The sequence below is a fragment of the Balaenoptera ricei genome, chromosome 19 (genome assembly GCF_028023285.1).
Source record: "Balaenoptera ricei isolate mBalRic1 chromosome 19, mBalRic1.hap2, whole genome shotgun sequence".
In the NCBI taxonomy this organism is placed as follows: Eukaryota; Metazoa; Chordata; class Mammalia; order Artiodactyla; family Balaenopteridae; genus Balaenoptera; species Balaenoptera ricei.
The window spans coordinates 14,730,749-15,307,464 of record NC_082657.1 but is presented as its reverse complement, the minus strand read 5'-3'; the positions used below and the strand labels follow the sequence as shown (position 1 = coordinate 15,307,464).

Below are 576,716 nucleotides of genomic sequence, written 5' to 3'. Positions count from 1 at the left end.
ATAACTTACTGATCATTGATCTTCAAAAAAACCTATCTCTTGGTTTTGTTATCCTTTTCTCTTATTTTTCCTAATTCTTTATTGATTTCTTCTGCCCTTTATGTTTGTCATTTAATTCTTTTTTGAGTGTGCTCTGTCCTCTTAATCTACATTTTTGTGGGTTTTTTTAACATCTTTATTGGAGTATAATTGCTTTACGATGGTGTGTTAGTTTCTGCTTTATAACAAAGTGAATCAGCTATACATATACATATATCCCCATATCTCCTCCCTCTTGTGTCTCCCTCCCACCCTCCCTATCCCACCCCTCTAGGTGGTCACAAAGCACCAAGCTGATCTCCCTGTGCTATGTGGCTGCTTCCCACTATCGGTTTTACATTTGGTAGTGTATATATGTCCATGCCACTCCCTCACTTCGTCCCAGCTTACCCTTCCCACTCCCCGTGTCCTCAAGTCCATTCTCTACGTCTGCGTCTTTACTCCTGTCCTGCCCCTAGCTTCCTCAGAAGCTTTTTTTTTTTTTTTTTTTTTTAGATTCCATATATATGTGTTAGCATACGATATTTGTTTTTCTCTTTCTGACTTACTTCACTCTGTATGACAGACTCTGGGTCCACCCACCTCACTACAAATAACTCAATTTCGTTTCTTTTTATGGCTGAGTAATACTCCATTGTATATTCCAAATCTACATTTTTGAATTGAGAATTTAGTTTTTTGTTTTCCCTGAAAATGTACTTAAGTTGTATGTTTCCCTCTACTACATAAGTTGTGTCCTACAGTTTTGGCATTTAGCGTTTTCATTGTTGTATTCTGTCCTATGCTGTTGCATTATGCATTTCCACATGTTCTGGAATTTATTTTAGGGGTTCCTCTTTAACTCACAATTCTTGATTATCTTTTTATTTGTTTCTAATGCTATTACATTAGAGGTTTATATTAATTCTTTGGAATTGAATGAGTCTTCCTTTATAGCCTCATATGTAATCAGTTTTTATAACTGTTACATGTATATTCAAAAAGTATATGTATTTTGAGCTTTTGAGTGTAAATTTCTCATCTGTTAGGGCAAACCATTAAACTACTGGATCTTTATCAATCTGATAAGTGGGAAATTATATCCCAGTGTAGTTTTTATTTGCTTTTTTCTTATTATGAATGGGTTTAAGCTTCTTTTCTGTGAATTGTCTATATTTCTTGCCCAATATTCAATTGGAAAGTGACCTTTTACTTATATAGTAGGGAGGTTAGCTCCTTATGATGTGATTTGCAAATTTTTTTCCAGTGTATTATTTGTTTTTTGAATTTGCTTACAGTCCTCTTTTGCCATGCAAAATTGATTTTTACATTATCTAATTTACCAATATTTTCTTTTAAGGCTCTTAAGTTTTGATTCATATTTAAAAGGCCTATATCTTGAGACAATTTAATATGTTTCACATGATTTCTCCTTCTATGCTTTCATTTTTCTTACATTTTAAGTTTTTTCATAAGAATCTCATTCTACCCCCATATGACTACCCCATTTCTCAGCATCATTTACAAATAATCCACGTTTCCCACTTATTGTAAATGTCAACTCAAGCATATACTAAATAAACAGATGTAGTTTGGTACATTTATGTATTTCCTATTCTTTTAATACCTGTTATATTAAGTCTACTATCTCTTGTCAATTGTTTTCAGAGAGGGGGTTTTGCCATCTCTGGCTATAATTGTGAATTTGTCTGTTTTTCTTTTTTGGTTCTATAAGCTTTTGCTTTATGTGTTTTGAAGTTCTTGTATTAAATGCCTAAACCTTTGGGATTATTATGTACTCTTAACTAATATATCCCCGTATCATTACAAAATGAACTTCTTAGTCCCTGGCAATATTCTTTGCTCCCAAACCTACTTTATCTGATATTAATATACACACTCTAGCTTTCTTTTAATTAGTCTTAGCATAGCATATCTTTTCCCATCCTTTTAACCTATTTGTGTCTTTCTATTTAAAATGTGTTTCTCGTGAAGAGCATACAATTGGGTATTGTTTTTAAAACTCAGTCTGCAAATCTCTGCTGTTTAATTGCAGTGTTTACACCATTCACATTTAAAAAATTGTTGAAGTGAAATTTACATAATATGAAAATAGCCATTTTTTTAATCCTCAATAAACTTTATTTAGACACAAAGAGACACAACAGAAAATACATACACAGATACAGATTTTTTTTTCTCTATAGGATGAACAAACATCACATAGGGAATTTAAAAATTGGGTGCATGGAATGTAAGAAAAAATTGCAAAGTTCCTTGTTCACTCACACTTAAAACAAACACATATTTCAGGGGAAGACAGGGATATACCATCCCTACAGCAGAATTCACAGTTGTCTATAACAGTACACAGGTGTTAGGAAGGTAATCAAAGGAGTTAGGGATCCAGTTACTCTTGATATGACAGAATGCTCACAACACTAGTAGAACTCTGTTTAAACAAAAGACAGAATTGAAGATGCCACACGTCCTGCACAGATGCTCTGCAAGCTGTCGGCTAGGTCATAAAGCAGCTGAGCAGAAATGCCACGTTAACTTTCAGCTTGTGGGAAAATAGCCATTTTTAAGTGAACAATTTAGTAGTATTTAGTACATTCACAATGTTGTTCATCCACCACCTGTCTAGTTCCAAAACATTTTCATCATTCCAAAGTAAAACCCCTTACCCATTAAGCAGTTTCTCCTCATTCTCCCCTCAGCCCCACTAAGGCAACCACTAATCTGCATTCTATCTCTATGGATTTATTTGTTTTGGATAGTTCATATAAATGGAATCATGCAATATGTGACGTTTTGTATATGGCTTCCTTAGCATAATGTTTTGCAGGTTCATCCATGTAAGCATTATTTGTACTTCAGTTTTTTTATGGTTGACTAATATTCCACTGTATGTATGTACCACATTTTGTTTATCTGTTCATTGTTGGATGTTTGGGATATTTACACCTTTTGGCTATTGTGAATAGTGCTGCTGTGAACATGTGTGTACTTGTACTTGTTTTCAGTTCTTTGGGTATATACCTAGGAGTGGAATTGTTGAATCATATGGTAATTCTGTGCTTAACTTTTTGAGGAACTGCCAAATTGCTGTCTACAGTAGCTGAAGCATTTTACATTCCCACCAGCAGTATACAAGTTTTCCAGTTTTTCCACATCCTAACACTTATTTTCCTTTTTAAGAATTATAGCCATCCTAGTGGATGTGAAGTGGCACTTCGTGTGGTTTTGATTTGCATTTCCCTAATGACTAATGATGTTAAGCATTGTTTTGTGTGCTTGTTGGCCATTTGTATATCTTCTTTGGAGAAATGTCTATTCAAGTCCTTTGCCCAAATTTTAATTGGGTTGTCTTTCTGTTGTTGAGTCATAAAATGTTATTTATATATATTGGATACTAGACCCTTATCCTATACATAATTTGCAAATATTCTACCTTTCTGTCGGTTATCTTTTCACTTTCTTGATAATGTCTTTTGATGCACAAAAGTTAATTTTTATTTTTATGAAGTCCATCTTACCCAACCAATGAGATGTGAGCAAAAGGGATGATTATCATTTCTGTGCCTGCTTTATCTGCCCTTCCTCTACCCTATTTGCTGGGAGATATTGAGAATTTTAATACTCACCTTTGCCCCAAAGATGGAAACTACTTGTTCAGGAAGGCAGAGCTATCCCACCAGTCCTGGACTGCTCACCCTTAGACTCTTACATGAGGGAGAAATGTATGATATTTAGGTCACAGTATTTTGGGGTCTTTATTATATCAGCATAATCTACACCCTAATTATACAACTCCAGTGTGCTATACAAATATTACCATTTTCTGTTCGTGCCATGATAAAGGTTGGGAAGCACCATGATCTGCACCATTTCTTCTTGGTCCCTTTTGCTAGCCCCTCCTCCTCAGTGTCATAAAGGGGAAAATCCTTTCTTTCCTATTCATCCAGGTATTTAGCTTATTCTGGCCCCAAGATATACACTGAATACCCCTAATTCTTGTAGAAAAGTTGAGCATATAATGGGTATTGGCCAAAGGAAGCTATTGCCTTGCCTTGGGAGGCACCTGGGGTAAATAAAGGTTGGTGGGCCCTGGTGCTGGAAGCCCCCAGGATGCCCCCCTCCACCCCACCCCCCCCAGGAGTCCAGCACCCATGAAAGACTGTACCTGCATTATGGGTTGCCCTGGCATAGTGTTTCCTCAAGGGTTTCCTTCCTATTTGGGAGACAAGTCTTTTTCTCCTGCTCTGCTTGGCCTGAGACAAACAACGATACTAGGAAAAACGAGCCTCTCAAAGTTTATCTTTCAACTCTGAGCCCGGTTATAATGCAATGAGCTACCAAAATTAACGTGAGCTGCTAGCTCCTTGGCTTGTTGGTCCCCCTGGACAAGCATCACCTGAGCGCTCCCTCCTAGGAAGATCCTCCCACCTCTGGGGCTTGACCCTTTCCTTCCGGTCTCACCCCTACTCCCCCTCCCCTCACCTCCTCCACTCCCCCGAACGGAGCTTATTCCTTTCCACTTCTGATTTCGGTGCCTTCCGTCCCACCCGTCCCTGCAATGCCCCGTGTCTGTGCAAGGGCACCACTTGGGACCCCAGCCCTAGTTCTTCCAGCGGATCAGTGGACGGGTCGGGGCTTTCTTTGGCTCTGGGGCGTATCCGGGGCCGCCCCTCGCGCGCGTTACAGCTCTCCGAGCACCGGCGTCTCCCTCCTAAACTACAAGCCCCAGAGCCCTTCGCACCTGAGCGTTTCCAGCCGTCTCCCTGCCCCCCGCCCCAACTACATTTCCCAGGGGCCACTGCGGCCCGATTCAGTCTGGTGACGTAGCGGCGTCGGTGGCTAGCGTTTCTCAGCGTGAGGCAGGTAAGTGTGTTTCCGTCCGGTTTTGGGGCGCTAAGCGGTGCGACCTGAAGCTCCAGAGGGGTCAGACTGTGCGGGCCGAGGAGGTGCTGTCTCTCGGTCTTTGTCCGGGCGAGAACGTGTACGTCCGTTTTGTCGGCGTGCGTTCGTCGGTGTGTCTACCAGGCTGCTCCTTCGAGTGTGTGTGTCAGTGTGTGTCTTTTTGTCTTGTGTTGCTACGAGGGTTGCATGTGTGAGGCCACAATAGCGTGTTTGTGAGGCCTACGCATGATCTGGTGTAGTGCGTTACCATGGGTCTGTAAGGGGAGATTGTTGCAGCCTGTGTGACTCTGACGCTGTGTCACCACGTTGGTGAGACTGTATGACCCTGTGTGGCTGTGCCAGTGTGAGCGTGCGACAGCTTTTGTGTGGCTGCCGCCGGGGGTAATCCTTGGTAACCCAGTGATTCCTTGGTGTTCGTGAAGTTCGTGAAGCGTTTCCTTTCTCTCTGCCTCAGATGTGGCTGCCTCTACCAAAGTAGATAGGGTGAGTGACTGAGAATCTGGCTTCCTTGGAGGAAAGGCCTGAGCCTTGCCTTTCTGCATTCCTCTTCCCTGTAGTGCCTCGCCTAAAAGTGGGCGCAAGCGGAGATATCAGTACCAATTTGTGGAGCACGATCATGGCTCTCCCGGGCCGTCATTTTCTAGGGTCTCTGATGCCTACAGCTGTGAATCCCTCTTGCTTCTTCCTCCTTTTCCCCAATAGCCTTTAGAGAATCCCTGGGAAAATGACCTCTAGGAGAGAAGACAGGAATTTGAGTTTCAGTTTGAAGCCTTCAAGCACAGAGATTCTCCTGAGTTGCAGACTCGGTCTTGTAATGTGAATTCACAGATGTGGCCCCATATAGCTAAGAGAAGACGGCTGGAGTTTATGCTCCTCAAGGCCGCACTGTCTCTTACCTAAAGAGGGCTAGTTTTGGAGTCAGAGAAACCTATATTCTACTCTGGGCTCCATCACGTCCAAACCATGTCATTTTGGATGAGTTATATTAACCTGGTTTCCATCATCTGTAAAATGGGGGGAAATACTTAACATTGCACTTTGTTTTATGTTTTTTATTTTTTCATTTTTTGAGAATCAAATGAGATAATATATACAAGTTCATACCTAGTTGCTAGTATTATTGATATCATTATTGCTATTAGAATTATTAAGGTAATTTAAACACATCGTTTGAACATCTCTGGTGTGTACTTGCCCTGTTCAGGAGAGAAAGTTGTGAACTCCATCCCATTGAACCTAAGGCAAGTTCTGTGGCAAAATGCAGCCATTTTGTCAAGGATGCAGGCTGCACCTTGGTGTCTAAGGGACTCAACTCCAGCTTTTGAGGGTTTTTTTGGGTTGAAGAATCTTCATGTGTTATCAAGGGCCAGAGAAGGAAGTGGGGTGAGTTTCAAGTTGTGTGTTTGGAAGCTGCAAGACAGGCCTGCAGCCTTCTATCTCCTTTTTCCTCCTCCAGACCTACAGGACTCTGTACTCCCCACCAGAAGAGCCTGAACGGAGAAGTTTGTACCATTTAAGCCTTAAAGCCATGGCCCAGATGAGTTGGTATCTTCCCTCTTTCTTCTAACACCATCTTGTTTATCATGACTTATGCACGACATTTTGTCTAAAGTTTGCTATCCTAACAGGTTTCTCTGAGCAATTGGTCCTCAGTTCCTTGCATCCCTAGAGATGAGAGGGCTGAAGATATGTTCTCAATTTACCCAATTCTTACTCTTATCATCCCTGCTCCCGCGACCCTCTCTTCATGTATTTATTCAGGAAACTAATTCCACCCATCCAGGGAACTTTGTGCTCCCCACAACCCTGATGATGCAGAAATACACATCTTGGAGAGAATTGAAAACCTTTGTAACTTACGTTGTCATGTGGAATACTTACCAGCCCATGAGGCACAGGCACTGCCAGAAGGACATAGGCCAGGGATGGAGCAAGACGTTAGAAGGACCCTTTTCAATCTGAAATGAACCCTTTCATTTCAAGATTGGGGGAAACTGGGGAAGGGCAGGTGTCCCAGGTTTTGAATAGGTCATTTTGGAAGGTGGTTGGTGCAGCAGCTGTTTACTAACAGATGAATCTGTAAAACTCTAAGACTGATACATTCTCTTTGCATTTTAACATTTCTGAATTGGGGATGCCTTTTTTTCAACCAATGGCGTCTTCAGTTCAGTGAAATACAGTAACATTACCTACCTCATAAATAGTAGTTTTTAAGGCCAAAGAGGAGATAGTCCTGAGAGACCTGACAGGGACCACCTTCTTTAGGAGGACTTGAAAAGAAGGTTTGTGATTGAGGCCTTTAACACAGAGATGTGGGTCAACGGTGTAGGGGTTTGGGCAGGGAAATGATAAGAGATGAAGCACAGGGTTCATTGTTGTTCCTGAAGGGTCCAGTTTAAAGTTGATGCAGTTTGAGTAATGACCATGTATGTGGAACTCTGAGTCAGCTTTACCAGCTCTCTGTCATCAGGGTGTAGTGTGGCCCAATGGACTGTTACAAGTCACAAGTAAGGAGCTGATCTCCTTGACCTGAAATTTGGGGATTCCTTGGACGGGTTCCCAGAGGTCCTTGAACTCTAAGAAGTTGTATGTATGGAGTTGCATATTGGGGGCTAGGTGTATTTTTCTAGGGATCAGATTAAAAAAATTTGACTTAATTCCCAGAGAAATAACCCGTGTCCTAGCTCAGGCTGGTATAATAAAATACCATAAACTGGGTGGCTTACAAAAACATTTCTCACAGTTCTGGAGGTTGGAAGTAACATCAGGGTGCTAGCTAGCCTGGTTGAGTTCTGGTGAGAACCATCTTCCAGGTTACAGACTGGCAGCTTCTCCTTGTATTTTCATGTGGCCCAAAGAGGGCGCTCTGTTCCCTTCATCGCCTTCATCCCATTTATGAGGTCTCTATCCTGATGACCTAATAATCTCCCAAAGGTCCCACCTCCAAATACCATCATATTGAGGGTTAGATTTCAACATAAGAATTTTGGGAAGACGTAAACATTCAGTCCATAACAACTCCCAAAGTGTCAAGAACCCCTGGACTAGAATCCCAAGACTATAAGAACTGGCAAGGGTGTTTGCAATAATCTTGCCCTAAATCAGTGCCCTACAATGAATGCATTGCTGAGTAATTTATGGTTTGTGCATATCACAGAACTTTGTATAACCATAAATCATATTTAATTATTCAACAGTTAGTTACACTTGAATATAGACTGGGTATTAGACGATGTTAAGGACTTACTGTTAATTTTTTTAGGTGTGGTGCCATTATATTAGGTGTCATTCTTTAGAGATGTAACCTGAACTATTTACAGCTGAAATGTCATCACATCTAATTTAAAGTAGTTAGCAAAATATACATAAATCAAATATGGCACTCTGTAAACAACCAGTAAGCATAGGTGATGAGTATATGCTTGTTTATTGCTCTCCTTTGTATATTTGAAAAATTTCATAATAAAAATGTTTTTAAAAAGCATAGGTAGATTTTTTTTTTAAAAAGACTATTTTAGAGAAATTTGAGGTTCATAGGAAAATTAAGAGGAAGGTACAGAGGTTTGCCATATATGTCTTGCCCCCACACATGCATAGCCTCCCCCATTATAAACATCACCCACCAGGGTGGTACATTTGTTAGTTGATAAACCTACACAGACAATCATAATCACCCAAAGTCCATAGTTGACCTTAGGGTTCACTCTGTGTTGTACAGTACATTTATCCATCATTATAGTATCATACAGAGTATTTTCCCTACCCTAAAAATCCTCTATGATCCACCTATTCATCCCTTCCTCAACCCTTATCCCTGGAAACCACTGATCTTTTTACTGTCTCCATAGTTTTGCCTTTTCCAGAATATCATATGGTTGGAAGCATACAGATGTGGCTTTTTTTAGATTGGCTTCCTTCACTTCTGTGCATTTAAATTTTCCTCCATGTCTTTTCATGGCATGATAGCTCATTTCTTTTTAGCACTGAATAGTATTCCATTGTCTGAATGTACCACAGTTTATCTATTCACCTACTGAAGGACATCTTGGTTCCTTCCAAATTCTGGCAATTGTGAATGAAGTTGCTGTAAACATCCACTGAATGTACCACATTGTCTGGTACATTGTCTGAATGTACCACAGTTTATCTATTCACCTACAGAAGGACATCTTGGTTGCTTCCAAATTTTGGCAATTGTGAATGAAGTTGCTGTAAACATCCACGTGCACATTTTTTGTGTGGACATACATTTTCAACTCATTTGGGTAAATATCAAGGAGTGATTGCTGGGTCAGTGGTAAGAGCACGTGTAGTTTTGTAAGAGACTGCCAAACTGTCTTCCAAAGTGGCTGTTCCATTTTGCATTCCCACCAGCAATGTATGAGAGCTCCTGTTGTTCTTCATCCTTGTCAGCGTTTGGTATTGTCAGTGTTCTAGATTTTTAGCTATCCTAATAGGTGTGTAGTGGTTTCTCGTTGTTTTAATTTGCATTTCCCTGATGACATATGATATAGAGCATCTTTTCATATGCTTATTTACTATCTGTATTTTTTTTTGGTGAAGTGTCTGTTCAGATCTTTTGCCTATTTTTAAAATCAGGTTGTTTTCTTATTGTTGAGTTTTAAGAGTTCTTTGTATATTTTGGATAACTCCTTTATCAGATACATTTTTTGCAAATATTTTCTCCTAGTGTGCAGCTTGTCTTCTCATTCTTTTGACATAAATATTTTTCCTGTTTTTTGAAATAATCACTTATAGAAAATAAATAAATAGTATCATTAGGGAGAATATTAGATAATAGACACAGTGATGAACCAGAATACTCCAGAAATTAAATTGTATTTAAATAGTATTTATGGAGAAAAATATAATATTTTTAAAGATCTTATAAAATAAATATATGTACTGTATTTATTTATTTTAATTTTTGTCTATGTGGTCTTTCCCTAGTTGCAGCAGGCGGGGGCTACTCTTTGTTGCAGCGCGCGGGCTTCTCATTGTGGTGGCTTCTCTTGTTGCGGAGCACGGACTCTAGGCACGCGGGCTTCAGCAGTTGCATTGCATGGGCTCAGTAGCTGTGGCTCACGGGCTCCAGAGCACAGGCTCAGTAGTTGTGGCACATGGGCTTAGTTGCTCCATGGCATGTGATGTCTTCCCAGACCAGGGTTTGAACCCGTGTCCCCTGCACTGGCAGGCAGATTCCCAACCACTGCACCACCAGGGAAGTCCCCTATAGGTCCTGTAAAACAGTGTTGCCCACCATCCAGTTCTACCAGGATTAAATCATTGGCTAATGACTGGAAGGAATTCAGGACAAAAGACAGGATAAGGTACCAGCCCTGCAGTCTTTGGGGATCTTCTCTGGTCCCCAGACAGGCCATCAAAATGTTGACCTAAAACAGACTGCCAGATGTTTCTCCAGATGGGTTTATTCGGGATCAGCAGAGAATTGCAGTTTGGGTCTGCAACCATGTTGAGCCTTGTGCAAGACTGCCCCCCATGGCTAGGGAAGGAGAACACTTTTATAGAGGGGAAAAGGAAGTTGGGAGGGCTACAGTAGACAAAGCTAGGCAAGAAGAGTCTTTCTTCCTGTTGGGCTCTATCATTGCAGGGTGTGAGCGCTCCCCCTTCTGGTCTCCTGACTCGATTTAATTGAGGTTTCTGTCATTAATTTTTGACATGTTGAACCCATGAACACAAGCCCCACTGGCCACCAGAGCCAGGCTATCAAGGGATGTATTCTCTGGGCGACAGCCACAAAAGCTGGGGCACCTGATGTGTGCACCAGTTTTTTGTCGGAGATACCTGCGATCTGGGGTGGGGCAGGGGAAGAGCATGAAGATGGCAGCCACCAGCCTTGATATTAGCTGCAAGCCTCCCTGGTCTCTGGAAACGATTGTATTTGGCCCCGGATGTGTGTTTAATTAGAAGCCTAGCCCTGAGGCCACAGCTATGAAGATAAGCTAATAGGCCTCTTTCACAGAAAGACTGGGCATTTCAGTCAGCTACCTCTCCATTTTGCCCCAGGTTGGGAGGAGCAGGGTGTAGCTTGTTATGAACATTTTCTCCGTTTGCTACAGTCCTATACAACCTGTGAATATAAGCCCTGCTGGCCACCAGAGCCAGGTAATCAAGGGGCATCCCCTGGGCAGCAGCCACAAAATCTGGGACTCCAGATGTGTACACAAGCTCCTTTCTGGGAGATACCAGCAACATGGAGTGAGGCAGAGGGATAGTGCAAAGTTGGTACCTGCCAGCCTTTCTGATCTTTGGAGAGTATTTCAGTAGACCTCTAGATGTGTGTTAAGTTAGAAGCCTGCCCCTCAGGCTGAAGCTTTAAGATAAGCAAATAGGCCTCTTTCACAGAAAGCCTGGGGGTGTGTTTCATGCTGCTACCTCTGTGCTGTTTCTTGTAAGAGCAGCCAGGTAAGAACTGTTTCTGTTACCGAACCAAACTTGGGTCTGCTTGCCTGCGTGCAGTGAAGCCAATCTGCTGACACTGGGTTGTGCTGAAGGAAAGTGCAGCATTTACTGCAGGGCGCCAAGCAAGGAGTCCAGGGCAGCTAGTGCTTAAAAGACCTGAACTCCCTGAGGGCTTTCAGGGAAAGGTTTATAAAGACAGGGTGAGGTTTCTTTAATATTGAGCTGCATGAGCTGTTTATATATTTTGGAGATTAATCCTTTGTCCAGTTGATTCGTTTGCAAATATTTTCTCCCATTTGAGGGTTGTCTTTTCGTCTTGTTTATGGTTTCCTTTGCTGTGCAAAAGCTTTGAAGTTTCATTAGGTCCCATTTGTTTATTTTTGTTTTTATTTCCATTACTCTAGGAGGTGGATCAAAAAAGATCTTGCTGTGATTTATGTCAAAGAGTGTTCTTCCTATGTTTTCCTCTAAGAGTTTTATAGTGTCCAGTCTTATATTTAGGTCTCTAATCCATTTTGAGTTTATTTTTGTGTATGGTGTTAGGGAGTATTCTAATTTCATTCTTTTACATGTAGCTGTCCAGTTTTCCCAGCACCACTTATTGAAGAGACTGTCTTTTCTCCATTGTATATCTTTGCCTCCTTTGTCATAGATTAGTTGACCATAGGTGCGTGGGTTTATCTCTGGGCTTTCAACCTTGTTCCATTGATCTATGTTTCTGTTTTTGTGCCAGTACCATATTGTCTTGATTACTGTAGCTTTGTAGTATAGCCTGAAGTCAGGGAGTCTGATTCCTCCAGCTCCGTTTTTTTCCCTCAAGACTGCTTTGGCTATTCGGGGTCTTTTGTGTCTCCATACAAATTTTAAGATGATTTGTTCTAGTTTCATAAAAAATGCCATTGGTAATTTGATAGGGATTGCACTGAATCTGTAGATTGCTTTGGGTAGTATAGTCATTTTCACAATGTTGATTCTTCCAATCCAAGAACATGGTATATCTCTCCATCTGTTGGTATCATCTTTAATGTCTTTCATCAGGGAGAAAGGGAGAAGCTCAGAGTTGTGAGTTTCCTCCCAATTGTAGGTTGCCGTGCCAAGGGTGGGGTTTATGGTGAGATTGCCTCTCAGCCTCTCCCTACCTGTTTGGTTTTTTTAATTTTATTTATTTATTTATGTATTTAACATCTTTAGTGGAGTATAATTGCTTTACAATGGTGTGTTAGTTTCTGCTTTATAACAAAGTGAATCAGCTATACATATACACATATCCCCTTATCTCTTCCCTCTTGTGTCTCCCTCCCTCCCACCCTCCCTATCCCACCCCTCTATCTCCTACCTGTTTTGATGGGGGTTTTTTCCTTGTTTACCCAATACATGGGAGTTCCTCAACTAATTTTTGGATTTCTTTCAGAGGGAATTGTTCTGTATGTAGCTGTAGATTCATTGTGTCTGCGGGAGGAGGTGATGAGTTCAGGATTCTTCTATGTTGCCATCTCAAACTAGATCCTCATTCCGCCCTTTTCTTGAGGAATAATGCATGTCCAAATTCAGATAGCTCTATTGACCCGTCTGTCCGGTGAAATCTTAGAAGTAAAACAGACTTCATTCTATCCTATTTTCTCTGTCCCCCTTTAGTCCCAGCTGGCACTTTTTCTGCTGCTATAATTCCATCTCTCTTCCTGGCTTCAGCTGAGATGGCTGATTAAACGCATTGGTAATCTCTTTATGGAGTGACTGTTCAGCCACACTCTTGGTGTTCTCTCCAGAGCACATTTTCTCATTTTTTGCAACGTGGATAGGCTGAGAATTTTCCAAATCTTCAAGATCTGGTTCGTTTTTGCTTAAAAGTTCCTTCAATTTATCTTCCTCTCCTCCCTCATTTTATAATAAACATTAAGAAGAAACCAGGCTGCACCTTCAACACTTTGCTTAGAAATCTCCTTCAACACTTTGCTTAGAAATCTCCTTAGCTAAATCCAAAGTTGTCACTAATTTCCACAAAACACTAGAACACAGTTCTGCCAAGTTCTTCGTCACTTTCTAACAAGGATCACTTTTCTTCCAGTTTCCAAGAGCATGTTCATAATTTCCATCTGTGAGCTCACCAGAATCACCTTTAACATCTGTATTTCTACGAACAGTCCCATTAATGCAATCTAGGCTTTTTTCTTTTCTAAATTTATTTATTTATTTATTTATTTTTGGCTGCTTTGGGTCTTCATTGCTGTGCATGGGCTTTCTCTAGTTGTGGTGAACAAGGGCTACCCTTCGTTGCCGTGCGCGGGCTTCTCATTGTCATGGCTTCTCTTTGTTGCAGAGCATGGGCCCTAGGTGCGCGGGCTTCAGTAGTTGTGGCACATGGGCTCAGTTGTGGCTTGTGGGCTATAGAGCGCAGGCTCAGTAGTTGTGGTGCACGGGCTTAGTTGCTCCTCAGCATGTGGGATCTTCACACACCAGGGCTCAAACCCATATTGCCTGCATTGGCAGGCGGATTCTTAACCTCTGCGCCATCAGGGAAGTCCGTAGGCTTTTTTATACATACACCTCAGAACTCTTTCAGCCTCTACCCATCACCTAGTTCCAAAGCCATAACCACTTTTTTTTTTTTTTGGCATTTGTTACAGCAGCATTCCTACCTCATGGTCCCAAAATCTATCCACAACAGTCACTTTCCAGCTTAAATCTATTATTGTTTCCCTTTATCCAGTGGAAAATACCTGATCTTTTCTGCATGAAATACTTCATCATCTGGCCTCTGATTACCTAAAGTAATCTCTCTGGACTCCATATGATTTTCTTGCAGTCTGCATAATCCCCACTCATTCTGCCACTTCTGTGATACTACACATGAGGTTTCCTTTACCTAAAATTAAAATATCTGTTACTGTATTCCCAGTTTTTATGGGGTTTATTTAATCTGTCTATATTTATTCAGGGAAGGCTTCATGCCCTCCCCAGGGCTATGTCATGTACTTTCTTCTGCTCTCCCAAAGCCTTCTGTTGTCTTTAAAACATTTACCAGAGTGACTTTTTCCATTTAAAATAACTTCTTTGAAATTATACATGCTGTTTGTAACATATTAAAAAAATACACAGATGTAACTTTTATTACAATTATTTTAATGTAATTTTTACATAACTTTCTTTTATCCCTATCTGTAATCCGTTCAAACTCACCTTGTCCTTAAGTTTGTCTCCTTGTGAAAAAATGAAAGACAAATGTTATTGGTTTTTGTTTCTTTTTTTTAATTTTTAAAATTTTATTTATTTTTGGCTGTGTTGGGTCTAGTTGCAGCGAGCGGGGGCTACTCTTCGTTGTGGTGCACGGGCTTCTCATTGTGGTGGCTTCTCTTGTTGCACAGCATGGGCCGTAGGGTGCATGGGCTTCAGTAGTTGTGGCTCACGGGCTCTAGAGCGCAGGCTCAGTAGTTGTGGTGCAGGGGCTTAGTTGCTCCACGGCATGTGGGATCTTCCCAGACCAGGGATCAAACATGTGTCCCCTGCATCCGCAGGCAGATTCTTAACCACTGTGCCACCAGGGAAGTCCCATTTTTTGTTGCTTTTATTTTTAATTTACATAAGCAATATGGTACAATAAACTTTTTAAAACTTTTTTCACTCAGCAAAACCATGTCTAGTTCTTTTGTTTGTACTGCTCCATAATATTCCACCTGATTTTATTTGGCCATTCCCTGAGTGAGCAATACTAGATTGCCTCTAATTCCTCCAACAAACTCCACCCCTCCAACAGCATAACAAACAAGACTATGATTAAAATTCTTATACATATCTTACAGAAATGTGAAATTTTCTCTGGGATATATACCCCAGAGAATGAGATTGGTGTATCATAGGGTTCACTTATACTTAATTTGACCAAGAACTGCCAGGTCACTCTCCACTATGACTGTATATTCCTGGTAGTATTGTATAAGAGTTCCTCTTTCACCACACCACTACCAACACTTGGCATTATCCAGCTTTCTAATTTTCACAGTCAGCTATGTATAAATTGGTATCTTGTCTAAATTTTGTTTATCTGACTATTGAAAAGTTTGAACATTGTTTCTTTGACTTGTTAAATATTTGGTTTTCCCAGTCTGTAAAATGACTTCATATCTTTTTCTTGGAGGTATCTACTTTTTTCTTTTTGATTTGTATAGTTTAGTAGCATATTCTAGTCGATAGTCTAGATGATAGTTACATGTTAGTGCTAGATGTTGCAAATATCTTCTTTCAGCCTATCATTTTTTTTTCTGGTAACTTTGGGGTCCTTTGCTTAATAAACATTAATTTTGGTATAGTGTAAGGCATCTTTGAAATTCTTTTTTACCTATAATTTGTGCTTCCTTGGATTTTGTTTTAAGGTCTCCCCAACTGAAGTCACAAATATATTCTACAGGATTTTTCTCCCATTTATCTTTCACAATTAGGTTTTTATTCCACCTAGAATCCTTATTTGTATAGGACTTATGGTCAGAACCCACTTATATTTTTCTCATGTAATAAGCTACTTTCCTAATATAATTTTCTAATAGTTTATCATTTCTTTACTACTAAAGAGTGTATATATATGTGTGTATTTCTCTATTTACTTCCATTGGTCTATGGGAAAGTTAACAACTAGAGGGAAGCATCCACACAAAATTGCTCTCACTTCTGACACCAATTCCAAGTCTGAGGGGTTCCCAAAACTACCTTAAGTTGTCTTTTTTTTTTAAAATTCATTTTATTTTTAATTTCTTTAGTTTTGGCTGCATTGGGTCTTTGTTGCTGCATGCGGGCTTCCTCTAGTTGCAGTGAGTGGGGGCTACTCTTCATTGCGGTGCACATGCTTCTCATTGTGGTGGCTTCTCTTGTTGCGGAGCATGGGCTCTAGGTACATGGGCTCAGTACTTGTGACTCACAGGCTCTAGAGCACAGGCTCAGTAGTTGTGGCGCACGGGCTTAGTTGCTCTGTGGCATGTGTGATCTTCCCACACCAGTGTTTGAAAACGTGTCCCCTGCATTGGCAGGCAGATTCTTAACCACTGCACCACCAGGGAAGTCCTTAAGTAGATTTTAGAATAAGATTATAAGGTAGCTCAAAAAATCCCACTGGGATTTTATTTGGAATCTCATTGAATTTATATATAAATTTGGAGAAATTTGATATTTTTGATATTTTTATTTTGCTAAGTCATCTGATCCAAGAACATGGAATATCTTTACATTTATTCAAAACTTCCCCTTTAAGAGTTTAAAGGTTTTTCCATAGTGGTCTTGTGTGTTCTGTGTTAATTCTTAAATATTCATTGCTAGTGTGGAGAAATTTTATTGTTTCTAATAAAATGATCTTGAATCTAGCAGACTAGCCAAACTCTCATAGTTGTCCAATAGTTTATATGTTCACTTGGTTGGATTTTCTAAGTAAATGAATCTTAACGTCCTCAAATATTGAGTTTTATTCCTTCCTTTTCAGTCCTCACACATCTTATTTTTGTCATCTTAGATCATTGTTTAGGAATTCCAGTAATATGTTAAACAATGCAAGTGGTACCAGTCATTCTTTTCCTGTAACCTATGTTTAAAAGGATTGACTAGTTTCTTCATTATGAACTACATTTTGCCATGGGATTTTGCTGTGTATGTTACATATAATTAAGAAAGGTCCCATTTAGTCCTACTTTATTGGAGGTTTTTTTCACCCCAATGACTAGTCCTTGAATTCAATCAAATTACGTTTCTGTACCATTCGCATTCCAAGGAACATCACTGAGGGAGCACCTTTTTCTCTTATCCTGAGGAGGCAGGGTCTTTATTCCTTTTCACTTCTGAGTTTCTTGTATCTCTGTCTTTAATGAAGGGCTTTTCCTCCTACTGATACAAGTGGGATACTCCCAAATCCCTGCCCTTCCCGTGCAGGAGATGGGAGACCTATCCTTAACAGCTCTTCTCTGTCATTTGCTTGCTCTGGAAACTTGATTCTTTTGTAATCAATGGGATATTTATGGTGGATTAAAAATGGGCCACAAATCGTTCAACGTTTTCCCATTGTGGGGAGATACCTGATTCCTCACTTCTTGAATCTAGGATGATCTTAGTGGTTAGCTTGACCAATTGAATATGACAGAAGTAATGCCTGTGGCTTCTAAGGCTAGGTCATAAGAAGCTGGTGCTTCTGCCTAGTTATCTTGGAATACTCACTCTTGGGATGCTCCATATTGGAACCCAGCCACCATACTGTGAGAAGTTGAAGCCACACAGAGGCCGTATATAGATGTTCCTGGCAACTGCCTCAGGTGAGCTCCTAGTCAACAGCCAGTGAGCCAAAGTGGATGTCCCAAATTAGATGAAAGACATGAAACTACACCTCCAAGAAGCTTAATGAACTCCAAGCAAGGTAAACTCAGATCCCCACTGAGATGCAGTATACTAAAATTCTCAAAAAACAAAGAGAAAAGTCTTGAAAGCAGCCAAGATAGAGACTTGTCACAAACAAGGGATCCTTAGTAAGATTAGCAGCTGATTTCTCATCAGAAACCATGGGGGTCAGAAGGCAGTGGGATGAAACATTTAAAATGCTGGGGTGGGGCTTCCCTGGTGGCGCAGTGGTTGAGAATCTGCCTGCTAATGCAGGGGACACGGGTTCGAGCCCTGGTCTGGGAAGATCCCACATGCCACGGAGCAGCTGGGCCCGTGAGCCACAATTACTGAGCCTGCGCATCTGGAGCCTGTGCCCCGCAACGGGAGGGGCCGCGATAGTGAAAGGCCCGCGCACCGCGATGAAGAGCGGTCCCCGCACCGCGATGAAGAGTGGCCCCCGCTTGCCGCAACTAGAGAAAGCCCTCGCACGAACCGAAGACCCAACACAGCCAAAAATAAATAAATAAATAAATAAATAAAGTAGCTATAAAATGCTGGGGTGGGTGGAACAAAAAACAACCAACACTGTCAACCAGGGATTCTATATTGGCAAACCACTCCTTCAAAAATGAAGGAAAAATTAACATATTTCCAGATAAACAAATGCTAAGAGAGCTCATGTCTACTAGACCTGCACTGCAAGAAATGCTAAAGGGAGTTCTTAAGGCTGAAACAAAATGACATGAGACAGTAACTCAAAGCAATACAAAGAAATAATGATCATTGACAAAGGTAATATATAGATGTATACATTAAAGCTATCACCATTGTTTTTCAGGTTTGTAACTCTCTTTTTGTTTCCTATATGACTAAAAAGACAAATGCATACAACAATAATTATAAGTCTATGTCAATGGGCACATGATGTATAAAGATGTAATTCGTGAAATTACAACATAAAAGTTTGGGATGGAGCTGGATAGCAGCAGAGTTAATGTGTTGTTAAACTAAGTTGGTATCAATTCACACTAGATTGGTATAAATTTAGGGCATTAACTATTAATTCCCAAATTGCAACCAATAAATTACCTTAAAAACATACTGAAAAAGAAAGGGGGAATAAGAATTACATTGGAAAAGGCATTATTAGAAGAACTGAACAAAAATCATATAAGACATATAGAAAACACATAGCAAAACAGAAGAACTATGTTATCAGTAATCACCTTAAATATAGATAAACTTACAAATTAAAAAACAAAGGAAGCAGTATGGATTTTTTGATAACTTGATGCAACTGTATGCTGCTCACAAGTGATTCATTTTATACCCAAGTCACAAATAGGCTCAAAGATAAATGATGGGAAAAGATATTCTAAGCAAATGAATAGCAACCAAAAGAGATCTGGAAGGAGGGTCAAGATGGCAGAGTAGTAGGATGTGGAGCTCACCTCCTCCCACAAACACATCAAGAATACATCTACGTGTGGAACAGTTGTCACAGAAAACTAACTGGAAACAGGCAAAAGATATCCTATACAACCAAAGCGGCAAGAAAGATCAACATGTAACTGGGTAGGATGGGGAAAAAAAGGCATCAGGTCAGGACTGGCACCCTGGGAGGGATTTGTAAGGAAGAGAAGAAGGTCCACACGGGTAGACCCTTGCCCTGGAAAGGGAGCATATTATATTGACTTACAATCTGGGCATCCCAGTCCTAGGGTCCTGAACAGAGGAGACAAGTCACCTTGCCTACTGGGAAATCTACTGAGACAGACAGGAGGATTGAAGAAGCTTAGACTCTCCTCTCGAGGAGTATGTGTGTTCTGGCTCACTAACAATCCATGCAGAGAGAGACTTGCAGTAGTGGGTGCTGCCTTGCCACGCTTCCCAATCTGAAGGGGCGAATACCTTGGACCTGCTCACTCCTCACCATGGCCTGGCATGAGGTCAGGGCAAAGATTCAGTCTAACTATGCAGAGATAGATCAGGGTGCCTAGGACGTGATCCAGGCAGAACCATGGAGACCATTGTCATTGCATGCACAGGGGAGCAGCAGGGCTAGCTGGGCAGACATTGCAATGTGCAGACCAGGTGGTGCCACAGGAGAGGCTAAGCACTGAATCCTGGGCAGAAAGGCCCTGGGTGAGGACTCAATCTAGCTATAAAGAAGCAGCCAGAAGGGCCTGGGGCGTGATCCAGGGGGGGCTACGGAACCCATTATCGGTGTGTAGAAGGAAGTGGCAGCTCTAGTGGCAGAGCCTATTGTAAGCATGCACATGGTGGCAGCAGGTCCAACTGCATCAGACACTGTCAGCACACTCACTGGGCATTGCCACAAGAATGCACAGCAGCTAAGTGCTGAAACTGAGGCAAACTGGCCCTGGGCGAGAGTACCCAGCAATTCATTTCCCAGTGAGGGTGCCCCGGCTCTGCTGACTACACACTGCACCTAGTGCCAGATCTGGGGCAGACAGATCCTGGGAGAAGTCTGCTACAGAGTCAGACCAGATCCCAGGCAGCAACACAGCCACCTCAATTCCTGCAGCCACAACACCCTGACACCTAGCCCCAGTCTACTGCACACCACAGCCTTGCACTACATCTGGGATGAACAAAACAGGAAGAGACACGACCATGGGCTGCTTGTGAGCAGATGCCTACTCAGGCAGTGCATGCATAGGTTCTCTGTGACCACACAGGCCTCACCTGGTTTAGCAATCACTTCCTTTGGGGCAGGACATGAACTCAAGGGCAATGGAACCTGATTGAACTTGACCTCGGGGCTTCTACCGTAACAACTGGAGAGCAGACCCAGCCCTGGAGAGGGTGATGACAGCCACAGGGTAAAGAGGAAGCCCCTCCTCACATCCAGAACAGGCTCAAGGCACCACAATGCAAATCACACCCCCTATCAAGGGGATAATGGCCACCACACTCTGAGGAAACACATGGCTGGCATCCATGCCAAAAACAGCCCTCACACCAAAAATATTGGACACACAGCCTACACAGGGATGCTCTCACATAAAAACAGCTCTTCAAGAGCACGGTGGATAACTGTTTCTTCTAAATTCATAGAACAGAGAAAGTTAAGTGAAGTGAAAGAGCAGAGGGATTAATCCTAGTTAAAAGAATAAGAGAAATCCCCTGAAAAAACAAATAATGGAACAGACCTTAACAGTCTACTAGACCCTGAGTTCAAAATGGAGGTAATAAAAATGCTAAAGGAATTAAGAAAGATTATCAATAAAAATTCAAATCACTGTAATAAGGAACTAAAAACTATAAAGATGAATCAATCAAAAATAGACAATTCAATTGCTGAGATAAAAAACAATCTAGAAGCAATGAATAGCAGACTAAATGACACAGAAGAACGAATAAGTGATCTGGAAGATAGAATAATGGAAATCACCCAATCCAGAACAGCAGACAGAAAGATACATTTAAAAAAATTAAAGTAACATACAGGATTTATGGGGTAATATAAAACCTGCCAACCTATGCATAATAGGGGTTCCAGAAAGAGAAGGGAGAGAAAAGGGAATTGAAAATGTATTTGAAGAAATTATGGCTGAAAACTTCCCAAACCTAAAGAAGGAAACAGATATCCAGGTACAGGAAGCACAGAGGGTCCCAAACAAGATAACCCAAACAGACCAACACCAAGACATATAATTAAAATTCCAAAAGTTAAAGAGAGGATTCTAAAGGCAGCAAGAGAAAAACAGTTACAAGGGAACCCCCATAGGCAATCAGCTGATTTCTCTGTAGAAATTTTGCAGGTCAGAAAGGCCTTCCATGATATATTCAAAGTTCTGAAAGAAAAAAACCCACAATCTAGGATACTCTACCCAGCAAGATTATCATTTAGAATAGAAGGAGAGAGAAAGAATTTCTTAGACAAGCAAAAACTAAAAGAATTCAGCAATACTAAACCTACCCTGTAAGACATATTGAAGGGTCTTCTCTAAATAGACTAAAAGCAAGAATATATAGGAAAGGGAAAATCACAATAAGAAAGGCAAATATATAAAAGGATTGAAGACCACTTAAATGAGCCAGTAGATTTTAAAAGTCAGAAAATTTTGTAAAAGCAATTATAACTACAAGTAACAGCAAAAGGATAAACATAAATATGTAAAGTAGGACATTAAAATCACAAAATGTGGGGGAGGGGAGTTTAAAATGTAGATATTTTAGAATGTGAACTTGTATGACTATCAATTTAACACAAGTAGATATAGTTATGGGCCAACATACTTGAGCACCACAGTTACCACAAATCAAAAACATACAGTAGGGACTTCCCTGATGGCACAGTGGTTAAGAATCTGCCTGCCAATGAAGGGGACACAGGTCGATCCCTGATCCGGGAGTATCCCACATGCCATGGAGCAACTAAGCCCATACACCACAACTACTGAGCCTGTGCTCTAGAGCCCACGAACCACAACTACTGAGCCCATGTGCCTAGAGCCTGTGCTCCACAAAAAGATAAGCCACCGCAATGAGAAGCCTGTGCACCACAATGAAGAGTAGCCCCTGCTCGCCACAACTAGAGAAAGCCCGTGTGCAGCAATGAAGACCCAACGCAGCCATATATTAATTAATTAATTAATTTTAAAAGTTCATTTTTTTTTTTTGGACACTTCTTTATTTCTTTATTTATTTATGGCTGTGTTGGGTCTTCGTTTCTGTGAGAGGGCTTTCTCTAGTTGTGGCAAGCGGGGGCCACTCTTCATCGCAGTGCGCGGGCCTCTCACTATCGCGGCCTCTTTTGTTGCGGAGCACAGGCTCCAGACACGCAGGCTCAGTAATTGCGGCTCACGGGCCCAGTTGCTCCGCAGCATGTGGGATCTTCCCAGACCAGGGCTCGAACCCGTGTCCCCTGCATTGGCAGGCAGACTCTCAACCACTGCGCCACCAGGGAAGTCCCCAAAAGTTCATTATTATTGTCTATCATCCATCCATCTATTCACTCACTCACCATCACTCTATCCATCCATGTATTCATACATCCTCCCTCCCTCCCTCCCTCCCTTAAAAAAAATCAATAAGGCAACAGCGGTCCTAAATGATATAATAGACCAGTTGGACTTAACAGATACCTGTAGGACATTCCATCCAAAAACAGCAGAATACATGTTCTTTTCAAGTGCACTTGGAACATTCTCTAGGATAGACCACATACTAGGTCACAAAATAAGCCTCAACAAATTTAAGAGGATAGAAATTATTTCAAGCACATTTTCTGACCACAACAGTATGAAACTAGAAATCAACCACAGAAAGAAAAACAGGAAAATAATGAACTGATGGAGACTAAACAACATGCTACTAAAAAAACTAATGGGTCAACAATGAAATCAAAATACCTTCAGAGAAATGAAAATGAAAATACAACCTTACACAATTTATGGGATATAGCAAAAGCAGTTATAAGAAGGAAGTTCATAGAGATACAGCCCTTCCTCAAGAAACAAAAAAGTCTCAAACAACCTACCTACCACTAAAAGAATTAGAAGAGTCAACAAAACCCAAAGTCAGTAGAAGGAAGGAAATAATAAAAATTAGAGAGGAAATAAATAAAATGGAGATCAACAAAAATAGAAAAGATCAATAAAACCAGGAGCTGTTTTTTTTTTAAAGATAAAATTAACAAACCTCTAGGCAGGCTCACCAAGAACAAAATAGAGAGGACATCAATAAACAAAATAGGAAATGAAAGAGGAGAAATAAATGATATCATAGGAATACAAAAAACCATAAGAGAATACTATGAACAGTCATATGCCAACAAATTGGGCATGATAGAAGAAATGGACAAGTTTCTGGAAACATAGAGCCTGCCAAAACCGAGTCAAGAAGAAACAGATAATTTGAATAGACTGATGACTAGAAGTGAAATAATATCTAGAATTTAAAAAAAAAAACCCCAAAACAAAACAAAACCAACCTCCCTCTAAACAAAGGTCCAGGGCCAGATGGCTTCACTGAGGAATTCTACCAAACATACAAAGAAGAACTTATACCTATCCTTCTCAAACTCTTCCAAAAGACTGAAGAGGAGGGAACACTCCCAAATTCATTTTATGAAGCCACCATCACCCTGATACTAAAACCAAAGACACTACAAAAAAGAAAATTACAGGCCAATATCTTTGATACAGATGCAGAAATACTCAACAAAACATTAGCAAACCAAATCTAACAATACATAAGAAGGATCATACACCATGATCAAGTTGGATCATTCTAGGATGGTTCAACATACGCAAATCAATCAATGTTATACACCACATTAACAAAAGGAAAGACATAAACCACATGATCATCTTAATAGATGCAGAAAATGCATTTGACAAAATTCAACGTACATTCATGATAAAAAAATATCTCTCACCAACGTGGGTATAGAGTGAAAATACTTCAACATGATGAAAAACCATTTATGACAAACCCACAAGCAACATAATACTCAACAGTAAAAAGTGAAAGCCTTCCTGCTAAATTCAGGAACAAGACAAAGATGCCCACTCTCCCCACTTCTATTCAACATAGTATTCGAACTCATAGCCACAGCAATCAGACAAGAAAAAGAAATAAAAGATATCCAAATTGGAAGAGAAGAGGTAAAATTGTCACTATTTGCAGATGACATGATACTCTGTATACAGAACCCTAAAGACTCCACACCAAAACTATTATAACTAATAAATGAATTTAGCAAGGTAGCAGGATACAAGATTAATATACAGAAATTTGTTGCATTTCTTTACACTAACAGTGAAATATCAGAGTATGTAAAAAAAAAAATCCCATTTAAAATGGCATCAAAAAGAAATACCTAGGAATAAACAACCAAGGAGGTTAGAGACCTATATGCTGAAAACTATAAAACTGAAGGAAAACTGAAAATGATTCAAAGAAATGGAAAGATACCCCATGCTCTTGGATTGGAAGAATTAATATTGTTAAAATGGTCATACTGGGCCTTCTCTGGTGGCACAGTGGTTAAGAATCCACCTGCCAATGCAGGGGACACGGGTTCGAGCCCTGGTTCGGGAAGATCCCACATGCCATGGAGCAACTAAGCCTGTGTGCCACAACTACTGAGCCTGCACACCTAGAGCCCGTGCTCCACAACAAGAGAAGCCACCACGTTGAGAAGCCCGTGCACTGCAATGAAGAGTAGCCCTCACTCTCCGCAACTAGAGAAAGCCCGTGCCCAGCAACAAAGACCCAACTCAGCCAAAAATTGTTGGGAACCAGCTGCAAGCTGACACAGTTCTTGCAGCTTAAAGCATGGCAAAGTCCTGCTTAATCCTTGACAGGACCTGAAAGAGTTATTAGAGAAGATATGAGTCTTGGCCCGTGAGGCTGCTTGAGGTTTCTATAAGTATAGTTTGTCCTTGGCATGCTTCGGTAGTCACAGTCTGTTCTCACGCATGTTTATATCCTGGTTCACAGAATGTTTTGTACTATAACTTCAACACTAAGGAAATACTGTCTGATGATTCAGTTTGGTGATTTTAACAAAAACATGTATTGTCTACTGCAATATATAAAAAGAGGTTTGACGAGAAATAAAGTGTGTGTGTTTATACACCACCCTCCTGACCCTGTCTCTTCTTAATCCCCTCACCTGCTCTCAGGACTTGTTCCTCAGTCTTACAGCGACTGACAAGTGGCGCCCGAACAGGGACCTGAGTACTTGGGCTGTTGAGAGGGAACCTGGAAATATTTCACGCACAGACATATACAGGGTAAGTTGGATTGTACTGGGGGATATTTTAGATGTAGCCTTTCTTTCTGTTTTGTTCTCATCAGGAGTAAAAATGGGGCAAACTGGATCTAAGGAACGACAACTTTTCGTTCAGCTACTATATGTTATCCACTCGGGGCGTTAAGGTTACGCATAAACAGCTTGATCGTTTTCTTCATTTGGTGCAGGAAATTTGTCCATGGTTCCCAGAGGGAGGAACTGTTAATATTCAAACATGGGAAAAAATAGGTCAACAATTGAAAACTTTCTATTCCCTTCATGGACCTTCTAAGGTTCCTGTGGATACTTTTTCATTTTGGAATTTGATAAGAGATTGTCTTGACCCAACTCATGAGATTCAGAAATTATTCAAAGCAGTGTCTTTACGCCGCTTCCCTTCTGCTCCTCAGTTACAAAATTTGCCTGAGGAACCTGTTTCTCCTACTGTGCCTCCCTTGTTGGCGACCATGCCATCTTCAGAGTCCCTGGAGGATGATGATGAACTATCCCCAGAGGATGAGACTGAATTGGAGGAAGAGGCTGCACGATATCACAATCCTGATTTTGATGATGGCATTTTTGCAGCTCTTAAGAATGTGCCTGCTGAATCTGAAAACTTTTCTATATTAGATAAAACTTCATTTACTGCTTTAGCCCAAGCTTTAACTTGGGTAAAACATTTTCATGATGTTACTCAAGATGCTTCCCTAGCCCCTATTGCGCATTCTTCTGGCTCTTCCTTGCCAGCGAAAGCTCCTGATGAGTCCCCTTCAGTAAATCAGGGGTCTATTTCTGTTTCTTCTACTTCCTCTCTGCCTGTGAGTCTTTCTTCTCCACTCCAAACTGCTTTATTTCAAGCTTCTAAGCAGGGGGAAGATATATCTTCTTTGGGGTTTGAAAACAAAGAAGGGGGAATATACCACAACCCTGCACAATTTATTGCGACGTTCTTTATATACTTTAAATTTTTTGAACGTAGATAAGCAAGGACAGACAGCTGCAGAAAGATTTTGGCATCCTCGTGCCTTGCCTTTTGCTGAAGTCCGTTGGCGGGATCCTCTGACTAATCAATGGAATGGTCCAGATCCTGTACTAATATGGGGACGAGGGCATGTTTGTGTGTTTCCTAGGGACCCTAAGGATCCTTGTTGGATACCTGAGCGCCTCGTGAGAGTCTATGGATCCGGACCAGATGGTGAATTCCCTCCCCTGCAATATGGATCCGGACCGGATTGTGAACTCTCTCCCCCGCCATATGAAGAGAACGCGGCTCAACGACACTCCCAATCCTCCCAAGAAACCAGCTCTCCAAGCTCGTCAGTGTCGTCTCTCCTGCGCCACATGGAAGGCCAACCCTCCAACATGGGGCAATTGAAATGACTGACCCAGAAGGCGGAGGAGATGTTGATGCAGCAGCAAGTGACTAAGTCCCCACAAACGTTGTTTGTGGCTATGTTGGCTATTATCTCTTGTCAGGTAGTTTTGGGTAATACTGATGCTTATCGGGCATATGTCCCTGATCCTCCATTACTTCGCCCTGTAGAATGAAATGATCCCTCAATTCCTGTTTATGTTAACGATACTTCCCTTTTTGGCTATCCAAGCAGTGATTTTATTACCCCTCTCACTGTAACTCGTTTTTCATATACTGCCTTTTCTTTGCGTGCCCCTATCTGTTTTTCCATTCCTGCATTTTAGTATAACCAACACGAACGATACCGGCATGGATGTCTTTCGGTAGGACCCAGGCCTTCTTATACATATCAGTTCCAGTATCGGGATGAAACGTGGTCTCGCAGGAATGGATTTTGAATATTATGAGGCTCTCCACTCCTTATTTTAAGGCTACAGAGGATCCTCCTAAGGACTTGCCTCCCTGCACTCAACAATATTGTCCCCCTTTTCTAACCCCTCAGAACCTTTATGGTCATATCCTCCGTGGCATCGATGCCGATATTCTACACCAGTGTGGCATCGAATTAATTCCTCATACTACTGAAGCTGTTTTGGACTGGTCTTTTCCTCAACCTTTTGCTGAACTTCTTATTAATAAGATTGACTCTCCAGGGGGATGGGTGGAGGGTGTCCTCTCCACCAATTTAGGAAATGTACAAAATAATATTTGGAAGTTGATGGCTGCTGTGGGGCCTGTTGTCCTTTCACGTCAACAACATCCTGTTAGGAACTTAACCGCTTTTGTTATGGCTTGTGTTCCATCACCCTATGCTATTCTTACTGGTTCTGTCTACGTTTTTCAAAAAGAAGGGTTTTATGACATACGTTGTGATAATTGTAATTTGACAAATTGTATAACCACAGGGGAATCAAACCGGGGATTTCTTCTTTTTCATCAGCCTCCCTTTGTTATGCTCCCTGTAAATGTTACAGGTCCTTGGTATTCTAATTCAGGTTTGCAGGTCATGCATGAACTTTCCCTTCTTTTACAATGGCCTAAGCGATTTTTGGGGCTACTTATAGTTGGAATTACAGTGCTCGTTGCAGTCATTGCTTCTGTAGCTGCTTCCACTACAGTGCTGACTCAAAGTATTCACACTGCCACATTTGTGAATAATTTAGCTGCTAATGTCTCTAATGCTTTGGGAACTCAAGAAACTATTGATAGAAAATTAGAAAGTCATGTTAATGCGTTGGAAGTTGTTCTTATTCTTGGAGACCAATTAGCTGCTCTAAAAACTGCCTTTTCTATGCATTGTCATGCAGAATTTTCTGCAGTCTGTGTAACCTCTAAGCCATGTAACGATTCGCAGTGGCCTTGGCCTCAGATTAAGAATCATTTATTGGGAATTTGATCTCATTCCAATCTATCCCTTGATATTACTCGCTTACATGAGGATATCACAAATATCCAGCATGCAGCTCCCCTAGATGTAAATCCAGTGGAAATTGCTCGAGACATATTTACCCAGATTACACGTACTTTTGCCCTGAGTTCTCTTATTAACCTCCTTTATCCTATAATTAATTGTTATTGGTATTTTAATATTATTGTGTATTTTTTGTTTTCCAGTCCTCCTGCGAACTGGCTTACGAGCAATTGCAGAACTCCGAGCTGGACTCTACCACCTCACATTAAAAAATAAGGAAAGGGGACATGTTGGGAACCAGCTGCAAGCTGACACAGCTCTTGCAGCTTAAAGCATGGCAAAGTCCTGCTTAATCCTTGACAGGACCTGAAAGAGTTATTAGAGAAGATGAGTCTTGGCCCATGAGGTTGCTTGCGGTTTCTATAAGTATAGTTTGTCCTTGGCATGCTTCAGTAGTCACAGTCTGTTCTCAAGCATGTTTATATCCTGGTTCCCAGAATGTTTTGTACTATAATTTCAACACTAAGGAAATACTGTCTGATGATTCAGTTTGGCGATTTTAACAATAACATGTATTGTCTACTGCAATATATAAAAAGAGGTTTGACGAGAAATGAAGTGTGTGTTTTTATACACCACCCTCCTGACCCTGTCTCTTCTTAATCCCCTCACCTGCTCTCAGGACTTGTTCCTCAGTCTTACAGTGACTGGCAAAAAATAAATGAAGGGAGGGAGGGAGGGAGGGAGGAAGGAATTTATAAAAAAAAAAAAAAAAAAAAGGCCATACTACCCAAAGCAATCTACAGATTTAGTGTGATCCCTATCAAAACACCCATGATGTTTTTCACAGAACTAGAACAAATAATCCTAAAATTTATATGGAGTCACAAAAGACCCAGAATTGCCAAAGCCATCCTGAGGAAAAAGATCAAAGGTGGTGGCATAACCCGTCCAGACCTCAGACAGAACTACAAAGCTACAGTAATCAAAACAGCATGTTATTGACATAAAAACACATATAGATCAATGTAAAAGAATAGAGAACCTGGAGTAAACCCAGACACCTACAGTCAATGAATCTACAAGAAAGGAGGCAAGAATACACAATGAAAAGACAATCTCTTCAATAAGTGGTGTTGGGATAGTTGGACAGCTACATGCAAATCAATGAAATTAAAACACCATATATAAAAGTTAACTAAAACTTGTTTAAAGACCTAAATTTAAGACATGACACCATAAAACTCCCAGAAGAGAACACAGTCAAAGAGCATTCTTGGACATAAACCACAGCAATATTTTCTTAGATCAGTTTCCCAAGGCAAAACAAATAAAGCAAAAATAAACAAATGGGACCTAATCAAACTTTAAAACTCTTGCACAGCAGAGGAAACTATCAACAAAACATAAAGACAACCTACTGAATGGGAGAAAGTATGTGCAAACAATGCAACCAACAAGGGGTTAATATTCAAAATATACAAACAGCTGATACAACTCAATATTAAAAAACAACATAATTTAAAAATGAGCAGAAGACCTAAATAGACATTACTCTAAAGCAGACATACAGATGGCCAACAGGCACATGAAAACATGCTTACCATTGCTAATTATTAGAGAAATGCAAATCAAAACCACAATGAGGTATCACCTCACATCATTCAGAATGGCCATCACCAAAACTATAAATAATAAATGCCGGAGAGTGTGTGGAGAAAAGGGAAACCTCCTACACTGTTGGTGGGAATGTAAATTGGTGCAGCCACTATGCAAAACAGTATGGAGTTTCCTTAAAAAACAAAAAATAGAGCTACCATGTAATCTGGCAACCCCACTTCTTGGTAAATATTTGGAGAAGATTAAAACTCTAATTCCAAAAGATACATGTGTCTCAGTGTTCATGTAGCAGCACTATTTACAACAGTCAAGACAGGGAAACAACCCAAATGCCCGACTGGCTTAAGAAGACATGATATGTGTGTGTGTGTGTGTAATGGAATATTAGTCATAAAAAAAAATGAAATATTGCCATTTGCAGCAACATGGATGGACCTAAGGAATATTATACTTAGTGAAGCAAGTCAGACAGACAAATATTATATGATATCACTTATATGTGAAATCTAAAAAATAATACAAATGAATATACAAAAGAGAAATGGATTCACAGGCACAGAAAACAAACTTATGGTTACCAAAGGAAAAAGGGAGGGGGGGAAGGGATAAATTAGGAGTATGGGAGTAACAGATACAAACTACTATACATAAAATAGATAAGCAATAAGGATTTACTGTATAGCACAGGAGATTGTATTCAATATCTTATAATAACATATAATTGAAAATAATCTGAAAAAATACATATATATGTAACAATCACTTTTCTGTACACCTGAAACGAACACAATATTGTAAATCAACTATATTTCAATTTTTAAAGGTTTAAAAGTTAGTTGTAATCTTTAAAGATATAAAAGTATCCACTAGAGGAACTAAAAAAGTGATCTTGTGTAGATAGATTAAAACACAAAATGGGTTTTAGGTCTAAATTTTTATAAGACAAAGGAAATTATCTATTGATAAAGGTGTCAATGCATTTAGAAGATAAACATACTTGCACTAAACAGCAGAGCCTCAAAATATATGTAGTAAACATGGACAGAATTGTTGGGAGAAATAGTTCTACAATAGTTGGGGACTTAAGTACCTTATTTTCAATAATGAAAAGTATATCTAGATAGAAGATCAATAAGTAAGTGGAATTGGACAACACAAAAACCAACTAGCCCTAACAGACATATTTGGAACATTCCACCCAACAACAGCAGATACACATTTTTCTGAAGTGCACATGGAACATTCTCCAGGATCATAAAGTAATTCTCATTTTAAACAACTGAAAGCATACCAAGTATCTAACTAATATGAAACAAGGTTAGAAGTCAATATTAGAAGGAAAATTGAAAATTTTGCAAATATGTGGGAATTAAACAACATACTCTTTAAATGACCAATTGGTCAAAGAAGAAATCACTGGTGAAATTAGAAAATACTTTGAGATGAAGGAAAATAAAAACACAACATACCAAAACTTATGAGATTCAATGAAAGCAGCTCCCAGAGGGAAATGTACAGCTATAAATACCTATATTAAAAAGGAAGAAAATCTTAACCTAACTTTACATCTTAAGGAACTAGAAAAGAGGAGCAAATTAAACCCAAAACCAGCAGAAGGAAGAAAATACAGACAAAAGCAGATACAAAGAATAAATGAAATTTAAAAATAGAATCAGTGAAACCAGAAGTTGGTTATTTGAAAAGATTGAAATTGACAAACCTTTAGATAAAGTGTTTAAGAAAAAAAAGAAGATGCAAATAACTAAAGTTAGAAATAAAAGTGGGGACATTACAAACTTTACAGAAATTTAAAGAATTATAAAAGAATACTACAAATAATTGTACACCAACAAATTAAATAATGTAGATTAAATGCACAAATCTCTAGACACAAATTACTGAAATTGACTCAATAAGAAATAGAGAATTGCAACAGACCTGTAACAAGTAAAGAGGTTGAATCAGTAGTTCAAGACCTTCAAGAAAGAAAAGTCCAGGTCCAGATGGCTTCACCAGTGAATTTAAACTTTTAAAGAAGGATTAACACCAATCCTATTCAAACTCTTCTGAAAAATAGGAGAGAATTATCCCTAACACATTCTATGAAGCCAGCATTATCCTGATATAAAGCCAGACAAAAATACCACTAGAAATGAAAACTACATATAAATACCTCTCATGGATATAGGTACAAAAATCTTCAACAAAATATTAGCAAACCAAATCCAACAGTACATTAAAAGGATTGCACAGCTTGACTAAGTGGGATTTATTCCAGGAATACAAAGGCGCTTCAACATAAGAAAATAAATGAAGTTAATACACTTCATTAATAAAGCAAAGGCGAATAAAACCCAACATGATCATCTCAATTGATGCAGAAAGGCACTTTAAAAAATTAAACAGCCTTTCAGGTTAAAAATGCTCAGCAAACTAGGAATAGAAGGGAATTTCCTTAACATGATAAAGGGCATTTATGAAAAACCCACAGCTAACATCATCCCCAACGGTGAACATCTGAAATCTTTTTCCTTAACACCAGAAACAAGACAAGAATATCTGATTTCACCATTGGTATTCAATATTGTACTGGAAGTCCTAGCCAGAGAAATTAGTCAAGAAAAATAAAAGGCATCCAAATTCTAAAGGAAGAACTAAAACTATCTGTGTTTGCAGATGACATGACTCTATACATAGAAAATCCCAAAATGTCCACAGGAAAAAACTGGAGCTAATAAATTTTAGTAAAATTATAGGGTACAGGATCAGCACAAAAAAATTGTTTTTCTATACACTAGCAATCAACAATACAAAAAGGAACTAAGAAAATTCTATTTATAATAGCATCAAAAAGAATAAAATATGTAGGAATAAATTTAACCACAGGAGTGAAAGACTTGTACACTGAAAACTATAAAACACTGCTGAACAAAATTAAAGACATTATTAAATGGAAGGACATTCCATTTTCATCAATTGGAAAATGTAATAGTGTTGTATTACTCTACTAGGTCTGCCATAACAATGTACCACAGACTGGATGGCTTAAACAACAGAAATTTGTTTCTCACAGTTCTGGAGGCTGGATATTCAAGATCAAGCTGTTTGCAGATTTGACGTCTCCTGAGGCCTCTCTCCTTGACCTGCAGATGGCCTTTTCTCTGTACATGCACATTTCTGGTATTTTTTCCTCTTCTTAAAGAACAAAAATCGTATTGGATTAGGGTCCCACTCTTATGGCATCATTTAACCTTAATTGGCTCCTTAAAGGCCCTATCTCCAAATATAGTCCCATTCTGGGTTAGGGCTTCAACATGGGAATTGGGGGACACAATTCAGTCCATAACAACTAGTAAGATGGCAGTAATCCTCGAAGCAATTTACAGATTCAGTGCAATCCCTATCAAAATTCTAATACTTTTTTTTTCAGATTGGAAAACTGATCCTCCAATTTATATGAAATTTCAAGGGTCCCCAAATAGTCAAAACAACACTGAAAAAGAAAAACAAAATTGGAAGACTCACACTTTCCCATTTCAAAAACTACTTCAAAGCTAGAGTAATCAAAACAATGCGGTACTTACATAAGGGCAGACATATGGATCAATGGGATAGAGCTGAGTCTAGAAATAAACCCAAATATCCATACCCGATTGATTTTTGGCAAGGGTGCCAAGAAAATTCAATGGGGTACAAATAGTTTCTTTAAGAAATCTGCTGGGACTACTGGTTAACTACATGCACAAGAATCAAGGTGGGGCTTCCCTGGTGGCGCAGTGGTTGAGAATCTGCCTGCCAATGCAGGGGACACGGGTTCGAGCCCTGGTCTGGGAAGATCCCACATGCCGCGGAGCGACTAGGCCCGTGAGCCACAATTGCTGAGCCTGCGCGTCTGGAGCCTGTGCTCCGCAACAAGAGAGGCCGCGATAGTGAGAGGCCCGCGCACCGCGATGAAGAGTGGCCCCCACTTGCCGCAACTAGAGAAAGCCCTCGCACAGAAACGAAGACCCAACACAGCCAAAAATAAATAAATAAATAATTCCCATTTAAAAAAAAAAAAATTGTTTAAAAAAAAAAAAAAAAAAAAGAATCAAGGTGAACTCCTGCCTCACTCCATTTACAAAAGTTAACTTGAAATTGAACAATGACCTAAATTTAAGAGTTCAATTATCAGATTCTTAGAAGAAATATAGGGGTAGATCTTCCTGATCTTGAATTTGTCAACTGATTTTTAGATTTGACATAAAAAACACAAGAAGCAAAAGAAAAGATAAAATGAAATTCACAAAAACTATAAACTTTTTCTACAAAAAGACCTTATCAAAAAAGTGAAAAGACAACATATAGAAGAAAATGTTTGTAAATCATGTACCTGTTGGCCATTTGTATCTTCTCTTGAAGAGACAGAAATCCTAACACAACTCTGCTTGCTTGTGGTCTATTTTAATTAAATGTGTGTGTGTGCACGCACACACACTACCACTCTATTATACTGTCTGTCAGATTTTTCTTGGAATTCCATATGTTCTTTTCATACTGTAGATTAGACCTAAAACTGATTCCTACCTTATCCCCGACTGCCTCGATTCCTGTTTCTCTGCATACTTGATGGGTTAGACCAGCAAAAATCACAAGGCTGACTTCAGTGGTCAGTTTGGATATGTGCCTTAGTATCCCTAATAATGGTGAGACCTTCATGAGCAAGGGACACCTTCGATGGTGTACATGGTTCATGAGAAAATAGCTAGAACTGATAGGGATCTTCATTACTTGGTCTCATCCTGCTCAATAGTTTTTCAACTGTGGTTCCAGGAAGGAAGCTCTAGTTAGATCCCGCAGTATTTATCAAGATTCTTCCTGTTGGTAGGAGCAAAGCTCCATCTAAATTACCTTCTCAATTAGGTTATTTGAAACTCAAGTCACTTCAAGGAAAAGAATAGTGGAATTTTCTCTGTAAAGGTGACAATTACTCTAGTAATAGGCCAGTCTCTTGTCTCTTAAATATTAGCTCTGCATCTTTTTTTGTTGCCTTTTTTATTTTGGCCTATGTTGGTCACTTAACTGTTTCCAGTATTCAGCTTTAAAATCCCATTCCAGAAGTTAACTGGCCATTTATCCCAGAGAAAAATGGAAAACATCCTATGATTAGGAAAAAGGCAAGGATGTCTTCTCTCACCAGCGTATCTGGAAGCCCCAGCCAGTGAAATAAGACCAGAAAAGTAAATAGAAGGCATACAGATTGGAAAGAACAGCAGCAACAACAACAACAAAATTGTCTCTATTTGCAGATGACATTGTTTTCTATATAAAGAATGAAAAGGCATCTACAAAACAAAAATATCCCTCTCTTGCCAATGAAACAGTTAAGTTTATATCTAACAATATATGTACAGGAGCTGAAAACCAGAAGACACTGATGAAAAAACTCAAAGATCTAAATAAGTGAAGAGACATATTCTGCTTATGGATTGGAAGTCTCAACACAGTAAAAATTTCAATTTTCTCCCATGTAATATAAAGGTGTACTGCAATTCTTATCAAAATCTAAGCAGCATTTTTGAAAAAAAAAAAGGTGGATCTAAAGTTATAAGGAAAAGCAAAGGAATTAGGATAAAGCAGTTTTGAAAAAGAAGGATAAAGGGAGAAGAATCACTATTTAGCTACAGTAATCAAGACAGTGTGGTGTTGGTAGGGTGACAGATACATAAATCAATGGAACAGAAAAGAGTTCAGAAATAGACTCACATAAGTCAGCCACCTGATCTTTTACAAAAGTGCAAAACAATTGAATAGAAAAAGGATAATTTTTTTCAACAAATAGTGTTGGAACAATTAGACATCATAGGCAAAAAAAATGAACCTTGACCTAAATCCTATACCTTACACAAATTAACTTAAAATATATCATAGACTAGGTAATATCCACATTAAACTTTAAAATTTTTGTGCATCCAAAAAAACCAATATTTTAATAATGCAAATATTTGACAAATGGTTTGTATACAGAATATAACACTAAAAATTAAAAATTAAATACCCATTAGGGCCATACCCAGTGGCAGTGAGGTAAGTTTGCCTCTGCTTCACCAACAGGGTAGTATCAAGCAGGATGAACTTCCATGGTGGCCCAAAAGCACTGAGGTCGAACTAGGTGGTTCCAAGCAGTGCTGCTCAATAATCAGCTTCTCACTCTCCTCAGTGTTATCAGGGCCCAATGGGGAGCTGAACTTTCATCCCCACTTAACAAACTCTAGCAACAAAGGTGGTGCTAGCCAACACCCTTTCCCCACTTTCAGCTTCCCCATCTGTTCTAGCTGGGCTGAATGGAGAGCTTAACTTCCACCCCCATCCACTGAAAATGAGGCGGGTGGCTGTGTTCGACTTTTGCTGGGGTGGAGTCTGTGGGGCCTAGCAGGGTGCTGAACATCTACCCCAACCTGGACTTCTAAGCTACACCTAAATAGAGTAACTGCCTGCATAAAGGAAGGATCTAGAATCTAACAACACAACCCCCAAAATGTCCAGAATAGAACTGAACATCATTAATTGTATCAAAAAACAGGAAAATCTCAAACTGAATGAAAAAAAAGACAATCAAGAGACATCAACACCAAGATAAATTAATCTGACAAGAAATTTAAAACAGCAATCATAGAAATGCTTCAATGAACAAATTATGTACACACTTGAAACAAATAAAAAAATAGAAAATCTTCACAAAGGAAGGGAGAATATAAAGAGCAAAATGGAATTTTTTTGGGGGGGGCTCTGTTGGGTCTTTGTTGCTGCGTGCGGGCTTTCTCTAGTTGCGGCGAGCGGGGGCTACTCTTCATTGTTGTGCATAAGCTTCTCATTGTGGTGGCTTGTTGTGGTGCATGGGCTCTAGGGCGCCCGGGCTCCAGTAGTTGTGGTGCACATGGGCTCAGTAGTTGTGGCTTGTGGGCTCCAGAGCACAGGCTCAGTAGTTGTGGTGCACAGGCTTAGTTGCTCTGTGGCATGTGGGATCTTTCCAGACCAGGGATCGAACCTGTGTCCCCTGCATTGGCAGGTGGATTCTTAACCACTGCGCCACCAGGGAAGTCCCCAAAATGGAATATTTTTAACTGAAAAATACAGTAGCCAAAGTAAAAGACTCAATGGATGTGCTCAAGAACAGAATGGAGGGGAGAGAGGAAAGCATCAGTGAACTTAAAGATAGAACAAGAGAAATTACCCAATATGAACAACAAAGAGAGAAAATATGCTGAATCCTGGAAGGAAAGGGGAAAGTCAGGCTGAAAAGGCATTCAAAGAAATAATGGCAGAAAATTCCTCAATTTTGGCAATAAACATAAGCCTACAGATTCAAGAAACTGAGCAAACCCCAAACAGGATAAACCCAAAGAAATCCATGCCAAGACACATCATAATCAAAATTCAGAAAACTAAAAACAAGAAAAAAAATGAAAGCAGCATGAGTAATGATACATTACCTGCAGAGGAACAATGATTTAAATGACAGATTTCTGATCAGAAAACATGACGGCCAGAAGGAAGTAGCACATTTTTCAAGTGCTGAAAGAACTGTCAATCCAGAACTCTATACCAGCAAAAAATATTCTTCATGAATGAAGGTGAAATGAAGACATGCTCAGATGAAGGAAAACTAAGAATCTGTCAGGAGATCTATTCTAAGGAAGTTCTTCAAGCAGAAGAGAAATGAAGGAAATGTGGAATATCAGGAGTGAGGAAAGAACATAAAGTAAAAATATGGGTACATTTAATAGATTATCTTTCTCCCGTTGACTTTCCAAAATTATGTTAGATGGCTGAATAAAAAATGGCTACATTATCTCATGTCGTTCTTAAGGTATATAGAGGAAATATTTAAGATAACTATGCAATAAAGTGGGGTAAATTAAAGGAGCTCAGTTGAGATAAGGTTTTGAACTGGTTCAATGTTAACAAAAGTAGACTGTGATGAGTTACATATGTATAATGTAATACCTAGGGCAACTACTAAAAAATTATACAAAGAAATGTACTTAAGAACTCTATAGATAAGTCAAAGTAGAATTCTAAAAAAATGCTCAAATAACCCACAGCAAGACATGAAAAGTGAAACAGAGGAACAAAAAAACAGAACAAAACAACAAATAAAGTGGCAGAGAATGTTCATAGCAGATTTGTAATAACCCCAAATTGGAAACAACTCAAATGTCTTTCAATGGCTGAATGTTTAGAGAAACCATGGTATACCAATACCATAAAAAACTACTCAGAAATTACCCAAAAAAGAACAAATTATTGTACCTGCAACACGTGGAATTGATCTCAGGAGAATTATGTTGAGTGAAAAAAGCCAATCTTAAAAGGTTATATAGTGATTACATTTATAGAGCACTCCTATATGAAAAAATTATGGAGAATAGATTAGTGGTTGGCAGGGATTAGAAGTGGGGAACAGGGGGAGGAAAGAAGGATGGTTGTGACTACAAAGGGATAGAACAAGGGATCTTTGTGGTGTTTCAAGTTCTATATCTTGATTGTGGTGGTAGTTACACAAATTTACACTAGATAAAACTGTATAGAACTAGAGATACACATACAGAAGTGCATGTAAAATCAGTGAAATCTGATACGGCCTGTGAATCACACTAGTGTCAAATGTGATACATAACTATAATTACATAAAACATTACCATTAGGGGAAAGCGGATATAGGGTACACAGAGTACTCTAGGTTATTATTTCTTCAATTTCTATAAATCTGTAATTATTTCTAAATAAAAACATTTTTTGAAAGTCCCAGTAGAAAAAAATAGACAAAATACATGAATGGGCTATTCACAGAAAAGGAAATTTGAGTTCTATAAATATTTGAAAGGCCTGAATATAAAACAGCTGTGGTATAGGAAGAAGTGAACTTTCACATCCACTGAGCTCTTACCTGACACATAAAAATCACCAGCATTTGAATTCCCATTTAAGGATCTAGAAACCAAAGAAAGATTTGTTGAAATACATTGAAACGGCTTCTGCTCTGATATGGCTTGATATTTTACATTAACATTTTACAGTATGCATGAATGGTCTTTCTCCCTCAATTTGAACCAACCCAAATGCAGGTGATTTTGTTTTCCAAGTGGAGAGTCAGTTACCCCAACAACTGAATATTTCTTTTGTTTCTTCACTGCTTTCAAATAGGGAAGAACTTGTGTTTAAAATAGAAATGAAAAATTTAAAAATTGGTCTCAAAGGCTACGGTATGCTTCTGATGTGTGTATCCTAATTAACATTATGAGGAGAGGGTAAGCAAAATATTATCTTAATTCAGGTTTGGTTTGTGTATTATTAAAGATATTTTTCTATAAATGTTAGTATCTGATCAAAAATAAGAATCCATTTTAAAATTGTTTCTATAGGTCCAGGTTTTCTCTATCCATTTGATTTTTTAAAAAATAAATGTATTTATTTTTTTGCCTGTGTTGGGTCTTCGTTGCTGCATGCGGGCTTTCTCTAGTTGTGGTGAGCAGGGGCTACTTTCTGTTGCGGTGCATGGGCTTCTCATTGAGGTGGCTTCTCTTGTTGCGGAGCACAGGCTCTAGGTACATGGGCTTCAGTAGTTGTGGCGCACAGGCTTAGTTGCTCCATGGCATGTGGGATCTTCCCAGATCAGGGATCGAACCCGTGTCCCCTGCATTGGCAGGCAGATTCTTAGCCACTGCATCACCAGGGAAGTCCCTATCCATTTGATTATTTTAGAGAAACAAGAAAATAAAGACAGGCAAGAGAGAATAAAAAAACAAAACCCACAATATAATTTTGACAACCAGATTTGTTACTACTGTCATATCTGCTTTCATTCTTTTATTAAAGAAATATTACAGATAAATATAACAAGTGCCTTCACTTCCTAAAAGGCAACCAATGTCATATATGTATCCATGATCAATACACAGTACTGTTCTTTGCATTGTTTTATTAAATTTATAGAAATGTTATATCATGTTTCATTGTACATTTTGCTTTTTTCTGTCAATATTATGTAATCTATCCATGTAATGATATATCAAATTTGTATCTTTAAATATTGTGTTCTGTCATACAAATAATCACATTGTATCAATCTATTCCTCTACTAATGGAAATGTATGTTCTTTTCAATTTAGAGTAATACAAACCATGATGCAGTGAACATAAAGAGATGCATGAACACATGCATCTCTGTGCATATATGTGGGTGCCTCTGAAGCCAATACACCAAAGTAGAATTGAATGTTCCATATTTATGTGTTTTTAAAGAAATTCTGTTACTCTAAAATAATAAATATAGTCTATTTTTTCATTATATAGAATTTTTCTTTTTATATTCTAGTCTTCAATCTGGGTTTTATTTTTGTATATGGTATAAAGAACTAACATTTTTTGTTCATATGAATCTTCCATTTATTGAATAGGCCATCCTTTTTCCAATGATTTCAATAGCACTATAACACACAAAATTCCCATGTCTTTACTCCAGTCTTCAATTTGTTTCCACTGATTTATTTACTCATAAAGAACACACTGTTTAAATGCTACGAGCTTTGAATAAATATGCAATGATATCTAGTAGTCTATCTTCTCTTTTGTTTTTCACGTTTGTTTCAGCTATTTGTGGCCCTTTACATTCCTATATAAAATATTGAATCAGTTTGTGAAATTCTTAAAATATAAGTAACTGGTAAAAACTTTGAGTGGAAGTACTTTAAACTTAGTGATTTGTGAGAAAAATTATATTTTTTTACCATGTCAAGTCTTTTCAGAAAATGTTATTTTTCTCAAAATTTCAAGTGGGACCTTTTGTGACCTTCAAAATGTTTTATAACTTTATATATATGTGTCTTGTAATTCATTATTGTTTATTCTCAGATATTTTATATCAAAATATTTTCTAATTAACTATTCTAGTATGAGAGGTTATTTTAAGAGTTTTTTTTTTTCTCCAATCTTCTTTTTCTTGGTTAAGAGATTGGCTAGGAGCTCAAGTATCATGCTGACATGCTGATGCAAATATCTTACTTCAGGTTTTAAAGAGAATGCTGGATAAATATTATCATTAGATAAGATGTCTGCTGAAGATTTCTGACGATCAGCTTTCTCATTATACAATTTGTCTCCTTGGTGAGAACTGTGTCACAAATGTGACTTCTTCAAACGGCTTTCCCACATTCAGTTTTCTGCTCTAGATCCGATAATGTAATGTGCAAGGAGGTGCTAATTCCTTCCGAAGGCTTTTCCATATTCACAAGATTCATAGAGTTTCTATTTCTAATGAGTATGAATTCTCTGGTGTCTAACAAGGTGTGACTTTTGGCTGAAAGCCTTACCACACTCATTACAATGATAAGGCTTCTCACCTGTATGTTTTCTCATATGAAGTGTAAGAGATGAGATTTGAGAAAAGGCTTTTCCACATTTACTACAGTCGAAGGGTTTCTCACCTGTATGACCTCGTATATGTATAGTAAGGGAGGAACTTTGGGAGAAGGCTTTTCCACATTTATTACATTCATAAGGTTTCTCACCTGTATGACCTCTCATATGTACAATAAGGGAAGTTCTTTGAGAGAAAGCTTTTCCACATTCATTACATACATAGGGTTTCTCACCTGTATGACTTCTCATATGTAAATTAAGCAATGAGCACTGAGAGAAAGCTTTCCCACATTTATCACATTCATAAGGCTTTTCCCCTGTGTGACTTCTCAGATGAAGAGTAAGGGAAGCAATTTGAGAGAAGGCTTTACCACATTCATTACAGTCATAAGGTTTCTCTCCAGTGTGAACTTTCTGATGTGTAATAAAGTTTTGCTTTTGGCTGAAGGCTTTACCACATTCATTACATTCATAGGGTTTCTCTCCAGAATGAATTTTTTCATGAGCAATGAGATTTGATTTCTGGCTAAAGGCTTTGCCACATTCCTTACATATATAGGGTTTTTCTCCAGTGTGAATTCTCTGGTGTCTAACAAGATTTGACATCTGAATGAAAGCTTTCCCACATTCATTACATTCATAAGGTTTCTCTCTAGTATGAATCTTCTGGTGTGTAATGAAGTTCTTTTTGTGGCTGAAGGCTTTTCTACATTCCTTACATTCATAAGGTTTCTCACCAGTATGACTTCTCAAATGTACAGTAAGGGCTGAGCTTTGAGAGAAGGATTTTCCACATTCATTACATTCATAAGGTTTCTCACCTGTATGAATTCTCACATGTATAATAAGCATGGAAAACTGAGAGAAGGCTTTTCCACATTTATCACATTTATAAGGTTTCTCTCCTGTATGACTTCTCATATGAAGAGCAAGAGATGCTATTCGAGGGAAGGCTTTACCACATTCATTACATGCATAAGGTTTCTCCCCAGTATGAACTTTCTGATGTGCAATGAGGCTTTGCTTCTGGCTGAATGCTTTTCCACACTCATTACATTCATAAGGTTTCTCTCCAGTATGAATTTTTTCATGATCAATGAGATTTGATTTCTGGCTGAAGGATTTCCCACATTCCTTACATGCATAGGGTTTCTCTCCAGTATGGATTCTTTGATGTCTAATGAGATTTGACATTTTAATGAAAGCTTTCCCACATTCATTACATTCATAAGACTGCTCCCTACTGTGGATTTTATGATGTTTAATGAGTTTTTCCTTTTGGCTGAAGGCTTTTCTACATTTTTTACATTCATAGGGTTTCTCTCCAGTATGAATTCTCAGGTGTCTGATGAGGTCCAAAGTTTGATCAAAACCTTTTCCACAATGATTACACTTAAAGGGGGTTACTACAAGATGGGATAAGCTATTGCCAAATGATTTCATAGGTTCGTTATATTCACAATGTTCTTTTCTTATAAGGATTCTCTCATTATAACAGTTGAAATTATTATGTTCTAAACACTTTCCAAATAAGTCGTATTTATAGAGATTGTGACTGGAAGGAAAAAAGTCTGAGTTTGGAGAAAATGCATTTGCTAATTTCTTATGACAGTCATTCACTTTTTCTTCAGTCAGTGTTTTTGTGAATTTATCTTCAAGTTGTGTCAAAAGTCTGTCCTGGATTTTCTGATGCTCATCCATCCCCCATATTTCTCCTAAAACAAATTGCAAATAAATATCACTTGTAAATTTTTCCAATATTATATCAAAAAAAATTTTTTTAAAATATAGTAGTATGGGATTAATTATTAGCTTATGGCCTAGTGTCCTATTAAGCAAATTCCAGGTACATATATCTCCTATTTCCTAAGCTTTAGGAAATTCCAGGAAAGGAAATATGAGTAGAGACAGATATTTATGAATACAAATAGCTTTGACTGCTTTTAAATGGGATCTGAAAGAAAAAAGGTAAACTGTTGGATAAATAAGAGGGAGAATTCAGAATGTACAAATAAAGTAAGAAGAAATAGCGATACAGAAAAAGACAAAAACAGGAAGCTAAAAAATCATAAAAGTATTTTACAGGACTCCATTTAAATAAACTTTTATAAACTATTTGACATAATTTTCTGGAAAATATAAATTACCAAAACTGACTCTATAAGATGTAGAAAACAAATACCAATTTCCACAAAATAAACAGAAAAATATGAAAAGAAATACCCCAAAACAAAACAAATAGAAAAGGTCCAGTGATATTATCATGGGAATTTAAACAAACATCTAAGGGACAGCTGTCATGCTGTACAAAATATTATGAAAGAAAAAAGAATTCCCATTTTTTTGTGTGTGAGACAAACATAATATTAACACCAACACCTGATAAAGATGACAACCAAAAAAGCAAACTATACACCAATTTCATTTTTGAATATCAATGCAAAAACTCTACATAACAAAATGACCCAGAAGAAAAAAAAAGTGACCCAAAAGCACATTAAATATAAGACATACATATGTTGTTTTTTTCCAGGAATATAAGTATGTTTCAATATTAGAAAATTTATTACTAAAAGTAAATACATTATAGGTCAAAAGTAAAAATCAAGTAATCATTTCCAAAGATATTAAAAAGATGATAAAATTCAACACCTATTTTCCATAAAAATAACTTTATAAAATGGGAACAGACAGACACTTATTTAACTTGAGAAAAAGCACAGTACAACTTAAACCCTGGCACTGTTCTTAATGGGAAAAATCCCAAAGCATTCACATTAAAGTCAGGAATAAGAAAAAGATAAGTACTATCACAACTATTATTACAGTACAGGGTAGTGTATTAAATAAGAGAAAGAAATGAGGTATAAAAACTTGGAAAGGAAAGGTAAAGTTAACATTATTTGTCAATACTAAAACTGTTAACTTGTAAAATCGATTCACCTGAAAAATTATAAAAAGTAAAAAATTAAATTCACTATATATAGTAAATTAATATTCAGTTTCAGTAACCTTCATATAAATGAACAACTATTTAGAAAATATAACAAAAGACTACATTTACAATGACAAAAATATGAAAAATCTGGGAATAAATTTAATAAGAAATGTATAAAAATTATAAGAAAACTTTAATATGCACACACAGATTTGAACAAATGAAAGTGTTATAGGTTGAATTGTGTGTTCCCCCTTTAAACTATATGTTTAAGCCCTAACCCCCAGTACCTCAGAACGTGAAGTTATTTGAAAATAAAGTCATTGCAGCTGTAGTTAGTTAAGATGAGGTCATACTGGAGTAAGGTAAGACCCTAATCTAATATGACTGGTGTTCTTATAAAAAGAGTGCCACATGAAGAGACAGAACACAGGGAGAACACTATGTGAAGATAAAGACACAGATTGGAGTTATGCTGCCACAAGCCAAGGAATGTCTGGGGATACCAGAAGCTGAAAGACACAAGGAATCTTCTCCTGTAGGCTTCAGAAGGAACATTGCCCTACTTACACCTTGATTTTGTATTTCTAGCCTCTACTTCATTATGGCAGCTCTAGGAAACTAAGACAAAAGGTGTATCACATTCCTGGAAAAGAATATTTGACAGCAAAAATGGTAATTATTTGCAAGTTAACCTATCAACTTAAAGTGGTTTCAATAAAAATGTTTGAAAATGCAAGTAAATAATAGCTCAAGGGAAAATGATACTAGGGGTTGCCAGCAGAGAGGAAGACATGGGTAAGAGAAGAAAAATTACTCTTCAATATATATCCTATTGTACTTAAAAAAATTTGTACTACAAGTATGTATTATATATTTTTAAAAGTAAATAAATAAAATTGTTCTGAACAATACAGTAATTAATAAAATGAGAACAAACAATAGGAAGGTAAAAATTGGATAAAAGAATCAGAATAGGGACTTCCCTGGTGGTCCAATGGGTAAGACTCCGCTCTCCCAATGCTGGGGGCCTGGGTTTGATCCCTGGTTGGGGAACTAGATCCTGCATGCATGTCGCAACTAAGAGTCTGCATTTCACAACTAAGAAGTCCATATGCTGCAACTAAGAGTCCACGTGCTGCAACAAAGATCCTGCATGCCGCAACTAAGACCCAGCACAGCCAAAGTAAATAAATAAATAAATATTTTAAAAAAAAGAAGAATCGGAATATAAAACTGGAAGAGCCTGCATAGCATGATTGAAAGGGAAAACAAAGAATGGGAAATTATGCTTAAATATGGCCTCACAAATACATGAATTTATCTCTGATCCTACACAAAACCACACTAAAATGAGATAAGGAAAGAAAAAGATATAAACTAATAACAAAGACAAAGACCACTCTTCCACCCTAGAGAAGATGGGAGATTACTCTCTTGAGAAATATAAGCAGAAAGGCTCTAGAGGCAAGGACACCAGACAGAGAAATTCAGAGATAAGGAACTGGCTCAAACATAGAATAAATGAAAGCCTACATACCCAAGGGTGAGACATTCAGTCCCCAGTGGCTGCTTAGCTCTAAAATAGGAAAATGGAGATTTTTCTCCCTCTCTGCCAGACTGAGAATAAAGTAAAGGAAAAATGCTTGTGAAGCTATAATGCAGGTGAAGTTAGAGACGTGGTTGCAGATTATAAATGTAGAAAAGAAGGCAGAATACTAAGCTTAAGCTATTGAGTCCCCGCAGTTCAGGGAAACAGAAAAGCTCAATTAAGCAAAAGGTGTTGAGGGAGAAGGTAAGATCAGGTCTTTAAAGTACTATCCAAGCAGAAGTGAAAAAGAGTTCCAAGGGCAAGATCAAAATATCAAATGTGACAGAAAAGACTCCATGTTTTAAGATGGTGGAATGAAAAACTATCTGATCTCTTTTCCTCTATACAAACAGGAATGAAAAGTCATTGATTCTTCAATGATCCTAGGTGGTGGCTGTAACCCCATTTATAATAAATGAGTTAGTGTTGACAAATACAGTGAAGGGTGGAATAGGGAAAAAAGGATTCTAAGAGAAGACAGCTGTTCATGCTGATCTTGGGCAGAGCAAGCAGCTGACATTGTCAAAATGGATATCACAACTTGAAGGGCAGAATTAATTAACACATGATTACAACATGGAAATTTGGGAGTGCAGACTGATTACAGGAGACTTGACATCCCAAGGTATGTCAAGGAAGCCAGGACTGAACAAGGAAACACTGTGAAATACTGTCTTTTTAGGAAGAAGTCTGTTGGGGTGCGAGTGTAACATTCAGAGTTATGAGAAGACTTGCAGCTGCAGTTCCTTTTTGGACGAGAAGAAATAAAACCTAAACATATATTCACACAACCATGTAGAATAAAAGGCTTTAGTATGAAGAACAGATGCATTCCTATACATCAAGAGTCAGCAAACTTTTTCTTAAAGGTCAAATAGTAAATATTTTAGGCTTCATGGGTCATATAGTCTTTGACACAACTATTCAACTTTGCCTCTGCAATGTGAAAGTATTAATAGTCAAGATGTAAATGATTCATTGTGGCTATATTCCAGTAGAACTTTATTTACAAAAACAAGTGGCTGGCCTACAGGTCATAGTTTGCAGATTCCTGCTCTAGATCAGAGAACTTTCTTTCCTTCCCTAACAATACCCTTCTTTAAAAATCAGGTCAAGGAGGAACTATCCTCACTCATAAATGAGAAGGTACTGGAATCAGATCTCTAAAAAAGTATAAGAGAAAAAAGAAAAGAAACATGAGATAAAGAAAGCAGACAAAAAATTCAAGCTAAAACAATTGACACATAGTAAATGAAAATCTTGATTAAATGTATTGCCATGAATGAAAAAACTTAATGAAAATACCAACTATAAAAAGAGCTCAAGGGGCTTCCCTGGTGGCGCAGTGGTTGAGAATCTGCCTGCCGGTGCAGGGGACACGGGTTCGAGCCCTGGTCCGGGAGGATCCCACATGCCGCGGAGCAGCTGGGCCCGTGAGCCACAACTCCTGAGCCTGAGCGTCTGGAGCCTCTGCTCCTCAGCGGGAGGGGCCGCGATGGTGAGAGGCCCGCGCACCACGATGAAGAGTGGCCCCCGCTCGCCGCGACTGGAGAAAGCCCTCGCACAGAAATGAAACCCCAACACAGCCAAAAATTAAAATAATAAATAAATAATAAATAAATAATTTAAAAAAAAAAAAAAAAAAAAAAAAAAAGAGCTCAAAATAGAAATATAAATGCATGAGGAAGAAACAATGAGAAAACAAAAAGGGCTAAAAAAAATTTAACTAGCAGAACCAAGAAAGAAAGAAAAGAGAAAAATAAAACCATCCAAAATAATGAACACCATGCAAGTGGGGGGAAAAAAGAGAGAGACAGATAGGCTACATAAAGACTTTTAGGGACTCCCCTGGTGGTCTAGTGGTTAAGACTTTGCCTTCCAGTGCAGGGGGTGTGGGTTCGATCCCTGGTCAGGGAGCTAAGATCCCTCATGCCTCGGAGCCAAAAAATCAAAAAACATAAAACAGAAGCAATACTGTAACAAATTCAATAAAGACTTTAAAAATGGTCATCAAAAAAAAAAACTTAAAAAAATATTTAACGACTTTAAGTATTGAAATTACAGTAGGGTAACCTCATATTGCAAAACAAGATAGTGAATAAAGCAGAAATTCTGAAGCATCACTGGGCTTATAGGAAGTAGCATAAATCTTCAAGAACACTGCAGTCCTCTCCAACAACCATGCCTGAACACCATACACACAAAAAATGAACAAAATAAAAACAAGTATTAGCCAAAACCAGGTCTGAGAGAGAGCAGACCTGAAAGCAACCTGCAAGACGGATCTGTCTTGAGTACCTATGCAAAGCCTTATTAACTAAAGTATAAGGCTCTTGGGCCATCAATTAAGAAGAGAAGCTCAACTAAGATTCCTACAAAAAGCCAGGACCTTCAAAGAATGTTCAACTGATCCTCACTTGGTAACGCCTCTTGGCACCCACCAGAAGCACATGCAAATCATCTTCAGAGGAAAGCAACCCCAATTTAGGACAATAGAATTAGCACTAATTAAGATTTTAAAAATTTAGATTTAGAATCAGCAATCATCAAGTATGTGAAGAACCAAAATACACTGAGTCCTCAAAAACAAGATATTTAAACCTGAGAACTTAAAATACTGGAACTGTCAGATACAGAATACAAAAGAGCTATGTACAGTATTTTTAAAGAAGCAAAAGATAAAAACACAAAGCTGAAGAAGCCACAGAAATTACTAGGAAGAATCAGAAAGATGTGAGAAGAAAAAAACATAGCAAAACAAAAAACAAAAACAAAAAGAAGAGGAATTTACAAAAATACAAAATACTACTAAAAATTTTTTCAAAGGTGGATGAGTTAAAAAGATGAATAAACACGGTTGAAGAGAGAATTAGCAAACTGGAAGATATATCTGAAGTAATTACTGAGAAGGCAACACAGAGATACAGAGGAAGAAAATAGCAAAGTAAATTTAAAAATATGGAGGAAAAAAAAGGTCTAGCATCTATCTAATATGAGTCTCAGTAGTAGAGTGTTAAGGCAATGAATGAGAGCCAATATTTGATGATGCTAGCTGAGAATGTTGCAGTATTTACGGAAGACATAAATAAGAAGACAACACTATGAATAATTTTATAAAAACAGATTTGAAAATACAGATGAAACAAATTGTTAAATATAACAGATGGCCCAGGAATATCAATATATGGTAACCTTCTTAAAATACAGAGGAAATTTAAATATTTATGGCAATTACTTTGTTCAACTCTGTGAAAATTAATTTGAAAACCAGGATTAAAATGGATATCTTTCTGGAAAATTACAGCCTATTATCAAAAACTATTGCCAAGAGAGACAAAAACATCTATATAGAACAGTTATAAAAGGAACAATGGAGAAAAGCTGTCAAAGAAACTTCCCTCAAAAATCTGCAAGGTCCAAATAGTTCAACAGGTAAGATAAATAAAAATTTTATGGGAGTTTTATGCCAATGCTATATAAATGTTCTAGAACGTGAAGAAAAGCTTCTAAATTTTATTTATGAAACCAGTGTAACATTGACTTCAAAGCTTGACAGAGTTAGGATATTTAAATTCATAGCGAAAATGTAAGTATGATTCATTATTATGTAAATAATATTCACCCATATACACAAAAGGAAAAAGAATCATATGATAAATCTCCTGTAAGAAAAGATTGTTATTTTAACTATGTGAACTTTTACGGCGGCAAAAAGTACTTTAAAGAGCAATGAGTGACCGGAACAAAATACTAGAAAAACAAGAGAAAGGGCTAATCACCATAATGTTAAGAATTCATATAAATTAAGAACTCAACAGAAAAAATGGGGCATAAAACACAAACTGTTCACAAAAAAGAAATATAGATAGATTTTAAACATATGAAAAGATGCTTGCCTTCATTTATAATAAAGGAAATGCAAATTCAAACTATAGTAAGTTATTTTTCACTTATCAAACTGGCAAAGATTTAAGGAATGCTAATAGACTAAGTTGCAGAAATTGTTAGAAGTATAAATTGTTATCTCCTTGAAGAGCAAAAAAAGACATCACAATATCTTTCAAGTTAAAAATATATGTATGTATATGTATGCATGTATATGTATATATGTGTATGCATTATACATATGTATACACATGTATCACAAACACACAAGCACATGCATATATACATGACAAATGTAGCAGAAAATGGGAGATAACAGAAAAGTAGCACTGACTTTAAAACTTTTATTGAAGTAAAAGGATTGTAGACATTACTGAAGTATGAGAGCAAAAGCTAAATTACAGTGGGAAGTGTGACTATGGGTACAAAATATGATGCTAAAGCATTTACAGTGGAAGGAAAAAGAGAAAATAGTAATGGACTCTAAATGTCAACAAGTGTATTTAAACAACTTCAATTCTGTAAATATCTGAACGTAAAAGGAAAGGAGTCTATGTAAAAAGGTGGGCAGAAAGACTAGAATGATTATCAAAGCAAAGCTGGGAATGAATTAGGAAATGTTGATATCTAGCACACAGGTAAGAAAGCTAACTGGTCTTTTAGGTTCTGAGGAAAGAAGTTAAACATGTTATCTAGAAATGAGATCTTACATATATAAAAAATTCATACCAATTGTCACTACAAAGTTCTATGGCCTTAAAAAAATTAACTTTGAAGAACATTTCAGAGTGATCAAAAACTTACAGATTAACAATTAAAGGGCCCTGGCCCCTCCTCACCTGTATGGTTCCTTCCCACTAACCTGGACAATGTCTCTTTGACACTTCTTCCTCCACCACCCATGGTTCTTCTTCTTGCTCCAACTTGAAAATCACATCAGGTTTGGTGAATGGACATCCTGTCAAAGGGAAGTAACATAAGATTTGGGCATAAATACTAGGAACAATCATTCAAGAACTGAGGCTGGCCCAGGGAAACCAGGCTTTCTGAAGGACAAGAAAACTACCTTTTCTAGGGATACTGCCCCTTGAAACATAACCAAGGATGACATTTTGCTTTGAAAGCTGCAGCACGCACATGAATGTGAGCAAAGGCACCTAAAGGCCAAACTCAGTCTAACATTTAAAGGTTCCACACATTTCAGAAACACTGGGGGAAAAAAAGGTAATCTACTCCCAGAGTTTGAGTTATATAGGAAACTACCCTTACCCACAGTGATTAAGTTGTTATAGTTTTCTAGCATCACATTCCGGTACAGGTTCCTTTGAGCAGGATCCAACTGCTGCCACTCTTCCTCAGTGAAGTCAATAGCCACATCTTTGAATGTCACTGTTTCCTGTAACAACATATTCCCACTCAATCTGGAGTCATCCATCTTAGATGTAGTGGACAAAACATATTGAAACTTGTTCTGATAGTACACAAAGGTAAGAGATTATAAAATAAATTTTACCTGTTTTTGTTATTGTCTGAAAGAAAAATATCATTTTAGCAACATCCTGTTAGTTTATGTTCATTTATTGATTTAGCAAGCACACATCTTTAATAACTACTGTGAGTTAAAGAGATCTTGGGTACTAATTTATACTGAGTGTAAAAACTGGGGGAATACAAAACTTTACTCAAGTTAATTGGTCTGGGAACTCACTAGATCCCTGTGATTCATTGGTACATGAAAAAATGAAAATAGGATTTGGATGGAAGCAGAAATGGGGAGAGAATGACTTTGAAGTATAGTAGGAACATCCAAACAGAGATATTCATTGATTTAGCAATTGCACATATTGTTCATTAGATCAGAAGAAATCTAAATTGAAAATGAGGATTTATTGTTCATAAGCCTATAACAGGTGTCTGCAGCCACAAAAACTGGATATATTTTTGTTCAGAGTTCACATATACTGAAAAAAGAGTGCCACAAATAGAATCCTACAAATACCAACAGATATAGAAAAAAGATTAGTTAATGAAGTTTTTTTTAAATGGTCTGAACTTGAATTACAACCAGAACTGTGAGAAAACAGCACCAAGAAAGATTAAAGTGTCAGAAATGAGAGACTGGTAACAAATTTCTTCAAAGAAGTGTGATTTGAACATAGAAATCAAATGCACTTTTCCTAGTTAAAAACCAAAATGCCCCAAAAATATAAACATAAGAAAAAATCTTCAACAGCACTGGAACAAATGTAGCTGTCCATATTTCCTATACTTTGAGAAATTTCTATGAGAGATGGGGTAAGATAAAAGGAAATCACCAGGAGCTAACTCATAAAAAATGTTTCTGATAATTTATTTCTAGGTCCTAAAAGGACCCTATGACCATGAACATCCACTAAGGTTGAGAGTATGCTGTGGGAATAATGGAAACTCCTCTTTTGGAGCCCTTTTCTGCTAAATATCAAGGACTTGTAAACAATCAGGCTTAAGAAACCAAAAGCAATCATGGCAAAATAAGACATCCCTCTGCAGTGGCCCCACTGCAAAAACAGTAATTTGGCATCCATCCATGGACAAAAGTGCCTTTGTGGGAACTGTGGGGTCCAGCACCATATGCTAAGGGACTCAGAAGGAGTCTTGCCTACCCACACATTGAGTTATAAGCATACAGACCTCAGTCCTGGCTATAGACCCTGAGAGGCATGTGAACTGACTCTAGCCTCTCTTGGTCATGGTCCAGGAGCCCCCAGAAAATGACTGTCTTAGACAAGCACCCAATAGAAGACAGAGCTTTTGTGAAAGTACACGTCTCCAGCCAAGAAGTTCCAGTACATCAGTGGAGCAAAAAATACAAGTTTGGACTCATCAGAGAGGGTAAGAGGAACAGTTTGACTTTACCTACTTCACTCCTCCACCAAGGCAACACAGTTTAGGGCCAAGAGAAATCTTGGCCCATGATTTCATTCATGAAGGAAAATAAGAATGTGTGAATACCCTGCTTTCCCAGCTATGTGGGATGGTGCCAAAGAGTGTCATTTTTCTCTCATCACATCCAAAGTACTGAATTGTGAGCTGCGTCACTGAAAAGTCTGAGAGAGCAACAGATAACATTCTCAGAGGACGTTACAGAGAAGCAGATCTTACTAACTGTGCTAAGGACACCATCAAGAAGAAAAAAAGAGAGGAGTCAAATAAATAAAATAAAAAATGAAAGAGGAGATATTATGACTGATATCACAGATACAATGACCATGAGAGACTGCTATGAACAATTATATGGTAACAAAGTGGATAACCTAGAAGAAACATAGAAACATACAACCTACCAAGACTGAATCATGAAGAAATAAAAAATCAGAACAGATCAATATTGAATAAGGAGTTGAATCAGTAATCAAAATCTTTCAATAGAGAAAACCCTCCCCTCCCACCAAAAAAAGAAAAGCCGAGGACTAGATGGCTTCCCTGGTGAATTCTACCAATCATTTAAAGATGAACAGATGCCAGTCTTTCTCATACTTTCAAAAAAATGGAACTGGAGGGAACACTCCCAAACTCATTTTACAAGGCCAACATTACCCTGATACCAAAGGCAGATAAGGACACTACAAGAAAAACTATAGGCAAATATCTCTAATGAATATAGATGCAGAATTTTTCAACAAAATATAGGCATACTAAATTCAACAGCATGTTAAAAGGATCATACACCACAATCAAGAAGGATTCATTCCTGGGATGCAAGGATAGTTCAACATATGCAAATCAATACATGTGATACATCACTTTAATAGAATGAAAGACAAAAATTATATGATCATTTCAATAGATGCAGAAAAAGCACTTGACAAAATACAACATCCTTTTGTGATAAAAACTCTCAACAAACTGAGTATAGAAGGACCATACCTCAGCATAAACAAGGACATATATGATAAGCCAACAACAATATCATATCCAATGGTAAAAGGTTGAAAGCTTTTCCTTTAAGATCAGAACAAGACAAAGGTACCCACTCTCACCAGACCTATTCAATATAGTATGGGTAATCCTAACCAGAGCAATCAGGCAAGGAAAAAAAATACATTCAAATAGGAAAGAAAGAAGAAAACTGTCTTCTGGGTTTTTTTTGTTTTTTTGTTTTTGCATATGATACGATCTTATATATAGAAAATCCTAAAATCACCACCAAAAATACTGTAAGAACTAATCAACGAACTCAGTAAAGCTGCAGGACACAAAACCAACAGACAGAAATCAGCTGTATTTGTATACACTAACAACAAAATATCTGAAAAAGAAATAAAACAATCCCATTCACAATAGCATCAAAAACAACAAAAATACTTAGCAATAAATTTAACCAAGGAGGAGAAAGATCTAGACACTGAAAAATATAAGATTTTGATGAAGGAAACTGAAGAGGACACAAATAAATGGAAAGATATCCCATGTTCATGGATCGCAAGAATTAATATTGTTAAAATGTCCATACTACCCAAAACCATCAATAGACTCAATGCAATCACTATCAAAACTGCCAAAGACTTTTTTTGCAGAAACAGGAAAAAGTGATCTTTTAATGGAAAAAACCGAATGAACTTTTTGGCCAATCCAATACAATTTGTTTGGAGCCACAAAAGACCCCAAATGGCCAAAGCAATCTTGTGAAAGAACAAAGCTGGAAGCATCACATTTCCTGATTTCAAACTATATGACAAAGCCATAGTAATCAAAACAGTGTGGTATCTGCATAAAAATAGACACATGGGGCTTCCCTGGTGGCGCAGTGGTTGGGAGTCTGCCTGCCAATGCAGGGGACACGGGTTCGAGCCCTGGTCTGGGAAGATCCCACATGCCATGGAGCAACTGGGCCCGTGAGCCACAATTACTGAGCCTGCGCGTCTGGGCCTGTGCTCCGCAACAAGAGAGGCCGCGATAGTGAGAGGCCCGTGCACCGCAATGAAGAGTGGCCCCCACTTGCCGCAACTAGAGAAAGCCCTCGCACAGAAACGAAGACCCAACGGCCATAAATAAATAAATAAATAAATAAATAAATAAATAAAGGAGTTCCTTTAAAAAAAAAAAAAAAAAAAAAAAAAAAACCTTAAAAAAAATAGACACATGGACCCATGTATAAGAAATGAGAGTCTAGAAATAACCCCCTTGTATCAGTCAACTAATATTTGACAAGGGAGTCAAGAATATTCAATATGGGGAAAGGATAGTCTCTTCAATAAATGGTGTTGGGAAAACTGGATAATCACATGCAGAATAATAAAACTGGACACATCTTACACCACTAAAATTAACTCAAAATGGTTAAATATTTTAAGTTAGACCTGAAACAGTAAAACTCCTAGAAGAAATCATAAGGATAAAGCTCTTGACATTGGTCTTGGCAATAATTTTTTAAATATGACATGAAAAGCATGAGCAATAAAAGCAAAAATCAATAAGTGAGGCTACATCAAACTAAAAAGCTTCTGCACAGAAAAAGGAACAATCAACAAAATAAAAAGGTGATCTATGGAATAGAAGAAAATATTTGCAAATCATATATTTGATAAGGGGTTAACATCCAAAACAAAGAACTCATATAACTCAATAGCAAAAAAACCCAACTTGAGTAAAATTGGGCAGAGGAACTGAATAGACATTTTTTCAAAGAAGACATACAATTGGCCAACAGGTGCATGAAAAAATGCTTGACATCACTAATCACCACGGAAATTCAAATCAACACCACAATGAGGTGTCACCTCACACCTGTTATAATGGCTATCATCAAAAAGACAAGAGATAAAATATGTTGGAAAGGATGTGGAGAAAAGGGAACTCTTGTTCACTGTTGATGGGAATGTAAATTGATACAGCCACTATGGAAAACAGCACAGTACAGAAGGTCCTTAAAAAACTTAAAAATAGAATTACCATATAATCCAATAATCCCACTTCCAGGTATATGTCCAAAGGAAATGAGAACAGGAGTTTGAAGACATATATGCACTCCCATGTTCACTGCAACATTATTAACAGTAACCAAAATATGGAAACAATCTAAGTGTCTGTCTACAGATGAATGTATACAGAGATGTGATATATACGTATACAATGGAATATTATTCTGCCATGAGAAAGATGGAATCCTGCAATTTGCAACTCCATGGATAGACCTTTAGGGCATTATGCTAAGTGAAGTAAGTCAGACGAAGAAAGACAATTACTCTATGATATCCCTTATATGTAGAATCTTGAAAAGTCAAAATTATAGAAATAGAGAACAGAATGGTGCTTGCCCAGGGCTAGGAGGTGGGGGTGATGGGAAGATGCTGGTCAACAGGTATAAACTTCCATTTATAAGATGAATAATTTCTGGGGATCTAATGTACAGCATGGTGACTATGGTTAACAATACAGTATTATATACTGGAAACTTGCTAGAGAGTAGATCTTAAATGTTCCTGCCCTAAAAAAGAAATAATTATGTGAGGTGATGGAGTTTTTAACCAACTACTGTGATAGTAATTTTGCAGTATATAAGTGTATCAATTCAACACGTTGTACACCTTAAACACAATGTTACATGTCAATTATATCTCAATAAAGGTAGAAAAGAAAATTTTTAAAGAAATGAAAAAAGAAAAAAAAAAGAAACCAAAGGCAAAGTGTCAGGGTAAAAAAACACTGAAAGGACTTCCCTGGTGGGACAGTGGTTAAGAATCTGCTTGCCAATGCAGGGGACATGGGTTTGAGCCCTGGTCCAGGAAGATTCCACATGCCACGGAGCAACTAAGCCTGTGTGCCACAACTACTGAGCCTGCACTCTAGAGCCCGCGAGCCACAACTACTGAGCCCATGTGCTGCAATTACTGAAGCCTGCACACCTAGAGCCCGTGCTCCGCAACAAGAGAGGCCACAGCAATGAGAAGCCTGCACACCACAACGAAGAGTAGCCCCCACTCGCCACAACTAGAGAAAGCACAGCGACGAAGACCCAATGCAGCCAAAAATAAATATATAAATAAATTTTTTAAAAAAACACTGAAATGCACGGGGTAGTTGGGACTTCCCCTTAAGTGGGATAAAGACCAAAATAAACTCAGAAAAAGTACCTGGTGAGGAATTACGGCTGAGGAGAAAACATAATGCAGAAAGCTAGTCCTACTATAATGGTTTCATTAATCACATGAAAGGATAAGAGCACATAAGATGAATTCTTGCTGACAGTGCCTCAGCCTCAGATTTCTCCTCAGGGAGTTGTATTTTCCTCAGTAAGTTGGATCAATAAACTAATAAATAAATTACAAAACCAACACCACAGATTTTGCAAGAAAACTGTAATTGCACCCTGCTCAAGAGTGACAGAATCCAAAAAGAAATCATTAAAATAAACTTGATGAAAATACTTTTTTAAAAATTTAGTAAATATGAAGCATAATCTTAATATGAGAAATCTAGAACTTATATACATAAATCCCCATAATTAAAAATTGATATTTTAAGCATAAACACTGAATTAGGCAAATAAGTTTAATGAAGAAAAATAAATTTAAAAAATAAACATACAAAATTAGGAATAAATACTGAAACAAACTGAACTTCAATGAAATTAATAATTTAAAAAGAAATATGAAACCAAGACTGATCTCAAAATGAAAAAAAAAGAAAAAAGAAAAGAAATCCAGAACAGTTGATACTGTAGCACAGACTTTTACTCTTCTATCCCAATATTTATTTCCCCCATTTCCAAATTTTTGGCTGGGCATATGGCCTCCTGTGCCATTATCATTCTTATTATCATTCTTCATCTCCTTTGAAGCTAGGTATTTTTATATAAGGTTCTGGACAATAAGATGAAAGGAGTATTATGTGCAACTACTGGTAAGTGAGCTTAAAGGGAAGAGGTATACATTTTCTCCCCAGCTTCCTCCTTCCTATAGACTGTTAAGTAACTATGATGACTAGGGCAAATATAGGCATTTGGGATAATGAGGTAGAAGCCAAGTATTAGAGGATAATGAGGTAGACAAATGAAATAGAGGAATCCTGGGTCTCTCTGCCTTAGAGATACAGGACCAGCCCTGATTTGTTGGTACCTGAATTCCTACAGAGACTAATAAAATTCTGTCCTGTTTAAGCAACTGTTATGTAAGATTTCTGTCACAGTCAATAATACTAGGTAAATCTATTAAGACAGATAAATGCTTATGCTAGAAAGAGAACATTTCAAAATGCTATCTTTGTGGCAGCCATAGAAATATGCTCCCAGATCCCCTTCAAGAGAACCAGCTGTGAGACGCATAATTGGTGAACAACCTCCAGCTGCTCTATCTTTAGTTCTACTACTGTGTTCATGCTGAGACCATGCTATGCTCAAGCCACCACTGGCTATTTTTCCAGCCAAAGGCTAAGCACAGTGAGGGTATTAGGGACTGGACCATTTTACCTGACATGGGACTCCTCTAATGGGAAAATTTTGGTCAGCAACTCCCCACTGGCCTGGATGAGACTTTCTCACAGCTGCATGAAGGTCTGAGATGGCAGAATAAAGAATCAGCAAGCTTAAAGATCGAGAGATCAATAGAAACTATACAATCTGAAGATGAGGGAAAAAAAAAAGAGTGAAGAAAAATGAACACAGACTAGGAGAAATGTGAGACAGAAATAAGTACATCCACATACACATAATACGAGTACCAGAAGGAGAGGAAAGACAGAAGACTACTCAAAGAAATACTGGCTGAAAACTTCCTAAATTTGATTTTTAAAAAACACTAATATACATATCCAAGACACTCAATGAACCCTAAGCAGGATAAACACAAAGAGATACAAACCTAAACACATCATACTCAAAATGCTGAAAGTAACAGTACAGAGAAAACTTTAAAAGCTGCAAGAGGAAAACAATCCTTTATCTACAAGGCAGCCACAATAAAATTAACACCTGACTTCTCATTAGAAACAATGAAGGTCAAGGCAATGGGACAGCAATATTTCAAGTGCTGAAAGAAAAAACACTATCAATGAATAATCCTGTAACTAGCAAAGTTACCTTCAAAAATGATTATACTAAGTGAAAGAAGCCAGACACAAAAGTCACATATTTTAGCATTCTATTTATATAAAATATCTGGAATAGATAAATACAGAGACTGAAGGCAGATTGGTGGTTGCCAGGGGCTGGGGGAGAGGGGAAGGGGGGAGTAAATGCTTAATGGGTATGAGGTTTTATTTTGGGGTCATGAAAATGTTTTGTAACTAGATAGAGGGGTGGCTGCACCACATTGTGACGGTACTAAATATCACTGAATTGTTTGCTTCAAAATTATTAATTTTATGTAAATTTCACCTAAAAAAAAAAGATGAAATATATTCCCAGAGAATTCATTGCTAGCAGACTGGCCTAACAAGAAATAATAAAGGGAAAAAAAATAAATAAATAATAAAGGAAGTTCCTGAGGCTGAAGGGAAGTGACACCAATCATTAATTCAAATCCTCATGAAAAAATGAAGAGTTCAAGTAAAGCACTAAGCAGAATACAGAACACACAGCAGCCTTGTCAATTTAATTTTATTGTCCTAGGCACTCTGTTCTATGTTTCTGGAGATGTGAACATTTGCAGATGAAACTTAATATGGCAACAAAGAACAAAATGATGTGATATTCTTGCGCTAGGGTTAATTTTTTGCTTCTGGATGGATGTGCTTTGTCATCAGTAATATCTTCAGACCTTCCATGGCCTTATTTATACTGCCTTGGGCCTCTCACTGGCACTCACAGATTCCAAACGTGTAACCAGTATACTAGTTTTGAAACGCTTTTTAATGTATGTTTCCTTATTCTTCATAACCTTTCTCCATTTTAGTTTTACTGTAAAAAGAAAGACAGAGGGGAAGATGATTGGGGGAAACCCTTTCTTCCCCCTTGGAGGCCTGGGATAGAGAAGAAAGGCCATGGAGGTAGGGACATAGGCAGTTAAATGTGTGCTCAGAACTTCCCACACTCCAGGGCATTAAGGTGAAGTAAGAAAGGTAGTGAATTAAGAGGGCAAAGTGTCATGGTCAAATTGGGGGAACTTTAAGTAGCCTTTGTGTCCCATGTAGCATATATCCTGAGTAGGGAGTGATAGGACCCTTGCAGAAGGCAAGATGACACCACAGACTATTGCACATGGAAGCCAGGGATTCTTTGGAGGTTATGACAGAGACTCAGAGTCTATGGAGACAACAAGATCCAAGGGAGGAAAGTTGAAAGGAGGGGGCCCTTGGATCATGACTGAGCTGAAAAACATACCACAAATTCATCAGCTACAGAATGCCCAGAAAAAGAAGCCAGCTAAACTAGATTCAGTGGATACCAGTCAGCACACATCCATAGAGAATCACAGAGGACCCTCTTCCTCCCAAAGCTATGAAGATTTTCTTCTATATCTCAGATACCACCTTAAGAGAGGACAGGGGTTTAGAGGGGAATCTGAATAACTGAATAATTATTCAAAGAAACAGTTTACTGATAGGACTAAGTTTTGAATCAGACTGCATCAAAACTAGCTTTTCTTTTCATGCTACTGATCAGAACTCATAAGAGATAGGCGAACAAATTTTTAAAATAAAGAAACTATATTTTTAACATACATATCAGTGTTGTATGAGTAATTCTGTGACTCATACATATGAAGTCATTGAATAAAGTTAAGGGACAAAGAAATATGGACTATATGTATGATGTGAGGAGGTAAATGGCTTTCAGACAAGGTTCAAATTCTCTAAAGAATTTACAATCACAAAATTTACTTTAATAGAACAGTACTGGCCTTGGGCAAAATTCATCTTCATAGTTTAAGATATCTTGTCCAAAACAGCATTCACTGAGGATGTGTGATAGGTACAGAACTCCTGCTAAATAAAACAGGCTTGCAAGGAACTTATATCTTGGTTTCACCTTACCTTCTAACACCAGAATCAAGAAAATCTGCTTTCAGTAAAGTTCTGGTATCAGTTATGTATACCTTAGTATAAATTAAATTAATGTATTAAATATCCAGGAAAAAAATATTCAAGTGGTTCCCCCAACCAGGTTACAGGATTAGTTTAACATTCAAAAATTGATGACTTTAAAGGAGGAGGATCAAGATGGTGGAGTAGGAGGACATGGAGCTCACCTCCCGCCATAAACACATCAAAAATATATCTACACATGGAACAATTCTCACAGAAAACCAACAGGAAGCTGACAGAAGGACTCCTATACCTAACCAAAGCTGCAAGAAAGATCTCCACAAAACTGGGTAGGATGGGGGAAAAAAAGGCATCAGGTTGGGACCTGCACCCCTGGGAGGGATCTGTAAGGAAGAGAAGGTCCACACAGGCAGACCCTCGCCCTGGGGAATGATCAGGTTGACTCACAATCTGGGCCTCCAAGTTCTGGGGTCTTACATGGAGGAGACAAGCCCCCTTGCCTAATGGGATCTGCTGAGACAGAAAGAAGGGCTAGAGAAACCTAGATCCTACTCATGAGGTATGCTAGAGAAGCCTAGACCCTACTCATGAGGTGTGTGCATATGCTGGCTTGCTAACAATCAGGATGGAGAAAAGCTTGCACCGGCAGCTGCCACCTCACCGCACTTCCTAATCCTAAACAGTAAATGCCCCAGCCCTGCTCCCTCCACACCACAGCCTGGTGTGAGATCAGGGGAAAGATTTGTTTAGCTCCACAGAGACAGACAGGGGGCTCCAGGGGTGTAATCTGGATGGAGCCATGGAGCCATTGTCAGCGTGCACACGGGAGGGTGGGTCTAGCCAGGGGAGACACTGTCAGCACGCACATCAGGCAGCAGGTCTAGCTGGGCAGACATTGTCAGAACATCGTGGAGTGCCACAAGAATGCATAGTGGCTAAGTGCTGAATCTCGGGCAGGTAGGTCCTGGGAGAGGGCTTGATCTAGCTATGCAGAGACAGCCCAGATGGCCTGGGGTGTGATCTGGAGGGAGCCACAGAGCTTCACTGTCAGCTTGCGCACAGTGGTGGTGGCAGCTCTAGCAGTGGAGACTTTTGTCAATGAGTGCACAGCGGCAGCAGAACCAGCTACAGCAGACAATGTCAGTGTGTGCACTGGGCAGTGCCACAAGAATGCATAATGGCTAAGTGCTGAATATTGGGCAGACAGGCCCTGGGCAGGAGTGCACAGCAGTTTGTTTCCCAGCGAGAGTGCTCCAGCCCCACCCACTCAACACAGCAGCTTAGCACCAGACCTGGGGCAGACAGATCCTGGGAGAAGTCTGCCACAGAGGCAGCCCAGATCTCAATTCCTGCCCACCTCAATTCCTGCAGCAACAACACCCCGACACCCAGCTCCAGTCTACTCCACACCACAGCCTTGCACTAGATCTGGGAGGAACAAAACAGAGAAAAGGATGCACCTTGGGCTGCTTCTGAGCAGAACCCTGGACACCTACACACGTGGCACATAGGTTTGCTATGAGCGCATGGGCCTCACTTGCTTCAGCATTCACCTTCTTTGGGGTAGGGCACGCACTGAAGGGCAATGGAGCCTGAGAAACCTGACCTCAGGACTTCTACTCCAACATTTGGGAAGCAGACCCTGCCCCTGACAGGGTGGTGACAGCCATGGAACAAAGAAGAGACCCCACTTCCCATCTAGCACAGGCTCTGGACACCACAAGACCAACTATCAAGGGAATAACAGCCAGCACACTCTGAAGAAAAACGTGGCTGGCATCCATACCAAAACCAGCCCTCACACCAAAAATGTTGGACACACACAGTCTACAAAGGGACACTCCCACGTAAAAACACCCCTTCAAGAACACAGTAGATAACTGTTTCTCCTAAATTCACCGAAGCAGAGAAAGTTAAGTAAAATGAAAGAGCAGAGGGATTACTCCTAAAAAAAGAACAAGAGAAATCCCCTGAAAGAACAGATAATGAAACAGACCTCACCAGTCTACTGGACCCCAAATCCCAAAAAAAAGGGTAATAAAAATGCTAAAGGAATTAAGAAAGATTATCAATAAAAATGAAGATCACTGTAACAAGGAGCTAGAAACTATGAAGGTGAACCAATCAAAATTAGACAATTCAATTACCAGGATAAAAATCAATCTAGAGGCAATGAATAGCAGACTAAATGATACAGAAGAGCGAATAAGTGATCTGGAAGATAGAATAATGGAAATCACCCAATCAGAAAAGCAGACAGAAAGACAAATTAAAAAAAAAAAAGAAAGAAACATGCAAGATCTATGGGATAATATAAAATGTGCCAAGCTATGCATAATAGGGGTTCCAGAGGAGAGGAGACAGAAAAGGGGATCAAAAATGTATTTGAAGAAATCACGGCTGAAAAATTCTCAAACCGAAAGATGGAAACAGATATCCAGGTACAGGAAGCCCAGAGAGTCCCAAACAAGATGAACCCAATCAGACTCATGCCAAAATATATCACAACTAAAATCAGAAAAGTTAAAGAGAGGATTCTAAACGCAGCAAGACAGAAATAGTCAGTTAGAGGGAACCCCCATAGGCTATCAGCTGATTTCTCTATAGAAACTTTTCAGACCAGAAGGGAGTGACATGACATATTCAAAGTCCTGAAAGGAAAATACCTGCAACCTAGGATACTCTACAGCAAGATTATCATTTAGAATAGGAGGAGAGATAAAGAATTTCTCAGACAAGCAGGGCTTCCCTAGTGGCACAGTGGTTAAGAATCCATCTGCCAATGCAGGGAACACAGGTTCAAGTCCTAGTCTGGGAAGATCCCACATGCCACGGAGCAACTAAGGCTATGCGCCACAACTATTGAGCCTGCGCTCTAGAGCATGAGAGCCACAACTACCGAGCCCACGTGCTGCAACTGCTGAAGCCTGTGCACCTAGAGCCTGTGCTCCGCAGCAAGAGAAGTCACTGCAATGAGAAGCCTGCACACCACACAAAGAGTAGCCCCCGCTCACCGCAACTAGAGAAAGCCCACACACAGCAATGAAGACCCAACACAGCCAAAAATAAAATAAATTAAATAAATTTTTTAAAAAAAGAATTTCTCAGACAAGCAAAAATTATAGAATTCAGCAATACTAAACCTACCCTAAAAGAAATATTGAAGGCTCTTCTCTAAATAAACAAGAAACAAGAATCTATAGGAAAGGGAAAATCACAATAAGAAAGGTAAATATATAACAAGATTGAAGACCACTTAAGCCAGTACATAGATTAAAAACAATCAAAAAAAATTTTTAAAGCAACATAACTACAATTAATAGCAAAAGGGTAAAACATAAATATGTAAAATAGGACATCAAAATCACAAAATGTGGGGGAGGTGTAAACTTGTATGACTATCAGTTTAACACAAGTAGAGATAGTTATGGGCCAACAAACTTGAACTCCACAGTCACCACAAATCAAAAACATATAACAGATTCACAAAAAACAAAGATAGGAACTCAAGCATAAAACAAAAGAAAACCATGAAACCACAAAGGAAAAAAAACAAAAAGAAGAAATGAACAAAGAACTGGAAAAACAACTGGAAAACAAGGTTTAAAATGGCAATAAGTATATACCTATAAGTAATTACTTTTAATGTCAATAGACTAAATGCTCTAGTCAAAAGACACAGGGTGGCAGACTGGATAAAAAAGAAAGAGCTACCATATGATCCAGCAATCCCACTCTTGGTTATATATCCAGGAAAAATGAAAACTCTAATTTGAAAAGATACATGCACCCCAATGTTCATGGCAGCACTATTTACAATAGCCAAGACATGGAAATAACCCAAGTGCCCATCAAGAGACGAGTGGCTTAAGAAGATGTGGTATATATACACAATGGAATGTTAGTAGCCATAAAATGAATGAAATATTGCCATTTGCAGCAACATGGATGGACCTAGAGAATATTATACTTAGTGAAGTAAGTCAGACAAATATTATGATATCACTTATATATGGACTCTAAAAAATAATATAAATGAATCTATATACAAAATAGAAACAGACTCACAGACATAGAAAACAAACTTATGGTTACCAAAGGGGAGGGGGAGGGACAAATTGGGAGTATGAGATTAACTGATACAAAGTACTATACAAAAAACAGACAGGCAATGAAGACTTACTCTATGGCACAGGATATTATATTCAATATCTTGTATTTATATTTCAACACTTATAATTGAAAATAATCTGAATATATATATTTATAACTGAATCTCTTTGGCTGTACACCTGAAACTAACACAATACTGTAAATCAACTATACTTCGATTTTAAAAATTGATCACTTTAATTGACCAAATTAACAGAAAAAAAGGAGAAACATTATTTGATCAAGAGCACATATATGGGCTTCCCTGGTGGCGAAGTGGTTAGGAATCTGCCTGCCAATGCAGGGGACACGGGTTCGAGCCCTGGTCCAGGAAGATCCCACATGCCGCGGGGCAACCAACCCCATGGGCCACAGCTGCTGTGCCTGCGCTCTAGAGCTTGCGAGCCACAGCTACTGAAGCCCGCGCGCCTACAGCCCGTGCTCCGTAACGAGAAGCCACTGCAATGAGAAGCCAGTGCACCACAACAAAGAGCAAAAGCAGCCAAAATAAATAGATATAATAAATTTATTTTTTTAAAAAATCACATATACAAGAAAATTGTATGACAAAGGTCAATACCGATTCATGATAGAACCCCTTAGCAGGCTAGGAATAAAAGGAAATTTCCTTCATCTGTAAGAGTATTTACAAAAAAACTTTCATGGAATATCATACTTACTGGTGAATCATTGAAAGTATACCCTTAAGACTGAGAAGGAAACAAAGATGACTGCCACCACATCTATTCAGCATTATACGGAACATTTAGCAATTGAAATAAGGCAAGAAAAAAGGGAGGGCATGAGAATTCAAAATGATGAAAAGTGTCTATTTGCAGATGATATATTTGTAAACATAATTCAGTTCAATTTGAAATAAAAACCTAAGCAGCTTTAATTGTGGAAATGGACTAATTCTAAAATTTCTAAGGAAATATAAATCACTACAAATAGCTACAGCAATGTTAAAGAAAAACAAAGATGGAGGATTTGTTTTCATTATCAGATACCAAGATTTATAATAAAAAAGACATGGTAATTAAGATAGAATGCTATTGACATAAGGAAAAATAAAACAATGGAAGAGGATGTAAAGTCAGTAATACATATATTAACATGAATATGTCTTGAAAACAATATGGGGTGAAAAAAGTGAGTTGAAGAACTGTCAGTCCATTATGTTCCTTATTATTTAAAAATCTAAAACAGAGAGCAACATTATATAATATTCATATATACAAATCAGTGTGGTAAAAACATAAAACCATGGACTCTTGATATACATAAAATTCATGAAAGTGACTGGCTCTGGGGACAGAGTATCTGTAATATTCTAATTATTTTACTGAAAAAAATCTCAAAGCAAAAATGACAAAATATTCAATGTGCTAATTCCAGGTATTGGGTATATGGCTGTTTATTCTATTTCTCCCTCTCTCTTCCTAGATTTTAAAATAATAATTTTTAAAAAAGATGAGAGAAGACAGAGAGAGATGGAAGCAAAAGCAGCTCTGTATTAGTTCAATTTTCTGTGTTCTCACTGACTTCAAGTTTATTCTCATCAATTCCTTCTTCTATTTTCTCACATTGTTTCTAATTTCTAGAACTATATTTTGTTCATTTTGTTTATATTTATTAACATATTATTATTCAGCCTGCAGGTTTTCTTCTGTACATTATTTTCTAGATGTTCTGTAACATAAATTTTTATGTCTTTCTTGATCTAAGTTGCTTATGCTAGTTTTAAAATTTCCATGTGGAAATGTTTTCTTTTTGAATTTTTATTATTAAGTTCCTATGTAACTGCATTCTGGAACATGTACAGTTTGTACTTTTGAAATTTATTGAGTTTTATTTAGGCCTAATATACGGTCAGTTTTTAGTTTTTCCATATCTAAAAAAAGGATATTAATTGATTCCAGGCTATAAGCTATGATAATCAATTAGCTCTATCAAATTCTTATTGGTAGTTATGTTCATTTTGTTGTCTGCTTTATGTGTCTATCATGAGCTAAGACAGATCAATAAAAGTTTCCTATTGATATGTTTCTTCTTATTTTCACAGTATTCCTTATAGTAAATTTTCTGCAGTTTATTTGGTACAGAAGTAGTCCTAACCATTTATCTTTATTACCTAACGCATTTATCAGCATTTTAAAGCACCGTTCTTTTTGTTTTTTTAAAGCTTACAGTCTTGGATGAATGGATAAAGAAGATGTGGTACATATATACAATGGAATACTACTCAGCCATAAAAAAGAATGAAATAATGCCATTTGCAGCAACATGGATGCAACTAGAGATTATCATACTAAGTGAAGTCAGAAAGAGAAAGACAAATACCATATGATTTCACTTATATGTGGAATCTAAAATATGGCACAAATGAACTTATCTACAAAACAGAAACAGACTCACAGACACAAAGAACAGACTTGTGGTTGCCAAGGGGGAGGAGGGGAGGGAGAGGGATGGGCTGGGAGTTTGGGGTTAGTAGATGCAAACTATTATGCTTAGAATGGATAAACAACAAGGTCTACTATATAGCACAGGGAACTATATCCAATCTCCTGGGATAAACCATAATGAAAAAGAATATTAAAAAAAGAATGTACATATGTGTATAACTGAATCACTTTGCTATACAGCAGAGATCAGCACAACATTGTAAATCAACTAAACTTCGATAAAAAAATAAAGATTACTGTCTTGAATTTTATAGTACCTAATATTAACAAATAGCCGTTTTTCTTTCTTTTAAACTGCATTGATATGGCTTTACTTAAACAATGTTTAAATTTTCTCTGGGTCAAAAGCTTCCCATCTATAAAATGAAAATGTTGGAATAAATATTCTCTTAAATTCTCTTTGAAGAGTTAATCATTCTCAATAGAAAAGGGGACAGCTAGGAAAATGATGAGATTCTTTCATGAATCCTGGATTTTTTGACAGAGTGTAAAAATATAGTCTTTTCTAACAGGAAATTTTGCTTTTCTAATTATCATATGTTTATTTACTACCTAGAATCCAGTTAGTAGTTTGCCATTGGTAGTTCACTATTTCAGGTAACATTACCTATTCCATATTAGGTTTGTGAGGAGATATAATATTCAGCAATTTTTGCTATTAACTTTCTTATCTTGATTAATGGCAACACTAACACCTTTTTTGAAAAATGGAACTGTAGCATAAGTTTTGATTCCTACCTCTTCTTCAACACCTAGGTACAATGTGTCAACAAGTTCATTTGACTCAGTCTCACCAATACCTCCTAAATCTCAACTCTTCTATTTCCCCTATATGTTAAAGTAGTGGAACAGGAGAATTAAACAATTGAAACTTTTTTTTCTGATAGCTCAGAGACTATTTGAGGGTCTCATAGTAGTTGAGGTTTTCATTATGAATACTAACTGCCACTGAAGAGAATGAGAAAATAATTCTTATTTGAGCCCTGGAGTTATGGTTTTTTATTCAATAAGTTACCGACTTACTAGATGTGCCCAGCACTGGTTTAGAGCCTAAGGATATAGCTGTAAGACAGACATAAATTCTGGTCCTCCTGGAATGTGCATACTAGTTGAGGGAAACAAATTAAAACATAAACATGTAAATAGGTAAGATAGAATAAGATAGTGTAATGGTTGATCTTATGTGTCAACCTGACTGGGTTGTAGGTTGCCCAGACATTTGGCTGAACATTACTCTGGGTGTGTCTGTAAGGGTATTTCTACATGAGATTAACATTTGAGTCAGTAAAGTGAGTAAAGCAAATCGTCCTCCCTAATATGGGTAGGCCTCAGCCAATCAATCAAAGACCTGAATAGAACTGAGTAAGAGGGAGCTGTTTGAGTTGGGACTTTAGTCTTTTCTGTTAGCTTTACTAGCATGTTCAAAGTTCCCCAGGGATAAAGTTTGTCTGTTCCAAGTGTGGAAAAAGCTAGTATCACTGAAAGACAGTGAATGAGGGAGGGTATAGCAAAAGATAATGGTAAAGAAATAGGAAGAAGGCATATCATGAAGGGTTTTGTAAAGGACAATAAGAAATCTGGATTTTATTCCAAGTGTAAAGGGAAGCCATTAGTTGATTTTAAGCAGAGAAGTTAACACCTCAGGTTTTTAAATTATCACTTCGGTTGTTCTCTGGAGAATGGACTACAGATGGTTAAGAATGTATGCAGGGAGATTAACAGGCAGTTACTGAAGTACTTCCAAGTAAGAGATGATACGGCCTAGGTTACAAGAGCCATGGAAATGTTGACAAGTGATCAGATTTGAGATATGATGAAAAACTGGACTAATCTGATGATTATTTTAGAAAATCATTTTGTTTGCATTTCATTAATCATGAGTGAGGCTGAGGTCATACAGGACTGTGGTTAAGTTTACAGGCTTCACAGTTACACCACCTAGGACTAAATCCTGATTCTACTACATCCTTTACCTATGACCTTGAGCAAATTTCTTAATCTTTCTATGCTTGTTTCTTAACTCCTGAAAAAAAAATGAAGATTCTTTATGAAGTCTACGTGAGGTAATTGATGTAAAACTTTAATTAACAATAGAGATTAGTTTTTATTATTATTTACAATTTTTATCGGGCATTTGTTCTTACTTTTTCAATTTTGGATTTCTTTTTCATGTCCTATATGCAGTTTTCTATTGGATTTTAATTTGGTTTGTAAATAGTATTTAAATACCAGATTGGGTCTGCCATATGTATTATTAAGATTGTTGTCAAGTTTTGTCAATTTACTTTATGGTGATTGTATCAATAGGAGAATATAATTTTTACGTACTCAAATTTAGTTGACCTTCTTTTTTACTGCCTATGAGTTTGATATTATGCCAAAAAACCAGCTAGTGACTGTAGAAAATATACTCAAGATGGTTGTCTTGCAGTAGTCAGAACTCTCATACCCTGTTAAGAGTACAATTTTGGACAATCACTTTGGAAAACTGTTTGGCAGTATCAATTAAAGGTAATCTTAAACATAACTTATGACTCAGAAATTCTACTTTGGTAGAAAGAAATATGTACATATGTGCAACAAAAACCTACAAGAAAATTCATAGGAACAATATTTTAATTGTTCCCAAATAAAAACTACCTAAATGCCTATCAGTAATCGAATGGATACATAAAATTATGGTTTATTCACATTAATTAAATAATATACAGTAGTAAGGTTAAGTAAACTACTTACATGCAATGATTCAACATGAATCTGGCAAACAAAATATTAAGCAAAAGAAGTCAGACACAAAGTATATAGGTTACATAAAGTTTAAAAATAGGCATAAATAATCTATAGTGATATAATCTGAACAGTGGTTACCCCTGGGGTGAGGGTAATAACTGGGAAAGGTGCAGGAGTCTAATGGGTGTTAGTGTAATATTCCATTTCTTGATCCAGTGCTTATGCTGGTTAAACACATGTATTCACTTTGAAAATTAACTGAGGAAAAAAACTAGAGATACAGAGAAGCTGCTAGATAGGGGCACCTGGTCAAAGAAAGGTATATCTCAGTATGGCAAAGCTCTGCGCTAAGGGTGAAAAGGCAGTAAAGTGAGATTTGTTCAATAGCTAAGAGTGCAGGATAAATCTGAAAGAGAAAGATTCCAAAGGAAGTCTGAAGAAAAAGGATGAAGTTCTGAGGAAAAGGAAATGTCCTTGAAGAGGAGACAGACATTACTTATTCTAAGAGTAAAATGAAGAAGAAATAAGGAACCACGGATTCAATTCATTAAACCCACAAACATTCACAAAAACCACATATACCAGGCATTGTTCTAGGGGCTGGAGATACAGCAGTAAACCAAATAAAGCATACTCTTTGTTCACATTCTAGTGGACTAAAATTATAAGAATTTACCATAAATGATTACTTCAGACTGTGGCTGAATCTCAGCAAACACACATGGAAAAAGATAATTATACAGGGTCATTTGAAAGACACATCCCATCTATTTCTTCAGATAGTCTAGCTTTTTGTAAAAATAAGGTATGAAAGCATAGAATAATGTGGTAAAATGCATTAATCTTAAGTGTACAAACTGAGACATTTTTATACATTTATGTATTTGTGTACCTACCACTCAGGTCAAAATACAGAGCATTTTCAGCATACTAGAAGATTCCCTCATGTCCCTTCCCAGTAAATACCCCTTCAGGGGTAACCACTATTTTCTATCACTGAGATTAGTTTTCTAACTTCATATATATGGAATCACATAGAATGTACTCTTATTTCTGACTTCTCTTACGACACATGTTTGTGAGATTATCTATGTTGTTATAAGTAGCAGTAATCTGCTTTGGGGAGTGTGTGTGTGTGTGTGTGTGTGTGTGTGTGTGTGTGTTTATGTGTATAGTGTCCAACTGCATGAAATACTATAATTTATTCCATTTTCTGTTGATGTTGATTTGCGTTCTTTCCAATGCTGGGCTATTTTGACATATATTCTTTGCCTTATCCTCGATCAAAACAGACCATCAGTGGGGAGTTCCCTGGTAGTCTAGTGGTTAGGATTCGGCACTTTCACTGCCGTGGCGCGGATTTAACCCCTGGTTGGGGAACTGAGATTCTGCAAGCCGTGTGGCATGACCAAGACTTTAAAAATTATTAAAAAAAAAAAAAAAAAGACCACTAGAAAAGCTGGGTTTACCAACTACGGGAAGTCTCACTACAATATATTCATTGACCTAGGTGCCAATGAAAAACTTACTTCTGTTAATAAATGTTCACTTTTATCCTTATGGACAATGCAAATTATGTAATGAATTTCTGCCCTTGTTTACCTATTATAATGAAATTCAAAATTGAAGCCCAAGTTTAATCTCTCTGAATGAAAGCATTTCTGCATAATCATATTTTAACTCTTTCCTGGTCTTAACCTTCCAACTCTGTTTCCTCTGAAAATATGTTTTATCTGTACAGGATTTTCCAATTTAGTGTATGGATTACTGCAATTCCCTTAAACTGCACTGTAAAATAAGGCAGGGAACAAATATACTACTTAAAATTTACCTGCAACTCAGTCATTTCCTTTTCTTTCTGGGAGTGGACTGGGCCTGAGAAGGCAGAGCTGGAGAAGAGAATAAAAGCCATTAAACAAGGTTTGTTTTGCAGTTTAAGAAATCTGCACCCACAAGGTAGATTAAAGGTCACTCTATAGCAAAATGATACTTGGAGCCATCAGAAAGGCCAAGAATATACATTCCCCAGGTATAAAGATGACTACTACATCATGTGGAGCTTATGCATATGGTGAACAGGAATAGGAGTACATATGTAGGAGATGCCCCATGAATTTATCAATAGCTCTGTATCAGAGAATAAACAGTTCACGTGGAGCAGAAAGATATATAGCTTCATGAAAGCACATCACCAAGAAAATTATGAAACTGACAACATACCTAAGGTATTTTAATGTACTGAGACTATTAAAAAGAAATATTTTAAGTATAAACTAAATGGGAATTTAACTAAAATGGTGATGATTTTATATTTTGAGAAAAGAGTCAGGAGAAGTTTATGTGTGTGAGTGATGTGTATCAGAGGTACTGGTGGTGGTAAGAACGTTTAATTCTTATTTTCCATAGTATAAAAAATCTAAATCTGAAAAGTGTCAAATAATAGCAGGATAAACATATGATTTGGAAAAACGGAGTAAACAAAAGAAGGCACAGTTAAGAGTTCAAAGTGATTCTTTCTGGGGACAGGAATTAGAGATGGGGAGAAAAAAGGAACAGGGTATAGTTTTTCTTATTCTTATTACAAGTCTAGTAGCACTATTTGATTTTTTTAAAAAACAATTAACATATTATTTCACCCAAATACAAACTGAATCATAAAACAATGTACTATGTACAATTAATAATATTATGTATTATGTAATATTCATAATATAATGTACATGCTTATACGCATGGGGTAAATAATGCATGATTATACGTATAATGTAGTATGTACTATCAACAGGTTAATGCAGGGGTCCCCAATCCCCCGGCGGTCCGCGGCCTGTCAGGAACCGGGCCGCACAGCAGGAGGTGAGTAGCGCGAGAGCATGGCACTCCCCATCGCTGGCATTACCACCTGAACCATCGCTCGCTGGCATTACGGCCTGAATCATGCCCCCCGCCCCAGTGGAAAACCTGTCTTCCAGGAAACTGGTCCCTGGTGCCAAAAAGGTTGGGGACCTCTGGGTTAACATACACGCTTATAAGCATGGGGTAATTAATTAATGCACGGTTATACATATAATGTATTATGTGTGGCAGTGGTCCCCAACCTTTCTGGCACCAGGGACCGGTTCTGTGGAAGAAAATTTTTCCACGGATGGTGGCGGGGGGGGATGGTTCAGGCGGTAATGCGAGCAATGGGGAGTGGCAGATGAAGCTTTGCTTGCTTGCCCGCCGCTCACCTCCTGCTGTGTGGCCCGGTTCCTAACAGGCCACAGACCAGTACCGGTCCGCAGCCCGGAGGTTGGGGACCCCTGATGTATGATATAATATATATGCAATTCCAGGACACCTAAATCAATCAACTCTCATATCAACACAACGAGGTCTATATTATGGACAATGCTCAGAAATTTGTGGATCAAATCATAGTTTTATACCCGTTTTAGTACCACTAAAATACTTTGAAAAATGATCCGCATCAATATTATAAATTCATTAAGAAGCTAAACAGCATTAACCTGTTAAGTTAAAGACTGGGAGTTAGGGGGACTTCCCTGGTGGCACAGTGGTTAAGAATCCGCCTGCCAATGAAGGGGACATGGGTTCGATCCCTGGTCCGGGAAGATCCCACATGCTGCGGAGCAACTAAGCCCCTGCGCCACAACTACGGAAGCCCACGCACCTAGAGCCCGTGCTCCTCAACAAGAGAAGCCACCGCAACGAGAAGCTCGTGCACCATAACAAAAAGTAGCCCCCGCTTGCCTCAACTAGAGGAAGCCTCGAGCAACAACAAAGACCCAATGCAGCCAATAAATAAATAAATAAATAAAAATACCTTAAGGAAAAAAAAAAAAGACTGGGAGTTAAAACTCCCCTTAATGATATGCTACAACTGGATATATCAACATGATTTATTACTAGTCTATCAATAATTCTACTCCTATTTATTATATTCCAACTAAAAATTTCAAAATATATTATTCAAACCGAGAGTTGATGTCTACCAAAATACAAAAACAACCTACCCCTTGAGAAACAAAATGAACGAAAATCTATTTGCCTCTTTCATTATCCCAACAATAATAGGACTTCCTATCATTATCTTAATTATCATATTCCCAAGCATTTTACTCCCAACACCTAATCAACTAATCAATAACCATATAATTTCTATTCAACAATGACTAGTTCAGCTAACACTGAAACAAATAATAGTTATTCACAATCACAAAGGACAAACCTGAGCACTAATACTAATATCACTCATCTTATTTATTGGATCAACAAATCTATTAGGACTATTACCACATTCATTTACACCTACTACACAACTCAATAAATCTAGGAATAGCAATTCCCCTACGGGCAGGAACTGTAATTACAGGCTTTTGCCATAAAACAAAAGCATCCTTAGCTCATTTTCTACCACAAGGAGCACCGGTTCCTCTTATTCCTATACTAGTAATCATCGAAACTATTAGCTTATTCATTCTCAACCAATAGCTTTAGCCGTACAATTAACAGTTAACATCACAGCAGCACATCTATTATTCCTTTAATTGGAGGAGTGACTCTAGCATTGCTGAATATTAGCACCACCACAGCCCTCATTACATTTATTATCCTTGTATTACTTACTACCCTCGAAATCGCCATTGCCATAATTCAAGCTTATGCATTTACCTTACTAGTAAGTCTTTATCTACATGACAATACACAATAACCCACCAAACCTATGCATATCACATAGTAAATCCCAGTCCCTGATCCCTTATAGGAGCTCTCTCAGCCCTTCTAATAATAACATCAGGCCTAATTACATGATTTCACTTCACTTCAACATTATTATCACTAGGCCTTAACAACGTATTAATGATGATGAGACATCATCCGAGAAAGCATTTCCCAAGGCCATTATACATCAGTTGTTCAAAAAGGACTTCGATATGGAATAATCTTATTATTTCAGAAGTCCTCTTTTTTACTGGCTTTTTTTGAGCCTTCTATCACTCAAGCCTTACCCCTACACCTGAACTAGGTGGATGCTGACCACCAACAGGCAGCCGTCCCCTAAATCCATTAGAAGTAACACTTCTTAATACCTCTGTATTAAGGGTATCCATCACCTGAGCCCACCACAGCCTCATAGAAGGAAACTGCAAACACATACTCTAAGCTCTTATTACAATTGCCCTAGGCTTTCATTTTACAAGTCTACAGGCCTTAGAATACTACGAAACATCCTTTACAATTTCAGATGGGTCAACTTTCTTCATAGCTACAGGATTCCACAGACTACATGTAATTATGGCTCTACTTTCCTTATCATTTGCTTCTTACGTCAATTAAAATATCACTTCTCATCTAACCATCATTTTGGCTTCGAAGCTGCTGCCTGATATTGACATTTTGTAGATGTAGTATGACTATTCCTTTACATATCCATTTATTGATGAGGATCTTATTCTTTCAGTATTAAACAGTACAGTTGACTTCCAATCAATTAGTTTCAGTATAATCCAAAAAAGAATAATAAATCTAATACTGACATTAATTACAAACATAGCACTAGCCTCACTAATTGTATTAATTGCATTCTGACTTCCCCAATTAAATATTTACACAGAAAAAAATAAGTTCTTATGAATGTGGGTTTGACCCTATAGGATCAACACATGTACCATTTTCCATAAAATTTTTCCTAGTAGCCATTACATTCCTCCTTTTCGACTTAGAAATTGCTCTCCTTTTACCCTTACCCTGAGCATCTCAGACAAATAATCTAAAAACAACATTCATTATAGCTTTATTCCTAATTTTATTACAAGCAACAGCCTAGCCTAACCAAAAAGGACTAGAATGAACTGAATGTGGTAGTTAGTTTAAACTAAAATAAATTATTTTGACTTGTTAGATTATGATTAAGTTCATTACCAAGTGCCTTTAGTATATATAAATATTATTATAGCATTCACAGTATCTCTTATAGGATTATTAATATATCGATCTCACCTAATATCTTCACTATTATGCCTAGAAGGCATAATACTATCACTATTCATTATAGCAACCCTGATCACTCTAAATACACATTCTACCCTAGCCAGCATAATGCCAATTGTTCTGCTAGTATTCACAGCTTTCAAAGCCGCACTCGGACTGTCCTTACTAGTAATAGTATCAAACATATATGGCACTGATTATGTACAAAATCTTAATCTCCTCCAATGTTAAAAATTATTATTCCTACAATTATACTAACACCACTAACATGACTATCAAAGAACAGCATAATCTGAATTAATACCACAGTCCACAGCTTATTAATCAGTCTTATGAGCCTTTTCTTCTTAATCAATTTAATGACAATAGCCTCAACTTTTCACTAATTTTTTTTCCGACTCCTTATCAACACCATTATTAATTTTAACATGATTCTTCCCATTAATACTAATAGCCAGCCAAGTTCACCTATTCAAACAATCATTAACTCAAAAAATTATACATTACCATAATTATATTACAAATATTCCTAATTATAACACTCACTGCCATAGAATTAATCTTATTTTATATTTTATTTGAAGCAACACTAGTCCCGACACTTATTATCATTACCCAATGGGGTAATCAAACTGAACGACTTAATGCAGGAGTTTATTTCTTATTTTATACACTAGTAGGATCGCTTCCACTCTTAGTAGCACTAGTACATATTCAAAATATCACAGGCTCACTAAATTTTCTAATACTTCAATATTGAACACAAGCAATATCCATCTCCTTATCCAACATTTTCATATGACTAGCCTGTATAATAATAGGCTTTATAGTAAAATACCCCTTATAGCCTTCACCTTTGATTACCTAAAGCATATGTAGAAGCCCCCATTGCAGGATCCATAGTCCTTGCAGCCGTACTACTAAAACTCGGAGGCTATGGTATATTATGAATTACAACAATACTAAACCCATTAACAGATTTCATAGCATACCCTTTTCTCATACTCTCTTTATGAGGAATAATCATAACAAGTTCAATTTGTTTACGACAAACAGACTTAAAGTCACTTATCACATATTATTCTGTCAGTCACATAGCACTTGTTTTCGTAGCCATTCTTATCCAAACACCTTGAAGTTATATAGGAGCCACCGCTCTAATAATTGCCCACGGCCTCACATCATTCATATCATTCTGCCTCACAAATTCAAATTACTAACAAATTCACAGCCGAATGATAATTCTAGCCAGAGGTCTACAAATATTCCTCCCATTAATAGCAACGTGATGACTACTAGCAAGCCTAACAAACCTAGCTCTACCCCCAACTATTAAGCTAATTGGAGAACTATTTGTAGTAGTATCATCCTTCTCATGATCAAATGTCACCATTATCCTAACAGGAATTACTATAGTAATTACTGCCTTATACTCTCTATATATGTTAATCATAGCACAACAAGGCAAATATACAAACCCTATCAATAATATTAAGCCATCATCCATACGAGAAAATGCTCTCATAACTCTTCACATTTTACCTCTCTTATTCCTATCGTTAAGTCCCAAAATCATTTTATGGCCCTTATACTGTAAATATAGTTTTAAAAAACACTAGACTGTGAATCTAGTAACGGAGACTAAACCTTCTTGTTTACCAAAAAAGTATGCAAGAACTGCTAATTCATGCCTCCATATCTAACAGTATGACTTTTTCAAGCTTTTAAAGGATAGTATTGATCCATTGGTCTTAGGAACCAAAAAATTGGTGCAACTCAAAACAGAAGTAATAAACTTATTTACCTCTTTCACACCAGTTACACTATTTATACTAACAATACCAATCATAATAACAAACACTAACATCTACAAAAGTAACATATATCGATCCTATGTAAAAACCACTATCTCACATGCTTTTATCACCAGCTTAATTCCAACAATAATATTCATTCACACAGGACAAGAAAGAATTATCTCAAGCTGACATTGAATTACTATCCAAACTCTTAAATTATCACTTAGCTTCAAACAGACTCTTTCTCAATAATATCTGTGCCAGTGGCATTATCTGTCACATGATCTATTATAGAATTTTCAATCTGATATATGCACTCAGATCCTAACATCAATCGATTGTTTAAAAACTCCTTTTTCTTATCACAATACTAATTCTTGTCACTGCTAACAATCTTTTCCAGCTTTTCATTGGATCAGAAGGAGTTGGAATTATATCTTTTCTACTTATCGGGTGACAACATGGATGAGCAGACGCAAATACAGCCGCTCTCCAACCAGTTTTATATAATCGCATTGGAGATACTGGATTTATTATTATCAGTAGCATGATTCCTATTTAACTTAAACGCATGAGACCTACAATAAATATTTATACTTAACCTAAATCACCCAAACCTGCCTCTAACAGGACTTGTATTGGCCACAACTGAAAAATCCGCCCAATTTGGCATCACAAATGACTTCCCCCAGCAATAGAAGGCCCTACCTCCATCTCAGCCCTACTCCACTCAAGAATAGTTGTAGCAGGTACTTTTCTACTTATCCGCTTTTACCCTTTAACAGAGAATAATAAATTTATCCAAACAACAATATTATGTATCGGAGCAATTAGCACATTATTTACAGCAGTATGCGCTCTTACCCAAAATGACATTTAAAAATTCTTGCCATCTCTACTTCAAGCCAATTAGGCCTTATAATAGTAACAATCGGTATTAACCAGCCTTACCTAACATTTCTCCATATTTGCACACATGCCTTGTTCAAGGCCATACTATTTACATGCGCTAGATCCATTATTCATAGCCTAAATGATGAGCAAGACATTCAGAAGACAGGTTTATTTAAAGCAGTACCTTTTACCACAACAGCCCTCATTATCGAAGTCTCGCACTGACAGGAATACACTTCCTCACAGGATTCTACTCTAAAGACCTAATCATCAAAATCGCTAACATGTCATATACCAACACCTGAGCCCTACTAATAACTCTCGTCGCCACATCCCTTACAATTGTCTATATCACTCACATTATTTTCTTTGCACTATTAGGACAAACTTTTCCACTTTAATTCTAATTAATGAAAACAACTCACTCCTAATCAATTCTATTAAATGTTTACTAACTGGAAGTATTTTCGCTGGATTTCTTATCTCCAACAATAGTCCCCCAACAACAATTCCACAAATGACTATACCTTATTATTTGAAACTAACTGCCCTTGCTGTAACCATCTGGCACTGAAATCAACCTCACCACACAAAACTTAAAATTTAAGTACCCTTCAAATTTCTTCAAATTTTCCAACCTCCTAGGGTATTTTTCCATTATTATACACAACTTCCCACCATACTTAAATTTATCAGCAAGCCAAAAATCACATCAGCCTTCCTAGATTTAATCTGACTAGAAAGTATCTACCAAAAACTACTTCCCTTATTCAAATAAAAATTTCTATGCTAGTATCAGACCAAAAAGGCCTAATCAAACTATATTTTCTTTCATTCCTCATTACCCTCACCCTAAGCATAATTCTGTTTAATTACCACGAGTAACCTCTATAATAACCACAACACCAATAAGCAATGATCAACGGGTAACAATTACTAGTCAAGTACCAGAGCTATACAATGTCGCAATTCCTATAGCCTCTTCACTAAAAAAACCCAGAATCTCCCGTATCATAAATTACCCAATCCCCTAGTCCATTAAACTTAAATACAATCTCCACTTCTTCATCCTTTAAAACAGGGGTCCCCAACCCCCGGTCCACAGACTGGTACCAGTCCACGGCCTGTTAGGGACCGGGCAGCACGGCAGGAGGTGAGTGGTAGGCAAGCGAGGGAAACTTCATCTGCTCCTCCCCATCGCTCGCATTACCGCCTGAACTATGCCCCCCATCGCTTGCATTACCACCTGAACCATCCCCCACCCCCCTACCCGCCGACTGTAGAAAAATTGTCTTCTACGAAACTGGTACCTGGTGCCAAAAAGGTTGGGGACCGCTGCTTTAAAACATAGAATACTATTGAAAATTCTATCAACCCTGAAAGAAATATACCTAGAACGGTGTTATTAGAAACTCAACCTTCAGGATACTGCTCAGTAGCCACAGCTGTCGTATAACCAAATACTACCAACATTCCCCCTAAATAAATCAAAAATGCTATTAGACCCAAAAACGAACCACCAAAATTCAACACAATCCCACAACCAAAACCACCACCTACAATCAACCCAAGTCCACCATAAATAGTTTTTTTTTTAATTAATTTATTTTATTTTATTTATTTTTGGCTGTTTTGGGTCTTTGTTGCTGTGCGTGGGCTTTCTCTAGTTGTGGCGAGCAGGGGCTACTCTTCGTTGTGGTGTGCAGGCTTCCCATTGCGGTGCCTTCTCTCGTTGCGGAGCACGGGCTCTAGGCACGCAGGCTTCAGCAGTTGTGGCTCACAGGCTCTAGAGTGCAGGCTCAGTAGTTGTGGTGCACAGGCTTAGTTGATCCACGGCATGTGGGATCTTCCCAGACCAGGGCTCAAACCCACATCCCCTGAATTGGCAGGAGGATTCTTAACCACTGTGCCACCAGGGAAGCCCTAGGTGAAGGTTTTGAAGAAAAACCCACAAGACTAATTACAAAAATAGTACTTAAAATAAATACAATGTATGTTATCATTATTCTTACATGGAATCTAACCATGGCCAATGACATGAAAAATCATTGTATTTCAATCCTAAGAACACTTAATGACCAACATCTGAAAATCATCCATTAACAAAAATTAACAATGCATTTATCGATCTCCCAGCTCCATCAAACATTTCATCATGATGAAATTTTGGTTCCCTACTGGGCATTTGTTTTTGTTTTTTTCTGGGTTTTTTTTGGCCCCGCCACAAAAAGATCCCCGCCCTGGCTTGCAGGGATCTTAGTTCCCTAACCAGGGATTGAACCTGGGCCCTCAGCAATGAGAGCACAGAGTCCTAACCACTGGACCACCAGGGAATTCCCTAGTTCTACAAATCTTGACAGGCTTATTCTAGCAATACATTATACATCAGATACAATAACCACTTTTTAATCAGTAACACATATCCGAGACGTAAACTATGGATGAATTATCGGATATCTACATGCAAATGGAGGCTCCATCTTTTTTATTTGCCTATTTATTCATGTAGGACAAGGATTATACTATGGATCCTACACCTTTTAAAAATATTTACTTATTTTATTTATTTTCTTCTTTTTAAATTTTTTTGGCTGCATTGGGTCTTAGTTGCGGCACGTGGGATCTTCGTTGAGGCATGCAGGATCTTTTGTTACGGCACGTGGGCTCTTCGTTGTAGTGCTTAGGCTTCTCTCTAGTGGTGGTGTGTGGGTTTTCTCTCTCTAGTTGGGGCGTGTGGGCTCCAGGGCGCATGGGCTCTGTAGTTGTGGCCCTCGGGTGAGCACATGGGCTCTGTAGTTTGTGGCACGTGGGCTCTCTCATTGAGGCACGTGAGCTCAGTAGTTGTGGCAAATGGGCTTAGTTGCCCCATGGCATGTGGGATCTTAGTTCCCCAACCAGGGATCAAACCCATGTCCCCTGCATTGGAAGGTGGATTCTTTACCACTGGACCACCAGGGGAGTCCCAGACCCTACACCTTTTCAGAAACATGCAACACTGGAATCATCTTATTATTTACAGTCATAGCTACAGCATTCATGGGCTATGTCTTACCTTGAGGACAAATACTCTGAGGAGCAACAGTTAATACTGTTCTCCTCTCAGCAATCCTATGTATCCGCACAAGCCTCGTCAAATGAATCTGAGGTGGCTTTTCAGTAGATAAAGCAACTCTTACATGATTCTTTGCCTTCCATTTTATTCTCCCATTTATAATTGCAGCACTAGCAGCTGTCTACTTACTATTCCTCCACAAGACAGGCTCCAATAATCCCACAGGAATCTCATCTGATATAGACAAAATTACATTTCACCCCTACTGTACAGTCAAAGACATCCTACGTGCCTTGTTACTAATTTTAATACTAATAACATTAGTGCTATTTTCACCCAAACTACTAGGAGACCCAGACAACTACACCCCAGCAAACCCTCTCAACACACCACCTCATATCAAGCCAGGGTGATATTTTCTATTTGCACATGTTAATTCTATGATAAATTCCTAATAAACTAGAAGGAGTATTAGCCTTAATCTTTTCAATCTTAATTCTAGCATTTATCCCAATTCTTCACACATCCAAACAACGAAGCATAACATTTCCACCTCTCAGCCAGTGCCTATTTTGAGTACTAGCAGCAGACCTATTAACACTAACATGAAGTGGAGGACAACCCGCAGAACACCCCTTCATTATGGTATTTGTCTTTCTGTTTCTGACTTAGTTCACTTCACATGCTAATCTCTAAGTCCACCCATGTTGCTGCATTTCCATTTATTTTTAATTTATTTTCTTTCATCATGTTTTTTTTTTCATTTTCAGCATACATTGCCTGTACATACTTTGTGAGATTTATTAAGTATTGTATTTTGGGGGTGCTAATAAAATGGCATTTAAAATTTTACTTCAGCAGCAACATGGATACAACTAGAGATTATCATATTAAGTGAAGTCAGAAAGAGAAAGACAAATACCATATGATATCACTTATATGTGGAATCTAAAATATGATACAAGTGAACCTATCTATGAAACAGAAACAGCCTCACAGACATAGATAACAGACTTGTGGTAGCCAAGCAGGAGGGGAAGGGGGAGAGATGGAGTGGGAGGTTGGGGTTAGCAGATGTAATCTATTATATACAGAATGGATAAACAACAACGTCCTACTATATATATAACACAGGGAACTATATTCAATATCCTATGATAAAACATAATGGAAAAGAATATTAAAAAATGTACATATATGTATAAATGAATCACTTTACTGTACAGCAAAAATTAACACAACATTGTAAGTCAACTATACTTCCATAAAAAATAAGAAATAAAAAAATTCTATTTCAAATTCCAATTGTTCATTGCTGGTATATAAAAATAACAGACTTTGTATACTCATTACGTATCCTACAACCATGCTAAAGTCACTTGGTAGTTCTAGGAGTTTTTTTAAATATAAATTTATTTATTTTTTATTTATTTTTGGCTGCGTTGGGTCTTTGTTGCTGTGCGCGGGCTTTCTCTAGTTGTGGTGAGCGAGGGCTACTCTTCATTGCAGTGTGTGGGTTTCTCATTGCGGTGTCTTCTCTTGTTGTGGAGCATGGGCTCTAGGTGTGCAGGCTTCAGTAGTTGTGGCACACGAGCTCAGTAGTTGTGGCTTGCAGGCTCTAGAGTGCAGGCTCAGTCAGTAGTTGTGGCACATGGGCTTAGTTGCTCCGTGGCATGTGGGATCTTCCCGGACCAGGCCTCGAACCCGTGTCCCCTGCATTGGCAGGTGGATTCTTAACCACTGTGCCACCAGGGAAGCCCTATTCCAGGAGTTTTTTATAGTTCTTTGGTGTCTTCTATTTAGAGAATCATGTTGTCTACAAATAGAAAGTTGTATTTCTGTTTTCCAATTTGTATGCCTTTATGTCTTTATCTTGCTTTGTTCACTGGCTAGGATTTCCAGTAGGATGGTGAATAATGGTGGTGACAGAGGATATCCTGGCCTTGTTCCCAATCTTAGGGGTAAAGCATTCAGTATCTCATCATTAACTATAATGTTAGCTCTAGTTGGTTTCTGTCTCTGTTGTTGTTTTTTTTCAGAATGTAAAGAATGTTCCCTTCTATTCCTAGTTTGCTGAGATTTTTTTCATGAGTAAATGCTGAATTTTCTCAAGTACTTTTTCTGCATCATTGAGATAATCATATGATTCTTCTTCAGTCTCATATTATGGTGCACTACAATAACTGATTTTCAAATAATGAACTTGAAGTTCATCTTGCCTTCCCAAGATGAATCCATTTGGTCACGATATATTATCTTTTTATATACTGCTAAATTCAATTTTTCAATTCAATTTTGAGGATTTTTGTTTCTAAGTCTGTGAAAAATATTGGTCTGTAGTTTTCTTTTCTTGTAATGTCTGTCTGGTTTTGGTATCAGGGTAAACCTGTTTCATAAAATAAGTTGGAAAGTGTTCCTCCTCCTCTATTTTCTGGAAGAGTTTATATAGAATTGTTATAATTTCTTCCTTAGATGTTTGCTATTTCACCTGTGAAATTACCTGGGCATAGAGTTTCCTTTTTAGAAAGTTTTTTTTTTTTAATTGAGGTATAATTGACATATAATATTATATTAGTTTCAGGTATACAGCACAATGATTTGATATTTGTATACATTGCAAAATGATTACCACAATAAGTCTAGCTAATACTCATCACCTTACATAGTTACAAGATTTTTTTCTTGTGATGAGAACTTTTAAGATCTACTCTCAGCAACTTTCAAATACACAATACAGATTATTTTTAACTATAGTTGTCATGCTGTACATTATATGCCCATGATTTATTTTATTACTGGAAGTTTGTACATTTTGACCCTCTTCACTCATTTCACCCCCCTTCCCTCTCCACCTCCCCCCTCCCCTCCCCTCTGGCAACAACCAATCTGTTCCCTATAGCTATAAGCTTGGATTTTTGTGGGGGGGTGGGTTTGTTTGTGTTTGTAGATACCACATAAGTGAGATCACATGGTATTTGTCTTTCTCTGACTTATTCCACTCAGCATAATGCCCTCAAGGTACATTCATGTTGTCACAAATAGTAAGATTTCCTCTTTTTTATGGCTGGATAATATTCCATTGTGTTTACATACCACAATTTCTTTATCCATTCATCCATCGATGGACACATAGGTTGCTTCTGTGTAACAGCTATTGTAAATAATGTTGCAATGACTGTGGGAATGCATAAATCTTTTCACCTTAGTGTTTTCACTTCCTTTGGATAAATAACCCAGAAGTGGAATTGCTGGGTCATATGGTAGTTCTAATTTTTATTTTCTGAGAAACCTCCATACTGTTTTCCATCTTGGCTATACCAGTTTCCATTCCCACCAACAGTGCACAACACAACACATCCAAACCAGCACTTATTTCTTATCATTTTTTTAAAATTGGTTCCCCTACTCTTTCTTTTAAATTTATTTATTATTTTTGACTGCATCGGGTCTTAGTTGTGGCACACAGGCTCTTTCGTTGCGGTGTATGGGCTCTTCATTGTGGCACAGGCTTCTCTCTAGTTCTCTCTAGATCTCTCTAGATCTTTTACTTTGTTTAATGGCTAAACTATTATTGTTTCAAATTGCTCGACTGTTTTCCTTTGTTTCTGCATTTTCTCACTTCTCTGATTAAATTTGCTCTTTGGAACACACCCCCAAAAAGTCTGCATCTACCTTCAAATAATATGACACTGCTTCACTTGTAGTATAAAAACCACAACAACATATTCCAAATTCCTCCCATCCTTTGTGTTATATTCGTCATATATTTCACTTTTACCTATGCCATAAACATACAATATTTACTTTAGATGACCATGTATCTTTTAGAGCAATTACGTATAAGAAAGGAAATGAATTTTATTTGAATTTCATTGATTCCAGTTCCAATGCTCTTCATTTCTTTGTGCAAATCCAAGTTTGATTGATATCATACTCCTTCTGCATCTCCTGTAGAGAAGGTTTACTGGCAATCAGTTTTTTTTTAATACATATATTTATTTATTTATTTTTGGCTGTGTTGGGTCTCATTGCTGTGCGTGGGCTTTCTCTAGTTGCAGTGAGCAGGGGCTACTCTTCATTGTGGTGTTCGGACTTCTCATTGCAGTGTCTTCCCTTGTTGCAGAGCACAGGCTCTAGGCACACAGGCTTCAGTAGTTGTGGCACGTGGGCTCAGTAGTTGTGGCTCACGGGCTCTAGAGTGCAGGCTCAGTAGTTGTGGCGCACAGGTTTAGTTGCTCCGCAGCATGTGGGATCTTCCCGGACCAGGGCTCGAACCCATGTCCGCTGCATTGGCAGGTGGATCTTAACCACTGCATCACCAGGGAAGCCTGCAATGAGTTTTTGATTGTCTGAAAAAGTATTTCATTTATTTTTTTATTTTTGGCTGCATTGGGTCTTCCTTGCTGCATGTGGGCTTTCTCTCGTTGCGGTGCGCAGGCTTCTCATTGCGGTGGCTTCTCTTGTTGAGGAGCAGAGCCTCTAGGCATGCGGGCTTCAGTAGTTGTGGCTCGCAGGCTCTAGAGCACAGGCTCAGTAGTTGTGGCGCATGGGCTTAGTTACCCTGCACAGGCTTCGTTGCTCTGCAGCATGTGGGATCTTCCTGGACCAGGGATTGAACCCATGTCCCTTGCATTGGCAGGTGGATTCTTAACCACTGCGCCACCAGGGAAGTCCCTGAAAAAGTATTTATTTTTCATTTTTGAAGCATATTTTTGTGTGGTATAGAATCCTGTATTGATAGCTTTTTTCTTTTAGTACTTTAAAAATTTGTCTCCATTATCTTCTTGCTTGCATGATATCTGATGAGAAGTCTGCTGTATGTGATTCTTATCCTTGTCCTTCAGTACGTAAAGTTTCTATTTTCTTGAAGTTGCCTTCAAGATTTTCTTCCTTATCTTTCTTTTTCAGCAGTTTAAATATGATAATGCCCAGGGACATTCTTGGTGGTCCAGTGGTTAAGACTCTGTGCTCCCAATGCAGGGGGCCCAGGTTCAATCCCTGGTCAGGGAACTAGATCCCAGCTGCCACAACTAACAGCCCGCATGCCACAACTAAAAGATCCTGCATGCTGCAACTAAAGATCCTGCATGCTGCAATGAAGATCCCGCATACCACAACTAAGACCTGGAGCAGCCAAATAAATAAATAAATATATATATTTTTAAAAAATATGATATGCCCAAAAGTGTTTTTCGTTTTTGTTTTATTTGTATTTATCCTGCTTGGTGGTCTCTGAGTTTACCAGTTTGGTGTCATTAACTTTGAAAAAGTTTCAGCCATTATTTCTTCAAATATTTTTTCTTCATTCTCTCTCTTAACTGGGATACCAATTAAGCATATATTAGACTTTTTATACTGTCCCATACCTCTTGGATGCTCTATTCTGGCTTTTTTCTCCCACTCTTTTTCTCACTGTGTTTCAGTATAGGTAATTTCTATTACTCTAAATTGAAGTTCACAGTTTCTTTCTCCAGCTGTGTCTAATCTACTAATGAGTCTATCATAAACATTATTCACCTCTGCTGTGATTCTGACTTCTAGCATTTCTATTCAACTTTTTCTTATAGTTTCCATCTCTCTGCTGAAATTACCCATGTGATCCATTACATATTAGTCATAGTTATTCTAAATTCCTATTGGGTTGTTCCAATATCTATGTCATATCTGAGTCTGGTTCTGATGATTGCTTTAGCTCTTTGAAGTGTGTTATTTCTTGCCTTTTCACATACCTTATAATTTTTTGGAAAGCTGGACATCTTGGGTAGTACAGCAAATATAAAGTTAAGTATTTCTTATGCTTACAGATTAGCATGCCTTTCCTTCTGCTAGGTTTTTAACACGGGGGTTTGAATCAGCAGATGGGTGGGGTTTAGGTTTTTCATTGCTGTGGTTACCTTCATTGTATCACAGGCTTCAAATTCTTCTAAAGATACCTGTGTTTAAGGTATGGGTTGGTTTACCAGGCATGTTTACTCAATATATGTTTCTCCCTTGGCGATGAGTATTCCATCTGTGCTGTTCCCCACAGAGACTCTCTCTTGCAGGTCTCCCAGCTATGTTCCACTATTATTTTTATTTGATGCTTGTTATCCTCATGGGCGGATTGGGAAGTAGGGGTTGGTAGAGGAAAGCAGTCTCTTATATTCTCACTAAGCCTAAGTCTCAGGCAGGCCCCATGTCCCTCGGTCTTGGTTATGTATGTGGCTTTCATGAACGCTCTTGCCTCTCCTCCAGCTATGTGCTAGGTCTAGCACATATTCCTTCCCCACTCCCAGAGGTAGTGCTTTTTTTTCAGTTCACTTTCTTAAACTGTTATAAGTTTCCACCTGTGCCCTAAGGTAACAGTTTTTGTTGCTTTTTATTATACAAACTAAAGTTTTTTATTCTGCAGCAAAGATGGGTCTGTGCTGTTGTTCCCTTTCCCAAAGCAGCACCACAAGGAAAGATATCACAGGGTTCTCCTCCATCTTCACAATGAGCATCTGATGGGATTCCTGGAGGAAAAGCCTAACAGAGATTGAAAACTCCCAAATTTGCAACTCCCTCAGTGGCTTTATACCCTTGCTGGCCCGCATTCAACCTCTGACAAGTTGTTTAAAAAATTTAACTGTATCTTCTTACTGGCTTATATGGTGTCTGGCAGTATCCACCCCATGTGAGTGAAGGCTCAAGTCCTGTTTCTCCCAGAAGGCATCTGTTTTTCCTCAGATTTCAGGTTACTTGGTTGCCCTGTGACCTCAGTTCTCTGATGAGTTCAAAAAAAGTTGTTAATCTGCAGTTCATCCAGTTTTTTCCTTGTTTTAAGGGTGGAGGCAGAGCTCTTTCCATCTATGTCCCTGAGCAGAAACCCAAAGTCCCTCCATTACAAAGTCCCTCCAAACTTTTAAGAACTGCTTCACTTGGAAGGCACACAGCAAAAGTCCCTCAGCTTATTTTGGCATGGGGCCCCAAAATACCTCCCACATGAAGTTAGGATTAAGATGGTATCTTAATGTTAAGTAAATTAGCTATGTTGGAGTTGCTGCGGGGAAGTGTTACAGGCAAAGCAGTAGCGATTGGCAAGGCGTCAGGGAAAAAAGAATAAATTTGGAGGAATTCAAAGTGGACTGACTGGAGAAATACTTTAAAAACAAATTCTCATATTAGATGTTCTATTCATACCAAATGTTATTTTTCTTGTCCCTTTGTAAAGAACTTACTTGAGGTATATCCATTTTTTCAGTTTCTGAACTACTATGCATACTTCCCTCCTGAAATGAGCTCAGTTACAGTTAAAAAACAGTAACAGCTTGGGCATCTGTATCATCATCGTCGTCATTATCATCATCTCTGCCTGCTTGAATCCAAATTTTGCCAAAAACTCCAAAATCATTGAGAGCCCCACCCCGGCTGCATTTCCCAAAGCAATTCTCTAGATAGTTTGAGCTAACTTACATACTGGGGAAATGGCTCCATCGTGGATGAGTATTTTCTTTCCACCACCAAAAATCACATGGGAGGGGGGCACAAGTTATGGTTATGTGCTTTTTAAAAAAACACAGTGCACTCACTCCCTTAAAAGCCACTGCATATCATTTCCCCCTACATAGAAACCATTCCCTGATTGCTGATCAGCTGCATCTTTCACTTGACCAATGCCTTCTTGTCCTTAAGTCAAATTAAGAACTACTTTATCCAGGGAATTCCCTGGCGGTCCAGTGGTTAGGACTTGGCACCCTCACTGCTGTGGGCCCAGGTTCGATCCCTGGTTGAGGAACTAAGATCCTGCAAGCCACGCGGCATGGCAAAAAACAAAAAACAAACAAACAAACAAAAAAACTACTTTATCCCTTGATCAGGATACCCCTCTATTGGATCTATCTTATTCCTACATCCCATGAGCTTGCCCAACATGTGGCATTTATCATTCTGCCATAGCATTTGCTGATTTGTCTCTCTCCCTAGGACTGTGAATCACTTATGGCAGGGACTACTTATATGGCTTCTTTATGGCCTAGCACAATAATTTACATTTCAAAGGGTACAGTAAAAGTTTGTGCAGTGCATTTAAAATAACTATGACTAATATGTTCAGGGCTCTAATGAACAAATTAGAAAAATAGATAATGTAAGGAGAGAAATAGACACTATTTCTATAGACACTATAGAAATAGACACTATAAGAAAGAATCAAAAGGAATGCTAGCAATCAGAAATATATTAACAGAGGGAAGGAAAATGGGAAGGAAATCCAAAAAAGAGGGATTATATGTATACATATAGCTGATTCACTCTGCTGTACAGCAGAAACTAACACAACATTGTAAAGCAACTATACTCCAATAAAAATTAATTTAAAAAAATACACTAACAGAAACAAAGGCATTCAGGAAGAGGTTGAATTGTCATTATATGTAGATGACATGATACTCTATATAGAAAACCCTAAAGACTCCACACAAAAAACTATTAGAACTTATAAATGAATTCAGCAAGGTAGCAGGATACAAGATTAATATACAGAAATGTGTTGCATTTCTTTACACTAACAAAGAAATATCAGAAAGAGAAAGTTAAAAAAAAAAAAATCCCATTTAAAATCACACCCAAAAAAAACCCACCTAGGAATAAACCTAACCAAGGAGGTAAAAGATTTATATGCTGAGAACTATAAAACATTGATAAAGGAAACTGAAGACGATTCAAGGAAATGGAAAGATATCCCATGTTCTTGGATTGGAAGAACTAACATGGTTTAAATGGCCATAGTACCCACAGCAATCTACAGAGTTAATGTGATCCCTATCAAATTACCCATGACATTTTTTACAGAACTAGAACAAATAATCCAAAAATTTACATGGAACCACAAAAGACCCAGAATTGCCAAAGCAATCCTGAGGAAAAAGAACAAAGCAGGAGGCATAACCCTCCCAGACTTCAGACAATATTACAAAGCTACAGTAATCAAAACAGCATGGTACTGGCACAAAAACAGACATATAAATCAATGGAACAGAATAAAGAGCCCAGAAATAAACCCACACACCTACAGTCAATTAATCTTTGACAAAGGAGGCAAGAATATACAATGAAGACAAGATAGTCTCTTCAGCAAGTGGTGCTGGGAAAGGCGGACAGCCACATGTAAATCAATGAAGCTAGAACACTCCCTCACACCATGTACAAAAATAAACTCAAAATGGCTTAAAGACTTAAATGTGACATGACACCATAAAACTCCTGGAAGAGAACATAGGCAAAACATTCTCTGACATAAATCACAGCAATGTTTTCTTACGTCAGTCTCCCAAGGCAATAGAAATAAAAGCAAAAATAAACAAGTGGGACCTAATCAAACTTATAAGCTTTTGCATAGCAAAGGAAACTATCAACAAAATAAAAAGCCCACAGACTGGGAGAACATATTTGCAAATGAAGCAACTGACAAGGGGTTAATCTCCAAAATATACAAACATCTCATGCAGCTCTTTGTCAAAAAAACAAACAACCTAATCAAAAAATGGGCAGAAGATCTAAATAAACATTTCTCCAGAGAAGACATACAGATGGCCAAAAATCACATGAAAAGATGCTCAACATCACTAATTATTAGAGAAATGCAAATCAAAACTACAATGAGGTATCACCTCACATCAGTCAGAATGGCTATCATCAAAAAATCTACAAACAATAAATGCTGGAGAGGGTGTGGAGAAAAGGGAACCCTCTTGCACTGTTGGTGGGAATGTAAATTGATACAGCCACTATGGAGAACAGTATGGAGGTTCCTTAAAAAACTAAAAATAGAACTACCATACGACCCAGCAATCCCACTACTGGGCATATACCCTGAAAAACCATAATTCAAAAAGAGACATATACTACAATGTTCACTGCAGCACTATTTACAATCGCCAGGACATGGAAGCAACCTAAGTGTCCATCGACAGATGAATGGATAGAGAAGATGTGGCACATATACACAATGGAAAATTACTCAGCCATAAAAAGAAAGGAAATTGAGTTATTTGTAGTGAGGTGGATGGGCCTAGAGTCTGTCATACAGAGTGAAGTAAGTCAGAAAGAGAAAAACAAATACTGTATGCTAACACATATATATGGAATCTAAAAAAAAAAATGGTTCTGGATAACCTAGGGGCAGTACAGGAATAAAGACGCAGACGTAGAGAATGGACTTGAGGATGTGGGGAGGGGGAAGGGTAAGCTGGGATGAAGTGAGAGAGTGGCATGGACATATATACACTACCAAATGTAAAATAGCTAGCTAGTGGGAAGCAGCCACATAGCGCAGGGAGATCAGCTCGGTGCTTTGTGACCACCTAGAGGGGTGGGATAGGGAGGGTGGGAGGGAGACGCAAGAGGGAGGAGATATGGGGATATATGTATATGTATAGCTGATTCACTTGGTTACAAAGCAGAAACTAACACATCATTGTAAAGCAATTATACTCCAATAAAGATGTTAAAAAAAAGAACTCAACCATGTTAAAAAAAAAAAACTAAAAGTAGAGTTACCGTATTATCCAGCAATCCCACTTTTGGGCATATATCCTGAAAAGACAAAAACTCTAATTCAAAAAGATATATGCACCCCATTGTTCACAGTGGCACACTATTTACAATACCCAAGACATGGAAGCAACCTAAATGTCCATCAGCAGATGAATGGATAAAGAAGATGTGGTGGATATATATATATATATATATATATATATATATATATATATATATATATATATATATATATACAATGGAATATTATTCAGTCATAAAAAAAGAATGAAATAATTTGCAAATTTGCCATTTGCAAAAACATGGATGGACCTGGAGATTATCATACTAAGTGAAGTCAGACAAAGACAAATATATCACTTACATGTGGAATCTAAAAAATAGTACAAATGAATCTATATACAAAACAGAAAACAGACTCACAGACATAGAAAACAAACTTATGGTTACTAAAGGAGAGAGGAAGCAAGGGAGGAATAAATTGAGAGTATGGGATTAACAGATGCGTATAAAATAAACAACAAGGATTTACTGCATAGCACAGGGGACTATATTCAATATCTTGTAATAAACTATAATGTAAAGTATCAAAAAAAGAATATATATATGTATAACCAAATCACTCTGCTGATAACCAAATCACTCTGCTGTACACTTGAAACTAACATAATATGGTAAATCAACTATACTTCAACAACAATAAATAAATAAAAGTCCAGAATTTTCCAAAAAATATTTATATGGGAAAAAAGAAGAGGAACCAAGACTGTCTGAAGAAATATCTGATTTTAGGGCTGGAGTGGGAAAACTACAAGATGAACCTAGAACATCTTGTGCCAGAAATTAAGGAAGTGCTTAAAAACTGATAGGGCCATGTTAAAAAGATAAAGCAACAGGCTCAAAGAGGCTCCCACTGGCCAAATTAGGGGCAATTTGAGCATGAAAATAAATATTTACAGTAATAAATTATAACCTACTGAATAAAATAAGAATCCATGAGCTCAACGGGATATAAACCAGTAGGGAGAAAGAAAAGCTCTTCCTTTGCACTATAATGCCAACCAATAAATGTAAAAGGAATAATATAAACATAAAACCACTTACCAACTGGATAGTGGTTCAGACTGAAGCTGTCAATGGAGGCTAAGAATGGGTAAAGTTTCAATGAGGAACAGGATTTTAGCACCATACTGGAACATTTTCCAACAGTTAAAAAGAAAAATAGAACTTTACAGTGAAGACATCAACATGACTAGATGATCAAGGTTAACATCACCAGTGATGGGCCAGAATGACATAATGAGAAAATCAAAGTTTGTCAGGAATACATGCCTGAGTCTAGGCATGAAGAAACATCCAATGGAATCAAGTTGAGTGGCAGCCTACAGAATATAAGGCCTGTACTCTTTTAAACTCTCAAGGACATGATAGACAGAATGACTGAGGAACTGTTCCAGGTTGGAGGAGGCCAAAGAGACATGAAAACCAAATGCAACGTATGAAGGAATCCTGTACCTGAAAACTAAAAAAAGACATTTTGGGGGGACTTCCCTGGTGGTGCAGTGGTTAAGACCCCATGCTCCCAATGCAGGGGGCCCAGGTTCAATCCCTGGTCAGGGAACTAGATCCCACATGCATGCCGCAACTAAGAGTTCGCATGCCACAACTAAGGAGCCCACGTGCCACAACTAAGGAGACGGCGAGCCACAACTAAGGAGCCTGCCAGCTGCAACTAAAGAGCTGACCAGCCACAACAAGACCCGGCACAACCAAATAAAAATAAATAAATATATATATTTTTTAAAGTATGAAGAAAAAGACATTTTTGGGACAACTGGCAAAATTAAAATTTGAACAGGTTCTCTAAATGGCAATGTTGTATCAATGTTGATTTCCTGACTTATTGGGAGGTCCTTGTTTAGGGAAATACACACTGGAGTATTTAGGGGATGAAGGATCAGGTCTGAAGCTTGTGGTCAAATGGTTGAGAAAAAGACTCATTTTGTGTGTGTGTGTGTGTGTGTGTGTGTGAAAGAAAGACAGAGAGAGATATCACAAGTTGTTGAATCTGGGTGAAGGCAATAAGAGAGTTTTTCTGTACTGTACTTGCAAATTTTCTGTGAGTTTGAAATTAGTCTGAGATCATTTTTTTTTAATTAAAATTGCTTAGTGCTGATGGAACTCTAAAAAGAAAAAAAAAAGAATGCCTTCAATGGACTCATCAGTAGACTCAACATGACTGAGGAAAAAATCAGTGAACTTGAAGACAGGTCAACAGAAACTTCCCAGTGCTCACTTCAGCAGCATATATACAAAAATTGGAATGATATAGAGATGAATAGCATGGCCTCTGCGCAAGGATGACATGCAAATTTGTGAAGCATTTGATATTTTTTAAAATGATGGGGGGGCAGGGATAGAAATGTAGAGCTTTAGAATGCATTAAAACTTTGATTATTATCAACTTAAATTAGACCATTATAAATATAAGTGGGTTTATGTCAGTCTCATGGTAACCATTAACCAAAAATTTGCAGTAGATAACAAAAGATAGTGAGAAATGAATCTAAGCATACCAATAAAGAAAGCCATCAAACCACAAAGAAAGAGAGCAAAAGGAGAAGAAAGGAACAGAGGAACTACAAAACAGCCAAAAACCAATTAACAAAATGGCAATAAATACATACCTATCAATAATTACTTTAAATGTAAATGGATTAAATTCTCTGATCAAAAGACACAGAATGGATGAATGGATAAAAAAAACAAGACCCATCAATATGCTACCTATAAGAGATTCACGTCAGTTGTAAGAACACACACAGACTGAAGGGTCCATCTTTTTCCATGATGATATTCCATGCAAATGGAAACCAAAAGAAAGTTGGGATAGCTATACTTATATCAGACAAAACAGACTTTAAAACAAAGACTGCCATAAGAGACAAAGAAGGGCATTACATAATGATAAAGGGGTCAATCCAACAAGAGGATAAACATTTGTAAATATATATGCACACCTAAGAGCACATATAAGAGCACCTAAATATATGAAGCAAATATTAACAGATCTAAAGGGAGAAATAGGCAGCAATACAATAAGACAATGGATAAATCGTTCTGACAGAAAATCAATAAGGAAACATTGGCCTTAAACAACACATTAGACCAGACAGACTTAACACATATATACAGAAATTCCATCCAAAAGCACCTGAATACACCTTCTTCTCAGGTGCACATGGGACATTCTCTAGGATATGACAGGCCACAAAACAAGTCTTAACAAATTTAAGAAGACTGAAATAATATCCAGCATCTTTCCCAACCACATGGTATGAAACGAAGTCAATTACCAGAAGAAAACTGGAAAATTCAGAAATATGTAGAGACTAAACAATATGCTACTGAATAACCAATGGGAACAAAGAAATCAAAAGCAAAATCAAAAATGTCTTGAGACAAATAAAAATGGAAGTACAATACACCAGAACTTAAGGAATGCAACAAAAACAGTTCTAAGAAGGAAGTCATAGCAACAAATGCCTATTTCAAAAACCAAGAAAAATGTCAAATAAACAATCTAACTTTAAACCTCGAGGAACTAGAAAAGAAGAATAAAAGAAGCCCAAACTTAGTTGAAGGAAGGAAATAACAAGAATTAGGGCAGAAAAAAATGAAATAGAGACTAAAAAGACAAGAGAAAAGATCAATGAAACCAAGAACTGATTCTGTGACAAGATAAACAAAATGGACAAACCTTTAGCTAGACTCACCAAGTAAAAAGAGAGAGGACTCAAACAAAATCAGAAACAAAAGAGGAGATGTTACAACTGATACCACAGAAATACAATACAAAAGATAAGTGACTATTACAAACAATTATATGCCAAAAAATTGGACAACCTAGAAGAAATGGATAAATTCCTAGAAACATACAACCATCCAAGACTGAATTATGAAGAAACAAAAAATCTGAACAGACCAATTACTAATAAGGAGGTTGAATCAGTAATTTAAAACCTCCCAGCAAACAAAAATCCAGAACCAGATGGCTGTACTGGTGAATTCTACCGAACATGCAAAGAAAAATTAATACCAATCCTTCTAAAACTCTCCCAAAAATTAGAAGAGGAGAAAACACTTCCAAACTCATTTCACAAGTCCAGCATTACCCTGATACCAAAACCAGACAAGTATACCACAAGAAAAGACAATCACAGGCCAATATTCCTGATGAACACAGATGAAAAATCCTCAACAAAATATTAGCAAACATGAACTCAACATACATTAAGAATCAAACACCTCAGGGCTTCCCTGGTGGTGCAGTGGTTAAGAATCCGCCTGCCAGTGCAGGGGACACGGGTTCAATCCCTGGTCCAGGAAGATCCCACATGCCGCGGAGCAACTAAACCCATGCACCACAACTACTGAGCCTGCGCTCTAGAGCCCACAAGCCACAACTACTGAAGCCCGCGTGCCTAGAGCCCGCACTCCGCAACAGGAGAAGCCACTGCAATGAGAAGCCTGCACACCACAATGAAGAGTAGCTTCCACTCGCCACAACTAGAGAAAGCCCATGTGCAACCACGAAGACCCAACGCAGCCAAAAATAAAACGAATTTATTTTTAAAAATTTTTTAAAAAAAGAATCAAACACCTCAATAAAGTGGGATATATTCTAGGGATGCAAGGATGGTTCAATAACCACAAATCAACAAATGTGATACACCACATTAGCAAAATGAATGATAAAAATCCATATGATCATCTCAATAGATGAAGGAAAAGTATTTGACAAGATTCAACATCCATTTTTGACAAAAACTCTCAACAAAGTGGGTATAGAGGAAACGTACCTCACATAATAAATGATATATATGACAATCTCAGAGCTAACACCATAGTTAATGGTGTGAAGCTAAGAGCTTTTCCTCTAAGACCAGGAACAAGACAGGATGCCCATTCTCGCTATTTTTGTTCAACATAGTACTGGAAGTCCTAGCCAGAGCAATTAGGCAAGAAAAAGAAATAAAAGGCATCCAAATGGAAAGGAAGAAGTGAAACTTTCATTATTTGCAGATGACATGATATTATACATAGAAAACCCTAAAGACTGCCAAATAACTGTTAGAACTTATAAATGAATTCAGTAATGTTGCAGGATACAAAATTAATATACAGAAATTGCTGCATTTCTATGCACTAATAATGAACTATCAGAAAGAAAAATTAAGAAAACAATTCCATTCACAATTGCATCAAAAAGAATAAAATACCTAGGAATAAGCTCAACCAAGCAGGTGAAAGACTACACAATGAAAACTATAGGACACTGATGAAAGAAATTGAAAAAGACACAAATAAATGGAAAGAAATTCCGTGTTCATGGATTGGAAGAATTGATATTGCTAAAATGTTCATACTACCCAAAGCAATGTATAGATTCAATGCAATTTCTATCAAAATTCCAATGGAATTTTTCACAGAAATAGAACAAACAATCCTAAAATTTGTATGGACCCACAAATGACCCCAAATTGCCACAGCAATCTTGAGAAGGAATAACAAAGCTGGAGGCATCATGCTCCCTGTTTGCAAACAATACAAGACTTCTCTTTGTTTTGTGTGTTTGTTTTGTATATACTTTAAAATACTTTGTTTTGTATATTTGACTTTCCAACCATGTAAATGTCTTACATGATTATAAAACAAAATTAAAACAAATGTTAAAACAAAAGCTAAAATAATTAATTAAATTAAATTAAATTAAAACAACAACAACCAAAAAACCCATAAGCTACACCGAAAAATCAAAAGCAGAATGAAACAAATGAACCTACTCATATGTTACATTTGTGGCTTAACCACACACAGAGAAATTAGTTCTAGTTACTTTAAAGCACAATAATTGGGTTTTACGTCCCTAGAGAGACAACCCCAAAGCAAATAGATCTATAAAGAAACATTAAATTATTTGCAGTAGGAATATTTTAAGTACTAATAATATTGCTCTGAACTATCTTATTTATATATACATATACACATCTACAGATGGATGGATTAATAAATAAAAGACACAAAAATGAAACCAAAGTAGAAACTCTATAATTCTAAATTTTTTTGATTGCAAATAGCAGTACGAACTCATGGGGTCTACTCTGTTAAGAGTATATTTCCAGCTACAACATTAATAAACATTGAAAACATATCACATGAAAGAAGCCAGTCACAAAAGACCACATATTGTACAATTTCATTTATATGAAATGTCTGAATAGACAAATTCATCGAGGCATAAATCAGATTAGTGGTTCATTAGACTGGGAGGAAGGAGGAGAATATGAGATTGACTGCTAATGGGTACGATAATTCTTTCAGGGAGGACAAAAATGATGTAAAATTACACGATGGTGATGGGTGCACAACCCTGTGGATTTTTTTCAAAAACATTCCGTTGTACACTTTAAAGGGTAAAATGTATGGTATGTGAATCAAGCTACTAAAAAAAACTACAAGAATATATTTCCTAGCTCTGCCCACCAAAACAAAAAGCCTAGAAACAATGACCATGTCAGTAGCAATAAGCACCATAACTGGGGTTTTCTCCCAACCATTCTAGCTAGTCCCTTTCAGTCTTTTTTGCTGGTTCCTCCTCATTTTCCAGACTTTCTCATGTTGAAGTGAGGCAGAGATAAGTCCTTTACCTCTATCATTTTCCATCTACCCTACCCTCTAAGTGATCTCTTTAAATATCACCAGTATGCTGATAATCCCCAAATGTATGTCTCCAACCTAGGTCTCAGATCTTTCTTTTGAACTTCAGACTTGTATATCCCACTGCCAACGTAATATTTCCACCTGAATGTCCAATGGGCATCTCATACTTCAGATACAATATTCCAAACTGAAATCTCACTATCTCTCTATGCCCCAGGTTCTTCCTACCTTCTTTCCCTTCTCAGTTAATGATAACTCCATTCTTCAAGTTGCTCAGATTAAAAAATATTGTGTCATCTTGTCACACTTACACTCCACATCAGTTCTATCAGCAAATTATGTCAGCTTTACCTTTAAATTATATCCAGTACACGACTACTTCTCACCAGTTTTACTACTCTGGTCCAGGTCACCAACATCTTTTCCCTAGATTAATGCAATAGTTTCCTAATTGGTCTCTCTGCTTCTGCCCTTGTCCCTGCCCTCTTCCCCTATTCTTCTTCTCATAATTCTCTCATCAGAGTAACCAAGGCAATCCTCTTAAATCGTAAGGAGATAATATCACTTGCATGTTCAAAACTCTCCAATAGCTTCCCATCTCATTCACAGTAAAAAGCCAACATCCTTAACATGGCCCATAAGGCCCAATCTGATCTGCCCTCCTTCCCTCCAATTACCTTTCTTCTCTCATTTCTCACTACTCTCCCTCTCATTTGCTCTATTTCAGCCACACCAGCCTCTTTGTAACAGGCATATTCCCACCTCAGGGCTTTTCTAACTGTTGTTCCCTCTTCCCTTAATTATGTGCATAACTAGCACCTTTATTTCCTTCATATCTTTATTATTACATTTTCAGGATGCATTCTTAACTACCCCATCTAAAACTCCAAGTCTCATCCCTGATTCTATATATCCTCCTGCTTTACTTCTTCTCTTAGAATGTTTCACTATTTAATGTATGTTATATTTAACTTACCTCATTTATTATCTGGCCCACAACAATGTAAGTACCATGATAGCAGAGAGTTTGTCTCCTTTGTTCAATGCTATATCCCAAGTATCTATAATTATTCCTGTCACACGCAGCAGTCAATAAATGGTGAGTGGATGAATGAATGAACCCTCAGCACCTGAAGAACCTGGAAAAGAAATTTGAAAATAGAACACTGCTTTAGAAAAACACCTTGGAAAACACATAATTCACACAAAAAAAGATTTTTAAATGGTTGACTTCAGTAGTAATCAAATAACTGCAAATTAAAGAAATTATTTTACATCTCTGACGTTAACAAAGATTACTAATACTAACGATAACCACTGTTATCAAGGGTGTATGAATATAGGCAATCTTATACTATGCCAATAATACTGTAGATTATTGGAACCTTACAAGAGAATAACTGGATAGAATTAGGGAGTCTTTAATAAGCACATATATCTCAACCTATCAGTTCCACTTCTAAGAGCCTGCCCCCCACCAAAAAAAAATTAGGAAAGTGCATCATAACATGCCAAATAGTTGCTGATAAACCCATTCTTTATAATGGCAAGAAGTTGAAAAGAACCAAATTACCCATCAACAGGAGTAAATGCATTAAAATGTATACCATAAAGAAACTTTTAAATGATGACATAGATGTGTAATTGTTTAAATGGAAAAATATTAACTGCACATTGTTAAATGGCATACGTAGATTACAGAACTGTATGTATAGCGTGATTCCAATTTTATAATATACGAATGCTTATGTATGTATTCACAGAGGGAGGGGTGAAAAGATGGGAAATAAATTTTGATAGTGGCTGGTAGAAGTATGAATGCTTTTTGCTTTCTTGGAGCTTTTCTTTATTTTGTGATTTGGGGGAGGGAGTGAGGGGCAAGGCGCATTGTTACTAAGCACACAAAACAACGTGGCCAATACACAGAAATAAAATTTTAAATAAATACTGAAACAACGTGTTGGGGCTATTGATATCTCATAGAAAAACATATTTACGATTACCATCTCCAAAGAAATGAAGCACTGGTACAAACAGTCTCACAAATCTACACACACAACCGAACTCTGCCTTTTATCGTGGTTTGCAGGCACGTTCATAGTGAAACAGAAAAGGAAAAAAGCACATCCACAAACTCCGCCTGCACACACGACTCCACGGCCACATCAGTCACAGACAAATGTCTGGCAAATAAAGTCCTATCAAGCCACACGCTCACAGTCCTTCACACGTCACTCCCACGGCCGCAGGGAACCACCCGCACGGGCAAAGCCCTGCCCGGCGTCCTCCTCCAACAACACAGGCACCGGGTGGTCCGCAGGCCCCTACTCCACCCAGCACAAAGAGTCCCGGACTCTGAGCTCGCGGCTTCCCGAGCACTCACCGCCGAGCCCGCAGGCACAGGCCCCAATTCCGCACCTCAGCGCCGCCCAAGTGGCACAGCCGGTGCAGCTCGAGTTAGGTAATCCATTAAGGTCAGTGCCGGCTGTGGCCGAAGGCAACGCAAGCCTCGGTCCGTTAGACGCAGGATAACTCTTCCCAGAGCCCCTCGCGGCTCGCCGGGGCGGGACTGGCCCTCCAGTTGACGAGTAGCGTGAATAACCAACCGCTGCGTTGAGGGGCTCTCAGATCTGCCAAGGGGCCTCAGCTGAGAGTTTTGCGGCAGCTGCCTCCAGTGAGTCCGGCCCTCGGAGCCTGGGAGTGCCACTTGGTGCTGAGAAGAATCTGAAAAGGTCCGCAGTTTTCCTGCCCCGGACTACATTTCCCAGAGGCCTTCTCGGCCCAAATCTATTTTCTGCGAAAAGTCGCCTCCTTCTTACAGTTGTCTGGATCTTCGGGTTCTAGGGGTTACGGTACCTGGTCCGTGAAGGAAGCACCGCTGAGTCGGTTTCGTTCCGTCTGGTCCCGGCTCCACCTGGGACTGGACTTCAGTGGGGTGAAAGTGGGGCAAGGTCTGGGCACCGTGAAGAGACGAGATGGGCCAGCCTGAGCCTCAAGCTCCTGGAGGCAGTCAGAAAAGGGAGGAGTACCGTTGCGTGATCGGGTGTGGGAGATTTCAGCGGTGGAATTTGTGGTAGGGAGTCTATGGGCTCGAGAGACTCTGAGGTCCAGTGACTTTAGGGTCGTGCGAGTTTGCGACCATTCGTGTGACCATGGTCGCGTCGTCTGTTCTAGTGACCTCTTGATTCTGACTCTGCAGTTTTTCAGAGACAATGTGCTGTGTCCGTTCTTTGTGTTTCTGCTTTTCTGACGGGCACCTGTTACAATATTGAAATTTACATGGTCAAGTCAATACACGAGTCACCAAAATATTAAATGGAAAAAAACTATAGAGATTCGTGATTGTGTATTACTGGAAACACCCACGCTTTTTTTTTTATTTATTTACACTGTGTTACTCCACATTCCGTGTGTGTTATATGGACAGAAGTGATACAGGTAATGTAGAAAGATGTTGTTGAAGAAGGCAAAGACACTGAGCCATCAAATGAAAGGTCATGTCAATAATTCAAAGTAGCCTCGACATCAGGAGTGAAAAGTGTAAGTTGAAAAGTAGACAAGTAACCAAGTGCAAAAACCTAAGAATCCAGCAACCCGGACTATATGTCACTCTTGCCCTAAAGACCTGATTTCTTTTTTCAACATTTCATATGAGTTCCGCTCTGATTTAAGAATTTAAAAACAATTGACAATGAAAGTTGAAGACCCACTGCAATAATTTTGCAGTAGAGACCAAAATGGAGAAAATATCCAAGAAAACACTACTGTATGCTTTTGTGCAATAGTATGTTGGCAAAGAGAACAGAATACAGTAGACTACAGCATGCTAAATATCAGGAACTTGTAGTCGTTGAAGGTGTCAAAGAGGCTTCTGGCTCATAAGCTTACAGTGAAGCTACACAAAGCCTAAAGAACTATATTATCTCTAGGAAGCAGAATAAGATAGTCTTCCTTTCACAGCCTTCCTTTCACTAGATGATAATAGGCACTGTTTCCGAAAAGTGTGAATTTCTTTCTGGGAAGGGAAAAGAGGCTCCCAAACACTGCATAGAGAGAACATGTCCTCTAAATAAGTTTTGCTTATTTGTCTCATGTGTCTTTACCAACAGTATATTTTTTCTGTCAACTGTAAGAATTATTTTTTGCTAATTATTTTGTTAAAAGATGAGAAGAGAACAGAGTTGGTTCTATGTCCATTCAGCTTCCTGATTTCATTTTTTATACTTGTAGATTTGTCTATTTCTCCTTTTATTTCTGTTAAGCTTTGCTTTATATATTTTAAAGCTCTCTTGTTGGATGATACATATTTAGAGTTGTAATAGCTTCCTGTTGGATTGATCCAATAGGAAATTATGGAATCTACCCTTTATAATATCGCTTTTTGTCTTAGTCAGTTTTGATATTACTGTAGCTTCACCATCCTTCTTTTGGCTAGTGCATTATCTTTTTCTACCCTTTTGCTTTCAACCGTTCTGTTTTATTTTTAAAGTATGTCTCATTAAACAATATTATTTTAAAAATAAATAATGACAATCTTACTCTTTGACATATTTAGTGAATTTACATTTAATGTAGTTGGGTTTTGGTCTACTACCTTAGAATTTGTTTTCTTTTCGGCCTAGCTTTTTAAAAAATTTTAACTTTTTATTTTGAAGTAATTCTTGATTCTCATGCAGTTGTAAGAAATAATTCAGGGAAATCCCATATACCCATTATCCAGTTTCCCCCAGTGGTAACATCTTGCAATACTATACACTGTATCACAACCTTGACATTGATACTTTCAAGATATTTCCATCATCACAAGAATACTTCATGTTGTCCTTTTACAGCCATACCCACTTCCCTCCTTCTCTTAACCCCCTCCTTAAGACCTGGCAACCCTAATCTGTTCTCCATTTCTATAATTTTACCCCTTCAAGAATGTTATGTAAATGGAATTATAAAGTATGTAATTGGACTATTGACTTTTTCACTCAGCATAATTTCCTGGAGATTCATACGTGTTTTTACATATGTAAGTAATTCATTCCTTTTTAATGCTGAGTAGAAGTCCATGTGGATATGCCACAGTTTGTTTAGCCATTCATTCATTGAAGGACATATGGGTTGTTTCCAACTTTTGGCTGTTATAACTAAAGCTGCTATATACATTCATATACAATTTTTTCGTGTGTATGAAAACAAATTTTCATTTCAAACACCAAGGAGAGTTTTAGAAGGAATTTGTCCATTTATTTATTTTTTTAATCTATCTGGAATTTTCACTGAGATTGTATTGAATATATAGATCAATTGGGGAGAATTGACATCCTTAAAATGGTGACTCTCATAACCATAAGACACAATATGAGCACAATATATATCTTCTTTAATTCCTCTAAGCAATATTTTATATTTTTTAATGTACAGATAATGAAATATTTTGTCAGATTTACCCCTAGGTATTACAGCGGTTTTGATGCATTGTAAATGGTATTTTTAAAAATTCAATTTCCAGTTGTTCATTGCTGATATATAAGAAATACAATTGATTTTTGTATCTTGTAGACTGATACCTTGCTTAAGTCACTTAGTATTTCTACTAGAGTTTGGAGGTTCCACTGGATTTTCTACATAGATGATCGTGTCATCTGTGAAAAAAGACAGTGATATCTATTCCTATTGCAATCGGCAGGTATAGTATGGACCCACCCACCCACCCAAAATATGGTTGGGATGTTGAGACTGATGACGCCACACACACACCAAGAGGGTATGAAAAGTTTTATTACTCACACAATGAAGCTTTCTAGGAAAAGCAAGGCAGGTGTCCCAAGAAAGTCTGCAAATTGTTTGCAAAAGCAAGGAAAGGAAATTGGCGTGGAGCGTTTATGGCAGAGGCTTGTGTGGTTTAAATCTCCCGCTAGTGTCAAAAAAGAGAGCTCCTGAGCTTGCCCAGGTTGGGGGCACAAGAGAAATAAGGAGTGAAGCTCAAAGCTGTAAGCAGCTTCTTCTGCTGCTCCTGGTGCTGCTTGTGTGCGTGTTTGGTGTGGACCTGGCGAAACAGCAGCTGAGGAGACTCCGGAGATCACCATGGCTGACAAAAAGACCAAGGAAGGACTGAGAACAATGATCATATTAATTTGAAGGTGGCAGGGCAGGATGGTTCTGTGGTGCACTTTAAGATTAAGAGGCATACACCACTTAGTAAACTAATGAAAGTCTATTGTGAATGACACGGTTTGTCAATGAGGCAGATCAGATTCCGATTTGACGGGCAGCCAATCAATGAAACAGACTCACCTACACAGTTGGAAATGGAGGATGAAGATACAATTGATGTGTTCCAGCAACAGACAGGAGGTGTCTACTAAAAAAGGAACCTGCTACTTTACTCCAGAACTCTGTTCTACAGACCAAAAGGACATTCTCGATTAGAAAAATGCAATTTGGTTCCACCACATCCTAACTACTACAGTACAGTTTTCTCTAGTCTTTCATTTTCCTCTTCCCCATTCCTTTATTGTACGTAAAGTAACTGGTGTATGCAGAAGCATATTGCTTTATTTTTTATTTATTTATTTTTAAATTTATTTTTGGCTGCGTTGGGTCTTCGCTTCTGTGCGAGGGCTTTTCTCCAGTTGCGGAGAGCGGGGGCCACTTTTCATCGCGGTGCGCGGGCCTCTCACTGTCACGGCCTCTTCCAGTTGCGGAGCACGGGCTCCAGACGCGCAGGCTCAGTAGCTGTGGCTCACGGGTTTAGTTGCTCCGCAGCATGTGGGATCCTCTCAGACCAGGGCTCGAACCCGTGTCCCCTGCATTGGCAGGCAGACTCTCAACCACTGCGCCACCAGGGAAGCCCCCATATTGCTTTCTTAAAAACTAACTTATGGCCAATGGTATGTTTTGATTGACATCAAATGAAAATGGGATGGGGGAAAACACTAGTTCTGTGAAAATGTCCCCTTTCCATTAGTGGTATGCTTGGTCACCTCTTATCTTTATATGCCAGGAAGTTATTTTGCTCTCGCTGTTTAACAAAAAAAAGGAATATAAAAAATCCTTGCATACCTTGTTCAGCTGGAGAATTTTAATGTTTTTCATTTATCATTGTTAAACCAAGGACAATTTTATGACTTTTTTCTATGTAGATGTCACAAGTAAGGTAGTCTCTTTAAGTAGGGATAAATTACTCTAAAAGAACTAAATCCTAAAATAGTACAAATAAACTTATTTCCAAAACAGAAATAGAGTCACAGATGTAGAAAACAAACTTATGATCACCAAGGGGGAAGGGGGAGGTAGGATAAATTGGGGGATTGGGATTGGCATGTGCGCACTACTATATATAAAATAGATAACTAATGAGGAGCTACTGTATAGCATAAGGAACTCTACTCAATACTCTGTAATGACCTATATGGGGAAAGAGTCTAAAAAAGAGTGGATATATGTATAACTGATTCACCTTGCTGTACAGCAGAAACTAATACAACATCGTAACTCAACTATACTCCAATTAAAAATTAATTTTAAAAAAAGAAAGAGGGCTTCCCTGGTGGCGCAGTGGTTGGGAATCTGCCTGCCAATGCAGGGGACACGGTTTCGGGCCCTGGTCTGGGGGGATCCCACATGCTGCGGAGCAACTGGGCCCGTGAGCCACAACTACTGAGCCTGCGCGTCTGGAGCCTGTGCTCCACAACGGGAGAGGCCGCGATAGTGAGAGGCCCGCGCACCGCGATGAAGAGTGGCCCCCACTTGCCGCAACTAGAGAAAGCCCTCGCACAGAAACGAAGACCCAACACAGCCATAAATAAATAAATAAATAAATTTTTTAAAAAGCTATGAGCAGGCAAACATCAAAAAATGAAATTAGGCTCTTCATCACACTATCAAATCTGTATGCTGTTTATTTCTTTTTCTTTCCTGGTTTCTCTGGCTAAAACCTTCTATACAAGATTGAACAGAAGTGGAGACAGTGAATATCTTTGCCAAGATCTTACTTAGAGGGAAAGTATTGGTTTTTTTGGTTTTTTGGTTTTTGTTTTTTCTTAATTTTATTTATTTATTTATTTATTTATTTATTTATTTATTTATTTATTTATTTATGGCTGTGTTGGGTCTTCGTTTCTGTGCAGGCTTTCTCTAGTTGCGGCAAGCGGGGGAGACTCCTCATCGCGATTTGCGGGCCTCTCACTATCGCGGCCTCTCTTATTGCGGATCACAGGCTCCAGATGCGCAGGCTCAGTAATTGTGGCTCACGGGCCCAGCTGCTCTGCAGCATGTGGGATCTTCCCAGACCAGGGCTCGAACCCGTGTTCCCTGCATTGGCAGGCAGACTCTCAACCACTGCGCCACCAGGGAAGCCCCAAGTATTCAGTTTTGTACTATTAAGTGAAATGGTAGCTGGAGATTTTTCATAGATGGCCTTCACTGAGTTGAAGATTTTTTCTTTTTCTGGTAAGTGTATTTATCAAGAATGGATGTTGAATTTTGTCAAATGCTCTTTCTGCATCTGAGATGGCAATACGTATTTTCTTTCTCTTTTAGTTTGTTAATATGTTGAATTACACTGGACTTCAAATCTTAAACCAATATTATATTCTTAGGATAAACACCACTTGGCCATTGTTGCATTATCACTTTTTTATATTATTGGATTCAATTTGCTAAACTTTTATTAAGAACTTTTTGCAAATAGGTTCATGAGGGATATTAATCTGTAGGTTTTGTGGGGGGCGGGGCAGGTGGGGTAATTTTGTCTAGTTAACTCATAGAATGAATTGGGAAGAATTTCCTTCTATTCAATATTCTGGAAGAGTTTGTATAAAATTGTTATTATTTATTCTTTAAATGCTTAAGGGAATTTTAAATGTTTAATAAAAATTAAAATTAAATAGAAATGTTTCATAGAATTTACCAGTGAAGCCATCTGGACTTGGCTTTTTTTGTAGGAAGGGTTTTTTTGGTTTATTTTTTAAGATTTATTTATTGTTTATTTGTTTATTTTATTTATTTATGGCTGGGCTGGGTCTCAGTTGCAGCACGCGGGCTCTTCGTTGTGATGCACGGGCTTCTCTCTAGTTGTGGTGTGGGGGTTTTCTCTTTAGTTGTGGCGTGCAGGTTCCAGGGTGCGTGGGCTCTGTAGTTTGCGGCCTGTGGGCTCCAGTTGAGGCGCGCAAGCTCGGTAGTTGTGGTACATGGGCTTAGTTGCCCTGCGGCATGTGGGATCTTAGTTCCCTGACCAGGGATCGAACCCACATCCCCTGCATTGTAAGGCAGCTTCTTTACCACCGGACCACCAGGGAAGTCCCTGTAGGAAGGTTTTTAATTCCAAATTCAATTTATTTTATAAATATAGGGCTATTCAGGTTAATTATTTATTCTTTAGTAAGGTTTGATAGTTTGTGTCTGTCAAGAAATCTTTCTATTTCACCTAAGTTGTTTAATATATTGGATTAAAGTTTCTATGCTGTACTTTGTCATCCTTTTAACGTTTGTAGAATCTGTAGTGATGTCACTTCTCTCATTCCTGATATATCTCCATTTCTTTCCTGACCAGTCTTGCTACAGTTTTATCATTTTTATTAATCTCAAATAACTAACTTTTGGTTCCATTGATTTTTCTTTATTTTTCTGCTTTCTATTTCATTGATTTCTGCTCTATTTATTATTTCCTTTGTTTTGCTTACATTGTGTTTAATTTGCTCTTCTTTTTCTGGTTTCTTAAAGTGGAAGATGAAGTCATTGATTTGAGACCTTTGTTTTTTGTTAATATAGACATCTAGTTTCTAGAAATTTCCCCTTGAACACAGTTTCAGTGGCATCTCATAATTGCTATGTAATATGTTTTCATTTTCTTTCAGTTCAACATATTTTCTAACTTCCTTTTTGATTTCTTTTTTAATCCATGTGTTATTTAGACATGTGTACATTTCCAAATAAAATATTCAATAATTATCCAGATATCTTTCAGTTACTGATTTCTAATTTAATTCCATTGTGGAAAGAGGCTTGTTTTGTGGCCCAGAATATGTTTTATTTTTGGAAATGTTCCATGTGCCTTGAAAAAAATTAGTATTTTTTGCTGTTGTTGGTTGTAGTGCTCTGCAAATATCAATTAGTTCAAATGACAGTGTTTTTCAAATCTTCTATGTTTTAACTGATTTTCTGTCTACTTGTTCTAGCGATTACTGAGAGTATTACTGGAATCTCTGACTTGTAATAGTGGATTTATCTCTTTCTCCTTCCAGTTTTATCAGTTTTTGTTTCATGTATTTTGATGCTATTATTAGGTGCATGAACATTTACAATTGTTATTTTCTATTGATGAACTGACCACTTTATTATTATGAAATGATCTTCTTTATCTCTGTAATATTTTTTGCTCTGAAACCTACTTTGTAGATATTTATATCCACTCTAGCTTTCTTTTTTTTAACAGTTTTATTGAGATGTAATTTACATACCATATAATTCACCCATTTAAAGTGTATTTAATTCAATGATTTTTGGTATACTACATTATTACATTTTTGTATTATTGTAAAATACATAACATAAAATTTGCCATTTTAACAATTTTTAAGTGTACAATTCAGTGGCATTAAGTACATTCAAAATGTTGTGCAATCATCACCACTATCTATTTCCAAAACTTTTCATCAACCCAAACAGAAACTTTGTAACCACTAAGCAACAATTCCCAATTCCTCCCTCCCCGCAGTAACCTCTAATCTATTTTCTTTCTCTATGAATTTGCCTAATCCAAATATTTCATATAAGCAGAATTATACAATATTTGTCCTTTTGCATATGAGTTATTTCACTTTGCATAAATTTTTCAAGCTTCATTCATGTTGTATGTGTCAGAACTTTATTCCTTTTTATGGCTGAATAATATTCCATTGTATGTGTATAGTACACTTTGTTTATCCATTCATGTTTTTTCCACCTTTTGGCTATTTTGAATAATACTTCAATAAACACTGGAATACAAGTATCTGTTCAAGTCCCTGCTTTCAGTTCCTTTGGATATATACCTAGGAGCATAATTGCTGGGTCACATGGTAATTCTATGCTAAACTTTTTGAGGAATTGCCAAGCTATACCATTTTATATTTTCACCATAACTGTACAAGGGTTACAAGTTCTGCACATCCTCACTAACATGTGTTATTTTCAGTTATTTTGAAAATACCCATCCTAGTAGGTATAAAGTGGTATCTCATAGCTTTATTTGCATTTCCCTAATTACTAATGATGTTTAGTCTTTTTATGTGTTTATTAGCCATTTATATATCTTCTTTGCAGAAATATATATTCAAGTCTTTGCTCACTTTTTGAATTGGGTTGTCCTTTTGTTGTTGAGCTTTAGGAGTTCTTTATATATTCTGGGTATTAAACCCTTATCGGATATATGATTTACAAGTATTTTCACCATTCTGTGGGATGTCTTTTCACCTTCTTGATGATGTCATTTGATGCACGAAAGTTTTTAATTTTGATGAAGTCCAATTTATCTATTTTTTCTTCAGCTGCTTGTGCTCTAGGTGTCATATCTAAGAACCCACTGCCAAATCCAAGGTCATTCCAGCTTTCTTTACACAGCATTAGCATGGTATATCTTTTTCCATCCTTGTACTTTTAACCTATTGGTATAGTTATATTTAAAGTGAATTTCTCATAGGCAGCATATAGTTGAGTTGTGCTTTTTTATCCGATCCGATACTCAGTCCCTCTTAATTGGGATGTTCAGATCATTTATATTTAATCTGATTATTGATATAAACCTTCTATCTTTCAATTTGTTTCCCATCTGTAATTTGTTCCCTTCTCCTCTTTCTGACTTCTTTTGGATTAACTGAGTAATTTTTATGATTCCATTTTATCTCCCTTGTTGGATAATAGCAATAACTCTTTGTTTTGTTAGTTAAGTGGTTGCTTTAGGGCTTAGCGTGTACATCTTTCACTTAACACAGTGTCCATTCAAGTGATATTATATTACTTCCCATAGAATATTGGAACCTTTACATTAGTTATTTCCACGCACTTCTCTTCTCCTGGCATTTGTACTATTGTCGTCATACAATTTGCTTCTATATTTGTTAACATATATATTAATAATATAGATACCCTTAACTACATTGTTTTCATTCTTGCTTAAACAGTAATTTGTATTTTGGCAATAATTATATAATAAGAAAATAGTATTATGTGTTAACCCTGTAATTACCATCTCTGGTGCTCTTCACTCATTTGTGTAGATCCAGATATCTATTTGTTATCCAAATACACATATAATAGGTCTCTTGAATTTCCCCTTCCACTCACTAATATTTTATGAGCCCTATTCACCATTTTTTTTAACAATTTTTTTTTAATTAATTAATTTATTTATTTATTTTTGGCTGTGTTGGGTCTTCGTTTCTGTGCGAGGGCCTTCCCTAGTTGTGGCGAGCGGGGGCCACTCTTCATCGCGGTGCGCGGGCCTCTCACTGTCGCGGCCTCTCCTGTTGCGAAGCACAGGCTCCAGACGCGTAGGCTCAGCAGTTGTGGCTCACGGGCCCAGTCGCTCCGCGGCATGTGGGATCTTCCCAGACCAGGTCTCGAACCCGTGTCCCCTGCCTTGGCAGGCAGACTCCCAACCACTGTGCCACCAGGGAAGCCCCACCATTTTTTAAAGCTTATTTTCTCTGTGTCTATCCCAGCACCTCAAATAGCATCTGGCACACAGTAGGTGCTTTCTAATCGGATACCACACGGCAGAATTCTTCACACAAACCTACATCCATTAGTATAATCCTTACGGTCTGCCATACACACTATCATACCACAGTCCTACTCCACTCTCTACCAGTCAGTCACTTTCTATCATAGCACATTCTGACAGTTAACATCACAAATGTCACACACAATAACACAATAACACACATGGTCACAGAAATGCACCATGCTCACTCCAACACACAGAGTTTTGCATAGTTACTCTCACAGAAACACACACACAATGACAGAACCAAAGGGTGGTGCACTAACTCACAAAATCAGTCAGGTGACAGAAACTTAAACAAATAAAAACTTAACATATAATCACTGTTGTTCTAAGGGGGTATAGAGTCAGGTTAAGGAGCCGTGGAGTGTCAGGGGAGAAGTGTAATCAGGGAAGCCCTCTTGGAGATGAGACATTTGTATCTGAACGTAGGGAACTTTGAAGATACCCGACATAGGAGCCATTTTAGGAAAAGGGGACACAGTCACATCCACCATCACTAAATCACAAACACAGGAACCATATGCAAAGGATGACACTCCCTACCCTGACCCCTCCCCTCCTGCCTTCAAGGTAAACCATTCCCTAGGAACGCCCTAGGGAAGGCGGGACTGGGTGGAAGCATAATGCACCTGCGCACTCCGCTCCCAACTGCCCACCACACACCACACACTTTTTTCAGGTTCCCCAGCTCAAAGAGAGGAACTCGCTCTTCACGCACTTTGTGTAGACGCGAGCGCACTAGCGCGCGCCCACACACCACCCGGCCCCCTGCGACTAGCCCAAGGCTTGTAATTCTCTGCTGCGTTGCTTAGAGAGGTGAACCGAAACCCTGTGCCTGCGCACTTCAATCCCAGACCGTCTAGTGTGACGCTCGGCCAGTCTCTGTGGCAGACCCAGGCTCGGAGCTGAGAGGAATCATCGGGACTTCCAGGCTCCTTCTGCAAGGCCAGGGAGAGGTCGGCGTGGCAAGAGCCGGGGCAGAGGGGGCGGTGTTACGAACCCCCAGAGGAGCTGAGCTGTGGCAGTTGAACTCCCGGGTGCCGAGCCTTTTTCTGGTCAGGACTACATTTCCCAGTGGCCCCCGCGAGCACTGGGCCCGCTGCCCCTTTGTGTCCTCCGGAGGCCAGGTAGCTTCTTTCCGGGCCCGCGGAGGCTGGGTTCCCTCAGATTCAGGGCAGGAGGTGGGCCCAAGAGGAGGTTACCCGAGTTTTCCGGGCTTGGACCTGGTCTTCCGGTACTTCAGTTCTGCAGGTAGGAAGTGGGTTGAGGAGCGGCCTGTGGGTCACCCTGACGTCGGTCCCCGGGCCTTCTGTGTGACTCTTCGTGTGAGACGGGGTTGAGAGCTTACGGTGCGTGAGCCTGTCACCCGATGTGCCTGTACACATCGTATCTGTGTGACTGTGGGTGCGAGTGAGTCGATGGTTGGTGCCACAGAGGGCGAGACTGTGAGCGGGGGCGGGAGGGTACTCTCTGTCTCCCGTTGTTCCTGTATCCTCGGCCTCTTTGTGACTGGAGTGTGAGATCACCGGTTGTGATACCCTAGTATTTGAGGCTGGGGGCTATGGGAGAGGGTGACGGTGTGAAACTGCCCGTACCCGTGGCCGCTGTGATCTGTGTAAGATGGTGGTTGGCGCTGTAGTTTTTAAGAATCTGTGGGTGTGTGTATGTTGTGGTTTTTTTTTTTTTTTTGCCGGGGGGGGGGGCGCTGAGTGAGACTCTGTGCCACCAGTATCTATTAAAGCTAACCAGGTGATGCCAGTGTGCCACCAAGTTTCAGAACCACTGATCTACTGGAGAGAAGGAAAGTGGAGTCAGAAAGACCTTTATTTGATCTCGGTGCTGTTATTTATTAGCTGTGTGTCTTTATGCAAATGATTACATTACTTGGAGTTTTTATTTGTAAAAATCTAGAAAATCTCTTGTTAAAATAATAAATTAGGAAGTGATTTAGGCACAGGTTAAATTGTATGCAAGCAGATTTCTAGGTCTCCATTCTGCCTTCTCTCTATTGGAGGGAAGGGTGCAACAGAGGAAAGAGAAGCAAAAAATTCTAGGCTAGTGATTCTGGATGCTGCAAGGAAAGCCTAGTTTCTCATGTTCTCTTCCCCATCTCACTCATCTAAGGACACTGCCATTTCCCAAGAGAAGAGTCAAGGGGAGGAAAGAATGGCTGTTGGACTTCTTAAAGCCATGTACCAGGTGAGCTGGTGTTTTCTCTTTCCTGAAATATTTTCCTGCTTTTCAAAACAAGCAGACATTAATTTTCCTTCTGCTGAAACTTTTCTGGGTGACCAATCATGTCACTTCTTAAAACCCTCCAATGGATTCCCACCTGCTTCTGGATAAATGTTGAAGTCCTTGCCTTGGCCTGCAAGGCCCTACATAAACTGGTCCCTGGCTAACCATCTGACCTCATCTAATTTTTCTCACTCTGTATTTCACTCACTCGGTTCCAGCTACACTAGCTTCCTTGTAGTGATTTGAGTACATTCTTAACTCATGGCCTTGCACTTACTGTTCCCTCTGCCTAGAATGCTGTTCCCCCAGATACAGACCAACGTCTTCATTCTGGTCTCTGTCCAAATGTTCATTCATTCAACAAATTTTTGCTAAGCACCTATTAACTAAGGAGGCTTAATCCTAGTCTTCTTTTCTGCTCTATCTACACTCACTCCTTTGTTGATCTCACCCTGTTTCACAGCTTTATATACCATCTATATGCCAACAACTACCAAATTGTATACAGCCCAGAAATCCAGACTCATATATCCAACTACCTACTCAGCATCTTCATTTGGTTGTGGAATGGATACCTCAAATTTAGATGTCTCAAACTGAGTGAAATGAGCCATTGGAAGTTTGGGAGCATAGGAGTGGCATGATCTGATTCCCATTTAATAGGATCACCCTGGCTGCTATTGAAAATAAACTGAATGGGACAAGGATAGAAACAGGAAAATCAATTAGAAAACTCTTACATACTTCCCCATCTAAGATGTTCAAGCTAAAAGTCTTCCATTAGGAAATTCTGTTTGTCCTGCCTTCAAAATATATCCAAAATCTGACCACTTATTACTACCACCAGTTTCCATTCTGGTATAAACCAACATCTCTCACCTGGATTATTGCTATGCTCTTCTAACTTGTCCCTCTACTTACACCCTAACTGTCTTTAGTCTATCCCCAACAGAGCAGCCAAAGTGATCCTGTTACGTATGTCATATTATGTCATTCCTCTTCACATCAGGGAGAGAAACAATGGAAAGTATAGACAACTCTTTAAAATAGTTTAGCTGTAAGGGAAGAAGAGAAATGAGTGGTAACTGAAGGAGAAACTGTAGTCAACAAGGTTTTTTACAGATGGGTATATGTCTGTGGGCTGATGTTAAAGATTCAATAGAAAGGGAAATTGAAGATGAAGAGGAGAGAGGAGGGAATTGCTGGAACACTGTGCTTGCGTAGCTGAGAGCAGCTGAGGTCTGGGATACAAGTGGAGGGGTTTGGCCTTTGCTAGGAAAGTGGGCTGTTCATTTATAGTAATAGGATCAAGTTAGAGTTTATGGGCCAGATGCAAGTAGATGTGTAGATGTTGTGGGAATTTGTGGAAATTCTCTTAAAATGGCTTTTGTTTTTTCAGTGAGACAAAGCAAGATCCTTAGCTGAGAGTAAGGATGGGGGAGGAGGTATTGAAGATTGAAGAGAGAGAAGAAAGTATCAAATGGTCATTTAGGAGGGTGGGGGAAATGAATGGACTAGAGAAATGTATCATGTAGGTAGGTAGAAATGTATCATTTTGGCCCCCTGGAAGTTAGTGATCATGAATTTAAAGTGAGACCAATTAGCATGGTTTCTCTAGCAAAGTTCAGCTGTGCAGGGTACAGAAACAGAGTATGCTGAGTGATGGCTGTGGTTTAACCAGGTGAGTATAGTTAAGTGAGAGGGGGCCGGGCAGTTGAGGGTATATGCATGGGGGTGATTATAACAAATGGTTGTTCTAGGAAGTGAGGGTATGTGGGGGTGAAGAACAGTGAAAACGTGGTGAGATCAATGATTTGTAGGTTCTAATGGGGTCGAAGAATTATCCTAATTGGGGTACCAGAGGGAAAAAACTGGAATATAGGAGGTGGAAGTGAGAGTGGGAGAGTTGAGCTTATGGAGGGTTTTGTACTAATTGGTAACGACAAGGTCTAGGGCATGATCATGAAGTGAGCGACTGTAGAAGTGTGGAAGACAGGCTTATTGGAGAAGATGGGGTCAGAGAACTGAGAGGCCAGGCTGTTGGGAGGGTTATTTATATGGATATTGAAATGACCAAAGCTTATGTTTGATGGGAGTAGCATTGGAGAGAGAACAGTGAGCCAGATGCTAAAGTGTTCAACTAATGCCAGAGAATTTGTATCTACCAGGAATTGGTAGATAATGGAAACAAGAAGTGATAGTGACATAGCCTGATTTCATGAGGTTGAAAACTAGGTATATTTTAGGGAAGAGGGTGGGGCAATGGTATGGAAACAAGTGTAAGGAGCAAAGAGGTCACCTACCTCACCTCCACGTGCTGTAGTACAAGGGATGTGAGAAATAAGACAGTCACCACATGACAGGGCTTCAGGGAAAGTTGTCTTCTCCGCTGGGAATCATGTTTCTGTAAGGCAAAAAGGTTAAGGGAACTGTTGACTTTCTTTAGACTGGTTTGATTATAATTATGAATGGATTTTGAAACCAAGTATTTGGTTAGAGTTCAAATATTTTAAGAGGTTCTTTGTTAGAGGTCAAATATTTTAAGGTTAGAGTTTAAGCTCCTTATGTTGACATTGTAATTATTTTCATTGACTGTATAAATTAACTTAAAGAATCAGTGAAAAAATGTGTATGTTGTATATAAAAAATTTATACATTTATTATACATATTTATGTAAGCTAAGGAAAACATTTTTGGAAGCATGTATACCACATGAACCAAACTTTTAACAGGAGCGTTTCTGCAGTATATGAAGGATGTTATTGCTAGGGCAGAGAGGGAGAAATTCACAAACTACTTAATATAATTAAATAAGAAAAAAAGTTACTGTGTGTTGAAAAAACACTTTAAGAATTTTTATTTTGTAGAGACAGTTTTTTTAACTATGACAAAATTGTATCAAATGCCCAATTAAAAATCTTGCTTTGACAGATTCACCTCTTCTAATTTTGTAAAAAAAGAAAAAAATTTATGAGTGTGTATGTGTGTGTGTGTATCCATCCCCACAACACATAATGTATGTTAGTTTTCATCAGGTGGTCACATTATAGAAACCTGGAATCCAGCTGAATCATAGCATAGCTCCAAGTTTTTAAGAACTTTGCTCAGCCCCTATAAGCAAAAACAGTATTATGAGTGGAACACTCATTTCTTTACACAAAATTTTAAGTACTCTCTATAAAAGTATTTGAATTTTAATGGAATTGATCATTTGTTTTGCTTGTTCTAGAACAATTTTCAGAGATACAGCAAGCACTTTATGGTCTCATTTTTGATCCTCTTATAGCTTCTTGAACTTTGCAAACCATTCATTCATTAATTCAGTTTATTCAGCAAATATCTGAATGCCTCATGTGTGCCGGATACTGTTCTATAACTGGGATATAGCAGTGACCAAAACAAAAACATACTCTGCCCTCATGGACTTTACATTTTAATGGAGGTGAGGAGCAGACAATAAATAACAAAATAATTAAGTACCATGGAGAAAAATAAGGAGGGTTAGGGGAATAGGGAACTGGGGTAAGAGCATTGCTTTTTTTATATACAGAACGATCTGAGAAGTACAAAAGCCCTGAGGGGGAACATTCTTGACATATTTGAGGATGTAATATATGGGAGAGCCCTGTGCGCCTGCGGCAGAATGAATGAGGCGAGTATGGGAAGAGATGAGGTTGTTTCACTTCATTTATTTATTTCATTTCAGGAGTTGGTGACCTTCAGAGATGTGGCTGTAGACTTCTCCCGAGAGGAGTGGGATTGTCTGAATTCTTCTCAGAGGCATCTGTACAGTAATGTGATGTTGGAGAACTACAGGATCTTGGTATCACTGGGTAAGAATATCTTCTTGTAAAATTGAGCTTATACTCATAAGGGGCACTTTGCTACCACCATTGTTGTGAATTTTTGGATAGCATCTGTAGTGCTTGGCTGAAAGTCTGCTGCCTGTGCCAAAGTAACGGGTTAATATTTGTGGAGTTGGCAGTGAACAGGTCTATTATTAATCTGTGTTGGAAGCTTCAGCTTCCCTGTCCTTTGAATACATGTCCTTATCACAGTTTTCTCTGGCTTACTGCAAGCTCCCTCTTCCCTGATGATCAAAGAATTGGATGTGAGTTCTGGGATATCTACAGCATGACCAAATTCTGTTTCTTATATGCAGGACTTTGCTTTTCTAAACCAAGTGTGATATTATTGTTGGAACAAGGGAAGGAGCCCTGGATGGTAAAGAGAGAGCTGACAAAAGCCTTGTGCTCAGGTGAGTGAAGAGGAATAGGCAGGCAAAAACCTTTGCAGGTGACAGCCCAGCTTGACTCAAAGGTATCACACCTCTTCACTCTTCTTTGTCGTTGGCATGTTCCTCTCAAATGTCCTAGGTCTTAGTAGAAACTTGAGTCCTTTTAGTGTGTTCTCCCAAAGTTGATATTCTAAACTGTCTCTCCTTTCACATTTTGCCCCCTCTTATTTATTCTCTGAGTCCCCTTCCTTCCCAGTCTCATAAACCTCTTCCAGTCTTTAAAAAAATCTTTTCCTAATCTGATGAACTTTTGAACTTTTGATGAACTACAAACAGCTGTAACTGAAGTAACAAGTTCAAATCCTGACACTTACATGCATTGGAACTTTGGGCAAGTTACTTAACCTCTCTGTGCCTTTGTTTTGTCATCTGTAAAATGGGATAATATTTTTAAGGTGCTTTCAACAGTTCCTATCTCATATTATGAGCTCAAAAGCTGTTAGCTGCTAGTATTATAATAGGAGTAGTTTATCTCTAAATGCCTCATTTTTCTCTTAATGGTCAGTTCATTCATTCCTTTAATCAACATTTATTGAATTTGTACTTTAAACAGAGTACTTGCAAGATGCTAGGGTATTATACATTTATGTAAATAATCAAATAGTTGATAGGCTTGTAGCAGAGATAAAATATGACTGAAAATGGCACACATGAAAAGAAAGCTGACATGAAGGAAGCTCAGAGAGAGGTGAGAGAGGAGTCTGCTTAGTTGGGAAGATGGTCTTTAACAAAAACACAGGTCAGGGACTTCCCTGATGGTCCAGTGGTTAAGACTCCTCGCTTCCACTGCAGGGGGCGTGGGTTCGATCCCTGGTCAGGGAACTAAGATCCTGCATGCGGTGTGGTGAGACCAAAAAAAAAAGGTCAGAAGCTAGAAAACATTTGAGGGGTTAGCTCTGTGGTGTAGGAAGGATTTTCAGATAGGCATAGGAAGCATTAAGGTAAAATGAAGGACTTAAAGTTCAGAAGAAAATTAGGGTCATTGTAAACATCTCTGTCAACACTACTCCCCAACTCATTCCCACCCCTTCCACTACCTCTCCCCAATCTTTTATGTTCATGTTCTGTTTTCTAAGGAAAAATTTTGATATGGAACTGTAGTATCAAAGAATACGTGGCTAAATTTTATTTATTAATTTTTATTATTAAATAAATCATACACACATAAATATATTAGACTAAATATGTACTTTAGGTAATAATATAACAAAAAATATACCTGCTTCTTAACTTAGGGTATAAAAGATTGTCAATGCCATTTTAGGTCCTCAAGGGCCCCTGCCTAGTGATATATCACTCTCTACTCTTGGACCATCTCTACCACTCACTAGGGTAACCATTATCCTACAATTTTGCTTATCATTTCTTGACTTTTCTTTATTGTTGGTGCCATATAGCCCTAAACAAAATACTTATATTTGCATATTTTCAATTTTTTATACATGGAAATATATTGGAAATATAGTGTACAGATAATTCTGACTTTTTTCAACTCAAAATTATATATTATATATATTATATATATTATATATTATATTCCATGTTGATTTTAATAACTATTTTTCATTGAATTTTTTTTTTTTCGTGTTGAAATGTAATGTAGTCCACTGTGAAAAATCACAATTTATCCATTGAAGGGCATTTGAGTTGTTTCAGTTTTATGTTATTATAAATGTTACTGCTATGAACCTTATTATACATGACTGATGGTGTACATATGCTGGAGTTCATGTAGAGAATATAACCAGGAATTTACTGCATAATGCTATTTTACTTTCCAGATTACTTGTACTAATTTACATTTCTAACAGCTGTGTGTAAGAGTATTCATTGCTCCACATTCAGAACTGACAAATTTTTAAATTTTTTGCAAATTTGACGGGTATGAAATATTATCTCCTTATACTTGTCATCTGAATTTCCTTGATTACTAAAAAAATTTGGCATCTTTTTATATATATAAATGGCCATTTTGATTTCCTCTTCTGTGAAGTGCCTGCTCAAGTCCTTTGTTCAGTTTTGGGAATATATATATTTTTTATGAAGTATAGTTGATTTACAATATCATATTAGTTTCAGGTGTACAACATAGTGATTTGATATTTTTATAGACTATACTCTATTTAAAGTTATTATAAAATATTGGCTATATTCCCTGTGCTATACAATATATCCTTGTTGCTTATTTATTTATTTATTTTTTGCTGTGCCATGCGGCTTGTGGGATCTTAGTTCCCTGACCAGGGATCGAACCCAGGCCCACTGCAGTGAAAGCACCAAGTCTTAGCCACTGGGCCACCAGGGAATTCCCACTTATTTATTTTATACATAGTAGTTTGTACCTCTTAACCCCCTACCATTATCCTGCCCCTCCCCCATACCTTCTTTGTACTGGTAACCACTAGTTCATTCTCTGTATCTGTGAGTCTGTTTCTGTTTTGTTATGTTCATTTGTTTGTTTTATTCTTTAGATTCCACATATAAGTGATAACATACAGTATTTGTCTTTCTCTGTCTAACTTATCACTAAGCCTAATACCCTCCAGGTCCATCCATGTTGTTGCAAATGGCAAAATTTCATTCTTTTTTTGTGACTAAGTAGTATTCCATTATATATATTCACATACATACATATATATATAGGTATATATGTCACATCTTTATCCATTCGTCTGTTAATGGACACTTAGATTGCTTCCATATCTTGGCTATTGTAAATAATGCTGCTATGAACATTGGGGTGTATGTATCTTTTTGAATTAGTGTTTTTGTTTTCTTCGGATATGTACCCAGGAGTGGAATTGCTGGATCATATGGTAGTTCTATTTTTAGTTTTCTGAGGAACCTCTGTACTGTTTTCCATAGTGGCTGCACCAATTTACATTCCCACCAACAGTGCAAGAGGGTTCCCTTTTCTTCACATTTGTTATTTGTGGTCTTTTTAATGATAGCCATTGTGAAATGTATGAGATGATATCTCGTGGTTTTGATTTGTGTAGCTTATGTTTTTGATTTTGATATTTTGTTTTAAGAAACCTTTCTATATTCTGAAGTCATATGGGTGTTCTCAAATTGTCTTCTAAAGATTTTCCTTTTACATTTAGGGCCATAATCCAATTGAAATTGATTTTTGAGATTGAAGTAAGTATTTAATTTCTAAAACCAAACGTCCCAGACATTTACTGAAGAAATGAGCTCTCTTTGCTTATTGTTCTGAATGTTACCTCTTAATATATCAGGTTATAGTATATTTATGGGTCTGATTTTGAGCTCTGTTCCATTCCATTGATCTCTGTTTTCTTACGCCAGTACCACACTATCTTAAATATTTTAATGTAATACTTCAATATCTGTTAGGGTAAGTCCTATACCTTGTTTATGTTCTTCAGAATTTCTTGTTTGCCCTTTGGCCATATAACTAAAGTTTAGGTCAATTTCCACTAGAAAACAACAAAAAGCTATTGGCTTTTGGTTCAAATTTTATTCTATATATCAATTTTGGAATTTTTTAAAATTTGTGAACATAGTTTATCTCTCCATTTACTTAGGTCTTTAAATTTCCTTCAAATGTGTTTTATAATTTTCTCCATAAAGGCCATGCACATCTTCTATTAGATTAATTCCTAGGCATTTTAATTTTGTTCCTGTGTTAAATGTTGTCTGTGTTTTCAATTTGTTGCTCATACATAGAAATAAAGTTAACTTTTGTACTTTGACCTTATATCCAGCAACATTGCCAAGCTCTCCCATTAATACTAGTAATTTTTAGATTTCCTTGGCTTTTTCTGTGGGCGGGCATGTCTGTGAATAATGGCAGTTCCTTCATTTTAAATTCTTATACCCTTAATTTCTTTTTTCTGTTACCCTGTCTTAGATCACCAATATGGTATGAACCAAAGTAGTGATAGCAGGCATTTTTATCAACTTCTGGTCTCAATGAAAGTGCTTTAATATTTTGTAATCAATAACTCTGATGTTTAAATGTTTCTGGTAGATACCCTTTCATTACTGTTTGCTAGAGTTTTGATTGTATAAAGCTTTTGAGTTTTAATGTCTTTCTGTAACTGTAGATGATTAGATGATTTTTACTTTTTCATCTGTTTATGTAGTGAATTACATATGACATTTTTAATGTTGAACCAATCTTGTATTCCTGAGACAAACCCATCTTGATCTTTTCCATTCATTGCTAGCTGCTATTTGCCAAAATTTTATTTAGTTTTTTTGCATCTATGTTTGTCAGTGAGGTTGGCCTTCAGTTTTTCCCTTCATGTACTCTTCTTGTCAGATTTTGGAATCAGGGTGGTCCAAGTTTCATAAACTCTGTTGGTGAGTATTCCTCTTTTTCTTCCTTAGAAGAATTTGGGTAAAATTTTAAAAATTTGTCTTTTGAGTGTTTGGTAGAACTTTGTTCATCTTGGCCTGGGATTTTTTGTGTGTGAAAAGAACTTAAACTAATAATTCAATTTCTATTATAAGATTTTGTGTTTTTTATTCCTCCTATAGTCATGGAGTTATGGTATTTTTTCTAAAAATTTATAATTCTCATGTAAGTTTTCAAATTTATTAGATAAAGTTATTCATTATTTTCTCTTATCTGAAGTTGGTAGTATATGTAATTATGACCTCTTTTTCCTTCTAAAAAGGGAGAAACAAATCTTTCAACTTATTAATGTTTTCAGACATTTTTTACTTCACTGATCCTCTCTAATTTATCTTTAAAATGTTTTCATGTATTTCTCCTCTACTATTTTATTTCTCCTAAATTTTTTATGCTATTTTCTCTCTCTCTCTTTTTTGCTGGCTTTTAAACTTAGATAATTCAGTGTTTTTGACGCTTTCTCTTTTCTATTATAAGCATTTAAGACTATATTAGGAATATAGTTCACATGTTTTGATATGTAATATTTTTGTTATCATTGTATATCTTAGCATTTTCTAATTTCCATTGATTTTTTTCTTGACTGTGAATTATTTGGAAGCTTTAAGTTGCAAATTGAAGTTTTTTGTTTGGTTTAACTACATTGTGATTGGAGGATATGGTCTAGTTAACATGAATTCTTTGAAATACTTTGAAACCTCTTTTACATCTTAGGGGTTAATTTTGGTAAATATACTGTGTGTTCTGGAGAATGTCTGTTTGCTGCTTGTGGAGTACAGCATTTGATATATGTTCATTGGATTAAGCTCATTAATTGTGCTGGTCAATTCTTCTGTGTATTGATTTTTTTAAAAATTCTCTTTGAGCATTATTTTGAAAGTATTTTATAAGGTGATATGTTTGGGGGATTATCTTTCTGGTAATCCCAGAATGATTATCTTTCTGGTGAATTCTTATGTTATTGTTACTCTTTAAATCTAGTGATGATTCTTCCCTTAACTATTTAGCTTAATATTAATATAACTATATTAGCCTTCTTTTGTTAATATTTCCTTAGTTTAGTTTGTCCCACTCCTTTACTCTCTTACTTTCTATGTGTTTTTTTTTTGTGAACAGTATATAGCTCAACATTTTTTTGTCCAGTCTGATAATCTAATTGTGTTCTTGTTGAGTTTTAGGAGTTCTTTATGTACTCTGGATATTAACCCCTTTTCAGATACATGATTTGTAAATATTTTCTCCCATTCCTACCGTGGGTTGCCTTTTCACTCTGTTGATTATGTCCTTTGATGCACAGAAGTCTTTAATTTTCATGAACTCAAATTTGTCTACTTTTTTCTTGCCTGTGCTTTTGGTATCATAACCAAGAAATCATGGCCGAATATAATGTCATGAAGATTTTTCCCTATGTTTCCTTCTAAGATTATTTTAGTTTTAAGTTTTAGGTTTAAGTCTTTGATCCATTTGGGGTTAATTTTTGTATATGGTGTAACAACTTCTTTGTTTTGCATGTGGATATTTAATTTTTCCAGCACCATTTATTGAAAAGCCTGTCCTTTCTCCATGGAATGGTCTTGGCATGCTTGTGAAAAATCATTTGACCATGTATGTGAGGGTTTATTTCTGAGCTCTCTGTTTTCTATTCCATAGGCATATATATCTATCTTTATGTCACACCACACTGTTTTGAGTACTGTATCTTTGTAATAAGTTTTTTTATAAATTTATTTATTTATTTATTTTTGGCTGTGTTGGGTCTTCGTTTCTGTGCGAGGGCTTTCTCCAATTGCAGCGAGCAGGGGCCACTCTTCATCGCGGTGCGTGGGCCTCTCACTGTCGCGGCCTCTCCCGTTGCGGAGCACAGGCTCCAGACGCGCAGGCTCAGTAGTTGTGGCTCATGGGCCTAGTTGCTCGGCGGCATGTGGGATCTTCCCAGACCAGGGCTCGAACCCGTGTCCCCTGCATTGGCAGGCAGATTCTCAACCACTGCACCACCAGGGAAGCCCTGTAATAAGTTTTGAAACCAGGAAGTGTGAGACCTCCAACTTTCTTCTTCCTTTTCAAGATTCTTTTGACTATTCAGGGTCCATTGAGATTACATATGAATTTTTGGATCAATTTTTCTATTTCTGGAAAAAGCATTGGGATTTTGATAGGTATTGCATTGAATCTCTAGATAGTTTTGCGTAGTTTGGACATCTTAACAGTATTAACTTCTAATCCATGAACACAGGATGTCTCCATTTTTTTATATCTTTAATTTCTTTCAGTAATGTTCTGTAATTTTCATTGTAGAAGTCTTTCACATTCTTGATTAATTCCTAAATATTTTATTCTTTTTTGATGCTATTGTAAATGGAGTTGTTTTCTTAATTTTCTTTTCAGATTGTTCATTGTTAGTGTATAGAAATGCAACTGATTTGTGTGTGTTGACTTTGTATTCTGCTACTGTGTGGAATTTGTTTATTAGTTATAACAGATGTTTGTTTTTCTTTTGTGGAGTGTTTAGGATTTCTACATGTAAGATCATGTTGTCTACAAACAAACAATTTCATTTCTTCCTTTCTAATTTGGAGGTTTTTTTATTTGTTTTTCTTGCCTAATTGCTCTGGCTAGAGTCATTTCTGACTTTAGTTGAATTGCTCTTTTTTCTTAGTCAGTCTTATTAAAGGTTCATCAGTTTTGTTGATCTTATTGAAAAAACAACTCTTGGTTTAGTTGATTCTTTCTTTTGCTTTCTTAATTCTCTATCTGGTTTATCTCTGCTTGAATCTTTATTATCTTCTTCTTTCTTCTAGATTTGGCTTAGTTTGCTCTTTTTCTAGTTTGTTAATATTGTTGATTTGAGATCTTTCTTCTTTTGTGATGTAAACTTTCACAGCTATAAATTTCCCTCTTAGCACCGCTTCTGATGCATCCCATAAATTTTGGTATGTCATATTTTTATTTTCATTTGTCTTAAGATATTTTTAAACTCTTCTGTGATTTCTTCTTCGACCCATTGGTTGTTTAAGTGTGTGTTGTTTAACTTCCACATATGTGTGGATTTTCCAATTTTTATTTTGCTATTGATTTCTAGTTTCATTCCATTATGATTAAAAAAGATAGTTAATTTGATTTCAATCTTTTGAAATTTATTAAGACTTGTTTTACGGCTAACATATAGTCTATCCTGGATTCATGTTTATTTTCTTGATGAATGTTAGGATTTAAAAAAAAAATTTTTTTTTATTCATGGTGTTTTTGTTTTTGTTTTTTTGGCCATGCCACACAGCTTGTGGGACCTTAGTTCCCCAACCAGGGATTGAACCCGGTCCCAACGCAGTGAAAGTGCCAAGTCCTAACCACTGGACTGCCAGGGAATTCCCTAAAAAAAAAAAAAAAAAAAAATTCTTGCAGTGAGTTTGCCAAACTGCAAAATCCGAGAGGACAGCATTCCACAAGATTGTACTTATTTCAAACACCAGCTGCAAGTTAGGGGATCCTCAAGGCCACCCTCATTTCTGACCCACTGGCTACATGTTTGGGAGTGCCTACAGTCACCCTCAGGTTTAATGATTCACTAGAATGACTCACAGAACTCAGGGCAAGAGCTATATTATGATTACAGCTTTACTGTAACAAAGACTACAAATCAGAACTAGCCAAAAGGAGAGACACCAAGGGTGAGGGCGGGGAGAGTTGCAAATGTGAAGTTTCTGTTGTCCTAAGGGCCCACCAGGCATCTCAGTATTCAAAAGAATATTACCAACCAGGGAAGCTCTCACAAGCTTCAGTGTCCAGAGTTTGTTTTGTTTTGTTTCATTATGTAGGCATGATTGAGTGAATCATTACCCAGCATGACTCAATCTCCAGCCTTCCTTCCTTTCCCAAAAGTCAGACTGATATCATGGTGGCTCAGAGCTCCAACCCTTTAATCATATGGTTCGTCTTTCCAGCATGGTTAGCCTCCAACCTGAGTCATCTATCTTGTTAGCAAAAACTATCTAGGGGCTCATCATGAGTCACCTTATTAGTATTAACTATCAGGTGTAGTCCAAGGGGCTCACCATGAATAACAAAGACACTCCTTCCAGGAGTTTAGATGGCTTAGAGGTTACCTCCTGGGAAATAGGGACAAAGGCCTGCCAAATTCTTTATTGCACAGTTCTTTCAAGAAATCACAATAGGCTCTGACTGTAATTGAATGGACATAATAGGTAAATTTAGTCAGACTTTGTGGCTTTACATTGTTGATTCCTCATATACAAAAGCAAAGTGTGCATCTTCTCCCTTTATTCAAATCTTTTGGGGTGGTCCATCATTAGAATTGTAAAGCTTTTGTTCTTTTCTTATAAAGTTTATTTCTAGGGTTTTTTCCTTCTTCATTGTTGTTGTTGTTATCAATGTTAAAGATATCTTCTGAGATTAATTATTTTCTTTATGCTTTCTTCTATTGCTTTTTAAAATTGATTCTAAAATTGCAAAATAATATTCTTATTTGAAAAAAAGAAGTGTAAATAGTACAGTAATTTCCCACATAGCTTTTATATTCTATTCTATATTCTCTTCTTTTATTTATCTAATTATTCATATGTGGTGTTTTGCAAGCCCCAATGTATACTTTGTATATAAAGAAAGATAATTTTTATTAATGGTTATTATTACTAGCTGTCTTTTTGGCGGGGGGGCCACACCACACGGCTTGGGGAATCTTAGTTCCCTGACCAGGGATTGAACCTGTGCCCTTGGCAGTTAAAGCATGGAGTCTTTAACCACTGGACTGCCAGGGAATCCCCTTTGTGACATTTCTTAATAATATATTCCAAACTGTGTATATTATTGTGAAAGTATATTTTATACTTTTTCAGTATAAAGCATTGAACAAGTTGATTTTTATTATAACCTTTAATATCATGTGGTATTAATGTTCTCAGCCCTGATTTTTTCTTGCTTACATTTGTCCTTCTTAATCTCTTTGGGTTTCTTCTCTTTTCCTGAATATCTTAATGTTGGAGTGCTCCAGGGTTCACTCCTCGCTCCTTTCTCTTCTGTCTACACTCATTCTCTTAGTAATTTAGTCTCTTTAAATACCATCTATATGCTGGCAACTCCCAATTTAAAAATCTCTAGTCCAGACTTCTATCTTTTTTTTTTCTGAATTATAGTTGATTTACAGTATTATATTAGTTTCAGGTGTACAGCATAGTGATTAAAAAATTTTATAGAGGAGGTTCCCTGGTGGCGCAGTGGTTAAGAATCCTCCTGCCAATGCAGGGAACACGGGTTTCAGCCCTGGTTCGGGAAGATCCCACATGCTACAGAGCAACTAAACCCGTGCACCACTACTACTGAGCCTGCGCTCTAGAGCCCGCAAGCCACAACTCCTGAGCCCACGTGCCACAACTACTGAAGCCCACGCGCCTAGAGCCCGTGTTCCGCAACAAGAGAAGCCACCACAACGAGAAGCCCACATGCTGCAACGAAGAGTAGCCCCCACTCACCACAACTAGAGAAAGCCCGCGTGCAGCAACAAAGACCCAATGCAGCCAAAACTAAATAAATAAATACATTAAAATTTTTTTTTAATTTTATAGATTATACTCCATTTATATAATTATAAAATATTGGCTCTATTCCCTGTGCTGTACAATATATCCTTGTAGCTTATTTATTTTATACATAGTAGTTTGTACCTCTAAATCCTCTACCCCTACCTTGCCTCTCCCTGCTTCCCTCTCCTCACTGGTAACTACTAGTTTGTTCTCTGTATCTGTGAGTCTGTTTCTGTTTTGTTATATTCATTTGTTTGTTTTATTTTTTAGATTCCTCATATAAGTGATAACATACAGTATTTGTCTTTCTCTGTCTGACTTATCACTAAGCATAATACCCTCCAGGTCCATCCATGTTGTTGCAAATGGCAAAATTTCATTCTTTTTTATGACTGAGTAGTATTCTGTTGTATCAGTATATATATACCACATCTTTATCCGTTCATCTGTTGATGGATACTTGGGTTGCTTCCATATCTTGGCTACTGTAAATAATGCTGCTCTGAATATTGGGGTGCATATATCTTTTTTATTAGTGTTTTCATTTTCTTTGGATACATACCCAGGAGTGGTATTGCTGGATCATATGGTAGTTCTGGTTTTAGTTTTCTGAGGAACCTCTGTACTGTTTTCCACAGTGGCTGCACCAATTTACATTCCCACCAGCGGTGTAGGAGGGTTCACTTTTTTCCACATCCTCACCAACGTTTTTTATTTGTGGTCTTTTTGATGACAGCCATTCTGACAGGTGTGAGGTGATATCTCACTGTGGTTTTGATTTGCATTTCTCTGATGGTTAGTGATGTTGAACATCTTTTCATGTGCCTGTTGGCCATCTGTATGTCTTCTTTGGAAAAGAAGCTCTTCTGCACATTTTTTAATCGAGTTGTTTGTTTTTTTGACATTGAGTTGTATGAGCTATTTATATATTTTGGATATCAACCCCTTATCGTAGACCTCTACCTTAAACTTAGTCTCATGTGTCCATCTGCCTTCTCAACATTTCCATTTCAAAGTCTAAAAGACATATTAAGTTTATGATGTTTAAATCTGAACTCTGGATCTTCTATACCTCACTACCTAAGCTTGCTGTACTCATAGCCTTTCCCATCAATGTTGATGGCTATTCCATCCTTCCATTGTTCAGACCATGAATTTTGAAGACATGCTTGTCTCATCTCTTTCTGTTACATTCTATATCCAATCTGTCAGTATATCCTCCTGGCTTTTCCTATAAAATATACCTAGAATCTGACCACCTCTGTATACCTCCACTGATATCTCTCTGGTCTGAATCATTATCATTTCTCACACTGATTGCTACAATAGTAGGTCCCCTTCCTTCTCCCCTTGCTCTCCACCTTCCAGTATTTTCATTAAATCATAACTAGATATCACTTCTGTACTCATACCACTTCAGTGGCTCTCTATCTCACTCAGAGTAAAACCAAATTTCTTAGGTGGCCTATAAAGCTTTAATAATCTGATTATCCTTTACCCCCTGACTTCATCTCCTACTACTCAGTCCTCTCCAGCCACACTGGCCTTCTTGCTATTCCTCAAACAAACCAAACATGCTTTTCTACTTTTAGCCTGTTTCTTTTGCCCAGAATGTTCTTTCTTTAAATATCTAAGTAACTAACTTTTTCACTTCCTTCAAATCTTTGCTTTAATTTTTTGTTTGTTTGTTTGTTTTGGGCTGAGTTGGGTCTTCATTGCTGCATGCGGGCTTTCTCTAGTTGTGGCGAGTTGGGGCTACTCTTTGTTGCAGTGCATGGGCTACTCATTGTGGTGGCTTCTCTTGTTGTGGAGCATGGGCTCTAGGCGCACAGGCTTCAGTAGTTGTGGCATGTGGGCTCAGTAGTTGTGACGCACGGGCTTAGTTGCTCCACGGCTTGTGGGATCTTCCTGGACCAGGGATCAAACCCGTGTCCCCTGCATTGGCAGGCGGATTCTTAACCACTGTGCCACCAGGGAAGTCCTGCTTTAATGTTAACTTATTAATGATTCCTACCTTTGACTTCACCAACACTCCTGAGCTCTCTTACCCTGCTTTTCTTTTTCTATAGCACTTAGTACCTTCTAACATACAATAAAATTTACTTATTTAGCATTTATTTTCTGTCTCCCCCAAGAACATAAGATCCATGAAGGTAAGGATCTTCGTTTACTCCAATATGAAAGCATATAGAACAGTACCTGGTACAAGGTTCAATGAATGTTCTTGAAAGAAGTAACTATAAAAATGGAGATTATTTCAGTTCCTGTATTATTCATACATGCATAAAATTATAACTGAGTCCAATCACCTACATAAATCCTTCTTGACCTGAGATTTACCTTATTGATCTTCTTATAATTCTAATCATTCCTCCTCAAGTTTCTCTATGACCTATTTTCAGTTTCTGTTCTTACACACTTCAGAACTACTTTCATAAATGTACCTTCTGGTACATAATAGAGTAGACATTTTTTTTCTTATTATTTTTCAGACTGGGAATCTGTGTGTGAGACTGAAGAGTTAACCCCAAAGCAGGACATTTATGAAGTGCGATCATCTCAGAAAGTAATAGAAACACTTACAAGCTGTGGCCTTGAGTACTCCAGTTTGAAAGAAGAATGGAAATGTGAGGGCCACTTTGAGAGGCAACCAGTGAATCAGAAGGCATGTTTCAAGGAAAAGACAATCACTCATGAAGAAGCCCCTGTTGATGAAAGAGGACAAGAATATAACAAAACTTGGGGAAGTTTCCATCCCAGCACACTACTTCATACACAACAGATAATCCCCAAAGAGGAGAAAGTACATAAACATAACACACATAAAAGCTTTAAAAAAAAATTAATGGCTATTAAGCCCAAGAGTATCTATACAGAGAAGAAACTTTTGAAATGTAATGACTGTGGGAAAGTCTTCAGTCAGAGCTCATCCCTTACTCTTCATCAAAGAATTCATACCGGAGAGAAACCCTATAAATGTATAGAATGTGGGAAAGCCTTCAGCCAGAGATCAAATCTTGTTCAACATCAGAGGATTCATACTGGAGAGAAACCCTATGAATGTAAGGAATGTAGGAAAGCCTTCAGTCAGAATGCACACCTAGTTCAACATCTGAGAGTTCATACTGGAGAAAAACCTTATGAATGCAAAGTGTGTAGGAAAGCGTTCAGCCAGTTTGCTTATCTTGCTCAACATCAGAGAGTTCATACTGGAGAGAAACCCTATGAATGTATTGAATGTGGGAAAGCATTTAGCAATAGATCATCTATTGCTCAACACCAGAGAGTTCATACTGGTGAGAAACCTTATGAATGTAATGTCTGTGGGAAAGCATTTAGCCTTCGTGCATACCTTACTGTACATCAGAGAATACATACTGGAGAGAGACCCTATGAATGTAAGGAATGTGGGAAGGCTTTCAGCCAGAATTCACACCTTGCTCAACATCAGAGAATTCATACTGGAGAAAAACCTTATAAGTGTCAGCAATGTAGGAAAGCATTTAGCCAGATTGCCTACCTTGCTCAACATCAGAGAGTTCATACTGGAGAGAAACCCTATGAATGTATTAAATGTGGGAAGGCTTTTAGCAATGATTCATCCCTTACTCAACATCAGAGAGTTCATACTGGAGAGAAGCCTTACGAATGTAATGTTTGTGGAAAGGCTTTTAGTTACTGTGGATCCCTTGCCCAACATCAGAGAATCCATACTGGAGAGAGACCCTATGAATGTAAGGAATGCAAGAAAACCTTCAGGCAGCATGCACACCTTGCTCATCATCAGAGAATCCATCTTGGGGAGTCACTGTCACCACCCAATCCAGTCAATCACCAAGTCCTGTAGACTATCTCAAAAATACTTCTGGAATTTATACTCTTTTCTCCATCTCTAATGTTGTCATCCTAGTCTAAGATTCATCTCACCTGGATCACTCTATAGCTTTCTAACAGGTTTTCCTCTATCAACTTTTGGTCCCCTTAAATTCATTTCCCACCATGCACCCAAACTGATCTTTTTCAAGTGTAAGAATACACACATCACTGCCTCCAGTTAAGTTTTTTTGGCTTGCTGTTGTTCTTAAGCTAGCATTCACAGTCTTTAAAACTGTCTATGAGGAGCTTCATTATCTGGTTCTTAGATACCTTTCAGCCTTATTTTATTCCAGTCTCTCTGGGCAGTAGGCACTTCCCAGGACTAAGAGCTTAGATTCTGGAAAATCATAGCTCTACCACTACTGTAGCATTGTGTGATTTTGAGTAACTGGCTTGACTTATCTAAGCCTCAGGGTTTTCTTTAATTCTTAAAATAGGGATAATAAAGGATACTGTATTGTAGAAATGTGAGTATTAAATGAAATAGTGTCTATTGTAGATTGGTGCATATTAAAGTAAGAAATTTGCATGCAAAGTACTTAACATAGTGCATCAAATATAGCAGATATTCAATTTAATAATAATAGCTAACATGCATTGAGTGCCTACTATGCACCAGGCACTGTTCTACATACTCAACATATATTAACTCATTTAATCCTTACAGCTAAAACAAGATTCCTTAGTGGACAAAGCAGAACATCCATGGGAAGCAGCAGGTCAGAACTGGGGAAACCTAAAAACTTTAGAATATATGTGGGAGTGTTTGTACTCTAGGTGAGTAATTGATACAGACAAAAGTAGTAGAACTATAACACAACCAGTTTTAGGTTTCTAAAGAAACAATTGGATAAACTAAAGAAAATGATTCACTGAGAAAAATACAGAACTTATATTTAGATCAAGAAAAGAACAGAGAGTATGGCAATTAACTCCAAAAACCCAATAAACAGAAATTTATACTGTAGAATAAAAAGACATCAGTCCCAGGTAATTGTATGGGTGAATCTAGGTGATTTCAAAAGCATTTAAACTGTTTCATACCATAGAAAAAGTATAAAGTTTATAAATTTTTATCAAGTGATTATAAAATTGAAACCAAAAGGGGACTGAGGGAAGAAAACTAGTCAAATGTAGTTTGACGACATTTATATATATACACACATGCATATATATACTTTCATTCATTCAGTGAATTTTGAGTAACTACTGTTTGCCACACACTGATTTAGACATGAGGAGATAAGATGATCAATACAAAGACCATGTCCTCATGGAGTTAAAACAATAGATTTTCTAGGCCCAGAAAACTGAAGAACAATAAAATAAATTGAAGGGTATTATATAGCCTAGGCTGAAGAGACTCAAAATAACAAAGTTATCAGTTACTCCTAATTTACAACTTCACTGCAGTTCCAACCAAAATTCCTCAATGGGCCTTTTTGCCCTTTAATGTCACAGCTTTGTTTTGAAATTCATCTATGAAGTGTGAATTCTAAAGAAACAAAATTATCGAATCTAATCTATTTGTAGAAATTTTGCATATGATAAAGATGGTTTACACCAGTAGAGGAAGGATGGATTTGGGAGTAGTAAAATAATTGACAATGTACATCACGGCAGTAAGGGAAAAAAATAAAACCACAATGAACTATTTCAAAATCATCACATTAACAAAAGCATCACAGTACCTATTACTGGGAAGACGTGGAGCAATAGGCATATTCATACAGTGCAGTTGAAAATAGTTTTTTAAAAATAATTTATCAATATCTAGTAAAGTTGAAGATGTGGATACTCTTTGACCCAACAATTCCACACTTATACCTCTACAGAGCCTCTCCTTATGTGTTCAGGGAGATGTACATGAAGACCCACTTCAATGTTGTTTGTGAAAATGAAAAGTTTAGGGTAAGCAAAACAATCATTAGCGTTTAAGTAAGTTAGAATTGAAATTAATGAACTAGAGGTACTTTTATCAATATGGATACATCTCAGAAACAATATTGAAATGGAACTAGAGGGTATTTTGTATGATATGGTTCCACTTATTTATATAAAGTTGGAAAACATGCAAATCAACACTATATTTTTTATGGCTAAATACCATATGGAAATAGTGTAATAACATTTATGGAAATAATCATCAAGTTGTGATGACCTCTGGGGAGGGAGAAAAATGAGATTGAGGAAAGGATGCAAAGGGAGGTATCTTTTAATCATTAATTTCTTTAAAAAATAACTGGCCAGTTATTCTAAATTGATAAAGCTGGTTGTGGGTTTTTATTCTCTGTATCTTTCTATATGTTTAAACTATTTCATAATTAAAAAAACATTTAAGTAATGTTTGCTTTTGTCAGTTATTCCTTCACTATACCTCAGGCATGCCATATTCACCATTCATCCAATCCATAGTCACCATTTTCTTCAGAAAGAAGCTCGTATACAATTGCCTTCCAGATGCAATCACTGTTAACAATTTGGTGACTATCTTTCCAGGCATCAGAGTTTTGAGAATGACTATATTTTTACGCTGAGAGTTTTATAGCTTACTTACTGCATTTTTCTTTCCCCATCATTCCTTTTTTCCCCCAGCTTTATTGAGGTAGGATTGACAAATTAAAATTATATATATTTAAGGTGTACAACATATTGTTTTCATATATTTACACACTGTGAAATGATTACCACAATCAAGCTAATTAACATATCCATCACCTCACAGAGTTACCATTCATGTGTACTACATTTTATCATCAATATAATTAACAATCACTCGCTATTTCCCCCCAACCACTCCAGGACCTGGCAACCGCTAATCTACTATCTGCTTCTATGAATTTGACTATCCTGGACATAAGTGGAATTATACAATATGTTGTGTTTTATGACTGACTTCTTTCCATTAGCATAATGTTTTCAAAATCCATGTTGTAGCATGTATCAGTACTTCATTCTCCTTTTAAAAAAATAGACTTTATGTTTTAGAGAAGTTTTAGGTTCACATCAAAATTGAGTGAAAGGTAAAGAGATTTTTTCATATGACCCCCAACCCCACACATGCTTAGCTTCCCCCATTATCAACATTCCCTACTAGAGTGGTACATTTGTTACAGGTGATGAACCTACATTGGCATATTATCACCCAAAGTCCAGAGTTTACATTAGAGTTTACTCTTGGTATTGTTTATTGTATGTGTTTGGATAACGTTATGATGACACAAATCCACCATTATAATATACAGAGTAGTTTCACTGCCCCGAAATTCCCTGTGTTCCATTTACTTATCCCTGCCCACTAACCACTGGCAACAATAAATTTTTTGTTGTGTCCTTCATTTTGCCTTTTCCAGAATGTTATGTAGTTGATATCATACTGTATGTAGCCTTTTCAGACTGACTGCTTTCACTTAGTAATATGAATTTAAATTTCTTTCATGTCTTTGCATAACTTGATAACTAATTTCTTCTTAGCACTGAATAATATTCCATTGGCAGGATGTACCACAGTTTGTTTATTCATTCACCCGCCAAAAGACATCTTTGTTGCTTCCAAGTTTTGGCAGTTATGAATAAAGCTGCTCTAAACATCTATATGCAGGTTTTTGTGTGTACATAAGTTTTCAAATCCTTTGGGTAAATACCAAGGAACCCAATTACTGAATCATATGGTAAGAACTTCATTCCCTTTTATTGCCCCAAATATTCCACTTTATGGTTATGCCACATTTTATTTATCCATTCATCAGTGTGTGGACGTTTGGATTGTTTCCACATTTTGACTATTATGAATATTGCTGCTCTGAACATTGTGTACAAGTTTTGTGTGGACATATATTTTTATTTTTTTTTGGATATATAACTAGGAGTGGAATTCCTAGATCATATGGTAATTCTTTTTTTAAAATTAATTAATTTATTTATTCATTTTTGGCCACGCCAAGTGGCATGCAGGATCTTAGTTCCTCGACCAGGGATCAAACCAGTGCCCCCTGCAGTGGAAGCATGGAGTCTTAACCACTGGACCGCCAGGGAAGTCCCATAGATCATATGGTAATTCTACATCTGACTTTTTGTGGAACTGCCAAAATGTTTTCCAGTTACCACATCATTCTCAATGCCAATGTATGAGGGTTCCAATTTCCCCACATCTAAACCAACACTTATTATTGTTCATCATTTAGATTATAATCATCCCGGTGGGTGTGAAGTGGTACTTATTACCTATGGTTTTGATTTGCCTTTCCTTAATGATGTTGAGCATTCTTTCATGTTTATTTGCCATTTGTATATCTTTGGAGAAATGTCTATTCAAATCCTTTTCAAATTTTTAAATTGGTGTCTTAGTTCAGGATGCTGTAACAGAATACCATAAATTGGGTGACTTAAACAACAAACATTTATTTCTCATAGCTCTGGAAGCTAGAAGTCAAAGATTAAGGCACTGGCAGATCTGATGTCTGGTATGGACAGTCTTCCTGGTTTGCAGATGGCCACCTTCTCATTATATCTTCACATAGCCAAGAGAAAACTCATCTCTTTGTTTCTTTTTTTTGACAGCACTAATGCCATTCATGAGAACTACACCCTCATGACCTAATTACCTCCCAAAGGCTGCACCTTCCAGTTGTGGGTTAGGATTTCAACATATGCATCTGGTGGGGTGGGGGACACACTCAGTCCATAACAGTGGGGTTCTTTTTATTGTTGAACTGTAAGAGTGCTTCATATATTCTAAATACAAATTCTGCTATGGTCTGAATGTTGGTGTGTCCCCCACCCAACCAAAATTCACATGTCAAACCCTAATGACAAATGTAATGGTATTTGGAGGTGGGGCCTTTGGAAGATGATTATGTCATGAGGGCAGAGCCCTCACAAATGGGATTAGTGCCCTTATAAAAGAGCCCAGAGAGCTCACTTGCCCCTTCTGCTATGTGAGGACACAGTGAAAAGACATCCATCTAAGAACCAGAAAGTGGACCATCATCAGGCACGGAATCTGCCAGCACCCTGATATTGTACTTTCCAGCCTCAAGAACTGTGAGAAATACATTTCTGTTGTGTAAAAGCCACTCAGCTATGGAATTCCTTATAGCAAAAGGACTCAGACAAGTCACTTATCAGATATGTTATTTATAAACATATTCTCCCATTTTGTAGGTGTCTTTTTACTTTTTTGGTGGCACCCTTTGAAGCAAAACAGTTTTCAATTTTGAAGAATTCCAATTTGTCTATTTTTTCTACTATTGCTATACTTTTGGAATCATATCAAAGAAACCATTAATCTAAGGTCACAAAGATTTACACCTATGTTTTGTTCTAAGAGATTTATAGTTTTAACTCAGACATATTTCTGCATCAATTGATATGATCATTCAGATTTTCCTCTTCATTCTATTAATGTAGCACGTTACATTGGTTTTCATATATTGAAACACCCTCACAGGACTGGGATAAATTCCACTTGGCCACAGTGTATAACTAGCATATTATTGCTAGTATTGTGTTGAGGATATTTGCATCTATAGTCATAAGGGATACTGGCTTTTAGGAGTTTTTTTCGGTTTTATTTTTTGTTTTTGGCTTTGATATCAAGCTATTGTTGGCCTCATAGGATGAGTTTGGAAGTTTTCCCTTAAATTCAATTTTCAATTTTTGGGAAGACTTTAAGAAGTGTTGGTGTTCATTATTCTAGAATTCGCTAGTGAAGCCACCTGGTCCTGAGCTTATCTTTGTTGGGAGGTTTGTGATTATTGATTTAATTTCCTTTTTTGTGATAAGTCGGTTAAGATCTTCTATTTCTTCTTGAGCTGCTTTTTGTATTTGTGTATTTCTAGGAGTTGGCCCATTTCATCAAGGTTATCACTTTGGTTGGCCAACAACTGTTTGTATTATTCTCTTATAATCCATTTTATTTATGTAAAATAGATAGTAACATCCCTACTTTCACTTCTGAAAGTGATTTAGTGATCTAATTCTTCTGTCTCTCTCTTTATACTCATAGACAAAGGTTTATCAATTTTGCTGTTATTTTCAAAGAACCAACTTCTGGGTTTGTTGATTATTTTTACATAGAATTCTCTATTTAGTTTATCTCTGCTCTAATATTTAGTATTTGTATTCTTCTGATAGCTTTGGGTTTAGCTTGTTCTTTTTCTAGTTTCATATGGTGTAAAGTTAGGTTATTATTTTATTTATTTATTTATTTTTGGCTGCAGTTGGGTCTTTGTTGCTGCACACAGGCTCTCTGCGGCGAGCGGGGGCTACTCTGTTGCAGTGCACGGGCTTCTTATTGTGGTGGCCTCTCATTGCAGTGGCTTCTCTTGTTGTGGAGCACAGGCTCTCAGCACGTGGGCTTCAGTAGTTGTGGCACATGGACTCAGTAGTTGTGGCTCGCGGGCTCTAGAGCACAGCCTCAGTAGTTGTGGCGCATGGGCTTAGTTGCTCCGCAGCATGTGGGATCTTCCCAGACCAGGGCTCGAACCCATGTCCCCTGCATTGGCAAGCAGATTCCTAACTACTGTGTCACCATAGAAGTCCCTAAAGTTAGGTTATTGATTTGAGTTTTTCTTCTTTTTTTAATGTAAATATTTATAGCTATAACTTCCCCTCTGATTTGGATGTATCCCATAAGTTTTTGTATCTTGTGTTTTTATTTCAATTCATCTCAATATATTTTCTGATTTCCCTTGTGATTTCTTCTCTGATACGTTGGTTAAGAGTGTGTTTAATTTCCACATTTTTTGTGGATTTCCCACTTGCCTACTGCTACTGTTATTTCTAGTTTCATTCCATTGTGATTGGTAAATATACCTGGTACATTTTCAGTCTTTTAAATTTTACTAAGACTTGTTTTGTGGCTTACTATATATCTATCCTGGAGAATGTTCCATATGCACTTGAGAAAAAATGAGTTTTATGCTGTTATTGGGTATGTACTGTATATGTCTGTTGGTATAAAGTGTTGTTCAAGTTCTCTATTTCCTTACTGATCTTCTGTCTCATTGTTTTGTTCATTACTGAAAATGGAGTATTGAAGTCTCCAACTACTATTGTGTAAAAATTTCTACCTTCAATCATGTCATTTTTTGCTTCATATAATTTGCAGCTCTGTTTGTAGGAGCATATTATGAACAGAACAGAATGTTTGTGTAACCCCTAAATTCATATGTTGAAGTCCTAACCTCTAATGTGGTAGTATTTGGAGATGGGGCCTTTGGGAGGTAATTAGGGTCACATGAGGTCATGATGCTGGATACCTCACGATGGAATTAGTGCTTTTATAAGAAGAGACACCAGAGAGGTTGGTCACTCTATTTCTCTGTGCTTGGACAAAGAAGTGACCATACTGACACCCTGATCTCCGAATTTCTGCCCCCAGAACTATAAGAAAATTAATTTCTATTTCTTAAGTCACCCAACTTATGGAATTTTGTTATGGCACCCCAGGCTGACTAAGACAGTGCATATATGTTTATAATTGTTATATTTACTTGATAGATTGAATCTTTAATCAATATCTCTGTCTGACCTCAGAAATAATGGGACAGAAACTTTAGCAACCATACACAACATGGAATACACACTTTCCAAAAAGGGTTTGGAGAAGTCACTAAACAAATGGATGGCTGCGGTCCTCAACAAAAAATTCAGCAATCCCTGAGGAGGAGAAGAATCTGATTTCCACAGTTACAACGTTATTTCATTCAAAATGACCACATCTCAACAAAAAATTACAAGGCATACAAAGACAATGGAAAAGTATGTCCCATTCATATGTTAAAAAAGAATTTGACAGGAACTATCACTGAGAGAACCCAGACATTGGATTTACTAGTCAAATACATTAAGCCAACTATCTCAAACATACTCAATGAGCTAAAGAAAACCATGGATGAAAAAAACTAAAGGAAATTTTTTAAATATATGAACAAAAATGAATGTCAGTCAAAAGATAGAAATTATAAAAAGGAACTAAAAAGAAATTCTGGAACTGAAAAGTACAATAACTGAAATGAAAAATTCACTAGAGGAGTTCAATGGCAGATCTGAGGGAGGCAGGAAACTTAGTGAACTTGAAGGTAAGGCAATTAAAATGATCTAGTCTGAAGAGTACAAAGAAAAAAGAGTGAAGAAAAATGAAGAAAGCCTGCAAGACCTGTGTGACGACATCAAGCATACCAATATATGTGTAATAGGAGCCCAGAAGGAGAGAGAAAAGAACAGTAAAAATATTTGAAGAAATGACTGCCAAAATCTCCCCAAACATGACAAAGAAATGAAATATATACATCCAAGACTCTCAATAAGCTGCAAGCAGGATAAGCTCAAAGGGGTCCACACTGAGACATGTAATATTTAAATTATTGAAAAGCAAAGAAAAGACAGAACATTGAAAGCAGCAAGAAGTAATCAATTTGTCACATACCAGGGAGCTTCAATAAGATTAACGGCTCATTTCTTATCAGAAACCGTGAAAGACAGTGAGATGGTACAGTTAACATCCTGAAAGAGAAAAACAAAAACAAAATGTTGACAGTTGTTCTATAGCTAGCAAAATTATCTTTCAAGAATGAAGAAGAGGGGACTTCCCTGGTAGTCCAGTGGCTAAGACTCTGTGCTCCCAATGCAGGGGGCCCGGGTTTGATCTCTGGTCAAGGAACTACATACCGCATGCTGCAACTAAGAGCCACATGCTGCAACGATGATCCTGTGTGCCGCAGCTAAGACCCAGAGCAGCGATATAAATAAATAAATATTTTTAAAAAGAATGAAGAAGAAATTAAGATATTCCCAGATAAAAACTGAAGGAGTTTACTAGTAGACCTTCTGTTGTGACTTCGTTAAATTAACATTTGGGCTACTTAAGAGCCCCAGGGTGTGGGATGGTGAACTGCAGTTGAAAAAAAGGTCACAAAGGAATTGAAATAGAGAAGTTTATTACTCACAGGTCCTGGAGGAGGTACACAGCACGCCTCAAGGGGCCATGCAGGGAGGTCAAGGGTGCAGGCAGAGAGCACAGCAGGATGTAGGGCACATGCCTTTATTAGGGTCTGTGGGTAGAGTGTTTTGGAGTTCCCATGCTAAGGCCAGATTGGTTGATTCAAACCAAAAAGAATGGGGTTTCAGTAAGCTTTGTGGAGGTCTTATCAAAGGGGAAGGCCCTAGGAGGCAGGGGAGTCTGTTTATTACAAAGGCCGTTGGGGGGGTCCTATCAGGAACTTACATTTACTTGTGACTCTGTGGGTAGTTACTTATGGCATGTGCTTGGTGGGGGAGCTAGTGTTTATTCAAGGCCCTTGCAGGTCACTTGACTACACAAAATGGATGCCAAGGCAGCAATGTTATGAAATAGTTTAGCTAAACTCTCAAGACCTTCCTTATAAGAAATGCTTTAGTCTAAAATGAAAGGACAGTAGATAGTAACTTGAAGCCATAAATACATAGGAAAATATAAAAACCAGTATTATTGTACTTGGTTGGAACTCCTCTTTTTTCTCTATGACTTAAAAGCAAAGCATAAAAAAGAATAAATTTATGTTAATGGATACACAATGTATAAAGGTATGACCTGTGACAATAATATGAAGAGGGGGAAAAGAGATGTACAGGAGCAGACTGTATACTAGTGAGGCTAAGTTGGTATTATTCAAACTATGTTATAAAATTTAAGATGTTAATTGTAATCCCCAAGGCCAACAATAAGAAAGTAACTAAAAATATACAGAAAAGGAAAAAAGAGAATCAGTCATATACTACTAAAAATTTAACTAAATACAAAAAAAATCAACTATGTACAAAAGAAATGGAGGAATTCAGGAACAAAAAAAATACATAAGATACAGAAAACAAATAGGTAAATAGCAGAAGTCCTTCCTTATTATTAATTACTTTAAATGCAAATGAATTAAACTCTCCAATTAAATGGCAGAGATTGGTGGAATGGATCCACCAATTTATATGCTGTCTATAATGGACTCTCTTTAGATACAAAGACATAAAGAGACAGAAAGTAAAAGAATGGATAAAGATTCTGCATGAAAATAGTAACCAAAAGAGAGCTGGGATGGCTACATTATTGTCAGACAAAATAGACTTTAAATAAAAAATGATTACAAAACACAAAGAGGACAGTATATTGATTAAATGATTCAATATGTCATTGAAAATTCAATTAACAATCAAGTTAAGAAAAAGAAAGAGAATTTTATTTGAGCCAAACTGAGGATTATAACCTGGGAGACAGACTCTCAGAAAGCTCTGAGAACTGTTCTGCCTGTTAGAATTCAAAGGCACACTCATATACGTTTCCGAGACAAAAGATCATACATCAAAACGACATAGTGATATTTTACATAAAGTTCACCAAGGATACATAGTCCAGGTAAGCACATACAGAGTGAGCAGCAAGTCACTATGACCCCCTACAGAGTTGGGAAAGAATGCTATTCCTTTAAGAAGTTACATTGCTAGCATCAGAATTAAGGGGGAAAAAATTATCTTTACAGTTGAGCAAGGATTCCCATTTTTGAGGAGGTCTGGTTAAAGTGTAAAGCAGATGCACACCGCACATTACGGAGGGGGGAAGGTTGCCCAAATGGACAGAGAGAGAGAGAATTTTTTGTTTAAAATTTCTTCTCCTGCCTTAAAATATAAATTTTATTTCATCAAATACATTCTTTTTTTTCTTTTTCTTTTTCTTTTGGCTGTGTCGCGTGGCTGGTGGGATCTTAGTTCCCCGACCAGGGATTGAACCCAGACCCACGTCAGTGAAAGCACTGAGTCCTAACCACTGGACTGCCAGGGAGTTCCCATCAAATACATTCTTAAATACGTTTTTACTATAAATTCTTATTTACCAATGGAAATTGCCTTTTTATTTCTTTAATTCTAGAGATACATATATTTTAAAATTTCAAAGAATTAGCAAAGTTTTAAGAAATATCTCTCCACACACCATTAACATGTCATTTTTTTTTTAATGGGAGATCTTTTTTTAAAAAATATTTATTTATTTATTTTGGCTGAGCCGGGTCTTAGTTGCAGCACGCAGGGTTGCAGATTTATTAGTTGTAGCTGGCATGTGGAATCTAGTTCCCTGACCAGGGATCAAACCCAGGCCCCCTGAACTGGTAGCACAGAGTCTTACCCACTGGACCACCAGGGAAGTCCCAACTTGTATTTTTTTTAAAACGTATTTACTTGGATTGAGTAAAACAATATTGGCTACATTTTTTTTTTTTGGTCCCAGATATTATGACCAGCAGTATGGAAAGAGAGATAAAAGATATGAATTAGTTCTAAAGCATATCATAGTTTAATTGGTGAGGCCAGAAGAGTGTAAAATGTAAAAATATAAAATAGTGAAACTAGGCAATTCCCTGGCGGTCCAGTGGTTAGGACTCCATGCTTCCACTGCAGGAGGCCTGGGTTTGATCCCTGGTCGGAGAACTAAGATCCTGCATGCCTCGCAGTGAGACCAAAAATAAATAGATACATAAAATAAAATAGTGAAACTAGTTAGAAATGTAAGGCAAATATTCTCAAAATTCTAGCATAATCATAGGTTTTTATTAGTTTCTCCATTTGGGAGGAGAGGGTAGTGACATTACACTTCTCGAAAACTAAAAAGAAATGCAAAGATGGGACAGCATTTTTAAAAAACTCAAGAGGTAGTGTGGACCAAGGATTTTGTATCCAGCCAAGTTTTCCTTCCAGTACAAGGCCATAGAAAAATAGTTTTCAATTTGTACGCATTCCCATAGTCCTTCTGGAGGAATCTATTAGAGGGCAAGCTTCATCCAATCAGGAGTTTACTGGGAGGGCTTCCCTGGTGGCGCAGTGGTTAAGCATCCGCCTGCCAATGCAGAGGACATGGGTTGGAGCCCTCGTTGGGGAAGATACCACATGCCGTGGAGCAACTAAGCCAGTGCGCCACAACTACTGAGCCTGCGCTCTAGAGCACACAAGCCACAACTACTGAAGCCCCTGTGCCTAGAGCCCAAGCTCCACAACAAGAGAAGCCACTGCAATGAGATGCCTGTGCACCACAACAAAGAGTAGCTCCCGCTCGCCACAACTAGAGAAAGCCCGCGCAGCAACAAAGACCCAATGCAGCCAAAAATAAATAATAAATAAATAAATTTATATAAAAAAAGTTTACTGGGAAAACTTCAGTAAAATGACTGAAAGTCAGCATTTAATATACTTATTATATATTATTACATATTATACATATCCAATGGTTTACCCAATTTTCCTCAAAATAACATCTTGCAAAATTATAAGGCAATATCACAACCAGGATATTGACATTGATATAATCTGATGATCTTATTTAGATTTTCCCAGTTTTACTTGTACTCATTTGTGTGTGTATCTACATGTCTCTGTGTGTTTAGTTCTATACAATTTTATCACATGTAGGTTTGTGTATCCACCAACTTTGTCAAAATATAGAACAGTTCATCACAAGACTCCATTGCATTGTCCTTTTATAACCACCCACATCCCTCCTGTTCTTTCATTCCCCTATCCTTAATCCCTGGCACCCACTAATCTTTTCTACATCATATAATTTCAGCATTTCAAGTATGTTATATAAATGGAATCATATATTATGTTACCTATTGAGATTTTTTCTTTCCAATCAGCATAATTCCCTGGAGGTTCATCCAAGTTGCTGTGTGTGTCAATAGTTCATTCTTTGTTTTAAAGTTTTAATTGCTGATTATTATTCCATGGTGTGGATGTACCATGTTTTTTTTAACCAGTCACTTGCTAAAGGACATCTGAATTGTTTTCAGTTTTTGGCTATTTCAAACAAAGCTGATATGAATATTTGTGGACTTTCAATTTTACGGTTCAATACATTTTTTATTTCCCTTGAAACTTCCTCTTTGACCCATGAATTATTTAAGTGTGTGGATTAATTTCCAAGTATTTGATGTTTTCTTATTGTTTTCTGTTTTTATTGATTCTAGTTTGATTCCATTATGGTCAGAGAACATATCTATATGATTTCAATTCTTTTAAATCTGCTGATGTTTGTTTTATGACCCAGCATACAATCTATCTTGGTGAATGCTCTATGAGTCCTTAAAAGAATGTATATTCTGCTGTTAGTGGGTGGAATGTTCTATAAACATTTAATTATATAGTTCTAAGACTGAAATAAAAGTAAAATGAACAATGTCACTAGGACCATATTTGTATTTACATTCTGGTATATCTGTGTTAAGTTTTCTATAGGGGATATATCTATTCTATATCTCTATGCTTAATAGGTCTATATATTAAGTCATTGGGCATATGCATCTTTAAAGCTAATAGGTATTGCCTATGTTTCCAAAGTAGTTATGATTTTCACTCTCACCAGGAGATGAAATTACCATTTCTTCAAATCCTCACCAACTCTTGATACTTGCCAACTTTATTTTTGCCAATAGACATTTGTGAGCAGGTGTCTGTGTAGTTCTGGTTCACATCCCTGATTACTAATGAGGAGGAACAATTTTTCTTATGTTTATTGATAATTTAAGTTTTCTTTTCTGTAAAATGCATATGGATTTCTACACTTTTCAACTCACTTATTTGAGTTTTTCTGACTGAAAGGAGTTTGCATTTTGAAGATATTCATCCACCCTTGTGCCAGTTATCAATTTATTGCCTCACAGCTCCAAATTTAACTTTCAGTACCTGCTGTACTATAATGGACTGGCTTCTAAGCATTTTCTCCTTTAGAGTGAGCATGATGTTGAGCTTTTCATTAGGCTTCTCTTACTGGACCTGGTGTGCAGTGTTTTGCTTTTTCTTGCTCCTTTATGATTGTTTAGTAGTGCGGGTATGTGAGAACATTCAGTGCTGTTCTGCCCCAGCCATGTACCTAGAGAGCATATAGTCTCTTGGAACTCTGCAGCCCAGCCAAGGCGAGCAGACTAACTTCCTGATGCAGATAATGTGAACTGTAGTCCTTGGGTCACAGCAGCTTCTGACTCTCCCTAGGTGCCTACACACAAGTTGTGGGTCACTTATGCCCTGGCAGTTTCCCATGGCCCTTTCAATGCAGACACCGTGTTCTCCAAACCTTGTACCAGCACCTCAACTATACCAGTTGCAATTCAGTTTTGTCCCAAAGGTTTGCTTCCTGTTTGTTCGATGACTATAGATCAGTTCTGGCCCTGGAAACCCACCAAAATTCTCCACCATCCAGTGGGCTGAAACCACACCTTCTGTGAAACTTGAACTGAACCCCAGAGTCAGAGATGGGGCCCACCTTCAAAATTTATCTTTTCTTTGATATTCTCGCTCAGCCTTTGGGTACTCTTCAGAGTTCTTTTACATCTTGCAGTTACTCTTCTACCACAGTCTGATATTTCTTTATACTCCATCTTGATCTAGAACTGGAAGTAAAATATATCCTTTAATAGCCACATTAAATATTTACCTTAACTGGAATTAATGATGCATTAGGATTTATTTCTACGCTCTTATAGAAATTAATCTTTGAGCAAATGAGACGGAAATTGCATATCACTTCTGATAATGTTTCACTGAGTCACAGGACCATAACTGGTAGGGAGAATGGGAAATTTGTTATCGAGCTTGGTAGCCAGGTGCCCAGGAGGAAAATGAGAATTTTGGAATTCTGTCAGAATTATGGTACATCAACAAAAGAATAATATATAGCTATAAGAATAATATGCCACCATAAGAACAAAGGAACTCTTCATATCTGAGAAGCTCTCAGGGACAAAATATATTTTCCGAGAATGCCTAATGAAATATATCCCATCTTATATGCTTTCTTAAAACGTGACACTCTCCCATCAAGATAGACCTGCCTAGTATGATCCTTGACATTGATCTTAGTAATATTTTTTCTGATCTGTCTCTTCATGCAAGGGAACAAAAGCCAAAATAAATCAAATGGGACCACATCAAATTAAAAAGCTTTTGCACAGTGAAGGAAACTATCAACAAAACAAAAGGGCAGCCTACTGAATGTGAGAAAATATTTGCAAATAATATATCCAATAAGGGGTAAATACCCAAAATATACAAAGAACACATACAACTCAACATCAAAAAAACAAACGACCTAATTAAAAAATGGGCAGAGGACCTGAATAGACATTTTTCCAAAGAAGACATACAGATGGCCAATAGACATACGACAAGATGCTCAACATCACTAATCATCAGGGAAATGCAAATCAAAACTGCAATGAGATACCACCCCACACCTGTCAGAATAGCTATCATCAAAAAGACAACAAATAGCAAATGTTGGCAAGAATGTGGAGAAAAGGGGACCCTTGTGCATTGTTGGTGGGACTGTAAATTGATGCAGCTACTATGGAAAACAGTATGGAAGGTCCTCCAAAAGTTAAAAATAGAACTGCCATATGATCCAGCAATTTCACTTCTGGGTATTTACCCAAAGAAAACAAAACCACTAACTCAAAAAGATATATGCTCCCAATTGTTCATTGCAGCATTATTTACAAGCTAAGATATGGAAGCAACCTAAGTGTCCATCGATAGATGAATGGATAAAGAATATGTGGTATATATATTCTATGGAATATTAGTCATAAAAAATGAAATCTTGCCATTTTTGATAACATGAATGGATCTAAAGGGTATTATGCTCAGTGAAATAAGTCGAAGACAAATACCATATGATCTTACCTATATGTAGAGTCTAAAAAACAAACAAAATCAAAACACTCGTAGATACAGAGAACAAATGGGTGGTTGCCAGAGGAGAGAACGGGTGTTTGGGGCAGGGGGATAGGTGAAGGGGATAAAGAGGTACAAATCTCCAGTTATAAAATAAATAAGCCATGGAGATGCAATACACAACATAAAGAATATGGTCAATAATATTGTAATAACTTTGTATGGGGATGGACGTTACTAGATTTATCATGGTGATCATTTCATAATGTATGCAAATGCCAAATCACTATGTAGTACACCTGAAACAACATATTTATTGTATGTCAACTATATTTCAATAATAAAAAATAAGTGCTTCAGAAATTTTTAAAAAGGTGTAGCTGCTTAAAGCAATAGAGAATGGCAGAAGTGAAATTATGTGACTTCCAAGGCTAGGTATGGAAGCATCTTTTTATTTATTTATTTGGCTGCACTGGGTCTTAGTTGGCAGGTGGGCTCCTTAGTTGTGGCTTGTGGGCTCCTTAGCTGTGGCTCGCCTGCTCCTTAGCTGCGGCTGGTGGGCTCCTTAGTTGTGGCAGGTGGGCTCCTTAGTTGCGGCTTGCCAGCTCCTTAGTTGTGGCATGCGAACTCTTGGTTGCGGCATGCATGTTGCATCTAGTTCCCTGACCAGGGATCGAATCCAGGCCCCCTGCATTGGGAGCTTGGAGTCTTAACCACTGCGCCACCAGGAAGTCCCCTGGAAACATCTTTATGGCATGTTGTATTTTCCAAATAATGGCCACAACATATCCTATTCTACTAGCTCTTCTTATTTTGTGACACTTCTTTCATTGAGTTGTAACTGCCTCATCCAAAGGAGTATGACACAATGATGTTATGTGATTTCTGAGGCTAGATCATAAAAATTTCATGCACTTCTATCTTCTTCTTTGGGACACACTCTTGGAACCCGTCATCATGTTAAGCAGCCACATAGAGATATCACGTGTAGGTATTGTGGCTGACCATCCTGCAGTCCAGTTGACAGTCAGAATCAACTGCCAGGCATGTGAGCAAGTGAGTCTTTTGATGATTCTAGCCTTCAGCCATCAAGTGACTCGCAGCTTTCAAGCCACCCCATTTGAGATGAACTGTTGCTGCCAAGCCCTGTGCAAATTTTTGTAGATGTGTGAGCTAAATAAATGATTGTTGTATTTTAAGCCAAGTTTGGGGCAGTCATTACACAGCAATAGAAACTTGAACGATTGCCAAAACGTGTTAAATGAAAAAGCAAGGCACATTAAAAATATACATAGTTTATATATTTTTAAAAAACAAATGGAAAAAGACTACGAGTTATATATATATATATTTTTTTTTTTTCATAACATACGTAGTTTCATATGGACAATTTACATAAATGGGTCATTTCCTGATGGATTTGTACCATAACCTGGGGACTGTTTGGGGGATTTGAGTCATAGGCTTTTGCAGGCTAGGATAGGGTTTCATTAACAGAACATTTCCCTCAAAGCTTTCCCTCAGGAAGCTTTCAAACTACTTGCTATTGTTTAATTACAATGCCAAAGATCGTTGGGTAAATACAGTTTTAAGCCTGATGATTTCTTTTGCTTACTGGCCCCCTTGCTCTTTCAGTTTTCTAGCCTTTTAAAGTTCCCAGGCAATTAATTATACTGTACATTAAATATCTCATTTTAGTGACTATTTCCTCTCTCTTTTCTTTTAAACCCCAAACTTCTCATCTCCCATACTTCCAGCTAACCTTGCTTACCACTTCATGAAAGCACTGAAGGAATCAGAACACTTCCCAAGACTTCTTCTATGTCATTTACTCACTTCCCAGCATCTGCACCCCATATCCGGCCATTTTATTGCCGGGAATAAGCCTCCCATGGTATCAGCTAAAAACCTAATCCTTCCATCCACTAATCTTATCCCCTCTACCTATATAAGGTCATTGCTCCAGTAATTCTCACTTCTTTGTCCTGAATCATCCACTCGCTGCCGCGCCCCCCCACCCCCGCTTACTGGATTATTCCAATCAGCATACAGAATTGCTATTACTTCTCCCATCCTGAAAACAAACAAAAACACTCCTATTCCTACTGCTACACTAATTATTAACATATTTCTTTGCTTTCTTTTGCAGCAAAACACCTCCAAACAGTGTATCCAATTTCTATTCTCTTATCAGGCTTTCACTTCAATCACTCTAAAACAAAGACACCAAAAATAACTCTGCTCTTTTCAAGGTCAACAGTAACATCAATATTGCTATATCCAGTAGCCAATTCTCAAGCCTTGCACAATTATGTAACCTGACAATGGTATCTGATACCATTGATCATCCTTCCTTTGACTCACTTTCATTTGGCTTCTGTAATGTCACCCTCTCGGTTTTCCTTCCATCTCATGGTCTTCCTTAGCGTCTTTTGCTGGTCTGTCCTTTTATCCTTGAACTCTTTATGTTGGAACACAATGTGGATCAGTCTTTGCTATTCTTCTTCTCTCATTTACATGTAGGTCCTTAAAAATCTTAGTCTGCCTCCTTATTTTAATTAAGTATAGGCAATAACTACCAAATTAATATAATCTCTACCATAGTACAAGCTAGACCAACCAAGTGCCCACTCAACATTGTCATTTTGTGTCTAAAAGACATTTCAAACACGTTCAAAACTGAACTCCCAGTCTTCTCCCACAAAACTGATGGAACTGTAGCTTTCCATATCTCAGCTGATGGGAACACATCTTTCCAGTTGCTTGGAACCAAAACCTTTGAGTTAATGTCACCCTGGACTTCAGATGCTTGGAACCAAAACCTTTGAGTTAATGTCACCCTGGACTTTTATCTTCCTCTCAACAACTGACATCTAGTCCCAAAACAAATCTTGCCTGCTCCATCACATTTACCATATATCTGTAATCCAACCACTTCTCACCACTGTTACCATCCTGTTCTGAGCCACCATCATCTTTCATCTGAATTAATGCCATAGCCTCCTACCCACTTAGTTTTTTTGTTTGTTTGTTTTAACACAATAGCAGCATGTCAGATCATGTCCTCTGCTCAAAACTCTCCAAGGGCTGCCCATTTCCCTCTGAATAAAATCCAAAATGCTCACAATGACTTACAAGGCCTTACAAGATATGGCCCTGTTATCTGACCTCCTCTATCAATCATCTCCTTGCACAGACCTCTACAATAGCTTCCCTGATATTCCTCAAATACACCAGCATAGTCCCATTGTGAAGCCTTTGCTCTAGCTTTTTCCTCTGTCTGGTACGCTCTTCCCTTAGATAACCGCAGACTTACCCCTTCATACCTTCAAATCTTGACTCAAATCTTTCCTTCTCCATGGTCTACTCTGATCATTTTATTTCATAGAGCAACAAATATTTTCATATTCCTCTCAACTCCTTTTGAATGACCTTTCCCCCCCATACCATTTATGTTCTAACATATTCTACAATTTATTATTATTCCATCTCCTCCTGCTAGAATTGCTCATTAATACAGTATATCCTAAACACCTATGATAGTGGCTGGAATATAGTAAATACTTAATAAATATAACTAATTTTAAATGACAGGCTTGGGTGGGGAAAGCATTTTAAAGTCATCTTTGCTAGGAGGCTCACTGCCTTTGCATGGTTGGGGCAATGGTCTCATTTTTTGTTCAGACTGCTACTTTAAATCACTGTAAGTGGCTTCAGGTGGGGGCAGAGAATCAGTTTGGTGTTTTGTATCCCACAAGTTTTAAAATTGTGAATTTACCATCAACCTGGATTGAGCACCTGCAGGCCTTACATAACATCTCTTAACAAAGCAATGTCACTTTCAATCTCTGCTAGCAGCCTCTCTGTAGCTAACTCTACACTAAATTCATCTCTTTCACAGGACATTACTGAAAGCAGCAAGAAACATCCAACACACACATTCTGAATCACTCCTTCCATTTCCCCTAACATTACAGCCTTAATTGGTACAAGATCTTCCTTGTAAGATGGTAAGGAGTCTGCTCATTTCAGTTTCCTAGCCTGAAACGAGCAGATCCTCATTCTCCATCGCCCTAAGTTAATGCCGTATTTGAGATTTCTTTTACCCACAGCACTCCACTTCTAGGTGCAAAAGTTTATATCCGTAATAATTATTAATGTCAATAACAAAATGACAACAGCATCAACAAATAAGAAGTTTAATTTTATATAAAGAAATACAGAAGGCAGGCAGACCCGAATTTGTATGGCTGTTTCATAAAATCAGCATAGGTGTAGACATGTTCTGTATTTCTGCTCCAACATCCTTAATACCCAGATACCATTCTCAAAGTCCCCATAAAATTGCCAGAGGTGCAGATTAAATATCCACATTGTAGGCAGGGAAACAAAAAAGTGCAGAGAGAAAATAAGGATTTCTTAAATGTCCTATTCATACAAACACCACTTACATCTTGTGGATCTGCAAGGGAGGCTGAGACAGCTTTTCAGCCAAGAATTCTATTACTGAAGAAGGGAAAATGAATATCGGGTAGGGAAATAGCAGTCTCTGACACAGATTCTTATCAGTTTTCATTGCAAAATAGTCTATAATGTCAGTTTTTTAGTTTAATTCAAAAGCTGTGCATTCAAGTTTTTAAAAATTTCCTAGTATAAAGATTTATTTTGGCTATCCAATTTTTTTCATTTCTAAGTAACATTCTTGAACTGTGGTCAGAGATGGTAGAAAATATGAGCTTTTGGACTTTGTTACAATTCACTTCACACCTCTTCAACAATCCACTGATTAAGTGTACAGGGTTTTTTTTTTACACTACGAATTTCCTCGTACACCATATGGGATGAGATGTGAATGAAAGTTTTCTCATATTCATTACAGCATACAGTGCCCCCCACTCAGAAAATCAGGGTTAAATGTTAATGAAAGATTCTCAACATTCATTATACTAATAAATGTCCTCCTCTCATGCAAATTCTCTAAAATAACATGAGTCATAATGATAGCTTATATCTGTGATATGCTATGTTGAAGGCACTGTCCTAAGAACTTTATTATGTAATAACTTACATAATACTTCCAAGAATCTTACAAGGAATTAGTCTTAGGTCTATCTGATAATTGATTAAACCAAAGCAGTGGTTAGTTATCATGTTAAATGTCACAAAGGAAATCAACTGAGTCAAGATAATGTTGAAAAAGACATATGCTATGGCTAAAAGTCTTCCTATATTTACATTAACAGAATTATTCTCTATTATAATTTGCTAAAGTTTAGTAGGTTTTTCTATATGGATTACATTATCATTATCTTTCCCCCATACAAATTCACTGATGCTGAACTTTATGAAGCAAATGTGTTTGAATATTCACATTTTAAGAATTCTTTGATGATAATGAATTAATGACCAGAGAAGGCTCTCTATATTAGTCACAAGCATCAGATAATTCATATATAAACTTGTGAGCCATGACTGAAGTCTATTTCACATTCCTTATATTCAAAAGATTTCTCACTGATATGAACCCTTTGATGTTGAGTTAGTTGTGAACCACGAGTAAAGGCCTTCCCACATTCCTTACACTGATATGGTTTCTCACCAGTATGAACTCTCTGATGTCGAGAAAGATGTGAGCTCTGAGTAAAGGCTTTTCTACACTCTTTGCATTCATAGGGTTTCTCACCAGTATGGATTCTCTGATGTAGAGTAAGTTGAGAACCGTGACTAAAGGCCTTCCCACATTCCTTGCATTCATAGGGTTTTTCTCCAGTGTGAATTCGCTGATGTTGAGTAAGTTGTGAACCACGAATAAAGGCCTTCCCACATTCCTTACACTGATATGGTTTCTCACCTGTATGAATTCTCTGATGCTGTATAAGTAGTAAGCCACGAGCAAAGGCCTTCCCACATTCATTACATATGTAGGGTTTCTCACCAGTATGAAGTCTCTGATGTTGAGAAAGATGTGAACTCTGTGTAAAGGCCATTCTGCATTCTTTACATTCATAGGGTTTCTCACCAGTATGAATTCTCTGATGTTGAGTAAGCTGTGAGCCACGAATAAAAGACTTCCCACATTCCTTACACTCATAGGGTTTCTCACCAGTGTGAATTCTCTCATGTTGAGTAAGTTCTGAGCCACGACTAAAGGTCTTTCCACATTCTTTACACTCATAGGGTTTTTCACCAGTATGAATCCTTTGATGTCGAGTAAGGAGGGAGCCACGATTAAAGGCCTTTCCACATTCCTTACACTGATAGGGTTTCTCACCAGTATGAATTCTCTGATGTTGAGTAAGTTGTGAGCCATGACTAAAGGTCTTTCCACATTCCTTACATTCATAGGGCTTCTCATTGGTATGAATTCTCTGGTGTTGAGTAAGTTGTGAGCCACGGATAAAGGCCTTCCCACATTCTTCACATTTATAGGGTTTTTCACCAGTATGAATCCTCTGATGTTGCATAAGTAATGAGCCGCGAATAAAAGCCTTTCCACATTCCTGACATTCGTATGGCTTTTCCCCATTATGAATTTTCTGATGTTGAGAAAGCTGTGAGCCACAAATAAAAGCTTTGCCACATTCCTTACATTCATAGGGTTTTTCACCGGTATGAATTCTCTTATGAAGAATAAGTTGTGAGAGCTGCGTAAAGACCTTTCTACATTCTTTACATTCATAGAGTTTCTCACCAGTATGAAGTCTCTGGTGCAGAGTAAGTTGTGAGTTCTGAGTAAAGGCCTTCCCACATTCTTTACATTCATAAGGTTTCTCCCCAGTATGGACTTTTTGATGTCGGGTGAGTTGTGAGCTTCGAATAAAGGCTTTCCCACATTCTTCACATTTATATGGTTTTTCACCAGTATGAATCCTATGATGTAAAATAAGTTGTGAGCTCTGAGTAAAGGCTTTCCCACATTCCTTGCATGCATAGGGTTTCTCACCAGTATGAAGTCTCTGATGAAGACTGAGTTGTGAATCACGACTAAAGGCCTTCCCACATTGCTTACATTCATAGGGTTTTTCACCAGTATGAATACTCTGATGTTGAGTTAGGTGTGAGGCTCGTCTAAAAGCCTTCCCACATTCCTTACATTTATAGGGTTTCTCAGTAGAATGACACCTGGGAAGTTGAGATAAATAAGTATGCTGATTGAAAATAGACATTTTTTCATATATGATCATCCCTTGACTGAAATATTCCTCCTGATTTTCTTGTTGCTTTTCCAATGTGCCTTTGACTTCCAAATAATCTCTGGAATTGGACTCCTCAAGATCACAGTTTTCAAGCCTGTCACTCATTTCCCATTGGGATAATTCTGTTTCATAAGTGTCCTCTTTTGGAGTTAAGTCCTTGTTTGCACCCCTTGAAGGCAAGTCTGAAAAATAAGAGATCAAAAATTTCTTTTGTCATTTCAAAAGACCTTCCACAGTAGAAAAGACTATATGTGAAAAAATATATATGGAAATAATATCCATAGGAAATAACTGGCTTACCTCAGAGTTTTTCAAATATTGTGTACTACTTACCTTTCACATCACAACCTGATACATGCAAAGTTTCATAAAACAATACCTATTCTGTTTTCTATTCTATTCTACACTACACTATTCTAGTCATCTTTTTCTCTCCACCCCACCTTCTCTCTCTCACACAAAAAGTCAAAAACCACTAAACTGATTTCATGCTGCAGTAATGTGTTGCTACCCAGAGTTTGAAAGAACATTAGCTTAGAATGATTTCATATATTAATATGTATAAAGGGCACACGAGTGATCAGAGAATAATGAAAACTATACTTAGAAGATAAGGGAAGGGACTTCCCTGGTGGCGCAGTGGTTAAGAATCCACCTGCCAATGCAGGGGACACAGGTTCGATCCCTGGTCTGGGAAGATCCTACATGCTGCGGAGCAACTAAGCCCATGCACAACTACTCAGCCTGCGCTCTAGAGCCTGCAAGCCAAAACTACTGAAGCCCGCGTGCCTAGAGCTCATGCTCCACAAGAGAAGCCACTGTAATGAGAAGCCTACACACCGCAACGAAGAGTAGCCCCCACTCACTGCAACTAGAGGAAGCCCTCGCGCAGCAACAAAGACCCAACACAGCCAAAAACAAATAAACAAATAAATTAATTAATTTTTAAAAAAGAAGATAAGGGAAGAGATTAAGAAAACCTTTTAGGTCAGTAGTTCTCAAATTTTGGTGGGGATCAAAATCACCTAGGGACCTTAAAGATTCCCAGATAACCACACAAGACTAACTGAATCTGCATCTAGTGAATCAGAAAAGAGAGCTTGGAAATCTCTAGTTTTAATGCTTCCCCCTAACAGATTCTGATTCAAATTCAGATTATGATTTGCTATCTTTACCTAAAATTTCTAAATAGCTTCCAAATTAAACTTCTAAAATAAAATCCAAATGCCTTCCATGACTTTGAGGAAGCTCTCCATGGTTCCTACCTAAATATCTGATTCCCCATGAGCCTTCTCAGCTTTGCTCACTATTTGCCAAACATATTAGATTCCTTTTAGCTCTGAAAATCACAAAGCCTATTTCAACTTACAACTACCTAGAGCCTGTCCTATGTCTCTGGACTGCTCTGAATGAGATACTCTATATAAGCCAATTCTCATCCTAAGGTCTCAATTTAAATACCAGTTCCTGAATCTTAAACATTTATTTCTGGTAACAGAAGACTAGATAATTTAAATGAACCTTTCTAATGACGAGAGCAATTATACAAATTGGACAAAATATAAATGGCACCTGAATAAAGGCATTAGAGAATTCATGTAAGAATAAAGAGTTGGTGGGCTAAAAGTTGAAAGATATGAAAACTCAGAGAAATAAGCCCAACATTTGGGGCTACTTTTCCATTTGGGGAGGTCTTACAATTCTAGAAAAGGCAAGTGAGATGTGGAGAGACTAAACAGTGTTTTGGACCATTTCATGGGTCTTGGGTGACAATAATTGGAGAAAAAGGCTCAACATAAATTCTCCATACTTTGGGTTGGGAGCCCAGAGGGCTACAATGAGGAATAGGGAGAAACAGTAGACCAGTCTGGGCAGCGTCTGAAGTCTGAATCATATTTGAATCATCTCAAACTCAGATATCTGGACTGAGGTAATTCAAGATCGCTTGCCATAAGCAAACCTAAATCTTCACTGAAGATGAAGGCTTAAAATTGCTTTTATAATTTCTCTTTACAGTGTCTAGCACTCAATAAAAATTGACCAGGTGAATGAGGATACAAGACAATTTAACTAAAAATCAGGAGAAAAAAGACAAAAGAAACAGACCTATGAGGGCTCTAGTTATGTATCCACCACCACAGTAATGATAAACAACAACAGTTCTATTATTCCTAGATACTCTTGTGCCATCCCTTTGCAGTAGATCTCTCTTCACCCTAGGGGCAGATGCCTGGAAACCACTGATCTGCGTCTTCCTCAATACCTCCCTACAGATGCAAACAAAAGTACATCCATACTAAATCTACGATAAAAATGCAAAAAGTGATCATATGCCTCTTCAATTGCCTAGTCTCTTGCATACTACTTCCTAGGTACTAACCATGGTTATCTTCTTTAGTTCTCCCTATCCTTACCAATTAAAATACCAAGTTGCTTTTGTTTACTTATTTTTACTTCACCCTGTTTTGTTTCTTTATGCCCTCTCATGTCTTTTCTTATTTACTCTTCTATCCAAGGCAATTCTATCTGTTCATCCCAGAAGAATATCTTTTATCATTTCTCAGGCACTGCTACAGGTCAAAGACATAACGAAAGGCCTCTGTAATCTTACAGAATGTTGGGGATGTTGGAGAGAAAAAAAAGCAATTATTCAATATAAGGGAAAGAGTCTGGAGTGATAAAGTTCCTGGTATTCTATTTTAAAAAGAGTAGGTTGGATGGACATATAGATCAAGAAAAAGAACACACACAAAATTCTAATACACTACATAATGGAAATGCAAAACAGTACACCATGATGAAAAAGAGTTTGGTTGTTTCTTATAAACATATATGCAGCATATGATCCAGCAGTCATAGGTATTTACACTTACATCCAGATAAACATCTGTACACCAAAAATTATAGTAGCTTTATTCATAATCGCCAAAAAAATGGAAACCCAGATGTCCCTCAAAAGGTGAGTGAATCAACAAACTTTGGTATTTCCATACAATGGAACAATACTCAGCAATAAACAGAAACAAACTATTGATTTATGCAATAATATAGATAAATCTTAAATATATTTTACTAAGTGAAAAAAGCCAGACCCCAAAGGCTATAAATTTCAATTCTCATTTGTATAATATTCTGGAAAAGGTAAAACTGTAGGACTGAAAATAGGTCAGTTTTCATAGGTTGGAGGGAGGAAGGATTTGACGACAAAGAGATAGCATGAGGGATTTTAAGGGTGTAATGCAACTGTTGTATATTATGACTGTGACAGTGGATACACTTGATATGTAATGGTGCATCAGATTTCCTGACGAACACACAAAAAAATGTTGGATAAAACATGACAAACCACTTTCTAAAAGTAAGCCAAGCAAAAAAGAAAGTAAAGAGGATCCACAGGGTACACAATGAAATAAAAAACAGAAACTAGAGAGGTAAACATGTTTTGAAGCCACACCTATCTTCAGGACATTTGCTGTCTTCAATGGCCTACATTTGAATCTTAATGATTAAAAAAGAAAATCCAAGAGACAAGGCCTTGGACCAATAATAGGTCAGGGATTAGAAATAAACCTCTTCACAAAATTGGAACCATCCAAAGCCTACAGTTCAGAGGGAGGAAAAAAATCCTCTGGAGTCAAAGGAAAAAGACAAGAAAATCTTAGTCTTAGCAATTTTAAGAAATCTGACTTTTACTCTGAGATGCGGAGTCATTGGAAGGTTGTGAGAAGCAGCATGACAAAATCTGACTTTGCTTAAAAATGATCCTTCTGGTTGTTTTGTTTAAATTAAAAAAAAAAAAACAAAAAAACCCCCCAGATAGTCAGTGGGAAAATACAGAAGCTGGGTGGATAGAAGTTAGGAGGCTATAGCAATAACCCACATGGCTCAGCCTAGAGTGTGGAGGAAGGGGTGGAGAAAGTGAGATGCCATTGGATTCTGGATATATTTTGAAGGTATAATGAAGAGGATTTCATGATGGATTGGACATGCAATATAAAAGAGAAAAGTCAAAGAAAACTCTAAGTATTTTGCCTGAGCATCCAGAACAATAAATGTGCTGTTTACTGAGAACTTCTCATTATAGTAGAAGGTTTGGGAGAGAATATCAAGAGCTTGGTTTTGAACTATTTGGTTTTGGACTTTACATGGTAAAGATGTTGAGTAGACAGGCGTATATGGGGTTCTGGGGACATACATGGATTAGATTTATAAATTTGGGAATCGTCAACAAATAGATGACACTTAAAACTATGGGATTTGATGAAATCGTCCAGGGAGCCTTTGGATACAGAAGAGATGGGAAGAGAAGGGAAGAAAAGATAAGGGAAGTCTGAGGATTGAGCCCTCGGGCACTTCAACATTTAGAGGTCAGGTGGATGAGAAGAAACTAGCAAAGGAGATTAAGAAGGAGCAGCCAAAAAAAAAAAAAAAAAAAAAAAAATGAAGGAGCAGCCAATGACAAGGAAGATGGAGAAAAATTAGGAGAGTGTGGAGTCCCAGAAGCCAAGTGAAGAAAGTGTTTTAAGGAAGAATGATCAATTTTTTCACATGCTGAAAGATGAGGTAAATGGTGACTTCTAATTTAACAAAGTCTTTAGTGATATGGAGGATACTAGTGATCTTCACAAGATAGTTTTGGTGGAGAAATGGGGATAAATTTTGATTGAAGCAGATTTAAGACAGCATGGGAGAAGAGCTGGAGGTAAGGAGCGTGGAAAATTCTTTTGAGAAGTTTTGTTGTAGAAAGTAGCAGAGAAATGGGGCTGTAGCAAGAGGAAAATATGTGTTTAGAGATTTGTGTCTGTTCTGTTTTTCCTTTTAAGATGAGCGAAGTTACATGTTTGTGTGCTTGTAAGTAGCTCTCTGCAGGAAACAACTCTTTGCAGGAACCAGCACTTTGCAGAAGGCCTTTTGCCTTGTCACTTCAGCAAAGCTATATTTTAACTAACTTTTACACCAGATGCCCCCATGCTTAACTAACCTCCAGTCCAATCACACCTTTGAAATCTACTGATCACACAATGCCCTGCGTAATCTGTTGATTCTTTCCTTAAAGAAGCAGAAATGAAGAATAAGTAATTAACGGATGACTGGATCCTTTCCCCAGCCTTCCCTTCAGTAATCCCACGAGCAAACTACATGAACAAGATAGCATCTAAAGGAAGATCACAACAGTCAGTAAGTCTGCATGTAATGGAAAATGACGAGGAATCTGACCCCCTACCTTAATGATTAACTGAGATCGTTTCCCCTTTTGTCCCTTTAAAAACTTTCATGGCCAAGCAGAATCTTCGGAGTTGGCTCTGGGACACAAGTCCTCCTTCTCTCCAGGTTGCAAGCCTCCTGAATAAAGCAACCTTTTCTTTGCCAACCAACACTTGTCTTTCAAGTATTAGCTTTCGAGTGGTGAATAGCCGAACCTGAGTTTGGTAACATGCTGATAAAAACGATTATAACAGATATAGACAAGCTGATGTTTCAGGAGACTAAGAGAGCAATCACTTCAACAATGTCCTCAAACAGATGAGTAGGACTGGCATTTAGTATATAAGTGGAGGTACTGGCCTTAGATAAAAGCATAGAAAGTCATCTATGATAATAGGAAAAGAGGCAGAATGAGTATGGGTGCAGGGAGGTAGATTGATGAAGCTTAAGTTTGTAGAAGTTCTTTATCAGTTTCCAGTGAAATCAGCTCAGGGCAATCATCTTATAGTCAGGCAAGAGGAATCAGAACAGTCATGGCCTTAGGCAACTAACAACTTAGCTCTGAAGTAAATAAGCAAAAATTGATAGCCATACAAAGAGAAACTGGTAAATCCACAGTCAAAGTAGAGGACTATAATATTGTGATATAATAAGAAGCAGTATATTTGGACTTTGTCCCTGTTTTCTGGGAGAAAGCTCCTTAAACTCTCAGAATTTCCTGAGAGATAAAGGTAAAAAGAATGTTTTTAGTTATTCGTAACATGTCCCTTTCAACCACATGAGTTTATGTTAATGAGGTGAGTTTTGGAAAGCCCCCAAGGACAGGAGCTGGTTGCCAGGGGAACCAACCATGTAATTAAAGCATTGGAACTTTCAGCCACTCCCCCACCTCTGGAAAAGGGAGAGAGGTTGGAATTTGAATTAATTGCTAATGGCCACTGAGTTAATCAATCATGCCTACATAATGAAGCCTCCATGAAAAACCCTAACAGAAGGGGTTCAGAGAGCTTCTGGGTCAGTGAACACACTGAAGTGCTAGAAGGGTGGTGCACCTGGAGAGAGCACAGAAGTTCTGCAACTCTTCTCCATGCCTTCCTATAGTGTAAGCCTTACAGTTGGGTTTTTTTTTTTTTTTTTTCTTTTTTGTAATGCAAGAGTATGACTTAAGCTTTGACTGTCAAGGCATTCACTTCAACCATGTCTGGATCCAATAAACACATTGTCAGGCACATGATTAGATAAAGAGGCAGGCTGAATCAGGCTGTCTCCCCACACTGAGGCTCCTTTGTTTCAGAGATCTTGATTGATTTCAGTAACTGACCATTTGGGCCACTTGTTTTTTATCTTCCCATGCTTTAAATTCCCACTCCTACATTTTAAATTTGCTAATAAGGAGTGGGCTCATGAAATTCTAGGCCCCCACCCTCAATCCCAATAAAAGCAGAACCCTAGGCCCACATGTGCACGTGGGCACTGGCTCTCTCCCTTCCTCTCTCCCTCATTCTCTCTCCCCTGACAACCTCGCTGTGTGGCCTCAGATGTGCTGTGTAACTTCCAAGTCCTGTAAGTATTAAACCTTTATTTTTTCAAAGTTTCCTGATGGGTATTGCTGAAGGGTGTCTTGCGGTCATAATAAGAACCACAAGGGCTGGTCTGGCCATAATACTGATTATCAGTAGGCTGATTCCAGCACAAAACACTTATCCTGTGCATTTCTTCCATTTAGTTGCTCCTGAGTTGTATCCTTTATAATAAACTGGTAAGTGTAAATGTTTCTCTAAGTTCTGTGAACTACTGTAGCAAATTATTGAACCTGAGATTTATAGCCCGTGAGAAACCCTGATTTATAGCCAGTCAGTCAGAAGTACAGGTGACAACTGGGGACTTGCAATTGGCATCTGAAGTGGGGGGGCAGTCTTGCTGCACTGAGCCCTTAACCTGTGGGGTCTGCACTAACTCTGGGCAGTTAGTGTCAGAACTGAGTTAAATTGTAGAATACCCAGGTGGTGTCCACCAAGAACTGGAGAACTGCTTGGTGTGGGAAAATCCACACATCTAGTGTCAGAAGTGGTGTGTGAGTTGAAGGAAACAGTAATTTTTTTTCCCTTTTAGGACATAATATAAACAGACAAGAAATAAAAACAGAGAAGACTGGAACATAATAAGATAGGTAGATGGATAAAACTGATAACATGTTAACACGTTATAATAGAATTAGAAATTACAAAAATATACAAAAATAATATGTAATCCTAGAATTAAGTAACTCAAATACTTCTACATAATGTTTGGCATAAAAGGAAAATGAAAGAAAAATAAAACCTACAAACAATTTAGAACTAAATACCAAGAGCAACCTTGTGTGAAATCTCATGAGATTCAGCTAATGTGACACAGAAAACTTACAGCCTTAAATGTACTTATTAGAAAACAAGAAATAATTCAAAACAAGAGAATTAAGGTTCAACTGAACAAGGAGAGGGAGAAATAAACAAAACAAAACAATTAGCTAGCTAAAAATCAGAAAACTAGTAAAGTAGAATGTAGAAAGAATAGAAATGGCTACCAAAAATAAAAGTCAATTTTTTGAAAATACCAATAAATGATATAAAAATCTGACATGCAGGAAAAAAATCAGATTGAGCACAAATCCAAAACACTGGAAAGGAAAAGACCTTAAACTCAAAAAATCCAAAGGAGTTAAAAAGTGTTTATGACAAAACCCTATGTATAACTCAAGAGTAAATTACAAAACTAGATGAAATGGATGAGAATAATTTTTTAAATGACCCATGAAGATAGAAAATCTGAATATACATCAATAACCACATAAGAATTTAAAATTTGAGTTCAATGTCTGTTCTCCTAAAAGGCAACAGATACTGATGACTGATGGTATTATTGGCAAGATCATATATAACTGTTGTTGAACATAAAAAAATATGGATATCCACCCAAGTCATTTTACAAAGTTAAATGAACTCAGGTAACAAAACTGGACAAAGAAAGCTCACAAACAATCCAATCTGTGGAAAACTAATCCAATCTCACAAACAAACATAGGTAAACTTTTAAAAGAAAATATTAGCAACATAGAATCCAGCTGTGTATTTAAGGACTAATACATCATTATCAAATAAGGTTTACCCCACAAATGCAGAAATAGTTCAACATCAGAAAATGTATTTTAAGACCGTCTATTAAAAACTCTAATGGCTCTTCCTTAACCTAATTAAGGGTATTTACCAGAAACCGATAGAAACATACTTAATAAAAAAATTTTAAATTAAACATTAGAAGCATTCCCAATAAAGTTTGAAAAAAGACAGTAATTGTTTTCAAATTGTGATAGTTAAGTACTCAGCTCCTACTGATTAGTTTTCACAAAATGGTACAAATAGAAAAGAAAGGGATCATACATTGTATGTAGAGAACAAAATTATCTACCTAGATATCCAACATGATCCATCACAAAACTATTAGATATTTCTATAAGGTTATTATCAACTTACAGAAAGCAATATTTTGCTCTACCTATATATGTATGTATATATATGATTTTTGTCTGAGAACAAAATATTCCTATTTATAATATCAACAAAATTTATAAAGTACTGAGGAAATTACTTAACAAGAAATGTGCAAGACCTTTTAAAAAGGCAATGAAACTTTACAGAAGGACATAAAAAGAAAAGTAGATATAGCATGTTCAAAGATAGAAGGATTCAATATTGCAAGTACGTGAATGGTGCATCAGATTTCCCCAAAACACTATGAAATGCTAGGTAATATATATCAAATATCCTTTTACAAGTATGCCATGCTTAAAGGAAAATAAAGCAGATCCAAAGGGGACAAAATGAAGAGATCATCAGATACTAGAGGTCAGCATGCTCTGAAGTCACAGCTACCCTCAGGACATTTGTTGACTTCAATTGCCTAGAAGTTTATACCTTACTGGTATGAAAAAAAACCAAGAGACAAAAAGCCTTGGGCCCACTAAAGGTCAAGGACTAGCACTGAACCTCTTCACAAAATCAGAACTGTCCAAGGCCTACAGTTCAGAGAAAGGAAAAAAAATCCATCTGATCTCAAAGGAAAATGACAAGGTACATTTTTGTCTTGCCCTAGACTCTCAGTGAAAAGAAGAAAAAATGCTATGGATAATTCATCATTACACAAGAGCCCCTATACTTGCAAGAAACTGCAGAATTAGACCGGTTCCCCAGAAATTGTAATTGTTGAATGATACATGTAATATAAATGCTTAAAATATATGAAAATATAAAGTATAAAATCAAAACCATGAGGAAGAGAATATATAGAAGAAAAGTACGATCTAGGGGAGAGGGAAAATAACAAGTTCTAGAAATAAAATAATATAATCAATTATATTAAAATCTTAAAAAAAAAATCTTACAACAGCCAGAGAGAAAATACAGATTACTTACAAAAGGAACAACAATGAGACAGATGGTAGACTTCTCAAGAGCAACAACAGAAGCCAGAAGACAGTGGAATAATATCTTCAGAGTGCTGAGAAAAAAATAATTGTCAGTATAGAATTCCACACCCAGTTAAATCATCAGGCAAGAATGAAGATGAAACAAGGTTATATTGCAACAACAACAGAAATATAAATGAAGAGTATTTACTAACAATAGGTCTTGCTTAATGTATTTCATGATAAAATGATCACAGTATGAAGGTATGATGGAAGAGGAATAGTGTGCAAATAAAAGGATATTCATGTGAATAAATCTACAACCAAATATTGCCATTTTGTAAAACAAAAATAATGCCCATTTTGGGAAGTTAAAAGAAAACAGAACTAAAATATTAGCCAACAATAACATTAAATAGGAAAGATTAACCAAAGTTAAAACATTCTAAGATTCTTTATATTGTCCTGGGAGAAGAGAGACATTAACTATAGCCTTTCTTAAGTATGTACTTGTTAAGTGACACAAACGATAATGATAATGATTAAATGACCAAAACAGGCAGAAATACTCTCAAAATATTTAAACTCACCAGTAATCACGGCAATATGTTATTCAATTTTTTATCTACAAATTGACAGATATTTTTAAGTGATGATATCTAATGTAGGTCAAAGTGCAGAAAAAGAGTAAGTCATACACTGCTGGTACACGCCTGACAAGAATTTTGTGAAAATAAAATATGTATTTGACATAGAGATGAAAATATCACATCTCTCTATAAACCTCAACTCACTGCCACAGCAGCCACCAAGTTATTTCAAGGTAGATACAGTCCTTGATATCTGTGTTTTTTAACTTGTTGGCCTTGAAATCCTAGGGATGAGAGTGAGGCATATAGTTTATTACAAGACGTCTACAAAGTAGTATGCAGACCAAATATTATATGTGGCTTGAATAACTATGTTTTATTATTAATAAAAACAATTAATATCTAGTAAAATATTTAATTTCCATTAAAAATGTATATTTTTTCAAACATTATAATTAAAAAACTACAAAACTACATTTGCATTAAGATGAATAAAATGTATGTGATAAAAAATTAAAGATAACCAGTAAAAGCATACAAATAGTGTATATCTTCCAAACTAAACAAGGGAGGAAGTGGAGTTTAAGAAAAAAACAAAAAAACAAAAAAACTTTACCCATCTTGATTAAGGAAAGATTTTAAAAGGAAGCAAAGAAGATCAAGAGAGTAATCTAAAAGCATAAAATAGGAGAGAAATAAATCCAAGCATACTGGCAATAACAATTAAATTTTAAAAATAAATTCTCAGATAATATCATATTACAGTAGTTATCAAACATGTCTGAACATTTATTTGAACAACCTAAGGAACTTCAAAAAATAATATCTCTGTCCCGTGCCCATAGATTGTGATTTAATTGGTCTGGGATGTGGCCTGGGATCTGGAATTTTTAAAAGGACTCCTGCTATTTCCAAAGTGCATATAAACTTAGAAATAGGGACTTCTCTGGTGGTCCTGTGGTTAAGACTCCGTGCTCCCAATGCAAGGGGCCTGGGTTCCATCCCTGGTCAGGGAACTAGATCCTGCATGCTGCAACTAAAAGCCTGCATGCCGCAACTACAAGATCCCACATGCTGCAACTAAAGATCCTGCATGCCACAATGAAGATCCCGTGTGCCGCAACTAAGACCCGGTGCAACCAAATAAATAAAAATACTTTTCTAAAAGTTTAGAAATAATTTCTATATATTTTTCCAAAGTGATTATGCCAATTGATACTGACATTAGTAAGGTACAGAACACTTAAAAAAACAGATCTACTCACATATAATTCATATACCTACAGTTCATTCAGAGTACATACAATTCAACAGTTTCTAGTATATTCATAGAGTTGTACAATAATCACCACAATCAAATTTTATAACATTTTTATCACCTCAAAAAGAAACCTCATACCTATTGGCAGTCATTTTCAATTTCCCCATTTTCATTTTCCAATCCACCCTCACCTCCCAGCTCCCACCCCAGTGCTGGGCAACCACTAATCTACTTCCTGTCTCTATGGATTTGTCTACTGTGGACATTTCATATAAATGGAATCATACAATATGTAGTCTTTGTGTCTGGCTTCATTCATTTAGCATGTTTTCAAGGTTCATCTGTATTGTAGTATGTATCAGAACTTCATTATTTTTTATTGCTGACTAATATTCCATTGTAAGGATATACCAATTTTACTCATCTATTCATCAGCTGATAGACATTTGGGTTATTCCACTTTTTGGTTTTTATGAATAATGAGGTATATAGCACTTCTGCATTGAAAAGTTGTAAACACTTGGTACTGTAATACTTCTCAATTTTTGCCAATCTAGGGCGTGTGAAATAATTATCTCACTGTGGTTTTAATTTGCATTTCCTGATTGCTAGTGAGGTTGAACAGTTTTTCATGATTATTGGCTATTTGCATTTCCTTTTCCTTGAACTGCCTATAAATGTCTCTTACCCAATTTTTCAAAAAGGTTATTTACCTTTTTCTTAACCATCTATAGGAGCTTTTTTTTTTTTTATAGGAGCTTTTTATATTCTAGATACTAAATGAATTCCTGTCAATATGCATTGCAAATATCTTCACCAAATTCACGGCTTGTCGTTTACTTTTTTTATGATGTCTTTTTATAAAGAGAATAATTTTCATGCAGTCAAATTTATCAACCTTAGAATGATTATTTTTAAAAAGAACTAAATAGAACCTTTAGAAATGCTCAGTTTAGTTCTCTGTCACATCTGTTCCTTTATAAAAATCTTTTATTGCTTTTCATTTTTGTAATTTAGTTTATTTCTTTAAGTATTTCACCAATAGTTTATATTTACATTTAAAAATTCCAATATGTTAAATCTTTTACCATGCGATCTGTTGTTTCCTTAGATTACTTATCAACTCACCTGTGACCTGTTTCCTCGTGGGTCTGATGATCTTTGTGAGCTCATCTTTTGTTGATTAATTTGTGAGAATTCTAAAAGCCCTCTTACTTTCCTCCAGAGAGAATTTGCATTTGCTTCGGCCAGGATTCAGAGGGCACCACCTTAGAGAATAAAATTTCAACTCCTTTTTTTCTATTTTTTAACTATCCTTATTTCTTATTACTCTATCATTCACTTTTCTTTAGATATAATGTTTTTCTGTTCCTCCTACAAAGTTAATGCCCAGCCCAAGCCCTTTACACCTACTACTGCAACTGCCTGGAATACTGTTCCTCCAGACACTGGCCTGACTCATGCCCTTACTTTGGTAAAGTCTTTGTTCAAATATTACTTTCTTAGAGAGGTTTCTCCAAAATCTACCTATCTAAAATAACCTACCCCCCCATTCCCCATTTAGTTCTTTCTCTGCCTATTCTACTTCACCTTTATTCATACTGTTTATTGCTACCTGCAATTTTTATATTTATTAAATAAATATATGCATATAAATAGGCACACACATACACATATATTTTTGTTTCCTTATTTATTTTGTATTTCTCCCACAAGAATGTAAGTTTCAGCAGAATAGGAACCTTGTTTAGATCATTATTTCTCCAATGCCTACTACAGTCGTTGGCATAGAATAGGCCCCTCAATAAATAAATATATTTTGAATAAATGAGTACATTTTAAAGAATGGAGACAAATGATATAAGTCTAAATACAAAAAAAAAATCTGGAAAGGAACTGACTCCCAAGTTTACATAAAAGCATTGTTACAGGGGGAAAAGAGGAGTGAAGGGGCAAGAGACAATTATATTCCAGTGATTTGAAGAGTCCAAAGACTAAAGTCATCATTTAGATGGGAAAATCACTTATTAAAGTTTTAACTGATATATGCTCTGTCCCTTATGTTGCTACAGGAAAAAAACAATGAACTTTCTTCAACAATCAGTTTCTTCCTGAGCTATTTTCCAATAAAAGGTGGTTCTAGCATATTCATTCAGTGTAAAATACAAAGTTCTTAAAATGTGATATTCAACTGCAAAACACAAATAAGAGAATTTTTTTTTGTAATGGATTGTGTTCACTTGAATTGTTAGTGAAATGCATTGATCCACACTGTCACTATATAAATAATGTAAGCTCTTCTGTTGTCAGAAAAACCATACATTTCTCTACCTATTAAAAAAATATTTAGAGTTGCTTTGGCAGATCTAAATTGTAACAATGAATCATAGCCTGTTTTTTCTGGCAATATTGCAAGTGTCCCAGAATTCAATTCTCTCCCTTTGTTCATCAAGGAACACAGGAAGGAAGACAGGCTTATATTTGAAGGATGGAGAAGATAAATGTGCCCAATGAAACCATCCATGTCTACTTCCAGTAATTTGAAACTATTCCTTGGAGAATAATAAGAAATTCAGTTAATCACTTAAAAACAACCTTGAAATAACAGAAAAGAAAGCAGCCATTCCAAAGGTAGATCCTGAAATACTAGGGGTAGATATCCTTACCTAGTGACACCAAGTTACTATAGTTCTCCAACATCACATCTCTATACAAATCCCTTTGTGCAGAGTCCAGGCATTCCCACTCTTCCTGAGAGAAGTCAATGGCAACATCCCTGAACATCACTGATCTCTGAAACACAAACATAATACTAGTTGTGGAAATAAATAAAATATTTTTTCAATGGAAGGGGAGATGATAGAGAGCTCTCCACGAAGAAGGCAACAGAGCAAACAGGCTGGGAAGCCTCTTACATGGATAAGACACTAAAGAAATTGGTGCTTCTGAAGTTCCTTTTTATGCCTGTTGCTGTAGATATTTCCTGCATATAGAATATCTCATTTTACACATAAATCTGAGAATAAAGTCAATGCAATGTCCCAATTGAAAGAAATAGCATACACAAGCACCCTGTACAATAGGTATCTTACATATCATGCATTCTCAACAAATGCAAGTTTCTCTTTCTTCTTCTCTATTTAAGAAGGAAATAATTTGGTATAATTTTCTGTAAAACCTTATAAAATCTCTATCTTATAAGATTTGCATAAAATTAAAGAATTTATTGAAACATCAGGTTCATCATTATCAGAATATTACATCATAAGCATTTTCCTTGTTACCAATAATTTAGTAAATATTTTAAATAGACTGTAGAATAGCTCCATATAATGAATATATCTGACTTAATAAGTGTGCATCATTGAACACTTTAGGTTACATAAAAATCTTGTAAGCATTTTTTACTTTTGGGAGTTTATAATTCTCAACAGCATCATCATGTAAATAATGATCTTTCTTGTTACTATTAATCACTTAAAAACGTACCTTTTCTTTATTCTAAGCAACAGAAAGGTAGAAAAGATAATCTGAACTTACACATTCAAGATTAGCACAAAATGTTGAATCTCAAAATGATCCATGTTACTGGTATTCGTCAATCACGGATTCCCAGGGAAGATCCCTGATCTCTGTGTATTCAATCCCTAATATGTTCCTTATCTTAAAAGCTCACAAAGCACGAGCTTTGCCATGTATGGACACTAAGCCCAGTCAAGACCAAATCCTATCTTGTCTAACCAGGAAATGTAGGTCTAAAGAGAAGTTCAAAGTTTTCTCATGCGTGGTATGTACAAATCTTAAAAAATCAGGGACTCTGCTTTTGTTATATCAGTGTTCCCAGTCAAAGATGCTCACTGGACTTTTGCATAAGTATGTGAATAAAGGTTAGATTAGAAAGACATACATAGGGAAGACACTATCACTTATAAGAATGGAAAAAACTGGAAAGCACACTCATGAATGGGGTGAGTCAGGAAGGAACTTTTAGGAATAAGGAATGCAAACATGCACATATTCTGTAAAAAAGTGATTATTTAAAGAGGGCACAAGGAAGCACTGATTTACCTGAGCCATGGTTTTTACAGATGCAAGAAATGATCGATCATCTTCTGGATTCCTATCTTAGAAAAGCACAGAGTCTGGAAAAGGCAGTACTGGGGAGGAGAAACAGAACCATGAGACCATGCTTTTTGCAAAGCTCCAAATGGGTAAGTTAGAATTATCTTTGGTGTTCTCCTCTTCCTGTCTCTTTCTCCCATCCCTAAAATATACAATAAGCAGGGGAGACACAGTTGGTGATTCTTACCCTGGTCAAACTCAATGCTCTCTCTATATACAAAGAGAAAACATTTACAACTTCTTTACTGTTTCTGAAATGAAACTTATAGGTAATAAAACACATTTATATACATTATACCAAAAACAGAGATAATGACCAACTGTTACATTTTAATATGTTAATGACCATACACAACTACATAGAAGGCTCAAATAGTTAAATACTTAGGCTTACAACTACTTAAAATGAACACTTTTAGATTTTTAAGATTACAATATTCAACTTAATATGGTTGACATCTTTTATTTATAGTTGACATTTTAAAATAAAGGCCATATATGTATGTATGTGTGTGTGTATGTGTGTGTAGAATCAATGAAATTCATTACCTACAAATGAAGACTTCTACAAGTATGTGATACTGGCAAGTCATATCACAAGCAGTGTTGCAGTCAGTGCCATAACTTTTTTAAATGGTTTAAAAAAACTCAGTAAATTTCTGAATAAAACAAAGTACAATCTTTTCTCAATCAAACTATGGTAGCATTCCTGGAAGATTTAGCTGACAGTAAAACCATGCAATAATAGTAAAACAAGTGCAGCAATTAAAAAAATCAGGCAAAAAATGCTTTACGTGAGAGGTGCCAGTCCCAGATAATTATAAACACATTTTTACCCCAGCTATGGTCCTCATTTTGCAGGTCACAGAGAATTTCTTTGTTGTGCACTTCAGGACATCTAGAAGTTGGCAAACTACTGCCCACCAATTATTTTTAAAAATAAAGCTTTACTGGAACACATCTATATTCATTCACTTATATACTGTCTTTGGCTACTTTCACACTATAATGGCAGAGTTGAACAGCTGCAAGAGAGACCATATGGCCCATAAAGCCTAAAATATGTACTGTCTAGCCCTTTACAGAAAAGCTTTCTAAGCTGTGATCTAGATCCATGGTTTGCTTCAGTCCTTCAAAAGCCAGAAGCCTTCACCCTCAACCCAGTTATTTAAACATTCAAAAGAACCCAGCTATATTTCGAAAACATCCCTAGGGAAAGTCACTGCCCCTACAGAGAATCATTGATATAGGTGATCAATAAATATTTAATTAGAAATTCCACTTCTTCCAGCTACAATAGATAACTGTGCCCATCGTTAACAATAAAAAAAGAATTCAGATAAGATGTAAATTCAGAAATAAAAAAAAAAATTCATCACAGAGCTGAAGACACAAATAAATTTAAATGAACTAAACTCCAAAAAGTGCCAAGTTCTTCATAAAAGACATGTATATGGATACTCCCATCCCTGGCAGGGCTTAAACTAAATTTTACTTACCTTAAAGGTAAATAGTCCAACTATTCCAATAAAAAGACAATGTCAAGGCAAGATAAAAAAGCAAATTCCAATTGTATGCTCTTTACGAGAAATGCACTTTAAATATAAACAGATGGGTTAAAAGTTAAATGGAGAAAGCAAGAAACTAATACAACATTGTAAAGCAACTATACTTCAATAAAGATTAAAAAAAAAGTTAAACGCAGAAATATATACCATACAAACACTAAGCATAAGAAAGCTTGTGTACCTGTATTAATATAAGGCAAAACAGACAAAGAGTAACACTGGCAATAAATGATAAATTCATCAAGAAAACACAGCAATCCTAAATGTGTAAAGACTTAACAAAAGAGCATCAAAATATACAAAGTAAAACTTGAAAGAACTAAAGGAAGAAATAGACAAATCCACAATCAGATTTGGAAATTTTAACATCTTTCTCTCAGTAATTGACACAACAAGTAGATTCTTAAAAATCAGTAACAATATAGAGGATTTATACAACACTATCAAGTACCATGATATAACTGATACCATACCCAACTGTCAAGAATACCACACTCAACTGTCATGAGCTGAGCTGTGCTAGAGAGAGCTGAGCTGCTGGTTGTCAGAAAAGCTGACGAAGACAAGACAACAGCCAAAATGACAGTACCAGTCAAGCCTTTAATCTTTAATCACTTACTAATCAGCTAGTATAAGCAAGAGGCTAACCGAGAGAAAGTACTGACTCCCCCACTGTTCCATTCTCCCCCATGGAACAGCAGCTACAGAAGGTCTAATGGATAAACACAGATTTATGGAATCATCTCACTGCCAACGGCGTACCAAACAAAAGACCCCTCCCACTTCATGGAGAGGGAGATGGGGGAAGGGTTAGGAGTAGGAAAGTCACAGTGGAGAAAAAGTATCTTCAATGTTTGCCTCCCTATACATGATAAGGAAGTCGGTGCCTGATAAAGAGGTATCGTAATGGAGGCACTTGGGGTAGGAAGGCAGATGTGCATAAGAGCATGGCTGGCTGGGAGGCCTGAGTCCTAGGACTGCAACTCCTTAGGACACTGCGATGCATGGCTAGGCACTACGTCAGGTGTGGGAAAGAAACAAAGTATCAAAAATATTTTAAATTTGAATCATTCAGAGTATATTTTCTGGTCTTTGTCCACACACTATTAAATTAGAAATAACAATAAGAGGTCTAGTAGTACCTTCAAGTATTTGCAAATTAAACACACTTCTAAATAACTCGTAAGAAGAAATCACAAAAGACATTAAAAAATATGCTGAACTGAATGACAATGAAAACACAACTTACCAAATTTTGTGGGCTGCAGCAAAAACAGTATTTAAAGGAAAATTTATAGCTTTAAATGCTAGGAAAAAAGGAATGTGTACTATCAGTTCCCACCTTAAGGAGCTGGCAAAAGAAGAACAAACGAAGCCCAAAGTAAGAGGAAAAGAAATAATAGAAATAAACACAAAATCCACAATGGATCCAAAATGGATTTTAACAGAGAATCAACAAAGCAAAAAACTTGTTCTTTCAGAAGATTAATAGAGTTGATAAGCTCCTAGCAAGTCTATGAAGAAAAAAAATTACCAATATGGAGAAAAGAATACTGATCTTACAGGCATTAAAAGGATAATGCAACCCTATGCCAATAAATTTGACAATATGAATGATATGGACAAATTCCTTAAAACACAAATTATCAAAAGTCACACAAGAAGAAACAGAAAATATAAACTGCCCCATAGATATTACAGAAATCGAATTTTTAGTAAAACAAAATAAAACACCCTATCTACAGAGAAGACCCAGATGGCTTCACCAGGAAGTTCTACCAACATTTAAGGCAGATATAATACTATTCCTTCACAAACTTTTTCAGAAAATAAGAAAAGGAGTAGACATTCTCTTTTACATTTTGAGGCAAAAAACCCATAACATCAAAACCTGACAAAAATATTGCAAGAAAAAAATTTTAGCTCAATATCTCTTGTGAACACACACACAAAATTATAAGGTGGTATCAAATAGAATCCATTTGACTTTGGAACTGTGAGTATGTTTTGTATAACTATAAGACGAAATTAAATCAAACTGGAAAAAAATCCCTAAGAACCAAAAGCAAAGTGAAACAAACTTACCTGTTCATAATACTAGCAGGGTAAACACAGAAAGGAAGTGGTTATTTCAAGGAATTTTAAAATACGTACATTTGACATTAGATTCCTAGTGCAATATAACCTACAGACCAAATAGCTAATAACAAATAACCAAATAGCTGTTTTTCAGTAACTATACTATTATTAATATTAATAAATAATAAATGTATTAAATATTATTAACCAAAGTTTTATTAAATAAAATAATAAATTATTATTAATAATATTGGCATTGTTATTCTAAAACAGACAATTCTGAAATGATTACACACACATACATCAATGAGAATAAATCAAGTATGTAATTATCTTAATGTTATTAAGAATATAGATTTTCAGAGTACTAAAATACAAATGTAAAAATCAAGAAAAACTCTATAACCTTTAAATTCAATTGGAAATATCATTATAAACTCAGGATGTATTTTTCTCCTTCTAAAAAATACATATTTAACCAATCCTGTAAAGACCTACAAGCAATAACAACCAGAAGCAATGAGAACTCCTACTATCCTAATTGTGGCTTCTTAAAACCACTTCTCACTAAAAGGAACCAGGGCTCCACAGAGAAGTGGTTGATTTCATGTTTAACACAGGAAAATGAACAAGATGGGCCTAGAACATCTTGTCACACCAGAAAGTTTGGAATCTACCACAAACTCCAACAGTAATCAAAAGGAATTCAAAAGGAGCCAAATCAGAGGTAGTAAAGAGGATCCCACTGGCAACAGATGGACAGTTTGAGTATTAATAAGAATAACTGCTATAGACTGAAACATACCAAATATATTTGAATCTACAAGTTCATAATGATAATTTAAAAGGAAAACACACGATAAACTTAGGAAGATGCTGAAAAATGAGACTAAAATCAAGCTTTTATCCTACTTTTTTTGCATAAGCTATACTTCAGAGTAACCAAGACATTGGTGAGAGGATGGCTCCCTTTACAGAAGTATCCCAGCTAATAAATGCAGAAGAAGTGATAGAATTAAATAATATTTTGTGACTTCTGATAAAATAATGGATTCCAAATAAAGATTATCAATGGCTGCTAACATCACATAAAGGAAAACAACCAAATATTCACTACTTCATAGATGTATATATCATTATGTATGAAGGATTAGCGTAAAACAAACAAGCAAAAACACAAAAAACCTGAACCTGATCAAGCCTCTAGAAATGCCAGTTTACAAGAAATACAGGGTTAAAGGAACATGTTAAATAACACCACGTATATGCAATCAACAAAATCCAGAATATGGGTAACTGTAAGAAACTCTGTTTCTGGAACAAATAAAACTGAAAGAAAAGAGAAAAAGAAAGATTTAAGAAATATATCTTCTTATTACATTAAATGGACATTCTTTGGATCTTTTTTTTTGGACAGGTTTTTTTTTTTTATTGAAGTATAACTGCTTTACAGTATTGTGTTAGTTTCTGCTGTACAATGAAGTGAATCAGCTGTATGTATACCTACATTCCCTCCCTCTTGGACCTCCCCCCCCCCCCATTCCACCCATCTAGGTCATCACAAGCACCAAGCTCATTGTTTGGATCTTGATTCTAGCAAACCATAAAAAAATATTTATGGGCAATGGGGAAAACATGAACACTAACTGGCTATTTTATGCCATTAAGAGAGTACTGAGTTCTTTTTTTCTTTTTAATAGTAATGACATTGTGGTTATGTTTTTAAAATAAAAAGTCCTTATATTTTAGAAACACCCACTAAAATACTTGTGAATGAAATTATATATCTGGAATTTACTTCAAAATAATCCATGCTTTTTTGGGTCGGGGGAGAGAGTAGTAGAACCATAGATGAAACATGTTTAGCCCTAAACTGATATTTGTTGAAGCTGAGTGATGGGTAGAGTACACAGGGATGCCTTACACTATACTTTTAGTTTTGCATATGTTTGAATTTTTCCATAATAAGAAGTAAAAAAGAAAGACTTGAAGGATAGATTCCAAATATGAACCATGATTCATTCCTAAGGAGGGCTTCTGAGTAATTTTTATTTTCTTCCTTGTTTGTTTCCTTTTGTATTTTCTAAATCATTCCAACAAACATGTACTACTTTGATGTCGTAAAACTAAATAATAGCTTCCTGAAATTTAAAACAAGGGTATGCTATGGTTAAAAAGAGAAATTCTCGGGCTTCCCTGGTGGTACAGTGGTTGGGAGTCCGCCTGCCAATGCAGGGGACATGGGTTCGAGCCCTGGTCCGGGAGGATCCCACATGTCGTGGAGCAGCTAGGCCTGTGCGCCACAACTACTGAGCTTGCGCTCTGGAGCCCGCGAGCCACAACTACTGAGCCTGAGTGCCACAACTACTGAAGCCCGTACGCCTGGAGCCCGTGCTCCACAGCGGGAGAGGCCACCACAATGAGAAGCCCACACACTGCGGGGAAGAGTGGCCCCCGCTCGCTGCAGCTGGAGAGGGTCCGCATGCAGCAGCGAAAACCCAACACAGCCAAAAATAAATAAATAAAATAAATAAATTTATAAAAGAAAAAAAAGAAATTCTCAATAAATTCAGAGAAAAAAAGAATATTTAACAGTATAAGGACAGACTCTAAGACTTTTTTTTTGAAAATCTGGGTAATGGAGAAAAAAGTAAGAAAGGGGAAAAAATGAGGAAATGGGCCAATTTTATTATTACTCAAGGTTGTGATTTGGGTAGAATTTATGTCAAAAGCATTAAAATAAACTAAAAGTAGGCCACTTCTAGAAATTTGCTCCAAAGATAAACCATAGAAACAATATACACAGTTACCAACAAAACACTGGGGAAAAAACCACCAATGCCCACCTGTAGGAGACTGGCTGAATAAAGCAGTATATCCACACAACATAAAATGAAGCTATTAAAAAGAATGAGGAGGATCTCTATAGGCTGCTTACGCAGTGATCTCTGGGATACATTAAATATGTGAGGAAAAAAAAAGGAAAGTGCAGAACAGTATACAAGGAATGCTCCTTTTTGATTAAGAATGAAGATGATAAAAAATACATACATATGCATACAAACACATACACGTAAACATATATATATCATTTGAAAGAAAAATAGAAGAATAAACCAAAGAGAAGCACAGGTAGTTATCTACAGAGGGAAGAAAAACAAGGTGGAAGAGACAGGAATGGATGCTAGACTTCTCTAAATTCACCTTGTTCTACAGTTTTGATTTTAGAAATATGTAAATATCTTATTTAATTTTAAAACAAAATTAAATCAAAGTGGTGGGAAAACAATCCCTAAAAGTAGAAAGCAAGGTGAAACAAGTGAGCCTGTGTCTCTCAAGTTGATGACTTAACTATATGAAAGATGTTATTATAGGTGACTTTAAAAACACAGTAATTTGATTATAGATCCTTAGTGGGTTATATCCCATTGAACTCCAAGAAGTCTTAGTTGTTTTCTATATTCATAAGATTAGTAAAAATGTTGGTATTGTTATTTTGAAACTCTTTCTCTCAATCCAAAAGGAAGCAGGAAATATGGAGAAAGAAATAAAGAAGAGATGGAACAAATATAAATGGAAAGATGACAGATTTGACTCAAACTATACCAATAATCACACTAAATATAAATGGTAAAAACACTCCAATTAAAAGACAGATATTGTTAAACTGGATAAAAACACAAGATCCAACTAAATGCTGCCTACAAGAAATGTACTTTATCAGAACACAAATAGGTTAAAAGTAAAAGTATAGAGATATACCATGCTAACACTAATGAAAAGAAAGCTGAAGTGGCTATGTTAAATATCAGATAAAGTAAATGTTCAGAGCAAAGAATATTACAAGACCATTTCATAATGATAAAGGAGTCAATTCAACATTAGGACATATAATCTGAAACATTTATGTACCTAATAACAGAGCTTCAAAATAAATGAAGCAGAAACTGATAGAAACTACTGTACAAAGAGAAAGAGGTAAATCCAACAAATTCAATACGGGTACCGAAGATTTAAACAGTACCAATCCATCTGACCTAGCACATATGTATAGAACATTCCACACAACAGTGGCAGAATAAAGTCTTTTCAAGTGCACATCAAACATGTACTAGGATAGACCACACATTCTGGGTCATAAAATAAATCTTAATAAATTTAAAAGAATTCAAGTCATACAAAGTATATTCTCTGAACAAAATGGAATGAAAATAGAAAATCAGTAGCAGAAAGACCTCTGGAAGATCCTTAAAATGTTTGAAAACTAAATAACATGTTACTAAATAACCCATAAGACAAAGAAGAAATAAAAAGGCAAATTAGGAGGGATTTTGAACTGAAGGCAGAATAACTGAAATAAGATTGGCAAGTGATAACTTTTAAGCTGGGCATACGATAGTACAGAGGTACACTTCTGTGTACCTCTGAAAATTAACAAACTTTTTAAAAAGTTAAAAAAACAGAATGCTGCTATGTCAGAAATAACACAAAAGAGCTCTTCCTTTTTAAATTTATGGATCTCAAATCCATTCTTCCTCAGTTTAACCGCTATTGGGAAGCATCTATCACAATTAACTGCACATATTCCTTGCTCTCAATCTACAGAAAATTGCCTTGCCCCTCCATCATTTGAGAAGGCTTACCTAGGAAATTTCAAAAAGAAGCAAAGATTCGGGACTTCCCTGCTGGCACAGTGGTTAAGAATCCGCCTGCCAGTGCAGGGGACATGGGTTCCAGCCCTGATCCAGAAAGATCCCACGTGCCACAGAGCAACTAAGCCCACGCACCACAACTACTGAGCCCACGTGCCACAACTACTGAAGCCTGCGCGCCTAGAGCCCGTGCTCCGCAACAAGAGAAGCCACCGCAATGAGAAGCCCGTACACTGCAATGAAGAGTAGCCCCCACTCGCTGCAACTAGAGAAAGCCCGCACACAGCAACGAAGGCCCAACGCAGCCAAAAATAAATAAACAAAAAAACCCTCCAAAAAACCCCAAAGATTCCTATGTCCTGAAAAAACAAAGGCATTTCAGGAAACAAAGAGAAAACATCTACGCACCTTGGAGCTTGCTTCTGATTGTATAACAGCCATTCTTTCTTCCTCTGGGCGCTATTCTCAGGGAAAGAAAAAAGAATCATGAGATACTGGGCCTTTCTTAGGGTATACTCTAAATTAGAACGCCACCAATCTACCCCTCATTTAACATAGAGGAAAGTCAAAAGGAGACTAGAACAGTTCTGCACTTTCTGTATTAGAAAGAAGGGCCAAGTTCACAGCCATCTTGGGCTAGAATTTGTTTCTGAATTCAAAGGTGTCTGCTGGAGACAGAGTCCTGAAGGGGAGTGCTACAGGTTCTCAAGTGTATGGCTGACTCCTCTAGCACACTCTCTGGAAGTATTCCCACTCCTGGAATCCCATTACATTTCCAAGTGACCTGTCTTGAAGGTGCTATCAGCTCTAAAATTCTCATCTCAAGTCCAGACCTGTGCCTTAGAAATAACTAATACTCTTCATTCAGGGGTTCAAATTTCTGACTTCTTCCTTCCTGTCACTTCTCTGCATCCAGAACCCTTAAGGCTATAAGGTGAAAGAGCACCAGCAAGCAGCAGGGAAGCTACATCTACAATCCCAGGGCAAACTAAGGATGGATATGAAAAATGAAGCACTGTATACAGGCAATGTGTGAAATGGGGGGGTGGGGGGTAGGGTGTGGTAATCACTGTGGTCAAAAGAGAAATAAGTCAAGTCCTCAGAGGAGGACAAAGCCACAAGGGATTCTTAATCCATAGGCTGACTCAGCCATAGAATGAACCCCAGAAATTACCAAAATGCAATTTTACCTCTGTACCCCACTAAACTCCCATAAGATCACAGACTATAAAATATACAAATGACTCACAAAGTCACACACAATCACATTTCCACAGTCACACAGCCAGAGTCACAATCACCAAGTTAATGCTACACTGTCTGACCACCTAGTCTTAAAACCCAATCATACACAGAGCATACACACAATCACTCAAGCATATACAAGCACCCTGTTGGGGACACACACAGCCCAAAATAACCTTTCACAACAGCACTTTTACTCTCTTCATACAGTTATGAAAACGGCACACAGTCATCCAATCAGATAGTCAGAAAAACACAACCAGGTCAAGGAAACAAGCAATCACAAACGTCGTGTCACAGAAACAGTGTCGTAACACTTCGAAGTCACAGGCAAACCCTAGTAACACACATACAAAACTTCAAAGTAACACAAGCACTTCCAAACACCCTGTCACAACAACACTGTCGCACACCTCAGAGTCATAAGCACGCAGTCCACACGCAATTACACTGTCACATAAGCACATTTCCAGTCAAGTAAGCACGCGGTCACAAACAAAGTCACAGCAGTACTATCACAGCCTCAGAGTCAAAACAACTCACACTCACACAAACGCTTACACACAAAACCACAGTAGCACACGACCATTCGCCCATACAGTCACCAATACCAGGCTGGCTGTCGCGCGCGCGCGTACACACACACACACACACACACACACACACACACACGAAACACCAGGAGACACGGCCACTCACGTAATTGCAGTGACTCTTCCTCCGACCGTTTCCACCCTGGCATTCCGGACATACCTCGACAGAGGGTGCAGTTCAGGGTCCAGGACCTGGTGCCCGGGATCCCAGCCCGGTTTCGGGTTCGCCCGCCCTGCGGGAGCCAGGCCAAACTCCTCCACAGACGCAGCCCTCTCCCCACGCGAGGTCCCCAAGTCGCGCGAACAAACGGAAATGAAGCCGCGTTCGGGACGCGGTGGCTCTGGGAAATGTAGTCCAACTCCGGGCAGGCTGTGGCTGGCCAGCGAGAACGTTAGGAGACCCAGTCCACAAACTCTCCGCTGGGTTCGAGGACCCGGCTGCTAGAACTAACTCGCCCCAACTGCCGCGCCCCGGAGATTTCTGGGAGAGCCCGCCTGCGCTCAGTGCGCAGGCGTGGGGCGCGCTCGCCTCGGGCAGTTGGCCCCTGAGACCGCGGCGAGTGTTGAGTGGGCTCGGGGTCTTATACACATCAGGAGAAAGTGGGACCCGCCGGTGGGGCAGGTGCAGGGGACCAGCCTGAGCGTCAGACTGGCATGGGACCCTCTGTGTGCCTTGTCAGGCCCTTTGGTGCTTGTGAATATTTGCGAGACAACGCGAGATATTTTCGGGTGGACTGGGAGTCCCTCAGTGGCCGAGTGTATGGTTGTATTTCTGCCTGTGTGTGATTCTACGTGCTGTTGGGTGTGAGGTTATTCGTACTTGAAGCTGCACGGTAATAGCATTTTATAACTGTGTGGGATTGTCTGGCGTATTAAGGGACCTCTACTTTTGTAGTTTGTTTTGTGCCATAATTGAGTGTGGTTGTGTGACTGGTGATGATTTGTGTCAATATAAAGGTACCTTTCTTGTGCCTGTATCTTCAGAATGTCTGTTAGGAGTTTGACTAGCAAAAGAGCATATATGTGACTGTGAAAAAACGATGGATGGTCAAATTATTTCTTCCTTGAACACTAATTTGATGATCTGGAAAAGGTTATTCATTTGGTAGATAATTTAGACATGATTTTTCTATTGGATCAAATAAATGTATTATGGGGAAGAATGTAAAATCAACATAGTTGGGTTTTGTTTGTTTTATTTTTTAAGAAAGATAATTTCAAAGGTAGGGTAACTGCTTTTTCCTCTGCCACAGCCCTTCAAAGTAGGCATTCTTTGTTTTCTACTATTAGGGGGACATTATTGGGTAAGTTTGAGAGGCCATCCAACTAATAAAACAATAAAATAACTTTATGCATAAGAAGAGTGAATTTCATTAGAGTCCAGCATTAGTCAGATTTCCTGAATTCTAGGTCAAACCCTTGTCCCCATTTTCTTTTGAACATACCTTGGCTCACAGACAGAAAAGAACTTAGGGCTGTAGGTCTGTTGGCAAGCCTGGACTTGTCTTCGCTTGCTTCAAGACCTCATGGCCTTTTTAAAAAAAATAATCACAAACTAGTGAATTTCCAGCATAAAGGAGATGGAGCTATCATTTCACCACTTCTTCGGAGGGGAAAGCTCATAAAGCTTTTCTGATTTTCAGGACCATTTACCAAATACTTTGATCTCTTCCAAATAATGGGAATGGAGTAGCAAGTTTGGTGACCAAGATTGTTGAATGAATGAACCTGTGTGCTTGATCCAGTATAGCTATGTGAAATAAAGATGGTCAAATTGCACTGACTTAGAGGGAGTCGAAGTGTTAAAGTGGAGCAAAAATTTTGTCAGAGTATACATGGGAGACGTAGATTGGTTTTTTGTTTTTTGTTTTTTTTTTAAGAGATGACACATTCTGGTTTCAAATTGGACAGCATGCATTGATCTCAAGCTACCTCTGTTTGATTCTGGGTTATCTCTTTTGGCTTTTGAGTAGTTGTAATGATTGCTTGCAAGAGAAAGGAGGCTATTGTTTAAAGTAAAAAACAGGAATTATTAACCTGAGATGAATAGGTTCCGTGTGGATGGGCTTCTTATTGTATATTAAACTTGTGACATTTTGTATGTATAGATAAATGTGATTTTTCTTTTTCAGAGAAAGTATAGGCAGCTTTATCAGATTGACAGAGGCACTTTGACCCAAAAAAGTGAAGACCTTTAGAAATACAGACTGCAGGAGCTGAGGAGGACTATTTTTTAGCATACCATGTAATATACTTAATATAAAAAATAGTATATATTTTTTGGAAGGATTTGGCTCCTGTCAATGGTAATCTTTGAGGCTAGAAGAGAGGACTTACAGTAAAGGGGAAGAAGTGACAAAGAGGACTTTAAGCATTACTGATAATCTATTTTTTCCTTATAAGGAAAACATATTACTCGTATTTAATTTTAAAATTCAAAAGAAAATGGAGATGTTGAAGATTTTGGAGCAAGAAAGTGAGTCAAGAAACCTAAACTCTGTGGAAGCAGACAAAATCCAGAAAAACATGCAGAAGACTGCAGAGAGGAAGGAAACTCAGGCAATAATTTTTCATAGGCCCCAGGTGCCTTGTTGTTTATCAGCTGGCAGTTTCAGATTTATGTTATGGCCTATTTTGACCTTGTAGACTCTTAAGGATTAGTTACTGCTTCAGCCCAGCAACTAGAGCCCTGTGGTCGTGGTTACCCATGAATAGCACTGGTGAGTATATTCTTTTTCCTGGCATTGGATCATTTTCTTTGAGACTCTTTATCAATGCTGGCCAATGATTTTGACCTTCTGCCAATAGACTGGGTTTATACGAGTACATATGAGTCAGACATTTAATCAGTGATCTCAGGAAAGTATTTGAGGTACTCTAGTATTTTTATAATTATTTTTCACTAAGTTTTTATTTTAAAAAATTTTAAGCTATAGGAAAAGCAAAAGAATATTATAATGATGTACACTCTATATCCTTTACATACATTCACCAGTTTTTAACATTTTCTTAATCTCTGTCTATACCTATTTACATATTTTTGTTTGTTTTTTGCTCTATTTATGAGTAAGTGCAATATTATGAGTATTCAATATCAAGAAAACACATAAGAAATTTAACATTGATTCAGAATATCTAATATATAATCTGTATTTAAATTGCCCCAATTGTTTCCCTGATATCCTATATGTGCATTTAAAAAATTGATACAGGGACTTCCCTGGTGGCACAGTGGTTAAGAATCTGCCTGCCAATGCAGCGGATGTGGGTTCGAGCCCTGGTCCAGGAAGATCCCACATGCCACAGAGCAACTAAGCCCCTGTGCCACAACTACTGAGCCTGCGCTCTAGAGCCCGTGAGCCACAACTACTGAGCCCACACGCTGCAACTACTGAAGCCCATGTGCCTAGAGCCGGTGCTCTGCAACAAAAGAAGCGACCACAGTGAGAAGCCCGCACACCGCAACAAAGAGTAGCCCTCACTCGCCACGACTAGAGAAAGCCTGCACGTGGCACCAAAGACCCAACACAGTCAAAAATAAAATAAATAAGTTTATTTAAAAAATTGATACACAATCCAAATCAAGGTCACATATTGCATTGGATGGGCCCTTTTTTTTTAAGCCATAAATATTTATATCTCACAGTTCTGGAGGCTGGGAACTCCAAGATCAAGGTACAGGCAGATTTGGTTCCTGGTGAGAGCCCTTCCTGGGTCTCCATCTCGCTATTTTCTCACATGGTGGAGAGAGGTCATACCTTTTTAATGTACAGCAGTATTCCCCTTACCTGTTTTGTGTTTCACAATGACATTTTAAAGAGTCAAAGAGTCTAGAACGTTTGTCTTGTACAGTGCCTAACATTCTGGATTTGTTTGTTTTGTCATGATTAGGTTAAGTTTAAATATATTTGACAAGAATACTAGGGGTGGTGCTGTATACTTCCTATTGTATCACATCAAGAAGCACATAATTTAAGTTTGATCCATTATTGGTAATTCTAAAGTTGATCACTTTGATTCGAGTAGTGTGTGTCCCTGATTTCTCCATAATAAAAGTTACTTTTTTTCTTTGTAAGTCAAGAAGTAATCTGACGAATATTTTGAGACCATTTCACATATAACATTTTGCCTAATGTTTTTAGCATCCATTGATGATCCTTGCCTAAGTAAGTTATAAAATTAGGGCTTGCAGTGGTGATTTTTAATTTTATCATTCTCTTATATAAAAGCTTTGCCTTTCCCCCCTTTTCTTCTCTATCTCTGGTTTTTCTCTTTTGAGTATCTCTAACTGATGGATTATTTTGTCATTTGAAGTATTTTAGTACAAGGAACAAAGTATTTTAGTCCATTTATTACCATCATTCTTTGTGTTGCTCAGATTGTCCAAATTTGGCCTCTCAAGCTGGCTCCTGTAATCCCCATTTGTCTTTGAGCAATTCCTTACTTTTTGACACAGGTATTGAAGACTTATATTGTACATTCTCTGTCCCAGGCCTGGAGTTAGCCACTTTCTGAGGAGATTTTTTGAGATGATCTTTTCAAATATATATCCTTAACAAAGATATAGTTATTTGTGGTGCACATGCAATGGAATGTTATGCATCCAATAAACTTGGATTTATAAAGATAATAAATTTTAAATTAACAAGAGTGAATCTTAAACATTTAATTCAGTATTATATTGGTTATATCTACCCATGTTCATTATTAATGTGCTATATAATATATGTGAATGGCTAGATAGATAGTCCTATTCTATTGTTTAGATTTACCACAATTTATTTAAATAATTCCCTACTGATGAACATTATGTTGCCATTTTTTTCAACATAATAAATGATACTCCCATCAGCACTCTTGCATTCACTTATGGGCACCTGTCAGATTGTTACTTCTGAGAAATCAATAAAAATGAAGAGTTAGGTTAAAGATGAGGATATTTATCAAGCATTATAATATAAAAGGTATTAGGTACTTAAGAAAGATACAAAGATAAAAAGTTGTTTTTAGCCTAGCAAAGAAGATAAAAGCTGTACTGAAGTAACTCTAAGAGTATATAAAAGTCATTTCCAAGTTACAAATACATGTTCTGGAAGTTCAGAGGAGGGATATATTCTTCCCACAGGGACTACTGTTATCTCATGTACAAAATATAAAGGACTCAAAGAATCTCTTGATATTAATGGATTTTGTGAGGTCAGCTTTACTTGCAGTTTTTCTCATGATGTCCTTATTAAATCAAAACTGAAGATAGTTGAATAAGGTAACTTGATAGCTGTTTGGGATGGTTTGGTCCAACTGGGCTGGTTTAGAAGTAAAGTTAAACAGACTAACACTATTTTAGGTACCTAAAGGTTTAAATAACTTCCAGTAATTATGTTTTAGGCAGGAATTGAACACTATATTTCACAAACAAAAAACTCATTCAAATTTCAAGAACTCACAATAAACTCCAATTAGGAAAAATATAGCAATAGTTTAAAAATTATCCAGAGTCTCTATTTCTTTTTTTATTATTTGAAAACAGCTTCTATTTAACCAAGTATAAAAATGTTAGAAAAATATACATGTTCTTGAGCATAATAAATGGTCATTATTGAAAAATTTAGAAATAAACTTAAGAAAAAGAAAAATATCACTGATAATCTCACAGCCAAGAGATAACCACATTTTAGGTTTATCTTTCCAAATGCCATTTAAATATTTATATAGTCACAGAAAATGATGTCATATACTATATACTGTTTAATAATCTGCCTTTTCCGTGTTTTGAAACATAAAATATTGCATTGAAATTCATATAACTTTAAAATGTTCATAATATTTAAAAACAGACCATTAGTGTTTTGAAGTAATGATGGAATACATTTTGAGTATTTATGACCGAGTTGTTAAAAGTTGTTAATATGGTATATATTTTATTGCAACATGTATATTAAAGATTACATGGAATCTGTTGAGCATCATAATTTCTTTTAATCATTCTACACTTGTCAGAATGCTGGAACATATCTGAATAGTTCCTCATTCATGATGGCCATCTCCTGGATCTTGATCCTGGCTTTGGGTGATTAGGAATTTGTCATTGCAGGGGCTAGTGACCTTCAAGACTTCTCCTAAGAAGAGTAGAGATCATTGAACTCTATACTGGAAAACTAGATGGATCTCATCTGGCTAGAGAAGGACATCTTCTTACCAAAATCTTAAATCTACCATCTGGAGCTTGTTTGTCCCTTTGTGTTTTTCCCAAGTGCTTGCCTGAAATTTTGGTCCATGTTCTCAGAAAATAGAGCTTTGCAGAGTTGTGCAAAGACAACTCTGCCCATAGCTATATTTTCCCATCGTTCACACTTTTCTCTAGGTCTTCCTAGGATGGCCTTGCTTTCCTGATAACCATGGAAATGGGGCTCAGTTATTGAACAGCCAGAGCCTGGCCTGTTCCTTACCTTTTGCTATATGTAAGATGGTTAGATTCTAATCTCATTATAATGTCCTTATTGAATCATGAGATAAACCTAGTTGAAGGACAAGCAACAAGAGTCTAGGTGAGTGAGGAGAAATCACACAAGGTGAAACCATTGCCTAATAAAGTTCAGTTTTTCAGTTAACAGGAATTATTACAATGTTATTTGAAAAGTTGCCTTAGAAGCTACAGTACAATGGGGGAAATTAAAATTAAGTCCACTTCAGTATGACCTAGCAAAAGAATTTAATTTTCTTTCCCTCTGTTAACTGGTAGCTTTCAAAGATAGTTTCTATTAAATTTGGGTATATATAAAAGAATATTTATTAAACATATTTAAGGTGTAATGACTCACAATACAGCAAAACCTGTGTACCAACTACTTATTTTAAGAAAGAGAATATTACTACTAACTTTGAAGACCCCTGCATATCTACTCCCTTTCCTCTCCCCTCAACCATAATAGTTGTCCTGAATTTTGTGTTCATAATTCTGTTGTTTTTCTTTATAGTTTGAACCACGTACCCCAAAACTATGTTGTTTATCTATGCATATATTTTAGTTTTATGTAAATGTTTTATACATTTATGATTTGCTTTTTAAAATTATTTATTTATTTATTTTGGCTGCTAAGTGTCTTAGTTGTGGCACACTGGATCTTCATTGCGGCACGCAGGATCTTTAGTTGGCGCACACAGGCTCTTAGTTGCAGCATGCGGGCTTCTTAGTTGCAGCAGGGGGACTTCTTAGTTGTGGCATGCAGGCTCTTAGTTGCAGCATGTGAACTCTTAGTTGTGGCATGTGGGATCTAGTTCCCCGACGAGGGATCGAACCTGGGCCCCCTGCATTGGGAGCATGGAGTCTTCTCCACTGGACCACCAGGGAAGTCCTTATGACTTGCTTTTTTTGTCAACATATTGGTGTGAGATTTAGCCATATAGCTATAATTCATTTTCACTGCTGTATGGTATTCTATTACATGAGTATATCATGTTTTAAAATCCAGTTTCTATAAATAGCAATGTAGATTGTTTCAAAATTTGATATTACAGTGCTGCTATAAACATTCTTGTACATGTTTACTGATGGATATGCAGAGGTTGCTCTAGGGCAGAGGTTTGCAAACTTTTTCCATATAAAGACATATAGGAAATACTTTAGACTTTGCAGGCCCAATGGCCTCTATTACAACTCATCAGTTCTGCCATTGTAGCATGACAGCAGCCATGGACAATATGTAAAAGAATGAGTGTGGCTGTGTTCCGATAAAACTTTATTTACAAAAACAGGCAGTGGCAGGATTTAGCCAGTGGGCCATAGTTTGCCAGCCTCTATTCTAGTATATATATTATGAATGTTCTATCACTAAACACAGGGTATTTGGAGCATGCAAATATCTTCAGCTTTACTAGACAATGTGCAATATTTTCCGAAGGAGATTTTTCAATTTTTATTCTTTACTAACATTTGAAATTCTGAAAATTTTAAGTTTAGGCCGATCTGGTATATGGATATGAAATGAAATCTCATTTTGGTTTTAATTTGTATTTCCCTGATTAAGGTTAAGTTTTTTTGTTTTTGTTTTGAAACATATGTTTATTGGCCATTTGTCTAACATGAAATGCCTATTAAAGTTCTGTGCTCATTTTTTTCTTGGGTTGTCATTATTAATTATAGAACTTTATAAAAAATATTTTGGGTGTTTTTGTGTTAGTCATATGTGTTGAAAATATCTTCTCCCAGTTTATAGCTTGTCTTTTCATTCTCTAGGGAATCTTTTAATAAATAGAAGTTCTCTGTTCAATGTCAGATTTATTAAATTTTTTTTAAAGACTTGTTCTATTTTTGTGTTTTAAGAAATCATTATCTTACACTAAGGTCATAAATTTAGTCTCCTACATTGTCTTCTTAAGGGTTTATAGTTTTGCCTTCCACATTTTTGGTTGTTATAAAATCTTTTGGGAGATTTCCCTCATGGCACAGTGGTTAAGAATCCGCCTGCCAATGCAGGGGACATGGGTTCAAGCCCTGGTCCGGGAAGATCCCACATGCCACGGAGCAACTAAGCCCTGTGCTCTAGAGCTCATGAGCCACAATGACTAAGCCCCGCGTGCCACAACTATTGAAGCCCACATGCCCAGAGCCTGTGCTCCACAACAAAGACAAGCCATTGCTATGAGAAGACCACGCACCGCAATGAAGAGTAGCCCCCGCTGGCTGCAACTAGAGAAAGCCCACACGCAGCGATGAAGACCAACGCAGTCAAAAATAAATAAATAAATAATACTTTAAAAAAAAATCTTTTGGAATCAATCTCTTTCTGTAAGATAAAGGAGTGTAATTTATGTGTGCATGCGCAGCAGTTGTCCCAGAATATGAAAACGCTATCTTTTCCCCTATTATTGATGGTCATAAATTAGGTTATATGTATGTATGTCTTTATTCAATCTGTTGATCAAGTTATTTTTCCCTGTAATGTGTACATGCTCTTGATTAACATAGTTTTATAATAATTTTTGGTATATGATAACACAAAGACCTATTTGGGACCTATTAATCTTCTCCAGTATATTGCTTTTTCTATTTCCTTTATTTTTTATTCTTATCTTTATTATTTCCTTGCTTTTACTTTCTTTTGGTTTATTCTGCCATTTTTTCTCAAATTTTCAGTTGGATAATTACAGAATTAACTTTTATGCTTCTTTCTTTTTTAAAAATAGTTATTTTAGTTGATTTACTGTTGTGTTAATTTCTGCTGTACAGCAGTGATTCAGTTATATGTATATATACTTTTTCATATTCTTTTCCATTATGGTTTATTAAAGGATATTTTTGTTTGTTTTTTGGCTCTGCTGTGTGGCTTGCAGGATGTTAGTTCCCTGACCAGGGATTGAACCTGTGCCTCCTGCAGTGGAAGCACAGAGTCCTAACCACTGGACCACCAGGAAAGTCCCTATTACAGGATACTGAATATAGTTCCCTTTGCTATACAGTAGGACCATGTTGTTTATCCATTTTATATATAGTAGTTTGCATCTGCTAATCCCAAACTCCCACTCCATCGCTCCTCCACCCCACCTCCCCCCATTGGCAACCACAAGTCTGTTCTCTGTATCTGTGAGTCTGTTTCTGTCTCATATATCATTTGTGTCATATTTTAGATTCCACATATAAGTGATATCATATGGCATTTGTCTTTCTCTTTCTGACTTACTTCACTTAGTATGATAATCTCTAGGTCCATCCATGTTGCTGAAAATGGCATTATGTCATCATTTTTTATGGCTGAGTAGTATTCCATTGTATATATGTACCACATCTTCTTTATCCATTTGGCTGCTGATGGACATTTAGGTTGCTTCCATGTCTTGGCTATTGTAAATAGTGCTGCTATGAACACTGGGGTGCATAAATTAGAGTTTTCTTGGGATATACGCCAAGGAGTGGGATTGCTGTGTCATATGGTAACTCTACTTTTAGTTTTTTAAGGAACCTCCACACTGTTCTCCCTAGTGGCTGCACCAATTTACATTCCCATCAACAGTTTAGGAGAGTTCCCTTTTTTCCACACCCTCTCCATCTGGTGGCAGATGTTAACTAGACTTACTGTGGTGATCATTTTGCAATATATGCAAATATGGAAAAATCATGTACACCTGAAACTAAAATAATGTTTATGTCACTTATACCTAAAAAGAAAAAAAAAGATTTCCTACCTCAAGGAAAATACCCTCGAAATTTCATGATGGAAAAAAACCTTGAAATCATTTAACACAATCTATCAAACAAGAAAAAAATTTTCAGATTATTTTTTGTATACCAGAATTGTTTTTATTTTGGTACATTTATCTTAAGCCAAATATTAATTTTAAAACTTAGCTATTAAGCATTCAGTCAAAACGTGGTTTCAATGAACTTCTCCAAGGAACAGTATTATATGAAATTTTAATTTAAATTTTGTACATACTGGAAATACATTTTAAATGTATTTCTTCATTTGGGTCACCCTCAAAGAAGCTTGAAAAACACATCATATTCCAAGACCATATACTAAGGGAATGAAAATGACTTGAGGCTGTGTCAAGTCATTTTTCCATCATAAACAAGTCTTAGAAATATAATTTCTAAGCTCTGGAATTATAATTAACTTAGAAAAGGTAAATCAGACATTCTGGATAAATGGTATTCTTTTGCATTCTTTTAATTGTATGTTAGATGTTATTTATATTTTACTTAGAGTATTTATATCTATTATCATTTACAGCAATTATTATTATCTGCTCTTGTTTGATTTTGAAACTAGGGCTATGCTACTAGCCTCACAGAATGAGCTTCAAAAATTTTATTAGGGGAGGGGTTTTGAAAAATTTCAAGTGTAGAACTAATTGTTCTAGATTTCTCAAAAAACACAAACTACTAGGGAGGTGGTCTAGTGGTTAGGATTCGGCGCTTTCACTGCCGTGGCCTGGGTTCAATTCCTGGTTGGGGAACTGAGATCCTGCAAGCCACGCAGCATGGCTAAAAATAAAAATAAAAATAAAAACAAAACCCTACAAACTACTAAATCTCAACTAAGATAAAGCAGATATCCCAAATAACCAGATAACCATAAAGAAATTGAATTTATACTGTAAAGCTCCCCAAAAAGAAATCCTGGGGCCCAGGTGTCTCCACTGGCAATTTATTACAAACATTTGAAGAGTGAACACAGATTTTACACAACTTCTTCCAGAAAATAGAAGAAACACTTCCCAACTCATTTTATGAGACCACTATTACACTGATCCCCAAGTGAGACAAAGACTTGGGGGAAAAAAAACCCTCATAATTTTAGACACAAAAGTCCTCAACAAAATGTTAGCAAATCAAATCCAACAAGGAAATTATACAACATACTGAGTGGGATTTGTTACAGGTATACAAGACACATTTGACATTTTAAAAAATCAATGTAATCCACCATATCAACATGTTAAAGAAGAAAAATCCTATGATCAACTGCTTCGGAAAAATTTCAATTGCTGCAGAAAGAGCATTCGATAATATCCAACATCCATTCATGATTTAAAAAAAAAAAAACCTCAAGAAGTTAGGAACAGAGGGGAACAACTTCAATTTAAAAAAGAGCACCGGGAGGGTAGAGTCAAAATGGCTACTAGGACACGGAATTCATGCCTCCTCACAACTAGGGCATCTACCAGGCACCGGTGGGGGACCATGGACACCTAAGGGGATGGGAGAAACCCCCAGCGACCGGGTAGGACGTGGGGCATGAGGGGAGAGAAGCGGGAGGAGAAGTGGAGGCGGGATGGGACTGGTGCCCCTGAGGGACGGCTGGGGGAGGGGAAGGGATCCCACGCCCAAAGGGGGAAATTGGGGAACCACTGGGAGGGCAGAGGATCAAAAGGGAGCATGGCCAGCTTTCCCCTGCCCACTTGGGCCCCCAGGAACCTGCTGAGATCCCGGGCCTGATCCTCTGCCCACCTAGGCCCCCACCAGCCACGTGGGTCCTGAGGGAGTGGGAGGGAGGGAAGGGGGAGCAAAAGTAAAGGCCGGACCTCTGGGATCGGCACCCCTGAGGGGTGGCTAGGGGAGGCAAGGAGTTCCTACATCCAGCAGGACCCACTCACGGTTAGGGGTCCAATGGCGACAGGGGAGACCCTGTGGGAGACAGTGGGGGAGGTGCGCAAAGGAACAGAAGGGAATGGAGCCAGTGCTTTCCCTGTCCACTTAGGCACCAGGGAGACTGTTGGGCTCCCAGGCCTAATCCTCTGCCCTCAGAGCCTCTCCTGCCATGCAGAACCAAAGCCCTGCCCTTACACCCCCACCCAGCACCCTACCTCTACACTCAGAGACCCCCTCCAACGAGCTGGGCCTAAACCCCACCCACACTCCATCACTCACGGATCTAACTACAAACTCCAAAACCCCACACTGCAGAGACTCTCCTTTAGACGTGCTGCCTCTCCCCTTCCGTGCAGGTCTTAAGCAGAGGCCCTGCCCCACACTTGAACTTTGTCCCGCCACTCCCTGCCCCACACTCAAACGTCAACCCTCCCCACCCGCCTAGGTCCCCCAGCACCCTAAACCCTACCCTTGCCTAAGTTCCACCCCTGCCTAAACTCTGCCCCCATGGCCACGGCTTTTTTTTTTCTTTTCTTTTTTCCTCTTTTAGATTGGGGTTTTGTTTTACCTTGTTGATTCATTGTTGTTGCTTCTTTTACATTTTTATTTTTCCTAATAAATCTTTTATTTTTCTACTTTTTATTCTTTATACTTCGTTATTGTTCTGTTCTCTCCTCTTGGCTTGTTCCCTCCCCCCCTTTTTTTTTCTGTTTTGGCTTTATTTTACCTTGTTGCAGTTGTTTCAATTATAGTTTTATTTTTCCTAATGTATTTTGTATCTTTCTAATTTTATTTTGTTTTTTATTCTTCAATATTGTACTGCTCCTTTTTTTCTTTTTTCCCGCACCATGTACCTTGTGGGAGAATCCTGTTCCCAGGTCGAGGGTCAGGCCCAAGCTCCTGTGGTGGGAGCTACAAGTCCAAACTGCTGGACTAACAGACAACCTCAGACCCCAGGGAATGTCAATTGGAGTGAGGCCTCCTGGAGGTCCTCACCTCAGCACCAAGACCCAGCTCTATCCAACTGCCTGCAACTCCAGTGCTGGATGTCTCAGGCCAAACAGCCAGTAAGACAGGAATACAGCATCACCTATCAAAAAAAAAAAAAAAAAAAAGAAATGACAAAAAAATGTGTTACAGAAGAAGGAGCAAGGTAAAAACCTACAAGACCAAATAAATGAAGATGAAATACGCAACCTACCTGAAAAAGAATTCAGAGTAATGATAGTAAAGAGGATCCAAAATCTCGGAAACAGAATGGAGAAAATACAAGAAACATGTAACAAGGATCTAGAAGAACTACAGAGCAAACAAACAGTGATGAACAACACAATTACTAAAATTAAAAATACTCTAGAAGGAATCAATAGCAGAATAACTGAGGCAGAAGAACGGATAAGTGAGCTGGAAGATAAAATGGTGGAAGTAACTGCCAGGGAGCAGAATAAACAAAAAAAAATGAAAAGAATTGAGGACAGTCTCAGAGACCTCTGGGACAACATTAAACGCACCAACATTCGAAGTATAGGGGTCCCAGAAGAAGAAGAGAAAAAGAAAGGGTTTGAGAAAATATGTGAAGAGATTATAGTAGAAAACTTCCCTAACATGGGAAAGGAAATAGTCAATGAAGTCCTGGAAGCACAGAGAGTACCATACAGGATAAACCCAAAGAGAAACACACTGAGACACATATTAATCAAACTACCAAACATTAAATACAAAGAAAAAGGTTAGCAGCTGATTTTTCAGCAAAAACTCTGCAAGCCAGAAGGGAGTGGCAGGACATATTTAAAGTGATGAAAGGGAAAAACCTACAACCAAGATTACTCTACCCAGCAAGGATCTCATTCAGATTCGAAGGAGAAATTAAAACCTTTACAGATAAGCAAAAGTTAAGAGAATTCAGCACCACCAAACCAGCTTTACAACAAATGCTAAAGGAACTTCTCTAGGCAGGAAACACAAGAGAAGGAAAAGACCTACAATAACAAACCCAAAACAATTAAGAAAATGGTAATAGAAACATACATATCGATAACTACCTTAAATGTAAATGGATTAAATGCTCCAACCAAAAGACATAGACTGGCTGAATGGGTACAAAAACAAGACCTGTATATATGCTGTCTACAAGAGACAAACTTCAGACATAGGGACACATACAGACTGAAAGTGAGGGGATGGGAAAAGATATTCCATGCAAATGGAATTCAAAAGAAAGCTGGAGTAGCAATTCTCATATCAGACAAAATAGACTTAAAAACAAAGACTATTACAAGAGACAAAGAAGGACACTATATGATGATCAAGGGTTCAATCCAAGAAGAAGATATAAACAGTTGTAAATATTTATGCACCCAACATAGGAGCACCTCAATACATCAGGCAAATGCTAACAGCCATAAAAGGGGAAATCGATAGTAACGCAACCATAGTAGGGGACTCTAACACCCCACTTTCACCAATGGACAGATCATCCAAAATGAAAATAAATAAGGAAACAGAAGCTTTAAATGATACATTAAACAAGATGGACTTAATTGATATTTATAGGACATTCCATCCAAAAACAACAGAATACACTTTCTTCTCAAATGCTCATGGAACATTCTCCAGGATAGACCATATCTTGGGTCACAAATCAAGCCCTGGTAAATTTAAGAAAATTGAAATTGTATCAAGTATCTTTTCCGACCACACGCTATGAGACTAGATATCAGTTACAGGAAAAAAGCTGTAAGAAATACAAACACATGGAGGCTAAACAATACACTACTAAATAACCCAGAGATCACTGAAGAAATCAAAGAGGAAATAAAAAAATACCTAGAAACAAATGACAATGAAAACACGATGACCCAAAACCTATGGGATGCAGCAAAAGCAGTTCTAAGAGGGAAGTTTATAGCAATTACAATCCTACCTCAAGAATCAAGAAAAATCTCAAATAAACAACCTAACCTTACACCTAAAGCGATAAGAGAAAGAAGAACAAAAAACCCCCAAAGTTAGCAGAAGGAAAGAAATCATACAGATCAGATCAGAAATAAATGAAAAAGAAATGAAGGAAACAAGGGCAAAGATCAATAAAACTAAAAGCTGGCTCTGTGAGAAGATAAACAACATTGATAATCCATTAGCCAGACTCATCAAGTAAAAAGGGAGAAGACTCAAATCCACAGAATTAGAAACGGAAAAGGAGAAGTAACAACTGACACTGCAGAAATACAAAGGATCATGAGAGATTACTACAAGCAACTATATGCCAATAAAATGGATAACCTGGAAGAAATGGACAAATGCTTAGAAAAGCACAACCTTCTGAGACTGAACCTGAAAGGAAGAGAAAATACAAACAGACCAATCACAAGCACTGAAACTGAAACTGTGATTAAAAATATTCCAACAAACAAAAGCCCAGGACCAGATGGCTTCACAGGCAAATTCTATCAAACATTTAGAGAAGAGCTAACACCTATCCTTCTCAAACTCTTCCAAAATATAGCACAGGGAGGAACACTCCCAAACTCATTCTACGAGGCCACCATCACCCTGATACCAAAATGAGACAAAGAACTCACAAAAAAAGAAAACTACAGGCCAATATCTCTGATGAACATAGATGCAAATATCCTCGACAAAATACTAGCAAACAGAATCCAACAACACATTAAAAGGATCATACACCATGATCAAGTAGGGTTTATCCCAGGAAACCAAGGATTCTTCAATATACGCAAATCAATCAATGTGATAAAACATATTAACAAATTGCAGGAGAAAAACCATATGATCATCTCAATAGATGCAGAAAAAGCTTTTGACAAAATTCAGCACCCATTTATGATAAAAACTCTCCAGAAAGTAGGCATAGAGGGAACCTACCTCAACATAATAAAGGCCATAGATGATAAACCCACAGCCAAAATCGTCTTCAATGGTGAAAAACTGAAACCATTTCCTTTAAGATCAGAAACAAGACAAGGTTGCCCACTCTCACCACTAACATTCAACATAGTTTTGGAAGTTTTAGTCACAGCAATCAGAGAAGAAAAAGAAATAAAAGGAATGCAAATAGGAAAAGAAGTAAAACTGTCACTGTTTGCAGATGACATGATACTACACATAGAGAATCCTAAAGATGCTACCAGAAAACTACTAGAGCTAATCAATGAATTTGGTAGAGTAGCAGGATACAAAATTAATGCACAGAAATCTCTTGCATTCCTATACACTAATGATGAAATATCTGAAAGAGAAATTAAGGAAACAGTCCCATTTACCACTGCAACAAAAAGAATAAAATACCTAGGAATAAACCTGCCTAAGGAGACAAAAGACCTCTATGCAGAAAACTATAAGACACTGATGAAAGAAATTAAAGAGGATACAAACATATGGAGAGATATACTATGTTCTTGGATTGGAAGAATCAACACTGTGAACGTGACTCTACTACCCAAAGCAATCTACAGATTCAATGCAATCCCTATCAAACTGCCAATGGCATTTTTCACAGAACTAGAACAAAAAAATTGCACAATTTGTATGGAAACACAAAAGACCCCGAATAGCCAAAACAATCTTGAGAAAAATAATGGAGCTGGAGGAATCAGTCTCCCGGACTTCGGACTATACAGCAAAGCTACAGTAGTCAAGTCAGTATGTTACTGGCACAAAAACAGAAATATAGATCAATGGAACAGAAGAGAAAGCCCAGAGATAAACCCACACATCTATGGTCACCTAATCTATGACAAAGGAGGCCAGAATATACAATGGAGCAAAGACATCCTCTTCAATAAGTGGTGCTGGTAAAACTGGACATGTAAAAGAATGAAATTAGAACACTCCCTAACACCATACAGAAAAATAAACTCAAAATGGATTAAAAGCCTAAATGTAAGGCCAGACACTATTAAACTCTTAGAGGGAAACATAGGCAGAACATTCTGACATAAATCGCAGCAAGATCTTTTTTGACCCACCTCCTAGAGTAATGAAAATAAAAACAAAAATAAACAAATGTGACCTAATTAAATTCAAAAGCTTTTGCACAGCAAAGGAAACCATAAACAAGACGAAAAGACAACCCTCAGAATGGGAAAAATTATTTGCAAACGAAGCAACTGACAATGGATTAATCTCCAAAATATACAAGAAGGTCATGCAGCTCAGTATGAAAAAAACAAACAACGCAATCCAAAAATGGGCAGAAGACCTAAATAGACATTTCTCCAAAGAAGATATACAGATTGCCGACAAACACATGAAAAGATGCTCAATGTCATTAATTATTAGAGAAGAGCAAGTCAAAACTGCAATGAGATGTCACCTCACACTGGTCAGAATGGCCATCATCAAAAAATCTACAAATAATAAATGCTGGAGAGGGTGTGGAGAAAAGGGAACCCTCTTGCACTGTTGGTAGGAATGTAAATTGATACAGCCACTATGGAGAACAGTATGGAGGTTCCTTAAAAAACTAAAAATAGAATGACCATATGACCCAGCAATCCCACTACTGGGCATATACCCTGAGAAAACCATAATTCAAAAACAGACATGTACCACTATGTTGATTGCAGCACTATTTACAATAGCCAGGACATGGAAGCAACCTAAGCGTCCATTGACAGATGAATGGATAAAGAAGATGTGGCACATATATACAATGGAATATTAGTCAGCCATAAAAAGAAATGAAACTGAGTTACTTGTAGTGAGGTGGATGGACCTAGAGTCTGTCATACAGAGTGAAGTAAGTCAGAAAGAGAAAAACAAACACTGTATGCTGACACATATATGTGGAATCTAAAAAAAAAAAAAAAAAAAAAAAGGTTCTCATGAACTTAGGGACAGGACAGGAATAAAGGCACAGATGTAGAGAATGGACTTGAGGACACGGGGAGGGGGAAGTGTAAGCTGGGACGAAGTGAGAGAGTAGCATTGACATATATACACTACCAAATATAAAATAGCTGGTGGGAAGCTGCATGGCACAGGGAGGTCAGCCCGGTGCTTTGTGACCACCTAGAGGGGTGGGATAAGGAGGGTGGGAGGGAGACGCAAGTGGGAGGGGATATGGGGATATACATATGCATATAGCTGATTCACTCTGTTATACAGCAGAAACTAACACAACATTGTAAAGCAATTACACTCCAATAAAGATGTTAGAAAAAATAAAGATAAAAAAATAAAAATAAAAAAGAGCACCTGCACAAAACCTACAGCTAACATAATACTTAACAGTGAAAGACTGAGAGTTTCCCCCTAAGATCAGAAACAAGGCAAGGATATATGCTTGTACCACTCTTACTCAACATAACACTGGAAGTAATAGTCACCATAATAAGGGAAGAAAAGAAACAAAAGACATATAGACTAGAAGAAAAAAACTGTCCTTGTTTATAGCTGACATGATTATCTATGTAGAAAATCCCAAGGAATGTACAAAACAAAAACTTCCAGAACTAATTAGTGAGTTCTGCAGCAAGATAATAGATTACAAGATCAATATACAAGTTACTTGTAACTCATATACAAATTATATTGATATTACAGTCTATGACTTTGCTGTAGAACTCACAAATTATATAATTTGTATATTGATTTGTATATACGTATATGTACATATATAATTTGTGTATACTAGTGATTAATAGGTAAAAGGAAAAACACAACACCATTTACAACTTTTCCAAAGAAAATGAAACACTTAGATATACACTTATAAATCATGTATGCGACCTGTATGCCAAAAATTACAAATCCTAATAAGAGAAATCAAAGACTATTAGTTTTCTAGGGCTGCCATAACAAATTACCAACAAACTTAGTTTAAAACAACTTAACTTTATTTTCTCACAGTTCTGGGGGCTAGAAGTCCAAAATCAAGGTATTGGCAGGGCCATGCTTTCTCTAAAGGCACTAGGGGATGATTCTTTCTTGCCCTTTCCAGTTTCTGGTAGTTATTAGTAAGCCCTGGTGTTCCTTGGCTTGTAGATGCATCATTCCAACCTTGCCTCTGATTTCACATGGCTTTCCCTATGTGCCTGTGTCCATATTTCCCTCTTCTTATAAGGATACTAGTCATTAGAATAGTGCTTACTCTAATCCAATATGACCTCACCTTAATTTGATTACATCTGCGAAGCCTCTATTTCCAAATAAGGTCACATTCACAGGTACTGAGAGTTAGGACTTGAATATTTTGGGGAACACAATTAAACCCACAATAAAGACCTAAAAATGGAGAGACATATCATGTTCATGGACTGGAAGACTCAGAGAGTAAAGATGTCAATTATCCCCAAATTGAAATTCTATTACAACTCAGCAAACTCTTTTTTTGTACATATAGGATAGTTTATTCTAGAATTTATATGAAATGGCAGAAGACCTAGAATAGTTAAGTCAATTTTAAAAATGTAAAGTGGGAGGAATCACTCTACCCAATATTAAGACATCCTACAGAGGGACAGTAACCAAGACAGGGTGGTATTGGCAGAGGGATAGGCACATAGATCAACAGAAGAGAACAGAAAATCCAGAAATAGACATATACAAATATAAAGGCACAAAATCAATTTATTGAAGGTAGCCTTTTCAACAAATGGTACTAGAACAACTGGACACCCATAAGGCAACACAAACAAAGAAACAACATGAAGCTAAAGTTTATAATGTTTGCAAATATTAACTCAAAATGGATCACAGACTTAAATGCAACATAAAACCATGAAAACTTCAGGCAAAAATGTAGGAGAATATCTTTGGGATCTGGAGCTAGAAAAGGAGTCCTTAGATTTGACACCAAAAGCTAGATCCATAAAAGGAAAAAGTAATAAGCTAGACCTTATCAAAATTAAAAAGTTTTGCTTTTCAAAAGACCCTGCCTAGAAGGATAAAAAGCTATGCACTGGGGAAAATTTTTGCAAACTACATACCAAACAAAGGACTAATACTGACTAGAATAAAGAAAGCACTCTCTCACAATCCAACAGTTAAAAAAAAGATACAATTCAAAATTAAGGAGTAAAAGACACAGTCATTTCACCACAGTGGATACAGGGATGGCAAATAAGCACACCATCATTAGCCACTAGGGAAATGGAAATTATAACCACAAAGAGATATCATTACACACCTATCAGAATGGCTAAGATAAAAAGTGGTGAAAAAACCAAATGCTGGTAGAGATACAGAGAAACTGGGTCACTCATGTTCCTGGTATGAATGTAAAATGGAAAAGCCACTTTGGAAAATGATTTGTCCATTTCTTATAAGAGAAACGTTCATTCACTATATAACCCAGAAACTACTCTCTTAAACATTTAGACCAGAGAAATGGAAGTTTATGTTCACACAAAAATTTATACAAAAATGTTCACAAGCAGCTTTATTTGTAAGGGCAAAACATTTTTTTCCCCTTAGGGTTTCGTTTTAGTAAGAATTTTGATTCAGAACGAGGTATAACCTCACATTAATATTAGAATGTTTTGTTCCAAAAGGATTTACCTGATGCTTAGTAAGAGTGATGAAAGATTTACTGTACGTATTGTATTTGTAAAGTTTCCTTCTCATTTGAATTCTGTAATAGTATATGATTAAAACACTAAATAAAAGTAATGTTTACAATAATAGCTAACATTTATTAAGCATTAACTATGTAGTACACATTGCTTTAAGGCTTTACGGTATATGTATTTACTTCTTTAAATTGCAGAACACTATGATGAAATGTATATTGATGGAAACTAAAACAAACGGGTTAAGTAACTTTTGCGAAGGAACACCCATATAGTAAACGGTGGAGCTCAGATGATACTGTACAAGAGAACCCTACATTTTAGGGTTGAGCTCTCATATGAATTCACTAATGTCTAACTAGGATTGAAATATGATGGAAAGTAATTCTGCACTTATATTAATCTAGCCTTTCTTAAATGTGAATTCTCTGAAGGTGAGTTACTTGTGAGATTAAGTAAAAAAGGATTCTCACATTCATAATCTGAATTTTCTGATATCCCAAAGCTGAATGTCATGGGCAAACAGGTAAAGGATTTACTAAATTAATTTTTTCATACAGTTTTTCTCCATTATGAAGTTTCTGATGTTGAGTAAGGTGTGAATGACGTCTAAAGTTCTTACCACATGCATTACATTTATAAGGCTTCTCGCCAGAATGAATTCTCTGATGTTGAGTAAGTTGTGATCCACGATTAAAGGCCCTTCCACATTCGTTACATTTGTATGGTTTCTCACCAGTATGAATTCTCTGATGCTGAGTCAGATGTGAACCACGAATAAAGGCCTTCCCACATTCATTACACTCATAGGGCTTCTCACCAGTATGAACTCTCTGATGGTAAGTTAGCTGTGAGCTACGAATAAAAGTCTTACCACATTCCTTACATTCATATGGTTTCCTACCAGTATGAAAAATCTGATGTAGATTAAGTTGTGAAGCACAAATGAAGATCTTCCCACACTGCTTACATTCATAGGGATTCTCACCTGTATGAATTTTCTGATGTTGAGACAGTTGTGAGCCATAAATAAAGGCCTTTCCACACTCTTTACATTCATAGGGTTTTTCACCAGTATGAATTCTCTGATGCTGAGTAAGATGTGAGCCACGAATAAAGGCTTTCCCACATTCCTTACATTCAAAGGGTTTTTCACCAGTGTGAATTTTTTGATGTTCAGTAAGTTGTGAGCCACGAATAAATGATTTCCCACATTCTTGACATTCATATGGTTTCTCGCCAGTATGAATTCTCTGATGTCGAATAAGCTGTGAGCCATAGTTAAAGGCCTTTCCGCACTCCTTACATTCGTGTGGTTTCTTACCTGTATGAATCCTCTGATGTTCAGTAAGTTGTGAGCCACGAATAAAGGACATCTCACAATCTTTACATTTATAAGGCTTTTCACCAGTATGGAGTCTATAATGTAGAGTAAGCTGTGAACCATAACTAAAGGCTTTCCCACATTTCTTACATTCATAGGGTTTCTCACCAGTATGAATTCTCTGATGTTCAGTAAGTTGAGAGCCACGAATAAAGGCCTTTCCACATTCCTTACATCGATAGGGTTTCTCTGCAGTATGAACTCTCTGATGGTAAGTAAGTTGTGAGCCACGAAAAAACGCCTTCCCACATGCATTACATTCATAGGGTCTTTCACCAGTATGAATTCTTTGATGCTGAGTAAGATGAGAGCTACGAATAAAGGCCTTCCCACACTCTTTACATTCATAAGGTTTCTCTCCAGTATGAATTCTTTGATGATAAATAAGTTTCGAGGCACAGATAAAAGCTTTTCTACATTCCTTACATTCATAGGGTTTCTTAGCAACATGAACTCTCTGATGGTAAGTAAGTTGTGAGTCCTGAATAAAGGCCTTTCCACATTCTTTACATTCATAGAATTTTTCATCAGAATGATTTTTCTGATGTTCAGTCTGTTGAAAGCCAAGGATAAAATATTTTCTGCATGCTTTACATTCACAGAATTTCTCAGTAGAATGAATTCTCTGTTGTAACGTAACGGATGTGGTTTGACTAAAGTTAGGCATTTCTTCATAAACTACTAGTTGCCTAAAAAGTCCCTCTTTATTTCCTAAATGGCTTTCAAACTGGTCTCTGCAATCCTTATCATCTTGAAAACTTTTGCACTCACACTTACGGCTTGTAAGTTGTTCTATTATCTCCCACTGAGATGCTTCTAGTTCATAAATTTCTCTTTTTGATGATAGCTTCTTGTTTTCACACCTGGATTCCCAGTCTGTAAGATAACAAGTAAACAAATGCTATTTTCATATTCCTGGAAAAATGAAACTTCTAAGGTAGAAATGGTGGACTCAAACTGAATATCATACTCATAAGATGTCAGTGCAACCAATGGAACAGAAAAGAAAAATCCATAAATAGACACAATTATAAGTGTAAATTTAGCATAGAATAAAGGTAGCAGCTAAAACCAGTAGGGAAAAGATGAACTCTTTTTTAATAAATGAAAGTGATAAACATAAGGATAAACAGGAGACACTGCTTTGGGAAAGATCCCCAGTGCTCTCCTTACTTGCTGCAAATAATGAAACCTTCCTTCTCCCTTAAAAAAACAAAAACAAAAAACCAATACGACATAAGGATAAACATACAGAAAAAAAATGAAATTGCATTAGTACCTTAGACCTTACAGTAGGATAAATTCCAAATGGATCAGATACCCCTACTTAGAGAAATGAAAACACAGAAATAACTAGAATAAAACTTGGGTGACTTCTTCTATAACTTAGGAATGGGGAAATTTTTCCAAATCACAACTTGATAAAAATGACCACACTGGGACTTCCCACGTCCACGCTTCCACTGCAGGGGGCATGGGTTCAATCTCTGGTCGGGGAACTAAGATCCCACATGCTGTGCGGTGGGGCCAAAAAAAAATGATGTTGGATTAATTATCTATGTAGAAAAAGTAAAATTAAAAAAAATGATGTTACAGTAGAAAACAAAAACAAAAGAAAAGGTTAGCATGTCAAAAACACATTAAGGAAAGTAAAAGGACAAGCTGGGAAAAAATAGATATGTATAGGTATCTATACTTACGTGAACTCTATCTCAAAATTGCACTAGTGGGACTTCCCTGGTGGTCCAGTGGTTAAGACTCTGTGCTTCCACTGCAGGGGGCACAGGTTCGACCCCTGGTCAGGGAACCAAGATCCCACATGCTGCGTGGCACAGCCAAAAAACAAACAAAAAAATAAAGCAAAAAAAAAATTTTTTTTTAATTGCACCAGCAAATTTCAAAAATTCTGATGCAGAAAGTTTTCACTGAAGCATAATTTGTTACAGAAAAAGATTAACAATAACCCAATTGTCCATCAGTAGGTGGCTGGTTGAAATAATTCATGGTATATCCACATCATGGAGTACTACGAAGCAGTTAAAAAGGAATATCTCTTTATATTAATGTGAAGTGCTGATTGAAATACACTTAATTATAAAAGAAATGTCGAGCTTCCCTGGCGGCGCAGTGGTTAAGAATCCGCCTGCCAATGCAGGGGACATGGGTTCAAGCCCTGGTCCGGGAGGATCCCACATGCCATGGAGCAACTAAGGCCGGGTGCCACAAGTACTGAAGCCCGTGCGCCTAAAGCCCATGCTCTGCAGTAAGAGAGGCCACCGCAATAAGAGGCCCACGCACCGCAACGAAGAGTAGCTCCCGCTCACCGCAACTAGAGAAAGCCCACACGCAGCAATGAAGATCCAATGCAGCCAAAAATAAATAAATTAAGAAAAAAAAAGAGAAATGTCAATAAAAGTATGTATAGTTATGCTCTTTTTATCTTAGGAAGGAGAGGAGGTGGAAGAAGTATAAATGCATAATACACATTTGCTTTTATTTTCAAAAGGGGGAGGAATAAACCCCATAGTTACAGGGTAGGGAAGGAACAGGTAGAGGAGCCAGCAATAGAAGTCAGATTTCTTTGAATATAACTTGTTTTGTAGATTTGACTTTGGAGGTATATAAATATATTAAATAATTATAAAACAAAATTAAATTACAAGAAAGCACAGCTTAAAAATTGAAAAAAAAAAAAAAAAAAGAACCAGTATTTACAATTGGTGGCATAACCATACAAGGAAACTACTTCAAATAACTTTCAAACATAGTAATTTGACTGTGAGATATACCCTATGAAGGGAACAAAAAACTGCCAAAACAATTATCTCAAACTGTTTTGAGTAATCATATAGTTAGTGGTAGTGTTGATCTTCTTATTTTAGAGGCTTCTTGTATAATGTGGGATAACATATGTAATTATGTGATATTCTAATTGCATCATTCATAGTGTCCTTGATAACTGGGACTCCTGGCATGGGAGAAAATAGATGCAGCTGTAAGATCTTAAAAAGGGTTAAATAAAAAGCCTATAATTCAGAATCTGAATTGAATTGGTATGAACTCAAGCTATAGTTTATCTTATGTTTTTTAATTAAGACTTTATTTCTTAGAGTAGCTTTAGGTTTACAGAAAAACTGAACTAAGTCCAGAGAGTTCCCACATGCTCCCTTTTCCTTCCCCTCCAGGTTCCCTTATCAGTAATAACTTAATATCTTGCATTGGTGCAGTATATTTGTTAAAATTGATGAATCTATATTGATACATTACTTTCTTCTATTTCTGTTCTCCCTGACTCACCCTAGCCACACTTATCTGTTGATCCTCAAAAGGATCAAACTCACTGCTACCTCAGTTCCTCTGCAACTGCTAGTCTCTCTGCCTTAAACTGCTCTTCTTGGGAATTCCTTGGCAGTCCAGCGGTTAGGACTCTGAGCTTTCACTGCCAAGGGCCTGGGTTTGATCCCTGGTTGGGGAATTAAGATCCCACAAGCCACGCAGGGCAGCCAAAAAACAAACAAACAAAAAACCCCAAAAAACAAAAACCTGCTCTTCTCCCAGAATTTGCATGGCTTACTCTATTCATGTCTCCTCTCAAATGCGAGCACTTCAGAGAGCCATCCTTAACCACTCTTTCTATAAGAACACCTCCCCCCATTACTTTGTGATTCTCTATGCTTTTTGTTTTGCTTCCTAACACTCATCACTCTTTGTATATTTTTATTTGTTACTGACTATTTCTTCTGCTAGGAAAGATCAATGGGGATAGGGAATTTTTCTTGTTTACTGTTATATTCTCAATACTTAGAATACAGAGGGTATTTAAAAATATTTGTTGGATAAAGACTCATACAGGTTTCACTAGATCAAAAATATAAAATGTTAAAATGGTTATCATTGAAAAAGGAGGGCTATTCCCTGCTTGAAAATACAGGGGAACATGAAAGAAAAGGGAAGTGGTAAATGGAGCAAAGAAGGGGATTCCTTAGGTAACTGATGCTAAAACACTTTTGTCCTCCAGGGCTCAGGATTTTACTCCACAGGCCTAAGAGTAAAAGGCCTTGGTTGGGTCTGTGAGGAGAACTTTGGAGCTAATAACTCAAAGGTGTGGCCAACTTATTAAGGAATTTAACAACGTCCTCCCTTTGCCTGATCATCTCTTACTCACCTGGGCTCAGACCTCTTGTCACATCCCGTACAACCTTCCAAGGGTCCTTCCCTTGCTCCAATAAGGAGAGCACATCTGGCTTAGAAATGGAAAATCCTGCTTATAAGAATGGAAATGGATATGGTTACATTCTGCTTGTCCAGAATTAAAATTGAGTCCACTGTTCATCAAGTAAGAAGGTCAATTACAGAAAGATTCAGAGAAAGGATATCTGAAGAAAAGAGTAGATAAAAGTGCCCAATGGAGCTGTCCATTTCAAAGTCTATAAGGCACAAAAAATTTATTTGGGACTAGGGGTCTGAAATTCAGCTAGGCACTTGGCAACTTTTCTAAATTTCACAAAGACTGAAGTTGAATTATTGGGAACAGACAAAATTACCCAGTGAGACCAGGTTGCTGTAGTTCTCCAACATCACGTCTCTGTACAAATCCCTCTGTTCCAATTCCAGGCACTCCCACTCTTCCTGTGAGAAGTCTATGGCTACATCTTTGAACAACACCAACCTCTGAAATAACAATCCAGGGTTAATGGTAAAATAAAGAAATATTTTTTAGAAGTAATGAGAGGAGAAGAAAAGTATTACATACAGTGGCCAAAACAGAAATACGTTGAAGCTGGAAGCTTGCAATATGGCTAAATAATGGAAAGGAAGGGAGTGTGATAAATGCAGAGCACCTAAATAGTTTCTAAACATTCCTATTACTCTGTCATAGCTTCTTGTGAACAGTTACAAGAATGAACAAAAGCCAGGTAAGTGGAGTTCTCTGATTAAATGAAATACTGTGTGCAAGCACATAACATGCAAATTCTCAAATAAGTTACAAATTCCTTCCTCCCCTCTTCCCTTTAAAGAATTGAAAATAAGAAAAAGGAAGGAAGGAAGGGAGGGAAGAAAGAGAGGATGGAAGGAGGAAGGGAGGGAGAAAAAAGAGAAAAAAACAAAACTGATGGGCCCATTCCAAATGTCTTTTAAAATGTTTATCTTAGAAAATAAGATTTCTATATAATTTAAGAATTTATTTCCAACTCAAGTCTCAGAATAACTTAGCAATAATATTCTTCCTTGTCCTAGCAAATCCTTTCATAGACATCATTTTTATAAGGTACATAATATTCCATATTATAATTATAATCATTTTCTTTTTTTCTTTTTGCTGCACAGCGCAGCTTGTGGGATCTTAGTGCCCCCACCAGGGATTGAACCCCGGCCCTCGGCAGTAAAAAGCGCAGAGTCCTAACCACTGGACCGCCAGGGAATTCCCTGTAATCATTTTCTTATTTTCCAGTATTTAGTTTGTTTTCCTTCTCTAACATCAGCTCTGTTTCTAAAATTCGCAAATATCTAACCCTCTGGCTGATCATTTTACCACTCATCATTGCTCACTGTACACTTTGCTTATTCTGAGCAACGGAAAACCAATGAAAGATGAGCTAAACTCACACATATGTGGCCCCTGACTTACACATTCTATTCAAATTTGAAATGGACCTTGTCACTGGTATTCACCTCTGAGGTATTCACTGACATGACATGCTCCTCTCTGTTCTCAATCCTACATTTGATCACATTTCCAATCTTAAAAGCCTCACAGACCAAAGATTTCACCACATTCTGAGATAAACAGCAATTTTCTATCCTAATCAACCAGAAAATGGAGGTCAATGAGAAAGACTGAATTTTGCATGTGTAGTCCCATCTCATCAAACCACATTCTGACACAAGAGGTTCTACTCTTTCCTTAATACATTTCCTGATTTGCAGAATGGATCCCTAAATATGGCTAGAGAAGAGAGGGGTGGGGCTTAGTGAGGCAGAAAATCTGGAGATAAGAATATTGAGCATTCATATCTTAGAAAACAATGACTATTTGATGAGGGGAAGAAAAAACACCAACTCACATGGGGCATGGCTTAGAAGGGCAAATTATTAGTCCTCCTCTGGCTTCTTCTCATGGAGAAGTGCTGAGTCCTGAGAATACAGAGTCAGGAAAGAAAAAGGAAACCGTGAGAATAGGCTTCCTTCTAAATGACTAAGTTAAGATAAATATTTCCTTCCCTTTTCATGGCACCTGGTCCCTTCCATGCCCCAATATATATACTGAGATTTGCAGAAATATAAACAATCAAATCCCTTCCCCAATCCCAAAAAACATAGATATAGAAGAATTAATTTATGCTAAAGCAGTACCCAATTCCTATGATGTTCTTAGGGTTCTCTGACCCGTCCTGAGTGGTTAACATTTTCAGACTAGGGGCCTCTGATCCAAAATGTATCCAAGTCATACTTGCTTCAAGGACAATGATGGGGCCCTCAGGCCTAGAAGTGCTCTGTATCCATGTAGGCCAAATCCTGCAACAAACACTTCCCACAACTAAGATCTGCCTTTTTCCCCCAGGCCCAACACACTAAGTAGCTCCGGGTGCCTCACCGGCTCGTTCTCACATTCCAAGGTGCAAGAAGCATTTTGAGTTCAAATTGTAGGCTTCATCCAGGCCACGTGAAGTCACACTAGACTCATCAAGTAACCAAGGAACAAATCCAAAGCATTCTTTTTAATTAATTTTTTAAAATTTTATTTAATAAATTTATTTTTTGGCTGCATGGCTTGTGGTATCTTAGTTCCCCAACCAGGGACTGAACCTGGGCCCTCGGCAGTGAAAGCACGGAGTCCTAACCACTGGACCGCCAGGGAATTCCCCAAAGCATCCTTTAACAGAAAACTGCCTGGGGACTTCCCTGGCGGTCCAGTGGTTAAGACTCCTCGCTTCCACTGCAGGGGGCACAGGTTCAATCTCTGGTTGGGGAACTAAGATCCCGCATGCCACGTGGCGCTGCCAAAAAATTAAAAACAAAAAAAGAAGAAGGCTGCCTGTTGCATCCAATCATAGCCTCAGCTGAATTCAGGAATTCTGGAGGCAGCACTCCCTTGTTATCCTGCTGAACATCATTCTGCCTCTAAATGTAAGGCTGGGGATGACTTGAGAAAGTGGCTGTAAAACAAATAATTTCCACAGAGCACATACTACGCACTAGATTCTTTATACAATTAACACTTACGTGATCAGCAAACAGGTCTGTGAATTTAACCACTCTCTGCCCCCACTGGCTATAGAATCTTCCTTATACTTGTTTCTTTTCGTAACAGCTTCATTGACATATAACTCACATTCCATAAATTCATCCTTTTAAAAATACAACTAAGCGGTTTTTAGTATACTCACAGAGATGCACAACCATCTAATTTTAGAATATTCTTATTATCCAAAACCCCATGCCCCTTAGCAGTCACTTCCCACTCTTGTTCCCTCAGACCCTGGTAACTGTTAATCCACTCTTTATATCTACACATATGCTTATTCTAGTCATTTCATATAAATGGAATCATACAATATGTGGTCTTTGTGATGGGCTTCTCTCACATAGCATAATGTTTCAAGGTTAGCATATGTTGCAGCATAGATTAGTACTTTTGCCTTTATACATATTGCTAAATAATGTTCCATTGTATGGATACACCACATTTTTCCCATTCATCAGTTGATGGACATTTGCATTGTTTTCACTTATTTATTGTTACTAAGAATAATGCTACTAAGAACATTCACGTACATGTTTTTGTGTGGACATATGTTTCATTTCTCTTAGATATATACACCTAAGAACAGAATTGCTGGATCATATGGTAACTCCATGCTTACCTTTTTTTTTTTTTTAAAGTTTATTTATTTATTTATTTATGTCTGCGTTGGGTCTTCGTTTCTGTGCGAGGGCTTTCTCTAGTTGTGGCGAGCGGGGGCCACTCTTCATCGCGGTGCGCGGGCCTCTCACTATCGCAGCCTCTCTTGTGGCGGAGCACGGGCTCCAGACGTGCAGGCTCAGTAGTTGTGGCTCATGGGCCTAGTTGCTCCGCGGCATGTGGGATCTTCCCAGACCAGGGCTCGAATCCGTGTCCCATGCATTGGCAGGCAGACTCTCAGCCACTGCGCCACCAGGGAAGGCCCATGCTTACCTTTCTGAGGAACTGCCAACTCTTTTTCAAAGCAGCTGCATCATCTTACAGTTCCACCAATATATCAAAGTTCCATTTTTTCCACATCTTCGCCATCTTTTGGATTAAATTCATTCTAGTGGGTTTGAAGTGGTATGTCGTGATTTTGATTTGCATTTCCCCAATGATGTTGAACATCTTTATGTGCTTATTTGTCATTTGTATATTTTCTTTGGAGAAATGTGTATTCCAATTCTTTGCTCATTTAAAAAATTTGGTGGTACTTCCCTGGAGGTCCAAGTGGCTCAGACTCTGTGCTTCCACTGCAGGGGACACGGGTTCGATCCCTGGTCGGGAATGTTTCATGGTGTGGCCAAAAGAAAAAAGGAAGAAAAAAGAAAAAAATTTTGGTTATTTGTCTTTTCATTGTTCAGTTGTAATAATTCCTTATATATTCCAAAATACAATTCCCTTCCTGAACTTGTGATTTTCAAATTTCAGGTCCCACTTTGTGGGCTGCATCTTCACTTTCTTGGTGGTGTCCCTTGAAACTTGAAAGTTTTTAATTTTGAGGAAATCCAATTTATGTATTTTTTCCCCTTTGGCTGCTTGTACTCTTACATTTAGGTCGATGGTGCATTTTGAGTAAATTTTTGTGTGTGGCATGAGGTACAAGCCCGTGATAAAATATTTCACAAGTGCTGTCTTGACCCAACGTTGATGTCATGGCTAAAAACTCTCAATTCCTCTTCATAGGAAGTTTGCTAAACCCACACCCTAAGGTCTAACACAATGGACCTTTGCCAGGCTACCCACGGATACCTCAGTAGCCTTGCCATTGTACACAATCTTAACTGCATCCACCTTTTTCCAGGAGCACAAGTATGACATTATATGGACGACATCCTCCTCTGAGGAGATTCATTTAACATGCTTATTAAGAACATAAAAATACTCACAAAAGAGCTCACAAAAAAAGGCATAGGCCACTGCCTCACACATAATGCAAAGCCCTGACACCTCGGTTAAATTCCTGAAAAGTATTGGTAAAAACAGGGCAACTCTATGCCTGACACTGTCAAGAAACTACAGTAAAATCTCTCAGCACCCATAATGTCTTTCAGTCTTATTTGGGTCTGGAAGCAACATATTCCTGACTTACAAATTTTAGTTAATCTCACTGAGCTGTTACTTACAAGTCATCCCACCTTGGAAAGGAAGCCTTCCAACAAAAGGCTCCAGAATCTGTTCAAATTAAAATCAGCAGTCACTCCTGTTAGTGCCCTCAGAGACTCCTTCTCTGCAGAGGCTGCAGCAACCTCCTCTCATGCCTCTGGACCCCCTCTGATGGCCACCAGGTGCCTAAAGGCTTATGATACAAGAAACTGACCCTTTTGGTCCTATGCTATACACCATTAGAGTGACAACGGCTGGCTATATACTAAGATCTCTTGGGGATAAAGGCTTTCCAAGACCCTAAGCCTGGGACTCTCTGAACCCAGATGCCTACTATGCCTTGGATCATGGAGGCAGCACCCCCACAAACTCAGCACAGTTACATCCTATAGGCTCAGCCAAACCTGAGCCCTCTGTAATGTTCCATCTACAGGAGGGAGTGGTCTTCCCTGTCCTTAGTCTCTTGCCAGATGCCATGGTGCTAGAGGAGGTCTCCCCTCCCTCAGAGCCCTTGACTAGGAACCACCCTGGGGTTAACTAAGTAAACAGCAATGTGAGCTCACAGACTTTATGGATAGCACTGCCACCATCATAGGTGATGGAGCTCAGTGGAATGTTGCTGCTTTCCATTCCTTAACTAGGATGTTCCCCATAAAGGACAGGATCCAAGGATCAGAACAAGTGGTCAGACTTTAGGAAGTCATCTTTGCACAAATGTCCTGACAAACAAATGGTCCCATCTGCATATTTTTACAAACTCTTGGGCCACTGCCTAAGAGTTGTTCCTTTAAGGGTAAAGAAATCTGGGAATCTCTTGCCTTACAGATACTCAAATATAAATCAAAGTCACTCGTCTCTACATACACAAGGACTCACCAGGACAATCCTTATTCCCTTCAGAGTTCCAGACATTACTAGTAGTGACCAAGGCATACATTTCACTTCTCAAAACACACAATGCTGGGCTCTTGGGAAAGGCATTCAATGGAACTTCCATCTCCCAATAGGTCCCAGGCAGCTGGCTTCATTAAGAGACACAATGGTCTCTTTAAACAGCTCCCTTTTAAATGGCAGTGTGTATGGGGATATATGTATACATATAGCTGATTCACTTTGTTGTACAGCAGAAACTAACACAGCATTATAAAGCATTTATACTCCAATAAAGATGTGAAAAATAAATAAATAAATGGCAGAGTGGCAAAAGGACACCTACATGTGTCTCTCTCTTGCCTCAAGCCTTAATCTCTCTTAATTTAAGGCCCCCTGTCTGACTCACATCTCAAAGAAACTTTAGGAAACCTCCTTATCACTATTTCCTATATTTAGAGGGAGTATGTCTCGCCCTCCATGCACATGAAGACTCATCACATATGAGGTCTTTTAATAATAATGTCTCCCTCTATCTTTATGGATTTTCAATCCTGCTGCCATTTCATAAGGGCTGTAGGTCAGATCGAGGGCACATACTCTCCTCAGACCCATTAACCATATATTGTCCCATGGGAGAAGCAACTGTCCACCTGGTATGTGATCAATTTGAGCCTGAACTTTCCCTACCCAGGAAACCTTCTCCAATATTTGGATTATAAGGTGTTGAAAATTAATCTGGGGTCTCCTTCTGATCCCATCCGGGAAATTCAAATTGGTGCATGTAGGCTAAGCCTCTTAATCTATAGGAAATACAGAAAAACATGTTAATGATACCAGACTGTGGGAAACTATACAGAACAAATCGCCCAGTTTCTTCAACAAATACATTATAAACCAATCGCAACACATAGGTCTTATTTGGACCCAGATTCAAAGAAATTTTAAAATCTAAAAAAGATATGCCCTGAGAGGAAGTCTAAACTCTAACTGGATATCTAATATTTAAGAAATATTGTTTGAGAGAAAATAATGGTATTGTGATTAAGTTTTTTAAAAGACCCATCATTCACATACACACTGAAATGTTTATGGATGAAGTAATACAACATCTGGCATTTGCTTCAAAATAATTCTGGGGTGGGCAGAGGTATAGATCAAACAAGACTAGCTATGAGTCAGTCATCATTGAAGCTGAATAAAGGATGGTACATAGAGGTTCATTACTATTTTGTCTATTTTTGTACAGTTTGAATTTTTCATAATAAAAAGTTTAAAAAAATGCTGATCATGGCTCAGTGAATTGATTTTACCTCACACACAAAAAATAAGGTAACAACCCCATAGTTTGAAAAACTCTACAATAGCATATTAATAATTTTCTTAAGCTTTCCAACAACTAGCAAAGTACCTTGAATAAAACATAAAATCAAAAAGTAGTGATTAGTAAAGTAATGATACAGCCTCTCTGAGGGAAAATATAAAGTATTAAAATTTAAAGTCCACACATAAGTTGGCCCAGAAAGTAGCATTCATCCTACTAATAAACTCATCAAATGAGCGTCTATATTTATCCCACCACCGTTTATAATAGTAAAAGACTGATAGTCATCTGAAAGTTGGTAAGGGTCAGTTTTTAAACATGGAAGTATGGAATATAGTTCAGCTATAAAAAACGAATAAGTCCGTCATGTACTAATATATGCATAGAATCCCCCTGGAAGTACTCAAGAAACTAGTCACACTGGTTGCCCTCTGAAGTGGGAAAACTATGTGACTAAGGGCAGAGCTGGGAACGAGAATTCGCTGAATGCTCTTTTGAACCTTTTAAATACTTACAATATCATCTCTTAAACAATAAAATTGAGAAGAAAATACTAAAAGAAAGGCTTCAAATTTCACTCTGTGGGATTTATTCTATTCCTTCAAAAATCTTAGCAAAGGACTAAGTATACAGGCGGCATTAAAATATTTGGCACATGAATATGTGTACCTCAGGTTAAAAGGAGAGAAATGGAGTGTAACATCTTCTTTGGGTCCATTCCTCTAACCTCCCCCCATCCCCATTATTCTTTGGAATAGCAACGCCCAAGAACCAGATCACTAAAAGGATCCTTGCTATAGATTTTCGAGAGGCAGAAAGATAAATCCAGAAAGCAATTCAGAGACAAAAAAGAGAAAAACAACTTACCTTGGATAAAACTCTTAGTTGTCCAACAGCTACTCTTCCCTTGTTCTCTGGTCACCTGTGTCAGAGAAGTTGGTAAGAGTTAATCTTGAGACACCAAGCCTTTCTATGAACCCAGACTGATTTGTTAGAAACAAACATCTTCTACTCTCCCTGCCCCACCCCACGCCCCCCACACCACGAATTAAAGTAGGCACTCAGCCGAAGCTCAGCGAGTGACCTGAGCAATGATGCCCTCCCTCTTTGGGAACCAGAGTGGAAGTCGAGAATCCGCATAGGGCTCCCCAGGTGGATCCTGAGGGGAGACTGGAATCTTACTACCTCGATTTTTGCCTCCTCTCTTGTCAGCCCCCCGAACTAGAGGCTGTTTCTGGCTCTAAAATTCTCATTCTGAGATCAGGTCTGTGACTTGGAGACAAGCTTCTTTATCTGGTCATTCTCGCAGCTTAACACAACCGCTCTCACGTCTGAAGACACAATTACCACTCTCTTAAGTGGTCACACGCAAAATCATGCAGTCCCACAGGCACATCACGTTACACACACACACACACACACACACACACACACACACAGTGGAGTGCTAAGGCCTGAGGCTCTAGACACGGCCGGCCTTTGTCCCGGGGCTCAGACAACGCCTCACCTTCTGCTTCTCCGGCGTCCTGCCGGGTCCCAGCGGTCCGGGTCCAGATCAACAGTCCGCGCTCCCTCAGCCGCTGTGCGGCTCAACTCGTTCCAGCATTAACAGCGCCGACACCCTAGTAGAAAGTGACGTGCAACCTAGTAGGAAGTGACGTTACACCCGCAGGCTTCTGGAAAATGTAGTCCAGTACCCAAAAGATCCGAGAGAGCCAGCAACCCAACCCTTCCGAGCCCCTCTCAGCACCGTACTCCTCCCAAGAGTACAATCCGCGACCGGCGGGTCCTCCGCCGACTCCGCGAATCACTCCGCGCGTCTGCTGTCCCAGCTGTGATGTGGCGCCTCCGATCGCGCTCTGGCATCTCCGGTCGCGCTCTGGCATCTCCGGTCGCGCTCTGGCGGGAAGCTTATTTCCGGCCGCGGGGACTTTTGGGACGTGTAGTGTGGACTAAGAGCCCTAGAGGGCCAAAAGGGGTCGTCCTGTTCTCTCAGCCTCAGATTACCACGGGTTGGCGGTGGGTGCCGCCACAGAGTCCTAAGGCTCTGGCAGGTGGAGGGTAAGATAGAGAGGATTCCGAGGAGGCTAAAGGAGATGAATCTCCAGGCCGTTACCGCAGCCTGGCCTGTGGAGGAGGACGTAAGGAGAGTGACCCTTTACTGCTGGTGAGTGCATTTGCTTCAGTTTGTGACCTTGGGGGTGTGGTTGTACAGCTGTTCCTGATACAGTTTTTATGATTAAAAAAAAAATTAAGTGTTTAAAGTCCACTTTCTGAATGTAACATGCCAAAGAGTGACCAAATCGTTAAAGATGGGTGAATTTTCATAAATTGCTCGAACTTAGAGTAACTGTTACTGAATACAAGTTCGTGTGCCTGAAGCACAGTGAGGCCAAACTGAGGTGTTGGAGTTTGGAGCAGAGAAAGGTTTATTGCAGGGCCAAGTAAGGAGAACGGGTGGCTTGTGCTCAAAACCCCCAAACTCCCTGCTGGTTTTAACAGGCAAAATTTGGGGTGAGGGCTGCAGGGTGTGTGACTTTCTTCTGATTGGTGGTGAGGTAATAGGGCAGTGTTCCAGGACTCTTGTGCTCAGCCTAAAGTTACCAGCCTCCACCTAGGTGGGAGCCTTAGTTCCTGCAGAAGAATGCAAAGATATGATTATGTATATCCCTTGAGGAGGAACCAGGATCCTGCTTTAATGGTTGCATTATGGTTTCTTTTTTTTTTTTGGCCACGCCACTCAGCATGTGGGATCTTAGTTCCCGGACCAGGGAATGAACCCATGCCCCCTGCATTGGGAGCATGGAGCCTTAACCACTGGACTGCCAGGGAAGTCCCATGCACTATAGTTTCTTGACTGGTCATTCTAGGTTTCTGCATTCCCTTACTTCCTTGATTAGTAAGTGTTTGAATCTGCTATTTGGTATTCAGGAAGGTCTAGGAGGCTGAAGCCTTTATCCTGCAAATAAGAAACTGGGGACACAGAAAGGTTTTTGTGCCCAGGAGGCCCCCACAGGGTTCTGATCAGTTTCATAACTAGCACCCCAGAAGTCCCCTACTGGTCTCCTGTAAAGATATCCATCACATGACTTACAACAATACAGATTAGTTTTGCCTGATTTTGAACTTAACATAAATGCAATCATATTGTATGCACACTTTCTAACCCCTTTGGTCTGACTTCTTTTGCCAAATATTCAGTTTGTGAGATTAATTGATAAAGTTCACTTACTCTCATTGTTGATGGTATTTGGCTTGTTTTTAGCTTGGGGCTACTAGGAATAGTGCTTTTGAACAGTCTCGTTTGTGTATTTTGCTGTGTATATGTGTGCATCTTGGAGGGGAATTTCCTGGTCATAGGTTATGCATATGTTTAACTATAGTAATACATTGCCAAAAGGTTTTCCAAAGTGGTTTTCTGATTGCAGCTATGTATTATAGTTCCAGTTGCTCTGTATCCTAACACACTATGTGTTTCCTTTTTAACCTTTCTGGTGGGTGCATGGTGGTTTTCATTTGAATTTACCTGATGTGTCCATTTGTATATCTTCTGTAACAGGGGACGATAACTGCCAGCTTTAGTATTAATTTGGGCAGACAGGAAGAGGACCAAGAGAATCTGGATCCTCTTGTAGAGGTCTGTGCTGTTTAGATTGTGTTGATCCAGTGCCTTCAATAGTGCCTCTCTTTCCTTACCACCTTTAAGAACAAATAGGACTGGAGTAAAGGCAAAGGTCCATCCTTCCCTAAGAGGGACCCAAGGCCACCTGCACTGATCAAGGTATGTTGGGGACTTGACAGTGACCAAGGTTGCCAAACATTCTAAGCCCTTTTGGACATTGGGACATAAGTTACTGCGGTGCTAGGAAGCACCCTTGGGTGTGGTCAAAAAAACTACTTGAAGCGGTTAATAATAACTTCCAGAAATAATTTGGAAAGTAATTTCCAGATTGATCAATAGACTGGTATAACTTTATAGGTGGACTCTTTTGGAGCAATACCCACTCAAGTGGTTGTAACTGATACTGCTGAATGTGTTGTGGTAACAGATGTATTAATTATAGGTAATAATTCTCTTGACCATTAGGGGTGTTCCCAATGGCGAAATGCCACAATTAGAACAGTGGTAGTGACACCAGTACCCAACCTGGAGCTCACTAGACTTCTTCAGTATAGTCATGCAGTTACTGTGAAGCAGTATAGGATACTGGGGAAGGAGGACAGAGGGAGTAGAAGAGGTCAGAGGTCACTATACTGATCAAGGAGCTAGTGGAGGAGGAGGTGCTTAAAGAAACTATGTCACATAATGGCCCTCAGTGGCCAGTGAAAAAGACAATGTTATCTGGCTCTGGACTGTGAACTACCAGAAGCTCAGTGTGGCAGTAGTCTCTCTCACACGTGCAGTTCCAGTATTAACAATCACAGAGTCTGTAATGCAGACTGAAGGAGTCTGTCTTGCAGTGGTTGGTGGACATTGCTAATACCTTCTCAGCATCCCGTTGCATTCTGCAAATCAGTGCCAATTTGCCTTCACAAGGTTCTAATTACCTTTATTTTATCATGTTGTCATAGGCTACCTAAACTCTTCACAATTCATTGTTAGTGAATAGGCCGGGATCTAAAAAGGCTGAAATATTACCAGAGATGTCCTGATACCATTACATTGATGGCATTGTTCCGATTGGAAGGGCTAAGCACAGCATATAGACTGCCTTTCATAAGATGAGTCAATTATCTGAACCAGGGCTGGAAGATTAAGATCCCAATAAGATACAGGGGCTAAACACTGAAGGAAGATTCTTGGGAACCATGTGGGCTGCCCAGAGAAAAAGCCCTGAGCTTTTTAAAGAAAAATTGTTGGCCTTAAAAGCTCCAGCAAACAAAATGAGGCACAACATGTGATATAGGCACGTTTGGGTGTTGGAGGCACTTCATACCTCACATGAGGATCCTCCTAACTCACTATATAAGATCACTCAAAAGGGGCACTGTCCAATAACAGGCCTTAGAAACTATCCAACAAGCTGTACAGGCTGCCCTTCTATTCTGGCCAGTCAGCCCTAACAAGCCTTTTGAGCCGCAAGTGTCAGCAACTGACATTTATGCAGACTGGAGCCTGTAGCAAAAAGATGTGGTCACTAGGCAATGGCATTCCCTTGGGTTTTGGACATGCACGTGTCTGACACCGTCAACGAGTATTATTAGTTTCCTAGGACTGCCACAACAATGTACCACAAACTAGGTGGTTTAAAACAGCAGAAATTTATTGTCTCACAGTTCTGAAGGCCAGAAGTCCGAAATCAAGGTGTTGGCCTCTCTCTGAAGGCTCTAGGGGAGAATCTTTCCTTGTTTTTTCATTATTTCTGGTGGTTTCTGGCAATTCTTGGCATTCCTTAGCCTGTAGACACATCACTCCAATCTCTGGCTCTGTTATCACATGGCGTTCTCTTCGTATGGCCATGTCACTGTGTCCAAATTTGCCTTTTAAAAAAATAAGGACAACAGTCATATTGCATTTAGGGCCCACCCTAATCCAGTGTAACCTCATCTTAACTTGATTATATCTGCAAAGACTGTATTCCCAAATAAGTAAGTCACATTTATGGGCTCCAGGTAGCCATGAATTTGTAGGGGACACTATTCAAGCCAATACAAAAAAATACCCCGTTTCAGAGACAATTACTGGCTCATTATTAGTCACTGGATACTGAAGACTAACAAACCAATAGCAGGTTGTGTTACACAAACATCCCTATCCTGGGTTAGAAATGTGAATACCAACAAAGTGAATATTGCACAACAGCATTCATTTTTAAGTGGAAGTGGAATATCCAGAAAAGAAGCAAACTGGTCATTCTTGGCATCTCACATCTACATGAATAAGTGACTAGTCATTCTCCAGATGCAGTTATGTCAGATGCAGTGTCTGTTCCAGCACCTTGAGCTTCTAGGGAGCTTCAATACAGTAAGATTCCTGAGTATTCCTGGGCCTGGTTCATGGACATATCAGCTAAGTTAAAAACAGGTGGGATGTACTAGACCACTGCTGCTGTGCAGCCTCAAAGAAAAATGCTTAAAGTTGTGCATGGAAAAGAGAACTCTGCTTAATGGGAGGAACTGCAGGCTGCGATGCTTCCCCTGGAAAATATCCCTCAAAATGTACCTTGTTACATTTTCACTGACTCATGGGCAGGAGCCAGTGCACTGGCGATGTGGTGTTGTACCTGGTGGTGGGACAACTGGATAATTAAGTTTCAGCCTCTGTGAGGATGAAGCATTATGGCAAGAGATTGCACAAGACCCACATCCCTTGGTTGTAACCATGTGGATGCCCATGGAAAAGGGTTTTAGGAGGACCAAGTGTCAGCAACTGACAATATGCAGACTGGAGCCTATGGCAAAAAATCCACTAGGCAATGACATCCCCTTGGGTTTTGGACACAGCACATTCCTGACACTGTCAACCAGTATATTAGTTTCCTAGGGCTACTACAACAAAGTGCCACAAACTAGGTGGATTAAAACAACAGAAATTTATTGGAATGGAATCTATGAGATCATCAGATAAGGACCCAGGTAAGGGCCATGGCCACCTGGATTCACAATCACGCGTGTATAGATGATCCATCTATAATTCAGGACTGAGCCCCAAAATGAGACATAGTGATTCCAACACAAGAGGTCAGGAAAGCCCAGCAAATATGCCTAGGCTGTCAGCTATGCAGTTGAGTAGCAAAGAGAACTCTTGGGTACATAGCCAGGGGTACCAGACCTGGCCAGTCCTGGAAAATAGACCGTATAGGCTCTCTCTGTTCCACCCAAAGGTACTGGTGGGAATTGACTGCAATAAACACCCTTTCAGTGTATAGCACTGCCATCCTGTCCACACAGCAGATGGGGGCCATACTTTTCAAAGACTCTTAGATGGAATAGTATGGTCATCTAAGCCATAGATGTGTTACATTGTTATCCACTTGGATTCCCTGAACATATCCAATCAGACAATAGTGCCACCTTATAACAAAAAAATATGCTGCAACAGGCAGCTACATGGGATATTCACTGGACCTTTTATGCCCTGTATCATATGCAGGCAGCAAGTGCCATTTAAAGATGGAAAATGGAAAGATGGAGAAACTGAAAAGATAATTGGACAACTGAGACAGCTCCCAGTGGAGCACATACTTAAGACAGGCAGTTTGGGCACTAAATGTGGCAATTCTCCCAAAATGATAACCTTCCATTTAAATAGAATGTTTAATTATGAGGTTGGAGAGGATGGAAGAGGCCCAGACTGCTGTCAGAAACCCAATCTACATAATTAACTTCTCACTCTACCTTTTTGCCTTCCACACATACCCTTGGAGAAAAGGGGGCTGGGAAACTCTAACCTAGTACTTCTTTTGTCTCCTGGCTGTACTTGCTGAATTTAGCAATTATGGCTATTGATGATAATGATCATGAATATGAGGTGATGTTTTAAATTTTTGTTTTATTTTTAAGGGGAAAAATAATGTTTATCACCTTTTATCACCTATATGCTTGCCCAAATTCTATGTTTTGTAACCCCCCAAAATCCTCAAAGTGGAGGAATTTTAAATTTTATTCATGTTAGCTAAGGCAAGGACTGAGATTCAAAACCAGTTCTCTCTTGAGTTCAGAGCCTGTGCTCTGCCTACTACATTAATATCTTTAAAACAAACAAACAAACACTTCATTGGGACTTCCCTGGTGGTCCAGTGGTTAAGACTCCACACTCCCAATGCAGGGGACCCAGGTTCAATCCCTGGTCAGGGAACTAGATCCCGCATGCCACAACTAAGATCCTGCATGCCGCAACTAAGACCCAGTGCAGCCAAATAAATATAAATATTTAACCCCCCAAAAAAACCCACTTTGTTAAGTATGATTGATATAATACAAAAAACTGATAATACATTAATTTGATGAGTTTGGAGATAAGTACACATCATGATCATGATCATGATCACCAGAATCCATGCCATAAACATATCCATTACCTCCAAAAGTCTCCTCCCACCCTCTTTATTTATTATTATTTTTTGTGTGATAACACAGACTGTAAGATCTCCCCTCCTGGCAAATGCTCAAGTATACAATACAATATTATTAACTATAGGCCCTAGGCTGTACAGTAAACTCTAGGACTTACTCATCTTGTGTATCTGAAACTTGAACCATTTGACTATTACCTCCCCATTTCTCCTTCCCTAAGTTTTTATTTTTAAATAGACTAATAGCACCTTTCTCTAAGAGTGCTTGTGAGGATAACGTGAAATCTGACATGAAGTAAAGGTCCAGCAGTCAGTACTAGCTGTCTCCCACAGCTTCTCAGCCCTTCCTGTTTTTTGGACTTGGGCCCTTGGCTGGGGCAAAATTGTGTGCTGAGACCAGTTGTAACTCTGCTCCTCACATCGGGGCAGGGGCAAGCTAGACTCCTTCAGGGTTCTCCTTGTCCCATCCCTTCCCTCATCTAACTTTTTTTTTCTTCCAGTTTTATTGAGCTATAATTGACATACAGTACCATATAAGTTTAAGGTATACAGCATAATATTTGACTTACATACATCATGAAATGATGACCACAATAAGTTTAGTGAACATCCATCATCTCAAATAGATACAAAAGAAAAAGAAAAAATTAATTTTTCCTTGTGATGAAAACTCTTAGTATTTATTCCCTTAACAACTTTTGTATGTAACATACAGCAGTATTAATTATATTAATCATGTTATATATTACATCTCTAGTACTTATTTATCTTATAACTGGAAGATTGTACCTCTTGACGACCTTCATCCAATTCCCCCTCCTCCTACCCACCGCCTGGGGTGACCACAAATCTGATCTCTTTTTCTATGAGTTTGTTTGTTTTTTTGTTGTTGTCATTGAAGTATAATAGACCTACAACACTATATTAGTTACTGGTGCACAACATAGTGATGCAATATTACTATACATTACAAAATGATCACCACGAGGTGATGACTCTTAAGGTGGTGCTGGCATGGTCCACACAACAGGAGTGGAGGAGGTTCTAGGATAGTACAGGTGTAGTAAGAAACTGCTGAGGCATCTAGGGATGAGTTATGCCATATGGTATCAATAAGACATGGGGGATATTGGAAAAAGAATGAAGTGATTGCTGCAGGGACTGGTTGGAGACCGATCATATGGCTGTAGAAGAGGAACAACCCTGATCATTGGGTGTAGAACACTTAGACCTTTTGAGGTGAGGGTAGAGGGAGGGACCATTAATCTCTCTCAACTCTTATCCCTGTCCAGCACCTGGCCAGTTTATCCCAAACTGTCACCATCACGTCAACATAACTGTTGACCAACAAATAGTCCTAATCAGAAGCCTTCCAAGAGCTGCTGACTTCAGAAAGGAACAGCCTCCACTTGAAATGATAGAACAAGATTATTTTTTGACACTGATAGGATTTTCTTTAGCCTATTCTCTTGTTTTTCAAACTGTTAATTATTCTAAACTCTCTAGGATGAGTGGTAATAGACAATTGTATTGCCCTGGACTTCCCACTGGCCAGTACAGGTGATGTATATGTGCATACATTGCAAACATTTCTTGCCACACTTGGATCATTGAAACAGGGAAAGCAGAGCAACCCATTTTTCACCTTGGAAAAAAAGTGTGTTGCTCTCTCAGGTTGATCCCAATGGCAGCTGGGACATATTTAGCTGACTTGGCTCCAGATTGGGCCTACTAGAAGTCATAGTTGTGGTCAGTGGTCACTATGTTTCTTAAGGCAATGGAACATATTTGGTCCAAGCCTCTATCTATACAACTAATTAGAGTATCAGATGGGGTAGCCTATGATCCTGAGAATTCTTAGCTGGATACTGAACGGTTGGGGCGTGGAATTGTGGGGAACAGCTCCACTGTTCGCTACAGTTGCATGGACCCATGCAGGTGAAGTCTTGAAATACAGCTTACCTGCGTCTTGGCAGAATGCCTTATGATTCTCCTAGAACATGAAAGGTGGGAGGCCAGTAAGGAGCTGCTACCAGGCCATCTCCCATTTGCCTCCTTGCGTTAGAACTTGGGAGGCTGTTTTGAGATAGTTTCTAATCACCTTCAGGTTCTGGTGAAGTATGGGGCTTTCTGCCCAACACCGCCTGCCCCGCCCCGCCCCCCCACCCCGAATAGAGCTGCAAAAACAAAACAAAACAACACACCACCAACAAAAGAATAGAACTGCTGAATATTAAACTGCTTAGCTGCAGTCTGGGACTGACTTCTCAGCAATGAAGTTAGTATCCCACAACTTACAATGCACTCATCCAGCCCCTTTGTTTCAGTGCCATCCTTTTCGGCATCTAGAACAAGGATCATAGGGAGCTTGGTGTCTTTTCATTGTATACATAAGTAATAAACTGTCCAAGTCTAAGAGTGGTTCATAGTATTTTACTGGTTGAAACAGTCAGGCCTTGTCTTGTGTACGTGAGCTTGACAAAGATCTTTAAGAACTGCTAACAGTGTGTTCAAAGCAATCTATACTTTTTCTATCATGCTCTTTACAATTCTTCCAGTCTCCTATTTCCACTCCCACATTTTAGTTATTTGTTACAGCAGCACTTCACTTCTGGTATCCAAATCTATTTTAGTTTTCTATTATGGCATAATAAATTAACAAAAACTTAGCATCTTAAAACAGCACCCACTTAAATTTGGTTCAGTTCAACCCACTCACAGTTATTAAGCATCTATAGAGACCTTGGGGGATATAGCAATGCGTGTGAAAAGTCCCCTATCTTCTTTAAGTTTTTGTGTTTTGTTGTTTGGCTGCATTGGGTCTTCATTGCTGCACGCAGGCTTTTGCTAGTTGAGGTGAGCGGGGGCTACTCTTCACTGCAGTGCACGGGCTTCTCGTTGCGGTGGCTTCTCTTATTGCAGAGCACAGGCTCTAGGTGTGCAGGCTTCAGTAGTTGCAGCATGTGGGCTCAGTAGTTGCTGCACACAGGCCCTAGAGCACACAGGCTTCAGTAGTTGCAGCACACAGGCTCTAGGGCGCGTGGGCTTCAGTAGTTGTGGTGCGTGGGCTCATTAGTTGTGGCTCATGGGCTCTAGAGTGTAAGGCTCAGTAGTTGTGGCACACGGGCTTAGTTGCTCCACGGCATGTGGGATCTTCCCGGACCAGGGATCAAACCCATGTCCCCTGCATTGGCAGGTGGATTCTTAACCACTGTGCCACCAGGGAAGTCCCCTTCTCTAAGTTTTAATAGCTGGTGTTTTTTGATCATTTGCATTTGAGTATTTTTGGCCTTTTTTTCTCTTGATGTAAATCATGATTAAATTAGACATCACGCCACTGTTTTCTGTACATGGCATTTGGTAATAAATTCAATATTTTTGCTATAAAAGAAAACACCCATTTATTAGCTCACAGTTCTGTAGGTCAGAAGTCCTGTATGACATGACTGGTTTTCTGCTCAGGGTTTCATAAGGCTTAAACAAGGTGTTAACTGGCCTGAGTTCTCATTTGGTGAGAAAAAGTGACAGACAACCCAATAAAAATAGGCAATAGGCTTGAACAGACACTTCACAAAAGAGTACATTTAAATGGCTAACAAATGACATAGGAAAAGATGCCAAAAGTCAGTACTTCTCAGAGAAATGCAAATTAAAACCACAATGTAATTCTACTACATGCTCAGTAAAATAGTTAAAATTGAAAAGACTCACCATATCAGTTGTTGATGAGGATGTGGACCGAATAGAAATCTCATACATTGCTACTGTGAATGCAAAATGGCATAGCCACTTTTGCAAAACTGGCAGCAGGTAGTTGGCAGGATAAGGTCCCCCAATGATGTTCATAGCCTGGATATATTAGGGTTCTCCAGAAAAACAGAACATATATATATTCTGTCAACCTGGAATTCTAAATATATCTAGAAAAATTAAAATAAAATACATATTCTGACAAACAAAAGCTGAGATATTTAATGGCAGTGTACCTGCACTAAAATAACTGCTAAAGGAAATTTTTGATGTAGAAGGAAAATTATGCCAGATGGATCAACATTTTTTCAAAGAAATTTTTGGACTTTGTGTAAACTATAGAAATATTGCTCAGCTTTTTTGGAGTGAACAATCATCTAGATTTAACTGAATACACTTGGGAATTTAAATTACTGATTTATTTAGGATGTTACACAAATATTCATAATTGGTACCATAAGTTTTGTTTTCCCCTTCTAGTTTAAAATTAAGGTTATGCAAGAGTCATAGAATTAAATATCAAACTTTCATGTTTAAATATTCTATGAGGAGATCCTTAAAGTTTTGGTAATCTTGCCTATAAAAAGTATCAGGCAATTTCTTTAGAAATGGCTAGATGTTTATTCAGTTTTTATTGGACTGAGTGTTCCTATCTCTCTTGACTCAATTCTGGAGATTTCTATTTGTGAAAAATAAGCATTTTACTTTTTCAAAATTACTGGCAAAAAGGGTACATATGCTACCCATAAAATCTCTAATTTGTAGTAATGTCAGTTTCTTAGTCATAATGCTTATCTCCCTTTTTTTCACCAGAACTTCTAAAATTGTTTTCTTCAAGAAACACCATTTGTGCTTTTCATCCATTTAGACTTTTCATTGTTCTATTTCAGTTATTTTTACCTTCATTTTTACAAATGCATTCCATTGTCTTTAGATACTTCTGGGATTTTTCTTAGCTTCTCAAAACTATATACTTATTTTAAAATTTTCTAGTATTCTAATACATCCATGAATGTAGAGCTGTAAATTTTCTTCCATGTAGTTTTGTCAGGCACCATTTTCTATGTAGAATACCCACTATTATTTATTCCTAGTGAAATTGTAATTTGTGTTGATTTCACCTTTAATCAAAGGGCAATTTAGATGAGAATTGAATTAGTATTTGGATATTTTGGCTACCCAATGTGTTCTAAGTTAGATAATGTGTTCTATAATATTACTATTTTTTGTACACTTCTCATTATTCTGATAGTTGTGGTCTCAACCACCCTATACACATTTATGGACATTTTTACTCTGGTATGTCATGATTCAGCATAAAGACTGAGTTCTACAGGAAGGCTTTACTACATTTTAACATCTTTATTTAATTTTGGTTTTAAGTTTATTTCCGATATGAAGTGTCTTGTTATTGCATAAGGTATATATTGTGGTTAAACACCATTCCATAAATGAAAGAGATGAAGATTATAATTGCTAACATTTACTGAACAAGTCACCAGTTACATACATGGGTTCATTAACTCATGTAATCCTCATTACACTCTTTGACAGTTACTATAGTCACCTCCATTTGGCATACGTGAAGTATAATACATAAGATTGAAAGCAATATTACATTTCTACAGATTATAAACGGTATGTGTATATATACACACACACACACACACACACACACACACACACATACATATATACTTATATATGTGTGTGTGCCGTTGCGTAAAAAGGCTCTTGAAAATAAAATAAAGTAAAATAAAAAGGATCTTGAATGAAACTGCCAACAGTGGTAAATTTAGGGAAGAAACTAGGGTAAGGGAACTAGACAAAAGGGAGTTTAGCTTATCTGTAATGTTTAAAATTTTTTTAAGTATAAGGCACCCATGGATAATTTCAGAAATAAAAAATAAAGCAGACAAGTATACAAAATGTGCAAACAGGATATTGAAAGAATTGTTTATAAAGGCAAAATTTAGAAGGTAAATATATTTTATCAACAGATTAGTAAAATAATAGTAGAGCCACACAGATAAACACTAACTCCATTCAAGTAAGGATAATGATATGATATTTACTGACTTGGAAAACTGTTCATGATGTATTCTGTCATAGAAAATGTAGTTTATGAAATATGATATTTTCTTTAAAAATTTTCTGAGAAGACTTGTTTTGACAATTTGAGAGTGGTTATTATAATGGTTGATAGGATTAAAGGTTTCTTTTGTGCCTTCTGAATTCCTCTGAAAAAATTAATAAAATTAATAAAATATTAATATTAAAAGGAACTCTCTTAAAAAAAAGTGGTATAGTTCTATTTATATTAAAATATATAAAAAGTAAAAATAATTAAGACAAAAAAGCACAGGTACAGTTACAGATATATATATGTATATACATATACATACACACACATATACATATGAATACTTAAATTGTTGCCCTGAAACTTAAGTTTATATAAATAAGAATAAATCACCAAACCAGTAGGAAAAGCAACTAGAGAGAATAAGTAGTGATGGGTTCAGAATCTTGGAGAAAAAGAAGTCAACTCAGAACTGTAATGCACAACTAAAAATTAAATTAATATTGACCGGTAAATAATTTTAATGATCAGTAAATATACATAGGACAAAAATACCTTAGAATTAAATTAGGAAAAATAAAATGAAATCCCACAGTTATTCCTTAATAAGTTCTCTGTTGTTTAGGGTTGATCTGGCACAAAATAAGTTTTTATTTTCCTCATTCACAGTTATAAATTCTGATATTAAGTAAGGAATGAACTGTGGTCTTCTGACATTTACTGTATTCTTACGTATTTAGGTTGTGAAAAGCAAATAAAAGCCTCTTTGTATTAATTATGGGATACCTCATCAGCATGAAGTCCTATCTCAAATTAGGTAACTATCCATACTTGAATGCCTTTCCCCACAGATACCTTTCAGTTTCTTACCAGCATGACTTTTTTGATGTTGATTAAGATTTGAACTACGTACAAAAACCTTCCCACATTCATTGCATTCATAGAGTTTCTCACCATATGAATTCTCTGATGTTGAGAAAGATCTGAGGAATGATGAAAGGCCTTTCTACATTCCTTACATTCAAAGGGTTTCTCACCGGTATGAATTCTCTGATGCCTGATAACGGCTGAGCTACTGCTAATGGTTTTCCCACATTCCTTACATTCATAGGGTTTCTCACCTATATGAATTCCCCAATGTTGGCTAAGGCCTGAAGGGTGATAAAAAGCCTTTCCACATTCTTTACACACATATGGTTTCTCACCAGTGTGAATTCTCTGATGTTCTGTAAGTATAGAAATGTTATGAAACGTCTTTCCGCATGCCATACAAACATAGGGCTTCTCACCTGTGTGAATTCTCTGATGTTCTATAAATTTTGAACTACTACAAAAGGCCTTTCCACAATCCTTACATACACAGGGTTTTTCACCAGTATGAACTTTCTGATGTCAATTAAGGGCTGAACTACTTCTAAATGCCTTAGGACAATTTTTACATTCATAGGGCTTCTCATCAGTTTGAATTCTATGATGTATTAAAAAATATGATGCACTCTTAAAGGCCTTGCCACATTCCTTACATTCATAGTGTTTTTCACCAGTATGGATTCTTTGATGTCTTTTAAGATCTGAGGAATAACGAAAAGCTTTACCACATTCTTTACATAGATAAGGTTTCTCACCAGTGTGAATTCTCTGATGCAGAATAATGGCTGATGTACTACTAAAGGCTTTTCCACGTAATTTACATTGATAAGGTTTCTCACTGCTGTGAAGTCTCTGGTGAATATAAGGTCTGAGGAATGATGAAAAACCTTCCCACCTTCTTTAGCTAGACAGGGTTTCTCACATGTGTGAATTCTCTGATGTGATTTAAATATTGAACCAGTACTAAAGGCTTTTCCACATTCTTTACACTCATAGATTTTCTCCTCAGTATGGATGCTCTGATGTTGTACACTGTCTAAGGCCCCACCACATTCCTTATGTTCATAGGTTTCACCAGGAAGCATGATCTGAGGCTGAGTATGTTCTGAACCTCTACTAATGGCCTTCCCATATTCCTTATAGTTACTGAATTTCTTGCCAGTATCAATTCTCTGATGTGCAGTTAGTTGAAAGTCATGCACCAAACCTTTCTCATAGTCCCTGCATTCACAGGGTTTCTCTTCAATATAAAGTTTTTGATATAGAGTAAAAGATGTGTGCTGACTGAAAGTGTGTATATTTTCATAGTTGAAAATAACTTGATTAATTTTTTTTCATGAGATCTTTGTTTTTTCCCAGTCTTTCTTTCACATTCCCAATCATTTCTGTAACAGGAACACTCAAGTCCATGTTTTGTAAGATGTCCCAATATAAACCATTGGGGTGATTCTATTTCATAAATTTCCTTCTTCAGAGATAATTTCTTGGTTTCAGGCCTAGATCCACAGTCTGAAAGAAAGCACAATAGAAAACAGTCATTTTTGTTTTTCATTCACTGTTTTTTTTCCTGGAAGAAATGAAACTTTTATGGTATAAACGGGAATTAAACTGCAATTAGGAGTCAAGATTGTGTACTAGGAGGACGCAGAATTCACGTCTCCTCACAACTAGGGCATCTACCAGGCACCGGTGGGTGACCATGGACACCTAAGGGGATGGGAGGAACCCCCAGCGACTGGGTAGGACGTGGGGCATGAGGGGAGAGAAGGGGAAGGAGAAGTGGAGGCAGGAGGGGACTAGTGCCCCTGAGGGGTGGCTGGGGGAGGGGAAGGGATCCCACGCCCAAAGGGGGAAATTGGGGAACCACTGGGAGGGCAGAGGATAAAAAGGGAGCATGGCCAGGTTTTCCCTGCCAACTTGGGCCCCCAGGAACCTGTTTGAGACCCTGGGCCCGATCCTCTGCCCACCTAGGCCCTCTCCAGCTGTGCGGGTCCTGAGGGAGTGGGAGGGAGGGAAGAGGGAGCAAAAGTAAAGGCCGGACCTCTGGGACAAGCACCCCTGAGGGGTGGCTGGGGGAGGGAAGGAGTTCCTACACCCAGCAGGACCCACCCACGGTTAGGGGTCCAGCAGGGATGGGGGAGACCCTGGGGGAGATGGTGGGGGAGGGGTGTGAAGGAACTGAAGGGAATGAGGCCAGTGCTTTCCCTGTCCACATAGGCACCAAGGAGCCTGTTGGGCTCCCAGGCCTAATCCTCTGCCCTTGGAGCCTCCCTCGTGCCATGCAGAGCCCAAGCCCCACCCCTACAGCCCCACCCAGGGCCCCACCTCTACACTCGGAGACACCCTCCAACGCGCTGGGCCTAAACACCACCCACACACCCTCACTCAGGGACCCACCTCCAAACTCTGGAACGCCACACTCCAGAGGCCCCCCTTTCCACGTGCTGCCTGTCCCCCTCTGTACAGGTCCTAAGCATAGGCCCCACCCCACGCTTGAACATCACCCTGCCTAGGCCCAGCCCCACGCTCAAACATCACCCCCTCACCCGCTTAGGTCCCACCCCACCCTAAACCCCGCCTCTGCCTAAGTTCCACCCTGGCTTAAACTACCCCCCATAGCCAAGGCTTTTTTCTTTTCTTTTTTCCTCTTTTAATTGGGGTTCTGTTTTACCTTGTTGATTCATTGTTGTTGATTCTTTTATATTTTTATTTTTCCTAATAAATCTTTTATTTTTCTACTTTTATTTTATTCTTTATACTTTGTTAGTGATCTCTCGTTTTGGCCTGTTCCTCCCCCACACTTTTTTTTTTCTTGTTTTCTTTTTTCTGTTGTGGATTTATTTTACCTAGTTGCAGTTCTTTCAATTATAGTTTTATTTTTCCTAATATATTTTTTATCTTTCTAATTTTATTTTGTTTTTTATTCTTTGATATTGTACTGCTCCTTTTTTTCTTTCTTCCTTCTTTTTTTTTCTTTTCTTTTTTTTTTTTACCATGCCACAAACCTTGCGGGATCTTGGTTCCCAGGCCAGAGGTCAGGCCTCGCTCCTGTGGTGGAAGCTCTGAGTCCAAACCGCTGGACTAACAGAGAACCTTAGACCTCAGGGAGTATCAGTAAGAGTGAGGCCTCCCGGAGGTCCTCCCCTCAGCACCAAGACCCAGCTCCATCCAACTGCCTGCAAACTCCAGTGCTGGACGTGTCAGGCCAAACAACAAGTAAGACAGGAACACAGCACCACACATCAAAAAAAAAAAAAAAATGAAACGACAAAAAAATTTGTTACAGACGAAGGAGTAAGGTAAAAACCTACAAGACCAAATAAATGAAGACGAAATAGGCAACCTACCTGAAAAAGAATTCAGAATAATGATAGAAAGATGATCCAAAATCTCAGAAACAGAATGGAGAAAATACAAGAAACATTTAACAAGGATCTAGAAGAACTAAAGAGCAAACAAACAGTGATGAACAACACATTTACTGAAATTAAAAATACTGTAGAAGGAATCAATAACAGAATAACTGAGGCAGAAGAACGGATAAGTGAACTGGAAGATAAAATGGTGGAAATAGCTGCCAGGGAGCAGAATAAAGAAAAAAAGATGAAAAGAATTGAGAACACTCTCAGAGACCTCTGGGACAACATTAAATGCACCAACATTTGAATTATAGGGGTCCCAGAAGAAGAAGAGAAAAAGAAAGGGTCTGTGAAAATATTTGAAGAGATTATAGTAGAAAAATTCCCTAACATGGGAATGGAAATAATCAAGTCCAGGAAGCGCAGAGAATACCATACAGGATAAACCCAAAGAGAAACACACTGAGACACATATTAATCAAACTATCAAACATTAAATACAAAGAAAAAATATTGAAAGCAGCAAGGGAAAAGCAACAAATAACATACAAAGGAATCCCCATAAGGTTAACAGCAAAGTTTTCAGCAGACTCTACAAGACAGAAGGCAGTGGCAGGACATATTTAAAGTGATGAAAGGAAAAAACGTACAACCAAGATTACTCTACCCAGCAAGGATCTCATTCAGATTCGAAGGAGAAATTAAAACCTTTACAGATAAGCAAAAGTTAAGAGAATTCAGCACCACCAAGCCAGCTTTACAACAAATGCTAAAGGAACTTCTCTAGGCAGGAAACACAAGAGAAGGAAAAGACCTACAATAACAAACACAAAACAATTAAGAAAATGGTAATAGGAACATATATATCGATAATTACCTTAAATGTAAATGGATTAAATGCTCCAACCAAAAGACATAGACTGGCTGAATGGATACAAACACAAGACCCATACATATGCTGTCTACAAGAGACACACTTCAGACCTAGGGACACATACAGACTGAAAGTGAAGGGATGGAAAAAGATATTCCATGCAAATGAAATCAAAAGAAAGCTGGAGTAGCAATTCTCGTATCAGACAAAATAGACTTTAAAATAAAGACTATTACAAGAGACAAAGAAGGACACTACATGATGATCAAGGGTTCAATCCAAGAAGAAGATATAACAATTGTAAATATTTATGCACCCAACATCTCAATACATCAGGCAAATGCTAACAGCCATAAAAGGGGAAATCGACAGTAACACAATCATAGTAGGGGACTCTAACACCCCACTTTCACCAATGGACAGATCATCCAAAATGAAAATAAATAAGGAAACACAAGCTTTAAATGATACATTAAATAAGATGGACTTAATTGATGTTTATAGGACATGCCATCCAAAAACAACAGAATACACTTTCTTCTCAAATGCTCATGGAACATTCTCCAGGATAGACCATATCTTGGGTCACAAATCAAGCCTTGGTAAATTTAAGAAAATTGAAATTGTATCAAGTATCTTTTCCGACCACATGCTATGAGACTAGATATCAATTACAGGAAAAAAGCTGTAAAAAATACAAACACATGGAGGCTAAACAATACGCTACTAAATAGCCAAGAGATCACTGAAGAAATCAAAGAGGGAATCAAAAAATACCTAGAAACAAATGACAATGAAAACAAAACGACCCAAAACCTATGGGATGCAGCAAAAGCAGTTCTAAGAGGGAAGTTTATAGCAATACAATCCTACCTCAGGAATCAAGAAAAATCTCAAATAAACAAACTAACCTTACACCTAAAGCAATTAGAGAAAGAACAAAAAACAAAAAACCCCAAAGTTAGCAGAAGGAAAGAAATCATAAAGATCAGATCAGAAATAAATGAAAAAGAAATGAAGGAAACAATAGCAAAGATCAATAAAACTAAAAGCTGGTTCTTTGAGAAGATAAACAAAATTGATAAACCATTAGCCAGACTCCTCAAGAAAAAAGGGAGAAGACTCAAATCCACAGAATTAGAAATGGAAAAGGAGAAGTAACAACTGACACTGCAGAAATACAAAGGATCATGAGAGATTACTACAAGCAACTATATGCCAATAGAATGGACAACCTGGAAGAAATGGACAAATTCTTAGAAAGGCACAACCATCTGTGACTGAACCAGGAAGAAAGAGAAAATATAAACAGACCAATCACAAGCACTGAAATTGAAACTGTGATTAAAAATCTTCCAACAAACAAAAGGCCAGAACCAAATGGCTTCACAGTTGAATTCTATCAAACATTTAGAGAAGAGCTAACACCTATCCTTCTCAAACTCATTCCACGAGGCCCTGATTCCAATGCCAGACAAAGATGTCAGAAAAAAAAGAAAACTACAGGCCAATATCTCTGATGAACATAGATGCAAAAATCCTCAACAAAATACTAGCATAAAGAATCCAACAGCAGGGCTTCCCTGGTGGCGCAGTGGTTAAGAATCCGCCTGCTAACGTAGGGGACACGGGTTCGATCCCTGGCCCAGGAAGATCCCACATGCTGCGGAGCAACTGAGCCCGTACGCCACAACTACTGAGCCTGCGTGCCTAGAGCCTGTGCTCCACAACAAGAGATTCCATGACAATGAGAAGCCCATGCACTGCAACGAAGAGTAGCCCCTTTATACTCCGATAAAGATGTTAAAAAAACCAAAAAGAGTAGCCCCTGCTCACGGCAGCTAGAGAAAGCCCACGCGCAGCAGCAAAGACCCAATGCAGCCAAAAATAAAAAACAAAAAAAATAATGATCATAGATTTTTTGTTGAATTTTATTTCATGATAGCTCAGATTTTTCTTGTGACTACTGAAAAAGCTTTTTTTTTCTATTGGATCTTCTATTTCTTAAGAATATCTGTACATGAGTTAATTGATTTCTGTATGTTTTTAAAATAAATTTATTTATTTATTTATTTTTGTCTGTGTTGGGTCTTTGCTGCTGCATGCGGGCTTTTCTCTAATTGTGGTGAGCGGGAGCTACTCTTTGTTGCAGTGCACGGGCTTCTCATTAAGGTGGCTTCTCTTGTTGTGGAGCACAGGCTCTAGGCACGTGGGCTTCAGTAGTTGTGGCACGCGAGCTCAGTAGCTGTGGCTCCCAGGCTCTAGAGTGCAGGCTCCGTAGTTGCAGTGCAAGGGCTTAGTTACTCCGCAGCATGTGGGATCTTCCCGGACCAGGGCTCCAACCCATGTCCCCTCCATTGGCAGGCGGATTCTTAACAACTGCACGACCAGGGAAGTCCCAATTTCTGTATGTTAACTTTCTACCAAGGCAACTTCAGACTGGTCTCATAATTTAAAAGGATAATAAAATATAACTTTTTTCTTTTAAGTGAAGCCACAAAGTAATGGTCTCAACTCTCCCTGATTTCCAAAATAAGTCTGTGAATATCAGTGCAGGATATGTAACAGAGTCAAAGAAAACTAAGTTTTCTCTTATAATTCAATAACTCCAACAGATTGTTGACATTATAGGACTGTGTGGTGTAATTTTTTTGCAATGATGGAAATGATCTATAATATGTTGTCCAATACAATGGCCACTGGCCACAGGTGGCTATTGAGCATTTGCAATGTGCCTGATGAGACAGAGGAAATTAATCTTAAATTTTATTTATTTTAAATCTAAATTTAAATAGCCTCATATGGCTTACTGGCTAATTATTGGACATTGCAGAGTAGAGATATCATAGAAGCTGAGAAATGGGATTGGTTGGGGGTAAAGAACTACTTCAAAGGAGTTGTTTTGTGCTGTGTATTCCTACCCCTGTGGAGGAAAAGATGGGTTGCTTTCCTCTTGCCTCAAAAACAAGCAATGGGACCTTTAGCTTCAATTCTAACACCCTTATACACTGTTTATTATTTTGAAACTAAATACTAGTATTCCAGCTGGTTTCCTATTAGGCTTTGCTAATATGGAGTACCAGAGGAAAACTGGCAGGCTTAAGGAGGGAAAAGAGGCTGGCTGGTTCACTCCTCTTTGCTTCCCATTTCTATATTGGTAACTATTCTTTGTTTCACTGCCCAGAAATGCTTCTTTGCATTGTGTGGCAAATTTTAAGATGAAGAAGAAGGCAGAATTTTAAGATGACTCCCAAGGACCCATGCCTAACTGTAGGGCAGGACCTGTAACTTGCTTCTAACCAATAAAGTACAGCAAAGGTGATGGTATTATGGTATATCACTCCTATAATTATATTAAGTTACGTGGCAAAGGTGAAGGGATTTTGGAAACATGAAATTAAGGTCCTTAAACAGGTAACTTTAATTAAATGGGAGATTATCCTAGATCAGCAGGAACTAACCAGATGTGCCTTTTAAGAGAAGGTCTACAGGTCAGAGACAGAAGATGCCACCAGGGAAGTCCCTTATCTTTTAATATACAATAGTTCTTGATGTTTTGAGAATTTTGCCTGTGTAGACTGTCTGGATATAGTTTTCTTTATAGGTAACCATCCATCTCTAATTTAATTTCATTGCACTACTAGTGTTTCTAAATCTTCTACAGTTAATGCTGGAGACTTAGAATTTTCGTACATGCATTCTTTATTTTTAAAAATTATTACTGGGGCTTCCCTGGTGGCACAGTGGTTAAGAATGTGCTTGCCAATGCAGGGGATACAGGTTCGAGCCCTGGTCTGGGAAGATCCCACATGCCGCGGAGCAACTAAGCCCATGCGCCACAACTACTGAGCCTGCCCTCTAGAGTCCGCGTGCCACAACTACTGAAGCCTTCATGCCTAGAGCCGTGCTCCACAGCAAGAGAAGCTACGGCAATGAGAAGCTTGCGTACTGCAACGAAGAGTAGCCCCCGCTCACTGCAACTAAAAAAAGCCCGCGCACAACAACGAGGACCCAACGCAGCCAAAAATTAAATAAATAAATAAATTTAAACTTTAAAAAATAAAGTTATAAAAATTATTACCAAGTAGTTATATGTATAACCTATATAATCTTTGCTTAGTTTATTTTCATTTTTTTCTGATATTGCAATACATGTCTGGATTTAGAGCTATAAATTCTTCTATGAGTAATTTTGCCCACTTCCCACAGGTGTTGCTGTGTAGGATACTCAGTATCCATTATTTCCAAAGAAATTGTACTTTAAGCTTTTATTTCATCCTTAACCAAATGTGAGTTTAAACATGCATTGGATCAAGAGCCAGATGTTCCCACAATAAAATATTATTTTTAATTCGCCAGATAATGTTGGCAGTAATATTATCAACAGGGTTTCATGCTGATGTGAATTTTAGGATTCAGCATAAAGGATTAGATTTGAATGAAGGCATTATTCATAATATGTTTATGGTTTTTCCTTCAGGATAAATCATCTCATGACTAAGAAGGAGTGACGATGATGACTTTGCTTCCACTAACTAGAAGTTTAAAGTTTTTCTCCAATATTAAATTTATGCTATTAAGTCAAATGTGCACCATAGTTAAGAGACTTTCTATAAATAATAAAACAGCCAAAGGAAAAAATAATTTTGACAATGGATTATATTTACTGAGTATGTTACACTCTTAATTATAAGCCATTTAAATATATTAACTCATTTAATCCTTACAAAACCGACATATGCTAGTGAATATAGCCTTGTCCATTTTACATAAAATATAAATATAATAATTTATGAAAGGATTTGTTCCAACAATTTGACAATAGTTATATCTCCTTGGGAGGATTAAAGGTAATTTTGTTGGCTTCTTTGTAGTTCTTAAAAAATTCAGAGAAAATTATTACAATAAAATCATTTTATTAAAAATATCAATTTATATATACAAATAAAGATGTAGTTTTATCAATATTAAAATATACATCTTAAAGTAGTGATGTTTTTAATAAAATGGTTCAGATGCAAAGATATATACAGGTAGAAGTGTACTTTAAAAAGATCAACTGAAGAGTCTCCAAATTGGATGTTGGGGTATAAAAAGGCTGTCATTAAATCCAAGCTTATAATAATAAGAATATAAAATGTCATCAAACTGCATATAAAAAGTATCAGGAAATAGTTACTGAATAAGTGGTATTGGAATAAGAATTCTGGTGAGAACAAAATAAATTTTAATATTTAATGCATAACTTAAAATTATATAGTATTTTAGCTATGCATAATTATATCATAATTATTACAATTTTATGCAATTGTAATTATATCTTGTAATTTTACATAATTATAATAGCTATATTACAATGATAGGTACATAAAAAATAAAGTGGATTAAAAAAAAAGTGGATTTAAAGTATTTTAAAATAAAAAATGCAACAAAAAAGATTTTTCACTTTCTACACTCATGATTAGAAAGCTTTAGAAATTTAGACAGGAATGAATGGATAAAGGCCTTCCAATATTAATGTTATTCTTATGGTAGTCCACTGTGAAACACATAAGGCATTCTCATATTAATTATATATCTATATTTTCTCACCAATGAAGTCCTTAGATTTTCCCTATTAATTATATTTCTAGGGTTTATCTCTCATGTCTGTTACCTGAAAGACATGCTTAAAAGTCTGACAGATCTTCCTTTCATAATATTTTTTTACCATTATGAACTTTTTTTTTTGACAATTTAGCTTAATTTTATAAATTTATTTATTTATTTATTTTTGCTGTGTTGGGTCTTCGTTTCTGTGCGAGTGCTTTCTCTAGTTGGGGCAAGTGGGGGCCACTCTTCATCACGGTGCGCGGGCGTCTCACTATCGCGGCCTCTGTTGTTGCGGAGCACAGGCTCCAGACGCGCAGGCTCAGTAGTTGTGGCTCACAGACCCAGCCGCTCCGCGGCATGTGGGATCCTCCCAGACCAAGGCTCGAACCCGTGTCCCCTGCATTGGCAGGCAGACTCTCAACCGCTGCGCCACCAGGGAAGCCCTAGCTTAATTTTAATAAAATGTTTCCCAAGCATTATTTTAACCAGGTACCCAGGTTTAAGTTATGAACATTGACAGTGTCCATTTATATAACCAATACTTGAAGTTGTTAAAGACTTAACCGTTTTCTAATAATTAGCCTATTTTCTACACTGCTTATTCACATATGTCCATTAACAAATGGAATGTTGTCTGTTACATTTATTGGTTTGTGAGTGTTTTCTGGAAAACTGCAGTGTCTGTGAAGACCGATTTCCATGCTGGCATTGCATGCATCCAAATATTAATGCACAGAGGCACAGAATTAGAGCAACGAGAGCATATTCAAACACTAGCACGCCCCATCCCCCCTTTTATTGCTTGTTTTGCTTAGTACTTCTCAAAACAAAAATAAGAATCTCAAATTTAACGTTCAACTACCGAAGAAATAATAACAGCAGGGCACATACTTAGGGCTCGAATGAAATTTTAAGCACTAGCTGGAGCAAAACAGTAGACATTGGTTTATATATATATATATATATATATTACCTTGTTATCTAAAACTCTTCTCAACCAGGGTCTTCCAAACAAATTGTAAACTCATACCAGCATGATTTAGGTTCAAGCATACACATGGAAATAACAGTGTGTTCTTTGGGGTTTTAAGTGAGTACAAACTCTGACTATCCAAATTTGAATTCAGGTCTTGAGGAAGTGAAAAGCTTGTTTGTACTAAGCAAGTGTGGTACACTTCTACTGAAGTAATCACTTGGGATGATTATATCTAGACTATCCTTGGTTTCATCCAGTAAAATGCAGAGGGTACAAACAGGAAAGCATGCCTGCCAGTTAAGGGTTCAACAATGCATGATTTTTATTCTCTTGCTCTGAGAGCTTGTATCAAAAAAATATATATTAAACCAAGGAAAATAACTGAAGATTTATGGGCCTCTTGTGCTTTAAAAAGGAAAATAAAAAAGTAGCCACTAATTCGCTCAGACAGAGCAGGCTTACACTGTCCTGTATTATGAAGATTTTAAGAATGTTTCTTAAGGTAGGAGGAAACGAAAACATTCACTATCCCTTTCCAGAATTTAAACAGAGGGCAGGAGACATTCTTTACACCCAAATAAAACTATGGCAGCAGTTCACATGTGACCAAGGTGAATGTAGAATGGAGATGTTCTAAACACAGCTAGGACTCTCAGCAAAGCTAATACACTAAAATCATATGATTACATTTTGAAAGAAAATGCACAAAAACCAAATAGGAATTTTGAGATTTTTCATTTGAAGTAAATCTTAATGCTATTAAATTCACAAATATGCTAATTTAAATACCCAATTCTATTATCTAAAACACACTTTGCAAACATACAAATATCTATTCTCTCCACATGTCAGAGCCCATTCATTTCATGGTTTGGAAATAGGGAGAATAGATCCCCTTAAACTGCAAGTCAGCATGTGTTTCTTTACAGTTAACTTTAGCAAAATTCATACAAAATAGTAGTTAACAATGATCTTCTTTACTTGTTAACTCACAAGGAAACACCTTCAAAACTGCATTTTGTTAAAGTTTCTGTACTAAAATGTAGAAAAACTGAACTACACAAATATTGAAAAGTTTAAAATTCCTTTTTTATTCCTGGTACCACTACCACAATTTACAGGGCAGTATACCTGATGTAATGAAAAGAAAAAGAAAAAGACAAAGCTACAACAGATAAAAGACCTCAGGAATGTACATCTAATTGACACTACATTGCATTAATCAATAGCTGCACTTTTTGCAAACTGTGGCTATGACAGTCCTGAACAAGAAGGGTTTCCTGTTTAAGCTGCAGTAACTTTTCTGACTATGGATCATCGTTCCTTCTGTGGCAGATTTTTACAGTTCCTCTAATGCATTTGGGACGACTGTCTCAAAGTAACCTGCAGCTTTCCTGACAACTCCTCGCTCTCTCTCCTGCTAAGAACTGTAGCCCTTTTCTCCTGAGTTTTTAGAACCTTCTGCTACCATATCCACCACTTCCACCACCAGATCCATAACCACCACCACAGGGACTTCCCGAGCTTCTTCCACCAAAACTGCCCCCTTTCATGGGTCCATAATTTGATTGCTGTTGTCCACTATAATTTCCAAAATCATTAGAGGTCCCACCACCACCATAGTTACCTCCAAAATTTCCTCCTTCATTGTAACCATCATATCCTCCACCACTGCCACCATATCCACCACCTTGGTTTCCATATCCTGGTCCACCACCACCATAGCCTCATCTACTACTGTAACCAGGACCACCACCATAATTACCACCGTCCCCTCCAAATCAATTATATCCACCATCACCTCCTCCATAACTACCTCTGGTGCCGCCACCTCCACCACCATAGCCTCCTCTTCCACCAAAGTTTCCACCACGGCCAAAGTTACCTCCACCACCTCCAAAGTTTCCTCCACGACCCATAAAGTTGCCAGATCCACCTCCACGACCTCTTTGTGATCCAGCAGATTGCATTTGTTTAGAAAGGGCCTTTTTAACTTCACAATTATGCCCATCAATAGTGTGGTATTTCTTAAAAATTTTTTTTAAGTTTGCTGTTCTTTTTTATTTATTTATTTATTTATTTATTTATTTATTTATTTATATTTATGGCTGTGTTGGGTCTTCGTTTCTGCTTTCCCCAATTGTGGCAAGTGGGGGCCACTCTTCATCGCGGTGCGCGGGCCTCTCACCATCGCGGCCTCTCCCGTTGGGGAGCATAGGCTCCAGACGCACAGGCTCAGCAGTCGTGGCTCATGGGCCTAGTAGCTCCGCGGCACGTGGGATCCTCCCAGACCAGGGCTCGAACCCGTGTCCCCCGCATTGGCAGGCAGACTCTCAACCACTGCGCCACCAGGGAAGCCCCGATAGTGTGGTATTTCTGAACAATCTTATCAACTGTATCATGATCATCAAAAGTTACAAAAGCAAATCCTCTCTTTTTTCCACTCTGCCTGTCTTCCATAACTTCTGTGGTTTCAATCTTGCCATACTTTTCAAAGTAGTCTCTCAAATTATATTCTTCTATATCTTCTTTAATACCACCAACAAAAATTTTCTTCACTGTTAGATGGGCACCAGGCTTTACAGAATCCTCTCTAGAAACAGCTCTCTTTGGTTCCACTACACGCCCATCAACCTTGTGTGGTCGAGCACACACTGCTGCATCCACCTCTTCAACACAAGAGTAAGTCACAAAAACAAAGCCCCTGGAACGTTTTGTTTGGGGGTCTCTCATCACCACACAATCTGTAAGTGTGCCCCATTTCTCAAAATGTTCTCTTAAGCTATCATCTGTAGTTTCAAAGCTCAGACCACCAATAAACAATTTTCTCAACTGTTCTGGTTCCTTAGGATCATGGCCCTCCTCCCCCCGGCGGCAGCGGCGGCGACGGCCAGAGTCGGGCTGGAGGCGACCAGGTGGCGGTTTTACCTCCATTTTGAGACCGGACTCGCCTCTTCCAACTCGAGTTCAATATGGGACCGACCATTATGAACTTTCTGATGGCGATTAAGATTTGAACTTCTTGCAAAAGCCTTCCTACATTCCTTGCATTCATAAGGTTTCTCACCAGCATGAATTCTTTGATGCAGAATAAGGTCTGAAGAATGAAGAAAGGCCTTCCCACATTTGTTACAAGTATATGGTTTATCACCAGTATGAATTCACTGATGCCAAGTCAGGTATATTACACAATTTAAAACTTTCCCACATTCATTACATTCCCAGCCTTTCTCACCAGTGTGAATTTTCTGATGTTGTGTAAGTACTGAATCTCTACTTAGGGTCTTTCCACATTCCTTACATTCATACAACTTTTCATCAGCATGAATTAACTTATGTCGAGAAAGCTCTGATGAACAACAAAAGACCCTTCCACATTCCTTACATCTGTAGGGTTTCTCAGCAGTATGAATCCTCTGATGTTGAGTAAGTTCTGAAGACTGACGTGAAGGCCTTCCCACATTCCTTACAAACATAGGGTTTCTCACCTGAATGAATTCTTTGATGTGCTGTAAGTATTGAGACAGTACTACAGGCTCTTCCACATCCCTTACATTTGTTGGGTTTCTCACCAGTATAAATCCTCTGATGCCGAATAAAGGCAGAAACATTGCTAAAAGCCCTAACACAATACTTACATTCATAAGGTTTCTCACCAGTATGAATTCTTTGATGTTGACTAAGGTATGAGGAATGATGAAAGGCTTTTCCACATTCTTTACATTCATTGGGCTTCTCACCTGTGTGAATCCTTTGATGTACTCTAAATATTGAACTAGTACTAAAGGCCTTTCCACATTCATTACATTCATAGGGTTTCTCAACAGTATGAATTCTCTGATGACGAATAAGGGCTGTACCATTATTAAATTCTCTAACACAATAATTACCTTTAAAGGACTTCTCGCTTGTATGAATGTTCTGATGTAGAAAAAAACGTGAGGCATTAGTAAAGGCCTTCTGACTTTCCTTAAATTTATTATATTTCTCCCTAGTTAAAATTATCTGATGTTGTATAAAGTCTGGGCCACTATTCAAAGACTTTCTACATTCTTCACATTCATAGGGTCTCATACTGATAGGCACTGTGTAATATAAACTAAGTTCTGAAGTGCTACTAAGGGACTTCTTGTATTCTTTATAATCATAGAATTTTTTGTCAGTATGACTTTCTTGATTTGTAGTAAGTTCTGAGTCTTGTCCATAGGTATTTTTATGTTTTCTGCATTCATAAAATTTCTCTTTAGTATTAAATGTTTTATGTAGAGAAAGAGATGTATGCTGAAAGAAAGTGGCAATGTCTTCAGAGGTACATGACACTTGGCTAAAATGTCTTTCCTGAGATCCCTGTTTAAGTCCATGCTTTGTAAACCCTTCCATTATAACCCATTGGGATGAATCTATTTCATAGTTATCCTTTTTCAGAGATACCTTCTGGTTCTCAAACCTAGATTTATATTCTGAAAGAAAACACAAATAAAAACATTCACTTTTTTTTCTTGGAAGATACAAAACTTTGAATAAAAAAGGGAGATTTACAGTGACATTAATGTCTATAAATGTGAATAGAATATGTAGTTTTGATATGGTGGTACAATTTGAAAAGTAAAGAAAATGTAGAAATTGCAAAGTGATATAGGAAGGTAAGAGGGAAAGTGATTAGGAAAAGATTAAATCAGTGATTGTCAAATTTTGGAACAAATTCAAAGTATATTTTGGCAAAAGAAAAAGTTTGACAACATAGCCTTTCTCTCTCACACATTCAGTGTAGCAAATAAAAATGATACAACCACCATAGAGGGATATTTGCCAATTTCTAGCAAAATTTATCCTTTGACCCAGCAATCCCAGTTCTAGGAACCCAAACAGGTGCTCTCGGGAAAAAATCTGAAAATATTTATGCAGAAGCATATCCACCACAGAACTTGTTGTAAGAGCAAATGATTAGAACCAATCCAAATAGCCACTAGCTTGGTACTGCTCAAACTCATTATAGTACATGGACAAAATAGAGTTCTATGCAACTGCATAAAGAAATGAGAATCGGGCTTCCCTGGTGGCGCAGTGGTTGAGAATCTGCCTGCCAATGCAGGGGACACGGGTTCGAGCCCTGGTCTGGGAAGATCCCACATGCCACGGAGCAGCTAAACCCGTGCACCACAACTACTGAGCCTGCGCGTCTGGAGCCTGTGCTCCGCAACAAGAGAGGCCGCGATAGTGAGAGGCCCGCGCACCGCGATGAAGAGTGGCCCCCGCTTGCCGCAACTAGAGAAAGCCCTCGCACAGAAACGAAGGCCCAACACAGCCAAAAATAAATAAATAAGTAAATAAATAAATAATTATTAAAAAAAAAAAGAAATGAGAATCATCTAGGTATTCCTATGGAGTGATCTCCATGATGTATCTTTTTAGAGTGAAATAGCAAGGTGGAATAAACTATCTAGTGTATGCTACCATTTATATAAGAAAGGGAATGCATGAAGATATATACATATGTGTTCACATTAGAAAAAACAATGAAAGGATAAACCATAAAATTTATAAAAGATTTCATAGGTTGGAGGGAATGAAAACAGTGGAAGGGGAGAAGAATGGAAGCTAGGCATCTATGAATTTATGCTGTTTTGTAGGTCTGACATTGGAACTGTAAATTTTAATAAATTTGTAAAACAAAATTAAATAATAAATACAAAAATATAAAAACCAAAATTGAATAGATGAACCTTGTTAGGTTGTGCCATTGGGTTGTGCCATAAGCAGAGACAGAAAGTAATTCTAATGCTGCTGAAATACAAGATTTGATTGTACATTACTAGTGGGTTACCAAACACTATTGAAAATGTTGCATGGTAGTGATCTGAGTGTTCTTATTACTTAAAATGTACAGTATATTTTATGTACATTTTCCAAAAATATATTGAAAAAAATAAGAGGAACAAAGGGGAATAGTCTCAATTCATCTGATGAGGCTGGGTATAAAATGAGACAAGGACAGTATTTGAAAAAAAAATTATGATTCAATATAATTAATGGATATAGATGGGTATAGATTCTAAACAAAATATTACCAAATTGGATCTAGTAATTTAATTAAAAACCCCAAATCATCATGACAAATTGAATTCATTCTAGGAGTATCAAGTTAAATCATAAGAAAATTTGTTAATGTAGGTCATTAACAAAAAAAATAAACAAAATTCAGCATCCAGTTATAAAGTAACCTCTTATAAGTTATGAATAAAATAGAATTTCTTTATACTAATGAAGTGTATCCTCACAAAAATACAGAAAAAATACACATAACAATGAAAGTTTAAAATCAAGCCCAAATTCATCTTTGTGGTATTCTTTCCAAAAACCCCCAAATCCAATCTAATCATCAGAAAAACATCAGACCAATACAAATTGAGATATATTCTACAAAATACCTGACAAGCATTTTGTCATAACTGTCAAGGTCATAAAAAACTAAGAAACTGTCATAGACCACGAGACATGACAGTAGGAAAAAGACATTAATGGAAAACCGTGAAATCTGAATACGTTCTACAGTTTAGTTAATAATAATGTATTGGACTCCCCTGGTGGCACAGTGGTTAAGAATCTACCTGCCAATGCAGGGGACATGGGTTCATTCCCTGGTCCAGGAAGATCCCACATGCTGCAGAGCAACTAAGCCCATGCACCACAACTACTGAGCCTGCGCTCTAGAGCCCATGAGCCACAACTACTGAGCCCATGTGCCGCAACTACTGAAGCCTGCGCACCTAGAGCCCGTGCTCCACAACAAGAGAAGCCACTGCAATGAGAAGCATGCATACTGCAACGAAGAGTAGCCCCCACTCACCGCAGCTAGAGAAAGCCCGCGTGCAGCAATGAAGACCCAATGCAGCCAAAAATAAATAAATTAATTAAATAAATTCATTTTAAAAAAGAGAAGCCACCGCAATGAGAAGCCTGTGCACCATAACAAAGAGTGGCCCCCACTCACTGCAACTAGAGAAATCCTGCACACAGCAACGAAGACCCAACACAGCCATAAATTAATTAATTAATTAATTAATTAATTAATGTATAAATCTTGGGTTCTTAGTTTTGATTAGTTTTGACAAATATACCACAACAATATAAGGGAAACTGACATTGGATGAGGGATATATAGGAACTCTTTACACTATTTTTGCAACTTTTTTGTAAATATAAAATTACTCCAAAATTTAAAGTTCTTTAAAAAAGAAGAAAAATTATGACCATAAAAATCATGAAAAAAGATGAAGACAGTAACACTACTTCTTTTTTTTATATTAAACTTTAAAAAAATTTTTTATTGGAATATAGTTGCTTTACAATATTGTGTTAGTTTCTACTGTACAGCAAAGTGAGTCAGTACATGTATACTTATGTCGCCTCTTTTTTGGATTTCCTTCCCACTTAGGGCACCACAGAGCACTGAGTAGAGTTCCCCATGCTATACAGTAGGTTCTCATTAGTTATATATTTTATACATAGTATGAATAGTGTATATATGTCAATCCCAATCTCCCAATTCATTCCACTCCCCTTTCCCCCTTGGTATCCATACGTTTGTTCTCTACATCTGTGTCTCTATTTCTGCTTTGTAAATAAGATCATCTATACCAATTTTTTCAGATTCCACATGTATGCATTAATATACAATATTTGTTTTTCTCTTTCTGACTTACTTCACTCTGTATGACAGTCTCTAGGTCCATCCACATCTCTACAAATGACCCAATTTCGTTCCTTTTTATGGCTGAGTAATATTCCATTGTATATATGTACCACATCTTCTTTATCCATTCCTCTGTTGATGGACATCTAAGTTGTTTCCATGTCCTGGCTATTGTAAATAGTGCTGCAATGAACATTGGGATGCTTGTGTCTTTTGGGATTACGGTTTTCTCTAGGTATATGCCCAGCCGTGGGATTGCTGGGTCACATGGTAGTTCTATTTTTAGTTTTTTAAGGAACCTCCATACTGTTCTCCATAGTGGCTGTATCAATTTACATTCCCGCCAACAGTGCAAGAGCGTTCCCTTTTCTCCACACCCTCTCCAGCATTTATTATTTGTAGATTTTGTGATGATGGCCATTCTGACCAGTGTGAGGTGATATCTCATTGCAGTTTTGATTTGCTCTTCTCTAATAATTGATGCTGTTGAGCATGTTTTCATTTGTTTGTTGGCCATCTGTATATCTTCTTTGGAGAAATGTCTATTTAGGTCTTCCACCCATTTTTTGATTGGGTTGTTTGGGGTTTTTTTGATGTTGAGCTGCATGAGCTGCTTGTATATTTTGGAGATTAATCCTTTGTCAGTTGCTTCGTTTGCAAATATTTTCTCCCATTCTGAGGGTTGTCTTTTCGTCTTGTTTATGGTTTCCCTTGCTGTGCAAAAGCTTTTGAGTTTAATTATGTCCCATTTGTTTATTTTTGTTTTTATTTTCATTACTCTAGGAGGTGGGTCAAAAAAGATCTTGCTGCGATTTACGTCATAGAGTGTTCTGCCTATGTTTTCCTCTAAGAGTTTAATAGCGTCTGGCCTTACATTTAGGCCTTTAATCCATTTTGAGTTTATTTTTGTGTATGGTGTTCTAATTTCGTTCTTTTACATGTAGCTGTCCAGTTTTACCAGCACCACTTATTGAAGAGGATGTCTGCTCCATTGTATATTCTGGCCTCCTTTGTCATAGATTAGGTGACCATAGATGCGTGGGTTTATCTCTGGGCTTTCTATCCTGTTCCATTGATCTATATTTGTTTTTGTGCCAGTACCATTCTGCTTTGATTACTGTAGCCCTATAGTATAGTCTGAAGTCAGGGAGCCTGATTCCTCCAGCTCCGTTGTTTTTTGTTTTTTGTTTCCTCAAGATTGCTTTTGCTACTCGAGGTCTTTTGTGTTTCCATACGAATTGTAAAATTTATCTCGTTCTGTGAAAAATGCCATTGGTAATTTGATAGGGATTGCACTGAATCTGTAGATTGCTTTGGGTATATAGTCATTTTCACAATATTGGTTATTCCAATCCAAGAACATGGTATATCTCTCCATCTGTTTGTGTTGTCTTTGATTTCTTTCATCAGTATCTTATAGTTTTCTGCATACAGGTCTTTTGCCTCCTTAGATAGGCTTATTCCTAGGTATTTTATTCTTTTTGTTGCAGTGGTAAATGGGACTGTTTCCTTAATTTCTCTTTCTGATCTTTGGTGGTTAGTGTATAGGAATGCAAGATATTTCTGAGTAACACTACTTCTGTTGAACATTTCCTGGAAGGTGTTACCACTGCAGTAGTAAGACTAGAAAGAAGCATCCAAGTTAGAAGCATAGGAAAACAAGAAAAAAACTGAAAATATTTGCAAATTTCACGATTAGTGAAAACTCTACTATTTATTATTCTACTAATTAATGAGTTGTGACAAAAATCAACACATATAATGCCAAGAAAGAAAAGTCAATTTTATATCTTTTTAAAATTTGCCACTGAATATATATGGAATGATTTCTACACATCTTATTAATAATAATAATAATAAAAAGAAAACCAGGACAGTAAAAAAGGATGCAGAAAGAATAATATCCCATGTAAAAGAGGAAAGAAGAATTGAGAATATAAATGTGAGCGTGCTTTGACAAAACAAAACAAAAACGATAAATCTGACTAGACATACAACAAAAGGTTAACTAGAGTGGGGATGGCAATGGATGAAGCAGTTAAGTATTCAAGCATGACTCCTCTAAGTATAATTTTTATATAGTTTTGAGTTGTTTTTTTTTTATGGCCATAACAGCAGCATTTTCCTGTCAGGCCTGATGTGTTTTTTTTTTTTTTTTTTTTTTTTTTTTTGGCTGCATTGGGTCTTCGTTGTGGTGCATGGGCTTCTCACTGCAGTGGCTTCTCTTGTTGTGGAGCACAGGCTCTAGAGCACAGGCTCAGTAGTTGTGGCGCACAGGCTTAGTTGCTCCGTGGCATGTGGGATCTTCCCAGACCAGGGTTCAAACCTGTGTCCCCTGCATTGGCAGGCGGATTCTTAACTACTGTGCCACCAGGGAAGCCCTAGTTTTCACTTTTGAACCATATATATGTTTTATATATTCCAAATATAAACTAAAAAAAATCTAAACTCAGCAATTAAACTGTATATTAAATTGAAAATGCAGAGAAAAGTATTAATGTAATAAGTTTTCAAACTGTACTCTGGAAATCCTTAGTGTAACATATTCTAAGCAAGAAACAAAAGAAAAAGAAAAAAGAAAAAAAAACAAAAGAGCAAGAAATCTTGAACATGACTTAAATTTTTTGGTCAGTAGTTGTGTTGGTATTCTAATTCTGAAAGTATTCTGTGGCACTTAGGAGAGAAGATTTGAGCAAATATACTCATGTTGTGGGAAATAGGGATTTTTCCCTGTTCAAGGGAAAGTTATAAAATTGAAATGCAGGAAAGTGAGACAGAACCTTGTCTTTTGGATCTGAATTAGAGTTATTAGAATGATTCAATGACAAAAACATCTTTCCTGACTCTTTCCACTGAATGGGTATAGAAGCAATGACAGCTCAGTAGTAGTGATACTCAGATATTGGTTGATGAACACCATTCCCTATTAAAAGAAACTAAAGCTTCTTAATGAGCTGGCTAATTCCAAGCACAGAGATTATTCAGTAGTGATAAGGGGGGAAATGTATCTTCCAATGCAAAGATCTGACAGTCATTTCCATAACTACTTGATCAAAATTACCATCAGTGCGATGAGAACACTTCACTTTGCCTCCTAATAAGATGAATTAAGAAGTACACAACCCTACCTGAGTATCAGATCAGACCCAAAATTTTTTAATGGGAATGTAATCATTGGTGGCAATTAGATAAATCCTGAATGCAAAACACTCTAAGACAGTTTGGCGTTCACTTTAAAAGGTTCTTCTTTTGGGGACTTCACTGGTGGTCCAGTGATTAAGACTCCATGCTCCCAATGCAGGGGGCCTGGGTTCAATCCCTGGTCAGGGAACTAGATCCCGCATGCCACAACGAAGATCCCACACGCAGCAGACAAAGTTCCTGCGTGATGCAACTAAGAACCAGTACAGCCAAATAAATAAATAAATAAATATTAAAATAAAATGTTCTTATTTTGAAAAACATAGAATTTATTTATTTTTTTAAAAGGTACACATTCCAGAAGATGATGTAATAAAATTGAACACAGGCATTATATGCATTGCTGGGAAAAAGTTTTAGAATTTTCCTGCAAAAGGGAATTCCCTGGCAAGTCCAGTGGTTAGGACTCAGTGCTTTCACTGCCGGGGCCTGGGTTCGATCCCTAGTCCGGGAACTGAAATCCCACAAGCCGTACTGTGTGGCCAAAGGAAAAAAAAAAAAAAGAATCAAGAAATTATGGGGGAAAATCCATTTACAACAAAAGGTATAGAAAAATGGCAATTTTAATTAGAAATTGAAATTGGAAGATTTGGAAGGCAACCTAATTATTCATAAACTGATATATTATAATGTATCTATATTATAATACTGATATAATATATAAAAGTTTATTGGGATAGGAAGGCATATGATATAGTATTTTAGAGGAAATTCATGATGCATTTATATACATCTAATGTGTATATATATATAGAGAGAGAGAGACACACACACACAGATACATAAATGCATGTAATATGTGTTCTATAGCTAGCTATTTCTTTATGGACTGTAAAAACTCATTTTCAAATTAATTTTTTAAACTTAACTTCTATCTGTTCACCTGTAATTCAGATAAAAACATGTCCATTATGTCTACACCCTTTTGATTTGATTTGGAGAGGCAACATAGCTTAGGAGCTTGGAACACGTACAGCTTGGGTTCAGACCTTATCTCCAAAACTTACTAGCTGTTGACCTTGGACAAGTTACTTCAAGTCCTTGTGCCTCAGTTTCCTCTTCTGTAAGTGGGGGAAAAAAGTATTAAAAAAAATAAAAATCATGTCACAGCTCTGCTTAAAATCTTCTATTTATGTCCCATTTTACTCAGAAAAAGTTCAACCACAATTTACAAGGTCACCATAAACTGACTCTTTCCAACATACACCTCTCTGATCACATCTCATACTCCTTTCCTTGTTTACTCTGTCTTAGACAGATTGGCCCTTGGTGCTTCTCATACACAATGAGCCTGCCTGCCTCAGGACTTTTGTAGTTACTGTGCCCTCTGCCTTAAATCATCCTTCACTCCCACTCTATTACATTGACTGCATGTATTAATGCGATTGCTTGATCATCAACCTTTACCTCAATCTTTTCTCATCTGCAATCTTTGCCTTCCCATTACAAGCACATAACCTTTACACCCCAAACTCTCTACCAAGGTGACTGCAATCACTCCCAAGGCTCCAACTATTATAGCTCTGTGAGGCTTTTCCACCTTTCAATCTTAGCCATTTCTTCTGGTTGCAATATGTGAACTCCTCTTACAATTAATTGTACTTTTTGAATGATTTGAAAAGATATTTTCCCAATCCTCAGGCTATACATTTCTTAATAGCTCATATTATTTTATAACCTCTATGTCTCCTAGAAAAATATCCTCCACAACATAGAATATAAGGGAGTGTCGGTTGAAAGAATGAATACATAATAAAGTAATGAATCCAAAAACTAAATATACTAAATACCAAAACGTTCAAGGGAGTGACACATATATAAACCAAAAGACAAAAGAGAGTGAACCAATAAGAAGGAATAAGATCCCAAATAAAGGTAGAAGCTTGTCATCAGAATCACCTGCTATGAATAGGAGGGAAAAATGAGAGAAAAGAAGCAGAGATAGGGTTATCTTGGAAGTGGAGGTGTGGGCATTTGGAAGCTCATAGTGAGGTTTACTTTTCTATATAGTTGTGGACCTCTGAGGGGAGATTTCCCAAAATATCTCAAAGACATGGTCTCCTCATTGAACAGCTAAGTTATGTCCTGCACTCCTCTCCTCTTGCATGACCATCAGTCGCTTACCTAGATACAGGCCCCTTGTCAGCTCACTGTCAAAAACACCCCAAGGCTCCTTCCCTTGCTCCAATAAAGAAATCACTTCTGGCTTGGCAATGGAAAGTCCTACTCATGAGAGAAGAAAGATTTTTATGTTGTAGATGTTCCAGCACTCAAATCCTGTCCTGTGATCAGCAAATAAAGGAGGATGTCACTATTGCAAGGGCCACAAAAAGCAGAGAAGATGGAACCTTGGCCTTAGGCCCAACGATGCTGCCCAGACTCTGCAAAGCTCAAGCCATTTCTTTAGGAATAGGGAGAAGAAATGCATAGGATATATGAAAGGCGTTGAAAAATTCTTCTTGGGGGAAGCACATAATCCAGAGGGCAAACTAAGACTTTTTGTAGATAGTTGTGCTTACCGACTGAGACCAGGTTGCTATAATTCTCCAACATTACATATCTGTACAAATTCCTTTGAGTTGAGTCCAGGCATTCTCAGTCCTCCTGAGAGAAGTCTATGGACACATCCTTGAATATCACAAATTCCTGAAATGAAAATTGTGTAATGAAAATAAATGATTTCAAGATGGAATGAAAGACAAAAAAAAAAGATAAAAGTAGAGGAAGTACAGGAGAATTTTACAGGAAAGAAGAGAAATGGAAAGCAAACAGTTTGGGGTCAATGCCTGTGATGTGAGTGAAGAATAGAGAGTTAGTGTTAATCAGTGAGCAGGTCTCACACAACCCAGTTCTTTCAGACAAAAACTCCTGTGCACAGTGAGGATTCTGAGACCCTTTCTGATTTAAAAGTATACTAAATTCATTTAAGACGAATATCCCAATTAAAAAGCCAACAGGCATATAGTATATTCTCAATAAAGAGGAGTACCCTCCTGCTTCCTCCTCTCCCCTGAAAACTCAAGTTATAAATAATTGGTAGCCCCTTGGCAGGGTATCAAAGGATAGAATTTTACAATAATAGGAATATAAAGAAGACCCGAACATTTTCAACAATCAGAAAACAGGTCACATGAAGGCACCAGGAAACAGAAACACAATGGCCTGCTTAATAGTACCCTGAAATGAAAAAACAAGTGAACAAAAGAAGAAAAACCAAAAAAATGTGATGAATTTTTCAATAATAAGAGAGAAATGAGTTCTTGACTAGAGTTACTTATCCAGCCAAAATTCACACTAATGTGAGGGTTGTATAGGACATTTCTAGATAAGCAAAGGCTCAAATATGTATCTCCTATGAACGCTTTTTCTTTCTTTTTCCTCTTTTATTGTTTTTCCTTTTATTTAAAACAGATTTTTCAGCTTTAATGAGATATAATTGACAAATAAATTGTACATATTTAAAATATACAAAGTGATGATTTGACATACATATACTTTGTGAAATGATTACCACAACAAGGTTATTTAACATATCCATTGCCTCAAATACTTACCTTTCTTTTTTGTGGGGTGGGGGGGTGAGAATACTTAAGGTCTACTCTCTTAGAAAATTGCAAGTACAGTATAGTCACCACAATGTACATTAGATTCCCAGAGCATCTTATAAATGAAGGCTTGTACCCTTTGACCAGCATATCCCTATCTCCTCCACCCTCCAGCCCCTAATAACCACACCATTCTATTCTGCTTCTATGAGTTGGACCTTTTCTTTTTTTTTTTTTTAGATATACACATAAATTAAACCATATAGTATTTGTCTTTGGCCAATTTCACTTAGCATAATGTACTCTAGATACAGCCATGTTGTTGCAAATGGCAGAATTTCCTTCCTTCTCATAGCTGAATAATATTCCATTATATGTATGTATATCTAGCTATCTATCAATAGAAAAAGAAAAAGAAAAAGATTCAACATAGCAGAGTGGCAAGAGAAGGTCCCAGTGAGTGATGAATATCTCATATCCATTTTATCTGTTCATCCATCAATGGACACTTAGGTTGTTTCCATATCTTACTGTGAATAATGCTGCAATAAAAATGAACATGGGAGTGCAGATAACTTTTCAAGATACTGATTTTGTTTCCTTTGGATATATACCCAGAAATGGGACTGTTGGATTATATAAGGGTTCTATTTTTAATTTTTTGAGGAATCTCCATACTGTATTCCATAATGGCTTTACCAATTTTCATTCCAAATAACAGTGTACAAAGATTTCCTTTTCTCCACATTCTCGCCAACACTTATCTGTTGTCTTCTTTAAAAATATTTATTTATTTATTATTTTTTTTAGGCTGCCCTAGGTCTTAGTTGCGACACATGGGCTTCTTAATTTGCGGCATGTGGACTCTTAGTTGTGATACGCATGTGGGATCTAGCTCCCCAACCAAGGATCGAACCCTGGCCCCCTGCATTGGAAGTGCGGTGTCTTACCCACTGGACCACAAGGTAAGTCCCTGTTACATTTTTTAAAATTAATTTTTATTGGAGTAGAGTTGATTTACAATGTTGTGTTAGTTCTTGCTGTACAGCTAAGTGAATCAGTTATACATATATCCACTTTTTTTTTAGATTCTTTTCCCATATAGGTCATTACAGAGTATTGAGTAGAGTTCCCTGTGATATGTTGTCTTTTTGATAGAAGCCATCCTAACAGGTATGAGGTGATATTTCAATGTGGTTTTGATTTGCTTTTCCCTAATGATTAGTGATGTTGAGCCCTTTTATGTACCAGATGGCCATTAATATATCTTCTTTGGAAAAATGTCTAATCAGGTCCTTTCCCCATTTTTTAATGAGGTTATTCACTTTTTGTTTTTGCTGTTGAGTTGTATAAGTCTTTATATATCATGGATATTAATAGCTTTATCAGACATGTGGTTTGCAAATATTTTCTCTCATTCTGTATGTTGCCTTTTCATTTTGATGACTGTTTCCATTGCTGTGCAAAAGCTTTTTAGTTCGGTGTAGTCCCACTTGTTTATTTTTGCTTTTGTTGTCTGTGCTTTTGGTGTGATATCCAAAAAATCATTGCCCAGACCAGTGTCAAGAAGCTGTTCCCTATGGTTTTTTCTAATAGTTTCTTCTAATAGTTTTATGGTTTCAGACCTTACATTTTCTTCACTTTTTATCATTCTTTTTTCTTTGTTCCCCTATGAGTTATTTCAAATGACCTATCTATGACCTCACAGATTCATTCTTCTGCTGGATTAAGTCTGCTGTTGATGCTCCCTATTGCATTTTTCATTTCGTTCATTGCTTTCTTCAGCTCGAAAATTTGTTTGGTTCTTTTTTATGATTTCTATCTCTTTGTTAAACTTTTTGTACATTTTTAAAATTTCATTGAATTGTCTTTCTGTGTTTTCTTTTTTCTCACCAAACTTCCTAAGAACAAATATTTTGAATTCTTTATCAGGCAAATTGCAGATCTCCATTTCTTTGGGGATGGTTACTGGAAGATTATTGTATTCCTTTGGTGGTATCATGTTTCCTTGATTTTTTGTGTGTCTTCCTTGAAGTCTTATGTCATGTTCACATTTGAAGGAGTCTCTTCCTCCAGTCTTTACTGAATGGCTTTGGGAGGGAAATACTTTCTTTCAGCCTTTTCTGTGGACTTCTTTTTTCTAAGAGAGTAGTAGAGGTTGTGTTATATTAAGATCAAGTACTAAAAGAGCAAAGAGTTACACAAGGAATCAGGGGGAAAAAAGCAACATGGCAGAGGGGCAAGAGAAGGTCTCAGTGTAAATATAAACCAGGAAAACTAGGACATCAGCTAGGAAACAGAGATAAAGAAAAATCTGTCCAGATGGAAGCAGTGGGCACATGGAAGACCATGAGAGACTCTCCAGGAAATAATGTTTGACTATGTGAAAATTGCTATTAATATATATTACATATTAATAATATATAACATAGGGACTTCCCTAGTGGTGCAGTGGTTAAGAATCTGCCTGCCCATGCAGGGGACACGGGTTCAAGCCCTGGTCCAGGAAGATCTCACATGCTGTGGAGCAACTAAGCCTGTGCGCCACAACTACTGAGCCTGCACTCTAGAGCCTGCAAGCCACAACTACTGACCCACGTGCCACAACTACTGAAGTCCATGTGCCTAGAGCCCATGCTGTGCAACAAGAGAAGCCACTGCAATGAGAAACCCACACACTGCAACAAAGAGTAGCCCCTGCTCACTGCAACTAGAGAAAGCCCGCGCACAGCAACAAAGACCCAATGCAGCCCCCCCCAAAAAAAGCAAAAGAAACTAACACAACATTGTAAATCAACTATACTTCAATAAAAAAATTTAAAAAAATAATAATATATAACATATAATATGTAATTAACATAAATATAAATATTAAAATGCTATTAATATATATAAATATTAATAATATATTAGGAACATTGTTACATTTTGAACAATACTTACTAGAAAGCTAGGCAAAAAATTAAAATTAAAAAATCCACCCAGAAAATTAACTTCAGAAAAAAATGAAAATTTATACAAACATCTCACAAGATGACTATTTAGTAATGACTTTTTGCTTCAAAAGCTTTCAAAAGTTAAAGCACTTTTTCTACAATGATGCTTTTCTTCTTTCAAAATAGTGACTTTTACTCCAAAACACACTAAATAAATACATTATAAGAACTGATATGAGAACATTATATGGTTTTAGGCAAAGTCAAACATCAATTTATTCTATACAACCATTTTCAGTTAGAGAACATCATATGGAACACATTTACAATGTTGTGACATTTGGATGAACTTCAACTATTCTGTTGCATACTTTGGCAGGTGAGAAGAGTGAAGAGAGAGTGTTGTCCAGCACTCTTTGGAATGTTATGCATATGTACTGTTTCAACACACTGTCATGCTTACCCTGTATTTTGCCTTAAGGCAGTTTGTATGTGTGCTATTTATTTTAAAGCTTATAAGATAACAAGGAGCCCGAATAAGGTTGAAAAATTGGTGATGAAAATGGTGCAGAAAGAAAAATATATATTCAAATATATATTCAATTGCTTCATAAGTTACAATATGAAAATAATTGGAAATATGGGAGCAAATGCCATTAGTTGATGGTAAGTGCCTTTTGGGAGTAGGGCTGAAACTACATGACAATACTTGAAGTTTAAAGTTTGGTGGAGACTTTAGAGTTTTCTACATACCCAAAGTATGTCATCTGCAAATAGTGACAGTTTTACCTCTTCCCTTCCAATGTGAATGCCTTTTATTTCTTTTTCTTGTCTGACTGCTATGACTAGGACATCCAATACTATGTTAAATAGAAGTGATGAGAATATGCATCCTTGTCTTGTTCCTGAATTTAGAGGGAAGTCTTCCAGCCTTTCACTGTTGGGTATGATGTTAGCTGTGGGCTTGTGCTAAATGGCCTTTATTGAGATAGGTTCCCTCTATACCAACTTTGATGAGTGTTTTTATCATGAGTGAATGTGAATTTTATCTAACAGTTTCTCTGCATCTACTGACACAATCCTTTTGTTAATGTGGTGTATCATATTGATTGATTTGTGAATATTGAACCAGCCTTGCATTTCTGGAATAAATCCCACTTGATCATGGTGTTATGATCCTTTTTATATACTGTTGGATTCAGTTTGCTAATATTTTATTGAGGATTTTTGCATCTACATTCATCAAAGATATTGGCCTGTAATTTTTTCTGTAGTGTCTTTGTTTGGTTTCAGTGTCAGGGTAATGATGGCCTCATAGAATGAATTTGAGAGTGTTCCATCCTCTTCAATTGTTTTGAATAGTTTGAGGAGGATAGGTATTAGCTGTTCTTTACATGTTCTGTAGAATTCCCCTGTGAAATTGTCTGGTCCTAGACTTCTGTTTGCTGGGAGTTTCATTATCACAAATTCAATTTCACTACAAGTGATCAATTTGATCAAATTGTCTGTTTCTTCTTGATTCAGCCTTGGCAGGTTTGTGTTTTTAGAAATTTGTTGCTTCTATGTTGTCCAATTTGTTGGCATATAATTCTTCGTAGTATTCTCTTATGATTTTTTGTATCTTTGTGAGGTATCAGTTGCTATTTCTCCTCTTTCATGTCTTATTTATTTAGGTCCTCTCTCTTCTTGGTGAGCCTTGCTAAAGGTTTATCAATTTTGTTTAACTTTTTAAAAAACCATCTCTTGGTTTCATTGACCTTCTCTATTATTTTGTTGTTGTTGTGTTGTTTCTATTTTATCTATTTCCCCTCTGGTCTTTATTATTTCCTTCTTTCTGCTCACTTTGGGGTTTGTTTGTTCCTTTTCTAATTCCTTTAGATAGTTGGTTAGGTTGATTATTTGAGATTTTTCTTGTTTCTTGAGGAAGACCTGTATCACTATAAACATCCCTCTTAGAACTGCTTTTGCTGCATCCCATAGATTTTGGAGACTTGTGTTTCCATTTTCATTTGTCTTGAGGTATTATCTGATTTCCTCTTTGATTTCTTCATTGATCCATTGGTTTTATGGTAGCATGTTGTTTAGTCTCTACATATTTGTTCTTTTCCCATTTTTCTGTTGATTTCTAGTTTCATACTGTTGTGGTCAAAGAAAATGCTTGATATACTTTCTATCCTCTTAAATTTATTGAGACTTGTTTTGTGGCTCATCATGAGATTTATCTTGGAGAATGTTACATGTGCACTTGAAAAGAATGTGTATTCTGCAGATTTTGGATGTAATGTCCTGTAGATATCTATTAAGTCCAACTGGTCTATTGTGTCATTTAAGACCACTGTTTCCCTATTGATTTTCTGTCTGGATGATCTGCCCATTGATGTAAGTGGGGTGTTAAAGTCCGCTACTATTATTATATTATTAACAGTTTCTCTCTTTCTGTCTGTTAGTGTTCGCTTTATATGTTTAGGTGCTCCTGTATTGGGGACATATATGTTAACGAGTGTAATATCCTCTTCTGATTGATCCCTTTATCATTATATAATGCCCTTATTTGTCTTTTGGTATAGACTTTGTTTTAAAGTGTTTTTTGTGATATGAGAATTGCTGCTCCCCCTTTCTTGACGTTTCCGTTTGCATGAAATGTCTTTTCCCAACCCCTCACTTTCGGTCTGTGTGTGTGTCTTTAGCTCTGAAATGAGTCTCTTGTAGGCAGCATATAGATGGGTCTTGTTTTTTATCCAATCAGCCACGCTGTCTTTTGATTGGAATATCTAGTTCATTGACATTTAAAGTAATTATTGATAGGTATGTACTTATTGCCATTTTATTACTTGTTTTCTGGTTGTTTTTGTCGTTCTCTGTTCATTTCTTCATTTTGTTTCTTCTCTTGTGATTTGATGATTTTCTTTAGTAGTATGCTTGTGTTTCTTTCTTTTTAGTTTTTGTGTATCTGTTGTAGGTTTTTGATTTGTGCTTACCATGGGGTTCATATATGTTGACCTATAACTATATCTACTTGTTTTAAACTGATAGTCATTTAAATTCAAACACATTCTAAAAGATCTACACTTTTTACTCCCCTAACCACATTTTGTATTTTTAAAAAAATATTTATTTATTTATTTGGTTGCACTGGGTCTTAGTTGTGGCTTGCGGGTTCCTTAGTTGTGGCTTGCCAGCTCCTCAGTTGCAGCAGGTGGGCTCCTTAGTTGCGGCAGGTGGGGGTCCTTGCTGGAGGCTTGCCAGCTCCTTAGCTGTGGCACATGAGTTCCTTAGTTGTGGCATGAAAGCTCTTAGTTGCAGCATGCATGTGGGATCTTGTTCCCTGACCAGGGATCGAACCCAGGCCCCCTGCATTGGGAGTGCAGAGCCTTATCCACTGAGCCACCAGAGAAGTCCCCATTTTGTAATTTTAATGTCATATTTAACATCTCCAGGTTTATCTCTTAACTGTTTATTGTAGTTATATTTGCTTTTACAATTTTCAGTCTTTTAATCTTCATTTTGGCTTAGTTAAGTAGTTGATCCTCAGTCCTTACTATATATTTGCTTTTCCTAGTGGGATTTCCCCGTTCCTATAGATTCTTACTCCTTTTCCACTTAGAGAAGACCTTCTAACATTTCTCTTATGGTAGATTTAGTATTGATGAACTCTTACTTTTTGCTTTTCTGAGAAGTTCTTTATCTCTCCTTCGACTCTAAATGATAATCTTGCTGGGTAGAGTATACTAGGTTGCAGGTTTTTCCCTTTCAGCACTTTGAATATGTTATGCCACTCCCTTTAGATCTGCAAAGCTTCTGCAGAAAAATTGGCTGCTAGTCTTATGTGGATTCCCTTATATATGACCCTTGTTTTTCTCTTGCTCCCTTCAGAATCCTGTCTTTATCTTTTTTGTTTGTTTGTTTGTTTGTTTTGGGCATGACCCGAGGCATGTGGGATCTTAGTTCCCTGATCAGTGATCGAACCCATGCCCCCTGCAGTGGAAGCACAGGGTCTTAACCACTGTATTGCCAGGGAAGTCCCTCTGTCTTTAACTTTTACCATTTTAATTGTATGTCTTTATGTGGGTCTGCTTGGGTTCATCTTGAGACCCTCTGTGTTTCCTTTACTTGGATATGTTTCTTCAGGTTTGGGAAATTTTCAGCCATAATTTCCTCAAATATATTTTCTTTCTTTTTTTTAAATTTTTATTTATTTATTTAAAAAATTTATTTATTTTATTTATTTATTTTCGGCTGTGTTGGGTCTTTGTTGCCACATGTGGGCTTTCTCTAATTGCGGCGAGCAGGGGCTACTCTTCCTTGTGGTGCACGGGCTTCTCATTGTGGTGGCTTCTCTTGCTGCAGAGCACAGGCTCTAGACATGCGGGCTTCAGTACTTGTGGCACGTGGGCTCAGTAGTTGTGGCTCACGGGCTCTAGAGCGCAGGCTCAGTAGTTGTGGCGCATGGGCCTAGTTGCTCCGTGGCATGTGGGATCTTCTGGGACAAGGGCTCGAACCCATGTCCCCTGCATTGGCAGGCAGATTCTTAACAACTGTGCCACCAGGGAAGCCCCTCAAATACATGTTCAATCCCCATCTCTCTCCCTTCTTCTGGGACCTGTATAATTCAAATGTTGGTATGCTTAATGTTATCCCAAAGATCACATAAATGGGGACTTCCCTGGTGGCGCAGTGGTTAAGAATCCGCCTGCCATTGCAGGGGACACGGGTTCGAGCCCTGGTCCGGGAAGATCCCACATGCCACAGAGCAACTAAGCCCATGCACCACAACTACTGAGCCTGCACTCTAGAGCCTGCGTGCCACAACTACTGAAGCCTGCATGCCACAACTACTGAAGCCTGCATGCCTAAAGCCTGTGCTCCACAAGAGAAGCCACCGCGATGAGAAGCCTGTGCACCATAATGAAGAGTAGCCCCCTCTTGCTGCAACTAGAGAAAGCCTGTGCGCAGCAACAAAGACACAACGCAGCCATAAATAAATAAATAAATAAATATTTTTAAAAAACGATCACATAAAGGGTTATCATTTAAAAATTTTTCTTTTTCTTTTGCTGTGTGTGTTTTTTTTAAGCCTACAGCACCCAGTATTTCCAGGCAGTCTCTCATCCAAGTACTAACCAGGCCTGACCCTGCTTAGCTTTCTGAGATCAGGCACATTCAGGGTGGTATGGCTGTAGACACTTTTGCTGTTCTGATTGGGTGATTTTCATTAGTCTATCTTCCAGATCCCTTATGCATTCTTCTTTGTCATTTAGTCGCTATTTCTTCCTTCTAGTGTGTTTATTTCAGCTACTTAATTCTTCAATTCTGTTTTTTTTTAATATTTTCAGTTCCTTGTTAAAATTCTCACTGTGTTCATCTATTCTTTTCCCTAATTCAGTTAACATTCTTATTTCCAGTGCTTTGAATTCTTTATCTGGTTAATTATTTCTGTTTTATTATTTTTTCAGGAGCTTTCTTTTGTTCTTTCAGTTGAGACCAATCCCTCTGAATTTTTCTTTCTTTTTTTTTTTGGCTGTGCCACATGGCATGTCGGATCTTAGTTCCCTGACCAGGGATCTAACCCATGACCCCTGCAGTGGAAGCATGGAGTCTTAACCACTGGACTGCCAGGGAAGTCCCTCTGACTTTTCATTTTGCTTAACTTTCTCTGCCTCTATAAACTTAGATGAAAGTTACCTATTGCAGTCCTGAAGGGATGTTCTTATGTGGGAGTGTCCCTATACAGACTGCAGGTGCCCAATGCCTTTGGTGGGAGAGCTGGATTTCTTGTGGACACAATCACATCTTTCCTCAGGGTGTGCTGGCAGCTATCACTTTGGTAGGAGGTGGGGCTGGAGATGGAGGGGCTAGAGCTGGAGCTAGGAGTGAGGTGGGACTTCTCTGCTCAGTAGCTGTCACTGCTCTATTGGGGGCGGGGTCTGATTCCAAGTTGTTGGAGCAGAAGTCCTGAGGATCAGGCCCAAGCTGGCTGTTTTCTTTAGGTGTGTGCTTTCCCCTCTCCCAGCACCAGGCCCCTTGCCCCAGGTGGGGGGCGCTGAAGCAAGAGGGGGGGGGCCTGCATGGGCGCTCAGCCCATGTCAGCTATAGACAGAGGTCTGAGCTGTCTCCAATGTGCTGCCCAGGCAGACACCAGCAGTTGCTTCCCTTGCTCTGTTCAGATGCGGCCCTGAGTGCTGGCAAAGTTCATCTTACTCTTTCTAATGCATTCAAACTTTTTTTTTTCTACTGCTTCAACAGAGTGCTGGAATCTCTCCTCAGGAAACCTGGACTTCTAAAAGGCTCTCTCATCTGTGGGTGTCTGCTCAAATCAGCAGTCTCCAGGTTTACCTTAATTGCAGCCAAGAGGGACTAGGGCTGATTCACAGACTCCTGCTGGTTCAACAGCCCATACCAAGGACTGTCCACCTATTACTTGATACACAGGTGGTTGAGACTCCTCCCAGGTCCCTTGGTATATAGTGTTGGATCCCACAACACCCACAGAGGCAATTTGTGGATGTATGCCAAGTTTTAGTTGTTAAAAGGGGACGTGTGTGCAAAATTGATGGGCATCTTATGCCACCATGAGGCTGATGTTATTCTTCAGTGTTCAGATTTTTATGAAGGATCTATCCTATTTTTTAAGTTTTAGAAGCATAAGTTTCATGAGGTATTTTGCCTTCTTACACTTACAGTCTTTATTTTTCTTTAAGATGAATTATTCCTTGTTCAATAAGGAATAAATGTTAATCAAACTTTTCCTGTATTCACTTACATAGATGTCTTTTTTCCGTGATAATGTCTTTGATGTTGAGTAAGGTATAGATCACATTTAACAGTTTTTCCATAAATAACAAAGACTGAGAAGATAACAATGATGATGGCTAAACTAACCAAGTATTTATTATGTGATGGGCACAACTGTAGAATCCCCATAACCAGCCTCTGAAGTACACTAATTAGGCCCACATTACCATAAACACATCATATATGCATACAAAAGGATCTGGAAGAATAAGTAAGTTGGTTATTTTGGGGAAGTAACTAAGGTCGGGATGTTAGTCAAAGGGAAGTACAATTTTACCTATAATGTATAAATCAGTAAAAGCAGAAGAGAGCCACATATTATCTCTAAAATGAACAACAAATAAATAAAGCAGACACATTCAAAAGGGGCCAACAAGGTAACTCTTTATAATGGCAAAATTTTCAGTATTTGACAAAATGGGGGTTTGATAAAAACAGGTAAATACTTTTAAGCCAATGGAATAGTAACAATATATTCACAGACAAAGAATATTAAAGGCTGGTTATAGCATAATCACACTTTCTCTCAAAAGCAATGCCAGATGTAATCTTACAGGATTTGCTCCAAAAATTTGACAGTGACTGTCTATGACTGGTAAGATTACAGATAACTGTAGCTGTTTTTTTTTTTAACTCATATCTACATTTTTATGGAGGAAAATTGTTCTGCAAAAAGCATAATATAAGTTTCTAAAAGGAAAATAAAACAATCTTCCCAAAGGTACATATCCATAAGATACTAAAGGATATGTAAAAGTAACAGTAACTTAACACAAACAGGGTGACACACAGATACACAGACAGATATGCAAATTTTAAAAACAAAGACTGACCTGATATCGAAGCTTTATATGTATAAAAATAAACTTACCATCAAACATGCAATAAAAATATATAAAAATAGATATGGTTATTAAATAAATGGTGTTAGTATGAGAAATGGGGGAGGGAGAAAAAGGGTAAATTAGACCCTCAATAATTTAAAATAATTTTAAAATGCATCAGTAATTCTGTATACTTCACAAAAAATTAAGAACATTAAAAAGAAAGTAGCAGGGTTAGCCCCCAAATAAATTTCGATGCTTAAAATAAATGCAATATACAATAAAAAGGTTTTTCAACTTATAATATTGACAAGTATGAATTTTCTGAAAGTAATGAAGGAATGAATTTAGATAAAAATATTCAAATATTTTATTCAGAGTGTTCATTTTCTGTATGAATTTTCTCAGACTGACTAACTGGTAAAGTATAAGTATATGTACCTTAGTTACATTTGTAGGGACTCTCACTAGTATGAATTCTCTTTATTGTATGGTTCCTTAACTACGTAATTCCAATTTATAGTTTCTCACAGAGCTTCTTACCAGCATGACTTTTCTTATGTTGCTGAATTTCTGAACCCCTCTCCAAAGCCTTCCCACAGCCCTTACATTCATAACGTTTCTCACCAGTATGTATTCTCTGATGTTGAGTACGGCTGGAGCCCGTACCAAAAGTCATCCCACATTCCTTACATTCATAGGGTTTCTGACCAGTGTGTATCCTCTGGTGCCGATTAAGGGCTGAACCACTACTAAAGGACTTTCTACATTCTTTACATTCATAGGGTTTTTCACCTGTGTGAATTAGCTGGTGTTGAATAAGTTTTGAGCCACTACCAAAAGCCTTCCCACATTCCTTACATTCATAGGGTTTCTCACCAGTATGAATTCTCTGATGTTGAGTGAGGTCTGAACCACTACTAAAGGCCTTCCCACATTCCTTACACTCATAGGGTTTCTCACCAGTGTGCATTCTTTGATGCTGAATAAGTTTTGAACCACTTCTAAAGGCTTTCTCACATTCCTTACACTCATAGGGTTTCTCACCAGTGTGAATTCTCTGATGTTGAGTGAGATCCGAGCCACTATTGAAAGCCTTCCCACATTCCTTACATACATAAGGTTTCTCACCGGTGTGAATTCTTTGATGTCGAGTAAGGGCTGATCCAAAACTAAAAGCCTTCCCACATTTGTTACATATATATGGTTTCTCACCAGTATGAATTCTTTGATGCCGCGTAAGAGCTGAACCACTACTAAAGGCCATTCCACATGCTTTACATTCATAAGGTTTCTCACCAGTATGAATTCTTCGATGCTGAGTAAGGTTTGAACCACTGCCAAAGGCTTTCCCACAATCCTTACATTCATAAGGTTTCTCACCTGTGTGAATTCTGTGATGCCGAGTAAGGGCTGATTCAAAACTAAAGGACTTCCCACATTCCTTACACTCATAAGGCTTTTCACCACTGTGAATTATCTGATGTCGAATAAGGCCTGATCCAAAACTAAAGGCTTTCCCGCATTCCTTACATTCATATGGTTTCTCACCAGTGTGAATTCGCTGATGGTGAGTAAGGTTTGAGCCACTACCAAAGGCCTTCCCACATTCATTACATTCATAAGGTTTTTCACCAGTATGAATTCTTTGATGGTAAGCAAGGTTTGCACCACTACCAAAGGCCTTGCCACATTCTTTACATTCATAAGGTTTCTCACCAGTATGAATTCGCTGATGTCGAATAAGGACTGATACAAAACTAAAATCCTTCCCACATTCCTTACATTCAAGGAGTTTCTCATCAGTATGAATTCTCTGATGCTGGGTATTGAAAGTGGGTATGTCTTCAGGAGTAAATATCATTTGACTGAAATGTCCTTCCTGAGATTCCTGTTTTCTCTCAAACTGGCTTTTACATTCCCAATCACCTCTGAAACTTGAACACTCAATGCTGTTTTTTATAAGTCTTTCCATTATCTCCCATCAGGATGATTCTATTCCATAAATATCCTTTTTCAGAAATAATTCTTGGTCTCAACCTTGATTCACAGTCTGAAAGAAAATATAAAAACATTCACTTTTTTTGTGTTCTGGGAGAAATGAAACTTTTATAATAGATAGGAAAAGACTTAACTGAAACTCATTTTCATATAGAGTGGCTTATACAGTTCTCATATATGATTGGGCATTTTGACAAACAGATAAGGAAACAGAATGAGAAGAAACACTAGAAGGTGAAGGAGTTATTTAGGAAAAGAGATTAAGTCAATTGTTCCTAAATAGTGATTTAGATAAAAATACCCTAAAGACATGGGGAGCTCAATAAATATAAAGATGTCCAGGCCCCAACTCAATTTTGTTAACTAGTGTCATATACATTTAAAAATGAGTATAATTATCATTTAACCCATTTCTTAGGGTTGTTTGGAGCTCTAAGTAACTACACCAGGAAGGAAAAATCTAGGCTAGATGGTCATAAATTGCATATAATCTGATGGAGATAGAAGAGAAAGTTACTTCAGATGTAGCAGTATCTTGATGAAAGATTAATGAACTGAGTAAGTCTGGAATGAGCAATAGAGAGTGAAGATTCTGTTGTGGTTAGAATATAGTTTGTTTATGCCGTTTGGTAAAATCCGAAGTCTTGAGGCTAACCTTGGGAGAACCTTGGGAGAACAAAAAAGGGGACTTAGCAAAGGCCAAAAGCAGAGTAATTGAGAATGTAGTTTTAAAATCAGAGAAAAGGGGCAAGAAGATAGGAGGTAATGTGATACTTCTGGAAAATTACAAGGAGGATGCAGATAGATGAGTACTCTGAACCCTAGCTCTGATGATTATTGAAATAATTCTGAAATCACATTAATGTATTGATATTTACACAGTTGTGTAAAGTAACGCCACAGTGTTTGGTAGCTATTATTTTGGAAGACTTATATGCCATAAAAGTGACCAGGAAAATAAAAGGATTCAGAGACATCAATTAAGACCCTGAAAAAATAAATAACGCAAGCCACAAAAGGTGAAAACATTTCAGCTCCATTCTCTTCCTACAATACTCAAACAGCAAGCTTGTTTAGACTCGGCCTAAATATGTCTTGAAATTGTTCTTTCCATCCCCACTGTCAGTAGATAATTCTAGCCAAAATTATCTTTTACTTGGATATGAAAGCGGTATTTTATCTAGCTGCTTGCATTTCCAGTTTTGCACCCTTAACAGCCAGAGTGATATTCAGTCTGGCACTGTTCTGCTCAGAATGCTTCAATGGTTTCCCACTGTCCCTCGGATAAGACCCACACTCCTTAACTTGGTCTTTAAAATTCCTCAGAGACCTGCCTACTGCCTGCCTCTTCAAGATGATACCTCTGTCCTATCAGCAATAAGCCCTAGTTACACTGGCCTTACTTTGTTCTTCAAATGCACTAAACTGTAACATGCCCCTACCCAACAATTTAATCTGCTTGAAATAGTCTTCCATACCTCCCTTCCCACTGCCCCCACTCTTCACCTGCAAGTTCCTGGTCATTGTTCAAATCTCTGCTAACTGGCATACCCTAATAAAGATCTTTTCTGAATACTCAGTCTTAATTTTGCACATCTCGCCATTATTTCTCAAAGCACTTTTTTACTTTTCTTTTTTTCTTCCTTTCTTTGTGTTTAGTGTTTGGTAATGAATGATTACACATTTATCCCCTACAATTGCAAATTTCCTATATTTTTTAAAGCCTTTATTGAATTTGTTACAATATTGCTTCTGTTTTAGTATTGGTTTTTTGGCCCCAAGGCACGTGGGATCTTAACTCCCCGACCAGGGATCAAACCCACACCCCCTGCATGGGAAGGCGAAGTCTTAACCACTGGACCGCCTGGAAGTCCCCAGCAAATTTCATATTTTTTTGAGTGTTTGCTTAATGTCTGTCTGCTACCATAGAGCCAAGATTGAGGAAAGCAAGGGTAATGTCTGTTACTTTAGTCAGATTGAACCCTGGCACACACAAAAAGATCAAAATACATTTACTGAATGGCTAATATAATAAGTTAGTCTCAAAATTCATTATTCTTAAAAATAAACTTCTAAAAACAATATTTCTCTAGAAAAGGATATACTTTCTCTCAAACAGTGAAAGTGAATCACATGTGGTTATTCCTGTCCTTTAAAAAAATCTCATTAAAAGGAATGAACTGGCTTTTTAACAAAAGGAACCCACAAAGTCAAAGAAAATTGAAGAGGAAATAGCAGCAACAAAACTTTTGAAGCTGGAAAGCGTGAAGAGAAATGACGAACAACTTAACAAAGAAAGACGAAACCTAACCCAAAAGTAAGGAAAACCCGGAAGGGGATGATTTATGCTGCAAACCCCAGAAAGGCTTAAGAAATGGGAGCATTACATACTTAAGAAGGTCTACTAACTGGCATACAAAAGTTAAATCAGCTTCTCAGTGTCCACTCTATAATACTGATACAAATATCATCATTTGAGGAAATCCTGTAACATAAAATAGATAAAACAAAGCCCAAAGGAACTTAGACGAGAAACCACATAGGAAAACAAAATTCCAGAAGCCACCACTAATATCTTCAAAGGGATATGAGAAGCCATTTCGCATGATAGAAGAATAGGATAACATAAAAGGAATAAGAGGCAAAAAAGAATACTTAGAAAATGAAAATATAAAGTGGGAATTAAAACATATCATTAGAAGAGTTAAAAGATAAATGAAAAATCTCTTTAAAAAGTACAAAAATATGGAAGTAGAAAACAGGAAGTGTATAACACAGGGAACTATATTCAATATCCTGTAATAACCTATAATGGAAAATAATCTGAAATATATACATATGTGTATATATATATATATAACTGAATCACTTTTCTGTACACCTGAAACTATCACAATATTGTAAATCAACTATACTTCAGTTAAGAAAAAAACAGAAAATAGGAAAGACATTGGAAGGTCATGCAAGCCAGGTCAACATCTAATGGGAGGAGATCATTCTTGAAAGTGTGCTAAGCATCTGCCAAGTATCAGGCAGGATGTTAGAAGGAATGAAGGAATCTGAAAATTGCCATTTTGAAATCACCAATCTAATAATTGATTCAGGCAAGGATCCTCAATGGATTCTAAAATCAGAAAGTGAATGGTCAAGATAAGGGATATTCACTTACTCTCTTAGCATCGATCCACATATGATTTACTAACTAAAAAGGGAAACATGTACCTTTATACTGGAAAGGTTTGGTACTCAGTACCTTTAACCTTAAACGATGAAACTTGGTATCATCAACAGTGGAACAACCTGACACTCTGCCTTCTGATGTAATGCAATAGAATACATCGTACCACCTTTGTCAAAATAGGTAAGCCGAATCTAAGCCTCCTATTTCCATAAGAAAACCATCAGACAAATGAAGGTTGTGAGACATTCTATAAGGCAACTGTCTTGAATTCAGTGTCATATAAAACAAACAAAAATGAGAGGCTGTTCTAGATTAAAAGAGACCAATGAAGCCCAACAACCAAAATAATACATGAATCCTGATTGGATCTGAGATCAAGCAAAGGACCAAGTAAATAAACAAAAACATAACATCAGCTAAAAAAAGACATTTGGGGGAACCACTGGAGAGATTTGAACATGAAATGTTTGAGGTGGTACTAGCGAGTTTATATTAATTTTCATAGATTTGATATGTCATTGTTATTGTTTGGAAAATGTCCTTATACTTAGGAGATGCATGCTAAAAGTATTAAGGGTAAAATGTCAGGATGTCCCCAACTTATTTTCAAATGATTCAGGGGAAAAAAATGCACACGCACGCACACACACGTGTGTGTGTGTATTTAGAAAAATAAAGCAAATGTGGTAAGATGTTAACAATTGGTGATTTTAGCTGATGGCTATATGGGGCAAATAACTGAATATTCTTTCAAATTTTCTGTATGTTGGAAAATTTTCAAAGAAAACAGAAATCAGAAACAGATTGTTTTTAAAAGTAGCATTTAAGAAGATTTTCCAGAACTGAAGGACACAAATCTCCACAATAAATGGGCTCGCTTGATACCTAGTATAAAGAATAAAAATTATTCACACTAAGATATAATTTCATTAGGTTCCAGGACAGTAGGAACAAAGAAAATGCCCTAAAAGAATCCAAACAGTAAAAAAACAGTGCATATTCTGGAGCCTGTGCCCCGCAACAAGAGAGGCCCCCACAGTGAAAGGCCCGCGCACCGCGATGAAGAGTGGCCCCCGCTTGCCTCAACTAGAGAAAGCCCTCGCACAGAAACGAAGACCCAACACAACCATAAATAAATAAATAAATAAATTTAAAAAACAGTGCATATATAAAAGACTAGGAATGAAAATAGCTTTGGAGTTCCCAAAAATATTCTAAGCCAGAAGTCCTAAGTTAAAATTTCTGAGAGAAAATAATAATTAGAATCCCATGCCCTGCCAAAGAACCAATGCACTGGTTCAAACAGCCCTTTCAGATATGCTAGAACTCACAACAAATTTAACACATTTATCTCTTCTTACATGCCATCTACATCAAAAACCCATTTTGATATCTGGAGTTTTCTTGGAGTAAACCAAGAAACAGGAAGGAAATAAATAGGAATTCATAGTCTTGCCATGATTTCCATGTGAAAGGTAGAGACTTGATTGGGAAAGAATGAGATCCTTAAATATGGAACTGGGACATCTGGTTGGGACCCAGATGAAACTGACAATCTTGAACCTCCAACTTACTTTGGGCCTCTCTTACCAGTGGAAGAAGCTTGCAATCCAGTGTCTGGGAGACTAGCTTTCCTCTGACTGAAAACCCTATAATAACATCACCTGGAGCAGTACCTGAAAAGGCATGCTAATTCTCCTCATGACCCACCAGAACCATTCTGTTGCCACTAGACCTGTAACAAGGGTCCAACCTCAGCATGTTCCAGAGGAACAAGTAGATATTATGAGCCAGGAGGAAATAACTTACTATTAGTTTGCAAGGGCTGCCAAACCAAAATACCACAGACTGGGTGATATAAACAACAGAAACTTATTTGCTCACAGTTCTGGAGATTAGAAGTCCAAGATCAAGGTGTCAGCAGGTTTGGTTTCTTTTGAGGCCTCTCTCCTTGGCTTGCAGATGGTTACTTTCTCACTGTGTTCTCACATGGTCTTTCCTCTGTGTGAGCATCCCTGGTGTCTCTTTGTGTGTCTAAATTTCCTCTCATATAAGGATACCAGTCAGATTGGTTTAGGATCCACCCTAACAGCCTCGTTTTAATCATCTCTTTTAAAACCCTGTCTCCAAATATAGTCACATTGTAAAGTACTGGGGGGTTAGAGCCTCAATATATGAATTTGGTGGGGGACACAATTCAGTGCACAATATTCACTAAAACAAAGGTTATGGGAGCACAGTGACACTACTCTATCTTTTTGTATAGTTTTAACGTTTGGAACCATGTTCATAAAGTCAAATAAACAAGAATATTGGCACAATATTCACTAAAACAAAGGTTATGGGAGCACAGTGACACTACTCTATCTTTTTGTATAGTTTTAACGTTTGGAACCATGTTCATAAAATCAAATGAACAAGAATGGATTAATATTAATTAAAAAATCAAACAGAATACAAAGGGAATAAATGAACCTAAAAGTATTTGAAATGAATAACATAACCACAATGAAGGAGCAGATTAAAAACTGAATCCAAGGGGCTTCCCTGGTGGTGCAGTGGTTAAGAATCCACCTGCCAATGCAGGGACACGGGTTCGAGCTCTGGCCCGGGAAGATCCCACATGCCGCGGAGCAACTAAGCCCATGCGCTACAACTACTGAAGCCCGCACGCCTAGAGCCTGTGCTCTGCAACAAGAGAAGCCACAGCAAGGAGAAGCCCGTGCACCGCAACGAAGAGTAGCCCCCACTCACCACAGCTAGAGAAAGCCCGTGCGCAGCAACGAAGACCCAAGGTAGCCAAAAATAAATAAAATTAAATCTTTAAAAAAAAAAAAAAAAGACTAAAAAGAGACATGATAACTAAATTCAATGTGTGATCCTAGACTGTATCCTGGATAGCAAGTCAGGGAGAGAGGGTGTGATGTAAGTAGGATGAATTGGTACAAAGAATATTATTGAGACTAGCAAAAAATTTTGTATATGGACTGTTACATAACAGTATTGCACTGTTGTTTAAATTTCTTATTTTAGTGACTGTACTGTGGCTATGTAAGAGAATACTCTTGTTCTTAGGAAATAACACACTGAAGTGTTTAAGGGTAAAGAGGCAAATGTCTGCAACTTATTCTTAAATGGTTCAGATAAAATGTATGTATTGTGTATGTGTGTGTGTCCTCACATGCATATATAGAGACACAGAACAATTGCAAGTGCACACAGGAATGATAATACAAATGGGACAAAATGTAAACAATTGGTGAATCTGAGCAAAGAGTACCCAAGAATACTTGGTACTATTCTTGTAACTTTCCTGCAAGTTTGAAACTTAATCAAAATTTAAAAGTTACCCAAAACAAGACATATTCCTAAATAATTCTCATGTTAAATATGAAACTAAATAGAAATATAAAATACCTAAAAATGAAGTGAAAAGGAGATCAATACATGTAAAAAACCTGGACACAGGAAAGAAAATTACCCCCCAAAAAGAAAATTTAATAACATTAAACTCCTTTTAAAAAATAAAACTGATTTGAATTCAATACTGAAACAAAAGAATCTCAAAAAAAGCAGAAAAAAAATTAATGAAGATTTAAAATATGTAAGATTCACAAAAGTCAAACCTTGCTTTTGAAAAAATATGAAGACTGCTGATTAAACACATATGTATACCATCTCCTTTAGGTTTTATCCCAAAACACCACTAAAATGACCAAACGGTGATATTTTCCTATTGTTAATTGCTGGTAAGGGCACAGGTATGACAGATACTACTGACTGCCCCCCTCAAAATCATCCCTCCCCTACTTCCTTGCTACAAGAATTTTTTTTCCATAGTTTTTTTTCATCAGCTCCAGAAAATGAATCGTGATTTGCCTAGGCCAGTGGTTCTGAATTGATTGCCATTAGAATCAATTAGGTAGCTTTTTAAAAAATTCTAAAGCTTGAACCCCACTCCAGACCAATTAACTCTTAATGTTTTTCTTGTCATCTTGTAAGACTTTAAGTCATTAATTCTCAACTGTGGCAGCACACTAGAATTACCTGGTGATCTTTTAAAAATGATGATGTCCAGGTTATATCCCAGACCAATTAAATCAGAATCGCTGGGAGTGGGACCCAGACATCAGTAACATCATTAAGGTTAAGAATAACCAGCTTAAATTAAATGAAATAATTAACTCTCTGTTCTGTTTGTTGCAGTTGTGTTTTTCTGCCTTATGCAGCCAAAAGTAACCTAACGGCAGTGGAAACACAGGTTCTAGCAGAGTGAGCTGGGTGTACTGGAAGTGTTTACTGAAGTTTAGAATATGTGTACTCTATTATCTCCATGATTTCATATTATAAAATATGGCCTTACATGAAGCAATTAAAATGAGCTCTATACTTAAGTGAACAATTCTCCACACAGAATAAAAAGCACAAACAGTAACAATAACTACAGAGTGACTACTAACTGACACTAAGTAAATGGGCAGGTCCTCTTTTAAGTGTTTTATGTAAACCAACTCAATCCTTGGACCCACTCTGTAATTCAGTTACTTTCCACATTTTGCAGGATACACTTATAATCCTTTTTATATAGAAATATTTTTAAGTGACAAAACAGTACCACATACACATTTACATGTGTATGCATGTAAAAGGATATTTAAAAAGGATAAATAATTAACTGAAAACAGTGGCTACCTTTGGGTACTTTGGGTAGATACCTTGGACTGGGGATTGTAGTTACATCAAACCTGAACCCCTTCATAACATACAAATTATTTTTATAACAAAATTATAATTATTAACTATGTATAATTTAACTAAAAAAAAAATTTAAAAAGGAAAGCACTAGCATTCGGCCTAAGGAGATGCTCATTGTTTATAACGGCAATAATTTGTAAGCAAACCATGTTCAAAAAAGGGGGCTTGGTAAAATGGTAACATAAGGCCATTGCAACTCATGGTAAAGATAAATGTGTAAAGACATGGACAGTTGTTCACAATGTATTGATATTTTGGCATGATAAAGACGGGTTACAGGTCAGTAGCCATAGTATGATCACATTTAGAAATGAATTATCAGTATTGACAGCAGTTGTCTTTAACTGACAGGATTACAGATAACTTTTGTTACTTATTTGTGCTTCTCTGTGTTTTACAAATTTGTTGTAATAAATAATTTTTTTGTAATGAAAGAAATAGAGAATACAGCTATCTTCAGAAAAGTGACATATTTGACCAAGTATTCAAAGATTTTAAAAAAGAAATGATCTAAACATGGCACAGATACAAGCACAGAGACATAAAATTTAAAAATTCAAATACATAATACAAACTATTTAAATAACATAACAACAGGTAGGCAATGCACAATGGAATACTAGTCAGCCATGAAAAATAATGAAATCTTGTCATTTGCAACCATGTGGATGGACCATGAGGGTATTACGTTAAGTGAAGTAAGACAGACAGAGAAAGAAAAATACCCTATGATCTCACTTATATGTGGAATTTAAACAAATAAGCAAACAAAAACCAAGCTCATAGATACAGAGAACAGATTGTTAGTTGCCAGAGACAGGGGGTGAGGGGGTGGGGTTGGGTGAAATGGGTAAAAGGGGTCAAAAGGTACAAACTTCCAGTTATAAAATAAATAAAGCTTGGGGACATAATGTACGGCATGGTGTAGAGTTAATAATACTGAATTGCATTTTAAAGTTGCTAAGAGAGTAAATCTTAAAATTCATAAGAAAAAAATTGTAACTATGTATGGTGATGGATGTTAACTAGACTTACTGTAGTGATCATTTTGCAATACAGTTGACCCTTGAACAACGTGGGTTTGAACTGAGTAGTTTTACTTATAAGCAGATTTATTTCAGTAGTAAATACTATGGTACTACAGGATCTGTGGTTGGTTAAATCCGAGAATGCAGATACAGAGGAACTATGGATGTGGAGGACCGACTATAAGTGATATGAAGATTTTTGATTGTGCAGAGTCAGCACTCCTAACCTCCACATTAAGGGTCAACTGTATGTACAAATACTGAATCATTACATTGTACACCTGAAACAAATATAATGTTATATGTCGATTATACCTCAGCAATTAAAAAAAAAAAAGATCTTTTGGGACCCACCAAAAGACTTTGGGACCCACCAAAAGACTTTTTAGGCAACCACTTTATACCATAATTGATTTAGAGGTCCCAAGAATGGGAAATAAAGGAGAGGAGAGCTAACATTTATTGAATTTCTGATGTGTACCAAATGTTCTACATATCTTATTTCACTCTCAACAACATTGAGAATGAGAACCTCTTGTTTACAGGTTAAACAGCTCGTAGGTGGTGTAGCTGAGACCAGATGTCACATTTGATACTAGAATCCCTAATTTTTATACCATGTTACAGAGACTAGTAGTGTAGGTAAAATAACCTGAGGGATGATTTGTTTCTTTATTTTCTGAGGGAGCCAATATTTAAACTAAAGTGTTAGTGAGAATAGATGGCAAAGAGGCAGAGGCAGAAACTGCCTGATGGAGGATAGTGCGGGGGAGGGGGTTGAGGGGGCTGGGGAAGAGAAGTGGAAAGAGTAGTTAAAAAAGAAATATAATATAGGGAGAACAGCAAAAGGTACCATACAAAACTGACTTGATTAGACAAGAATGTTATTAAAATAAAAATATTAGACAATAAATATCTACATCTGTATGTAAGTCTATATCTCGTTTTTATATCCCCTGCTTCCAAAAATGTATTTGAGGAGGCTAAGAATAAAGAAAAAATTTTAAATCATACACAAAGGTCATACATCATAGGTATTCAATGTCAAAAACCCAGGCTAAGATTATTACTACAATTGATCATTTCTGAAGTGCTCAAATTCCTGGCAGTCAATGCAAAAGGGAAATACTATATACGATGGATTAAATTATTCCTATTTGCCAAGGACTATTTTTTTTTTTTTTTCTGGCAGCGCCTTGCGGTATGTGGGATCTTACTTCCTTGACCAGGGATCGAACCTGTGCCCCCTGCATCGGGAGCTCGGAGTCTTAACCACTGGACCACCAGGGAAGTCCCTGCCAAAGACTATTTACAGGAGATAATGAAGACCTTGATGAGAAACATGCAGAAAATGTAATATCAATTGAGAGATTCATGTTATTAGAAGATTTCCCAAATTTCTACTCACATAATTATAGGCACAATGCAATTCAATCAAAATCCCAAAAGATGTTTGAGTGGAACCAAACTATTTCAAAAATGTATATGGAATGCAAAGAAATACAAACAGCCAAGACATTCTTGAGGAACAAGAAGGTAAGAGGACTTGCTCCAAATATTATAAAGTCACAGTGAATAAGATAGCAGAGTATTGCTGCAAGGGGAGACAAACAGAGCAATGGAACAAAACATAAAGTCCAGAAACAGATGTAGCCATAATGGTCACTTGATTTTTGACTACAATGGCACTGCAGCTCAGTGTAGAAAAGATGAACTTTTCAATAAATGATACTGGAGCAACTGGATACTCACATGGGGGATAAAATGAAATTGAATCCCTACCCTACACAAATCAATTCCAGGTAGTGTAAAAACATACATGTTAAAGCTAAAAACTAGGAAGCTTTTAGAAGAGAACACAAGAAAATGTTCATTACCTTGAGGTAGCAGAAAATTTCTTAAACAAGCACTAACTATTGAAAAAGATTTCATCACATTGAAATCCAAAACCTCTATTCACCCGAAGACACCAGAGTGAAAAACCAAGTCAGAGTAGAAGAAAATATTTGTCACATGTGCAACTGACAGTAAACTAAAATATAGAAGATACATATTATGTATATATATTTTATATATATATTCAACTGCTATAAATCAGTTAGAGAAAAACAACCCAGTTAAAAATTGGCAAAATATTTGAACAAGCATTTCACAAAAGAGGATATCCAGGCGGGCAAGAATTAGTGTTCAATTTCATTGATAATACAGGCATATCAATTAAATGTGATAACACTAGATATCTACCAAATTGGCAAAAATTTTAAAGTGTGACGATGCCAAGAGCTGGCATGACTGTGAAACAAAAGGAGCCTTTTTAAACTGCTGATTCAAGTAAAAAACTTGCATAGTATATTTAGAGAACAGTCCAGCACTGTCTAGTAAAATTGAAGATGCGCAAACCCTATCCCTCAACAATTTTATTACAATTTTAGTATATATATTAAAGAAATACAAGCACATGTGTACCAAAATATGTGCACAAAACATTTGTAGTCACATTGCTTATAGCAGCCAAAAACTAGAAGCAAGTCAAATGTCCATGAAGAGTAGAATAGATAAGTAGTAAATTGATACTATTATACAAGATAGTATATAGAGAGCAATGGAAAAAAATGAACTGTAGTTATAGGAAATATGAATGAAGCTCACAAACGTTTTTCATGAAAAAAGACACAAAAGAATGTCTATTCATACAAAGATAGAAAACAGACAAAAACTAAATCTATGTGGTTTTGGAATTCATATCAAAGCTCTAATGAAAGACAAAGAAATGATCACAGTGGTTATCACCAGAAGAGCATAATTGTTTGTGATTGTGGAGGGGTACATCAGAGGCTGCTTTAGAGATGGCTGTATTCTTTTTCTTGACCTGGGTATTCCTTACATCGGTCTTTATAATTATTTGCACAAATGGGTGTTAAATGCCATTTCTGTATCTAATTTGAAAGAAAAAAAAAGACATAGGCATTCAAATAAATATGCACCTCTAAAAATGTTTCCAATATTAAATTATGTGGGGAAATACTTAAATATAATTTTATGTGAAAATGTAGGCTATAAAACGGTAAATGCTGAATAAAATCAATTTTTAAATATCACACTTTATATATGTACATAAAACATACTGGGAAGAAATTATCAAAAAGTTAGCATTGGTTTTAACTGGGAATTTAAATTTTCTTCATTAGGAATTGCTGTACTTTTGAAATTATTTAAGATAATTTCACTTTTATAATAAAAAATATATATATTTTTAAGAGTGCATAAAGAAAAATTAAGACATTTGTCAAATTAGGAAGAGAAAGTCACGTGTGTGGGTTGGGGTTTGGAGCAAATCACATTTCTCAAGGGAAAAATTCCATAGATCAGGTCACCTGACAGGCAAGAATTTTCAAGAGAAGGAAAGCAAGTCATATCCTGACATAGAAAAGAGGATTTCAGGAAACAAGGGGAAACGACAAGCTACCTTGCAGGTGCCTTGTGGATGTTCAACAGCCATTCTTTACTCCACTCTGGAAGACTCTGCAAGCAGAGAAGAGCTGGAGAAAGAGAAAGGAATCAGGAAAAACCAGGCTCTTCTGGGAGCCCAAGTCAACCTACCACCCACCACCTACAGATATTAGGTCAGACAAGTCTTGGGCGTCCTGCTCAATACCAGCATTACAGACAAGCACGGTCATTTGCAGTTCTGGGCAGAATGTGTTCCTGAGCTCACAGAGGTCTCCTGGTAACAGAGCGCTGGAGTCACAAAGGCACAGACAAAGGCGCCCCACACCTACAGTGCAATATGGATACATAATCATAGGAACTCACACCACGGGCACACAGGCACCACAGACCTCAACAAAATGGGCTGCAGACGGCCACGCAATCATACACACCCCGGGGAGAGTCAGTCACAGTCGCAGTCACAGGCACCCCCACGTACTCACATTCCCAGTGACATACATTATGGGGGCACAATGACAAATTCACACGCACCCTACCACCAACAATATCACACACACACACACACACACCAAGGGGAAACAGTCACAAATCTCACAGTTAAGCCATCCCACACCCACGGCTCAGCAAATGATCATAAATACACACACACACACACACCAAGTGTATACACAGTTTTACAACCGCGGTCAAGGAACCTCACACTCGCAAACAGTGCCACACCCGGTCACACAATTAAACCCCCATCACACTTGCACAATCAAAACCACAATCAAGCCCGTCTCCCGCCCTCACAGTTTGGTACAAGGTCACACAGACACAGAGACACAACCACAATCAGACACACACTCCTCAAGATCTCCCCTTCCCAGCTGGCTCCCGTAGAGGCCGAAGGTTCCCGACACTCCCGGCTCCAACCCCGGGCTCCAGGCCATCTCACCTACGACTCCTCCGGTCTGGTCAGCACCGCTTCACTCTGCTTGAAACAAATAGAGCCCAACACCTCACACAGTACCCTGAGGCCGTTTGCCCCAGCCCGTCAGAAAATCCCGTCCACTCCTCAGGAGAAGATCTAGTTCTCGCGGGAGGGAGCACTAGGCCTAGAGGCCTCTGGGAGATGTAGTCCAGAAAGCGACAGGCTGCTAAAAGCTATCTCCTCTTCATCCTGATTCCCCCTGGCCGCGGAAGCCTGGATCCGGCAGCGCACCTGAGGCTTCCGCGAGTCTCAGCTGACAAGAACTCCCTCGACCAAACTTTAGTCAAGTCGCCTGCACTGACTCCATCACCCTGCCCACTGGCTATAAATCTCCAGCTACTGTTACATACCCAGTTGAGTTCAATTTCTCTTCCCTATTGCGATAGTCTTTATAATAAAGTCTTCCTTATCTGTTTACCTTGTCTGGTGCAACTTCTTTGACACATCCCAGCCTCAGGTTGCGGTTCTTTCAGGTTTTGGCGCTCACCCTGCAACATCCTGGGCCTCACGGCCTCCTGGGAAATGTAGTCCAGGACTTTGCCAGCGGCGGAGTGGACCCGGCCAAGATAGACTGCGTTCCCTAGGCGCTGAGGCGGTACGTGGCCTCAGTTAAATGCCCAGGAGGCTGCTAAGAATTGCGCTTTGCCCTGGGAGCGTGCAGATGCCTAGAGGCAAGCTGCTGCGGAAAGTGTCGGGGAGCCAGAAGGGCGAACCCGAATGCGGGACGTGAGTGTCTGGGACCAAAGCAGCCTAAAGAGTTTGAAGGGGAGAAATCCACAAGCCCAATCACGTATGCGAGAGTGGGTGAAGGAGAGCCCGAATGTGAGACCGTGATGAGATTGCGTGTGTGACTACATTTAGGGGTTAGTTAAACGGAAGAGAGACTGCATGCAGGTAAAATTGATGAGTGTGAGAGAGAGGTGGGATCAAGATTATAAGTGGCTTTGTAAGGATGGAGGGTCATATTGTGGGCTTGTGTGGTTGGGAGTAATTGTGTGCGTGTGTCTGTGTGTGCGTGGTAGGGCAAGATTGTGTGTGTATGAAAGTATGTGTGTCATCACGTGATTGTGGGCCACTGCATGGGTGGCTGAGATAGTGGAGGAATCTGAATCCTCTCAGCCTCATTTCCTCTTCAAACGGAGATAATAGGATATGTCTTCCCGCAGATTCAATTTTAAGGAGAAAAAGCTCCCTGTTGATATAATAAATAACTTATACCATTTTAATATAAACACTTAAGATTCCAAACATTTTGTTCTGGAATGGAATACTGAATCAGTATGGCTTTTTTTTTTTTTTTTTTTTTTTTTGCTGTGTTGGGTCTTCGTTTCTGTGCGAGGGCTTTCTCTAGTTGCGGCGAGCGGGGGCCACTCTTCATCGCGGTGCGCGGACCTCTCACTATCGCGGCCTCTGTTGTTGCGGAGCACAGGCTCCAGACGCTCAGGCTCAGTAGTTGTGGCTCACGGGCCCAGTTGCTCCGCAGCATGTGAGATCTTCCCAGACCAGAGCTCGAACCCGTGTTCCCTGCATTGGCAGGCAGATTCTCAACCACTGAGCCACCAGGGAAGCCCCAGTATGGCTTTTTAAACAGGGTGTATTTTATTATGGGGGTGCCTGTTTTGGGTTATGTCCACAAACTTATCCCCAGACGTTTTTCTCTTCTCTGTTCCTTGGGAGACATTGATGAGGTAAATATTCAGAGATGTGATTGTTCAGTTCAACCAGGAGGTTCAGCCACAATTAAATGATGTTTAGAGGAAGTTGTATAGGTATATGATGCTGGAGAACTACAGCAACATAGCCACATTAGGTATGGATAGCTTCTCCGTATAATCCAACTTTTGAAAGTAAAGTGACATCTCTGATATATTTAGAATCTTTACATGGCATAATGGTTTCAGCTTTGAGATGTAGGCTTCAGATATTCTAGAGCCCTCTGTGACATGATTGTATATGCTCAACCTTTAAGGCAAAAGGTTATTTACTTTTTTCCTCTTTATATGGTAACTTCCTTAAAGGCCCAAGGTCAGTCTGAGTTTGGAGATGGTGCTTGAATTCAAGCCTTTTGTGATTTTCCTATATACAGGCTCTCACGTCACCAAACTGCATGAAATCTTCAAGTTGGGACAAGAAGATAGGCCATGGGTGGTGAGTAGAAGAAATGAAAAGGAGTGGGAGCCTTTTCTGTACAAGTGAGTGAGTGGGAGCCAGGCAGATGTGCCTGGGACAAGGGAGAGCACAGATAGATGTTCAGTGAGGGAATTTACACCATAAAATGTTTTCCAGGTTTTGCTATATAGACCCTACTCTTCTTGAGTTTTAGTTGATGTGAATCCTTCACTCATCATTCTTCCTCTATCAGTGCCCTCTTTATTTAAGCAGATCCTAGAGGACCATATTCTCTTCATTCTCATAGCCTACATATGCAGTCAGTCCTTCATACATCTGCAGTCTTTGAAGACTCTTATTGTTTCATGCTGCTGTTTCTTCTTATTACATTCCATTTTCTATCTTTCCATTGCTAAAAGCTTCAGGGTTATAGTTTACCATTGTCATTGACATCCCACAGTCATATTTCAGCAATCTCCATTACCACAAGAAGCTGCTAGCTTAGAAATCATTACTACTTTCCTCTTAGCTCCCCTCTCTGCCAAGTTTTTTATTTCATAATTGCTTTTAAAGGAATCATCTCATCGATTTTAAAAATTTAAATAAGGTTATAGTGAAAAAAGAAGTCTCCCTTTCAGTATTTCTCTTCTCCACATGCATCTATGGTGACTAGTTTCTTATGTTAACTACTTTGAGTTATTCTATGATTATACCAACATATCTGTATATATAACATCTTTATTTTCCACAAAGGTTAGTATAGTATAAAGCACCTTGTTTTTTACTCACTAGTATTTCTTAGAAGACATTCCATATTAATATATATTCCTTATTCTTTCTTATGATGGTATAATGCTTTATGGTTGGGGAAATGTCATACTTTAATTAATACTATGTTAGTGAATTTTTAGGATGTTTTCAGGTTTATGCAATTTTGGAATGAAATCCTTATATATTCAGCTTTGCACAGATGTGCATGTGCATCTTTCGATTTCTTCTAAGAAGTGCTGGGTCAGAGGTTATGTATAAGTATTTGCAGTCCACAAAAGATGAATCACTTTTCATTTCCACCAAAAAATTTATGGAAGTGCCTATTTCCTGTTGCTGTCAAAATGTATCTCTTCATTCAGCAGATATTTATGGAGCCCTTTATCTGTGCCAGGTGCTGTTCTAAGCCCTAGGAAAGCATCAGTGAACAAAATGGTCCAAATTTCCTGTCCTCAAGGAGTTTACATTCTAGTCTGGGAAAGTGACCAGTGAACGTGTAAATGAAGTATATAGTGTTCCAGATAAAGGTAAGATCTGTAGAGAAAAATGAAACTTGGAAATAGGATAGTGAGTGACAAAATAGAATGATTAGGAAAAGCCTTCCTAAGAAGAAAATATTTGAGCAAAAACAAAAGGAAGAAGCAGTGACATTTGAAGATATTTGGATAAAGATCATTATAAGCAGAGAAAACAGCTAAACATAAATGCCGTAAGTTAGATACAAGCCTGGTGTATCCAAGGAGCAGCAAGTAGGCCAGCGTGACAAAGTAGAGAGTAGTAGATGAGGTGAAAGAGCTAATGAGAGGACAGATTATGTAAGGCCTTGGAGAATATTTTAAGAAGTTTGGTTAGTCTTAGCAAGATGTAAAAGCAATAGTGGGTTTTGAACAGAAGAGTGACATGATCTTATATTTAAAAGACATCATTTGGGGTGCTGAGTAGAGAGTAGGGTGTAGGGGGACAAAAAAGGAAGCAGGGAAACTAGCCAGTGGGCTGTTGGAATAATCCAGGTAAGAGATGATAATGATGACTTGGTCTAGGGTGATAGCAGTGGTAGTTAGGAGAAATAGTTGGATTCTAGATATATTTTGAAGATAGAGCTAAATGGATCCGGTAATAGATTTGATGTGTGATATGAGAGAAAGAGAGGAACCTAGGCCAACCCAAATATTGCAGCCCAAGAAACTAGAAGACCAGAATTGTCATTTACTAAGATAAAACTATAGAATGAGCAAGTTTTAGTGGGTAGATCAAGAGTTTGGTCTTTGCTCTGCTAAACCACTGAGATCAGTGAGATAAGAGGAGAATTCTAAGGAAATCTATTAGGATAAAACTAAATATAGTAACAGGTTGTTTTGGGTTGAACGGTGACACCCCAGAGATATGTCCACATCCTAACCCCCAAGACCTGTGAATGTGACCTTATTTGGAAAAAAGGGTCTTTACAGATGTAATTAAGTTAAGGATCGCTAGCTGAGATTATCCCGAATTATCTGGATGTGACCTAAATCCACTTACAATAGACAGAAGATGAGAAGATATAGAAGAAGGCTGTGTGAGGGCAGAGGCAGAGATTGAAGTTATGCAGCAACAAGCTAAGAACACCTGAGTCTAGTTCTGATTGTTGCTTTGTGTTTTGGGAGTGTCTTGATTTTTCTTGCCTTTTCATATGCCTTGAAATTTTTTGTTGTTGTTGAAAGCCAGACATTTTGTTTAGGACAGTAGTGTGCAGAAAAGGATTAACATAGCAGACCTGAGACTTCTTATCCTTAGAAAGGCCTGCTTGAAGTTTGGCCCTTGGCTTGCAACCAGAACTTGAAGTTTGAGAAGATTCCCATTATCCTCACTGATAAGGATGGCTTATTATGCCTAAAGTGTTTGTGCAAACAATATAATTTATGCTAAATACCTGCTTTCCTTCTGAGAGTCTGAAATTCTGGTATGTGCCAGGCAGAGACTGCCTATGTGACCAGGCCCCAATAAAAACCCTAGGTACTGAATTTCTAATGAGCTTCCCTGGTTGGTACCATTTCACATGTCTTGTTACAACTCATTGCTGGGGGAATTAATGGCCTGTGTAACTCTACTGGGAAAGGATCCTTGGAAACATGTGGCTGGTTTTTCCTGGACTTTGCCCAATGCACCTTTTCTTTTTTGCTGATTTTGCTTTGTATTGTTTTGCTGTGAGTTCTCCCAGTGAATCACTGAACCTTGGAGGGAGGGTTGATCTTGGGGTCCTGCAACACCATAGTAACTGAGGAAAATAGTTTTTATGCCTGAATGGGGGCATACATTTACTTCTGCAAAGCCTTTAGTGTGGAGTTTTGAGTTAATCCAGTTAGGAATTTTAACAACTAAGCAAGGTAAGAGAGTCATACAATTTGATTGCATTTATGTAAATTTCAAAGATAGATAAGTGACAAACCAAGATATTATTACATTAACAATCAGGATAGTGGTCAGCTGGGGTCTGAGGGGTCAGAAATGATCATATGGGGTGGGCGTTTCTTCTTGAGGTACCCACAATTGTCATGGCACGAACGCGGGTTGGAAAAGAATTTCCAGACACAAGGCAGAATGAAAAGAAGATAGAATTTATTAGAGGGAAGGGTCGCTGCCAGAACAGCGGGCCGACTTCCTGATAGCCACGGAGAGTCGACCCCGAGCAAGGGTTACTGGTCTGTTTTTATAGCCAGGGAACAAAGGAACCTGTGAGTCATCTGCTGATTGGGCAGGGTATGTATACTTTCAGTGTGCAGAGCGTGAGAGGAACGGGACAAATATCTTTCCTTATATGGGATGGGAAAGGGACAGGGCATGCTGCTTGGGAGGGCTCTGGGACATTGTAATGGTCGCAGTGGGACAGAGTGATAAGAGTCCTGTAACTCTTTGTTCCGGCAATGTTGGCCCTTTGAGTTTATCTTGTTCTTTGTCCTTGGAGCACCACAACAATGTACTGTTTCTTCACTTGTATGGCGTTACACTGAACTTACACATTCTATGCAGTTTTCTTCAGGTGTTTTCTATTTCACAATAAAAAAAAATTAAAGAAAAAATATTTAAAGGTTACCTGATGATTTTGAAAATATTGAAAAAAGTACTCCTCCATCAGAAAGTTTAGATATACATCTAAATGACAAGCACATAGGAAAGGACGCAAATGAGAAAAGCTGGCAAGTATTAACTTCAGCAAAAAGAATGGCTCAGACATGAATAACATTTACACAATACTAATGTAACCATGAACATTAATTTAAACCACTTTAAGGGTAATTGGAATAAGGTATTTGTCTGCTGATGTGAAGGATATTACACCTGGGTTCAAGGAGGAGCTCCAATGGCTACACAGACAGGGGACACCCCTCCCCCTCTCCCGAGTGGTGCCCCATAGATCCTCCCCTTTATCCTACCCTCAAGCCGGGGCTTGTGGGATAAGAGGTATCCACCCTGCCAGGCCGAGACTCAAGACCTTTCTGCCACATCATATGTGTCACATACCCAGGCGGCGAGCTTGCAAAGAAAAGAATTACACGCTCCTTCCAGAGGTATTTTCTACGGCTCTGGACTACATTTCCCAGGGGCCATCGCGTTCACGGCTACTTCCCGTCGAAAGACCGAGTTGGCTTATGGTCCAAGTTCCCAGAGAGGGCCATCTGCGGAGGAAGAGTAGCGTGGAGTCGTCAGTTGAGACTTGCGTTCTAAACGCTGCCTGGAATTCGTTGACGCTTTGCCAAAGATAGAGCGGTGTGAGGACAAGGTCTTTGCCGAGCGAAGTGACAGGGTCCAAGACCGAGGCCTGTGAATTGAGACCACTGGGCTCTGGGCTCTTAAAGGTTGTCCCGGCTCCAGACTACATTTCCCAGTGTCCGCCGTATCCGAGGCAAAGTTCTGCCCGCACACTGGCCCTTTCAGGACCATAGACGGGGTCGTGCGCGAGTCCCTGAGGAACATCCACAGCTTGAGGGAACTGCAAAGTCGAGTGAGTCTAAGACCCAGAAGCGGAATGACCCCTGAGAGGCCGAGGCCGCGGGGGAGGGCAGTGAGGGGCTAACATTTTCGGAGTCTGAGGCTTTACCAGCCAGCAGGTGTGGGAAGGAAGACGGTGGGGAGTTGAGTATGCGTGTCCGCGCGCGCTAGCCATCGCGACAGGGAACCTTGGGTGCTTGTGTGAAATTGATACAGAAGCAAGGTGTGGGAGTGATCGCACGGGAACCGTAGAGGTGTGTGTGTGTGGACGGTGCGATGGTGACGGGAGCAGTATGTGATTGTAATTTAGGTGTGACTGTGCATGTATATGATTGTGACTGCGTCACCATGTGCGTGACCGTGTGTGTAAATATGGTAGCAGCAACTGTGGGGCCAGAGACAAAGAATTGAGCATTGCATTTAGTAACATTCACGGTCTTTCGTGAATGTGTGGAGAGCAGTTTCTGTGGGGCTATTAGTTGGATTGAAGTAGGGTAACGTAGAATGAGGGGAGAGGAATGGGAGACAGTGTAGACCACATATTCGAAGAGTTTTTCTGTAAATATGAAAATGGAACAGCCGTTGGTGTGGGAGAAGTGACCTATCAGTATGCTGGTGGGAATGAGCCATGAGAGAAGGAAAAGAAGTACAGGTAAGTGTGAGTAAGCCAGGCTCATCTGTGTGGTGTGTACTGAAATTGCAAGAATAAAAGAAGGGTAGTAGCGTTGCAGCGAGTGAGCCAGGAGCTCAAGTTTTGAAAAAACAAGGGGAAAGAAATATACAGTGTTTGGTAGATGTCAGCAACAGTGAGGTGTGGTGAGTTATATATGATCTCTTGGCATGAAATTCAAAGGTAGAGCTTTTGTGGAGGACGAAGGGAGAAAGGTCTGAGAGTAATAAGAACAAGGAGGACACCTGCCCCACTTCCAGACCCAGTGGCAAGAGGCTGTAGGGGGATTTAAAAAAACGTAGAGAGGGCTGCAAGAGTCCTCTGGAGAGAGCCAGGTTTCTGTTAGATCCAAAGGTGAACGGAGTGTTCAGGGAGGTGGTTGAGGATAAAAGAGGGGTTTATGACTGTGAATTCCAGAGGGCCTACAGGAAAGTGTCAGGAGTTGAGGAGGGGTGAGAAAATGGGACATCCAACTGATGGGGAGTAGAGTGTCTGAAAAGAGAGATGATCAAGGAGCCTAGGGCTTTTTATGATGCACGTAAACATGGATGCAGGGGATACAGATGCTTATTCTGGTTGGATTCACGGCAGTGTTGGAGAGGTAGTGTTGGGCTAGAAAGGTGGACTTTTGAGAATTCCCTCCGAAAGAGGAAAGCTGAGGATGGAACATTTAAGAGTGGTTGGGGTAGGCAGAATAATGCCCCTCCAAGGATGTCTGGACACCTGTGAATGTGTTACCTTACAAGGCAAAAGGAACTTTGCAAATGGGATTAAGTTAAGGACCTCGAAGTGAGGAGATTATCCTAGATTATCCAGTTGGGCCCAAACTAATCACCTGGGTCCTTAAAGTCAGTAAATCTTTTCCAGCTGAGTTTAGAGTCAGAGGGAGATGTGATCACAGAACAGTGGTCAGAGAGATGCAAAGTTGCTGGTTAGATAAAGGAAGGTAGCCTTGAGCCAAGGAGTGTTGATGGCCTCTAGGAACTGGATAATGTAAGGAAATTAATTCTCCCCTAGAGCCTGCAGAAAGGAACACAGCCCTGCCGACACCTTGCTCTTAGCCCAGTGAGAACCGTGTCAGACTTTTACCTAACAGTAAGATAATAAAGTTGTATTGTTTTAAGCCACTGCATTTATAATTTGTTACTCAGTAGTGGAAAACTAATATAGTGGTATAGTTTCTTAGCCTCAGCTCTGTGGAAGGGTTTTGAACCGTGTGACATTAGGGGAACTCAATCCCTATTGATGAAATTTAGGACTTTAGGTAAAGCACATAGGCCCCCTCTTGTAATTTACAGTTTTGCTGCATTGTGATATTTTTTAACACTGGAATTTAATGAATTTTTCTTTGTGATCTAACATATGGTCAGTCTATAGTTATTTGTTTTGCACTTGGTTTATCTTGGATTGAGAGAAATGTGTTAAAATTCTCTATTATTAATGAAATTTTATCTTGTACAACCTGTAACTTCTGCTTCACGAAACTTCCTGCTGTTATTTGATATATAGATATTCATAATTGTTATATGTTTATTGTGAATGGTAGACTTTAGTATTTTAGCATCCTCAAGATCATGGCCCTTGCTTATTTGTTTGCATTTTGCCTTGTATATATTTCTCCATAATTTGTAAAATAAACCTTTTTTGAAGTTTATCATATATAGAGACAAGTGTATACATGATGATACAAACAACCAATACAATCAAAATTGTACACCTTGAGTTACCACAAAGGGAACACCCATGTAATAAGCCCCCAGATCAAGAAATAAACCATTGCCTGCATTCCAGAAGTCCCTCTTGTGCTCCTGTTCAGTCAGTAGCTTCCCCAAAGTAACCACCATACATCAGTTTCATCTGTTTTTGAACTTATGTGTAAGTGGAGTCATATAGTATATAACCTTTTGGCTTCTTTTTTGCAACATTATGTTTGTGAGATTCATCCATATTGTATGTAAATATAGCTTACTGTTTGCATTGCTAAATGCACTAGTGTTCCAGTGCATGAATATACCAACTATATTTGTCCACTCAACAGTTGTCATACAGTTGATAGACATTTAGAACTCTTTATGTCCCTTGTACCTGAAGGACAGCTTGGCTGCATGTCAGTTCTTTGACTCCCTCATTTGTTTTTCCACAAGTATATTGTAGGAGCTACCTCACTATTTGGGGCACTGAATTTAGCAGTCTAATGACAACTGAATTTCCTTTTTCTTATAGGTGACTTGATATTTTTATCTTGATTCCCCATGGATTTTAGTCTAATAATTTTATTAGGAAATGTTTTGGTACAGACAATTTGAGTCATTTTCTCCAGCAATATAGTGTGTATTTTCATTATGCATATTCATGCATTATTTCAGAAAATTATTCTTAAATATTAAAAATGTAGTTTTTAATATTCTCTTCTTGATTTGGATTTCATCTCTAGAGGCTCTGCTTAGTTGCAAGTTGGATCACTTCTTTTTTTTTAAATTAATTTTATTGAAGTATAGTTGATTTACAATGTTGTGTTAATTTCTGCTGTACAGCAAAGTGACTCAGTTATACATACATATATATATATATATATATATATATATATATATATATATATATACTTTTTCATATTCTTTTCCATTATGGTTTATCACAGGATATTTTTTTAACATCTTTATTGGAGTATAATTGCTTTACAATGTTGTGTTAGTTTCTGCTGTATAACAAAGTGAATCAGCTGTAAGTATACATATATCCCCATATCCCCTCCTTCTTGTATCTCCTGCCCACCCTCCCTATCCCACCCCTCTAGGTGGTCACAGAGTACTGAGCTGATCTCCCTGTGTGATGCAGCTGCTTCCCACTAGCTATCTATTTTACCTTTGGTAGTATCATGGGATGTTGAATGTAGTTCCCTGTGCAATGCAGTAGGTCCTTGTTTATCCATCCGATATATAATAGTTTGCATCTGCTAATCTCAAACTCCCAATTCTATCCTCTCTCACCACCCCCCCATTGGCAACTACAAGTCTGTTCTCTATGTCTGTGAGTCTGTTTCTGTTTTGTAGATAGGTTCATTTGTGTCGTATTTTAGATCCCACATATAAGTGATATCATGTGGTATTTGTCTTTCTCTTTCTGACTTACTTCACTTGGTGTGATAATCTCTAGGTCCATCCATGTTGCAGCAAATGGCATTATTTCATTCTTTTTAATGGCTGAGTAGTATTCCATTGTATATATTTACCACATCTTCTTTATCCATTCATCTGTTGATGGACATTTAGGTTGTTTCCATGTCTTGGCTATTGTAAATAGTGTTGCTGTGAACATAGGGGTGCATGTATCTTTTCAAATTATAGTTTTGTCTGGGCATATGCCCAGGAGTGGGGGTTGCAGGATCATATGGCAACTCTATTCTTAGTTTTTTGAGGAACCTCCATTCTGTTTTCCATAGTGGCTGCACCAACTTACATTCCCACCAACAGTGTAAGAGGGTTCCCTTTTCTCCACACCCTCTCCACCATTTATGATTTGTGGATTTTAATGATGGCCATTCTAACTGGTGTTAGGTGATACCTCATTGTAGTTTTGATTTGCGTTTCTCTAATAATTAGCGATGATGAGCATCTTTTCATGTGCCTATTGGCTATCTGTATGTCTTCTCTGGAGAAATGTCTATTTAGGTCTTCTGCCCATTTTTTGATTGGGTTGGTTTGTTGTTATTGAATTGTATGAGAAGTTTGTATATTTTGGAAATTAAGCCCTTGTTGGTCACATCATTTGCAAATATTTTCTCCCAATCTGTAGGTTGTCTGTTCGTTTTGTGTATGGTTTCCTTTGCTGTGCAAAAGCTTATAAGTTTGATTGGGTCCCGTTTGTTTATTTTTGCTTTTATTTCTACCGACTTGGGAGACCTAAGAAAACATTGGTATGATTTATGTCCGAGAATGTTTTGCCTATGTTCTCTTCTAGGAGTTTTATGATGTCTTGTCTTATAGTTAAGTCTTTAAGCCATTTTGGATTTACTTTTGTGTATGGTGTGAAGGTGTGTTCTAACTTCATTGATTTACATGCGGCTGTCCAGCAAGTTGGACCACTTCTGACTTTCATTTTTTTCTTATAATAATTGTCATCTCTTTGTTTCATTTTGTTCCATTTGCTAACTTTTTTTAAAAATTTATTTTATTTATTTTTGGCTGCATTGGGTCTTCGTTGCTGTGCATGGGCTTTCCCTAGTTGCGGAGAGCGGGGCTACTCTTTGTTGCGGTGCATGGGCTTCTCATTGCAGTGGCTTCTCTTGTTGCAGAGCACGGACTCTAGAGTGCAGGCTCAGTAGTTGTGGCACACGGACTCAGTAGTCGTGGTTTACAGGCTCTAGACCGCAGGCTCAGTAGTTGTGGCACACGGGCTTAGTTGCTCCGCAGCATGTAGGATCTTCCCGGACCAGGGCTCAAATCCATGTCCCCTGCATTAGAAGGTGGATTTTTAACCACTGCGCCACCAGGGAAGCCCCATTTGCTAACTTTTATATTTTTTGTTCCATGCTGTACTTTCTGTAGTATTTGTCATATGTTGTGCTCTTTGTAATTATTCTTCATTTCTAAAGTGGTTTTGCCTATGAAGTGGTTCTGTTTCATTCTTGAACTGTACTAGCTTTCATATGTGGTCTGCCTATCACTTCCTCCCCTTTCCTGAGATCATTGTACCATTTGTGCATGTAGTCTTGCTTCTGAGCTGTGATTGTATCATAACTTTTAAAAATTCATATTGGAATGTTAGCTAATAATTTTAATCTTCTCTGAAATGTTTAGTGAGTTTTCTTTATACATGGGGAATTTGGACACTCTTTTCAAACTTTTATCTAACAATATCTTTGGACACGGTGTTTCTAATTTTGTTTTTGGAGTGTGTTTTTGTTTTTGTTTTTTTTGGTATACCTGTCACTGGCACTTTCCTATGAAAAGGTGAACGGGGCAAAGGTAGTTTTTTAGGTTCTTCTGCTCAAGAGTTCGTTCCTCTGTTACTACAATAGAACAGAGTTTCTTTAAAAGATAACCCCTCTGAATATCCAGGCCTTCTTTGTTGTTCAGAACCTAACCTGGTTCAGGAAGACCCCTACTATCAGCTCTGAGAGCCACAGTGTCTTCTTTTCTGCAATTAAAGAATACAGTCAAGCTCCTAATTCATTCAATGAGGCTAGTATTACCCTGATACCAAAACCAAACAAAGCTTATCTCATAAAAATATGATACAAAAATCCTCAACAAAATGCTAACAAACCAAATCCAGCAACGTATGAAATGAATTATGCAACATGTCCAAGTGGAATGTGTCCCAGGAATGCAAGGTTATCTGAACATCCAAAAATCAATTAATGTAATGCATCATATCAATAGAATAAAAAACAAAAATTACATGATCATTTTAATAGACACCAAAAAAGCATTTGACAAAAGCCAATACCCTTTCATTATAAAAACACTATAAACTAGGAATAAAAGGGAATTTCCTCAATCTCATATAGGTTATCTATAAAAATCCTACAACTATTAATGGTGAATGTCTGAATGCTTTTCCCCTAAGATGAGTAATAAGACAAGAATGTCTGCCTTTGCCACTTTTATTCAATATTGTACTGGAAGTTTTAGCCAGGGCAATTAGACAAAAAAAAAAAAAAGCATCTGGGTTGGAAAAGAAGTAAAACCATCTCTATCTGCAGATAACATGATCTTTTCTATAGAAAATTCTAAGGAATACATACCCCAAAACACTGTTAGAACTAATAAATAAGTTTAACAGAGTTTCAGGATACAAGATCAATAAATAAAATCAATTGTATATTATACACTTGGAATGAACAATCCAAAAATGAAATTAAGAAAGCAGTTCCATTCACAGTAGCACCCAAACAAATAAAATATTTAGGAATAAATTTAACAACTGAAGGTGAAACTCATACTCTGAAAATGACAAAACAGGTATTAAGCAAACACTTGTACATAAATGATCATAGCAGCATTATTTATAATAGCCAGAAGGTGGAAACAATCCAGATGTCCATTAACAGATGAATGGGTAAACAAAATGTTGTCTGTCCATACAGTGGAATATTATTCAGCCAGTATTTCAGGAGTGAAATACTGATACATGCTACAATTTGGATGAACCTTGAAAACTTTATACTAAATGTTTTCACAAATTTGACAACCAGTCACAATAAGTTCACATACTATATTATTCCATTCCTATGAAAATCCAGAAAAGGAAATCTGTAGAGACAGAAAGTAGATTAGTGGTTACTTAGGGTTGAGGGAGAGGTGGAGGGAGAGTGTAGGGGGTTGAGGGGACAGGGAGTAATAGCTAAAGGATACAGGATTTCTTTTTGAGGTGATGAAAATATTCTAAAATTGACTTGTGGTGGTTGCACATGTTAATTTGCTAAAAAAAATTGCTCACTTTAAATGCATTAATTGTAGAGTATATGAATTATATATCAGTAAAACTGCTTAAAAAATAAAAGAATGCAGCCTATGTGTTTTGCCACCTTAAATCCCCCTGACATCTCTATGCCTCCTTTTACCACCTCCACCATCAATCACCTTTTCATAGCATTCCTGCTCACATGCACTCATTCAGGGTGTAGTCTACTCCTCATAGGAATGAATGTTTCTTATGTCTTCTTTGGAGAAGTGTCTATTTAGAGCTTCTGCCCATTTTTTGATTGGGTTGTTTGTTTTTTTGATATTGAGCTGTATGAGTTGTTCGTGTATTTTGGAGATTAATCTCTTGTCGGTTGCATTGTTTGCAAATATTTTTTCCCATTCTGTAGGTTATCTTTTCATTTTGTTTATGGTTGCCCTTAGTTTTGTGGTATGAGTGCTTTAGATGAAAATGAGTCAGTAAGTATTATACACTTTGTGGGACATAGAGGAGATAGATGAAAGGCCACTGTTGTACAGGGAGGTACACAGGAGGGCCCTGGGCAAATGCACTCGACTCCCAGATTGGAGAGTTTCCCTGGGGATGTCTAACTTTGGGTCCTTATTGTTAAAGGGGTTATTCAGAGCAAGTCAGAATGGCCTTATCTCATATCCCGAATATCCTGATCCACGTCATGATTTAGCATTTTCATCCTGTTGTATTTGAGTCTCTTGGGTTTTGGATAGGGCCAGGATTTCTGCAGATTCCCTCTGACCTTCCTTCAAGGAATAAGATGGTATTCTTACTCCATTTGAAAGCTCTGAGGAAAGCCTGATCTCTCATTATTCCTTCCCTCTAGCTCTGCTTTCTCAAGACTGCTTCACCGTGAGAGGAATCTAGAAGACTGAGCGACTCTTGGAATTTTAAGTTATGGCCCATGTGAGTTGGAATTTCTTTTCCAAAAATATAACCATTTATATCACATCATGTCAATATTTTTATTCCTTATCCTTAAACTGCTTACCTGAGTCACTATTCAACGTAGTAAGTGATAGTTGTGAAACAGTTCGGTGCCTTCCCTAGAGGTCCCTCTTCTCTCCAACATGGCATTCAATACCTCCTGTGACCTAATACTTTGGCAGAGCACTGAAGGAAAAGATATTGTTTAAAGGAAATAGTAGAGACTTTTAAAAATCAAAACTGTGGCTCAACAAGGTGGAATTGTGTGACTAAAAGGGACCCACTGCATGAAAGCTTTTATTTACTCTATATAATGGGGTGTTTCAATTAAGAAAGATGGGAGTTGGTGTTAGTTGGTATTCATTTTAGTAGTGGCACTTTGTCATGCTTTTAGATAGAGAATATAAGAGGAGGTTGAGTTCAGAGAGATCTGGGATTTTGCCAGGATATCAATGAGAGAGAGTAATATCATTAACAAGACATGCGCTGATAGTCAGCTGACAGCCTAGATATTTTATACATTCTCCACAGAAAATGGTATTCAGTTAGAGAGTGTATCTCTTAAGAATCCTTTCAACTTCAACTAATAGAAAATTCAAGTAAAAGAAGCTGAAAGAAAAAAAGAAAACTATTCTCACATAGTAAATCTAGAGTTGATTATTCCAGGCTGTTATAGCTTCTTGGTGGTATCAACAAAGAACTCATATGATATCTATTATTCTGGGCTGCCATCCTGTTGTCTTGATGTTTGTTACAAGAAGGCCATAACAGTGTTGTGACTGAGCAATAGGAGATTTTAAGAGCATATAGGCACTTGGCTTCAGGGACACCAATTTCCATATCATTTCCCCCCACACTACAGGCAGCCAGCTCCAGTTTTTTGCTGAATATATGGGCCTCTTCCTGCAGTGCCCTTTTCCATCTTTTCCCCATCCATCTAAAAGATTTCTTTTAACTTCATTGTTGATGTTTGGGTTTGTCATTTCAGCAGTTGATGATGTTCAGGGATGTAGCTGTAGACTTCTCTCAAGAGGAGTGGGAGTGCCTGGACTTGGAACAGAGAGCTCTGTACAGAGACGTGATGCTGGAGAACTACAGCAACATGGTCTCACTGGGTACGATTCAGAATTTGACCCCAGAAATTCCTGATACCTACATTGTGAACTTTTGGATTGCCTTTCAAGTGTCTAGGGGGATTTCTGACCTATTTCTGGGAAAATGGTTTGTGCTTTATAAATTTGGCAATAGTCATCATCATTGGGAAACTCCATCTTCCCCATCCTTTATGCATTTTTCTTGCCCTTTCTAATAACTAAGGGACTTACGGAACCCTTACCACGTGGTAATTTCCTATTTCTTATTTTCTGATCAGGACTTTGCCTTTATCAGCCAGATGTGTTCTCTTTACTGGAGAAGGGGAAAGAGCCCTGGATGGTTTTGAAGGATGAGACAAGAGGACCTTGCCCAGGTGAGTGAGGGCTGAGCAGGCACAAGGAGGCCATCATTGCAGATAACACCCAGCTGTTTAGTGAGTCAGTAACATCTCTGTAATATTGGTCTAGAATTTCCTCCTCAGAGGCCAAAAGCCTGTGGATAAAGGCCTGAGACCTAGAAATAAAAGTAATCTTTTCAACATGAATTTCCAACTGAACCTCCTCTTCAACTCCAAATGCCACTCCATTTCAGTGCTCTCATTTTTCCTTCATGTTACGAAAATGTAAATGCCGTTCTTTTTCTCCAGTGGTCAGTTTATCTATGGTTTGGATTAAGTTTCTTCCCATTTCTTTTTTTCCATTTCGATATTTGTAAATTTCATCTCTCTAAAAAAACATTTTTGACCCTGTTTTTCATTTTACCTGCTATCTCTTGAATTTTTCTTATTTTGCCTAGTTTCTCCTTGCTTCTGCATATTCTTCATTAATTAACTCTTTTAAGCAACATTTATTGATTTTATAATTTCATTTTAGGTTAAGAAGGGTTTACAAAGAGTCTGTAATCAATTGAAACTTGGTATTCTCTCCTATGACTGGAGCATTTTCATAAATTTCTGCAGAGTAGGCTTTACGTTAAGAGAAGGCCTAATAGGCTGCTTTTTTATGGTTTCTTGCTACAGTGAAGAGGAAATAGCAGGAGAGAGGTTAGGGCTATTGGAAGACAATGAGGAGAGAGTACAGTGTCATAGAAGACAAGTCCTGGCTGTCAAAAGGAAGCAAGGGGTATATTTGGCAACTAGATGGTAATTGATGAATTTTCTGTTATGGTCAGGAGTCAGGTTGAAATAACTTACTCTTGGAGCTGCTTTTTTATTGGAAATATCAAGGAAAGAAAATAAATTTTATTCCCTTATTGGAATCATGTTTCTAAATTCCAGAACCTATATTGATGTTTTAAAATTGTTCTTTTTCCGAGCTATTGATATATGGAAAAACTTGAATGAATCTCAAGGATGTTATGCTGAATGAAAAATGCCAATCTCAAAAGTGTAATTGACATATAACATTCACATACTATATGAATTCATTTATACAAAATTCTGGAAATCACAAAGTTAGAGATTGAGAACATATTAGTGGTTGCCAGGGGTTAGGAATGGGCAGGGAGCGGTAGTGGTGGTGGTTATGACTATAAAGAGATAGCATGAGAGAGAACATCTTTGTGGTGATGGACTATTTCTGTATCTTGATTATTGTGGTGATTACAGGAATCCACATATGTGATGAAATGACATAAAACTATACACATATATTGTGCCAATGTTTATTTCATGATTTTTATATTGTAGTATAATTATGTAAGATGTATTCATTGGGCAAAACTGGGCAGAGGGTACACAAGACTCTCTGGAGTATCTTTGCAAATTCCTGTGAATCTATAATTATTTCAAAATAAATGCTTTTAAAACTTACTTTGTTCTATAAGGTATATACAATTTTCTCTCGTATTTTTATTCCCTAAATACTACCACGTATGTTTTTAATTTTAGTTTATTTTTATGTATTATGATTATACTATTATATATTAAGGTTGTTCTACATTTCTTGTTACTGAAGTTACCACTCTTGGTACACATCAGTCATTCCTGGGATTTTTCTGCATTAGATGATACTTATATTTCAGATATGAGATTCCTTAGCCAAAGGGTTCAAAGTTAGAAAATCATGTGCCCAACTAATTTAAGATAACTTCATTGAAAAAAGTTATTTTAAATCATACAAAATTATATGAATACTTTAAATAACCTGTGCTATTTATTTATAACCCATAACTGTTTCATCCATGTTTCAGTAGAGGGCCATGACATGTTCTCCCTAATTGCAGTTCTGCCTATTCTTTCTTATATCAACCATTCCAATAATTCATTCTCCTAATTTCTTGGTTCTGTTTTGTTAAAGGGAGTGGGAATTTAGGCAGTCTAAGTGTAGATGCTTTATTTTTCCCAACCTTTAAAAAATTTTTTTTATTGAGCTGTAATTGACATACAACATTATATTGGTTTCAGATATACAACATAATGATTCGATATTTGTATACACTGTGAAATGACTACTACAATAAGTCTAGATATCCTCTATCCCCATACACAAAATATGCCATATAATATTATTGACTATAACCACCATGCTTTGCATTATATTCTCATGACTACCTTATGTTATGACTACTGGTTTGTACTTCTTGACCCTCTTCACCCATTTCGCCGAACCCCCCACCCCTTTGGCAACCACAGTTCTGTTCTCTGTGTCTATGAGATTTGTTTTGCTGGTAAGTTTTTGATTACTGATTCAATTTCCTTACTACTAGTAATCAGTCTATTCTGATTTGTATTTCTTCATGATTCAGTCTTGGAAGATTGTATGTTTCTAGGAATTTATCCATTTCTTCTAGGTTGTCTAATTTGTTGGTGAATAATTGTTCATAATAGTCCCTTATGGTCGTCTGTATTTCTTTGTCATCAGTTGTAACTTCTGTTTCATTTCTGATTTATTTGAGCCCTGTCTCCTTTTTTCTTAGTGAATCTAGCTAAAGGTTTGTCAATTTTATTTTTTTAAAGAACCAGCTCTCAGTTTCATTGATCTTTTCTAGTATCGTTTTTTTTTTTTTTGGCTGCACTACATGGCTTGTAGGATCTCAGTTCCCCAGCCAGGGTTTGAACCTGGACCACAGCAGTGAAAGCCCAGAATCCTAACCACTAGACCACCAAGGAACTCCCTCTAATATCTCTTTAGTCTCTTTTAGTGAGACTAGTCTCACTATTAGTCTCTTAGTCTCTGTTAGTAATTAGTCTCTATTAGTCTCTTTAGTGATCTTTTATTTCCTTCCTTCTACTAACTTTGGGCTTAGTTTGTTGTTCTTCTTTTTCTAGTTCCTTTAGGTTGTAAGGTCAGATCGTTCATTGGAGATATTTTTGTTTCTTGAGGTAGGCCTGTATCACTATGAACTTCCCTCTTAGAACTGCTTTTGCTGCAAGACATCGCTTTTGGTATGTTGTATTTCCATTTTCATTTGTCTCAAGGTATTTTTTGTTTTCTCCTTTGATTTCTTTTTTTAATTTTTATTTATTTATTTACTTATTTATGGCTGTGTTGGGTCTTCATTTCTGTGTGAAGGCTTTCTCTAGTTGCGGCAAGTGGGGACCACTCTTCATCACGGTGCACGGGCCTCTCATTATCGCGGCCTTTCTTGTTGTGGAGCACAGGCTCCAGACGCACAGGCTCAGTAATTGTGGCTCACGGGCCTGGTTGCTCCGCGGCATGTGGGATCTTCCCAGACCAGGGCTCGAACCCGTGTCCCCTGCACTGGCAGGCAGATTCTCAACCACTGCGCCACCAGGGAAGCCCTCTCCTTTGATTTCTTCGTTGACCTATTGGTTGTTCAGGAGCATGTTATTTAATCTCCAAATATTTGTGATTTTTCCAGTTTTCTTTTTGTGATTTGTTTCCCATTTTATACTGTTGTGGTCAGAAAAGATGGCTGATACGATTTCAGTCTTCTTAAATTTATTGAGACTTGTAGCATACTATATGATCTATCCTGGAGAATGTTGCATGTGCACTTGAAAAAAATGGATACTCTGCTGCTTTTGGAAGGAATGTTCTGTATATATTCAGTTAATATGGTCTAATGTGTCATTTAAGGCGCATGTTTCCGTATTGATTTTCTGTCTGGATGATTTATCCATTGATGTAAGTGGGATATTACAGTCCCCTACTATTATTGTATTGCTGTCAGTTTCTCCCTTTAGGTCTGATAATATTTGCTTTATATGTTTCGGTGCTCCAGTGTTGGTTGCATAGATATCTACAAGTGTTATATCTTCTTGTTGTATTGACCTGTTTATCATTATGCAATGCCCATCTTTGTGTTATATTATAGTCTTTTTAAAAAAATCTATTATGTCTGAAATAAGTATAGCTCCTCCAGCTTTTTTGTTGTTGTTGTTTCCTTTTGCATGAACACTCTTTCCATCTCCTCACTTTTAGTGTGTGTGTATTCTTACACCTGAAGTGAGACTCTCATAGGCAGCATATAGATGGGTCTTCTTTTTTATCCATTCAGCCACTATACGTCTTTTGAATGATGAATTTAATTCATTTACACTTAAAATAATTATAGATAGGATATACTTACTGCCATTTTGTTAATTGTTTTCTGGCTGTTTTATGGTTCCTCTTTCTTCTCTTGCTGTCTTCCCTTGTGATTTGATGAATTTCTTCAGTTTTTTTTTTTTTTTTCAGATTCCATTCTCATCATCTTTTCTGTATTTATTATAGATTTTTGCTTTGTGGTTACCATGTGTGTGCATGTGTGTGTGTGTGTATGTATATGTACAGTCTACTTTAAGTTGACAGCAAGTTAAATTGAATGCAGTCTAAGACTCTACATTTTTACTCCTCTCCTCCCACATTTTGTTTCTGATTTCATATTTTACATCTTTTCATTTTGTGTATCCCTTTACTAATTATTGTAGTTATAGTTATTTTTATTACTTTTGTCTTTTAACTTTTATGTTAGCTTTATAAGTGATTAGTCCACTACCTTTACTAGATATTACCTTCACCTGTGAGGTTTTTTTTCATATGTTATAGTGTCCTAATTAGTGCCCTTTTCCCAGCTTAAAAACGTCCCTTTAATATTTCTCGTAAGGCTGGTGTAGTTGTAGTGATCTCCTTTAGCCTTTGCTTGTCTGGTAAACTCTTTATCTCTCCTTCAATTCTGAATGATAACATTGCCAGGTAGAGTATTCTTGACTGTAAGTTTTTTACTTTTAGCACTTTGAATATATCATGCCACTCCCTTCTGGCCTGCAAAGTTTCTGCTGTAAAATCTGCTGATTGTCTTATGGGGTTCCTTTGTGTGTAACAAGTTGTTTTCTCTTGCTGCTTTTAAAGTTCTCTCGTTATCTTTCATTTTTGACATTTCAATTATATTGCATCTTGGTGTGGATGTCTTTCAGTTTATCTTGTTTGGAACTCTCTGGGGTTCCTGGATCTGGATGTCTGTTTCCTTCCCCAGGTTATGGAAGTTTTCAACCTTATTTTTCACAATAAGTTTTCTTTCTCTCTCTCTCTTCTCCTGGGACTCCTATAATGTGAATGTTGTTCTTCTTGATGTTTTCCCATAGGTCTGTCAAGCTATCTTCAGTTTTAAAAACTTTTTTTTTTTTTGCTCTCTGTTAGGGTGAGTTTCACTACCCTGTCTTCTAATCACCAGTCCTTTCTTCTGTTTTATCTAGTCTGCTGTTGAACACCTCTAGTGTATTTTTCAGTTCAGTATTCTTCAACTCTGTTACTTCTGTTTGGTACTTTTTTATATTTCCATCTTTGTTGAAGTTCTCTCAGTGTTCATTCTTCTCCCAAGGTCCGATGCTCCTCAGCATTTTTATGACCATTACTTTGAACTCCTTATCAGATAAATTACTTATCTTCATTTCATTAAGATATTTTTCCTGGGATTTTAATTTGCTTTTTCATTTGGAACATATTTCTTTTTCCCTCATTTTGCTTGACTCTTTTTTTTTGTTTGTTTCTATGTATTAGGTGAAACAGCTACCTCTCCCAGTCTTGAAGGAGTGGTTATAGGAAGACTAGGGCTGTGTTTCAGTCTGCTGTCTGTGCAGTACCCTGGGGGTAATAGCCTGCCAGGAACTCTCTGATTGTTTCAGTCCCATGGAACCCAGAAACACAAGCCCCCCCTGGCCCTCAGAGCCAGGTATTCAAGGGATGTCCCCTTGGATGTGGGCTTGGGTATGTGGACGTCCCCCATGTTGACTCGACTTGTGTTGGGTGGGGCTGCAGAGGGCACCAGGCTGGGGCAAGACTGCCCAATGGGTTGGGTGTGGCTGTGGGGACACACCAGGCTGGGCAAGCCCAGTCACCAGCTTGGGTGGGACTGTGGAGAGCACATCCCACTGGTGCTAGCAAAGTAGAGGGAGAGTGTAAAGTGGCACCCGCCAGCACCTCCATCCCTGGAGACAGTTACAACAGATCCCAGCAGATACTTTAATATTAGCAAAAGGATCTCCATATATGGTTTAGGCACTTTGCAAACTTCTGCTTCTTCCCTGGGTCTTGGGGTGTAAGTCTGTGCACAAGCCCTTTAAGAGCAGAATCCCCATTTCCTATAGCCCTTTGGTTTTCCTGGACATAAGCCCCATTGGTTTTCAAAGCCAAGCATTTTGAGGGCTCATCTCTCTAGTGTAGGTCCTAAGGTTTGGGGTGTCTAATGTGGGGCTTGAACCCTTTGCTCCTCATAGGGAACTCTGTATTTGTGAGATCCCTCCCAATTGTGAGTTGCCACACCAGGGGTGGGGTTTTTGGAAAGACTACTTGTCTACCTCTCCTGCCTGTCTCAGTGTGGCCCTTTGATCCTTTGCTGTGGAAGAGCTTTTCAGTTAAGTGTCAGGTCTTTTTCAGAGGGTATCTGTATTTAACTAGATTTGATGTGTCTGTGGGAGGGGGTGAGTTCAGGATCTTCCTATGTTTTCATTTTGAACTGCCCTCCTATTTTTTTCCAGTCTTTATGATTGAGTCTCTAAACTACTAACATAAAATTTGTAGACTTCTTGAATGAGTTTTTGTAGAGCATTCAGCTTAGTTTTCATGAAAACAGACAACCTTTCTCTCATATTTCTTTACATAATGTTATTAAAAAATATAAATAAAATATCAGGAACAGTTGGTATAAACAGGTTTGGAAGCAAACAGCTGATTCATGGTAAGCACATGGGCATCCTAGAGGTAGCTACTACTTGAATGCTTTTGTATATTGTGGACATTAATCCTTGTGTTTTCTTAAGGATTGGAGGGCATTGGTTCATATGGAGGTCAGGAACAAAATAAGTTTCAGTGTAGCCTCACTAAAAATGGGTCATTTTTGGGCTTCCCTGGTGGCGCAGTGGTTGAGAGTCTGCCTGCCAGTGCAGGGGACACGGGTTCGAGCCCTGGTCTGGGAAGATCCCACATGCTGCGGAGCAACTAAGCCCGTGAGCCACAGTTACTGAGCCTGCGCATCTGGAGCCTGTGCTCCGCAACAAGAGAGGCCGCGATAATGAGAGGCCCGTGCACCGCGATGAAGAGTGGCCCCCACTTGCCACAACTAGAGAAAGCCCTCACACAGAAACGAAGACCCAACACAGCCATAAATTAAAAAAAAAAAAAAAAAGGGTCATTTTTAATTAAAACCTTCTAATAATTTAATAGGATAAAGGCTATTGATTTCTAGTGAGGACAGATATTTCCCCTGAGTTGTTTACTGATATGCTACTCATATTTATTCAATAACTGTCTGCTCTGTGCTTGATTTATCTGTATCACTTGTTGGCTTAATACTTTTTATTTTTAGTGTGAATGGGCATTCACATAAAGAAAACACTAATACACTAGTGCCTAGTTAGAGTGACTAAAATGATATTTGTTTTCTTTAGGATTTTAGTTTTCTTTTATTTTGGTCCTAAAATTTTTATTTTACAACTTAATTGAAGTATAATTGGAGATAATAAACTCCACATATTTGAAGTTACAATTTGATCTGTTTTGACATGTGTATGTATCCATTAAATTATCACTATAATCAAGACAACAAACACTTCAGTCATTGCCAAATTTCCTTGTGTCCCTTTGTTATCCATCCCTTCTTCCACCTCCATCTGAAAGAAATCACTAACTTGGTCTCTGCAACTTTAGTTAGTTTATATGTTCTAGAATTTTATATAAATTGACTTATACAGTGTATACTTTTTGGCCTTGTTTCTTTTGCTAGCATAATTTTCAGATTCATCTGTTGTTGTGTGTATCAATAGTTTATTTTTTATTTCTCTGTAGTATTCCATTCATGGGTATGCTGTAATTTATTTATTCATACACCTGTTCATGGACATTGTTTTTAAGATTCTCAGCCATTATCTTTTCAAATATTGCTGCTTCTTCCATTCTTCTCTGTGTAAGTTTCCACTTACACTTGTGTTTAATCTCCTAACTGAATCTTCTATGTCATAATGCTTCTCATGACTTTTCCAATCTTTTTCTCATAGAATTTTTCTTTTGACCTATATTGGTTTCTTGTTCTCTGATGAAATGATCAATTTTATGTTTTAGCTTCTTGAGCATAGTTATTTTTAAACTCTGTCTCGTAAGTCCAATATCTAGAATCTTTATAGGTGCATTTCTGCTATCTATTGTTTCTATAGTTTCTATATTCATGTTGTCTGGTTATTTCTTTAATTTCGTGCCAGACACTGTTTGCAAAATGTGAAACTAATCACTAGGATATCTTCCTTTATAGAGAATTTCTGTTCGCTTTTACCAAGTTCTGAAGCATTTTTGTTATCTCAATCCGTTGCCCTCCTTGGTCACTGGGATAAATTGAAACTGAGCTGTAGTTCCTGTGTAGGTCTACCTCTGTTTTACCCACATTCCTAGGTTATGGTCCTTCAGTTATAACTCATCATGAGAGATGTTTAGGACGCCCCCTGTAGACAGACCCTAGATACCAATCTCTGTTACTTTAGTCTTGAGAACATGTCATATGTTCTATCAGTCTCTAAGCCAAATGCTAATACCAGTACAAATTCTTTTTTTCTTTTATTAGAGTATAATTGCTTTACAATGTTGTGTTAGTTTCTGCTGTAGAACAAAGTGAATCAGCTATGTGTATACATATATCCCCTCCCTCTTGAGCCTCCCTCCCAACCCCCCCAGTACAATTTCAATAGTAGAAATTGGATAGGCCCTTCAGCATATTCAAATAGTAGCAGTTGTAGTATTTTCTTGCTTTGTTCTTCTATAATATTTTACCAATAAATTTGATATCCCATGGAGATTTGGTAAAGGTCACTTGAGAAACGGCTTGAAAGCATAAAATCGAATGGATGAGCAATACTATAAACTCAAGAAATAAAACAAAAACACCTTGGTTGGGATCATCTGACAAAATATGACTTGACTAATAAGCACAGTGGAGAAAATGAGCAGGGCAAAGTATTTAAATGTGCATAGGCAAATGGAAGAATGAGTAAGTAGGTATGATTCCATTTCTCTGAGCTAGCATGGATATGCTTTTGTTTCCTCTTATCTGTACAGAAAGTAATGTGGAATTATGTGTACTCGTTTCAGTAGATATGGAAGGGATTAGACAATGAGGTGTATTACATTTCTATCACATGATGCCAATTGTGCTTCCTGATCCCTGATTTTTGTAATATTATCCTTTACTCCCTCCTATAACCGCCCCCCTTTGCTTTTTTTTTGACGTGTAGTGTATTTTTTTTTAATAGTAATCTTTTATTTATTTATTTATTTTTATATTTATTTTTGGCTGTGTTGGGTCTTCGTTTCTGTGTGAGGGCTTCCTCTAGTTGCGGCAAACGGGGGCCACTCTTCATCGCGGTGTGCAGGCCTCTTCACTGTCGCGGCCTCTCTTGTTGCGGAGCACAGGCTCCAGACGCGCAGGCTCAGTAGTTGTGGCTCACGGGCCTAGTTGCTCCGCGGCATGTGGGATCTTCCCAGACCAGGGCTCGAACCTGTGTCCCCTGCATTGGCAGGCAGATTCTCAACCACTGCGCCACCAGGGAAGCCCCTGTATTTTTTTTTTACAGAATTTTTTTTAATACCTAACATGTGCTAAGTGTTGATTTACCATACTGGGTAAAACATTCTTAAGTCTTTAATTTGATATCCCATGATTGGGGTAGTACCTGCACTTATTTTTTTGTTGTTGTTGAACTCCTCAGATGAAATTGACCTGAACAAAACTTTATATATATATATTTAAAGTTTATTTATTATTTATTTTTGGCTGTATTGGGTCTTTGTTGCTGCACGTGGGCTTTCTCTAGTTGTGGCGAGTGGGGCCTACCCTTTGTTGCGGTGCGTGGGCTTCTCATTGCAATGGCTTCTCTTGTTGCGGAGCACGGGCTCTAGCCTCGTGAGCTGCAGTAGTTGTGGCATGTGAGCTCAGTAGTTGTGGCGCATGGGCTTAATTGCACCGCAGCATGTGGGATCTTCCTGGAACAGGACTCAAACCCATGTCCCCTGCATTGGCAGGTGGATTCTTAACCACTGCACCACCAGGGAAGTCCCTGAGCAAAACTTGATATATTTAATCACCTGCCTCAGCTTTTTTACTTCCTTTAAATTTCTATTTATTTCTTGCCCTTTTTTCATATTGCCCAGAATTTGAGAATTTGTTAAGCCATTCACATTTCATGTGCTCTATTTATTTTATTTTATTTTATTTTATCTTATTTATGTTTTGTGGCTGCGTTGGGGCTTTGTTGCTGTGCGTGGGCTTTCTGTAGTTGTGGCGAGCGGGGGCTACTCTTCGTTGCGGTGCACAGCTTCTTATTGTGGTGGCTTCTCTTGTTGCGGAGCACGGGCTTTAGGCTCACGGGCTTCAGTAGTTGCAGCACATGGGCTCAGTAGTTGCGGCACACGGGCCCTAGATCGCGTGGGTTTCAGTAGTTATGGCACATGGGCTCAGTAGCTGTGGTCGTGGGCTCTAGAGCGCAGGCTGAGTAGTTGTGGTGCATGGGCTTGGTTGCTCTTCGGCATGTGGGATCTTCCCCGACCAGGGATCAAACCCGTGTCCCCTGCATTGGCAGGTGGACTCTTAACCACTGCGCCACCAGGAAAGTCCCTGCTCTATTTATTTTAGGATTTACTTCTTATATCTACATTGGAAATTTTAGTTCTTTTTGAATAGTAAAACAGTATGAATTTGTTTTCTTGTTTTTCAGACATGCAATCCAGGTGTAAGACCAAGGCATCACCAAAAAATGATATTTTTGACAGAGGATTACCTCAGTGGGAAATAATGGAAATTTGTAAAAAACATAGCCTTGAATGTATATGTTTTAATGGTGATTGGGAAAGCAAAGGTCAGTTTGAAACACAACAGGAAAACCAGGAAGAATGTTTTAAGCAGATGATACTCACCTGTGAAAAAATTCCCACATTTAACCAGCACACAACTTTTAATCTACTTCAGAGACTTAATACAGTAAAGAAACTGAATGAATTTAAAGGGTGTAGGAAAGCATTTTGTTCTGACACAGACTGTATTCAACATCAATTAATTCACACTGGTGGAAAATTTTGTGCCGGTAAGGAATGTGAGAAGACCTTTTTTCCTGATTCAGAACTTACTCAATATCAGACAGTTTGCACTGCTAAGAAAACATATGAATGTAAAGAATGTGGGAAGGCTTTTAGTTTGCGCTCAAGTCTTACTGGTCATAGGAGAATTCATACTGGTGAAAAACCTTTTAAATGTAAGGAATGTGGGAAGGCCTTTAGATTTCATTCACAACTTAGTGTCCATAAGCGTATTCATACTGGTGAGAAATCTTATGAATGTAAAGAATGTGGCAAGGCCTTTAGTTGTGGCTCAGACCTTACTCGACATCAGAGAATTCATACTGGTGAAAAACCCTATGAATGTAATGATTGTAGGAAGGCCTTTAGTCAGCGATCACATCTTACTAAACATCAGAGAATTCACACTGGTGAAAAACCTTATGAATGTAAGGAGTGTGGGAAAGCTTTTACTCGTGGCTCACACCTAACTCAACATCAGAGAATTCATACTGGTGAGAAATCTCATGAATGTAAAGAATGTGGAAAAGCCTTTATTCGTGGTTCAAATCTTGCTCAACATCAGAATGTTCATGTTGGTAGGAAACCCTATGAATGTGAGAAATGTGGGAAAGCCTATATCTGGAGTTCACACCTTGCTCGACATCAGCGAATTCATACTGGTAAGAAACCTTTTGAATGTAAGCAATGTGGGAAGACTTTTATATGGGCCTCATACCTTGCTCAACATGAGAAAATTCATAATGAGAGAAAACCGTATGAATGTAAGGAATGTGGAAAGACCTTTATTCATGGTTCAGAGTTTAATCGACATCAGAAAATACATACTGGTGAGAGAAACTATGAATGTAAGGAATGTGGAAAGACCTTTTTTCGTGGTTCAGAACTTAATCGACATCAGAAAATCCATACTGGAAAGAGATCATATGAATGTGAAGAGTGTGGAAAAGCCTTTCTCTGGGGTTCACAACTTACACGACATCAGAGAATACATACTGGTGAGGAGCCTTACGTATGTAAAGAATGTGGGAAGTCTTTTATCTGGGGTTCACAACTAACACGACATAGGAAAATTCATACTGATGCAGAACCCTATAAATGTAAGGAAAGTGGCCAGATCTTTAGTCACCATTCTTATTTTGCTGAACAGAAAATTCACAGTGGTGAGAATCTTTATCAATGGAAAGATTATGGGAACACCATTAGTCATGACTCATACTTTGCTCAACACCAGAGTATTTACACTTTTGAGAAATCCTATGAACGTAAAGATTTTGAGAGGGCATTTTCTCCAGACTCTCACTTTATTTCACTCTTGTGAAATCTTGTGATATAAAAATGTAGGAAAAATCTTTATTCATGACTTGTTAATTGATGTCAGTTAATTCCTTCTTTTGAGAAAGCCTGTAGTGTAAATAACATTGGAAGACCTTTTGACAGAGCACATGACACACTCAACAGCAAAGAATTCCTAATGCAATCTATATTAATAGAGGAAAGCTTTACTGATTGGTTATCAATTATAGAATATCAGGGTAAAGTCCTACAAGTAAGATGATAGTGTGAATCCCTTCTGAATCATTCTCAAAAGATTCTTCACATCATTGATATTATACTGCATAGAACTGAAGTCTAACTCATGTAGGGAAACTTTCCATCACTACTTAAATCTTGTTGCAGTTCCACAAAATCACACCAAAGGTGAATTTGTGTTTTGTAATTAATCTGGAAAAGCCTTAAGCTGTGTCATACAACTTATTTGGTATGTCTTAGTTTCAGTACCTCTTACCTCCTAATTTTTTGGAAAGTAACTTAATACTATGTTTGCTTACTTATTAGATTGTAAGGGTTAAATGAGTTTGAGGATTTAAATGACTTAATGACCATCATTAATAATAGTATTAGCCCATTTCTATGAGAGGAAGACCTTAAGAGATTATAGACAAATATGCCATCTGTATGTATGTCTTATTGAACAGCAGAATGTTAATTCTGAAGAAAAACTGGTAAAATCGAATGAAGCAAAGAAAGCTTTGATTCAGTATTAATTTCATTTTCTACATAAAAAAACTCATACTATAAAGAAAGCCTTATGGTTTTCATGAAAGTGGGATTGTTGAGTGCTCAGCATTTTTTAAGGCATTTGGAAGGGATTTGTTTCTAACAAATTTCTAAAGCCAAATGGCATAATCCATTTTATCTCCACAATTAAATTTTGGAAATTAGAAAATAGCCAAATGAATTCTGACCTCTTGGAAGTTTAGTGCTACATATATAAACAATTCTCAGATTAATGAGTAGATCAAAAGTGAAATTACAGGCAATTTGGATGTGAATGATAATGAGACTCCTGTAAATCAAATCCTATGAATGTGGCCATAGCACTTCTCAATGGAAATTGCTCTGTGTATAAAACCAAGAAGATTGAAGGCAGTTTATTTCTTGTCACCTCTGTATCTCCAGCTCTTAGAACAGTGCCTGTCATATTCTGGGGTCCAAATATTTATCAAGTTAAATAATAATTACTCAAACAAGCTAGACTAAGAGCAAATGCCTCCAAGTGAATTGATGGAAAGATTTAATGAAAATAATGCAAAAATCATGGAATAAAGAACAATACTAAAGGATTTTTATTTTAAATCAAAAGTTTCTTTGAAGAAAATTATTATTTACTAGACTTTGGCAATGCCTCCACATTTTAAGAAAGGAGAAATGTGATATAACCATATGTTTAGAGGAATTTTTAAAGGTCATGTAAATATATATAAACTATTAGACACAAATTTTTAAATGTAGAAAATAAAGTTTATTTTCTAGGAAAACATTATCTTAAGTGATTAAAATTTGAGAGTAAATAAAAAGGGCTAATTGGAAGAAAACTTTAAAAAAAAAAAATGGAGGACCAGATAATTGTATAGGCTACCCCCTGAAGGAACAGAAAATCCTATGGAAAAATTGTTCACTCATGCTAAAAGACTAAATAACATAATTCTGATAATAAAATTAGATGTAGCCCTTGAACAACATATTCCAGAATAATTTCATTCATGAACATAAATGAAAAAAAACAATATGATAGTCAAATGATATTTACTCAGAATGTTTAACCTCTGATCTGGATGGGTGGTAATTCTACAGTTTAAACAACAGCAAAATATGATGAAAATATAACCTTCTCAGTTTAGTACTTAATAAGTTTATTCTATGTGCATTTTCTTGGTACCTTTTAGTATTACATGAATTAAGGAATAGTGAATATATGGACATATATTTAGCATATTTATAATTCAGTTATTTAACAGTAGTTAAACAGTATTAGGGGGGCTTTCCTGGTGGCGCAGTGGTTAAGAATCCGCCTGCCAATGCAGGGGACACAGGTTCGAGCCCTGGTCCAGGAAGATCCCACATGCCGCGAAGCAACTAAGCCCATGCGCCACAACTACTGAGCCTGTGCTCTAGAGCCCGCGAGCCACAACTACTGAAGCCTGCAAGCCTCGAGCCCATGCTCTGCAACAAGAGAAGCCACCGCAGTGAGAAGTCCACACACGGGAACAAAGAACAGCCCCCGCTCGACGCAACTAGAGAAAGCCTGCGCACAGCAACTAAGACTCAACACAGCCAAAAATAAATTAATTAATTAATTAATTAAAAAAAAGAAACAGTATTAGGGAACAGTACTTCCCTCCAAATTATTGTCTTCTATGGAATTTCACAACTCATGGGAAAAATAAAAAATTTTTTTGTTATATTGCTTTATTATTAATAAACAAGCTATTTCATTCATGCTGACTAAACTTTTTTTAAGGTGACAAGTACACTGAGAAAAATAACATTTAGAACTTTCTGGACATCCATATAAAGATAAGTATGAGATATTCCGTTTTCCTTTGGCCTGGACTGCCTTGTTGAGTGTATTATCTACTACTCCTATCTCCTTCATGGTGAATTTCTGGATCTCCTTGAATGCCTGAGGTACGTGCTTCTTGAGCTCCACTCCATTGATATGTTTGTGAATATTGATAATGTCTTCTCTAGCCTATCCTATAGATGACAGAAAGCCCTTAGTTTTTCCCTAACCACCCTTCTTCTCAGGAGCCATTTTACTACAACCATGTTGGAAAACAACTTGTTATAATTAGTCTTAGTGCATCTGGATAAAATGTAGGGAATAAAAGTAGATTCATTCCTGGCAGTGTAAAGCAGGATAAATTCCCAGCTAATCAAGAGATCTAAATATCCAAAAGGGGGGAAAAAAGAGAAACTTAACAAGTACTGTGAGAAAACATGAGTGAATTCCTTTATAACCTTGGAATTGCAATATCAATAACTATGAATCAAAAATCCAGTAGAAATAAGGAGGGAGAAGTCAATTTTCTGTAGGACTAAACCAATATTAACAAAGATACAGGAAAATTACAAATTGGAGATATTTGCAACTATATCACGAACTAATAACCATAAAGAGTCTAAAAGTTGAGATAAGAATATAAGTAACACTACATTGAGATACCACTTCATACCAATCAGATGGACAGAAATCCAACAAGGTATTAAAATGTTCTATTGGCAAGACTGGAAAAACAAGGACTCTCACATTGCTGCTGAAAATGTAAAACGGTACAACTCTTATAGGAGGGAATTGAGCAATGTCCATGTGTAATCTCTATGTATATCCCATAAGACCCAGACCCTTGCTTCTATCCTAAAGATACATTGGTAAAATTATAAAATGTGGTATGCACAAAAATTTTTAAAATACTATATATAAGTGCAGCAGACTGGAAACAATCCAGATGTCCAGCATAAACTGGTTTAATTAACATATTTATGTAACAGTGGAATATCGTGCAGCTGTATACTTCTATGGAGTGATCTTCATGATAGGTTAAATGAAAAAATAGGTAAGTGGAAAATAATATGTATATTATGCTAACATTTGTGAAAGGAAGAGAGGAGTACTATATATACCTATACTTTCAAAAAGAAAGTGAAACAACAGTTGGGCGGGAGCAAGGATGGAAGGTAGTTATCTTTGGTTGAACCTTGTTTTATATTTTTACTTTGGATCCATGGAGATACTTTACATACTGACTTTTATTTTAAAAAAGAAGTCAAAGGGGAAATAGCAATCCTAATATCAAAACCAGTGAATTTGATTCACCATCAGCTTATTACATAACAATGTAAAGAAGAATAATTTCAAATGATGTTAAAATATTTTGACGTAGTAGGAGAGCTATATCTCAAGGACAAAGAGAAATACAAAGAAATCTATGCTTGCTTTACTAGCCTTTTGTTAATGGTAATATTGATATTATTGTAGGTGAGTCCAAAATTAAGTACATAACAATTTCATGAGGATTCAATTTTTGCAAAATAAAAAATAAAGAAGTAAAATGCCTGTAGTCTTTCATGTGAATTGAAAGTGTGCATTTCCTACCTCTGTCCAATGAAGGAGTCTAAAAACATTAGTGACATGGAAGCAGTGAGCACCATGTTTTCATGTGTACAATCTGTGGTTCCTAAATTCTGTTTTCTATAAAAAGAAGCAAGGGCTCCTTGGAGAAATGGCATATGAACAGGTCACGGGTAGGAGATGTATATATGATTATCCTGACATATCTTTTATGCCTAAAAGCAAGAAAGCTGTCAAAGACTGTAGAATCATGTCAACCTGAAGGAACTGACCAAAGGTAGGATAATCTGAGCATGTAAAAGCTATTGCAGTGGACTGAAACAGTGATTGTAGGTAAACCTTCCAAATTCAAAATGAAAAATTTTTTGATAGAACCTTTTATGGAGCTTGCCAGAGTACCAGCTTATTCTGAAAATTTGATAAGGAAAGGAACAAAAGTAAGCATTTATCATTTTTATACACACACACACTACAAATCAGGGAAAAAAGAATATAGAGCTACTATAATTCTCCTTTTTGCAAGTCTTGAGACTATAATCGATATTTAATATTTCCTTCAGATACTTATTTCATGTTCCCTTTGCTAACAGCATTGCAGATTATATTCCCTCCGTCCCTTTTTTTGTCCAAGATTTTATTATAAAATTTTCAAACATACAGAAAAGCTGAAAGAATATTACAGTAGACCTCATATGCCCACTGCCTAGACTCTACCATTAACATTTGTACTTTCAGCTGGGAGTTATTGTTGGGTTGACACCTTTGTTCCTGAAGGGTCTGAGCTATTCATCCTGTCTCTTTGGAGTTGCTATTGTAATCCATTAATTTTTACCAGTGAACATGGAAGTACTAGAAACACCACAGAGGATTTCTCTGGGTTCCAAATATACTCTTTCCTGCCTCCTTTTTGATAATCAGGATGATTTTCTGTGGATGTCATTCTTTGACATCTTTCCCTTGCCTTTTTGTCACTGTTATAAGAGCCCCAAATGGCAAAATGGCAGATTCAGTTATAAGGTCATTGGAGTCATTCTGTCCCCTAGCAGAAGGTTCCTTTGGAACTAAGAATTGAGAAATAGCAAAGCCCAAAATAGGAATGGAAAGCAAAAATATTAGTGGTTGGGTATGAACACTAGTTACTGGGCCTGGTGAGATGTAATAATGAAAGGACCTGCTCTGTTCTTTGTTTCCTAGACCTATCCTGATTTTTTGAGAAAGAGCAACATCCTGAACAGTACTCCAACCTAAACAAGGGTTTTTTCCTGCCAGATGGCACCATAATTAAGTTTACAATTACTTATTCTACCATTCTATTAAGACAGACTACTTTGGGTTGATGGGATCCATGGTAAGACAGGTAAATCTCATTGTCATGTCACCACTACCTTATTTATTTTGCTTTAAAATTATGTATTCATTTAGAACCACTGTTACATGGGATTATAATGATGGTGAATAATACATTCAGTAAGTCCCTCAATGGTGGATAGTAATAGAAAATCCTTAATTAATCACCTGTTTCTCCTCCACCCCATATGGCCATCATGTCCCCCTCCAATACTGACTATACTGAAAGTGTAGTCAGTATATCACCAAAAGGGTGACTGGCCTTTTCTAGAGAAAAGTGACATCAGGCTTCTGTTTAAACGTTTGCAGGTTGGGCACTCAGCAGTGGCAGTATCCAGATTAGCCTTGTTGAAAGGAAGTCAGTGTTCCTATGTATAACCTCCATCCCTGCCATTCATTACAACTGAGTGAATGGTAGTGGAGCTGGGTAAAGAGGTTGACTGACATTCTATCTACTTCACTGGAGTCTTCTCTAAAATGGATGCACTTTGGTGAGCATTCACATAGCACACAAATATCTTCATACTCTGTGCTTATGAAGAAATATAATGCTGCAGAAGCCTATGGCTCGGCCAACATAACATGGTCAAGTTTTCTTCCTTAGTCAACTGATCATGTTGCCCATGGGGCTATAGATGTTATCTGTGGGAGAAGTAGCAATGAGAATAGATGCCACATGGGAGTCTGAGCCAATTACTTGTGAAACTGTATCTTCAAAAATTAATGATGGACTTCTGCACGCATCCCAGATGTCTTGAAAGAACAAATAATACCAACTTCATGGTGAATAATTCGACATGTATGGTCATGTATTATCCTCTGGTTAGCCATGCAGTATCTCTTAGGGTAAAATAGGCATCTGGAAGAGGTCTTGTGTTTGCTTCAAAATTCTAGGGTTCTTCTCTTGGTTCTCCTATTAAGGAAAGAAAGAAAATTAAAATTTAGAAATACACATTTACAATAGCATTAAAAATAACTGATAGGAATAAGTATAACAAAAGACCTCTACAGAAAACAATGAAAGCATATTAAGAGAACATTTCAAAGACTTGGATAAAATGAGCTCTTTACCCCAGTACTATGTTAAAGAATCAATGTTGTAAAGTTGCTTGTTCTCAAAATTGACCTAGAGATTTAAGCAAACCCAATAAAAAAAAATGACAACAGGAATTTTTCAAAACTTAACCAGCTAATTTTAAAATTTATATGGGAATGCAAAGGGTCATGAATAAGAAAGACAAAGAATAAGAACAACAGGGAAGAACATCCTATCATATATTAAGAAATAAATGTATAGATAGTAATACAGGATGGTATCATGCATATGGATAAATAGACCAATGGAACCAAACAAGGATGTCAGAAATAGATCCATTCTTATAGGACCACTTAATTAGTTATAAAGGTGGCAATACAGAGCTCTGGGGAATGAACACCTCTTCAGTAACTTGTTCTAGAACAATTGAGTATCCATATAAGAATGCAATCAAGCAGTCATGGAATAATACATGGAAATGAATTCCAGATGGATTGATGATTTAAAAGCAAAAGACAAAATAAAACTTTTACAACATAACATCTGAGAATGTTTCATAACCACAGAGTACAGTATAGTTCCTAAACAAAACATTTTAAATTTAAACAAAGGAAAAGTGTGATATGTTTGCATTAATTTTATTAATCCTGTTAATCAAGTCACCATTAAAAGACTGAACAGTTGACTGCTTCTGACCAAGATGGAAAAATTGGCCAGATTTACTTGTACAGCTGAAATAACTAAAAAGGTGAACAAGATAGGTGAAACAATGGTTTTCAAGACATTGAACATTTTTAAATGTTCAATTCCAATGAAGGATGATGATCCCTGAGAGAAGAAATGAGATGACCCCTATGATTGCACAGTTTATAGCTGGGAGGGGTAACCAAGGTGGAGCCCAGTGATCTCTTAGTGTTGAAATGGGATGAGGAGCCCAATGAAGCCAATGTCATCGGAATTTACAGGGCAGAACATCAAAAAGGTGAGAATTACACAAAGATTTCCAGAGATCTGCAGAGAATTTCCCTTAAGTACTCATCAATACATTTATGTGAAAAAACTACCTTAAGCCAGGGAAAAATTACCACCTGAAAGAATTGGAGGGAACTTACACAGAGCTCATAGAGGTCTAGGAATAATTCCTGCTCTCAACAGCCGAAGTGGAAAACCTGAGACTTCACATAGGATCAAGTAGAGTACTCAAAGGATTTTACTTCAGTTGTGGGGAAATTTTGCCATAGACTAAGCCCTACTCTGAGGCCATCTGACAAAGCTTAAAAGTGTACCTCAAAAGGATCAAACTTTCCAAATAACGGCATCACAAACAAAGATAAAAAATATAGGTATACAAAAATATGCAGCACGTAACAGGGCAAAATTTATGTCTGGTATCCAATAAAAAAGTATTAGGCATCCAACATCCATTAATGAGAGGAACTCAGCTAAGAGGAAAAGAAGGAATTTCCTCGATCAATAAAGAGTATCTGAAAAGCCAACAGCTAACATCATACTTAATGGTGAAAGACCTACTACCAGGAACAACAGAAAGATGTCTGGTCTCAACACTTATACTAAGCATTGTATTAGAGGCTCTGGCCAGTGCAGGGGGAGGGGGGAAGTATCCAGATTGAAAGGGAAGAAATAAAACTACATTAACAAATGTGAATGTCTATATGAAAAAACTTTGATGGCATCTACAAAAAAAGCTGCTAGAACTAATAAGTGAGTTTAGTGAGGTTGCAGGATAAGGATTAGTATACGTAAATTATTTTCTATGTACTAGCAATGAACAATCTGAAACTTGAATTTTAAAAATGGCACTTAGAACACCTTCAAGAGCCTTAGATACTTAGTGACAAATGTAGAAAAAGTGCAAGGTATATACCATGAAAATTAAAGAACACTGCTGAGAGAACTTAAAGAAGACCTAAATAAGCGGGGGGAGAGAGAGACTATGTTCAGAGATTGGAAGACTTCATACTATTAAGGTGTCAGTTCTTTCCAAACTGACTTGTAGATGAAATGAAATTCCAACCAGAATATCAGGAAGCTTTTAGCTTTTTTTTTTTTTTTTTTTGTGGAAACTGATTCTAAAATACACGTGGACATGCAAAGGATATGAAACAGGCAAAACAACTTTGAAAAATAATAACAAAGTTGAAGGACATGGACTACCTGACTTTGAGACTTATTATAAAGCTAAACTAATCAAGATTGTGTGTTATTGTAATCAAGATAGACAAATAGGTCAGTGGAACAGAAAAGAGTTCAGAAATAGACTCAAACATGTATATGGACAACTGATTTGTGGCAAAGGTGCAAAGGTGGCTTAATGGATAAAGGTCTTTTCAACAAATAGTGCTAGAAAAAATGAATATGCATATGCAAAAAAAAGCTTTGGTTTATACCTCACACCATATTAAAAATAACCAAAATTTATCATAGATATAAAATGTAAAACCTAAAACCATACAACTTATAGAACTTTGGGTTAGGCCAAACTTTCTTGGGCATTATACTGGAATTTAAAGAACAATCTGATAATAATTCATGAAAATTGAAAATTTCTGTTCTTCAACAGACACTTAAGAAAATGAAAAGGTTAGCCACCAACTGGGAAAAATATTTTCCAGTCATACTTGATAAAGGATTTTAATATGAAAAGAATTTTCAGGGCTTCCCTGGTGCCGCAGTGGTTGAGAATCTGCCTGCTAATGCAGGGGACATGGGTTCGAGCCCTGGTCTGGGAAGACCCCACATGCCGCGGAGCAGCTGGGCCTGTGCGCCACAGCTACTGAGCCTGCGTGACTGGAGCCTATGCTCCGCAACAAGAGAGGCCGCGACAGTGAGAGGCCCGCACACTGCAATGAAGAGTGGCCCCCACTCGCCGCAACTAGAGAAAGCCCTCGCACAGAAACGAAGACCCAACGCAGCCAAAAATAAATAAATAAATTTATAAAACAAAAGAATTTTCAAAACCCAATAATATACTCCAATATAAAAATGAGCAAAAGATTTGAACAAATATATAACCAAAGAACATATACAGATGTCAAATAAATGCATCTAAAGATATTCAACATCATTAGTCATTAGAGAAATGCAAGTTAAAACAGATAAGTAAATATTATGCCACCTATTAGAATAGTTAGCATTTAAAAAACTGAATATACCACATGTTGCAAAGGATGAGGAAAAACTGAATCTCGTACATTGCTAATGGGAATTTAAATAATACAAACACTTTGGAAAACATTTTGACAGTTTTAATTAAAAAGTTAAACACACATAAATAGGAACCAGAGTCTCATAACCTAATACTTCAAATGTCAAGGAAACAATTAAAAAATTCTTCTTATACCGAGAACCAGGAAAATCTAAATGTGAGTGGGAACAAACAGATGTAATTATCTGATAATGAGTTAAAGCTGCTGTCGTAAAAATGCAACAAGCATTTGAAAACACTCTTGAATCAAATGAGAGAGAAAGACTGAGAGGGAATATCAGGAAAGAAAGAAAAGATACAAGAAAGAACCAAATATAAATATTTGAACTGAAAAATACAATAACTAAATTTTAAAAATCACTGGGATGGGCACAGTAGCAGAATGGAGATGACAAAGAGAGTAATCAATTAACTTGAAGATACATCAAAAGAAATTATCCATTCTGAACAATAGAGAGAAAATAGATTGAAAAAAAAAAGTGGAAGCTCTTAGACCTTTGGGACAACAATGAAAGATCTAACATTCGTATCGGAATCCCAGAAGGAGAGGAGAAAAAGCAGAGCTGAAAATATATTTGAAGAAAGAGGGTTTAAAAACTTCTCAAGTATGGGACTTCCCTGGTGGTGCAGTGGTTAAGAATCTGCCTGCCAATGCAGGGGACATGGGTTCGAGCCCTGGTCCGGGAAGATCCCACATGCTGTGGAGCAACTAAGCCCGTGCACCACAACTACTGAGCCTGTGCTTTAGAGCCCACGAGCCACAACTCCTGAAGCCTGTGCACCTAGAGCCTGTGCTCTGCAACAAGAGAAACCACCACAATGAGAAGCCCACACACCACAACAAAGAGTAGGCCCCGATCACCGCAACTAGAGGAAGCCTGTGCACAGCAACGAAGACGCAATGCAGCCAAAATAATAATAATAAAATAAATTTTTAAAAAGTGTTCTTCGTTAAAAACATTTCCTAAATAAATAAATACATACATACATACATACATAAATAAATGGCCTAACCATCACTTATAATTTCACTCAGAAGCGAAATTGCTGGCTCTTTTCATGCCCAGCGTAGCCATGGCTCATGGTCCCAAGAAGCACCTGAAGCGCATATCAGCTCCAAAGCATTGGATGCTGGATAAACTGACTGGTGTGTTTGCTCCTCATCCATCTACCAGTCCCCACAAGCTAAGGGAATGTCTCCCCCTAATCATTTTCCTAAGGAACAGATGCCATAACGGGAGATGAAGTAAAGAAATTCTGCATGCAGCGTTTTATTAAGATTAATGGCAAGGTCCGCACTGATATAACCTACCCCGCTGATTTTATGGATGTCATCAGCATTGACAAGACTGGAGAGAATTTTCATCTGACCTATGAAACCAAGGGTCGTTTTGCTGTTCATCGTATTACACCTAAGGAGGCCAAGTATAAGTTGTGCAAAGTGAGAAAGATCTTTGTGGGGACAAAAGGAATCCCTCATCTGGTGACCCATGATACTCACACCATCTGCTACACTGATCCCCTCATCAAGGTGAATGACATCATTCAAATTGATTTGGAGACTGACAAGATTACTGACTTCATCAAATTTGACACTGGTAACCTGTGCATGGTGACTGGAGGTGCTAACCTGGGAAGAATTGGTGTGATCACTAACCAAGAGAGACATCCTGGTTCTTTTGATGTAATTCATGTGAAAGACGCCAATGGCAACAGCTTTGCCACCCGTCTCTGCAACGTTTTCGTTATTGGCAAAGGCAACAAACCATGGATCTCTCTTCCCCATGGAAAGGGTATCGGCCTTATCACTGCTGAGGAGAGAGACGAGGCTGGCGGCCAAACAGAGCAGTGGATAAAATGATCTCTAGGTGACATGATTGGAAAAGTCTTTGTACTTAATTAAAGATAATACCACATTTTTTTTAAAAAAGTGAAATTGCTGGATCATATGGTTTTTATTCTTTTTTTACATGAGCATTTACCAGCTGTAAGTTTCCTTCTTTATGGTGCTTTAGCTGCTTCCCAGTTTTGTTGTGTTGGGTTTACATTTTCATTTATTTCAAAGTATTTTCTCATTTTTCTTGTGATTTCTTCTTTGACCCATTGGTTGTTTAAGACTATTGTTTAATTTCCACATATTTGTCAATTCCCCACATTTCCTTCTGTTATTCATTTCTAACTTAAATCCCATTATGACTGGAGAACATTCTTTGTATGATTTAAATCCTTTTAAATTAATTAGACTTGTTTTCTAGCCTAAAATATGGTTTATCCTAGCAAAAATTGCATATATACTTAAGGAAAATGTGTATTTTGCTCTTATTGGTTGGAGTTTTCTATATATGTCTGTTAAGTCTAGTTGGTTATGTTGTTTAAATCTTCTGTTTCCTTGATGGTCTTCTGCCCAGTTGTTTTATCCATTATTGAAAGTGAACTGTTGATATCCCCAAGTATTATTGTTGAATTATCTATTTCTCCCTTTAATTGTCAGTTTTTGCTTCATATATTTTGACATTTTGTCTTTAAGTTTATCCATATTGTTGCAGGTGTCAGAATTTCCTTCTTTTTAAAGTCGGAATAATATTACATTCTATGTATCTGCCACATTTTGTTTATTCATTGATCTAGTGCTGGACACTTGGGTTGCTGGGTTATGTGCATATATGGTTTTTTTGTTTTGTTTTGTTTTGTTTTGTTTTGTTTTTGGCTGTGTCAGGTCTTAGTTGCAGCACGCAGGATCTTTGTTGAGGCATGGGGGCTCTTCGTTGTGGCACGTGGGCTTCTTTCTAGTTGTGGAGCACAGGCTCCAGGGCACGTGGGCTCTGTAGCTATGGCACGTGGGTTCCAGAGCCCATGGGTTCTGTAGTTTGCGGCATGCAGCCTCTCTAGTTGAGGTGCACGAGCTTAGTAGTTGTGGCATGTGGGCTTAGTTGCCCCGTTGCCCCGTGGCATGTGGGATCTTAGCTCCCTGACCAAGGATTGAACCCACGTCCCCTGCATTGGAAGGTGGATTCTTTACCACTGGACCACCAGGGAAGTCCCTGCATATATGCTTCTAATTGTATGTTTTCTTGATTGGATTGACGCTTTTTGATTATAGAATGTATCTCTTTGTCTCTGATAATTTTGTCTTGATGTCTGTTTTATCTGGTAGTAGTATAGCCACTCCAGTTTTGTTTTTCTGCTGTTTGCGTGGTATATCTTTTTTTCTGTCCTTCAGTTCTGAAATTTTATCTTTGAATCTTAAGTGTCTCTTGTATTCAGCATATAGTTGAATCATATTTTTAAATTCTCTGCTAACCTCTACCTTTAATTGGAGTGCTTAATCTATTTACTTTTACTATACTCATGAGAAAGAACTTCCATTTTGTTATTTGTTTTCTATGTCTTACATCTTTTTTTTCCCTCTGTTCCTCCATTACAGCCTTCCTTTGTGTTAGACATTTTTCTATTGTGTCATTATAATTCCATTATCATTTTTTAGTACTTTTTATTCAGCTATTTTTTGTGGGGATTGCAATAAATATCTTTATTTATAATGGTCTGTTTCAAATTAATTGCAATTTAATTACAATTGTATCTAAAAACTTGCTTCTCTTAAGTTCCATTTTCTTCTTTCTCTCTTGTACTGTTATTGTCATACAAATTACATCTTTATACATAGCATGCTGATCAAAAATGTATTTGTAACTCTTGCTTTATGCAGTTGTCTTCTACATGAAATAGGAGAAAAAAAGAGTTACAAACAAAATGTACATTTATATTGTCTTTTATATTTGCCTGTGTAGTTACCTTTCACTGGATAAAGAATTCTTGGTTGGCAGTATTTTTCCTTCAGCACTTTTAATATATCATCACACTGCCTTCTGGCAGTTATTGTTTGTGATCAGAAAACAGCTGTTAGTCTTGCTGAGGATCCCTTATACATGTTGAATTTCTTCTTCCTTGCTGCTTTCATGATTCTCTCTTTATGTCTTAGCTTTTGACAGTTTATGGTGTCTCTGAATGTGGATCTCTTTAATGAATGTGTAGATTTGTTTTTCACTGAATTTGGGAATTTTCAAACATTATTTCTTGAAATAGTCTTTCTGCCCTGTTCTCTCTCTTCATCTTCTTTTTAAAAATTATTATATAAGTTTCAGGTATACATTATAATTCAACATCTCCATACACTAAAAAGTGGTCACTTCCAAAAATGTAGTCACAATCCATCACGGTACAATTGACTGCCTTCACCCGTTGGCCCACCCTCCAGCCCACTTCTCCTCTGGTAATCACCAATCTATTCTCTGTATCTGTGACTTTGTTTTTATTTTGTTTTGTTCATTTTTTGTTTTGCTTTTTGTTTTTGAGTTTCCACATATGAGTAACAATTATATGGCATTTGTCTTTTTCCTTCTGACTTATTCCACTTAGCACAATAGCCACCGAGGTCTATCCATGTTGTCAGAAATGGCAAAATTTCATTCTTTTTTATGACTGAGTAGTATTCCTATAAATATATGTACCCCATATCTTCTTTATTCATTCATCCATCAACGGAGACAGGTAATTTCTATATCTTGACTTGTATATAATGCTGCAGTAAACATAGCGTGCACATATATTTTCAAGTTAATGCTTTTGTATCCTTCAGATAAATACCCAGAAGTGGAATAGCTGTATCATATGACAGTTCTATTCTTAAAATTTTGAGGAACCTGTATACTGTTTCCCATAGCAGCTGCACCAATTTACAATCCCACCAGCAGTGTGCAAGAGTTCCGTTTTCTTCACATCCTTTCCAACACTTGTTAATTTTTGTGTTTTTGATAAAAACCATTATAACAGGTGCAAGATAAACTTTTATTATGGTTTTGATTTGCATTTCCCTAATAATTAATGATGTTGAACATCTTTTCATGTGCCTGTGGCCATTTTTATGTCTTCTTTGGAAAAGAAGACCCCTATCAATCAGCCTGTCCAGATATTCTGGGGGAGGCTCTCCATACTCTTTCCCTCCCAAGGAAGAAGTAGACAACTGTGATTTTTGCCCACTCACTCTTCTTGAGCTGAGGATGGGGAGTTATGGTATCTACCAAAACAAACCAGTGTCTGTTTTCCCCCAGTTGGATAATTGTGTCATACCTGTCAGACCTCTAAGACTGTTATGTAAGATGCCAGTTCTTTGGGTAGCCCCAGCAAAGTTGGAGTATTGAACACTTGTATCAACTCTTTCCTTCCCCACAGTGAAGTTGAGGGCTGGTATTTCTCATCTGCTCACTTTGCTGAACAAAGGCAAGGATCTATGGTCTCTACCAGCCAAAGCCACCATCTCCATTCTCCACTGGGTGACTAGACTTTGCTGGACCTGTCGGAGCTCCATGAGTGGCAAGACAGTAGCCAGTATTTTGGGGAGCTCCCTAGAGTGCAGGATGTATGAACTATCTGCTTTCCTTCCCTGTGTGAGGCTGGTAGCTAGGGGGTTTCTCACTGATCATTTAGTATGCACCAGGGACTGAGACTTTGGCAGGATGGTGTCCCATACCTCCCTACAACTTTTGGTCAGTCGGGTTTTGCATTTTCTTGGTGTGCAGAAGCCTGTCAATTAGTTTCTAGATTTCTCACAAAGAGAATTTTTCCATGAATTGCAGAATCAGTGGGTTTGTTGGGGAAAAGAGGGTCCAGGACATCCTGTTCCACCATATTGCTGACATTCCATTTATATGTATCTTAAACTTCTTTATATTTTCCCAAAGGTCACTGGGGATCTCTTCTTTCAGTCTTTTTCTCTCTGTGCTTCATTTTTCCTGGCATGTTTTTGAGTTTACTGATTTTTTTCTTCTCTTGTGTTTAATCTCCAATAAAATTTTCTTCTTGGATAGTTTTCTTTTCTAGAAGTTCCATCTTGTTCTCTTACATATCTTCCATTTCTGTTTTCATTATATTTATGGTTTAAAAAGTCTTCAGTATATCGAGTATAACAGCTTCTTTAATAATGTTATACTAATACCATTTTCCCTGCCATTTCAGTCTGGGCCAACTGGTTGATTTTTCCTGGTCTTTTGTCACATTTTTCTACTCCATCATATAGATACTGGACATTGTGAAATTTACATTGTTAAATGGTGGTTATTGTTATTCTTTTAAAGTGTTGAGCTTTGCTCTGCAGGCAGTTATATTACTTGCAAGTTGGCTTGATTCTTTTGAAGCTTTTAAAAAGCAGTTTAGGATAGGTCTGAAGTGTTTGCTTTACAGATAGTTTAGCTCTACTCCTAATACATAACTCTTCTGGGCTACCTAATAAATAGTATGGGTGACCATCCCATCAGGGTCAGAATTAGAACATATCTTTGCTCTGTATCAGCTCTGGGCATTTTACAACTAGCAGCTCCTTAATTACTTTTTGCCCGGTCTTGTAGGATCACACCCTACTTCTTTTAGGAAAGATTAAAAAGTACTTTTTTGAACATTTCTGAAACTCTTCTCTGCATAGCTCCCTCCTCAACCTAACTGCCCTGCAACTTGCAGGCATGTCAGTCTCATGGTCCTCATCTTCTCAACACAGTAACAGCAGGATGCTCTCTCTATTTGGGGCCGCCTTTCTCATTATCCAGAATGTGTCTCTAGGTGGAAAGTTGATGTGATCATGTTGCTCACTACATTTGTTTCTCTCTGTCAGGGATCAGGTCCTGTCCAAACCTGTTATTCCATCATGACTCCAAAGGAATTCCATATTTTTTGCCCCTGCTGATGTTATGGGGAATGAATACTCTCATACATTAATGATGAGAATGTAAATTTACTTTTTAAAAATTTGGCATAATCTGTTAATATAAAAAAAGTACACATAATTTGATTTAGCAGTCTAATCTGTAGGAATATATTCTATGGAAATAAAAAACGAACATGCAAAAATAAGCATATAAGGATATTTATTGCACTGGTTTGCAGCAACAAAGAAATAACTTGAAAGGAATGGATAAAGAAGATGTGGTACATGTATACAATGGAATATTACTCAGCCATAAAAAGAACAAAATTGTGTCATTTGCAGAGATGGGAATGGACCTAGAGACTGTCATACTGAGTGAAGTTAAGTCACAAAAACAAATATGGTATATTAATGCATATATGTGGAATCTAGAAACATGTTAAAGATGATCTTATTTGCAAAGCAGAAATAGAGACACAGACGTAGAGAACAAATGTATGGATACCAAGGGGGAAGGGCGGGTGGGATGAATTGGGAGATTGGGATTGATATATATACACTACTATGTATAAAATAGATAACTAATGAGAACCTACTGTATAGCACAGGGAATACTACTTGGTGCTCTGTGGTGACCTAGAAATGGGAAGGAAATCCAAAAAAGAGGGGATATATGTATATGCATGGCTGATTCACTTTGCTGTATAGCAGAAACTGACACAGCAGTGTAAAGCAACTATACTCCAATAAAAAAAAAAAACCACTCACACACCATAAAACAAAAAACAAACAAAAAAACCCCACAAATGACCATGAATTTAAAAATCTCCTGGTTGTACACTGAAAACAAACAAAAAAAAAAAAGAAAGAAAGAACCTGAATACCCAGCTTGGGGGGAATGGGTAGGATATATCATGGCATTGCTGTTACAATGTTCCTGTTTTATTGTAGGCATTTTAAATAAGAAAAGCACAGTGCACAAGAGACATACCAACCAAATGCAATGTGCAGACCTCATTTAAATCCTACTCAAATAAACCAACTATAATTAATAAAATTTTTAAAATGAGTCAGCTGTTCAAGATACACACTGAAATATGTAGAGGGCAAATGACATAATATACTGGCTTGGCTTTAAAATATCCTAGCCAAAAATATTTGGAAGATGAAACAAGAAAGGCAAAAAATGGGTGATTATTAAAAATATGTGGTAAGTTCACAGCTGTTCATTTTACTATTCTATTTTGGTATACATTTGAAATTTTCTACAATAAAAAGTTTAAAGAGGGACTTCCCTGGTGGTGCAGTGGATAAGACTCTGCGCTCCTAATGCAGGGGGCCCGAGTTCGATCCCTGGTCAGGGAACTAGATCCCACATGCATGCTGCAACTAAGAGTTTGCATGCCGCAACTAAGGAACCCACATGCCGCAACTAAGGAGCCAGTGAGCCGCAACTAGGGAGCCCACCTGCTGCAACTAAGACCTGGTGCAACCAAATAAATAAATAAATAAATATTTTTTTTTAAGTTCAAACAAAATAAAGCAAGTTACAGATAAATGGGTACTTAATCCCATTAAAACATACTCTTATTACATTCAGCTGTGGACCATATTTGAAAACAGAAGGAAACAACAAAAAATAAAAACCAAAGTTTTAACAGTAGATGGTTGGGAGATAGTGAAGGTGATTTATTTTTAAATTTTTATTTATTTATTTATTTATTTAAACATCTTTATTGGAGTATAATTGCTTTACAATGGTGTGTTAGTTTCTGCTTTATAACCAAGTGAATCAGTTATACATATACATATGTTCCCATATCTCTTCCCTCTTGCATCTCCCTCCCTCCCACCCTCCCTATCCCACCCCTCTAGGTGATCACAAAGCACCGAGCTGATCTCCCTGTGCTATGCGGCTGCTTCCCACTAGCTATCTATTTTACGTTTGGTAGTGTATATATGTCCATGCCACTCTCTCACTTTGTCACAGCTTACCCTTCCCCCTCCCCATATCCTCAAGTCCATTCTCTAGTAGGTCTGTGTCTTTATTCCCGTCTTACCACTAGGTTCTTCATGACCTTTTTTTTTTTCCCTTAGATTCCATATATATGTGTTAGCATACTGTATTTGTTTTTCTCTTTCTGACTTACTTCACTCTGTATGACAGACTCTAACTCCATCCACCTCACTACAAATAACTCAATTTCGTTTCTTTTTATAGCTGAGTAATAAAGAAGATGTGGCACATATATACAATGGAATATTACTCAGCTATTTTTTAATTTTTTGCACTATTTCTTTGGTATGGCGTAAACTTTAATATGGAATGTTGTAAGAGGAATGTAATGACTTTTGAAAAGAATTATATGCATGTAAGGGAAATAAAGCTTAATTTTGAACAGTTATGATGGTATCAATATATCTTAAAGTAGCAACTAAACCAGTATTGCAGCCACGACTTCCATTTGTCTTTAATAATCCTTTGATTAGTGTACATTCCTATCCCCTCCCACTACCTTAAAAGGTAAACCCTAAGTTTTAAAATTTGATTTATGAAATAAACATAACAGTGCTGAGATAATTAGCATTCATTCAAGTTTCTCCTGTTAAACAATCTTGTAACAACAGCATCAAGAATAAAAACCTTACTAAATTGATCTAAGATGACAGAGTAGGGAAACGATTGTGAAAATTTAAGCTAGAAGGATTGTCCCTGTATAGGTTAGTGACTGATTGTAGAACAGAAAAGCATTATGCCACCCACTAAATTTAAATAACTGCAATTATGCCTTAAATTTCCTCTTATAATTATTCCTTTTGGTCAAGAATAGATTTCTCGAAGTGTGTTCACAACACAAAATATTAAGTATTATGGAATAGAAGGGATTCATGGTCAGGACTGGGAAACAATGGGTTAAACAAGGTAATATTTTCTTTATTGCGGGACTTCTTACAATTTTTTAATTTGGCTTGTTCAAAGTGGAATTCATTAAGCCAATAAGAAAATTTGGTTATGCATGGCCTTATATGCAATGAGGCAGAACATTTCATCTCCAAAGGTATTTTGGAGATTATTATTTCTTGAATGTATCTTAGGAAAATCTGGTTCTGGGTATTTTCTACAAAAGGCTGCTAACATGCATATATATTACTTGTCAGAGGTATTATCAATAACTTATTATCATTGTAGCACATAACATTCTACTTACATTCCATTATTTACATTTTCTTTAAATTTAGTTGGGCAATAATGGTAGTCCCTGAATTGTAAACAACTGACCAATGATGGCACAGTTTGTCTAATCTGAGCGGAGAATGCATGACTGCATTGGCATCACCGTGGTTACACTAATGATTCAGAGTGTTCTAATGGTTCTCAATCACACTTATCTTTTTGTTGTTGTTTAAAAAATGGTGGATTAACATTTAGATTATAATTTTGTAATATATATGTAAAACCAGTCTTTTTTAGAGTGGGGATAATGAACAATATTAAGTTGTGAAGACAACTAAGTGGGCTGCAGTGTTCATTACAGACTATGTAATAGAAAACAGCAGAGTGCCTCGCATATGGAAAAGTATTGTCTTGGGAAATTTTGTATCAATTCTTCTATCAATGTCTTTTATTTTACTTTTATTATTATTTTCTTTTATTTTACTAATTGTTATTTATTTCCATTATGTACTAATACATTTCATTATATATCGTCATAGTATCTGTTCCTTGAATTGTAGAAGAAAAACATAATTCATACTTTATAATGTTCAAAATAATTGCATGCACAAACATGTCTGCTAATTAATTACTTGTTAACTGGGTTTTAAATGTTTTATATTATTCAGAAATCCCTGAGAGAAGTCATGTAAGTGGTTTAACTTGAATTTAAATTATGTTTGGGAAAATTGGTTAGGGTACTTGAATGGGTTGGAAACATTATTTTTCCCATTTGAAGTAATGGGATGTAGGTAGGCTCTGAAGTTTGGGCATCAGAAAATTTACTGTTCATCATGTTATCAGGAATAGATTAGGTTCAGATAATGAGGAAAAACTGTAGTTGGTAAATTTTGCTTTGATTTCTCATTTAAGACAATATTTTATAGGTTTTTTTTAATGGCATTAACTTGGCTATCATTTTGTTGGTAAATTCTTTTATCCTTAAAGTAGTAATTAGAAAATGTGGAAAATGACTTCTGCTTTTGTAATTTGTTGTAGAAAAATCACCTCTCCTTGATTTTATAAAAAAGCTCTACAACCGTAAAGAAATTTCTTCCATAGAGTTTCTTTCCAGTATGAATTTTCTGGTGCAGCAAAATTTATGAGCTCTAAAATAGAGGCCTTCATACTCTTATTATGTTCTAAAGCTCTTGTCATAGAATAAATTATTTGGGTTCAAAAGGGGATAGATGGTAATAGAATGTTTACATCTCTCTATGGCACTTATAAAATGTTCCACCATTTGACTTCTCTAATAGCATTAATAATGATGATAATAATCATGATAATGATAATAATAATAACGATAATAACACTGAGTATCAGATACTGTCCAAAGGGAGTTACATGTGTTTAATCACTTACAATTTGATCATTATTATACCATTATAGTATTTTACACATAAAGAAATGGAGGCACAGAGAAGTTAAGTAACCTATCCAATTTCACAGTTAGGAAATATTAAAATAGAGATGGTGCTCAATAAAGGATATAATTCAGCATTACATTCCAGGGTTATAGAGATTTTTAAAAATGTTTAATGGGTTCCAGAAGTCATTTATTTCTGCATTCATGAAGTTAATATAAGCTTTCTAAAAATGAGTTGATTTTGAACACAATCAAAAGGATGTCCTATATTCATTACAAACATAATATGAGTTCTCTAATATTCCAGAGCTGCTGAAGACGGGTGAAGGCTTTCTTATATTAAATCATATATAAAGCTTTCTCAATTATGAAGCCTCATATGTTGAATAAGTTGTGAATGACGTCTAAAGTCTTTACCACACTGGATGCATGCATAGGGTTGCTCACCAGTATGGATCCTTTGATGTAGAGTAAGTTCTGAGCCACGACTAAAGGCCTTCCCACATTCCTTACATTCATAGGGTTTCTCACCATTATGAGTTCTTAGATGTTCAGTAAGGTGTGAACCACGAATAAAGGCCTTCCCACATTGCTTACATTCATAGGGTTTTTCACCTCTATGAATTCTCTGGTGTTCACTAAGTTGTGAGCCATAAATAAAAGCTTTGTCACATTCCTTACATTTGTAGGGTTTTTCACCTGTATGAATTCTCTGATGATATGTAAGTTGTGTGGTACGAAAAAAGGTCTTCCCACATTCCTTACATTCATAATGCTTCTCACCATGAATTTTCTCATGTTGAGTAAGATATGCACCACGAATAAAGGTCTTTCCACATTCCTTACATTCAAAGGGTTTCTCACCTGTATGAATTCTCTGATGTTCACTAAGTTGTTTGCCACAAATAAAGGCCTTTCCACAGTCCTTACATTTGTAAGGTTTCTCACCTGTATGAATTCTCTGATGTTGAGTAAGATTAGAATTAGAAATAAAGGCTTTCCCACATTCTTTGCACTTATAGGGTCTCTCACCTGTATGAACTCTCAGATGATAAGTAAGTTGTGAGCCACGAGAAAAGGCCTTTCCACATTCTTTACATTCATAGGGTTTCTCACCTGTGTGAATTCTCTGATGTTCATTAAGTTGGGAGGCACATAAAAAGGCCTTCCCACATTCTTTACATCTGTAAGGCTTTTCACCAGTATGAACTCTTTGATGATAAGTAAGGTGTGAACCAAGAATAAAAACCTTTCCACATTCCTTACACTCATAGGGTTTCTCACCACTATGAATTCTCTGATGGTAAGTAAGCTGAGAGCCAAGAATAAAGGCCTTCCCACATTCCTTACATTCATAAGGTTTTTCACCACTATGAATTCTCTGATGGAGTGTATATTGTGAACAATAACTAAAGGCTTTTCCACATTTCTTACATTCATATGGTTTCTCTCCTGTATGAACTCTCTGATGTTCAGTGAGTTGTGAACCACGAATAAAGGCCTTCCCACATGCTTTACATTGATAAGGTTTTTCATTAGTATGAATTTTCTGATGTTGAATCAGATCAGAACTACGACCAAAGGCCTTTCCACATTCCATACACTCATAAGGTTTCTCACCATTCTGAATCCTCTGATGTTGAATATAGGTTGGCTTTTTGCTGAAGATCTTCCTACATTTCTTAATGTCAGAGTGTTTTTCTTTATTATGACTTTTCTTATGTTGAATACGGCATGACAAGTAGCTGAAAGCTTGTTTACATTCTTTACATTTGTACAGTTTTTCCTTGGTAGGATTTATCTGATGAAGAATAGGGGACATGGAATGGCTTTGAGTGGCCTCTTCTTTACAGGTAATTTTCATGTGCATGTATGGTCTTTCCTGACTTCTCTGTTGATCCTCAAACTTGCCTTTGCACTCTGTATTTTCTCCAAGATCATTGCACTCAAGGTTATGGCTGATAGGTTTCCTCATATTCTCCCATTGCAGTGATTCCATTTCATAAGTTCCCTTTTCTGGACATGACTTTTTGGTCTCACAGCTGTATTCCAAGTCTGTAAAATAACAAGAAAGCAAATTCCTGCTGTTTTTGTTTGTAAGAAAAAATAAACCTTCTAAGGTAAAAATGGCAGATAAAATGATAATTCTCATAAGAACAGAATGGCTTAAACATTGCTAAAAATTTTGTGCAGTTTAAAAAAAAGGCACAAGGAGAGAACATAGAATGAGGGGAATTTATAGGGGGAAAATTAATTAAGAAAACAGATTAAGTCAGTGGTTCTCAAACTTTGGAGTGGATTAGAATCACCAAGGAAGCTTATAAAATTACCACAAAAACACCCCTGGAAATAAACAAACAAATGCCTGGGTGGATAGCCAATCTATCAACAAATCCTATTAGCTCTCCTGTCAAAATTTATCAAATATCTGACCACATCCACTACAACCACATTAGGCCAAGCCACCCATCTCTCACTGTAATAGCCTCTTATCAAATTCTTATGCATTTTAGACTCCCTCACATGCTGTTCCATCTGCCACGAATGCTCTCTGCAAGGCCAGTTTCTTTTCATCTAAAACATACTAACTTAAATGCCAGCTGCTCAGAAAGACTATCACTGAAAACTCTAATTGGGTCCATGCCATGTCCTTATTCTCTATATCTGCACCTTCTTCTTCATTCTTGTTTCAATCTTTGCAATTCTAGAATTACATTTTCTTTATTTATGTTGATCCTCCTATTCCTCAAGCTTCAAGTGTAGGAAAAATACGCCTCTTTATAGCTATTCCCCAGAACATAGAAAGCAAACACAGTGTTTTCTTTTTCCCTTCATGTATTTTTTCAGGTCTTTGTTTCCAGTATCTTCTACTCAAGGCCAAATGTTCTCATATTTCCCAGAAAAGCATAAGGTTCTATAATGTTCTAGAAATAGTGACAACTTCATACACTAAAGAAAATTTTATGTTATTCTGAACAAAGTTGAGAGATGGGTGTAAATTTTCAAATGTAGAAGAACACTATCCACTGTGACTGGAGCTCCAGGCACACTCTGTCAACACTGCATATAGGCTGTAGAGTGTAATAGAGGATGGTAGTGGGAAAGAAAATAAACATATATCAGTAAATTCAAGTTCAAACGGTCTTTTAGAAATAAGAGTCAGAAATCTGAGGAAAACGTGCTTTTGCTAAAAAGTACAATGAAACTGTAAACTGTAAAGTACAATGAAACTGCAAACTGTAAAGTACAATGAAACTGTAAACTGTAAAGTACAATGAAACTGTAAACAGTAAAGTACAATGAAACTGCAAACTGTAAACAAAAACCCCCACACGGCTCAATTTAACACCAACTCGTCAGCAAAATGTACTGGGATGAGAGTATCTGGCTTCTACTTTCTGTCAGAGAAGCACAATATGGTTTACAAGACAGTAGGAAAGAAACCAACTGGAATATGGTGATTAACGGAACAGTGTAAGGGACCAGATAAATCCAGTTTAGATTCCAAACTGCTCTCCATGTTATAGTAACATGATAATAAAAATGGGAAGAAATATAAATCTAATGATTCTGGGGTGGGAAGCACTGTGAGACCACACAGGGTAAGGTGCTAAATGACAACCTAGTGGGATAAAGAAAGTGAAGATAAGAATACCCAAATCTTAAAACCTTTCTGAGGGTGAGGAGTATGTATGAAAAGGTACTCAAGTAAGTAGTTCTTTTTATTGTCATTAAATCAATGCAAGAATAACTGGGAAAACTGCAAAAGGGGTGATGGCTGAAGACAACAAAATGGAGTCTGAAAAGCAGAAGGCATATTGAAAGGCCCCTTTCACTCTTACCCCCTCGAGTCCTACTGAGTCTATCTCCTAAATAGCTCTTGAATCTGTTTCCTTATCCCCAACACCACTGCCAACACTCCGAGGACGCCCAAAGCAACTCTCATTTGAACCACGACAATAACCTACTCAGTAACGTCATGAGACCCATCCTTCTAATCTCCATCTGGCAGTCAGAGTAATATATTAAATGTGTAAATCACATTATGTCACTGTCCTATATAAGATTCTTCATAAGCTTGCAAATGCTTTTGGGATAAAATTCAAACTTGTTAGTAGCATTTTTCAAACTGCTTTTGACTGCAACCTCACAATAAGAAATGCATGTTATATTATTATGCATGTTATATTGTGAGTACACATGCACAAACATAAACAAGACAAATAGGTCATGAAATTATCTTTTTTACATGTGATGCATTCTAATATTTTATTTTATTTTCTCTTCTGTTTTATTTTATTTATGAAACAAAACTAAACCAAAAAATAAAAACAAATGCTGCTCACATTCAATAAAGATGTTAAAAAACAAACAAACAAAAAACAAATGCTGCTCACAGCCTATCAGGTCATTTCATAACCCCTAGAAGGTGCTGCCTGGCCTGGCTTCTGCCAGCTTCTCCAAACTCACACCTGGTACCTCTCCCTTACTAGGCTCCAACTACAAGGGTCTTCTTTGAATATCTCATATACACCAGGCTCTATCCTCTTATAGCCTTCAGTACATTGTTCCCTCTGCTAGGAATGCTCTTCCCTCTACCCTCAGCCTCCCTACTGGCTTTCCATCCTTTCAGGGCTCATCTGAAATGTCACAGACCTTTGCAATTCCTGAAAAGCCTTCCCCAAACCCAGACTTATAGCAACACTGCACCTACAATTCTTTCTTCTATTAAGACAACCACTCCACTCACTGCAGCCTAAAAGAAAGGCCCCCATAGCTTTTGGTGCTGGTAAGACCTCCACATCCTGCTATTAAGGCTGGTTTCTCCTGGGAGGTCTTGATTTCCATAAACTCTTAGTGTGACAGTCCCATCACTCTTAGTTTGTAACAGAAATAAGCACCCACCTTCCCCAAAGAGACCACTCAGGACCAATCCTGTAATGCTTGACATCTCTGGGTATCCAATTACCTCTGAAAAGCCCTGGCTTCCTGGGTCCTTGGTCATCACTAAGACTCTCATCCCAATCCAGGTCTGGACATCCTCTGTTATGACCCAATGTTCTACTGCATGCTAACCAACAGACCTTCTGGAACTCACAGTATACTTTCCAGAAGTACTCTAATCTCAGCCTCCCTTCTGATTATCCTCTTCACCTTCTTGCTCTGATTGAAACCTTGAGCACACTGCTTCCCCTGAAACACTGTTTTCCTTCACTTCATTCCACCTACCCTCTCCCATAGCAGATATAATAGACCTTATTGTTACCAATAATCACAACACCTCTAAAAGTTCAGTTTCGAGCAATCATCCTTTTGACCACTACCACCCATATTTCATTTACCTTATACCATCTATTACTTATCTCCATCTTAAAGACTCTCCTTTGAAATCAAAACAAAACAACCTCTCCTTTGATTCTTTGGTTCACTTTGCAGCTCCTATCCATTTACTGTACTCCTTCCTGGCAAAACTTCTCAAAAGAGTTGTCTGTACTTCCTGTCTATACTTTGTATTCCACTTTACTCCCCTTATAACTAACATTTTGCTGTATTTACTTCCAGGTTTTTTCCCTGCACTTTTATGTAGTTACATATACAAACTTGAATCAAACTTCTTTTTCCTCATTATTATATCATACTTCTTTTTCCTCACTATTATAATACTGTTATTTAAAACTTCTAAAGCATTTAAAAACTCTGTTTGTACCTTTGAGAGCTCCTCAAATGGGCCTTCCACACTGTCTGGTGAGTTAACTCACTATCCCACTGTAGTTTTTACTGTTGACTTATTCCTTCTTCATTCTCTTTTTAATCCTCTACAATCAGGTTTTTGTTCCTCTCATTTCCAAACCTACTTTGTCAGGGTCACCAATATCCTTCATCTTGCCAAATCCAATAGTCAGTTCTTAGCCTTCATCTTACTTGAGCTCTTAGCAGTATCTTTCACAGTTAACCACTCTCTCCTTGTGTTTGTCGTGGCTTCCAGTACACTGAATTCCCAATTACTTCCTAGATCACATGTTATTCAGGAAGCTCCTCAATTTCCTTTGCTGGATCATTTTCCTCTTCCCAACTAAATGTTGGAATGCCCCATGGTTTAGCCCTTGGACTTTATTTACCTTGCTTTCCATCTAAACCAATCCCTCCATAATCTCATCTCGTCCCATCATACAGAGATTAATCCTATATTTATCTCTTCAGTCCTGACTACCCTCCTGCAGGCTTTCAAATGTGTGTCTAACTTCTCTATGGAGATATCTAATGGGCATCTCAAATGCGTAACTCTTGACTTCCATCTGCAGGCTTCCAAATTCTGATGCCTCTTTCTATTTCCAATCCTTCAGCAAATCCTATTACTCCTACCATCAAAATATAACCAGAATATAACCCATTCTCATCACCTCCACATATTAAACCCCATTCCAAGCCACTATTATCTCTAATATAGACTCTTGAACCAGTCCTCTAACTGGTCTTCTGCTTCCATTCTTACCATCTTCCTACACATAACACCCAGAGTGATCTTTAAACAATAATCCCCTACTCATCTGCACAAAAGTCTCCAAGGGCTCCCTATCATACCTAGGATAAAACCTCACTCCTTGAAATGGCCTACAAGGCCTCATATGATCTGATCTCTGCCTATTTCTCTGACCTCATCTCTAATTTCCACTTTCACTCACTCTGTTCTAGCCACACTGACCTTCTTGCTGATCCTCAAATAAAGGAAGCTCAGCCTCTCCTCAGGGCCTTTGCACTTCTGTTCTCTCTGCCTGAACACACACTTGCCTTATTTTTACACAGCTAATTTCTTTCCAGTCTCAGTTCAAACGTTACCTCCTCTGAGATATCATCCCTGCCCATCCTAATCTAAGAACACAATAAGCTCTCAACAAACGTTTGCTGGTTGGAGATACCTAGCTAAATAAAAAGAACAACTGGGAAAAAACTCAATCAAGAAATAGAAAAAAGGACTGTCTTGGAAGAAACCAAAGGTAGTTTCCTCATTAAAGCAAAAGGGGGGGACATCCCTGGTGGCACAGTGGTTAAGAATCCGCCTGCTAATGCAGGGGACACGGGTTCGAGCCCTGGTCTGGGAAGATCCCACATGCCGCAGAGCAACTAAGCCAGGGCGCCACAACTACGGAAGCCTGGGCGCCTAGAGCACGTGCTCTGCAACAAGAGAAGCCACTGCAATAAGAAGCCTGCACACCGCAATGAAGAGTAGCCCCCACTCACCGCAACTAGAGAAAGCCCGCGTGCAGCAACGAACAGCCAACGCAGCCAAAAGTGATAAATAAATAAATTAATTAATTAATTAATTTTTAAAAAAGGGTGGGGTGAATGTAGGAGGAAGAGCGGTAAATGGGAGTTGGAAAGGAAGTTCCTTTGGGAACTCATGTCGATATCACCTTCCTGCTCTCCCTAGGTCTCAGGTCTTCTTTCCACAGGCCTTTGAAGGGAGCTTCACACAAACATCGCAAAGTGTTGTCACTTCATAAAGCAGCTGTATTATTATCAGCAATAGCTGATCCTGCGTGGCCAGCTCTTATTCACCTGAGCTCCATCTTGTCATGGCTCTCACCACCATCCAGGGCTCCTTCCCTCGCTCCAGTAAGGAAAACACGTCTGGCTTAGGGATCGAACATCCAGCTTAAAAGAAAAGAAATGGGACATGGTCATGGGATGAAGAGTCCCAGATTCAAATCCAGTCCATTGGTCATCAAAGAAGAGAAATTGACAGGAAGTGATGAAGGAAGATGTGAAGGTCCGAAGGGTGAGAAATAAAAAGGTACACAGTGGGGCTATCTACTTCTACTTTTAAAAAACTCAAACATTTCCTTAGGGAATAGAAATCAGAAATTCACAATGAAGGAGGCAGAAAGTATGGGAGACAAATTCTGAAAACTGTGTAAAATGATCTTACCCAGTGAGATCAGGTGGCTGTAGTTCTCCACCATGACCTCCCTGTACAAATCCCGCTGAATGGGGTCAAGGCATTCCCATTCCTCCTGAGAGAAGTTGATGGCCACATCCCTGAAAGTTACCAACCACTGAAACAACAAATCCATTCATTATTTGTGAAAATATGATGATGATTTTGAGGTGAAATGAGGTAAGAAGGAGAAGGGCATTGAAGGAAGGGGGTGATATAATAAACAATATGCCATGGCCGAACACCTGTAACATTGAAGGAAATTGGGTGCCTGAACTGTAGTGTCAACATGATCCTTGATCACTGCTATTGCCGCAGACAAAACTTCCTATGTATACTAGGACAATTCCATTATCCAGAAAGGTCTGGGAATACAAAAGGCCAGATGATTGCAGTTTCCCAATTAAATGAAATATTGTATGCAATCACACAGCACTTTAAGCTTTCTAATTCTCAATAAATAATAAATAAATTCTCAACTAAGGGGTTCTTTCCAAAATTATCTTCTCTCTTTAAAGAAAAGGATAAACCAAATTGATGAAATCTTTCCAAACAATTTTTTAACAAATCTCTGGACTGGAACATAGAATTTGGATATAACTTAGAATCTTTTTGAAGATTCAAGTTCATTAAGTCACTATATTATGTCACCAAATATAATGGACATACAGTATTTTCATTTTATGGATGTAATGATCTGCTTATTTGGGAGTATTTAAAACAAATTCTTTAATGTCTTTAATGTTCTTTAATGTCTTTACCTCTAGGAATCTAAAATTCTCAAAAGAGTATACATCTGGCAGATTTTATTTGCTCCCACTTTCTGTGTTCCTAGGCTACAGCAGGCTGATGGATGCCAGTCTAGGTGCACACAGGCATCACTCTGACACATTCTGGCCAACTCCAAGGTAAGCCTTGCCTCTCATTGGTTTCTTGGCAAGAGGGATGTGGTAGATAGACTAATGACCCCACAAAGATGTCCATATCTTAATCCCTGGAACCTGTGAGTATGTTACCTTACATGGCAAATGGGACTTTGTAGATGTGATTAAATTAAGAATCTTGGGGAGATTATCCTGGATTTTCTGGTTGGGCCCAATGGGATCACAAGGGTATTTTAAGTGATAGAGGGAGGCAGAAGAGTCAAAGAAGGAGATGTGATAATGAAAGCAGAGCTCAGAATGATGTGATTGCTGGCTCTGAAAATGGAGGGGACCCTTGAGCCAAGGAATGTGAGCAGCCTCTAGCAGCTGGAAATGCAAGAAAATAGATTTTCCTCTGGAACCTCCAGAAGGAACACAGATCTACCAACACCTTGATTTTAGCCCTATAAGACTGATTTCAGATTCCAACCTCCAGAAGTATGACAGTAAGTTTGTGTTTAAGTCACTAAGTTTGTAGTAATTTGTTACAGCAGCATCATGAAACTGTACAAGAGGCAAGATCTCTTTCTTCTCAGGACTCAGTTCCCCAACCAATTTCAAAAGCCTCACAAAAAAATCTCACCACACACTGAGATTGGGAACAACCAGCAGAAATGTTGTCACTTCCAAGTGGAAAACTGAGGTTTGCAGAGATGAAAGTCTGTCATGTGTCTCATTTAACTACCTCACTAAACCACTGTGCTAATACTACTCTTAAGGGGAGATATTTCTGCTTCCTCATGGCTCCTGGCAGAATACCATCTGGTGCAGGGAAAAACATTTAGAGAAGAATGAAGCTCTTTGCTACGATCACTCACTGGAATGGGAGAAATTTGGGAGCAGTTCCTTTACAGGACTAAACAACACAGAAAATATGGGAATAAACATATCTGGTGTTCATATAACCCAACAAAATGATTGCACTTCAGGGAGGAAAGAAGAAACAGCAACTCACGTGAGGCATGGTTTTGAGAACTGTCAGAACTGATCAACTTTCTGGGTTCCTCTCCTGGAGATGTGCAGAGTCCTAAGAGGAGAGCAGGGCTGGAGAAGGAAAACAAAACCATGAGAACAAGCTTGCCTCAGAGCCCACAAAATGAGCACCTTGGAACTACCTTTATTTCCCCTCTTTGAGGGAAGTTTGGGAAAATCTCAGCCCTCTTACAAATCCAGTGGAATCCAGATAGAGCAGAGGGAATTCAGGCCAGACTTTTCCTTAATCCCCATGATGCTGAACAGGACCCCAGAGGGTGCCAGTTTCCATGGGCATCTTACATCTCTAGGATAGGGGAGTACCCAGGGAGCCCTGGGGAGCAGCGCTTCCCCAGGGCCCACATTCTAAGTGAGATGCTTCGCTCCCATGCTTAAAGGCTCAGGCCCACAAGACTGCTCCTGACTTCAGAAGCCAATCGCAAATCCCAGGCCACTGTACTTCTGACCAACCAGCTATAAATTGGGGGCTCCTACAATCCCCTCCTAAGGTTCTATACTTTGCTAGGATGGCTCACAGAACTCAGGAAAGCACTTCACTTATGTTTACCAATTTATTATAATGGATACAATTTAGGAGCAGCCATATGGAAAAGATGCATAGGGCAAGGTATGGCGGAGGGGGAGCTTGGAGTTTCCAGTGCTCTCTTTGGGATTGCCACCTTCAAAGCACCTCAAGGTGTTCACTAACCCAGAAGCTCATCAAATCTAGTTCAAGAGTTTTTATAGGGCTTAACCTCCAGTCCCACCCTCCCCTTTCCTGGAGGTCAGGTCAGTGGGTGGGTTGGAAAGTTCCAACCCTCTAATCATTTGGTCTTTCTGGTGATCAGCTCCATCCTGAAGCTATCTAGGGGCCACACTCCAAGCTACCTCATTAGCATAAATTCAGGTGTGATCAAAAGGGGTTCATTATGAATAACAAAAGACACTCCTATCACTCAGAAATTTGCTAAGTTAGGAAAACCAAATAGTTGATGAAGAAAAGTTCTCATTTATAGAACTCCAGCTAAGAAATGCAGAAGGAATTGAGAGAATTTTTTAAAAAAATCACTATATGTAACCCTTAATAAAATAATAGATCTCAGCATCAATCATAAATGGATGTTATAACCTCTACGTCAGTGTTTCTTACCCTTCTTTTTCATTATTAGTTCTCCCAAAGCCTTTTAAGACAACTTTTCTCCTGACACCACTTACCTATGAAATTTTAATACCACAGATATACTGTATGTGTGTTTATGTAGTGTCCACAAACCATTATAATATTTAGTATGAGTTTTGTCCCCCTCTCTGCCAAGAACCAAGTTTCACCCCTGTGGGGGCAATACCCCTCCTTCTGCCATTGAGAATGCATGCTTTAGGTGAAAGAGGAAGAGGGCATTTTATAAAGGAAGAATTAAGTGGACAGCACTGGAACACCAATCAACATGGCATCACCAGAAGTGGGACACCAGACTTTAAAAAACCTCAGGATGTGATGTCACAGGAAGTACACAACATGACCTATAAATTATTTTTGCCTGAAAATGTGATTTAGGCAAAATATGATCTGAATCTGATCAAGGCTCTAGATCTAACTACCCCTTAACAGAAATATGTAGCATAGGGGAACTAATTATATGACACCACAAGGAAGAAATTAGCCAAAAGGAGAATGCACAGTGTTCTATAAACAAATAACCTAGTTTTTCTACAAATCAATGGCAACAATTAAAATAAAATAAAAACAAAAAATAGAGAAAAGAGTTATGGATTAAAGAAACTTAAGAGACTTGACAGGGACTTCCCTGGCAGTCCAGTGATTAACACTCCACGCTTCCAGTGCAGGGGGCCAGGGTTCAATCCCTGGTTGGGGAACTAAGATCCCACATGCCAGTCCTCCAAAATATTTTTTTAAAAAATTTTAATAAAAAGAGAGATTTGACAACCAAATGTAATGTGTGGACCTATCTGAATCATGATTTGAACAAACCAATTGTAAAAAAAAATCTATCTTCCAAAGAATTGGGGAAGTTTGAATATATACTGGGTATATGATATTATGGAATGACTTAGTTTTTAAAGTTGAGATAGCATCATGGTTATTATTTTAAAATATGTCCTTTTGGTTACATAAGCATACATGTGATTAAAATACACTTTGAAATACTAAAGGAAAAAGGGGGATGGATAGGTATAAGGATATTTGCAAATGTGTTAAATTACAGCTGAGCGCTGGACACATTGGGGTCATATTATTTTCTACCCTGCTTGAAAATTTCCATACAAAGTTAAAACAAAAGTCCACATTTCCTCCAGAAAGTATAGTTATCTTTCATCAAAAATCTTAGACCAGAAAGGGCTGATTTGTCATCAGGTGGAAAAGGAGAGGTGCAGGTGTGGTTGGTGAGTAGAGTAGACTGGTGAGGCCATCCCTGGAGCGCTATGATTCACAGGGATAGCAATGCCTAAGGACAGTCACTGGTTTCTCCTAAGGTTTCTCCTTAGGAAGATGTTGCAGGAGGTAGCAGCATCTTGAAAAGAAGAAACTCGAGAGAAGAAAGAAAATGGCAACATATTTTAGAAGAGACTTTTAGCTGTGCAATATTTTTTTCCTTTCCTCTGTATACTTCTGTTGGAAAAAGTAGAACAGAGAAAAAAGAAGCAAAGGATATCAAGCCTTTCCCAGAGCCGACCAAACAGTTTAGGACCAATTCCCACAACAACTTCAGGCTGAGAGAGGGATCAGTTTTTCCCCATAGGGTTCTCAAAGTAGAATGGGGCATCCTGTTTGGGTGGTCTTCTGCCTTCCTGGGGCATAAACTCTCACTGTAGGGGCATCTTCAGAATAGCCTCGTTCTCTGGAACTGCGGCACCTGGAACCGCGCGATTCTCAACTGGAGAGACTCTGTCCCTGTCTCATGGCGGGAGAGTACACAGTCACTAAAGGGGCACAGCAGCCAAATGCGTTAGAAGGCGGCAGGTGAGCCCGTCACGCGGCCACAAAAACACGCGCACACTCACACACCCAGCACTGTGGAACGTTCATGATAACATCTCCCTGCTCCCGTTGGCCGGGAACCAAAGTCACAGCGCCGCTTTTGCCGGCGGAGAGCGACGCCAAGTGCACACTCATACCTGCGGCGCAGAGGAACACAGCTGATAGCACCACGCCTCCGCCGCTAGGAACCGAAGTGAAGCGGCCGACGACCAGCGGAGAAGGGCACAGCCACTCCGCACTGGCAAGGCCGACTTCCGTAAGGAATTAACCTGAGTGCTACGAAGTTGGAGATACGTAGTCCAGAGCCAGGATCGTCTCGATTCCTGTCAGCACCGAGCCCCAGCCGGCACACCGGTATTCCCAGCACCTTATAAGAACTTCCTTCTGGATGCTCCAACCCAAAGGCAGCGTGCGGGTCCCAGCAAGGTAGTGCACTCACCTACCGCTGCAGACTGGATCCTTAAACCAAGGAGTAACGGAGTAAGTGTACGAAATGGCGCAGGGACGCGGTGGCCTCCGGGAAATGTAGTCTTAAACATGAACCCGGCCCGATCCAACAGAATCCAGAGGCAGTGGCCACGTCCTGTGGTCCGGAATCGGGCGCGCCTCGGGGTTCCCTTGCTTGAATCCGAGATCTCACGCTGCTGCGGTGTGAGCCGACCTATTTCATTTCACTCAAGTGACTTCCCAGAGGTTCTAGAAAATCCCAGAGGTTACCAGAGCTTGAGTCTTGCAGTGATGCCTTCAGAGAAATGTAGTCCAGGGCTGAAAAACCTGCAGAAGTCTAGGAAGCAGGGTCCAAATTTCTTAGACAGAGCTCTAGCCCGGACGAGGTGACGGTGACTACCGGGTTGCTGCTCAAAGGGGTTCAGGGGTGTGATGCTTACTTCATGGTCGTGTGTGTGTGTGTGTGTGTGTGTGTGTGTGTGTGTGCGCGCGCGCGCCCGCGCAAGTGCAAGTGTCCTCTACAGGGAAAGGGAAGACTGTGGGGAGTGTGATGTGTGTCAGATTGTGCTTGAGACTGTGAGGAATGTTAGTGGATAAGCATGTGATCCATTTGGGATTGTGTTAAAAGTCTGGGGATGGTGTGACTATAGCTTTAAGGATGAGGTATGGGATTAATCAGACAGTCTATGATTAAGTATTTTATAACTTGTAAGAAAATGCTTTTTCTTTGCATGGTTGTGAATTTAGAATAGATTCCATGGAATTATAGAAATGTTAAGTGAAAGATACATTGAGAGTTCACCTGTAGTAGTGAATGTGGGAAAAGAAATGGGTGAGCATAGTATTGTGAGAGTGGGTATGATTGTCTCATGATGCAGCTCTGTGTAATAGTGGTATCTTTAAGCTTCAGTTTCCTCACCTGTAAAATGAGGTTAACATTCGTGTAACATTTGGAGCAGTGCTGTCCAATAGATATTTCTGCAGAACTGGATTCCATGTGCGATGTCTGTGCTGTCCAATACCATAGCCCTGGCCACACTGGGCTATTGAGCACCTGAAATGAGACTAGTTTGACTGAAGAACTAAATTTTTTATTTTGTTTAATTTTAATAAATTTATATTTAAATAGCTATATGTGGCTAGCTAAATTTGACAGCGCAGTCTGAAGTATCAATTTGCCTTCAAGATTTGGAGGGGGAGAAACTTAAGTAATTTCATCTAGCAAATAATTTGAAAAATGAGTTTTACATTGAACTGAAGAGAGATGAAAAATGCAAATTCAGCTTTAGTCTTTATTTTGGGGGGAATAATTTTCATAGAGTCCACAAATATTACTATATACCGCAATGATTTTTTTTTACATACCACACACAGATCAAGATAAAGAACATTTCGGGAATTCCCTGGAGGCGCAGCGGTTAAGAATCCGCCTGCCAATGCAGGGAACACGGGGAAGATCCCACATGCCACGGAGCAACTAAGCCCGTGTGCCACAACTACTGAGCCCGCAGTGCTGCAACTACTAAAGCCCGGGTGCCTAGAGCCCGTGCTCCGCAACAAAGAGAAGCCACTGCAATGAGAAGCCCGCACACTGCAACGAAGAGTAGCCCCGGCTCTCCGCAACTAGAGAAAGCCCGCGCGCAGCAACAAAGACCCAACTCAGCCAAAAATAAATAACTTAATTAATTGATTAAAATAAATAAATAAAAGGTAAAGAACATTTCAAGGACGCCAGAATGTTCCCTTGTGCCCCATCCTGGTCATCTCTGACTCCACCTAGAAGTGACCATTATTTGGACCTCTAGCACTGTAGATTAGTTTTGTGAATTCTTGAACTTCATTTAAATGCAATCAGTGTAATGATATGTGTCTGGCATGTTTTTTAAAAAAAATATTTATTTATGCATGCTGCGCCGGGTCTTAGTTGTGGCATGCGGGATCTTGTTGCAGCATGCAGGATCTTTAGCTGCAGCATGCAAATCTTAGTTGCAGCATGCATGCAGGCTCTAGTTCCCTGACCAGGGGATGAACCCGGGCCCCCTGCATTGGGAGCTCAGAGTCTTACCCACTGGACCACCAAGGAAGTCCTGTGTCTGGCATGTTTTTAATCAACATTATGGCTCTGAGATGAGTCCTTGTTATGGAGTATAGGAATAATTCCTGTAGCCAGCTAGTAAATATTTTAGGTTTTGTGTGCCAGATGTTCTCTGTCACAACTGCTCAACTCTGCCAGTGTAGCATGAAAGCAACCATAGACAACATGTAAACAAATGAGTGTGGCTATATTCTGGTAAAACTTTATAGACACTGAAATTTGAATTTCATATAATTCTTACATGTTGCAAAATGCTATTCTTATTTTTATTTTTTTTACATCATTTAAAAATGCAAAACCTTTCTTAGGTCATTGGCCATACAAAAATAGGTGACAGGCCATATTTTGTCCGTAGGCTGCAGTTTTTCAATTCTTACTATGATTTATTCATTCTATATTGGCACATTTGTGTGATTTCCAGTTTTTTCTTACTATGAATAAATCTGCCATGATCAATCTTAAAATATTTTTTGGTAGACATAGCATTCATTTCTATTAGGAATCCAAGAGTGGAAGAGCTGGATCATAAAGTAGGTTTACATTTATATGTGTAGGTACTGTCAAACCATTTCCCAAGGTCTTTGTGTCAGTTTACACATATGTCAGCAATGTAAAGGATTCCAGTTGCTCCATATCCTCTTGAACACTTGGTATTGTTAGTCTTTTTAAATTTTTACAATACTAGTAGGTGGGTAGTAGTATCTCAGTGTGATTTTAATCTGCATTTCCCTGATTAATACTCACTTAAGCATCCTTTCATATATCAACCATTTGGATAACCTCTCTGAGCTGCCTGTTTAACTCTTGACCATTTCATTAAAGTCAGTTTGTGGGGTTTTTTTTCTATTTATTTATAGCTATTTGCATATGCTGGGATATGAGGCCTTTTGTAGGATATATTTATTGTAGATATCTTTCCCAGGATATGGCTTGCCTTTCACTCTGATAATGAAGTCTTTTTTTTTTTTAACATCTTTATTGGAGTATAATTGCTTTACAATGGTGTGTTAGTTTCTGCTTTATAACAAAGTAAATCAGCTATACATATACATATATCCCCATATCTCCTCCCTCTTGCATCTGCCTCTCACCCTACCTATCCCACCCCTCTAGGTGGTCACAAAGCACCGAGCTGATCTTCCTGTGCTATGCGGCTGCTTCCCACTACCTATCTATTTTACATTTGGTAGTATTTATAAGTCCATGCCACTCTCTCACTTCGTCCCAGCTTACCCTTCCCCCTCCCTGTGTCCTCAAGTCCATTCTCTACGTCTGCATCTTTATTCCTGTCCTGCCCCTAGGTTCTGCAGAACTTTTTTTTTTCTTTTTTTTTTAGATTCCACATATATGTGTTAGCATACGGTATTTGTTTTTCTCATTCTGACTTACTTCACTCTGTATGACAGACTCTAGGTCCATCTACCTCACTACAAATAATTCAATTTCATTTCTTGTTATGGATGACTAATATTCCATTGTATATATGTGCCACATCTTCTTTATCCATTCATCTGTCAATGGACACTTAAGTTGCTTCCATGTCCTGGCTATGTTAAATAGTGCTGCAATGAACATTGTGGTAAATGACTCTTTTTGAATTATGGTTCTCTCAGGGTGTATGCCCAGTAGTGGGATTGCTGGGTCATATGGTAGTTCTAGTTTTAGTTTTTTAAGGAACCTCCATACTGTTCTCCATAGTGGCTGTATCAATTTACATTCCCACCAACAGTGCAAGAGGGTTCCCTTTTCTCCACACCCTGTCCAACATTTATTGTTTGTAGATTTTTTGATGATAGCCATTCTGGCTGGTGTGAGGTGATGCCTCACTGTAGTTTTGATTTGCATTTCTCTAATGATTAGTGATGTTGAGCATCCTTTCATGTGTTTGTTAGTAATCTGTATACCTTCTTTGGAGAAATGTCTATTTAGGTCTTCTGCACATTTTTGGATTGGGTTGTTTCTTTTTTTGATATTGAGTTGCATGAGCTGCTTGTAAATTTTGGAGGTTAATCCTTTGTCAGTTGCTTCATTTGCAAATATTTTCTCCCATTCTGAGTGTTGTCTTTTCATCTTGTTTATGGTTTCCTTTGTTGTGCAAAAGCTTTGAAGTTTCATTAGGTCCCATTTGTTTATTTTTGTTTTTATTTCCATTTCTCTAGGAGGTGGGCCAAAAAGGATCTTGCTGTGATTTATGTCGTAGAGTGTTCTGCCTATGTTTTCCTCTAAGAGTTTTATAGTGTCTGGCCTTACATTTAGGTCTTTAATCCATTTTGAGTTTATTTTTGTGTATAGTGTTAGGGAGTGTTCTAATTTCATTCTTTTACATGTAGCTGTCCAGTTTTCCCAGCACCACTTATTGAAGAGGCTGTCTTTTTTCCATTGTTATATTATTGCCTCCTTTATCAAAAATAAGATGACCATATGTGTGTACATTTATCTCTGGGCTTTCTATCCTGTTCCATTGATTTATATTTCTGTTCTGTGCCAGTATCATACTGTCTTGATTACTGTAGCTTTGTAGTATAGTCTGAAGTCCAGGACCCTGATTCCTCCAGCTCCATTTTTCTTTCTCAAGATTGCTTTGGCTATTCGGGGTCTTTTGCGTTTCCATACAAATTGTGAAATATTTTGTTCTAGTTCTGTGAAAAATGCCATTGGTAGTTTGATAGGGATTGCATTGAATCTGTAGATTGCTTTGAATAGTATAGTCATTTTCACAATGTTGACTCTTCCAGTCCAAGAACATGGTATATCTCTGCATCTATTTGTATCATCTTTAATTTCTTTCATCAGTGTCTTATAGTTTTCTTCATACAGGTCTTTTGTCTCCTTAGGTAGGTTTATTCCTAGGTATTTTATTCTTTTTGTTGCAGTGGTAAATGGGAGTGTTTCCTTAATTTCTCTTTCAGATTTTTCATCATTAGTGTATAGGAATGCAAGTGATTTCTGTGCATTAATTTTGTATCCTGCAACTTTACCAAATTCGTTGATTAGCTCTAGTAGTTTTCTGGTAGCATCTTTAGGATTCTCTATGTGTAGTATCATGTCATCGGCAAACAATGACAGCTTTACTTCTTCTTTTCCAATTTGGATTCCTTTTATTTCTTTTCTTTTTTTTTTTTAAAGATTGATTGATTGATTGATTGATTGATTGATTACTATGTTGGGTCTTCATTTCTGTGCTAGGGCTTTCTCTAGTTGCGGCAAGCGGGGGCCACTCTTCATCGCGGTGCGCGGGCCTCTCACTATAGTGGCCTCTCTTGTTGCGGAGCACAGGCTCCAGATGCGCAGGCTCAGCAGCTGTGGCTCACGGGCCCAGTCGCTCCACGGCATGTGGGATCTTCCCAGACCAGGGCTCGAACCCGTGTCCCCTGCATTAGCAGGCAGACTCTCAACCACTGCACCACCAGGGAAGCCCCCTTTTATTTCTTTTTCTTCTCTGATTGCTGTGGCTAAAACTTCCAAAACTATGTTGACTAATAGTGGTGAGAGTGGACAACCTTGTCTTGTTCCTGATCTTAGTGGAAATGGTTTCAGTTTTTCACCATTGAGGACGATGTTGGCTGTGGGTTTGTCATATATGGCCTTTATTATGCTGAGGTAACTTCCCTCTATGCCTACTTTCTGGAGGGCTTTTATCATAAATGGTGTTGAATTTTGTCAAAAGCTTTCTCTGCATCTATTGAGATGATCATATGGTTTTTCTCCTTCAATTTGTTAATATGGTTTATCACACTGATTGATTTGTGTATATTGAAGAATCCTTGCATTCCTGGGATAAACCCCACTTGATCATGGTGTATGATCCTTTTAATGTGCTGTTGGATTCTGTATGCTAGTATTTTGTTGAGGATTTTTGCGTCTATGTTCATCCGTGATATTGGCCTGTATTTTTCTTTCTTTGTAACATCTTTGTCTGGTTTTGGTATCAGGGTGATGGTGGCCTTGTAGAATGAGTTTGGGAGTGTTCCTCCCTCTGCTATATTTTGGAAGAGTTTGAGAAGGATAGGTGTTAGCTCTTCTCTAAATGTTTGATAGAATTCACCTGTGAAGCCATCTGGTCCTGGACTTTTGTTTGTTGGAAGATTTGTAATCACAGTTTCAATTTTAGTGCTTGTGATTGGTCTGTTTATATTTTCTGTTTCTTCCTGGTTCAGTCTGGGAAGGTTGTGCTTTTCTAAGAATTTGTCCATTTCTTCCAGGTTGTCCATTTTATTGGCATATAATTGCTTGTAGTAATCTCTCATGATCCTTTGTATTTCTGCAGCGTGAGTTGTTACTTCTCGTTTTTCATTTCTAAGTCTGTTGATTTGAGTCTTCCCCCTTTTTTTCTGGATGAGTCTGGCTAATGGTTTATCAATTTAGTTTATCTTCTCACAGAACCAGCTTTTAGTTTTATTGATCTTTGCCATTGCTTCCTTCATTCTTTTTTCATTTATTTCTGATCTGATCTTTATGATTTCTTTTCTTCTGCTAAGTTTGGAGGGTTTTTTGTTCTTCTTTCTCTAATTGCTTTAGGTGTACGGCTAGGTTTTTATTTGAGATGTTTCTTGTTTCTTGAGGTAGGATTGTATTATAAACTTCCCTCTTAGAACTGCTTTTGCTGCATCCCATAGGTTTTGGGTCATCGTGTTTTCATTGTCATTTGTTTCTAGGTATTTTTTGATTTCCTCTTTGATTTCTTCAGTGATCTCTTGGTTATTAAGTAGTGTATTGTTTAGTCTCTATGTGTTTGTATTTTTTTTACTGATTTTTTCCTGTAATTGATATCTAGTCTCATAGTGTTGTGGTCAGAAAAGATACTTGATATGATTTCAATTTTCTTAAATTTACCAAGGCTTGATTTGTGACCCAAGATATGATCTATCCTGGAGAATGTTCCATGAGCACTTGAGAAGATAGTGTATTCTGTTGTTTTTGGATGGCATGTCCTATGAATATCAATTAAGCCCATCTTGTTTAATGTATCATTTAAAGCTTGTGTTTCCTTATTTATTTTCATTTTGGATGATCTGTCCATTGGTAAAAGTCGGGTGTTAGAGTCCCCTACTATGATTGTGTTACTGTCAATTTCCCCTTTTATGGCTGTTATCATTTGCCTTATGTATTGAGGTGCTCCTATGTTGGGTGCATAAATATTTACAATTGTTATATCTTCTTCTTGGATTGAACCCTTGATCATTATGTAGTGTCCTTCTTTTTCTCTTGTAATAGTCTTTATTTTAAAGTCTATTTTGTCTGATATGAGAATTGCTACTCCAGCTTTCTTTTGATTTCCATTTGCATGGAATATCTTTTTCCATCCCCTCACTTTCAGTCTGTATGTGTCCCTAGGTCTGAAGTGGGTCTCTTGTAGACAGCATATATATGGGTCTTGTTTTTGTATCCATTCAGCCAGTCTATGTCTTTTGGTTGGAACATTTAATCCATTTACATTTAAGGTAATTATCGATATATATCTTCCTATTACCATTTTTTAAATTGTTTTGGGTTTGTTATTGTAGGTCTTTTCCTCCTCTTGTGTTTCCTGCCTAGAGAAGTTCCTTTAGCATTTGTTGTAAAGCTGGCTTGGTGGTGCTGAATTCTCTTAACTTTTGCTTGTTTGTAAAGGTTTTAATTTCTCCATCAAATCTGAATGAGATCCTTGCTGGGTAGAGTAATCTTGGTTGTAGGTTTTTCCCTTTCATCACTTTAAATATGTCCTGCCACTCCCTTCTGGCTTGCAGAGTTTCTGCTGAAAGGTCAGCTGTTAACCTTATGGGGATTCCCTTGTGTGTTATTTGTTGTTTTTCCCTTGCTGCTTTTAATATTTTTTCTTTGTATTTAATTTTTGATAGTTTGATTAATATGTGTCTTTGCGTGTTTCTCCTTGGATTTATCCTGTATGGGACGCTCTGCGCTTCCTGGACTTGATTATTTCCTTTAGGTAAGTTTTCAACTATAATCTCTTCAAATATCTTCTCAGTCCCTTTCTTTTTCTCTTCTTCTTCTGGGACGCCTATAATTCGAATGTTGGTGCGTTTAAAGTTGTCCCATAGGACTCTAAGACCGTCCTCAATTCTTTTCATTTTTTTTTCTTTCTTTCTTTCTTTCTTTCTTTCTTTCTTTCTTTCTTTCTTTCTTTCTTTCTATTCTGCTCTGCAGTAGTTATTTCCACTATTTTATCTTCCAGGTTACTTATCCGTTCTTCTGCCTCAGTTATTCTTTATATATATATATATATATATATATAAATTCATTTATTTTATTTATTTATTTTTGGCTGTGTTGGGTCTCCGTTGCTGTGTGCGGGCTTTCTCTAGTTGTGGTGAGAGGGGGCTACTCTTCGTTGTGGAGGGCGGGCTTCTTATTGTGGTGGCCTCTCTTGCTGTGGAGCACGGGCTCTAGGCATCTGGGCTTCAGTAGTTGCAGCACGTGGGCTCAGTAGTTGTGGCGAACAGGCTCTAGACACAGGCTCAGTAGTTGTGGTGCATGGGCTTAGTTGCTCTGCGGCATGTGAGATCTTCCTGGACCAGGGCTCAAACCCGTGTCCCCTGCATTGGCAGGTGGATTCTCAACCAATGCCACAGGGAAGCCCTGCGTCAGTTATTCTGCTATTGATTCCTTCTAGAGAATTTTTAATTTCATTTATTGTGTTGTTCATCATTGTTTGTTTGCTCTTTAGTTCTTCTAGGTCCTTGTTAAACGTTTCTTGTATTTTCTCCATTCTATTTCCAAGATTTTGGATCATCTTTACTATCATTATTCTGAATTCTTTTTCAGGTAGACTGCCTATTTCCTCTTCATTTGTTTGGTCTGGTGGGTTTTTACCTTGCTCCTTCATCTGCTGTGTGTTTCTCTGTCTTCTCATTTTGCTTCACTTTGTCTCCTTTTCACAGGCTGCATGTTCGTAGTTCCCGTTGTTTTTGGTGTCTGCCCCTAGTGGCTAAGGTTGGTTCAGTGGGTTGTGTAGGCTTCCTGGTGGAGGGGACTACTGCCTGTGTTCTGGATCTTGTCTTTCTGGTGGGCAGGACCATGTCTGGTGGTGTGTTTCGGGGTGTCTGTGACCTTATTATGATTTTAGGCAGCCTCTCTGCTAATGGGTAGGGTTGTGTTCCTGTCTTGCTAGTTGTTTGGCATAGGGTGTCCAGAACTGTAGCTTGCTGGTCGTTGAGTGGAGCTGGGTCTTAGCATTGAGATGGAGATCTCTGGGAGAGCTTTCGCTGTTTGATATTACATGGAGCCAGGAGGTCTCTGATGGACAAATGTCCTGAACTTGGCACTCCCACCTCAAAGGCACAGGCTTGACACCTGGCTGGAAGAAAGAATAAAAAAATTAAAAAGTAATAAAAAAAAAAAGAAAGAAAGAAAGAAGAGAGCAACCAAGCCAAAAAACAAATCCACCAATGATAACAAGTGCTAAAAACTATATAAAAACAAACAAACAAACAAAACGGAAAGACAACCCTAGGACAAATGGTAAAAGCAAAGCTATACAGACAAAATCACACAAAGAAACATACACATACACATTCACAAAAGGAGAAAAAGGAAAAAAATATAATATCTATATATTAAAAAAAAAGGAGGCAGAGAGCAACCAAATCAATAAACAAATCTACCAATTATAATAAACTCTAAATACTAAACTAAGATAAACATAAAGCCAGGAACAAATTAGATGCAGAAAGCAAACCCCAAGACTACAGTTGCTCCCAAAGTCCACTGCCTCAATTTTAGGATGATTCATTGTCTATTCAGGTATTCCACAGATGCAGGGTACATCACGTTGACTGTGGGGATTTAATCCACTGCTCCTGAGGCTGCTGGGAGAAATTTCCCTTTCTCTTCTTTGTTCACACAGCTCCTGGGGTTCACCTTTGGATTTGGCCCCGCCTCTGCGTGTAGGTCGCCTGAGGGCGTCTGTTCCCTGCCCAGACAGGATGGGGTTAAAGTAGCAGTTGATTAGGGGGCTCTGGCTCACTCAGGCTGGAGGGAGGGAGGGGTACACAATGCAGGGCAAGCCTGTGGTGGCAGAGGCCGGCGTGACGTTGCAACAGTCTGAAGCATGCTGTGTGTTCTCCCAGGGAAGTTGTCCCTGATCACGGGACCCTGGCAGTGGCAGGCTGCACAGTCTCCCAGGAGGGGAGGTGTGGATAGTGACCTGTGTTTGCATACCGGCTTCTTGGTGGCTGCAGCAGCAGCCTTAGCGTTTCATGCCCGTCTCTGGTGTCTGCGCTGATAGCCGCGGCTCGCGCCCATCTCTGGAGCTCGTTTAGGCGGTGCTCTGAATCCCCTCTCCTCGTGCACCCCGAAACAATGGTCTCTTGCCTCTTCGGCAGGTCCAGACTTTTTCCGGACTCCTTCCTGGCTAGCTGTGGCACACTAGCCCCCTTCAGGCTGTGTTCACGCAGCCAACCGCAGTCCTCTCCCTGGGATCTGACCTCCGAAGCCCAAGCCTCAGCTCCCAGCCCCCACCCGCCCAGGTGGGTGAGCAGACAAGTCTCCCGGGCTGGTGAGTGCTTTTCGGCACCAATCCTTCGTGCGGGAATCTCTCCGCTTTGCCCTCTGCACCACTGTTGCTGCGCTCTCCTCTGTGGCTCTGAAGCTTCTCCCCCACCCCCCCTCCCAGCCCCCGTCTCCGCCAGTGAAGGGGCTTCCTAGTGTGTGGAAACTTTTCCTCCTTCACAGCTCCCTCCCAGAGGTGCAGGTCCCGTCCCTATTCTTTTGTCTGTTTTTTCTTTTTTCTTTTGCCCTACCCAGGTACGTGGGGAGTTTCTTGCCTTTTGCGAAGTCTGAGGTCTTCTGTAGCGTTCACTTGGTGTTCTGTAGGAGCTGTTCCACACGTAGATGTATTTCTGATATATCTGTGGGGAGGAAGGTGATCTCCACGTCTTACTCCTCCACCATCTTGAAGGTCTCCCCTGAAGTCTTTTGAAGAATAGTTGCTCTTAATTTGAATGAAGTTCAATTTATTAATCTTTTGTTTATGGTTGATGTCTTTGCCTACCATAAAGACACGAAGGTAGAATTCTATTTTTCTTCTAGAGGCATTATTGTTTCAGCTTTCTCATTTAGGGCTATAATCCATCTCAAATTAATTCTTTTTATTTCTTTTGACATGAAGGTCAAGAGATTTTTTTCCCCATATGCATAACAAGTTCTTCCAGCACTATTTATTGAATTTTGGTGATAAGACAAGTGATCTTATATGTGTGCATCTTTTCTGTACTCTATTTTGTCTCATTGGTATATTTAGTTATTCTTGTACTAATAACAAACTGTTTTTTGAATAATATTGAAATATCATGGTATAAGTTTTAAATTTATTCTTTTTCATTATATTGGCTATTCTAGGTCCTATTCAGTTCCCATATATATTTTGAGAACCAGCTGGTTGATTTAAAACCTGGAGGGGGCTTCCCTTGTGGCACAGAGGTTAAGAATCCACCTGCCAATGCAGGGAACCCTGGTTGGGGAAGATCCCACATGCCGCGGAGCAACTAAGCCGGTGCGCCACAACTACTGAGCCTGCACTCTAGAGCCAGCGAGCCACAACTACTGAAGCCAGCACACCTAAAGCCCGTGCTCTGCAACAAGGGAAGCCACTGCAATGAGAAACCCTCACACCACAACGAAGAGTAGGCCATGCTCACTGCAACTAGAGAAAGCCCACACAGAGCAACGAAGACCCAACCCAGCCAAAAATAAATAAAATAAATACATTAAAAAAAAAAAAACCTGGAGGGATTTAACTGGCTTTCTTTGACTCTAAAAAAAAAAAAAAAAGGTGACTTGATCTTAATACTGAGTCTTCCAATTCGCAAATATGGTATATCTCTCCATTTCTTTAGGTCTTCTTTAATTTCTCTCAGCAATGTTTTATAATTTTCATTGGAGAGGTTTTATGCCTTTTAAAAAGCAGCTTTATTGAGATATAATTAACATACCATAAATTTCTCCCATTTAAAGTGTTTAGTTCAAGTGGTTTTTAGTATATTCACAGTCATGCTACCATCCCCACAATTTCTGATTTTAGAACATTATCATCACCTGAAAAAGAAACCCTATACCCATTAGCAGTCATTACCAATTCCTGTCCCCTACCCCCCCAGTTCCAGGCAACCATTAATCTTCTATCTGTGTCTATATAATTGTTTATTCTGGACATTTCATATAAATAGATTCATACAATATTTATTTTTTGTGACTGGATTCTTTCACTTAATGTTTTCAAGGTTTATCCTTGTTGTTGCATGTATCAGTATTTTATTACTCTTTATTGCTGAATACTATTCTATTGTACAGATATGCCACATATCTTGGGGGAAAACATTCAGTCTTTCTCCATTAATTATGATGTTAGCTGTGATTTTTCATAGATGCCCTTTATTAGGTTGAGGAAGTTTTCCTCTATTCTTTATTAGGTTGAGGAAGTTTTCCTCTGTGATATCATGAATGGATATCAGATATTGTTAAATGTTTTTCCTATGTCTATGAGATGATCATGTGCTTTCTGTCCTTTATTAATATGATGTATTATATTGATTGATTTTTGCTTTTTTTTGTTTTCTTGGGTTTTTTTGGCTGCATTGGGTCTTCATTGCTGCATGTGGGCTTTCTCTAGTTGCGGCGAGTGGGGGCTACTCTTTGTTGTGGTGCACGGGCTTCTCACTGCAGTGGCTTATCTTGTTGTGGAGCATGGGCTCTAGGTGCGCGGGCTTCAGTAGTTGCAGCACACGCGCTCAGTAGTTGCAGTGCACAGGCTTCAGTAGCTGCGGTGCGGGCTCTAGGGCGTGCGGGCTTCAGTAGGTGTGGCTGCGGGCTCTAGAGCACAGGCTCAGTAGTTGTGGCGCATGGGCTTAGTTGCTCCAAGGCATATGGGATCTTCCTGGAACAGGGATCGAACCTGTGTCCCCTGTGTTGGCAGGCAGATTCTTAACCACTGTGCCACCAGGGAAGTCCCTGATTTTTGCATGTTAAACCAACCTTACATTCCTGGCATAAATCCCATTTGGTTATGGTGTATAATTTTTTTAAAAAAATTTGCTACTGGATTCAGTTTGTTAGTATTTTGTTGAAGATTTTTGTGCCTTTTTGTTACTTTTGTGTTTTTGTTTGCTATGGTAAATACTATTGTTTTAAAATTTTACTGTTTAATTACTCGAAGCTAGTATACATGGACACAATTTATGTTTTTATAGTCACATATCCAGTGATCATGCTACATTTATTTATTCAAATACTTTTATAATTCTTTTGAATTTTCTACATACAAATTATGTCATCTGCAAATATTGCTATATTTCTTCTTTTCCAATCTTTATACCTTTTCCTTCTTTCCCGTTTATTGCACTAGCTTGGGCCTCCAGTATGACGTTGAATGTGAGTATTGGTAGTAGATTTCCTTGTTTTGCTCTCTTGAAGAATCCAGCAAGTATGTTATCTGTAGGTTATTTAAAGATGCTCTTTATCAGATTGATAAAAGGCAATTTTCTTCTATACCACTTTTGTTGAGAGTTTTTATGAATTTGTACATGATTCATATTTTGTATTCCATCAAATATTTGGAAGAATTCACCAGTGAAAATGTCCAGGAGTAGAGTTTTCCTTGTGGGGAAATTTATAATTAAACATTTATTTTTCTTAACAGAATTACTCAAATTTTATATTTTTTCTCATGTCATTTTGGTAAGTAATATTTTTAAAGGAATTTTCCATTATTTGAAGTTGTCAAATTTATTGGTATAAAGTTGTCCCTAATGCCTTCTTATTTATCCTTCAAAACCTATAAAATCTTTTTCCATACCTGATATTTGTAGGGTTATTTTCCTCTTTCTTGGTCAGTCTTGCTAAGGCTTATCAATTTTGTTAAACTTTCAAAGAACTGGTTTTTGGCTTAGTTTATTTTCTCGATTACTACTTTGCTTTCTATTTTAGTGATGTCAAACTTATCTTTATTACTTCTTTTTAAATACTTTCTTTGGGTTTAAATTGATGTTTTTTCTTTTAGTTTCTTACAGTGGAGGCTTATACCATTCATATTCAATATTTTTTACTTAGTGATATATGCATTTAGAGCTAGAAACATGCCTCAAATTACTGCTTTTACTAAAACCCAAGTGGGTTTTTTTTTACAAGAGAACAAATCCTACACTTTTATTTATTTACTTTTCAATAAGTTTAAATCCTTGAAAGGTACAGCATCACATGGATTGTGTGTCCAATGGCCTTAGCAAGAAGATTGCTTTGGAATTTGTCACGAACCATGCCACTGTTTCCATGAACACCTGTTATCTTTCCCCAGATTACTCTGGTTTTGTTAGGTTTTCCATCAGGAGTTACTGTGTTGTTCTTTGCTTTGTACACATAAGTATATCTCTTGCCTAGATAGAATTCAGTTTCATCTTGAGCATATATACCTTCAACTTTCAGGAGAGCTGTGTGCTCCCTCTGGTTCCATAGACCCCACTGATAGCCAGCAAAAATGGCCTTGGACCACAGCCTTCCAGACATATTTGTCATTTTAGAAGTCCTGTTCCCAGCAGGCCCCACTTATTTGCCCCCGAAGTTCAGCTGCGGGAGCTCCACACACCTCCAAGGGTCCAAGATGGTTGAAAGGCCCAAGTGTTTTTTATTTTCATTATTATTAAGGTCAAAATATTTCAAAATTTCTATTCTGCCTTATTATTTGACCCACTGATTTTATAGAATTATATTGCTTAAGTTCAGATAACTTGGGAATTTTTCAATATTTTGTTTTGTTATTATTGTTGATTTCTAGTTTAATTCCATTGTGACCACACAACATACTGTACATGATTTCAATCCTATGAAATGTATTAAATCTGCTTTATGGCCCAGTGTATAGACTATTTTGCTAAATGATCCATGTTCACTTGAAAAGAATAGATATTCTGTCATTGCTAGGTGTTGTATTCTGTATTTGTTAAGTTGGCTAATTGTGTCCTTCTCATATTGTTACTGATTGTTTTGGGACTACTTATATATGAGTTAATAGGACTTGTGTGTTAAAATCATTTATTTATTAAAGTGGCTTTATCTTTTTCTCCTTTTTAGTTCTGTGAATCTTTGCTTTCAGAGTAGAATTCTAAAAATTCTCCCACAATGAGATATTATCTCAGTAGCTGATTAGCAAAAAAAGTTTTAAAGTGTTACAAGTGTTGTCAAGGATGTGGAACAACTCTCAACTATGTGGCAGTTAGTGTCAATTGAAATGATTCTGGAAACTCTTTGACATCACCTGGAGAAGCTGGGAAGCACATGCCCTAGAACAAAGCAAGTCCACCTGTAAGTATTATACTTTACAGTTATTCTTACACAAACTTTTAAAGGCCTACAGAAATGTTCAAAACAGCGCCACTTGAAATAGCAGGGCAAAATCTGGAAACAACTCAAATATCCATCAAGAGGCTATATAAATAAAATTTGGCAGATGTACACAGTAGAGTGCTGCCCAACATTGAGAAAATGAACAAATTCCCAGAACATAATGTTGATTTTTTTTAAGTGACAATACATAGAATGTCATTTCACTAAAGTTCAAAACACATGCAAATCTAGACAATATATTTGGGGATATGTATATATATGGCAAATCTATAAAGAAAATCAGGGGAATGACTAAATTCAGGTGATGGTTAACTTTATGGGAGAAAGGGGAGGAATGTGATGGGGGAGGAGCCTCTAGGACACTTCAGGGACTTCCCTGGTGCTCCAGTGGGTAAGACTTTGAGCTCCCAATGCAGGAGGCCCAGGTTCGATCAATCGTTGGGGAAATAGATCCTGCATGCATGCCACAACTAAGAGACTGCATGCTGCAAATGAGAGTCTGCATGACACAACTAAGAAGTCCACATGCCACAACTAAAAGATCCCGCATGCCACTACTAAAGATCGTGCACGTGGCAACGAAGATCCCGCATGCCGCAACTAAGACCCAGAGCAGCCTAAATAAATAAATAAATAAATATTTAGGACACTTCAAAGGAATTGATAATAACTTTTTCTTAAGCTGAGTGGTAGGTCTACGGAATTTATTTTCATTAATTCAACTGTACTTATGTTCATATATATATAGGCTTGTATGTGGAATTCTAAGTTAATAAATAGGCTCAAAATGAAACAGGATGAAAATATGAAATAGCTGAACAATTGTATTACTGAATTCAAGCCAAGGAATTCTCTGACACAACCCAAAGAATTAAAGGAATACAAGAAGCAAGAATATAAACCCAGAGAATGTATTCAGGAGAACTTGATGAAGATAAAACTAGAAAATAATGACATAGAAAATTAAAAAAAAATACAGTTGACCCTTGAACAACACAGATTTGAACTGTGCAGGTCCACTTATACATGGATTTTTTCAATAAGTACGTGCTATAGTACTACATGATTTGCAGTTGGTTGAATCCTCAGATGTGGGACCTAGGATGTGAATATGGAAGACCAACTGTAAAGTTATACACAGATTTTCAATTGCACAGAGGGTCAGGGCCCCGTGTATTTCAAGGGTCAAATGTACAACCAAAACTAGTTTTTAAAAAAATGACCAAAATCTTGTCATTTGAAAAGAGCAAGGGTAGACTTTTGCTTACATACAGTGAGTAGGTCACATGCATTTATTTCCCATCACTATCCAAAAAGGGATGAAAATAACAATGACAACAAAAACAAATGTGAAGACAAAACTACAACAAATAAGAAAATTCAAGGAACTCTGGTATGAAAGAGCTTATGAGTGAGATAAATGAAGCAGTTTACAAATCCCCTGAAAGGCCCAGGTTCCACAGAAAAGGACCTTGGTGAGGTATGGATCTGGAAGTAGAGGACTGGTTGAAAATTTATACACAAACTCATTGCCCTGCTCTTCCCCCTCTCCAGTTAACTTTGCTCCCTTGTCTAATAAAATACATTTGATCTCTGGATAAATTGATTTTGAGAAGATGTAGAGGATGCACAAAGAAGGGCAGACAGACACAGAATGAGTAATAACCATAGTCTGAAATCTTCTTAAGCTTCTTTCCCTATCCTGGTCCCAGTCACCAGCAACTCAACACATAACCTTCACAGGCAGGAAACTGGAGGAGTCCTCTAAGGAGAAACTAAAGAGCAAAGAGAATAGAATTCTGGGGGTGTCCCAGAGAAAAGATTGCTTCTGAAATCCATCAGTCGGCAGGCTCTAACTCATGACTGAAAGTAAGGATTACCACATGGTTGAGAAAAGTACCTAAAATGAAAGACAGAGAACAATTCAAACAGGAAAAGGGAATTTGGTCATAATAAAGACAATACATGTAGCTAAGAAAACTTTAAATGAATAATATTTAAATAATTGAATATCATACCTATCACATGCATAATATAATTATATATTATTCATATAATTATGAATCGAATATAATATATATGCTATATATAACATTAATATATAATTTCATAAATGTCAGAGAAGATATTGCATTCCTAAAGAACAGTATACTATATAGAAAAGATAAAAACCATCAGAGAGCTCTAGGAAATTAAAAATATGAATTATTAAAAATTAAATAGAAGTAGAAGATAAAGTTCCTAGACTTGAGTAAAAAGATAGAGAAAATAGGAGGAAAACATTTAGAAGCTTAAGCCATGTAAGTTCCATCAAGTAATTCCAGTGAGAGAGAGGAAAGAAGGAAAGAAAGAAAGAAAATACACAAAAATTTTCCAGCCCAGAAGTACATGAGTCTCTAGAATGAAAATATCCACCTGACACCCAGCATTAAAATATTTTAAAGAGGGATTTCCCTGGTGGTCCAGTGGTAAAGAATCTGCCTTCCAATGCAGCAGGACGCTGGTTCGATCCCTGGTCAGCGAACTAAGATCCCACATGCTGCGGGGCAACAAAGCCTGCATGCCATAACTACTGAGCCCATGCGCCTCAGCTAGAGATCCCGCATGCTCTGGAGCCCACGTGCCACAACTAGAGAGAAGCCCATACACCGCACGGAAAGATCCTGCATGTTGCAACTAAGACCCGACACAGCCAAAAATAAATTAAAAAAAAAATTTAAAGATCCACACCAAGGAACAAAATTACAAAATTTTAGTACATTGTGTGATATATATCACCCTAAACATTCCAGGAGTGTTGGGAATACAGATTACGCACAAAGAAAGAAAACAGATGACAAGTCCTTACAAAAGCAACGTTAGCTACTGTAAGATTTTATCTGAATTTATGCCTTCAAATTCTGATTTATAGTAGAATTCTCACCACAAGCAATAAGTGAGATTGTAATAAAGGTATTTTCAGACAGTAAGAACTTAAACATTTACCTCAAAGGCATGCATTTGAACGAAGTTGTTGGAGAGAGGCAATCAGCAAAAATGAGAAACATATAAAATTAACAAGATTTGGAACATAGGAATTCAATTCGGGAAAAGGGAGAAGGGAAGTCTTACAGAAACCCTTCAGTCCAGACTGGAGCTACAAGATGATGGCTGTGAAAGAGATTCGGCAAGGGGGAGAAAAAGTATCAGATAAGTTTGAACATTTGGAAAAATCATTGCTTAGAGTTTGACACTTTGGAGGGGTGGGGGGAACATTTAGAAAAGGGTAGCAATAGGAGCAAGAAGTACATATACATATAAACCAAGTCAGCTAAATCCACAATAAAAAAAAATTGTGTAAACAATATATTTGGCTCTGAAGCACAAAAATATATTATATAATCAGTATATAAATACCAAATACTGCTTTAACCAATAACTGTGAATATAGTCATATTTGGAAGGGGTAAAGGGAGAGGACTGAGGGTGGGAGGGTCTTGTTTTAAATGAGGTCTGAAGTTTTGATCATTAAACAGGACACTTAAATTATTTTAACCACTAAAATGAGACTGATTTTTAAAAAATAAATTTATTTATTTATTTTTGGCTACATTGGGTCTTCGTTGCTGTGCGCGTCTTTCTCTAGTTGCAGCAAGCGGAGGCTACTGTTCGTTGCGGTGCGTGGGCTTCTCATTGCGGTGGCTTCTCTTCTTGCGGAGCTCAGGCTCTAGCCTCGTGAGCTTCAGTAGTTGTGGCACATGGGCTCAGTAGTTGTGGCACACGGGCTTAGTTGCTACGCAGCATGTGGAATCTTCCCGGACCAGGGCTCGAACCCAGGTCACCTGCATTGGCAGGTGGATTCTTAACCACTGCGCCACCAGGGAAGCCCGAGACTCATCTTTTAACGAACAGTGGTAAAAGGAATTTTTTCTTACCTAAGAGTGACTAAGGACGTTATTGGGCTCCTATACAAATATATAATTTTTACTCCTCTTCATGTTACTATGTAGTCCTCATTTCTACATTTTGGTATGGGTCCAGGAATACATTATTATGATCCTATCATAATAAAGGAGATAATTTTGTCTCCTTTCCCCCCCAATATTTATGCCTGAAATTATTTTACTTAATTAATTGCCAGTCATAATTCTGAAGGCACACCTGACCACCATGTAATTAATCAAAATGCCACACATCCAGCCTCATACACAGAAACAGTGATGCACAAGCGCAGACCCTGTGGAAAACCATAACCGGAGGCGTTGGCCTATCAAAACCATTCCAGAAATAATACACGGTGGAGCACAGCCACATTCACGGATACACACAATCTCACGCACTTCACTAACCAAACGCGCAGACTTCCGGCTTCAGAGCTGGGCATAATCGTCCATTCTCTGCGGAGTCATCGCAGTACCCCATGCAAATAATTACACGCAAGAACAGCCCCATGCACAGAAACAACCCTGACCAGATTATTCACTCAGGCACACTGGCATCCAGCCGGCTCCGGAATCCTGGCGCCTGGCAGGTTTTACCGCCCCGTTCCAAACGCAGCTGCTCCCTGTAGAAGAAGCGAGGGAGCACACGCACTCCTCTTTACGCCTGCGCACTAGTGACTGTGCGGAGAATTCCCGGCAATCTCCGGGAGGGGCGGGTCGCGGAGCCGATAACCAATGGAAAAAAAGCCAGAGGCCAAGATACTTCCTGCAGGGTAGCAGGCCGGAATCAGTCTCAACCTGTTATTCGAGGGTTCGTGTTCACGGGTCTGAGGTTTCCTGGAACCTCCTCGGCCTTTCACCGCCTCCTACACGCTTGGAGGAGGCGTGGGACTTGCGTCTGACAGAGACAGGCACTTCCCAGAACCCCAGCGTCACAGCCCTGGGAAAGAGCTGTTCTCCTGTGCCTGTTCCATTGGAGTGTGGTGAGATGGGAACCCGTGCAGCCGCAGCTTTTCTCGGACACCTATGTTTGGGAGGGGACAGGCGGCACTCTGGAGACCCGACTGCGCATGGGAAGCAGAGGGTTTAGGGCATTTGGGGCCTAGAGTCTTCTGCCGCTCTATGTTTACCCCCAGGGTTCCACCAGGTTGGTGCGGGTTGACCTCGTGTTAGGCTGCACCCTGCAGGCCTGCAAGCCTTGTAGTTGCCCAGCAGCAGGTTGCAAGAAGGAGCATGGAGACAGCGGTAGAGACATCAAGGGTTTATTGGATAGTGAATCTTTCAGCTCTGAAGCAAAGGCCCTGGGGTGATACCCCACTGTGTATGGCAGACATCAGGCAGGACACAGGCAGTAGTCTTCCTCTGGGGGAAGGAGGAGGAGGAGGAGGAGGTTACCAATTATAGGGGAATTGATGTCAGGTGGGCTCATTAGTTTCCACGGAAACCAGTAGAAGAGTGTGTCCCTCACTGCCCCTTTGGTTAACAACCATCACTGGGGCAGGTGTTGCCCCTTGATAAACTAGCATGGTGTAGCCGTTCTGGTCTTGATCTCAGAAAGGCAGCAGTGAGCAGTGGCTTGAAGTGAGATTTTAGTTCCCTGCCCAGGAATTGGACCTGGGTAGCCCAGATGAAAACCAGGAATCTTAGCTGCTAGACCACCAAAGGCTAGGGGCTAGAAGCAAAGTTCCCTTGGCTCTTGCCTCATTTGAAAAATGAATTTCTCAAGGAGGCAAAAACTGTAAAAACAGGTACAGAGTTTATTGTTAGAGACACAACAAGTGGGAGAGCACACGGAGAAACAGTTTGTTTATTTAAGACAGAAGCAAGACAGAGATACGCACCCGGAGAGAAAGGGTGTGGGTGTCCTCCCTAATGAGGAGGAGCGCAGTAAAGAGGAGGTCAAATCATTGGGGCTCGTGCTGCAGCACAAGGGAGCAAAGACAAGGAGCAGGCACCCTTGCTCACTCCCTAACAGGAGCTGCTTGGGTCCTTATATGGGGTAACAATGGGAGCAGATCCATGGGTTGGGCAGGTGGCGTAGCCTAGGTGGTCAGCCGACCCCCTTGGTGGTGCTGTGTACCATGCTTTTGCTCCCAGCCCCTCAGAAACGGCAGTTGGTTTGTGGCTTTTTGTATCCTATTGTTCATAATTGCCCCAACTGCATGTGTGTGCAGTTATTTTTAGTCCCTTATAGTTTCATTGTATTCCGTTGCTCAAGGAGATGTCTGTCCAGGTGCAAGCACTCTGGTAGAGGGTCCCAGGTCCCAGCCTATCTCAGAAGGACCCATAGGACACTTCTGGAGAAACGAAGGCAATGAACGGCCTCAGGGGTGACCGGCTGCATTGTCAGAAATACAGCGTATCCAGAGCTGTGAACCCAGACATTCTAGTCTTCTACTTTCTTTGCGTGCATGTGAAAGTGAGGGGCAGAGATGGTAGTGGAGACTGGGTTTTGACCAGTCTTCAAAAAAGACCAGATATCTCAGGCACCCCTTTCCCTGGTTACTGCCATTCTCCACAGAAGTCATGTGAGAAGGAGAGAATTGCTGCTGCACATCAAAAAATCAAATTCAAGGTGAGTTTGTGCTTCCTCTTTGTTCCATGAAATGCATTTCGTTTTTTCAGTATGTGGAAACATCTGGTGTCCTCCTGAAACATTTTCATTGACTTACCCTTAAGTCTTCCTTCCACAAGGAAAGTCACAGGTCCTGGGGATAGATCCCATTCCCCAGTGCACCCAAATGTCCTTGTGGTTAATTATTTACATTTTGCAAATAATTTAATTCTTCCTGTTGACTCTTTTATTAAGCATTCTTAGGCTGTAGAAATGCAACTCTCGAGGATAATAGACTATTATTTTAGACAGTGATTTATTAATGAAGAGAATATACCTGCTTGGAATCACACAGTGGATATTCTTAACCTTCTACAAAGGCTTGAGATCAAAAGCAAGTAGGGCAGGAGATGGTTTGACTCATTTCAATCAGTGACAAGGACTTTGCTTTGTGAACCTTTAAGAGTAGGAATGTAATTGGTGGTTTGAGAGGCCTGTTTCAACCAGGGTGGAGATCTCACCACCACTCTACTCCAGAATACCTAATGGTATTTTTTATACTGGCCAGGTCTACTTCCTGGTTTGTCAGCATAACTTTGTTTCAGGCCACATTTTTGTGTGATGTGTGAGAAGTATGGTGTAATGACTAAGAGTGTGGGTCTAATACCTGGGTTAAAATCCTAGCTCTAACACTTGCTAGGTGTGTGAGCTGCTTGGGTAGTTTATTCAACTTCTCCTTGCCATAGTTTCTTTCTTTTTTTTTTTTTTTCCAAAATATTTTGTAAAGACTATTTTTTTTAAAGAGCAGTTTTAGGTTTACAACAAAATTGAGAGGAAAGTACCGACATTTCCTATATATCCCCCATCCCAATACATACATAGCTTACCCCATTATTAACAACCCCCACCAGAGTGGTACTTTTTTTTTTTTTTTTTACCAAGGATGAACCTACCTCAACACATCATAGTCACCCAAAGTCCATAATTTACCTTACTGTTGTACCTTAGTGTTGTACATTCTGTGGTTTGGGACAAATGTATAATGACATATATCCATCATTCCAACCTCATAGAGTATTTTCATTACCTGAAAAATCCTCTGTTCTCTGCTGATTCATCTCCACCCACCCCCCACAAACACTGATCTTTTTATTGTCTCCATGGATTTCCTTTTTCCAGAATGTCATATAGTTGGAAGCAGACAGTATGTAACCTCTTCAGATCAGCTTCTTTCACTTAGTACTATGCATTTAAGTCTCCTTCATGTGTTTTCATGGCTTGATGGCTTATTTCTTTTTTAGCACTGAATAATATTCCATTGTCTGGAGGGACCACAGTTTATCCATTCACCTACTGAAAGTCATCTTGGTTGCTTCTAAGTTTTGGCAATTATAATAAAGCTGCTGTAAACATCTGTGTGCAGGTTTTTGTGTGAACATGTTTTCATCTACTTAAGGTAAATACCAAAGATCTTTATTGCTGGGTTGTACGGTAAGAAAGAGTATGTTTAGTTTTGTTAAAAACCACCAAACTGTCTTCCAAGGTGGCTGTGCCATAGTTTCTTAACTGGAAACTACCTACCGTGTAGCATTATTATGAGGGTTAGATGAGTTAATAGTGTAAAGTCCTTAGAATAGCCCCTGGCACATACTAAAAGCTCAGAAAACATTGCCTGTTATGATGTGGTAATTCTGGGTCATTCCCCCTCAGCTTTCTGCAGATCAGGAACAATGACAGTGTGAACTTAAATTTCTTGGCACTTGTAGGTAAGAAAATGAAGCAAATGCTAAAGTCATGTAGAGTGGCATTTAACTCTATGCCATTTACCTTCCTTAATGGGATTCCAGGAAACAACTGAATCCCTGATTTTTCCCCCCCTCATTTATTGAGATATACTTGACATATAACATTGCATAAGTTTATGGTGTACAGTGTGAAGATTTGGTAAATGTATACATGGTGAAATGATTACTACATAGTTAGCTCTGTGCGTGTATGTGTGGTGAGAACGTTTAAGATCTACTCTCTTAGCAACTTTCAAGTGTACAATACAGAATTGTTAACTATAGTCACCAAGCTGGACATTAGATCCCCAGTCAGATCTAACTGGAAGTCTGTACCCTTTAACCAACGTCTTCCCGTTTCCCCAGTGCCCTAGCACCTGGCAGACTCCATCCACTTTTTGTTTCAACGAGTTTGGTTTTCTTAGACTCCACATATAAGTGAGATCATACAGTATTTGTCTTTTTCTGACTTATGTCACTTACTGTAATGCTTTCAAGGTTCATTCATGTTGTCCCAAATGACAGGATTTCCTTTTTTTTTTGGCTAATATTCCATTGTGTGTGTTTATCTATATCTATATATAAAGAAAATGTGTTGTATGCACATATCACATGTACATTTAACCCATTTTCTTTATCCATTTATTGGTGGACAGACAGGCTGGTTGCATGTTTTGGTTGTTGTAAATAATGCTGCAGTGAGCACCCCTGCGAACATGGCACTGCGAGCGGCGCGGAGCGTGCGGGCCGCGGTCTACAGCCTGCGCAACATCTCTGCGCCCAGCGCGCCCTGCCCGCCGCGGCCCTGGGGACTGCGGGCGGGCGCCCTCAGGGCGCTGCGCACCGGATCAGCTCTGCTGTCGGGTCGTAAATTCACAGACAAACATGAATGGGTAATAATAGAAAAAGGTGTTGGAACAGTGGGAATCAGCAATTTTGCACAGGAAGCTTTGGGAGATGTTGTTTAGATGTTGTTGTCTGCCGGAAGTTGGGACAAAATTGAACAAACGAGGAATTTGGTGCTTTGGAAAGTGTGAAAGCTGCTAGTGAACTATTCTCTATCAGGAGAAGTAACTGAAATTAATGAAGCTGTAGCAGAAAATCCAGGACTTGTCAACAAATCTTGTTATGAAGATGGTTGGCTGATCAAGATGACACTCAGTAACCCTTAAGAACTAGATGAACTAATGAGTGAATAAACATATGAGAAATACATAAAATCAATTGAGTGAAAATGGAAACCCTAAATAAACTAGTTTGAAACAACTTAATCTAGCATAGTTGTCTTAAATTAATGGTGGATAGATTTTTAAAAAGAACCTTTTAGCAAAAGAAACTACTTGCAACAATGTTGCCTGAAGAAAATACCCCTTAACTGCCTAATGACTTCAGATAAACACCGCATCTTTTTCACAACACCCTATAATTTTTAGGCTAGTCTCCAGTTATAATATTCAGAATTCCTGAAATTATCTGTGGTAAAACTAGTTATAAAAATTATGTAATTTAAGGATAACATTGTTATCTTAACCTTGTATAATATTGTAACTTGCTTACAGCCATCCCTGGATTTGGGTCAAAATACTCAATGAACTTCCCACTGGAAATAAATGGCAGTGGAGAAAAGTTTTTTAGTTGTATAGTGTCCAGTGAAGAACATTACTATCTTAATTTTGCAGTATACTGTGTTTGCTGGTGCTATTTCTATACAGTGAAGCAACAGCCTTGCAGGAAAATAAACAGTTTAATAATAAAATATTCAACTTCTTAATTAAAAAAAAGTAATGCTGCAGTGAACGTGGGGGTACAAATAAATCTCTTTGAGACAGTGATTTCATTTCCTTTCTGTATATACCCAGAAGTGGGATTGCTGGATCATATGATTGTTCTATTTTTAAGTTTTTGAGGAAGTGCCATACAGTTTTCTATAATGGCTGCACCAATTTACATTTCTACCAACAGTGTACAAGGGCATCCTTTTCTCCACATCCTTGACAACACTTGTTATCTTGTCTTCCTAGGGATAGACATTCTAACAGGTGTGAGGTGATATCTCACTGTGGTTTTGATTTGCATTTCCCTGATTAGTGATGTCAAGCATCTTTTCACATACCTGTTGACCGTTTGTATGTCTTTGGGAAAATGTCTATTCAGGTCTTCTGCCTTTTATTTATTTATCTTTTGGTTGGAAGGGAAGTCCCTTCTGCCCATTTTTTAATCAGATTTTTTTCTCTTGAGTTATATGTGTTTCTTATATGTTTGAGTTATTAATCCCTTATCACATGTATGGTTTGCAAATATTTTCTTCCATTCTGAAGCCTGCCTTTTTATTTTGTTGATTGTTTCTTTTGCTGTGCAGAAGTTTTTTAGTCTGATGGAGTCCTACTTGTTTATTTTTTCTGCTGTGGCCTGTGCTTTTGGTGTCATGTCCAAAATATCATTGCCAAGGGAATTCCCTGGTGGTCCAGTGGTAAGGACTGCCTGCTTCCACTGCCGGGGGCCCGGGTTCGATTCCTGGTTGGGGAACTAAGATCCTGCAAGCCGTGCAGTGCAGCCTATATGTATGTGTGTGTGTGTGTGTGTGTGTGTGTGTGTGTGTGTGTGTCGTTGCCAAGACCAGTTTTCCCAATGTTTTCTCCTAGTAGTTTTATGTTTTCAGGTCTTACATTTAAGTCTCTAATTCAGTGAATTAGAGACTTAATTTTTGTTAGTGGTGTAGGATAAGGGTCCAATTTCATCCTCTTGCATGTGAATATATCCAGTTTTCCCAGCACCATTTATTGAGGAGGCTCTCCTTTCCCTATTGTGTATTTTTGGCTCCTTTGTCAACTATCAGTTGACTGAATATTTGTGAATTTATTTCAGAGCTCTTAATTCTGTTCTATTGGTCTATGTGTCTGTTTTTATGTCAGTATTAAACTGTTTTGACTAGCTATGTAGTATAGTTTGAAATCAGGACATGTGATGTCTCCAGCTTTGTTCTTCTTTTTCAAGATTGTTTTGGCTATTCAAGGTCTTTTGTGGTTCCATACCTATTTTAGAATTGTTTTTTCTATTTCTGTGAAAATGCCATTGGAATTTTGATAGGGATTGCATTGAATCTATAGATAGCTTTGGGTAGTATGGACATTTTAACAATATCAATTCTTCTGATCCATGAACGCAGAATATCTTTCGTTAATTTGCGTCTTCTTCAGTTTCTTTCATCAGCGTCATAGTTTTCACAGTACAGATCTCTCATTTCCTTGGTAAAATTTATTCCCAAGTATTTTCTTGTTTTTGATGCTATTTTAAATGGAATTGTTTTCTTTATTTCTTTTTCAGATACTTCAGTGTTAGTGTATAGAAATACAACTGATTTTTGTATGTTGGTTTTATATTCTGCAGTTTTACTCAATTTGTATATTCTATCAGTTTTTTGGTGGAGTCTTTAGGATTTTCTACATATAAGTTCATGTCATCAACAGACAAATTTTACTTCTTCCTTTTTGATTAGGATGCTTTTTATTTATTTTTCTTGCCTGATTGCTCTAGCACTTCCAGTACTATGTTGAATAGGATTGGTGAGAGAGGGCACCCTTACATTTTTCCTGATCTTAGAGGAAAAGCTTTCAAACGTTCACTACCGAGTATGATATTGGCTGTGAGTTTGTTGTATATGGCCTTTATTATTTTGAGATACATTCCTTCTATACCCGTTTTTTTGAGAGTTCTTATCATGAAAGGAATTTTAATTTTGTCAGTGCTTTTTCTGCATCTAATAAGGTGATCTTATGATTTTTATCCTTCAGTCTATTAATGTGGTATACCACATTTATTGATTTGCATCCCAGGGGTTTATTCTTGCATTCCAGGGATAAATCCCACTTGATCAATCCACTGTGATCCTCTTAACGTACTGTTGAATTGGGCTTATTAGTATTTTGTTTAGAATATTTGCATTTATATTCATCAAGGATATTGGCCTGTCATTTTCTTTTCTTGTAGTGTCCTTATCTGGCTTTGGTCTCAGAGTAATGCTGGCCTTGTAAAATGAGTTCGGAAGTGTCCTTTCCTTTTCCATTTCTGGAAGAGTTTGAGAAGGCATGACATTAACTCTTCTATAAATGTTTGGTGGAATTCACTAGTGAAACCATCTGATCCTGAGCTTTTCAGTATTGGGAAGTTTTTTGTTTTTTGTGTTTTTAAAAATATTTATTTATTTATTTGGTTGCATTGGGTCTTAGTTGTGGCAGGTGGGCTCCTTAGTTGTGGCTTGCTGGCTCCTTAGTTGCGGCACCCAGGCTCCTTAGTTGTGGCATGTGAACTCTTAGTTGCAGCATGCATGTGGGATCTCATTCCCAGACCAGGGATTGAACCCGGACCCCCTGCATTGGGAGTGCAGAGTCTTAACCACTGCGCCACCAGGGAAGTCCCAGTATTGGGAAGTTTTTGATAACTGATTCAATCTCCTTACTTGTTAGTGGTCTATTCACATTTTCTATTTCTTCATGATTTAGTATGGATAGGTGTATGTTTCTAGCATTTATTTCTTCTAGGTTATACAGTTGTTTCTGTGTAATTGTTCATAATAGTCTCTTATCTTTGATATCAGTTGTAATGTCTCTTTCATTTATAATTTTGTTTGAGTCCTCTCTTGTTGAGTGTAGCTACAGGTTTCTCAATTTGGTTTATCTTTTCTAACAACCAATTCTTAGTCTCATTGATTTTTTTTCTGTTTGCCTTTCTAGTGCCTATTTCATTTCTGCTCTTTTGATAAGATTTTGCTCTTCTGTCTGCTACTTTAGTCCTACTTTGTTCCTTTTCTAGTTCCTTGAGATGTAAAGTTAGGTTAATTATTTTGGATCTTTCTTTTTTCTTAATGTAGGCATTTATCACTATAAACTTCCCTCTTAGAATTGCTTTTGCTGCATCCCACTTGCTCAGTTCTCTTAATGAATAATATGCAGAAAGGAGCGTACTTATTAATTTAAAGGAGACCAGGACTTCCAACTAGTCAATTAAACCTCTGTGTGTGTAAGAAGGAAATACTAGTAATCCTCATCTGATTTGACAAGCCTTATACGTATTTACACCTTAAAGATTATTGAGATGTCACTAGAATAGCAAATCACCAAAATAGTCATTCAGAATTTCTTACTTTTTTAGAAGTTTGAGGTTATTCTCATAGATTTTAGCAATAATCTCTGAAGTCCAGGTATCTTACAAGATTCCATGATAGGAACAACAATTCCAAGGACATATTTTTAATAATATTAGAAAACATAGTAAGGTGCTTATAGTTATAAATATTCACGTGCTCTGTATTGGACAGGGTAACAAAGCTAAGCCTTTGTTAATATTCTCTATTTGTCATTTTATCACATCAGAATTTTTATGTTGTTTTATAAGGTAAGAATGATATCTCTTTCATTGTAAATTCTAAGGTTGGGGAGGGGACATCACCTTTTTCTTCTGAGAAACTTTTTTGCTAATATTGTTAATTAAATAGATTTGCATTCTCCAGACAAATCTCTGAAATTTATTAATTAGTATTATTAGACATGGCTGTCAAATCGCACAGAACCTACAAAAAGAATTCTTGGAACTAATAGTAATTTTAGCAGGATCACAGATTACAAAATCAGTATACAAAAGTCAGTCATGGACTTCCCTGGTGGTACAGTGGTTAAGAATATGCCTGCCAATGCAGGGGACACGGGTTCAATACCTGGTCCAGGAAGATCCCACATGCTGTGGAGCAACTAATCCCGTGCACCACAACTACTGAGCCTGCGCTCTAGAGCCCACAGCCACAACTATTGAGCCCGTGCGCCACAACCACCAAAGCCCGTGCGCCCTAGAGCCTGTGTGCCACAACTACTGAGCCCATGTGCAGCAACTACTGAAGCCCGTGTACTCTAGGGCCCGCATGCCGCAACTACTGAGCCCGTGGTCTGCAACAAGAGAATCCACCGCAATGAGAAGCCCGTGCACTGCAGCAAAGAGTATCCCCCACTTGCTGCAACTAGACAAAGCCCGCGCACAGTAATGAAGACCCAATGCAGCCAAAAAAAAAAAAAAAATTTTTTTTTTAATTTAAGAAAAAGTCAATCATCTTTGGGACTTCCCCGGCGGTCCAGTGGTTAAGAGTCCGCCTTCCAATGCAGGGAGCAGGGGTTCAATCCCTGGTTGGGGAACTAAGATCCCACATGCCGTGCAATGTGGCCAAAATTTTTTAAAAATAATAAAAAATTTTAAAAAGTCAGTCATTTTTTCTATACTAGCAATGAACACCTAGAAGTTGAATTTTAAAAAACAGTACCTATATGTGTATGTATAACTGATTTACTTTGCTGTACACCTGAAACTAACACAACATTGTAAATCAACTATACTCCAATAAAAATTTTTAAAATATAAGCATTTTTAAAAAGACATACTTAGGAAATTTCAAGTATTCGATACAGTATGGTTAACTATAGTCGACATGCTGCACATTATCTGTCTAGAATTTCTTCATTTTGCACAACTAAAACCTCGTACTCCAGTTATTTGTGTTAAATGTAGATTCTGTTCACGTCTTGAAAATATTAAATATTTATATTCAATAAAGTATAAGTTTAAAAAAATAAAAAACAATACCATTTTCAATAGCAACCCAAAAAGTGAAATGCTTAGGTATAAATCTAACAAAATATTTACAGAATCTATGTGGAGAACTACAAAAGAATGATGAAAGAATTGAAATACCTAAATATATTTATTTATGTTTTCACATATGGATTTTTTTGTTCATGAATATTCAAAGAAGTTTTATTATCACTGGACAAAAACTATAAATAACTCAAATGTCCATCAAAAAGTAAATGGATAAAGACATTTTTATACATTCACAAAATGGAATACAAAACAGCAACAAAAAAGGGATGAATGTCAAAATAATCATGCTAAATGTAACAAACAAAATACCACTATAAAATTGTCGAAAATTTATACTTGTATGTAGTCACAAAGAAAGATCAGTTCTTGCTTGGGGATAAGGAATAAAAGGGAGGCTATATACAAAAAGGCACCAAGAAACTTTTGCAGGTGATGAATACGTCCATTATCTTGATGTTTTTTCAGGTATGTACACATGTAAAAACACAACAGACTACACTTAATTTTTTTTTTTTTTGGCTGTGTTGGGTTTTCATTGCTGCGCACAGGCTTTTCTCTAGTTGTGGTGAGTGGGGGCTACTGTTCGTTGCAGTGCACGGGCTTCTCATTGCAGTGGCTTCTCATTGCAGAGCATGGGCTCTAGGCGCGTGGGCTTCAGTAGTTGTGGCACGTGGGCTCTGGAGTGCAGGCTCAGTAGTTGTGGCACACAGGCTTAGTGGCTCCACAGTATGTGGGATCTTCCCAGACCAGGGCTCGAACCCATGTCCCCTGCATTGGCAGGTGGATTCTTAACCACTGCGCCACCAGGGAAGCCCTATTTTTTTAAAATTTTTATTTTATACTGGAGTATAGTTGATTAACAATGTTGTGTTAGTTTCAGGTGTACAGCAAAGTGATTCAGTTATACATATACATGTATCTCTTCTTTTTCAAATTCTTTTCACATATAGGTTATTACAGAATATTGAGCAGAGTTCCCTGTGCTATACAGTAGATCCTTGTTGGTTATCTATTTTAAATATAGTAGTGTGTGTATGTCAATCCCAAACTCCCAGTTTATCCCTCCCCCGCCACATGTAGATTTTTATTCATATATTGGATCACTCAATGTTGTTAAGGTGTCAGTTCTTTCCAATTTGAGCTATAGATTTAAGTCAATTCAAATCAAAATACCAGAAGTCTTTTTTGTAGATATCAACAAGTTGATGGTAAAATTTTATGGAAAGGCAAAGGAGCAGAAATAGCCAATACAATTCTGGAAAAAAGTTGTAGGATTCACATTATCTGATTTCAAGACTTAATGCAAAGCTACAATAATCAAAGCAGCATGTTATTAGTGAAAGAATTGACATATAGATCAAAGGAATAGAATAGAGACTCTAAGACTCATATGTATATGGTCAATTGATTTTTTTTCAGTATAGCACAAGGCAGTTCAATGGAGAAAGGATAAATCATTTCAAAAAATGATGCTGGAATAATTGAATGTCCATATGCAAAAGGATAAAAAAAATAACCCTGACACAGACCTTACCCCTTAATAAAAAATTAACTCAAAATGATTTATAGACCCACATATAAAATGCTATAAAACTTAGAAAATAGGAAAAATTCTGCATGGCTTTGGGTTTAGCAGTAAGTCAGGTATTTTGTAGGATATTCATCAGTTTGGATTTATCTAATGTTTTCTCATGATTAGATTGAATTGATAGATTTTGGAGGGAAGAATACCTCAGTGGTGATGTACCCTCTTCAGGACATGACATCAAGGGATACAATATGTGCTATTACTGGTGATGTTAGCCTTGATCACTTGGTTAAGGTAATGTCTGTCAGATTTCTCCATTGTAAATTTACTGTTTTTCTCTTTGGAGTTAATAAATTTGGGGAGATACTTTGAAGCTACATGACTATCTTGTTTCTCATTAAACTTTCATTCACTGATTTTAACATTCATTAGTGAATCTTGCCTGCAACAATTAAAATTGTGATTAGCTAATGATGATTTTTTTTACCTTCCTTATTTCTTCTATATTTACTAATAAGAATCCTTCTATAAGGAACTGTTGTCCCTACCTCATTTATATGTGTATATGTCATTTATATGTGTATGGGTCCATAAATATTCATTTATTATAATACACATACAGACAGATACACAATCCAACATTCAAATTCTTTTCCCATTTAGGTTATTACAGAATATTGAGTAGAGTTCCCTGTGCTTTACAGTAGGTCCTTTTTGGTTATCTATTTTTAAAAAAAAAACTGATATAGGGAAGTTTATAGCAGCTTTATTCATGATTGCCAAAACTTGGAAGTAACCAAGATGTCCTTCAGTAAGTGAATGGATAAATGAACTGTGGAAAAACAAGACAGTGGACCACATGGCATGAAGGGTCTAGTTCCCCAACCAGGGATCAAATTTGTGCCTCCTGCAGTGGAAGTGCAGAATCCTAACCACTGGACTGCCAGGGAATTCCCTGGTTATCTATTTTAAATATAGTAGTGTGTATATGTCAATCCCAAACTCCCAATTTATCCCTCTCCCCAACCTTTCCCCTTTGGTAACTGTAAGTTTGTTTTCTAAATCTGTGAGTCTGTTTCTGTTTTGTAAATAAGTTCATTTGTATCTTTTTTTTAGATTCCACATATAAGTGGCATCATATGGTATTTGTCTTTCTCTGTCTTACTTCACTTAGTATGATAATCTCCAGGTCCATCCATGTTGCTGCAGATAGCATTATTTCATTCTTGTTAATGCCTGAGTAGTATTCCATTGTATATATGTGCCACATCTTCTTTGTCCATTCATCTGTTGGACATTTAGTTTGCTTCCATGTCTTAGCTATTGTAAACAGTGTTGCAGTGAACATTGGGGTGCATGTATCTTTTTGAATTACGGTTTTCTCCAGATATATGCCCAGGAGTGGGATTTCGGGATCATATGGTAGCTCTATTTTTAGTTTTTTAAGGAACCTCCATACTGTTCTGTACAGTGGCTGTACCAATTTACATTCCCACCAACAGTATAGGAGGGTTCACTTCTCTCCACACCCTCTCCAGCATTTATTGTTTGTGGATTTTGTTTATTTATTTTTGGCCATGCCACACGGCATGTGGGATCTTAGTTCCCTGACCAGGGATCAAACCCGTGCCCCCTGCATTGGGAGTGCAGAGTCTTAACCACTGGACCACCAGGGAAGTCCTGTTTGTGGATTTTTTTGATGATAACCATTCTTACTGGTGTGAGTTGATATCTCGTTGTAGTTTTCATTTACATTTCTCTAATAATTAGCGACGTTGAACATCTTTTCATGTGCTTCTTGGCCATCTGTATGTCTTCTTTGGAGAAATGTGTATTTAGGTCTTCTGCCCATTTTTCAATTGGGTTGTTTGTTTTTATGATATTAAGCCACATGACCTGTTTGTAAATCTTGGAGACTAATCCCTTGTTGGTCACGTTGTTTGCAAATATTTTCTCCCATTCTGTGGGTTGTCTTTTGAAAAAGATACTGCTGCAATTTATGTCAGAGAGTGTTCTGCCTTAGTTTTCCTCTAAGAGTTTTATAGAAACTCACATTTAGATCTTTAATCCATTTTGAGTTTATTTTTGTATATGGTGTTAAGGAGTGTTCTAATTTCATTTTTTTACATGTAGCTGTCCAGTTTTCCCAGCACCATTTATTGAAGAGAATGCCTTTCCTCCATTGTATGGTCTTGCCTCCGTTGCCATAGATTAATTGACCATAGGTGCGTGGGTTTATTTCTGGGTTTTCTATCCTGTTCCATTGATCTATATGTCTATTTTTGTGCCAGAACCATACTGTTTTGATGACTATAGCTTTGTAGTATAGTCTGAAGCCAGGGAGCCTGATTGCTCCAGCTCTGTTTTTCTTTCTCAAGATTGCTTTGGCTATTCAGGGTCTTTTGTGTCTCCATACATATTTTAAGGTTTGTTTTCTTTTTGTTCTAGTTCTGTGAAAAATGCCATTGGTAAGTTGATAGGGACTGCATTGAATCTGTAGATTGCCTAGGGTAGTATAGTCATTTTGACAGTATTGATTCTTCCAATCCAAGAACATGGTATATCTTTCCATCTGTTTGTGTTGTCTTCCACTTTTTTCATCAGCGTTTTATAGTTTTTAGAGTATAGGTCTTTTGTCTCCTTGGGTAGGTTTATTCCTAGGTATTTTATTCTTTTTTTGATGCGACGGTAAATGGGATTGTTTCTTTAATTCCTCTTTCTGATCTTTCGTTGTTAGAAAAGCAACAGATTTCTGTGTTTTAATTTTGTAACCTGCAACTTTACTGAATTCATTGATGAGCTCTAGTAGTTTTCTGGTAGTGTGTTTAGGATTTTCTATGTATAGTATCATGTCATCTGCAAACAGTGACAGTTTTCCTTCTTCTTTCCCAATTTGGATCCCTTTTATTTCTTTTTCTTCTCTGACTGCCATAGCTAGGACTTCCAAAACTATGTTGAATGAAAGTGGTGAGCATGGACATCCTTGTCTTGTTCCTGATCTTAGAAGAAATGCTTTCAGCTTTTCACCACTGAGTATGATGTTAGCTGTAGATTTGTTGTATATGACCTTTATTGTGTTGAGATATGTTCCCTCTATGCCCACTTTCTGGAGAGTTTTTATCATAAATTGGTATTGAATTTTGTCAAAAGATTTTTCTGCATCTATTGAGATGATCATATGGTTTTACTCTTCTATTTGTTAATGTGGTGTATCACACTGATTGATTTGTGGATATTGAAAAATCCTTGCATCCCTAGGATGAATCCCACTTGATTGTGGTGTATGATCATTTTAATATATTGTTGGATTCGGTTTGCTAGTATTTTGTTGAAGATTTTTGCCTATGTTCATCAGTGATATTAGCCTGTAATTTTCTTTTTTTGTGGTATCTTTGTCTGGTTTTGGTATCAGGGTGAAAGTGGCCTCATAGAATGAGTTTGGAAGTGTTCCTTTCTCTGCAGGTTTTTGGAATAGTTTCAGAAAGATAGGTGTTAATTCTTCTCTAAATGTGTGATAGAATTCGCCTGTGAAGCCATCTGGTCCTGGACTTCTGTTTGTTGGGAGTTTTAATTTAATTTAATTTAATTTATTTATTTTTGGCCGCATTGGGTCTTCGTTACTGCTCCCAGGCTTTCTCTAGTTGCAGCAAGCAGGGGCTCTTCTTTGTTGCGGTGTGCAGGCCTCTCATTGTGGTGGCTTCTCTTGTTGTGGAGCACAGGCTCTAGGCATGCGGGCTTCAGTAGTTGTGGCACTTGGGGTCAGTAGTTGTGGCACATGGACTTAGTTGCTCTATGGCATGTGGGGTCTTCCTGGACCAGGGCTCAAACCCGTGTCCCCTGCATTGGCAGGCGGGTTCTTAACCACTGCGCCACCAGGGAAGTCCCTGTTGGGAGTTTTAAAATCACCGTTTCAATTTCAGTATTTGTGAGTTGTTCATATTTTCTATTTCTTCTTGGTTCAGTCTTGAGAGATTGTATCTTTCTAAGAATTTGTCCATTTCTTCTGTGTTGTCCACTTTATTGGCACATAGTTGCTTGTATTAGTCTCTTATGATCCTTTGTATTTTTGTGGTGTCCATTATGACTTCTCCTTTTTCATTTCTAATTTTATGGATTTGAGCCCTCTCCCTTTTTTTCTTCATGAGTCTGACTGAAAGTTTATCAATTTTACTTATCTTTTCAGAGAACTGGCTTTTAGTCTCATTGATCTTTGCTATTATTTTCTTCATCTCTGTTTCATTTATTTCTGCTCTGATCTTTATGATTTCTTTCCTTCTACTAACTTCGGGGTTTGTTTGTTCTTTCTCTGGTTGCTTTAGTTGTAAGTTTAGGTTGTTTATTTAAGATTTTTCTTGTTCCTGAGGTAAGTTTGTATTGCTATAAACTTCCTTCTTAGAACTGCTTTTGCTGCATTCCATAGGTTTTGGATCATTGTGCTTTTGTTTTCATTTGTCTCTAGGTATTTTTTTGATTTTGTCTTTGATTTCTTCAGTGATTGGTTGTTTAGTAGCATGTTGTTTAGCCTCCACATGTTTGTGTTTTTTACAGTTTTTTTCTTGTAGTTGATTTCTAATCTCACAGCATTGTGATTGGAAAAGATGCTTGATATGATTTCAATTTTCTTAAATTTACCGAGGCTTGCTTTGTGGCCCAGCGTATGGTCAATCCTGGAGAAAGTTCGATGTGCACTTGAAAAAAATGTGTATTCTGCTGCTTTTGGATGGAATGCTCTATAAATATCAGTTAAGTCCATCTGGTTTAATGTCAATCTGGTCATTTAAGGCCTGTGTTTCCTTACTGATTTTCTGTCTGGATAATCTGTCCATTGATGAAAGTGGGGTGTCAAAATCCCCCACTATTATTGTGTTACTGTAGATTTCTCCTTTTATGGCTATTAGTATTTGCCTTATATATTGAAATGCTCCTGTGTTGGGTACATATTTATTTAAAATTATTATATCTTCTTCTTGGATTGATCCCTTGATTGTTTCATAGTGTTCTTCTTTGTCTCTTGTAACAGTCTTTATTTTAAAGTCTATTACGTCTGATAAGAGTATTGCTACTCCAGCTTTCTTTTGATTTCCATTTGCATGGAATACCTCTTTCCATCCCCTTACTTTCAGTCTGTATGTGTCCCTAGATCTGAAGTGGGTCTCTTTTACCCATATATATGGATATTGTTTTTGTATCCATTCAGTGAGTTTATGCCTTTTGTTTGCAGCATTTAATCCATTTACATTTAAGGTAATTATCGATGTGTATGTTCTTATTGCCATTTTGTTAATTGTTTTGGATTTATTTTTGTACGTCTTTTTTCTCCCCTTCCTCTTTTGTTCTCTTGTGATTTGATGACCATCTTTAATGCTGCGTTTGGATTGCTTTTTCTTTTTTGTGTGTGTAGCTATTATAGTTTTGGGGTTTGCTGTTCCCATGAGGTTTTGATATAGCAGTCTATAAATGTATTGATACAAGATTGTTTTAAGTTGCTGGTCTCTTTCCTGCCTAGAGAAGTTCCTTTAGCATTTGTTGCAAAGCTGGTCTGGTGGTGCTAAATTCCCTTAGTTTTTGCTTGTTTGAAAGCTTTTGATTTCTCTGTTGAATCTGAATGAGAGCTTTGCTGGGTAGAGTGTTCTTGGCTGTAAGTTCTTCCCTTTCATCACTTTTAAATATATTGTGCAACTGCCTTCCGGCCTGCAGAGTTTCTGCTGAAAAATCAGCTGATAATTTTATGGGAATTTCCTTGCATGTTATTTGTTGCTTTTCCCTTGTTGCTTTTTATATTTTCTCTTTGTCTTTAATTTTTAAAATAAATTTACTTATTTTATTTATTTATTTTTGGCTGTGTTGGGTCTTCATTGCTGTGCATGGGCTTTCTCTAGTTACAGCAAGCGGGGGCTACTCTTCGTTACGGTGCACAGGCTTCTCATTGCTGTGGCTTCTCTTGTGGAGCACAGGTTCTAGGCACGCAGGCTTCGGTAGTTGTGGCACGCGGGCTCAGTAGTTGTGGTTTGCGGGCTCTAGAGCACAGGCTCAGTAGTTGTGGTACATGGGCTTAGTTGCTCCGCGGCATGTGGGATCTTCCTGGACCAGGGCTCGAACCAAGGAAGCCCTTGTCTTTAATTTTTGTCAGTTTGATTAATATGTGTCTCAGCATGTTCCTCCTTGGGTTTATCCTGCCTGAGACTCTCTGTGCTTCCTGGACTTGGGTGATTGTTTCCCATGTTAGGGACATTTTCAGCTATTATCTCTTCAGATATTTTCTCAGGTACTTTCTCTCTCTCTTCTCCTTCTGGACCCCTATAATGAGAATGTTGGGGCATTTAATGTTTTCCCAGAAGTCTCTTAGACTGTCCTCATTTCTTTTCATTCTTTTTTCTTCATTCTGTTCCACAGCAGTGATTTCCACCGTTCTGTCTTCCAGATCATTTATCCATACTTCTGCCTCTTTATTCTGCTATTGATTCCTTATAGTGTAGTTTTCATTTCAGTTATTGTATTGTTCGTCTCTGTTTGTTCTTTAGATCTTTTAGCTCTTTATTAAACATTTCTCGTATCTTCTCAGTCTGTGTATCGTAACTCTTACATGGCCAGGGTGGAGCTTTTTGACATTCCAAAACTGGTTCTTGCATGACTAATTAGAGAAAGTGGGCTTAATAAAACATCTTTTCAAAATTCTGACCCTGAGAGAACAAAAGTATTCTTGGGAGAAAGTTTGAAGTTATAACTCTTATCATGTCCTTGAAATGTAAACACATCCTACATTTCCTGAGACTACAGTCTTGGCTCAACTAGTAGAAACTAAAACTGAAAAAAGAAAAAAAAAAGGGAAAAGAGGCCTTTTAAAACTCAAGCAGGAAAACTATGAGATCTCTGTGTCTATTTGGATATATGTATGTCTGTGTGTACATTATAAATATGATATGTCCCTACCTCCGGATGATATTACCAAAAATAGTTTGTAAAAGAGCTGTATTTAATTGACTTAAAAGTACTTAGAAATCAAATACTTCTGAATGTAACTTAAGCTAGCCCAAATTTTTAAGGGTTCATATGATCTAGGGTTAATCTTTAATAAGTGAAAACAAGTTTTAGTTGATGGTTTAATTAATATAGACACATCTTTAAAGTCATCAACATTAAATATAATACTTTTATTGTACCTAGGTTTACTAAATGCCAATAAGCTCATGTTATCTCTGTTATAAAATTTGTCAACAAGATAATTAACTTGGTATGATGATATTTTCATAAGTAATGAAATAGAGATAAATGGGATCAAAGTATTTGGGTGAACTCTTTAAGAATGATTACGTTTTATGATGTGTCTACCTGAAAACAGTTTCTCCAGATTTTTGTTAACTTGAAACTTCAGAGTTCTGCTACATTAAGTTAAATGATGGCAATTCATTGACTGTCTAGATCACTTTTAATAAGATAAAATACTAAAACATTTATTGCTAAAGAAATCTATGTTGACCTATTTTAGACTTCTTATTACAGAGAGACTAAATATATTTGAGATTATTAATAAATGTATCTTATGCATTATTATTGAAAGATTGTACTATGAAGTGGCATATATTTATAGAAATTAATTTTAAAAAGGGAACTGTGAGGGACTTCCCTGGTGATCCAGTGGTTAAGACTCCATGCTCTCAATGCAGGAGGCCTGGGTTTGATCCCTTGTCAGGAAACTAGATCCCGCATGCCACAACTAAAGGATCCTGCGTGCCGCAACTAAGATCCGGCACAGCCAAATAAATAAATATTAAAAATAAAAATACAAATACTTCAGGACTTCCCTGGTGACACAGTGGTTAAGAATCCGCCTGCCAATGCAGGGGACGTGGGTTCGATCCCTGGTCCGGGAAGATCCCACATGCCATGGAGCAACTAAGCCCGTGCACCACAACTACTGAGCCTGTACTCTAGAGCCCACGAGCCACAACTGCTGAGCCTGTGCACTGCAACTACTGAAGCCCATGCGCCTAGAGCCTGTGCTCTGCAACAAGAGAAGCCACTGCAATGAGAAGCCTATGCACCACAACAAGGAGTAGCCCCCACTCGCCACAGCTAGAGAAAGCCCGTGCGCAGCAATAAAGATCCAATGCAGCCAAAAATAAATTAAAATTTTTTTTAAATAATAAAAAGGGAACTGTGAGAAAAGAGTTTTAGGCATGGTCAGGACTAAGATTAGATTGAATTTAATTAAAGGAATGAATTTTAATATTGAAAATGAAATGGTACAAAACTAGAATTTGGTTTTTTCTCTGTAAAGAGGATAAAATTTTCTTGTACTATTGATCTGATTTTGATAACATATTGTACAGTTTCTTTACCTCTTAGGCAGTCTGTTGTATCTTTCTGAATTTGCCCTTGAAATCTTTTATTGTCATTTTGGTTAAATGAATAAGTATTGTTTCACAGTGACTTATGATCTTACTTGGCCACATGTTTAAAACCTTTTGATATCTTTGAAAGACTTCCTCAAATCAAATTCTAAATGAAGTTCTTCTGATCTCTAGCTAACTTTGGGATGCTTCAGAGGGCCCCTGAACATCTCAAAGGGAAATATTAAACTAATTAGATTTATCTGGTATGTTAAATTACATGGGAAACATGGTCAAATGAGTAATGATAAACCTTCTTAGATTATGTTGTATGGGTTAAATGTCCTGGTGTGTTGTCAGTCATAACTCTAGTTATTAGCTTAAAATGTTGTATGTCACAGAAATAGTCAAATTTCCACAATATTGGCGTTGTAATCAGGCCTCCAACCATGTCTTGTGTTTTTTTAATATTTATTAGGCTGCGCCAGGTCTTAGTTGCAGCATGTGGGATCTTCGTTGCCATGTGCAGGATCTTCACTGCAGCATGCAAGATCCTTCAGTTGCTTCATGCAGGATCTTTTAGTTGCGGCAGGTGGACTCTTAGTTGTGGCATGCATGTGGGATCTAGTTCCCTGACCAGGGATTGAACCCGGGCCCCCTGCATTGGGAGCCTGGCATCCTAACCACTGGACCACCAGGGAAGTCACTAACCATGCTTTTAATTTTAAGTCTTTTGTCATTTATAGGCAGTTGCTGTCTTACTCTTATGCTTTTGCAAAAATGCTTGTAGATGAATTGCCTTTATGCTCCAAAGCAAAATTAGACCCAGAAGTGAAAGGACTTCCACTTTTTATGAGGGCTGTTTCAACAATGGCTTGCTTGTGTAAGGTTACTGAAGAAATAGGAATGGGGTCTCCTTTAACTATTTATTATATGTCCCACACTCAGTTGAGTGTCTTCTAAACTCTTACCACACTCAGCACTATTCTGTAAGCTGACTAACTTCTTATGACATATTGTTGCTTTCTGCACCTAATATTACTTTGGTTCAATGTAATAACCTTCACCTTGCAGCTTTGCTTCCAGAATCCCAGGAAGAAAACAAACATGACTGCATTTTGTTAACTGATTATCATCTTGCTCCCAGGAATGACTTACAAAAAGCTCCTACTGGTAATGCTGATCTAATTTGAATTACAGATGGGTCCTACTTAAAGAATGAGCAGGTACATTACCAAGTTGGATATGTAGTAATGCCCACAGTTGACATAAATGAAAGCTCTTATTTACCAAAAACAAAGTAAGCACAATAACCTCTATTAATTGCCTTAACCAGAGCTTGCCAACTAAAGACCAGATAGCAAATATTTATACTGACAGTCATGATGCTTTTGGAGTAGCACATGACTCTTGAATCCTATGGAAACAATGAGATTTTTTTAACCTCTTCAGGACAAACTATTTTTTTTTTAATTTTTGAATTTTATTTATTTTTTTATACAGCAGGTTCTTATTAGTCATCAATTTTATACACATCAGTGTATACATGTCAATCCCAATCGCCCAATTCATCACATCACCACTCGCACCACCCCGCCGCTTTCCCCACTTGGTGTCCATACGTTTGTTCTCTACATCTGTGTCTCAATTTCTGCCCTGCAAACCGGTTCATCTGTACCATTTTTCTAGGTTCCACATATATGCATTAATATATGATATTTGTTTTTCTCTTTCTGACTTACTTCACTCTGTATGACAGTCTCTAGATCCATCCACGTCTCAACAAATGACCCAATTTCGTTCCTTTGTATGGCTGAGTAATATTCCATTGTATACATGTACCACATCTTCTTTATCCATTCATCTGTCAATGGGCATTTAGGTTGCTTCCATGTCCTGGCTATTGTAAATAGTGCTGCAGTGAACATTGGGGTGCATGTGTCTTTTTGAATTATGGTTTTCTCTGGGTATATGCCCAGTCGTGGGATTGCTGGATCATATGATAATTCTATTTTTAGTTTTTTAAGGAACCTCCATACTGTTCTCCATAGTGGCTGTATCAATTTACATTCCCACCAACAGTGCAAGAGGGTTCCCTTTTCTCCACACCCTCTCCAGCATTTGTTGTTTGTAGATTTTCTGATGATGCCCCTTCTAACTGGTGTGAGGTGATACCTCATTGTAGTTTTGATTTGCATTTCTCTAATAATTAGTGATATTGAGCAGCTTTTCATGTGCTTCTTGGCCATCTGTATGTCTTCTTTGGAGAAATGTCTATTTAGGTCTTCTGCCCATATTTGGATTGGGTTGTTTGTTTTTTTACTATTGAGCTGCATGAGCTGTTTATATATTTTGGAGGTTAATTCTTTGTCCGTTGATTCATTTGCAAATATTTTCTCCCATTCTGAGGGTTGTCTTTTCGTCTTGTTTATGGTTTCCTTTGCTGTGCAAAAGCTTTGAAGTTTCATTAGGTCCCATTTGTTTATTTTTGTTTTTATTTCCATTACTCTAGGAGGTGGATCAAAAAAGATATTGCTATGATTTATGTCAGAGTGTTCTTCCGATGTTTTCCTCTAAGAGTTTTATAGTGTCTGGTCTTACATTTAGGTCTCTACTCCATTTTGAGTTTATTTTTGTGTATGGTGTTAGGTAGTGTTCTAATTTCATTCTTTGACATGTAGCTGTCCAGTTTTCCCAGCACCATTTATTGAAGAAGCTGTCTTTTCTCCACTGTATATTCTTGCCTCCTTTATCAAAGATAAGGTGACCGTATGTGTGTGGGTTTATCTCTGGGCTTTCTATCCTGTTCCATTGATCTATATTTCTGTTTTTGTGCCAGTACCATGCTGTCTTGATTACTGTAGCTTTGTAATATAGTCTGAAGTCAGGGAGTCTGATTCCTCCAGCTCCGTTTTTCTTTCTCAAGATTGCTTTGGCTATTTGGGGTCTTTTGCGTTTCCATACAAATTGTGAAATATTTTGTTCTAGTTCTGTGAAAAATGCCAGTGGTAGTTTGATAGGGATTGCATTGAATCTGTAGATTGCTTTGGGTAGTATAGTCATTTTCACAATGTTGATTCTTCCAATCCAAGAACATGGTATATCTCTGCATCTATTTGTATCATCTTTAATTTCTTTCATCAGTGTCTTATAATTTTCTGCATACAGGTATTTTGTCTCGTTAGGTAGGTTTATTCCTAGATATTTTATCCTTTTTGTTGCAATGGTAAATGGGAGTGTTATTTCTTTTTCTTCTCTGATTGCTGTGGCTAAAACTTCCAAAACTATGTTGACTAATAGTGGTGAGAGTGGGCAACCTTGTCTTGTTCCTGATCTTAGTGGAAATGGTTTCAGTTTTTCACCATTGAGGACAATGTTGGCTGTGGGTTTGTCATATATGGCCTTTATTATGTTGAGGAAGGTTCCCTCTATGCCTACTTTCTGGAGGGTTTTTATCATAAGTGGTGTTGAATTTGTCGAAAGCTTTTTCTGCATCTATTGAGATGATCATATGGTTTTTCTCCTTCAATCTGTTAATATGGTTTATCACACTGATTGATTTGTGTATATTGAAGAATCCTTGCATTCCTGGGATAAACCCCACTTGATCATGGTGTATGATCCTTTTAATGTGCTGTTGGATTCTGTTTGCTAGTATTTTGTTCAGGATTTTTGCATCTATGTTCATCAGTGATATTGGCCTATAGTTTTCTTTCTTTGTGACATCTTTGGTTTTGGTATCTGGGTGATGGTGGCCTCGTAGAATGAGTTTGGGAGTGTTCCTCCCTCTGCTATATTTTGGAAGAGTTTGAGAAGGATAGGTGTTAGCTCTTCTCTAAATGTTTGATAGAACTCACCTGTGAAACCATCTGGGCCTGGGCTTTTGTTTTTTGGAAGATTTTTAATCACAGTTTCAATTTCAGTGCTTGTGATTGGTCTGTTCATATTTTCTATTTCTTCCTGGTTCAGTCTGGGAAGGTTGTGCATTTCTAAGAATATGTCCATTTCTTCCAGGTTGTCCATTTTTTTGGCATATAGGTGCTTGTAGTAATCTCTCATGATCCTTTGTATTTCTGCAGTGTCAGTTGTTACTTCTCCTTTTTCATTTCTAATTCTATTGATTTGAGTCTTCTCCCTTTTTTTCTTGATGAGTCTGGCTAATGGTTTATCAATTTTGTTTATCTTCTCAAAGAACCAGCTTTTAGTTTTATTGATCTTTGCTATCATTGCCTTCATTTCTTTTTCATTTATTTCTGATCTGATCTTTATGATTTCTTTCCTTCTGCTAACTTTGGGGATTTTTTGTTCTTCTCTCTCTAATTGCTTTAGGTGTAAGGTTAGGTTGTTTATTTGAGATGTTTCTTCTTTCTTGAGGTAGGATTGTATTGTAATAAACTTCCCTCTTAGAACTGCTTTTGCTGCATCCCATAGGTTTTGGGTCATCATGTTTTCATTGTCATTTGTTTCTAGGTATTTTTTGACTTCCTCTTTGATTTCTTCAGTGATCTCTTGGTTATTAAGTGGTTATTGTTTAGACTCCATGTGTTTGCTTTTTTACAGATTTTTTTCCGTAATTGATATCTAGTCTCATAGCGTTGTGGTCGGAAAAGATACTTGGTACAATTTCAATTTTCTTAAATTTACCGAGGCTTGATTTGTGACCCAAGATATGATCTATCCTGGAGAATGTTCCGTGAGCACTTGAGAAGAAAGTGTATTCTGTTGTTTTTGGATGGAATGTCCTATAAATGTCAATTAAGTCCATCTTGTTTAATGTATCATTTAAAGCTTGTGTTTCCTTATTTTCATTTTGGATGATCTGTCCATTGGTGAAAGTGGGCTGTTAAAGTCCCGTACTATGATTGTGTTCCTGTCGATTTCCCCTTTTATGGCTCTTAGTATTTGCCTTATGTATTGAGGTGCTCCTATGTTGGGTGCATAAATATTTACAATTGTTGTATCTTCTTCTTGGATTGAACCCTTGATCATTGTGTAGTGTCCTTCTTTGTCTCTTGTAATAGGCTTTGTTTTTAAGTCTATTTTGTCTGATACGAGAATTGCTACTCCAGCTTTCTTTTGATTTCCATTTGCATGGAATATCTTCTTCCATCCCCTCACTTTCAGTCTGTATGTGTCCCTAGGTCTGAAGTGGGTCTCTTGTAGACAGCATATATATGGGTCTTGTTTTTGTATCCATTCAGCCAGTCTATGTCTTTTGGTTGGAGCATTTAATCCATTTACATTTAAGGTAATTATCGATATATATGTTCCTATTACCATTTTCTTAATTGTTTTGGGTTTGTTACTGTAGGTCTTTTCCTTCTCTTGTGTTTCCTGCCTAGAGAAGTTCCTTTAGCCTTTGTTGTAAAGCTGGCTTGGTGGTGCTGAATTCTCTTAGCTTCTGCTTGTATGTAAAGGTTTTAATTTCTCCATCAAATCTGAATGAGACCCTTGCTGGGTAGAGTAATCTTGGTTGTAGGTTTTTCTCCTTCATCACTTTAAATATGTCCTGCCACTCCCTTCTGGCTTTCAGAGTTTCTGCTGAAAGAGCAGCTGTTAACCTTATGGGGATTTCCTTGTGTGTTATTTGTTGTTTTTCCCTTGCTGCTTTTAATATTTTTTCTTTGTGTTTAATTTTTGATAGTTTGATTAATATGTGTCTTGGTGTGTTTCTCCTTGGATTTATCTTGTATGGGACTCTGTCTTCTTCCTGGACTTGATTAACTGTTTCCTTTCCCATATTAGGGAAGTTTTCAACTATAATCTCTTCAAATATTTTCTCAGTCCCTTTCTTTTTCTCTTCTTCTTCTGGGACCCCTATAATTCGAATGTTGGTGCGTTTAATGTTGTCCCAGAGGTCTCTGAGACTGTCCTCAATTCTTTTCATTCTTTTTTCTTTATTCTGCTCTGCAGTATTTATTTCCACTATTTCATCTTCCAGGTCACTTATCCGTTCTTCTGCCTCAGTTATTCTGCTATTGATCCCTTCTAGAGAATTTTTAATTTCATTTATTGTGTTGTTCATCACTGTTTGTTTGCTCTTTAGTTCTTCTAGGTGCTTGTTAAACGTTTCCTATATTTTCTCCATTCTAGTTCCAAGATTTTGGATCATCTTTACTATCATTATTCTGAATTCTTTTTCAGGTAGACTGCCTATATCCTCTTCATTTGTTAGGTCTGGTGGGCTTTTGCCTTGCTCCTTCATCTGCTGTGTATTTCTCTGTCTTCTCATTTTGCTTAACTTACTGTGTTTGGGGTCTCCTTTTCCCAGGCTGCAGGTTCATAGTTCCCGTTGTTTTTGGTGTCTGTCCCCAGTGGCTAAGGTTGGTTCAGTGGGTTGTGTAGGCTTCCTGGTGGAGGGGACTAGTGCCTGTGTTCTGGTGGATGAGGCTGGATCTTGTCTTTCTGGTGGGCAGGTCCACGTCTGTTGGTGTATTTTGGGGTGTCTGTGTCCTTATTATGATTTTAGGCAGCCTCTCTGCTAATGGATGGGGTTGTGTTCCTGTCTTGCTAGTTGTTTGGCATATGGTGTCCAGCACTGTGGCTTGCTGGTCGTTGAGTGGAGCTGGGACTTGGCGTTGAGATGGAGATCTCTGGGAGATTTTCACCGTTTGATATTACGTGGAGCTGGGAGGTCTCTTGTGGACCAGTGTCCTGAACTTGGCTCTCTCACCTCAGAGGCACAGCCCTGACGGCTGGCTGGAGCACCAAGAGCCTGTCATCCACATGGCTCAGAATAAAAGGGAGGAAAAAAGAAAGAAAGAAAGAAGATAAAATAAAGTTATTAAAATAAAAAACAAAAAATAATTATTAAAAAAAAATTTTTAAGTAATTAAAAAAAAAAGAAAGCAAGAAAGAAGAGAGCAACCAAACCAAAAAACAAATCCACCAATGATAACAAGTGCTAAAAATTATACCAAGAACAAAAACAAACAAAAAAACAGACAGACAGAACCCTAGGACAAATGGTGAAAGCAAAGCTATACGGACAAAATCACACACAGAAGTGTACACATACACACTCACAAAAAGAGAAAAAGGGAAAAAAATATATATATCGTTGCTCCCAAAGTCCACCTCCTCAATTTGGGATGATTCATTGTCTATTCAGGTATCCCACAGATGCAGGGTACATCAAGTTGATTGTGGAGATTTAATCCGCTGCTCCTGAGGCTGCTGGGAGAAATTTCCCTTTCTCTTCTTTGTTCCCACAGCTCCCAGGGTTCAGCTTTGGATTTGGATCTGCCTCTGCGTGTAGGTCGCCTGAGGGCATCTGTTCTTCGCTCAGACAGGACGGGGTTAAAGGAGCAGCTGATTCGGGGGCTGTGGCTCACTCAGGCCGGGGGGAGGGAGGGGTACGGAGACCGGGGAGAGCCTGTGGCAGCAGAGGCAGGCATGACGTTGCACCAGCCTGAGGCATGCTGTGTGTTCTTCCGGGGAAGTTGTCCCTGGATCACGGGACCCTGGCAGTGGTGGGCTGCATGGGCTCCCGGGAGGGGAGGTGTGGATAGTGACCTGTGCTTGCACACAGGCTTCTTGGTGGCGGCAGCAGCAGCCTTAGCGTCTCATGCCCATCTCTGGGGTCCGCACTGATAGCCGTGGCTCGTGCCCATCTCTGGAGCTCCTTTAAGTAGCACTCTGAATCCCCTCTCCTCGCGCACCAGGAAACAAAGAGGCAAGAAAAAGTCTCTTGCCACTCCGGCAGCTCCAGACTCTTTCCCAGACTCCCTCCCGGCTAGCTGTGGCGCACTAGCCCCTTCAGGCTGTGTTCACGCTGCCAACCCCAGTCCTCTCCCTGGGATCCCACCGAAGCCGGAGCCTCAGCTCCCAGCCCCGACCCATTCCGGCGGGTGAGCAGACAAACCTCTCAGGCTGGTGAGTGCTGGTCGGCACCGGTCCTCTGTGCAGGAATCTCTACCCTTTGCCCTCCGCACCCCTGTGGCTGTGCTCTCCTCTGCGGCCCCGAAGCTCCCCCCTCCGCCACCCGCAGTCTCCGCCCACGAAGGGGCTTCCTAGTGTGTGGAGACCTTTCCTCCTTCACAGCTCCCTCCCACTGGTGCAGGTCCCGTCCCTATTCTTTTGTCTCTGTTTTTTTTTTTTTTATTCTTTTGCCCTACCTAGGTACATGGGGAGTTTCTTGCCTTTTGGGCGGTCTGAGGTCTTCTGCCAGCGTTCAGTAGGTGTTCTGTAAGAGTTGTTCCACATGTAGATGTATTTCTGATGTATTTGTGGGGAGGAAGGTGATCTCCACGTCTTACTCTTCTGCCATCTTGAAGCTCCTCCTCGTTATATTCTAATTGGCCTTACATTACATTTATTAATGAACTAACATCTTTATGATATTTAGTTTTCCAATTGTTTACCTAAAACAATATATCAGCCAGTTATTTTATCAGCAAAATGGGTTTATTTGGGAACAGCAAAGAAATTGCAATTCAGGACGTGCAATCTATGGCAAACCACAGGCAAGTCCAAAGGAGAGAGTTTTTTTGTTTTGTTTTATAGAGGAGAAGAGGGAGTGGGAGTGGCTATTACAAAGAGTTCATTGGAGGAAACTAAGAGTTTGAAGTGAGTGGCATTTTACTGGCTGAGTTGTGACAGTCGCTCACTGGCTGGGCTGTTGCCAGGAAAGGAAAAATTCTTCCTCCTACTTGATAATAATGTAGTATCCTTCTTCCTGTTGGAGATGCAAAGTACCTCTCTTCCTATTGGGTATGCAACTGACATGAGTGGTTGGTTTTAAGAACTCTGCCTTCTGGCCTCCCAAGTCCTTTTTAAATTAGTTTGTTTGTTAATTTTCACATTTTCCCCTTTTGATCATGATCTTTCTCTGACACCTGAAACTAACACAGCATTGTAAATCAACTGTACTTCAGTTAAAAAAATAAGATTTTTCTCTTGAAAGCATCGCTGACCAAGAGTCAGGTTTTTCCTGGTTCAGCAGCCTTTTCTCCCTCAGTGCTAGGAAGGACCTTTCCTGGGTGTCCTGTCTCACACTGGATGGAAAGTGCACAGATTGGAAATCTGTTGAGATCACATTTGAATAACAAGGAGTATATTTACAAATTTTTGTTAAGTGTCTACTTAGGAGTGGCATTTGGTGACACTGGATATACATGTTGAACTGTGATACTTTCAATTTTCCTAAGCAGTTGTGCTAACGTGCATTCCCACTATTAGTGTATAAGAGAATTCTTGTTATGCAACCTTAAAGGCATTTGATATTGTTTCTCTCCCATCTTTTCATTTTAGCCATTCTGTTGAGTAGTTGGTAGCATTGTGTTTTAATTCACATTTCCCTGAAAATTGCAGTACTGCTTTATTTTTGTTGACTATTTGGATACCCTCTTTTAAGAAATGCCCATTGAAGTCTTCCACACAGTGTTCTATTTAGTTGGCTGGGTTTTTTCTTCCTGGTTTTTAGGAGTTGATTTTTATTCTGGATACAACTTGAGATATATCTATGTCTATATAGCTAAATATCTATGTATAGCTGTCCCTATCTATCTATCTATATCTATATCTCCACACATTAATCTACCCATCACCCATTAATCTTTAATCTTCCTTGCTTTTTTGGTACAGGAAATCCTGGACTCAACTCCTACCTTCTCTGCTTCAGATCAGAAATCCACAAGTACTCCAAAGAAACCAGGGTTCGGGTGTATGTGTGTATTTCATATATAATATCTTGCATATGATGGCTTACCTTTTACTCTCTTATTGATGACTTTGATGAACAGTAGTTCTTAATTTAGAAAAGCAGAAAATGTGCTTGTTTTTTCCTTTTGAACTATCAATTTTCCAAGTACAGAGTTATTTAAATAGCCACCTTGCTGACATTGGAAATGTTCTTTCACATATATATATATTCATTGATTTTCATTGATTAAATGCATTTCAATAAATGATCATCCATCTCCCTCCCTCGCTCTTGCTCTTGCTCTTGCTCTCTCCTGTTGTCTCAATGTTAGCCTGGCTCGCTTCTTAAGCTGTTCCCTATGTTATTTTGACATCACTCACTAATCTGTGCAATCTTCCTTACTTTTTGGCACAAGAAATCATGGACACACATACCTTCCTTGCTTTAGATTAGGAATCTGCAAATTCTCCAAAGAGCTCAGGTTGATATTAGTAGGGAATAATACTTAAAGACCACAGTTTGGATGATAGGAATGTGCATTACTGTTACCTTTCCTAGGGAATAATTCGTTGACAGGCTTCTCTGTTTTTTCAAGGGAAGTTGGTCTACTTACACTTTATCTTTTTTAGAGTTGGTTTTGATCAGTTCTTTTCCTAAAAAAAAACTATTTCACATACAGATTAAAATTTATTTACAAAATAATCTTGTATAATTAAAAAAATATATTCTTTTAGACATTTCCCCTTTGTCATTTAAAAGTTTTCTCTTCCTCTTTTTTTCTTTATTAGGTAGGCCAAGGATTTATTTCTCTTACTGATTTGTTTTTAAGAATGAGCTATTTTATGTTTACCCCATCTTTTTCTATTTTTTGACTGATTGCATTTTGTCTTTATTCCTTTCTTTTGCTTTATTTCAGCTTACATTCCTTTTCTATCTTTTTGTAGGGTGCTTACTTCAGTCTTATATTTAGGTTAATATAACCATTTAAGTCTTTGACTTTTTTTCTGAGCACTAAATTGGTATGTCATCCATTCTGATGTTATTTTTGTCATCAAAATTTTCTAGTAAGTCTGATATTTTAATTGTTTTTAATATTTATTTATTTATTTAGGCTGTGCCGGTTCTTAGTTGTGGCACAAAGGATCTTCGTTGAAGCGTGCAAACTCTTAGTTGTGGCATGCATGCAGGATCTAGTTCCCCGACCAGGGATCAAACCCAGGCCCCCTGCATTGGGAGCACAGAGTCTTACCCACTGGACCACCAGGGAAGTCCCTGATAATTTGTATTTCCTCATTGAAACAACAGTTGCTTAGTTAAGTACATTGTTTACAAATAGAAGAGCTTTTAATTTTTTGCTGTTATTATTTAAATTGTTATTGTGTTATGTTCAGAGATTGTTTTGTTTCAAACTCCCTCCATTTTTATACTTATATTGTAATCACGGAGAATTTCTTCTCCATTCATTTCAAATTGAACCTTACATCCACTATTTAGATTTTTCATAGGCTCTTCTTTTATCTAGATTGGCACCCTCCAGGTTTTATCCCAAATATCCTTTTTAATAGATTCCTTGACACTCCTAGTTCCCCAGTTTCCTCATGCCATTCACTTACTCTGCTTTCTCCAAAATTATAGTCTCCTTGTTCAGTTTTTAAATAACTGTTCAATATGATACATGACTGCTATAATATCTAAAAATCATTCAGATACTTTTCCATAAAGAATAAGAATGGTTGGTTCTAGATGTAAGGGGATAGAAGGGAAACCTGTGAAATGTTATGAAGTAAGCAGACTGAGCATCCAGGAGGGTTGAATAATAGTAAAACTCAACTGAATGTATGTTAATTATACACATCTCTATGCACAGCAGGGAAGGAACAATATTGGTGGAGACATCTCTGTTTGATTGGATAACTGCTTAAAGAATTATTAGGTAAAACAAGGACCTTTTTCCTTTTACACATTTGGCTGAGCTACCTTGAATTTCCTTTAGTTCTCATATATATAGGAAGTAAAGTAGGAAAAAGTGCATTTAATCACTGCAGTAAGGTATGAGAGATTAGAGGCAGGGAGAAATGTCTTTTGAGTGTTGTGAAATTATTTAAATTAAGTGATTATTATGATATTCAACTGCATTACAGTGACTTTGTAATGTTTTCTTCTAGTATCATAATTTGACAGTTATTTTATTCTACAGTTAATCATTTAACACCTGCTGTGTACTGGTGAATTTATTTATTTTGAATGAAATAGGAATTATATCTTCCTTTGGGACGGTTTGGGAATCAGAAACAGCAAAGCAAAGTGAAAATTAATGTATATGTGTTGAAATCTGTGACATGAAGAAAAGAATCATGATGTTGTGATTGAGAATAAACAACATGGATCTACTTATAGTCAGCAGGGCAAGCATTTCTGTGCAAGAAATGTTTAACCTAAGATGAAAGGATGAATAGTCAGCCTTTCATTGAGCCCAGGAGAGGTGATTCTTAGGAGATGAAATAGCCTGTAAAAAGATGTATGAAATGGAAAGGTTGTGGGCATAATCTAGGAGCTGAACGGTAGCAAGTGTCCTAAGAGAGTAAAGAGGACAGTTTCTTCCAAAGAAGTCTTTAGGTAAGCAAAGGCCGTATTATATTCTATGGTAACATGTTTGGATTTTATTTTAAGAGTAAAGGAAATGATTAATATTATTAAATGGGAACTCCTAAACTTTGATTTATATTGGAATCATCTTGTGAAGTTATTAAACATGTAGATGCCCAATGACTCCTCTAGATTTCATTCACCTTGGTCTGGGGTGGTACCCAAATAGCTGTACTTGTAAGAAGCTCTCCAGATTATTCTGATTGACACCTAAATTTCAAATCACCACAATCTTACATAATCTCTCATTATTCTCTCAGCTCATATTGTTTTGACTTCAAACTACCTAATTATATTGAAAGTTCTTTAAGCCATTTATTTCTTTACAAGAATTGTTTTCATTTTGTATCCTATTTTTAAGATAGAAACTGTATGTTTTGCTGGCTGCTAGAAAATAATCTTTGTTTGCTTTTTGTTTTCTTTTAGGTTTACTCTCCAGGTATAAGACCAAGAAGTTATCTCCAGAGAAGGACATTTATGAAATCCGTTTATCCCGATGGAAGATAATAGGAGGAAGTAAAACTCCTTGTCTTAAAGGATCTATTTTGAGAAATGAGTGGCAGAGCAAAAGTGAGTTTGAGGGTCAACAGGGACCTCGAGATAGATATTTCAGTCAAATGAAAATCATCTATAACATGCCAACATATAGAAAACATTCATCTTTTACTCTGAATCAGAGAATTCATAGTAGTCAGAAACTTTATGAATATAGGGAATGTGGAAAACCCTTTAGTTGTGGCTCAAATTTTGTTCAACATGAGAAAATTTATTCTAGTGATAAACTTTTGATTTTAAAGAATGTGGGAATACGTTTAATAGTGTCTATCGGGAATTCCCTAGCTGTCCAGTGGTTAGGACTCGGTGCTTTCACTGCCGTGGGCCCGGGTTCGATCCCTGGTCGGGGAACTAGGATCCCGCAAGCCATGCAGTGTGGCCAAAAAAAAAAAAGTGTCTATCATCTAAGTGTACATCAGAAAATTCATACTGGTGAGAAACTCTATGAATGTAATGAATATGGGAAGGTCTTTAGTTGTAGCTATCAGCTTACTCTGCATCAGAGATTTCATACTGGTGAGAAACCCTATGAATGTCAAGATTGTGGAAAAGCTTTTCTACTTGTTTTTTTCCTTACACAGCATTAGAAAATTCATACAGGCAATAAACCCTGTGAATGTAAGGAATGTGGGAAAACTTTTAGTGCATGTGGTCAACTTACCTGTCAGCAGAAAATTCATACAGGCAAAAGAAGCCCTGTGAATGTTAAGGAATGTGGGAAGGCCTTTAGACTCGATTTTTACCTCACTGAACACAGAAGAATACATACAGGTAAGAAACCTTATGAATGTAAGAAATATGAAAAAACCTTTAGTGTGCGTGAACAGTTTAATTGACATAAAACAGTTCATACCGGTATAAAACCTTTCGACTGTAAGGTATGTGGGAAGGCTTTTGTAGAACCTTAGAGTACATCATAGAATGCATACTGGTAAGAAATCATATGAATGTAAGGAATGTGGGAAGACTTGTGGGAGTATATTCTCAAGATAGTGTACATAAGAAAAAATTCATACTGATGTGAAACCCTACAAATGTATAGAATGTGGGAAAGCCTTTAAATTTAGTTTCTACTTTACTGAGCATCAGATAATTCACACTGGTGAAAAGCCCTATGAATGTAAAGAATGTGGAAAGGCCTTTATTCATAGAACAGATCTAAAAGAACATCTGAGAATTCATTCTGGTTTCAAACTCTATGTATGTAAAGAATGTGATAAGGCCTTTAGTTGATGTGGACAGTTGACTCAACAGCAGAAAATTCATATGGGTGTAAAACGCTATGAATGTAAGGAATGTGGGAAGGCCTTTAGTCGTAGTGGAGACCTTAGACCATATCAAAGAATTCATACTGGTGAGAAATCCTGTGAGTGTAAAGAATGTGGGAAGGCCTTTAGACTTAATTCATACTTTACTGAACATCAGAGTTTTCATACTGCTGAGAAACCCTATAAGTTATGTAGGAAGGTCTTTAGACAACATTCGCATCTTTATCGGCATCAGAGAATTCATAATGTAATGGAATATGTGAAAGCATTTCCACGTCATTTTCTGTTTATAGAATAGCAAAATATTCATGCCAGAAAGAAATTCTGTTAATGTGACTCTTTTTCCAGACATGTTAATTTAGTAAGTGTGTAACAGCCTTCTAATACCTCTCAATCCTTCTTAAATTTTAGGAAGTTCGTATTAGGAAATAAACCTGTTAATGTAACTGTTAACCAAGAATTCCAAGAACAGAGACCTGGTTGAAGAAAAAAAAAAAGAAAGAAAGGAAAAAAGCGCTTTTATTTGGGGTTTGTTAGAACTGCAGCCCAAGAAACACAAACCCAAGAAAGTACTCGAATTGTGTTCTGCTGGACTATAAAATGGGGTAGGCTTAAAAAGGTAAAAAACTGCAAAGTTACATAAGTTGTCAAGAATTAGGATGTGAGCTGGCAAGAGGTAAGGTGCTTGTTAAACAAGGATGCTTTGGGGTTCACAATGATTACATAATTGTGTCGGGGTGGGAGACTTTTAAACTACAGGGTTGCAACTAGCACCTGCTAGCAGATACTGTTTTGAAAACAGCTGGTGCTGTCCTTGAGTTTAATACAATTCAGAGAAAATTCAGGTTCTCAGTGATGCGTGAATGTGCCTCAGACCAGATCCTCAGTGTCCGCCAGATTCCATTTTTCTATGCCTGAACTATGAATACTGCATTATAATTTCAATTTGTCATCAAAATAATTGTGGGGAAGTTTTTAATCAATGACATATACTTATCATCATTGCCTTTACTATCTATGTGATAGTGGGCAACACATTTACCCTTCTGTGTGTCATTTGTAAAATGGTACCCACCTAAAAGTGTGGTTGATAGTTTATAACATGTACAATATTTTGCAAAAAGTACCTGGCCAAAAAACTCCTTTGAATGAATAATGGATATGATTATTATTTTTATTATTATCAACATTATAATTAGTGAGTTTCTTAATATAAAGACATAATGCAGGTAACAAATTTAGAAAGTCATTCATCACTTACTGTATTTCAGGAAATTCATCTTTGATAAAATCCATAAGAATATAAAGAACATGTAAAGATCAAATGCAGACCTCATTGCTTAAGTTCTACCAGAAAATTAGAGCTGAAAATTAACCCTAAGGATTTAGTGAGTGTGAAAATATTAAGAATATAGCTGCTGAAACATCAGGGAACGGTGTGAAGGATTTTACCAATAATATAGAAGTTAAAAGGATAACAGCAAACTGCCTAGAAAATATTTACCAACTTTATTATGAAAAATTTCTGACAAAAAGATAGAACGCATTCTATAATGAACATCCATTTACCATTCACCTAGATTTGAAGATTTACTTTGTATATTTGCTTCATTTTTCTATAAAATATAATTTTTGCTGTACCATTTAAGAGTAAATTGTAAACATTATATCACTTTACCCTCAATAAATCAGTTTGTATCCGAGAAGTTAGAATAATACATATTACCCAAATATTATAATCACACCTTAAAAATTAATTCTATACAACATTCTAATATGCAGTCCATATTTAATTTTCCCTAATATTCTCAAGAATATCTTTTAACAAGGATTCACTCTCCAGGCTCATACATGTTAGTGGTTATGTCACTTTTAAACTGAACAGCACTCCCCCATCTTTGTTTCATGGTTATGTTTTTTTGAAGAGTCCATCACAGTTGTCTTAGAATGTCTTGAGTTCTTGGTTTGTCAAATTTATTTCCTCATAATGTTGTTCATCTTGTTACACTGTTTCTAAATTGAAACTTAAGTAGAAGCTTGATTTGCCTCTTGTTAAACATTTTTAGCAAGAACACTTCACAGGTATTTGTGACTGCCAGATCTCTCATTATAAAACTATCTATCTTATTTTTTTGCAATTAGTAAGTAATTGGGTAATAATTTGCACCTCCTCTTGGAAATGTATAATAATCTATATGTATAAAACAAGTAATAGATTAAACTAAAAGTCAAATTTTAAATTATAAGCCATTCAGAAAGGACTGGTACTGAAATGTCTGTATTTCAAAATTTGTGAGATGTAGCCAAACCTCTTTTGATGCATACAGGAAACTAAAATTAAGGGATGGGACTTTTTGTTATCTCCCACCTCAGCACCTATTCCAATGTCTTTCTCATATATTAGGCACTTGATAAAACTTGAAAAAAATAAGCATTCAAGTGAAAAAGTTTAAAAATTACAAAATAAAACGAATGCTAACAGAAGGAAGTAGTTAATGCAATTTAAATTAGAAACTAATTTTAAAAAACACTCGTTGACTTACCCAATTTTTCCAAATTTGATAAAAGGAAAGAAAAGAAAAATGACACAATTATAGCATCATGAATAACAATAGGGATATTATTAACACAGATACTGATGTTCTTTGTGAGGAAATATTATGTAAATTTATTTCAATATATACAAAATTCCAGTTAATGAATTATTTTCTAGAAAGTGAACTTTATTGAAATTGATAAAACATAATCAAGCCTGAAGAGACTATTAATGACTGGGAAAGTTAAATTTAGCCAAAAAGCTCCTTTTTATAAGCCAGCAGATAATCCTTAACAGAATTTTCCCAGTTCATGCTGCATGACTGATGTAATCCAAATGACAAAACTAGAGAATAGTTATTAAAAGGCAAAATCTAGATGAGTTCTAATTAAATAGAAAAGGCCAAAAGCTAAATAGAATATTTGTCAGCAAAATGATATAAAAGCATTATGCAGTAAATTCTCATTTATTTGAAATAAACCAGCATTGGAAATTTCTAATTATGTATATATCTAGCTTAAATGATTGAAAAAAGAATTGATAAAGTTCTGTTATCTTCTAGATTCATTCTTTTAGCCTTACTATCACTGATATTGTGCTGATTTCTCAAAATGAAAAAGTGCTCTCTCATTTTAACATTTTGAAGATGATACAATTTAACAATCAGTGGTGTCCTATAATTACTTTCAAGTAAATACCAACCAAGATTTTTATGTGTATGAAAAGCTTTCATTGGTATTTTCTGCTAAGATCAACAGTGTTCCAGTATCAAAACATTTTATATTTGATGGAATATATCGTATGTATATACACATGCCTATACACACTCTAGGCATAAGGATAAATTTAATTCTTTATAAGAATTTCTTGAAAACAACTGTCAAAACAAAGGTACTTCAATGTTTTTGTTTAGATTTTAATAAATGGTGCTGGGACTATTATACATACAATACATACCACATATAGGCAGCTCCTGAAAATCTAAATAACTTCTGGTGAATATCAGAGAATACCTGAAGTACTTGGCATTAGATCATCTAAGGAAACCAGATGATCTAAGACCAGAACACGAGAAAATATACACCACAATTTAAAAAGTAAGTGTGGCATAATGTGATCTATGTCTAGGGTTTGTCACAAGGAACACGAGTGGAGACAGTGTCAACAGTGAGATTGTTTGCTGGGAGAAGTAATTTCACCTAGCATATCACCCTTCCTTAAACTAGTTAGCAAGTACTATTGTTTGCTTCTGGGAGAATGTGAGAGGCTACTGATTGATATTATTCTGGAAAAAATAGGAGCATCCCTACACCTAGGACTAGCTGGCAAGAAATTTTGTACCACAACAGACCTCCTGCTAGCCTGTCTCTCTCTAGAAACAAATCAGAGTACAAATCAAGGCAGCACATCCTAGTCCTGCCCTGAAGCAGATTACATCAAAAGGATCCTCAAGTGTAAAACTGAGTATATGTCAGGATTACCAAACATTTGATAAAAGTTGATTCTCATATAATTAATAGAGAAACAAAGCTAACCAACTGGAAATACTACCAGTAGAATAAACAGAATAGGACTTTAAAGTATGAATTGAATCCTCAAAATGATGTGAACATATATACTATATCCCCAAAACAGAATCTACTAGAGATTACACAAGTTATTTAAATGTTTTTGCAAAAATAACTCAGTAGAGGGACTTCTGTCTAAAAAGATGGAATACATGTCCTTTTCCCTGTTCTTCCTGCTAAATACAACTCAAAACTCTGGACATTATATATAAAACAAACAAGATGACTCTCAAAGATGAAGAGAAGCTAGGGACCACAGGACCTAAGGAGCAACATGGGGTGAGTTCCGCATGTTTCATTTATATCCCAAACTTGGAGCTAAAGAAGCTGGTAATTGAAATGCTAATGTGCAGAGACTGAAAAAAAAGTCTCAAGAAAAGCCTATTCTCTCCAACCAGAGAAACAAACAGGAAAGGACAGCCTAACAAGACATGAAACTTTTAAACAACTGCTCTACTTCAGGCAAACACCACCAAAAAAATCTGTGGCCCTATCCCCACCACTGACACCAGGGGCCAAATGGAGACTCCAGCCCTCTGACCTTTAACAGGTTGTAAAACAGTATCCCCAATGTCCCCACCAGACTGTGTCAGAAAAAGTCGAGTATGAAGTCCAGCCTTTAATGGGCCCCTCCACTACCAGTACAATGTCAATGGTGCCTAAATGGGGAGCCTGATCTTCCATAACCAATGAAAATATTGTTCAGGAAATGAGAAATCAAGAGCAGCCTCAGATGAAAATGATTTTTCACAACAGGCATACCCTCAAAGAATGACTTCCAGGATTTGTTGCCAACAAAACTACCCCCAAAGAATGCCTAAAGAAATACCTGTAAACAAAAATGAAACATTAAAGAATCGTGAAAAACAAGGAAGGTAGAAAGAACACCATAAGAGCAAAACTGTGGGTACAGTAGACTTTCCTTTTCTTTCCTTAATTATGTTTGACAGTTGAAACAAAAATCATAACACTGTCTAATGTGGTCTTCAAGAAATATTCAAGTCAATTAGAAATGAGAGAGAAGAAAGGAAAAGTAAGGTTTCTACACTTACAGTGGATAAATGTTGAACCATTCTACTTCAGTATGTACAGTTGGCCCTCCATGTCTGTGGGTTCCACATCCACAGGTTGAAAATATTTGAAAAAAAATTCCAGAAAGTTCCAAAAAGCTAAACTTAAATTTGCCACATGCTGGCAACTATTTACATAGCACTTACATTGTATTCCCAACTATTTACATAACATTTATATTTTATTAAGTATTATAAGTAGTCTAGAGATAATTTATAGTATACAAGCATGTGTGTAGGTTACATGCAAGTACTACACCATTTTATGTAAGTAGGGAATAGAGCATCTGTGGATTTTGGTATATGCAGTGGGTCCAGGCATTAATACACTGTACCAGGGGACAACCGTATATATTATGTCGTGCCTAGATCAACTCTTAAAAATATATATGAGACCCACAAATACTCTGAACAGAAAAATAGCAGAGTAGGAAACTGCAGCAGTCCATCCAACCACAAAAGTAATTAATAGACTGGCAAAAACAGAATCAACTTTTTCAAAAATCTGGAAAATAATCAAAAGCGTACAGCATTCAGAGAACTGCTGAATCAAGAAAAAAAACAAGTGTTATCATACTAAGTGAAGTAAGAAAGACAAATACCATATGATATCACTTATATGTGGAGTCTAAAATATAACACAAATGAACTTATCTATGAAACAAACAGACTCAAAGATATAGAGAAAAGACTTATGGTTGCCAAGGGGGTGGGGTGGGGGAGGGATGATTGAGAGTTTGGGATTAGCACATGCAAACTATTATATATAGAATGCATAAACAAGTTCCTACTGTATAGCAGAGAACTATATTCAATATCCTGTAATAAACCATAATGGAAAAGAAAAAATAACCAAGTGAATCTCAGAGTTTTGTGGTATTTTAATTTACCTTGATCCCATGCCTCATTCCCCAGTTCAGCAGCAGTCTTGACTTCAACAGCCCACACTCCCAATACTGCTACATAGAATCTATAGGAAAGGGGAAATCACAATAGGAAAGGCAAATATATATTAAGGATTGAAGATTACTTAAATAACCCAGTATGTAGATTAAAAATAAATTTTTAGAATTATAAAAGTGATAACTATAATAAACAGTAAAAGGATAAACATGAAGATATAAAAGAGGACATCAAAATAAAAGTCTGGGAGGAGGGAAATATAAAAATATACATCTTTTAGGGGCTTCCCTGGTGGTGCAGTGGTTGAGAGTCTGCCTGCCAGTGCAGGGGACACGGGTTCGAGCCCTGGTCTGGGAAGATCCCACATGCCATGGAGCAACTAGGCCCGTGAGCCACAACTACTGAGCCTGTGCGACTGGAGCCTGTGCTCCGCAACAAGAGAGGCTGCAATAGTGAGAGGCCCACGAACCGCGATGAAGAGTGGCTCCCGCTTGCCACAACTAGAGAAAGCCCTCACACAGAAATGAAGAGCCAACACAGCCAAAAAAAAAATTTAAAAAAAAATTAAAAAAAAAATACATCTTTTAGAACATGATTTAACTTGAATGATTATCAGTGTAAAGCAAGTAGATATAGTTATGGGTCAGCATACTTGAACTCCACGGTAACTACAAAGCAAAAACATACAATAGATTCACAAAATATAAAATAAAAAGAAAGGAACTCAAGCATATCACAAAAGAAAATCATCAGAAAAAAAAAGGACTGCAAAACAAGGATTAAATGGCAATAAATATACACCTATCAATAATTACTTTAAACATCATTGGACTAAATGCTCCAATCAAAAGACACAGAGTGGCAGATTGGGGGAAAAGAAAAAGAACCTGCAATATGCTGCCTACAAGACACTCACTTCAGGGCGAAAGACACACTGACTGAAAGTAAGGGGATGGATAAAGATATGTCATGCAAATAGAAAAGAAAAAGGGGGTAGCAATACCCATATCAAACAAAACAAAGGCCATAAAGTAAGACAGAGGCATTACATAATGATATAGGGATAAATACAAGAGGAGGATATTACATTTGTTAACATGTACACACCCAAAACAGGAGCACCTAAATATATGCAGCAAATACTAACAGACACAGAGGGAGAAATTGACAATGCAATAATATTAGGAGACTTTAACACCCCACTAACATCAATGGACGGATCATACAGACAAAATAAATAAGGCAAGAGAGATCCTAAATGACACAATAAACCAGTTGTACTTCATTGATATCTACAGAACACTACATCCAAAACAAACAAAAACAAACAATACACATTCTTTTCAAGCACCCATGGAATGTTTTCTAGGATAGACCACATACTAGGTCACAAAAGCCTTAGCAAAGAAGAGGATAGAAATTATTTCAAGCATCTTTTCTGACCACAACGTTTGAAACTAGAAATCAACGACAGAAAGAAAACAGGAAAAGAAGGAAAACAGAGACTAAACAACATGCTACTTTAAAACCAATGGATCAATGATGAAATCAAAGAAATCAGAAAACTCCTTGTGGCAAAAGAAAATGAAAACACATTACCAAATCTATGATGCACCAAAAACAGTTCTAGGAGGGAAGTTCATAATGATACAGGCCTTCCTCAAGAAGTAAGAAAAAAATCTAAAAAAAAAAAAAAAAAACAAGCTAGGGACTTCCCTAGTGGTCCAGTGGTAATGAATCCGCCTTACAGTGCAGGGGACACGGGTTCGATCCCTGGTCAGGGAACTAAGATCCCACATGCCGCAGGGCAACTAAGCTTGCATGCTTCAACTACAGAGGCTGCGTGCTGCAAACTACAGAGCCCACACAACCTGGAGCCTGTGCACCACAACTAGAGAGAGAAAACCCACATGCCACAACTAGAGAGAAGCCCACACACTGCAACAAAAGATCCCACATGCCTCGACAAAGATCCCACGTGCCTCAACTAAGACCCGACACAGCCAAAAATAAATAAAATAAATAATAAATAAATCTTAAAAAAAAAAAACCAACCTAAACTACCACCTAAAACAATTAGAAAAAGAACAAACAATGCCCAAAGTCAGCAGAAGAAAGGAAGTAATAAAGATCAGAGAGGAAATAAATGAGATTTTTAAAAAACAAGAGGGCTTCCCTGGTGGCACAGTGGTTAAAAATCCGCCTGCCAGGGCTTCCCTGGTGGCGCAGTGGTTGAGAGTCCGCCTGCCAATGCAGGGGACACGGGTTCAGGCCCTGGTCTGGGAAGATCCCACATGCTGCGGAGCAACTGGGCCCGTGAGCCACAACTACTGAGCTTGCGTGTCTGGAGCCTGTGCTCCGCAACAAGAGAGGCCGTGACGGTGATAGGCCCGTGCACCACGATGAGGAGTGGCCCCCGCTCTCCGCAACTGGAGAAAGCCCTCACACAGAGACAAAGACCCAACACAGTCAAAAATAAATAAATAAATAAATTTAAAAAATCCGCCTGCCAATGCAGGGGACACGGGTTCTAGCCCTGGTCTGGGAAGATCCCACATGCCGTGGAGCAACTAAGCCCATGTGCCACAACTACTGAGCCTGTACTCTAGAGCCCGTGAGCCACAATTACTGAGCCTGCGTGCTATAACTACTGAAGCCTGTGTGCCTAGAGCCTGTGCTCTGCAACAGGAGAAGCCACTGCAGTGAGAAGCCCATGCACCACAACGAAGAGTAGCCCTCACTCGCTGCAACTAGAGAAAGCCTGCGCACAGCAACTAAGACCCAATGCAGCCAAAAATAAATAAATAATTTTTTTAAAAAAATAGAAAAGATCAATAAAACCAATAACGGGTTCTGTGAAAAGTTTTTAAAAATGGACAAACCTTTAGCCACACTCACCAAAAAGAAGAGAGACAGGATCCAAATAAAATAAGAAATGAAAGAGGAGAAATAACCAATACCACAGAAATACAAGAAATCATGAAAGAACACTATGAACAGTTATATGCCAACAAATTGGACAAGCTAGAAGAAAGGGACAAGTTTCTAGAAGCAGAGAGCCTGCCAAGACTGAGTCAATTAGAAACAGATAATTTGAACAAACTGATCACTAGAAGTGAAATAGAATCTGTAATTTTAAAAACTCCCTACAAACAGAAGTCCAGGATTGGACGGCTTCACTGGGGAATTCTACAAAACATATAGAGAAAATTTAATAACTATCCTCAAACTATTCCAAAAAATTTAAGAGGAAGGAACACTCCCAAATTCATTTTTACAAGGCCACCATTACCCTGATACCAAAACCAGACACACTACAAAAAAAGAAATTACAGGTCAATATATTTGATGAATATAGATGCAAAAATCCTAAACGTATTAGCAAACCAAATCCAGCAATACATAAAAAGGATCATACACTATGATCAAGTTGGATTTATTCCAGGTTCACAGGGATGGTTTAACATTAGCAAATCAATCAATATGATACACCACATTAACAAAAGGAAGAATAAAAATCACATGATCATCTCAATAGACACAGAAAATCCATTTGACAGCATTCAACATCCATTCATGATAAAAATTCCTATCAAAGTATGAGAGTGTACATGGAACATATCTCAGTAAAATGAAGGCCATTTATGACAAACCTACAATTAACATAATACTCAATGTGAAAAGCTGAAAGCCTTTCCTCTAATATTTAGAAACAAGTAAAGGATACCTGCTCTTGCCACTTCTATTTAATACAGTGTTGGAAATCTTAGCCACAATCAGATAAGAAAAAGAACTAAAATGTATCCAAATTGGAAAGGAACAGGTAAAACTCACTATTTGCAAATGACATGTTAACCTATATAGAAAACGCCAAAGTGCCCACCCCAAAAATATAAGAAGTAATAAATGAATTCAGCAAAGCTGCAGGATACAAGATTAATATACAGAAATCTATGGTGTTTATTTACACTAATAATGAAATATAAGAAAAAGTGGGGAAAAATCCCATTTAAAAGTGTCAAAAACAATAAAATAACTAAACCTTAACCAATGAGGTGAAAGACCTATACACTGAAAACTATAAAACACTGATGAAGGAATTTGAAGATGATACAAAGAAATGGAAAGATACCACACACTCTTGGAAGAATTAATATTGTTAAAATGGCCATACTTCCCAAAGCAATCTACAGATTCAATGCAGTCCCTATCAAAATACCCATGACATTTTTCACAGAACTAGGACAAATAATCCTAAAATTCAAATGGAACCACAAAAGACCCAGAATTGCCTAAGCAATCCTGAGAAAAAAGAACAAAGCTGGACGTGTCACCTTCCTTGACTTCAGACTGTACTACAAAACTCCAGTAATCAAAACAGCATGATAAACTTCACTGCAGCACTATTTACAATAGCCAAGACATGGAAGCAACCTAAATGTCCATCAAGAGATGAATGGAGGGGGCAGCCCTGGTGGCGCAGTGGTTAGGAATCCACCTGCCAATGCAGGGGACACGGGTCCAAGCCCTGGTCTGGGAAGATCCCACATGCTGCGGAGCAACTAAGCCTGTGTGCCACAGCTAATGAGCCTGTGCTCTAGAGCCCATGAGCCACAACTACTGAGCCCGCATGCCACAACTACTGAAACCTGCGCACCGCACCTAGAGCCTGTGCTCCACAATAAGAGAAGCCACCGCAATGAGAAGCCTGCATACTGCAACGAAGAGTGGCCCCCGCTTGCCACAGCTAGAGAAAGCCTGTGTGCAGCAATGAAGACCCAATGCAGCCAAAAATAAATAAATTTAAAAAAGAGAGATGAATGGATAAAGAAGATATGGTATATATATACGATGGAATATTAGCCATAAAGAATGAAATAATGCTGTTTGCTGCAACATGGATGGACCTTGAGATTATCATACTAAATAAAAGTAAGCCAGACAGGGGGCTTCCCTGGTGGCGCAGTGGTTGAGAGTCTGCCTGCCAATGCAGGGGACACAGGTTCAAGCCCTGGTCTGGGAAGATCCCACATGCCATGGAGCAACTGGGCCTGTGAGCCACAACTACTGAGCCTGCGCGTCTGGAGCCTGTGCTCCACAACAAGAGAGGCCGCAATAGTGAGAGGCCCGTGCACCGCGATGAAGAGTGGCCCCCGCTTGCCACAACTAGAGAAAGCCCTCGCACAGAAACGAAGACCCAACACAGCAATAAAATAAATAAATTAAAAAAAAAAAGTAAGCCAGACAGAAAAAGTCCAGACGAAATGGCAAGTATCATACGATATCACTTATATGTGGAATATTAAAAAAATGATGCAGGGACTTCCCTGGTGGTCCAGTGGTTAAGACTCCACGCTCCCAGTCCAGGGGTTACAGGTTCAATTCCTGCTCAGGGAACTAGACCCCGCATGCTGCAACTAAAAGATCCCACATGCTGCAATGAAGACCCTGCATGCGGCAACGAATATGCTGCACACTGCAACTAAGACCCAGGGCAGCCAATGAATAAATAGATAAATATTGTTTTAAAAAGATACAAATGAACTTATTTACAAAACAGAAGTAGACCCACAGATACAGAAAACAAACTTATGGTTACCCAAGGGGAAGTGCAGGAGAGATAAATTAGGAGTTGCGGATTAACGTACACACTACTATATATAAAACAGATAACCAACACGGATCTACTGTATAGCACTGGGAACTATACCTAATACTTTGTAATAACCTATAAGGGAAAAGAATCTGAAAGATGTTATATGTATAACTGAATCACTTTGCTCTACACCTGGAACTAACAACATTGTAAATCAACTATTCATCAGTAAAAAAAACAACAACAACAACAAAAAACCCAGCATGGTATTGGCACAAAAATAGTCATGCAGGTCAATGGAGCAGAAGAGAGTCCAGAAATACACCTACGCACCTATGGTCAATTAATCTATGACAAAGGAGGCAAGGATATACAATGGAGAAAAGACATTCTCTTCAACCAGTGGTGCTGGGAAAACTGGACAGCTAAATGTAAGACAATGAGATTAAAACATTTACCTCACAACATATACAAAATAAACTCAAAATGGATCAAGAACCTAAATGTAAGACCGGAAACCATAAACTCCTAGAAGAGAACCTAGGTGAAACCTGTTTTGACATAAATCGTCACAATATTTTCTTAGATCAGTCTCCCAAGGCAAAAGAAATAAAAGCAAAAATAAAGAAATGGGACCTAGTTAAACTTAAAAGCTTTTGTACAGCAAAGGAAACTTTCAAAAAGACAAAAGGACAACCTACAGAGTGGGTGAAAATATTTGCAAGCAGTTCAACCAACAAGGGGTTAATATTCCAAAATATACAAACAGCTCATATAAATCAATATGAAAAAACAAACAACCCAATCAAAACATGGGCAGAAGACCTAAATAGACATTTCTCCTAAGAAGACATACAGATGGCCAACAGGCACATGAAAAGATGCTCAACATCACTAATTCTTAGAGAAATGCCAATAAAAACAACAATGAGATATCACCTCACAATGGTCAGAATAGTTATCATCCAAAAGTCTATAAATAAATGCTGGAGAGAGTGTGGAGAAAAGGGAACCCTCTTACAGTGCTGGTTGGAATGTAAATTGGTACAGCCACTATGGAGAACAGTATGGAGGTTCCTCAAAAAACTAAAAATAGACTACCATCTGATCCAGCAGTTCTATCCCTTGTATATATTTGGAAAAAACTAAAAACACTAATCAGAAAAGATACATGCACCCCAATGTTCATAGCAGCACTATTTACAACAGCCAAGCTATAGAAACAACCCAATTGCCCATCAACAGATGAATGGATAAAGAAGTTATGGTAGAAAACAAATGCTGGAGAGGGTGTGGAGAAAAGGGAACCCTCTTGCACTGTTGGTGGGAATGTAAATTGGTACAGCCACTATGGAGAACAGTATGGAGGTTCCTTAAAAAACTAAAAATAGAACTACCATATGACCCAGCAATCCCACTACTGGGCATATACCCTGAGAAAACCATAATTCAAAAACAGACATGTACCACAATGTTCATTGCAGCACTATTTACAATAGCCAGGACGTGGAAGCAACCTAAGTGTCCATCGACAGATGAATGGATAAAGAAGTTGCGGCACATATATACAATGGAATATTAGTCATCCATAAAAAGTAAAAAACGAAACTGAGTTATTTGTAGTGAGGTGGATGGACCTAGAGCCTGTCATACAGAGTGAAGTAAGTCAGAAAGAGAAAAACAAATACCGTCTGCTAACACATATATAAGGAATCTAAAAAACAAAAATGGTTCTGATGAACCAAGGGGCACGACAGGAATAAAGACACAGACTTAGAGAATGGACTTGAGGACATGGGGAGGGGGAAGGGTAAGCTGGGACGAAGTAAGAAAGTAGCATTGACATATATACACTACCAAATGTACAATAGGTAGCTAGTGGGAAGCAGCTGCATGGCACAGGATCAGCTCGGTGCTTTGCCACCACCTAGAGGGGTGGGATAAGGAGGGTGGGAGGGAGATGCAAGAGGGAGGGGATATGGGGATATACATATGCATATAGCGGATTCACTTTGTTATACAGCAGAAACTAACACAACATTGTAAAGCAATTATACTCCAATAAAGATGTTTTAAAAAAAAAAGTTATGGTAGAGATTGGTTCAAGATGGTGGAGTAGAAGGACGTGCGCTCACTCCCTCTTGCAAGAGAAATGGAATCACAACTAACTGCTGAACAGTTATCGACAGAAAAACACTGGAACTCACCAAAAAAGATACCCCACATCCAAAGACAAAGGAGAAGCTGCAATGAGATGGCACGAGGGGTGCAATCACAATAAAATCAAATCCCATAACTGCTGGGTGGGTGACTTACAAACTGGAGAACAATTATACCACAGAAGTCCACCCACTGGAGTGAAGGTTCTAAGTCCTACGGAGGGTTTCCCAACCTGGGGGTCTGGAAATGGGAGGAGGAATCCCCGGAAATCAGACTCTGAAGGCCAGCAGAATTTGATGGCAGGACTTCGACAGGAATGGGGGAAACAGAGACTCCACTCTTGGAGGGCACACACAAAGAAGGACCCAGGGGGAAGGAGCAGTGACCCGATAGGAGACTGAACCAGACCTACATGCTAGTGTTGGAAGGTCTCCTGCAGAGGCAGGGCATGGCTGTGGCTCACCGCAGGGACAAGGACACTGGCAGCAGAAGTTCTGGGAAGTACTCATTGGCGGGAGCCCTCCCGGAGTGGAGTCCACACACCATTAGCCCCACCAAACAGCCTGTAGGTTCCAGTGCTGGGTTGCCTCAGGCCAAACAACCAAAAAGGAGGGAACTCAGCCCCACCCATCAGCAGAGAAGTGGCTTAAAGTTTTACTGAGCTCTGCCCACCAGAGCAACACCCAGGTCTACACACCAACAGTCCCTCCCATCAGGAAGCTTGCACAAGCCTCTTAGCTTCATCCACCAGAAGGCAGACAGGAGAAACAAGAAGAACTACAGTCCTGCAGCCTGCAGAACGAAAACCATAATCACAGAAAGAAAGACAAAATGAAAAGGCAGAGACTATGTCCCAGATGAAGGAACAAGATAAAACCCCAGAAAACAACTAAATGAAGTGGAGATAGGCAACCTTCCAGAAAAAAAATTCAGAATAATGATAGTGAAGATGATCCAGGACCTCAGAAAAAGAATGCAGGCAAAGATCGAGAAGATGCAAGAAATGTTTCACAAAGACCTAGAAGAATTAAAGAACAAACAAACAGAGATGAACAATACAATAAGTGAAATGAAAAATACACTAGAAGGAATCAATAGCAGAATAACTGAGGCAGAAGAAAGGATAAGTGACCTGGAAGATAAAATAGTGGAAATAACTACAGCAGAGCAGAATAAAGAAAAAAGAATGAAAAGAATTGAGGACAGTCTTAGAGACCTCTGGCACAACATTAAATGCACCAACATTCAAATTATAAGGGTCCCAGAAGAAGAAGAGAAAAAGAAAGGGACTGAGAAAATATTTGAAGAGATTATAGTTGAAAACTTACCTAATATGGGAAAGGAAATAGTTAATAGGTCCAGGAAGCAGACAGAGAGTCCCATACAGGATAATTCCAAGGAGAAACACACCAAGACACATATTAATCAAACTATCAAAAATTAAATACAAAGAAAAAATATTAAAAGCAGCAAGGCAAAAACAACAAATAACACACAAGGGAATCCCCATAAGGTTTACAGCTGACCTTTCAGCAGAAACTCTGCAAGCCAGAAGGGAGTGGCAGGACATATTTAAAGTGATGAAGGAGAAAAACCTACAACCAAGATTACCCAGCAAGGATCTCATTCAGATTTGATGGAGAAATTAAACCTTTACAGACAAGCAAAAGCTAAGGGAATTCAGCACCACCAAACCAGCTTTACAACAAATGCTAAAGGAACTTCTCTAGGCAGGAAACACAAGAGAAGGAAAAGACCTACAGTAACAAACCCAAAACAATTTAGAGAATGGTAATAGGAACATATATATCGATAATTACCTTAAATGTAAATGGATTAAATGCTCCAACCAAAAGACACAGACTTGCTGAATGGATACAAAAACAAGACCCATATATATGCTGTCTACAAGAGACCCACTTCAGACCTAGAGACACATACAGACTGAAAGTGAGGGGATGGAAAAAGATATTCCATGCAAATGGAAATCAAAAGAAAGCTGGAGTAGCAATACTCATATCAGATATAATAGACTTTAAAATAAAGAATGTTACAGAAGACAAGAAAGGACACTACATAATGATCAAGGGATCAATCCAAGAAGAAGATATAACAATTATAAATATATATGCACCCAACATAGGAGCACCTCAATACATAAGGCAAATGCTAACAGCTATAAAAGATGAAATCGACAGTAATACAATAATAGTGGGGGACTTTAACCCTCACTTACATCAATGGGCAGACCATCCAGACAGAAAATTAATAAGGAAACACAAACTTTATAGCTACTTTATTTATTTATTTATTTATTCTTCGCTGTGTTGGGTCTTCGGTTCGTGCGAGGGCTTTCTCTAGTTACGGCAAGTGGGGGCCACTCTTCATCGCGGTGCGGGGACCGCTCCTCATCGCGGTGCGCGGGCCTTTCACTATCGCGGCCCCTCCCGTTGCGGGGCACAGGCTCCAGACGCGCAGGCTCAGCAGTTGTGGCTCACGGGCCCAGCCGCTCCGCGGCATGTGGGATCTTCCCAGACCAGGGCTCGAACCCGTGTCCCCTGCATTGGCAGGCAGATTCTCAACCACTGCGCCACCAGGGAAGCCCCCACAAACTTTAAATGACACAACAGACCAGATAGATTTAATTGATATTTATGGGACATTCTATCTGAAAACAGCAGATTACACTTTCTTCTCTCAAGTGCACATGGAACATTCTCCAGGATAAATCACATCTTGGGTCACAAATCAGGCCTCAGTAAATTTAAGAAAATTGAAATTGTATCAAGCATCTTTTCTGACCACAATGCTATGAGATTAGAAATAAATTACAGGGAAAAAAAAGTAAAAACACAAACACATGCAGGCTAAACAATACACTACTAAATATCCAAGAGATCACTGAAGAAATCAAAGAGGAAATAAAAAAATACCTAGAGACAAATGACAATGAAAACATGACGATCCAAAACCTATGGGATGCAGCAAAAGCAGTTCTAAGAGGAAAGTTTATAGCAATACAATCCTACCTCAAGAAACAAGAAACATCTCAAATAAACAATCTAACCTTACACCTAAAGGAACTAGAGAAAGAAGAACAAACAAAACCCGAAGTTAGTCGAAGGAAAGAAATCATAAAGATCAGAGCAGAAATAAATGAAATAGAAACAAAACAATAGCAATATCAATAAAACTAAAAGCTGGTTCTTTGAGAAGATAAACAAAATTGGTAAACCTTTAGCCAGACTCATCAAGAAAAACAGGGAGAGGAGTCAAACCAACAAAATTAGAAATGAATAAGGGGAAGTTACAACAGACACCGCAGAAATACAAAGCATCCTGAGAGACTACTACAAGCAACTCTATGCCAATAAAATGGACAACCTGGAAGAAATGGACAAATACTTAGAAAGGTATAACCTTCCAAGACCAGGAAGAAATAGAAAATATGAACAGACCAATCACAAGTAACAAAATTGAAACTGTGATTAAAAATCTTCCAACAAAAGTCCAGGACCAGATGCTTCATAGGTGAATTCTATAACACATTTAGAGAAGAGCTAACACCCATCCTTCTCAAACTCTTCCAAAAAAGTGCAGAGGAAGGAACACTCCCAAACTCATTCTACAAGGCTACCATCACCCTTATACCAAAACCAGACAAAGATACTACAAAAAAAGAAAATTACACACCAATATCACCGATGAATATAGATGCAAAAATCCTCAACAAAATACTAGCAAACAGAATTCAACAACACATTAAAAGGATCATACACCATGATCAAGTGGGATTTATCCCAGGGATGCAAGGATTCTTCAATATACACAAATCAATCAATGTGATACACCATATTAACAAACTGAAGAATAAAAACCATATGATCATCTCAATAGATGCAGAAAAAGCTTTTCACAAAATTCAACACACGTTTATGATAAAACTCTCCAGAGGGACTTCACTGGTGGCGCAGTGGTTAAGAATCTGCCTGCCAATGAAGGGGACATGGGTTCGAGCCCCAGTCCAGGAAGATCCCACATGCCATGGAGCAACTAAGCCCATGCGCCACAACTACTGAGCCTGCGCTCTACAGCCCACAAGCCACAACTACTGAGCCTGAGTGCCACAACTACTGAAGCCTATGTGCTTAGAGCCTGTGCTCTGCAACAAGAGAAGCCACTGCAATGAGAAGCCCGTGAACCACAGCGAAGAATAGCCCCTGCTTGCTGCAGCTAGAGAAAGCCCACGCACAGCAATGAAGACCCAATGCAGCCATAAATAAATAAATAAATAAGCAAATACTTTTATTTATTTATTTATTTTAAAAAAACTCTCCAGATATTGGGCATAGAGGGAACCCACCTCAACATAATAAAGGCCCTATACAACAAACCCACAGTAAACATCATTCTCTATGGTAAAAAACTGAAAGCATTTCCTCTAAGATCAGGAACAAGACAAGGATATCCACTCTCACCACTATTATTCAGCATAATTTTGGAAGTCCTAGCCATAGCAATCAGAAAAGAAAATGAAATAAAAGGAATCCAAATCAGAAAAGAAGAAGTAAAACTGTCACTGTTTGCAGACGACATGATACTTATACATAGAGAATCCTAAAGATGCCACCAGAAAACTACTAGAGGTAATCAATGAATTTGGTAAAGTTGCAGGATACAAAATTAATGCACAGAAATCTCCTGCATTCCTATACACTAACAATGAAAGATCAGAAAGAGAAATTAAGGAAACAATCCCATTCACCATTGCAAGAAAAAGAATAAAATACCTAGGAATAAACCTACCTAAGGAGGTAAAAGACCTGTACTCAGAAAACTATAAGACACTGATGAAAGAAATCAGAGATGATACAAACAGATGGAGAAATATACCATGTTCTTGGATTGGAAGAATCAATATTGTGAAAATGACTATACTACCCAAAGCAATCTACAGATTCAATGAAATCCCTATCAAATTACCAATGGTATTTTTCACAGAACTACAACAAAAAAATCTTAAAATTTGTATGGCGACACAAAAGACCCCAAACAGCCAAAGCAATCTTGAGAAAAAAAAATCTGAGCTGGAGGAATCAGGCTCCCCCACTTCAGACTATACTACAAAGCTACAATAATCAAGACAGTATGGTACTGGCACAAAAACAGAAATACAGATCAATGGAACAGGATAGAAAGCCCAGAGATAAACCCACGTACCTATGGTCAACTAATCTATGACAAACGAGGCAATGATATACAATGGAGAAAAGACAGTCTCTTCAATAAGTGGTACTGGGAAAACTGGACAGCTACGTGTAAAAGAATGAAATTAGAACACTCCCTACACCATACACACAAAGAAAACCTCAAAATGAATTAAAGACCTAAATGTAAGACCGTACACTATAAAACTCTTAGAGGAAAACATAGGAAGAACACTCTGATATAAATCACAGCAAGATCTTTTTAGACCCACCTCCTAGAATAATGGAAATAAAAACAAAAATAAACAAATGGGACCTAATGAAACTTAAAAGCTTTTGCACAGCAAAGGAAACTATAAACAAGATGAAAAGACAACCCTCAGAAAGGGAGAAATATTTGCAAATGAATCAACGGATAAAGGATTAACCTCCAAAATATATAAACAGCTTATGCAGCTCAATATCAAAAAAAAACCCAGTCAAAAAATGGGCAGAAGACCTAAATAGACATTTCTCCAAAGAAGACATACAGATGGCCAACAAACACATAAAAAAATGCTCAACATCACCAATTATTAGAGAAGAGCAAATCAAAACTACAATGAGATATCACCTCACACCTGTTTAGAATGGGCATCATCAGAAAATCTACAAACAATAAATGCTGGAGACGGTGTGGAGAAAAGGCAACCCTCTTGCACTGTTGGTGGAAATGTCAATTGATACAGCCACTATGGAGAACAGTATGGAGGTTCCTTAAAAAACTAAAAATAGAATTACCATACGACCCAGCAATTGCACAACTGGGGATATACCCAGAGAAAACCATAATTCAAAAACACACATGCACCCCAATATTTATTGCAGCACTATTTACGATACCCAGGACATGGAAACAACCAAGATGTCCATCAACAGAGGAATGGATAAAGAAGATGTGGTACATATATACAGTGGAATATTACTCAGCCATACAAAGGAATGAAATTGGGTCATTTGTAGAGATGCGGATGGACCTGGAGACTGTCATACAGAGTGAAGTAAGTCAGAAAGAGAAAAACAAATATTGTATATTAACACATATATGTGAAATCTGGAAAAATGGTTCAGATGAACCGGTTTGCAAGGCAAAAATAGAGACACAGATGTAGAGAACAAATGTATGGACACCAAGGGGGAAGGGTTGGGGGGAGATGAATTGGGAGATAGGGATTGACATATATACATTAATATGTATAAAATAGGTAACTCATAAGAACCTGCTCTATAGAAAAGTGAATAAAATAAATTTCAAAAATTCAAAAAAAAAAAAAAAAAAAAAAGAACCTGCTGTATAGCACAGGGAACTCCACTTCACTGTACAGTAGAAACTAACACAACATTGTAAAACAACTATACCCTAATAAAAAAAAAAGTTATGCTATATATACACAATAGAATATTATTCAGCCATAAAAATGAATGAAATTCTGCCATTTGCAGCAACATGGATGGACCTAGGGAATATTATGCTTAGTGAAATAAGTCAGAGAGTGAAAGACAATTACTATATGATATCACTTATATGTGGAATCTAAAAAAAAAAAGACACACTAATGTATATGTAAAACAGAGACTGACTCAGATAAAGCAAAAAAAACTAGAGGGTACTAAAGGGGAGAGGAAAGAGGGAGGGGCAAATTAGGAGTATGGGATTAAGAGATACAAACTACTATGTATAAAATAGATAAGCAATAAGGATATATTGTATAGCACAGGGGATTATAGCCATTATCTTGCAATAAACTTTAATGGAGTATAATCTGTAAAAATACTGAAGCACTATGCTGTACACCTGAAACGAGTATGATATTGTGAATGAATTATACAAATAAATAAATAAGAAGGCATAATAAATAAAACAATGAATCATATTACATGGATCAATTTAATGAAAAACAAACTATTACTAATCATTATGAAATAGATAATTTGAAGAGCCCTATACAACTATTAAGGAAATTGAATTCATAATTTAAAATCTCCCCCTGGGCTTCCCTGGTGGCACAGTGGTTGAGAATCTGCCTACCAATGCAGGGGACACGGGTTCGAGCCCTGGTCTGGGAAGATCCCACATGCCGCGGAGCAGCTGGGCCCGTGAGCCACAACTACTGAGCCTGCGCGTCTGGAGCCTGTGCTCTGCAACAAGAGAGGCCGCGATAGTGAGAGGCCCGCGCACCGCGATGAACAGTGGCCCCCACTTGCCACAACTAGAGAAAGCCCTCACACAGAAACGAAGACCCAACACAGCCATAAATAAATAAATAAATAGATAGATAGATAAATACACAAATTAAGCAATGTGAATACCATAAAAAAAAAAATCTCCCCCAAAATACAATCTCTAGGCTCAGATAAGACCCAACACAGCCATAAATAAATAAATAAATAAATAAAGCAAGCAAGCAAGCATGACACAAATTAAGCAATGTGAATACCATTAAAAAAAAAATCTCCCCCAAAATACAATCTCTAGGCTCAGATAATTTTGGTAGAGAATTCTTCCAAACTTTTTTTTTCCTTTCTTTTTAGCTTTCCACAGGATCAGTTGAACTGCCAAACATTTAAAGAACCAACTCCAATTCTAGACAACCTCTTCGAGAAGCATAGGATCACTTATGGAGCCAGAACGAACTTTATACCAAATGCCAGTATTCATTCTATGAAGCCAGTATTGACAAGACACCAAAACCAGACAGTCCAAAAAAGAAAACTACCAACAAATATTTCTCATGAATATAGCTGCAAACTCCTTAGCAAAATACTAATAGAATTTAGCAGCATATAAAGAATTAGTGGGCTTCCCTGGTGGCGCAGTGGTTGAGAGTCTGCCTGCCAGTGCAGGGGACACGGGTTCGAGCCCTGGTCTGGGAAGATCCCGCATGCCACGGAGCAACTGGGCCCGTGAGCCACAATTGCTGAGCCTGCGCGTCTGGAGCCTGTGCTCCGCAACAAGAGAGGCCGCGATAGTGAGAGGCCCGCGCACCGCGATGAAGAGTGGTCCCCACTTGCCGCAACTGGAGAAAGCTCTCGCACAGAGACGAAGACTCAACACAGTCGTAAATAAAGAAATTCTAAAAAAAAAAAAAAAAAAAAAAAAAAAAAATTAAAAAAAAAAAAAAAGAATTAGTATTAATCATGCCAAGTAGGGTTCATTCAATACATGCAAGGCTGGTTCAATATTTGAAAATCAATGTAATCTGCCATATTAACAGACTAGAAAATTACTTGATCATATCAATTGATGTAGAAAATGTATTTGACAAAATTCATAACCCATTCATGATTTAAAAAAAAAACTTTCAGAAACTAGGAATGATTGGGTAGCTTCTTCAACTTGATAAAGAGTATCTACAACAAATCTACAGTTATCATCGTATGTAACGGTGAATGACTGAATGCTTTACCTGTAAGACTGGGAACAAGGCAAAGACGTTCACTCTCACCACTGCTACTCAACATAACTCTATAAGTTCTACGCAGTGAAATAAGGCACAACAGGGATTTAAACATTTACAGCTCAGAAAGGAGTGCCTAAAACTGTCCCTTTTTGCAGATGATGTGATGGTTTATGTAGAAAATCCCACGGAATCTACTACAGACGAACTTCTAGAAATAAGTGATTTTGGCAATGTCATAAGATACTAGATCAACTTGCAAAATCAGTTGTATTTCTATTACTAGCAATGAACATGTGGAAACAAAAATACAATACCATTTACAACTGTGTCAAGAATTAAATACTTAGGTGTAAATCAAACAAAACAAGTACAGCACTTATAAGCAGATAAGTACAAAACACTGATAAGAAATTTAAGATCTAAATAAATAGGTATTCCTTGTTAAGAGATTGGAAATTCAACATAGTAAAATGTCAGTTCTCCCTTAACTGATATACAGGTTTAATGCAATTCCTATCAAAATCTCAGCAAGATTTGTAATACAATATTCTAAAATTTATGTGGAGAGACAAACTGCAGTAGCTAATACAATTCTGAAAAAGAAGAATAAAGTGGTAAGATTCCCTCTACCTAGTTTTAAGGCTAATTACATAGCTATAGTACTCTACTGTATGATATTGGCAGGGGTTGGGTATAAAGTCAATGGAACAGAACAGAGGATAAAGAAATAGCCCTACACAAGTATGGAAAATGGATTTTTGACAAAGATGTAGCTCAGTACAATGGAAGATGGATAGTCTTTTCAACAAATGGTGCTGGAGCAATTGAATATCCATAGGCAAAATAACCTACCTAAAAATTATACCACATACAAAATTTAGCTTACAATAGATAATAAATTGTAAAAGTATAAACCTGTTAGAAGATAAAACACAAAATATTTCTGACTGAATTATTGGTGGTGACACATTACACATGATACCAAAAGCATGATCATAAAAGAAATAAGGGATAAATTAGACTTTATCAAAATATAAAACTTTTGCTCTGCTAAAACCTTGTTAAGCAGATGAAAAGACAGGCTACAGACTGGAAGAAAATATTTGCATACCCAACCAGAAATCCAACAAATCCCAATAATCTAACAGAGAACTCATAAATAGAATATATAAAGCACCCAAAACTCAGCAGTTAAAAACAACAACAACAACATTATATTTAGAAAATGGCCAAAAGGCATGAAGAGATATTTCACCGAAGAGAATTTATGGATGGCAAATGAGTACATGAAATGATATTTGGTGTCACCAGCCATTAGCTAAAAGCAAAATTAAAACCACTATGACAAACCACCACATGCCTATTAGAAAATCTAAAATTGAAAATAGCAACAATACTATAAATTCTGGCAAGGATGTTGAGAAATGGATCTCTTACACATTCCTGGTGGGAATGTAATATGGTATAGCCACTCTGGAAAAATAGTTTGGCAATTCTTTAAAAAATAAATGGCGGGGGTGGGGAGTAAATTAGGAGTTTGGGATTAACAAATACACACTATATGAAATAGATAAACAAGGACCTACTGTATAGCACAGGGAACTATATTCAGTATCTTGTACTAACCCATAGTGGAGAGGAATCTGAAAGAGAATATATATATATACACACACAAACTGAATCACTTTGGTGTACACCTGAAACTAACACAACATTGTAAATCAACTATACTTCATTTTAAAATACATATATATATATATATATATATATATATATATATATATATAAACTTACCATATAACTCAGCAGTTGTACTCCTGGACATTTATCCCAGAGAAATGAAAGAATTTGCCCACATAGCATTGTGTGCCTGATTGTTCATAGCAGCTTTATCTGTAGTAGCCTAAAATGGAAACAACAAAAATGGTTCTCCATACCATGTAATACTACTTAGCATTAAAAAGGAATAAACTATTGATACATGTAACAATTTAGATAGATCTCAAGAACATTATGTTTAGTTCTGGAAGCCAATCTCAAAGGGTCATGTACTACACAATTCCATGTATATAACATCCTTGAAATGATGAAATTATAGAGATGTGAAACAGATTAATGGTTTCTAGGGGTTAGGGATGGTGGGGTGGGGTGCAGGTGTGATTTATAAAGGGGTAGAGTGAGAAACATCCTTGTGGGGGTGGAATAGTTCTGTATGTTGATTGCAGTGGTGATTACATGAATCTATGCACATGATAAAATGACATAACTATATAAACACATTGTACCAATGTCTAATTCTGGGCTTTGATATTGTACTCTAATTATGTAAGCTGTAACCATTGGTAAAAACTGCGTGAAGTATAATCAGGACTATCTTTGCACTATCTTTGCAACTCCCTGTGTATCTATAATTATTTCAAAGTTTAAAAGTTAAAAAAAAAACTTTCAATAAATGGGCTGAAAAGCAGAATGCACACAGCTGAATTGTGAATTAGGAAGCCAGGGATTAAATTGCTATACAGCCCAGAAGAAACCAAATGTAACAAAGAGATGCAATGTATGGAACAAAACAACATAAAAGATAGAAACTGATTTTCCACCAACCATTTAATATAAGTCCCAGAAGACAATAGAGCTAATTGAGGAGAGATAGTAGTAATCAATGAAAATTACCTCAAAATAAAGAAGGATGTAAGTCCTTAATTTGAGAGAGGCCTACCAAGTTAATAAAATTCTATTTAATAACTAATTCTGACATATTTTTCATTTTAACATCTATGAAACTGAAATGCATCTTTATATCAGAGACATGTCATAGTTTAATTCAATGTTTTCTTTCCTTTTCAATGGTACATAAAATAACTGCGCTACTAAACGTGACATCTTTGAAAAAATTAAGTAAAAAATAAGTACCTACATCTAGGTACATTTTAGCAAAATTTCCAAAGAGAAATAAAAAGATAAAATACTGAAAGCTTCAAGAAAGATTTTTAAAGTTTACTTTCCTAGGAATAAGAAATCAGTTTGGGACAGAAATCTGTTTGCAGCTGAACTTGGTCCTCTCCCTCTCAGACTGCAGTCAAGGTGTCAGCTGGGGCAGCAGTCATCTCAAGGCTCAAACTGGGAAGGATCTGCTTCAAAACTCACTCATATAGTTGCTGATAGAATTTGGAGTGTGCTTGGTTCCTCCCTGGCTGTTGGCCAGAGGTCATCCTTAGATCACAGCATGGAAACTTGCTTCATCCGAGAAAGCAAGAAAAACCAGAGTGTTGTGAGCAAGACAAAGTTACAGACTTTTATAACCTAATCTCAACAGTGAGATCCCATCACTTTTCCCATATTTTATTCATTAGAAACAAGTCACTAAATCTAACCCACACTAAAGCAAAGGAGATTACAGAAGGATGTGAATACCAGGAAGCAGGGATCACTGGGAGCCATTTTAGAAGCATCCTATCTATTGTATCTTATTACTTGCTACTTCATCTCCCATCCCTCCCTAGACAATTTTCTCATTTCTGAGCCAGAGAATACTGTTATAGGTTAATCCAGAGTCACACATATATCACCTGAAATCAGTACATGCTCTTCAGATACAAAATAGACCCTACTATAGGTTTTCACCTCTCAGGAACTCCCAGCATGGATCTGTAAGCGGGCTCTAATCATTTCCTTGCCCACCCCTAAAGGCCACACAAAGCCTGGGATTTCACCACATTCTTTTTTTGTTTTGTTTTGTTCTAGAGAGTTCAGCTTTTTATTGAACATGTAACAAAAGAGGTTTAGTCAAAAAGATCAAAGCCCATGTCAACATCAGACTCCTCAAATTCTTCTTTCTTTGCTTCCACTTTCTTCTCCTCAGCTGGGGCAGAAGTGGTGGAGGCGGGAGGACGGCTGGTGCAGGATCAGCTGCTGGGGCAGGTCCCTGAGCCCTTATATTGCAGATGAGGCTCCCAATGCCAGAGCCTTTGCAAACAAGCCTGGCCAGAAAGGTTCAACATTTACACTGGCTGCTATAATTAGGGCATTGATCTTATCCTCCATGACTGTAACCTCATCATCGTGCAGGATGAAGGCTCAGTAGATGCAGGTGAGCTCTGAGATGGAGGCCATGGTGTGGGCGAGTGCTAGCCTCAGGATGAAGTGAGGGCCTAAGCCTAAAGCAGCCTGCAGCTTCCTCAGAAGGACTGAGCACCTTAGCAGCAGCTGAGGCTAATCAACACTAAATCCTATTTTATCTACAGACATGGGTCTATGGAAAAGTTCAGAACTTTCCCATGTGCAAATGAAATCATCCTTTATCATCAAATTGCAGAACTGCCAAGAGATGGTCAAGTATCTCTCTGAAGGGACTTTGTTTTTGCTTCACCTCTGGTCTAGACAGAAGACTGAGTACCTAGGAGATGCTGATTTCTCCAGTACACATATGAACAGTGGTTTGAGAAGACCAGGGCACAGAGGAGGGACCTGGAGTGCATTCCTCCAAAAATGGGAGGAACTGGGGAAGTTTCAGAATAAAAAATTAAAGTCTTCACATAACCTAAAAAATGACAGAATTTAACACTGAAAACCAACTTACATGACCCATGGGTTTAGAATTGCAAGAATTAGACAGTCTTCCTTGGAATTCATCTATTCAAGAATCCTAGAATCCAGGGAAGTCTAATCTGGGAGGAGGAAAAAAATGAGGCAATGAGACCAGAGTTGCCATGGAGTTCACAAAATGTCAAGTTTTTTCTCCTCCATTTTTTTCTTCCAAACCACCCTCCCCCCATATATACATTGGGAAGATAAGGTGGAGTCTAGGGACCTCTATGCTTTCTGCAAACCCCAGGGAACGCTGATGTAAACAGACGGACTCCTAGCAGATGTTCTCCTGCATTAAAACAGAAGTGTGGGCACTTTAACAGGATTTCCACCAGTACTGCATTCTGGGATGCTGAGCTACACTTGTGACTAGACTGTTCAAACTTGCTTTTCCAGGCCAGAGGAGGGGCCATATCATCCATATAGAACCTCCTTTAAGGTTTCTGGAACCTGGTTGATCTTCCACATCTGAAGTGAGAAAACTGCACAGACCATGCATTCTCCTAAGCCTACATTACAACTCTCAGATTCTCACGGCTCATCACTCTCATTTAGTATCCGGACTGGGAAGGATGAAATCATGCCCACTGTATCCAGCCAAAAAGGAATAAATTTTGGTCTTTTTTTCTCTTTTAGTCCTAATCATCAGACCCTGCTATGAGATTAAGAACCATCAATTAGCAGGCTTTGTTGAAGGGCCAGTTGTCCACGAGCCACACACATTAATCTACACTAGGGAGACATCAAGAGTCTATTATTAAATGGTGCCATCCTTCTTCCCCTTGATTATTTAAATTGAAGTATAATACACATAAAGTATGTAAAAGACACTGATCTTAAGTATACAGCTTGATTATTTTATGTGTACAAGAGGGTGACTACCACCCAGACTGAGACACAGAGTTTTTCTAATATACAAGTTTCAGTCATGCCCCTTCCCAGTCTATACCCCCTGGGTGACCAATATTCTGACTTCTATCATAATTGATTAGTTTTACCTACTTTTGAACTTCACATAAATGAAACCATACAGTACATACTCTTTTGTGACTGACTTCTTTTACTCAGCATAATACCTTTAAGACTCATCTATGTAAATGTACCAGTACTTTCTTTTTTCATATTGTTATGTAGTACAATATTCTTATGCATCCTGCTAGGGCATTTTGGTTGGTAACATTTTGGGGTTAAAATAAACAAAGCTGCTATTAACATCCTTACCCATATAATTTTGTGGATAAATATAATCATTTCTCTTGAATATATACTTAGAAGTGGCATTGGGACTCCCCTGGTGGCACAGTGGTTAAGAATCCGCCTGCCAATGCCGTGGACACAGGTTCAATCCCCGGTCTGGAAAGATCCCACATGCTGCGGAGCAACTAAGCCCATGCGACACAACTACTGAGCCTGTGTGCCACAACTACTGAAGCCCGCGTGCCTAGAGCCTACGCTCTGCAACAAGAGAAGCCACCGCAATGAGAAGCCCACGCACCACAACGAAGAATAGCCTCCGCTCGCCACAACTAGAGAAAGCCGGCGCACAGCAATGAAGACCCAATGCAGCCAAAAATAAATAAATTAATTAAATATATAAAAAAAGAAGTGGCATTGAGGGTCATAGGATAGTATATCTTTCCCTTGATTTCATAGAAAAGTTAAAGATACTCTTATAAGAGCTAGTGTATTTATGCTGAATGACTTTTCTTTACCCCTTTGTGTTCCAAATACATATTTGAACAAATCTATGTTTTCTAAGTATAACTATGTTGGATTACTGGGTAGAAAAGTATGGCTAGAAGTTCCTGAGTAATGAATGTATTGATTAAGTCTCATTGCTGTTTTTCTTCATATCTCCCTGACCTTCTAGCCATAATGTTCTTCAAAAGCTGCTGAAACATCTTATACTAATAATCTCACTTTGCATCTAACATCAGTGTAATAAAAAATGTAAAAGACATAACATCAGTGTAATAAAAAATGTAAAAGACATGTAGCTTGCTGCATGAATCCATTCATTTCCAGAGATTCCATGAATTCAAAATAATTTTCAGCTTGCTAGAATGTCTTCCATCTATATCTTCAGAGGTATATCATCTTAATTTAGTCTAGAGGCCTTTATCACCCCCTACTTTAGATTTATTCCCGTAAGAATTACATTTTTCTTGCTCAATTATAAAGAGCTGAAGGATAGCAACTACACTTTTAATGCTAATCTTCAAAGAGTAGCCCAGGGCCTGCCATATTGTTAGCAATTACTAAATATCTGATAATCATTCAGAAATATAACTTCTAGGAAATTGTCATTGGGAGAGAGTTATAAAATGCACAGTGATACATGCACAAGGATGTATATCAAAGAATAATGTACAATAAGCGTAAGTTAGAAATGTAAATACCTAATAAAAGATTAAATAAATTATTATCACCAATAAGGTGATATATTATGCCATCAATAGTGATGGCATATTCCACAGATCTGTTAATTCATCATATTCCTGATGAAGTACTGAGATGGAAGGCATTAAAAAATGCATGACATTGAAAGGTGATATTCAATCATAATTTTTTTTAATGGGCTTTGTCAAACTTCTCAGATGTGAATCTCAGCTATCACAATAACTAACCACGTGCTCTTGGACAATTTAGTTTTGGGGGCCAATTTCATCATCTTACTTTAAAATGGAGATAATAATTTAGGGCTAAGTAAAATACAATGAACAGGTTTTAAACACACACAATTGAAGACCCAGAGGGAGAAAAGGGGCAGAAGAATATTTGAAAAAATATTAGCTGAAAAATGTCCCAAACTAAATCCATCAGGCCATAGTTCAAAGAAGCTCTCAAAAGGCCAAGAAGAATAAATACAAAGAAAACTCTGTTGAAAAACCAAAGAAAAAGGAAATTATAAAAAGTAGTGAATGGGGCTTCCCTGGTGGTGCAGTGGCTAAGAATCCACCTGCCAATGCAGGGGACACGGGTTCAAGCCCTGATCCGGGAAGATCCCACATGCCATGGAGCAACTAAGCCCGTGCGCCACAACTACTGGGACTGCGCTCTAGAGCCGGTGAGCCACAACTACTGAAGCCCGCGCGCCTAGAGCCCGTGCTCCACAAGAAGAGAAGCCACCGCAATAAGAAGCCCACGCAACCCCAACGAAGAGTAGCCCCCACTCACCGCAACTACAGAAAGCCCCCGCGCAGCAACGAAGACCCAACGCAGCCAAAAATAAAATAAATTTAAAAAAAAAAAGTAGTAAGGAATCACTAAGCCGCTGCCATGGACTCAGCAGCCTCCCCCTCGAGCCCCCTCGCTTCCCAATGCTCGGTCCTCCGCGTCCGCCCTCTCCAGCCGCGGCCTTCCGCAGGCCGTTTCCACAGAGGAAAAGGAATTGTATCGTATGTCAGCTATCCAGAACCTCCACTCTTTCGACCCCTTTGCTGATGCAAGTAAGGGAGATGATCTGCTTCTTGCCGGCACTGAGGATTATATTGACAAAAGAAGTCAACGGAGAAACGGCAGGAAGACTCTTACTACAGTCCAAGGGATCGCTGATGATTACGATAAAAAGAAACTAGTGAAGGCATTTAAGAAGATATTTGCCTGAAATGGTACTGTAATTGAGCATCCAGAATATAGAGAAGTAATTCAGCTACAGGGTGAACAGCGCAAGAACATATGCCAGTTCCTCGTAGAGACTGGACTGGCTAAGGACGACCAGTTCATGGGTTTTAAGTGCGTTTGGCTCACTGAAGCTTAAGTGAGGATTTCCTTGCAATGAGTAGAATTTCCCTTCTGGACCTTGTCATAAGCTTAAAAACCTCACAGCTTGTATAATGTAACCATCTGGGGTCTGCTTTTAACTTGGACTAGTGTTAACTCCTTCAACTGAAAAGAGCCAAAAAAAAAGTAGTGAGAAGTAACAGTAATACTGAGAACTGACTTCTCCAAAACAACAAAACTAAAGCCATAACAATTAAGTAATCTGGGACTTCCCTGGCAGTCCAGTGGTTAAGACTGCGTTTCCACTGCAGGGGGCACAGGTTCGATCCCTGGTAGGAGAAATAAGATTCCACATGCCACTGGTGTGGACCAAAAAAAAATACAAAACCAAAAAAACAGTTAAGTGATCTCTTCAATATGCTGATATAAATGTCAAACCAGAATTCTATACTACATAAAAACAGCCTTCAAAGAAGTAGACTGGGCACTTATTCTTGAAATAGGTTTGCCTTATCTCACTTATAATTCCACAAAACTGAATGTATTGTTCATCATATTATCCCACTCAACACTGATTTTGACGATGGAACTTACTGTACAGCAAAAGAAGTGAATCGATGAGCTAAAATCCATGGATTCACTAGGTTTAGGTATACATCTCCTGAATTAACTGATATTATACAATGGTGGAAAGAACTACTAAAGAGTCAATTATGTTGTCAGCTAAGAGGAATACCATGTGATGTTGGGGCACTATCCTGTAAAATGTATTTACTTGAACCAGAGATCAGTACATGGTACTATTTCTCCAATAAACTTTTATACATGGATAGGTTCAGGAACCAAGGGTAGAAGGAAGTCAGACTAGATATTCTGTGGCTCACCAAAAATTTTGTTTCCCATCAATATTGGGTTATGCTAATTTAGAGATCTTAGTGGTATTTTGATAAAACTGAAATTCTCACTTTCCATTCCTAGCTAGAAAGAATCACAATATACAAGATAAAGAACTTTTGTACTTTTTGATATAAGCAGATGCTATTATTCGTGTAAGATGTGCCAGATAGCTAAAACTGTCACCATCCTGTGCCAGCAATAATGAGGCAGCTCCATGACACAGTCTATGGAAATCTGCTAAAGCTGTGAGTTTTGAGCAGAATCCTGACTGCCAATCTGTCCCAGGAATAACCTGCCTATGTCTTCCTCCCAGCTGGTGGACAACTTCAAATGCTGTGTGTACATGGAGCCTGTCTACTACCATGACCTTGCAGTAACTAGGAACTTGATTTAAGTGTGAAATAGAGATATAAAATAAAACCCCAAATATCCAGGATACAATTACACACACACACACAAACACACACACGTGCATATCAAGAACTAGGGAAAATCTCAAAGTGGATGACAAAACATAATCAACAGATATCAACAGGAAGTTAACACAGATATTGGAATTATCTGACATGGATTTTAAACTATGAAAACTCATCCAAGATGAATAGTCTGATAACTATTAATTAAATCCATAATTTACAATCTTCAGAAGAAGAAACCTCCAGGCCTGTATTAGGGTTCTTCAGAGAAACAGTACCAATATGATATCAAAGGAGATTCGTTTTAAGGAATTTGCTTATATGATTATGGAAGCTGAGAAATCCCATGATCTGCCATCTGCAAAATGGAGACCCAGAAAAGCCAGTGGTATAATTCAGTCAACAGTCCAAAGGCCTGAAAATGAGAGGAGTCAATGATGTAAATAAATCCCAGTCTGAGGGCAGAAGATGAGGTGAGATGTCTCAGCTCAGAAAATAGGGGAGGGGAGAATTCTCCTTTCCTCTGCATTTTTGTTCTATTCAGGCCCTCAATGGATTGAATAATGCCCACCCACATAGAAGAGGGCAAACTCACTTTACCAAACTCACTGATTCAGATGCTGATCTCATTCAGAAACATCCTCACAGACACACCTAGAAATAATGTTTAGCTAGGTATCTGGGCATCCTCTGATCCAGTCAAGCTGACACATAAATTTAACTATTACAAATTCACACTGTCAAATTGGCACTCATACTGCTCTCCTTAAACCATACTTAATCTCCAAATAAAAACAATAACAAGGTCATAATTTCACCTAACATGATACAGCTATTCTGGGTCCAACTGAAAACTCAGTAAATTTTTCTCAGAAGAGGATGCAAAGTCCTTGGGTGATCTTCACCCTTCTTCTAGGTACCCTGTAATTTAAATATGATGATGTAAAATTAACAATATTAAATACTATGATATAAAGTAAATACTTGAATACTATGATGTAAAGTTATAAGGTACAGGATCAAGAAAGAAAAGAATATAAGCATAAACACACAGGTTCATAACAAAACAAGGAGGAATACTCATGACAATTACAGTCCTCATTTCTGTAACTAGTCACATGATCATGCTTCTTTACCTGGTGGAGTGACACAAATTTTCATTCCTGAAGGGTCTGGATCATTAGTAGTCCTGCCTGGATTGGGTTGTTGTTTTCCACTGACCTTAGTCACAGGGCCATGGTGATAAGAGATGCCCTAAGTGATCTCTTGTATTCCAGATGTACTCTTCCTTACCTCCATCGTGGGATAGTAGTCCAATTTCCCCTCGGTAGTCAGGATTGATCATCCTAGTCAACACTGTAACTCTCCTTTGCCTGTTGATTCAGAGGTATGAGACCAAGGTGGCCAGGTAGCAGTCTGAACTTCCAATTCACTGGAATCATTATTGTGCCACCTGGTGGAAGCAGTCTTCCCTCTGGAACTAAAACCTCTAACCCAGAAGGGCATAAAGTCATGGGAATGGGAAGCAAAAATTTTGATAGTGGGTCACTAGAGGTAATAGTTTTACCACTCCCATTTCCACCTGTAAAGGAAAACCTACAGTTCTTCCCTGTGTTTCTTCCTTGTGCGTCTTTACTATTCACACAGAACACTTAACTTCTGACACTTCTGGTCACCAAATGTTGAGGGTGGGGCCACGGTGCATGGCGGGGTGGGGGGGGTTCAGCTGGGTGTCCTACAATTTAGTGTCAGACACACAGGTTAAGGGCTCAATCCCACAAGGCTGCTCACCACTTCAGATGCCAATTGCAAGTAGTAGGTCCCCATGTTACAACTTCTGTCTGATTTGGCTACAAATTCAAGGTTCCCACAACCCCCTCCTCAGGTTCAAGTAATTTGCTAGAGCAGCTCATGAACTCAAGAAAACTTACATTTACCAGTTTACTGAAGGATGTGATAAAAGGATACAGATGAATGGCCAGATGAAGAGAAACACAGGGTAAGGTATGGGAGGTCCCAAGCACAGGAGCTTCTGTCCTTGTGGAATTTCGGTGTCACCTTCCCAGTGTGGATGTGGTCACCAACCTGGAAGTTCTTCGAACCCTGTATTTTGGGGATTTTTATGGAGGTCTCATCATGGAGGCATGATGGATCACTAACCCCATTTCCAGCTCTTCTCCCTTCTCAAGAGATAGGTGAGCAGGGTTGAAAATTCCAACGTTCTAATCATGCCTTAGTCTTTCTGGAGACCAGCCCTCATCCAAGAACCATCAAGGAGCCCACCCAGAGTTGCCTCATTAGAACAGAAGATACTCCTATCACCTAGGAGATTACAAGGGTTTCAACAGCCCTTTGTCAGGAGCCAGGTCAAAGACCAAATATTAGAGTAAGAGATGCTCCTAGGGTTCTTATCACTTAGGAAATTACAAGAGTTTTAGGAGCTCTGGGCCAGGAACTAGAGGCAGAGACCAACATATATACAGTTGACCCTTGAATGGGTTTGAACTGTGAGGGTCCACTTATACATGGATTTTTTTCTATAAATACCACAGTACTACACAATCCAAGGTTGGTAGAATCCACGGATGCAGAAACACAGAGGGCCGACTATAAAGCAGTATGCAGATTTTTGACGGCATGGGGTATCGGCACCCCTAAACCCTGGGCTGTTCAAAGGTCAACTGAATTTTGTTATCTCACTCTATTCCTTGACCCCTGTATCCATGAATCCTGGCTACTAGAGAAACTACCACATATTGGATGCTGATTCAGAGCATATACAGCCTTCTGGAGAACCCAGACTCAGCCTGCAAGGTACTGCCACCAGCTGGATCTATAACTGAGTCTTCAAAAGGCCATGCCACCATTCTATCAAGCCAGCTGCTTCAGGATGGTGGAGAACATGGTAAGACCAGTGAATTGCATGAGCATGGACCCATTGCTGCAGTTATTTTACTGTGAAAGGAGTTCCTTGATCAGAGGCGATGCTGTGTGGAATACCATGACAGTGGATAAGGCATTGTATGTATACAAGTCCATGGATGGCAGTTTTGGCAGAAGCACTGCATGCAGGGATGGCAAATCTGTATCCAGAGTTAGTCTCTATTCCAGTAAGGACAAAGCGCTGCCCCTTCCACAATGTAAGTGATACAGTGTACTCAACCTGCCACCAGGTAGCTGGTTGAACACCTCTCAGGGAATGCTGCTACCTTAGGGATTCAGTGCTTGTCTCTGCTGGCAGAATGTGCACCCAGCAATGGCCACAGTCAGGTGGACCCTGGTGGGTGGAAGTCCATGTTTCTGAGCCCATGCATAATGTCCATCCCTGCCACCACTATGTTCCTAAGCCCACTGGATGATAATGGGGGTAGCTGGGAAAAGAAACCGTTATCCACAGAACAGGCCATCCTATCCACTTGATTATTAAAGTCCTCTGCTGAGGTCACCCTTTAGTGGGTATTTATACAGGACACAAATATCTTCAAATGTTTTGTCCAGAGAGGCCTATCCATACATCTCTTTCCCAGATTTCACTGTCACCAAATTTCCAATCATGTTCCTTCCACCATTATTCCACATCCTTAGTATCCATTCCCATACTTGTTCCCTGGATTTGCCTGTAAAAATTAGGAAACTCAAGTAATTCTTTTGGAGTGTAGCACACCTCCTCCTGGGTCACACTTTGTACTTCACCTTTAGGAGTCTGCTGGGACTTGAGTCCAGTGAGAGGCCCAGAAACAAAGAGGGGTGGTGGGGATGGTTTCTGAGGATAATCAGCCTCATCTTGCATGGCCACTGCCTCAGGGGAGGTCATGGTTTCTTCAGGCAATGCAGGGTTAATCCCCTCAAATGGAGGTGGAAATGCCATCGCCACTGTGGGTGGGGGTGCCACTTCCATTAGTAAAGCAGACTCTAAACTCAGGAGCTCAACGTCCCCAGCTTCATCCCACATGTCTCCCAACCAACTTATAGGATGCTATTCTTTCCCAATCTATGCCCTCACTTTAACACTATTTATTCAGCTAAGAATTTCCCAAATCTTTACATTCTGCTTCTTTTAAAAACTCCATCTTTAAGTCATTTCTCTCTTCTTGCACTTCATTATAATCAGCCAGGAGGAGCAAAGCCACACATTAAATTTCATTGCTCAGAAGATCTACTTTCCACAAAATACTAGAACACAAACACAATTTAGCCGTGTTCTTGGCCACTATAAAAAGAAAGACCTTTCCTCCAGTTTCCAATAATAAGTTCCTCATTTCCATCTAAGACTGCAGCAGAATGGTCTTTACTGTCCATATTTCTACCAACATTTTGTTCATGATTATTATTTCCTAAGACTGAGGTTTTCTCTTCAGCTCTCCTCTTTTCTGAGATTTCACCAGAATCACCCTTAACATCCGTTACTTTTTGCATGCACGTCAAAACTCTTTTCAGCCTTTATCCATTCACTATTCAGTTCCAAAGCCACTTCCATGTCTTTTACATTAGTACCCACTTCTGGTACAAATTTGTCTTATTCAGCTTGGGCTGCTATAACATGGTACCACAGACTGGGTAGCTTGTAAACAAATTTATTTCTCACAAGTTTGGAGGCTGGAAGTCTGACATTACGGTGCTAGCACAGTTAGTTTTGGTGAGAAACATCTTCCAGATTGAAAACTGTCATCTTCTTGTTGTATCCTCCTCACATGGCAGGAGAGGGTGAGAGAACTCTCTGGGGTCACTTTTATAAGGGTACTAATCTCATTCAGAAGGGCTCCACCCTCATGACCTAATTATCTCTTGAGAGGCCCCACCTCCTAATACCATCACGTTGGGGGTTAGGATGTCAGCACATTTTAAGGAGACACATTCAGTCCATTGCAAGGCCCAAATGGTTTCACTGGAATATTCTACCATTCAAAGAATAATTAACACCAATTCTACACTACCTCTTCCAGAAATTAAAAGGAGGCAACATTTCCAAACTCACGTTATGAGGACACCATCAACCTGATACCAAATGAGACAAAAATAGAACAAAACTATAGACCAGTATCCTTCATGAATATAGATGCAAAAATCCTCAACAAAACATTAGTAAATTACAGCAATCACAGCAAGTACAGCAATATATATATATATTTAAAGTACACACTACAGACAAACGGAGTTTACTCCAGTGATATAAGGCTTAATCAATATTTGAAAATCCATGAAGGTAATCCATCATATTAACAGAGTAAAAAAAAAAATCATTCTATTCATTATATCAATTGGTGCATATTTCAAGTAGAATTTCAAGGAAATAGAGGGTTCATGACAGTGTTTACAGGTAGCAAAGGGTTCTCAAAGTTATAATGGGCCTGAGAGGGGAGGAAAACTCAAATATGTGGTGCTGTCCTGAAAATGTCACCCCAGGGTAAAGATAAAGCCAACTTTCATCCTTTCTGTGAAATAGCGTGGCTTCTAAGAATTTCTAAGTCGTTTTTCCACAGTAGCCTCACAGGGAACCCAATACAGAGAAGAGCCTGTTGATCTTTTGTCTAATTGAATGATCCCTAACAAAAATCATAGAAAACACAGTCTTAAAGAGAATTGTACTACTTGAAGCACTGCAAGCTTGAACTTAGTGGGAAACAGTATAAAGTAAAAAAGGGCCTTTGGATGCCGAAACATCTACAGGCTAAAAACAGTCTGAGAAAACTACTCAGCTGTAAACACAGGCAACGTTTTATGAAGAGAAGAAAAACAAATTCAGCATGACTCAGGGTAGAACCAAAGAGACCTCAGTGTGTAAACATGCTGCTACTTGGGAGCAGAGACATACTTAAATTGGGTTCTGTATTATGCAGTAATGCAATCCACTGAATATCACAGCTTCCCAACAACAGCAGAGAAATGCTGTGAGAAACTGACCTGTTACATATTTTTTTAGAACTAAGTATTCAAAACCTTGTGTGTTTTTTACATTTAACACCATCTTAATTTGTACTAACCACAATTCAGTCTCTCAATAGCTCAATTTTAAGTGCTCAACATGTTGCTAGCAGCTACCTTATCAGATAATACAGTTCTATTCCATTAATTTCCACAAGTAGTTGTAATTGCTCTTTTTACTCACTCTTGAAATATACGAAGTACTATGGGACAGGCACTACAACAGATGTAGCATTAGGTGAACTAGATAAAATCTGGATACTCAATCTTAATTTCCCAAATACATTATAGCACATTTAATATCCCTGTGTGTAAAACTTTAGCAATATCCGTAAGTTCTGATATGTAGCCATTTACAAACATCATTCACTTTAAGTGGGTTATAATTTCACAGATATTTTATCTTTAAAAAAAATTACGGAAAATTTAAAATACATGAAAATAGAGAAAAGAGCAAAAACAAAATAAGCAAAAACCACGCACCTGATTCATCTTACCATGATTTTGACAAACAAGTTATCCATCTTCACTTTTCTTTTGCATGAGCATTTTAAAGGTAGTTCTAGACATATTTTATGTGTATAAACTTGCTAATTTATCTCTAAGACACTTTTACATAAACACAATGCTATTTGCACATCTAACAAGAACATAATTCTTAATATTATCTAATACTGTCAATAGTCCCATTTCCCCAACTGTCATAAAAATGTCTTTTTTACACTTGTTCAACTTGTGATCTAAATGAGAACCACTCATTCATTGCATTTGATTGATACATCTCTTAAGACTCTTTTAATATCTAAGAGTTCCACCTCCCTTTTTTCAATCCATTTTATTGGTTGAGAAGCTGTCATTACTCTTGTAGAATAACCCACATTTTAGATTTGTCTGCTTCTTGTTGTGTCATGTAATTTGTTCTTGTTTCCTGAATTTTCTCTAAACTGGGAGTTAGATCTTGATGCTTTAATTAGATTCAGGTTCAATATTTTTTGGCAATGGCATGTCTTATTGTATCATATTAGGAGGCACAAAATGTTTTGTCCTATTTTTGATGAGATTAAAATTGATCATGGGTTCAGATGTTGTCAACCTCATCTATTCACTATGAAGTTGACATCAACCATTCACATAATGGTCTTAACACCTCTACTGAGAATTGTGCCTAGATCCATTATTTCATTATGTCCTGTAAAAATCTCTAACAAAGAATTTTACCTCATCAACTTCTAGTTGCCTTGAAATATAGTTTATACAGGAAATGCAGGCTAAATCACAGTTCCTTCCTTTTATTTATCAATTTCCAGAATGAGTTGGTGCCCTGGCAACTTCCACAGGTATACTGTACAGATGAAAGAATAGAGGTGATAACAGGTAAGATCAAAAGCTTTTCCACATTCACTCCTTTAAGAGAGTTTCTTTCTAGAAAGAATTTCCTAAAGTTTAACATGGTTTGAATGGTGATGAAATATTTCTACGTATTCATTAAATTAACCTATTCTTTTAAAACCTCTTATTTTAATTTTGATCATGAAGCAAAAGGGATTCCTACATTCAAACACTTTTCCTCCAGAATTTATTTTATACTGCTCCTTAACACAAAATTCACAATGGATGGCTTTCTAATAATTATTTAGTGACCTTATGAACTCGCTGATGGTAAGTAAGATGTGAATGTTGTCTAAATGCCTTCTTACATTCCTTACATTTGTACGGTTTCTCACCAGAATGAATTCTCTGATGTTGAATAAGTGATGAATGGAGTCTAAAGGCCTTTCCACATTCCTTACAGTCATAGGGTTTCTCACCAGTATGAATACTCTGATGTTGAGTAAGTTGGGAGAGCAGTCTAAAAGTCTTCTCACATTCCTTACACTTATAAGGTTTCTCACCAAAATGAATACTCTGATGTTGAGTAAGTTGTGAGAACAGTCTGAAGGCCTTCCCACATTCCTTACAATCATAGGGTTTCTCTCCAATATGAATACCCTGATGTGAAATAAGTTCTGAGTAACGACGAAAGAACTTCTGACATTCCTTACACTCATAAGGTTTCTCACCAGTATGAATTCTCTGATGGAGAGTTAGATGATAGGCACGACTAAAGGTCTTCCCACATTCCTTACAATCATAGGGTTTCTCGCCAGTATGAATTCTCTGATGGAGAGTAAGTTGTTGCCGCACTCTAAAGGCCTTCCCACACTCCTTACAGTCATAGGGTTTCTCACCAGTATGAAGTTTGTGATGTACTCTAAGGCCTGTACTACACAGAAAAGCCTGCCCACATTCCCTACATTCATAGCATTTCTCAGCAATATTAAGTCTTTGATGTCGAGTAAGGTGTGCATATTGTCTAAAGGTTTTCCCACATTCCTTACATTCATAGGGTTTCTCACCAGTATGAATCCTTTGATGGAGATTAAGTTGTCCTCGCACTCTAAAGGCCTTCCCACATTCCTTACAGTCATAGGGCTTCTCACCAACATGAATTCTCTGATGTACACGAAGATCTGCACCACATGTAAAGATTTTTCCACATCTTTTACATTCAAGGAGTTTGTCAGAAGCATGAATTCTCTGATGTCGACTAAGGTGGGCACACTGTCTAAAGGCTTTTCCACATTCTTTACATTCATAGGGTTTCTCACCAGTATGAATTCTCTGATGGAAAGTGAGTTGCTGGCGTACTCTAAAAGCCTTCCCACAATCCCCACATTCGTAGGGTTTCTCTCTATTGTGAATTCTCTGATACAGAGTAAGAGATGTGCGTTTTTTGTTCTTGGACATTTTTTCAGAGGTGGTTTTTTTCACTTGCCTGAAATACGCCTCCTGAGGACCCTCCTGTCCCTCAAACTTTTTATATTCACAATCTTTCCTGAAAAAGGAATCTTCAAGGCCACAACTTCTAATTCTTTCCATTATCTCCCACTGAGATACATTCATTTCACAAACATCCTTTACTTCAAATAACTTTTTAGTGTCATATCTGGATTCCAAATCTGAAAGAAAATAAGATAAACACATGCTATTTTATTATTCTAGAAAAAGTAAATAAGCAAATAAAAATTTTATAATAGGAAAGAAAAGAAAGTCCAGTCGAAGAAAATGTGCTTAAAAACTCTTTAAAAATCATGTAGCTTGAAGAAAGCTAAGAGGAATAAAGAAAATGAGTTAAGACCAGATAATTCAGAAGCAAATCAAAGTCTGAGATCTCTACCTAAACTTTTTAATGATTTCTCTTTTAAATAAGAATACAGTAGAAACACTTTATTATGAATAGCATGGCCTTTGTTTACCAAAAGATGTCATCTCAAGCTACTGCCCTCTTTGCACCCTACATCTGTCACACTTACCTCCTTTCAGTTGCTAAAATATGTTACAATCTTTCCATTTCTTAGAGCTTTTTACTGGCTGTTAAATCTCCCAGGAATGCTGGTGGGCTCTCCACATGGTTGGGTTCCTTTCACCCTTTAGGTATCATGATAAAAGTCAGAAAAACTACCTGTGCTGACTTCATCTAATTTATATCCTTTATTTTCTATCCCAATAACTTGTTCCTTGCTTCTTAACACTTTTTTCAATTCTGCTGTGATATATTCATTAACTTTCTCAGTTTTTATTCTATTTTCTTACCTTATGATTCCCCAAGGGCAGAAACAATCTTTCACTTATCACTGAATAACAAACCCATAGCACACAGTAACTATTATTAAATTTCCATAATTAGTTAATAGTAAAAATATATATTTTGCCTTGCCTCCAATCTTACACCTTCTTTTTTATCACTTCCTATAGAGATGGGAAACAAAAGCACATCTAAGCTATCTCAATCAAATATATACATGGAAAAATTTCTTTACACCTGATCATCCTTCCAATGGCCTCTCCACTTTCACCTGCAGATATCTCCACCTCAGTTCATTTTCTACTTTGCATAGTTGTGAGTGAACCTCATTTTAACGATCAAGGTAATGAAAGGTTCTACTTATTTATCTTCATTTGAGTTTATTAACTATACACACTATGTTACAAATACTCAACCTGTTTTGTCCCTTCATACCCTTTCCTATATTCTCCCTGTAGTCTTCATAGCCAATGCCATTTAGGTACTGCCTAAAAATATATTCGTGATTTTTCAGTCACAGCAACAGGTTTATAAAAGTTTAACATGCTAATGAAATTCTGAGCAGAGAGGTATTTTTCTCAAAATTTTTGAAATAAGATTTCAATACTTTCCAAAAAGAAAAAGGTATTTTAAAAAAATCTACAATACAGCAATATTATTTTTAATATGCCCAAACTGGAAAGAATCCAAGTGTTCATCAACAGAAGAATGACAAAGAAAATTAAGATATGTGGATACAATGCAGTAAGAGCAACCAGATGAATTGTAACAGCAATGAGAATGAATAATCTACAAGTACACACAACAACATGGATCATTCTCACAAACATAATGGTGAGTAAACAAAGCCAGGCATAAAAGAATTTATACTATTCCATTTTTATAAAACTTGAAAACAGTAAAACTAATCTATGGACTTGTTAAAAGTCAGGCTAGTAGTTAACTTTGGTAGGGAGGAATGACTGGAGAAAGTTAGGAGGGAGCTTCTGATATACTAGTAAAGCTCTATTTCTGAATCAATGTGTAATTACGTTGTGAAAATTCCGTGAGCCACATATTATAATTCTGTATTTTTTATATCTATTTATATTTCAATAAGTTTACTTTAAAAAGGATATACTAAAAAGACGTTAAAAGGCAACAATGATTTAAATAGTGTAGATAATTTGTGAGCAGAGACAAAAAAATGAATGGCACAGAAAATACTCCTATGAAATCTGAGTGTCTTTCTCCGTGCTTCCCACTCCCTTCCCTCTCTCCTGTTCTCCTTCCTTTACTCCTCTCTTTCTCTTTCTCCCCCTCCCTCTCTCTCCTCCTGTCTGTCTGTCTCTATCTCCCCATTCAAGAAAGCAATATAAAACTATGACAATTTTGTAGAAATTTTTGGGAAAAAAACAATTTAAGTTCTCATTAAGACAAATAAGATATAAATGATCTATAAAATGAACAGTAATTAGCTAGTCATAACAGTAGTAAATAAGCAGGCAGGTACAAAAGTATGACAGTTGTTATTAAGATGGTGATTTCAAAGGATTTACTTGCAAATTAAAAATTAAAAACCAGTGATCTAAAGGAAAGTCACAGTCAAAATCAAAAGTGAAGGCCCAAACATTTGTAAGAAAAATGAGAAAGTGTATACAGCAGAAAAGCCCATACAAACTGTATAAGAAACATTAAACAATGGAAAAAGTAATGGAATAAAGGAAGTGAGTAGAAAATGCACAAAATAAAAGTATAAACAAACTTAGGGCAAAATGTCCATATTCACTCATAAAAAACAAAGTAGAAATTATAAAACTTATCCTATAGAATTTGAACGTTTTAATTTAAAGAACAAACAAAACATTCCCAGTGTGGATATAGTGAACCTGAGACTCTTATATGGCTTCCCCACCTAAATGACGTGTCAGATTAAGACCTTGGCACGCTGAACATTCTCATCTAGGAGACTATACTACAGTTGACCCTTGAACATAGGGGTTAGAGGGGACAATACCACCCCCTCCTCCACCCCCCACTGAAAATCTGTGTGTAACTTTACAGTTGGACCTCCATATCCGCAGTTCTGCATCCACAGATTCAACCAACCTCAGGTCATGCAGTACTGTAGTACACATTTATTTTTTAAAACCCATGTATAAATGGACCCACGCAGTTTAAACCCATGTTGTTCAAGGGTCAACTGTATAAACAGCTGAAGTGTAATCTTAAGATTTCTGTAAAAAGTCAGCCATAATTGTTCCCAAATTTGTTTATGCCAGTTCTTTCCCCTTCAAGAAACTGAAAGACAACCACTTCTATCTATGAAAACTAGGTTCAGTGCTTTGCAAGTTCTGGCTAGGGATGCACATTGCATTGTTCTCAAACTAGGCATGAGTGAGAAAATAGTAAAGATTGATGGGAAATGTAAAAAGTCATGAAAGATTCTGCACACAGTTTGCTTTAGAAGTATCTTTAGATTCTTGTTCTACTTTAAATAAATTGAAACTGGAAATAATAGCCTATGCATTATATGTGTGATTTAATCAAGAAAAAATTGACTGGACCAACTCTAAAAGGCCAAACTGAACATCAAAAGACATATATAAAATATTTAACTACTCAAAATTAGTAAACCATATATTAGTTTGTATTCTACTGAATCAAAGGACTTTATTCTAGTAAATAATGCTAACGTGAAAGCAAAATATTAACCCATCTTAAAGCAAAGTAAAAGGAGAAATATTATTTCCATTTGCAGGATACTAGCTTTAATTAAAAAGAAAATATGGGGCTTCCCTGGTGGCGCAGTGGTTGAGAATCTGCCTGCCGATGCAGGGGACACGGGTTCGAGCCCTGGTCTGGGAAGATCCCACATGCCGCGGAGCAACTGTGCCCGTGAGCCGCAATTGCTGAGCCTGTGCGTCTGAAGCCTGTGCTCGGCAACAAGAGAGACCGCGATAGTGAGAGGCCCGCGCACCGCAATGAAGAGTGGCCCCCACTCGCCGCAACTGGAGAAAGCCCTCGCACAGAAACGAAGACCCAACGCAGCCATAAATAAATAAATAAATAAAATTAAAAAAAAAAAAAAGAAGAAAATATGAAGTAAATTACCTGTTCATAGTTAGTTTCCTGAGATATGATGTCTTCAATAACTTTTGCTGATACAAGATGATACGGATACAGAATATTTATGACAGAGGCAGTTTTAGGCACATTAACACCAGGGTAAATGTATCCAGAGATCTGTAAATGTTAAAACCCTATAACCACAGAACTGTACTTCTGAAAATCAAAACTGATCAAATATGGGGTTGGCCTAAAGGTTCATTCCGGTTTTTCCATAAGATGTTATGGAAAAACCCAAACGAACTTTTTGGCCAACTCAATATTAAATAATCCATACTGAATTCCAAATAACCTTCATATTCTGCTGATAATTTTACTGCTAATTTCATCAAGGAATCAGAAGCAATTTAAAGAAAAATGTTATTCTCCCCTTCACCACGTTATCCAACCAACCTGTGTCCATATTCTTATCATATGCATTGGTTTTCCTTCATAAATTGACTCCTACTCCTACCCATTTACTGAAAGTCATTGCTTACAGAATTCCCTCTTTCTCTACTCCATCAATTTTCCTCTTTGAAATCATTCCGTTCAGCCTATATACATGTCCTAATACCTCATCACATCTTAAGATACTTTCTCTGTATCCCACGTGTCTGCTTTTATGGCAAAATTCCTCCAAGAGTTATATATATTTATTTTCATCACTGCCTCACTTCTCACTTTCTTTTCCTTTTATCTCCCAATAACGTTAAAAGAAACAAAATTTTATTACAGAGCATATCTGACATACACAAAAGGAGAACAGTAAATATAAATGTCCATGTATCTATGGACCAGCCTCAGCAACCACCAACCAAGCCCAGTACTGGCCTATGCAGACCCTAATCCACTCTCCTCACATTTTCTGAAGCAAATCCCATAATCTAATGTTTTTTGTAATCACTTCAGGATGTATCTCTAAAAGGATTAAAAAAAATAATCATAATACCATTATCCAAACCTGAAAAAATGAACAGTAATTCTTTAAGAACATCAAAAATCAGTGTTCACACTTCTAATTATCTCATACATAAAATTTTAAACAATTTAAAAATAATAATAACTGATCCAAAGTCCATAATGCACAATGGTTGACATGTCTTCTACATGTCTAAAACCTACAGACTGTCCTACTATCTTTTAAAAATATTTATTTATTTATTTATTTATTTATTTATGGCTGCGTTGGGTCTTCGTTGCTGCACGCAGGCTTTCTCTAGTTGCAGCAAGCAGGTGCTACTCTTCGTTGTGGTGCACGGGCTTCTCATTTCGGTGGCTTCTCTTACCGCGGAGCATGGGCTGTAAACGTGCAGGCTCAGTATTTGTGGCAAACGGGCTTAGTTGCTCCGCGGCATGTGGGATCTTCCCGGACCAGGTATCGAACCCGTGTCCCCCGCATTGGCAGGCAGATTCTTAACAACTGCGCTGCCAGGGAAGTCCCTGTCCTACTATCTTTTGATTTCCCTTACAATTTATTTGTTGAAGAACTGTTTTTGACCCTATAGCATTTCTCATATTCTGAATTTTGCTGACTATATTCCCAAGGTGTAATAGAACATGCTCCTCTATCGTCCTCCAATAAATTGGTGGTTGGCTTTAGAAGCTCCATTAGACTTAGGCACACTTCATAGGTCATACTGTATCCTTTCATTCACCCCTTCATTCATTGTCTCTATTTCTGTGATGCTATCAGCACTGATGTTCAGTGCCTAGATCCAATAGCTCACTATGGGTTCCAAAATGACAATATTCTATCATTCTTCATTTATTCACTGAATACTTTTATTAAGAAAAACATCCCTCCATCTATTACCTATTGGTACAGTTCTTACAAGGAAGACAGGATAAACGCTTCTTTTTTCCTTTAAATTTATGCTTTCCAAATAAGTTAGTTCTCTAGTAGTTTCCAGTGGTGAACAATCTGCTGTTAGTATCATTAAGAATTTATGGAATTAAGCACGTGGCATTTTATGTGGTTGCAATACATTGCAGTTATGTATACAGATGCTCAAATGATTCCATCTTTGACAAGTTGAAGAGCCTCTGCCAACTGGTTCCTCTTCCCTGACCACCCTATCTAAAATTACCCCATTAACCCATCATAATTCTCCATATTTTTATCCTACTCCCTTTTCTTTATAATACTTAATCACTTCATGATATTTAGTAATCCATTTGTTTATTGTATGATTACCCTACTACAACGTAAACTCCATGAAAAGAAGGCAATGAAGAAATACATGCATAAAAGCCAAATACAAAAGATGAGCTAGAAAGAAATTAGATGCAAAATACAGGTAAAATGGTGGTCATTGGTGAAGAAAGGTTTCCCCCATTGAAATGAGAAAGAAACATGACAGTGAAGAAAGAAGAGGTAAATGGAAGTAAAGATGAAATTTCTTTGGTGATTCAGGCTGAAATCTAAGTTTTCTTCCCAGGTTTCAGGTCTCTCCTTCATAATCAACATCTAAGTGGTATGTTTCCTTCTCAACCAGCAGGAATATGCCATGCCACAATAGCTTACCTTTCCTTATTAGCACTTACTCACCTAGGCTCCATCTTCTTTTCTCATCCCTCACAACCATCCAGGGTTCTTTCCCTTGCTCTAACAGAGTAATTACATCTGGTTTAGAAATGGAACATCCTCCTTGAAAAAACATAATACAGAAAGGATATACTTGACTAAGCCTTCAGAAAAACAAAGAGTAAATGAACAGAAAAACATTGATATTAGAGTTACTTCAGAATCACAAGAACAGAGATATAGGAATAGTGCCTTATTTTAATTGCCAATTCATACAGCCTCTGTCTCTTGAGGAAGTAATCATTGAGAGCACTGGTTTCAAATCCTGCCTCTGTGACCTGAACAACTTACAGCCTCAGTTTTCTCAGTTGGAAAAATAATATATACCCATACGTAAATAATATATAATAATATATAAAATAATACATAAAAATATATAAAATAATAATGTATACCCATTATTATAATAATGTATAGGATTGTGTGAGGTTTGACTTAATAAACAAAGTGCTTGGATGAGTGCCTAGTACATAGTAAGCACTATACATGTTTATTAGGTACTATTTTTGCTTTTCTTTAAATACCTTGCTAAGAGAAAAATAGTTTCTTGCCAGTATATTCATCCAATGTTAAATGCAAAGTTCATATATTTTAAACTTTTAATCATAAATCAATTAAAAGATAATGTTTGTTGTGATAAATTGAACGTGTCCACTTGAGTTTTAACAAACTACTAATTTAACCCAGTATCATATACATTGCATAAGCTTTTTCAATAGGTATGTTGAGCCAGACACCTGTCTTCCTACTCACACTGCAGGTAAGTTAACAGATAATAGACCATCTACAGCAGTATGAAACCAGATTTCTTTGAAAATGGTTTTGCTCTGAGTGTCTAAGAATTTATATCAAACTGTCATTCAAGAGAAGCAATTATGGAAAAGGCAAAGGAAAATGTAAACGTCACTGATTTATGGGGAAGCTAAAGGTGCTATTTAATAGTTTAACAGCTGAAGGTGCCTATTCCCAAACTACAAAGCAGATGTTTGGCTATTTTTTAGAAGGATAGCCCTGAAATTCAGTCATGTGAATTTCTACATTACTCGACACAGATAAACTTACCCAGTGACACCAGGTTGCTATAGTTCTCTAATATCACATCTCTGTACAAATTCCTCTGATTTGAGTTCAGACATTCCCACTCTTCCTGAGAAAAGTCTACAGTTACATCTCTGAACATCACCAAATCCTGAAATGACAAACCCATGTTTTATTTGTAAAATTATTTATTTCTGTATAGGGCCACATGCCACATATTATCACTATTTGTATATCCTTCCCCTTTCCCTACTTTTTTAAAACAATTCTTTCAAAAAGTAATTAACTCATAGATTGTACAAAAACAGGCCATGGGTTGAATCTGGCTCACAAGCTGTAGTTTGCCTACTACTGCTACAGATGAAGCTTCCTATATAACTGCAGGATACCTAATTTTACTTATTTCCAGATACATTCAGGTAATTAATCAGAGTTTCACTAAATTGTAGCAATATTTTCTTAGATCAGTCTCCAACAGCAAAAGAAATAAAAGCAAAAACAAACAAATGGGACCTAATCAAACTTAAAAGCTTTTGCACAGTAAAGGAAACCATCAATCTTCTGCTGATGGGCACAAAAGGAAACAAAACAAAAAGACAGCCTACCAAATGGGAGAAAATATTTGAAAATGAAGTGATCGACAAGGGGTTGATATACAAAAAATACAAACAACTCAGTACCAAAAAAACAAACAACCCAATCAAAAATGAGCCGAAGACCTAAATAGACGTTTCTCCAAAGAAGACATCCAGATTGCCAATAGGCACATGAAAAGATGCTCAGCATCACCAATTATTAGAGAAATGCAAATCAAAACCACAATGAGGTATCACCTCACACTGGTAAGAATGATTATCATCCAAAAGTCTACAAATAATAAATGCTGCAGAGAGTGTGGAGAAAAGGGAACCCTCCTCACTGTTGGTGGGAATGTAAATTGGTGCAGCCTCTATGGAGAACAGAATGGAGGTTCCTTAAAAAACTAAAAACAGAGCTACCATATGATCCAGCAATCCCACTCCTGGGTATATATCTGGAGAAAACAAAAACTCGAAAATACAAAAATTTGAAAAGATACATGAACCCCAATGTTCATAGCAACACTATTTACAATAGACAAAACATGGAAACAACTCAAGTGCCGATCAACAGAAGACTGGCTTAAGATGTACAACTGAATGGTAGCCATAAAAAAGACTGAAATTTTGTCATTTGCAGCAACATGGATGAACCTAGAGAATATCATACTAAGTGAAGTAAGTCAGACAGAGAAAGACAAATACTATATGATATCACTAATATGTGTAATCTAAAAAAATAATACAAATGAATTACATACAAAACAGAAACAAACTTATGGTTACCAAAGGGGAGGGAGAGGGAGGGAGGGACAAATTAGGAGTACTAACAGGTACAAACTACTATATATACATAAAATAGATAAGCAACAGGATTTACTGTATACCACAGGGAATTATATTCATTATCTTGTAATAACCTATAATAGAATATAACCTGAAAAAAAAAATAATTGAATCACTTTGTTGTACACCTGAAACTAACACAATATTGTAAATAAAAAAGAAAAGAATTTCACAATTAATTGAAATAGTGTCCATAAAAATACTGCTAGCAACGGGCCTAAAAAAAATAAATGTGATTTACTCTAGGGACTTCCCTGGCGGTCCAGTGGTTAAGACTCCACACTCCCACTGCAGGGGGCACGGGTTCGAAACCTGGTTGGGGAGGTAAGATCCCACATGCTGCAAGGTGCGGCCAAAAACAGAAATGTGATTTACTCTAACCTCTTTCCCTTTAAGGGTTAGAAAAAAATAATTGATGGAATTATTCCCCCCAGATGAATCATAAAATCTCTATTTTTAAAAAGTAGAGTTTGCACAAAATTAAAGAATTTCTTCCAGACCCAATTTCATCACTATATGTATCATTAGCACTTTCCCTTATTATAACAAATCTTTTATTGAATATTTTAAACTTATTATAAAATACTCCATTTAATAGATATGTTGGACTTAATAATGATTCTATTTAGATTATTTCTATACTCTTAAACATATTAAATTACATTTACAATTTAGGTTACACAAAATTTCTAAAGCTACAATGTCCAATATGCTACCTTAGACACGTGGTTACTGAGCACCTGAACTGTAGCTAGTACAAATTTAGATGTGCTGTAACTATAAAATATACACCAGATATTGAAGACTTTAGAGAAAAAAAAAGAATGTAAAATATCTCAATAATTTTTATATTGATTACATTTTGAAATGATAATATTTTGCTATATTGGGTTAAATAAAGCATTAAAATTAACTGCACGTTTCTTTTTAAAATGTGACGCTAGAGACTTCCCTGGTGGCACACTGGTTAAGAATCCGCCTGCCAATGCAGGGGACACCGGTTGCAGCCGTGGTCCGGGAAGATCCCACATGCCGCAGAGCAACTAAGCCCATGTGCCACAACTACTGAGCCTGTGCTCTAGAACCCTCGAGCCACAACTACTGAGCCCATGTGCAGCAACTACTGAAGCCCACGCGCCTAGAGCCCGTGCTCCGTAACAAGAGAAACCACCTCAATGAGAAGCCTACGCACCACAATGAAGAGTAGCCCCCGCTTGCCAAAAACCTAGAGGAAGGCCCGCACGCAGCAACAAAGACCCAAGGCAGCAAAATAAAATAAAATAATTTAAAAAAAAATTTTAATAATAAATAAATAAAACGTGACACAAAAGATTACATATGTGCCTTGCATATTATTCTCTACTTATTATGAGACTGACATGAGGCCTACTGTGCTAATAAGGCACTAATTTTGTATTTTTAATATTGGACAGTGCTGCTCTAAAGTGTTCTCCAGTCCTGAGAGTCTCCTATCAGTTGTCTCCCTCTAGGGTCTTCATTTCTGCTTTATCTCTGCTCTAGACAAAGACTGAACACACAGGAGACCTTGAGTAATTTGGTCAATTCACACAGAGAGGGGCACACAGGAGGGGCCAGGCTGTCTGGCTCCATCCTCCACTAGAGTGGGAGCAACTAGGGAAAAGCTGTTGGATGGGGCTCTGTTAGGAAGTTTTGGGATAACTAATGAAAATGTTTACATAACCTGAAAAAAATTACAGCATTTCAAATAGAGAGAAATATCAACTTACATGAGCCATGATTTCAGATTTGCAAGAAACTGGTTAGTTTTTCTCAAGGGTCATTTGCTGGAGAAGCAGAGTCCACAGAAGCTAAGAGCTGGGGGAAGAATATGAAGCCATAAGAACAAAATTGCCTCACAGCTCCCAAATTTTAAAAACTCACACCACTTTCCCATTCCTACATGCAACACCCCTCTACCCACCCCTCCCAACACACAAACAAGTGATGAAAGGTAAGAGGTAATTTAGACAAATACATGCCCTCCCCAAAATGACAGGAAAATAGTATTGTGTGTGATTCTATTTTTGGCAAGAAAACTACATACATATGCATACATGTATTATGCGTGTGCATGAAAGTCTGTGGATGGACTTGGAATAAAATTTTATCATGTTACCTCTACTGGATGGTATCCCAGGTGATCTTTATTTTGTTCTCCTCTGGAGTTTCTTAATTTTTTAATCAAAAAATTTTAAATTTGTATCGCTTGTACCTGGACATAAATTTAAAACAGCCCTACAAGGAATATCACAAAAAGCCCCAACAGTTCCATCCCTGCTACTTTTTCTCCCATCTTCCAAATCTAGAGGCAACAATTTTCACCTCTTTTAGCTTTTTCTTTTGTTACTTAAACACCATATATTCAAATACATGCTAATATTGCTACTTCTGAATTTTCAGTTTTAACCAATATCTACTGACTTCCTACTATGGAAAGCATAGTTCCCGCTGTCTTTTATCCACCCATCTCCCACTGCACGTATGCGTAGCTCCATCTCCCTATCCTTCCAATATGGTTTTGTTCTATTACAGGGTAAATGGATATTCAGTTTCCATTATTATGACTATGTAAATACCATTTCCAACTGAGCTATACAGTATAATTAGATTATTTCGCCTTCCTTTCCCAAGTCTTCTTCTCTGAGGTTAAAATAATTTTGTTTTTTGTAAGATTATCATTAATTCATTTCTCAAACTCTCACTCAAATGAAGGATCAGGAGGATGAAGCTTCTGGCATTAAAATAGCAGAACTGTCCATTTCATATTCTAAGACTCTTTCAGAAATTCAGCCAAATACTTCAGAGTTATCACCTGTACCCCAACTTGGCAAAAGTCAATGCCAAATTCCTAAATGTTCCTACCTCTGAAATCTCACGTGATCTTGAAGTGAAAAACTGATTAAGTAATAGGACCTAAGAAAGGCTGTTTAAGGAATTGCTTAGGCCGTTTTGAACATCACTTCCCAACAACTGATTTCTTAAATAATTTATAAAACATCCACAAAATAGAATAATAAAGTAATCATTAAATGTTAAGTTTTAGAAAACTGTTAAGGAATGGAAAATATCCAAGAAACACATAAAAAAATCAGTTTAAAAAAATATATAAAATATGATTAGATTTTTTAACCTATTAAAGTGAAACAGATATCAATAGACGGAGAAAATCTCAGTATTTCAATTCTGAGATTTTAAAATTAATTTCAAATTTTAATTAAGTCTCTCAATTTAATTGCCATCTCTATCTTAAGAGTTATAAATACTTATAAGATTTCTCAAATCAAAAGGGGATCATTGGGATTTCACCTTTCTCCATAGATCCATGAAGGTATTACAAAATCAATGAGAGTACTGAATTCCTCTCTTAAATGAAGAACTAGAGGTCTTGGTTTCTTTCAAATTTTCAATTAATGTTATGCTATTCAGAAATAAAACCATATACAAAACCACAATGCTTGTAGAAATATTTTGGGGAAAATATGCTCTAAATATTAATAGTGATTATTTCTGGATGTTGGGACTATAGATAATTTTAATTTTCTTCTCTTTTAGGTTTCTTAGTTACTAAATATTTCACAAGCCTGCATTAAGTACATTATCAGAAATTTTTTTTAAAAAAAGCTATTCCCATTAAAAATAATTTTTTAATGATTTGGGAAGGTGGGTACCTTATAGTCATTAAAAAAAACTGATTAAATAGGCCTGCACAAGTGGTAACAACAGGGAAATCAATGTCACTGAAAAAATAATTCTTACCAGTTCTTCAATGTTGTATTTCATTAACACCCAGAGATCCTTCTGTGAAGGATCACAAAGCTGGTTCGTGACATTTCCAAAGATTAAGAGACAGTATGCACAGCAGACAGAGAAAAATGCTTATTTCACAGCAGCTCCTCAATCATTTGAGTTAACCCCTCCTGCGTGCCAACGAATAACCAATTATTAAATCCTTGCAAAAGATCTTGTTAATCTTTACCTTAGCGTTCAGGACACATATGTAACTTAACAATTTCTTAAAAATTTTTTATTCAGAACAATAAGTACTTCCCAATATTACATTATATGGTTTTTTCTTATGACTTTATAAACATAATCTTTATTATCGCATAACATTCCATCACATGTATGGACTGTGAGTTACTTAACCATATTGCTAGATACTAATTTTCTAAGATTATCTCAAAAGTCATTCCTAGTTATCCCAGACTTTGATTCTAGACCAGTGAGAATCAATCTTATACAACTCTGATAATATGAAATGATAGACTTCCTCTCCCAAATTACCCATTGACAAATATATACAATATTTCTGTATATATCTTAGATTTTTCTTGCCCTGAAAACTCATAAACAGAGTCCAAAGACTTCATATTAAGAATCCCTGTTCTGGTCCACTTGAGCGGGATTCATTTTCCTGCTTGCAAGTATTCATCCTAATTAACTTCACGTTTCCATTATTCTTGGGAATACAGAAAGTTGATAGGGAAAGACAGAATCATCACTAACAGCAACAGCTAATATTAATTAAGCACTCTTCTAATGTGCCAGGTAATCTTCTAAGAGCTTTAGCAGATATTAATTCAGGTAATCTTCAAAACAACCCTGTGAGGTATATAATAATTCTGATTTTACATATTAAGAAACTGCAACACAGAAAAACTACCCAAACTCACTCAGATTTAAGTGGTTGTCAGGATTAAAACCCTCTAGGTTCAAAATTTTCAACCACTGCACACACCTCTCTTCCTCTATCCAAAGACATACCCAAAACAAACTACAAACTTTCAGTTATAAGATAAATAAGTTCCGAAGACCTAATGCACAGCATGGTTACTATAGATAATAATAATAATGTATTATATACTAGACATTTGTCAAGAGAGTACATCTTAAGTATTCTTGTCACACACACAAAAAAAAGGTAACTATGAGAGGTAATGGATATGTTAATTAGTCGGTGTGGTTAGCATTCCATTCCACAATGTGTACATATATCAAAACATCATGTTGTACACCTTAAATATATACAATTTTTCATTTGTCAAAAATAAATAAAACAAACTCATGCTACCAAACCTCTAACTACATCAGGCTGGTACCAAAAATTTCCACTCATGGATTCCCTTGGAGAAAAAAAACAAATCCCCACTCCTACTCCGTAATAATTACAGATGTCTAAAGCCCAAAACTACTCCTTAACAAATCACAGTCAAAAAGAAAACATAAACGTTTACTTCCAATAGGGCTATTTCCATCATTAGAATCCTTGGAAAAGCTGTGCTCACAGAGCAACTGAATTTATAGCACATGGTTAACTAACCACAGAACTGAATTAAGTGGGCACTAGAATGGGGAATCTATAAATTAGGTCCCTGCCCTTAATGAGGTAGGGAAATCCTCAGGCCCAAATCAAGAAGTAGATCATTCTTAAGCAGGACATTCCAAGGGAAGGAAATTTAAAAATCCCGTGTCCTGAAAACCAAATGCATTTCACGGAAACAAAGAAGCAGCACAAACTCACAAAGAACCTGGCTTTTAGAGCTGCAGCAGCGATTCGGTTCACTTCACAGGCCTCCTCTGGAGACTGACGGGCTGGGGAAGCAAACAGGGTTCATTACACCGCAGGCGTTTCTTGTCTCGGTAAACAAACGTCCACGCCCCCTTGACCCTCGCTACCCACCACCTGCATACACAATGGAAACAGGGAGACGGAAGAAGGTCCTTGGTCACCCGTGTCCGGGTTCGCGGCTCTGTCCGCTGTAGTTCCGACACCACAACCGCCCACGCCCGGGGCGGCCCACCGCGTCTTTGCAGGGCACTTTCACCCAGAGGCTCCACCTCCCACTTCCCTCCCAGACCTTTCCTCTACGCCCGGGCCTGGGTAGGTGAGGCGAGGAAAGTGAAGCGCAGGACCTCCGGGTGGCGCATTACAGAATAGGCCGGGGAGGCGCCCGATTACCGCCGCCAGAGCTTAACCCCGCGGCGCCCGGTCTCAGAACTACAAGCCCTCACTCCGGAGGAAACGCACAGTGGCCTGAGGCCCTCGATCTGGTCCGCAGAACCTGGCCTGTCCCGCCCTCGTTTCCTTCAGAAGAGAACCGGCCGCCTCCGAGCCTACCTCACCGCCCTCAGGCCTCGCCTGCCTCAGAGGACAGCCCAGCGCTCAAGTCTGCGGCGCCGGAACTCCGGGGAGTTCCTCCTCAGTCCCGGGTGCGCAGGCGCGCAGGGGGAGGGGGCAAGTCCCCAGGCTCCTCACTTAGCGCTTGGAGAGACAGATGGGGCCAGATCCTGGCCCATGGGGCGGGGCGGGCAGAGAAGCAGGGTTTCCTAATAGGCCGGCTCCCCGCCTGTAAAGGTGACCTTGTGAGTGACCCATGCTATCGACCTGACCTGCTCCCCTATTGGAACTGTAGTCCGAAATCAGAGCAACTGTATATTCCGCCTTTTCTCACTTGGTTCTTGGCTCTGCAACGGGCGCAGGCCCGGAGCTCCGCCCCCACCCACGAGAGTCCTGTGCTCAGGCTCCTGGGAGGTGCTGTTTCTGTCCCGCGTGCGCAAGAGCGCGGGTGGACCCGTTCGAACCTGGGGTTCTCCATGAGGCTGAGGATGCCCTTGCGGCGACGCACGTTGAGGGCTGGAGGGTGGGATGAGTAAGGGGGGCCGGTATGAAGAGGTTGGGGCCAGGATTCCAAGTTGGTCTAGGGTGTCCAGATCTTTAGGCTTTTAAGAGTGATTGTGATATCCCAATCCCCCAAGCATGGTCCCTGTGATATTTGCCAAGGGACTGGCGTTGGCGTGGTGCCCCGTGCGCCTGTGTGATCATGGATGGGGTGGTGTTTTCATGCATGGAGTTGTTTACTGAGTGTGTGCCACTCATTGGATGCTGGACTGAAATGGTGCCACAGAGAAATGAAACTAAGCAGGACCCTGTGGGGCCCTTCTGGCTGCAAAACCCTTTCAGTTTCAGCCTCCTACAACTTTCCAGAGTACCAAAGGGCAGATTGAAACAGTTGCTAATCAGAAAAGTGAGGCAATGCAGAAACAAAGGAAAAGCAATCAAGAAATGACAGGGCAGGAACTTCCCTGGTGGCGCAGTGGTTAAAAATCCGCTTGCTAATGCAGGGCACACAGGTTTGAGCCCTGGTCTGGGAAGATCCCACATGCCGCAGAGCAGCTAAGCCCGTGTGCCACAGCTACTGAAGCCGGCATGCCTAGAGCCCGTGCTCCACAATAAGAGAAGCCGCCTTAATGAGAAACCCGCACACCACAACAAAGAGTAGCCCCCGCTCTCGGCAACTAGAGAAAGCTGCATGCAGCAACTAAGACCCAATGCGATGAAAACTAAATAAATTAAATTTTAAAATTAAAAAAAAATGACAGTGCAGCAGTAAAACAGAGCGCTAGTCCTTCCTAGAGGAATATACATAATAATATATCTTTGAGTTCTTCTGCAGGAACTAAGACCCACCCCCACCCAGTTGGAGGATGGCAACTTCAGGCTGAGCACAAACGTCCTGGAACACTGTCCTGTTCTCTCACCACCAACCGATCAGAAGAAAGTCACACACCATGCAGCCCTCACCCCAAATTTTGCCTATAAAAAATTCTCCCAGAAAACCATTAGGGAGTTTGGGGTTTCTGAGCACGAGCCACCTGTTCTACTTGCTTGTCCCTGCAATAAACCTTTCTCTGTTCCAATGTTTCAGTTTGGCCTCACTGTGCTTTGGGCGCACAAACTTGTGTTGGACGACAGAAGGTTGCATGCTATTACGCTGGACTGTGACGGCAGGTTTAGGGGTGTCTGGTGGTGTCGAGCAGGAGGAAATTTTCCTCCAAGCTTCCAAGTTCTGTCTGGTCTTGTTACCTGAAAACTGGGTTCGCCTCTTGGTGGGTGTCGAGCCAAAAGACACAACCAAGCCAAAGATCGGGAGAAGGAAGGAATTATTACTTGCAGCATGTAAGGAGAACACTGGGATCTTTCCCAAAGTAGTGTCTCCCTAAACAGCAAAATTGGGGAAGTTTTAAGTTAAGGGTACATGCATATTCATGAAGGGGCTTGAGCAGAGGAGAATTCAACATAGAATTGGGGCAAAGGTCAACGGAGTCCAAGCTTTAGTTGACTGGTCAACATCATCATTCTGTCCTCCACCTCAGGTGGTGGGGCCTTAATTCCTGCAGAACTCAAAGATATGTTATTATGTATATCTGAGGCAGGAGATAGATGGGCTTCAGGCTAGGCATTTACAACTGACCTCCTGTTTACATTTCTTGGGGCAGAAAAAGATGACTTCAGGCTGGACACTTACAACTAGCTTCCTGTTTGCATTTCCTGAGACAGGAGATAGGTGGGCTCCAGGTTAGATATTTACACCCAGCCTCCTGTTTGTACTTCGAAATAGAAACAACAACAGAAACAGGGTAAATAGCCAGGCTTTGTCTCCTGAGGACACTTGGAAGATAACAGTCATGGCAGGAACAGAGAGGGGCTAAACCCCGTTTGAGTAAAGGATCAAGAGGTTCTTAGATTTCCAATCTTTGGGGCAACAGAGACATTGCACATGCACAGAAAGGCTCCTCAGGGTCAAAAAGGAGCAGTCACCACCCCAGAATAGGTGATGCCCATAGGCCTCTGGGCTGGAATCCATCTTGGAAAAAAGTTGCACACATATGTTGGGGAGGGTCCTAGGGCAGGTCAGGTGCGGAAAAAGAAACCAGATAATTGGCCAAAGGTAAACAAGGACCCAGAAGAAGTGCCATATATAAATGATTTAACCGCCTCTTTACTGCACTCCTCATTAGAGAGGATGACCACATCGTTTCTCTCTGGGTATGTATCTCTGCCCTGCTTCTCTCTTAACAAACTGTTTCTCTGTGTGCTCTCCCACTTGTTGTGCTGTGTCTCTAATAATAAACTTTGTACCTGTTTTTACAGTTTTTGCCTCCTTCAGAAATGCATTTTTCAATGGAGGCAAGAGCCAGGGAAAATTTGCTTCTAGCCTCTAGCCCTTGCTGGTCTCGTGGCTAGGATTCCTGGTTTTCATCCAGGCTACCCAGGTTCAACTCCTGGGCAGGGAACTAAGATCTCGCTTCACGCCACCGCTCACTGCTGCTGCGTCTCCAATATCATATCCCTTGAGGAGGAACTAGGACTCTGCTTTATCACTACACTATTGTTTGACTGCCTTTTCTCTGTTCCTACATTCCTTTGTTCCCTTAAGATCATTTATTACTTAGCCTGTTCAAGAGCAAGTATTGTGGCCAGGCTCAGATCACAAAATGGCTTAGGCCAAAACTGCATCTCTTATGTCAAGAAAGCCATTCCTGGTTCTCTTTCTCCAGGGACCCCCTACCCTATCTGCTTACAGTCTAAGAGTTAAGTTGACATGAGACAGGTTAACAGAATAAAATCAAACCAAATTTTAATAACATGTATACTTGGGAGAGATCCAGGAAAACTAAGTAACTTGCCAAAATAGCTGAAGCCCTTCAGCTAAAGACAAAAGAGGATGTTGGGGGTAGTGGTTTGGGACTTCAAAGGGAAAGAAGGCAATTCACACGGAGATGGAAAAGCAAACACTTGGTAAGCAAATGTTTGCTGAGCTACTCAGAAACAATGGGACTTGTAGTGGACTCATCTCCAGCCCCTGCCAAGAGTTTCCCCACCACACTTAGCCCCTGTTCTTTGCAGATATCTCTGGTGAGATATCGGCTCTATTCTGGGAACAACCCTTTATCTAAACTCTTTAGGCAGCTCAGGGGGAGGTAAAAAGAAAAACTTCCTGAGTCTTCTGTTTCTTAAAAATAATCTGCCTAAATTAATCCTCATGCCAAAGAGACACATTTTGGGGTTGCAAAATTTGCTCCCCTACAGTTGCTTCCTTGTGAAGTGCCTGAGATTATGTGTATCTGTGAAGACTGTGCCCTGAAGGAAACCACAGTATGTCACCCCAACATATGCCTCTTCGACATAAAAACAGGTTTGAGGGCTTCCCTGGTGGCGCAGTGGTTAAGGATCCGCCTGCCAATGCAGGAGACAAGGGTTCGAGCCCTGGTCCAGGAAGATCCCACATGCCGCGGAGCAACTAAGCCCATGTGCCACAACTACTGAGCCTGCGCTCTAGAGCCCGCGAGCCACAACTACTGAAGCCCGTGGGCCTAGAGCCCGTGCTCCGCAACAAGAGAAGCCACCACAATGAGAAGCCCACGCACCACAACGAAGAGTAGCCCCCGCTCACCTCAACTAGAGAAAGCCCACACGCAGCAATGAAGACCAAACGCAGCCAAAAATATAAATAAATAAATAAATAAAAATTAAAAAAAAAAAAGTTTTGAGCCGAGGGCAATTTAGATGCATCAAATGCAGGAAAAGCTCTCCCTACCCTCCCCCATTTCTGCCTAAAGGCAGGATATACATTCTCCTCTACTGGAGACAACTCTAGATTCTTAGCCCATAGATGGCACCAAAGGAATCTGCAAATAAACTTTACTCCCTTAGTTTCCTCCCACAGTTTGCCACCCTTGGAAGTCGAAAACTGCTTTTCTTTATCCTGTCATTTCTCTATAAATTTATGTTCTTTGTTGAAGATGCTATAAAAGATGGAGTTCTAAGCCATACTTTGAATTGCTCGTTAAGGTTTTCCCATATGACATCTGCAGACAAATTAATAAATTGTTTTTCTTCTGTTAATCTTTTTTAAAGAGCCCCCGCTGAGAACCTAAGATGGAGAGAGGTAAGATTTTTCTTCTCTTATAGCCCTATTTTGTGTTATTTCTGGGATGGTTTTGATAGGCCAGCACTTCTGGTTCTTGCTTTCCATGGGCACTGTGTTGGAGGGTCACTGTGTTACCGGGTGTTAGGTTTTTGATGATCAGTGTCTTAAGTGTACCCTCAGGAATGTGGTGCTATGGCAGTTGGATGAGTAATTACAAGCACAGGCAACATTGGAAAAGAAGAGGCAAGGTTATCATTATTGCTGAGACCTAGAATTGTAGGAGTATACTGATGAAAGAGATTTTCACATATTGAGGTATGGGGAAATCATTCTGGCTTATACATGATTTAACTCAAATTTTATGCTAAAACAGGCTGTTTGTAGCCTATCAAACATACATTGTACATCTGCTTCAGTTATTAAAGAAAAAGGTGCAATGATCAGAAGTAAAGAATGTCTGTTTTAAAGATAAAGATTAAATGCCTCCCTTCCTGAGACGCCAATGTTGGTACTCCTTCGATGATAGGACTTGCTTCCTTGGTGCCAAGGCCATACTGACTCACTGTGTACATGCTGATTTGTTTTTGTTTTGTTTTGCTTTTTTGAAACCTTGAAGGAATGTATCCCTGACTTGTTTGGTGTTCTTTGTTCTGACAAGATATAAAACTGCTGAAAACCATGCTTCTCCAGAGCAGTTCCTCCAAGTTATTTGAGAGGCTGTCTTCCAGAATATAGTCCTCAGTTTGGCTCAAATAAAATTCTTTTCTGTTCCTATTATAGTTTATTCATCGTTTTTGTGGACAATTAATCAGAAAGTAAAGTTGAAATTAATAGGACTTCATAAAACAAAAGAGAGGGGCACTTTATTTTCTCTCATAATTGCACTTGCAATATTCCTCTGTGGTTGAGGGGTATTTTTCCCCCTGCTCCTAGATGAAATCTTGGATGAATTCAATGTCTTCATTGGATAATAAAAGTTTCTTTGAACAGTTTTAAGTTAAAAGATCAGTCTCATTTTAGTAGTTAAAAATATCCTTAGTGTCAACTGAAAAAAATATGTACAACCTAAATGTTGAGAATTTTATTCAGGACATTACTGAGGAAGATAGCCTTGGATATAACCTCTCAGGTAGCTCTGAGGAATTGTCCCAAAGAGGTGAGGGAGGAGCCAGGAGGTATAAGAGTTTTTTGCTGAAAAAACAAAAAACAACAACAATAAAAGGAGTCAAACATCAAAATATTACTGCTAATCACAAAAACCATATATCTCAAGTTAATGATTTTAGTGCTTTTCTGTGTATGGGAAGATGCAAGAGTCTGGGTTCATTGAGATTATTCCTTTGATATGCATCTTAACTATCTAGGGCCAGTATCCTGTTTTTTTCCATCCTGAATTCTCCACAGGTCTCAGCTTCGGGGGTGGCTGCAATGGCAGATGGCTTGATGGTGGGCAATATTTTCTGTTTACTGAAATGGCAGGCAACATTTTTTTGTTCACCTTAGCAATAAAAATGTACAGTGTAACAATCAGTACTTCATTTAAAGCAAAACAACTTCTACCTTCTTGTTTCTCCTTGACCACCTTCAAATATGGTTATATCTCAATTATTGATTATGTCAATATACTAATTATGTAAATTATTTTTAATTCAAAACCAAGTATATTTTTTCATAGATACATTTTTGTTTATTAAGGATTTAGCTAGCTTTCTTTGTACCTGTTGCTAGTTTTTAGAGATGGTCCATTGGATGTGTTAAGTGTCCACTGATTTTTTTTTTCAGTTGTTCAAATATCCAATTAGAATCTCTCAGGCTTCCATTCTGTGGCTCTCATTTCAAGACTGTACACTTATCATGAAACTTACTTCCACTGTCTTCCTGAATTGGATTCCTGTTTCCTGGAATTAAGTTAATTTTTGCTAATTTTTCATTTCTGCTCAAGTTCTTTTTCCAACAGCTTCCTTAAGATGCATGTGTTAGAGGGAATTCTCTGGCGGTCCAGTGGTTAATACTCTGCGCTTCCGAGGGCCCGAGTTTCAATCCATGGTCGGGACACTAAGATCCCACAAGCCGTGCTGCCAAAAAAAAAAAAAAAACGATGCATGTGTTAGAGATAAATTTTTGAGTCTTTCGTGTTTGAAAATATCTTTATTCTACCTCACACTTTGCCAGTATTCAGAATTTGGAAACATTCCTTCAAAGTTTTCTGGTAGCTCATGTTGTCAAGTCTAATGCCAATTGTTTTCTCTTCCTTTGTATGTAATCTTATGACTCCTTCTCGTTCACCTCCCAATACTTACTGCTATTTATATCCCCAATGTACTGAAATTTCATGATTTATGTTGTGGATTTTTTTTAATTGTTTTTAAAAAATTAATTAATTAATTAATTTATGGCTGTGTTGTGTCTTCGTTTCTGTGCGAGGGCTTTCTCTAGTTGTGGCAAGCGGGGGCCACTCTTCATCGCGGTGCGCGGGCCTCTCACTATCGCGGCCTCTCTTGTTGCGGAGCACAGGCTCCAGACGCGCAGGCTCAGTAATTGTGGCTCACGGGCCCAGTTGCTCCGTGGCATGTGGGATCTTCTCAGACCAGGGCTCGAACCCATGTGCCCTGCATTGGCAGGCGGATTCTTAACCACTGCGCCACCAGGGAAGTCCTCTATGTTGTGGATTTTTAAACATTTTTTATGCTAGGTATAAGTGAGCACTTTCAGTCTATAGGATCTAGTTCTGTGGATGTTTCTTGTATTTTTGTTTTTTGACAGTCTTCTCTATTTCAGGTTTTTTGTTCTCTTCCTGGAATTAGTATTTGATAGAAGAATTTTTCATGAGTTGTGTCTAATTCTTCCTTCTTCATAGCTTTCTATTATTATTTACAGAAGCAACGTAATCTCTGATCTCTCAGAGAGTAATTATACTTGTTTAAAGTTTCCTTGTCCATTTTTGCCTTTTATGTCCAAATCAAAAAAACTTTAATTTTTTGAATTGTTCTCTCCCTTTTACATTGAATACTTTCCTGAAATGTGTAGCAATTCTTGCCTCCAGTAAGGAGGTAAAACTTCTCAACTGGTAGACTTCAGAGCCAGCCTTTTCATTGGGATACTGCCAGAGCTCTGTTCTCTGTTTTTTAGTTTAGAGCAGAGAACAGTTCCACTCTCCTAAGTTACTGGTGTTTGGGGCCAGGATGGGGAAGGTCCTGAGAGGCCCAAAGTCCCACATATGGTTTTTCACTCTGTCTATCCCTCAGTACTATCTTTCTTTGTGCAGGTATACGTCATCTCCAGGTCAATACATCCAGAGATCAAACCTCCCATTTAGTGTATTTGTTTACATAACACAAGAAAGTAAAGCAGGAGAGCAACCAGTTGTGTACAAATTGTCAACCACTCTCCTGTTTTCAGATCCAATATCTCTACAGGGTCATCAACTTCCGTACCTGAGCCTTCAGAGGTGTTATACAGTTAACTGCCTCACAAATAGATGTCTAACTGTGTAGGGCCTTTGTTACCAGAGTTCTTGAACAGTTCCCATTTGCTGTCATCCTCATTTTCTTTGGGTCTCACATGTTAATACATTTTGTATTTATCAACTAAATGAACTCACTTTAATTTTTTTTTGTTTTTTTTGGCCAAGGAAAAATGGGAAATAAATGCATCCACTTGTTCTGTTTATGGAGAAGCCTCTCTTACTCTTCTTAAATAATAAGATTTTGCTTTTTTACGAGAAATTTTTTCTCTTATGCCACATTTGTTCTTTTAGCTACTGCTTTTCTTATACATTTCATTAATTTCCACTTACATCTCTATTAATTTCATCTGACCACTCTCTCAGGGTATATTTTGTCGATGAAAAATCAATTAATACTCAATCTAAGAAAGAAACAGAGGGACGTCCCTGGTGGCGCAGTGGTTAAGAATCCGCCTGCCAATGCAGGGGAAACAGCTACGAACCCCAGTCTGGGAACATCTCACATGCAGTGGAACAACAAAACCCATATGACACAACTACTGAGACTGCGCTCTAGAGCCCTGGAAGCCACAAATACTAAACCAGCGAACCTAGAGCCCATGCTCCGCAACAAGAAAAGCCACCGCAATGAGAAACCCCTGCACCACAAAGAAGAGTACCCCAGCTTGATGAAACCAGAGAGACACCCTCGCAGTAAGAAGAACAAACGGAGCCATAAATAAATAAGTAAATGAATGAATGAATAAATAAATGAAGCATTCATTATAAGCCCTGTTGACAGAGGAAGGTACCAGGTAAATAGTGTGCTCCACTTTGGCTCCAACCAAATGAGTTTAGCTCCAACAACTCTGTTCTTTTCCTATTACGGATTATTTGTTGATGACTATCCTCATCAGATGGATGTATGGTTCAAAAAGCAAGAAGGACTGACGGATGAGTAGATGGACGGATTGTTGGGGCTCCCAAGAGTGGAGGAAAGGCCGGCCAGGGGCAGTCCTGGCTAACCAAGCAGGATGGGGTGGGAGGGGGGCGGGTGGGGGGGGGAGAAGTTGGGGGCTAATTGTGAAGAACTGTGCGGAGTAGGGCCTTGCATCACATCCCTGCGAGGCACCGGGAGAGGCAGAGGCTGGGACCCCCGTCTCACCCGCCACCCGAAACCAGTGTGGCACCAGGGCATGGGCCTCCTCTGCCCACGTCTAGGGGAGCTACCACTTTCGGGGTCAGTGGATTTTCTGGTGACACGACCACAGTTCACAGTTCGAGCCGGGACTCTGGGATGTTCCTCGCCCCCGCCTCACCAGATGACATCCCACACCCTCCTCCCATTTGACACCATTCCCACCCATGCCGATCCAGATTTGGATCCACAGAGGTACCCGGCGTGCCTTGGTCTGGCCACCAGCTTCGGCAGCCACTGGCGGAGACGGTGGCACAGACCCAGAGATCTAGGATGTCCAGAACCTGAGCACCGGAGGGCTGGCGCACCCTCCCTACATCCCTCGCTGCCCTCCGTCCTCCTCTCTCCCCTCCCTGGGCTCTGACAGCCAGCCTTCTACTGGTGGAAGCCTGCCGTCCAACCAGGCGAGCGCGGACAATCGCCTTGGTTGCCCCGGGTTTCCCCTTTGTTGCCCTGCCGGGTTACTCAGCAAACGGGGGCGGGGCTCTCCGTGATGCGGGCGCGCCCTCTGGCGGCTGGCCGGGCTAGGGGCAGGCGCCGCCGGCGGCCCCCGTGCCTTTGGAAGCCCGGGCCCCCATCCTCCAGTGCGTCCAGCACATGGATGGAAGCAAGGATAAATGAGCGGATGGAAGGACGCAAGGAAGGGAGGAAGGGAGGATGGGAGGATGGGAGGATGGGAGGATGGGAGGGAGGGAGGGAGGGAGGAAGAAAGGGAGGGAGGAAGAAAGGGAGGGAGGAAGGAAGAAAGAAGGCTACATAAATGGATAGTTGCGGAGTGCAGAGTGGAATAAGGCCAGGCCGGGCCAGGCTGACCAAGCAGGATCAGGAGCCTAGTGGTGGTATCCCTTGCTCAGGTCAATCTTCCGTGTGTGCCTGGGACTGTCCCGGAAGGGGGACTGCCCTGTGAGCTGGACAGGGGACTGACTGTGGGCTTCTGGGGGGCTTTGCTCCCTCGTGGGCTTCAGCGCCTGCAGCCAGAGCCAGAGCCAGAGCCCGAGCCCAGGCCCAAGGAACTGCCGTGCCCGTGGAGGGACGGGGCTTGTCTGAGGAGCCCGGGACTCCCTGCAGTCCCCATTTCCCCCCCACTCACCACCACCCCCTCCGTGACAAGGTGGCTCCGTGGCTCTGTCTGGCTGTGTGGCTCAGTGGGATTCTTTTTTCCTTCCTTATCGCTTTTCCTGGCTTTTCTTCAAATGTGCCTGACTTGCCATGCCCTGGGAACAGCACGTGGAAGGAAGCCCCTCTGCATCCTGAGAGGCACCCTTCCACACACAAAAAAACACAAGGAATCTCTATGAGGAACTCATGATACACTTGTAGGAAAGATGCCAAAAGTCGTGCTCATGATGCGAATGCCCCAAATCCCACCCCCACCCGAGCCCCTTTCCCCCAGCGCTCAACTCACCTAACCCGACCACAGCGCCATGATCTGGAAGAGGAAAGTCCCTTGGGCAAGGCATGATCCACTCGACTACAACCTTCTGGAAAATTCACCGCCACCGATCCACTTCCAGTTGAGCTGTGTGTTTTGGCCTACCAGCACTTCATTTGCTAGCTTCCAGTCTTCTTGCTGGGATGTAGGGACCCCGGGATGGGATGGCGCGGTGGGGGTGGGGCTATCCTCTGCTGTTGGAAAGTGCTCTCTCTGGGTGTTTGGGGTTTGCTCACCCTGTCTGCAAGCTTCTGAGAGCATGGGTTGGGGCTCAGCACATCTCCTCCTGTGGTCCTGGATAGGAACTTCTTCATCGTGACCCCCTCTGGGGGTTCTCCTTGTGGTCCAAAGCACGGCTTGGGGTCATTATCAGCCTTGAAATCTCCAAACACCGCCTCAGAGGTGCACCCTCTGCCTCCCTCCTTCCTGGCCGCATCCCGATTCCACACCTGTCTGACTTGCTCTTTCTCTTCTCTGTGCTTGTGTGTGCTCTTCCGTCTTTTCCATGATTCTCTCCTCCTCCTCCTCCTCTGCAGTACACGCGTTCCATGGCACTGGGTTCGCTTTTTCTTAAACCCCTTTTGGCTCCGGTCAGTGCTTCTGTTCTTGGGAAGTCTTGGCCATCCCCTATTTCCATTGCTTTGCTTTGTTCTGTTTCTCACCTCATCAAGGACATTCCATTCCCGGTCCAGACTGGGCATTTCCCTTCTTTGTCTTTCACCTGAGCCTAGGCTCAGTAGTTGTGTCTTAGTTGCTCCGCAGCTTGTTGGATCTTCCCAACCAGGGCCGAACCCATGTCCGCTGCATTGGCAGGCGGATTCTTTACCGCTGTGCTACGAGGGAAGTCCTCTATTTATATTTTTAATGGAATGTAGGATTTCTAAGTATTCAGTCATATCTGTAGATAAAAATTATTTTTCTTTTCACATACGTGTTCTTTACTTAAAATAAATATGGTAATACTGAATATTTGTAATCTTATTACTATTTACTTGTAATAGCCAGAAGCTCATGTGTTACCCAGTTTAATGGAAATTTGTAGAATATTTTGCCATTAAATTGATATTTGCTTTGTTATATTCCAAGTAGTTAGGACTAAATTTTAATTTTCTTCAAATGCCATTGTGCATATTTTGCTGTGTTCATGTATTATTCTCCTTTGATATATTAATATAATTTACACTGATTTTTGACTTTTAACCATTTTTGGAATAACGTGCTTGGTCTTGGCATATTATTCTTTTGATAAGCCACTCCATTTTTTTGAATATTTTCTTCAGAAAATTGATATTGATATTATATATTAATAATCAAAATTAAGAATATGATACTTGAAATTTTTTGTTATTGACATTATATGTTCTTTGAAAGTTAGAACTTGGCTTTAAGCCCATATGGTGGGACTTTCTTGTCGGTCCAGTGGTTAAGACTTCGACTTTCAATGCAGGTGGTGCGGGTTTGATCCCTGGTCGGGGAGCTGAGATCCCACATGCCTCGCGGCCAAAAAACCAATACATAAAACAGAAGAAATATTGTAACAAATCAATAAAGACTTTAAAAATGGTCCACATCAAAAAAATTGTTTAAAAAAAAAAGCTCATATGGCCATGTTTTTTATTTTTATTCTTCTGTTTTTAATATTAGATATTTCACCCCTTTTCTAAGTTCATCTGGTACTCTTCATTTCAATTTCTATGCTGTTTGAACCAAACAGATTATCTGACTACCTGCCCCAGCACAATTCCTTTGAGCACTTCACATTTTGGTAGTACTACTGGGTCCCACATAAAATGAGCATCCCTAAATGGGTCCCTCAATGAAAATGAAGTAAAATGTGTTCTTGACCATACTCTGCTGGAGCTCAGGCCTTTTCTACAAGAGTATAAAATGCCATTTGGCTGCTTAGACACATTTGGATACTTACCAGCAATCTTAACAACAGTGTAGGTTTTTAAATGGGTGAAAGGTTTTAATGCAGGGTGAGAGATATCCACCAGTAGTTTCACTTTGTTTATTGTATCATGCTTAACATTATAATTTGTCAAATAACTATCATTTCATTAAACAGTGAACATTCCTCTATCTCTGCACTGTCCGGTACAATAGCCACTAGCTACTTGTGGCTATTTAAATTTTAAATTAATTTAAATTGAATACAATTAAAAATTGAATTCATCACTGGTACTAGCCATAATCAAGTGTTCTATAGCCAAGTGTACTGGGCTTTACAGATAAAGAAGTTTTCCATTATCAAAAAGCTTTCAATTAGATAGGAATGTTTTGAATATCTACATTCTATTCACATAAATAAAGAGGACCTATGGCTTTAACAAATTAAATATTGCCAAGTACTTAATCATCACTTGCAAAATTAATCAAGCACTATAAAGCATATATTAAAAATCATATTTATCAGATATTTGATGCATCTTAAACATTTTTTAAAAAAATATTTATTTATTTGGCTGGGCCAGTTCTTAGTTGCAGCATGCGGGATGTTCATTGCCACGTGCGGGATCTTCATTGCGGCGTGTGGGATCTTTAGTTGTCCCCTGCATTCGCGATCTAGTTCCCTGACCAGGGATTGAACCCGGGCCCCCTTCGTTGGGAGCAAGGTGTTTTTTTGGTTTCTTTTTGTTTTTGTTTTGGCTGCGTTGGGTCTTCGTTGCTGTGTGCAGGCTTTCTCCAGTTGCAGTGAGCAGGGGCTACTCTTCGTTGCGGTGTGAGGGCTTCTCATTGCAGTGGCTTCTCTTGCTGCAGAGCATGGGCTCTAGGCACACGGGCTTCAGTAGTTGCGGCGCGTGGGCTCAGTAGTTTTGGCTCGCAGGTTCTAGAGTGCAGGCTCGGTAGTTGTGGCACATGGGCTTAGTTGCTCCACGGTATGTGTGATCTTCCTGGACCAGGGATTAAAACCGTGTCCCCTGAATCGGCAGGTGGATTCTTAACCACTGCGCCACCAAAGTCTTAACCACAGAGCACAGAGTCTTAACTGCTGGACCATCAGGGGAGTCCCTTAAATCTTTTAAAGTGAAGCAATATGCAAAAAATATTCTAATATTTTTTTAAATAGTAAATAGGGAAAATGTATCAATTTATACTTTGTTTCTTACTACTGTTTCTCTATTTATACTTAATCATATTCTTATTTCTTACCATTTCCCCTTATAATTATTGTAATTGGACAATTTTAGAAAATTCCTGCAGTTTTCATGTTTTTACCTGAGACACACGCATGCAAATACAGTAATCACAAAAACTGAATGCTTTAGGACCAGATTATCAACCAGATATTTTTTGATCAGGGCCCAGGTCTTGGTGATATTATGGCAGAGCACACTAAGTTCTTATTAGTGAATACTAATTATTATTATTGGGATACATTAAGATACAGTTTTATATTTTTGTTTCTTCCTAAGATAGAATAACAGGGATAGGATGTATCCTTTCAACTTAAACACTTTAAAAATAGGGGGGGAAATGCATGAAATGACAGTTTTCAAACATTGGACAACTGTTCAAGACCATGTTCCTTATCACATAAACAACCAAGGTGAGCCCTATTATGTCTGCCAACTTAATATATGGAGAGTTTCCAGGCCAAAGCACAGGCAGGGTTAACAGAGGCAGAGCCCAGTGTTCTTTATGAATTGAGACACAAAGTTGGTGGTTTGGGGAAGCCAAGGTATGCGAAACAGTACTAGGCAGGAAATAACTGGAGAGCTCGAGAGCTCGAGAGCTCTGTACAACTGGGAGGGAGTGCCTAGAATCTTCAGCTGAGTACTGATCAGTTCACGTGTGTGAAGAAAACACCATGAAGCTGTGGAAAGAACCACTTGAAATGAGTAAAGAGAATAATCCTTACAGCTCAAATAGGTCCAGGAATAGCTGATGTTACCAATAGTCAAAGTGGAAAAACCTTGTAATACTGGACATTGGGTAGAATACTCAAAAGGGGACTGCGTTAAGAAAGAGGAAAAATTAGCCCTGGACATTAAAAAAACAAACAAAAACACTAGACTTTTTAAAAGCTGTTCTGGTTCTGCCTAACAAAGTTTTAAAATGAGTAAAATGAGGGAATTCCCTGGCGACCATCAGTGGCTAGGACTCCATGCTTTCCCTGTGGAAGGGAGCAGATTCAATCCCTGGTTGGGGAACTAAGACCCTGCAAGCTGTGCAACCAAAAAAATTAAAAATGAGTAAAATGAGCCTTGAAAGGATCAAACTATTTCCAAGTTACAAGAGATGCAAAGAAGCAGGAAAATGAGAAACACACAATGAGAAAAATCAATATTCAAAACTGACTCAGACATTTGAATTAGTAGGCAGGGTATCAAAATAGTCATAACTATATTTTACATGTTGACAAAAGTAGAGCAAAATATGAGCAGAGAGAGAGTCATGGGAGATGTTTTTAAAAACTGAATTCAAAATACATAAATGAAAACTACAATGTCTGAGATATAAGATACACTGGGACTGAAAGAACTGATTAGACAACTGATTAGACATTACAGAAGAAAAGATTAATGAACTTGAAGGTACAGTCATCCAAAAAGAAACAATTAACATAGTGAACATTTATCAGTGAGCTGTGGGACAACTTTAAGTTGCCTAATATTGTTATTAAAGTTCCCAAATGAATGTAGAAAGAGGAAGGGACAGAAAAATTATTTGAAGAATGAATGATAAATAATATTCCAAATTTGATGAAAATTATAGACCTGCAAATTCAAACTCAGTGAACTCTAATCATAAAAAATGTAGACCAAGAGTGGTCATAATCCAATTATTTTATTTTTTTAAACTTTCATGTTATTTCAATTTTTATTTTTATTTTTTTAATTTTTATTGCAGTATAACTGATTTACAATGTTGTGTTAGTTTCTGCTGTACAGCAAAGTGAATCAGTTATACATATACATATAGCCACCTCTTTTTAGATTCTTTTCCCATATAGGTCATGAATAAAATCAGATTTCTTGTTGGAAACAGGAAACCAGAAGGCAATTGAGCAAAATCCTTATACACTGCTGAAAAGAAAAAAATTTCCAGGACTTCCCTAGTGGTCCAGGGAAGGTGGTTAAAAATCCGCCTTCCAATGCAGGGGACGCGGGTTCAATCCCTGGTCAGGGAGCTAAGATCCCACATGCCGCGGGGCAACTAAGACCGCACGCAGCAACTACTGAGCACGCATGCCACAACCAGAGAGCCCGCGTGCCGCAACTACTGAGCCTGCACACCACAACTAGAGAGAAGCCTGTGCGCCCCAATGAAAGATCCTGCATGCTGCAACAAAGATCCCGCATGCTGCAACTAAGAACCAACACAGCCAAATAAATAAATAAATAAATATTTTTTTTAAAAAAGAAAAATATTTCCTTGCATTCTATGCAAAGTAAACAATCTTTGTAAAAAAGTGAAAATTTGTGTATAGTTGATTTTCTCAGACATATAAAACATGAAAGAATTGATTAACAGTATTCTGGCATTATAAGAAATGATAAAGTCCTCTAGACAGCTAGAAAAGGATATCAGATGGAAGTTTGGATCTACACAGGACATGGTAAACATGTGTGTAAGCATAATTTTTTCTTAGTTTTGAAATTAATAAAATCATACATGAGTGGGACTTCCAGAATGGTGTAGTGAGGAGCTTGGCAAATATCCCCAAAAAACAATCATAGAATGATAAAATTATCAAAACAACCATTTTTGCACTAAGGAAATTGAGCAGACACATACAGTGAATCAAGAAGCATTCATTCAAGCAAAACTACTGAACCCCAGGAAAGAGCAATGGAGTCTGTGGGGTTTTAGCCTTGGGATACCCCTAGTTCCCTCTAGCCCTGTTTTACCAGGGCAGCACGAGTTATGAAAACCACCAGCTTTGCTGCTCTAGGAGACCCATTTGAGTTGGAGTGGAGTGTGGAAAAGTCCCATGCCTAGGGGTGTTGTGCAAAAATAATGTCAACCTCAGTGCAGACAACTGGGGAAGGGGAGCAACACAGATAGTCTGAGGTACCAATACCATCAGACTAACCAAAAGTTAATCAAAGAGAATGAGATAGCTAGAGAAGCTCTTAATACGATCTCATATATTCCTGGTGGTCTGGAAGGCTAGATTATGCACAGTCGTGAGAACCCTAGCCAACTATTCATCTCTGACCACAGAGGTGACATGAGAAGAGTGGTTAGGACTTTGCATGTTCTCTTCTATGGGCCCGGGTTCAATCCCTGGTCAGGGAACTAAGATCCCATAAGCTGCATGACGGGGCAAAAAAAAAAAAAAGACCCCACAGAAAGTAAAAGCCAGGGCTTTTAATGAAACAATGCACATATCAACTGGCAAGTGTTGGAAGGCTCACCTACTCAAGGTACTTAAGCACATCTGACCATTCATTGGCTGACCACTAAGCTATGCTAACTCAGAAGTGACTCTATGAAGTCAGACTTAAATTCTTTAAACAAGAATTTAAAATATAACAATAAACTGAGCAGAGACAGCAGCATCTCCATACTGAAAAGGAGACATATTACAGAATAATTAAGTCAGTAAACAAAAGCAAGAACATCAATTCCTGGGGGAACAGGACATCAGAATTCAGACTTGCTACAATATATTATTTTAAATGTCCAGGTGTCAACAACAACAACAACAACAACAAAAGAGAACTACAAAGAAATGGAAAATGTGACCCATAAATAGCAAAAAAACTCAATAAAACTGTCTGTGAGGGGGCCAAGATGTTGGACTCAGCAGAAAAAGACTGAAAAGCAGCTATTATAAGTATGTTCAAATGACAATTACTCATCAAGTAGAGACTGTCAATACAGAGATAAAAATTATTTTTAAAAAAGAACTTGGTAGAATTTCTAGCTTTGAAATGTTTAATATCTGAAATGAAAATTTTCCAAGAGAAGCTCAACAGCCGACTGAGCTGGCAGAATGAAGGATCTGTGAACCTGATGATAAATCATTAGAGATTATCTGTCTGAGAAAAAGAATCATAGGGGACTTCCCTGGTGGTCCAGCAGTTAAGACTCCACACTCCCAATGCAGGGGGCCTGGGTTCGATCCCTGGTCAGGGAACTAGATCCCGCATGCTGCAACGAAGACCTGGCACAGCCAAATAAATAAATAAAATATATTTTTTTAAAATCATAAAATGAAAAATAAACAAAGGAGCAATGTCAGAGACTTGCTGGAAATCTGCTGTCTAGGGTGCTTGGGTGCTGTTCATGGGACATTACCTCACCTGAGATATTAACTACAAAACTGCTCAAGGAAGGATACTAGGGGAGACTGTTATTACTGGGTGCTGCTAGAGCCAGGCACTGGAGAAGCTGTGAGTGATTCAGGAGCTGAGGTACTCTGCCACAAAAGTATCTGAGGATGGGCATAAGATTTAATGGGCAAAGATGTATTTTCATAGAGTGGTCAGAACAAATGAATTTACAGCCAAGAGTCAATAAATTTGTGTGTCAAACACCACTCATAATAACAGAGAGAACAGCTAGGTGAAAAATCAACAAGAATATGAACAATGCTGCCAATTTGACCTAAGTGACATGCATAGAATAGATACATAGACCAGATGCATACCTTTCATGTCTCTTTCTCTCACTCTCTCATGTGGAGTATTTATTTTGGGACAAAACCAGCTGCCATACTGAGGACACACAAGCAGCAAACAGAGAGGCCAATGTGGAGAAAAGTGAACAGTATCAACTTAGTAGGCACATAAAGAGGACCATCCAGCTCCAGTCGAGCCTTGAGAAAACTGCAGCCTCATGGGAAACCCCAAGCCAGAATTGCCCAGCCACCTATTCCCAAAATTCTGACCTATAAAAATGATGAGAGATAATAAATGTTACCAGTGTTGCTCAGGAGTAGATATTACAGAAGGTGTTTATTAAATTAAAATATCCAACAGATCTCATGGTGTGAATGTTGCAGGCATAAACAAGCAAGAATCCCTATCTTTTGTGAATTTATCTCTATTTCAAATTGTCTGATATTCAATTAATACATGAGTGACAATTGGAAGCTCTTTTATGTTGAGTAGATATATTATCAATTCTTTGATATGAGAAAATTTGGAGTATTTGCTAAGAGAAGAGTTGGAATATTTGCTGAAGGCCTATCAATATAATTCATAATCAGAAATTTCTCAGTAGTAGGAATTATCTGATGCTGAGCAGAGATTGGCCATGCCTAAAGGAATTCCTATATTCCTTATATTCTAATCGTTTCAGACCCATATGAGTAACGCGATGTGCTTTAAGGGCTGAACCATCTCTAATGGCCAACCCACATTTCTTTCACCTATAGGGTTTTTCACTAATATGAATTTCTCATGTTGAACAAGATATGAAACATGATGAAAGGCCTTCCTTCATGCCTTACATTCATAGGGTTTCCCACCAGTATGACTTTTTTTTTTAATTTTTATTTATTTATTTATTTATGGCTGTGTTGGGTCTTCGTTTCTGCGTGAGGGCTTTCTCCAGTTGCGGCAAGTGGGGGCCACTCTTCATCGCGGTGCACGGGCCTCTCACTGTCGCGGCCTCTCCTGTTGCGGAGCACAGGCTCCAGACACGCAGGCTCAGTAATTGTGGCTCACGGGCCTAGTTGCTCCGCGGCATGTGGGATCTTCCCAGACCAGGGCTCGAACCCGTGTCCCCTGCATTGGCAGGCAGATTCTCAACCACTGCGCCACCAGGGAAGCCCACCAGTATGACTTTTTGATGTTAAGTAAGGCTCCCCTCTAAGCACCTTTCCACATTCCTTACATTCCTGGAATTTTACATAATTTTAATTCTCTTTTGTATAATAAGGGTTGAACTAAATGCAAAAATCTTCCCACATTCCTTGCATTCGAAGTATTTCAGACCAGTATGAATATTCTCATATTCAGGAACTTGACAGTCACTTATAAAAGCCTTCCTACATTTCTTAAATTTATAGGGTTTTGCACCAATATGAATTCACCTATGTCAAACAGGTTGAGAGGCATATCTAATGCTTTCCTACATTCCTCATGTTTACATTTTCACACCACTATGAATTTTCGTGTTGGGTAAGTTTTTCATGCATTCTGTATTTCTTTTCACATTTCCTATATTCACAGGGTTTTATATCATCATGAATTATTTTTATGTGCATTAAGGTTTGAACTAAGTTTAAAGGCCTTCTTGTGCTCCTAAGGATCATTTCTCACCAGGAAATATTTTTCCATGCTTCAATAAGAAATTAACCCTTACAAAGGCCTTCCCACAGAGTGTTTCTTTTTTGTTTAATAGCTTCTTTTTTTCCTTTAATTTTATTATTTTTTAAATTTTTGGCTGTGTTGGGTCTTTGTTGCTATGCGTGAGCTTTCTCTAGTTGTGGCAAGGTGGAGCTACTCTTCGTTGCAGTGTGCAGGCTTCTCTTGTTGCAGAGCACAGGCTCTAGGCGTGTGGGCTTCAGTAGTTGTGGCTGGTGGGCTCTAGAGCGCAGGCTCAGTAGTTGTGGCACACGGGCTTAGTTGCTCCACGGCATGTGGGATCTTCCCAGACCAGGGCTTGAACCCGTGCCCCCTGCATTGGCAGGTGGATTCTTAACCACTGCGCCACCAGGGAAGACCATCATTAACTTTGAAAAAAGATTTCAACATTTGTATTTGATGTGAAATCTCAAAGGGAGTTAAGTAAATAAAAACTCAGTATCTCATTTGAAAAGAACACATGGCTGTGCATAAGAGGGAGTGAACCACAGTGGGAGAGACATTTGTAATCTTTAGTGGCATTGTAATTACAGAATCACCAGGCATAGATAGTCACCTTTTATTATTTATACATTTTATATACCTATATTTTATATGGGAGTGGTGTGTTAGAGCTGGGCAGTAATGTCATGCCAGGGCCAACCATGCACATCTCTCCCTAACTCTATGTTCAATGAATTATATCAATACATTGCTATTGGCCATGGTAGGAGTATTTACACTGTGAACACTGGTAAACACTACAAAACAGGGGTGTCTCTCTCTGTGTGTGTAGAGCTGGTTGTTAAATACTTAACAGCACTTCACTTCATAAAATCATGGTTTTTTGAGCTCTCCTTTCAGTATTTCAAATTTTATAACTGTTCTCTGACCCATCTCTACTAGGGAAGATTTTGAAGTTTCTATTAATTGTACTATAGAACACTTCCTTTTTCTTGCCATGGAATGGTAATATTTTTTTCTCATTTAGTTTAGATTTGGATTCAAGTTATATAATAATCAGCCATAGAAAAACGTTCATATATGGAAAACATTCATCTCTTTTTCTGTATCAGATAATTCATAGTGGTGAGAAGCCCTATGAAGGTGAAGAATGTGGGAAGGGCTTTAGTTGTGCCTCAAACCTTACTCAACACGGAAGAGTTCATATTGGTGAGAAATCCTGTGTATGTAAGGAATGTGGTAAGGCCTTTAGTGATGCTCCAATTCTTAGATTACATCATAGAATTCACAGTGGTGCGAAACCTTTTGAATGTGACAAATGTGCGAAATCTTAACTACATTTCAAACCTTCAAGCACACCTGAGAATTCATACTGGTGAGACAACCCTATGAATGTAAGGAATGTGGGAAGGCCTTTAGTGTATATGGACTTACTCAGCATCATAGTATTTGTACTGATGAGAAACCCTATGAACGTAACACACGTGGGAAGTTCTTTAGTGCAAGTTCAACCCTTAAAATATATCAGAGGATTCATACTGGTGAGAAACCCTATGATCATAAGAAATGTGGGAAGGTCTTTAGAAGGTGTGAAGGACTTATTCGACATTAGTGTTCATACTGGTGAGAAACCCTATAAATGTAACAAGTGTGGGAAGTCCTTTAGTGCCAGTTCAACCCTTAAAGTACCTCAGAGGATTCATACTTGTGAGAAACCTTATGAATGTATGGAATGTGGGAAGGCCTTTCACACTGCCTCATACCTTGTTATATATGAGAGAATTCATACTGGTGAAAAAACTTTTATGTGTCAGGAGTGTTGGAAAGCTTTTAGTTACAGCTATCAACTTACTATACATTATGGAGTTCATAGTGGTGAGAAATCTTATGAATGTAAGGAATGTGGGAAGACCTTTAGTCTGTGTGGAAGACTCACCAGGCATCAAACTACTCATAGTTGTAAGAAACGCTTTGAATGTAACAAATGCGGGAAGGCTTTTACATGCATTGCAAACCTTAAAAAACATCAGAGTATTCACACTGGTGAGAAACACTATGAATGTAAGGAATGTGGAAAAAGCTTTCATCTAGCCTCAACCCTTGTAACACATGACAGAATTCATACTGGTAAAAAGTCTTATCAGCATAAAGAACGTGGAGAGGCTTTTGGTGAGACATCTTGTGAATCATGAGAGAATTCATACTGGTGATAAACCCTACGAATATAAAGAAATGTTGGAAAGCCTTTCATTGTGCTTCATATCTTCTTACACATGAGAAGATTCATAGTGGTGAGAAACCCTATGTATGGCAAGAGTGTGGGCAAGTTTTTAGTAATAGCCGTCAACTTACTGTACATAATAGATTTCATACTGGTGTGAAACCCTTTCAATGTAACATATGCAAAATGTCCTTCAGGCTTAGTTCAATCCTTGAAGTACATCAGAGAATTCATAGTGGATAGAGACTTTATGGTATATATATATACACACTAGATGATGTACTGTACATGGATGGATTTATATAACTGAGAAACAGTTTGAATGAAGACAATAGAAGACTTTTAGATAGGGTTCCATTCCTATAAGGTACCAATTTATACTTGTATGAACAGCTTGGAATGTAAATAATGCTTGATTTTTAAAATTTTTATTTAATTTTATTTTATTTTAAATTTATTTATTTTTGGCTGCATTGGGTCTTCATTGCTGCACGCGGGCTTCCTCTAGTTGCAGTGAGCGGGGGCTGCTCTTTGTTGCAGTGTGCAGGCTTCTCATTGTGGTGGCTTCTCATTGCGGAGCACGTGCTATAGGCGCACGGGCTTCAGTAGTTGTGGCACGTGGGCTCAGTAGTTGTGGCTCGTGGGCTCTAGAGCGCAGGCTCAGTAGTTGTGGCACACGGGCTTAGTTGCTCCATGGCATGTGGGATCTTCCCAGAACAGGGCTCAAACCCACTTCCCCTGCATTGGCAGGTGGATTCTTAACCACTGCACCACCAGGGAAGTCCATGCTTGATTTTTTTGTTTGTTTGTTTTGACCCATATGTTGGTCAATTCAGAGAACTTATAGTGTATATATCATAAGAAAGTCTTTTTGGACATTCCCCTATTTATGAGTTATCGGAATATTCATACTGAGGAAAATTTAGTGTCTGTAGGAAACGCTTTTTCTTTACTCCTTATGTACAAAACTTTTCTAGCACCAAGAATTAAATTTGGGAAAAGTTGTAATACACAAAACATCTATTAATGTAAGAGACGTGGGAAAGTCTTTAGCCATTGTACCTATCTTAATGATCACAATTGCTTTTGTGCTTCTTACAAACTGTGTGACATTCAGTAAGGTGTACTTCTCCGTTTTGGGCTTTTTTTTTTTTTTTTTTTGTCTGCAGCAAGGCTTGTGGGATCTTAGTTCCCCAACCAGGGATTGAACCCAGGCCCTCAGCAGTGAAAGTGTGGAGCCCTAACCACTGGACAACCAGGGAATTTTCCCTTTGGCCTCATTTTTAAATGATGATGGTAGTACCTCCAGTATACTTCTGTTCTTAGAATTACATGAAGAAGTACATGTAAAAAACTTGGGAAAATATTTGGTATATACTTTATATTAAAAAAAATAAGGCACTATTTCTAATGTAATCATTATGTTATTCTTAGTGACTTCTTTGAGATAAAGACCCAGAGGTTTAATGAATTAAGAAAAGCTCTATGTAACTACTTATCCCTTATTGAATTTTAATTCATTCTGGATAAAGTTAAAGTGTGATTAAAAAAACATTAGAGGATCTTCATTCAGGTCTCTTAAAGTGCATCAAACATTTAATCTTGGAATGAAATTCAGATATATAGGTTTAGAAAATGTAGAATATTGAAAATAGACAGGAATTTACATTCCTTTTGCACAAATCAAAATTGATTAGAAATTAACAAAAGGATATCCATTTTGTAATCATCTCTATCTTTTAATTATGGATAATTTTAAACATATAAACATTTTTATAAGAACACTGCAGCAAATGTATTTTAATGCATTACCTCATTTTCTTTCCTATATGTTGGCTGAATAATTTCAGTGTTATGAACGTTATGATGTTTCATCACTAAATATATCGATGCATCCCGTAAAAATCCAATTTCCTTAATCAAATCCCCATATAATCAATCACACATAAGAAAATAATAATTTTCTCTTCCAGTATTTAATCCATATTCAAATTTTAAAAATTTTACCAGGTATGTCTTTTATAAGTAATTTCCAAAATTATATTCAGTCTAGGTTTATTAGATTATTGTGACTATTTGCTTTTATTTTAGAACAGTGGATGACAAACCACATCCCACAGACCAGATGAAACCTCACACTCTTTTTTGTAATGTTTTATTGCAACACTGCTACCCTCATTTGTTTATGTTTTCTTTTTTAATTAATTAATTAATTTTTGACTGCATTGGGTCTTTGTGGCTGCGCACAGGCTTTCTCTAGTTGCGGCGAGTGGGGGCTACTTTTCATTGCAGTGCGCGGGCTTCTCCTTGCAGTGGCTTCTCTTGTGGAGCACGGGCTCTAGGCGCACGGGCTTCAGTAGTTGTGGCACATGGGCTCAGTAGTTGTGGCTCACAGGCTCTAGAGCTCAGGCTCAGTAGTTGTGGCGCAGGGGCTTAGTTGCTCCACGGCATGTGGGATCTTCCCGGACCAGGGCTCGAACCCATGTCCCCTGCATTGGCAGGTGGATTCTTAACCACTGCGCCACCAGGGAAGTCCCCCATTGTTTTTCATAATTACTTTCTGTAGCTTCTTTCTCCTCAGCTGAGACATTGCCTACATTCTCTATACTTTTTAATAAGTCACGCAGTCTCCTCATTAGCATCTTTAGTGAATTCCATATGTGTGATGACAGTAAAAGGATACATTATCAATGAAGTTTCCCTTCAGTTCTACCCATTAATGAAGAAACTCCTGCACTTAGCAACAGTCCAGGAGGTATCCATTACACTTTAGTCAGGTTAAACAAAAAAGAAAACAAAATCTGAACTCTTCCTTTCAGTTTTCAAATGTAATGAGCATGGAGTCACAACGATAAGTTGGAAATACCTGACGTATGGTTAGGCAGAGTGAGGACTTTGTGCTCTCTCACAAGAAGATGAGGTTGTTCAGTCATATTGAGGAAAGAGCATATCTCAAATGGAAGTAAGAGGGTTAGGTTGTGAGGTCTTGAGAAGTGTATCTGAGCCCTGACCATACCAGTGGCCTCAAGTACTATGAGTACAGTAAGTTGTTGGAATTGAGAGGCAGCCTCCTACCCTTCCACATTCACAAATCCTGACATGGGGCATACTTAGGGAATAAAAACAAAAGGACAACCTGGGCAAATTAATACCTCAATCATCACATCACACACCAGAGGCTAATTTTAAAATTTGACAGTATTAACTGTTAGAAGAAAGTGATGTTTTGTGAATTATGATACATTTTGGGACTGTGAATAGTTTATTTACTTTGGGGGAAATAGAGCAACATCTAGTGAAGCTGAAGATAGTAACCAGAATACATACACGAGAATGTTCACAGCACTGTTTTTTTGGTAAGTTCCAAAAACGGGAACCACATTCATTATTAATCTTTTTTTATTTTGCATAATCTTATTTTTTAAAAGCAGTTTAAGTTTTAGAACAAATTTGAGAGGGAGGTACAGAGATTTCCCATATAGTCACTGCCCCCACACATGCATGGCTTCCCACGTTATCAACATCATTCACCAGAGCGGTACATTTTTTAGCAAGGATGAACACATCATAATCACCTAAAGTCCATAGCTTATATTAGGGATCACTATTGGTGTTGCACAGTCTATGGATTTGAATAAATGCATAACGGTATACATACATTATACATACATACATTATAATACCAAAGTTTAACGTGTGTGTGTGTATATACACACACAAATACAATATACAGAGGATAGTCACTGCCTTCTAAATCCTTTGTGATGGGACTTCCCTGGTGGTGCAGTGGTTAAGAATCCGCCTGCCAATGCAGGGGACATGGGTTCAATCCCTGGTCCAGGAAGATCCCACATGCTGCGGAGCAACTAAGCCTGTGTGCCACAACTACTGAGCCTGCGCTCTAGAGTCTGCGAGCTACAACTACTGAGCCCGTGAGCCACAACTACTGAAGCCCATATGCCTAGAGCCTGCGCACTGCAACAAGAGAAGCCACCACAATGAGAAGCTCGCGCACCACAACGAAGAGTAGTCCCTGCTCGCTGCAACTACAGAAAGCCCGTGCATAGCAACGAAGACCCAACACAGCCAAAAATAAATAAATAAATAAATATATTAAGAAACAAAATCCTTTGTGCTTTCCCTATTCATCTGTCTCCTCCTTTGGCAACCACTAATCTTTTTATCGTGCCCTTTCCCAGAATATCTCATAGTTGGAATCATAGCAGTATATGGCTTTTAAAACTTGGATTCTTTCACTTAGCAATATGCCTTTAAGGTTCCTCCATGTCTTTTTATGGTGTGATAGATAATTTCTACTTAGTGCTGAATAATATTCCATTATCTGGATGTTTCACAATGTATTTATCCATTCACCTACTGAAGGACATCTTGGTTGCTTCCAAGTTTGAGCAATTATGATTAAAGCTGGTATAATCATTCGTGTGCACGTTTTTGTGTTGACATAGTTTTCAGCTACTTTGGGTAAGTACCAAGGAGTGCAATTGCTGGACTGTGTGCGAAGAGTATGTTTAGTTTTGTAAGAAACTTCAAACTGTCTTCCAAAGTGGTTGTAGCATTTTCCATTCCCATTAGCAGTGGATGAGAGTTCCTGGTAATCCACCTCCTCACCAGTTTTTGGTGTTGTCGGTATTTTGGAATTTGACCATTCTAATAAGTATGTGGTGGTATTTCCATGTTTTAATTTGTAATTCCCTAATGACATATGATGGTGAATATCTTAACATATGCTTATTTGGCATCTGTATATCTTTGGTAAGGTTTCCAGGTGTTTTGCCCATTTTTTAATCCATTTGTTTTCTTTTTCTTTTTTTATAACTGAGATAGAATTAACATGTAACACTATATTGGTTTCAAGTGTACAGCATAATGATTCTTCTATACATTGTGAAACAATCAACACCATAAGTCTAGTTAACGTGGGTCATCATTCATCGTTACAATTTTTTTTTCTTGTGATGAGAACTTTTAAGATCTCTCTTAGGAGCAGACAGCCAGGACTCCAAGATGGCATCAGTTGTGCCACTGAAGAAGCTCCTGCATATCAAATTAAGGGAGCTGCCAAGCTGGATACTAATGCGGGATTTCATCCCTAAAGGCATTGCTGGAGCATTCAAAGAGGCCAGAGCCTTATGGGCATGTGTAAATAAAAGCAAATCTCTGGGTCTTTCATGTCTCTTTTTGCCCTGAATTAATTTGGCCAGTAAAGGCCTTCTCAGACCAGTAAGTTATGTAGAGAAGGACAGGGCGAGATTGTTAGCTGTTGAATTTCCATGTTTGATGGGTCCTATCAAAGGCTGGCTCTGAGGTATTTCAGACAAGGAAATGTTTTCTATTGCTTGGAATCGGTACCACTGCCTCCGTCCATCTTAAAAAAATGTCATAAGACTTGAGGAAAATGAGTTTGAAACATAAGGGGACATCATTCTATCTCCCGGCCAGACAAAACTGAGACGAATATTTGAAATGGTCTATCCTTCAGCTCTGCATTTTAAAGTGCAAGACTAGTCAGATCAGTCCTGTGGAACCCATGTCATCATCTTTTAGGGGCCTGCGTGATTGCCAGCCTCCTCAGGGGCCCCCCTCCTTCTGTGTTTTTCTTTATAATTTTGGTCACCCTGTGGCTCTCTTTTGCGTACTGTTTCCTCCTTCCCTGAGGCCTTTCCTCAGCTTTGCCCTCTCATATTAGAATGTGTGGAGTGTGCCCTCAGAGAAGTGACTTCCTCTCCTGTTTGCAGGTTATTACTGGTATTACAACAAGTATTTCAACATGAAGAAAGGGAGCGTTGCTGGGCTTTCTATGGTGCTGGCAGCTTATGTGCTTTTCAACTACTGCCGTTCTTACAAGGAACTTAGTGAGTCCCTTGGGTTGCTTTGCCTTTGGTGGGGTTTCCCTTGACAAGGTGGTATTGGTTCCCTGTCAAATTTAGAAGTCCTTCATTCTACTGACAACTGAAGAATTGGAAGGACTTATCAGAATACAGCATATTTTAAGTGAGAAAATTGTGGCAAAGACAAAGATAGGAAAAATAAGATGAAGCTGGGATAAAGGTAATACTTAGGAAGCATTCTATAAGATACTGTAGGCTCTACCAAAGGTTGGTGGAAAACTTGGCTTTATCTCCCTAGCAGCCAGTGTGAAGAGGGAAATAGTTGAGTGTTATAGTCCGGTGTCTGTGTAGTGCTCTGGAAAAGCGTGGCTATTCCTGGTTCTGAGACCTGAGGGGAGTTTGTCCGGTGGGAGATGCTGGGAACAGTTTCAGTGGTGGCCACTGGCTGGGGTTCATGGGCCCTTTCTGACAGCATTCAGCCCCTTGTTAGTCTGTCGCATCCAGAGCAATGAAAGATGGGCTCTTGGGTGCTGTTTTTCTGAGTTGGGTGTTCCTTCAGGGAAGGAAGAAGCTGGCCAGGTGGCAGATCAGCTCCTAATTCCTCAAGCGGGTTCTGGGTCATCTCCTGAAAGGAATTCTCAGGATGGCTTCATGTGATCTTAGCCTGTTGCCCTCCCCATCATCCTGTGCTTTCACCATACCTTTGAAGAAACTTACCGTTTTGCCTTTCTAACTTCAGAACATGAGCAGCCAAGCGAGTACCACTGAAGAGGGCGCACTCTGCATTCCTGACCATGACCTTTGCCAGGCACCCCTGAATCCTTTCATATCCTAATGGATAACTAACACCCAATAAAAGATGACTGGTGAAAAAAAGAAAAAAAGATCTCTCTTAGCAACTTTCAAGTATGTAATACAGTATTATTAACTATAATCACCATTCTGTATATTACATCCCCATGACTTATTTTATAATTGGAAGTCTGTAGCTTTTGACCACCTTCACCCATTTCCCCCCCTGCCTCTGGCAACCATCAGTCTGTTCTCTGTATCTATGGCTTTGGTTTCATTTTTTTGTTTTTTATTTTTTTTTTAGATTTCACATATAAATGAGGTCATACAGGATTGGTATTTGTCTTGGTCTGACTTCACTTAGTACAATGCCCTCAAGATCCAGCCATGTTGTCACAAATTGCAGGATTTCCTTCTTTTTATGATTGAATAATACTCGATTGTATATATGCCACATTTTTAAAAAATCCATTCATCCCTTGATGAACTCTTGTTGTTTCCATGTCTTGGCTATTGTAAATAATGCTGCATTGAACATTGGAGTGCAGATATATTTTCAAGATAGTGATTTTTTTTAATTTTTTTTTTAATTACTTAATTAATTTATTTATTTTTTTGGCTGTGTTGGGTCTTCGTTTCTGTGCGAGGGCTTTCTCTAGTTGTGGCAAGCGGGGGCCACTCTTCATCACGGTGCGCGGGCCTCTCACTATCGCGGCCTCTCTTGTTGCGGAGCACGGGCTCCAGACGCGCAGGCTCAGTAGTTGTGGCTCACGGGCCCAGTTGCTCTGCGGCATGTGGGATCCTCCCAGACCAGGGCTCGAACCCGTGTTCCCTGCATTGGCAGGCAGATTCTCAACCACTGCGCCACCAGGGAAGCCCCAAGATAGTGATTTTGTTTCCTTTGGTTAAATACCAAGAAGTGGAACTGCTGGGTTATATGGTAGTTCTAATTTTTTTGAGGAATCTCCATACTGTTTTCCATAGTAGCTGCACTAATTTACATTCCCTCCAGCAGTACATAAGGGTTCCCTTTTCTCCACATTCTTGCCAACACTTATTTCTTGTCTTTTTGGTAATAGACATTCTTACAGGTATGAGGTGATATTTTTATTGTAGTTTTGATTTGCATTTCCCTGATGATTAGTGATGTTGAGCACCTTTTCCTGTACCTGTTGGCCACTTGTATGTCTTCTTTGGAAAAATGTCTATTCAGAACCTCTCCCCATTTTTTAATTGGGTTGTTTGTTTGCCTTTCTATTAAGTTGTATAAGTTTTTAAAAAATATATTGTGGATTGTAAATCAACTATACTCCAATATAAAATAAAAATTTAAAAAATATATTGTAGAAATTGTTTTATTATGATACTTAGTGCCAAAAGCAGGAGATATTATATACTAAGTAGCAGTGCATTAAAATGTACAACAAAAAAATCCTTGTAACAAACATTTTGAAATGTTCACACTGGTTTTTATACAAGAACTGTATTATGCATGATTTGATTCTCCTTTATGTTTTTTTCCAAAATTTCTTAGATAATTTTATTAATTTTTGTAATGAAATCACAGGAGAGCAAACATTCCACGTGCTCCCCTCCTTCTCTTGTATTGCAAGGCCTAAAATTTCATGTGCTGTCTTAATATCTTTGAACCTCACAGGGCCCATAAGCCTAACCATGAGTTCCCCTCTTCTCACCAGACATGCCCACCAAGCAGTGGGAAAAAAACTAACCATGCTGTTAGTTCCCGTATCAGCCAAACCATCTCCCTGTCAGCCACAAATTAATCAAAGAAGCCAATCACATCCTTCCACAGCAACCAGGGGGCACCTCATCCTCTTGTTAGTAGAAATCCTGCTCCCAAGTGACACCACCCTGTGACATGTTGTGTCCTTCTCCTGTAGGATTTGAGGATACTCGACTCAGACTGCTGTCAATCTCATCTGTCTAGTATCTAGGTGTGTGTTAGGATATCTTCAGAACCCTAGGGCAGGACTCTCTCCATCACCGCTCGCTGAAAAAACACCTGCCTACTCATTTATACTGCTATTCCATGAGTTTTCAGTATCTACACTGAGAAAGATTTTTATAAAGCTCAATTAACCTTCAAATAGGAACGCTAGATCATGTTGTCAACCTATATGTTTGTGATTGAAATTTTATTTTGCTGAGCCTACAAACTAATATTACACTTTTGCCCTATTTGTAAGACAGATAAGGCTAAAATTATAGGTATTATAGGTAAGGATCCCTCATTAAGCTTGGACTCAAATGGAAAAGGAGTCTTTTAGATTATTTCTTCAGGTTGGGTGAAAGTGGAGCTTTAGAATAAGAAGTGAGAGTTAAAGGGGGAGAGGGGGAAAAAAAGAACTGAGCGTTAAAATGGGAAAATGTTGGTAGCAGAAACAGATATTCTTACACTGCTGTGAATACGTAAAATGGTATAATCACAGTGAGAAATTTGTCAGTATCACAAGTTAATGTGCAAAAAGCAAGACCACTTTCAAGAAGTTAACTTACATATAAGCCTACATAGGTGCAAACTGAAGTTTATGGAGGGATATTAATTGAGCATTGTTTGTGAGAAAAAAATAGGAAAATCCATAATATTTATTTGTAGAGTTTTGTTTCTTAGAGAAGGTTTCAGCTACACGTACTGTGGCCTATTTTGCAGTTGTTGAAAATGATGACACTCCTTAAGTACTGATATGGAAATACGTTTGTGTGAAGAAAAAGAAATACATACTTTCATATGCATATAGCATACATAGTATTTGAAATTACATATACATTTTGTATTCATATGTGTGTGTGTAACACTGTATATTTTATTTTAAAACAACTTATCTGGGAGCTTCCCTGGCGGCGCAGTGGTTAAGAATCCAACTGCTAATGCAGGGGACACGGGTTCGAGCCCTAGTCCGGGAAGATCCCCCATGCCGTGGAGCAACTAACCCTGTGAGCCACAACTACTGAGCCTGCGCTCTAGAGCTTATGCTCCGCAACAAGAGAAGCCCGCGCACCGCAACGAAGAGTAGCCCCCACTCGCCGCAACTAGAGAAAGTCCGCCCACAGCAACGAAGACCCAATGCAGCCAAAAATAAATAAATAAAATAAATACATTTAAAAAAAAAAACTAAAATAAAATAAAATAACTTATCTGAAACAACAAGGTCCTACTGTATAGCACAGGGAACTATATTCAATATCCTGTGATTAAACCATAACAGAAAAGAATATGAAAAAGTATATATATATGTATAACTGAGTCACTTTGCTGTACAGAAATTAACACAACATTGTAAATCAATTGTACTTCAATAATATTTTTTAAAATGTCAAATTATTTTTATGAGAAAAAGTAAAATAACGTCTGGAAGGCTATATACACTAAAATCAAAATGCTGTGCATGCTAAGGTTAGCTACTGTATGCCTTAAATATATGGCAGAAGAGGTTGATCGCATTTTTAGTTAAACTTTATATCCTTTTGAAATGTTAATCTATGCATGGATTGCATATTTAAAATATGTTGTAATGCTAATAACTGAAATATGGGCATCCTTTGATGAGAACTTTACATTTCCCATTTGCTAAACTTACTCATGAATCTAAATATATATATGTGTAATGCAACCTTAATTCTTCTGATAGCCCAGAAGAATCTTCCTCCTTTCAGATTTTGAGCCTGATTTATCTTCACTGCCCAAACAACTGAGAAGCGAAGTATTTTTCAATGAGATGTCATGACCAGGCATTACGAATTAAAAGATGTTTCTCAACCTGTGGGCTTTTAAATGCAGTCAAGCTCGCCACTTCACAATAGAGCAGAGAGGGATGAAAAGAATCGCTTAACAACAGTCAATTTCTGGTGGACATAATATTGTAAAATGTAAATAAGGTATTGCTTTTTGTTTTAGTTTTCAGAGAACTGCAATCAGTATTCTTGGAAAAGGGACCAAAACTCATTCTCCCTTTTTCTACAATGAGAATATATTATAAAGTCTCACTTTATCCAGGTTTTCTCACCTGGAAACACGTCTTTGCTAATCAACAGTATAATGTTATACACCTTATGTAAACTCAGAGGCCTCAGCTCTAAAACCGGAGTAGTCAGCACCTGTGGCATTGCGAGTGGAATGAGCGTTTCAGGGAAGGGATACATTCACCTGCACACTCATAATACACGACACAAACACGCACAGAGTTTGGTTGGATCATGAACCCACCTCAAGAGCTCGCACTGGATGGCCCTCGGGGTCATATTACTGATTCAACTGGGCAGACCCTTCACACGCAGGCCTGAAGCCTCGGAAAGGAAGAGCTCCGCAGACCCCTCCTCACAATTCTCTGGTCCGGCCCCACCCTCATTCGCCGCCTCCTGGCCCTGAGAACCACTGAACCCGCCTTCCGCCTCAGGTTGGGCCTCCGGGCGTTGGGAGACCAGCGCTGCGCAGGCGCAGTCTGGCGCTCACTCCCAGAAGTCTCCGGGCCCGGTTCGGCGGTTGCTTTGATTCAGGACTTTAACGACCTAGAATCTCACGTCCCACAGACGGCGAGGTGACTTTGACTTCCGGTTCTTTTTCCGTGTCCCGTGTTGCGAACTGCGCGTGAGTGGCACCCGTCAGAGGAAGAATCCGGCTTGGGTCGCCGCGAAGACGACTGCGCAGACGTAGCTGGAGCCCACGAGGGACAGCCAGTGGCGGTGAGACTGGGATTGCGGGAGGCGCTCAAAGCGTGGACGGTCGGAGCGCAGCCACGCGAGTCCGCCCGCCCCCTCGGGGCTGTGGGCGCTTGAGCAGCGGGGAGGGTAATTTTATCTCTTAGAGTGAGTGCGATTGTGAGACTGAGAGAGGTGTGTGTTCGTCCTTGTGTGACGGAGACAGAGGGTGCATGTCCTTTTTGTGAATGTCGATTGCAGTGGCTCTGTGGTGTCATGTGACACATAGCTCTTTTTCCCCTTTGCTGCTTCTAGGCTTCTCTCAAACATGTACTTCTCCCAAAGAATGTGGGCGGAGTTGGGAAATCTGGTTTTGAGTCCTGCAGACACCTTCCAGCAAGAAAGTACATACCAGCTGCTGAGATCGGAATTTTAAATCAAGAATTGCCCCTGAGACAGGCTCCTAGGAACGTATGGATAAAAAGACTCCCAGGATTAGGATTCCTTCCTCGGATTACCCTCCCTGGCAGTTCTCTGGGGCTCATTTATGTATTTGAGTATGAAAGCATTTGAGTATGAAACTATGAGCTCTGACGGGAGAAACCTGTGAGCCCTGATACAGATCGCACAATCCTACTTAATTCTGGTTATAGGTATGAGGTTTAGTAGGTTTAGTAGTCTTGAAGTGTGGCACACAATAAATGCTCAACATTGTCTTTATTCTGTGTCATTTACCCTTCAGATTCTATAAATCAGTGATGAAAATATGATGTTAATGTGTTGAGTGCTTGCATGTCAAAGGGCTACGTGGACGCTAGTTTTACAGAACAAGTGTTCTGATCCAGGGGTCCTTTGTATTTTGGGGCCTACAGGGGACCACAGATGCCTTGTGCTTGTATAGAATTACTGCATATATTTGGAAAAATGCATTTTTCAAAGGTGTGATAACCCAAAAGATTAGACCTGGGTAATTGATATGCAATCAAAGACCGTTATACCTTGGGATGATTTTGCACAAAATTAATGATTATACTAATGGAATGGTTAAGAAAATCACACGATATCCATGAGATAGAATATTATGTAGATAATAAAATTCCTGTTTGTAAGAATTAGCCGTTACAAGAAAAAAAATGGCTATGATCTAATGTTAAGCAATCTTAATATGTAGATAATAGTAGTCAAGAAAATTTGAAATTATATATGCAGCTCATTTTAAAAAGAGAATTTTGTAAAAACTTTTGCAAGGATTATATCCAAAATGATAGTTTAATTGGTTTTTCAGAGAAGAATGAAAATGTTTAGCCACATTTATTGAGCATTTTCTGTGTACCCAGAACTTTTCTACCTATTTGGTACACATATTCACATTAATTTGCAAAGGCAATTTCCTTTTCCATTGATGTTAGAGTGTTTATAGGGAAATGTCTCTAATTATATCAGTGCAGTACAGCTAAAGGATATTCAAGAAGTGAATATACTTAAGTGGTATTTATTTTATTTATTTATTTTTATTGGAGTATAGTTGCTTTACACTGCTGTGTCAGTTTCTGCTGTACAGCAAAGTGAATCAGCCATACGTATACATACATCCCTTCTTTTTTGGATTTCCTTCCCATTTAGGTCACCACAGAGCACGGAGTAGAGTTCCCTGTGCTATGCAGTTGGTTCTCATTAGTTATCTATTTTATACATAGTAGTGTATATATGTCAATTCCAATCTCCCAATTCATCTCACTCTCCCTCCCCCTTGGTATCCATACGTTTGTTCTCTATGTCTGAGCCTCTATTTCTGCTTTGCAAATAAGATCCTCTTTACCATTTTTCTAGATTCCACATATATGTGTTAATATATGATATTTGTTTTTCTGACCTACTTCACTCTGTATGACAGTCTCTAGGTCCATCCATGTCTCTGCAAATGACACAATTTCATTCCTTTTTATGGCTGAGTAATATTCCATTGTATATGTACCACATCTTCTTTGTCCATTCCTCTGTTGATGGACATTTAGGTTGCTTCCATGTCCTGGCTATTGTAAATAGTGCTGCAATGAACATTGGAGTGCATGTATCTTTTTGATTGTGGTTTTCTCCTGGTATATGCCCAGTAGTGGGATTGCTGGGTCATATGGTAGTTCTGTTTTTAGTTTTTTTTAAATAAACTTTATTTATTTATTTATTTATTTATTTATTTATTTATTTATTTTGGGCTGTGTTGGGTCTTTGTTGCTGTGCGTGGGCTTTCTCTAGTTGCAGCGAGAGGGGGCTACTCTTCTTTGTGGTGCACGGGCTTCTCATCGCGGTGGCTTCTCTTGTTGCGGAGCACGGGCTCTAGGCACGTGGGCTTCAGTAGTTGTGGCACGCAGGCTCAGTAGTTGTGGCTCATGGGCTCTAGAGCACAGGCTAAGTAGTTGTGTTGCACGGGCTTAGTTGCTCCGCGGCAGGTGGGATCTTCCCGGACCAGGGCTCAAACCCGTGTCCCCTGCATTGGCAGGTGGACTCTCAACCACTGCACCACCAGGGAAGCCCGGGTTGTTTGTTTTTTTGATATTGAGCTGCATGAGCTGTTTGTATATTTTGGAGATTAATCCTTTGTCAGTTGCTTCACTTGCAAATATTTTCTCCCATTGTCTTTTCGTCTTGTTTATGGTTTGCTGTGCAAAAGCTTTTAAGTTTAATTGGGTCCCATTTGTTTATTTTTGTTTTTATTTTCATTACTCTAGGAGGTGGGTGAAAAAAGATCTTTCTGCAATTTATGTCAAAGAGTGTTCTGCCTATGTTTTCCTCTAAGAGTTTTATAGTGTCTGGCCTTACATTTAGGTCTTTAATCCATTTTGAGTTTATTTTTGTATGGTGTTAGGGACTGTTCTAATTTCATTCTTTTACATGTAGCTGTCCAGTTTTCCCAGCACCACTTATTGAAGAGGCTGTCTTTTCTCCATTGTGTAGTCTTGTCTCCTTTGTCATAGATTAGGTGACCATAGGAGCATGGGTTTATCTCTGGGCTTTCCATCGTGTTCCATTGATCTATATTTCTGTTTTTGTGCTAGTACACTACTATGCGGGATTTTAGTTCCCTGACTAGGGATCAAACCCGGGCCCTCTGCAGTGGAAGCATGGGGTCCTAACCACTGGACCACCAGGGAATTCCCTTAAGTGGTATTTATTTTAATCACATTGATTTTTTTTTCATTGTCATATTAACAAATTTTTAAAATGAGGAATATATGGCCTCTTCCCAAAGTGATGTCTATAAATATTTTAATACTTTGAAATATCTTTATATTTTATTTAGGATGATGGAATTAATACAGGCTTATTGCAAAAAATTTTCATTTCTTTAGGGAATTTACTGAGAAGAAAGCAAGGATAACCCATGGTCTCCCTGCTTAGAGATAATCACTTTAACATTTTGGTGTATATTTTTCCAATTTTGTGTGGTTTTGTTTTGGCAGAATAAAATTGATCAAATAAAGAAGACAAAGTCCAACTCATAGTTCAAAAAAGAAATCTAATCCAATGATAGTTTTCTTTATACCCCTGTACATGTAGGGAGAAGAGGGAAGGGCAGAGAATCTTGTGTGAAAAGCATTACAAGTAGTTAAACCTTTTAGTTATTACAAATGTTATTTAAAACTTAATTACCAGGGCACCATATTACTAAGTAAGACATGCTTTCAGAGTTAATAATTTAGAGATTTAAGCTTATTTTTAGAAAAAATAACACTAATCTCTGATTTCCGGGTGTCTTACAAGTACAAACAATATTTCCAAACATAGTTGTTATACCAGAAAATAAAGATTATATTTATAAATATTTACATAAATCTCTATATTGTGCGAAGAATAAGATTCATTCTCCAGTTAGTTTTCCCAGTTTTATCATGATGTTCTTTGAACAGGTTTATGATTCTGAACAGTTTTTCTTGCTCTCTGTAGCTGCTGGGGACTGAGGAAGGGGACATTTTCTCTTTTCTTGTCTGATAATCTCTCTCTCTCTCTTTTTAATTAATGATTTTATTAAGCAGAAATCTGTTTTGTCAAACGTACCTCCTAAAATTTTAAATATCAGAATTAGAAGAAAGAGGACGCCCAAGAAGCACAAGTTTTAATATAATAAAACCAGGAAGCACCAGAGTTAGCTTCCTTTTATAATAAAAGATTAAGGAACATGGAATGATTTTCTTCTTCAATAATGATAGATAATTTACATTAGTCATCATGATATACAATTTAGTGTGTATTTGAATTATTTTGCCTAGTCTTCAAACTAGTCATATATCATATGTGATATTTTTATCCATACTTTGCTGATGAGGAAATCGGCATTGAAATATTTTTCTTAATTTCAACGGGATGCCACCTCTTAAATTATGCATAATTTTTTAGACCTGCCTTCTTCACCGAGCAATTCTTTTAATATTGTTTTCCATCAATTACATGGTTTAATATCATTCTTATTAAGAATGGCATAGGGGGACTTCCCTGGTGGCGCAGTGGTTAAGAATCCGCCTGCCAATGCAGGGGAAACGGGTTCAAGCCCTGGTCCGGGAAGATCCCACCTGCTGCAGAACAACTAAGTCCACAAGCCACAACTACTGAGCCTGCGTTCTAGAGCCCACGAGCCACAACTAGTTAGACCTTTTGCCACAACTACTGAAGCCCGCGCGCCTAGAGCCCGTGCTCAGCAACAAGAGAAGCCACCGCAGTGAGAAGCACGCGTACTGCAACAAAGAGCAGCCCCCGCTCACGGCAACTAGAGAAAGCCCACGTGCAGCAACAAAGACCCAATGCAGCCAAAAATAAATTAAAAAAAAAAAAGAATGGCATAGTATGTCACAATATAGCAGACTATAATATAGTTAACCTGTTTGCCTGCTGTGAGATTTTTATGTTTTTAATTTTGGACTATCAAAAATTATTCTCTGATGAACATTCTTGTGCATATACCTTGTGAACTTCTATAAGTTATTTCCTTTAAAATTTTTCTAAAAGTGGTATTTTATAGTCAAAAATCATACTTCTTTTAATTGTTTAAAATATGCCAGACCTGGAAAGTATAATATTTGAAGTAATACAGTCACTAAAAGGACATAATTACTTCCTTCAGAGTACTTATAATCTGTGAAGGAAGTTAAAATCTGAATAGGAATAATTGAAAGGTAGTGTGTGATAAAGGCCACTGGTGAGAGTTAGGTGACCTGCCTAAAGGAGACATCAGTGTGACTATAGTGACAGTAAGCATATAAACAAATAATACTGAACACATGGAATCTGTATGACAATAAGTGGATTTTTTACTATAACCTTTATATTTTGTAGATTTCATTCTAATAATACTAGATGTATAGCAAAATTAATAGGTAAGATAATTCAGCAGCTATCTGGAGGATATCATGACAAAACTGACAGGTTCAGAAACAAGATAAATTCTTCTGTTGAAAAGATCTGAAATAAAGCTGTATTGAGACTGTCATCACTTCACAAAAGAGATTACTCAGGGACTGTTCCTAAGTTTTTTGTGGCCAGAATTCCAACATAACCGAGAAGAAATTATAAAATGAGATATTGGGATCCAAAGGAAACAAAATATAAGCCATATAGTAAAATGATCTGAATTTATTTATTTTAAAAAATTTTTTAAAAGTTTTGTGATGTGGACCATTTTTTTTAAAAATTTATTTATTTATTTATTTATGGCTGTGTTGGGTCTTCGTTTCTGTGCGAGAGCTTTCTCTAGTTGTGGCAAGCGGGGGCCACTCTTCATCGCGGTGCGCGCGCCATGCCTCTCACTATCGTGGCCTCTCTTGTTGCGGAGCACAGGCCCAGACACGCAGGCTCAGTAATTGTGGCTCACGGGCCTAGTTGCTCCGCGGCATGTGGGATCCTCCCAGACCAGGGCTCGAACCCGTGTCCCCTGCATTGGCAGGCAGATTCTGAACCACTGCGCCACCAGGGAAGCCCGATGTGGACCATTTTTAAAGTCTTTATTGAGTTTGTTACAATATTGCTTCTTGGTTTTTTGGCCCCAAGGCATGTGGGATCTTAGCTCCCCAACCAGGGATTGAACCCGCACCCCCTGCATTGGCAGGCGAAGTCTTTTTTTTTTTTTAATATTTATTTATTTATTTGGTTACACTGGTCTTACTTGTGGCAGGAGGGCTCCTTAGCTGCGGCTCACCAGCTCCTTAGTTGCGGCTTGCAGGCTCCTTAATTGTGGCATGTGAACTCTTAGTTGCGGCATGCATGTGGGATCTAGTTCCCTGACCAGGGATAGAACGTGGGTCCCCTGCATTGGGAGCATGGAGTCGTATCCACTGTGCCACCAGGGAAGTCCCTGGAAGGTGAAGTCTTAACCACTGGACTGCCAGAGACATCCCAATGATCTGAATTTAAAGAACAAAGAACTTTGTGGACGTCTTCGCCTTAACAAATTAAAAAAAACATATTTTGGACTTCCCTGGTGGCACAGTGGTTAAGAATCCGCCTGCCAATGCAGGGGACACGGGTTCGAGCCCTGGTTGGGGAAGATCCCACATGCTGCGGAGCACCTAAGCCCATGCGTCACAGCTACTGAGCCTGCCCTCTAGAGCCTGTGCACTGCAACAAGAGAAGCCACTGCAATGAGAAGCCTGTGCACTGCAACGAAAAGTAGCCCCCCCTCGCCGCAACTAGAGAAAGCCCGTGTGCAGCAACAAATAAATTAAAAAAAAAAAAATTTCAAGTTCCTATGTCAATTGTTATAATGATTATGAAGTAACCTTAAAAAAAAAAAACAAAACTCAAGACCTAAGCAAAAAGATAGGGATTGCCAATGTCAAATTCTGATCATGGCAAAGGTATAATTTATGTCTTCACTAGTTTTATTTGATTGTTTCATGTATGAACTAAAAACAACTGAATACCCAGTGATTCATTTCTAAAAACACCCCCTAAAAAAAAAACAATAAAAACATAACCAAAAATATAATAGCTGTTAATATATGGCCATATAAATTTCCAGACTTTTCTATTTTCTGTTTTATGATTGTCATTCTTTTCTCTGTATTGATTAATATGCTCTTATATTTTATAAATAGAAATATATTAGTCAACCTTACTTTTCTATTGACATTATATATGGAACATTTTCCATGTCCTTAAATATTCTTCCCAATTTAACTTTTAATGACTATTTGTATATTCTAGTATAATATTGGTCTGTCATATATTTAACTAATAAGCTTTGCTGGACTCAGAATGCTGAACATTCCTGTCCATCTCTTAATATTTTGATCAGCTGCACCCACTTTCAAGGCCATGAAAGAGGTTCTGATTTGGATTATGTGGCCTCTTTTCTCTCTTGAAGTTGGGAATGGAAAGAGGAATATCTGCTCAGAGCAAGACAGAGCTGCCCAATCTTAGGTTCACGTCAACCTGATAACAATGGTACATTGGCCAGAAAATTTTCTGCTGAAGTATCTGGGTCTGGTTTCAATGCAGAAATGACTCTGCAGCTGAGACCCCTAGGAATTGAGTGAGGAAATGGATTTGTCCAGAATCCTAACTTACCCAAGTTGTGTGTGATACGAAGTAATTTGGAATCTGGAATGGAAGAGCATAAATGGTAACATTAACTTAAGCCCAGTGAGGAAACACTAAAGTACAACTGGTCTCAAGGTCTTTCTCTTCTCCCAGGTCTGGGTTTTCTGGACTCTGCTTTTCTGGTAAAGGAGCCCAGAGGACTAATCAGCTCTTGCAGGTCTAAAACCATGGCCCATGTAAGTTGATGTTTCTCTCCTTGTTGAAATATGTGTATATTTTTTTTTGGTCATGTAAGTATTTTCATTAATTTTCCTGATGTTTCCTAACAGAAAGTTCCCTCAAATAACCTGTTTCCTAGCTATTGTTCCAGAGAAATATGTGGCCAAATTACCTGGCACTGTCTCTGTTTGGCCCATTCAAAACTAACTAGTGTTCATGTAATTATTGTCCAAAATTTTCAATATATTTTTAGTGCCCGTTCTTCAATTAAGGGCAGTGATGGAATAGTGGGGTTAAGTTCTTTGAAGTAGAAATTTATGCTATGCAGGTCAGATCTGTAGTTTGGAGATGGAGACAATGGTTCTGTTTAACTATCCATGGTAAGACTTTGAAGTTTTCCACAGATCCGAGATTTCCAGGTAGATGAGGTGGAATTTATCATTGAATGACCTGAATCTTAATATGGTATGAAATTCCTACTTTGTATGGATGAGTATATGATTTGGGCTTTGAACATGGAGGTCACAGATGTGGTAGGAAAGCCATGAGACATAAATACTAAGGCTATTTTGTTGTTGAACGAGACTTGCTAAGTTTGTGTAACATCTGTATAATTGACCAGCCTTCTTCAGTATCATTTAAATCAATGAATTATCTTTTAGTGCTTAATTAGTTACTCTGAAACATAGCATCTTAAAGCAGTAAACATTTATCTCACAGTTTCAGTGAGTTAGATATCTGGATGTTGCTTAGCTTGGCTCTCCTGCTCTGGGTCTCTTACAGGGTTATAATGTGTTGGTCAGGGTTGCAGTCATTTTAAAGCTCATCTTTGAGTGGATCTGCATCCGAACTCATTGAAGTGGTTGTTGACTTGATCCAGTTCTTCATGGCTGTTGGTTTGAGGGCCTCACTGACTCAGTAGCTGTTGGCTGGCGACTGCGCTTGGTTTATTGATTTTATTGTTTGTTTTGTTTTGTTTTTTTGGTCTATAAAATTTATTAACAAAGTTTCAAAAACATTTTGAAATTTGCCAAGTTTAAAAGGAGTTATGACAAACTGGCAGAGCCAGGGCTGAAATTTAAGATCAATTTTCCCTGAGTTACTTGCCTTCTAGTACATTAGGTTCTTAACCATGGCTGTACACATTAGAATCACCCCAGAAACTTTTGATAGTACCCCATATCAATTAAATCGGATTTTCCAGAGTAGAACCCAGACACATGTTCTCTGGAAAAGCTCCAATAGGCAGCCAGAACTGTATATATTCATCATCAACACAAGGTCTCACATGTTATTTAGCTAATACAATTCAGTTTTCAAATAATATCAAGTGTAAACTAATTTAGTGGCCCCTGGAACATATAATGAAAAAGAGTAAAACATAGGCTACCCATCTAATTTTAATTATTCTACTTAAAAGGTGGAATGAATACCATAGCACAACTCTATTACTAAGACCTGTCCGTATTATGAATAAAAGTCAACAATATTTAACAACTGATTATCAATTTATTAAAAACATTGATTTAAGCATCTGCAGTGGTGACTTCAGCCTCGACTCCTGGCTCAATACTGATGGAAGTGATCTGCTTGACAATCTCAGAAGGACTGTGCAGGTCAGTGAGTCGCTTGTGGATCCTCATCTGGAAACGATCCCAAGTCTTAGAATTCACCACAAGGAGTTTTCCTTGTAGTTATTCTCAGTCTTGGTAGGCATCCGAACCGGTCCTTTCACTTTGAGATTCTTTTCCTTCGCGTCTCTGATCAGATCAGCACATACCTTCTTCAAAGATTTCACGTTGCGGCTGTTGAGGGTGATTCTAATCTGGTGAATCGCCACCTCGGGCTCCATGGGAGTCTTTCCGGTATCTTTAAAAGCCATAGCTGCGGCGCGGCTTCCTAAACAACGTGTTCCTCTGCGAGAGCGAACTGCAGTGAGTCAGGAGCAGGAGCGGGCGGCCCGAGGCTCCGCTGCAGCGGCGACCGCGTCTTCCTCCAAAAGGGCTTTATTATGTGGGGCTCTCCTTAGGGCAGCTCACACGTGGTAGCTGGCTTCATCAGAGTGACCAAGTGAGACAGCAAGAGAGAATAAGCAATGTGGAAATCATAGTTTTTTATAAGCTAATGTTGGACGTGACATTCCATCACTTTTCTATATTCTATTTGTTAGAAATAATTCTCTCTCACTGGGTTCAGACCACATTCAAAGGGAGAGGATTACATCAAGACATAAATACCAGGAAATGGAGATCATTGGTAATCAATGAGGTTACCTACTACACTCAGAATAAGGAAAGTGTTCAGTGAGAGATGGTAGATGGCAACAAAAATGCATATCATTATATATGTAGTTGGTGAAAATAGAACCTTACAGTTGTGGAAAACCTTCCAAATGTTGTGCATCTAATTGTATAAATGATTAAATTGATTTATTTATAAAATACAATGTCATATGCCAAAATAATAAATGGATTTATTGAATCAAGCAAAAATGCTTATGGCAAGATCTAACATAATAGTACTTGATACTTGAAGAAAATCGTATTAATTTTATGCAACCCAGTTTTTAAAATTTGGAGAAATATTTATTTATTGAGAATTTTTGAGGCAGATACCATTTGGACATTATTCTTGTATACGCTTTTTAATTTAGGAGGGAAACATTATTTTGTCCATTTCCAAATGGTTCAGGTATTTAGAAGTATCCCAGAATACGGAAGACATTTGACCTGTGTTGGCAGGCTTCTTAAAAAATATGTATACCTTGTGCTTAAGTCTCCTTCCACATCATAGATTGCCAGCCTACATGCTTTCATTTTCTCTTTTCCTGCGGAGAAGTCCATCAACTCCTCTGCTTCTGCTTTCAAAGTATTTTCTTTAATTTGCCCAGTGATACATGGTGTTTACTGTTTCAGGGATCACTGACATTCAGTGATGTGGCCATAGGCTTCTCTCAGCAGGAATGGGAATGTCTTGACCTCATTCAGAAGACTTTGTACCGGGATGTGATGATGGAGAACTATGGTAACTTGGTCTCACTGGGTATGTTCATCTGCTTCAAATAATTTAGATTAATTTAGAATCTGCTCTATAGGCTGTGTATTTTTTCTACTGTAATTTTCAGGGCTGCCTTTCAAGAAACTAGTTAAATTTGTTTTTCCTCTTCCCAAAAAAGTGGTCTGAGCTTTGTCAGGTTAGAAATGGCAGCTCCATTAAACACCTTCATCTTCCCTATCCTTCAATCATATTCGTATCTCCATGTGTTCTTTTTTTATATTTGCATCTCTTCCATAATGACCAAGCAGCTAAATTAGATATTTGTGGCATATACTGTATAACGATGGTCAAAGGATCCAAGTTTTTTATTCATTTGTGCTCCAGATTGCTCTAATACTCCATTTTAAGATCTGAAACAGTTTCAGGGATATCAGCTTGGCAGAGGGTCCTGAATTGCTCTCAGTATCAAAAGAGCCTCTACAATTTATATGGTGATGGATTGCATAATTGGAATTTATTTAAAACTGTACCAAAAGCAGTTCATTTCTTACAACAGAGTTCATCTGATTTGTGGTTGAAAGTTGTAATCCATGAAAATTACATTCAAAATGGAATGAATATCTTATAGCTCTCTTTTCTTGTATCCTCTAGTGACATTAGAGCATAAGAATAATGTTAATAGCTAACATTTTGATTACTGTGTAGTAGTCATTATTCTAAGCGCATTATGTGATTTAGCTGATTAAAATAACTGAGAGTATTAACTGATTTAATTCCCCCAACAGTACTATTATTATCCCCATTTTATAAATGAGAATACTGAGGTATAGTGGGTTTAAGTGAATTATTCGAGGTTATACCCAGCTGGAAGGTAGCAAAGGCAGGAATTGATCCCAGGCTTCAGAATATGTTTTTAACCACATTATGTTTGCTCTCTAGAGTTAGAGGACATATGAGTTTGAATTTTAAATACAGCAAAACAAAAACTTTACCTTACCTAACTGACCTCTTATTCTTTAATTTTCTCATTCTTCTCTAAAATAGTCAATATCATTATGATCTTTTATTATCATAATTATAATTTTACCTTGACTAGTTACAATTTATTTCTCCAACCTGTGGCATTCTTTTTTCTTTAAAGCAGGCCATTCCATTTCTAAGCCAAATGTAATTACCTTACTGGAGCAAGGAAAAGAACCCTGGATGGTTATGAGAGAAGAAACAAGAAGTTGGTGTACAGGTAAGTAAGAGCAGGTCAGGCAGAAGTCATTTGTGTAAGTGATAGCCCAGGTGGTAAATACACTTGGTAAACACATCCTTGAAACATTAGTTGGAAAGCTCCCTTCTCAGTGAAGGAAAGTCTTGTAATGTGAAGAGGAAGTATCTCAACTTCATCATAACCTCATTAGTCATTCACCATGTTATTTTTCTCATATTCCCCTCCCAATTTCATGCTAGTCACTTTCCTTCCACGGTGTAGCCATTTACCTGTATTTTGGACCAGATTCTTTCCAAATCCTCTTTTTCAATGTGACTCTTGTCTAAAAATGCATTCATTCCTATATCTGGAAAATATTTGAATAGTCTGAGCTGGCACTGTGCTTGGCACAATCAACCCAGTAATACTGAATAGGGCAGATAATGTTCTTGCAGTAATGGAGATTATACCATGTTAAGGGAGAAATTAACATGAAATAAATAGATAAATAATATAAGGTAGTGAAATATGTTATGAAGGACACTAACAAAGAACACAGCAAATTTAGGTAAGGTAGCATCATCAAGAACCCTTTTCTAACATTTGTGCAGAGACATGAAGTAAGGTCACAGGCTTTTTGACTGTACAAGAGCGCATCCAAGGAGAGTGAATGACACATGCAAAGGCCCTCAAGGGGGATGAGGTTTGCGTGTTTGAGGAGTAGCATCTAGATCAGTTAGTGAATGGTGACTAACAGGACATGAAGCTAGTATGTTAGGAAGGAAAAGATCCTATTAGATTTTGTGGATCCTTATGAAGAATTAGTAGAATTGTTTTCTAAGAGGAGTTAGGATCCCTAATCTGATTCAGGTTTTTTGTCTTTGTTTTTTAAATATGATTTTCACCTTTTCTTTAATCATAAGACTTACACAGAAGCCTAGATAAAACAACTATAGGTTAAATTGTAATTCATTTTCATATCCTTTTCAAATATTTCTTTATTCTTATTTGTGTTAACATTGATCTGTTGGATTTATTCTCATATTCTTTCTAGGTTGGTATTCTTTCATTATTTTTCATTTATTTGAAATTTACTTGTGAGCTCTATCACCCAATTCTGAGTTTTTCTAATTCTCATTTATGATTTTTCATATCTAAAAGTTTTTTCTTGTCTTTTAGCATGTTATTGAATAGTATGGTATAGTTTTTTCCCTGTTTTCAGGGCATTTGCTTTAGATGTATATATATTGTCTCTATAACTGTCATTAACTTTAGTCATATAATTTCTTGTATAGAAGTTGACCTTGGGCCTTTTTGCGGGGGCGGGGGGTCATTTATATATGAGATTAGTTTTCCTCAATTTTGAGAAAGGAGTCAAGATTCTGGATGCCTTTTCTAAATTTGTGATTTTAAGAGCTCCCTCTTCTGTTTATTTTTTTTAAGCATTTAAATTATCATGGCTTGGGGAATGAATGGAACTATTCAGGAGCATAGTTTTTTATAATATTATAATTAAGATGGTATTGATCAGATTTAAATTGTTACAGATTAAGATGTTAATTGTAATTCCCAGGAAAACCATTAAGAAAATAACTAAAACATATATAGCAAAAGAAACAATAAAGGAAATCAAATGGCATCCTAGAACATATCTATTTAACACAAAAGAAGGTAATAATTAAGAGACAGAAGGGGAAGAAAGGCCTAAGACACATAGAAAATATGTAACAAATTTTAACCATAAATTCTATCAGTAATTATATTAAAGGTAAATTGAGTGTACACTCCATTTAAATGACCAACGTAGGCAGAATGGATTAAAAATAAAAAACATGATCCAACTGTAAGAAATACATTTTAGAGTCAGAAACACAAATAGGTTAAAATAAAGGTCCAGCCACATGGGGAAGCAGCTGGTCACTTTCTTAAAATGTTAAACTTGGAGTTACCATCTGGTCAATAGGGTGCACTCCCTTATAGTCTTTAGATCTTTGCCCAAATATCATGCTTTTAGTGGGGTTTTGCAGTGAGCCTTTCCCCTGATCCTAGCCATCCTGAGTCTTCTTTCCAATTTCATTTTCTTCTTTAGCAATTTCCATCTTCTGGCATGCCATGTGACTTACTTGTTTTGCAAGCTAATGAAGACCATGCTTTTCTTCTCATCTCTTTCCCTCATAGCTAGCTACATACTCTAGAAAATTGGAAATGTACATCTCACAAAAGCTTGTACACGGTTGCTCATAGCAGCATTGTGTATTAATGGTCAAAAAGTGTAAACAACCCAGATTTCCCACTATAATCAAGATACACAACATTTACAGTACATGAAAGGTTTCCATTGTTTCCCTTCCCAATTAATTTCCACGCCCCATGCCCACTCCTATTCAAACTACCACTGCTCAACTTTCTGTCAATGTACATTAGATTAGCCTTTTAAAATAATTTTATAAATATGGAATCATACATTATATATTCTGTTATGTTTTGCTTCCATTGGTCAGTATAATGACTTTGAGGCATGTCTATATTGTTGCGTGTATCACTACTTTGTTCATTTTTTTGTTAAGTAGTATTCTGTTGTATGGATAGACCACAATTTATGTTTCTGTTCACCTGCTGATGGACTTTTGTGTTGTTTCCGGTTTGGGACTAGTTATGAGTAGAACTGTTATGAATATTTGTGTACATGTATTTTTATAGGGTGAATACCTAAGAGTGGAATTGTTGAGTAGTAACTGCATGTTTAACAATTTTAGAAATTTTGCACTGCTCCATTCCACTTACTCCATTTCCTTTCCAACTCTTGTTATTGTCAGTCCTTTAAATTCTAGACATTATAGTTGGTATGTAGTGGTGTCTTTTTGCATTTCCATGATGACTAATGATCTTGAGTTTCTTTTATTTACTGATCATTCATATTTTTTGGAGTGTTTATCCAAATCTTTAGCCATTTGAAATCATTATTTTCTTATATTTGAGGGGTAACTGTTCTTTATTTTGGAACAAAAGGAAGTCCTTTTGGAACATTAAAAACTTTTTCCCACAATGTGACTTACCTATTAATTTTATTAACAATATCTTACAAGGAGTTTTTAAATTGTTATGAATTCCAAGTTATCAAATTTCTCTTTAATGATTTTTTTTGGGGTATACTATCCAAGAAATCTTTGCCTACCCCAAGGTGGCAAAGTTTTTTCCCTGCTTTTTCTTGACCTTTTATAATTTTTGCTTTTATGTTAAGTTCTATTATATATCCATTTTGAGTTAATTTTTTATTACGGTGTGAGTAGGGTTCAGGACTCATGTTTTCCATATGGATACCCAGTTATTCCAGCACCATTTACAAAAAAAAGACTCTCCTTTCCCTTTTGGATTGCTTTGGCACCTTTGTCAGAAGTGAAATCACTGTATGTATCTGTGTCTGTTTCTGGTCTCTACTGTGTTTTTCATGTTGGCATAGAAAGTGAAAGTCTTAAAAAAAAAAAGAAAGTCTTGTGGTAGGTTTTTTCATTTGTGACCTTTGTTGAATTGTTGATAGTTTTCTTTTGTTCCTAGTTTGCTGATTTTTTTTTTTTAACTATGAATGGGTGTTCAATTTTGTCAAATGCTTTATCTGAATCTATTAAAATGATGTTTTTTCAAAACTTTGCATTTCTTGTCCCTTCGTAATCTTCCTCCTCTGTCTTCCTCCAACTTCCTTAGGTATGCAATGATCTACTTTCTACTTTCTGTCACAATAGAGTTGATTGCATTTTCTGTAGTTTTATACAAACAGAATGATAGTGTGACGTTTTTCATCTTCCTTCAGTCAGCATAATTAGGTTGAAGTTCATCCATGTTGTTATGTGTATTTTACTCAGTACTATACCAGTATTTGGTTATACCACAATTTGTTTACTCATTATCTGCTGATGGACATTTTTGGTTTTTAGCAATAACAAATTAAGATGCTGTAGACATTTGTTTATAAGTCTTTGAATGAATATATGCTTTCATTTCTTTTGGCCAAATACTGAGCAGTTGAATGCCTGGATTGTATAGTTAAATTTGTAAGATTTTAAATTTAGATTTAGATAAATAAGATTATAAATTTAAATTTGTAAGAAACTATTTTACAGTGTTTCTATACCATTTCACATTTCCACCAGCTGTAAGAGAGGTCTGGATCCTCCATATCTTACGAACAATTGGTATGGTCAATCTTTTTAATTCTGGCCTTTCAAGTAAGTATATAGTGGCATTTTGTTGTGGTTTTAATCTGTTTCTCCATAATAACTAATGATGTTGAGTATCTTATTTGCTGTCTTCTTTAGTGCAGTATCTTTTAAAATCTTTTGTCTGTTTTATTAGGTTGTTTTCTTATTGAACGTGTAAGTTATTTTTCATATTCTACATTAAAAGATATCCTTTTTGAATATTCTCTTGTTTACTGTGATTTTTCCTTTCATTCTTGTAGCAGTGTGCTTGGGAGAACAGAAGTTTTGAACTTTGACAAAATCAAGTTTATCCATTTATTCTTTATGAATCTTGGTTTTTGGTGTTGTATCTAAGAATTCTTTGTCTAGTCCAAGGTCACACATTTTTCCGGTTTTCTTCCAAAAGTTTTACAGTTTTATGTTTTACATTCAGGTCTGTGATCCATTTTTTAGTTCATTTTTGTTTATCAAAGTATGGATTCTTTTTTGGCATATGGATATCCCAATTGTTCCTGCATCATTTCTTGAAAAGACTATTCTTTCTTCACTCTATTGCCTTTGAAATGATGAAAGTAAGTTTTTCATATATGTATAGATCTATTTCTGATCATCTGTTCCATTAATTGATGTGTCTTGACACATCAACTTGCTGATTAGTGTATCTTCATAAGTCTTATAATTAAGTAGTGTTATTTAGTCCTCGTACTGTGGTCTTTTCAAAGTTGTTTTGACTATTCTAGGTCCTTTGCATTTCCCTATAAATTTTAGGATCAGCTTGTCAATTTCATCATAGACCACAAAAAAGTCTGCTGGGATTTTTACTGGAATTACATTGAATCTATAAATCAATTCAGCAATAATTATTGACATCTTAACAGTATCAAGTTTTACATTCCATAAACATGATATGTCTCTCCATTTATTTATATCTTTAACTTTTCTCAGCAGTGTTTTATAGTTTATAGTGTACAGGTCTTACATATCTTTTGTGAGATATATCCCTCACTATGTCCTATTTTTTTTTTTATGTCCTATTTTTGATACTACTTTAAATTGTATTTTTAAAAACTGAATCCCTGAGTGTTCGCTCATATTTACATATTGGTTGTATATACTTCAGCCTTGCTAAACTCAATTATTATTTTCTAGTAGCTGTTTTATAGTTTACATTTGACTTTCTACACATATGATTAAGTAATCTATGATTAAGGACATTTTTGTATCTTAATTTTTCTCCTGCATGCCTTTACTTATTTTTTGATTTATTGCACTGCCTGGAACCTCTAGTCCAATGTTGAGTAGAAGTGGTGAGGGCATAACTTTTTATTGTTCTGATCGTATGTGGTAGGCATAATTCTCTCACCATTGGATATGGTGTTAGCTGTGGGTTTTTTTGCAGATGATCTTTATTAGGATAAGTTCTTTTTATGAGGGATGGATGTGGCTTTTATTAAATGCTTTTTTAAAAAAAATTTTTAGATATCCATATGGGTTTTTTAAATTTTATTTTGTTAATATAGTGAATTATATTGATGAAATTTTCAAATATTAAACCAATCTTGTATTCCTGGGATTGATCATCGCTACGGTCTGAATGTTTCTACCCCCCAGTATTATACTGAAATCCAAACCCCCAGAGATGATGGCATTAGGAGGGAAAGCCTTTGGGAGATGCTTAGGTCATGAAGGTGGAGCACTCATGAGTGGAATTAGTGTTCTTATTAAGAGTTACCACAGAGATTCCTCACCCCTTACACCATATGAGGATGCATTGAGAAGGCACTGGCTATGAACCAGGAAGAAGGCCTTCACCAGAATATGACCATACTGGTCCCTTGATCTTGGACTTCTCAGCCTCTGGAACTGTGAGAAATAAATTTCTGTTGTTTATAAGCTACCCAGTCTTTATTTTTTGTTATAGTAGCCCAAAAGGACTAAGACAGGCATTACGTATTACCTTTTTTATGTATTGATGGATTCTTTTAGTTAAGATAGTGTTTAGTATTTTGCATATATGTTTACAAGGTTTTATAGTGTGTAATTTTCACTTCTTATACTGTTTTTCTCCTGTTTGGTATCAGAGTAACTAGCTGCATAGACTGATTCACTCCTCAATTTTCTGGAATAGTTTGTTTAGAACTGGTAGTACTTCTTCACTAAGTATTTGAAATAATTCACCAGTGAAACTGCCTGTGCTTGGAATTTTCTTTGTGGGAAGGTTTTCAGATTGTTTACTATGTATAGTGTTGCTGCACTGATTTATATCCTTCTCATGCATGTGCTGTTGTTGGTAAGACTGAATGTTGTACTGATCTATACCCAAGTACCAAATTAGGAAATCTTCTCTGGCTGTTTTTGTCCCAGCATTCCCCGCTTGCTTTCCAGTTTGGCAGTGCTCCCTCTCATTGTTCTTATAGCCAGAAACATTGTGGAGTTTCTGTTGGAATTTTTGTAGCCCACGCTTACCCCACAATAACTGGGACCTGCCCTTGAAGCAAGGACATGAGAGTGAGTTAAGCAAGAAACTCAGCTCAGTCTGGGTTGCTTTGTAAAGTCTGACTCCTTTCCAAAGCCCTCCTGCTTTTATTTACAGCCCTTATGTAGTTAATTTTTGTATTTTGTCAAGTGTTAATAGTTGAAATCAGAGAGGGGGCAGGCTGTAGGAACTTCATGCTGCCACACTGGAACTAGAACTTCTTCAATTAAGGAGTTATTTAATGATGAGAAATAATTTTTTTCTCTTGTATCATTGCTGATTCATTGCTTTTTATTGCATGGTTTATTATCTGTCACAATCATTTTATGCTACTGTCTTTTTAGTTTTGGCCAATCAAAACTCTCCAAGCCTTTCAAGTCTTCCTCTCTTTTTGGCATAAGATTTCTAGGGTTATGCCTGCTGGCTTCCTAAATTTTCCCTTTATCCAATTATGCTGTATCCATATTTTAGATCTAGATATTGAGAAATTACAATATAGGTGTTGAAATATGCTTATGACACTTCTTAATTTTTTCCTGGCAGCTTTTTTTCTGTTTATTCTGTAGCATCTGGTTGGTTTAGGCTTTCTTTTCTGTGTTCAATTTTAATAAATTTTCCTAGAAAGTTATCCATACTTTCAAAAGTATTCACATAGTACCCTTGTAATTTAAATAAATTCCTCTGTGGTTTTTTTTTTTAAGATTAATTATTTATTTATTTTTGGCTGTGTTGGGTCTTAGTTGTGGCATGTAGGATCTTCTGTTGCAGCGCACAGGTTCTTTGTTGAGGCAGGCAGGGTTCTCTCTAGTTGTGGTGTGCAGGCTCCAGAATGCATGGGCTCAGTAGTTGTGGCACATGGACTCAAGAGTGCGTGGGCTCTGTAGCTGTGGTGCATGGGCTCCACAGCGCATGGGCTCCATAGTTGCAGCACACGGTCTCTCTAGTTGTGGCACGTGGGCTCAGTAGTTGCAGCGCGTGGGCTTAGTTGCCCCGCAGCACGTGGGATCTCAGTTCCCTGACAAGGGCTCGAACCCTCATCCCCTGCATTGGAAGGCAGATTCTTAACCACTGGACCACCAGGGAAGTCCCCCTCTGTGGTTCTTGTTTTCCTCTTTTCTTATTTTTATTTAGCTGTCTTTAATTGGTTTATCTAATATTTCTTATAATGATTTTTTTAAAGTACCAGCTCTTTATTTGTTAATGTTACTGTTTTCTAACTCATTATGTTCTGCTTTTATCTTTATCTTTATGCCTCCCTCTATTTTGTTGTTTATTTTCTACATGTTAGGCTTTGATTCTCAACTCACCTTTTTTTATAGAGATAATTATTTTAAGTTTTGGGTTCTCTGCGTGGTGAAATTGAATGCCCAAGGTTCAGATTTGTGCTTATTTTCTGTGTAGTCCATTTACTAGAACTCTTTTATTTCAGTTTTTTCTTTCCATAGTGATCTAGCATTTTTGGAGAGAGCATTTCCATTTCCAGATGAAAGGGCTTTTGGTTTTCTAATATTTATTAATTTCTATTGTTACTCAATTTTGAAGAGTGTTGTTAATATTATTTCAACTTTTTGTACACATACCATACTCTAGGTACGAGAAGATGTTTTTTGCCCTCAACTTATAGCTCCCTCATTAAACGCTTTGGATTTTGCTCAAGATACTTCATACAGATTTTTATCATTCAGCCCACAACTGCCAATTCTTTTTAATATAATTCTTCGCATTCTTCTAGACTCTTCTATATAATTCAAGTGCCCTCTTTTGCCCAAAGTCCCTAAATGTTCAAAATACCATACAACTGGTATACCTGGTATATGTCAGAGAATTGATGGACATACTTTTCTGGGGATGACCAGAATGGTTGGCCTTGGTTAAAAGGGAAAGCTAGAGAGGACCTGAGAAAAGATATGGAGGAATGAAACAGGTTGAACATATGTAAGGATAAATAATAAAGTGTCAGGGGAGGAATAACTAAGTAAAGACTCTCAATATCTTAATGTGTTATGAAGAACAAATAAAAGCACACGTGGCTATGCACAGGAGAGAAAGAGTCACAGTGGCAGAAATGTGTATTTTTAGGGGAATTGTAATTGAAGAATGATCAGGTATAATTGCTTTTTAAAATTTTATTTATGTATATATATTTTAGATGGAAGTGGTATTTAGAGCTGGCTGATACTGGCTCTCTAGGGACAAGATTTTACCTATCATCCTAAGTCCAGGTTCAATTACATTACACTGATAGCTTGGAATTGCCTGTGGTGGGAGTATTTACACCATAGACATTGGCAAACACTACAAATCAGGGCTGGATGTGTTCAGTGCGTGTCTTTGTTTACTAGTGCTCTACTGCATAAACTTACTTTTTCTGAGCCCTCCTTTTAAGTTTTGAAGTTTTATAACTGTATTTTAGAGTTCTTTAAACCATCTCTAATGGGTGAAATTTTCAATTTTCTCTTAATTCTATAAAATGTTTTGTGGTCAAAGAAACTTCTTTTTTCTTATTTGTTTTAGATTTGGACTCAAGATATGAAATAATCAGCAATGGAAAAACATACATTTATAGAAAACGTTCATCTCTTACTCTACATCACAGAATTGATAATGGAGAGAAACCATATGAATGTAAGGAATGTGGGAAGGCCTTTAGTCGTCATACAGACCTAAGAGTACATCAAATAATTCATACTGGTGAGAAACCATATGAATGTAGGGAATGTGGCAAGGCCTTTAGTCGTCTTACAGACTTTAAAGTACATAAGAGAATTCATACTGGTGAGAAACCCTATGAATGTGAAGAATGTGGGAAGGCCTTTAGTCGTGCCTCAAACCTTGCTCAACATGGAAGAGTTCATACTGGTGAGAAATACTATGGATGTAAGGAATGTGGGAAGGCCTTTAGTGACGTTGGAACACTTAGAATACATCAGAGAATTCATACTGGTGAGAAACCCTATGAATGTAAGGAATGTGGGAAGGCCTTTAGTCAAGCCTCAAACCTTATACAACATGACAGGATTCATACTGGTGAAAAACCCTATGAATGTAAAGATTGTGGGAAGGCTTTTAGTCATGCTTCACATCTTGTTAGACATGAGAGAATTCATACTGGTGAGAAACCCTATGAATGTAAGGAGTGTGGAAAGACTTTTAGGAGTAGCCATCAACTTACTATACACCACAGATTTCATACTGGTGAGAAACCCTATGAATGTAAGGCATGTGGGAAGGCATTTAGTGTGTATGGACGCCTTACTCGACATCAGAGTATTCACAGTGGTGAGAAACCTTTTGAGTGTAACAAATGCGGGAAGTCCTTTAGGCTCAGTTCAAGCCTTAAAGTACATCAGAGTATTCACACTGGTGAAAAACCCTTTGAATGCCACAAATGCGGGAAGTCCTTTAGACTTAGTTCAATGCTTAAGGTACATCACAGAATTCATACTGGAGAGAGACTTTATGGGATATATGTATAGTAGACAATGGAATTATACCACTTGAGAAACAATTAAATGAAGAGAATATGAGAAGGATTTTACATGGTTCAGTTCTTATAAAGCATCAGATAATTTAGGCTGGCAGGAACTCCTTGAAATTTAAACAGTGTTTTAAGTTTTTCAGTTATGATCCAAATACTGTTCACCTTCAGAGAATTTATACTGTACTTTATATTAGAAAGTCTTTTATGGCATTCCCCCTTTTTCACTATTCACTGAGTGCCCAGGCTCTTTGGCCAAGGTTGCAAGGCAGATAGTGCCACCAAGAAAAAGACCAGTGCATGATTTGAGGTCATGGAGAATAGTAAAAATACACCCCAGGATCAAGTAGAACAGTGTTTACTTATGGCAAGCGAGGAGATAGAATGCACAAGATCTAGTTCCTTGCAATGTGTCAGTAACCCATAGCCAGTCGATCAACTCCACATCTGACAATGGCAGTATAGCTGCACACAGCCCACTTTGTTCTGCAGTGGCAGGACACAAACTCCTTCTCTGTGGGGTGTGACATCCAGAAAACTGGGGGCGTGCCTGAGTACCACTAATACCCGTGATTAAGCAGAACAAAGGAGTACGCATTGAGTCTGACACAGAGATAGCTATTCATGGCAGTAAGCCCAGCAGAGGCTGTGAGGGTTCTGTATTTTTTGGTAAAGAAGTATGCAGCCCCAACAAGGCCCATCTTTTTTTCCCACCAGCTTTACTGAAGTATGATTGACAAAGAAAACTAAATTAAAGGCATACAAGTGGTGCTAAAGGGGAATGTTTGGCTATAAATGCTTATATTAAAAAACAAGAGAGGTCTCAAATTAACAACCTAACTTTACAGCTTAAGGAGCTAGAAAAAGAACAAACAACACAAAGCTAGCAGAAGGAGAAATAAAGAATAGAGCAGTGATATATGAAATAAGAGAACAGAATAACAACAGAGAAAATCTTGAAACCAGAAGTTCTTCAAAAAGATCAACAAAATTGGCAAACCTTTAGCTAAATGAGCTAAGAAAAAAGGGAGGAGACTCAAATTACTACAATCAAAAGTGAAAGTGGGTAAATTAACTATACTTGAATTAAAAAAAAGTTGTGATACAAAATTAAAAAATAAATTCACACACAAAAAAGTGTAAGTGGGGAGACATTACTACCAATCATACAGAAATAAAGGGATTATGAGAGTACTATGAACAATTGTGTGCCAGAAGTTGGATAGCCTAGGTGAAATGGACAAATTCCTAGAAACGTAAAACCATGGAGTTAAACATGAATAAATAGAAAACCTGAATAGACTGGTAACTACTCTATAAGTAGTAAGGAAATTGACTCAGTCACAAAAAAAATCTCCCAACAGGGAGTTCACTGGTGGCCTAGTGGTTAGGATTCCGGGCTTTCACTGCCGTGGCCTGGGTTCAATCCCTGGTTGGAGAACTAAGATCCTGCAAGCCATGCAGCATGGCCAAAATAAAAAACCTCCCAACAAAGAAAAGTCCTGGATCTGGTGGCTTCACTGGTGAATTTAAACAAGAACTAATACTAATCTTTCTCAAACTTTTCAAAAAAGTTGAAGAGGAAGGAATACTTCCTAACTGATTCTGTGAGACCAGCACAACCCTGTTGCCAAAGCTACTCAAAAACACTGCAAGAAAGAAAACTACAGAACATTGTCTCTTATGATTATTGATTCAAAAATCCTCAACAGAGTACTAGCAAACGATTCAGCAGCATATTAAAAGAATTATACAAAATGACCAAATGGGATTTATTCCTGAAATGCAAGGATGGTTCATCATATGAAAGTTCACCAATGTAACATGTCACATCAACAAAATGAAGGAAGAAAACATGATCATCTCAATTAATGCAGAAAAAGCATTTGACAGAATTCAACACCCTTTTATGGTAAAAACACTCAACAAAATAGGAACAGAAGGAAATCATCTCAATCATAACAAAAGCTATATATGAAACTATCTCTGCAAAATAAAAGCTATATGAAAGACCCACAGCAAACATAATACTTGATAAACATCAAGATTTTATCTAATATCAGGAAACAAGACAAGCATGCTTGCTTTTACCACTTCTATTAAACATAGTACTGGAAGTTCTCAGCAGATCAATTATGCAAGAAAAATAAAGGCATCCAAATTCGAAAGGAAAAAGTAAAATCATCTCTGTTCATAGGTGACATGATGTTATACGTAGAAAACCCTCAGGACTCCATAAGAAAGCTGTTAGATCTAATAAATGAATTCAGCAAAGTTTCAGGATGCAAAGTCAACATGTAAAAATCAATTGCATTTCTATACACTAACAATGAACAATATGAAAAGGAAATTTCAAAAACAAGTCCATTTACAATAGCATCAAAAAGAATGAAATAGTGGAATTAACCAAGGAAGTAAAAGATTTGTACAATGAAAGCTACAAAACATTGCTGAAAGAAACTATAAAAGACATAAATAAATGGAAACACATCCCGTGTTCATGGATTAAAAGACTGAATATTATTAAAATGCCAGTACTAATGAAAGCAATCTACAGATTCAATGCAATTCCTATCAAAATCCCAATGATGTTTTTGGCAGAAATACAAAAACCCACCCTAAAATTCATATGGAATCTCAAAGGACTGCCAATAGCCATAACAATCTTGAACAAATCTGGAGGACTCACACTTCCTAATTACAAAGCACCAGTAATCAAAACTGTGTGATACTTGCATAAAGACAGACATATCAACAAATGGAATAGAACAGAGAGCCCACAAGTAATCCCTTACGTATATGGTCAGGTGATTTTTGACAAGGCTGCCAAGACCATTCAATGAGGAAAGCACCATTTTTCCACAAATGGAACTGGGAAAACTGGATATCTACATGCAAAAGAATGAAGCTGGACCCTTGCCTAACACCATGTACAAAAACTCTCAAAACAGATTGAGGACCTAAACATAAGACCTAAAACAGTAGAACCTTCAGAATAAAACAGGACAAAAGCTTCATGACATTGGATTTGCCGGCATTTTTTTGGATATGACACCAAAGACACAGGTAGCAAAAGAAAATAAGACAAATTGGACTTGATGAAAATTTAAAATACTTTTGTATCAAAGGACACTATCCACTTCAAATAATATCATTGAAACTAATGGAATATCATTTTCAATAGATTATTTTTGGAAATTACTTTTCTATAACTACACATCTTCATTAGATGAGAATGTGTAGGTCATTGTCACCTGAAGAAAAAAAAAAAAGACACTATCCACAGAGTAAAAAGGCAGTCTACAGAATGGGGGAAAATAGGGCTTCCCTGGTGGCACAGTGGTTAAGAATCCGCCTGCCAGTGCAGGGGACACAGGTTCGAGCCCTTGTCCAGGAAGATCCCACATGCTGCAGAGCAACTAAGCCCGTGCGCCACAACTACTGAGCCTGTGCTCTAGAGCCCGCGAGCCACAACTACTGAGCCTGCATGCTACAACTACTGAAGCCTGTGCGCCTAGAGCCCATGCTCTGCAGCAAGAGAAGCCACTGCAATGAGAAGCCCATGCACCACAACAAAGAGTAGCTCCCGCTCGCCGCAACTAGAGAAAGCTTGCGTGCAGCGACAAAGACTCAAAAATAAATAAATAAATAAAATAAATAAATGTATTAAAAAAAAATAGAATGGGGGAAAATATTTGCAAATTATATGTCTGTTAAGCAATTATATCTAAAACTGAACAACAACAACATAAAAACAAAAATGGGGGGCTTCCCTGGTGGTCCAGTGGTTGAGAATCTGCCTGCCAATTCAGGGGACACGGGTTCAAGCCCTGGTCTGGGAAGATTCCACATGCCGCAGAGCAACTAGGCCCGTGAGCCACAAATACTGAGCCTGCGCGTCTGGAACGTGTGCTCCGCAACAAGAGGGGCCATGATAGTGAGAGGCCCGTGCACCATGATGAAGAGTGGCCCCCGCTTGCCACAACTAGAGAAAGCCCTCGTACAGAAATGAAGACCCAACACAGCCAAAAATAAATAAAATAATTAATTAATTTTTAAAAAAATGGGCAAAGGACTTGAACAGACATTTCTCCAAAGAAGATATATGAATGGGGAATAAACACATGAAAATATACTTAATATCAATAATCATTAAGGAAATGCAAATGAAAACTACAATGAGATACCACCTCACATCTATTAAGATGGCTACTATTGAAAAAAAAAAACCCCACAGAAAAGAACAGTGTTGGAAAGGATGTAGAGAAATTGGAACCCTTCTCCACTATTGGTGGGAATGTAAAGTGGTATAACCGTTGTGGGAAACAGTATGTAGGTTTCTCAAAAGATTAAAAATAGAATTATATATGATCCAGCAATTCCACTTGTGCATATACTTGAGGTCAGGGTCTTTAAGAGCTAGTTATACACTCATGTTCATAGCAGCATTGTTCACCTTAGCTGAAATGTGGAGGAAACCCAGGTGTCCATAAGACAAATGTGGTATATACATACAATGGAATGTTATTCAGCCTTTAAAAAGGAGGAAATTCAGTAATATGCTAAACAAAGATGAACCTTGAGGACATTCTGGTAAATGAAATAAATTGTCACAAAAGGCAAATATTGAATGATTCCACTTATGTGAGGTACTTAGTCAAAAATTATAGAACTTGTAATGATGGTTGCCAGTGACTGGGGGGAGGGGAGAGTGGGGAATTATTGATTAATAAGTATAGAGTTTTAGTGTTACAAAATGAAGAGTTATGGGATTCAGTGGTGGTGATAACTACACACAATGTCAATATATATAATACCACTGAAATGTATACTTAAAAATTGTTAAGATGGGAAATTTTATGTTATGTGTATTTTAAAACAACACAACAACAAAAATTTACAGACTGGGTAGCTTATTTTTTCATAGTTCTGGAAACTGGAAAATCAAGATGTCATCAGGTTTGGTTTCTCCCAGGGCTTCTCTTCTTGGCTTGCAGATGGCTGCCTTCTCACTGTGTACTCACATGGCCTTTTCTCTGTGTGTGTGCATCTCTGGTATCTCTCTGTATGTCGTAATCTTGTTATAGGGACATTAGTAAGATTGGATTAGGGTCCACCCAAATGGCCTCTTTTTAATTTAATTACCTCTTTTAAGCCCTGTATCCAAACACAGTCGCATTCGGGTTAGGATTTCGATATGTGAATTTTGCGGAGGCATATTTAAGTTCATAATGCTAGTCAAACTGATAAAGCAAGGCCTCAGGCATACAAAAAACTATTTGTAGGCAAGATATGCCAAGGGATCAGAGGTTATTTCCCAGAAGCTGTCAAGGTCAGTCCTTTCTTAGAATGTACAGGATTTGGGCAAACCTAGGCTGATGTGGTAACCCTTTACTACAAGCCATGCAAGCACTAATCCAAAGAAAGCTGATTAAGAAAATAAGGATAACTCGAGATAAAGAGGGATAAAAAGGTGAGCTCATCAGAAATGTGCAACAATTTAAAATTATGTGTAAACCTAATAACGTTAACTTTAAAATATATGAAGTTAAAAATGACAACACAAAGGAGAAATAGAAAAATTGGCAATTATAGTGGAGGACTTTAATCCACCTCTCTTAATACAGAGAGAACACGTAAACAAAAAAGTCAGTAAAAGAGAATATCTGAGTAACGTGATGAATGAACTTGACGTATATAGAATACCATACCCAATAATGACTGAATACACAATATTTTCTTGTGCATATGAAACAATATAAAAATTGGTCATGTGGTCGAGCCATAAGTTTCAAGGCATTTTAAATGATTAGAATTGTTCAGACCATGTCCTCGGAGTAGAAAGGATCTTATATCTTAAAGGGTTTTATCTACAAAAAATTTTTCTTAATGTTGAAGTATTGAAAACTTTCCCCCTGAGATTTGACGTGAGACAGGATATCCATAGGCACCATTACTACTCAACATTGTATTGGCGAGCTTAGCCAGTGCAAAGGGCAAGTAGAAAAGACTTAAAGGTTGGAAAGGAAAAAATAAAATTGTCATTACGTGTACATAGAGTATCTAAAAGAATTTCAGGCAGCTTAGAATGAATGTATGAAATTAGTAAGGTTGCTGGCTATAATGTCAGTATTTTAAAAATTGTATGTATATATGTACCAGCAACAAACACTTTTAAATGTTATTTTTAACTATAGTTTACAAGTATTAAAAAAAATCAAATACCTAGCAATAAATCTAGCAAAAGACATGCAAAACTTCTACACAGAAAATTATGAACTGTATTGAGATGCAGCAATACCTAAATAAAGAATATATACTGTGTTTGTGGATTGGGAGACTCTTGAAATAATTTCAGTTCTCTGCAATCTGAGTTGTATATTTATTGTACACTATCCCCCCAAAATACCATCAGGCTCTGTGTGTGTGTTTGTGTGTAACTGACAAACTGATTCTAAAATATACTTGAAATTGCAAAGGACCAAGAACAGGTAAGACAAATTTCAAGAAGCAGGAGGAGGAAGAGGGGAGGAACAAGAGCAACAACAACAAAACTAAAGGACTTGTACTAGCAGGCATCAACTCCCACTATCCATTATAGCCTTGGAATTATCCATGTGGCCTTGGTTAAGGGTAGACAAATAGGTCAACAGATGTAGAGTCCAGAAACAGGCTCACACGTGTAAGACAAAGTTAACACTTTGTTATAAATTGGGAAAAGAATGTTTTTCATAAGTATTGCTGGATGAATTGAATATATGTATGGAAAAAAATCATGATGCCTACTTTACACCTTCCCCACCCTTCATTCATATGAATTGAAGAGCTAAATCTGAGAGATTTAGGGGAAAAAACAATATGATACTGGGAGTAGGTAGTAATTTCTTTTTTTTTTTTTTTTTGTCAAGTAGTGATAGTTTTTATTTTTTTAATATTTATATAATTTTAGCAAAATATATATATATTGTTGGGAGGTTATCTTACTACATTATAAGGCAGTTTAAGGTAAAAACTATGTCATTTTAGTCTTTGTATCACCTCAAATACTATGATTGCAGGATCTGGCATGCTGTAGGTAATTAGTAAAGGTCTGATTATTTTATCCCAAATTCTACTTTTAGCAATCAAGTTAAGGAAATATCTACAGAGATTCATAACATGCAAGAGCATTCAACATATATATTTTTTTAAAATTTTTTTTAATTTTTATTTTTTTTTAACTTTGGGTTTATTTATTTTATTTATTTATTTATTTATGGCTGTGTTGGGTCTTCATTTCTGTACGAGGGCTTTCTCCAGTTGTGGGAAGCGGGGACCACTCTTCATCGCGGTGCGCGGGCCTCTCATTATCGCGGCCTCTCTTGTTGCGGAGCACAGGCTCCAGACGCGCAGGCTCAGTAATTGTGGCTCACGGGCCTAGTTGCTCCGCGGCATGTGGGATCTTCCCAGACCAGGGCTCGAACCCGTGTCCCCTGCACTGGCAGGCAGATTCTCAACCACTGCGCCACCAGGGAAGCCCTCAACATATATTTTTGATAACCAAAAATTAAAAACAAAATTCTAACAGTAGGCAACAGGTTAATTAATTTGGCTCTGCAATATAAAGACAAATATACCATTGTGAATCATAATGATTTTGGCCTGGATTAGTTGCTGAAGAATTAGTGAGTGAAGAAAGCAGGCTTAAAGTAAGTATACATAAGTTGGAGATGGTATCTTGTTGAAATTTAGAACATAGGGTCTGTTGTCAGATTTTTAAAATATGAAACTGTGTTCATAGTGTTCATGACATTTTAGTGCCTTGTTTTTTCATTGATAAATGTAGAATATCACCTACTAAATATGAGTATCATGGAGAAAGATACTCTATAAAACACTTAATAGTATTTTATCCTATCATATTAATGTAACTTGGCTGGTTTTACTGATGTGAAGAATGTTACATGTCCCCAAATTGATTATAAAAAATCTTAATAGTGCTATTCCTGTTACTAAAATTAGTGTTTCTCATGCCTGCTATTTCTTATAGTGCTAACACCCTCCAGTCAAATTTAGTAGCAGAGTTTGAGAGTGCATTTATTTCTTATTATTAAAAAAAATTCTTGTTAATCAGCAAAAGAGTTTTGAAATACAAACCCAACCCACATTGCCTGAGACTATGGCCTTGGCTCAATTAGTAGAACCCGAAACAGTAAGAAGAAAAAGGGAAAAGAGGACTTTTAAAACTCAAATGAGTAAACTTAACTTATTCCAACTGTTATTTATAAACTAATAAGTTTTATATTGAAATACTTGATTCATGACTAGGTTTTAAAATGAAGCTATGAGATCTCTGATTCTATCTTTATGTAAAAATTAATTTGTAAATGAGCTCTATTTAATTGGCTTAAAGGAAAGTAAGTGCTTACAAATCAAACATTTCTAAATACAACAGAAATTAACCTAAAGTTTGAAAGGATCACATGATCCAGGACTGATTTTTAATGAGTGAAAACACGTTTAAGTTTGTTGGTTTAATTAATACAGACATGTTTTTAGAGTCATCAATATTAAGTATAATACGTTGAATGTACTAGGTTTACTGAAAGTCTGTAAATTCATAATATTTCTGTCACAAAATTTATCAGTAAGAAGCATTAACTTGTTATGATAATATTTACATAAATAATAATAGAGATAAATGGAATAGAAGATTTTAGGTGAACTCTTAGAAATAAGTATGTTTTAGCTTTTCCAGATTTTTGGTAACAAAACTCTAGAAGATGTAATAGGCGTACAGAAAGGGATGCTTTGTGAGGCTTCAGTGTGAGCTCTGCACTTCAGATAAGAGCAGGGAACTCAGCACACCAGGGGAAATGGCACCTGTGTAACTAGTATATTTTTTGTTTTGTTTTTCTTTGCTTTTATTGACATGAATCATTGTTTACTACTCATTTAAAAATTTCTAGAAGATCCAACTTTTTTTTTTTTTTTGGCCGCGCCATGCTGGCATGCGGGATCCTAGTTCCCCAACCAGGAATTGAATCTGCGTGCCCCCCTTACCCCCCATCTCCATCCCCGCAGTGGAAGCTCGGAGACTTAACCACTGGATCGCCAGGGAAGTGCCCAATACAACTTTTTTTGATCAAAGAAAACTCCTGTATTTCTAGTAGATGTGGACACATTCACAAGTATCCCTGAAGCTTTGAACCTTGTTGAATTCTTTAAGGAGGTCTGGAGAAACAGTTTTCCTCAGCAAACTGCCTAAAATCTCCATTGTTAACTGCTTCTGCTTCCAGTCTACAGCTCCACATATCTGATTCTGGCTCCTCAAAAATAAGTAATAGGTTTTCAAAATGATTTAGGAGTATTAGGAATTTCTATGCTTAAGACATTATCCCTATGGTAGAAGCCTGTGTTGGGAAAAGATCTTGAAATCAACTTAATGCGTGTGTCTGTTGTCTTGTTCATTCCACTGCAGTTGAGATAGGAAATGTTATGAAACTTACCCAATATCCCCTTTTAGTCCCAGGTGGTTTTTTCCAATTCCAGAAATTACTGGGGCTCCTGAGTCTCAGATTATCTGGCTCTCAAGGAAGAAATAAATAAATCAACTAGCTGAATGTGATTTTGATGAGATCTAGTTCTCCTGATGTTTAACATGACCTGATGATGTATGCCCATTCCAGAAAAGAGAATCACCATAGATGCAGCAGTTCTGTGAATATCTTGTGGGAGAAGAATATCTATTATTGTTGTTTTTTTTTCTTTTATATTTAAACTAGTAAAAAGGTAAAAGAAAAAGAATTGGCATAAAATAAGAAAGGAGTGGGCTTCTCTTTAGCTTTGAGTAGAGTTCTTGAAATCTGTATACCCCAGGTGTTCTCTCCTGCAATGATTCCCATTGTGATTGCATTTCAAGACTAGAGCTCCAAAATTATTCTTAAAAAAAAATAGTAATTAGTTATGGTAGCACAGCTGAACTCAGAATTTTTATAGTTCTGGTGGAAATTTTAATTAGGAGTCATTAAAAAATTATTATTTCTCTGGTCATTTTATCTTACCAATCTATCGTAAGAAAGTAGTCCAAAATATGCAGAAAAGTCTTCTGTATAAATATATATTAATATCAGCATTGTTTATAACCACATAATATTGCAAACAACTAAATGCCCCAAAGATTGGGATTGTTAAATAAATAATGAAACACCCCTAATATAATTATTCAGCCATTAAATGTTTGTTAATGTGCTTTTTTTAATGAGAAAGTTTTGTTTGTTTGTTTTTGTCTGCTTGGGGTTTTTTTTGCTATGATACTAAGGGCCAAAGCAGGAGATATTACATACTAAGTACTAGTGCTTTAAAATGCACGCCAAAAAATCCATAGAACACACATACTAGAAAATTCTGGGAAGATGATATAGTAGAAACATCAGGAATCTGTCTCTCCACGTAGACAGCAATTGCACTGCAGAATCTGTCTGGATGTAATGATTTTGGAACTGGAGTCTATTAAAGGCATGCAACTTACAACTGAAGGCTTGGTTAATTTCAGGGATCTGTGCTCTAAAAATGGTTAAGATGGTAAATTTTATATGTATATTTTATCACAATAGAAAATATTGGAAAAAACATTAAAATATTTATATTGGTTTTTCTTGTACAGGTGTATTATGAATGATTAGTCTCTCCCTATGTTTTTTATGTCCACATTTTGAGATACAGTATTCCCCCCTTAAGAGTGGTGGCGCTTTCCATGGTCACATGCATTGTGAAATAATAAATGGAAATCTTCAGAAATAGACAATTCATGTCTCAAATTGTGTGCCATTCTGAGTAGCGTGATGAAATTTCACACCACCTGCTCTGACCTAGTCTGGATATGAATCATCCCTTTGTCCAGCGTACCCTGCCTGTTAGACACTTAGTAGCCAACTCAGATGGAGAGTCACCGTATCACAGTGCTTGTGTTCAAGTATTAAGTAACCTTTATTTTACTTAATAATGGCCCCAAAATGCAAGAGTAATAATGCTGGCAATTCAGATATACCACAAAGTGCTTCTTTTAAGTGAAAAGATGAAAATTCTCCACATAATGAGAGAAATAAAATCATATTCAGAGGTTGCTAAGATCTATAATAAGGACAAATTTTCCACGCATGAAACTGTGAAGAAGGAAAAAGAAATTCATGCTAGTTTTGTTGTTGCACCTCAAAGACAGAGACTGAACCAAAAGGAAAATGGAGACACAGACGCTGCAGACAGACAAACATTACAGCAACAGTGCATGACAAGCACTTAGTTGAGATGGAAAAGGCATTAAACTTCTACAATAAGATATTTTGAGAGAGAGAGAAAGACCACATTTACATAACTTTTATCACAGTATATTGTTATAATTGCTCTATTTTATTGAGTTATTGCTGTTAATCTCTTACTGAGCTTAATTTATAAACTTTATCATAGATATTTATAGAAAAAAACATAGTATATATAGGGTTCAGTAGTGTTCATGGTTTCAGGCATCTACTAGGGTCTTGGAACATCTCCCCGGAGGACAAGGGGGGACTACTGTAATATTAATTTTTATAATGAAATCACTAAAGAGCAAATATTTCATGTTACTTCCTTCTTTCTCCTGTATTGTAAGGCCTAAATTTTCATGTGTTGTCTTAATATATTTGAGCCTCACAGGGTCTCAAACCCCCAATCATTACATACATATATATAGAAAGTACATATCTGTATATGATAATAACTTCTCCAGAAGGATACACACCAAAATCAAATTTTTGTTGACTTTAAGGTGAGCTGATGTATGACTGGGATACATGTAAGGAAATGTTGCTTACCTTTTTATTTAAACGTTTTTGTGCCTTTTGAATTGTTATGCATTACATATTTCAAATATATAATAGTGGTGACAACTAAAATATGGACATTCTTTGATGACTGACTTTATATTTCCCATTTGCTCAACTTCCTCATGAATCTAAATACATATGGATGTAACCTTGATTCTACTGATAACACCTTCTTCCCAAATTTTAAGTCTGTGTCCACAATTTATATTACTGTCACATGCCTAAGAAGCGAGATATTTTTCAATGGGATCTCATGACCAGGAATACAAATTAAAGACGTTTCTCCATCTATGGGCTTTTATGTAGTCAAGCCCACCCATGCATAAAACAACAGAGGGATGAAATTTTTTACTGTAACAAAAAGTTTCTGGTGGGCATAATATTGTGAAATGTGAAAAAGTATTTATTTTCCTAAATTTCTAAGATTTCCTACAGTCGGTGACCTTAAAAAGGACCCAAACTCACTCTCTCCTTTTCTACAATGAGAATCCATTACACGGTAGAGTCTCACTTTATCCAGCTTATCCCAACCTGGAAACATGGCTTTGCCACTAAACAGTATAACTTTGTACCTGTTTTAATCTCAGAAGCGTCGACTCTAAAATGGAAATATAGTAAGCACCTGTGACATTTCAGGTGTAATGGGAATTTTAGGAAAGATACATACACCCCAACATGCACACACACACAAATACATACAGCATGGTTAGATATAAACCCAAGTTCAGGCGTTCACCTGTCAAGCGCTCCATAACCCAGGGGGTCACATCACTGACTCAACAGGGTGAACACTCACACACAGGCCTGAGCCCTCGGAAAATAAGAGCTCCGCCGTCCCCTCCTCACAATTCGCTGGTGCGGTGCCACCAGGACTAGCCTCCCCCTGGCCGTGGGAACCGGTGAGCTCGCCCTCAGCCTGGGGTCGGGCCTCCAGTGGCCCGAGATGTGTGCTGCGCACGCGCAGTCCGGAAATCACTCCCAGAAGTCTCTCGGCCGGGCCGGGGCGGCAGCTTTGCTTTAGGAATTTTGCAACCCTGTACTGTACCTTTACAGTCGACGAGGTGTCTTCGACTTCGGGCCTTTTTTCCGAGTCCCTTGTTGCGCGCTGCGCGAGTGGCACCCGTCCGAGGAAGAAACCGGCGTGGGTCGCCGCGGAAACGACTGTGCAGACGTAGCCCGAGCCCGTGGGGGACGGTGAGTGGCGGTGAGGGTGGGATTGCGGGAGGCGCTCAAAGCGTGGACTTTGGGAGCGCAGCCGCGCGAGTCCGCCCGCCCCCCTGGGCTGTGGGCGCTTGAGCAGCGGGGACGGTGGTTGCAGCCCTGGGAGAAAATCGGGAAGCGTGCGTGTTTGTGAGAGGCCGTGTTCCGTGCGAAGGGCCGCGGGGGTGGTGCCGGGTGGTGAGTGCCCGTAGTGAGACTGAGAGGTGCGTGGTTATCCTTGCGTGACGGGGACGTACGATGTGTGTCCTTTATGTGAGCGTGGGTTGCGGTGGACTTGTGGGGAATGTCTCAGGGACCCATGGCCCTAGGTTCTCTGCTGCTTCCTCCACCCTCCTGTCAGGCACATACGACTGCCACAGAGAAATGACTCCAAGGGGGAAACCGCATGCGAAGCCCTCGATGAAGGTTTTTGGTAAGAAGGTACAGACTGGCTTTTAGGATGGGAATTTTAGATTAGGGATTGTCCCTGAGTCAGGATTCTAGAAACGAATGGATAGAGAGACTCCAAGAATGGGATTCCTTCCTGGGATTGTTGTTTCTAGGAGTCCTCTGAAGTTCATCTGTGTATTTGAGGATGACAGCGTTTCTTGAGCTCTGACGGCAGGAACCTACTGTGAACGACCTCTTCTTACTTCATTTTGGTTTTATGTATGAGGTCACAGCGGATGTAGCCATGGAGGGTGTATTTTAATACACGCTCAGCGTTGTGGTGACTCTGATTATTCCCCTGCAGGTTTCAGTAGTTAAGAAGCAACGAAAATGTGAGGCTAATTGTGACTCGTGCTTGCAAGTAAAGCGACTGAGCCAGAATTCGTGTCCAGAGCAGGAGTTCTTAACCAGGGTTCCTTTGTCTGTATTTATGGGTGTAGAGGGGACCACAACCCCCGAAATTTTATAGATAATCGCTGTATATTTGTACATTTCCATTCTTCAAAGGTGTACACAATTCAAAAGATTTAGACCTGGGTTTTTATCTAGAATCAAAAATCGTTATACCTTGGGACAGTTTTGTACAAAATTAGTGGCTGAACAGCAGAAACTAACACAACATTGTAAAGCAATTATATGCCAAGAAAAAAAAAAGAAAAAAAAATTAGTGGCCAAGATAATGAGAATGATTAAGAAACCCACATGACATCCATGAGACAATATTATGTAGATAATAAAATTTCTGTTTATAAAAATTAGTCGTGATAAGGAAAAATGGCCATGATCTAATGTTAAATTATCTTCATAGTTGTAGATAATAGTACCCAAGAAAATTTAAAATTATATATGGCGTTCATTTTTTAAAACAGAATTTTGTAAAACCCTTTTGCAAGGATTGTATCCAAAATGATATTTTAATAGGTTATTCAGAAGAGAATAGAAGATGCATAGTCATTTATTGAACACCTTCTGTGTATTCAAAACTTTTCTGCCCATTTTGCATACAACCCTAATTTGCAAAGGCCATTTCCCTTTCTAGTAGTGGAAAAATCTTTATAGTGATATGTGTCTGGTTATATCAGTGTGATACAGCTAAAGGATATTCAAGAATAGGTAAGTGGTAGTTGTTTCAGTCATAGCAATACTTCATGGCAGGCTTGCTATTTATAGACTTTTTAAAATGACAAAAATATAGCCTCTGCCATAATAATGACTTAAAATATTTTGAAATATCTTTATGTTTTATTTATGATGATGGAATTAATGCAGACTTATTACCAAAAATTTGATTTCCTAAGAAATTAGGAAGAAGAAGTTAAGAATACCTCTTATTCCCACTGCCTGGAAATAATCACTTTTAATATTTTGGTGTATATGCTTTTTTGTTTGTTTGTTTGTTTTTTTGGCTGTGTTGGGTCTTCATTGCCGTGCGCGGGATTTCTCGAGTTGTGGCGAGCGGGGGCTACTCTTTGTTGCAGTGCGTGGCGCGAGATTCGGAGCACCGGCTCTAGGCGCAGGGGCTTCAGTAGTTGTGGCACGTGGGCTAAGTAGTTGTGGCACACGGGCCCTAGAGTGCAGGCTCAGTAGTTGTGGCGCACGGGCTTAGTTGCTCCGCAGCATGTGGGGTCTTCCCGGACCAGGGATGGAACCCGTATCCCCTGCATTGGCAGGTGGATTCTTAACCACTGCGCCACCAGAGAAGTCCCTGTTTCTAGCTTTTTATGTGTGAACATTTCCATGTGGTTTTGTTTTGGCAAAATAATTGATCAAATAAAGGAGACAGAGTCCTATTCTTAGTATGAAAAAAAAATCTAACCCAATCATGGATTTCCTTATACCTCTGCATTAGGGAAAAGGAAGTGCTGAGGATCTCCTTGTTTGAAAAACATTCTGTTTTCACATTTTAGAGATTAGGAATTTTATTTAAAATTTAATTATTCGTGGCACCAAATTACTAAATAAGACATCCTTTCAGAATTAATAATTTAGAGATTTAAAGTTACTTTCAGAGAAAATGGCACTAATTTCTTTCTTTCTTTTTTTTAAAATTTACTTATTTATTTATTTGGCTGCGCCGGGTCTTAGTTGCGGCACATGGGATCTTCATTGCGGCATGTGGGATCTTTTAGTTGCGGCATGCAGGCTCTTAGTTGTTGCATGCAGGATCTGGTTCCCTGACCAGGGATCGAACCCAGGCACCCTGCATTGGGAATGTGGAGCCTTAACCTCTGGACCACCAGGGAAGTCCCAGTGGCACTAATTTCTAATTCCAGGTATGATGCAAATACAAACAATATTTCCAAAGATAGTTATTATAACAGAAAATAAAGATTTTTAATATAAATTCCCATGTTATGCTGAAGAATAAGGTTCATTCGTTAGATTCTGCATTTTTTCACATCCTAATTATATATATCTCTATCCCTCCTTCCTCAGCCCCAGCAACTACAGAGAATGAGAAAAACCCTGTTCAGCATTATAAACATATATTTAAACATCTATCTGCTGAGAACTGAGGAAGGGCACGTATTTTCTTTTCCTGTCTGATAATATCTGTCTCTCTCTCTCCCCCTCTCTCATTAATAATGATTTTATTAAGAAGAATTTTATTTTCCCAAAGAAAAAATTTTAAAGAGAAAGCTCAAGAAGCACAAATTTTCTATCAGAAAAATATGATGCAGGGCTTCCCTGGTGGCGCAGTGGTTGAGAATCCGCCTGCCAATGCAGGGGACACGGGCTCGAGCCCTGGTCCGGGAAGATCCCACATGCCTCAGAGCAACTAAGCCCATGCGCCACAACTGCTGAACCTGAGCTCTGGAGCCCACGAGCCACAACTGCTGAGCCCGCGAGCCACAACTACTGAAGCCTGCGCGCCTAGAGCCCGTGCTCCTCAACGAGAGAAGCCACCGCAATGAGAGGCCCGCGCACCGCAACGGAGAGTAGCCCCTGCTCGCTGCAACTAGAGAAAGCCCGCACGCAGCAGCGAAGACCCAACGCAGCCAAAAATAAATAAATAAATAAATAAATAATAAATAAATTTAAAGTAATTACTAATTAGGAGAAATTTATTAGTTCCAAAATGGCCATTTTACCATTTGTTTTCTGTATGTCTTGTCTTTTTTGTTCCTTGATTCTTCCATTCCTGCCTTCTTTTTGATTGTAGTGTCCTGTTTGATTCCTTTCTCATTTCTTTTTCTCTGTATATTTTTTAGTTTTTTCTTAGTGGTTATCTTGAGGATTACAGTGAACATCTTAAACTTATAATAGCCTAGTTTGAATTAATATTAGCCTAGCTTTAATAGTATACAACAAATCTTTTCTTTCTTTTTTCTTTTTTTTTTTAAGTACACTGTGGGTGTAGCTCAGTGGTAGAGCATTTGACTGCATACCTTTAAAACCTGCCTTGGTCTTCACTGAGTTAATATTGTTTTCCATCATTTCATATGGATTAATTATTAAGGAAGCCTTAGTATGTCACCATATTGCAGACTGTAATATGTTTAACCTGTTGCCTACTGGGAGATAGTTATTTTTAATTTTTGGCTATCAAAAATTATTCTCTGGTGAACATCCTCGTGCACATGCCTTGTGTACGTCTATAGTTATTTCCTTTTAAAAATTTCTAGAAATGGAATTTTGTGGTAAAAAAATCAGACTTTTATTAAATGCCTACAATAGGCTAGCCCTAGAAATTATAGGACTTGGGGTAATACAATCACTAAAAAGGCATAGTTGCTTCCTTTAAAATGCTTATTATCTAAAATGAGGTAAAATCTATTCAGGAGTAAGTGTAAGGTGGTGTGTGGTGAGAGATTTAGGTGACCTACCTTGTGAATTCACAGGAATGACACATCAGTCTGTCTGTAGCAATAGTCAGGATCTGAGCAAAATAGATGGATTCTGTGAAATATCAGTGGTAATAAATGGATTTTGTGCTGTGACTTTTGTACTTTACAGTTTCCTTCTAATTTTGTTGGATGCAAAGTGAAGCTAGTAGGATATTATAATGCAGCAGCTATCTGGGAGACATCATGGCTTAGTTGACAGGTTTATAAACCACATAAACCTCTCTGTCAACAATTTTTTAAAAAATACACATTTATTTCAAGTTAACGTATGGTAATTGTTAAAATAATTATTAAATAAACTTTATAAAGAAAAATCAAGATCAAAATTAGAAAGTAAGCACTATTATTCGATGGTCACATAACCTTCCAGACTTTCTTTTATCTACTGATTTCAGTGGTCTGTTTCTCTGACACTGCTTCTCTATATTGACTGACGTATTCATATATTATTCAAAAGTATTTATATTGGTCAATCTAATTGTTCTCTTGACAGTGTATCTGGATTATTTCCCATATCCTTAAATATTTTCCCAACTTCACATTTGATATCTACTTTGATTTTTAGTACAGTGATGGTTTGTCATATATTTAACTAGTAAGCTTTGCTGAACTCAAAGTATTAAACACCGACTTTCTATCTTCAGTGTCTTAACCAACTTCATATAATTACAAAGCCACAAAAGAGGTTCTTATTAGGATAATGTGGGCTCTTTTCAGTCTTAGAAGGTGGGAGTAGAAGGAAGAGGACGTGCTCTGAGCAAGATTGCATTGCTCACTCTTAGGTCTACATCTCCCTCACCAAAATGACGTAGTGTCAGAAAACTTCCTGCTGACATATCTGGGTCTGGCTTCAATGCAGAAATGCCTCTGTTCTATGACTTCGTTCATCCTAGACACCTGGGTTGGCAAAGGAAATGGATTTATCTAGAATCCTAATCTACCCAAATTGTGTGTGATGGGAAATAGTTTGGAACCTGGAATGGAAGATCATAACGTTATTAACTTACATTCTGTTGGGAACATTAAATTAGTCTCAAGGTCTTTCTCTTCTCCCAGCTCTGGCTTTCTGGATTTGTGCTTTTCTGTTAGAGGAACCTTGAGGACTGATCCAGTCTTGCAGGTCTAAAACCATGGCTCATGTAAGTTGAGGTTTCTCCCCTCTTGGAATATGTGTATTTTTGTAGGTCATGTGATTATTTTCATTAATTTTTCTAAAGTTTACTACCAAAAGAGGTTCCTCAAATAACCTGCTTCCCAGCTTTTGTTCTAGTGAAATGTGATGCATAATTACCCAGCATCTTCTCTGTGTGTCCCAATCTAAACTAACTAGTGTTCATGTTATAACTGATAAATTATCCAGCACGTCTTAAGTGCCCATTCTTCTATCAAGGGCAGTGATGGAGCAGTGAAAGAGATAAATCCATTAAAGATTTATGTTATGTGAGTCAGGTCTGTATTTGGTGAAATGGAGACAATGGTTGTATTTGACTGTCCAGGAGAAGACTTTGAAATTTTCCAGACTTAAGATTCCAGGTAGATAAGATAGAAATTTGGTATTGAATGACTTAAATCTCAGTGTATAGTAATATCTCATAGTTTATGTGAATTAGTGTATACATGATTGAGATTTGCAAACTTGGCAGGAAATCCCCGAGAGATAAATATCAAGACTATTCTGTTGTCGAATGGGACATACTAAATTTGGGTGACCTAATTCAACATCCTTCCTCAGTATTGTTTAACTCTGCCTATTAGTTATCTATTGCTGCATAATGTATTACCCTGACACTTAGTAGCTTAAAGTAGTAAACGTTTATCTCACGGCTTCACTGGTTCAGAAATCTGGACATGGCTTAGCTTGGCTCTCTTGCTCTGGGTCTCTTGCAAGGCTATTAAATTGTTGGTCAGAGCTGCAGTCATCTTAAGGCCAACTTTGCATGTATCTGCTTCCAAGCTCACCCAAATGGTTTTTGACAGTATCCAGTTACTCATGGGAGGATTGGAGGGCACTCTTGGTTGAGCAAGTGAGACATCAAAATAGGGCAAGCAACATGGAAATCATAGTCTGTAATCTACCATCACAAGTAACATTTCATCACTTTAGCCATATTCTATTTATTAAAAGGAAGTCACTCAGTTCAACTCATACACATGTGAAGGAGAGTACACAAGGGCATAAATACCAGAAGATGATCATTGGTAACCTAAGTAATCATTGCCTGTCACACTCAGCACAAACCAGGTGTTCAATGACAGATAGTAGATGGCAGCAAAAAAAATGTATCATCATAAATAGTAGGCAAATACAGAATCATAGGATTGGAGAAGACCTTACACATGTTGTGCATCCTAAATGTTGTGCATTTAAATCTGATATATCCATAAAATATAATGTCATGTGCCAAAAATTATGTGGATTTGTAAAAAAAAAAAATACTATGATAAGATCTGACATAATGAAGGATTTAATACTTGAGGGAATTCTCAATTTTATATAAACCCTATTTTCTAAAATTGAGACTTTATACTACATTTTTAAAAAATAGCTGATTAAATTTTCTTTTCTCTAAAAAGCAAAAATTTTCCTTGACAGCTCACGTTTACTGAGAATTTATGTGACAGATACCAATCAGGCATTATGCTTGTGTTTACTATTTAATAACCAAATGTTATTATTTTATCTATTGTCAAATGGCTCAGATACTTAACAAGCCAGGAAATTTTGTTTATTCTAGCAGACTTCTTCAAAAATATGTATATGTTCTGCTTCAGTTCCCTACTGTATTATAGATTTTTAGCCTACATACTTACTATATTGCTCTCTTCCTACAGTATGATCCTTATCTTCTCCTTCTGTCTTCAAAATATTCCTTTAATTTCCCCATTAATACATAGGTTTGCCATTTCAGAGATCTGTGACATTCAGGGATGTGGCCATAGACTTCTCTCAGCAGGAGTGGGAATACCTTGACTCTGTTCAGAAGAACTTGCACCTATATGTGATGATGGAGAACTATGGTAACTTGGTCTCACTGGGTATGTTTATAAGCCTCAGGTGATTTAGAATAATTGAGAATCTGCTCTTTAAGATATGTATTTTTTTTCCACTCTGATTTTCAAGGCTGCTTTTAGGAAACTAGTTACACTTCCATGTTCTTTTTTCCCAAAGAAGTGGTTTGAGCTTTGTCAGGTTGGAAATCACATCTCCATTTAATATCTTTATCTTCCCTGTCCTTCAGTGACATTCATACCTCCTCTATTCTTACTTACAGTTGCCTCTCTTCCTTTATGAATAGGATCTAGTTTAGAATTCTCTGGCATTTATTATATAACCATTGTCAAAGAATCCAGGTTTCCTATTTATTTATGCTCAGAACTTCTATAGACACTCCATTTTGTTATCTGATCCACTTGCAGAGAGATCAGCCTGACACAGGGTCCTGAATTGCTCGAATTGCTCTAAAAGAGCCCCTACAATTTATGTAACAATGGATTAGATAAATGGAATTCATTGAAAACTGAAGAATACACAATCTATTTAAGAGAAAATTTTTCTGTTTTGTGGTTGAAAGTTATAATCAATGAACATTACATTTTAATTGCAATTAATATCCTACAGATAGCTCCTCTTGTATACTCTTCGTAAAACAATATTGATAATAATGTTAATAGCTAACATTTTGCTTAGTATTTAATAGGCAATGCTCTAAGCACTTTATATACATAAATTATGTACATATACATATACATACATAAATGCGTGTACATATACGTACATAAATGTATGTACACATACATATACATGCATAAATGCATGTACATATACGTACATAAATGTATGTACATATACATGCATAAATGCGTGTACATATACATACATATACATATACATGCATAAATGCATTTACATATACATACATAAATGTATGTACATATACATATACATGCATAAATGTATGTACATATACATGCATATATATGTCAACTTGTTTACTCCTTCTAACAGCCTTATTATTCCCATTTTATAAGTGAGAATACTGAGGCACAGTGGGTTTAAGTGACTTTCCCAAAGGTCAGATACAGCTGGAAGGTGGCAAATGCAGGAACTGAACTAAGGCTCCAGGATCCGTATTTTCAACTATGGCATTATACATGCTTTCAAGAAAAAAGAGGATATATGTGTATATATATATATGTGTGTGTGTGTGTGTGTTTTTTTTTCTTTAAACTTACCCTACCTAACTGATTTCTTGTTCTTTCATTCCCTTACCCTCTCTTCTGGAAAATCTTATTCAATATTATTTTGACACCTTTAATTTATTATTATTATTATTATTATTATTTAAACTGAGCAGTGTTTTCTTCTACATCGTGTGCTATTTTTTTTTTTCTTTGTAAACAGGACATTCCATTTCTAAGCCAGATGTGATTACATTATTGGAGCAAGGGAAAGAGCCGTGGATGGTTGTGAGAGAAGAAACAAGAAGATGATGTACAGGTAAGTATGAGCAAGTCAAATTATGGGAATACATCTGTGTAGGTGAAAGCCCAGTGGTCAAGGGAGACATACACTTGAAATGTTGGCTGGAAAGGTTCATTCACATTGGATAAAATACCTGTGCTCTAAAGTAGAAATAAATACTCTGGATGAGCTACCCAGTGACTTTTATCTTTACTTCATTAACCACTCCCTGTGTCATTCTTCTTATATTTTTCTCCCAGTTCAGTGATGGGCACTGTCCTTCTTCCTTATGCACCTTTTAATTTGTATTTTGGACTCAAATGTTTTCCAGATCCTCTTGTGCACTTAGATTTATATATGTGGCTTCATTACCTAAAAATATATTCATTACTATATCTGGCTAATAAATGGAGTTTGTATTATATTAGGGAAGACATAAAATAAACATTTAAACAAATAAGTACATAAATAACATCACATAGTGACTATAGTATGAAGGAAACTACCAAGGATAAGGCAAATTTAGGTAATGAGGTAAGATGGTCAGGAACCCTTTTCTGAGGAAGTGATATTTGAGCTGAGACATGGAGGGTAAGGACTCAGGCCATTTGAGTATATGAGGAAGTGCATTCCAAGAAGAGTAAACAACAAATGGAAAGGCCTGAAAGTGAACATGAGTGTGGTGTGTTAAGGGATCAGAGCAGAGTTATTGAGGGGTAACTAACAAAACATGAATTCAGTATATTATGGGGGTTCAGGTCACATAAGATGTTACTAAGAATTAAAATTGTTTTCTAAGATTACTTAAGAGCCATGATCTGATTAAATTTTTAATATATTATATATTTTTATAAATATTTTCAAAAATTAAACCTTATTATTTATTTATTTTTTTCATTGAAACTTTTTTTTTTAAACATCTTTACTGGAATATAATTGCTTTACAATGGTGTGTTAGTTTCTGCTTTATAACAAAGTGAATCAGTTATACATATACATATGTTCACATATCTCTTCCCTCTTGCATCTCCCTCCCTCCCACCCTCCCTAAACCTTATTATTTATGAGACTTAGAAGTCTAGATAAAATAAATATAAATTAATTAGTTATTCACTTTCTCTCATATACTTTTTACATATTTAAAATTTTTTATTAAAAAATTTTTGTCCTGGGACCTCCCTGGCAGTCCAGTAGTTAGAACTTTGCCTTCCAATGCAGGGGGTACAAGTCCGATCCCTGGTCGGAGAGCTAAGATCCCACATGCCTTGTGACCAAAAAACCAAAAACATAAAACAGAAGTAATATTGTAACAGATTCAATAAAGACTTTAAAAATGGGCCACATCAAAAAAAAATCTTCTAAAAACTTTTTTGTCTTAATATTAATATATTGGAGTTTTTCTTATTTCTTTCTAGATTAATATTCTGAAATTATTTTTTCTATTATCTCTACTATGTTCCTGAGGTCTGTGACTTCATTTCGGAGTTTTTCTAATTCTGATTTATGTTGTTCTTTCACTTCTTACGGCAAATTTAAAAAATTCAGAACACTTAATATTGTTAAGATGGCGATACTACCCCAGATTCCATTGGCTTATTGACATCTTGATCATGAATTTATGTGAATATGCAAGGGATCCAGACTAGCCAAAAAATCTTTTTTTTTTAAATAAATAAATTTATTTATTTATTTATTTTTATTTTTGGCTGCGTTGGGTCTTTGTTGCTGCACGTGGGCTTTCTCTAGTCATGGCAAGTGGGGGCTATTCTTCGTTGCGGTGCATGGGCTTCTCATTGTGGTGGCTTCTCTTGTGGAGCACAGGCTCTGGGCACGCGGGCTTCAGTAGTTGTGGCACGCGGGCTCAGTAGTTGTGGCTCGTGGGCTGTAGAGCACAGGCTCAGTAGTTGTGGCACACGGGCTTAGTTGCTCTGCGGCATGTAGGATCTTCCTGGACCAGGGCTCGAACCAGTGTCTCCTGCATTGGCAGGCAGATCCTTAACCACTGTGCCACCAGGGAGGTCCCTCCCAAAAAATCTTGAAAGAGAAGAAAGTAGGATTTACACTTTCCAATTTCAAAACTTACTACATACCAAAACTTATAGGGTGCATTGAAAGCAGTGCTAAGAAGGAAGTTTATAGCTGTAAACACTTATATTAGAAAGAAAGATCTCAAATCAGCCAAACTTCATACTTCGAGGAACTGAAATAAGAATAATTAACTAAGTCCAAAGAGAGGAAAAGGAAGAAAATAATAGAATAGAGCAGAAATAAGTTAGAGAACAGAAAAACAATAGAGAAAAATCATTGAAACCAAGCGTTAGTCCTTCAAAAAGATTAACCAAAGTGAGAAAACTTCAGCTAGATGAAGAAAAAGTAGAGAAGACTCAACTAAAATCAGAAATGAAAGAGGGGTCTGTGAACAATTGTACACCAACAAATTGAGTAACCTAGGTGAAATCCTGAAAGCACACAATCTACAAATACTGAATCATCAAGAAATAGAAAATCTAAAGAGACATACTAGTAAAGAGATTGAATCAGTAATCATAAACCTACTGACAAAGAATAGCCTTGGATCTAGTTGCTTCACTGGTGAATTCTACTAAACATTTAAAGAAGAATTAACACCAATTCCCCTCAAACTCTTACCAAAAAATTGAAGAGGAAGGAACACTCCCAAACCTTTTCTATGAGGGCAGCGTTACCCTGATACCAAAGCCAGACAAACAGTGCAAGAAGAGAGAACTAGATCAATATTTCTGATGCCTGTTGAGGCAAAAATCTTTAACAAAATAGTAGCAAACTGAATTCAACAGCTCATGCAAAGGATTATACACCATTACCAAATGGGATTTATTTCTGGAACGTAAGGATGGTACAACATGTAAAAATCAAGCAATGTAATATGCCACATTAACAGAATAAAGAAAAAAAAAACATGGCCATCTCAATTGCTGCAGAAAAAACACATGACAATATTTATTACCCCTTTATGACAAAAACACTCAAGAAACTAGGAATAGAAGGAAACTACCTCAGCATAATAAAGGCCATATGAAAAGTCCACAGCTTCCATACTAAATTGTGAAAGACTGAAAGCACTAATTTTGCTACATTCCATAAGTTTTGGTATGTTCTGTTTTTTTACTTCATTTGTCTTAGGATATTTTCTAATTTCCCTGTAATTTCTTCTTTGACTCATTGATTATTTAAGTGTATGTTGTTTAATTTGCATATGTTTGTGTATTTTCTAGTTTTCCTTCTGCTGATGATTTCTAATTTCATTCCTTTGTGATTGGAAAAGATACTCTCTATGATGTCAGTCATTTAAAATTTATTAATACTTGTGATCTAATGTGGTCTGTCTTAGAGAATGTTCCATGTGCACTTGAGAAGAATGTATATTCTGCTGTTGTTCTGTGAAGTGTTCTCTGTATGTCAGAGGTGTCTAATTTGTCTAGAGTGTTGTTCAAATCTTCTATTTCCTTATTGATCTTCTGTCTGGTTGTTCTATCCATTATTGAAGGAAGGGTATTGAAGCCTCCCACTAAAATTATATTGCTGTCTATTTCTCCCTTCTGTCAATGTTTCCCTCATATATTTTGGAGGTCTGATGTTTGGTGTATAAATATGTATAATTGTTTATCTCCTGGTGAATTGACCATTTTATTATTATATAATGTCCTTTTTGTCTCGTGACAGTTTTTCACTTAAAGTCATCCCTACTTTCTTTTGGTTACTATTTGCATGGAATATCTTTTTCCATCCTTTCACTTTCAGTCTATCTGTGTCCTTAGATCTAAAGTGAATCTCTTGTAAGCAGCAAGTCAGTGGATCATAATTTTTTATCCATTCAACCTATCTGTGTCTATGTTATTGGAGAGTTTAATCTGTTTACATTTAAATTACTGATAGGAAAGTATTTATTATTGCCATTTTGTTACTGATATTCTGTATACTTTGTGGGGGTTTTGACCCTTGTTTCCTCTCTCTTACTGCCTTCCTTTGTGTTTCATTGATTTTTTTTGTAGTGACATGCTTTGATTCCCTTCTAATTTCCTTTTGTGTATATTCTATAGATATTTTCTTTGTGGTTACCATTTTGATTACATAAAATATCTTAAAGTTATAACAGTCTTTTTTTAAATTTATTTTTATTTTTGGCTGCGTTGTGTCTTCGTTGCTGCACGCGGGCTTTCTCTAGTTGTGGTGCGCGGGGCTACTCTTCGTTGCAGTGTGCAGGCTTCTCATTGCGGTGGCTTCTTTTGTTGCGGAGCACAGGCTCTAGGTGCGCAGGCTTCAGTAGTTGTGGCTCGTGACTCTAGAGTGCAGGCTCAGTAGTTGTGGCGCACGGGGTTAGTTGCTCCGCAGCATGTGGGATCTTCCTGGACCAGGGCTCAAACCCGTGTCCCCTGCATTGTCAGGCGGATTCTTAACCACTGCGCCACCAGGGACGCCCAACAATCTGTTTTAAACTGATAAAAACTTAACTTTAATCACATACAAAAACTACTTCTTTACAACTCTACCCTCACCCTTTACATTAGTTATGTCATAAATTACATCTTTCTGTATTTTATACCTAGTAACATAGATTAGTGGGTTTTTAAAAATGATTTTGTCTTTTAGATTCTATACTAGAATTTAAAGTGGATTTATGTATCAAAATTACAGTAATATAGGATTCTATGTTTTGTTCATATATTTACCTTTATTGAAGAATATTATACTTTTATATGGGTTTGCATGGCTTTTTGATGTTCTTTCATTTTAACTTTAAGGACTCCCTTTAGCATTTCCTGTGGGACAAGTCTAGTGGTAATTAATTCCTTTAGCTTTTGTTTATCTGGGAAGGTATAGATTTCTCCTTCATTTTTTGTTTTTATTACGTACAGTCAAACATATATTTTTTTTAATTTTTAATTTATTTTTGGCTGCGTTGGGTCTTTGTTGCTGTGTGTGGGCTTTCTCTAGTTGCAGTGAGCAGGGGCTACTCTTCGTTGCAGTGTGCAGGCTTCTCATTATGGTGGCTTCTCGTTGCAGAGCATAGGCTCTAGACGCGCAGCTTCAGTAGCTCTGCAGCATGTGGGATCTTCCCGGACCAGGGCTCGAACCCGTGTCCCCTGCATTGGCAGACGGATTCTTAACCACTGCTCCACCAGTGAAGTCCACTCTTTCATTTGTTTTTTTAAAAGTAATTAATCTATATGCCTGCTTTGGGTCTTTGTTGCTGTGCACGGTCTTTCTCTAGTTGCGGTGAGCGGGGGCTACTCTTCGTTGTGGTGCGTGGGCTTCTCAGGGCTTCTCATTGCAGTGGCTTCTCTTGTTGCAGAACATGGGCTCTAGGCACGTGGGCTTCAGTAGTTGTGGCACACAGGCTCAGTAGTTGTGGCGCACAGGCTTAGTTGCTCCGCAGCATGTGGGATCTTCCCGGACCAGGGCTCAAACCCATGTCCCCTGCATTGCCAGGTGGATTCTTAACCACTGTGCCACCAGGGAAGTCTCACTCCTTCATTTTTGAAGGACAGTTTTTCCAGATACAGTATTCTTGGTTGATAGTTTTTTTTTTCTTTTCTTTCAGCACTTTGAATATATCATCCCATTTTCTTCTGATCTGCAAAGTTTCTGCTGAAGAATACACTGATATTAAGGAAGCCCACTTACTTTTGATAAGTTTGTTTTCTCTTGCTTATTCATTTTCTTTCTTTGAATTTCAGCCGTTTTATATAATACACACTATAAATGTGTCTTGATGTGGATCTCTTGAATTTTCCTAGTTGGAGTTCATTGAGCTTCTTAAATTTGTGTATCCATTTCTTTCCTCATATTTTGAAAATTTTCAGCCATTATTTCTCTAATAATCTCGCTGCCCCTTTGCTCTTCTCCTTCTGGGCCTCCTACAATGTGTATATTGGTCCTCCTGATATCTCCTATAGTGCCCTAGGCACTCTTCATTCATTTTTCTTTTTTACTTGATGATTTCAAGTGACCTCTCTTCAAGTTTGCTGACTCTTTGTTTTGCCTGATGAAATCTGCTATTGAACCCCTCTAGTGAATTTCTCCATTTAGTTATTGTATTTCTCAGCTCCGGAATTTCTGTTTGGTTCTTTCTTATAATTTCTATCTCTTTGTTGATATTCTCATTGTCTTCATGCATTGTTTTGCTGAATTCATTTATTTGTCTATCTGTGATCTCTTTTAGCTTGTTAACATCTTCAAAACATCATTTTAAATTCTTTTTCAGGAACTTCACAGGTCTGCTTTTCTTTAGAGTTGGTTTCTGGAGCTTTGTTTTGATCCTTTGATTGGACTGTATTTCCCTGTTTCTCTGTATCCCTTGTGATTTTTCATTGAGATTTTGGCTTTGTAGAAACAGCCGCCTCTCCCACTCTTTACAGACTGGCTTACTACCTTCACCAGTAAGCCCAGCCAGGGGTTCTGGAACCTTTCAAACCTTTTGTTGGGATGCATCTTCTTTGGGGTTGTGTGTATGCTTTTATTTTAGTATAAATGGCTTCTTTTAACTATTTTAATTTCCTGTTTCTTCTGAGGACCTTTCAGTTTCTGTTGTATTCCTCTACCCTTAATATTTTGCTTCTCCTGGTGCCTGCCTCTGGAAATGTATATTCTCTGCTGCTTTAATACACTGCAGTGCTCACCTGTGTTTTCAGTCGCCTCCAATCTGATATACAAACTATGCCACCATTCTCATCATCAGTCCAAGCCAGATGAGACAGAAACCAGTCCCTTGGGCAGCCCCTAGAGAAGTCAGAATGTTGGACACAACTTTCACTTTTTTCCTATCCTGAGGAAGGATCCAGAAATTAGGAGTAGCTATTCTCCCCATCACACCTCATTACACTGGGTGGCAAGAGGGGCTAGGGCAAGCAAACTGTCACCAACTTGTAACCTTCTTGGCTGTCTCTTCTCTTGTTTATGTGCTTATCTGGGTGCTGGAGCCCCTTAACTAGTTTTTAGAGTTTTCACAAAAGTATTTTGGTACATATAATGCTGTTAATTCAGGGTCTCTTGGGGAGAACGAGGGGCTGTATCTTCCTAGTGCACTATCTTCCTAATGTCCTATCTCCCTTTGTTTTAGGTTTTCTGTTTCCCATTTCCTGCCTTGTACTGGAGTATTTAAATACTTCTTTAGCATTCATTTTAGTTTTTCTGTTGGTATTTTGGCTATTTCTCTTTGAATATTTGTTTTAGTGTATGTTATAGGGGTTACAGTATACAATATACCTAGGCTTTCACAATCTGTTTTTACAAATATTGTAGCATTTCTTGTAAAATGAACAAACCTTGTATCTTCAATATGTTTATATTTACCTTTCCCTTTATAATTGTCATGTTTATCATATCTACACATACTGAAAACACCACCAGACTGTTATAAACTTTGCTTTCAAGAGTCAAATATATCTGAAATAACTTAATAGGGAAATAAATGATCTTATGTATTTACCTAGATATTTACCTTTCATGATGCCATCTTTCTTTCCTGAAGATTCAGGGTTCTCTTTTGTATCATTTTCCATAAGCCTAAATAAATTCCTTTAGTAGTGTTGTTTTTTTCAATCAGACAATTTTTTGCCTCAGTCTGTCCCTTTTCTTTTCAGATTCTAATCACATTTTTAGATATATTACCACAAGTCCCTGAAGCTCTATTATAAAACTTTTAACCTGTACTGTTGATGAGTTTCAACTTGAATAACTTCTATACATCTATCATGGTTACCTTTTTCCTCTGTCATTTCCATTCTGCTGTAAGCTCATCCAGCAATTTTAGAAATTATATATTTCAGTTCTACAATTTTAATTTTTTCGTTTATGTGGTTTCTTTTTCTCTGGCTATATTTCTTATCAATAATTTCAAATGTGTGGTTTTTTAAAAATTTTTTAATCTCTTAGAGTATAGCTAAAATAACTGCTTTTATATCTTTGTCTGATAATTACAACATCTGGGTTGTCTCAGCATCTGTGGTTTATCTTTTACCTTGAGAGGGGATCACGTTTTTTTGTTCTTTTTACAATTAATAATTTTAAATTGTTTCATGGACATTGTGAGTGCTATGTTGTGTTGATATGTTGATATTTTTACTTTAGCAAGGAATTGAAGCAATAAAATTTAGACTACACATTGTGTCCTGCTGTTCATGGGAAGTAGTGTAATTCTCTGGTTCTCTAACGCTTTGCTGTACTCGTTTGTGTCCTTCTCATGCATTATGTGATTCATGTTTAGGCTAAGATTTGTACTTGTTTCCACCCAAAATTAGGAAATCTCCCTCTCCGAATGTTTCCTTTCTAGGGTTCCTCTCTCACTTTCCAGTTTGGTAGTGTTCCTTGCCATGATTCTTGTATCAGGAAATATGTTGGGGCTTTGACAGCTCATTTTTGCCCCAATATACCCGTCTGGCAAGGCTATGAGTGGTAGAGAAGGTGGCAAGAAACTCAGCCTAGTGTAGGTCGTTTTTTAAGGTTTTCACTCCCCTCCACAAGCCCTATTTTGTTTAATTTACGGACCTTAGGTGTTTGATTTTTTTTATTTTGTCAAGCATTTTTAATTGATATCAGAGAGGGAAGTCGACTGTAACAAGTTTACATCACCATGATGCTACTAGAACTTCTTCAGTTAAGGAGTTATTTGATGGTGAAGATGATTTTTTTCATTTATTTTCTCTTGTATCATTTTGGACTCATTGCTTTCCATTGTATTGTTACCATTTATCACAATCGTTTTTTTGCTGCTGTTTTCACAGTTTTGGCCAGTCACACCTCTGTAAGTCTTTGATGGAAACTGATGCAGGAAAGAGTATATTAAATCACTGTAGCAAAGTGTGATAAATGAGTTATGGAGAAAGTGTCAGTAACTGTTACAAACTGTATAGCTGATTTTAGAGTTGTCTAAAGTATTCATCTCTAATGAGTGATTTAAAAAAAATTTTTTTTTAAATTTTTTTATTTTGTCTGCTTTGGTTCTTCGTTCCTGCGTGTAGGCTTTCTCTAGTTGTGGCAAGTGGGGGCTACTCTTCGTTGCAGAGTGTAGGCTTCTCATTATGGTGGCTTTTCTTGTTGTGGAGCACAGGCCCTAGGGCACGCGGGCTTCAGTAGTTGCAGCGCATGGGCTCAGTAGTTGTGGTGCACACGCTCTAGAGCACAGGCTCAGTAGTTGTGGTGCATGGGCTTAGTTGCTCTGCAGCATGTGAGATCTTCCCAGACCAGGGCTCGAACCCATGTCCCCTGCATTGGCAGGCAGATTCTTAACCACTGCACCACGAGGGAAGTCCTAATGAGTGATATTTTTAATTTAAAAGAATATACTATAGAATACACACTGTTCTTTGTCAAGGAAAACAAAATGTTTTTCTCATTTCTTTTAGATTTGAAGTCAAGGTATGAAATAATCAGCTATGAAAATGTCCACATTTATAAAAAATATTCATCTCTTACTCTACATCAGAGAATTCATACTGGTGAGAAACCTTATGAATGTAAGCAGTGTGGAAAGGCCTTTAATCATGCATCCAACTTTCTGTGACATCAGAGAATTCATACTGGTGGAAAACCCTGTAAATGTGAGGAATGTGGAATGACTTTTAGTCATAGGATAGAACTTAGAGTTATCAGAGAATTCATACTGGGGAGAAACCCTATGAATGTGAAGAATGTGGGAAGGCCTTTAGTTGTGCCGTACATCTTACTCAACATGGCAGAGTTCATACTGGTGAGAAACCCTATGAATGTAAGGAATGTGGGAAGGCCTTTAGTCAAGCCTCTCATGTTGTGCAACATGGTAGAGTTCATAAGGTGAAAAACCTTATGAATGCTGTGAATGTGGGATGATCTTTAGTCGTGGTATAGATCTTAGAGTATATCATAGAATGCATACTGGCAAGAAACCCTTGTAACAAACAAGGGTTTGTTACAAGGGTTTCAAATGTAAGGAATGTGGGAAGGCCTTTAGTCATGCCTCAAATCTTGTTCAACATGAGAGAATTCATTCTGGGGAGAAGCCCTATAAATGTAAGGAATGTGGGATGACATTTAGTTCTGGCTATCAACTCATTCCACATCAGCAAATACATATTGTCGTGAAACCCTATGAATGTAATGAATGTGGGAAGGCCTTTAGTCATGCTTCAGCACTTATTCAACATGAGAGAATTCATACTGGTGAGAAACCCTATAAGTGTAAAGAATGTGGGAAGGCCTTTATTCATGGTGGAAGCCTAAGAATGCATCAGAGAATTCATGCTGGTGAGAAAACTTATGAATGTAAAAACTGTGGGAAGGCCTTTAGTCGCACCTCAAACCTTGACAGGCATGAGAGAATTCGTACTGGTGAGAAACCATGTGAGTGTAAAGAATGTTGGAAGGCCTTTAGTCATGTTGAAAGCCTTAAAATACATCATAGAATTCACACTGGTGAGAAACCCTATGAATGTAAGGCATGTGGGAAGGCCTTTAGTGTGTATGGATAACTTACTGGACATCAGAGTATTCACAGTGGTGAGATACCTTCTGAATGTAACAAATGCAGTAAGTCTTTTAGGCTTAGTTCAGGCCTTAAAGTACATCAAAAAATTCATACTGGAAAGAAAACTTATGAATTTAAGGACTGTAGAAAAGCATATATATGCAGTAGAGAATGTATAGTACATCCATACATTTATAACACTGGGAAAATTTTTGAATGAAAAGAACATGGGAAAGCTTTTAGATATGGTTCAATTCTTATAAGGTATTAAATAATTTATACTGGTGAGAACCCCTCAGAATGTAAATAATGTTTCAAATTTTTTAGTTATGACCCAAATGTTGTTCAGATTCAGAAATTTATGGTGTATTTTTATGTAACATAGGAAGGCCTTTACTAGCATTTCTCTATTTATGGATTATCAGAATATTCATAATGGAGGAAAATTCACAGAATGTGGAAATGCCCTTTTTTAAAAAAAATTATTTATTTATTTATTTATTTATTTATGGCTGTGTTGGGTCTTCGTTTCTGTGCGAGGGCTCTCTCTAGTTGCGGCAAGTGGGGGCCACTCTTCATCGTGGTGCGCGGGTCTCTGACTATCGCAGCCTCTCTTGTTGCGGAGCACAGGCTCCAGACGCGCAGGCTCAGTAATTGTGGCTCACGGGCCTAGTTGCTCCGCGGCATGTGGGATCCTCCCAGACCAGGGCTCGAACCCACGTCCCCTGCATTAGCAGGCAGATTCTCAACCACTGTGCCACCAGGGAAGCCCTGCCCTTGTTTTTTATATTCTATTTATAAAAGCTCTATAACCCTCGTCAGTTATTATTACATTTGAAAAAACTAATACCACAGAAAACCCCTGTTGACCTAACAAATGTGAAAAAACCATCATGATTGCCGTTTGATTCTTTACAGCCTGCATGCAAGATATCTATCCCTGTGGAAGTCATTTGTAAATGATGATAATAATACCTACATTATAGTGCTGTTATTGGAATATAAAAAACTTGGAAAGCTATCTTAAACATAGTGTTTATTCAGTAAGTATTAGATACTATTTTTAGTATTATCATTGGTATTATTATTAGTGTATTATTATTAGTATTATTATTTGTATCATTATGAGATCAAGTCCATATGGATGTAATGAATTTAGCTTTGTGTAATTCCTTATGCCTTGTTGAGTTTTAAATAATTTTTTCTGCACAAACTCTAGTAAAATGTAAAAATCATGAGAGGATTTAAAACAGGAGTTTTATGAGAGCACTGACATGTTCTTTCGTTTAAATACTGTCTGTGTTTGCTTTGGTATTTCTTTGGCAGAGCTGAATAGTTGCAATAGGCTGTATGACCCACAAAGCCTAAAATATTTATTGTCTGGTTCATTACAAAAAACTTGCCAATTCCTGTTTTAGAACAGCATCCCCACCATGTTTTCCTTACTTTGGATTTTTGAAAAGTACAGGAAAGTTATCTTACAGAATGTCTCATGTTCTGGATTTTTAAAATTGCTTCATTGTAGGTCCATTTGTCCTGTTCTTCTATCTCTAATAGTTCCAGTAAATTTGAAGTTAAATGAAGAGGTTTAATTGAGTTTATGTTGTGTACATTAAGAAGCATTTTCCTACTATTAATGGTGCTAGATTGGTTATAGTGGAGACTGCTAGATCTCTCCATTGTAGAGATTCATTTTACAGTTATTAATCTACATATTTTATCACCTCCTTTTGCAAATTGATAATCTCATGTATAAGTCCTGAATCAATTAGAAAATTAAAATTGAAATTAGGGCTATTCAGAAAGGAACAATAATAAAATGCCTATATACCAGCTTTGGGATGTTACCAAACCTCTACTCTTTGGAAATGTAATACTCTTCAATGCACGCATGAAATAAAAAATGAAGACCAGAACTTTCTGTTCACTGCTTTATCCCCAGAACTATTCAGTCCCTCACTTAGTAGGAGTTGATAAAACTGATAAAACAATGAATAAGAATTTGACCTACAAAGTTAGAAATATAACAACATAAATCCTAAGCCAATAGAGGAAGCAATTAATACAAATAAAATTATTAGAGCTTATTGATTATTAACCAAAATGATACTCAGAGTTTTGGGTTTTTTCCCATGAAAAGCAATGAATTCATCTAGACGTACAGTTTTATAATTTAGAAATGAAATAGTAATCTTGAAACAGTGTTTTTTAACTTAAAAATTTTTCTATTAAAAGTATATTAGCATCAAATAAAGGGGATTTAGCCGTAAATATGGAAGAAAAAATATTTTAATTATAAGGCAATGCTTCAGTTTATTCCAGTATATTTAGAAATTGAAAGAATGTATTAGATTCCTGGGAAAAAATGTAATTTATCAAAATTAACCTAAGATGATATTGATTTTATTTTATAAAATTTAATTTAAATTTTATAAAATAAAATCAAAGGAAAACAACTCTTTTATTAAAAGCAGCACTATGACACATACTTGGGTAGACTTAAAGAAGGAAATTATTTCTAACAGTATTTCTAGCTCATTGATATATGGATTACATAATTATAACAAATCTCTATTAGAATAATAGGTCCTAAAAATCAAAAGCTAAATGAGGTTTCCTTATGAAACTAAGTATAGAAAATCTAAATATATTACCCGCCAACTGAAACTGAGAATCTACCAAAAGAACTATGAAATTAAAAAGCATTTACCTAGCAGACCTACTAGAGAATGGACTTGAGGACACGGGGAGAGGGAAGGGTAAGCTGGGACAAAGTTAGAAAGTGGCATGGACATGTATACACTACCAAATGTAAAACCGATAGCTAGTGGGAAGCAGCTGCATAGCACAGGGAGATCAGCTCGGTGCTTTGTGACCACCTAGAGGAGTGGGATAGGGAGGGTGGGAGGGAGGGAGACGCAAGAGGGAAGAGATATGGGGATATATGTATATGTATAGCTGATTCACTTTGTTATAAAGCAGAAACTAACACACCATTGTAAAGCAATTATACTCCAATAAAGATGTTAAAAAAAAAGCATTTATCTAGAATGTTCAAGACTTAACTATTCTTGTTTAATTATAAATCTTGAATGACAAAGCTGTTGATCCAAGTTTAGTACTTTTAATATTACAGGTTAGCAAACGATTGCCCTGTGGGCCAACCACCTGTTTTTCTAGGGTTTTATTGGAACACAGCTGTATTCATTCACCTACATATTACCTAAGGCTGCTTTCTGTCTTCAACAGCAGAGTTAGTTGTAACAGACACTGTATGCCTCGTAAACCTAAAAATATTTACTATCGGCCCTTTAAGAACAAGTTTGCGAATCTGTGATCTAGATTCATTAGTTTTTCTAATCTTTATTTAAATTTATGAATGAGCCGAATTATAGATAACTGATTTCTTTAATACTAAAAGGAACCTCCCTCCCACCCCCCAACACACATACGTGACCATTTTTGATACCTATTGACATACTTGATACCTATTTTCAAACACTTCCATCCAGATAAATGTCAGAAATTAGTCATTTGAATTGCCTTTCCCTGTATTTTCTGTAAATGTGAAGAAAGTACCAGCAGCAAATCATATTAGTTTTGATGAAATACTGTGTTTTTGCACAATTGGTATTTAGCCCTATAAAAGAATTCTTATCTTTCAAATAAGAATGATTCATGGAAATTACAAATTATGCATTGTCAACCAACTATCTATGATGTCAGTGTGATTGTCCCTTATAACCTACACTTCTATGACCATTTGTTGCAGATGGAGAATCCACTATCCTATTCAGTTATTCACCATCTGATAGTTAACATCATTGTCCCATATGTTTAAGTTTTAGAATAAAATATAACACAAGACAGAATAATTTGAGTTCCGTAATAAAATAAGCCTACAGTAGGTCAGCATGGTACTTCTCCAAGTTACTATATATATATGTTGAATGTACAGACATACCTTTATCCAACGTTTTTGAAATTATACCCCAGGAATACTGTTGGTACTTGACAGTACTTTTTAAAATGTTTTTGGGCTTAAACAAGTTTACGAAGTACTGAATACTAAATCTCTACGTTTGAATAATGAAAAGCTCATATTGACCAAACAAATGGAGACCTGTGGTAAAGAACACTTTAAAATGTTACCAGGGAACCTCCATTTCTAATACCTATTAATCTCTCTGGGAAATGTTGCCAAATCCAAAGGGAGTGACTCTCAGATTGGAATTATGGGTCATTAATTCATGTTACTAGCGATAATTGGATGGCTAACAGCTCACATCCTGACCTGCAATTAGTGTCCTTTTTCTGAATGTAGGGTTGCTATTTTTCTATAAAATGAAATATATTTTAGCCCAATCTTGATATAAATATACCTCAATAGATTTAAATCTTATCTATTGGCCATTATACAGTTGTTGACAGTTTTTCACTATTACAAAACCAGTGTCTAGCTTTGCTCCTGTATACTAGTACACAGAGCAGTGGTGTCCAATTACTCAGGCATAGGTTGTATACATTTTCACCTTTGGTACATGTTGGTAACTTGTTTTTTTTTGTGGACATCTGGCAACTCAGTCAAAAGGCGAAATAAATGTCCTGTATTTCTTCTTCTAGTGTGTGGTTTAGTTTTTAGTTTTTTAATTACTAGTGAGTTGAATATTTTCCATATATTTTTATTAGCCAATCATGTTACTTATTGTGATTTTCCTAGTCTCGTTTTTTGCCCATTTATTCATTTTTTTCCTTCTGATTTATAGGCGTTTTAAAAAATATTCAGTATCCAAATCCTTTGCTTGTTTTACATGTCCTTATTTTTTCCAAACTTATGCTGATTTATGCTGTTTTTTACTATGTTCAGTACCCCTCATACAAATATTTTAAATTTCAGTATAGTAAGTTTTCAGTCGTACCAAATATTCTTATTATTTCTATTCACAATTTTATTAGACTATTTAGTTTTCTAAATAATCAAATTATCTGCAAGTCAAAAAGAAAATTCCTTTTAACATATTTATATGGATTATTTCTTTTATTGAAATAACTTTGGCTGTATTGTACATTGGTGGTGACGATGTCAGTGGTATTGTGTATTGGTAGCTATGATATCAGTGTGACTGTCCCTTATAACTTACACTTCCATGTCCATTTGTTTCAGGTGGAGAATCCAATATTTTATTCAGTCATTCACCCTCTGATAGTTAACACCATTGTCCCATACAAGTTTAAGTTTTAGCATTAAATATAATGCAGGACGAAATAATTTGAGTCTCAGGCTTTCAGGTTTTCAGGCTTCTCCAATTTAATGGAAATTATGTCAACATTTCATGGTTAATCTATTATTTCCTTTTGGTTATGTGCCCCAAATAATCTGTATTGTATTTAAGTAGTTTCCTACATTAGAAATGCCTCATTTTTTCCAAACTCCATTTCATTGTCTGTTGCTTTAGTCATTTACTATTCTTCTTTATTGATATATTGATTAATACTGATAGATTTCTTAGTTTTTAATCATCCCTGGAATAAACCCTAGTCAGCCATGGTATATTATTTTTTATACCTGCTCAGTTCCATTTGTTAACTTGATTTAGAATGTTTGCATCTGTATTTATGTGTGAGATTGTATTCTAATTTCCTTTTGTATTGTATTTTTAATGTTTGATGTTGCACTTACTAGATTTTTTAAAGTTTAAAGAGCTTAAAAAGTTTAAAGGAAGATAGAACTTGTCTTTAAAAAGTTATGGAGCTTTTTATATCTGTTGATTTGATTTTTTGTTTGTTTTTTTAAATTAATTATTTACTTATTTTTATTTTTGGCTGTGTTGGGTCTTCGCTGCTGCGCGCAGGCTTTCTCTAGTTGCGGCGAGCGGGGGCGACTCTTCTCATTGTGGTGCTCAGGCTTCTCATTGCGGTGGCTTCTCTTGTTGTGGAGCACGGGCTCTAGGCACACGGGCTTCAGTAGTTGTGGCACACAGGCTCAGTAGTTGTGGCTCGCAGGCTCTAGAGCTCAGGCTCAGTAATTGTGGCACACAGGCTTAGTTGCTCCGCAGCATGTGGGATCTTCCTGGACCAGGGCTCGAACCCGTGTCCCCTGCATTAGCAGGCGGATTCTTAACCACTGCACCACCAGAGAAGTCCCTATATATATCTTTTTGAATTAGTATTTTTATTTCCTTAGGATAAATACCCAGAAGTGAAATTGCTGGCTCATATGGCAGTCCTATTTTTGATTTTTTGAGGAACCTCTATACTGTTCTCCACAGGGGCTGTGCCAATTTACAGTCCCACCAACAGTGCAGAAAAGCTCCCTTTTCTCCACGTCCCCACCAAAACTTGTTATTTGTTGTCTTTTTGAGGATAGGGGTGTCTCTTCTTTTATGGGCACTATTCCCGCTATGAGGGCCCACCCTCATAACCTCATCTAACCCTAATTACCTCTCATAGGCTCCATCTCTAGATACTATCACATTGAGAGTAAGAGCTTTAGCATATGAGTTTGGGGGTGAGTGGCATAAACATTCTGTCCATAACACTAATACTTGAAAAATATAAGTATAGCATATTTGCAAAAGTAAAATCACTAATTCACCTGGCATGTCGCTTTTAAAATCCTGATAACTGATCATCCCTTAAGGTTCCTTTCTTGTGAGGTAAGAAATAAGGCAGAGCTTTGAGGCAGGTAGACATGAGATGCAGAAGTCCTTGGGAGCATACATATGTTCATCAAAAGTATTGAACTAAAGTGCCCATCAACAGTAGAATGGGGAAATTTTGGTATCTTTGTACAGTAGAATAATATACAGCAATGAGAATGAATCATCTGAAACAACAGTCAGCAATATGTATGAATCCTCCAAGGAATGCTAAGCAAAAGAACCCAGGTACAGGGCTTCCCTGGTGGCACAATGGTTAAGAATCCACCTGCCAATGCAGGGGACATGGGTTCAAGCCCTGGTCCGGGAAGATCTCACATGCCGCGGAGCAACTAAGCCCGTGCGCCACAACTACTGAGGCCTGCGCGCCTAAAGCCCGTGCTCTGCAACAAGAGAAGCCACCACAATGAGAAGCCTGCGCACTGCAATGAAGAGTAGCCCCTGCTCGCCACAACTGGAGAAAGCCTGCGGGCAGCAACAAAGACCCAACTCAGCCAAAAGTAAATAAATAAAATAAATAAAATAAAATTTGTAAAAAAAAAGAAAAAAAAAAGAACTTGCTGTATAGCACAAGGAACTCTACTCCACTTCGCTGTACAATAGAAACTAACACAGCATTGTAAAACAACTATACCCCCCCAAAAAAAGAAAAGAAATTTTTAAAAATTCATGCATTAAAAAAAAAAGACAACCTACGGACTGGGAGAAAATATTTGCAAACAATGTGACCAACAAGGGCTTAATTTCCAGTATATACAGACAGCTCATACAACTCAATATCAAAAACAAACAAACAAACCAAAAAACCCAGTCAAAAAATGGGCAGAAGACCTAAATAAACATTTCTCAAAAAATGACATACAGATAGATGGCCAACAGGCACATGAAAAGATGCTCAACATTGCTAATTATTAGAGAAATACAAATTAAAACTACAATGAGGTGCTACCTCACACCAGTCAGAATGGCCATCATTAAAAAGTCTACAAACAATAAATGCTGGAGAGAGTGTGGAGAAAAGGGAACCCTCCTACACTGTTGGTGGGAATGTAGATTGGTGCAGCTACTATGGAAAACAGTATGGCGGTTCCTTAAAAAACTAAAAATAGAGTTACCAAATGGTCCAGCCATCCCACTCCTGGACATATATCTGGAAAAGATGAAAACTCTAATTTGAAAAGATACATGCACTCCAATGTTCATAGCAGCACTATTCACAGTAGCCAAGACATGGGAGCAACCTCAGTGTCCATTAACAGATAAATGGATTAAGAAGATGTTCTGTATACACACACACACACACACACACACACACAAACATATACAATGGAATATTGTTCAGCCATAAAAAAGAATGAAATATTGCCATTTGCAGCAACATGGATGGGACCTAGAGATTACCATATTAAGTGAAGTAAATCAGACAGAGAAAGACAAATATATTATATGTGGAATCTAAAATACAAATGAACTTATTTACAAAACAGAAACAGACTCACAGACAGATAAGAAACTTACGGTTACCAAAGGGGAAAGGGGCAGGGATAAATTAGGAGTATGGGATTAACAGATACACACCACTGTACATAAAATAGATAAACAACAAGGATTTACTGTATAGCACAGGGAACTATATTCAATATAATAACCTATAATGGAAAAAAATCTGAAGCTGTACATGTGAAACAAACACAATGTTGTAAGTCAACTATAGTTAAATAAAAGAGAGAGAGAAAAGTCTTGCTCATGGACTGCTGTGAAGTAGTAAGCTCCCCAGGGTTAGCGTTCCCTTCCTGTAACAACCCACTGCATGTGCCGGCATCCATCTAGGCTTACCTGCTCCATGCCTGTGGGACGTGGGGGCATAGAGAACCAACACAGACACGAGGCTTCTTTGGTGTGCCATGGGTAAAGTCCTTTGCTTTTGACCAGAAATCTCATGTCCTCTGCCAGCTTCCATGAAACAGTAATAGGCTAGCTTACTAGCTTGTACATAGGGTAAAATCTCAACCTCTTCAGAAACCTTGACAGTGCCTACTGTAAAAGGTGTTTGTTGTTTGTTTTTTTTTTTTTTGAGGTCCCTGAGAGAATGGTCTTCACTTTATCTCCCAAACTGACTTATTTGAAAAAGCTCCTCTATAATCCAAATATGTTGATCAGATCTGAACAACAGCGCTCCTTCCTTTAGCACCAGGGGTTCCAGGCTCCTTCTAGAGTGGAGACAAATTAGCCATCCTCTTTCCCTCATGCATGTGCCATATTCACTCTTCCTCAAGATTTTCATAGAGAGGCTCACAGCTTTCCTTACCACAAGGAAGATTCTGGGATTCCAACTCAGGACCGGGAGTTTCTTGAACTTCCCTGAGCGGAGCTTAGTCTGACAGAACAAGAGACTGGTTTTAATCCCTTGGTATGCCAAGTACAGTTGACCCTTGAACAACTCGGGGGTTAGGGGAGCCCAGCTGCTGCAGTCAAAAATCTGTGTATAGAGACTTCCCTGGTGGCGCAGTGGTTAAGAATCTGCCTGCCAATGCAGGGGACACAGGTTTGATCCCTAGTCTGGGAAGATCCCACATGCTGCGGAGCAACTAAGCCCATGTGCCACACCTACTGAAGCCCACACGCCCTAGAGCCCGTATGCCGCAACTACTAAGCCTGCATGCTGCAACTACTGAAGCTCTTGCACCTAGAGCTCATGCTCCGCAACAACAGAAGCCACCGCAATAAGAAGCCCGCGCACCGCAACAAAGGGTAGCCCCCACTCGCCACAACTAGAGAAAGCCTGCGCGCAGCAACAAAGACCCAAAACAGCCAAAAAAAAAAAAAAAAAAAAATCCGTGTATAACTTATAGTCGGTCCTGTGTATCTGAGGTTCCTCCATATCTGCAGTTTTGCATCTGTGAATTCACCTAAGGATCATATAGTACTGTCATATTTACTATTGAAAAAATCCGTGTATAAGTGGACCCACATAGTTCAAACCTGTGTTGTTCAGGGGTCAACTGTATAATGATTTTTGCCCTTAGCGCTCTGTAGATAATGTTAATGGTACTCCCTTATGGGCCTGAAGGGAAAAAATCCACTCACATTTTCTACCAGCTTTGTTATTCATTCGTTTCCCAGCTCTCCTGGGCCATGCTTCCCCTGGTTTTAGTCAATCCCTTTCATACTTGGTAAGCTTCAGTTTCCCTTCAATCACCTGTTTTGTGCTGTATGGGACCAAGACCCCCTTTTCTCTACTTTTGCCGTTTTCCCCTCCCCTATGCATTTAGAAACAAATCTAATAGATATGACTTCAAGAAACTGTCGTGAGACCAGTAAAAAAGATCACAATACAGTGTGAGGAGATGGGGACTGAGATAGCACATGAAAGGGGGGGTTGTACAAGTAGGTAGTGAACTCAGTCTTAAGGGATATGTAGATTTCTCAAGCAATGGAGCAGACTAGATAAGCTGATGGAATCCTTCTCTACAGAACTTCTATTAGTAATGGATACAGTATAAGAGGCGTCCTCTTAAATGCATAGCTGAGGGACTTCCCTGGTGGGCCAGTGGTTAGGACTCTGTGCTTCCACTGCAGGGGTTGCGCGTTCGATCCCTGGTCGGGGAAGATCCTGCATGCTGAGCGGCATGGCCAAAAAACAAAAAACAAAAAAAAAAACATGCATAGCTGAGTTCACAAAAATCTTAATGGAAAGCCTGGGGAAGGGGGTGGGACCAGAGAGAGCCAGGAGCATATGCTGTGATTAACCTGGTAGGTCTTCAGATATTAGGAATTGTGATGGACACACCCTAAAGTGACCCCTAAAGAGTCACCCTCTTGTGTAGTCCTCTCCCCTTGAGCACAGAATTTGTTAATTGTTTCTAGTCAATGGAATATGGCAAAGGTAATGTGATAGTCACTCCCATTATTACATTACTTAAAATATTCCATCTTAGCAGATTGATGTGACAAAATCTGCTGCTGGCCTTGAAAATGTAAGTTGCTGTGTTGTAAGAGGACCTGGAAGAGGTCCATGTGGGGAAGAGCTGTGGGCAGCCTCTAGGGCCTGAGAGCAGTCCCCAGGTGACAGTCAGCAAGAAAACAGTGTCCTCAATCCTATAGACGCAAGGAACTGAATTCTGCCAACAACCATAAGAGCTAAAAAGAGGATCCTGAACACCAAAAAGGAGCACAGCATAGCTGGTACCCTGACTGCAGCTTTGTGAAACCCTGAGCAGAGAACCCTGCTAAGCTATATACAGACCCCTGAGCCATGAAAACTGTGATATATAAATGTTTTTATAAGCTGCTCAGTTCGTGGTCATTTGTTATGCAGCAACAAATAACTAAAACAGTAGTAAACGAATTTATTTTTTTAAATAAATTTATTTATTTATTTATTTTTGGCTGCGTTGGGTCTTCATTGCTGCACACAGGCTTTCTCCAGTTGCAGTGAGCGGGGGCTACTGTTCATTGCGGTGTGTGGGCTTCTCATTGCAGTGGCTTCTCTTGTTCTGGGGCACAGGCCCTAGGTGCATGGGCTTCAGTAGTTGTGGCATGCGGGCTCAGTAGTTGTGGCTCGCGGGCTCTAGAGTGCAGGCTCAGTAGTTGTGGCACACGGGCTTAGTTGCTGCATGGCATGTGGGATCTTCCCAGACCAGGGCTCGAACCCGTGTCCCCTGCATTGGCAGGCGGATTCTTAACCACTGTGCCACCAGGGAAGTCCTGTAGTAAAAGAATTTATATGTTAATATCCATAATGTGTTAGGCTATGAGTCTTAGGAATGAGCGATTCAGAGAATTGGAATTAAGAGCTCTGCAGAAGGCTAGTTGCTAAGATGGAAAAAAAGCTTCTTTTCCTAGTATTCATAGATTATGAGTCTTCCTTCACTTGGGTTTTAGGTATGGCTTTATTTTGGCTGCAAGATATAGAAATACCAACCAGGAATAAACCAATAAATCTTCCCAACTTGTGGAAGCCATGGGGTACAAGGCAGTGGGGGGAAAAGCTCACTTATGAGCTCAGTCCAAAATTAGAAAACATTCAAGAAAACAGTACACTATGAATAAATTTCAGTGAACACAATGAAGAGCAGAAGTCACACTCCTTCCCTCAGTCAGGAAATATAACTACTGTTAATAACCAAGGGGCTTCCCTGGTGGCGCAGTGGTTAAGAATCTGCCTGCCAATGCAGGGGACATGGGTTCGAGCCCTGGTCTGGGAAGATCCCACATGCCGCGGAGCAACCAAGCCTGTGAGGCACAACTACTGAGCCTGCGCATCTAGAGCCTGTGCTCCGCAACAAGAGAAGCCACGACAATGAGAAGCCCGCACACCGCGATGAAGAGTAGCCCCCGCTCGCCACAACTAGAGAAAGCCCACGCACAGAAATGAAAACCCAACACAGCCAAAAATAAATAAATAAATAAATTTATATTAAAAAAAAAAAACAATAACCAAGGGCTTCCCTGGTGGCGCAGTGGTTAAGAATCTGCCTGCCAATGCAGGGGTCACGGGTTCGAGCCCTGGTCTGGGAATATCCCACATGCCACAGAGCAACTAAGCCCATGTGCCACAACTACTGAAGCCCGCGCGCCTAGAGCCCGTGGTCTGCAACAAGAGAAGCCACCGCAATGAGAAGCCCGCACACCACAACGATGAGTAGCCCCTGCTCACTGCAACTAGAGAAAGCCACAGGCAGCAACAAAGACAAGGAAGGAAGGGAGGGAGGGAGGAAGAAAGGAAGGGAGGGAGGAAGGAAGGAAGAAAAGAAACGAAAAGAAGAGCAGAAAAAGATATATGAAGAAATAATGCCCTCCACCCCCCCCCCAAAAAAAAGTAACCAACGGTAGATATAAAAAACCTGGGGAAAGAAAATACTATTAAAGAAAATAGTATTAAAAACATCAGACAGGTTTGAAAAAGATGGGATAGACCTTAAATCAGTTAACTGATTTGACACAGCTAAAAAGAAAATGAGTCACCTAACAATTAGATCAGAGGAGATTAAAGAGAAGGTTAACTTAGACAGCTATAGAAACTGTGAGAGTCCAAGAGGCAATGTTGTTGAATGAGAAGTGCCAGCCTACAAATAATCATTTCTAGAAGGAATCAATAGAGTGAATGAGGGAGAGGAAATAAGAAAATGTTAACATTTGAGAAGTTTCCAGTATTGAAGAAAGACAATCCTCAGATGGTACGATAAAAAACAATTATTACCAAACATTTAAAGAGGAACTAACACTAATCCTTCCCAAACTCTTCCAAAATAGAAAAGGAGGGAACACTTCCATACTTATTGTATGACGCCAGTGTTGCCTCAATACCAAAACCAGACAAGGACACTATAAGAGAATAAAATTACAGGCCAATATCCCTGATGATCATAGATGTAAAAATCCTCAACAAAATATTAGCAAACTGAGTATAATACATTAAAAGTATACACCATGATCAAATGAGATTTATTCCAGGAATGAGAGGATGGTTCAACATCCACGAATCAATCAATGTGATACACCACATTAACAAAATGAATAAAAATCATATGATCATCTCAATAGATGCAAAAAAAGAAAGCATTTGACAAAATTCAACATCCATTCATGATAAAAAACAATGTGGGTATAGAGGGGACATAGCTGAACATGATAAAGGACATATATGAGAAGCCCACAGCTAACATCATAATGGTGAGAGACTGAAAGCTTTTCCTGTAAGATCAGGAACAAGACAAGGTTGCCTACTCTCACCACTTTTATTCAACATAGTACTGGGAGTCTTAGCCAGAGCAATTAAGCAAGAAGAGGAAATAAAAGCTATCCAAGTTGGAAAAGAACTAAAACTATGTCTATTTGCAGATGATATGATATATATATAGAAAACCCATAAGATGCCACCAAAAAACTGTTAGAACTAATAAATGAATTCAGTAAAGTTACAAGATGCAAAATCAATATCCAGAAAATCTGTTGGACTCCCAGACCTCTCCCCTGAGATCTGACTCCTGCTCCAGGATCTCCTCCCAATACTCCCAAGCTTCTGATCTCCTGGGCTCCCAAGCTTTTCCTTAGAATCTGTCATCTCCCCCAGGACTTTGATAATTCATATGCCCAAGGTCTTCTATTGGGCTTCTAAGCATCTCCTTCATGCTCTAGCTCCTCCCTTGCTCTTACAGGCCCTCTCCTTGAGCTCTGCCCCCTCTCCCAAGGTACCCCCAAACTCTCTTGAGGTCCCAGGCCCCTCCTCTAGCCTACAGTTCCTCTCCTATGCTCCCAATACACTAAAATGGGCATAGCCGGAATCTCATTTGAGCCTCATAATCAGCCCCATTTTGCACATGATAAAACTGAGGATTAGAGAGGTGAAATCACTGTCTTGAGATTACATGTTAAATTGAAAGGCAGGGATTCAAATCCTGGTTTGAATCTAAAACCTACCTTTTCATCCCCACACTATATCTCATTAAAAATAGCTATCCATTGGAGAAAGAGAACTATATTCCAGGAACTGTATTAAGCATTTCACTAAGGTAAGCATTATTATCACCATTTTACTTTGAGGAAACCAAAAACTAAGATTAAAGAGCTAATAAATGGCAGAGCAAGGACTGGAATGAGAGTTCTTCTGAATTCAAAGTTGGCACTCTTAACCATTATTTCACTCTATATCCCCATGATGTAGATGAGAACACTGAAGCTTAGAGATGTTGAGGAACTTAAGTCAAGAACAAAGTTTATAAAGGGGCAAAATTATGGGTCTTCTTTGCTTCCTCTCATATTAATGCTAAATAAACAAAAGTCCACCCGTCCCAGACACTGTCCCTCCAGGATCTTTTGATGAAAAGAAATAGTAGCCAAAGAATTTGGGTGCCGGACAGGCTTTTCTATCAAAAGGTGATCAAACACTAGCCCTTACCCTCCAAAGGATGTAGCCTACTCAATGAAAAACTTGTCCCTCTTAAGACAAAGTTTATTTGTTTTTTTTTTCTGGCTACTTTCTAGGGGATTCTAGGCTAGGGGGGGCGGGGGAAGAGAAATAAGTCAGAATATTTGTTAGGATTGAGAGATGTCATTTTATTCAGTACATAATAATAGGTTTCTGGAGCTGAATGAAAAGGAGTCCTTGTCTAGTCCCACCTTGAAGTGGGGAACAGGTAAGGAGGCTTAAAATCTGTGGCCCAGGCTTATTTTCCAGTAAGACCCCAGAGTCTTAATATTAAGCCAAATCAGAGAGTGGGAGTAGGGATGTTGGGCAGCCTCTCAATTCGATAAGGATTGACTTGTGGTAGCCTTTTCCAGGAAAGTTCTAAGAACCCATACTGGGTGATGCCCACAGGTTGGATAGTATGCACCCTATTCTGCCCAGGCAAGGGTACAACATTCTGGAACTCAAGGGGACCTGCAGGGGCATGACAACTACCACAAAACAGGCCATAGAATAACCGTTCACCAAGTACCAACTCCTTGGTTTTCAGGGCCTTTTTGTAGATGGTCTCTTGTGGTTGGAGTTTCTTTCTCTGCAGCAACTCTAGTAGCAGCCTCTGGATTCGGGGGGACTTAAGTTGGTACAGGTCCATGAGATGGTAGAACTGATCCATCCAAGCAGCACTGTCTTTAGCATATCACTCCTGCAACATCCGCAAAACATGGTACAATGCCACAAATGTCTCCCACTGAGGCAACTCTTCCTTTTCTTTAGAGATGGGCTGTGCCTTCTTCTCCAATTGGGGCAACTTGAGGGGCCTGCCTTTACCCTTAAAAGCCCTGAGATCCTTCTGAAACCTCAGTGCTAGAGTTTGTTTTTCCACAGAGGTATGGGCACCTGTGAAAATGTCTCTTGTGGCAGGATAAAAAGGTCGCACTTCCATCTCTTCGAGAACATTGGATAACTGCTGTGCCCATGCACTCCTGTAAGGCTCTCCTAAGAGTTGCCAAGTTATAGCCTTTGGGTCTTGAATTCTCTTGGTAGTTGATGGTAACACTGGTGCAGGGCTGGGCTGGGCTTTCTTCTTTGCCTTGTGAAATTTGGGGAGCTCACCCCTTCCCCTCAAGGCTCGGAAGTCCAAGGACAGGGATTCTTTATCCACAGAGGGGTAGACAGCTGTAGGAACATCCTTTCTGATTGGATAAAGGTGCTTTAACTCCTTGACAGCAGTAGATAACTGTTGTACCTGCTTCTTCCTATAGAACTCAGCTAAGAGATGCCAACTGAGAGCTTGTGGGATTTGAGTCCTCTTAGTAGATGATGGTAACACTGGTTCAGGGATAGGGAATGGCTCTAGCCAGCTCTCCATTTCTTTTCTTCTAATTGGAGGGCTCACTTTTTTTTTTTGGAGGGCTCACTTTTAAGTGTACTAGACTCAAAACATCTTTATAAGGTTGTGATATATCTATGTGACCTATCTGTAGGCTCTGCTGGAGATGTTTAGCAGTGGCTTTAAGATTGTACAGATGCATCCATTTCAAATATCCCTTTGAAGTGAAGTGTCTGAGGAGTTGGCTCGGTCCATGGAAACTGTCCCTTGAAAGTTGTTCTCCTGCTTCCAGTCTTATTAAAGCATTACTAATCCAGTCCTCAACTGAGAATCTTACTTCTGAGTGGCAAGGCCTTTTAGCTGGCATAGAGGTAAGTGCTGGGGCTGGGGCTGGGGCTGGGGCAGGGGCCTGACCCTCAGTTTTGCCCATCAAAGAATCCTGATACTTCAAGAACCACTTCCACCTGTCACCTTTGGGCCTACGTTCAGGTTTCTGGGGTTCCATGAAACCACAGGTAATATCAGGTAAGTGGGACTTTGGCCTGTGGAGGCCTTCTGGGGTCTGGGTCTCTGTTTCCATGACCTGTGAAAACATGCCCCTGGCTTTCTCCAAGAGTACCTCCTCTTGTGTTCCCCATGACCTTGTCATGTGGTGTGCTCCAAGAAGTTGACTTTCCTGTCCTTCCAAATCCAATGATACCCTAACACTTTCAGGGGCATTCCCTTTTCTTTTTCCAGGGCTACAGGGAGTGGCCTTTTGAAGGGGCTCTTCATAATTGTTGGCCACATAGCCTTATCCATAACTGTGGGACCTCCCTTTCCATAAAGCAATCTCTCTTTCTTAGGAGCCATTTCCCTTCCTGCTGTACCCTCCCTTTTCTCAGCACAAACCTCACCTTCTGTTGCTAGCTTCGATAAGTTCACTTCTTCCTTTGGGAGCTCTGTTTTCAGTACTCTCTCCTCTTCTGAGAGCATCGCCTCCATAAGTCCGCTCTCTTGTTCCTTCTCTCTACTCATGCTCTCCTCATCCTTCTGCCTTGCCTCCCTTTCCTCCTCCTCCTCCTCTTTTTCCTCTGTCTTCTCCATTTCTTCCTCTTCCTCCTCTTCCTCACTCAGGCTCTCCTCCTCCTCCTCCATGCTCAGGTGCCCCCCCTCCTCATTGCTGAGGGGCTCCTTCTCTTCCGTATGTGGACCCTCTTTTTTCTTGTTACTCAGCTTCTCCTTCTCCTGAGTCAATTTCTTTTCCTTTTTCCTTATTTGGGTTGAACTCTTTTTCTTATGCTTCTTAGCCAACCTCTCCTCCAGTTCCTCTTCACTCGGGCTTACTTTCTTTTTCTTCTTCTTAATCAGGTATTTCCTTTTCTCTTTCCTGGGCAGAATCTCCTCCTCCTTTCCTTCCTCAGTGAGGCTCTCCTCCTCTATCCTCTTCTTAGTTGGAGCTTCCATTTCCTTCTCAATCAAACTCTCAGATAAGCCTTCAAACAGTATGTCTCTGATATTCTCTAATAACCACTTTACCTGGGTCTTTTCTGGTTTATTTTCCTCAGTTATCTTCAGAAGCTTCTTCAGCTGCTTTTTTCCTAACAGATTTTGCTGCTGGACCTCCTCTAACATACTCTCTACCTGGGTTTTATCTAATAGTATCTTTTCCTGGACCTTCTCTAATAACCTTTGGTCCTCCTTCAAGCTCTCTTCATCAGTCAGTGTTCTCTCTTTGGTAGCCAGTCTGTCATCTTCTAGTTTTCTTTCTTTCTGAACCAGCTCCTTCTCTTCTTTGGTTATTTCCTCCTGTTCCTTAAAAAACTCCCACCTCTGGCCATCAATTTCACTCCTTCCCATAACGAATGATCGTTCTTCTTCAGGTATTCCTAGTTCTTTCAATGGCGCTGTACTCATTTCTCTAATTGTTTTAGCCAGGATCCTCACCAGGTGACTCTCTTTCTTCCTTGTGTCTTTTTTTCTGGAACTAGCCTCTTTTTCTTCAGAACTAATCCCCGTTCCCATATCCAGTTTCCTCATTTCCTGTATACTCTCCTCTTGATTCTTTTCTTTTCTTCCTTGGCAACACCCATCTCCTTGGTCCTTATGTCATAGGCCAATTTCCTGTCTTTATCGGACAATGTACCTTCTTCTTCCATAATTTCTTTCTCTTCTTGGGTTATTTTTTCCTTTCCCTTAGTTATGCCAGTTCCTTCCCTGTCTATTGCCTTTTCCTTCTCGGCAATATGCCTCTCTTCCTTGGCCAGTATACTGTCTTCCTGAGTCAGTCTTTTCTCCGATGCCCTTTCTTTTTGCTGGGACTTTATCTTCATTTCACCAGCTTGTTTCTTCTCTTCTAGGAACAATTTCTCTTTTTCCCAGGCCCATTGTTTTTTTCGATCACTCTCTTTCTCCTCTTTCTGACTCCATATTCTCTCTTTCTGGGCCTGTTTCTCCTCTTGTAGGGCTAGTTGTTCTTTTTCATGGGTCCATTTTTTTTTTCCTCAATGGCTTTCCTATCTTTTCCAACCATTTCTCTTCTTTTATAGCTTTCTTCTTTTTTTCCATGACCTGTTTCTCTTCTTTTGGGGATACTTTTTCAATTTTCTCTATCTTTTTCTCCTCTTTTGGGGCCAGTTTCATTTTTTCTCTGGCTGTTTTTTTCCCTCAGCTTTTTCTACTTTTGGAGCCAATTTCTCCTTTTTCTGATCCCATCTCTTTCCTTCCCAGGCCTGTTTCTTTTCTTTCAGTGACTGTCTCTCCATTTCCCCAGCCTCTTCATTCTCTTCTAGGTCTGCTTTTTTCCCTGAGGCCTGTTGTCTCTTTTTCTTGGTTATTTTCTCCTCTTTCTGGTCCCTTCTCTCCTTTCTCCAAGCTTTTTGCCTTTTTTGGGGTCTGTTTAACATCTTGTTGTGAGTTTCTCCATTTCTCCTAACTTTTCCTCCTCATTTTGGCCCAGTTTCTTTCTTTTCTTGGCTAATTGTTTGTCCTTGACCTCTTTCTCCTCTTTCTTAGCCTGCCTCTCCTTCTGATCCACTTTCTCTGTTTCTCAACTTGCTTTTTCTTTTCTTGGATTTGTTTCTTTTTATGGGCCTCTTTTTTTCTCCATTACTAATGACTTCTTCTTCTCTCAGGTCAATTTAATCTCTTTCTCTGCTGAGCTGCCTCTTTGTAATGCCTGTTTTCCCTCTTTCCTAGACAGTCCTTCCTCTTCTTTAGACAAATGTTCCTTTTCCTGAGCCAATTTCCCCCTTTCCCAGGCCTCTTCCTCCACATGTTCCTCCATACCCCAGATGTGTTTCTTCTTTTCATGATACTTCATTATTTTTTCAATTTGTTTCTCTAGGTCCTGGATTAGTTCCTCCTTGTCCCAGGCCAGCTCCTCTTCTTCCTCACCCAGCTTCTCCTCTTCCTCGCCCAGCTCGTCCTCTTCCTCACTCAGCTCTTCCTCTTCCTTGCCCAGCTTCTCCTCTTTCTCCTCTTCCTTGCCCAGCTCCTCCTCTTCATGGGACAACTTACTCTCTTCCCAGACAGGCAACCCCTCTTCCTGTGCCAGCATAGCCTTCTCCCAGTACCACTTCCTTCCCTCCGGGGTTACCGTCCCCTCTTTGCAGTTCACCCTCTTTCTTTTCCCCAGTAATTTCTTTTCTCTTCCAGTCACCTTCTTTTCTCCTAGGACTAACTTCCACTCTTCCTTGGTTAATTTCTTTTGTGAGGAAGGCAGTATTTCTTCCTCCCAAGCTCCTTTTTCTTTTTGGTGGGTCAGTTTCTTATCCTTGGTCAGTTTCTCCTTTCCCTGAAGTAATTTCTTCTCTTGCTTACTCAGTTTCCTTTCTTCCCTAGTTATTTTCCCTTTTTGTGTGGCTAGTTTCGTTACTTTTTAAAATTTCCTTTTCTCTAATGCTAGGTCATCTTCTAAGAAACTAACTTTCTTTTTCTTGACTTTAGAAAACACCTTGCCTTTCTTTAACACTGTTTTACTTCCTTGTTCTCTCGATCCTACTGTCCCTTCTTCCTTCACAACCTCTTTAACCACTTCTTCTGTTAGTGGCACATAGCATCCGAGTCCAATTACGGCCGCAGCAGACCCACCGCCCCTGCTGGGGAGCAGAACCACAGACACTGAAGAGGCTATAAAAGTAGGGCAGGTGGTACAATGAGAAAGCGTAGTTAGTCTGGCAGAAAAAAAGTGGTGTTATCAATAAACTGCGGTTTCTGCAGATCCATATCAATATCCAGCTGCCGCAGCAAGTTCCCAAAGGCAAGGTTCCATTCCTTCACTACACCTTCACTGCCTGCTGTTAGTAAGGTATGGGTCTCTGGCTGGCTTTGGACACATATCACTGGTGAGGAATGAGCCTGGAAGCTGTGGAGGAAGTTACCTCGGTCTAGACCCCAAGCATGGATTTCTCTGTCCTTGTTTCCAGCACAGAAATAGCTCTGAGAGACACAAGTGAAGGAGCAGGTGATGGTGGAGCCACTGGTGATGGGAGTAAACTTCTTTACCTCTTCCAGCTGGCCCTGACCCTGGTGGGTGAAGACTCTCACCTTATTCTCACAAAGAGCCAGGAGGGAGCCCTGGGGGCCATTCAGGGAAAAGCCCTGTACAAGCTCACCACCAGGCATAGGCACAGTTTCTGCCATTTGGAGACCCCTGCTGTTTGGCAAGATAAACCAGGCATTTGTTTTGAATATGGTTCCGCCCAGTTTAAGGAGACAAAATAGTTGTCATCAATGGAGTAGAAGCAGATGAAAGGCTTGCTCTCAGGATAGTGAGGCTCTTGGTATAGAATCTCAGGCCAGTCACCCAGTACAATCACATCATTCTTCGTTTTTTCATCAACCTGAGAGAGAAGAGTAGCCTGAGCTAAGGGGGCTGAGTCCCCAAACACTCATTCATTCAGTGAATACTTATTGAGGGATTAGTGGAAATTTGTTGTTCTTTAGCTAACCAACATTTATTCACCCTACTACTAGAAAGCACTGTTGGGGTGAGCACTCCCTCACCCTCAGAATACATCCTAATTCATCAAAGTACCTTCCAGCCTTTCTCAACCAAAGTTCCGTAAAGAGAAGTAAGCCCTAATATCCCAAAGTATCCATTCTACATAATAAATTAATTCTTCCCTGTGCATCTGGAATTCTTCCCTGTGCATCTTCCCTGCTACTAGTTATGTACCATCCTTAAGAGAACTGAGAAAATAGCCCCTCAAATCATTTTCTGTGTTCTATGGGTCAGTTGAGGAACCACATTTGAGAAAGGCTGGTATGTTCTATGACAGACACTGGGGATACAATGCTGAGCAAAAGAGATATGGCCTAAGCTCTTAAAAGATGAGAGTCCATGGGACTTCCCTGGTGGCGCAGTGGTTAAGACTCTGCCTGCCAATACAGGGGACACGGGTTCGAGCCCTGGGCCAGGAAGATCCCACATGCCGTGGAGCAACTAAGCCCATGCACCACAACTACTGAGCCTGCGCTCTAGAGCCCGTGAGCCACAACTACTGAGCCCGTGTGCTGCAACTACTGAAGCCTACACGCCTAGAGCCTGTGCTCCACAACAAGAGAAGCCACCACAATGAGAAGCCTGTGCATCGCAACCAAGAGTAGCCCCTGCTCACCGCAACTAGAGAAAGCCCGTGTGCAACAATGAAGGCCCAACACAGCCAAAAATAAATAAATAAATAAATATTAAAGAGGACAGGAGTGAAGTGGGAGTTTTATGAAGTCTAAAATAGGACAAAGTGTAGAAAAAGTAAGCTGTTAGGTGAGCTTAGGTGAGTCAGTTGTAGCACAGCAAAAATAACACAGGAGCCTGGCTTTTCAGCCCTCCTATAACTCTCTTCACTGGAATGCTCATTCTTGAAGACATAATTTTGTAGACACAATTATGTCTATCCTCTTCACTACTGTATGCAAAAGTCACTCACCTGTTCAACAAAGATTTACTCACTGTTCATTACATGCCAGGCTCTGTGCTGAGCGCTGTAGATAAAGCAGTGAACAAGAATGATTATCTGCCTGCATGGAGTTTAATATGGAAGGCAGACACTGAACAAGTTAAAGTAGATGTCTAGTTCTGGCAAGATGCCAGACTAAAGTAACCTAAAAGCCTCCTACTACAAACTCCTAGAAATTCTGGGTAAAATAACAAGTAGCTAAATTCCAGGAGCCAGAAATGAAGAAAGGTTGGGGGGAAAGACACAGCAATAAATGCAAACTGCTTCTGTGATTGTCCTGAAAAGGTGTAGTTATCAGAGCCTCAGACTGACCATAATGGCTGGGAGGTAGGGTAGTACTGCCTTGTCTAAGAAAGGAGAAAGGATCTGGACCATAAGAGGGAGCTGGAACTGAGACTCCTCCATTACCTTGGAGAGACATACCTCCATAGACAAAGCTGGCTCATGACCAGCTTCCTGAAAGCTTATACACCTTTAAACATTTGTCCAGGCATGAGTCGGGAACCTATACACCTCCAAATTCAGGGGATACCTGAATGGGTATCATCAAGCTCTCCAAATGATACTCTGACACATACCTCATAAGGAAGAGAGGCAAGATGGAAGGAGAAATACCACAGAGCATACCAACAATTCTTTCTGAAGAAATCATTTAAAATCTACACCTGAGAGGGTAGTGAGCTGGGGTGGGGTGGGGGTGGGGGGTCACAAAAATCTCCTTCATAATCTCTTAGCATGCTCTTTGTGGGTTATCTGACATCTAATGTTCTCAAATTAAATTCCCAGAATATTGAAAGCCACATTTAACATTCTGTTATATGTGTATATTAAAAATTCTAAGGAAACCACCAAAAAGAAAGAAACAAATAGAATGTATGATTTAATCAGGGGAAAGGGGATAGGAAATAAAGGTAATACAAGTCAATCCAATAGAAGAAATGTAAGACAAAACAGAAGAAGGAAAAAAGAGGTAATGTAAATAGAAATAAGGTGATAGAAACAAGTCTAAATATGTCATGATCATAATAAGTACAGACTGAACTCATTAGATAAAAGACAGATTTTCAGATTAGATTTTTTTTTAAATGAATAAAGTATAGTTGTATGCTGTTAGTAAGAGACAAATCTAAAATTCAAAAACATAGAAGCTTTAAAGTATCATTACTACCATGGTCTTCTGTTCTGAAGATCATCTAAAAGCAATAAAGAGAATAAAAAAATCTTTGCAAACTCCACATTCAGCAAAACCAGGAGATAAGTATATTTGGTAGATAATAAATTACATGTAAGGGCTGACAAAAGCAGCTGAAATTAGGGGCAATTATGAAATAGAAACTGGAAACGAAACTATAGAGAGAAATTTGAGCATAAATAAGGAAAAATAGAGGCAGATCTAAAAAAAAAAAAATGAGGAAAATTACATGTCCTAAAGAAGAGGTTTCCACCATCAGGGACCTCCTACTTGTAACTACAACTGCAAGAAACTGGGAAGCAGAAGCAGAGGAAGGAGGGCTATTCAATCCCTTATAAAAGCCTTATATGTGATGGAAGACAAGAAGTAAGCTTTAATGTTGTGAAAACCAGCTGGCCGGGAACTTTACCCTGACCTCTTCAACACACCCAGGAACTTCTTACAAAGAACTAGTCCAAGAAAACCCAACTCAGACAATGATGTGTAAGAAGAAAGGAACAAGTACAACATTAATCCAAAGCTACAAAAAGAACTATGAAGGAACAAAGAAAGAAAGAAAAAAACAAAACTATTCACTAGAAAACTGCTACAATGGATCAGATAAAAATTTAACTAAATATTTTTCATGAATTTTTAAAAAATAATAATTCAATTGACTCTATGATGGAAGACCAAAAAGCAAAAATATAAGAACTTAGGAAAGAGATGGTGAAACAACAGAGTAAGATAAAAGGTGAGCAGGCAGAAATGGAAGAATAATCAAATATCACAAATACAAGGACAAACCTTGAAGAAACACAAAGGAGAAAAACTAAGAAACATAGAGAATAAAAATGGGAAAAACAAAAAGAAACAAAAATAGAAAGAATTACTTAGAAAATAATATATATTTTCAACAAATGGTACTGGGACAATTGACTATCCACATGCAAACGTATGAATTTGTACCCCTATCTCACACCATACACAAACATTAGCTCAACATGGATTGAATACCTAAATGTAAGAGCTAAAACTCTAAAACCTTTTAGAAGAAAACAAAGGTATAAATCTTTCTGACCTTGGAGTAGACAATGGTTTCGTAGATACAATATCTAAACCACAAGCAACCAAAGGGGAAAAAAAAGATAAACTGAACTTCATCAAAACCTGCTGTACATCAAAGGACACTATCAAAAAAGTAAAAAGACAACACACAGAATGGGAGAAAATATTTGCAAATCATCTATTTGATGAGGGTATAATATCTAGAATATATAAAGGACTGTTACAACTGAATAAAAAGCCAAATAACCCAAATTAAAAATAGGCTAAGGATTTGAAAAGACATTTCTCCAAAGAAGAAATACAAATGGCCAATACCCACGTGAAAAGATGCTCAACATCATTAGTCTTTAGGGAAATGCAAGTCAAAACAACAAGATATCACCTAAGATCCACTAGAATGGCTATAATTTTTTTAAATGGAAAATAAGTGTTGGCAAGGATGTGGAGAAATTGGAACCAAATTGTCAAAACTTGGAAGACATCCTTTGATAGATAAATGAATAAATAAACTGCAGTACCTCCAGACAATGGAATATTATTCCATTATACTTTGCCCAAACCTGTAGGATGCACACCAAGAGTGAACTCTAAGGCATGGACTTTGGATGATTATGATGTATCAATCTGTAGGTTCCTCCTTGATTAAAAATGTACCATTCTGGTGAGTGATGATACTGAGGGAGAGGTGGGGACAGGGAATATATGGGAAATCTCTGTACCTTCCTCTCAATTTTGTTATAAAACTGAAAATGCTCTAAAAATTAGTTTTTAAAATATCTTCACTCAAAAACTTTTATATAAGTGTTCACAGTAGCATTATTCATAATAGCCCAAAAGTATAAACAATCTAAATGTCCATCAACTGATGAATGAATAAAAAAAATTTTTTCAGCAATGAAGAGTGGCCCCCACTTGCCGCAACTAGAGAAAGCCCTCGCACAGAAACGAAGACCCAACACAGACAAAAATAAATATGAATAAAAATAAATTAAAAAAAAAAATTTTTTTTCAGCCATAAAAAGGAGGGAGTACTGGTACATGCTACAACATGGATGAACCTTGAAAATATTATATTATGCTAAAATATTATGTCTGGATGAAAGCATCCAGACACTGAATAATTACACAAAAGCTAATTACAATGAATTTCAAATGTGAAATTAGGAGCTGTGGGGTCATGAGTATTTGCTCTATTATTTATACTTTTCCGCAACTTCTCTAAATTGTAAACAGGGAATTCCCTGGTGGTCCAGTGGTTAGGACTTGGCGTTTTCACTGCCGGGGCCCGGGTTCAATCCTTGGTCGGGGAACTAAGATCCTGCAAGCCGCGCAGTGCACGGCCAAGGACAACGAAAAAAGCTAATTCCAAAATAGTCAACAAATATTTGTTGAGATTCTACTTTATAAGATGTATTTCGCTATCCACTGGATATCCTAAGATCAAAAGTAGTCACTGTCCTCAAGGAACTTCAATTGTTAAAATTTGGTAATTGCTGTAATGGAGCACCTGAAGCTGCATGGGACAGACTCTAGGGAGGAAATGCAGGTACTCAGCATGGGAGAAGCACGAGGGGGCTGCCAGGCAGATAAGGCTTACTAAAGCATTCCAGGAGGAGAGAATGGCACAGACACTTAAAGTGTGATTTATGCCAAAAACTACATAGGAGTTAAATATTCTTACAGCACAAAGTTCAAGAGGGTAGAGGAAGAAAAATGTCTAGACAGGTGGGAGTCAATATTAAGTGCCATACTAAGGAGTTCAATTTTTATCCTGAGTAGGTGTTAGAGAAACACCAAAAACAACTTTATATAATCTAATTTAGAGCAGTGGGAAAGGAAAAGCAAATTATGAGAGCAATATAAAATACTTAGGGGTTAGACTCTATGGGTCTTGAAGATTAGTTGGGGTGGAGAGTCAGGAAAAGAGAAGTCTGTAATGGTTTGTGGGTTTCTGAGCTAGGCTCTGAATGAAATTTGGTGCATTCAGATGGGCTAAAGAGTAAGAGTAGGTATGGAGGAGAGAAGGTCAGTTTGATTTTGGATTTGTTGAGGTGGTTATGGAATATCTAAATGAAGACAACGGGATATGTGGGTCTGGAGATCAGGAAAAGGTCTGGGTTGGAAACAAATATGAAAATAATCAACCTATAGGGACAGCTGAAGCCAGGCACCTGGAGGAGTATGCCCACAGGGGAATACGCAGCATGAGAAGGAGACTTGATAACAAGATAATTATGGGGAAGCACTCTGAGAAAGAACAACTATAGAAAGATAGGATGTTCTCTCAGAAACCAGAGGAGAGTTTCATGAAGGTAAGTCAGCTGTAACAGGTCAAATAAGATGAACCGAAGAGTGGATTTGGTAAATGGTACTGGTGTCTTTCATGAGAACAGGATCACAGAAGAGTGATTCTTGAAGTCAGATTGGAGGGAGCTGAGGACTAAATGAAAAGTAAGAAACTTAAGTCCAGCTCTTCAAAAGCTTGGGGATGATGGGGAGAGAGGGAGGAGGGGAGAAAGTGAGAGAGAGGGAGAGAGGTAGAAGAGAATGTAAGGTCAAGGAAAGTTTTTTTTAACTCCAGATTTTTCATTATTAAGTTCAATAGACATAAGATTACTCTGTCAAATTGCTATAAAAGTTACTAAATACTTTCTCTGAATTTCTGTACTTATCTTGTTGAGGACAGAGCAAACAGCTCTTGGATGGCACTACAGTGCTAAGGAGGACTGCCTTAGGGATTCCTATTCCTAGCTGAACAATTCCAAGCATTTCTCTTCCACCTAGCAACAGTTACTACCTCACTTCAATTTCTACCACGAGTAAACTTTAAACTTTCCAAAATCCTGCATATGACTCTCAAGGACATGCATGGGAAGACCAAATGATTGGCCCCTGGAGACAAGGATTGTTTTAAATGAGATAATTAAACATGTTTAAATGTCAGGAGGGAGAGTGCAAATACAGAAAAGAGAGGATGGGCTGCTACATCAAGCTGATGTGAAGAGAAATGAGGGTCTGATCCCACAATCTCAGAGACTCCCTAAAGTTTCCTCTGGTTATTTAAGACTTGGAGCTCTGGCTAGGGAAATGGAATATGCCCGACACTTCTGTCTAAATCCTGGGCTAGGGAATTCCTTGGCAATCCAGTGGTTAGGACTCAGCTCTTTCATTGCCGGGGCTGGGTTCAATCCCTGGTGGGGGAACTAAGATCCTGCAAGCCTTGTGGCAAAAAAAAAAAAAAAAAATCCTGGGCTAACAGTGCATTTCACCAGGTTTGCTGTGAGAGTCAGGCATTTCCCTTTAACCCCTCTTGGCCTCAGAGAGGAATGCCCCTCTCTTTTTCCCTATGAAAGCCTTTAAAAAGTAAAATGAGATAATGAAATTCAAGAGGTTTTATAATGAAAAAGTACAATATAAATTCAGTGTGGTATTATTGTGAGAGAAATGAAGGGGTATGCTGCGATTGATGGAGAATAGGAGAGATGAAAAACGACACTTGAGAATCAAATAGACTTACATTTACAATCCTAGGTTCTGCCACTTCAGTGTCTTCTTTTTTCCTTTAGACTTCTCAGACTGAACAAAGTCTTCTCTCGCATATATGAGACATCTTAATGAGCTCAGTGGGAAGAATGCCACTCAATATACATTCTCCAAGTTGGGAACCTGTTACTAACATCCCATAACATCAACGGCTTCCCATTCCCTCTATATTCCCTCCTAGCTCACACACCTTTATCCTCCTCAGAAGATAACATGCCCCTAATTCTACAAGGGATGGACTCTAGTCACAGCTTCCTGTGGAAAGAGTGTCACTAGCTCCAACATCATAATGGTTCAGGCCCCGCCCCCCCCCCCGGCCCACTTGTGTCCAGTGATGCAGCACCAACATTACTAAGAACCTCAAAGTCCTCCCATGAATGTGAGGAGCGCTGGGAAGCAGGGAGAATCTGGCCCTTTGTGATGGTGGAGTGGGGTCACTATCATGCAGTGGGGTGGAGGGGGCATGTAAGCTGACCTCGCGTGACAGAGTGGCTTTCTGAGGGCTGGCCATTTCAGATAGTACAGCCAGATGACTAAAGACACTAATGTGTTGGGACGTGATGTGGAGTTTGGCCGTTTTATATAACCTTTATTGCATGTTTACACGTGCCAGGCACTATTCTAAAGTCTGTTCATGCACTGCTCCAATAATGCCTTAAATCAGGGTTGCCAGATAAAATACAATTATATTTGAATTTGATTCCCAGTTAAAATTTGAACTTCAGATAAACAATATTTGGGACTTACTTATGCTAAAAAAATTATCCGTCTTTTACCTGAAATTCAAACTTAACTGGAGGTCCCGCATTTCCCTACTTTAAGGTACTGTGATGCCTTCCTCCAGCCACACAGCTAAAACGTGGCAGGGCCACAGCGTCCGAGTCCAGGCATGTTCTTAGCTATTATGCCACTGTCACCGGATCTGCGGAGATGCGCATGGGAGGCTCTGGCCTTTATGACAGAGGCCGTGCATCAGCGGCCTGCGTGCGCAGCTGCCCCTTTGTGGTTATAAAGGGGCTCCTCGAGCCCTGTACGACGCCAGTGCCCGAGCCCCACCAGGCCTGATGAAGCCACAAAGCAAAACCTTTTATAAAAACACCGGTGGTAGGAAACAGAGCAGACGGTACCCAAACATTTCTCTGGCTTCTTTCTGCACCATCCCTCACAGAGGCAAACAGGCAGGGCGGCCACTGGAAGGCGCTGAGACAGTGCGCCCCGGCCCCCTCCCTCTTGTCTCAGCCTTCGGTGTAGAGGACCTGAGGAAACCGATATCTGGGGCGGGTTGGTCTGGACGCACGTCTGAGTCGAAGCAATCGCTCCCTTCTGCACCGCCCAGCCCTCCGCGAGGGCCTCACTCCCACCCTACTTGGGCTCGGAAGCGCCACGACCGCATTTTGGCAGGAAAGCACGCGAGGCCCACCGACTACGCGTGCGTGCGGGCACGGGGGGCGGGCTAGGACTAGCGCGGAGACCAGGAGTGAGGAACGCGCGTGCCCGCGCCGGCGACAGGCGTCGCCGACCCAAGGGCCCTGCTCCACCCCACACTCCACTTCCCACACCTGAAGCCCCGCGAGGCTCGCTTCGCCTCCTCCCGCTCGACGGCTTCCTTCCTTGGGCTTTCCTGATCTCTCAGGCACTCTTCTGCCTTCTTTCTCCACGAGTCTCGAGGATTTCCCCCTCTTCAGTTCGGAGACACCAGAAGCGAGGGACAGGGAGAACAGTGTGAAAGGGTGGCTAGTAATGCGCGATCTCCCTCAGGGTGGGAGACTTCGTCACTCCGGGCAGGGGGCTCAGAACAACACCCGCGACGGCAAATGGACTCCTAGTTTGGGCCGGAGAGGCGGGACTGCATTTCCCAGCGTCCGTGCAGCGCTTCCTAGGCTAGGCCTTTCTCCGTCTCCTGGGGACGAGGCGGCTAGAGAATTGGATTTTCCAGTGTGCAGCTCTGTCCGGCGCTGCGAAAACTGCAGTTTCCAATACCATCCGTCCCAGGTTCCGTGAGTTCCGCCTTTCCCTTCAGTGTAGCCTGTTCCCCAGCGTCCCCAGGCCATAGTGGAGGAGGGAGAGGCCGGGGGACTGAAGCTCCCAGTATGCCTCTCCTTGGGGACTACAATTCCCAGTATGCTCGCAGAGAAGCTCCTTGGACTTTACCTCCCCATCAGGCCAATGCACTTGCCCAGTGTTGGCCTGCGACAAGTATCAATAGATAGCGGTGGAGGCTGTGTTGGGAGTGGACGGGAACTATAGCCCCTAACATACGCGATGTTGGGAAACTAGTTCCCAGCGTGCGTCTTCCGTAGTTCCTTGTGTTTTGTGGAAGTGGCAGGTGGATGTCAGCTCTCAGGAAATCCTGCGAGAGAGGGAGATTTCCCAGCAGGCCCCACGTGGTCACTTATCTCCCTAAGTAGCCCAACTGGACCCTGGCCCGAACCTCAAATCATTCTTAACGCTTCCCAGCAAACACTCTGTTTTTTGTTTTTCTAAGTCTATTCACTTCCATACACAACTTTTCAAACACATACTCCCATTCTCTTTCCCTCTACTAACAAACCCTGCTTTTCACTTCACTGAGAAAATGGAAGTTGTTAGAAGAGAATCTACACACTCACCAACCTACCTACCAATCTACATCTTTGCCCATGTATGTACGATCCTTTCACTCTCATCCCACAGCTGAACTAACTATATTTTTATCTAACTCTAGTCCCTCCACTTGGGCACTAGATCTCACCCTCTTTTGTTTATCAAGTTCTTTTTTTTTTTTTTTGGCTGTGTGGCTTGCGGGATCTTGGTTCCTCCACCAAGGATTGAACCGCGGCCATGCAATGCAAGCGCGAGTCCTAACCACTGGACAGCCAGGGAATTCCCTATTTATCAAGTTCTTGACTCCAGCAATCCCCTCACCTTGAAAACAACGCTCACACAGCTTTTATTTATTTCCCTTCTCTCATCAACTACTGTCCCATTTCTAACAAAACTCCTAGAAAATATTTCCTGCTTCCAATTTCTTTTCTTGCGTTCTCTTTTGAAAGCAGTCTAATCAGACTTTTGCACCCATCACTTTTCCAAAACTGCTCTGGTCAGGGTTACTAATAATCTTCATCTTGCTGAATCTAATGGTTGACTTTCAATTATTTTCTGCTTGACCTGTTAGCAGCACTTGACACAATTGATCATTCCCTCCTCCTTGGCACGCTTTCTTCACTTAGTTTCTGTGACACCATAGGTTTCTTGATTTTCCTTCTACCCATTAGTGCTCCTCAGTTTCCTATGCTGACCTCTCCCTGACCTCTTAATGTTAGAGCTTCTCATGCTACAATCCTTGCTCCTCTTTCTTATCCACATCCACTCCCTTGGTCATCTCATCCAGTCTCTTGGCTTTAAGTATCATGTATATACCAGTGATTGCCAAATTTATGACTCCAGTATGAACCTGTCTCCTGAACTCCAGACTTATATATCCAATTGCCTACTAGACATCTTCTCTTAAATGTTTAATAGGCACCTCAATCTCAATTTGTCCAAAACTGATCTCATGAATGCCTAATCTTCCTCCTAGTACCAACTCCCTTGTTAATCTTCCCCAACTAACTTGATGGTGCCTCCAGCTTTCCACCTGGTCAAGCCAAAAACCTTGGAGTCATCTTTGACTCCTTTCTGTCACATTCACATCCAATCTATCAGCAAACCCCGATGGCTCTACCTCCAAATAGGTCCAGAACTGCCCAATACTCCTCACTTCTACTGCCTCTGTTCTCCTCTCCTCTGTTCAAGTCCACTACCTTCTTTCCTCTGAATTATTGTAGTAACCTCCTCATTCATCTCCCTGCTTGCATTCCTGCCCCCAATCTCTGACTCCCTTACCACAGTCTATTCTCCACACAGCCATCAGGGTGCTTTTTGAATATGTAAATTAGGATTTTTTTGGCCAAGCTGCACCAGGCTTGTGGGGTGTTAGTTCCCCGACCAGGGATCAAACCCACGCCCTCAGCAGTGAAAGTGCAGAGTCCTAACCACTGGACCGCCAGGGAATTCCCTGTAAATTAGATTTTTATCACTCATCTGCTCAGAACCCTCCTATGGTTTCCATCAAATGCAGAGTAAAAGCCAAAGGCCTTAAAATGGCCCCAAAGCCATTATAAGATATAAGAAAAATCTATATGGTACCCTAGAACTGAGAGAGAGTACCCAGAGAAGAACAAACTTGGAAGGATGCTCCCTCTCCAAGGCGGTGGGTGGGGGAATACCTAGCACATACGAACAATTCTTTTTATCTGATTTCAGGAGTTTCATACCCTTGAAGCACATCCAGATCTCATTTAGCAAAACTCTGCTCAATCAGAAAACTACATGGGAGAAATCTACAGGATAATTGATTCAGTGTCTTCAACAAAGACACTGAATGAAAAAACTGTGAAAAACTGGAGAGAGGGGAGTATAAATATTTAAGATTAAAATAGTCTTAGGGGGACTTCCCTAGCGGTCCAGTGGTTAAGACTCCAAACTTCCACTGCAGGGGGTGTGGGTTCGATCCCTGGTCAGGGAATTAAGATCCCACATGCCGCACGGTGCATCCAAAAAGAAAAAAAAAGAAAAAAAGTCTTAGGAAGCATAACAATAAAATCCAGTGTGTAGACCTTGTTTGAATTCTGTCAAACAAATTAAGCATAAAAGGACATTTTTGGGGACAACCAGGAAAATCTGCATAGAGCATTGGATAATATTAAGGAATTATTATTAATTTTGTTAGATGTGAAAATTATTATATAAGAAAATGTTATTTTTTAGAGATGAGTATCAAAGTATTTAGGGTTGGAATATCATGATGTCTGGGATTTATTTTAAAATACTTCAACAAAGGAAAAATTAGATGAAGCAATTTTTTAAAATTAAATTTATTTATTTATTTTTGGCTGCGTTGGGTCTTTGTTGCTGCGCGCGGGCTTTCCCTAGTTGCGGCGAGCGGGGTCTGCTCTTCGTTGCGGTGCGCAGGCTTCTCATTGCGGTGGCTTCTCTTGTTGCGGAGCATGAGCTCTAGGCGCATGGGCTTCAGTAGTTGTGGCATGTGGGCTCAGTAGTTGTGGCACACGGGCTCTAGAGAGCAGGCTCAGTAGTTGTGGTGCACAGGCTTAGTTGCCCTGCAGCATGTGGAATCTTCCCAGACCAGGGATGGAACCTGTGTCCCCTGCATTGGCAGGTGGATCCTTAACCACTGCACCACCAGGGAAGTCCCAGATGAAGCAATTTTTGCAAGATGTTTACAATTAAATGAAGGGGTGATGGGGATCTGGGGGTTCATTATAATACTCTCTTCTACTTTAGTGATTGAAATTTTTCATAATAAAGAGAAAATACAAACAAGCCCTAGTCTCTGCAATTCTGGCAAAGGCAAAAGAATATCTAGGTTGTTGTAGCCGGTACCAAGGTTTTGAGGCTCCCTGAAGAGCCATCCATAGACTTCCTGACCCTGGGACAACAGTTAAGACTATTTTTTGTCACTGTGTTTTGTTTGTTTGTTTGTTGACCAGAGGACCCACTGATACCCTGCAAAATGAATTTGTTAGGTATTACTATTCCCTTTCTGGATCTTTCAAGGAATTTGTCCTTTTCATCTGTGTTGTCAAATTTATGGCCCTAGATTTGTTCATATTAGTCTTCATCCTTTTAATGTCTGTAGGGTCTGTAGTGATGTCCCCTCTGCCATGCCTTATATTTATAATATGTTCATTATCCTCTTTTTGACACAGACAAGTAAACAGAGGCCAAAAAGGAGAAATGATTCAGGTCAAGACTGCAGAGCCAGCTGGACCATCCTTACTTCTGCTGCCTTGCCTGGCTGCTGGGTCAATCATCCTTTTTGAGGCTCCCTGTCCCCAGCCCACAGCTTTCATATACTCCATGTGGCCTGATATGTAGTCTGACATGGAAGAGCCCAACTACACACTCAGGGCTCTCATTACCCTTGGCCTTCAAGGTGAATCCAACTTCTCAAAATGTTCTCTTGCTCTCTATTCCTGGCTTTCCCACAAAAGCAAACTCAGGTGGAGGGAGTAGAATAATAAAGGAGAGGTTGGGATGGAGGGTGGCAAATGGCATAGATGGGCTACTTGCTAAAATCTGTTGGCTCAGCTTACCTGGAAAGAGGCAGTTTTGAAGTCTCTATAGTGGGGAGGGGAGATCGGGGAGGAACAGCATTACTGGCAGTGACAACTTCCCCCACTTTACTACCTCTTTCCCTTTAACTGTTGTCTCCTATATTGCTAGAGGGAACGATCATAAGTCCCTAGATAGTTGGGGGCCTATTTGAGTTTACACTTAATCTTTCAAATTCTCATTCTATCATCCTACCCAAAACCCATGTCCAGGTTGGCAAAGGAAGTGGAAGATATAGACTTCCCTCCTTTTCTTCCTGCTTTAACCTCAAATGGCCTCATCTCTTAATGCCATCCAGTAATGAGGTCACCAGGTGGTACTAACTAGAACTTGTTGAAGTTTTTCCTGTTCTCTGAGGATCTCCTCAACACCCACCATACCTGCTGTTCGGTACTCAAGTCATCAGCATGCAGAACTATGGTCAGGGAAAGAGTCTGCCTCCACTGTGTACCCCCAAAAACCAAGGGGCAAAATACTGGGTCTTCTGATTCTAAAATCCATTTTATTTCCATTATATCAAGGCCTCTTATATTAATGCCAAAAGTACATTTTTGTGCCAGGTGCTTTCCTTCCTATGGTCTTTAGGGGAGAATGGTGAGGGGCAAGGAAGGAAGAGGACAAGGACAGACTCTTCTGCCTGAATGCCTCCAGAGGGTGAGTGAGCACCACTGGCTTTGGGGAAGTCTTCCCACTCTCAAGAGTATGTGAGTATCTGGTCTCCCTGGCTACCTTTCTGGAGAAGCAACATTTGAGGAAAAGGGAAACATCACAGTGTTTGTTATAAATGAGAATCTCCTCTTTATTCCACATATAAAAGCTGGTTTCTGGAACTGGATAGGGAAAGAACTTTGGCATGGCTGTACCTCTGTGTGGGCCCTAGGGATAAAGGTCTAGATTCTGGTGACAAGGCCTTTCTCCAGGTGGGAATGAAAAGTCCTGCCCCTTCAGTCCCAAATTAGGGGGTAGGAGCAACGATGTAGGGCAATTCCTTGGTGAGGTGTAAATCAGCTTGCGGCAGGCTCTTCCAGGCAAGTTCTAGGATCCCATACTGGGCAATGCCCATAGGGAGCATGGTACGTACATTGTTCTTCCCTGGGAGGGGAAACACCTCCTGGAACTCCAGAGGACCTTTAGGGGTGTGAGAGCCACCACAGAACAGGTGGTAGAACAACCGCTCCCCAGGAACTAGCTCCATGGCCTTTAGGGCCTCTTTGTAAATGATCTCTTGGGATTGGGGTTCCCCTCTCAGTAACAGTTCCTGTAGTAGCCTCTGGATTCGGGGGGACTTAAGTTGGTACAGGTCCATGAGACGGCAGAACTGTTCCATCCAAGCAGCACTGTCTTTCGCGTATCGCTCCTGCAACATCCGCAAAACATGGTACAATGCCACAAATGTCTCCCATAGAGGCACCTTGTCCTTTTTTTTAGAGGTGGGCTGTGCCTTCTTTTCCAACTTGGGCAATTTGGCAAATCTGCCCTTATCCTTAAAAGCCCAGAAGTCCTTTTGAAACATCAGTGCTAGGGTTTGTTTTTCCACAGGGTCAAGGGCACCTGTGAAAATGTCTCTTGGTGGAGGATAATGGTGTTGCATCTCCATCTCCTTGCGAGCAGTGGATATCTGCTCTGCCCGCACACTCCTGTAAGGCTCTCCTAGAAGATGCCAGTTTATAGCCTTCAGGTCTGGAATCATTTTGGTAGCTAATGGGGACTTTGGTGTGGAGACAGC

General features: G+C 38.1%; 13 protein-coding genes, 2 long non-coding RNA genes, 2 other non-coding genes and 8 pseudogenes across 49 annotated transcripts in view; 11 read left to right on the top strand and 14 right to left on the bottom strand.

Annotated features, from left to right (window-relative positions):
* The first annotated feature begins 4,858 nt into the window (after positions 1–4,858).
* Positions 4,859–28,909, top strand: LOC132354358 (uncharacterized). 4 transcript variants are annotated; one of them, XR_009499239.1, is made up of 4 exons: positions 6,272–6,486; positions 25,371–25,481; positions 26,611–26,956; positions 28,509–28,909. XR_009499239.1 is itself a non-coding variant. In XM_059906305.1 (3 exons), the coding sequence occupies exon 3, from the start codon at positions 27,298–27,300 to the stop codon at positions 28,288–28,290; it is 993 nt and encodes a 330-aa protein (XP_059762288.1). In that variant the 5' UTR covers positions 4,859–4,902; positions 25,371–25,481; positions 26,611–27,297; the 3' UTR covers positions 28,291–28,909. The 4 variants fall into 4 exon arrangements, 3 of the variants coding, with proteins under 3 accessions (XP_059762288.1, XP_059762289.1, XP_059762287.1); XM_059906305.1 differs by lacking the exon at positions 6,272–6,486 and adding an exon at positions 4,859–4,902 and having other exon boundaries at positions 26,611–28,909; XM_059906306.1 differs by lacking the exon at positions 6,272–6,486 and adding an exon at positions 4,934–5,020 and having other exon boundaries at positions 26,611–28,909.
* A 10,850-nt stretch (positions 28,910–39,759) lies between these two features.
* ZNF569 (zinc finger protein 569) lies at positions 39,760–101,765 on the bottom strand. The gene is made up of 7 exons (XM_059906208.1): positions 101,409–101,765; positions 100,002–100,164; positions 71,883–71,940; positions 70,058–70,078; positions 51,009–51,135; positions 50,602–50,697; positions 39,760–43,040 (listed from the first exon to the last, which is right to left on the bottom strand). Exons 2-7 carry the CDS (start codon positions 100,004–100,006, stop codon positions 41,218–41,220), a joined length of 2,130 nt encoding a protein of 709 aa, XP_059762191.1. The 5' UTR covers positions 100,007–100,164; positions 101,409–101,765; the 3' UTR covers positions 39,760–41,217.
* Positions 80,996–81,068, bottom strand: TRNAE-CUC (transfer RNA glutamic acid (anticodon CUC)). Its single transcript has one exon. It is a non-coding gene; the product is annotated as a tRNA-Glu (tRNA).
* Positions 94,591–94,697, top strand: LOC132354432 (U6 spliceosomal RNA). The gene has a single exon (XR_009499298.1). It is a non-coding gene; the product is annotated as a U6 spliceosomal RNA (small nuclear RNA).
* A 3,335-nt stretch (positions 101,766–105,100) lies between the features above and the next one.
* Positions 105,101–105,411, top strand: LOC132354367 (small ubiquitin-related modifier 2-like; annotated as a pseudogene).
* A 7,034-nt stretch (positions 105,412–112,445) lies between these two features.
* ZNF570 (zinc finger protein 570) lies at positions 112,446–132,575 on the top strand. Of its 3 annotated transcripts, none has more exons than XM_059906298.1 (5): positions 112,447–113,033; positions 113,907–113,981; positions 117,728–117,854; positions 118,184–118,279; positions 130,726–132,575. In XM_059906298.1, the coding sequence occupies exons 2-5, from the start codon at positions 113,949–113,951 to the stop codon at positions 132,078–132,080; spliced, it is 1,611 nt and encodes a 536-aa protein (XP_059762281.1). In that variant the 5' UTR covers positions 112,447–113,033; positions 113,907–113,948; the 3' UTR covers positions 132,081–132,575. The 3 variants fall into 3 exon arrangements, with proteins under 3 accessions (XP_059762283.1, XP_059762281.1, XP_059762282.1); XM_059906299.1 differs by having other exon boundaries at positions 112,447–113,131; XM_059906300.1 differs by lacking the exon at positions 118,184–118,279 and having other exon boundaries at positions 112,446–113,033.
* Positions 116,235–130,995, bottom strand: LOC132354374 (uncharacterized). Its single transcript, XR_009499249.1, has 2 exons — positions 130,817–130,995; positions 116,235–116,424 (listed from the first exon to the last, which is right to left on the bottom strand). It is a non-coding gene; the product is annotated as an uncharacterized LOC132354374 (long non-coding RNA).
* Positions 132,576–140,562: 7,987 nt separating the features above from the next.
* LOC132354334 (zinc finger protein 420) lies at positions 140,563–216,145 on the bottom strand. 14 transcript variants are annotated; one of them, XM_059906220.1, is made up of 9 exons: positions 215,790–216,145; positions 215,150–215,204; positions 210,623–211,259; positions 208,823–208,892; positions 207,302–207,428; positions 206,923–207,018; positions 202,362–203,633; positions 199,975–200,087; positions 193,850–193,929 (listed from the first exon to the last, which is right to left on the bottom strand). In XM_059906220.1, the coding sequence occupies exons 4-8, from the start codon at positions 208,829–208,831 to the stop codon at positions 200,002–200,004; spliced, it is 1,590 nt and encodes a 529-aa protein (XP_059762203.1). In that variant the 5' UTR covers positions 208,832–208,892; positions 210,623–211,259; positions 215,150–215,204; positions 215,790–216,145; the 3' UTR covers positions 193,850–193,929; positions 199,975–200,001. The 14 variants fall into 14 exon arrangements, 13 of the variants coding, with proteins under 13 accessions (XP_059762200.1, XP_059762205.1, XP_059762195.1 ...); XM_059906222.1 differs by lacking the exons at positions 193,850–193,929; positions 199,975–200,087 and adding an exon at positions 151,980–154,918 and having other exon boundaries at positions 201,932–203,633; XM_059906221.1 differs by lacking the exon at positions 199,975–200,087 and having other exon boundaries at positions 193,309–193,929.
* Positions 216,146–216,212: 67 nt separating this feature from the next.
* Positions 216,213–311,431, top strand: ZNF790 (zinc finger protein 790). Of its 5 annotated transcripts, none has more exons than XM_059906253.1 (7): positions 216,213–216,449; positions 242,651–242,980; positions 255,051–255,205; positions 294,958–295,037; positions 296,050–296,173; positions 296,431–296,526; positions 307,291–311,431. In XM_059906253.1, the coding sequence occupies exons 4-7, from the start codon at positions 295,029–295,031 to the stop codon at positions 308,967–308,969; spliced, it is 1,908 nt and encodes a 635-aa protein (XP_059762236.1). In that variant the 5' UTR covers positions 216,213–216,449; positions 242,651–242,980; positions 255,051–255,205; positions 294,958–295,028; the 3' UTR covers positions 308,970–311,431. The 5 variants fall into 5 exon arrangements, with proteins under 5 accessions (XP_059762236.1, XP_059762232.1, XP_059762234.1 ...); XM_059906249.1 differs by having other exon boundaries at positions 296,047–296,173; XM_059906251.1 differs by lacking the exon at positions 242,651–242,980 and having other exon boundaries at positions 296,047–296,173.
* LOC132354356 (zinc finger protein 345-like) lies at positions 228,742–279,298 on the bottom strand (annotated as a pseudogene).
* LOC132353996 (heterogeneous nuclear ribonucleoprotein A3-like) lies at positions 240,927–242,767 on the bottom strand (annotated as a pseudogene).
* Positions 242,963–256,242, bottom strand: LOC132353995 (zinc finger protein 420-like). The gene is made up of 3 exons (XM_059905495.1): positions 256,134–256,242; positions 243,692–244,261; positions 242,963–243,414 (listed from the first exon to the last, which is right to left on the bottom strand). The coding sequence occupies exons 1-3, from the start codon at positions 256,240–256,242 to the stop codon at positions 242,963–242,965; spliced, it is 1,131 nt and encodes a 376-aa protein (XP_059761478.1).
* Positions 265,161–343,253, bottom strand: LOC132354345 (zinc finger protein 345). 4 transcript variants are annotated; one of them, XM_059906261.1, is made up of 7 exons: positions 342,917–343,253; positions 339,765–339,853; positions 337,878–338,004; positions 337,508–337,603; positions 330,763–332,005; positions 330,343–330,681; positions 265,161–266,540 (listed from the first exon to the last, which is right to left on the bottom strand). In XM_059906261.1, the coding sequence occupies exons 2-7, from the start codon at positions 339,771–339,773 to the stop codon at positions 265,310–265,312; spliced, it is 3,045 nt and encodes a 1,014-aa protein (XP_059762244.1). In that variant the 5' UTR covers positions 339,774–339,853; positions 342,917–343,253; the 3' UTR covers positions 265,161–265,309. The 4 variants fall into 4 exon arrangements, with proteins under 4 accessions (XP_059762244.1, XP_059762243.1, XP_059762241.1 ...); XM_059906258.1 differs by lacking the exons at positions 265,161–266,540; positions 337,878–338,004 and having other exon boundaries at positions 330,101–332,005; XM_059906260.1 differs by lacking the exons at positions 330,343–330,681; positions 330,763–332,005; positions 337,508–337,603; ... (1 more) ...; positions 339,765–339,853; positions 342,917–343,253 and adding exons at positions 279,224–279,296; positions 280,145–280,157 and having other exon boundaries at positions 265,161–266,845.
* Positions 319,748–320,529, top strand: LOC132354362 (small ribosomal subunit protein eS4, X isoform-like; annotated as a pseudogene).
* A 14,206-nt stretch (positions 343,254–357,459) lies between the features above and the next one.
* LOC132354366 (large ribosomal subunit protein eL33-like) lies at positions 357,460–357,845 on the bottom strand. The gene has a single exon (XM_059906317.1). It carries the CDS (start codon positions 357,823–357,825, stop codon positions 357,484–357,486), a length of 342 nt encoding a protein of 113 aa, XP_059762300.1. The 5' UTR covers positions 357,826–357,845; the 3' UTR covers positions 357,460–357,483.
* A 5,492-nt stretch (positions 357,846–363,337) lies between these two features.
* LOC132354372 (uncharacterized) lies at positions 363,338–419,559 on the top strand. Of its 3 annotated transcripts, XR_009499247.1 has the most exons (8): positions 363,338–363,556; positions 365,095–365,148; positions 392,997–393,075; positions 394,925–394,987; positions 396,127–396,270; positions 396,837–397,026; positions 397,935–398,142; positions 419,135–419,559. It is a non-coding gene; the product is annotated as an uncharacterized LOC132354372 (long non-coding RNA). The 3 variants fall into 3 exon arrangements; XR_009499245.1 differs by lacking the exon at positions 419,135–419,559 and having other exon boundaries at positions 397,935–398,676; XR_009499246.1 differs by lacking the exons at positions 392,997–393,075; positions 419,135–419,559 and adding an exon at positions 366,429–366,583 and having other exon boundaries at positions 394,922–394,987; positions 397,935–398,676.
* On the top strand, positions 367,628–368,143 carry LOC132354364 (glycine cleavage system H protein, mitochondrial-like; annotated as a pseudogene).
* A 3,784-nt stretch (positions 419,560–423,343) lies between the features above and the next one.
* Positions 423,344–424,128, bottom strand: LOC132354370 (large ribosomal subunit protein P1-like; annotated as a pseudogene).
* A 3,812-nt stretch (positions 424,129–427,940) lies between these two features.
* LOC132353994 (eukaryotic translation initiation factor 1-like) lies at positions 427,941–428,350 on the top strand (annotated as a pseudogene).
* A 5,842-nt stretch (positions 428,351–434,192) lies between these two features.
* On the bottom strand, positions 434,193–453,764 carry ZFP30 (ZFP30 zinc finger protein). 6 transcript variants are annotated; one of them, XM_059906296.1, is made up of 7 exons: positions 453,721–453,764; positions 452,852–452,922; positions 451,087–451,247; positions 449,058–449,145; positions 445,910–446,036; positions 444,812–444,910; positions 434,193–438,547 (listed from the first exon to the last, which is right to left on the bottom strand). In XM_059906296.1, exons 4-7 carry the CDS (start codon positions 449,064–449,066, stop codon positions 437,178–437,180), a joined length of 1,605 nt encoding a protein of 534 aa, XP_059762279.1. In that variant the 5' UTR covers positions 449,067–449,145; positions 451,087–451,247; positions 452,852–452,922; positions 453,721–453,764; the 3' UTR covers positions 434,193–437,177. The 6 variants fall into 6 exon arrangements, with proteins under 6 accessions (XP_059762279.1, XP_059762275.1, XP_059762276.1 ...); XM_059906292.1 differs by lacking the exon at positions 453,721–453,764 and adding an exon at positions 453,449–453,529; XM_059906293.1 differs by lacking the exon at positions 453,721–453,764 and adding an exon at positions 453,359–453,441.
* A 21,115-nt stretch (positions 453,765–474,879) lies between these two features.
* On the top strand, positions 474,880–475,518 carry LOC132353993 (zinc finger protein 607-like). Its single transcript, XM_059905494.1, has one exon. It carries the CDS (start codon positions 474,880–474,882, stop codon positions 475,516–475,518), a length of 639 nt encoding a protein of 212 aa, XP_059761477.1.
* An 11,267-nt stretch (positions 475,519–486,785) lies between these two features.
* On the top strand, positions 486,786–541,528 carry LOC132353204 (zinc finger protein 850-like). Its single transcript, XM_059904227.1, is given in 9 exon segments — positions 486,786–486,889; positions 494,525–494,607; positions 497,506–497,632; positions 498,732–498,827; positions 507,972–508,868; positions 540,179–540,355; positions 540,358–540,543; positions 540,546–541,382; positions 541,443–541,528. Coding segments are annotated over 8 exon segments (2,415 nt in total). The 5' UTR covers positions 486,786–486,889; positions 494,525–494,598.
* Positions 496,117–496,472, bottom strand: LOC132353205 (small ribosomal subunit protein uS10-like; annotated as a pseudogene).
* Positions 541,529–556,087: 14,559 nt separating the features above from the next.
* LOC132353992 (WD repeat-containing protein 87-like) lies at positions 556,088–558,133 on the bottom strand. Its single transcript, XM_059905493.1, is given in 2 exon segments — positions 556,088–557,055; positions 558,013–558,133. Coding segments are annotated over 2 exon segments (1,089 nt in total).
* Positions 558,134–575,811: 17,678 nt separating this feature from the next.
* WDR87 (WD repeat domain 87) overlaps positions 575,812–576,716 on the bottom strand; it is an 11,338-nt gene continuing 10,433 nt past the window's right edge. Inside the window, exon 6 of the mRNA XM_059904749.1 lies at positions 575,812–576,716. This exon is cut by the window's right edge and continues 2,736 nt beyond it. Coding sequence (XP_059760732.1) covers positions 575,946–576,716 — 771 coding nt within the window. The 3' untranslated portion in view covers positions 575,812–575,945.

Coding starts and splice junctions, on each gene's coding strand:
- LOC132354358 (XM_059906305.1), top strand. CDS start 27,298: ATGAGGCTCTCCACTCCTTATTTTAAGGCTACAGAGGATCCTCCTAAG.
- LOC132354345 (XM_059906261.1), bottom strand. Junction 332,006..337,507: donor CATGACAAGATGGAGCTCAG/GTGAATAAGAGC, acceptor GTTATTTTACAG/ACTTGGAATACAGCTGTGAG. Junction 266,541..330,342: donor GACTTTAGACGTCATTCACA/ACTTATTCAACA, acceptor TTTTGTATCAGT/CCTTATTCGACATCAGCGAA.
- LOC132354334 (XM_059906222.1), bottom strand. Junction 207,019..207,301: donor CAGCAACCTGGTCTCACTGG/GTAATTTTGTCT, acceptor TCTTATAAGCAG/GATTTTCCATTTCTAAGCCA. Junction 203,634..206,922: donor GACAAGAGGTCTGAGCCCAG/GTGAGTAAGAGA, acceptor GTTATCTTACAG/ACTGGGAATCCAGGTGTGAA.
- ZNF570 (XM_059906298.1), top strand. CDS start 113,949: ATGGCTGTTGGACTTCTTAAAGCCATGTACCAG. Junction 113,982..117,727: donor TTCTTAAAGCCATGTACCAG/GTGAGCTGGTGT, acceptor ATTTCATTTCAG/GAGTTGGTGACCTTCAGAGA. Junction 118,280..130,725: donor GACAAAAGCCTTGTGCTCAG/GTGAGTGAAGAG, acceptor ATTATTTTTCAG/ACTGGGAATCTGTGTGTGAG.
- ZNF569 (XM_059906208.1), bottom strand. Junction 50,698..51,008: donor TAACAACTTAATCACTGTGG/GTAAGGGTAGTT, acceptor TCCCTTTGACAG/GATGTCCATTCACCAAACCT. Junction 43,041..50,601: donor GTCAAAGAGACATTGTCCAG/GTTAGTGGGAAG, acceptor AATTTGTTTTAG/GAGAAATATGGGGGATGGAT.
- LOC132353993 (XM_059905494.1), top strand. CDS start 474,880: ATGATCATAAGAAATGTGGGAAGGTCTTTAGAAGGTGTGAAGGACTTA.
- LOC132354366 (XM_059906317.1), bottom strand. CDS start 357,825: ATGACAAATATGTCTGGAAGGCTGTGGTCCAAGGCCATTTTTGCTGGC.
- ZNF790 (XM_059906251.1), top strand. Junction 296,174..296,430: donor CAGCAACATGGTCTCACTGG/GTACGATTCAGA, acceptor TTTTCTGATCAG/GACTTTGCCTTTATCAGCCA. Junction 296,527..307,290: donor GACAAGAGGACCTTGCCCAG/GTGAGTGAGGGC, acceptor CTTGTTTTTCAG/ACATGCAATCCAGGTGTAAG.
- ZFP30 (XM_059906291.1), bottom strand. CDS start 446,054: ATGGGTTTGTCATTTCAGGATTTGGTGATGTTCAGAGATGTAACTGTA. Junction 444,911..445,909: donor TAGCAACCTGGTGTCACTGG/GTAAGTTTATCT, acceptor TGTTTTTTCAAG/GAGGATGTTCCATTTCTAAA. Junction 438,548..444,811: donor GAAAAGAAGATGGAGCCTAG/GTGAGTAAGTGC, acceptor ATTTTCTTTCAG/ATTTGGAATCCAGATATGAC.
- LOC132353995 (XM_059905495.1), bottom strand. CDS start 256,242: ATGATACCACCAAAGGAATACAATAATCTTCCAGTAACCATCCCCAAA. Junction 244,262..256,133: donor ATTTGTTCTTAGGAAGTTTG/GTGAGAAAAAAG, acceptor GTTTTCTTTCAG/AATATAAATCTAGGTTTGAG. Junction 243,415..243,691: donor AAGCGAGAAGTCCTTTAAAG/GTAATTATTGTG, acceptor TAGGGCTTTTAG/CAATGTTTCTGCCTTTATTC.